The 412,976-nt window shown below is 34.3% G+C and overlaps 15 protein-coding genes and 1 long non-coding RNA gene across 19 annotated transcripts; 10 read left to right on the plus strand and 6 right to left on the minus strand.

Annotated features, from left to right (window-relative positions):
• The first annotated feature begins 2,011 nt into the window (after nt 1-2,011).
• LOC129947787 (uncharacterized) lies at nt 2,012-2,688 on the plus strand. Its single transcript, XM_056058486.1, has 2 exons — nt 2,012-2,160; nt 2,208-2,688. Exons 1-2 carry the CDS (start codon nt 2,092-2,094, stop codon nt 2,637-2,639), a joined length of 501 nt encoding a protein of 166 aa, XP_055914461.1. The 5' UTR covers nt 2,012-2,091; the 3' UTR covers nt 2,640-2,688.
• A 791-nt stretch (nt 2,689-3,479) lies between these two features.
• LOC129947325 (uncharacterized) lies at nt 3,480-4,577 on the plus strand. The gene is made up of 2 exons (XM_056057845.1): nt 3,480-3,602; nt 3,668-4,577. Exons 1-2 carry the CDS (start codon nt 3,558-3,560, stop codon nt 4,508-4,510), a joined length of 888 nt encoding a protein of 295 aa, XP_055913820.1. The 5' UTR covers nt 3,480-3,557; the 3' UTR covers nt 4,511-4,577.
• Nucleotides 4,578-7,629: 3,052 nt separating this feature from the next.
• Nucleotides 7,630-9,262, plus strand: LOC129945947 (mitochondrial E3 ubiquitin protein ligase 1). The gene is made up of 5 exons (XM_056055931.1): nt 7,630-7,862; nt 7,933-8,102; nt 8,163-8,576; nt 8,650-8,857; nt 9,002-9,262. The coding sequence occupies exons 1-5, from the start codon at nt 7,758-7,760 to the stop codon at nt 9,119-9,121; spliced, it is 1,017 nt and encodes a 338-aa protein (XP_055911906.1). The 5' UTR covers nt 7,630-7,757; the 3' UTR covers nt 9,122-9,262.
• Nucleotides 9,263-9,289: 27 nt separating this feature from the next.
• LOC129945946 (FGGY carbohydrate kinase domain-containing protein) lies at nt 9,290-15,709 on the minus strand. Its single transcript, XM_056055930.1, has 6 exons — nt 15,122-15,709; nt 10,157-11,016; nt 9,934-10,084; nt 9,802-9,876; nt 9,522-9,740; nt 9,290-9,461 (listed from the first exon to the last, which is right to left on the minus strand). Exons 1-6 carry the CDS (start codon nt 15,302-15,304, stop codon nt 9,321-9,323), a joined length of 1,629 nt encoding a protein of 542 aa, XP_055911905.1. The 5' UTR covers nt 15,305-15,709; the 3' UTR covers nt 9,290-9,320.
• A 5,692-nt stretch (nt 15,710-21,401) lies between these two features.
• Nucleotides 21,402-23,077, plus strand: LOC129946579 (trichohyalin). Its single transcript, XM_056056819.1, is given in 1 exon segment — nt 21,402-23,077. A coding segment is annotated over 1 exon segment (1,269 nt). The 5' UTR covers nt 21,402-21,726; the 3' UTR covers nt 22,996-23,077.
• A 301-nt stretch (nt 23,078-23,378) lies between these two features.
• On the minus strand, nt 23,379-24,103 carry LOC129946565 (ribonuclease P/MRP protein subunit POP5). Its single transcript, XM_056056805.1, has 3 exons — nt 24,012-24,103; nt 23,700-23,940; nt 23,379-23,640 (listed from the first exon to the last, which is right to left on the minus strand). The coding sequence occupies exons 1-3, from the start codon at nt 24,029-24,031 to the stop codon at nt 23,464-23,466; spliced, it is 438 nt and encodes a 145-aa protein (XP_055912780.1). The 5' UTR covers nt 24,032-24,103; the 3' UTR covers nt 23,379-23,463.
• Nucleotides 24,104-25,978: 1,875 nt separating this feature from the next.
• LOC129946766 (probable malonyl-CoA-acyl carrier protein transacylase, mitochondrial) lies at nt 25,979-27,298 on the plus strand. The gene is made up of 2 exons (XM_056057081.1): nt 25,979-26,978; nt 27,046-27,298. Exons 1-2 carry the CDS (start codon nt 26,067-26,069, stop codon nt 27,211-27,213), a joined length of 1,080 nt encoding a protein of 359 aa, XP_055913056.1. The 5' UTR covers nt 25,979-26,066; the 3' UTR covers nt 27,214-27,298.
• Nucleotides 27,299-27,676: 378 nt separating this feature from the next.
• Nucleotides 27,677-29,125, minus strand: LOC129946765 (adenosine 3'-phospho 5'-phosphosulfate transporter 2). Its single transcript, XM_056057080.1, has 3 exons — nt 28,224-29,125; nt 27,975-28,156; nt 27,677-27,911 (listed from the first exon to the last, which is right to left on the minus strand). Exons 1-3 carry the CDS (start codon nt 29,007-29,009, stop codon nt 27,755-27,757), a joined length of 1,125 nt encoding a protein of 374 aa, XP_055913055.1. The 5' UTR covers nt 29,010-29,125; the 3' UTR covers nt 27,677-27,754.
• Nucleotides 29,126-32,226: 3,101 nt separating this feature from the next.
• On the plus strand, nt 32,227-50,263 carry LOC129944588 (calcium homeostasis endoplasmic reticulum protein). 2 transcript variants are annotated; one of them, XM_056054118.1, is made up of 12 exons: nt 32,227-32,407; nt 32,484-32,654; nt 32,812-33,266; nt 35,469-35,631; nt 46,792-46,864; nt 47,368-47,442; nt 47,655-47,731; nt 47,806-48,004; nt 48,183-49,046; nt 49,111-49,281; nt 49,354-49,668; nt 49,757-50,263. In XM_056054118.1, exons 1-12 carry the CDS (start codon nt 32,383-32,385, stop codon nt 50,025-50,027), a joined length of 2,859 nt encoding a protein of 952 aa, XP_055910093.1. In that variant the 5' UTR covers nt 32,227-32,382; the 3' UTR covers nt 50,028-50,263. The 2 variants fall into 2 exon arrangements, with proteins under 2 accessions (XP_055910093.1, XP_055910092.1); XM_056054117.1 differs by having other exon boundaries at nt 32,228-32,407; nt 49,754-50,263.
• A 6,426-nt stretch (nt 50,264-56,689) lies between these two features.
• On the plus strand, nt 56,690-69,431 carry LOC129945548 (uncharacterized). Of its 2 annotated transcripts, XM_056055358.1 has the most exons (10): nt 56,690-56,992; nt 57,091-57,118; nt 66,718-66,865; nt 66,929-66,971; nt 67,029-67,160; nt 67,339-67,508; nt 67,570-67,941; nt 68,002-68,091; nt 68,167-68,336; nt 68,397-69,431. In XM_056055358.1, exons 1-10 carry the CDS (start codon nt 56,989-56,991, stop codon nt 69,154-69,156), a joined length of 1,917 nt encoding a protein of 638 aa, XP_055911333.1. In that variant the 5' UTR covers nt 56,690-56,988; the 3' UTR covers nt 69,157-69,431. The 2 variants fall into 2 exon arrangements, with proteins under 2 accessions (XP_055911333.1, XP_055911332.1); XM_056055357.1 differs by lacking the exon at nt 57,091-57,118 and having other exon boundaries at nt 56,691-56,992.
• A 7,212-nt stretch (nt 69,432-76,643) lies between these two features.
• On the minus strand, nt 76,644-78,577 carry LOC129948359 (transcription factor Ken). The gene is made up of 2 exons (XM_056059327.1): nt 77,873-78,577; nt 76,644-77,784 (listed from the first exon to the last, which is right to left on the minus strand). Exons 1-2 carry the CDS (start codon nt 78,335-78,337, stop codon nt 76,852-76,854), a joined length of 1,398 nt encoding a protein of 465 aa, XP_055915302.1. The 5' UTR covers nt 78,338-78,577; the 3' UTR covers nt 76,644-76,851.
• Nucleotides 78,578-79,908: 1,331 nt separating this feature from the next.
• LOC129948360 (NADH dehydrogenase [ubiquinone] iron-sulfur protein 3, mitochondrial) lies at nt 79,909-80,984 on the plus strand. The gene is made up of 4 exons (XM_056059328.1): nt 79,909-80,067; nt 80,128-80,199; nt 80,258-80,751; nt 80,820-80,984. The coding sequence occupies exons 1-4, from the start codon at nt 80,007-80,009 to the stop codon at nt 80,979-80,981; spliced, it is 789 nt and encodes a 262-aa protein (XP_055915303.1). The 5' UTR covers nt 79,909-80,006; the 3' UTR covers nt 80,982-80,984.
• Nucleotides 80,985-87,394: 6,410 nt separating this feature from the next.
• On the minus strand, nt 87,395-113,670 carry LOC129948358 (protein tramtrack, beta isoform). Of its 2 annotated transcripts, XM_056059326.1 has the most exons (6): nt 112,261-113,670; nt 105,529-106,003; nt 105,236-105,465; nt 105,054-105,168; nt 90,997-91,817; nt 87,395-88,653 (listed from the first exon to the last, which is right to left on the minus strand). In XM_056059326.1, exons 1-6 carry the CDS (start codon nt 112,429-112,431, stop codon nt 88,327-88,329), a joined length of 2,139 nt encoding a protein of 712 aa, XP_055915301.1. In that variant the 5' UTR covers nt 112,432-113,670; the 3' UTR covers nt 87,395-88,326. The 2 variants fall into 2 exon arrangements, with proteins under 2 accessions (XP_055915301.1, XP_055915300.1); XM_056059325.1 differs by lacking the exons at nt 87,395-88,653; nt 90,997-91,817 and adding an exon at nt 97,638-100,055 and having other exon boundaries at nt 112,261-113,665.
• A 5,971-nt stretch (nt 113,671-119,641) lies between these two features.
• Nucleotides 119,642-390,054, minus strand: LOC129945191 (titin-like). Its single transcript, XM_056054849.1, is given in 70 exon segments — nt 119,642-120,514; nt 120,626-120,928; nt 121,109-121,303; nt 121,374-121,478; nt 121,723-122,028; nt 122,242-123,257; nt 123,401-123,542; nt 123,615-123,905; nt 123,973-125,349; nt 125,619-126,584; nt 126,731-126,985; nt 127,048-127,089; nt 127,555-132,843; nt 137,319-147,758; nt 149,080-149,295; nt 149,432-169,204; nt 169,249-169,326; nt 169,388-174,961; nt 175,591-175,674; nt 175,839-175,899; nt 176,400-177,658; nt 180,021-180,125; nt 181,258-181,332; nt 181,649-181,952; nt 182,026-182,093; nt 182,884-184,119; nt 184,302-189,866; nt 196,264-196,273; nt 202,519-202,656; nt 205,916-207,660; nt 209,002-209,188; nt 209,488-209,659; nt 209,725-209,956; nt 210,017-210,304; nt 210,365-211,967; nt 212,063-216,018; nt 216,087-218,888; nt 218,947-220,311; nt 220,375-220,604; nt 220,665-222,252; nt 230,543-230,747; nt 236,926-236,933; nt 251,388-251,807; nt 275,949-276,050; nt 276,493-276,673; nt 276,739-276,842; nt 279,151-279,519; nt 279,774-281,073; nt 281,247-282,935; nt 283,082-283,242; nt 283,305-283,511; nt 289,387-291,151; nt 294,519-294,679; nt 294,749-296,588; nt 296,651-296,842; nt 303,547-304,314; nt 304,682-304,858; nt 309,760-310,101; nt 310,162-311,469; nt 312,120-312,242; nt 352,161-352,349; nt 359,517-360,086; nt 365,470-366,008; nt 370,562-370,988; nt 375,713-376,077; nt 376,173-377,006; nt 379,397-379,571; nt 379,661-379,774; nt 379,875-380,067; nt 389,606-390,054. Coding segments are annotated over 70 exon segments (84,621 nt in total). The 5' UTR covers nt 389,773-390,054; the 3' UTR covers nt 119,642-120,329.
• Nucleotides 199,479-201,452, plus strand: LOC129948316 (uncharacterized). The gene is made up of 2 exons (XR_008781858.1): nt 199,479-200,036; nt 201,054-201,452. It is a non-coding gene; the product is annotated as an uncharacterized LOC129948316 (long non-coding RNA).
• A 5,645-nt stretch (nt 390,055-395,699) lies between the features above and the next one.
• Nucleotides 395,700-407,345, plus strand: LOC129944534 (proteoglycan 4). The gene is made up of 3 exons (XM_056054030.1): nt 395,700-396,090; nt 402,704-405,061; nt 405,114-407,345. Exons 1-3 carry the CDS (start codon nt 395,988-395,990, stop codon nt 407,084-407,086), a joined length of 4,434 nt encoding a protein of 1,477 aa, XP_055910005.1. The 5' UTR covers nt 395,700-395,987; the 3' UTR covers nt 407,087-407,345.
• Nucleotides 407,346-412,976: the final 5,631 nt, after the last annotated feature.

Below are 412,976 nucleotides of genomic sequence, written 5' to 3' on the forward strand. Positions count from 1 at the left end.
TCTTAATTCGCCCACGAATATTTTGATTGGTGTGGGCCAAAAGGAGTCAAAAAGCGGTGGAATGTTTTGTGAATGGACTAAACAAAGATAAATTTGTTTGTGAAGTGATGGAAGACAAATAGTTAGAAGGCTTAATTTGAAAGAACTGGCTGCAGTATCATACTTTGGGGTTTTTCGTGATTGAGGTAAAATGGATCAAAATATAAAGGTGAATATCATGAAGGATAAGATGCTGCCTTATGCAGACGAGAATCTGCCTCTCAATGTGTTCTGCAGCAGGACAACGACCCTTAGCACACATCCAAATCGGCTCAAAAGTATTTTAAAGGCCAAAAAATCAGCGTATTGGCGTTTTCATCCTAATTGCTTGACTTAAATCTCATACAACATTTTGGGAGAGATTTAAAATGTGCGTTTGGGAAACATTCAACAACAAAATTACCCGCACTGTGAAGGATGGTTCAACAGGAGTGGATACAATATTTTAATCAACAGATGCCGCCGATTATTTGACTCAATGTCCAACAGATGTCAGCTGTAATTGAAGCTAAGGGCCAGGCTACCAGATATTAAAATAATTTTTAAATCAAAGAATAGCTTTGCATTTAATTTAATTTTTTTAAATCTTTGTATCTATTTTATTGTCCATGAAATTTGTTCAATTTTTATACAATTATGAATTTAAAATATCTTATGTTATAATTTAACTACAAATAATGGGTTATTTTTGTTTGAAAGAAAAAAAATAAAATGAAGACTAAACTTGAAAAAATAAAATCTTTTTATGTCAATAAAAAATTTAATTTTAGAATGTTTCTGTTTAGTGTTTCTATTTTAATGTCCATATCTGTATATTAAGTATTGTAACAATTTTGTTCATAAAAGTGATAAAAGGGTGTCTGAGATCATCTTCATAACCAACTATCCCTACATGCCCAGGTACCCATGCTAGCTTGATAGTATTTCCTTGTGTAATTAGTTTATCCCGGATGTCAACTACTATATCAGAGGAGTTGTTTTGGCAATGCCAATAAGAATCTTGGAATCCCCTAAAACACCTTTAAAGAGAGAGGCATTGGGCAGGTTCAGGCAACATAAGTTACTTCATTTGCAGTCAACTTCATAATTTGAACGTACATTTTGACCAAGGCAATTAGTTAGTTTTCCAACTGTCATGAATTTCAGAATTTTACTTCGCAAACCTCTACTTAAGTTCATAGTACAAGAACTGCCAAACACATTATTGCCTACAAAACACTCCTCAAGCAAGCTACAAGTCCATTACGATTTGTCTTTTGTATTGTAAAGAAACATTACTTATTTTTTTTTTTATTGATAAGGAATCCTTTTACAGAAAACATTAAATGGAATTCTGCAGTAAATAAATAAATAATGGAGTAGTAAAGCTCAGCTTTCACTTGAATGAAAAAACATGATCAGTTGTCATTTTGACATAAGTTGACTTGACTTGATCGTAAGGGAGATTATTCTTGACTAACTTTCCAGGCAACTTTTCAATAAAGTTGCATTAATTGGAAGGCATTTTTTTGGCAGATGGCCAATAGATACTAGAAACTTGCCTTACTTTCAAGTCCCTTATTTGTCCCAGCATTTATTCAGACTTTATAAATACAACTTCGCACTGTTTTGGAATACTCTTAAAATTGCCCACTGTCTTACCTTAAATAAATTTTGATATTAGTATATCAGTTTATTTCATAGCTTTCTTGAGTGTTTCAATGACGAGCTAAAAATACAAAATACTATTCTATTTCTTTTGTTTCCTGTGACCTCGTTATGACAGCTGTTTTAATTTTCATACAGTTTTTAAAATAGATTTTTGGCAAAAACCATTATTTGACATTGAAAAAAACCTACATACAAGTTTTCAATAATTAAAATAGTATTCATTAATACCGTGCTTCTCAAGAAACCAATATTTACCCTATAAATTGCTATCATTTCTTGCATCTTCCCTCTTTGTATTTATGGTGATAACATATTTAAAGGTTGATTCGCAATCGTTTAAAATCCATGTTTTAATTTATTTGCCTTATCTAATTATTGCGATATAAAAGGTTCATCCTCTTAATGAAGACCGACAGTTGTCTATTAAAATTCGGTATGAAATATTTGGTGCTTTTATTAATTTTTTCATCGGTTCGTATTTTCATATCTCTCAGTCTCAAAAATTAAATTTATTTCAGTTTCTTTTAGGATACCTTCGAGCTGAAAGTATCCACGATGAAGCTTGTAATAAAATTCAAAAACAAGCCGTAGCTTCATGTTTTGATCGAAGTACTTTAGGATTTTGCATGAAAGTTGGAGACGAATGGCGTGCCATTGAAGCTGCTACATGTGAGCCCAGATTATGCTGCAATGCCAAAATAATGGGATGCACTATGGATGCTGATTGTAAATCCGAGTTGACAACTTCAAGTCCTCTCAATTCTTCAACTGAGAAGGCTGCTGTAGATTGTTCTGTTGGACAATTAAAGAAACATGAAAGCGATTGCAAGAAGTATTATTATTGTTCGAATAATAGCTGGAAAGAAAGTGCTTGTTCAGCTGGAGTGTTTGATGACAGTCGAATGTCATGTGTCTTTGGAAGTTGTAATAACTCAGGAACAAACGAGTAATGTATGGAAAGGCTTATAATTTACAAATAAAAAATCAGCATTTCAAATATGTCTTAGTTTTTTAAGTCACTAAGTTTCTGGCATCTAAAAGGAAAATATATATGTTTTTAAGGTGTTTGATTTAGAGCGAATGCATCACATGCAATGACAGAAAATTTGACAGATGTCACTTCATCAATATGGCAGTTATTATCAACTGTCAAATGTTTGTCGCGTTAAAATATCCTTTAACAAATGGATCTTTCGATAAGATTTTTTAAGTTCTATCTTAGCCGAAACTTGAAAAATAGAACTAATAAGCTTACTCGTGAAAGCTTAGTTGTAAAGCTGGACATTTTAGAATCAGCTTGTTTTTGTTTGAATAAATATTAGATAACATTTTCAGGATTTTGGCTTAGAAACATAAGCATAAGCATAAGCTTTGACATCAGATCAAAAAACCAAAGTAAGACAAAATATAATTGCGTTTGTCTACCACATTTTTGTTGCTGCTTAATTAAGATACCAAGTTGAACGATAAAAGCCACAAATGTAATGTTTGTCTTTAAAGAGTAGATTCTTATCCATTCAACCCGAAACAATAACTGTGATATGACCCATATCTTAAAGTTATCGACCTCTTTACGACAAATATTGTCTTTTTCGACAGAAAAAAAAATATTTGTTAGCTGAGTAATCAAAATCTCACCTTATCTTAATACATAGCACAGGTAAAAAGAAAAAATAAACTAATTGATTTTCGATGTTGAAGATTGTTTATGTTAACTTCTAGTCAAACAGAAAGCTAAAAAATATTTCCAAAAAATCTTAAGTTAACAACTATCGGCAATGCTATTTATGTCGCAGTCAAAAGAAATTTGTCACACCCTTCGGTTCTTTTATACAAAACTTCCTTACGTTTCATCTCAAAACAACACTATGTTTATTTCGAGTCCTTGGACATTTTGGAAAATATGGATATTGGTAAGCTGTGCTTTATTCGCTTCTTTTAAGCCATTTTCCATTAAGCCTCTAATTTGTATCTGCAGATGGCTTGCATGTTTCAAATAAGTCTTCAAATTCCGATGATGTCACGGGAGACAAATATTTGTGTGGAACGTCAACAGGCAGGTTTAATATGTGAGACGTGTGAATTATTGGCGACTTGTGTCAAAATGTCTCATGGCTATCTAACTGTTCCTGTTGAGACTTGTGACACCGACAAGGGATTCTATTGCAATGTGAATCTTGGAGCTTGTTCAAATGTGACAGGCCCGTGTCATCCATTTGGATATGAGGGAAATTTTGTGTGCACCTCACAAGGAGTATTTCCTGATCCTTATGATTGTCAAAAATACCATATGTGCTATGTTGCTGGAACGACTTTGGTTTCAGCCAATATCGAATGTGGCGGCGACAAAGCTTTTAATGTCGAAACGGGAGAGTGTAGTTTATCGATTACGGACAGTGTTTGTGATGTAATGCAATACGAATGTCCTCGAGTAGGCTTCTCAGCTGCTTGGCCTAATAACAAAAATCTGTTCTATATCTGCAAAGCTACGACAAATGATGAAACTCGAGTTCTATATCCGACACTTTATCGCTGTGGTGCTAATGAAATGTTTGATGGTCTTGACTGTGTGTCAGATGATGGCAGTTATCCCGTTACAGTAGTTAAACCAACCAAAACTCCATCAACTGGTTCTGTGACAAGCCAGCCTTCCCGTCCAGACTCATCAGAGTGTACTAGTGCAGGACTTCAAGTTGATCCGGCAGATTGCCGATCATATTATTATTGTTCCGGAATACGAGGCACCAAAAAGCATACAACTTGTCCGAAAGGAACTTATTTTAATGCCGGATTAGCATCGTGTACAATTGGAAGTTGCTAAAAATTATGGTTTTGAAATTAAATATTTCAACTAAACGTGTACATTCAATAAAAGTTTATGAAAAATATTATGTGTTTTATGTTAAATTGTTGTACTTGTGACGGTTGTAAGTTCCTATCAAATTAATCGATTAATGTGAATGTGTTTTTGTGCATTGGTTTCAAATATTTTGCAGCGTTGCTAGTTATAAGGATAACTGTTATACGTCAGCCAAGCAAACATGTAAAAATACCCTGTCACCGTCAGACGATAACATGATTGTCAGATCTGTTAAAAATAATAATCAGTGACATTTCTTTTAATAAGAGATCAGACAATGATTCAGCGAAATTCGTATGTTGCTGTTCTGCTATCTACTCCCTTACAAAAATAGAAGATGTCAAAAAAACTATTGTTTGTTTCAATGATTTGTCAATCGTCGATACTATCTTTTGCTCCATTTGATAATGTGTTTGTTTTATGACAATGTTAATATTGCCTTTTTTAAGCGACTCACTGTTTTCAGGAATAATAAATTATTTGGATCATTCATCCGTATGGAAACAGTCCAAATTTGCCCAATATACACGTTAAGTATATTTATTATTTATATATGGTTCGCTCGAGGAGTCTTGCTGCCAAATAGATCCGATAATTTGTTGAAGACAATATTTTTCTTGTTTTCGTTGTGTTATTTTTCGCTATTTATTTGTCAAAAACAAGAGTTTCCAGATCCCGATACATATCAATTACTTCCAAAACAAATTCCCGAGCGTTAATCGTGGGCATTATTTTGCTTTATTTCTGAGCACAAAACAAACAAACTACGCAGCTAGGTTCTAGAAATATAAAGCTAGTTAAACTATTATCAACTTTCCATATTTTGATTCTTTTTTTTAAACTTACCTTAATCATACAAATCAAATCAAAAGAAGGTTGAATCAGTCTTATAAGACGATTATTCAAATGCTTCGAATGAATAGTTAAATGCAGAACCTAGCTGATAATAATATTTATACTTTTTTCGAAACATTTGAGAATATTAGAACAATGAAAGAGACTTCAAGGATTTATTTTACAAAGTTATTGTATGAGATAAACTGAGATAGTGAGCTGTTAGGTGGCGAGTTCTGATTGTGTAAATAGACAGAACTTAAGTAATCACCTTACTGAACAGAGTAATTCCTTTGATTGCTTTTATAATTTTGACTTCAGAAGAGCTAATTTCCAGTTATTGTCTGAAGATTTAAACATTTCTGGAATTACTGATACTTTAGCATGTTCTAATACTGACGAAACAGCTTCAATTTTTTATAAGATCCTTAATAATTGTTTAGAAAAAAAATCTACCCTGTCAAGAAATACAAACTTCAGCCACCCTTGGTACACGAAAGAATTGCGTTTACTTCGTAACAAAAGAAATAAGGCATATAAGACTTATCTTTAAATTCTGTCTCCAATCAACTTCTTTGTTTATGATGAATTCTTTAATGAATTTAAGTCTCTTTCTAATTTTTTATACGCTAGTTATGTTACTGATATGGGCACCTCTTTGAAAGAGAATCCTAAAAAATTTTGGAAACTTGTAAACTTAAAGAAAAAATCAGATGGATTTCCAATTAACTTCACTTACTAGAACCTTTCGTTAGATAAAACTGTTGATATCTGTAACGCTTTCGCAACAAATTTCTGTGAGTCATTTGTTAATAGCCCTCAAGAAGTTGATGAAGTATATTTTCATAATATTCACTGCTTTTCGCAAACTAGCTGCAGTCACATCCCTGTGCTACAGACAACGGTCCTTGATCTTTTATCTGCGTTGAATGATGACTGCTCAGCCGGTCCCGATAGTACTAAAAAAGTGTAGTATTGCTTAAGTTGAACCCCTTACGTTCTTATTCAAGCTTTCTCTAAAAACAGACAAATTTCCCAGTATATGGAAGAAGTCATGTCTAACACCAATTTTTAAGAATGGTAACAAGGCGGATATAAGCAACGATAGGCCCATTGCAAAGCTTTCTTGCATTCCTAAATTATTTGAACAAGTTGTTTGTGAAAATGTAGCATTTTTAAGTAAAAATCTCATTTGCGAACAGCAACATAGTTTTGTGAAAAAAAGATCAACCGTTACTAGTCTCCCCATATTCTCAAACATATGTTCAAACGCTTTAGAACAAGGTTATAAAGTTGACTTTGTATACACTGACTTTTCTAAAGCTTTTGACCAACTTAGCCACGGAATTATTTTATTTAAACTTAAAGCTCTTTGTTTTCACCATTTTTCTTAGCTTGGATCAAATCATACCTTGAAAACAGATCCTATGAAGTAAAATTTAGAAATTGTCTTTCTGAACCTTTTGTTGCTCAATCTGGTGTTCCCAAAGGAAGTCATCTTGGCCCTTTTCTGTTCATCTTGTCTATTAACGACGCATCGTCATGTCTACGCTCAAGTGAAGTTCTCATTTTTGCTGATGACATGAAAATTTTTAAGATTATAAAGTCCACCCATGGTCGTATTTGATTCCCCACCCACGACAGAACCGAGCCTTGGCTCTAGCTCGTAAATTTTTGACTTGTTAAAAATCCAAATGAAGCGAAAAAGCCAAACCGAACCATCTTAGTTTCACACACATGGTCTATTTTAGATCTGATCCGGTTCATTTGGCTCTGTCCTTTATGGCTAGCTTTAGTTTGACAAGGAGCATTAAATTTGTTGTGTACTTGTTTTTATCCTGAAAAGACATATGAAACTTTTTTAAAACAATTTATTTTTACGAGTTAAGAACCTTGTAAGGAAAAGCCGAAGGAAGTTTTATATTTTTGGTTTTCAATTATTACTTATTGGAAGGAAGAACGGAGTAAGCAAAAACACAAATGTCTTTTAGTTAAAAATATTTATTTATTTTTCTTTGATAAATAATAATTTGCTTATGTTACTCACAAAAATTGAATAAAACACAATCTTACAAACTTTCGTAATATTGTAATATTATTTCGACTTTTAAACAATTCTTCATACTATTGTGTTTAAAGATCAGCGGGTTTTCGTACGCAGGGTCACCCTATGAAACTGTCAGCTTGGCATTACTTTTTCTCTCACGATACTTATGTTCTAATCTGTCAAAAATCGCTAGAATTTGACAGACTTCAAAAATATAAAAATACAACTTTTTTCGAGTGGCCCGGAACTTTGTTATGAAAATTTTAAATTTCGCAGTAAATTACTAAACTATTGCATATTTTTTTAATAAATACACAATCCGCTGCAATGGATTTCATACAAGAAGGCATTGCTCTGGGTGTCGATCTTCTTATACTTGGAATATGCTTCAAAGAATACTACAGTTATAAAAAAACCGTGAATAATCTCAAGGTAAGACTAAAAATAAATAAATAAACTACAAACATCATTATTTACAAACTATGTTTAAAAAAATATAAAGAATGCTCCACAACTACCAATCGATGGAGACCTTAAAAGACTCCTGGAAGGAAAAAAAGACAATAAAATACCATACGCTGTGATCCGAGGCACAATAATCCCAATTGGGGTGCCGATTCGTAGTGTTATGTCACCTTCAGTGACCGGTGTCGTGCAAGTGATAAAGTTGAGGTAAGAATGCATCTTTCTACAACAGGCAAAACATTGTTACAAAATCAATTATATTCCCAGTGAACATCGTGTTGCAAGAGGATTTGCTGGTTTTTGGACAGAACAACGTCGGCTCATTCATGTCTCTTCGAATGAGATGCCATTCGAATTGAAAAACGGTGACTATGGCGTTGAAATTGTCGATGGTTTATCAGCAGAAATTCTCGATATGGACGTTGTATACGATAATTACGAACCATCCTCTTTGTCATTCTTTGATCATATCTTTGGATTCTTTTCTGGTGTTCGACAGAAAGGTTTACAAACTACAGAGGAAGTTCTTAGAGATGGCAGTTTCATAACTGCCGTCGGTGAACTCGAATTAGATGGCAAAACAATTAGGATGCAGCCTTCTTCAACAGCTCCACTCTTCCTTACAACTTCCACTAAATCGACGTTGATTAAAAAATTCGAAGAAGCCAAATCGTCAATGACGTGAGTTAAACTTTCTAAATACCAACTTATCCCACGGTGATAAGAGGTTGTTTCTTTTTGTATTTGTTATTAGGGTGAAAATATTTATTTGCGGTACAATCGGGGCAGTTATTGTTGGAATAATTGCACGCAAAATTTACTTAAGGAAAAAACAAGAAAGAGATGAGCGAAAAATCAAAGAAGCACTGGACAATGAAAGGCGAAAGCGACGAGCGAAAACACGACCTCAAAATCTAACTCCTGAACAACTATGCGTTGTTTGTTCTACAAATCCCAAAGAGGTATGTTAAAGAAGTCATCTCTTCAATTTTCTTACAAATAGCGGCCCTATTAAGAATTCCTTTAATCTGCAACTAATTTAAAATGTGTTGCCATACAAATTGAAAGCTATTTCGTTATACTTCTCTTCGCTCTTTTTATTTTAGGTCATAATGCTTCCATGTGGCCATGTTTGCATCTGTGAAGATTGCTCTGAAAAAATAACAGTTACATGTCCAGTTTGTCGCGCAAAAATTCTTAGCAAAGCCGCCGCTTTCATATCATAATTAGACGAAGCAATGACAATCAATTAAACAAACAAAATTCAACAGGGTCTAAGGTGCAATATATGGATTTAGAGAATAAGGTTATTGATTAACTGAACAAAATGCAATAAAGGACAAAATTAAGTTTTAATTTAAATAAAAGATAACAGAAAAATAAAACAAAATAACTTTAAAATATAATAAAAAAGAAATTATTTATTCAACTATTCATGATATTTTTATAGTCACATTGGTCTTTTAACATTTTCAAAAACACTCGATATTTTCTATTGTGATAGTCAATGGTTTCTTGCTTTGGTTTGAGAATAGTTCCTGTTCCACCCATTGCAGCTGAAGCTTCCTAAAATATCAAAATTCCATAACATAATGCAATGAAAATGTTAGGTTAAACAAAAATTACCTCTAATGTAGGATAAACTTTAGCAGCACATGCTCCCAACATTGCTGATCCCACTAAAACCATTTCTTGTTCATCTGGTATAATAACTGGTAAATTACAAATGTCAGCATGACTCTGAGTGTAAAGTCGGTTTTTCGACAATCCACCACAAAATAGCAAAGTTCTAAATTTGGGTCTCTTGTATTCTACGAGATTGTCCATGATGTGTCTTGTACCATACTGCAGAAAATGTATAAGTAATTTAACAGTGTAGACAAAATATTTCATCTTTTTTATTTACCGCTAAACCTTGCACAAAAGCGAGATAGAGCACAGCTAAGCTTTCCTCATCGGTGCCCATGTTTAGTCCAGAGATCTGCAAATGTTTGAAATTAAAATTTTGTTTCATTAGCAAATATAATAAAAGGCTTACCATTCCTTTTAGACTTGCGTCTGCGATTGGTGATCGATTGCCATGAAAATCGGGCCAAACGTGTAGATCTTTTGTCAAGAAACACGGATCTTCTAAACCACGTTCCTCGGTCATGTTGTCTAAGATATTATGGATATATGAGTGAATATTTCTAAAGGAACACAAACAAAATGAAAAACAATAAACTTTTAGACGAAGGAGCATAGTAAAATCAAAAATGTACCTTCCCATCAATTTTCTGCTCATCTCCTCATATCGCGGATGTGTTTTAATAACAAAATCCAACAAAAAACCAGTAGCACTCTGTCCACCCTCGTTTAAGAAGAAATTTGGCATAATAGCATTTTTGTAAGGACCCCAAACTCCCTTCGCGGGGCACAACTCTCTAGTCATACTCATATGGCATGTAGAAGTTCCACAAATCAATGCCATTTTCCCCTCAATACTTTCCGATCCAGTTCCAGCATTACAACCAAACATTCCCAATGCCCCAGCATGTGCATCAATCAAAGACGTCCCAACAATAGTTCCGGGTAAAAGACTTAAAGCGGCTGCAGCTCCATCACTTAGACCCTTACCAACAGCTGTACCCGGGTCACATACCGTTTTGCCAATTATTTCAAAATCATTTCGACACAATTCTTCCAAATCGATAGCAGTAAGAAAATCCTTAGACCATGAACCCGCAATAGCGTCATAATTCCATTTACAAACCACCGAACACAGTGATCTTGAATCGCAACCAGTACTTCGCCAAGTAAGGTAATCTGGCAAATCGAATGCTCGCCAAATTTTATTCCATGTTGAAATGTTACGATTCCTTTTTAACCATAACAATTTAGGCATTTCCATTTCGACAGAAACTTGGCCTCCGACATAATTCAGCAACTCATGATTTGTTGAGTTAATAAATTCAGCTTCGGCAGTGGCTCGGTGATCCATCCAGAGGATAACATTTTGTTCAGCATGACCATTCGAGCTAACCGATATTGGTTCACCATTTGTGCCCAGTATTACAAGGGAACAAGTGGCATCGAAAGAAATCGCAACAATTTCTTCTTTAGGAATATTTTGGACAACATCCTTTGTAAAAAAAAAGAAAAACAAGAAAATATCAATGAGAATTAAGGTATTTAAATTTTGTAAATACTATTTAATTAATTAAACTGTGATATCCAAGTTAAAAATCATAGGGCCGTTAATAAGAAGGGCTTGATTCCTTGATATTGGTTTTGTGACTATGGTGAATTTTAGATAAACCATCATGAATAGATCTTGACTCAAAGAATCTTGCAGACAAGGAATGGTTAGATGAAAAAAAGGTTATAGGAAAATCAGTATTGGATTTTTTCAGACGTTTCCGAAAGGACGGGACAGGAAACCCACACGAATAGAACAAGTCTTCTCTCATCTGATTTATGTAGAGGATTCAAAAATTAGAGGGCTGTTACTTTTTATGGGTATTGCTTCTTGCGAAGAATTGGGAAGGTTCAGAAAACATAAGGGACTTCATTTGCAGTCAACTGCATTCTTTGAAAGTAAAGTTTGACCCCCAAGGCAACTAGTAAGTTTTTCTAGTGCCATACATTTTAAACTCGGACCTTTACTTCACTAACCTTTACCTTCAGTTGATTGTGCAAAGACTACCCAGAATATTATTGTCAACAAAATACTCATTAGACAAGCTACAAGTCTATCACGATTTGTATTTTGAATTGTAAAAAATATTAGCTATTCATTTCCCTATATGACAAGAAAACCCTTTAAAAAAACAATAAAAGTAATTGTGGAGAAAATAAATAAATCATAGAGTAATAAAGTTCAGCTTTCACTTGAATAAAAAAAAAACGTGATCAAATGTCATGCTGACAAAAATAGTCTTGACTTCATAGTTAGGGAGATTTTTCTTAACTTTCCAGTCAACTTTCCCATAAAGTTGCCTTAATTGGGAGGCAATTTTTTGGCAGCTAACCAATCAGATACTTGAAACTTGCTTTACTTTCAAGTCCCCTACGTCATCTGAACATCCTCAATGGCTGCATGTAATCTAAGACAGAAAGGGTATCTGGATACCTTTTTGTTAGTGTTTTACGTGTAAATTAACAGCTGATCAAAAACAGCTGTGATGTCAAATAGGGAATCCAAAGGTATCAAAGACTGGGCAGGTTCAAGCGACATAAGCGACTTGAAAGTAATGCAAGTGCCTTCCAATTAAGGCCACTTTATTGGAAAGTTGTCTGGAAAGTTAGTCAAGAAAAATCTCCCTAACTATCAAGTCAAGTCAACTTATTTCAAAATGACAACTGATTAAAGTGAAAGCTGAGCTTTACTACTCCATAATTTATTTATTTTCTGCACAATTCCAATATTTTATGTTTTCTGTAAAAGGATTCCTTATTAATTAAAAAAAATAAGTAATAAGACAAATCGTAATGGACTTGTGTCTTGTCTGAGAAGTGTTTTGTAGACAATAATGTGTTTGGTAGTTCTTGTTCTATGAACTTAAAGTAGAGATTTGTGAAATAAATCTCTGAATTTGAAATTCATGACACTTGGAAAAGTAATTAGTTGCCTTGGTCAAATTTTGCGTTCAAAGAATGAAGTTGGCTGCAAATGAAGTCACTTATGTTGCCTGAAACAGCCCATTTTCTGGGGCATGTACGTATCTGATAGAAAAGTTGATTCAAAACATAGTTGAATTTTAAGGCTAGGCGCGCACATGCAACTTTTAGTTTCTAAACTGAGCGCTATAGACTTATATGAGAGTCCGCGCAGATTCGGAAAGCATTCTGTCGACCATTCGAGCAACTTTTTAGTTTGTGTTTTGACACAAACTAAAAGATCACCTCGAACCAATTCCTTAGTTTGTGCCACAAGGAATTATAGTTCACTGCGCTGACATTCAACTACATAAATCGTTGAATAATTTTCTGTAAATGCAAGAAAGAGAAAAATTTAGTCAAGGTGAATAAATGCTTCCTGTGTATTGGTTTATTTGTTTGATTACTTTCGGAGTTGCTTATGTGCGCGATGTTTGGGCAACTAAAGATCGAAATATTTGGTTTCGAAAAAGTTGCATGTGCATTTTCTGTTGTGAGGATAGTTTTCTGTTAAAAGTAAATCGTTTAAAACCGGAGATCTCGCAAGTATATTATTAATCGTATAGCATTCCAAATGAGCTAAGTGGAAATTTAACATAGATTACAGATAACGGTTATCTATTATTTATTAAATTGTTACGCACCTATCAATTCATCATCGTCCTACGAATCTGTTGAATTATCCATTAAATGTTTTATCTTACAACAATTTTGACTTGAGCTGAAAGTTGTTTTTATTTTTTGACAGCTATCTCAATACAGCTATCCAACTCGTTCAACAAGGTATCCTAAAATCCGCTCATCCAAGATACCCTACCCAACACGAAATTGAACGCATCCATTAGTCGCATTCACAAAGCTAGTGGCTACGTAGTCAAGGGATTAGGATTGGCTAAATTGAACTACAAAAGTAGCTGACATTTCCCCTCCGACGCGAAGTAGTGTACAAATTTTGGCTACAAATTTAGTGCACAGTGGTTTTGACGTTTCACAATCAGCTGCTCGGTAAAGACACAAGAATTCAAAATGAAATGAATCTTTCGATATTTAAATACAAATATGAATCAATTATATTATATCTTCCATTTGGTTTTATTCCATTAAAAAAGAATTTTAAAAAAAAAACACTTTAAAGTACCGAAAACACATTATTTTATATGTTTGTATTTGTCATTAAATGACAGTTCCGGATTGACTAGCTTTGTAATTCAATTTTGCTAGTTGAATTTTGACCACTAGCTTTGTGAATGCGCCCATTCTTGGATACCTTGGATTCCTTTTTTGATCCACTTTTATTTTACACTTAAAACACTAACAAAAAGGTATCCGCATACGCTATCTGTCTGAGATTGAACGCAGCCATTAATAAGTTGCCTTATTGGAAGGTAATTTTTTGGCAGCTGGCCAATCAGATACTAGAAACTTGCCTAACTTTCAAATCTCTTATATTGTCTGAAACTGCCCAATGCCTTGGGTGCATAATGGACCCATAGAGATACGAGTAAGTTGTTTCACCAAATTCTGATACAGACATACATAAAATTAATTCAGCCAAGGCGGAATAAGGAGAACTGAACTTTTTAACGTAAGGCATTGACAAATTTAAGAGTGATCTTGTCATTTAAAGTAATTTCTCAAATTAAGCGCTCGGATTCCTTATAAAAACTTGTAGGTGCCCTATGTCCCTAACATTATGGGATGGTTGAGAGTTGTTAGTCTTTCTCTCTATCGCCATAAAATTTATTGTACTAGTATGTATGTTCAATAAATTCTTAAGTACGTTGGAAGGCTTTTAAATTGAGAATTCAATTTTTTAAATTTATGTAAGTGAAAATAATTGATTTTATGACGATGTTATCACTTCGTTCAAAGCAATCACGTTAGTCGTTTTAGGCGATAACATCTTGTATTCAAAACGTTATGCGATCCTCGGTGAATTGTTAGTGTCGAGTCATTGCAAAATATTCGGTCTCAAAACTGCAAATATGAACTTCATCTCTTGTCTAATTCAGCCCTGTACAATAAACAAAATTTTAATTGCCTAAGCTTTAATATGATATTCGTATAATATAAAACGTCAATGAAAAACAAGATTAGTAAATTAAGAGGCGATCTTGATAACGCTGTACATACTCTACACTGTATACAATATATGCAATAACCTATGGCCAAGCTAGTGTTCGATTTGATTGGTTTTAAATAATTGTACTTAGTGTATTTTCAACTAGACTTTCCCTCCTAATAAAGATAACATTCTAATTGCACTAATATAAAATTATATCACCAATAACGAAAACAAATATTAAATTTTCATAATTTTCACTCATGTAAAAGAAAATTTAATCTAAATTCGAGGCTTTTTTTTATACTAAATACTATTTTCATGTGAACTTATATGAAATGCTTACACACTTATGCTCAATGATCTGACAAAACGACAGAACCAGATTTGCAATCTCATTTCAGTCATTTTTATTAAATGTGAATGTGAACCTTATAATCAAGGTTATTTTTATTCAGAGATAACCATCCAAGTTTAAAGTAATAAGTACAAGTAGTATACTGTCTTTTCAATTTGACTAACTTACCCGTACACAAACTGCAACCGCATACCAAATATCATCTGAAGACTGCTCAAAATGATCTTGTTGTGGATTCCATGTCTTAATTGGTTTTATTGCCTGCTTGAGTACCTTACCATCTGAAGAAACTAGAGCAGCTCTTGCACTTGATGTCCCAACATCAACACCAACAAAGTAGATTCTAGGCATAATTTATGTACTTTAATTTACGAAATTAATCAAGGTCACTTTTTTTAAATTATTGTAGGTATAGAAGATCTTCACTTGATCGAGAAGTGTTCGTCAATGCTCTAGACCTTATACTACGTGCTGTTTCTTATCACAATCGAGTACTTAACTAAGGAGAGATTGTAACTACAATCAAGGGGTCTATTAGGTATATTTTATTTTTGTCCAATAGTTTGAAACTAGCTGTTATTTGTTTATGTTCATTATAGTTTACAAAACAAAAAAGCTTTTGATAGTATAGTTTTTAGTCTGGGAGAGAGAGCTAGCTCCGCACATTGCGCAATATCAACCTACTGACACGATCACCACTTTTCAAGCGTGTTACTTGCTTCGCGGTCTAGAATATATTAAAGTCATTATTATGTACATACCTCGCTTATACTACCTACTTATATGTTTTTTTATACAGTGCACTGTTTAATTCACATTTATTTTGGTTTTTCTTTTTATTTGTTTTGTTATTGTTTTTTTTTTGAGTGAATGAATGGAGAATTTTTTGTGGTGTTAAGTGTGGGTGGAAATATTTTGTTTTAATTCTATTTTAAATCGACGATCCCACTTTTCCACACTTTACACATTTGATTGAATGTTTTGTGGAGAAGTGGAGAATTAATTTTCGTTTATATTTTCTAATCATCGAATCTTAACATGAGAATAGTACAAAATTGTACAGTTGTGGTCATATAATTTAGTCACTGAAATTAAAGTTTTTGTTTTAGGTAAAAATTAGGATTTCAATCTAAAATTTATTACTAAATAAATCTTCGCTATTCATAGATTTTATTTGTTTTAACACAATTTAATATTATATGCATTTTTTAAAGAAATTTGTCTTTAATGGACCTCAAATATGTTGGCCTAAAGAAACCTTTAAGTAATCAGTTTACGAGTTTTTGTATAAAAGTTATTGCAAGGTAACTCATTGTTTTGTAACGGGTTATTCATTTTGTAGTTTCAAAAGCATAGGGCTGGAATTCGGCATCTGGCAAACTAAGTTGTTAAGCCATTTTTTTTTGGGCAGGTTAAGACAACATTAGGGACTTCATTTGCAGTCAACTGCGTTCTCTGAACGTATATTTTGACCAAGGCATCTAGTTAGTTTTTCAAATGTCATAATCTTCAATCTTGGAACTTTACTTCACTAACCTCTATCTTTAGTTCCTTGTAAAAAAAAACTATCAAAAACCTTATTGTCTACAAAACGCTCCTCAGGCAAGCTACAAATCCAACACGAGCATATTACTTATTTCTCTTCCAATTTGACAAGGAACCCTTTTACACAAAAGATTAAATGCAATTGTGCAGAAAATAATAAGTTATAAAGTTCAGCTTTCAGTTGAATTAAAAAACATCATTAATTGTCATTGAGACATAAGTAAACTTGACTTGATAGTTAGGGAGACTAACTTTCCAGTCAACTTTCCAATAAAGTAGTCTAAATTGGAATGCAATTCTTTGGCCGCTGGCCGATCAGATTCTAGAAACTTGCCTTACTTTCAAGTCCCTTATGTCACCTAAACCTGTCCTTTTTCAGTTGAAAATCTGACATTTACGTTGTGCTAAAATATCGCACAACGCATACAAATTGTTAATACCTACTATTATTATATTATAATCGTGGAGGAATTTGTGATTTACATAATCACCAAACTACGCAAGCAATTAGTAAAATTGTGAAGAAATTTGAAGATCGTTTCGCTCGTACCACTGAAAATATAGCTGCTGTAAGTAAAAGTGTTGCCGAACACCCGAATTTGTGGATTTTTCGTTGAATTAAAACTGTCTTACGTCACACTAGGGCGTATTTTGTATTACTTATATCTATATAAAGTGCAGCTCACACAACAACTGAAGCCAGCGGATCATTCACAACTTTGCAGATAACTCAAATGGGTGCTTGAACAACAGCTGCAGGACGGGGATTTTTCGAACGAAATTTTCTTCAGCGACGAAGCATATTTCTCAATCTGTGGGTATGTTAATTAACAAAATTGTCGTGTTTGGGGTTCTGAAAATTATTTTTTGAATTGAAGAGAGACCATTACATCCACAAAAAGTCATTTTTTGGTGCGCTCTTTAGTCCGAAGGTGTGATTGGCCCTTACCTCTTAGAAAATGACGATGGAACGATTGTCACCGTCAATTCGAAGCGTTATGGTCATATAATAACCAACTTTTGTTTTCTTGATATTAAAGAATACGGCTTAAAGAAAATGTGGTTTCAAAAAAATGGAACCACATTCTACACAACTCGAGCGAATTATGGCTTCATTGAAAAAGGCTTTTCCTGACCGCGTAATCTCTCGTCGTGGCGAAATCAACTGATCATGCGAAAATCATGCGATTTGACACCGCTAGACTTTTTTGTTGGGCAACGCAAAGACTCAACTCTTGAGCACTTAAAAGCCAACATTCATCAAGTTATGGCTGAGATACCGCCGAATATGTGTCAAAAAGTGGTTGAAAATGACCTAAACAGAAGCGATGAAACAGAAGCGATGCTTATACAACAATTCACGTGGTGACTGGTTTCAGATATAATGTCAAAGTTCAAACTTTAAAATAAAAAAATATTTATTTTATATGTCTTTTATTTACATCACATTTATAAAAACGCAAAATGAATATACCTGTATTATTTGAAATTTAAACGTGTTTACCTTGATACTGAAGTTTTTAAGTTGGCTCAGGCATATCTCTGGCAATTTCAACTCGATTGATCTTGGGAAATTTATTCTCTTTTATTTTGTGTTTTCTTTATATTGCATGATTGTTTTTAAGGCAATTTGTTCACTATTTATTTTAAATGTTTCGAACAAAAATTAATGTACCTATCGCAAAAATCCTATCCTTTATTGGATCATTATGTTTAAACAATTACAGAAATGCTTAGAAAAAAAAGAAAAATTATCGCTAATAGCCCATTTAAAATAAATCGTTTCAATAAAATATTATAAGTATTCACTACTGTGTATGATAAAATCCAGTTTCAGGAAAGTCGATTTTTGTAGTATTTAATAATTATAATAATTAAATCATTATTTAAAATATGCTTCGTTAATTAAAACTTGTAGTATTTTTAGATTTCATTACTTTTCTAGGGTGCTATTTACAGAATTTGGGTCCTTTCACAGCTTTTTGCAAAGTTATATTTCATTATATAAGAACAATGATTCTTAAGTGAAAATAAAACTGAGCTGTGTAATCTTATCCAATAAATTTGCATTGTTCAATCATGAACTAACTGTTGTCTTATTTAATGAAAATTCTCATAAAATTTCTTCCAATTTTCTGCTACGTATGTATGTAAATATAAAGCCAAAAAGTCTACCGAATGTCATCAGACTATGCTTTCCACTTGAATGATAACAGTGGGCAGCTTCAGGCAACATAAAGGACTTCATTTGCAGTCAACTTCATTCTTTAAACGTTATTGAAATTTTGACCAAGGCAACTAGTTAGTTTTTCAAGTGTCATGAATTTCAAATTCAGAACTTTACTTCGCAAACCTCTACTTTAAGTTCATAGTACAAAAAGTACCAAACAAATTATTATCTACAATCCACTATTGAAGCAAGCTACAAGTCCATCACGATTTGTATTTTGTTTTGTAAATAAATATTAGTTACTTTTTTCAAATTGACATGGGACCCATTTACAGAATGTATTAAATGAAGCTGTGCAGAAAATAAATAAATCATAGAGTAATAAAGTTCAGCTTTCAGTTGAATGAAAAAACATATTCAACTGACATCTTGATATATCAAAAGCATTTGATAGAGTTTGGCACCAAGCTCTCTTATCGAAAATTCGTGCTTTTGGTATTGATGAATCCCTTTTTCGTTGGGTTAGAAATTACCTTTCGGACCGTTTAATTCTAGTAGTGTTGGACGGGTTCAAATCTGAAATTTACAAAATAAACGCTGGTGTGCCCCAGGGCTTCGTTCTGTCTCCGACGCTCTTCCTTATTTTTATAAATGATCTTTTGTCTGAAACTTCTAACCCACTAAATTGTTTCGCGGATGACAGTACCCTAAGCTTTTCATATTCGTTTTTAGATTCTCATCCTTGTCCTTCGGATGTGGAACTTCAACGGCAGCGTATGATAAGCTCATCAAGTCGTTAAAGCGTGACTCACCCCCGATGCCGCTATCCATGAGCGGCACTTGCATCCAGGACACTAATCAACTTTCAGTACTCAGTATGTAAATCACAGATCACCTCTTATGGAATGATGACATATTCGATATTGTCAAAAATGCTGCTAGGTGCTTAGGATTTCTCCTACGCGACGGTGCAAGAAATTGTTCACCTCTTCTGATCTGGCTGTAATTTACAAAGCTTTCATCCAAAACTTGAATATAACTCGGATATTTGGGCAGGTGCCCCTAAAACAAGTTTAAGTATTTTGGACAGGATCCAAAAAAACAATTCAGCCGAAATACTCGTACTTCTAGGAATGCACATCAGTTTAACCTTGAGCTCAATTTCGGACGTACTGTCAAGTCTAGAAATTCCTTCTTAAATCGCACATCGAAAATGTGGAATGCTTTACCCAGCTTTGTTTTTCCCTATCATTTTGATATACAAAACTTTGACCCCAATGTGCATTGCTACCTCCTCTTTAATCCTTCTCTACTTTCCTAAAGCTCGCACTGTGTTTAAACTTTAAACATGTTAAGGGTATTAATAACCCCTTGAGTGCCCGTTTATTATAAAAAAAGTAGACTTGATTTGATAGTTAGGGAGATTTTTCTTGACTAACTTTCCAGTCACCTTTCAAATAAAGTTGCCTTAATTGGATGGTAATTTTTTGGCAGCTGCCAACCAGATACTAGAAACTTGCCTAACTTTTAAGTCTCTTATGTTGTCTGAACCTGCCCAGTGTGTTGATTTCCCACGTCATATGAGTGAATAAGCCTCCATTTTAAAGTTTTGTCTTTGAATACACAACGATATTTTCTACTCTCATAAAATTCATTGTTTCACAAAAATCAAAATGTTAGAGTATAATCTCAGAATTTTTATCTCTATCCTTGAATAAAGAACCACCACTTCTACTCTTCTAAATTGTATTATTCTGCTCGAATCAAAAACATTTTATCAAATTCATTAAAAGTAGGCGGATACCACGCCCCCTTTTTAAAAAGTTCATATTTTCGATTTTGTTTTATATCTACACATCGATCCCTTCACCTCTTATTAAGTTCATTAATTTTCATCACTTCTCCTAAAAGTAGTAATTTTAATTCATAGCGCGATTCAGAAAGTGAGTGGATACAACACCCCTGAGTGTATAATCTAAAAATTTAAATGTTATACTCTGTAAAATTTCATCATAATAAAAAGTATGTAAATGTTAATATTTGATAATATAAAATGTGTTTCTAACTTTAACATGGTAAAAAATCGAAGATCTAATAACAAATGAGTATTCTTCTTCATCTACATAAATAACAGAAGTGAAGGTTGTTAAGCACAATTTTGTACATAAATGTTTTTGTTAGTTTGTAGGCTTAATTATATGACTACAACTGTATTTTTTATCATGTTAGTAGGGTGAGGTACTTAAAACCATCTGAGCAAACTTTTAAAAAAAATCTATTTACTCTTTAGGTATTTTTAGGAATGGGACCGTCTATGGCAAGACTAGTTGGAAGCAACATAGTACAAATAATACGCATTTAAACGGTTATATAAAATGGAAGCATCTCTTTTTTTAAGTTTTGGGGATGTTTTGAGTACGATTTCTTAGGTTCCTTCATATTTGGTTTGTTGAGACTTTATTTAAAGGCATAAGTGTTCATTTTCAATAATTCATACCCCATCATCTCCTGTGCTTTACTTTTCTATATTATTAATACTGTGATTAAAAATGTAATGAATACAAACGCGTTAATGAATCCATAACTATCTCTAACAGAGCTTCAAGTCTACATAAAATCCAGCATACTGAAATACTGCCTTTAAAAGACAGAAACACTACACTACACTAGAATCATTTTCCCAATTCATTTCATTTATGTACATTCACACAAAACGTTTTCGAGTTTCTGAAAAATATTCGCATAGGTCATCAATGAAAACTCACATAAATATTCTAAGGTTTTGTCACAATTAAGTGTTGAAAACAATTTTAAAAGAGTCCATTTTCTCTGACCCATTTACACTTAACACATTAATCAAATACCTACCAAAAATGTGTTTGCCCTCGACACATGCCTGCAAAAACGTTTCCGTGGTAACGAATTGAAATTTTAATCAATACAAAGTAAACAACTTAAAAAGATTATCCAATTTCACTTGACCTAGAAATTTTTAAAAGGAATAACAATATTCTTGGTTTGTAGTTTAGATTTAAGAACGTAAGTTGTACGGTTCGCCATGTCCACAATTTCGTCTAAAAATAAATCATTATCCAATCGTGATGTCCACCTGCAATATTTGGACATGTTGGAAACCATCGCAGACACTTGCTGTGAGATTTGCCAATGTGATTGCTATAGTTCACATAGTGCGCTTAATACAGAGAATATTTTTGAAGCTGGGCCTTCATCAGTGCGACTAGAACCACCAGTTAACAAATTACACAGTAAAAAATCTTCTCAGAGGAAAAAAACAAAGTCAAATGGTAGTAAACTGAAACGATCCAAAAGTGCTTCATCCTTTTATACCAAAGATTGTAAAATTCTTAAGGAACTCAATTTAAATGATAAACTTCCGCGTGTCAGGGATTCAACACGTTATCCACGATGGTCTAGTATGGAATCGATAGAACTTTGTGAACCAATGCGAAATCTCTGCCTCTCTCCGACCGTGTCCAAGGCCTTTGAAAAAGTTCCTCTCTGTGATAAGAAAATACTCAATCGAATGGCAAAAAAACGTGGTGAAAAAATTGTAGATAATGAAAATGCTTGGCTAGCACAAAAGTTTTGGGAAAACGAGCAATACGAAAGAGAACTACTCAAATGTGAGCAAACGGAAGAATTCAAAAAGGCAATAAGAAATAAACAATTTCAAGATTATCAAATAACCAAAGCGAGACTCAACGAAATCGCTCAGCGGGATATGGACGAATTGCAACGACTACGCGCTAGTTTACGAGAAAAAGATAAAAAAGCCAAATGACGATTAAAATTGGTTGCGACTGAGAAGGGTATTATGCAGGCTCAACGGCGTAACAATGAGCTGAGGAAGAGCGAAGCAGTTTCAATTGTCCAAGAGGAGCAAACATTAGACGAACAGCTCCGCAAATGCGAAATAAGTCACAAACTAGAAGAGCAACTTCAACGAGCAGATAAAATTCGTCATCATATGCTTGAGAGTTACTTAAGACGATTGCGCTACGATAATTATCTCGAACAAATCGTTCATGAGGAGAATTTTCGTGAAACTCAGGAATTTGAGAAGATGAGAAAGGCGCAATTGAAGGATCTTATCAGTCAGAAGAATGTCAAAACAGAACAATTTATTGAAAATAAACGAAAACAAAACAATGAAATGAAGCAGAAAGCCAAAATATCTGCCAGTTTGAGGGAGTTGATACGTTCTTCAGTTACCCCAGATGGCGTTAATAGACGTGATGCGAAGGATCAATTTGTACGATCCATGTCGAATATGTCTTTCCACAAATTTACTGGGCCAAGTTGCTAAAGTGAATACAAATAAACTTAAAAAGTAATTAAGTTCAACTAAATAAATTATACCTATAAAACAAAAACATGAAGCTTAAATAATTTAATTTATGTGCCGACTACTTTTTTCAAAATTGTGTCAGTCAAGTTAAAAAAATTAAAAAAGATAAATAACATGTATGCGGAGGAAATTTGTTTGAGTGTTGGCTCTTTAATATGAGCGATGTTGAATTATTTTATATTCAATACCTTGGAGTTTCCTCCGATAGTTGGTACCAAATAAAAATAGTGAAAAGAATGAATTATGATACAACCATCGGGTGATGCTTTTCAATACGAATTTATTTGGGAATTCGAAAATGCTTAAGATGAAATTCATGATGGGGATGAGTAAACCAAGTATAATTTTAAAGAAAAAGAAGTTTTATTTAAGTAAATATAAAAAATATTATGATGCAAACTAAAATTAAACAATCATATTTTAGCACTAAGCAAGTTCAAATTCAAGGACACTTTTTATCAGATCATTTCGCTCCTTAGCCGATGCAATGCGTCCAACCATTCGATCTAAAAATTCTCGTTGGTGTCTTACAATAAACTTATTGCATTGCATAATTGTTGCGCCAGTATAAAGAGTTCGGAACTTCGCTCTATAGTCACCAATCTATTTTGAATTCAAAGTATTTTATATGTAAACAAAAACATCAAATTTCGAATTCATACCACAGTGATCAGAGGCAAAATACTTGCAACAAACCTGTGCGGCTTGTGCCTGCAACGAATTATAGCAATTTTAGTTTTATCATTACAATATTTTATACGAAATCCATGTTCTAAAGATCCAACTCCAAAATCACCATAATATTGTTTGATGTACTTGAGAAAGCTTTTTGTCAGGACGTTGTCATTAAATGAAACATTTCCCGTGCAAGATTCATGAGGTATTATTTGAACAACAATGTATCTATAATTAAATTAGAGTACAAAATATAAATTGAAAGATTAAAGACTTTTTAATTTTATCTGATATTTTACCTGCTTTTAACACGAACCATTTGTTTGTTTACTTTTTTCAAGACCACAATGTGCTGTCAGTCTGTCAAGTCAAAAAAAAAAAACAATTCCCATGACATTCAAAGTGATGCCAGTAATACTTTATTTGGAAACTAATTTACATTTGTACCCCTTTCACACGAAGAACCAACATTTGCATTTACCATAAGGGCTTCACTTTTAAAGAGAATAACATAGAACCTATATTCGTGTGTTATTACACTCAGACGTTTTAGAAAAACGTAAATAAGTGTGAAAGAGAAAGTAAGTTAAATAGAAATACTTTAAGACTAGGCACGCACATGCAACTTTTTTGTAACCAAATAGTTCGGTCGTTACGAAATATACCAATACACAGGAAACATTTATTTACCTTGGCTAAATTTTTCTCTCTTTTGCACTAACAGACAATTATTCATTATTCGATTTAGTTGAATTTCAACGCAGTTACCTATAATTCCTTGTGACACAGACTTAGGAATTGGTTCGAGGTGATCGTCTAGTTTGTGTCAAAACACAAACTAAAATGTTGCTCGGAATCTCATATAAGTCTATAGTGCTCACTTTAGAAACTAAACAGTTTCGAAACTAATAGTTGCATGTGCGTGAACACGGAGAGTCCAGGGTTGTCTTGGATGGTTTTTGATGTTTATCTTTCTTGCCTTTCTTTGTTTCTTGGCGTTGATTTATTATAGTTTCTAGTGTTTCCGAGTAAACAAGAAACATGCCACCAGACAATTTCAAGTGAAGGAAAGACCTTATAACCAAATTAATTTAAATGAAGGAATTGTTGAGAGAGTCCAGATTTTAATCCAATTCCCATTTTTCTTTTTCTTGGAAATTTTTAAAGCATCCTCAAAAAGGTCTTACACATCTAACAACTTTTCTTCATCAATGAGATGAGAACAACAAATGAAAGAGAAGTGTCAAAAACACGCAACTGAAAAACATCCAAGTGTAATAATGCGAGATTGATGGAATGAGTGTTCAAAACAAAATATGCGAAACCCAACTCATACAGAAAGCTTGAGTGTAATAACACACTTTTTGTGAGAAAATTTAATTTTCCTGTGAGAAAATTTAATTTTCTTGTCTGAGGTAGAAAATGATAAGTAAAACTTTTGACACACTTTACGACGGAGTCAGAAATAAGAATATTCTTTCAAAAAACGGACTTGATGGACGCTTATCAAATCTTTTTCTTTTGCGAAATTGAGCAAATTTCCATATAAATTAGCTGTCACAAGTAGAGCAAAATATACTATGCAGCTTTTGTTTTTTAAATATCTCGTTTTTTTCTTTAAAAAAAAATGTGGAGTGTAGCTTGAATTTTGAACCGGCATAAAGATTTTGTTATCAATTACCTTTGGATTTTTTAAAAGAAATTCAAATGCCAACTTTTGTTTAAAAAGTCATTTGTAATTGGACACAATTATTAATAACAGCTTTATCAAATTGTTTAATGAAATTAATTCTTACAATGCCTTAAAACCGTATACTCTAACCCAAATATTAATAATAAGTGTAACATGTAGGATAATAAATGTTATCATGGCATATGTTGACACAATATGCCAATACTTATCGTTGTCTGACATTTATGTTAATTAAAACATTTTTAAATGAGTAGAAAATAAATTGAATTGTGTGTCTGCACGGTTTTTTGTTTTTAGAAAACTTGCCGATGCCTTACAATTTATTAACAAGTATTCAGCCAACTATGTGACACTTAATTGCTGTCATTCAGCTTCTGATATTCTTCTACTATTGTAGAATAATGTCATTTTTAAACAATTATCAGACATTGTTTAATCTTGTCTTAAGAAAATTCCAATTAAAATCTTATCTCCGCTCAACTTCAATTATTTGAAAATTTAGTAACGAATTGCGGTGGAATATGTCCACCAACAGAACCTTGTTGCGTATGTCTAAAACATGAACACGTTTACCATCTGACATTTGATAATCTTTTCACCGGCCTCGAAGGGGCATGTTGTCTTTTTTACATAAATAACTTTAAATAAATTAAAATACAAAATGATAAGAACGAAAGCGATTTCCATTTTAAATTTAACAAGTCAAAGAAGCTTTCAAAAAAGTCGTCATTTCATATTGACCTGCCAAAATCACATAGAATCTGAAATACAAGCAGTGCCAAGTTTACAGCCCAGAGATGCGTCAATTGTTCTATTTCCTGGACAAGGAGCACAATATGTTGGCATGGGAAAGGATCTATTGCGTTTCCCAGAAGCCCGTTCAATATTCCAGTTGGCGAATGAAGTTCTAAAGTATGACCTCCTAAAAGTCTGTCTTGAAGGCCCCAAAGAAAAGTTGGACTCAACGGAATTCGCCCAGCCTGCTGTCATGGTCACATCACTAGCTGCCTTAGAGCAGCTCCGAGAAGAACGTCCAAAAGCCATAGACAACTGCATGGGAACAGCTGGCTTCAGTTTGGGCGAGATAACTTCGTTGGTCTATGCAGGTGCCATACCTTTCGATAAGGCCCTCAAATTAGTGCAAGTTCGAGCCACTGCAATGCAAGCTGCCTGTGATCAAGTTAAAAGTGGAATGAGCATGGTCATATTCGGTCCAGACTCCGAAATCAACGAAGCCTGCAATCAGGCAAAGCAATGGTGTTTGGAAAAAGGTCTAGAAAATCCAACATGCTGCATTGCCAATTACCTTTATCCACATTGTAAAGTGATAGCTGGAAATATCGAAGCTCTCGAGTACCTAGAGAAGAATGCAAAGAATTTCAAAATACGCCGAATGAAACGCATTGCTGTCAGTGGAGCATTTCACACACCAATTATGGAATCTGCGGTCCAGCCATTCGCAAAAGCCCTCCGATCGGTAGAATTGATGGATCCTTTGATAAAGGTTTACTCCAATGTCGATGGGAAGACTTACCGAAATGCAGAACATATCCGAAAACAACTTCCCAAACAGGTTTGGTGTACCTATGGTTATTTGTTTAGAAATAATGTTTAAATATATTTATGTTCCTTTTTTGAAGATTGTAAAACCAGTTAAATGGGAACAAGTCCTACACATGATTTACGGACGGAAACAGGGTACAGATTTTCCTAGAACTTTTGAATGTGGACCTGGTCGAGGTTTAAATCAGATCTTGAGCAAAGTCAATGCGAAAGCACACAACTCTGCATTTAATGTCGAAGCGTAGCATGGTAAAAATTTAATAAAATATTTTATAAAATAAATATAAATATTAAAATCCCGTTAAATTGTTATTAAGAGGGCTGGGGTTGTGTAAGTTGTTTGACCTATAATAAGAATTAATTGCAACCGCCCAGCGTAGCAAGTAAAACTTGTCTGTCTGAGCAGAGGGTTTATTGATAATTAAACTAAAGCTTTTTTTTTGTTCATAGCCACGCGGCACTTTAAATCAATTCCGGAACTTTTTATCGGTCTTTTGTTTTATACAAAACAAAATCACACTACCACTTGATGACTTTTAATTGTTTTGCGTACTATCGGTCACTTATCTTTCAATGATATCTTAGTTCTATTGCCGAATTTGCAAAGCTCTTCCCTATCCGCTGTATACAAAGATAAGATTTAACCTTGCGAATTTTTGAGAGGCAGAAAAGGAGGAAACAAATTAAAAATATTTAAAAGAAATGAAATGAAGAATTTCGTTCTAAATTATATTTAAACTCTAAAACTGTTTGGTATTGTAGTTTACTTAAAATAATTGTTTTGTATTAAACTTCCATGAGGAATCTTCTATGGGACGTCCTACTGAGCACGTGAAGTAGATTCTTGCACTTCAGATGCAAGTCTCGGAATGTCAGCTTGTGGTTTTTGCTGTACACATTAATATAGATTCCAAACACCACAATAAGTCCTGACCATAAATATCTAAAAGTAAAAAAGAATGGCATTGAGTTTTCAAAGGCAATAAAGTTTAAACATTAGACATACTGCATTGTAAATGGTTTGCTAAAGAACACAAAAGAAATAGCGATGGTAACAGCTTTCCTTGCAGTCGTTACAGTTGCTGCAATTGGAGCACCAGTCGATCTCACCAAAGCCAAGACAAATTGAATCCCCAAGTAACCAGATAAGCTGAACAAAAAAGCATAGCCGAATGTTTCTGTGGGAAACTTTAAGAAAATAAATGTTGGTTACTAAAAGAAAACAACCTAAAATAACTCAAATAGTATTGCTTACCTCTAAACAAAATTGCAGTCCCGGCGTAAAGTTCCCGCTTAGGATCATTATGATGAACAGATAACAGAATCCCAGCCCATACGAATAGAGGACAACTTCACTGCTGGGAGCTTTGTGTTCACGCATAGCCTTCTCTTGAACATTGCCAATGGCAGCATCACAAAGCAATGCCATAGAAATCATTGCCACGCCGAAGGTATTAAAATTTGGTGATACCTGAGAATCGGCCAGAGTAAAAAGTGCCAATCCAAGGCACATAGCGATAGCAGCAAGAAAATCAAGCGGACCATATTTCTTGCCTTGTATTAAAATACTTCCAATAAGGACAGGAATGAGTTTGCAGCACTTGAAAATCACCTGAGTGGGATAGTTCAAGTAACCCAGACTAGAATTCGATAGACCCATTGTGCCCAATGTGAGGGCGGCCAAAATAATGTACGTTCTCATGGGGATACATCGTTTTTGGTTTTTATTTTCGATTTTCCTTTCAAACAAACCGAAGAGGATATAGTAGAAAAACTGAATCAGTGTTAGGAACCAGCCGAAGGGCTTGAAACCTTCCAAAGTGAAGATCAGTTCCTGCATATATCCATAGAGAAGATAAAGTATAAAAACTCCAGTACAACAGCACATAAACTGTGTTGTCTTGTTGTAGTAGGTTAATGTGAAGCAAAGAATTTTCAACTCTTCTGGAGCGGTGTTTTTACCCAAACTGTTGTATGTTCTCTTCTCCAGACCACCAATTCCATTGACGACAATGGAGTCCGGTTTGTTGTTGGAACTCATTTTATTATTCTACAGCAAAATAATTTTTTAATACTTTTTATTCACGACATTATAATGTGAAGATATAGATTCAGATAAACAGAATAGATGTGGCAGAAGAATATAAAGAATTTAGGACTTCTAGATTTGTCGACTCCGAATCCGAAGTCCGAATGTTTTGACTTTTGACATTTAATTCAAGGGCTGTTCATTTTTAGTTATGTCAAATGGTATGAGTTCGTAGGGTCTGTTCCGTAATGTTCAGTGGCAAAAACTTGATTCAATAAAAAGAGGACATTTATCCAGTCGATTAAAGAATTGGGGGCGACTTTCCATTACCGCAGCACGAATTTCCTTCTGATTTTTTTTTTAACAGTTAGGTAGGGGTCTCAATAGAACATGTTTTTAATATTAAGGCGAGGCAACAACTTTAAGTCATAGAAACAAATTTTTCTTTTTTGAACTTAACCCTACTTTTTTGTATTGCATTGATTGAGCTAAAACAAGTTGTTTTTAATTGATAGCACGGCGTACTAACAGCTAGGTATGTAAGAGGGGCAGAGTACTTTTTGTATTTGAGCACAAAAATGAAAGAAATCCAAAAAAAAAAAAAAGGTATGGCAAGGGCAACACTGAACAAAAAACAGGGAAGAAATGTCAAAATCAACAACAAAAATGAATTCGGACTCGATGATATCATTTCATCGAATTCTGTAAAAAGCGTGTATATTCATGTTGATACTAAATTTCAGTGAATAATTTGCGGATTGATTCAGATTGATTTCTTGATACTTTTACTCTTCAGTCCGCAATCTTCTAACCGGATTCTGTAATCTGTTTTATTATTTATTAATCAGAATTTATTCCAGGTGAGTTAAAGAAACTCCTTGACTCCGTGCGACTAGTGGTAGTGGAAAAATATTCAAGATGGTGTCATTTGTTCAATGGGCAAAAATATTTAAGCTGCTAGGATACCATTCTACTTTTTCATTTTAGGTTGCTTTTGGTAAAAATAAGCATAAATATTTCTGAATGTTTTGATTTGAATTTAAAATAAAGGATATTTCAAAACGAAAACAGCTTTGAAATGCATTTTTCGAAAATTGGATTTGTTTTTGAATTTTATCAGCTGACATTCCAGATTTGCTCGCACTAGACATAGTTTGACAACTATTGAAATGTTTTCCTCTCTGGTGTTTTTTAACAGCTTGAGAACTTTAAATAATAATATGAGACATAAATATTGCTGTACTTTTACTGTAGGTCCCTCCCATCGCACACAGAAATGGTTGAGAGTTGTAAGTCACTAGACCCTAGTTCTCAACGGACTTTTGCGCTACCTAATTTATTTATTATATTATATTATATTTTAATAATTTGTATGGTATTATAATTTGGTAGATAATTTAATGGTATTTGGTAAAATTTCAAATACAATTTCCATCAAATGTCCTCCGCCATATTTGATTAGCCAACAAACAAACGAAGGAGACAGTTAACAGCACCACTTCTAGAAAAAAAAGTTGTCACCAAATTGATTTTGCAATAAATTCTGCTTTAACGTGTTATCTTAAGCAGTATTCACATGAGCGTGACCAACGAACGACGAATGAATTAAAAAATTTAAGTTTATGTACGTTCCAAGACATATGACCACACAAATTCTTAACAAAACGATAGTAATATAGTTTCTATTTGATTTATAATGCATACTTTTACTTTTCAATATCATATATTAATACATTTAAGAAAACAAATGTATTCGTCGCGGAAAAATTGTAACTACAAACTTTATTCTAAAATAATCGTGCGTACTTAACCTAAAAAAATCATTCTTGTTTTGGCTTCGGTGGTTAATGGTGTTTGGCTGTGGCTCCTTAAAAAAATATGGATAAAAAGGTAAAGAAAATTTGAATTATAATAAAATTCAAATGAGTGTCATTCAATTTTCTGATTTGCATTAAATAGATGCACATGAAATCTTGTTCTTGTTTTGTTTATTAACAAGGACACTAATAACTTTTTTTAAACAAATATAGCTTCGACTGCATTTTCTCAATCGTTTGTTTTCAAAACAAAACACAATAATGATAAAAAAAGAACAATTGTCAAAGTCAAACTTCATTCGCGACGAATTAAAACATTGAATTAAAACATTGAAGTGGAACCATTTTTATTCAAATTTTGTATGGAAAATTCACACCACTAGCAGTCCATGTATAGTATGTCAATGAATTAAAAACTATCATGTGAAAGAAAATCGACGAATATTCGTTTATTCATTGGTCGTTATTCGTGCTCATGTGAATAGTGCCTTACAAGTTGCACAGTCTTGTTGGAACAAAATATCACAGATTTTTAGCTGATTAAACGATTCTTGATGAATTTAAAAATCCTGTTGAACAGAAATATCAAAGTAACAACTATTGAAACTTGTAATGAACCAAAAAAAATCTCTATATAATAAGTTGTCCTACTATTGACCTTCTATATATGAAATGATTGTAGAAGTCCTTATTTTTTTTAAGTTTGAAAATAATTATGATTCTATTTGCCAAGCAAGCATAGCTAAATGTAGAACCACTTTTAGTTGGAGTTTTGTATGAAAATGTGTCCAACTGTGCAACCAGTTTACCAATTATATTAGACTGGAAATTGGTAAGACTCAACTTTCCATTACCGTAGCACGAATTACGACTCGCGGTTTTTTTATTTGATAGATAGATATGAGCAAATCAATAATAACCATAGCAATTTTAGAGCGAGGAAACATTTATTTCTATTTTAAATTAATTTTCTAAGTTCACTTTTTTTTTATATAAAACACGCAAAAATGGTTAATTTTGACATATTTTCCATGTAGGGCAAAGTCCGAAAAAGAAAATATTTTTTTCTATGACTTAATGCTGTTTCCTCACCTTAATATTTAAAACATGTTTTATTGAGACCCCTACATAACTGTAAAAAAAAATCTAAATGAAATTCGTGCTGCGGTAATGGAAAGTCGCCCATTATTATTATGAGCATCCAAAACTGGGGTTCTTAACACTTCGCAATAAATATAGAGCCCAATCTTCTGTTGGAAGAAGTCTTGTATATAACCGAGGTGATTCTTAAAACTGAGTGTTAATAAAATCCTATAACCATAAACAATATTGTGTTTCCACCTTCAGCTAGTCAGAACTAAAATATATCCATCTCACTCGAGCACCGGTTGGGTTAGCAAAGTCCGTCCAAATTTCCAATTTGTAAAAAATGGCGTTTTCGTTGAATTGGTTGACAAGTACAATTTAGCGCAAAAGTTTTTAATCTTTTGTCCTTCTACCAGGAAAAAAATAAACCTTAAATTATACCAGACAATTTATTAATTGGAAAATTAATATTTCCATGAAATATGGATGGACCACAGCCGCCCAGAGGTATAACACCCAAAAGCAATTATTGGCCCACAAAAGAAACCGATCCACATTTTTCTCTTTTCAATTTTCCTTTCAGATTCTAGCCTGCGGAATATAATTGATAAACTCGCAGAGTTTGTTGCCAGAAATGGCCCAGAATTCGAGCAGATTACCAAACAAAAACAGAAAGGCAATCCCAAATTTGATTTCTTGTACGGCGGTGAATACTGTAATTACTATGAATGGCGTGTAGCAGCGGAACAAACCTGTAAGATGTTTCAGTCCATGTCTCATTGAATTTAGTTAAAGTGCAAAAATTAAATTAAAAAAAAAAACAAAATTTAAAAAATACCTGGGATAGTTTGCAGTCCCAGAATTAAAAAATGAACTTTAGCTTTATTATTAATGGGAGAGTTTACTTGCAGTTTTGAAACAACAAGGCTCAATCTCACAGGCAACCCATCATTACCTTCAGCAAGGCGGCCCACAACAGCAGCTACAGCAACAGCAGCACCAACAACAGCAAGCACAGCAACAACATAATTTCCATGATAATCAAAACATGCCCATATCTGGACAGCAACAACAGCATCATGGGTTTCACGATAATCATAATATGGCCCCAGTTGTCGCTCAGCAGCAAATGCCTATAAGCGGTGTAGTCGGTGGTGGTGGTGGAGGTGGTGTTAACTACAACAACCAACAGCAGCAATCAAATCCCGCGAGCCTCTGGGGCAATGGACACTCTGGTCCTGTGAATCAGACAAACAATCCTAACCCAATGACTATCACCGCTCAGATTGAAGCCATCAACCTGCAACAGAATAACTTGAGAAAACAGATCCACCAGTCGGAGCAGAATCTATCCGCTCAGCACTCGGTATGCATTGAAATTTGTTAATTTGGGAAACATCCATTCATATGGAGCCAAACGTTTTTCTTTTATAATTTTTGTAATTCGTTATTTTTAAGTCTAGGAATAATTTTGCTGACATATTTTGAAACTTGTGGACGAAATTTTTAATTATGTGCAGTTCTTTTCGAGATTTTCTCACAATTTAAATTTAATTGCTGTTTGTGTGTTTGGTGGTTTAATCAAAATTAATAACTTTTCTTTTTTTTTAATCTAAAACAATTTTCCTCAACTTATGCTCCAGTTAAAAATTTGTATTATTTTTGATACGATGAGTAAAATCGAAACAGCCTGTCAGGAGCCAAAGTGTCTCAACTTTTTTTCTAAATAATTCCGCAAAAAACACACAATTGCAACTACCTGGTTCGGAAAACTTTGTTTTGCCTCCGTAATGGTGGTTGGGAAAAGAAAGTATATAGATTGTTGATAGCGGTTCGCTTCCTGTGTCGTTTCTTGTTTTACAGCTTTTTTTTGGAAAAAGCTTACTTCTTAGTGGATGGCCTAATGAAATAATTTGTGAACTCTTAGGATTTTTGAATGGGGATTCTGCTTTTTGGAGAAACGTTAAATCTAATAGAGACTATTCAAATCTTGTTTATTAAAGTTTAGATTTTAAGCGGTGGAAAATATAAACTGCAAAAAAAAAAAGAGAAATTGTCTAAAATTCTGATATACCTTCCTTTATCATTATTTCTTCATAAAAATATAATGAGCTCTGCTTTTTGCTATCCCCTGCAAAGAAATACAACAAATCAAAAACATAGGCTTAAATTTTGATTTCGAAGTGATGCTCATGCAGCTTGGGGAGCAAGTTTTCGTAATTGATTCGAATTTACAAAAAAATTCCAGTTGCAAATGAAGATTTTTCTTTTTTTCGTGGTGATAATTCAGGTACATTTAGTTGACTTCTTTTCTCTTGCTTTGTTTTGTTTAAATTCATGGGAATGGTGTCTAAATTTTGTGTTGCAAGTATTTTTGATTTAAGCCAACTTTAAGGATATTCACACATAGACCCTATAATATCAAACAATTTTCTTTTCTTTTATAAGTCTTATATAAGAATATCAATAAAATTATTGGCATTTCTCAATCTAAAATTTCGCCTTATCGCTTCTTTAACGAACCAAATTCTAAAGTAATCGTTTAGGCACCGTAAATACTAACAAACTGAGTTAAATTGTTTGATATTGTTTATCGTTTCTTAGACAACCTAACCTAAACCTAATTAAGACATTAGCTTTCAATGCAATCTTCTTCATATATAAAGTCTACCTCTTCTAAATACTGTGTAACTTCTTTTATTAAAAAAATAAGCATGCATGTGCTTATTCTTTAAAAAATTCGTGGAAGAATTTAAATATTATTATTGTGAATGAAATTTCTCACTTAATTGTTTTGATCTCCAATATTCGGGTACATGAATAATGTCGAAAATATTGTTTGGAATTTATTTTTATCGGAAATTAAATTTCTAGAGAATCCTGGCTCTCATTTCAAGGTGTAAATTTTAAGCTTACAAGAAAAAGGCATAAAGCATGATTGATTGGATAAATTCAAAGAGGAATTTTATTACCGATAGGAACCTTTTTTTTTTTAAAAAAGTATTTAATTTGAATATCCAAAGATTTTGAACCACTATGTATGGAATTATTCTAAAAAATCCCTTCTCACTTTTTAGAAATAAGGCATAATTTCTTCGGTGGCCAACTGAAAAGTTTATTTTAAGTCTGCTTCTTAACTCAGTCTGTGGTTGTCTGCAGTCCTTTTTCAAAAGTCGAGTTCTAATAAAAAAATCACATTGATAGGGCTTGGAAAAACAAAATCACAAATTATTAATGAATGTCTATTTCTCTGTTCTTTTGATTCTTTTGTGGATATATAAATAGAAGATAGTTTGTTTAAATTATCTTGTTAAAAAATTATTGTATGGCTTTTGGTTACATATTTGCTGTACATATCTGTCCTTTATGTTCATAAATGAATTTAATTTCATGCCGATTTACAAATCTTCTTGATATAGAATTTAATTTCTTTAAGGTTATCATATTTTATTTCACTGATTTTTATTATACCTTCGATTTATATTTCTTTCGGTTTCTTTTTTACATATGTTTTTCTACTTTTAATTATAAACGACACAAACAAATCAAAAACAAAAAAAAAAATTAGGCTTTGATGCAGCAACAACAAAAACAAATTGACGAAGCAATTGAAGATGCACAAAATAATAGCTTAGAAGAGCAAGCAGCTGAAAATAATATATCACTGATTGATTTTGATGATGTTCTACAACCAATAATTGATGCATGCACCAAAGACAGTATATCAGCAGGTAAATATGAATTGCAATTGAAATATGACACCAAAAACAACTTTATAAAGTTATTTTTTGAAGGTAGATTTAAGGAAAGTGGACTTTTATAAAAACATACGATATCGAAAGGGTTCCTCACTTGTTTTTCTTTTATGGGTCAATTCAATATATACCATTTAATACCCCATCATGTTGTATAGTTGTCTTACGAAAGCTATTAAATCACAAACTACTTCGTCGATCTTATAAAATCTCATTTTCATAACTCCTAGAGGCATGTTTATATGCATATAATGTGTATCTTCTTCAATTCTTTTCTAAATATCCCGTCATCGGGAGCAGGTCGACATTTTTGGTTATATCATTTATGACTAAATCACAAACACGCTTCAGCTTCGGCTTCGTCTGCGTTACGGTGGGCTTGCTTCGAGGTTGCTTTGAATGACATTTCTATTATTTCATCCCTCCAAAGAGCAAATATTTTGTTTGTTGAGGCATGTTTATATGCATATAATGTGTATCTTCTTCAATTCTTTTATAAATATCCCGTCATCGGGAGCAGGTCGACATTTTTGGTTATATCATTTATGACTAAATCACAAACACGCTTCAGCTTCGGCTTCGTCTGCGTTACGGTGGGCTTGCTTCGAGGTTGCTTTGAATGACATTTCTATTATTTCATCCCTCCAAAGAGCAAATATTTTGTTTGTTGACATTTTTTTTACAGCTGTTGAGCTGTCAGACAAAGCAAATGTTCAGATAATTGAACTAGAGCCTCCGTTTGGAGTCACATTACGTTACATTACGTTCTTTTCCTTACGATTGTCAAACGAAACGTGAGGTCGAAGCTCTATTGTGATAGCATGCAATGAATTCCTATGGCTGAACTCGTAAACGTCAGGCGAAGCCGAAGCTGAAGCGTGTTTGTGTTTCAGCCATTAGTTTTTCAAAATCCTTAATGTCCATATTAACGTTTAATTATTTTCTAATTTTTTTACAAATTCAAGAATTCTTACATACTTTGAAGAACAGAACGTTAAAATGTAGAACTTTTGTCCTTTCAGTATTTTTAATCGGACCATCTCTTCATCGGCTCGATAACCTTTCTCGAGTAGTCCTAAGTATTTAATGGCTGAAACACATACACGCTTCAGCTTCGTCTGCGTTACGTTAGGCCCGCTTCGAGGTTGCTTTGAATGACATTTCTATTATTTCATCCCTCCAAAGAGCAAATATTTTGTTTGTTGACATTTTTTTACAGCTGATGAGCTGTCAGACAAAGCAAATGTTCAGATAATTGAACTAGAGCTTCCGTTTGGAGTCACATTACGTTACATTACGTTCTTTTCCTTACGATTGTCAAACGAAACGTGAGGTCGAAGCTCCATTGTGATAGCATGCATTGAATTCCTATGGCTGAACTCGTAAACGTCAGGCGAAGCTGAAGCTGAAGCGTGTATGTGATTCAGCCATAATGCATTCTGGTTTACTCTGTTTCTTCCTTCCTTAGCATGATCTGCCACGTTTTCGCCTTATAATAAATATGTGGTGCAAACGTGCTTTTCAAGTTGGTTACTCTTCGCTCATACGTGCCAATGCCGAGTCTACAGTTTACATTTTATCACAATTGCGTACTGTTCTTAATTGTGAAATTGTGCTCCATCACCTGGAATTCAGACGGGCTTGAAAAGAATACTAAATAACATTATTTCGTAATACACCGTGCAAATCTTATTACAATTAAAAACTTCAAACAAATTTATTTAGAAATAGATCAGTAAAAAATGATCATTCTATCAATTTTCCAGTGGATTAATTACTAAACAATTTTATTATACAGTGAAGAAAACAATAATAAAAAACGATCTCTGCTTCTATTGTATGAACAACTCTACATAGTTTAAATGGAAAAATACCATACTAAACTGTAAAACAAAAAAAAATACAAAGAAAGTATTGGAATACCATTCGTCCTTCTTATCGGCTTTGAAGTGCTTGATCATTGTTTTCTAGTAAATCCTACTTGATCCTATTTTATTCAAATACAAAACTTTAATGATCTCTCCGTTAATTGTATTCTATTTTGCTAATAGTATTTTGATAAAGGAGTCGTTGAGGTTAATATCTTATTTGAATACCATTTAATTGGCATATCTTAACTCCTGTCAAACGCCTGAATCATTAGCCCTCTCACAAAATTTTCCTCATTTGAATCTCTGAAGTTGAACTCGTTCGCAAAGCTTCAGAACTTGATGTTTGTTATAGCCGTGGTCCAGATGGTTTACCTTCTTATATTTGGAAAAAATGCACATCCTATTTATCCTATCCTCTTTATATTCTTTTTAATGAATCGCTCAATTCTTCCATTTTTCCCGAAATTTGGAAGAGTTCGTATATAACTGCAGTGACGGTGCGTCAATAAGACGTTTTAGACAGTGTCTACCCTTCAGATTTGAAACTATACTTTACTCTCTACAATAATTAAATACATAACTTTAAAAATGATATGCATGGAAAAAAAAAACAAAAATTTGTACCTAATTATACTAATTCCTATTTTGATTTCATTAAGAATAATATTTCCTATCCCATAGTACCTACTTCTTGTCATTTTTTGTCTAACCCATTTATATGTGTATCTACAATCTACATTCACACCTATTTCTACTTTTATTTATCACTACCTCACATATACCAACATCATGCTATGCTATGATGAATCTTGGCTCTACATATATGACTGACTTCTATTAACGAACCTCCTGAAAGAACACCGAATACCGAAAGTACGAATGGCACGACACGAGTAAAGACGAAGACAGTGTCTTTGTTTCCCTTTAAAGTTATATGAAGGGAAAAAGGTTAGCTTATCATTCCCAAAAACTGATTTTGTATGGAATCTGTCTAATCGCTTGTTTGTTTTGAAAGTAAATTCTTAATTCGAATTTTTCATGAAGAGAACGAGTGTCAGTCAGGAGGAGCAGCACAGTGAATGTGATCAACGCAGCACGCAGCGGCTGCAGGCAAGTGTTACCACTTCTCAAAAAAAAGTGGAAGTAGATTTTAGGAAAAAAGTGAAGTAGATTGAGAAAAATGGAAGTAGATTTCAAAAATTAACTTTTTCTTAATTATTCTACATATTTTTAAATTATATTATTTCAATAAAAAATAGAAAAAAAAATTAATAATTTAAGGCTTCATATCATATACTTCAAGATAGTAATGTAACATTTCTTTAATTAAATCTTGCTTGTTAGCAACGAAAAAGCAAAGATTGGGATAGTGTTGGTAATATCAAATGACTTTAGGATGTTTTTATTGCAAAGGACGAGTTCTTCAAGAAATAGTTATTGGAATCGTAATACAATTTTAGTACATCAACAAACCTTTTACCTTTGTTTTTAGACAACTTGAAAATATCTTTTGATATTGAAAACAAACAATCAAATCCAAAATAAGACTAGGGCATAACTGTAACAAACAAAAAAAAAATGCACGACTGGTTCGCATGAACTCGCTCATGTATTCAAAAATGTCTGTCTAAAACTATTTCCTGTATTAAATTAAAATGTACCTGCAAAAAAATTTGTTTTCAAAAATGTAAATGCCATTTGATTTCTCAAGAAAAAATACAATTTTTTTAAACTTGCGTTTGAAAATAGTTATTGAATTTTAGTTTAAAAATATTTTTGGAATATAATTTTGAACTTATTATTAGACGACTGGCATTTCAATTTTGTAACAAATGATAACCCATTTTCAAGAAATCAAATTTCGAAAAAAATAATATTTGTTTTTAAATTACCAAAAACCAATGATATTTTTGGCAGAAAAAAAAGTTTAGTTCTTGAGAAAACTTAAAACCAAAATAACGGTTTTAGCTGGGATGGGATAGCCTTTATATATTTTTATATTGAAAGAAGCTAAACTAAGAACACAAATTTTAGCAAGAATTTAAAAAAATCTATCGGTTTGTTTTTGAAAAAAAAATCGAATTATCGATATTGAGCTCTGTAGGAAGACGTTGCGTCTTACATGTGAATTAAATTATTTTCATTTCATTCTGATATTGAACTCTGACAGGACAAGTTAAGGTTGTAAATTTTTGAGATTGCCAACCTATATTGCGTAAATCAATACATATTTGTAAAATGGATTTTTCAGGAAATGATGATATTTCTGAGTATTTCTCAAATGATACAAATGTAAAGTTTTCAATTCTACCTATAGAAGATAAGATAACTATTAATTCATTATTACAATGCGAAATAATGAATCAAAATTTGTGTCTACCCAGTCAAATGGACTGCCGCACGTCACTGTATAACTGTCCTTCATCCCTAAGTTATTTGAGTCCATTATTTGTAAAGTCATATCGTTTAATTTTGAGTCTATAATTTGTGACAGTCAACATGGTTTTGTTCAAAATAAGTAAACTCTTTCATTTCAGTTAATTTTGTTTAGATTCGTTTGAAAAACGGAAACAAGTTGACTGTGTTTTCACAGACTTCAGTAAGGCCTTTGATAAATTGTGTTATAAAACATTAACTTCCAACCTTAAATTTGTTAATTGGGTTTCGTCGTACTTATATAATAGATCATAAAGGGTAGTTTTTAAGAATGAGCGGTCATCATATTTTTATACCAACTCTGGCGTACCACAAGGTAGCCACTTAGTACTTTTACTGTTTATTTTGTACGTTAACGACTTACCTTCTATTATAAAATACTCATCTGTCTTAATTTTCGCTGATGACATTAAAATTTTCAAACGTATTGACTCACTTGACGACTGTTTCCTACAAGATGATCTAAATAGTTTTCGCAAATCGTGTTTTATAAATAAGCTTTTACTAAACATAGTCAAATGTAAATCAATGTGTTTTACACGCAAACAAAATGTTTCGACTTTCAATTATCAATTCGACTCTTCTTATTTGACTAAACTCTCTACTTTCTCTGACCTAGGTATTATTCTTGACTCAAAATTAACTTTTACAAATGATTGACTAAATTATTAAAAAAGCAAATAAGACACTCGGATTTATAAAATGGAATTTGTAAGACGAATATTGGAATATACATAGCTGCCCCCTTTTATCCAGTCCATATAAACAGAATAGGAGGAGTACAAAGAAGATTCATGCGCTTCTGCCTCCGTTTCTGCCCATGGTACAATAGACTCGAACTTCCACCGTACCACTACGCTCATAAATCTACCATCGCTTTCTAAGCACAGAGAGTACATTCAGCTGTGCTTTATTATAAAATTAATCAATGGGTCAGTCATATCACCATCAATTTTGGAACAATTTAACTTTATTTATAGCCGTTCAAGTATTTGAAGACAAGTTGTTTTACGTCCTACATCAAGCAGATCGAACTATGGTAAAAACAGTCCATTCAACCAACTAATTTCAGTTTACAACAAGTATTACTTTTTAGTATATTCCGTAAGCTAAGGTTTTAAAAGTAACACATTTGAAGTATATTTTTTCAACACTTCAGTTTAGCTTTTTTTTGCAAATTGCTTAAAGAATTGTAAATCTATAAATCTAAGAATACATGTAGAGAAATGCTGAAAAACCATAATCTCAAATCATAGTTCTCCCGTCAACATCCTTTTGTGTGTGATTCGTTTATTTGGGATCGAATTCAGAGTCATTGGTCATCTTAACTTATTTTTTACCATCATATCTAAATAAATGTATCTTCGTTTTTTATTTTATATAATATAGGCTTTGGATTGTTGAACTTAAAAATGCATTTCTTTTAAATTTTCAAATCAAAATCAATAAAATAAGAAAATTATTTTTGTCTTCTTAAGTCGCACTTGCAGGTTCTTGTTCTCTTTTCTGCCGCCTTAAATAAAGGTCTATGGACACTTCCTTCTTAAGGACCTAAAGATTTGTATTATTTTGTCCATTATTTCTAAATCTACCATTATGTTTCTTATCTATTAACTTCGAAAACAAGGAAATATTAAACAGTTTGTATGGAATATCAGTTCTTTTGTTTCAAATTCAAACTATTTATTAAATAAAAATATCTGATTTATATGAAACATAAAAATAATATTTCGTCAGAATCACTAGAAAAACACTTTTTCTATACTTTTTAAGTCTACCTGCCTACGCGACCTAAAACAAAATCAAAAATTAAAGAAGCATTTCCTGCGGTTTTTGCCTTGAAAACCATGGTATTTTTTTCTTGGACGAGTTATTTAATAATTAAAATGTTTGTAAATTCTTAAAAACATGTGTTTTTTTAAATATAAGATATTTATTTAGATTATTCCAACTTCACCGTTAGAAGTGTTCTATTGCAATAGTTAACCCGTCCTGGGTATTTTACCAGTTTATTGTTGCATTCCTTCCAGAAAAAAAATGTCTTCATACGTTTTTAAGATTGTCGTACTTGAAAAATAGTGCCTTCATACTTTAATTTTAGGTATTGAAAGATGAAAATGGGTTTTTCTTTTAAAGTCGCAGTAGCAGTTTATTAAAATGCGGCAATGTTTTTCGTTTTCCACTTATCTTTTTAGTTTGGCTTGAAATGGTGTAGTTATGTAGCTGGTTTTGCAAATAACTCCAAAGGTGTTCTATCACATTTAAGTCTGAAGACTGAGGAGGGGTTTCAAGCACACTGCGGCAATTATAAAGGAGCCACAAGCTTGTGATTTGAGCCTTGTGCTTGGGGTCGTTGTCTTGGTAAAAACAATATTCATATCTGATTCCCAATTTTTGTGCACTCTGGTTTAAATTGTCTTTCAAAATCTGAATATATTTATATTGGTCCATAGTTCCGTTTATAAACACTAGATTTACTGGAGACATAAAACCCCAGACCATGACTAAGCCTCCTCCATGTTTCACAGTTGGTCGCAGATTTCTTTCCCTAAGCTCTTCATTTGGTTTTCTCCAAACATATGTTTGTCCATCAGATCGGAATAAATTAAATTTACTCTCGTCGAACAAAAAAACACGTTACCAGAAAGAAAAATCTTTACTTTAATGGTGTGAGGCAAACTTCTTTCTCTTTATTCTGTTTTGCTAGGTAATAAACGGCTTCCTCCAACACTTAATTTTGTTGGTCTTCCAGATTTTGAGGAATTTTTAACAGACTTTGTTTCTTTATACGTTTTTATAATGGCCCCTACAGTAGAGGGAGTTCTTTTTACAATTTCTGCTATAGCACGAACCAAATTTTCCTTCTTCAAAATGTTTAATCACAAGTTTTCGCAATTCTATTGATCTGTAACCACGTTGTCTTTCCATCTTGACTTCCGTTTTAAAATTGAATATATTTTGGTTTCGCCTGACGTAACATAAAAGTAACGGCATACTAAAATGTTTATTTAGTTCCGTTAAAATAAAAAGAAAGTGTAGTACTGCCAAGTGTCCGAATTCTTTTTTGAGATCAAAATCGAGGTATTTGGAATACAAAAATTAAATTATTTTAGTTTTGAATGGAATCATCATTTTTTTTTCATGCATTTGAAATGCAAGGTCACAAACCTTTAAAAAATTTCCATATGAACTCTTTTGAACATAATTTTAATGAAATATTTAAAAAAAAAAAAGCGACGAAAGCATTAGGTGTCCGCTTTCTTTTTTGAGCAACTGTATTTTATTAGGTAAAACGATGATTTTCGTCAGGATCACGATCAGTTTATTTTTTCCAGGGGAGTCATTCCGTAATTTTCGAAACGATAATCATTAAAACAATTATCATTAACGATATCTTCAATAATTTCCTTCACGTCACTATCGCCTCGTTTATCGTTTTCAATATAAGTTAACAGGATTGTCAAAATGAACTCAACGAAAGATAATGATTGTTCAATAACTTGAAAATGTTATTAAACTTGGTTTTTGCCTATTAGTCCCGTCAAATTAGACCAAAAAATCAGTAAACCCACGACAAATTCAGGGGAAGCTGAAAATTCTTAAAATTGTTTAAATTATAATTATAAACATTGTCTTAAAAGTCCCAACCGATCCCATGTAAGGAACAAATTTTAGCGGGGTAATAAGGTCCAAAAAATGAGTTTTTCGCGATTTTCTTGAAAACGGTAAGTTTTATCGCAAAATTACCCCAGACATAATTTGTAGATCAGGGAATTTCCTATAAAAAAGGTATCAATAATTTTTTCCCTAAAAGCCACCGCTTCTGAGATATAACGATGCAAAAAATTGCAAGCGTCATAAACGCACACGTTTCCACGCCACCTCTGAGGTAATGTACTTAGCGCGTTTTTTTTAACGTGGTTTCCCCAATAGGCCTATTCCACGGGTCTGTTGTGATTAGATTTAGAAATTAATAGTTTATTCGTCGGATTCGGAATCGTCAATCACTTCTTCTTCTTCCTCTTCTTCTTCTTCTTCTTCTTCTTCTTCATCCTGACTATAGGTGAATTGTGTTAAAAGTGAAGCATCACATGTTTCTTCGTCAGTATTAAATGAATCCTCTGTTGTTGGTGATTCTACATTAGAACAAGACTGGCCTTGACAATTCGTACAAGCCAGAGAACAAAACAGCCCAACTTTTTTGCAACCACATTTAGCATTGCATCCTTTTTTACAGTTACAAAAGATAGTGTTGAGGTATTTTTCCGGCGCAGGTTGAAGCAAAGTCTGAATTGGTTCTAATATATTATCGACCAACTTCCAACCCCAATCTGTTGGGTCTAGTTGATAACCAAGCCACACTTGAACTTGGTAGTATACCCGAAGAAGATGTTGATGAGCAGAGACTGAGGTTGGAGGAAGACAAGCTTATTGTACTTGTTTCTTATTTCGAGTATTTTTGACAAAAGATGCATATCGAAACTTGTCTAAGCAGGTAGTTTTTTTAGGAGCTCCGTACATACGAAGAAGAAAGTGAATTCCGTTGGTAATAACTTCTTCTGGAGTTGAATTACATTTTTTAAAAACTTCAGCAGTTGCAAGTAAGTCTTGCTTTTCAAACATTTTGAATACAGTTGTTTTACCCCTCCTGTAAAATGCAGATGTCGTATCACAGCCAGTTATGGCGTGTAAAAATAGTATGTGATTTCGACACTTTGCAAAAGTCGACAAACTTTTTGATGAATAAAACTCTGATTGATTTTGAGATTTTCCTGGTTTTAAGAAGAAAATAGTTTTTTCAGCTGGACTTCGAGCAGTGAGTAACACGAGTAAATCTACATCTTCACCCACAACAATCGTTATATTTGTCATGTTAACTTGTTCTATTGCTGTTTCGATAATCAGTACATCGGCGTCGTTATGAGCTTGTTTAACCAGTATATTCTCAGCAGTAAACTTTTCTTTTAACATTGAAATAAATCGAGACTTGTTGTGAGTATTTGCCAAAAATTTCTGTTCACTAGTAGGAACTGTCATAAATTCATCAAATAAAATGTCGGAAGATGAAGATGTTGCCAAAGTATTTAGACAAAACAGGTATACGACCGTAGCCTCGCACACAACTGAACAGAGAGACAGATGTTGCCTCAAGGTTACACTATTGTATGTATTAAGGGATCGAGTTTCATTATACCTGATATTCTCAGAATAATACTCATGAGTATTTTATATTTTAAATGTAACTTAAAATCACCGACAGAAACATATTCTTACTTACATTACAGCTACAGAAAGTATATGGGTGAGGTACTTAGGCATATTATGACGCTCGCAATTTTTTGCATCGTTATATCTCAGAAGCGGTGGCTTTTAGGGAAAAAATTATTGATACCTTTTTTATAGGAAATTCCCTGATCTACAAATTATGTCTGGGGTAATTTTACGATAAAACTTACCGTTTTCAAGAAAATCGCGAAAAACTCATTTTTTGGACCTTATTACCCCGCTAAAATTTTTTCCTTACATGGGATCGGTTGGGACTTTTAAGACAATGTTTATAATTATAATTTAAACAATTTTAAGAATTTTCAGCTTCCCCTGAATTTGTCGTGGGTCAAATGTCTAAATTGACCGGACTATATGGGAAGATGTGAAAATTTGAAACAAATTGCTTTTTACCAACTATTTTGTGGTGTTTATTGTTACTGTTAATGTTTTTAATTTTTGCCGTCGACGATGGAAGTATAATTTCAATATCTATGTTATTTATGTCTGATATTATTGAAATTATAAAGGCATCTTTTGAACAAGTTTTGAACAAAACTATAATGGTTTAGATTATTTTACAAGTGAGAAAAAAAAAACAAAAATGCGTACATATAGATTGGAAGAGATAGAGCGCCTGATTTATCTCTTAATAGTCTCCATAACCTGATTCATTTAATTTTTTATTTCTGAGTTTTTATTTTCACTTCGTAACAAAACTCGATTAAGTCGAAACATTTTTATTTCAATTTCCTTTGTTAGTGTTTCGAAATCAGTGACATACAATATCTATTTAGCTATCGTGCAAACGCTGTCGTTTTGGCGATATCACTTTGACGATTAACGTCATACGTGAAGTGATACTATCGTTTCGTTTTACGGAATGACTCCCCAGGTAATATTCGCATATTATTCTATAATTTTACCAAACGTCCAAACAAGAAATTGAGTGGGGTTTCCTGCGTTTTAAAGTTATTAACTTTTGAATGTAATAAAACATTCGTTTCTTATATTTTTTCGATCACTCTATACCTCCTTTTACTAATAAACATTGATTAAAAGTTGGTTTATACATTGTACTTTAGTTTTTTAAGTTTCTATTTTGTCTGTGATTTTACTCACAGAAATTCTCTTTTTAAACGTCAAATAGTTACATACGTAACTTAAATTGTTTAGTGTTTGTAATTTTGCTGAAGTAATTTATATTGTTCACATACGATTTTGTTATTCAAGATCGAAGAATAATTGTAAAACATCGTTGGGTTTAATTCATTTTTTTAAAGGTTAAGGTCTTCAAAAATTCGTAACCAATTATAAAAGTCTACTTTCTGATTTTAGATAAAATAAAATACTGAATTTAATCAGTAGCTTATAAAGAAAATAAGAAAATAAATCAAAGTGCAATTGCAAAAAACTTAAAGCACATTTTTAATATTTTCATTTCTTGTCATGAACAAAAAACATAAATTAAATCTTATTCAAAATATTTAAATATATAATTACATTTTTTTTTGCTAACCAAATCGATTGTAAATTAAGTTAATTTTTGTAATTGCAATTTTAGGCAAAAACTGGATTTTACAGCATTCATCCGACACCGCTAAAAACAATGTCGTATTGCAATATCTCTTAAAGAAGTACGCGTCAGATAAGGGTTTACTCTTTATATTTGAAAAAAAAAAATCTATAACCTATTTTAATTTTTTGTTGTTGTTGAAATTTTGGATTTAAAAGAAAAAAAAAAAGTACTTGGTAATCTGCTGATAATGGTTTTCTTAAAAAACACACAAAAAGATAATTCATATAAAGAAAAAAGAGAATACAATTAATTGAACGCAACAAAAAAGAAAACAAATTATAATAACTTTAATCTGTTTCCAAATTAGTCTTTAAACTTTTTTTTTTATTTTACTTAATTTTAAGTTGATTGTTGTCTTCTGTCAAAATCGTCAATTTTGATTTGCCATGTTTTGTTGTGAAATATTAAGGTTCTACGATTTACATAACAAGTACCCTATACAATAATCAAATCAAATGTATTGTATAGTTAGACAAGACGAAAGCGAGAACACAAACAAAACATTTGGCTTAAAGAAGCAAAACCCAAACAAACAAATTTCTTTCGTTAATTTATTTTTAGGGCATTGCTTAATGGAGCAACATTTACGCAAAAATTACATCTTATATACTTAGTAAATGATATTCTGCATCATTGGTAAGTTTGATTTGAAATCTAAAATCTCATTTTAAAGCTTAGCAAAATGATGTGAGTCTTTTTGGGGTGAAAAATAAGGTGATAATCTCGACCAAATCAATTCCAAATTATTGAATACCTTATAGTTCACACAAAATGAACTCAACATTATCAACAGATCTTATTTTTAACCAGTAAATTTAATATCTAATTGGAATTTCAAATAATTTCAGTGTAAGGAAAAATGCAAATGATCTGAAGAACAGCTTGGAGAATGTTGTGATACCAATGTTCTGCAGCGCCCAGTTAAGTAAGTAACTCCATAAAATCATTTCATAGAGACAAATGTATAATTTGAATTCTGTTTTATTCCCCTTTACATAGTTGCTAGCAATGATCAAAAAGGTAAACTAAGTAAGTTGCTTTCGTTATGGGAATCAAAGGCGAAATTCTTTGATGCATGCGTTATTTCAAAATTGGGGTCGCCCGATTCCTCGATGCATGAATATAAGACAAATCTGATGAATATGCATCGTGATATTGTAAGCAACTTTACTCAATCAACAAAGTCAACATTAGAAGGGTATTAAGAATTGTACGAGGGGTGTTCAATAAGTTAATGGAAACTTACCAAAATATCAACCTAAATACTTAATAGCATAAATTAATTACAAAACTATTCCCTTAACTTCTTGAACTCTAATCCTTATTGGGGATGAGTTGAAAAAAAAAAATAATTTGATCTCCTCATATTTGTCTAGGTATCAACAACAACATCAGATATTTATTCAACATGCAACACAACAAATCACAGTCCTCGAGCAACAAAAGCAAGCTCTTGAGCAGAAAATAATCGCTGCTGTGTTGCCCAATGCGGCGATCATACAACAACTAATTGATCCGAAACAACTTCAAACGTCGGCGAACAATTTGATGCAAAATAATGACCTCATCAGTAATTCTTCCATCAGAAATCCATCACCTCAACCATTGATGGCGCAAAAGGTTCAGATGCCAATTGAGCCAGCAATCGCCTATGGTAATCCTCCCAATCCGGGCCCTGAAAACAATAACCAACCACTGTTTGGGAACCCCTTTAACAGTCAGCCAGTCCATAAAAATCCATTCTCACAATTCAGTAATGCAGCGATTGGAAGCAATAACAATGGAGGAGGTGTCCTAGGTAATAATGCTAATTCTTCTAGTGGCCCCGCAGCCCCCATGCAACATCATAATCCTTTCGCGAGCATAACATCGTCTAACTCGACTGGAAATGATAGCAACGATTTTGTGGCAACAATAGCTAGCTTCTTTATACCAGATTTGTCGAAACCTCCGCCGGGCTTTATGACTCCCAGCGGTGGACCTCAAGTTCAATTGCCACCAGAAGCCGTCCAGAATATAGCCGCGCTTCCAATAATGGAAGAGGATCCAAAACCAACAGCTCCGTATTATGATTTACCAGCAGGCCTAATGGTTTCATTGATTCGATTGGAAGACTATAGCTATAAGCCGTTAGATCCAGAAGAGATGCGGTTGCCACCGCCAACACCTCAAAGCGAGAGGCTGAGAACTGCACTAACAGCTTTTATTGCTCCTCCAAGCCATGATCGTCCGAGAGATAAGTATGTTATCGATTAAATATGACATTATTATTTTTTATTATAACTATGTATTCCTTTTTTACAGTGATGGCTGGGAGAAACTAGGCTTATATGAGTATTATAAGGTAAAGAACGCTGCTAAAAAACAAAAGGAAGAAGAGCTTAATGACGGCACACGTGAACCATCTCGTTCGCCAAGTCCAATTGTACTGGAGGCAGTAAAAACGAAGAAAATATCTAATAAACGTTGTTATCGGTAATTTAAATTTTAAAGTCTTCAATTTTTTTTTCTGAATTAGAATCTAATAATACTTCATAAATTTTCCAGATCGAAGAGTAGAAGCCGTTCTCCGAGGTCGAAATCACGATCACCTCGACGTTCTAGATCACGTTCCCGTTCGCCATCAATTCAGGAAAAGCCCAGAAGTCGATATGCAAATAATTCTAGAAATCGATCGCCAAGAAAAGTTTCACCGATCAAGGAGCGAGAAAGGGAAAGAGATCGTGATAGAGAGCGAGATTCACGTGAAATTCGAGAAAGGGAATCGCGAGACAGAGAAAAGGAAACCCGAGAAAGAGATTCACGCGATCGTAATAATACTCGCCGTGAGAGAGAGCGATCTATAACACCGCCAAGTTTTTTGTAAGTTTGTTTCTGTTTCTATGAATTATAGTTTCTTTTTTAAATTCTTATTTCAAAACTAATTAATTATAATTAAAATTTTTAGCAGTGGGGGTAGTTATAATAAATCAAACGAATTCATTGAGGAGTCCAACAAGGGTCATCAAATGCTCATGAAAATGGGATGGGCAGGATCAGGAGCCGGCCTTGGTACGAAAAACCAAGGAATCGATGAACCTATATCTGGAGGTGAAGTAAGGGAAAGAAGAGATATGTATAAGGGTGTCGGAAGCAACATGAATGATCCCTTTGAAAATTTCCGTAAAAACAAGGGTGCTGCCTTTGTGCATCGTATGCGAACCAGAGACGAAAAGAGCTAAACACAAATTTTGAAGGACTTAGTAAATAAATTATAATTGTATTTAAATAGATGTTCCCGTATCGCTACTGAGAAAAAAATTAACTATAGTTTCACCTAGATATTATGTACATTTTAATTGAAGGACATTTAAAGTTATACAAGGCAAATCTTCGTTTAAAAATACCTTTTAATTATTGTATACATAATAATAATAAATATATGGGTATTTATTTACCCACAGCGGAAAATAATTAATTGCTGATTTTTTTTGTATAATATAGAATAGAAGTAAAGTAACATAAATGCGTATATATTTTCGGTGCGTTCTCTTTTTTTCTATTTTGTTTTGACATGTTTAATTTGTATGCGTATAGCGTGCATTCTACTGATGAGTTGGCGCATACTCTTTACCAAATCATCACCAGCTTATTTGAATTATTCGGCAGCGAGGACATTCCATCACCAGCTTTGTTGAACCCACAGCATTTGAATTGCTTAAATTAAAAAGATACAATGTCTTAAAAGTTTAATTTTCATACAAAAGCATTAAAGGAACAGGACCTTACATTTCAAGTTTAGTAGGCGGAAATCTTTGATTTCTTCTTGTTCCTCAAATAATGTCTTGTTTCTGATTCTGTATCAAAATTATCATTTTTTTTTAAATAAAAGCCTAGATTTTTAGCACTCAAAGTCAAAGTGTAGCAAGAGCAGATGCGTTTGCATAAACTTGAATTGTTTTTGATAAGGATGCAGTTTTCGTAGAACGACATGGATATTTTCTCTACTATCTATAAATCCTTATACAAGGAGAATTGAGTCAAGATTTAGCTCCGTGTATGTATACTTGAATCTGATTGAAATTTCTCTATCCGATTTCACTAGATCTTTATAGGTATATATATTTGAAGAATACTATTATGAAGAGGAACGCTCGGCCTGCCATCTTTTCATCGACTTCCTAAACAGTTTTTTATGACGTCAGAGAGTCAACGGAACCTTTACGTTGACCGTTTAGTTATATCACACCAACCTACCCTCATTAATACTTACTTTTTTAGGTACCACCCACCCACTACCCACTTTAAAAAAAATTCAAAATATGGCAACGAAGCAACTCTTCAAAACTTTAATTTAATAAATATGATTTAAAATCATTAAAAATGAATTTAAAATAAACCAGCATGGTCAAATCAAATGAATACAATTTTCTGAAAACAAATTTACATGCATACCTTCTTTACATTGATAGGTATGAATAAAAAAAATGGCAGGTAACGTGGGCAACGACTGATTTTTGTTTGTTTGACAGTCAGGCAGCTGTCAAAGCCATTAGCTCGGCCATATCCTCATCTAAATTGGTCCAGTCCAGCAATGTCGCGATGAGCTTGCGAGCCTGAATATTAACCTCGGGGTCACCCTGATCTTTGTTCCGGGCCATAGTGGTATCGTGGGAAATGAACGGGCTGACGAGCTAGCCAGGCAAGGATCGGCCCTTCATAGCTCACTTGCGGAAATGGTTAACATTCCTCTTGGTGCTATGAAGGGTAAAATCTTTTCTATCTACCAAACTGAATCAAACCGAAGGTGGAGCAATTTACCCAACTGCATTATATCTAGGAAGATATGGCCCACCTATAATAAAACTCGTACATACGATCTTCTATGCAGGCCAAGGCAAGACAAAGCCAGGACTGTTGCGGTTTGTACCGGACATTGGCCTATAGGAGTTCATGCAGAGAAGTTGGGTATCTCTTAGAACACCTTTTGCCTTAGCTGTAGTGACCAAAGAGAAAGTGAAACGATAATCCATTTCCTTTGCAAATGTCCTGCTTTGGCAAACGCTAGAATAAAATACTTTGGAAAAGCATTCTTTCAAGAACTTTGGTATCAAAACGGCGCACTACAGCGCTAATTGGATCTCAGGCAGCGCCACCTCCTTCCGTAACAAAATCTTGTGTTTCATGATACCTAGTACCAGCGTTGCCGCCAAAAATAAATTTTCGTGCCACGTTTTTTGAAAAACGTGCCATTTATGAAATTTTCGTGCCATACGAAAATAAAACTAAAGTTGTTCTTTAAAAATAAATATAAATTGAATACTGTTACTATTAAAAAAAATCACTTCCTCTATTCGTGCATGAGTAGGTATTATTATTAAAAATATGTATAAATAATATAAAAATATAAATACGTAATAAAGCTTTGTTATAATAATTTAAATAAATAAATTAGCTGAAGGTTAAAATTTTGAGAATTATTAGGCCTAATAATTTCATTATATGACATTATAGCATTAATTGTTTTGTATGACAATTTGTTTTAATAATATTTAGCCTTAAAAACACTCATTTTGATGATGCACTTCCGTGAGGCAAAACATAAATTTGGAAATAGTAATGAACGTTGCTTCATCAATTATATTTTTTAATTTATACAACTTAAGCCTAAACGTGTTTGAATCTTCAAGAAAAACGCTAGCCCCAAAATTTTTCTTATAACATCTTTCTCACACTATAATAGATGAGAAAATTCTGATATCAAAATATTAAAGTGTGGCAAAATACTTTCTTATGTTTGAATTATTTTTTAAACGCATTAACATTTAATTAGGTTTTTTTTTCAAATTCTTGCGAAAGTTTTTTATAGAATATTTGACAATCTTTTAAAACATTCAATTTTTCGTTAGTCTCTAAATTTCAAACCTCTTCTGCGCATTCAAATCCCAAAAAATATCATCTATTGCTTTTCAGTTTTCGGTTTCATAACAAATATCATGTTTGTTTTTTGAAGAATTAACATAATCTTCTTTAAAAAAGTTTATTTAGGAAAATTTGGTGAAAAATAGTTATTTCAGAAATTAATAAATTTATTTTTGGGGCTTCGCTTTGAAATGACAATAAGTTTGTCTGTAGAAGGTAGAACGTAATCCAAAAAAATTGAAATATGATTTTATTCAGTTATCATTCAGTAGGTCAAGGAGTCTTTTTGACTTTTCACTATTTTCTTCTTTTGCAGCGAGTAGAAAAAAATGAGACAAAACCATCCAATTTTTTAACAAACATTTAACATAAATGAAAGTCTGAGAATTGAAATCATTTTTGGAATTTTGTATTGTTTAATATTGAAATATTCTTGAAAAAATGCCATTTTACTTTGCCGTTCAGGACTGTTTTTTAAAAAACTATATACACCATTGGCTAATTCATGTATTTCTTTCGGAAGAGTAGAGCACGCATTTGAAATACATATTTAAAACGAATGTGAAGTTCAACTGCTTGAGCAAATATTGAACTCCCCCTTTTTTACCAATTAAGTTTGATATGGGAATATTATAAGTTTCTAAAAAAATTAAGTATGGTTCTTGATACACTGTTCTTTTAATGGATATTGATACTGCGTTTACACTATGAGTTTAAATTTATGTAAAAAGATTGACATAATAAAACCACGAGAAAATTTCCGTGTCAAAAAGGCACGATCGTGCCACATCGGCAACGCTGCCTAGTACTATTCAAATATATACAAACAAAGGTTTTTATATAAATAAATTGAAAAGATCGAGTTTGCAGCATCGGTATTTTTGTAAATTCCCAGCTACTTTTCTTGTTACGGGTATTCCCCTTTTTATTTATAATCTTCAGTTCTTCACCCCAAACTTTATCACAGTATGTGTGTGTCAAAAAGTTACACAACTCAAATTCAGTGATGAAAGACCTTTGTCCACACAAAAATCCTCAAATAATCCGTAAATTCCCATTTGTTCCCTTGTTACAAAATTGAGTTATTTTATAAAGTCCGTTTACAAATAGTAAAATTCTTGTGCCCAATTAAGTTACCGACGCGACGTTATTCTTGTAATACAAAGCGTGTTTTCTCCTTATGGAAATAAATATTTATTTCAAACAAAACAACATTTCTTATTAATCCTGTAAACTTTTTAGATCGAATGTCGAAATGGTTAATAAAAAGATTTCCCAACTATCCCAGCACTGGAATTTGAACACTACTAATGGCAAAAAAAGTGTTCGGACATAGTTCCTAAGGGAGCAGAGCATTTTCAATTTTATAAAGGAAAAATAGTTTGTATGTTTTGACCTCTAATAGCCACAAAATCGGGGTTTTTATACATATATTTATTTATTTATTTATTAAAAAAAACCTCCAAATAATTTATTGGAGAATTGAGTTTTTTAATCTGTCAAATTGACACAAAATTTCAAAAAATATTGTTTGTTTATTTTTCGAATGGATATAAATAGGTACAAACAAAATAGAAAAAAATACTCATTGGGCGTTTTTCTTTTTTAGTTCAGAGCAGAGCTCGAACTGTCAAAAAAATAATTGTGTTTCTTTTTGAGCTCTGAGCGTTCAGAGCTTCAAATTCGTGTTTCTTTTTTAGTTCTGAACATGTTCAGAGCGCGCTCTGTGAGCTCAGAATAAAATAACAGAGTAAACGGAGTAAAATGCTGAGCACAAACAATTTGATATCTGAAAGCCGGGAAATAAAAAAAAATCATCATCAAAACAATAAAAATGGCGGAAGAGGCTGGTTGCTCTGGTGTAGAAGGTAAGATAATTTTGGAAAAACTAATTGCATATAGCATTTTTATGAATCAAATTTATTTCAGGCGTCAAATGGACCAACGATATGACTGTTTTTCTGATTAATTTGATTAAAGACAATTTTGAACGCCTTCAAACAGACGACATTTAAAACCATGACAGTTTAGTGCTCAAGTTGTTTCATAATTAAATCAGAGAGCTCTGAACATACTCTGCTCAGAACTCTACTCTGCTCTACTCTGTTCGCTCAGAGTATGCTCAGAGCTCAGCTCTGAACTAAAAAAGAAAAACGCCCATTGAAAACCAACATTTTTGTTAAGCTAATGTTTAATTTTTCAGTGATAAAATTGTTTGAAATAAACAACTGATTTTAAAAGATGTCGGTTTACTTAGAAATACGTGTGCCTGTATTTAATTTCTGCAAAAAAAAGGACGCCAAATACATAATTCATGTTTGTTAGATAGAGAGAAAAGAGAAAAAATCAAACGAAATGGAAGAGAACGGAGGTAAATTCAATATTTCACTACATTGTTCTGTATAATTTATTTTGTATTTTATTCTGTAGATAATACTTATACTGATTACATTTATTTGGAAGAAAAATATGTCAACGTGGTTAAAGCGGACAAAACTTTTAAGGAAGATAAAATAGGTAAGTAAATTCAAATCAGTGTCTAACTTTGTAGCCAAAATCTCGACGTCGCGTCGTCGGATGGTAAATTCAACTGATTTTGTAGTTTTAGTCAATCAGAATGAATTTTCTATGAAATCACTAATACTCGGTTAATGCCCCCATTGAAAGTTTAGTTTTGAGAATTCAAAGATTGTTGTCAAAATGAAGCTGATGAGTTGTAGATTTTTTTTTCGAATTATTTTAAAACTTTTCTTTTAGTTAATTTTTGAAAGCTTTATTTTTTCTCAGAAAATTGTATTTCAATTGCAAATTTGTCAATGATAGCTATAACCAACCTGTCAAAAAAATCAGTCATTCGTTTTAATGATCGAAACCAATGATAGCCATAACTGACCATTAAATAACCCCTTATTCGGAACATAATCGTTTCACTAAGGTTGTTGCACTTTTGTTATATTCTAATCTCATCAGTTTGGGTTTCAATGATCTTCCTTAAATGGCTAAAGTCAAATTAAAAACCGAAGCTGAAGCGTGTATGGCCAATATGTGTTTCAGCCATAAATGTCACAATTGACACAACGGTTAATCTGTTGTTTACTTTTTTGTTGATTTATAATTTGTGTCGGTAGTTGCTGTTTTTTACAAAATTAAATTTCAAACAAATTATATAAAATAATGCCTTTGAGTAAACAAAAATTAGCCCTTTTAAAAAAATTGACGCTAGTTAAAAAGCTGGATGAACTACAACAGCTAACTATTCAAGAGGATAAAAGAAAACACAGGAACTTCATGATTTGGAGTCGCACCTACTCAAGGACTTACTATGGGAGGACGGTGCAGGCTCTAAGAATTTGTGTAGGATGTCGGTCGACAGCTAACTGAAACAATTAAGTAATATGTATTATAGTCCTGTTATCGGAAATGTTCAATGGAGACCCCAAGTTAGAGGAGTTTGAGTTATTTGGTGATCTGCAAAATATGCCACCAAGAAAAATGTACAAAACACGGTTCAATTCATTTGAATTAATCGACAAGAATTCTTACGAAAGATATCGTTGGGATAAGGAAACAGTAACATTTTTTCAATATTATTATTAGATTATGCAACCAATTTGAGGAATGACAGCATAAAACAACAATTTTGAAAATATTTGTATATATTGTTTTGCTTTGAACTGTCATAAAAAACCTTAACTTGGGGTTTTACTAAACACATCTAGAAAATTGACTATGAATAAGAGCTGTGTTTATTAAAATAACAAGCCTTAAACTAAAGATCAAGAAATCACGACTTAAGTAATTCTCTATAAATACGCCCCATATTATTTTAATTACAAAAGTTACTGAAATCCGAGCCCTATTCAGAACAGATGATTTTTATATGCATAACATAAGTCTACACAGTTGTTGTTGTTATTATTTTATTTTTTCCAATTGCATGCAAATAGAAATAGCACTAGCAGTACTAGCACTACCCGAACAATTCAATTAGTTGAAGCTGGAGAAGAGAGCTAGCACTGGCTACATGTAAAAATTAAATAACTAAACTATTAAGTGTCAGACGGAGAGGTGGTTTTGAAAATTCAGTCTGTCTTTTTTGAAATTAAAGTTACATATTTTATTACCTACGTTATTTTGTAAAAACTTTTACCTGCATAATATTGTTATAAATTTAATGCATTCAGTTCGTTGTTTATTAACAAATAGAAATGGAAAAGAAAGCATTAGCTGTTCACGAAAGTTTTGCTCGAAACTTAGCTTACAAGGATTCTATTTTGTGGGATGCGTAAGTCTCATTTGATTTAAAATATTTTTGTGACAGTTTTACAATTATAGATATATGCATGTAACTTTTTGTTTTATGTTTGTATCTGCTCTCCTAAGGCTCATTCCAAAAGTCGGAAGTAAGAAGGTACATCTGCTGGCTCAACTTTCCATTACCGCAGCACGAATTTCGACTCGCGGTTTTTTTTATTCGATAGATATGTGCAAATAAATAATAACTATAACAATTTTAGAGCGAGGAAACATTTATTTCTATTTTTAATTAATTTTTAAAGTTCACTTTTTTCCATACAAAACACTCAAAAATGGTTGATTTTGACATTTCTTCCCTGTTTTTTGTTCAGTGTTGCCATACTTGTTTTTTTTTCTTGTTAATTTCTTTTATTTTAGTGATCAAATGGAAAAGTACTTTGCATATACCCAAACTCGCACCCTAGCTATTAGTACGCCGTGCTATCAATTAAAAAAAACTTGTTTTAGGCTCAAAAAATGCAATACAAAAAAGTAGGGTTAAGTCCGAAAAAGAAAATATTTTTTTTTATGACTTAAAGTTGTTTCCTCGCCCTAATATTTAAAACATGTTCTATTGAGACCCCTATCTAACTGTAAAAAAAAAATCAGAAGGAAATTCGTGCTGCGGTAATGGAAAGTCGCCCCTTGTTTTGTTACGTATTTGTAATTTTTATTGCATTTGTGAAGTTGTGATTCGACGATGAGTCAGTAGAGGAATATTTTTTGAATCGATGAGAATTAGATATACGTTATTGTTCTTTATATTTTACTTTGTACCCCAGGTACCTTCTTATATTAAACTGTTAATAACAAACTGTTAAAATTTATTGCACTGGAAGCAGAAGTTTCCTAAAAGTATAAGAAATCATGATCTTAATGACGTAGATGAGTATACATATGTATGCCTATATTATATTAAAATAAAACAAACTAATTTATATTTTGAGTCGTTCATTTAAAGTACATACTATGTAGCTTGTAGGTATTTGGATCATGTTAATGAATGCGAATTATTTGTACTTTAAAAAACCTAAAAAGCTTGATTTGAATTTTCCATTATTAGTTGTAACCGGCATCTTCAAAAACCCAAGATTCTGTTTGTGTAAAATGCGGATACACGGAAACCATTTAAATAAAAGAAAAAAACAATTAATACCTATAAGTGTATTAAAAAAACGTCCTAACACAGATAAATCAACTAGGTACAAAAGTTTTTTTGTATCTATGTACAGTGTACAATAGCACTAAATTAAGCTTTATTTTATATTTCTTAATAAAATTATTCACCCCTGTATCATGAAATCCGTTCGTAATGCAAAATTGCATGAGATTTTGCACTACGAACGGATTTCATGATACAGTTTTTCGGGATTCGTAAAAATTTCCGATAACGATGGAATTCATGATAGGGCTGATGAAAGTTGAATAGATTTAAAAGATTTTTTTCTGGGTTGCGAGAATATGCTTCAGCTCTTAGGTTAGGTTAGGTTAGCGACAAAACTATAGCACGTACACATTTTATCAACAATAGCGTTGTCTTTTTTTACTCTATTATGAGTTTTACTGTTATTTAAGATAATTTAATTTAATGATCATCGTATTGTTGTAAAAGTCACATAGTAGTTGTAATTTTGTTAATTGTAAAATTTATGAAAATGGGTCGTAACAAATATCCCACCGATTTTAAAAAGAAGATAATTGCAGATTTTAATGCAGGTCAATCGGTGAGCAAAACAATGCACGATTCACCATTCCTTCATTTTGCCAATAATAAGCCGATTTAGCAATTCAGCTTGCTTGGAAACCAGGCATTATGGTGGAAGACCAAAGAAAACTACAATACTAGATGATACAACTATAGTCCGACTGGTTAAAAAAGACCCTTTTATTTCGGAAATAACAATTAAAAGTGAACTAGGCTTGTCTGTATTATTGTGTGTGTTATTCTCGGATGATTCCAAGTTTAATCTGCAAGATTCCGATGGAAAAAGACAAGTCCGCAGGCCAAAGATTAAACCCACGTTTCACAAGAGAAACAATAAAACACGGAGGAGAAAATTGTATGGTCTGGGGATGTTTTTCTGGTGCTGGAGTCGGCCGAATTCATAACATAGAAGGCATAATTGATCGCTTCATGTATAAAGACATCCTGCAAAACATCATGCTGCCACCCGCGGAGGAAGAGATGCCTTTAAAGTAGATATTTCAAAATGACAATGATCCAAAACACACGGCTAAGATAGTGCAAAATTGGTTTATGGAAAATAAAATCAACGTTTTGAAGTGGCCAACTCAGTCCCCTGATCTCATTGTGGATCGTCGGATTAACACCTAAGCTCACTTAATAAAATTCATTCAAATTTATTCAAGTTTTGAAACCTATTTAAAGAAATTTTAACCCAATGATATAAGGTGCAGGCTCAGACAATATAAGAAACTTCATTTGAAATCAACTTCATTCTTTGAACGTAAATTTTGACCAAGGCAACTAGTAAGTTTTTCAAGTGTCATGAATTTTAAATTCAGAATTTTACTTCGCAAACCACTACTTTATGTTCATAGTACAAAAGTAAGTAAGTACCAAAAACATTATTTTCTAAAAAACACTCCTCAGACAAGCTACAAGTCTATCACGATTTGTTTTTTGTATTGTAAAGAAATATTACTTATTTCTTTTCCAAATTGACAAGAAAACCATTTACAGAAAATACTTAATGGAGTTGTACTGAAAATAAATAAATCATAAAGTAATAAAGTTCAGCTTTCAGTTGAATGAAAAAGCATGAACAACTGTCATTTTGATAGAAGTGGACTTGCCTTAATAGTTTCCAGTCAACTTTCTATTAAAGTTGCCTTAATTGGAAGGTATTTTTTTTGTTAGCTGACCAATCAGAGGCTAAAAACTTGCCTTACCTTTAAGTCCCTTATGTAGCCTGAACCTGTCAATTGATTTCTAATCCTGACTTTAAAAATAGCTAAGATATTGTTTTAAAATTCAAACCAAGATTCTTAACTTTAAGTTTAAAATTTAAGTTAATTGACTGACTTCAAATTATACAGTACTGAAGACTTAAGTCTTTCTTACTGTATCAAAATTAAAGGCTACACAAAATAATGGTATTGCAATGGTTCATATTTATTGTAAGGATGATTCGATGTTTAAATTGAATGAAACAATCTATGTAACGATTATTTCGGAAAATTTAACTAAAGAAAGTATTACTTGAAACAAATAACTTTATACATATGTAGGTAATAAATTGAATATTTTGATTCATGTGAATGCTTACAAAAATTTAGCTGAAGTTATTTAATGCAATTTTTTATCAAAATACCATATTTTAAATTTTTAGGAGTGCATTTTATAAATTTGCTTTATAACAAAGTTTAGACCAATTTTGAACCAACATGGAAGAGAACATATTTTCAGGTGAACGTTTAGCTTTTAGCAGAATAGGACTGATCAATTAAAAAAAAAACCTCTTGTAACAAACCATTCTGGTTTAGTGCAAATAATTATGAACATTTCCCTATTAAGCCTGTAAACTGACCAATCTTTGAAGTTTTTCGTTTTCTTTCTCTATACTCTGCTCCCCATATGTTATGGCCGGATTTAAAAAATTCATACTCCAAAAGCCGCCCAGGAATTTTAAAACGTTTCATTGTAAAACTATGAGAAAAAACAGTGGCAAAATATTGCAAAAATCGGGTAGAAAGCTGTTTTATCAGCAAATAGGCTTTTATTTGGAAACAATTTTAAATTGTTTTGGGACACCGCAAGGTGGTGTTCTATCCCCTCTCCTCTGGAACCTAGTGGTGAATGAAATCCTAACTAGTCTGGATGCGGAGGGTTTCAGAGTGATAGCCTATGCGGACGACGTTGCTATAGCAGTTTCAGGAAAGCATCTTAATATCCTAAAAGAACTCTTACAAAATGCCTTTGACAGACTAATACTCTGGGCTGATCGGTGTGGACTGGGTGTTAACCCACACAAAACCGATCTGGTCTTATTTTCGAGGAGATACAAAATTCCATTTGTCAACCCTCCTTACATTAAAGGAATCCAATTAAAATTCTCAGACGAGGCCAAATACCTAGGTCTTGTCTTAGACAAAAAACTAAATTGGAAACGCAACGTAGAGGAAAGAGTCAAAAAAGCTACTGTAGCTCTCTTTTCTTGCAAAAAAGCTATTGGTAATAAATGGGGTTTACAACCCAGAATCACGCATTGGCTATACACATCGGTAATCAGACCGATTTTAACGTACGGTGTGGCAGTATGGTGGACTGCTTTAGAGAAAGGTATAAACAGGGATAAGTTGAATAAAGTTCAACGTTCAGCCTGCCTATGTATAAGCGGATCGCTTCGCACGACCCCGTCTGCGGCACTGGACACCTTGCTCTACCTTACACCTCTTGACATATTTAGTAAACAAATAGCTGCAAGCTCTGCTATCCGCCTCAATGCTTCGTCGCAGTGGACTAACAACAACATTGGCCACTCCGTAATTCTAAGGTACTTATAATCAATTCCAAAGCACACAGACTACACCATCCCCCAACTACAATTCGATAGGAATTTCCAGATTTCTATACCTATCAGATCTTTTTGGGAGGATAGGACATTCTTAGAGGATGAGTCAATCCACTTTTACACAGATGGCTCAAAGACCAAGGAAGGGGTTGGTGGTGGTGTGTACTCTGAACGACTGAAATTAAGTCTCTCATTCCGCCTTCCCAATCATTGTAGCGTGTTCCAGGCGGAACTTTTGGCGATTAAGGAAGTCTTGTCTTGGCTCAAAGAAAACGTGATATCAACATCTGATATCCGTATTTTCTCCGACAGCCAGGCCGCTATCAAATCTCTGGACTCAGTCTCTACAAACTCTATAACAGTCCATAACTGTCGATCATCTCTAATGGAGATGGCGCAACAGTTTAATATTCACCTTTGCTGGGTGCCGGGCCATAGAGACATTCCAGGTAACTGTAAGGCAGATGAACTCGCCAGGAACGGTACAGTACAACCCATCCTACCACGTCTGGCAAGTACTGGCATACCAATCGCTACTTGTAAACTGCTACTAATGCAAGACGCTGTGAGGAGGGCAGGCACCAGGTGGACCAACATCACCACGTGTCAAGCCACAAAAAACATCTGGCCAACACTGGATTTAAAACGTTCAAGGTGCTTGCTCTCTCTAAGCAGATCGCATATAAGCTCGATAATAGGTGTCATAACCGGACACTGTCTAATAGGAAAGCACGCCATGAGACTAGGCGTATTCTCAAATGACTTTTGCAGAAGCTGTATGGACGAGGAAGAGGAAGAAACGGTTCTTCATCTTCTCTGCACATGCCCTGCTCTAGCTCGAAAACGCAAGAATTACCTAGGAGAATTCTTCTTTAACGATCTAAACGATCTAAATCATATCGGGATAATCAGCCTCTCACGTTTCGTAAGAGACTCTAACTGGTTCCATTGAGCTTAGGAGGAAGCCTCAAGATTCATGTGGTATCACAATGGTCCATTAAACTGGCCTAAGTGTGTCCGTTCCATCTTGGACAGCCACTATAACCTAACCTAACCTAACCCTACTTTTGTATTATTTGTATTTAATATATTATTGAAACTAAAAAAATCATTTTATTAGCACTTTGCTCTTCTCAATCACATGAAAGGGCTCAAAATAAAACTTGTTAGTGTCAAAGAAAATCAAAGATGGGGGCCTTAGCCCTTATATCTTTAATTACGTTAAAGCTTTTCTTACAAATTAAAAAATTTGTGTAAAAACTAATAAAACCTATTCTGCTACGTTCAGATTACAGAACGGAATACCTCAGGGATCTCCATTATCTGTCGTTCTGTTTTCTGTTGCATTTCAATATATATGTGAACTTTTAACAAAGCACAAGTCTTTAAAATACTGCCTCTAGCTTATGATGTACATATTCTCTCTAAAAAAAAATGTTATGGAAATCAAAAATTCACTCACAAATGCTCTTAATGACATTTTAGAATGGACAGTTTCTTCTGGAGCTAAACTTTCGTTACAAAAATGCAAAGTCCTACATGTATGTCGCAAACATTTTTGTACACCTCTGTCAATTAATATAAATGCAATAGAAATTGAAAATGTAACAAATTTAAATATTTTAGGACTCATATTTAATAGTAAATACAATTATTGGCACAATCATTGTTTAGATCTTAAGAAATCTCTAGCTACAAGGTCTAATATTATTAAGTATCTATCAAGTAGCAAAAGTAGCGTACACGTAAACACCCTTTGTAATATAACCAAACAACTAATATTGAGTAAAATAGATTATGGTATTTTTATTTATGGCAACGCTAAGAAATCAACACTCGGGATCATTAAATCAATCTACCACCAAATAGGAAGATGTAGTATTGGCGCCTTCCGCAATACTCCCATCAAAAACATCCTGACAGAGGCTGGCCTCCTCACTTTTGAAGAGCCAAGAAAAAAATTCATATATAAACTTTATGCTAAACTGATATTTTTGTTAAACTCGATAATCGACAAAGAAGTCAACCTAACATTGAACCGGAAAATAAATTACAAGACGCCATCAGCCTTTTTCACCATCCTTCAATCTGCTAACTCTGAATATCCAAAACAATCTGCTCTACTTGTACCTTCTTGGCTCATCGACTCCAACTCCTCGCTTCTCAAAGAAAAACCCATACAAACGTTGAGATATATCGGAAAATTTTTTTAAGGATTTTATCTGAGCTCAAGTCCAAAAACTGGAAATTTACTTTCACTGATGGGTCCAAAACCTCAGAGACTACAACGTTTGCAATCACAAATGAAGACGGTAGCACGATATTTTTTGGATTACTTCCACAAAATGCATCCATTTAAACTGCTGAAATTCCAAACCCGCAACCTTGCAAGCAAGTCACCAACCTACCTCTATAATATTTACTTTTACACCAAGAATGACGTTGTGAAGAACCTCACACGAAAACTTGTAAGCACACAAGTAAATGAATGGAGAATTTACAATCATTAATACGTAGGAGTGAATCCAACAAAATCAAAATCTGTATACCCTACAAACTGCAAGAAATCAAAAATAGAAAACTTCATCCGACTCCGAATTGGCCATACCTCTGCCACCCACCTCCATCTTCTCAAAAAAGAACCTCCTCCCATCTGTACTACATGCAATGCTACATATGACCTCCAACACCTGCTCTAAAACTGCAACAGAATTAAGCCAATCAATGAGAAAATTCTAAACGGAAACGACATCATCCAAACGCTGAGATACTCAGTTTGTCAAATATAATTAAGATCAATGATATTCTTTTAGAAATTGAAACCAATATTTAAATGTATGTGTGTAAAATTAATTATAGAACGCAACTACAAGCAACTTCCGAGCAACTACAGGGACATTTCGATTCTGCCATGTCTTAGGAAAATATTCACCCATCTTTTATACCAAAGGTCGACAAAATGGGTTGAAGAGAATAAACTCCTTAGTTCTTTCCAAGCCGGCTTTCGAGCAGGATTATCTACAGTAGACCATGTATTTGCTCTTACAAGCATAGTAAAGAATTGTTTTGAAAAGAAAAAGAAAATTTACGCCTTTTTCGTTGATTTTCAGGCGGCATTTGACACGGTGAACAGAGACTCTTTAATATATAAATTATCTACTTTGGGTTTATCCACTAAATTAATGACATTGTTATTTTGGCTGATAACCTCACATCTTTACAGCTTCAAATTAATAAACTCATAAGATTTTGTGATTTGTGGGATCTCAATTAACGCCACAAAGTCAAAAATAATGATTTTTGAAAGTACTCAGCGAAGAAGAGCTCCCAATGAAAAATGGTTTTTAGATCGCGAACCGTTAGAAATAGTATCTCAATACAAATACTTAGGTTTTCTAATAACGTATAACCTTGATCTCCGCCCTCATGTTAAAGAAAGATGTATTGCTGCCAAAACAGCAATTAATCTCATGTGAAGTAAATTCTTTTGCAACAAATATGTCGATGCTACTGCTAAGTTTAGAGTATTTGATGCAACTATAAGAACGTGCCTTTGATACGCAGATCAAGTTTTTGGCTATCGAAACATGGAGGAACTCGAAGTTGTTCAACGTTTCTTTTTCAAACGCATTTTCCAACTAGCTAGTTCAACTCCAACGTTTGCTATCTACGTAGAAACCGGTATAGCACAAATATTCCTAGGCAATTTAAAATCAAATGCGGACTATATTGTTAAAGTTATGAATAGACCTGATACAAACCTTCACACAAAAAATAATGCAATACGCACTCCGATCTCAACTATCGCCTTTTAAAGAATGGTACGAATTGGCTAATCAGAATTGCTTTAATCTAAATCTTAATAATACACCTCTAGCCGATTAACAAAAAGTTTTCTATAAATGCATAGTAAAGATAGATGACTCTCTTTATTTACAGTGTTTGCATAGAACTCAAACTTCTAGCACTAGACTCATATACAAAACACTAAGCCACACATTCTACAGAAGTAATTATTTTAACGAAAAATTATCTATAAAGCAAATGAGCCTTATTTTTAATGCAAGAACTGAGATGCTGAATTTACACTATAAGCCACATAGAGTAGACCTTGATCCAAAATGTACTTTGTGCAACCGTAATGAAATTGAGGATGTGTACCACTTCTTAGCTGTTTGTCCAATGTTACAGGAAATTAGAAAGCTTTACTTTTTACAAAACATTCTAACACTTGAATATACAAAGCAACTCTTAAATGGTAATCTAAATTGGAAACCCCTATGCTCCTATATTAGTCATGCTTTAGGTTACCGTAACAGTTTTATATAGGTATTAATTACATATTTGATAATGTGTTCCAATTTCTCTTTTTTTTGTTGTAATTATATTTGAAGATTTAATTAAATTTTTTTCTTTATTTTTTTTTTTAAATATTGTACTATAGAATTAAATAAAATGAATGAACAAACTACTATTTTTTTATCATAGTTTATAACTTTTTAACTTTTTCACTTAAAATAAGTCAATTCAGGCAGACGTCAACATTTGCCATGCTTTTATTCTTAGCTATTAAGAGATTGTACATTTATCGAGAATAATAAAGAATTTATAATAATAAAATAATAATAGAACGGTAGGTCTTTGCAGCTAGAAGCTCAATAAATTTATATTAGCATGTAATTTATTACTTATTTAATAAATATATAATAATAAAAGCTTGTTACATTTCGTTGAATCTTAAAAGTTACTCAGCCCTATCATGAATTCGATCGTTACGAACGGATTTCATGATACAGTTTTTCGGGATTCGTAAAAATTTCTGATTACGATGGAATGCATGATAGGACTGACTAATCCAATTTTGCCAATTTTACTAATAAGCCTAAAATTAATTAAATAATTTAATTTACAATGAATAGAATGTTTTGAATTTCTATTATTCAAAATAATTGTAACAGTTGTCGAATACTAGTGAAACCTTTTTTTATTCTAAATTGTTCAAGGAGAGAATTGTATTTTTCAATTTTTAACTTCAAGTTAAATAGCTCGTGTTTCGAAGTTGATTGATTATTATTTGTTTGTAAAAAAAATATGTATGTATATGTTTTGGATTTAAATAGTTTTAAAATTATCTATATTCTTAAAATTTTGTACATGTGTTTTCCTTTTTTTATTCCAGCTACACTCCGGAACAGTTCAAATTGTTTAGGGAAAAAATTAACGAACTGTTTCGCGACAATGAACCAGACGTAGAACCTAGTGCATGTAGAGCAGTTGGAACTTCTCTAAAGACACCAAAACCAAAACCGAAACCAAGCAAAGCAATTGTAATAAATTTTAACTTAATTTTATAATATATAAGGCATATTTTTTTTATTTTTATTTTTTAGGAAAAAATTCGGAAAGCTGTTTATAAAAGTACCATATCACAAAGTAAGTTTAGAAACAATTTGTTAAGCTTTTCATTATTCAAAAATGTTTTTATTTCAGCTAAATATACAAATAAAAATCTACTAGCCACTTTTATTTTGGTAACAGTAGCCGAAGGCACAACTTATTTGCAGGCCCGTGAGGCAACTAAATTTTCAATTCATTTAATAATAAGAACGAGAAAATGCATCAGTAAGTACCTTGTCTTTTTCCCTGAGCAAAATCAATGTACTGTAGAGTGTAGCTGGGTATTTATTTAACTAATTTATCAAATAAATTAGTTAATATAAATCTATAGAATTATTTATTGGTGTCTCACAGTCTTTACTTCATATGCAAAAATAACAAAGGTGAATTTTGTTCGTTTCAGATATTGATGATAGCTCAAATTGCTGCATGATTTTCATTGACGAAATGGGAAATGTTTATCAAAATTGGAATCATTTTATTAAGACAAATTGTTTGCCAGAGGGTGTGGCACTGGCTCCTTCTCAAGGGGTTTACCAATTCGAGAACGACAATGACAATTCAACGGCGAGGGTAAATAAACTACTAGTTTATAAGTCCAACAATTTTGCATATAAATACAAATATTATGTAGCTTGTTCTTGATTCATGGGTTACACCTGCAAGCAGCATCACTAAGAAGGCTGCAGGCCATGCAGACGTTGTTGCTGGAGTTGGAGGATTTGCAGCTGCATCAGGTACAGTGGCAGCCCTTGCTTTTCCAGTTGTCTTTGCACCAGCTTTACCAGTGCTTGCTGTTATTGGTACTGGGGCTGGGGTCTATTCAGCCATTCGTTCAGGTTGCAGTTTATTGTCACGCAATGATCACGAGCAAAGTATAGCTTTGACTAATTCATCAGCTAGAGGTGCTTGGCTTGGTGTTGCTTCTGGAGCACTTGCTGCTTCGTCTTCTCTTGCCACTAAATCCTTAGCTCGACTTGCTTTGGCGGGAAAAGAAGTATCAGTGGTAAGTAAAGATTTTCAAACTCTGTACCATGAAACAAACTTACACTGTGTTTTTTTGAAGGTCCGCGAAGTAGTTGTTAATGGAATGAACATATCAACAATGCTTTTATCTGGTACAGGAGTCGCAAATGGTGCTTTAGATTTGATTTTGGTAAGCATCAATTTCATCTATAATTAATTTTATTTTTTTAACATTAAAATGTTTGTATTTGTATCAATTTTTTAGAAGTACAATGATGACGAAAAAATTACTGGATTAGATGTACTGCAAGTTGCAGCTTCTTTAGCAATCTTTACTCACTCCGTTTACAATTTCCGTTTGGCATCTACGATTGTTGCACAAAGTCGTGACTCAAAAGTAAATTCCTACCGAACAGAACTCAGTAATAGACAAAGGTAGCTCAGTGCTTTGATGTTCGACCATTGTTTTATACTTTTTTTTTTTATATACTACAGGAAAATGTTCGATAAGCTCTTTAAAGAAACGATACGTACACAAGGAGCTTCAAAGGGTAAAATGGACATTATTCGTTTGATAAATGAAGTACCTGACCGACAATATCTCAACGACATAAACAAGATTAACAAAGATCTCAACAGAAATAAGATTCGTGTTAGCGCTGGTCAGAATGGCCATATTGCCTTAAATGACGAGGTTCAAGTTCAGTCTGGAGATTTGCGCAGTAGCGTTCAACATGGTGTCGGTGAAAATATTTTAGGGAAAGTAAGCCAGCCCATACCGGATTCACATCAAACGATACCGAATCAAGAAACATTAAATATTTTGACACAAAATGCCTTTTATGAAAATACTAACACTATCATCAATTACTGTAAAACTGCGTTTCAAATCGCTTCACCACTTATCTTAAATTCCGAAACATTGCAAGATTGTGTGAAAAATATAATTGAGAAAGTTGGCGAAAAGATAGCAATATTTATTATTGAAAAATCAAATGAATTTATCGTAAAATACGGAAGAACTATTGAAAATTTTCTTAAAACTAAATTACATTTGGAAGATGTGGTATGGCATTTATATAAAAAATGTGAACAATCATTCAGGACATTTACAATCGAAACAATACAAACAAATATTCAACTGATTTTCGAACAGCTTATAGCTTTTTACGAAGAGATGTCTAATGAAAGTAGTACTTCCCAAAAAATAAAGTGCAAAATTTGTAAAGGATTTTATCAAATTTGTTCTATTTAGTCTTTTGACTGAACATATCACAAAAGCACAACAATTACTCACTATTATAAGAAGATATTACAAAACACAACTGCATAAGATGTTAACAAAACGGTGCCTTATTTTTAAATTTTAAATAAATGATATTGAATAACTTAGAATTAAGGTAACTCATTTTTGGACTATTTTAGTGCACATGTCCAACGTTGTCTCAAAGTTAGTGTTTTTTTTTTTAATTTAAAATGTAGTATTAACTTTTACAGAGAAATATAATATTCAAATAAAAATTGTTTTAACATTGTTTTTAAATATTAAATTAATTAACTGCATACTTTCCGCTCAAACTTTGGCAGTGTAAGATTTTTTTGAATCCCTTGTTAATTTTAATTTTATTTTACTTTGGTGTTAAATTATGATCTTCAAAAACGTTTGGTCCTAGAAAGTTCTTAGCGCTTGATTTGTATTACGAATTTTGGGTTTCGACCCTTATGTATGTGTTAATATTTTTTAATTTCTGAAGAAATAACAATCATATACATGATAAGAATACTAAGCAAATATTTAACAATTTATCACTAAATGTTATACAGCCAGTCAGTTTGTTCAAGAAAGTGAACATATTTAATATGAATTTAAGTTGAACTTTTGTTAAATTTTTTGGAAAAAATACAATCACTTTTTTCTTGTTTACATCAAGATGGAAGGTAGATACAGTGTTAGCCAAAATAAAAGCAACTTTAATTGCCGCGACTATCAAATAATAAAAATACAAAGGGGTATGCTCATTTTCGGCCCGGAGTGTACACCAATGAATTTGATATCAAATTAAAGGTGGTTCTAAGCCGGATATATCTGCAAAAATATTTTGTCGATAACTCATGGGAGATCCGAGATATTTGAGATTGAAGTTCGAAATGTCCAACCATTAAAAATCAGCACTTTATCGACATAAATGCTAATATCTTTGGATATAGAAAAGCTATTGAAATCAAAAAGGTATTAAAATAACTTTAATCAAACCTTTGAATAACAGCATTTTTAGGCAAACTTTGGTAGAATAATATCTTTTAAAATTCAATGATGATATTAATTTTTTTTGGCACCAATAAGTGGCTTAGTTCACAACCTTTATTTTCATATATAATTTTTTTAGGGTTTCTTCAAAAATGTATTCATTTTAACAATAATAATTTAAAAATATGCTCCTTATATACAAAAAAAATCTTATACCTAACACTATAATGTTAGAAGAGTAGCATGTAAGCGGTATAAGCTTAACATACAGCAATAACTCACGCTATTAAATATATGTCAATAAGTTTTTTTCCGTCTCCCAGAAGGTTTGACCTCTACAAGATATGCTAAATTATTACGTGGTAGGATTCAGAGCAGGCATATATGCTGGAGAGTATATTTTGTTTACATTTTATATAATAATAATCAACAGGGCAGAAAAGCAATTAAACAATATTATTACAATTGCCTAGTAGGTCGAAGAACGGTTGGATGCTGCGTTCATGTTATGACCATTATATGGTTTTAAGTTGGGGAAGTATGAGAGTAATTTAAGTCCCCCTTCTCAATTTTTAAACAACCTTTTAGTGACCTATGATTCAGATTATAATTATGTTTTGCCAAACCCATTGCCATTAAAATTATTTATTTTTCTTTGAATTATTATTTAGTTTATAATTATTTATTATTTTTCTTTAAATTATATTAATTTTGTTTTGTCGATATTGTGATAACAACTTCTTTTTTTATTCTAATATTTCCACCACTTTAATAAGAATTATTTATTTTTTGTTTTAATTTTTCCACTATTACTATTTAGGAGCATATTTTTGAATTATTATTGTCAAAATGAATAAATTGTTGAAGAAACCCTAAAAAAATTATATATGAAAATAAAGGTTGTGAACTAAGCCACTTATTGGTGCCAAAAAAAATTAATATTATCATTGAATTTTAAAAGATATTATTGTACGAAAGTTTGCCTAAAAAATGCTGTTATTCAAAGGTTTGATAAAAAGTAACTCAAAATATATAAATCATAGAAATGTTATTTTAGTTTCATTTAAAAGATATTTTTGACACCTTTATTTTAATACCTTTTTGATTTTCTTAGCTTTTCTATATCCAAAGATATTAGCATTTATGTCGAAAAAGTGCTGATTTTTAATGGTTGGTCATTTCGAACTTCAATCTCAAATATCTCGGATCTCCCATGAGTTATCAAGAAAATATTTTTGCAGATATATCTGGCTTAGAACAACCTTTAATTTGATACTAAATTCATTGGTGTACACTCCGTGCAGGATGTCCCTTATAAAATGAGCAATCCCCTTTAGGTGTCAATTATTGTATATTTTTGTTTTTAAAATTTAAATACAAATTTACAGGATCTTATGAAAAATTAAATAAAATGGTTTGGTAATAATTTATTAAATATAGCACAGTTAGTTCAATATTGAACTGGTCAAAACAAAAGCAACTTTTAAAAATACATTTTTTTTTTAGAATCGCTAAAATCTAGCTCGATAGCAAATCCCTTGTTTTAAATCACTTCAGCTCATCTTCGAGGCATGAAGCCAATTAAATTGCATATTATGCTGTTTGAGATACTTTCGCAAGCTAATTTAATTTGATAAAACAGATCATTTCTATTTTAGCAATTAATCTCTACAATTCGTCGATCTACAATTTCCCATACATTTTCTAATTGGGTTGAGATCTGGGGACTGTGATGGCCATCGTAACGCGTCAATCCGGTTTTCTTGAAACCACGTACGTATTGGACGTCTGCCTTGAGAGGCAACTGATCCTCAGTGTGTGGCAGCATTCCATTGTACCATCTTTTTGGTGAACCGGTCCCACTCCTTGCCGTGAAAAACATCCCCACACCATTACGTTACCTCCTCCATGTTTTTCAGTAGATTTGGTGAAACGTGGATTTAGTGACTGGTCTTCGAACACGACGCAAACTATCGGAACCCTTGAAATTGAATTTGGACTCATCCGAAAAGAGTACGTTCCTCCATTTTCTAACGGTTCAGTTGATGTGTTCATGAGGAAATTTTAGTCCGCCATGCCAGCTTGGTTTTGGTGAAAATAAAAGGCTTTGAAAGATTTTAGTCCACCGTCAAAAGCTCATCTCCGAATTGTTCTCCCGATTATGTCCAGTTCGAGGAGGGTTCGTATTTCTCTTGATAACATAAAAAGGTCTCTTTAAATTGATTTTATTTTTGCAAAATCCTATGGTTTTGTTTTTTATCTTGGTCTGCCACCTCGATGAATCGCTTGGAATGACTTTTTGGATTTTGTAAAATTTTATTAATGGGCAAATCACTGATCTTAGAATGGAATATTTTCCTGGTATTTTAATTTAACTTATTCCACTTTTATATTCTTTTATAATTTTTTCTCTTATTTCGTTAGAGAATTTGTTTCCGGCCTGATTAGCTTGCCCGTGAACTAAATACCACTTAATAAATATATTCAACTACAACCGTTTGCCAACACCTTTAATTTGAGCAATGGATTTTTTAGTTAAAGGACTAAATTTTCTCTATTTATAAGAAAAAGAGAGATAGCAATAAATAGTTGCTATAGTTTTGACCAACAAACAATTGGGTTGAATGTCCCACTTATGTCATATTACATTGTACCGTTATCAAAACTATTTAAATATATTTAAAATTTGACGAGAAACCCTTTAACACAAAATAATAATTGAAATTGTGCGAAAAATAAATAAATCGTGGAGAAATAAAGTTCGACTTTCAGTTAATTAAAAAAACACGATTGATTGTCATTCTGACATAAGTTGACTTCAATTGACTAACTTTCCATTCAAGTTTCCAATAAAGTTGCCTGAATTGTAAGGCAATTTTTTGGCAGCTGGCTAATCAGATGCTAGAAAATTGCTTTACTTTCAAGTCCCTTATGTCGCCTGAACCTGCCCATTGACAGATCTTATAAGAGTTATTCTTGTCATAAAAAGTGCTTTCTCAAACTAGCCGTACGGATTCGGCTTAAAACTGTAGGTCCACTTCATCCCTGACAACATTACTCGCACACAGCAATGGTTATAAACGAGCGGAAATTAGTTTTATTTATTTTAAACTTAAAAAATACTACACTAAATTGGTGAAAACCATTTTCAAATCGAATATCTCATTTTATAGAAAAATTTGTCGAAAACGTAAGAAAATGTTCGTTGTTTTTTTTTTTCTAGCCTTTAAGTTGACTAGAAAGTTAGTCAAGAAAAATCTCCCTAACTATCAAGTCAAGTCAACTTATGTCAAAATGACAATTGATCATGGTTTTTCATTCAACCGAAAGCTAAACTTTATATCTTTATAATTTATTTATTTTCTGCACACCTTCGTTTAATGCTTTCTGTAAAAAGCTATCTGGAAAATTTGGAAAAGAAATAAGTAATACGAGTATTTCTTTACAATACAAAATACAAATCGTGGTGGACTTGTAGCTTGCCTGAGGAGTGTTCTTCAGACAATAATGATTTTAGTAGTTGTTGTACTATGAACTTGAAGTAGAGGTTTGTGAAGTAAAGTTCTGAATTTGAAATTTATGACACTTAAAAAACAAACTAGTAGCCTTGGTCAAAGAAAGGAGTTGACTACAAATGAAGCCCCGTATGTTGTCTGAACCTGCCCTTGTCTTTTTTTTTAGATTTTTCTTACTTACAGAAAAATTGACAGACAGGCGCGGATGGAAAGTTATCAGTTTTGGGCGCTTATCAGTGTCTTTTTTTTGTGTGTGTGATTGTGCAGTGTCTCGTGAAACTTAGTTAAAGTTACATCCATCTTTAATTTTTTCTTAAGTTTAAGTTTGAAACGAGCTCTATATTATAAAATAATAAAACTTGAAACCATTGTCAAAAATTACTATTATGTCACATCAAAAAACGTTACTCAAGAATTAGAACCTGTATGGACTCTTTGCTAGATGTATGTACTTATACATGTAAACCAGAGGTGCTGAAATAAAATATCAATTGAAGATATCGTTTCGCGCATAAATATTTCCATACATTTGGTTTTCCATGAATAAATTCAGATTTCCTTCACAAATTGATTTTTTTCGTGGCGCATGGAACACGATTGGAACTGTTTTTTTGTTTGTCATTGTATTAGTGTAACTTCTTGTACGTTTTTATGAGTGCAATAGAGCTGTCAAATTCCTTGCTAAGCATTTTTTAAAAACTGTATAAGTATTGGTGCAAAGAGAGTTAAATCTGCCGATAAATCCAGATCTGCAGATTAAAAATTGATCAATTTTGCCCCATGGTAATCAAATCGGGGGAAATTTGTGTTCTGACAGATCTAGATCAAAAATAAATTTGTTTAGTTAAACGATGGAAACCCCCATAAGATCAAAGTGTTTGGTGTCCTTAACTTAAAAAATTGTACTCAAAATACAACAAATAAATAACGACCACTAGGCGAGTTTTTGGATCATCAAAACTAAGTTTCTAAATCTATCAAAGTTCCGGAGGATTGAGCTCAAAGCCCCCATGTTTTTTTTTTATTTTTCACCCAACAAAAAAAAAAATATTGTACATTTTGTTTCAGCAACATTTCATTCTCTCATAGATGACGACGAACGAATTTCTCTCAGACGGAGAGACGGATTAACTCTTCGACATCATCCCATAACCTGGCAAAAAGAAACAAGTGAGTTAGTATGTAACTACAACTGCAAGCTGCAGGATTGAACAAGTTTCTGAAACCAACAGTTAATTTTTGTTCTCTCGTTAGTTTGTATTGTGCAGTGATCGTTTCGTCGTTGAAAAAATGCTGCTAAAAAATAAAATATTAATTGTGTTAAATAACCAGACTTTTATTAAAAGTGCTTAATATTTGTACAATAAATAATTTTTCATTTTATTTGAGAGTTTCGTCGCGTTCGTCGTCGTCGGTTTTGTCGATTTTGTGTGTTTTGTCGGCTTCGGAAGGATAGTGCCAGAAATCATTTTGGATCATAAAAAAGTGAAAAAAAGGGTAAGTACGAGTAAATAAATGAATGTTTTGAATAATGTTACTTATGGTTATATAAATATAAAAACTCTGTTTAAAAATAGCACATTTTAAGAACAATTATTTTGCCATTGCTACTCAAAAATACTGGTTTCACTGACAAAAGAAGGTTTTATAACGACTGACAAATTATACTTTTTTGCTGACTTAAACAATTCAAAATTCCTCTATAACATTAGGTTTTGAGATAAAACTTTTTTTTAATAGGTTTTGTAAAATAAATTTAAATTCACTAGTATTTTTTTTAATAAAGTGTGTGATGGTTTTTCAAAATCTTCAATATTTAGTTAAAATATTTTCATAAAATGTTTGCAAAATTCTCATTTGTTTTTATAGCCTTTTTTTAAATCTACAAAGTAATAAAAGAAACACTGAATCATATTATGTTTAAAAGGTTTTTGATATCAAAAACTGCAAAATAAGTTTTAAAGTAATTTTTTGTTCTATTAATAAACAAGTTTTCCAACGTGTATTTTTTAATTCGGTCACTAAAATAGTTAAGATTCGAAATACGCACTAAAAGTTAGCTATAAAAATTAACCTTGGGGAGTTTTGAAAAATATAAATTTTGTCATTTGCATGAACTTAGTGTATTTATTTCATTTTTGCGGAAAATGGACTTAGGGAGTTTTCAAAGAACGAAGACGATATATGGTGTGTCTATGCTAAGAACATTAAAATTCGACAAAAGGCGGTTACTACGAGTGTATTTTTGTCATAGCTTACTTCGAATAGCGTTAGCATAAAAGGAATATAAAAAAACGGTTTCGCTGCCACAGCCTACTAAATGCATTGGAGTCCATATACTCGCTTAGAACCTTTAAATATGGGTTTTAATTTGTCTGCAAGAAGGAGGTAAGTAAGCACTTAACCCCTTCATGCAAAATACATTTTTTAAAAGTTTTTTTATTCTAACCCTTTTATACCAAAAATAAAAGCGCTAAATAAGAAAATACGAATCGTAGCGCAAAGTACATTGGACAGAAATTTAAGGTTTCGCAAGGCATCCTCATATTTCGAAAAAAAAAAAAAACGAAAAAATGTCACTTACCCCCTTCTTCATCCAAACACTTCAAATACAAATCATTCAAATTGTGTCTTAAAATTGGTTTTATTGAATTGTTTCTTATTATATATTTTTGCATTTTTCAATAATATGACAGTTCCAGATTGACTAGCTTTGTAGTAAAGTTTTTCCATTCACAAAGCTAGTTGAATATTGACTACGTAGCCACTACCTTTGTGAATGCGACCAATGATTCAACGATAAAACAGTAGATTTAAATCCAAAGAGATAAGCTTAATGTTGATATTAGTCTTTGAAGAAATAGTTCTTCTTTATCTGAAAGTACTTACAGTTACTTGAACCATGAACTAAATTTCTAACGGCTACTATATTCAGTATTATAGTTAGGACGTTAGTCGTAACTTAATTATAAAAACTAGTTTCATTTTATTAGCGTTTAACACTATTTATTGTTAATATATTCTGTATTTACAAAAAAAAATCTTATCATTTGGTAAAATATACATTGTTTCAAACTATCAACTAAATTATTTACTAAACCAATAAATTGAGTGTATTAATTTTTTCTTAGAAGGATCATCAATTTTTTGTTTTTGTTCTTAACCTTACTTCAATATTTTGTTTCAATTAGTTCTCTGGCGATATAATTTCTTCCTTAATACACACACTATTCGGATCATCTGTGGAGCTACACATTTTCTTTTGTAGATGTCTCCAAAGTGTGCTCTTTGGAACATTGAACACATTTGCTGCATGATTCTGAGACATTCCATTACCCAAACAAGCACTCACTGCCTTGTTTAGTTTAGCTTTGAGTACTTCTTTAGATAATGGACCGCGTTTCTTAAAAGTGACATAGTCGGGTAGCCTGCCTTCCTGTGCCAGTCTCACTTTGTGTCGATGGAGAGTCGACATTGGAATATCAAGTGCTTGACTGATACTTTTCAGTGAGTCTCCACTCTTGAGTCGTTCACATGCTGCCGTTATGAGTGGATTCTCGCGAGTTGTTTTCATATATAGGGGGTGTTTTTTTACTCTTCGCCACAGAACTGTTTTGGATATGTTAAACATTATAGCAGCTTTTTGCAAACTCTTGCCCTCATCTACTACAGCTAAGACTGCATTCTCTAGTGCTTCGACTCTTGCCGATTGTGTTTCGTTGAAGTTTTGTAAACTCGCTCTAGATATGTCTTTACGTTCATCGGGGCTAAGTCCTTGAAATTCACTAAATTCGTCTTTTAATTTCTTATTGGGTTTGGTTTCCTTTTGGCTCTGGTCTGCACTTGAACAGTGGCTGCTATCGCCTATGGGGTCGTTTACATATTGTTCCATCAAGTGAGTTTCTTCATCAGCCTTGTCCACCAATGCTCCCACTGCTGTCGATTCTATCTTCATATTCGGGGTCAGAGTAAACGTTCCTGAACTTTCGGTTAAAATGTATTCATTTGGATTATTTGGGGTGATATTTTCGATAGTGTAACTAATCTTGTCTTGTTCGTTGTATACCTCAAGAAATTCGAGATCACGCACATTGGTATCGCCTGGGCATGTTTGTTGGTCCTAAAATTAATTAATAACATATTGAATGTGCGGATCTTGCTGGACACTTCAAAGCTAAAGCTCTAGAACTATGGAACTGACAACTTACCTCTTCTTCATCTTTCTCCTCGACAATTTCTTGCTCCGGTTCTGCTTCCATAAGTTCCTCTTCCATCTCGGTGATTTCTGGGACATTCTTGATGTTGGTAGAGGAATAACTGGTGGCACATTCAAAACTTATAGCACTCTTAATTCCCAGTACGTTGATAGCTTCGAGGAAATCCGACAGGTTAGTCGACGAAAGACTCGTTTCTCCCATATAAACGAAGCTCAAGACACTGTCGAGCAATGTACCTTTGATATCTGGCACTATTATCGTCGCTTCCTGTCCAACAGGGACATCATTTAGAATGTCTCGTAGCAGATCACTGCAGGAACATAACACGAAGCGATTAGCCTTCACCGATTTTCCTCGACAAGTAAGCGTAATGTCACAGGTTGCTGGGTCATTTTTTAGTGCCTTTTGTATGTCGAGGATGGTTGCCGTGTGGCCCATCCATTTAAGGTGATTCATGTTAGGTTATTGTAGGTTTTTTAGGTAAATGTTTTTATAAGTGCTCTGGAATAATTAAACAGGCAAAAATGTAAACAGGAATCTCGTGAATTTGCAATGTTCCGCGTTTATGTTGTTTTGTGTTTATTTTGAGACGTTCCGATGAGGAAATTTCCTATTTTCACTTTGGCCACAGACCCGAAATCCAAAACCAAGCACAAATTGAATTGAGAAAATAATTTTTGGAAATGGACGACGACAGCGAATGTGACAGAGTGCAGTGATGAAATTTTCTTCTCGATTCGTTTCTCAGAAAGTCGCTGAATGCGTTCAAAATGACACCATTTCATTATAGTTTAATCATTACAGCGGGTTTTTTAATGATGGTGTATTATACATTGCGATTTTTATGGTACAAAATGATACTAAAAGGTTTTGCGAAACAGGCAAAAACACTCTAGTAAAGATTTAAATCCTCGGAAGCCATATCGGTTTGCCTACAAGCCAAAACGGAAATCGGACTCATAAACTCATTTAAGTATGCGTGTGATTTTTTCTCTTATTTTATTCTAAGTACGCTTGAAAACACGTCAATTTTTCTCTTTGAATTCGTCAACATTACAAATACAACAATGTTCATAAATGGGTTTTGGAGGGTGATACGTACGAAGGATTTATATCTTCATATAGAGTGTTTTTGGAAACAGGGTAAGGTGCACGTTATCTTTCATACTTTTTTTTGAGGAACAGATCAGAGAAGAAAACAAATCTGAATGCATCATCAAGTGTCAAAAAACAGAAACAAAAAAGTTCTATGTTTACTTTGGTCTGATTCTGTAACCCGTCAATTTCAGATAAGTTGATAGCAATTTCTTTGACAGATATGTCTGGATGGTGAGTTGTACTGAGTTGAACTCCAAAGAATGGTAAGACCATGTTGCTTACAATAGATTATCTTCAATCACTCACAAAAATCACTTTGTAACTTAGTTTCTTTAAGGAAATCTATAAGGCCGTAGTACCCGTAGCATGATGGTTAGTGCGTTGGACTGTCATGCAAGAGGTCTTGGGTTCAATCCCTGCCTGTGCCACCATAATTTAAAAAAAATAATTTTCGCGGGTACTGCCTCTTGCGAGGAATTGACAAATCCTTCAAGAGTAATTCTTGTCATGAAAAAGTGCTTTCTCAAACTAGCCGTTCGGATTCGGCCTTAAATTGTAGGTCCCTTCCATTCCTGACAACAGTACTCGCACACAGGAATGGTTGCGAGTTGTAAGTCACTAGGCCCTGGTTCACAACGGACTGTTGCGCCACCCCATTTGATTTGATAAGGCCATACAATATGAGCAAGGATCGTCTTATCTTTTTAATAGTGCAAAAAAGTGCAATAAAGTTAACCCTAGAAAGAAAACCATATTTCATAGGCCATAAGAGATACACATGATTTGTACGTCCAATCGACGTAGGTTATCTTTCTAGGGTTAAGCCTTATAAAGTCGACGCCCGTTTATTGTGTTCAGTTAACAAAGTCATAATAATTCTTTATTTATGTTCTCTATTCACTGCATTCCGTTATTATGTCAAATAAAAGAAACAACCGCTGTAATTCCATTACATAAACTTGTCAAAAAAATTCAATCGAAAAAGATTCCTACACGATTTGCTTTGCCTTTTTGTTAAATATATTTAATGGCATCATTGCTAAGGAATCTAGGATATAAATTGGCTACTAATCTGGTAGCCAAAAATGGTATATTTTTGAAAATCTCCATAAAGTTTAGTGTACTATTATGAAGCTTTCACTATTTAGGATCATCACCCGCTAGTCGTGTAGCTCTTGTCAGATTTGCAAGCGATGCCACAGGAAAACCCGATCTACGACGTAACAACATTTTTTAAATTGAATTAAGAATTTTATATACAAATTGTAAAACTTCTAGCTACTGTTCGTAAACCAGATGAAACTGCACGTTCTCATTTGACCGACTTCGGCAGGTACGTAGCCGAATGTCTACCAAAGTACGTGCAAAAAGTTCAACTAACCGCTGGCGATGAACTTGAGGTCCTCATCTGCCCCGAAGGTGTTGTTCCCGTTTTGCAATTCTTGAAAGACCACCATCAGGCTCAGTTTGCCAATTTAGTCGACATTGGTGGCATGGACGTGCCCAGCCGGAAATATCGCTTCGAAGTGATTTACAATATTTTGTCGCTTCGTTATAATTCTAGAATTCGTGTCAAGACCTACACTGACGAATTGACGCCTTTGGACTCGGCCTGTGATGTCTTCAAAGCAGCCAATTGGTATGAACGTGAGATCTGGGATATGTATGGAGTATTCTTTGCCAATCATCCCGATTTGCGTAGAATTTTGACTGATTATGGCTTCGAAGGTCATCCACAACGTCGCGACTTTCCTCTATCGGGTTATGTTGAAGTAAGGTTATTGTTTTTTTCTTCTTGCCTTTTTGTAGGCTAACAAATTGAATTTTTTAACATTTTTAGTTAAGGTATGATGACGAGAAAAAACGTGTCGTTTGTGAACCATTGGAATTAGCCCAAGAATTCCGTAAATTTGATTTGTCTGCTCCATGGGAGCAGTTCCCGAATTTCAGAAACGCCAATCCTGCAGCTGTGACTGTTGAAACAAAGGATCAAAAGAAGTAGAAACAAAGAAAAAAAAACATGTTAAATATACTGAAATAAATACAATTTATGTTTCGAAATAAAAAAATAAAACGAGAGAAAACATAAGTGCAGTACATTTTTTTGGAACGGATTAAAAAAAAATATTAGTTATCCCACAATTTAAAATGTTTTAAATCACTTATTTCCGGACTAGAGTTTTTATATACACTTCAGGAGGAAAAGTTTGGCTAACAAGGGAGGCTCTATTCGTACGATCGTTTTAAATATTACGACATTTTCGAATTTCCATGTTCAATCGTTATTAATGATGACAAACGATGCCTTTTGCAATTTAAAGATTGCATGACAGCAGTACCGTGGCGTGATGGTTAGAGCGTAGAGATCTCATGGGTTTAATCACTGCCTATGCCAACTAAAGGTTTTCTTACGGGCACTGCCTCTTGCGAGGAATTGGCAAATTCTCCAAGAGTAATTCTTGTCATGAAAGTGTTTATCCGAGCGGCATAACACTGTAGGTCCCCTCCATCCCTGACAACATTAATAGCACACAGGAATATAGGCCTAGGTTTTGCACCACCTAATTATTTATTTATTCTTATATTTTGATAGATGTGAGCAAACACAAACAAGATTGAAATGATCCTAAAACAACTGGAAAACAAAACAAATATACGGCCAAGTGAACAATTAGATGTTTACGTATTACACTTGGTGGTCAATATGTTTAAGTTGATTGGTTTTGTGTTATTGGTTTATTTTTGACATAAATAGGTCTGTACCTATTGTGTGGTTTTCTAATGAAAAAAGAATTATTAAAATCGGTTAAGTACTTTTTGAGTTTATTCGTTACATACAAAAATAAAAATCTTTCCTCTTTAAAATATTAGTGTAGATTTCTGTCTTTTAACAAGATAGTTAAACGTTAAAAATAATTAGCGACATTTTTTATATTCCTCTATAAAATTGAGAGTCTCATCAACATCTTCAGGTCGAAGATCACTTACCCAAAACTAAATTCATTAATTTACATTGATATGAACGTTTGGTTAATAATGATAGTTTGTTACTTACTGTTAAACGGATAAACAATGTTTTATAGCCCCTTCAGTTATCAACTGAAATCTTAATGCATTAGTTTGTTAAACTTAAATCTGGAACCTACTGCACAGAAAGATTTACAACTGTTAAATACAAATTTTCGGGATAGCAAATTTGGCCTTTATTATTGGTGGACAAATTTAGGAAGATTTCTTGCTAGCTTTTGGGAGTATTGTACAAGTAGTTTACCTGAAATATATCTCAACACATGTGAGCTTTTTAAAATTTTATCTTGCAAAATTTTCATGGATCCAGTCTCTTACATAATTCATAAGCGTTCTAAGACAAGTTGTGGCTATCGTATTTTTGATATCGTTTGTTATACCTCGCATTTCGTAATTGCCTCAAATTTCGTAATAGGTACTGGCCTATTTCCAAAGAGGTTTTATTTATTTGAGTTTTACCTGGGAAAAATTCATTTCACTTTTCTCCTCCTGTGAGCTTCACTTTTTTCATTGTATACCGTAGAGTGGGGTAACATTGCTCCGTTTTTTGCACTATTTTCAGAAATCTATTAATAATTCTACTAAAGTACTATTTATCTATTTGTTTTTTAATGCAGTTTTATTAATAAGTTTTCATATCGAAAGCATTTTCGATATGAAAACCGTTTAAATAATAGTTAAAATCCTTTTTTTTGGTTGAAAAGTGTGCAAAGTCGTCCAAGAGATGGGGTTACTTTGCTACATCTGAAAGTTTTGACTATATTTTCTTTATCTAAAGAGCTGGAGAAAAGTTTGTATTTTATTTAAATAGCCCTGATCAAAAGGATCATATCTGCAAAGAATAAAAAAAACAAAAAATATACATAAATAATAGTTTTGAAAACAACAACAAAATAATTTACTTTAAAAACAAAACAAAAACAGTATTTTAGAATTATAAAACAGTTATTTTAGAAGGAATTCAAAAAAGTGAGTAAAAAGCTTTAAGAATATATGTACATATGTCGTTATGAACGGAAAAAGTGCCCCTCTTCGACACTTATTTAGTTTTGGTGTATTGATGACCCCAACACATCGGTCAAAGGATATAAAATTTCATCCTTTTGAAAAGGCCACTTAGATAGCTTAAGAAATATGTGCATAATGCGACAATTTCTCCGGGGCATATTTATCCCTAGTACATGAAGGCAACAGACTTCCCTATCTCTCGAACAAAAAGGGCTTCATTTCTATCGCCGGTAGCTCCGCCTTCTAGGAAATCGATAAATCGATTTTCATCTTCGTCTTCGTCCTCGTTAACTAGATCCATCAAATTTATGTCTTCACAAGAATCATCATCGAAAACCATCACAGAATGAGAAGGCGCGGAGTAAAGAAAATAGGGGCCCTGGCTATTTCAAATTTGAGGTCCCTAAAAAAAAATAAAACCCAGCAAGCAAACCCCTCATAACTCAGAGCGTCCTTAACCCTAAGCGAGCCAACCCAATAACTCAAAGCGTCCTAAAACCCAAGCAAGCCAACCCAATAACTCGGCTCGTTAGGAGTCCACGCTCTCAGAGACGAAGTACCGAGGACTCGACGCATAGAAAATCAAAGAAGCTATCCCCCAAGTGCTCCAACCCCCGATAAGATTAAGAATTTTTGATTTACGGGGCTAATTATTCATCAGAGGTTCTTTTTTTACGTTTTTGAAAAATTAAAAAAATGTTCATTTTGTAATCGCAAAGAAAAAATCGTAAACCCAAAAGCGTTAAACCCACATAACCCAATTTGTAATTAATCCAAAAACCATGAACTCAAAACCGTCAGGACTTTTGATTATTCAAAACTCTAAATGCCGCTATATATTTTTTTTCTTCTCGAGTTTCGATGTTTTATTAAAACAAATACATTGCTTTTTAGTGCCTCTTTAAAAAAATAGTAGTCAAATTTTTCAATTGAACACCTTTAAGTCGAACGTTAATTTTTAGATACGCGTAATTCGCGTAAAGTTGAATTTTGCACACGGGTGGGTTTCGGAAAATTCAACTTTACGTACGTTGTGTCGAAAAATACGATTCAATACTTTTTCGGCAAAATTTATTTCGCCATTTTTAGCTTGTTAAACTCAAAACGGACTTAGGGAAATTAAATATTCTAAATTTTACCACACTAGTATCGAAATGAACTTTAAAGCTCAATTCGCACATCTCTCTTAATCAAGAATAAATAAGGAGATAATTACTAATTAGTCCAGCATATTTCCATACTTCGCAAAAAATACGAGACATAGAATTCAATTTTTTTTTTAATCAATAAACACTTTGCGGAGTTAATCTGCATGGATTACATTTTTTTTGAGTTTAAAGTTTTGGGTTAATAGTAACTTAGGCTATGTGGGTTTGACTTTTTGGAGATAGTAACGAGCGTGAGTTTATAGGATTAATTGCAAGTTGGGCTATATGGGATTAACGTTTTTGGGGTATTTAGCTTTCGAGTTTGGATTTTGTGGGTTTTACGGTTTAAATTTATTAATGGGATGGGGCCCTCGTTTCCCCGGAGCCCGTGGCTGAAGTGCCCCCTAGCCCCCTATTAATCCGGGCCTGAAATAAAAAAAAATTCGTTTTAACCCAAAAAAAAATTATAAATATTATTTATCAACAAAACAAACAAACGCCATGCTTAAACTATTCAAAAAACAATATTATAAATAGAAAATCAGTACTTTCTTTAAAGTTCACCCAACTGTTGCATCGCACCAAATTTTCCCAAAGTAACCCTTAGCCGTGGCATGATGGTTAGTGCGTTGGACTGTCATGCCAGAGGTCTTGGGTTCGATCCCTGCCTATGCCATCTAAAGTCTATTCAGGGTACTGCCTCTTGCGAGGAATTGACAAATTCTCCAAGAGTAACTCTTGTCATGAAAAAGTGCTTTCTCAAATTAGCCGTTCGGATTCGGGATATAAACTGTAGGTCCACTCCATTCCTGACAACATTACCCGCACACAGGAATGGTTGAGAGTTGTAAGTCGCTACGCCCTAGTTCTCAACGGACTGTTGCGCCACCCAATTTATTTATTTATAACCCTTACCTTCGAACTTTCCTGAATATTACGATATTAATTCCCTCGGAGAACGGTGGTTTATAGTGAATTAAATTTTGGCTCGGAATATTTCTATTCATCACTACCTTGAAATTTTTTCGAAAGAGTTTACGATATCAAATAAATGTCCCTTTACCTTTTTAGCCAATGGGGCCCAATAATAATATAATTAATTTTTAAATATATGCGCGGTACCTGTAAGTAGCGAGACAAATTTTCCAAGAAATTTTTTATTCGCAATAACCCCATTCTGTTCGGATGTGGAATTGCAACGAGAAAATATGATAAGCTCATTAAATTCCTACCTAAACAGCATTGTAAAGGGTGATTTTTTTGAGGTTAGGATTTTCATGCATTAGTATTTGACAGATCACGCGGGATTTAAGACATGGTGTCAAAGAGAAAGATGCTCAGTATACTTTGACATTTCATCATGAATAGACTTACTAACGAGCAACGCTTGCAAATCATTGAATTTTATTACCAAAATCAGTGTTCGGTTCGAAATGTGTTTAGCGCTTTACGTCCGATTTATGGTCTACATAATCGACCAAGTGAGCAAACAATTAATGCGATTGTGACCAAGTTTCGCACTCAGTTTACTTTATTGGAAATTAAACCAACCACACGAATGCGTACAGTGCGTACAGAAGAGAATATTGCGTCTGTTTCTGAGAGTGTTGCTGAAGACCGTGAAATGTCGATTTTACGCAAAGATCTTGGTGTAAAACCGTATAAAATACAGCTCGTGCAAGAACTGAAGCCGAACGATCTGCCACAACGTCGAATTTTCAGTGAATGGGCCCTAGAAAAGTTGGCAGAAAATCCGGTTTTTTATCGACAAATTTTGTTCAGCGATGAGGCTCATTTCTGGTTGAATGGCTACGTAAATAAGCAAAATTGCCGCATTTGGAGTGAAGAGCAACCAGAAGCCGTTCAAGAACTGCCCATGCATCCCGAAAAATGCACTGTTTGGTGTGGTTTGTACGCTGGTAGAATCATTGGACCGTATTTTTTCAAAGATGCTGTTGGACGCAACGTTACGGTGAATGGCGATCGCTATCGTTCAATGCTAACAAACTTTTTGTTGCCAAAAATGGAAGAACTGAACTTGGTTGACATGTGGTTTCAACAAGATGGCGCTACATGCCACACAGCTCGCGATTCTATGGCCATTTTGAGGGAAAACTTCGGAGAACAATTCATCTCAAGGAATGGACCGGTAAGTTGGCCACCAAGATCATGCGATTTGACGCCTTTAGACTATTTTTTGTGGGGCTACGTCAAGTCTAAAGTCTACACAAATAAGCCAGCAACTATTCCAGCTTTGGAAGACAACATTTCCGAAGAAATTCGGGCTATTCCGGCCGAAATGCTCGAAAAAGTTACCCAAAATTGGACTTTCCGAATGGACCACCTAAGACGCAGCCGCGGTCAACATTTAAATGAAATTATCTTCAAAAAGTAAATGTCATGGACCAATCTAACGTTTCAAATAAGGAATCGATGAGATTTTGCAAATTTTATGCGTTTTTTTTTTTTAAGTTCTCAAGCTCTTAAAAAATCACACACCCCTTGCCATTATCCATAAATGGCACTTGCATCGAATGGACTGAACATCTCGATATTCTCGGTATGTGTATCACCAACGACCTTTTGTGGATGCAAGAGGTTTTTCTCCTTCTCTGATCTGGCTCTTATCCACAAGACTTATATGCGTCCAAAGCTTGAGTATGACACCCATATCTGGGCTGGTGCTACAGCGACTTACTTAAGCCTCTTGGACAGTATTGAACGTAGAGCATTTAGATTGATTGGTGATATTACCATCATAAGATGTACGTCGCTTGAACATCGTCAAAATGTTAGTTGTGTTACCCTCTTTTCCCGTTATTTTAATGTTTTATGCTCTAGAGAAATAGCCAGTTGCATTCCTCCCCTTAAACAGTTCAACCGTAATTCTCGCGCTTCTAGGAAGGCTCATCAATATACCCTCGAGCCCAACTTCGGTCGTACAGTCAAGTACAGAGGTTCGTTCTTTAGCCGTATTATGCGAATATTCAGCAATTCAAAAGCAATGTGCACCGACACCTCCTTTCAACCCCTCTCTCCCTTTCCTAGTGTTCACACTGTGTCTACATAATAAGGGTAGTATTATCCCTTTAAGTGTGCGCTTATTATTTTAAACAAAAAATTGGAACCAGCTATTAATCTCTTGTCCCATTTGCAAGCGTTCATTTGTCTGTGAGTTCGTTTATCTTTAAAATATTTACTTCTTACTTTTTTTATAAATTTCTTCACTGGAATTATTTCTGTCAATCACACGTTAAATTTTATTTTGAACTCTTTAAGAATAGATTCACTAAATTAATCATTTCTACATGATCGTTACATGAATCTTACAACAAAAAATATGTATTAAATATATTTTGTTTTTGTTTTTTCTTGTTTGTATCTCCAACAGTATAAAAATAAAAATATTTTTTTTTATAACAACAAATAGATTTACAATATTTATAAAAATACATTCAATTTATATATATTAAAATTCATAAACATACATAAATAGAGGTATCTATAATTTTATGAATGTTCCATTATTAGGTTATTATTATATTTTTGTTTTTTTTTTTTGTTTGTCTAATATCTTTAACTTACAAATTTTTCTATATAAAACTTTAATAAAGGTTTATTTTATTTTGCTAATCTGTTTTATGAAGAATATTATTATATTGTTGGTAATAACAACTTACGATAGTTACAAAATGTATATAATAATAAACTGTAAAAGAGCAATGTACATTGATACATTAGTTTCTTTTGTTGTATTTTTCTTATGTTTGTAAATAAAGAGTGTGATTTAATAAGAGGTGGATTTGTATTTTGTATTACAGTTAAAACACTCAATTACACTCATTATTTGGTTTTGTATAATAATCTACGATTGAAAGTTTTCATTTTGTGTGAATTAAGGTACATTTATATAAAATATATAATTATTATTTTATGTTGTTCTTTGATTGATTCATTTTAGTGTTTTACAAATAACACAAAAACTAAAACTATCTAAAATAAATTAACGTTATCAAAACGTTTTGACATTTTCAATTGTGGTTTAAACGCAATAACGGTATAGACCGTTATTTACAAAAGTTTTCAAATATGTTCAGCTCATAAAAGCATGACAATAAAATTGTTTGTTTGGTTTTGGTTTCAAATATTTGTTATGTTAGATTTTTAAATAGATTCTGTTTTCGAATAATGTCGTAGATTACTTCCACCACTAGTTCCTCCCCCACCGGATGATGAAGAATAGTTTTTGTTGTTGTCATTTGTTGAAGAAGTATTTTCCGTGGAAAGGCGTTCGTGATATTCTTGGAAACACGGAACAATGCAAAGATTTGTTTGACATTCTGGACAATGATATTTGGTTTTGCGGCGTAATATTCTGCCATGACCGTCTATGGTGTTCCAACAGAAATTACAACCCAATGCTGGTCCTGGCCGAATTACAGGACAATGACTTGATCGAGGGTTTTCCAAGTTAATTATTTCACGAGTGGTCTGAAATTGAGAACGATTGCATGATGATTATTATTTATCAAACAGTTGATAATTCGATTTATTAAAATTCGTTTATATTCATATGTACATTGTTTATAAAAATAATTTAGTAAAATCGTTAAGGCTTGGCTATGCCGTCTGCCGTTTGACTTCTGTTTGAAAATTAACAATATTTATCTAATTGAAGTTTTTTTTGTTTGAACTAGCATTTAGAATATAAATAAATTAAATTACTGTTTTAAAATGACTCGTTTATAATTTGATTGCGGTAAGACATTGCACATCGAAAATAATTAATTCCTTCACAGTTGAGGAGGGCAACTATTTCTTCTGGTGACTTTGTATTGCTGCCGAGCAAATTTCTGCGTATTCCACATAAAATTGGACACTTTCCTATAAAATGGATTACATCTTCCCTTACTCTTAGGTTACAAATGCTGCAGAAGATAGGCAGATCCTCCCGATGTGGTATATAATTAAGGCTTATCATTTCTCCTCTCATTTTTAATATTGCCGATATGAGCTACTAATTGTTCTCGTTTCGAAAGTAGTTACGTTCACATAAATTGTGATTTAGATGGTTGTACTTAGATCTATGCACCGAGGATGTAGCTGAGTTTTTTATATAAATTTGCAATAAGATTCTGGAGGTCGTCATCGCAGCAATTACCATTTTCATCAACTATTTAAAAGTTTGTTCTACAGTAGGCAGCATGGTCCTCTAGCTTCTTATACCAAAGATTTTTCTTCTCAATTGTTTTTACAGTCAGAATTTTTGGGAGTCTTTCATCTGGCATATTAAAAACTTTTTTGATATAATAAATATGACATTTAATAGTTTTTATGAAGAGCGGTGGTAATCCTGTCTCAATTGAGATCATATGGTTTGGGGTGTTTTTAGGTAAACGAAAGCATTTTTTCAAATAAAATGTTCTGCATACAACGTAATAGATTCTGCCACTGCAACAATGACCTTATATTTGACACTATGTGATATTGAATGGTTTAAGAAGCATTTCTTCCATGTTGCAGATATTGCACTTTTAGATTTAATCAGCTTTTCTTTAAGATGTGTGTACATACCAAGATTGCTGGTTATGGTGAATCCTAGATAGTTGTAGGCTTTAACAATCTTGATTGGTCCTCTGTCATAGTGCCATTTCTCATTCCTGGATGTTCTACCAGAACTATTACGGAATATCATCACCTTGGATTTGCTCAAATTGACTTTCAGATTCCATAACCGGGAATATACATTTAGTCGGTTAATCATCAACTGTAGGGTTTCGGGCGAGTAAGCAAACAATATGACGTCATTTGCAAAAAGCAAGGCTTTGATGAGTTTCTTTGATATTTAAGAAAATCAATCAGGTCCTCTATGAACAAGGCAAATAGATTTGGGCTTAAATTTTAACCTTATTTGATTCGAAACACTCCGACTTTTCGGCCGCATTCCATACCGCTGCCTTATTTTCGTCAAAGATGGTTTCTAGTACCTGCCCAAATTTGTCTGACATCCCATAATTGTAAAGCTTGAAGAATAGTGATCGGCGTTAAACGGTATCAAAAGTTGCCCTGAACTCGAAAAAAATACGTAGAGCTTTGCTTTGCAGTACAAAAATATTGTCGATAGTCGAGTAGCCACTTCTGAAACCTGCCTGAAATTCTCCAAGCAACTTATTATCACGAATCCAACGGGTCAATTGGTTAATTAATAATGTTGCAAATATCTTGTAGGTGGCGTTGAAATTGGGGTCGCCGTTGGAAGATTCCGTTCCAGGTTGCATCGATACTCTTGCGCTCTGTCTTTTTCCCAATTTAAGTTTGGTGGCAATTTTCCTTTATTAAACAGAAGTCAAGCACTGATCAACGCTGCTGGCCTACGAAGGTATACTCTCCACACTTATCAGACTCAGAAACGCCATTTAATATTCGAAACCCAAAAGCATCACAAAACGAAAAATTGAATACATGTACATATGTACATTGGTCTTAAAAGCTAAAAATGTCTGAGAAAAATAAGATGATTCATGTAGTTTTTGACCCCTTGATTTGTTTATTATGGTCCTAGAACATTTTATGGGTTTGTAGAAAAATATAATTTAAGATTTTGACAAAACTTGTCATCAGTGAAATAATTTGTCTCATTCTTCGTGTCAGGAGCGTGTTCAAACTTTGAAAAATCTTATTTTTGTGATGTCGTTTTTGAATGTTCCACAAGCTCCGAATGCACTCCGAAACACTAAATTTGGCTGCATGAAAAAATGTGAATTTCATAGCTAAGCTTCTCGCATTACGGATAAGAGAATTTTTTGTTTTAATATATGTAAATTAAAATCTTACCTGAGGTGATGACACTGATCGCTGGAGTTCCTCATTTTTAACCCGCAACGTTGGCATATGTTCGAATGAGCTACTTCCTAAATTTGAAGTTGTTCCTGCCGATGATGCTGGCACCGGACTTGGTGGTTCTGATATCAAAATAACCGAAGATGTATGCGTTGGTGTCATATGTTGCGCACTTTTCGAATGAGAACTATTCTCAGCCTCTTGTTTCAACACCGATGAAGTTGTCGGTTGTTGTGTTATCAAATGATGACCAGAATTACTCACCGTCAATGCACAAGTTCCCGTTGTTGATGGTGGTGGGACTGATTGACTGCCAGTTATAATATAACCACTACTAGTGGTTACAACATGTGGATATATGGCATCAGAAACTGATATGTGACCAGATAATGTGGACGAAAGTGGATGGGAGTGTTGACGATGCAGACCGATTCCAAATGACGACGAAGAAGTTGAAGAAAGTTCCATGTGACTTTGTTGGCTCGGCAGAAGAGGGTGCGAGTGTTGTTTTACCAAAAATGGTGTATTTTGGGGAACAGAAAGCAAATGGGGCGATGAAGGTACACAACTGGGCGCCGGTTCAGATGCATGACGCTCAATTCGAGGAGGTACTGTTAGTAGAAGTGATGGTGATGAACTTGTCACAGCACCACTGAAAGGATCGAATTCCAATGTTGAAGTTTCTGGTGAAATTTGATTGATGGCATCACTGTCTCTTTTCACACGTGGCTGACGGATAAGAAAACGATTACGTTTACTGCCCATAACGTTTAACGTTGATACAGATGAAACTGTACTTGAAGCCGGTGGGGTACCTATGAAGAATAAATACAATTGTTATATGGTATATTTATTGGCACTACATAACTTTTATAATATATTCAAGAAAATTCACTTTTTGAATAAGCTTTTGAAACGGTTGTATTGGCGTCTAAAAAATGTTCTTACTTTTGGAATGTTATTCAATATGGATATTCACGGTCTGTTGCAACAAGTCTACTATGACTGAAACTTTAATTTCTTACTAGATCGTGAAAGGAATTTTTTAAGTTTGTTGCCACACTTAAAGAAATTTCAATATTTGTTATTTCTTCTAACTTTTGTTTATTGAAGATACTACTGCACACAGGACCGTCGACAGGAATTCCGGGCCCGGGACGAACAAATCTCGGGCCCCACCATCTTTACCATTTTTTTTTAAAGTTCATGCCTACTGGTAGCATGTGGTGCTAGTAGCGGAAATTCTGAACAGAATGATACATTCAATTCGATATTGCCAACGTAATGTTAGTAACTAATATTTTTTTATTAAAAAAAAATTTGCATGAAGATCTATTATCTACTATGAAAAGTATTTCAAGTTTGACTTAAAAAAAACTACGTACTTTAAAAGGTTTACATTAAATACTCCATTGTTTTTTTTTATAGTAAAATATTATCACAATGTGTTCATTAGAGTTAGTTTGCATTCAACGAAATTTTTTCTTTTTGCAAACGTGCTTTCCTAGCTTTCTGAGCAGCAAAACAACTTATAATTTCATTGAAATTCAATTTCCTTGCCAAAGGTGCTTCGATGCAGCAAGTCCGGAAACGCGATTTTTTGATGAGCACGAACGATGAAAATTCTTTGTTCTGGTAAGGACGCTAAATGAATTCGGCACTAGCTACGGTTACAGGTATGGTGGAAAACACACGGAGAACAACACAAATGTTGGGGAAAATCGTCTTCAAGTTCTGGGAATAAATATCATTGAGCAAACCCAACGGCGGAAGTCCTGCTTCAAAATTGGCTCCATAAATGTGTTTCAGATGAATTATTTCTTCTTTCAACTCTTGAGACACATGCGAGTTTTACTTTTGGTAACCTTGTAGCGGAGCTTTTAATTCCAATTTCGTTCATAGTTGAAAACTGTATTGAAAATGAAAATGTAGCATTCCAATTTTTCATCGTATCGAACCGACGAGAAATTCCAGATATAACAGAAAAATCTATGACGTAAAATGTGTTTTTCTTGAAATTTATTTCTTCGTATGTTTTAATTTGCTAATTAATTTTGGAGAAAATCGGTTCCTCGATTGCAAGTTTTTAAGGAGTGTTACTATAAAACATGTATTTGTTATGTTGACTCAAGATATCCTCGATCAACCCATGATTCCTTTGTATGGAACTTCAGTAATCTTAAATCAGTTCTTGAAACTTAGTACCAAAGAGGAGAACGTCCAATGTTCCTTGGAAGTATTTTTTTTTAATTCGTCGTTCAATAACTTTTATTTTCCATCGCAAGTAAGTGGCCCAAGTGAGTTGAGGGTTGTAGCAAATTGGTCCCAATATTCCATTTGTTTCTTTTTTGAAGAACCAAGCTCTCCAACACCTTCGACACAATATTAACGTTCCACAAATAATAACACGAATGACGTTCAAATCAACGAGCATTCGATAACGACAATAGAGTTAGATCAATCTTTGAAAAATGTATGACATTTAAGTCGATTCAACGGTTCTCAATTCGCCAACGGTAATACAAATTTCTCACACTCACGCGTTTATTCATTCGACTCGCCAATGATAATAGGGGTATTATATTTAATTGCATACCCTTTATTTTGTATAACGGTTGTATATCTTCTGGGTATAGGGTTATTAATAAGCGTTTTTGGAATGTCATTCCTCTGAATTCCAGCGAAGAGGTCACTTTTGTGCTTAAAAATGTTGTGCCAAATTCTTCTCTTCACAATTTCCCAAATGTTCTCTATTGGGTCTAGGTCTGGGGATTGGGCTGTCCATGATAAAACCTCAATCTTTTTTTCTGCAATCCACTTTGTGGTCAACTTCGACTTGTGTTTGGGATCATTGTCGTGTTGGAACGTCCATTTCGCAATGGGCATATAGGCCGCATGGTGTTACAAAGGATGTCTACTTACAGCCCTATCATGAATTCCATCGTAATAGGAAATTTTTAAGAATCCCGAAAAACTGTATCAAGAAATCCGTTAGTAGTGGAAATCTCATACAATTTGATACAGTTTTTGGATTCGTAAACATTTCCGCTTCCGATGGAATTCATGGTAGGGCTGATTATGCCCTCCACTTGTCCAATTGGCCCGAATCTTTGACCAAAGAAGCAGCCCAAGACCAAAATTGAACCACCTCTATGTTTGACCGTCACTTTATTGTATTTTGGATTTAGCCTCTCAACTCTTGGCCTTCTGTCATGTTGTTTTTCACCCGATTCGTGCATATTGAACTTTGATTCGTCAGAAAATAAGACCGTTTCCCATTTTTGTTGGAGTCCCCATTAGATGATTTTTTGGAAAAGCCGAACGAGCTTTCACATTTTTTTAAAAATAAATATCTTTTTATATGTAAAAGTAACAAGTTGCATACCCAGATTTTCCAAAAAGTAACGTGTCGCTTAGCAAGACAATTTTCTTTCCAGGCATGGTAAGCTGATATATCTACCATGTTACTAAACACCACTTGGTCATCGCTTGGTTTTTCTTTTGCAAGTGTAGCAACTTACGGCTTGGTTCAATGTGTCTACACCACCTTTACACTTGTTGTAATCTAATATTATTACTGGTTTTTTTTATCTGCGCGATCACTTACTCTCGAGTCATGATGAAATGTGCTCAGAAGATTTACAGCCTTATTTTTTTGGAATATAGGAGACGATAGTAGTATCCTTGGTAAAGGCAAAAATTGATGACAAAAAATGACTTCCTTTTACATTTACAGTTTCTGGTGGAAATTCTGGTTTGTCTTTGCGTATTGTTCCAAGGAATGTAATCTGTTTCTGCAGCAATATTTACCCATTTGATAAGACGTGAAAAAGTTATCGGTCGTTAGATTATGCCCCTTTAGGCCTACAACAAAATCAAGAACTACACGCATACCTTGATTTCTTTCCGGTGTTCCAAGCACAGCTCATTGCAGAATCACAAAATACCCAAAACTTGATTTCCTACTTCGCAGGCTTTGATGGAATATTCTGTCAAAAAGGACATCTACCTCTAAATGCTACCAGTTGTTCATCTATTTTACAAATTTTTGGATGGGTTATAAATATTCGGCAAAATCTCAACCCAATGATTCCACAATTCACGTATAGGAGCAAATTTGTCTAACAAACGTCGTTCACTTCGAGTTTCTCTGTTGTCGTACCTGATAACTCTTGATAATTTTTTGAATGTCTTCATTGACATAGTTGCTGCAAATATTGGCCTTCCTTTTTGAGAGTCCCATAAACTTTCAGAGCTTCCGTTATTCGATCGAAAAACACCAGCTAGTAAAAGAAGTCCAATGCACATCAAATGTGCGTTTACCTTCCATGTTTGGAAAAGCCAATATCATAAGTACCAAATGAGGTGGAAAGAATAACTCGAAGATTGAAATTTCTTCTGCTGTGATTTTTGAAGAAGAATAACGAGTCAATCCTGGCAACAAGTTCATAACGTTTCCCTCTAGACTCTTCGGGCAATGTTTTCAAAGGGCTTTTTGGTATAAGTTATTAGGCCATTTTTTGACATTTGGCCAGAAAAAGATGCAATTTCATCCTCACTAGAGCTGCTATCCGATGAATCAGCTTCCTCATAAAGGTCTTAGAATTCCGACCATGATTTATCTTCATCCGAAACTCTCAACGAAAATTCACTTTCACTATCAATATCACTAAGTGTCAAAAAAGATTCTATAAAAGCCTCGTTACTAAAACAATGTAAGTGCCCAACAATAACTGAGAACAAATAAACAAGCAAATCTAATTGACACTTTATTTATACAGTAGCGTCAATTTTGAACCGAGGTCCGAAAACGTAAAAAATATTTGTATAAATGTATAACCTAAATACAGTCAATCAAACTCATATTCGTACAGCAGCTAACAACTTAATTTTTTTCGGATTTGTCAAGAAACATTCATGATCATAATTTAATTTATTTCTTACATTAAAGATCTGAATACCATCTATTGTCTACCACAAGAAAAACGCCATATTTCAATAAACAAAGAACATTTAATAACAAAAACTTTAGAAATCAAATAACAAGTAACAATTTCACATTCGTATATTTTATTAAGCGCAGTAAAAAACATAAATATAAGCAAATTTTAATATTTTGTAACATAACCGTTTTTCTTAATAACATGCTTGAGTCGATTAGGCATGGACTGGACAAGTTTTTTCGGTGTTTCTTTAGAAATTTTGACCCATTCTTGCAGAATCTGCTCTTTAAGCTCTTTGGCATTCCTTATTCCTTTCCTCAGTTTCTGGTCCAAATAGTCCCATAAATTTTCGATAGGGTTAATATCCGGTGATTGGGGTGGAGTTTCCATGACCTAAGGCCAATTATAAAGCAGCCACAACTTGGTATTATGTGCCTTGTGTTGGAATTATTGTCCTGGTAAAAAGTGAACTGATTTTGCAGACCCAATTTACGTGCACTTTCACCCAAATTTAGTTTTAAAATCTCTATATATTTCTTGTGGTCTATAATTCCTTCAATTTTCTTACCCCAGTCGCAGAAAAACAACCCCAAACCATCACTGATCCGCCTCCATGCTTGAAATTTGCGACCGTATTTTCCGGAAGTAGATCCATATTGGGTGTCAGCCAAACGATTGGTCGTCCATCTGAGCTAGATATATTGAACTTTGACTCTTCGGTAAAAATAACGTTTTTCCAACTGTCGAAATCCTTTGATTGGTGCTCTTTGGCCGTTTAAACCTGTTCACAGAACTTATGAAAGTTTTTTTCTGGCTGTACTGTTGTGTACCGTTAAAATCGCGAATACAGTTTCTCAACGTCTCCGTAGCAAACTGCTTGTTGAGGTCCTGTCGCAACTTTTCAGCAAGTTTTGGTGCACTGATCCGGGGATTTTTCTTGATTTCGCGCATGATAAGACGTTTATTATGCTAGTTGAAAATTTCACGTGTGGTGTTTCTTGGCATATTTTCGATTTTCCGAACGATACCTTTTTACGATTGATTGGATAGTTGATCTTGATCTGCCAACAAGGTCGGATACTTCTTTTAATGATTTACCATCATTATGGTACTTTATTATCATTTTCTTCAGTTCAACCGATGTTTCGCACTTTTTTTTCCCAATTTTTTAATTTTTACTTTTTTTTTTTATAAATTTAAGACACAATCGAAAACAACAAAGACATTTTTTTTAACACTTACTTAAAGTAGATTTTGCGAATAAAGAAAACACTGTACGACTATGAATTTGATGTGAGTTCTTAGTAAAATATTTTTAGATGACCAATAACGTTGGTAATGCATTACATACTTAATTTTTTATGAATAGCATAAATGAAGGTAATGCTCAAGAAAAATTGCCAATTCAAATTTATTGAATAAAAATTAAGTTTGTATTAAATAGAATAGAGTGTACGAATATGAATTTGATTGACTGTATATTAATTTTAAAACTTTAGAAAAAGCCATGAAACATCAAGTCCCTAAAAGATTTAGTTTAAGAGAAATCTTTATTTTACTCCTAAAATGGGTCAAAAATGACCCGAGGACCATACAAAGGTGAAATTACACTTCACGATAGCATTCAAACCGAAGAAACTGATCAAACGAATTATAATTAAAAATACCTTGACTTTTTTTTTTATTAATTTTATATATATATATATATTTTGTTTTTAAACATTGAAAATTACAATAATTTATTATGCGTTTTCATAAATGTATTCTTTTGCTTTTCATCATAATATGTATTCTGTGTTTTTCCTTCGAATGTTTATTTTCACTTTATTTTATTTCACGAGACATTGTTTTTCTTGTTTATTTTTGAAGTAACATTATGTGAAAGAGCAAAAGAATCTATTTCTAAATCTAGTATTGTTTTTTGTTTGTGTTTATTATGTTTTGTTCACATTTATATATAGTTTTATTAAATTTATTTTTATAGGACTTTATAATTAGGATTGTAAAAAGTAGTGTTTTTTATTTATTAATTATTTATTTCTTTGTTATTAATAAATGTTTTTGTTTGTTTTATTTGTTCATACATATATAATATAATAATCAACTTAAAAACACACAAAAATGTGATCTTATTGTTTTAAAATTTCTTTGTTTTTTTTGTTTTGTTTTAATTTATTTTGCACTTTCTTGCATTATTCATAACGTAAAGAATTTTAAGAGTAGGCTGAATCTATATAATAATATATATAATTTTATTTTTAATATTTAAAATATTATCTTAAACTAGCTTAAAAAAAACTCCTAATAAGTACGAATATGCAACTGTTGTTTTCAATTTTTTGTTTGGTTAAAAAAAAATAAATTTATAAAGATTTTATTGAGTAAGATATACATTTTGTAGAAAATGAGACTTTGAAGTTAGATTTGAAATTAAAAAATCAACAAAAATATAATAAAAACTTAAGATCGATGGTCTTGAGGAGTTTTTTTTTTGTTGTTTAGTTTGGAATTTGGTTTATATATATTTCTATTGGCAGAAGTAGCTGCACGTTTTTAATTTGTAAAAATTGACTATTTGTGGACTTATAACAATATGTATTTCGATTTTGTTATTCTCCTAACCGTTCTGCCAATAGGTGGAAGGGCTTGATTTGGAGACTTTTTTTTTTTTTTTAGATACAAGATATGTGTATTTAACCATCAGACAAATTAAATCAGAAATAAAACTGAAATTGTATGAAAAAAAACAACAACTAGACTGTACATTGTGTGGACTTGGTTTTTCATTTATGAATAACCGTTATTTAAATTTTATATCGGCTATAAAACGTCTCTAGAGTTCTTTTTGTTCTTAGTCATCCTAAATGGAATTGAAGTTAATACTTTGCAGATTCATTGCGGAAGGATTAACGTTCACACCGCTATCGACGTAGCGCTGTCGAGACATTGTGTGTATACTGGTTGGGAAGTCCATGTGCCGGGTGTCGAGGAAGCCCATCACGCCCATGGGATGAGTGTGCGGGGTGCACATGAGCGGCGTAGGCGTATCCGATGTGGGAGGAACTTGCATGTTAATAGCTGACTGGTTGATGTGCTCATAATTCTCGATCGTTGTTTCCTCGTTGGTGGGTGTCGGCGAAGGCGACAGATTTTCCTGCTTCACTACCCGACTCTTTATGCTCGGCCGACTAATTGGATACCCTCGCTTCTTGTACTCTAACCATAGGGTTCGGTTATTCACACCGTACAGACGGGCAGCCTTACAAAAGCCAATTCCACCCGATCGCACCGCTTCTAGTGCTCGAATAAAATTCTCATCACCTTGGGGATTTACAGAGCGCTTGCGCTTAACTACAATAGATGTTTGTGTGGTTTGGTTGCCCGACTGGACTTGGCTACTGTTGACTACACCCGTCCCGCTGTTTCCGGCTGTGTTAACCACACTAGTGGTCAAAGTTCCACCGTTGCCGGTGTTAGTATTATTGGCACTATTAGCTGCACCACTGCCAGAGCCGGTGTTACTTGCAGCGCTTGTCGTCGTCAGTCCCGAAGGAACTGCGTTCATCTGATGGACTGGCGATTGGGTTGGTGTCGGTCCCTGACTGTACACCGATTGCACCATTGCCGACTCATTTGGCGACGTTGGCGTCGATAGGTTTTGCGAGTAGCTGCCCACCAGACTATTGACGGAAATTATCTGTGGCGAGTATGAGGAGTTTGTGTAATGCATCTGGATGTGGCCGTGCTGCGGTTGTTGTTGGGTGTGGTTCAGGCCGCTGGTTGCACTAGAATTGTTGCCATTTGAATTGTTTGTGTTTTGTTGCTGTTGTCGATGCTGTTGTTGTTGTTGCTGCTGCTGTTGTTGCTGTTGTTGTTGTTGCTGCTGCTGTTGTTGTTGTTGTTGTTGCTGCTGCTGTTGTTGTTGCTGTTGCTGCTGATGATCCGTGGTGTTTGGATTTCCACTATTGCTCGGGTTATTGTTGGTATTAGTCGATTGATTACTCAATCCGCCGTTTGGATTATTTGTGTTGCCATTACCAATTAAATTGGGCTGACATGACGACAGCGAAAATCGGGAATAATTTGAATCAACGACCGTCCATTGCAGACCTGGGAGTAGAGGAATGAGAGCCATAATTAGTTCTATTTTTTATTTATTCTTTTTTTTTTTTTGATTTCTTAAATACTTGACTAAATAAAAACTATTATGTTTTGTTTTTAGTAATAAATATTTAGAAAAAAAAAATCTAGTGCAAGTCTGTTTATTTCTTTAAATAATTAAACAAAGTTAAATACCCTATGTTTTATATTTTTGCATAGGTATGCCTTTTTCTCTTAAATTGTTGAAAAAATAAATATGCATTACAAAAAAAAGTTAAAATTTATATAAAATACTACATGTTGGAAAATATCCCTTAAGGCCGTCTGTATGCATCTTCACAAAGTCCAACGCGCAATTTTGTATTGGAACACATATTCGCACGTTTTAATTGACGATGTTTTTTTTTTTAAATTTTGAAAAACGGTCCTGGACTTGACAACAAGAAATATAAACTATTTTATATTTTCCTTCTTTTCAAAGACGAGAAAAAACCCGAATTTTCATTTAAGTTTGTTGTTGTGAATTTTTATAAACAAATAAATAAAAAATAAAACAAATTGTCTATAGCTCTTTTCTCCTGATCCCAGATAGCAAGGAAGTTATGTTGTTGAAAACGAATCATTTGTTCCTTTCATATTTTCATTAAGATTTCAATAGTTGTTTTTTTTTTTCAAGTTGCTTTTAGGGAGGTAGTAGTTGTTAAAGCAATTTTGTTTTTAAATTGATCATTGCCAGCGTTAGTTTTATTTATTTTTATTACAATATAAGTTAGGAAGTAAGCGAGTAAGATTTTTTTTAAACAAATATCATTTAAAAAAATATAGATTAAAGAGAAAAAAAAAAAACATCTTAAAATAAATGGTATTCCGAATTTAAACAAACACAAAATGATTAAGAGAGTATTTTTTATGAATAAACCTTTTGGGAAAATCACTTTTCCATTTCCCATTACACACTCGAGCAGTTTAGCATTTAATATTTAATTTTATAAATATGAATTTTTAATGAGTTTCTATAAAGTTTAATGCAGATTTGGTAGAGTTAATGCTATAATGGATCAGGATATACATATGCAAGCTTTTCTTTTTTGATAACCCACATACAAATTTCATTTTCTTTGGTTTACGGGAAATCATTTTCGAATCTAATTTAAAAATAATGGAGTTTTCTTCAAAAACTAAACAAGTTAATTTCATTTAATATTGAAATACTGTGGTATTAAGTAAAATGAAGTTAATTGAAATATGATTTATGAATGCTAAATATATAAAATCATGCTAGGGTATCGTTTTTCAAAAATTATTCTATCCAATAAAAAAAAAACTTGAACCTGCGCCAAGATTATTGTACATTAATGAAGGTGGTTTCAAAACAGATGTGACATCACGAGGCTTTAGCAAAAACCAAAATGTCACTCCAGACTAAATTTGAGCTTAAAATGAGCATTGTAAAATAACAATAACAATTTCCAAATTGTGCCAAAAGAAACATGTGATGGAAATTTAATTTGCGATAACCTTCTTATTTACATTTTTATGGTATATCTAATCCAATATGAGGACTTAAAGTCTTTGTGATGTCAGTTCTCAATGGAAAAGAATTGTATAAAGATATCAAATATTGCATTATAACAGTCTAAAAAGTATAAATATGATTTTCAAAAGCGATTTGCAAAGCTTTTCAGTTTAAGGGTAGATTGATTATTTGAGAAGATCCAAGCATCGCAAAATTTCAAGAAAATCCTTTTTTTCCTAAATATTAAACATTAAAAACATTTGGCTAGGGGAATGATGAGATGTTGAAGATATCTTGGATCTTAAATTTCTGTGCATGTCTTATCACCAGCAAATTAAATTGTTGTTAAAGTGTCACAACCTCAATACATAATTTTAATAAAGTTTTTGGGAGAAACAATTTTAGATAAAATACAAATTTTGAAAGACAAACTTAAGTTTAGTTTAGCGTCACAAAATCGGTCACTGATTTAAAATAAGTTTGGGGATGTTTTTTTTTTTTAACTGTTATTCAATAATTTCCATAATTTTAGACATCATTATATAAATAAGAAGTAGGGGAGAAAAACGTGACACACTGCATCTAGGTATTTGCAAAAAATACTTTTATTGTAACATCAAATAGCAAATATTGCATTCATTTTTTTTTTTCAAACATTGAACATTTTTCACCACAAACTCAGATTCAGATCGAATTTGCGTCTGTTATGAAAAGAAATACTCAGGAAAGGTTGTAGAAGGCTTTTCAGAAGAAGACTAGACATCCCCAAGATTGGGACTCCTATAAAGAATCCCTCAAAAAGTATAAACAAGAATTGAGAATAGCCAAAAAATCCTCATGTAGATCCTTCGTTAGCTCAATAGAAGAATCCTCGGAGGCATCAAGGATAGAGAAGATTCTCTCGACAAATCCAACAATGCCTAGTTGTCTTAAAAACTCAGATGAAAGATGGACTAACTCTTGTGAAAAAACGCTAAACCAGCTACTGGACACCCACTTCCCGTATAGATCCAAATCCGATAATACAACAAACCGTCCTGCGTCGGGTATTAACTTAACTTTTCCTCAACGTCTGGTTACAAAAGAAAAATCGACATGGGCTCTGAATAGTTTCAAACCTTATAAATCTCTAGGTCCAGATCAAATCGTACCAGCTGAGCTACAACTTACCATTAATATAACTTTACCCATCATAGAAATGATCTTCAAAAGTTGTCTAAATCTGGGTTATATACCTCAGCGATGGAGAGATGCAAAGGTAGTTTTCATTCCCAAGGCGGGCAAATGCTCGCATGTCAACCCTAAAGTTGTAAGACCTATTAGCCTGTCATAATTCGTTCTCAAAATTCTGGAACGATTGATTGATATCCATGTACGTAATAGCATTGATAAGAGACTATCGATGTCTCAGCAAGCTTACTGCAAAAGGAAATCGGTAGAAAGAGCCTTGCACACTCTGGTAAGAACTACCAGAGTGTGAGAATACTCCCTAGAGCAAAATGAATATACTAAGGTGGCCTTCCAACGTTGACACATCCGCTTTCACTTCTGTTATGACGTCCCTAAACGTCGAATACTCTAATCTAATGCTACAAAACAGGATCATCAACTCTAAGATCTGGGATTTTTGTACGAAAAGGTCTATCGGTAAAGGCACTCCGCAAGGTGGTGTTCTGTCCCCTCTTCTGTGGAACATAGTGGTTAACGAACTACTAATATCCTTTGAGAGGGAAGGCTACAGAGTGGTTGCGTATACCGAGGATGTGGCTATCTATCGCCTGAAAGACCTCCTCCAAAACGCACTCAATATGCTCACTAGATTGGCTGATCTTTAAAAAATAGACCTCTTCCTTTTTACACGGAAATACAAGATCCCAGTAATAGTACCTCCTTCAATAAATGGTGTACCACTAATTTTTACCAATAAAGCCAAATATGTTGGTCTGATATTGGCAAAAAAATTAATATTCAGTTAAGAGTTAAAAAAGCTACAGTAGCTCTTTTCCTTTGCAAGAATGCCATAGGAAGCAAATGGGGTTTTCAACCTCGCATTACCTATTGGCTATACCCATCGGTCAACCGACCAATACTTATGTGCGGGGTGGCAGTATGGTGGACTGCACTGGAGAAAGTCACATACTACGACAAACTCAGCAGAGTCCAACGCACTGCATGTCTATGCATAAGCGGGGCATTGAGAACCACACCCTCAACAGCGTTAGACACTCTCCTTCATCTGATGCCCCTCGATATCTTTAGTAAAAAAGTGGCAGCGAGTGCAGCTATAAGACTCAACGCCTCATCTCAATGGGCCGACAACAATGTGGGGCACTCCATCATTTTGAACCTCTTTGGTTCTATACCAAAGTACATAGACTACACTATTCCTAAACCCCAATTTGGAAAAAACTTCCAGGTATCCATTCCATCCAGAGATGAATGGGACGACAAAAAACTCCTGGATAACAAAAGTATTCATTTTTATACAGATGGATCCAAGACAAATGAGGGATTTTGGTAGTAGTGTGTACTCAGAAAAGCTTAATCTAAGCATCTCATTCCGAGTCCCTAATCATTGTAGCGTCTTCCAAGCGGACATTTTAGCGATCAAAGAGGCTCTCTCCTGGCTAAGAGAAAACGTGATATCAACTTCTGATATCCGCATCTTCTCTGACAGACAGTCAGTCTCTTATGGAGATGGCGCAGCAATTTAACATTCACCTATGTTGTAGAGCCGATGAACTCGCTTAAAATGGAACCGTCATGCCTATTTCACCTGAAAAGGAGACTACTCTTTTGATAATCCCAGTGTTATAGCTAAAAAGGATATCAAATATCTTTTTCGCTTTATAAAGAGATCAAAATGGTTTGACTAGTAAGAAGTAATTCTCTAGATTCATGTGGTATCACAATGGTCCTTTTCTTTTGGCCTAAGTGTGTGGATTCTGAATCCGAAGCCACTTTAACCTAACCTGTTATAAAAATGGAACTTATGAAAAGTGATCTCTAGTTTCGAATTTGTGTCAATATTTTATTTACTACTGGAGCAACGATATTGTTTGTTTGCTTTTCGTGGAAGGCATCTTTTTCGACGGGGCCTATAAAGCGAATTACATGTATTAGCACTTGTAAAAGGATGCTTTTGATAGTCGATGGAAAATCTGCAAGGAGTAGTGGTAAGTGTTGGATAGCCTTGCCAATTGCCTAATGTTAAACCCTAGTCATTCAAGTATGATTGAAGAAAGATATGTATATGGAAATGTAAACAATTGTTTTATTATCAACAAAAAAATATAATTTTCAACTGCAAGCCTATATTATATTTTGATTATAATCATCAAAGAAATGCTCTTTAGAGAAACGCTGGGAATTTTTAATTTTACATAGAATATAAAAGAACATGAGAAAAGCATCTATTCGTAAAAAAAAATTAAGAAACAAAACAAAACAACACAACAGAGATACACAATGATAAATTAAGAGTAACTAACCTGAATGCGATGACTGTGAGCATGTGGCGTTTGGACCATCATGCTCGGAAGGAGTTGTACCTCCAGAAATATCCAAGGGTAGGGTCTGTGGAACACTCAAATCCGTTTCGGGTTTCTAAAAAATCAAAATCAAAATAAGTTCTACAATTTTCAATTTTTTTTTAAATAAATAATATATTTACGATTTGCATAGTATGAGGATGGCCATTACCATCATCTAAGCTATCGGGGGAAGAGTCTTGCTGATGACTATCAACATCAACACTTGTTGACTCCTTTATAATTTTTGTATGTAAAGTGTGTCCTAGACCAGTTGAATTACCACCAAAAGACATTTGACCCATTTGGGTAAGATTGATATTACCTCCAGCGTCAACTGTAGTATGATCATCTGTTATTCGATCACCGGAACCTTTAAATTCAATATGAAATTATTTTAACTGCAGTTCTGTATTTCATTTGACGTTTATCTTACCATTATTTGAAGACTTTCTAAGCCGTTTCCTTCTTGTGGCTGGCGAGGTACCAGTGCCAAGCGGCGATGGTGATCTTCTAAGTTGGTGTATTTGCTGCGTTTGACTTTGCTGATGATGATGGTGATGATGATGGGGTTGTGTTTGTTGTTGTTGCTGCTGCTGTTGTTGTTGTTGCTGCTGAAATTGCGACTCCGAACTACCCCACAACGAATCTGTCCCACTGCTCTGCAGTTGTTCGGGCTGGTCGGTAGACGATTTACTATCGGATTTTGTAAGAGTCGCCGCATCGGTAGGCATTTCGGCTAATCCTTTGATTTTAAGCATTTCAGCCGTTTTAAGAATATGCGGCAGTTGCTCTTGCGACACATTCACCTCGCCGTAGTACATAAAATCTACCATTGTTTTAAGATCGTCGTATTGGACGTCCTTCAGTATGACTATTGGATGTTGACATGGATTCGTTGTAAAAAGTGTCTATAAAAAAATTAATGTTTATCAATTATTGTTAAATATTTTATTAAATAAATATGTTTAATGGTTTAAAGTATTCTAATAGCGTAAAATATACATTGGAAGACTCCATTCATTTTTTTGATTAACCAAAACTGCACTATGTGTTCCATCGATAGTAAAAATTATTTTTTTCAGTATACTTACATACCTACTTTATGAGAACTATTAAAATTCGTTTAACAGACAAACAAACCTATTAATGTAAGTGCAAGAACACAAATAACTTTTGTATAGTGTAAACTGCTATTTTTTTTATAATAAGCATACACTCAAGGGGATATTACTACCCTTAATATGCAAAGGCACAGTGTAAGCACTAGGAAGAGAGGGTTTAAAAGGAGATGTCGGTGAACATTGGTTTTTAATTAATGAATTTTGCAATTACTAGGAAAGATAGTGTGGTAAGAAATTCCACATTCTCGTAGTACGGCTAAAGAACGAATCTCTGCATTTGACAGTACGGCCGATGTTGGGCTCGAGGGTATACTGATGAGCATTCCTAGAAGAGAGAGTATTGCGGTTGAACTGTTTAAGGGGAGGAATGCAGTTGGCTATTTCACTAGAGCATAAAATGTTAAAATAACCGTAAAAAAGGGTGAGACAAGAAACCTTAAGACGATGTTCAAGCGACGTAAATGAACTTATGATGATATTATAATCTATCAATTTAAATGCTCTACGTTCAATACTATCCAAGAGGCTTAAGTTAGTTGCAGGAGCACCAGCCCAGAGATGGGAGTTATACTCAAGCTTTGGACGCTTATAAGTCTTGTAGATAACAGACAGATCAGAAGATGTGAAACATTTCTTGCATCGCCTAAGGAAACCTAAACACCTTGTGGCATTTTTGGCGACATTGCGTATGTGATCGTTCAACAAGAGTTGTTTATACACATAGCGAGAATATCGAGATGTTCAGTCTCCTCAATGCAAGTGCCATCCATGGATAATGGCAAGGGGTGTATATCTCGCTTTTTTCCACGCGGTTTTTAATTCCCCATTGTACAATGCTGTTCAAGACGAAATGTAATGACCTTATCATATTTTGTCGTCGTAGTTCCACATCCGAAGAAGAGGGATGTGAGTCTGAAAACAAATATGAAAAGTTAAGAGTACTATTGACAGCGAAACAATGTATTGGATTAGTAGTTGCAGACAGATCATTAATAAAAATGAGAAAGAGTGTTAGAGATAGAACAGAGCCTTGGGGCACACCAGCATTTATTCTATGGACTACAGAATTGAATCCATCCAATACTACTTGTATAGAACGATCCGAGAGCACGCATTAAGAGAGTCTGATGTCAAACCCTATCAAATGCTAATGTTTGTTTACCTACTACTTTCTTTTTTTTTCATACACTTTCTTCCTGGTTTATTTTGTTCTATTAATACACATCAAAGATGTGGCTATTAATAACTACATACATTTTTAAAACTAGGATTTCTAATATATTACATTTTTTGTTTAGTTTTCTCATTAGCTACTTTTAAGTGTTTTATAAAATTCAACTACCAAAATAGTGCATTCTTGTATGCTTCTTCTAGTCTTGTCTTCTTATTTTTGCATTGGATCAGGGTTTATGTATGGATTATGTGGGTTTAGTTTAAAGCATCTATGCTTTGTTTCAAATTTTCTTTTAAGATACTTAAAGAAGGTCTCGTCTATAAATATTAAATAGCCCAATCCTTAAGTACATCGTATCTAGTCCCAAATACAATCACGTTGTTCTACAGTTGATTTTTAATGTTGGTTTTTATTTTTCTTATTAAAAACAACTTAATCCCAAAAATGTGTCTCCTTTGGGTAATATTAACAATTTAATTAAAATACCTATATTTAAACAAAAATTTATAGATATTAAGATATTCTGTACTTTAATTTCTTGAACGTTGATTTGTTTTCAAGTTTTAAGTTAAGGACATGAGTTGGTTATTTAATCTTTTGTTACCTAAGCTCACCAATTTTCAATGTAACCCAAAAATCTATTGAATAGGTATACAATTCATCTATGTTTTATTGAAAGCTTTATAAAAGGTGATTTTAAGACATGTTTTTTAGACTCATATAATTCAACGTTATGTCCAAGAATGAATCTTAATTATTATATATACAGCTATGGCTAAAACAATAAGAACTATCAACACTACTACTACTAATTTGATGTTACGTTGGTTTTGTGTTTAATAAATATATTATATTTTTAGAAGATATTTTATTATGTGAAGTTTAAATTCCAACCGTTAGTATAGAGTATTACCTATTTATCTATTATTTTCAACCGAAAATTTGTAAAAATAAAACTTTCACAAAATAGTAAATAAATACCTTTTTAATATTTTTTAAAAATATATTTTCATTTTTTTTTTCATTTAATTACTTAGTTATTAATTTTAAATCCTTTGTTTAATAAAATGACCAAGGTTGTTTGATGACTCATGGAGTCCACCAATCTTTGTTATATTTAAGGTGAGATTGAGTTTCAAACTTCCAAAAATTTGATTTTTTTGATGGATGCCGCTTAATTTTTTCAATTTTTAGTTAATTCCCCAAGTTTTGATTTGGATTCGAATTCGGAGCGCGAGGTTCAATGGGAAACGTTAAGGCATATTTTCTTCGGTCCATGGCAGCATTGCATCCCTTAAAATCTCGACATAAGTTTCCTTGGTTAATATTCCATCAATGAGAAATACTGGACAAATTACCCACCAAGCAAAACAACCCCATGTCATTAGACTTTTAACTCTATGTTTCACAGTCGCCTTGGTGCACCGTGGATTGTACGCTTCAATTTTTAAGCGAATAACAAAATGTTTTTCATCCATTCCAAATAGATTGACTTTTGTTTCGTCACTTAACCACACATTTTGCCCTTGTTTTACCTCTGTCAAAGGTTCATAGGATAATGTGAAACATTTTGGCAAAAGCCAGGCGCTTCTTCATATGGTCTTGTTTTAATCAGGGAGCATTTCTTGGCTATCGAGCTGTTAATTTGGACACAGGCAAAACTCTCCGGATTGTCCTGGAATTTACTGCCTCAGCAGTGCTCATGGACGACCTAAAAGAATTTTTCTTATCTTTTCTTACCAAGGCCCTTTTTTCTTTTTCTGATAATCTCGATAGACCACCTCTAGTTTCAATAGTTTTTCTTCGTCGTATCGCTTTAAAAACCATTGTAGAGGAGCATTTCACTATTCTGGCAATTTTCCGAATTGACTCTTGAAATGCTTATTTTTTCCCATAACGGTCTTCAATAAAATAAATTTATTTAAGTTATAAGTAGTTAAATAATAGAACTTTATTTACCTATTTTTTTTCTGTGAAATCTTTAAACATTTATCTTACAACGATTTTTGTTTACTTCTCTAAAATGAAGGCTTTGTTTTTTCATTCAAACGTTGTAACTGTTCTTATTATTTTGGCCATAGCTGTACATAAGGGCTTGAAATATTTTAAATATAATTTTGGGTAAGTGGTCGCCACGGCTGGCTTAAATAAATTCCAGACTAGAGACCAAATTTTCTACTGTGTAGGAAGGGACCACTTTGGCAGAATGTCACTATTCTCTACAAGTCGATAATTGCCTTAGGCTTATCTACGCAGAAAAAGGACTTCGCATTACCTCACACAAAATATTTCAGCGTTGTTAAATGGCAAGATCTTAGAGGCCACATCACAAACCTATGACGCGATAAAAATTGGGTCGCGCAGCTGTCCGTTGAGAAATAAGGCCTAGTGACTTACAACTTTCAACAATTCCTGTGTGCGAGTAGGGTTTTCAGGGATGAAGGGAACCTACAGTTTTGAGCCACTTTTCATAAAAAGGATTACTCTTGGAGATTTTGTCAATTCCTTGCAAGAGGCAGTAACCGTGAATAAACATTAGATGGCATAGGGTTCGATCCCTGCACCCAATACCTCTGGCATGATAGTCCAACCCACTAACCATCATGCCACGGGTACTACGACAATGAGCTCAAAAAACTTTAATTCAATAAATTGATGCGTCGCGCGAGCAGAACCATTATTTTGGAAAACATAATTGGACGATTTGCAAACGTTACTCTGAAGTAAATCTATATTCATTATTAAAATGGAAAGGAAACCAAATATCATAAATCAAGTGACAGTTGTCAAAAAGACCAACTACTTCGAAAGTATTACCAGATTTAAAGCCACACGTTTGAAAATACACTCTTTCAAAGCATGAAACTCTGTAAGACGGCATCATTTATGGTCTTGTTGTCCTGATGCCTTATTAAAAAATAATTTGTAAATTATTTGATTAAATAAATAAATAAGGTATGAAACTAATCTTTATTAACATTTCTTATGTGATATTGATTCGGTTAAAAGTTAAATTTGAGTAAAGGTTATCTATCGATAAAAATACGACCGTTTTACTTATTTTAAAAAACAAAATGTTTCTTCAAATGAATCTTTTTTAACTTGAACCACATGTGTACAATGTTTTGAAGGAGACTATGTACACGAGTAAGTGGGTAGGTATACAGTCGAACTTCCTTAAGTCAAATGTCTCTATAACTCAAAATATTTTTGAGAACTTTGATTTTTCAACCTTATTTTCATGAATTTCGCCTTCCATAATTCGAACTTCTGTAAGTCTCCATAAATCGAATTTTTTAGATTCTGTTTGATGCCAAATAAATAGTCTCTTTAACTTGAACTTTTTCTCTTATATCTTATTGGGCAAATAGCATTTAACCTCTTTTTCGAAATTTACTAAGGCTACTATAATTATTTTAGACGTTTGTTCTGTAGAAACATTCTAAATTCTTTGCTTTTATTTGGGAAACTTCTTTTGTTTCAATTTTTTGAAAAATAATTGAGTCTACTGCGATTAATTTCTGTAGTTTTGTTTGAAAAAGAGTGATGGCTATACAGATTCAGACTTCAGAGTGCTTCAGAGTTTGTATGTTTTTCATTTGAACTTGGGTTACTTGTTTTCATGCGCAAAAGTTCCTAGTTTTGTTTATTTTTGTTTTAGTTAGAAAAGCAGCAATTCATTAACTTTCGTCTCAATTCTTTAAATCAAGGTTTCTATAACTCGATTTTTTTTTTTCATTTTGAGAGTTCGACTTTTGGAAGTTCCACTGTACCAACAATTAAAGAATTTTGCCTAATGCAAATACGAATGTTTCCAATAAAATTATGAAAATTTTAACAAAATAAAATTTAATAACACAATTATAAAATGTGCAAGAATTCTACAATATTCTCAAAAACAATGTTGTATACCTACATAAATCTGTATTGACTAAATAGAATTTAAAGTTAGCTAGAATTACGCAGTTAAACAACTTTTCTTCCTAGATATCCTATTGGAAAGTAGGTACCTACTTCGCATATATCAATGTAAACTTCTTCGGATTTATTTTTGAAATATATTTTCTTTGATTCAATTTATTTAACACTATCTTTTATTTCAATAGATTAGTTTTAAAAATATGTAGGTATTAGAACCAGTATTTTACCATAGAGGCTGACATTCGAATATTTCAGTTACTCATAGTTTTTTTTTATATTCAATTTAATGCATCATTCTTATTAATTTCGGTCTCCCTTGATGGCGAAAATCCATCATATCATTCTTACATCAGAAACATATAAAACTAAAACTTCTCATTCGAAAGGGTTGTCAAAGAAAATGTAAAGAACAGAGTGACTCTTCCTACGATTCTTTCAATTTTCCCACCCCTTCAAAAATGCAGACCACTCGATAACCACTCACTTTTACTCAGAACGCACAAAGTTACAAGCTGAAAGACAGACAGACAACCCTTTTACTTTTTATTTGTTTGATTTGGACAAATTTTCAAAACAAATCAAACCAATTCACAACAATTGGTCTAACTTACCCTTATTCGAAATATAAAACCAGTTTTAAATATTCTAATAAAACAAAACTACACCCTCTACGCAACTCTAAATTCGTTGTTACCCATGAGCGCGGGTTTTCTAACACTTTTAGTATTATCAAAAGAAAGCTTGTTTCAAAAAATCAATAAACGTCCCTGGAACTAACAACAACAACAACAAAAAGAAGACAAACAAAAATGTATATATCCCCAAAAATCAAAATGACTAAACGAGAAAAAAAAATCAATTTTATCTACACGTCTACAATACATTCTATCTCGACGCTCGACCATCATTGTGGACTTGCAGTCGATTCCATGTCCATGTCTATCCCTACCTGGAAGTACGAGCTGCATGCGGACAAGACAATTTTGTGCGCCTGTAACTGACGTCCTTCAGCCGCAAGGGTTACATCCACCAAAGTCCCATTATGCAGCAGCGCGGAACAGACCGAAATAAAATTCGGTTGGTGATTGTTCCACCGCAAGCAGAATTGCTGCACGGACATGGTCGGTGCTGCTACTGCTGCTGCCCACTCCGGTTGTGGTGGCGGCGATGGCAGTGGCGGTGTTGGCGACGATGCCGATGACTGCGCTCTCGTCTATTGGATTCGAGTGGTCCTTCTTCTTCTGCTGTGGCTCTTCAAAGTGATGCGTGGTTCTCAAAGTTCAGAACAAAATTTTTCTATTCTGCTGCCTCCCTGCTGCATGCGCCGAGCTGATCTGATCTACACCACTTCCCTTTCCACTTCCACTGACGACATTTGTTTGTGTTTAAATTTTCGAGTTATTTGCACTCACCGCACACTTTTTTTCACACTATTTTAGCCCATTCAATGGGTAAGGGGATGATGTGCATAGGTACGAAGGAACAAAGGGGAAACAAATTCGCGTGATATAAATTCAATATTTCCAACCGAAATCCGATTAAGGAACTTCTTAAAGACCTTGAATTCCTTTCAATGACGTCATTCATTTACAACTCACTTTGCACACACGAGAAAAAGAAACAAAGGCAGTGAGTAGAAAATAAAAATAATAATATGTAAGCACAAAATATGAAAAATAAAAATATCTATTAAGACTTGTGTAGGACAAAGGGAGAAAGACTGATTTGATTCGTCGTTGATGGGCGCAATGGATTCGAGGGGGACACCGTCCACAAACTCTGGCTCTGGGATTTTCTTCTAATTCACTTTTCTTATTATTTCACAATTTTCACATAGAAAAAGAGGTATGCTTTAGCAATTAGCTGATTTGTTGAATTCTAATCAAGTGTTTCGCATCACAAATTAAATTATCAATTAATTTTGATTAGCCAACACAATTAAAAGAAAAATAACACTGAATCGACTGTTTGCCGCGGATAGTTTCGTGTTCTCCTTCGTTCGTTCATCCAAAATACAAAATGGCGCGCGTCCGTCTATTGTTGCTTTGTTTCTTTTTTTCTTTCACACTACAGTATGAGGCGAAGACGATGAGATATTCGTTTTGCAATCTCGAGCAAAGAAAATCCCAAATGGCGTCAAGATTTTTATTTTCTAATAATCTCACTATTCAATTGTATTGAGCCGGTAATTGAGAAAAAATAATTGCTAGATGCTTTTAAATACATAAAAAACATAATGTTGATGTTTTTATGTACTTGGATTCGAGAAAAAGGGTTAAAATTACACTTTTGTCAGTTGATTAGATATTTTTCGTTTCACTTGGGTATTTTTTTTTATGTAATGGAAATCTTCCAAAAGCAAGAGCAAGAAGTGATGCGCTCGTAGATTCTTTTTATATTTTGATGAATGCTGCACTGAGGAGGTAGGTGGCACTGTAAGTTTATGCAAAAAGTGATGCCAATAAGACTTATTTGTATTTTACACGAGGAAATCATGTGAATGTTATTTGAATACATTTTCTTAAAATTTCCTTAGAATTATTTGTATTTTCTTCATGTATGCTAATTTCATGTGCAAGATTCATATAAACTCGACATGAATTTATAAAAATTACACTTGAAATTAACTTAGAAAACAGAACTATGCACCTTATTTCTTTTTGTACTTTATTTATGTCAGAATATAATTTTCTTGGATTGACAAGAAACTTCTACTTTTTTCAAACTATATGCAGCTCTGTATGCAATAGTGGCCCAGCTGCATTGAATTATAATACAGATTCACTCTGTATCTACTAACTAACATTTATGCGTTATTTGTTATGTAATTCCATATTTGCAGCCCATTTGTACAAAAGCCACTAAGAGAAAAATTGATATAAATAGTGCTCTATATACCATTTAAGCCACTTTTGCAGTTTTAGTTTAGGAAATTTATTTTGTTAATTGCTGTCAGTTGACATCAATGTTATGCATTAAACGTGGATATCAACACTTGTCAAGTAGAATATAACAATTTCTGGGCATATAATGTAAGACAACTAAAAACAATTGCAATCCGGCAATCGGTATTACCGATTACAACTAGTTGACTGTCACAAGTCAACCAGTAGTCAACTTAAAAATGGTTGGCTTTTTAAGTGTGTTGGGTCTATTATGTAAGCCAGTTGAGTTGTCTTTTAGTTGTGATTGTTGTCAAAATTCAGCAACTGATATTTACCGGTGGTGTAGTGCATTCGTGTGTACACCAAAAAAACTTAAGGGTTTAAGAAATATCGGCAAATAAAAAACGAAAAAAGCTTGTCTCTATTCATATGTGACACGAAGGGTTAAATCCCACCATTATTATCGAGTTAAATATGCTCTACTACGAGTTAGATAGACAATAATTCAAGATAATGAAAAAATCTGAAATAACGTTTCTCGTAATATCATTTAATTTTTGTAGCCAAAAGGCGAACTAAAATAATATGCCGTTATTAATATTCTCTGTTAAAATTTAAAGTTATCGTGCATAAATTTTCCTAATATAGGGTCCGCCAAATAACTTTTTTTTTAAATTTTATAAGAACATCGAGTGTAGCTTCGGCTGTGTGGCACGTAGCGCCGGCCGTCCTGTTGGAACCAAATATTGACAATATCATCCTCCTCCTTTTGTGAACAAAAATTCGTTCAACATGGCCCGATAACGATAGCCATTCACTATAACGGTCACTCCTTGCTCATTTTCGAAGAAAAAAGGCCCAAATTATGCATCTGCACCAAAATCCGCACCAATTAGTGACTCGTTTTGGATGTATCGGCTTTTCAATGTATGCGTGCGGGTTTTGTGTGCCCCAAATGCGACAATTTTGCTTGTTTACATAACCACCAAGATCAGAATGAGATTCATCTGAAAAGATGATTTTTTTTAGCAAAATCGGCATATTCTCTAAACGTTGTTCCCAGCTTTGTTCAAGAATACGAGGTGTGTTCAAAAAGTACCCGGAATTTTTTTATTTACTCGTTAACATCAATGCGATCCCCTTTAAAGTAGTACCCCCCAGATATAACACACTTATGCCAGGGTTTTTTCCAATCTTCGAAGCACTCTTGATATTCACTTTATGATATGTCCTTGAGCATTCTCAGCGATACGGCCTATATTTCTTCGATCGAAGAAAAATACCGCCATTTCATGGGTGCCTAAAGATTTCTATACCTACCAGATCTTTTTGGGAGGATAGGACATTCTTGGAGAATGAGTCAATCCATTTTTTCACAGATGGCTCAAAAACCAAAGAAGGGGTTGGTGGAGGTGTGTACTCTGAACGACTGAAATTAAGTCTCTCATTCCGTCTTCCCAATCATTGTAGCGTGTTCCAGGCAGAACTTTTGGCGATTAAGGAAGTCTTGTCTTGGCTCAAAGAAAACGTGATATCAACATCTGATATCCGTATTTTCTCTGACAGCCAGGCCGCTATCAAATCTCTGGACTCTATAACAGTCCATAACTGTCGATCATCTCTAATGGAGATGGCCCAACAGTTTAATATTCACCTTTGCTGGGTGCCGGGCCATTAAGGCAGATTAACTCGCCAGGAACGGTACAGAACAGCCCATCCTACCACGTTTGGCAACTACTTGCATACCAATCGCTACTTGTAAACTGTTGCTAATGCAAGACGCTGCGAGGAGGGCAGGCACCAGGTGGAACAACACCTCCACGTGTCAAGCCACAAAAAACATCTGGCCAACACTGGATATAAAACGTTCAAGGTGCTTGCTCTCTCTAAGCAGATCGCATATAAGCTCGACAATAGGTGTCATAACCGGACACTGTCTAATAGGAAAGCACGCCACGAGACTAGGCGTATTCTAAAATGACTTTTGCAGAAGCTGTATGGACGAGGAAGAGGAGGAAACGGTTCTTCATCTTCTCTGCACATGCCCTGCTCTAGCTCGAAAACGCAAAAATTACCTAGGAGAATTCTTCTTTAACGATCTAAACGATCTAAATCATATCAGGGTAATCAGCCTCTCACGTTTCGTAAGGGACTCAAGCTGGTTGCATTGAGCTTAGGAGGAAGCCTCAAGATTCATGTGGTATCACAATGGGCCATTAAACTGGCCTAAGTGTGTCCGTTTCCATCTTGGACAGCCACTATAACCTAACCTAACCTATGGGTGCCTCCAACTTTGGAAACAGGAAGAAAAAGTCACACGGAGCCATGTCTAGTGAATATAGAGGTTGGGGCATGACTACGGTATTGTTTTTGGCCAACAAATTACGAACAAGTAACGACGAGTGGGCAGGTGCGTTATCGTGGTGCAAAAGCTATGAATTGTTTTTCTATAAATATGAACGTTCGTTTCGGATTGCTTAATGCAAACGTCGCATAACTTCATGGTAATACTGCTTATTAACCGTACGAACTTGTGATAAGATCTCCTGATTATGCCATAATAATCGAAGAAAAAAGTAAGCAAAACCTACACATTTGATCAAACTTGACGTGCTTTTTTCGTTGGTGACGTTTGATGCTTCCAGGTGGACGATTGTGCTTTGGTTTCGATATCACAACCTTACACCCATGTTCCATCACAAGTTCTGACCCTTTCAAGCAAACTTGCATCGTCGTTGACGTCATTTAACAGCTCCTGATCGATGTTCATCCAGGATATCCGAACATTCCGAGAGGCCAACATTGACTCGGACCACTACCTCGTTGTAGCCAAGGTACGGCTACGGATATCCCGATCCAAGCCAAAACAAGGAAGTACTGTGAGAAGATTCGACGTTAGACGGCTACAATCGCAAGAGACTGCCATGTCCTTTTCCGATCGAGTCTCTAATAACCTCTTAAGGAGTCCTATGCTTCTTGCATTAAGCATTGAAAACCAGTGGCAACATTGCCTTGCAGCCATCAGAGATGCCAACTCTGAAGTGCTATATTTCACACGGCCACCACAGCGAAACCCCTGGTTTGACGACGAATGCCGGCAAGCGCACGCAGCGAAACAAGAGGCATACAAAACGGCGCTGCACAAAAGGACTAGAGCTGCTCGCGAGCTCTACGAGCAGAAGAGGAGAGAGGAACACCGGTTTCTTAGATGGAAAAAAAGGAGAGCATGAGAAGCGCACGATCGAGGAGATAGAGGGATTGTCACAACAGGAATGAGGTTCGTAAATTTTACCAAAAGCAAAAAAACCTCCCGAGGGTACCAGCCACGAACCGAAGCCTGTAAAGACGATCTGGGGAACATCGTAGTAGAACCGCAGTCGATGCTGAGAATAAGGAAAGATCACTTCTCCAAATTATATAACGGCGATGACGAACCGAATTCCGCTGTAAGGAAGATAGAACCACTCAACCTCAGCGACGCAGATCAACAATTCCGCCTACCCAACCTTGACGAAGTGAAGATAGCTATATCTAAACTTAAGTCAAACAAAGCTGCTGGAGCTGACGGCATCGCTGCCGAACTATTCAAAGCAGCAGGCGATGACTTGGTACGGAGCATGCACCAACTCATCTGCAAAATATGGTCGGAAGAAAGCATGCCCGATGAGTGGAATCTCAGCAACTACAGAGGCATCAGTCTCCTTAACATTGCGTATAAGATCCTCTCTGCCGTATTATGTGAACGTCTGAAGCCATCCGTCAACAACCTGATTGGTCCTTATCAGTGTGGCTTCAGACCAGGAAAGTCCACTATCGACCAAATATTCACACTACGGCAGATCTTGGACAAAACCCAGGAGCTTCAAATCGATACCCACCATCTCTTTATCGATTTTAAAGCCGCGTATGACAGCATCTATAGGGAAGAGCTATACCGAGCAATGTCTAGTTTTGGCATCCCTGTCAAACTTATCCGTTTGTGCAGAATGACGATGGAGAATGCACGCTGCTCTATCAAGGTCGGAAAAGATCTTACCGATGCATTTGATGTCAAAAAAGGTTTTAGACAAGGCGATGCACTGTCATGCGACTTCTTCAACATCGTTCTGGAAAGAATTGTGCAAAACTCAACCGTCAACACTAGAGGCACAATCTTCCAAAGATCCATCCAATTACTCGGATACGCAGATGATATTGACATAATTGGAAGATCAAAGCGTGATGTCAGTGGAGCGTTTTTGAGCATTGCGACGGAAGCGAAGAAGATGGGTTTAGTGGTCAATGAGGGCAAGACCAAGTATATGCTGTCATCAAAAAAGGATACTGAACGACGACGTCTTGGACAAAACGTCACCATGGACTTTGCGGTAGTTAAGGACTTTATCTACCTAGGCACCGCTATTAATGCAGACAACGACACCAGCGCTGAAATCAAACGAAGAATAACTCTTGCAAATCGCTGCTTCTTTGGACTTAGAAGGCAATTGAGAAGTAAAGTCCTCTCTCGAGCATGTAAAATCACCATCTATAAGACACTCATCATCCCGGTTCTCATTTATGGCGCTGAGGCCTGGACCCTGTCAAAGAAAGATGAGAGCGTCTTAGGGTGCTTCGAGCGAAAAATTCTTCGGGTGATTTTTGGTCCCGTACGCATAAATGGAGAATGGAGGAGAAGATATAACGACGAACTGTACGGGCTGTACAGCGACACTGACCTAGTCAGCAGAATTAAAGTCCAACGGATTAGATGGCTAGGTAATGTAGAGCGGATGGACATCAACGCTCCAGCCCAGGAGGTCTTCGAATCTCAAGGACCTCAACCAACTTGGCGTGCGAAACTGGAGACAGCTAGCTAGGGACCGAGCTGGCTGGAGCTGCTTGTTGGTTGAGGCCCAGGTCCGCCCCGGACTGTAGCGCCACCTTAAGTAAGTAAGAGCGTTGTTCATGCGATAATTTTTTTGGTCACATATTTTTTAAACAAGCAAAAATCGCCGAGCTCTACCACAGACAAAGTAATCAGTGAATATAGCTGAAAATTGCATCATACTTTAGGGACGTGTATACCAACACAATACAAAACAAATTTCGACCTTCGGACTCTCCAGACCCGCTAAATTGAAAAATTCCGGGTACTTTTTAAACACACCTCGTATACGCAACCATATTCGTTCAGCGGAAAGATAAAACTAGTTATTTGTCAAATCAGACATGAGCTAAGTGTTACCATTCACGAAATAAGCACTAGTTGAAAAAAAAACGTTAGATGGCGGACCCTATATTTCTTAGAAATAATTTTGTGTCAAAACAAGATATATAATTAACGATTCCTAATTTCTTCGATGAAAAAATTGTAGAAAATGTCATTCACAAAAAGCCCCCATTCTTCTCTCTCTGTTTCAGAAATTTTCTTAAGTACTGAAAAATTTAAAATAAAAACTCAAAAGCTAACATTTTATTTATTTATTTGATCTTTTATTTGGTCATGTTTTTGTTATACAAATCGGGGTTTCGTTTCGATAGTGTAAGATTTCACAAAGATCTCATTAAAAGTTGCCAAATTATAAATAATATTTCTTTTCTTCAATTAATTCTTGATGTTGTTAAGAAAAATTTACAATATAAACAAAATTCGATCGCACCTATATTTTTGTTTGTCTCCCAAAAAGAAAAATAATATTACTTTAAAATTTGTCAAAATTTAACAAATCTCCAGGCCTTTAATACACCTGTCACTCTTACATTATCGATTTTACAATTTAGAATTCTCTTTTAGTAAAATTTATCACAGTTTACAAAAAGAATTAAAAAAAAATTGTTTTTGTTTAAAAGAGAAATCGTTATAGTTGCGATCACTCTTAAACATTTTAAGGGATTTTTAACTGACATTTTAATATTTTTGTTTATTTTTTTATTATATCTTCGCTCGCACTTTTGTATTATTATAAATTATTGAAATGCCATTAAGATCCTTTTGTATGTTTAAAAATGACAACTATTGTTTTTCATTTGATATATAAACGACTGATAAATTAAAATTATTATATAAATGATAAATTACTTAATTTAATAAATTATAATTAGCTTAGAACTAAATAATTAATATGAGTTAGACTCTAGCTGCTTCGCATTATTTCTATTTGAACAGCTTGCCGGCATTGCAAAATATTCGGAAGAAGTATTCATCCTTACGTAGCAATTTCGCACGGGCATACGAGTGAATGTCTGCATCCATGTTATGATCACGTAACCAGGATGAAGTATTATCCGTACTCATACCAGTCATTTCAGTTCGTGGTTCATCGGGCAACATTTCGTGACCTGGTGGGATAAAAGAGAACCGTTGAATTTAAGTGTTTTGAGTTTATAAACAATAATCTATGTCACGTCAGTTTATTATTGATCTAACCCTTATTTTCGATTCAAACTTACCCGTTGTTATGACCTTGTATGGCTCTTCAGACTCTAATGGTTCACTTAAACCAATTTCATTCCTTGCAAAAATACGAATCATATACTCATGATTTTCTTGCAGATCCCTGATTTGGAATCTTTGTAGATCTGGTGGTACACGTCCAACTTCAATCCACATAGTCTTGCGTAAATCACGAATGGCAATATTATATCCAAGCAGAGGCGCACCTCCATCTGACTCGGGAATACCCCATTCGAAGATATGTGCATTGGCTGCAATAACTCTTGCCTCCAATGGACCAGTTGGTGGTGATGGAACAGCTGTTTGTTAAATTTAAGATTATTTAATTAATAATAATTTTCATTGACTCCATGTCTAAGGGCTAATTGTACGAACAAATAATTGATCGACCGTTTAAGATTGTAAACCTCTTGATGGAAGAATTGAATTTTTAGTCGCACAAATGGCCCTCAGAAAAAGACATTTTTTAAATTACGTACTTGCGTGTGTTTTAAGTGAAATGCTATCGGTGGTTACTGGAATACTAAGACCCACTGAATTTTCAGAAAATACTCTGAATGTATATTCGCATTTTTCCTTCAAATTTTCAATTGTATATTGGAGACAATGGGCATCCAATGTTACAACCTTTGTCCATTTTGTAGATGTTGATGAACGTTTTTCAATTACATAACCTTGATAGTCAAGAACAAATTAATAAATTAGATCTTATTTTAAAAAGAAGATTGATAGTGAAAATCCTACCAGTGATTTCAGATCCGCCATTGCTGATTGGTACTTCCCAATCCAAAGTAACGCTTCTGCTAGTTACATCTGGCGCCCTAAGGTTTTGCGGTGGCGATGGAGGTGCTGTTACATTTAAAAAATATTAATATCAAATATCGGTTTAAAATCAATGTAAAAGTTTTGGCAATAAACGAAGCTTATGCAAGCGGAGCAATTTTAATACATACCAACTTTTTCCCATGGGCGAACTTTAAAGCAAATTAGTAGCCAATAAGCAAAAGGTGTTTTTTGTTTTTCAAATAAAAATTGCAATTGGTTAGAAAAAGAAGCTTTAGAAATATCCTTGATTCTTGTAAAATGTACTCACTTATTCTCCTGCCAACAATAATCTTATCTTCAGTCTCTAATGCTTCACTAATGCCAACTTCGTTCTTGGCAAATATTCTAAAGTTATAGGCCTTGTCTTTGACAACATTGCTTACGAAGATATTCGTTACATTTCCATTTGAACTACCCAGAAGTCTAAATTCAGTTTCGTGAATTTCTTTGATTTCTACAATGTATTCAATGATTTTGCTTCCACCATCCGATTCGGATGCTTCCCAAGAGAGTGTAAATGAAGTTTCAGTCATACCGCAAACATCCAGCGGTTCCCTAGGTGGTGTTGGTTTGTCTAAAAATGTTTCCAAAAAAAAATGTTACCCAAATGACAGACAAAAAAGGAAATAGAGGAGACGTCTTCTATCTTGATCTTTGAAGAAAACAGAGATGAGCCTATCATTGAACTAAGAAAAGACTGTGTTCGAAATTTCAAGAAAAAGCAAATTATAGTTTGGAATACAGTCTAACCTTAGCCTAAAGAACAGCTTAATTATATAAGGCTTACCCATTTTCTTGGCAATCGTAACAGTTTCACTTTCTGTTGGCTCTGATACACCAATTGGATTGCTGGCATAGACCCTAAACATGTACTGGCTATTCATTGCAAGTTTTTGCACTGAATAAGAGCATATGCTTTTGTCCATCTCAGCAACCTTCATCCAAACATTATTTTGTATATCGCATTTCTCTAGAATGTATTTTGTAACTTCCAGGCCACCATCGTCAATAGGTGGTGTCCATTCCAGTTTAATGGAATCCTTCTTCATTTCCTTGATTTCCAAGGAATTAGGACGTTTCGGTTTATCGATTACTTGTAAAGTAACATCCACACTTGTTGAACCAGCAGTATTAGTAGCAGTTATCTTATAACGTCCCGAGTCTTCACGTGTCAACATTTTTATGGTGACAGTTGAAGATGTTTCGGTAGTTTCGATAATAGTTCGTTTAGTTGTTGTTATTTCCGTTGTTTCCTTATACCATGTTATTTTGGGTTGAGGATAGCCTCGGATTCTAGCTGGAATGGTTAGTGTGCTGTCTGTCTTTAATTTCTGTACAATATATTTCTCATCAATTTCGATGGTTGGCTTCTCACGAATGATAAGTTTGCAAGAAGTTTCCACTGAACCGACTTCATTCTCTGCCACGCATGTATACGTTGCCTCAGTCTCAATTGTTGTCTTTTCGATTGTGTACTTCGATACACGATTCTCATATCGAATGCTTGTTGATTCGATAGTTTTTCCATTCTTCTTCCATGTTATTTTGGGTTCTGGAATACCACCGAAGATGCAAGACAACGTGACTTCTTTGTCGAGCTCACTAGTGATGTCTTGAAGTGGCTGTTGCACTGTTGGCTTTTCGGTTTTCTTCTCAGCAACCAAACGAATGGTTGGTGAAAGTGGTGAAGGCGGACTGGGACCAACTTCGTTTACAGCTATGGCCCGGAATATGTATTCCGAGTCCACTTGTAGTTTGCTCAGTGTGTAAGTGGTGTCCTTAATCTTTTTGATTTCAGTCCATCTTTAAATCATAAATAAAATAAAATAATGTTAGTTTTTTTTTCTTATGAAAACAATTAAAAAAGTAAAGGATTCTGCTTTAAAAATTAGTAAAAATTATTGGAGACTTTTTTTTGTTGTTTATTTAATGCCAGAAAAACTCACTTTTGTGTCTTAACATCCTGATATTCGAGGATGTATTCAAAGATCTCCGACTTGCCATCATCTTCTGGCGCCTTCCAGTAGAGTGTAATAGAATCGTGCATAACTTCCAGAGGCTGTGGTGAGCCTGGTGCTTTTGGTGGTCCTAAAAATTAAACAAAAACAAATATTCATAAATTACCTTTGTCGATTGAACAACTTAACTAAAGTATCTTACTCATGATCACCAAATTAATACTAGCTTCTGCATCGCCAACTGGATTAACCAATTTGACAGTATATTGGTCTTCATCTTCTTCAACAACTTTCCGAATTGTTAGCGAAGCTGAAGCCTCATCAATTGTTGGTGTTATTCTATTGTTCTTCTTAACAATAGTCTTTGATGTCGACCAAGTAGCCTCTGGTTGTGGTTTGCCGCTGAATTTGATTGTCATTGTTACGTCATCGTTCTCTTTTACCTTGATTGTTTGCTCCTTGTCAGAAATGATGATTGGAGCAGTTTTTATTTCTGTTAAAATATGAAACGTTTATTTTGTAACCACTACAAATAAATGAAGATAAATATATGCACTTACCTTCAACACACAGTCTACTAGTAGTCGTTACGTTAATAGCTGTGCAACTAATTTCTCCAACATCATCTTCATTGGCATCATGAATCACCAAACGACGAACAGTGCCTTCCACATACACGTCATGTTTCTTATTCGGAGTTATTTTCTTGCCCTTCTTGTACCATGTAACTTCGACATCTGGTTGTGAAAGTTCACAAACAAACTCAGCATCGGTTGACTTAGTTGCCAAGGTTACCTCTGGCAGTTTAAGTGTGAATTCCACCATTGGTTCTTCAACAATTAATTTAGCCTTTGAAGTTTGATCCCCAACTTGGCATGAATATTCTGAAGCATCATCCAATTGAGAGTTGTTTATCTTCAGCATTTGACGTTTACCATCGATACTGAGTTGGACATGCTCGGATAATTGTAGCTCCTTGCCATTCTTAAACCATTTAACTAAAGCATCACCCTTTGTTAGCTCAATTTCAAATGTGGCCGAATCACCTTTAGTAACGGTAATGTCGTCCATCTTTTTGATGATTTGAGGCGGCAATTCAATGACAATAAGTTCGGCTGTACATTCTTGATCCTCAAGCGAACATGTAAATTCACCCTCATCGTGAATAGAACATTCACGGATGATCAACTTGCGGATCTTTCCTTCTTTAATAAGTTCGAACTTCTTGTTTTCAGGTGTTATTTTCTCGCCTTCCCTTGTCCATGTTACTTCGGCAGCTTCCGATGAAATTTCAACCTCAAAGTAAGCATCTTCCTTCTCCTTGACTTCGAAGTCTTGAAGTGGACGCATAAATTCTGGTTTGCGTTGCAATACCTCAACTGTGGATTGTGTTTCCTTATTCTTTACTTTGCACACATAATTACCAGCATCACGGAGATTTGTTGTTTTGATGAAGAGTTTATGTACTTTGCCATCTTCAACCACAACTCTGTGATCCATTCCACTGAGTTCCTTGTTATTGAAGAACCATTTTGTGGAAACAACGTGCGATGTCTCACATTCAAGTGTCAGTGACTGAGTCTCTTCAATACTTATGTTCTTCTTAAGTTTCTTGGTGAATGTGACTTCGTCAACTTCGACAATAACACGAGCTCCGTGTGATGTATTACCAACTGGATTACTGGCAATGCATTTATAATCACCGGAGTCAGTTTCGGGATTGGCATTGGTAATGGTTAGCTCAATGATTTCACCGTCATAACGCAGTTGAACACGTTGTGATGGTTCCAATGGATTGTTATTGAAAAGCCAACTAACTTCGGGAACGGGGTTGCCCGTAACCTTTGCTGTGAGACTGATTGTTCCTTTTTGGGGCACTGATTGTTCTTGGAATCTTTCCACGAATAGTGGTGGTTCTGCGTTTCCGCTTGCTGCTTCTGTGAAGAGAAAAAGCAAATGATTTAAGAATGTAAATGGCGCCCAACGTAAGTCAAATATCCTTATGACAGTTTCAATACTTTTCCAATCAAAAATCTACGTAGAACATTTTTCTTTGAAAACCTTTTTTAAAAGAGTCTTAATACTGTCATAAACATACAACTTTTGATATTCCTTTTACTTGAGAGTAGTCAAAATACAAACAATAATAAAGGGAAACACTTGTGAAAAAAACGTCACTTTGATGTAAACAATAAACACAACCTACCTTCGATTGTCAAATATGCGGTGGTCTCAACACTTCCTAGCGGATTCACTGCTTTAACAGTGTATTCACCCTTTTCTGTCAGTTTAGGCGAAATCAATGTCAGAGTATGTGTATCTTTTTCAGACTTCGTATTAGCCTTGACAGGTTTGCCATCCTTCTGCCAGGTTATTTTTGGTGGAGGGTTGCCAACAATTTGTGTTGTAAGCACTGCACTTTCACCTTCACGAATGATCATATTTCGCAATGGTTCCAAAATTTGTGGTGGTTCTTTTTCATCGGTTTTTACTTTAAGCACGATTGGTAACCTTGATTCACCTTCCCGATTTGTGGCAATCACTTCATAAACACCTTCTTGTGATTTTTTGACTTTAGTGATGTGAATTATACTGCAATACATGTGCATGTCAGATTCGGTGGCTACTTTAACATTCTTCTCGGTGATAACTTCTTCACCATTAAAGGTCCACACAATATCCGGTTCGGGAACGGCTACCAAACGGCATTCTAGAATCACATTTTGACCTTCGTCCACATATTGGGCACGTGGCTTTCGTGAGAAAGTTGGTGGTATACCTTCGAGAATGTCAGCGAGAGATGACTCACGAGACATACTCTTGCGTGACATTCCGGTAGCATCGGATCCGTGATCAGATAATGGTGTTTCGACTACCAATTCTGTAGTAGTCGATGCAAAACCAGCGGAATTCTTTGCTACGCATGTGAACATGCCGGCGTCCTCAGGGAAGACTTCACGTATAATCAGTGTAGCTACATTATCATCATCGTAGTACATTTGGAAATCTTGCGATGGCTTAATGACTGCCGTTTGACGGAACCATGCAATTTGCGGGCGAGGTACTCCCTCAACTTTACCCTCAAATTGTACGGTATATCCGTCTGGCGTGTGGATTGGTTGAAGTTTTTCGATGAAACGTGGTGCCATGGGCTTTTCGTCGGGACCGGGTCCTTTTTGTTTGCATTGACAGATGACAAAAAAGTGCGTGTGTATGTTGGAGTGAGATGGTGGTTAAACACAACGATGGACGAAACATAAAATACACAAAAACGTTAGACAAGTTTTACTTTGACATTTGCATTCATATGTGACTTACGTTCAAATACTGGCAGTTTATCGATTTTCTCGTGAAGTTTCTTCTGTACATAAAGGGTGTAGGCTGCAGGCTCCATCAGGTACTGGGCAGGTACCCAGCCTTCTTCGGCAGTTAGGTTCTTTCGGATGAACCACCATTCAGAGCTGTGACGTCCTACAACATATACTTTCTCGCCTTCAACCAAATTGATTGCTTCATCGTTATCAGCGATATAATTGCAAATTGAGTACATGACATTTTCTTCGCCATCGGTTTCTAAAGAGTAAAATAAATATCACTGTTAGTTTTCAGTGTGTATGGCAGTGAATTAATACTACCTTCGATGTGGGCTTCACGCGTAATGTTCAAGGATGCTCCTTCTAGGATTTGAAAAAAATAACAGTTAGATAATAACAGAAATAAGGAACAATTGATTTACACACAGTGAGGTATATGACATTCAAAGTTGACTTCTGAAAGTTTGTATATTTTATTTGATTATTACTATTTTTTTTGTGAGGACCTACAAACTTTCAGAAGTGGGATAGAGGAGCGTGATGGAACTAAGAACATGTATTGTTAGAACTGAACTAAATGGTGACTTTTTTTTCGTATTAGTTATGAACATTTACAACTTTACCTCGCAGTTACAGTATTCTATTATCATATAAGCATTATATTTGAACCCTAATATTAAAATTAGAAGCATCAATGAGTATTAAGAAATTAAAAGATAAGTTTATTGTGTATGTGTGCGAATGAAGAAAATAAAGGTTTTTAAAATATTAAATGATAAAAGTGCATTAAGACTTAAGATAAGAATAGTAAAATTAAATAATAAAGACCTTCATTGAAGATTTGTTGAGTTATCTTGCGTTTTTTGTGGAACGTCAGTGAATCTTCATCAAATGTCACGGAGTCTTCATGACGTTTTGGCTTGAATGCAAGTAGAATCTCTTCGCCGTCTTCATGTTGTACAGAATATCTTGGCTTTGGCTTCTGTTTTGGCTTCAACTTGAATTCAACTTCATCGGGTGGAAGTTCTTCGGCTTGGAATTCTTCTGGCTCTTCAACATCATACATTGTATTGTCTTCACCATCACTGCTATCGATGATTTCTTCAATGATTGGTTCTTCGCCATCGTCATAGTCTTGAATGATCTTAATTTGAGCTTCATCTGCAGCTTCGGAATAAGTTTTCTTAATTGGACGTTTGAGTTTGACCTTGGATGACATTGAAATTTCTTCCTCGGCATATGAGTCTAAATCAATGTTAAACTCTTGATCAACATCTTCCTTAGTTTTGGTAGACTTTGCACGGAAAGTGACATTTTCAACATCGGTAAATTCGGGAATTTCGACGTTGCTCTTCTTGCGTCTCTTAAGTTTCTTGATGGTGTATTCCTGATCTTGTATGTCAGTAATTTGCTTTGGCTTGGGCTTCTGTTTCTTGGAAACAACAAATTCTTCAACGTCTTCCGTTTCTTCATAATCCTCAAGTTTTCGAATCAAAAGTTCAGCACTTTCTTCGCCAGCATCTTGTGCAGGTTTGACCGGTCGTTTTTTGGTCACTGTAGCTTCACCTTCAACACCTTCGTTTAATTGACGAGGTTTCTTCAAGGCCATACTAACTTCTTCTTCATCAAGGTCTTCCACAGTTGGCTTAATTTTTGGTTTTCTTCGTTTGAAAACTGCTTCTTCTACAATTTCCTCTTCCTCTACTTCGATAGGTCGCTCTATTATGACTTCTTGTTTAATTTCAAGCTCATCTGCAGCCTCTTCAATGCGCTTTGGTTTTTTCTTTTTCTTCAGAGTGAGAGCCTCTTCAGGTGCATCTTCAGTCTTTTGCTTAGGAAGCTTCATTTCAACACTAACTTCTTCTTCTTGAACTTCTTTTGGTTTTTTCGGTTTAAGGGTTACTTCTGCAACTTGTTCCTCCTCAGGTTCAACAGGTTGAATAAGTTTGATGCTAGCCTCTTCAAAGGTTTCTTCGACAGGCTTCTTTGTTTTCTTTGGCTTCTTCATTACAATTTTTTCTTCAACTTGTTCTTCTTCAACCTTCTTTTGTGCTACCTTCAGTTTCACTTCAGCGACTTCTTCTTCCTCTTCAACAACCTTCTTAGGCTTAACCTTAAACTCAGCCTCTTCTGGAACCTCTTCGGGTTCAATTTCCTTAAGAGTGTACTCATATTGCTTAGGAATTTCTTCTTGTTTTTCTTCTTCTTCTTTAGGTTGTTCAACGACATCTTCTATTTCAACAATTTCTTCAACAAGTGGAGCTTGTGAAACTTCTTCGACAATTGTAATTTTGAAATCAGCGGCTGCTTCTTCTTTTTTAGGTTTCTTTGACTTCTTAACCTTGATTTCAGCATCTTGCGTAACTTCCTCAGTTGGCTTCTTTTGAGAAAGCGTAACTTCTGCTTCTGGTTCCTCAGTTACTTCAGGAACGGGTTTCTTTTTCTTTGGAAGTTTCAATTTTTCTTCTTCAACTATTTCTTCTGGAGCTGATTCTTTTGGTTCTTCAATAATTTCTTCAACAATTTCTTGAGGCATTTCCTCTATTACACGGATCTTATGTTCTTTAATTTCTTCTTCTTCCTCTGGTTCTTCAACAACATAAGGTGCCTCTTCTTCTTCTTGAATAATTATTTCTTCAGTTGGGCCTTCATAGGGTTGTTCTTCAACAACTTTAACCTTAAGCTCAGCAGCAGCTTCATCCTTAATTTTCTTCTTTGGTTTTTTCATCTTAATTTGTGCATCTTCTGTAACTTCTTCGATTGTTTTTGTGACAGGCAAATTGAACTCAGCTTCAACGTCTTCAGGTTCATCCTGGACAACTGGTTGCTTTTTAGGTTTGATTGTAAATTGTTGTTCCAAAACTTCCTCTTCTTCCTTTTCTTTTGCAAGCTTAACCTTAAACTCTTGGGGAGCTTCTTCAACTTCTTCAACCACAGGCTTCTTTGGTTTTTTCTTAACAATCTTCACCTCTTCGATCACCTCCTCCACAACTTCAGGTTCAATATCAATGACCTTGACTTCAAGAATTGCATCCTCTTCTTCTAAAGGCTTTGGTTTCTTTGGCTTAGTCTGTTTGATTTCAACCTCAACATCTTCAACTTCTTGAGGCTTAGGTGCAGAAAGAACAACTTCCGCTTGTACTTCTTCTGGTTTTTCAGGTTCTTTGTTGCTGAAAGAGAATTCAACTTCGGGCACTTCCTCTTCTTTTTGTGCAGGCTTTTTAGGTTTCTTTTTAACCACTTTCACTTCTTGAATTTCTTCGACTTGCACTTCGCGAACGTCTTCTTCAATAACCTTTACTTCCTGTATTGGAGCTTCTTCTTCGGGAATCTTGGGAGCTTCTTCTTCAACGACCTCAACCTCATAGAAGGGTTCTAGTTTAGGTTTTGGCTCAGTTTCAACAACAGTTACCTCTGCAATTTGTTCAACTGGTTTCAAAGGTTCGTCTGAAAGAGATTCAACCACTTCAACCACACTTTCTTCTTGTTCTGGTTTTTCAGGAGCCTGAATTTCGACTACTTTAACTTCCAGTGTTGCGGCCTCTTCTTCAACCTTGGGTTTCTTTGGTTTCTTCTGTTTGATTTTGACCTCTGCTACAGGTTGTTCTTCTTCCTTGGGCGTTGTTAGTACCACCTCGGCTTCAAACTCTTCAGGAGCTTCCTTTGGAGTCTTCTTCTTAACCTTAAATACAGCTTCCTCAGGTTCTATTTCTTCTGCTTTTACCACATCTTCAGGTACTTGTTCGATTACCTTAACTTCTTGAACTTCTTCAATTACAGGCTTTACCTTTTCCTTCTTTGTTTTCTTAACCTTTACTTCAGGTACTTCTTCAGGTTCTTGGGGCTTTTCTTCTGGAGCAAACTCTTTGGTAACAATTTCATATGTTTTATGTTCTTCTTGAATTTCTTCAACAATTGGTTCGGGAACAGGTGTGATTTCTTCTATCTCTTCAACAACAGGCTTTATTTCCTCTTCGGGCTCTGTTTCAGTTAATTTGAACTTGTAACTTTCTGGTTGTACCTCAGGAATCTCTTCTTCCTCAATTTGAACTTCTTCAATGTGTTCAACAGGTGTTTCAATAGTTTCTTCAACCTTAACCTCAAGTTTAGCCTCTTCTTCTTCGACTGGCTTCTTCTTTGGTTTCTTTTTCTTAACAACCACCTCAACTTCACTTTCCTCAATAGGCTGTGGAGCTGTGAATTTGACCTCCACTTCAGCTTCTTCTGGTACATCTTCGGAAGGTTTTTTAATCTGGAAGGTTGCTTCTTGGGTCGGTTCTTCAATTTCTTCTGGCTCAGGAGCTGGTTCTTTTAGTTTTATTTTGAATTCTTCTGGTTTTTCTTCTGGTTTTGGTTTCTTACGTCTTGTGACAACCTTTTCTTCGACAACCTCTTCAAATGTAACCTCCTTTTCTTGACTTTCAGTTACCTTTACCTTGAATTCTTCTGGAATTTCTGGTGCTTCTGTTTCGGTTACAGAAATTTCATACGAATCATAAACAGGTTCTTCTTTTTGCTTCTCTGGCTCTTCAGTGATGACTTCAGCTTCGAAAAGGGGCTGTTCTTCAGGCTTTGATTCTTTTACTTTCACCTTCTTTGGTTTAACATCTTCAATAGGAGTTTCTTGTACAACTTCTTCTTCGGTAACAGAAATCTCAAATGTTTTTTCGTCATCTTCTTTGGGTTTAATTTCCTTGACTTTTTCTTTCTTTGGTTTTTTCTTGGGTTTTTCTTCCTTTACTTCGGGCTCAGTTTCAAGCAATTGTTTTTGAGGAATTTCTTCTTCTTCTTTTGGTACCACTACAACTTCTTCTTGCGGTTTTTCTTCTTCAACCTTCTTTACAGGCTTGAGTTTGAATTCAGGAGTAGATTCTTCTGGAGCTTCACTCTCTGGTATTCTAAATTTGACAGTTTCTTCTGGTTGTTCTTCAACTTCCTTTGGTAAGCCTGGTACAATTTGAACTTGTTCCATTTCTTGCTCAGGCTTTTGCTTCTCCTTGCGTTTGTGCTTAGGCTTTTCTTGTTTCTTCTCTTTCTTTGGAAAATCTGGTTTTTCAATCTCTTCAAGTTCTTCCTTTGGATATTCTGGATGTTCAAAGTCCACAGGTTCAAAAGGTTCCAACTTGTATTGTGGTTGTTCAGCTTCTTCAACAACATCCTTTACAATGACATCTTCTTTCTTTTTGATGATTTTTTCCACTACAATCTCTTCTTCTTGTGGCTTAGTGGGTGTTTTCTTCAGTGTGACATTCTCTGGTTGCTCTTCTACAATTGGCTTCTTCTTACCTTTGCCGAGCTTGATTTCTACAACCTGCTCCGGTTCTTCTGGTGCTTTCACCTTTTCAGGCTTTTCATAAGGTTTAACTTCGGCTTCTTCTTCGGAACTGCTTACATATTTCTCATACTTTTCCAGTTCAACTTTTTCGCGATCATCTTTGATCTTCTTAAGCTTCTTGAATTTCTTTGGCTTTAATTTCAGAATTTCTTCAGCTTCTTCAATATTACGAGAAAGATCACCAGCAGTACGAATAGCATTGATATCTGTTATTTTAGGTACCAATACCTCAGGAGGGAATTCTACGTACACAATGCGACTCTTAAGCTTGAATTTAGGCAATAAACTTGTTTCCTCTTCAACTGGTTTCTCCTTGCGTTTGGTTTGCTTCAATTTAACCACTTGAGGAACTTCTGCTGCCTCAACAATCACCATTTTCTGAGGTTTATGTTCAATACGTTCAATTTTGGTTGGTACCAATCCCTCAATTTTCGGTTTCTCTTTTTGGGGCTTTTCAATATCGATTTTCTCGTATTTTTCAAGAACTGTTTTTTCGACTTCTTGTTCAAGCAAGGCCTTGATAATCTCATCCTGATCATCTTGTTTTTTAACTACCTTCTTCTTTTTCTTTTGTTTCACTGGTTCTGTAATTGTACCCTGCTTAACTTCCTCTGGAGTTTCTTCAACTACTTCGATTGGTATCGATTCCGGTTCCTTAGGTATCTCCTCAAATACTTTTACATCAACAACATATTCTGGATATTCTTCATCTTCTATCTTGAGTGGTGCTTCTTCTTCAATAACACTAATTTCGAAGTCCTTTTGTACTTCAACTGGAATACCTTTTAGAGAAGGGGATTATAAAAACAAAAATATATTAATATAGAATACAAATTATTTTATTTTAAGCTTTTAAGCTTAGCTCAAACCTTGGGCGTTAAAGCCATTTAAGACATTACGATTTAGTAACGATTGTAATCGATGAAGCGAGTAGCTTTATTCGATTAACAATATTACTAATACGTAACAAATAAATGGTCTAATTTAGCAAAACCAGCATATAATGCAAAACTTTAAAGTTTAAAATTTTATTTAAGAAAACCTAAATTTTTACAGGAGCAAAGATCATGAAGCTATACTTCTATTGAATGTAACAGCGGGATCTGGGTAGCTTTTGTTCAAGGAAAAGTCATTAAGGACAAAATTTAAATATTATGTATTTAAAGACAACTATTAGATGCTTTATAAGCAGTAAGCATTATTATTAATCAATATTTACAATAATTCATTTTCGATTGTTTAAAACCTATTAATATTCCAATAAAGGACCCACAGTCTTATGAAAATAACACAATATTCCGTGTATAAGAAATTTAACCAAAAAATGGAATGTATCAATGGAATGGAATCTTTTATTTAAGTAAACCTATTTAAATGTTTAAAGTCTCAAAAGGATTAAAAAAAGAAAAATAACAATATTCCAAAAATTGAAAAAGCTGTTTTCGACCAAACGATTCAACATTTTCTATTTTGTATAATCTTTAATGGAATGTAATGTCTGTTTGATAAAACTAAGCTTTAGATGCAACATAATGTAACATCGGGTATGTTCTTCAAAAAGCCATAATTTAAGAGTTGAAACAAGTTTTTAAGAAGGTCTTATCTGATTTATTTTGTATCAAACTCCACTCATTAAGAGGTAAAAGTGGCTTACAATCCTTAGCCATATTAGCTGTGTTGTGTTCTATCCATAGTATAGTAGGATCTTACACTAATAAGAAAAACAATATCCATAGTATGAATAACACCGATAAATGTTAGAGTAGAATCTTACTATGGATGGGTTTGTGACACTTATACGAGTCTCGAATTTATCTTATGCGATTTCGTTCTCAAATGTTGATACGATTGATATTGCATTTGTATCTCCATGGCTGTGTTCGTTGAGTAGCTGTGCATTTGCAATTATGTATGTGTTTTCCATTGGGGAAAAAAATCTAACTGTTACTGTTCATAATATTTAGTTTTGTTAATGAAAATGGACTAACTTTTCTTATTTTGCAAAAGAAAACAAAAGAAAAGATAATTTATAATTTAATAACTAAAAAAATGAACAATTTTCACGAAGAAATGTTAAGTAAACATCTGGAAATTGAGGATCTGTAAAAAAAGTTTATTTAACAATATTGCTTAAAGAGGGGGTTTATTCGTAGACTACTACACTAACATGTGGTGCTGAAGCGAGCTTGAAGATTGCCTCAATTCTTTATCTACCTGAATCGAGTTGAAATGAGCTTGTTTCCATCGGAGTCGAGTCAGAATTTGTGAAGAAAAACCGGTGTGGAGGAGTTGGTTGGTCTCATATTCTTATATGGTGCTGAACTAATCAAAAACTATCTCACTTGCACTTCACACATTGAAAACATCGAAACACAATTTGTAAAATGATTTACTTAATCTTAACTGAGACAAACTTTTGGTGGAAACATAGCAAAACTTAATTATCTTTTCTATTGTTTTCTTTTGCAAAATAAGCCTAGTTAGTCCCTTTTCATTAACAAAACTAAATAATATCAACAGGAACAGATTGATTTTTTCCCCAATGGGAAACACATGATTCTAAATGCACAACTAATCAACGAACACATTTGTGAACGAAATCGCATAAGATAAATTCGAGACTCGTATAAATGTCAAAAACCTATCCATAGTAAGATTCTACTCTAGCTTTTATCGGTGTTATTCATACTATGGATATTGTTTTTGTTATTCGTGTAAAATCTTACTATACTATGGATAAATTTTCCAAAAAATCACGGGTATTATTAGAAAACCTGAATAAAACAGCTGGAAATTGGGATTTTGCAAAAAATTTTAAGTGCCTCTAAAAATATGGCCAGGGACTGTATGCATAACAACAGGGTCGTTTTAATTAATTTTTGTTTTTCAAATAATTTTCCTTGTAAAGTGACATAATTCCATTGAAAAAGCGGCTTATTTGGATATATTTTTGTATTTCCAAAATCATTAAGAATTCAAAAGACAAAAATAACTAAAGAACAAATTCAATGTTACTTTAAAGAAAATGTTGTTTAATTTGTTTAAATAGTTCATTGAAAGTGATTTAGTTTCACATAAGGTGCCTTAATAAATGGTATCTAATGGAAATGATTGAACATAATGAAAATAAGTCGTTTGACACTTCTGCAAACGAACTTCTAGATAGAATAACAATGAGCTAATAAGACAGATATAGCAACTTAGCCCGTTTACACGTACATATTCATATTATATAGGACTTGTAGTAAAAATAGTCACTTGTCAAAAAAGAAACATTAACAAAGTTCTAAGCAAAAAGCAGGTGAAAATAGAGATAGAAAAATTTAGCTTGGTAGTTTTTGAAATTTAACTCTTATCCCCAAAAATTGATTTTTCTGGCCATGTTTACAAAAATGACATGAGTGAGGTTTGTTTGTTTTGAAAGAAAACAGAGTTGATAATTTGGTTTGGATAAAACTATTGACATAAATAATTTTATTTCAAATTTAGAAAACAGACGGACTTTTGGTTTTCAAAACCCGTGGAGTATTTATTTGGAAATGTTGCCGTTGGTTTTATTTTTTAAACTTGCTCTAACTCCTAAGCGAGGGGAAATAGGCCATCCTCCCATACTAAACAATTTATTGATGAACATTAATTTTTACTAAACTGCTGACTGCTGAGTGCTGACTGCCAAATTTCAAAATGTCAAACAAATCAATTTCGTTTTACAGATGGCGCTCTAATGACACCAACAACAATTTCTTTTTTGAGGCGCAAAGCTCGTGGTTATTATGCTAAAAAATTCCCCCTGTTTCAATTTTTAGTGATGGATTTTGCTGATATGTACCTATCACTGACTCCTAAGGATATTCTTATGTTTTTTTTCGGCCGATTTATATCCCTGATTTTAAAATTTAAGCCTGTTTGATTAAAGTGTTAAATCTTATTTGAACCAATTACCTAAAATGTCTTAATTAAATCGTAAGAAAAATAATAATAAGTATTTATAGTTATGAATGTACAATGTGTAGTAAAAAAAGTGTTTAGTGTTTATTTAAGTTAAGTTAAAATGTATGTTAATTAAAGTCTTTGTTAATTAAAAAAAACGCACAAAATATAATATTATCTGTCAAACCACCCTTAATATTAGTAAAACTTGTATAAGTGAGTATATGGTAACACTTGTGGTAAATTAAATCAAATTAGAAATCAAAAACAAAAAATTTGGTTGTTGTTATTTTTAGGGACTTTTAAACCGTAAAAACACTCAAAACCGCATTAAAACTTGCTTCGTCAGATAGCATTTGTGTTGCAAGATTTTGTTTTGTCAAATTTAGGTTTTTTTTTCGAGGGCCTTGTTGTGTATGTCAATGCCTGGATGTTGTTTCATGTTGTTTTATGTTTTGTTTTTGTTATGTATGTAAGAATATTTTGTTGGTTGAAAATGTTATGTATAAATAAAAACTTGGCCCTAAAGCCCAGTGCATACTTATTATATTCATTGATAGTTTTTAATTAAAAAAAGAACTTAAGATATTGAAAATTGGAAATCATATTTTTGCCAAATTAGAATAAAACCATAAGAATTACGAACAGTCCTTAAAATAAACTGTCAAGTTTTTTTTCGTTACGTTTTTTGACATCTGTCGTTAATATTTAAATTTTGACATTTATGAGATGGAAACGTCAAAATATAAATCAAAAATATGTTGACGTTTCTTGGCACTGAACTGATATAATATTATGCACATCCTAGGCTTAGAGCTATGTTTTTGAACTGCAATAAAGAAAGTGTATTTTGAATATAATGTTTCTCTACATAAAATGGTCTGAATTACGAGTGTCAAAAAGGGTCCTACTGTTTTTAAAATTTAAAGTCGCTTTACGTTGTCTTTCCAATATGTTTGTAAAATAAAGCAAGTCTTAAGCATTTTCTCAACATAGATTAAGCACAAGATATTTGGTTAAAGGGCCTTCGCCTTGTATTTATAACGTCACGTTATAAACTTCAAAACACCCATAAAGTTGCAACCCTTAGGTTACAGAAGAAGAAGAAGTTGAAAATTTGTTAGAATAGAATTCTTTGTTTTAGAAATATTAGAAAAAAAAAGAAATAAGAAATCAAACAAAATGTGTGTGTAAGTTCTTGCTGCCTATGTTAATATTTTATTTAGGACCAACTATATTTTGTTAACGATATTTTTATAAGGAATTTAGGGGGCATATGTTTTTCGTTTTTTTGGGACGTGGCTGACTTTTGTAGCAATAAACTTACTTGTTTCTGATTGTGTTTTATCTTTGGGTTTTTTGATGGGTTTTTGTTTGGTTGTTTTTGTTGTATAATCGGTAGTATCCGGTTTGGATTCTTCCTGTACTGGTGTTGTCTGTTCTGTGTCAGTTGGTTCCTCAGGTTGTGTTTCGGGTAATGTAAGAGTTTCTGTTATTTCAGTTGGTTTTTCTTCAATGAGTGTAGGTTCTTCGATGGATTCAGTTATTTTAGCTTCTTCAACAGGTTTAGGTTTTTCGGTTGTTTTCTTCTTTTTGGGTTTTTCTGGGAGTTTAACTTCATGTTCTTCTTCTTTTGGTTTTTCAATGATTGGTATATCGACTTTTTCGTATTGTTCTAATTCAGTTTTAGGTATTTCTTGTTCAATAAGTTTTTGTATGTAGTCGTCAAGCTCGTTGGTCTTGACGGTTCTTGTGGTCTTTTTAGGTTTCTTTGGTTTGGTTGGAGCTGGTTTTAATGGTTGTTCTTCAAGAATTTCAACTTCTTCAGGTATAGGTTCTTCACCTTGGTCTTCGGTGATTGAAATAATGGCGTCAGGTTTATCTTCTTCTTGAACAGTTACAATGTACAGAGTGCTTTCCTTCTCACCAACCTTCTTTTTGACAGTGCGTTTGGTGGTGACTTGTTGTTTGGGTTGACCTTCTTCATTGATTATTTCTTCAACCTTGACTTCAGCTGGTTTGTCTTCTGTTATTTCAACAACTGGTTGCTCAGCTTCTTCCTCAGTTACACTTATTTCAGCTATCGTGTATTCTTCTGTAGCTTTCGGTTTTTTAACAGGTTTAGGCTTTTTCTTTGATGGTTTCTCTTCCTCCTTGATAGGACTTTCATCAATCACTTCCACGGGCTGTATTTCTTCTATCTTGTTCTTGGGTGTTGTTTCAAACTCGATTCTTTCGAATTTTTCCAATTCGGTTTTTGGAATCTCTTGTTCGATAAGCTTCTGAATATAGTCATCCAGATCATCTTTTTTAACCTTTTTGATTTTCTTCTTTGGTATCTTAGGTTTTTCAGTTGTTTGATCATCCGGTTGTGGTGTTTCCTGAGAAATAACAGTGATTTCTGCATCTGGTTGATCATCAGTTTTGACTTCAATAATTTCAATTATTTCCTCTTTAGGTCCTTGCTGACGTTTAATCTTGCGTCTTGTTGTAGTTTCCTTGTGCGTTATGCCATCAGCGTCTTGAACCTCCTTAACTTCGGATTTGGTTTCAATTTCTTGAACGTTGATTGGTGCATCATAAACTTGTAATTCTTCGGGTTCAGTAATAGAATCGTGGACTTTAATTTCGAAGGTTTCGACAGTTTCAACATCTTTCACTTTTGGTTTCTTTGTTTTCTTTGTCTCTTTAGCCTTTGGCGTATTTTCTTCTTTTATAGAGAACTCGAAAGTAGTATCTTCAATGGGTTGTATTTCTTCAACTTCTTTGATTTCAAAAACAGGTTTTTCTTCAATTGGGACTTCTTCAAAATCATCTTCCTTGAGAGTTATTTTTGCTTCTGGAACTTGTTCAATTGGCTTATCTTCTTCGATAACTTTGATTTTTTCCTTAGGAACCTTCTTGATCTTTGGTTTCTTTTCTTCTACTTTTTTGACCTCAAATACTTCTTCAACCGGGATAACAGGTTCTTCTTCTATTAGTTTTATTTCAACTTCCTCAGGAGCTTCTTCGGGTGCCTCTTCAGGTTTCTCTTCCGTTACTTTGACCTCTTGCTTAGGTTTCTTTTTAAGTTTTTTGGGTTTTTCTTCAATTTCTACTCTTTCATATGTTTCTAATTCGCTTTTTGGAATTTCTTCCTCAATGAGTTTTTTAATATAGTCATCCAAGTCATCTTTTTTAACCTTCTTGGTTTTCTTCTTTTTGACGACTTCAACGTCAGGTTTGATTTCTTCCTCAATGGGCGCTTCGCTTGTTGTTACAGTTATTTCAGCATCTCCTGTATCTTTGTCTTGTACTTCAACAATTTCTAAAACAACTTCTTTGGGACCAATTTGCTGCTTGACTTTGCGTTTGGTGATTTTCTTTTCTTTTGTATCACCAGCTTCATCAGTAACTTGTTTTGTTTCAACTTCTTCTTGAATTTCTTTAACAGTTACTTCAAAAAGCTGTTCAGGAAGTTCCTGTGGAATTTCTTCGATAACCTTTATTTCATGAATAGGTTTCTTTGGTTTCTTTAATTTCTTAGGAGATTCTTCAATAGGTTCAACTACTTCTTCAATCGTTAGTTCTTCCTTAGGTACTATTTGAGATTCATCAACCTTGATTTTATCTTCAATAAGTGATTTCTTTCTTGGTTTCTTTGGAGCTTCTTCAATGTCAACCTTTTCATATTTTTCGAGTTCGGTTTTGGGAATTTCCTGTTCAATCAACTTTTGAATGTAATCATCGATATCTGCTTTCTTGACTTTCTTTGTGGTCTTTTTCTTCTTTTTCTCTTCGTGGGGTTTATCTTCATCTTCAATGACAGCTTCGTCAGTTGTAATTACTGTAATTTCTGCTGAAGGTACACCCTCATCTTGAACCTCAATGATTTCTATGATTTCTTCCTTAGGGCCCATCTGTTTCTTAATCTTTTTCTTTGAAATTGTTTGTTTCTTTGTTTTTCCATCTTCATCTACAATTTGCTTGATCTCCTGAGTAGCTTCTATTTCTTCAATCTTGATTTTGTACTCCTCAAATTGTTCAATAGATTTAGGAATTTCCTCTTCTTCTAGAGGTTCTTCAATAACCTGAGTGACTTCATCGATTGGAAGTTCCTCAATTGATTTAACTTTAACCTTATAATCTTCAAATGTTTCTTCTTCTTCCTTGGGTTGTTTGGGTTTCTTTTGTTTTTTGACTTTTTTCAATTTGTCTGTAATTTCTTCTGGTGTTTCAGAAATAACCTTTATTGAGAAGTCTTCTTCTTCGTGAATTATCTCTGGCTGACTTTCTTCCAGAATTTCTTCTACTTGGAATTCTTCAGGTTGTTCTTCTTTTTTGTCAACAGTAGTTTCTATCACCTTAACCTTTGATTTCTTTGGTTTCAATGGCTTCTCCAGGGGTTTTTCTTCTTCTACTTCTACTTTGTCTTCAGGAATTGTTTCAACTACTGACATTATAAACTCTTCAATGTCTTCCTTTTTGACCGTTTTAGTCTTCTTTTTTGGTTTCAAAATAACTTCCCCTTCCTGTGGTGTGGACTCTTCTGGTTCTAAAAGCACAACTGATACCTCAGCCATTGGCTGTCCTTCCTCTGTAGTCTCAGAGATTTCAAATATTTCTTCTTTTGGACCCTGTTTCTTTTTGATTTTGCGCTTTGTAACCGTTGTCTCCTTGATAACTCCAGCGTCATCCTCAACTTTGACAACATTAGTTTGTTCATCAATAACAACAACTTCGAATTGCTGTTGATCTTCGATTGGTGCCTCAGATTCCGTAACAGTAATTTCAGCAGATTCAGGTTTCTTTGGTTTTTTAGTTTTCCTCTTTGGTATAGATGTTTCTTCAATTTCTTCTATTACAGGTTGTGTAGCCTCTTCTGTGGTTACTTCGACTGGATATTCTGTTATTTGTTCAGGCTTTTGTTCCAGTTCAGCTGACTTTACTTTCTTGGTCTTTTTCTTTGGTTTTGATTCATCTAATTCGACCACACTTACAGGTTCTTCTTCAAATACTGTTGGCTCAACCTGTTCTTCTGTCATCGAGAAAACGAACTGCTGAGGCTCCTCTGGCTTCTGTTCTTCAATCGTTTCTTGAATTGTAACAGAAAGCTCTGCAACTTCTTTTTCTTCTTCCTGTTCTACTTCATACTCGGTTACTTTGACTGGAAGTCCATCGATGATTTCTTCTTTTACGATTGGCTTTTTCTTTATTTTCTTGACTTTTTTAGGTTCTTCATCAATTTCAACTTTTTCGTATTTTTCAAGTTCAGTCTTTGGAATTTCCTGTTCAATTAGCTGCTGAATATAATCATGTAAATCATCCTTTTTAACTTTTTTCTTCTTTGGCTTTTCAATGACCTTAATTTTCGCAGATTCCTCTGGTGACTTTTCTTCTTCAGCTGGAGTAATTTCAGTAGTTGACATAGTAACATCGGCTTCGGGCTTACCTTCTTCTTGAGTTTCCACAATTTCGATAACATACTCCTTTGGACCTTCCTGCTTCTTGATCTTACGTTTCTTTATAATTTGTTTCTTAGTTTCACCCTCTTCATCAATTACTTCCTTGATTTCAATTTCAGGTGCCATCTCGGTAATACGAATCTTATAGTCTTCAACAATTTCTACTTCTTCCACTTGCTTGGGTTTTTTGGGTTTCTTAGGCTTTGTAGGTTCCTCTTCGGTAACCTTAATTGGGTATTCTTCGACAGACTCTATTATTGTTGGTGTCTCTTCAACAGTTTCCTTTACGTGAACTTGTGCATCTTCTAATGGTTGTTCCTTGGCTTCTGTTTCGATAACCTTAACCTTTTTCGTCTTCTTTGTCTTTTTTACTTCGGAAGGCTTTTCCTCTTCTTCGGTAACTTGGGGAACAGATTCTTCTTCATTGATTTGTTCGACAATTTCTTCAACCACAGTTGTCTTAAATTCTTGTTGCTCTTCTGGAACATCATCAATTTCTTTCTCAATTATCTCCACTTTATCCTCTTGAGTAATTGGTTTAATTGGCTGCTCTTCGATTACAGATATAATATATTGTTCGATTTGTTCCTTTTTCACTTTTTTGGAACTCTTTTTCTTTTTAGGAATTTCTTGAATTTCATCTACTATTTCTTCAGGCTTATGTTCTTCAGATTCAATAATAGTGATTTCTGATTCAGGTTGTCCTTCCACTTGGGTTTCAATAACTTCGATTGTGTATTCCTTGTGTCCCTTCTTCTTTTTGATCTTTCGTTTTGTAATGGTTTGTTGTTGTGATTCACCTTCTTCGTTTTCTTTAACTACAACCTCGACATCCTTAGAAATTTCTTCAACTGTGACTGGAAGCTCTTCAATTACTTCAACTGATACTTCTTCATGAGGAGTTTCCTCAAGTTTTTCTTCAGACAGTTGTGTTTCTACAGATGGCTCTGATACAGTTGTCTTGATAGAGAATTCTTCAAAGCTCTCCGCAGGTACCTCTTCAGAAAGTGTTACTTCTTCAGCAACTGGTTTTTTCTTCTTTTTCTTTTCTTTGGGTTTCTCAGGAGCTTCCTGTTCAGTAACGGTGACATCTAAGGCTTCAGGTAGCTCGTAGTTTTCTTCTTGCATTTTTGGTTTGGATTTCTTTGCTTTTTTGGGTTTGGTGTCGATATCTATCTTTTCATACTTTTCGAGCTTGGTTTTTGGAATTTCCATTTCAATCAAACTTTGAATGTAATCATTCAAATCATCCTTCTTAACCTTCTTCTTTTTGACTTTCTCAACAACTTTAACCTTTTCTTCTTCAGGTGCTCCAAGTTCTTCCACTGGGGTTATTTCTGTTGTTGTCATTGTTACATCAGTCTCAGGCTTTCCTTCCTCTTGTGTTTCTATAATCTCAATAATGTATTCCTTATCACCTTCTTGTTTTTTGATCTTTCGCTTTTTAATGGTCTGTTGTTTTGTTTCACCTATTTCATTGGTTACTTCTTTCACTTCAACCACTGGTTCCAGCTCTTGAACCCGAATTTGATACTCTTCAATAACAGTTTCTTCATCTTGTGGCTTAGATTTCTTTGGTTTTTTTAGTTTCTTAGGCTCTTCTTCAGAAATTGCGATAATCAAACCTTCTGGTTGTTTTTCTTGATCGAGTTCTTCATCAACTATGTCATTAATTTCTTCGACAAAAGATGTTGGTTCTTCATCTAACTCAGATTCTATGATCTTAACTTTCTTTGGCTTTTTAGACTTCTTCTTTTCAGAGGGTTTGTCTTCGACTTCCTTTTCCAAAGGTAATTTTTCATTTTCTTCAACATCAAAAACTTGTTCTACCAGAGTCGTTATTTCGAAAATTTGTTGTTGATCTATAGGCAATTCTTCAATAACTTCATCAGGGCTTGTTTTGGATTCTTCTGGAACGTCTCTTTCGGGCACATCTTCTTCAATAACATTGATTATATACTGTTCTACTTGTTCCTTCTTTATTTTCTTTGTAGTCTTTTTCTTTTTGGGTGCTTCTTCACCAGTAGTTTTAGTTTCTTCTATTTGCTGATCTTGGGATTCGATAATTGTGATTTCAGATTCAGGTTGTCCCTCTACTTGAGATTCAATTATTTCAATGGTATACTCCTTGGGGCCCTTCTTCTTTTTAATTTTGCGTGTAGTGACAACATGTTCTTCAACTTTGCCTTCATTATCTTCTTTGACAACAACCTTGACGACCTTAGAAATCTCTTCAACTGTGACTGGAACTTCTTCAATCTTTTTAGGCTTCAATTTCTTTTTAGGTTTGTCTTTTTGAGTTTCTTCAGTTATTTTCTCATCGGTGACTTGATCTGATTCTATAATTGTAATTGCTAAATCTTCTGGTTGTTCCATTGGAAGTTCTTCAGTTATTTCTACCTTTTCCATAGGCTTCTTTTTCTTTTTCTTTTCTTGTGGTTTTTCTGGAGCTTCTTCTTCCAAAATGGAAACATCCAATAGATCGTCCATTTGTTCTTCTTGTGTGTCCTTCTTTGGTTTTGACTTCTTTGCCTTTTTAGGCTTTTCATCGATATCAACTTTTTCGTATTTTTCAAGATCGGTTTTTGGAATTTCTTGTTCGATTAGTTTTTGAATATATTCCTGAAGATCATCCTTTTTAACCTTCTTCTTTTTGATCTTTTCAGTTACTTTAATGACTTTTGGTTCCTCGGGACTTTCTTCTTCGGGAACAGTAAGTTCAGTTGTTGTCATGGTAACATCCGCTTCAGGCTGACCTTCTACTTGAGTCTCAACAATTTCAATAAGATATTCCTTATCACCCTCTTGCTTTCTTATCTTTCGCTTTTTCGTGATTCGTTGTTTCTTTTCACCAGTTTCGTCGGAAATTTCCTTCACTTCGATTTCTGGGGCCATTTCTACAACTTGAATTTGGAATTCTTCTTCAATCACTTCAGACTCTTTAACCTTAGGTTTTTTAGTTTTCTTTGGTTTTGCAAGCTCTTCTTCCTCAGTTGTTTTAATAGTAAAAGTATCAATAGACTTTATGTCATCTGGTTTTTCACCAATTATATCTTCCAGAATTTCTTCATCTGGTTTTTCAGATTCTTTTTCACCCTCTGATTCAATAACCTTAACCTTTTTAGGCTTTTTAGATTTCTTCTTTTCAGTTTGAAGAATATCTTTTTCAGGTAATACTTCTGCAACTTCAACAGCTTGAGTGACTTCATCAATACTTTCTTCGGTTGTTTTGATATCAAAATCTGGCTGCTCCTCAGTATATTGTTCAATTTCTTCAAGCTCTGTAGGTTGATCATCATCAAATGTTACTGGTTTAAGGCCTTGTTCTTCAACAACTGAAATAATATATTGCTCAATTTGTTCCTTTTTAACTTTCTTAACTGTCTTTTTCTTTTTCGGAACTTCCTCCACTAAGGTAGTTTCCTGTTCAGGTTGCTTAACTTCGGATTCTATAATGACTATTTCAGACTCAGGCTGTCCCTCAATTTGGGTTTCAATTATTTCTACCGTGTATTCTTTTGGACCCTTCTTCTTTTTAATTTTACGCTTGGTAATTATTTTTTCTTCAAGTTTTCCTTCGGTATTTTCTTTTGTAATTATTTCAATATCTTTTGAAACTTCTTCAACCGTGACTGGAATTTCCTCAACAGCTACAGATTTCACCTTCTTTTTAGGTTTTTGCTTGGGAATTTCTTCTTCAATGACAGTTTCCTTTTCCGTAGGTTCTGTTTCTTTTACAGAAAATGAGAAATCGTCTGGAAAATCTTCTGGCACTTCTTCGGTTAATTCAACCTTTTCAAGAACTGTTTTCTTCTTCTTTTTCTTTTCTTGTGGTTTTTCTGGAGCTTCTTCTTCAACTATCGAAACATCCAATAAATCATCAAGTTCTTCTTTAAGGACTTCTTTCTTCGGTTTTGATATTTTTGCCTTTTTAGGCTTTCCATCGACGTCAATCTTTTCGTATTTCTCAAGCTCTGTCTTAGGTATTTCCTGTTCTATTAATTTTTGAATATATTCTTGGAGTTCATCCTTCTTTACTTTCTTCTTCCTTACTTTCTCCACAACCTTAACTGGAACAGGTTCTTGCTGATTTTCTTGTTTTTCTTCTGGCTGAACCTCCGTTGTTGTCATAGTAACATCGGCTTCAGGTTGACCTTCCAATTGTGTTTCAATTATTTCAATGAGATATTCCTTATCACCTTCTTGCTTTTTAATCTTACGCTTCTTAGTTGTTCGTTGCTTGGTTTCTCCTTCTTCAGTTTGTTCTTCTTTAACTTCAACTTCTGGAGCTAATTCTTCAATTCTTATTTTATATTCCTCCTCATCAACTTCATATTCTTGGACCTTCACTTTTTTAGGTTTCTTTTGTTTCTTTGGCTCTTCTTCCGAAATCTTTATTGGGAACTCTTCAATAGTTTCAATTTCTTCAGGATTTTCTTCCAAAACATCCTCCGGAATTTCTTTGACCAATGTTTCTTTTTCGTCCTTATCCTCATCTTCTATAATCTTGACTTTCTTCGGCTTCTTTATCTTTTTCTTTTGCATTGATTTCTCAGTTTCTTCTTCCCAGGTCTCAGGAGCAGGCGTGGGAATGTTTTCTTTAACATTTTCTTTAGTTGAAGTTTTCTCAACTTCAGGTTGTTCATCAGGAGCTTCCTTGGTGTCTTGTATTGGAGCTTCTCTTTCTTCTTCTGAAAAAACAATCGGTTTTACACCTTGCTCCTCAATCACAGAGATAATATATTGATCAATTTCCTCTTTCTTTACTTTCTTTATGGTCTTTTTCTTTCTAGGAGCTTTGACTTCTGAAGGAACATCTCCTTCAGGTTGTAGGTCTTCAGATTCGATGATTGTTATTTCCGATTCAGGTTGTCCCTCAACTTGCGTTTCTATAACTTCCACTGTGTATTCCTTAAAGCCCTTCTTCTTCTTTATTTTCCTCTTGGTAATTGTTTGTTTTTCAATTATTCCTTGCCCGTCATCTTTAACAACAACTTGCACATCCTTTGAAACTTCTTCTACAGTTACTGGAGCTTCCTCAATTATCTTCTGCTTCAATTTTGTTTTCGGTTTTCGTTTTTCAGTTTCTTCTGGTATAGTTTCTTCTTCAGGACGTCCTGTTTCTGTTACTGAAAAAGTGTACCCTTCTGGAGTTTCCTCTGGAAGTTTTTCATAAACATCTTCCTCTTGAACGTGTTGCTTTGGTTTCTTCTTCTTTTGTTTAGGTTTTTCGACTACACCTTCTTCGGTCACCTTAACATCCAACAAATCATAATCTTCTTCCTTTGCTTGCTCTGGCTTAGACTTAGATTTCTTAGCTTTCTTTGGCTTACTCAATTCGATTTTTTCGTATAGTTCAAGCTCAGTTTTTGGAATCTCCTGTTCAATAAGGAATTGTATGTATGCATCTAAATCATCCTTCTTGACCTTTTTAGTCTTCTTTTTCTTCAAAGGTTCCATAACAACGTCAGTTGTCTCCGGAGCTTCAAACATTATGACAGAAACTTCAAACTCAGGTTGTCCATCGACAAGAGTTTCAATAATCTCAATAATGTCTTCCTGCTTTTCTTCTGGCTTATCACTCTTTTGACGGAGAATCTTTCGTTTTTTGACAACTTCCTTCTTCACTGTGCCTTCTTCATCAACTACTTCACGTTCAACGACTTCTGGTTCAGTTTCAACAATTTCGATCTTATGGAAAGGAACATCACTTTCTTCTAATTCAGCCCTTTCAACCTTTTGTGGTTTATAACTTGAGCCACGGCGTCCTCTTTCAGGCATTTGAAGCTCAACCCGTTCATACTTTTGAAGCACTGTTTTTGGAATTTCCTGTTCAATCAACATTTGAATGTAATCGTCAAGTTCATTCCTTTTAACCTTTTTAACAGGCTTTTTCTTTTTCTTCTTTGGTTTTTCATCCAATTTTGGTTGCTCTTCAACCACTGAAACCTCCTCTGGTTGTTCATCTTCCTCTCGAATCGGTTCTTCACCTTCATCAAGAAGCACGACAGTGCTTTCTTCTTCTTTACCTTCTTCTTTAGTCGTAACCACTTCAATTATCTGCTCTTGATCACCAACAGTCTTCTTAATCTTACGCTTTTTGACTGTTTTGGTCTTAACTCCACCCTCTTCAGTTGGTTCTTGAATTTCACGAACCTCCTCTGGAAGAAACTCTACAAAAACTTCTTCCGGAGCTTCTTCGATTTGATCGAATTTAGGTTTCTTCTTTTTGGGTTTTTGTTTTTTGATTGTATCTGGTGTGTGTTTTGTGTCTTCGGTACCGTCATCTGGTTCTGTAATAGTGTAATCTCTGGTGTCCTCTTCTGTGCGATAGAAAAGTTTTTTTTTTGCGTGTTAGGATAATTGTGTTTTTCTCAACGAAGTGTAAATTTTACGATGTTCCCTTAAAACACACCTAATTGTACTAGTTTAGGACAGATTCGGTACAGTTAAGGTATTTGGTCAGTGTAAATTAAAAAATGCTTTTAATGGTCAACTGTCAACTGTCAATGTTCCATAAGTAAAAATTAACAATGTTTTCTTGACAATTTGACCAATGAAACCAGAGTTTAAAAGATACAACTGACTTAATTCCTAACTTGTAGCGAACGGGCCTAGAGAATAAATTGCACCTACAATTTTACATTCGGGGGTTTGAAGAAGCCTATTTCTCCATGAGAATTATATCAATCTAAAGAACTTACAAAAATACTCAAGTATTTCTTTTAATTTTTTCAAAATACACTTTTAAAAATATTATTTTTTTTCAAACTTATTTAAATCAATGCATTTTCGTGATTTTAAAACAAATACACATGAGTAATACGATTTATTCAAAAAACTTATGATAATATTTATTTACTTTGATTACGTAAACGTACTACTTGTTAGTAAATTTTCATTGTGTTGAAATAACTTAGTTATTTGTGCATTACTTTGCATTTTTCAAGTTAAAAAGGATCATTTTGTTTTGCAATGAACTTGTATGGTTTAAATTTAATATAATTTTGTTGGTCTTTTATTCACTTTATTTTTGTGTTTATAAAGTTTGTTTTGATTTGTATTTTTTTTTTATGTAGAGATTTGATATGTTGTTTATGCTTATAAGTAGAGATTTTTGATCGTTTCTGACTTTTTCTTGGGAAAAACAAGATATTCAAGGCTTCATTAAAATTTGTATTTTCAAGTCAAAAGTTAAATAACTCTTGAGGCATAAAAACAAAATTATGGATACAATTTAAGCTATTTCCAAAAACTGTTATGGAAAAGTAAACAAATGTTGATTAGAATTAACTTAAGCAATCTTTTCTTTTACATTTGGTCAGAAAAATATGAAAGTTGAAAAATCGGACACAATTATTTTTAAAGAGATTTAATTTGTAGGAATACAAAAGCACTTCTTCATCAAATAAATTTGTATAAGATTAACAAGTATTATGATTTTGTTAAGATTGCTTAAAATGAAATTCCTTGTAATCTTGAATGTTTCCTAGAAGTCTCTTCTGTGATATCAAATTTCTACATTATCAGTGCACTTTACTGAATGCAATCAAATTATAATTCAAGTGCTTTAAAATAAAAACCCAATGGCATTCAATTAAAAACTAAGTGTTAGAAAAAAATAATTGCAATTCAAAAACTTACCATTTACATCGTTGACCTCAACTATTTCGACATTTGTCTTTTGAGCTTCGGCAACATACTCAGTATCACTAAGTACTTCCTCAACAGTGAAGCCTTCTTCTGTGGTGAGTTTTTTGTTTTCTGTTTGGATAATTGGTTGGCCGTCTTCACCTTGCACTGATTTGAATGTTGTAATGTAAACTGGCTTTTCAGTGTCTTCGGATTTAGGAGTTTCTTCTGTTTTATTTGTGAAATATAAAATGTAGTAAAGTATATTGAAGTTATAAATAGTTTTTTTTGTTTTGTATTTTGAAATTTAGTTTATTCTACAAATATTGAATTTGTATTATGCGAAGCAAATTAAATCTCTTACCATCTTTAAGTTGTGTTTTGTGTTTTAAGTGTTTGGGTGTTTTCGGTTTTTGTGTTTTATCGTCGTCCAATAAACGAATATCGATTATATCAGCAATAGTGTCATCACTTACAACACGAACAAGTGAAATAGGTTCTTTGCCTTCTTCTTCGATGGTTTGAATTTGATAGACCTCTGGCAGCTGCGGCGATTGATCCTTTTTAAAGGTGCGCGTTTTAACAGTTTTCTTTTTTGGTTTTTTGTCATTGTCGGTAGTTATTTCAGATATGGCTATTTCTTCAGGAAGTTCTTCAATAGTTACAGGTATGTTAAGAATTTCATCTTCCGGGTGAACTTCTTCAATGTGCACTGAAGTGTATGGAATTTCTTTGTTATCTTCTTCGACAAATTGAATTTTGGTTATTTCGTCGATTTCTCCAACACGTTTTTTAATAGACCTTGTTTTAATTGTTGTCTTTTTCGGTTTTCCTTCTGGTGTTTTTCCCTCAATTATTGTCACTTCTTCAGGCAATTCAAATGATTCTATAACATCTGGTTGCGAAACGGTTTCGTCCGACTTAAGTTCTTCAGTTATTGTTACAAAAAATTCAGGTTCAAAGCCTTCTTCTTCAACAGTTTTTATTTCAGTTTGCTCAACTTGTTCACCTTTTGGTTTCTTTATGATACGTTTTTTGGTGGTAATTTTTTTCTCCAGACCAGTATGGTCATCAACAACAACAACTGTAGATTCTTCCTGGGGTAATTCCACTACAGGAGTTTCAGTTTTATCTGGAATTTCTGGGAACGGTTTCATGAATTCTTCCACAGTAACAGTTGTAACAGGAATTTTTTCAAATTCTTCAACAGTTTGTATCTTGGTAATCTCCTGCTTATCACCAGCAGTCTTTTTGATAATTTTAGTTTTAATAACAGTTTTTGTAGGAACACCATCATCAGTTTTTGAAAAAATAAATGATTTTCTTTCCGGAAGCTCTTGAACCAACACATCATCAGCAGGTTTACGCAAACGAATTCTCTTTTTTAATCTTTCTTGAGTAATATTTTCTTTTTGAAGATCTTTCGGTTTATCTCCTTGAGTGACCAAAAATTCCTCTTCGTCAAGTTTTTCGTCCAGAGGTACTTCTTGAACCGTAACTGTTGTTTCAGGAAGTTTGTCATCTTCTTCGACAGTTTCAATCTTGGTGACTTCTTGCTTGCCTCCCTTGACCTTTTTGATTGTACGTGTACGAATTCGCTTCTTGGTTGGCTTGCCTTCTTCGGAGATAGTCTCGACAACTGTGACTTCCTCTGGAAGTTCTTGGACTTCGTCAGGTTTTTCGTCAAGAGGTGCTTCTTCAACTGTGACTGTTGTTTCAGGCTGTTTGTCATCTTCTTCGACCGTCTCAATCTTGGTGACTTCTTGCTTGCCTCCCTTGACCTTTTTGATGGTACGTGTACGGATTCGCTTCTTGGTTGGCTTGCCTTCTTCGGAGATAAATTCGACAACCCTGACTTCCTCTGGAAGTTCTTGGACTTCGTCAGGTTTTTCGTCAAGAGGTGCTTCTTCAACTGTGACTGTTGTTTCAGGCTGTTTGTCATCTTCCTCGACCGTCTCAATCTTGGTGACTTCCTGCTTGCCACCCTTGACCTTTTTGATGGTACGTGTACGAATTCGCTTTTTGATTGGCTTGCCTTCTTGGGAGATAGTCTCGACAACTCTTACTTCTTCTGGAAGTTCTTGGACTTCGTCCGGTTTTTCATCAAGAGGTGCTTCTTCCACTGTAACTGTTGTTTCAGGCTGTTTGTCATCTTCCTCGACCGTCTCAATCTTGGTGACTTCTTGCTTGCCTCCCTTGACCTTTTTGATAGTACGTGTACGAATTCGCTTTTTGATTGGCTTGCCTTCTTCGGAGATAGTCTCGACAACTCTGACTTCCTCTGGAAGTTCTTGGACTTCGTCAGGTTTTTCGTCAAGAGGTGCTTCTTCAACTGTGACTGTTGTTTCAGGCTGTTTGTCATCTTCTTCGACCGTCTCAATCTTGGTGACTTCTTGCTTGCCTCCCTTGACCTTTTTGATGGTACGTGTACGAATTCGCTTCTTGGTTGGCTTGCCTTCTTCGGAGATAGTCTCGACAACTCTGACTTCCTCTGGAAGTTCTTGGACTTCGTCAGGTTTTTCATCAAGAGGTGCTTCTTCAACTGTGACTGTTGTTTCAGGCTGTTTGTCATCTTCCTCGACCGTCTCAATCTTGGTGACTTCTTGCTTGCCACCCTTCAACTTTTTGATGGTACGTGTACGGATTCGCTTCTTGGTTGGCTTGCCTTCTTCGGAGATAGTCTCGACAACTCTGACTTCCTCTGGAAGTTCTTGGACTTCGTCAGGTTTTTCATCAAGAGGTGCTTCTTCAACTGTGACTGTTGTTTCAGCCTGTTTGCCTTCTTCTTCGACAGTCTCAATCTTGGTGACTTCTTGCTTGCCTCCCTTGACCTTTTTGATTGTACGTGTACGAATTCGCTTCTTGGTTGGCTTGCCTTCTTCGGAGATAGTCTCGACAACTCTGACTTCTTCTGGAAGTTCTTGGACTTCGTCAGGTTTCTCGTCAAGAGGTGCTTCTTCAACTGTGACTGTTGTTTCAGGCTGTTTGTCATCTTCCTCGACCGTCTCAATCTTGGTGACTTCCTGCTTGCCACCCTTGACCTTTTTGATTGTACGTGTACGAATTCGTTTCTTGGTTGGCTTGCCTTCTTCGGAAATAGTTTCGACAACTCTGACTTCCTCTGGAAGTTCTTGGACTTCGTCAGGTTTTTCGTCAAGAGGTGCTTCTTTAACTGTGACTGTTGTTTCAGGCTGTTTGTCATCTTCTTCGACCGTCTCAATCTTGGTGACTTCTTGCTTGCCTCCCTTGACCTTTTTGATGGTACGTGTACGGATTCGCTTCTTGGTTGGCTTGCCTTCTTCGGAGATAGTCTCGACAACTCTGACTTCTTCTGGAAGTTCTTGGACTTCGTCAGGTTTCTCGTCAAGAGGTGCTTCTTCAACTGTGACTGTTGTTTCAGGCTGTTTGTCATCTTCTTCGACCGTCTCAATCTTGGTGACTTCTTGCTTACCTCCCTTGACCTTTTTGATGGTACGTGTACGAATTCGCTTCTTGGTTGGCTTGCCTTCTTCGGAGATAGTCTCGACGACTGTGACTTCCTCTGGGAGTTCTTGGACTTCGTCTGGCTTTTCATCAAGAGGTGTTTCTTCAACTGTAACTGTTGTTTCAGGCTGTTTGTCATCTTCCTCGACCGTCTCAATCTTGGTGACTTCCTGCTTGCCACCCTTGACCTTTTTGATTGTACGTGTACGAATTCGTTTCTTGGTTGGCTTGCCTTCTTCGGAAATAGTTTCGACAACTCTGACTTCCTCTGGAAGTTCTTGGACTTCGTCAGGTTTTTCGTCAAGAGGTGCTTCTTTAACTGTGACTGTTGTTTCAGGCTGTTTGTCATCTTCTTCGACCGTCTCAATCTTGGTGACTTCTTGCTTGCCTCCCTTGACCTTTTTGATGGTACGTGTACGGATTCGCTTCTTGGTTGGCTTGCCTTCTTCGGAGATAGTCTCGACAACTCTGACTTCTTCTGGAAGTTCTTGGACTTCGTCAGGTTTCTCGTCAAGAGGTGCTTCTTCAACTGTGACTGTTGTTTCAGGCTGTTTGTCATCTTCTTCGACCGTCTCAATCTTGGTGACTTCTTGCTTACCTCCCTTGACCTTTTTGATGGTACGTGTACGAATTCGCTTCTTGGTTGGCTTGCCTTCTTCGGAGATAGTCTCGACAACTCTGACTTCCTCTGGAAGTTCGTGGACTTCGTCAGGTTTTTCATCAAGAGGTGCTTCTTCAACTGTGACTGTTGTTTGAGGCTGTTTGTCATCTTCTTCGACCGTCTCAATCTTGGTGACTTCCTGCTTGCCTCCCTTGATCTTTTTGATGGTACGTGTACGAATTCGTTTCTTGGTTGGCTTGCCTTCTTCGGAAATAGTTTCGACAACTCTGACTTCCTCTGGAAGTTCTTGGACTTCGTCAGGTTTTTCGTCAAGAGGTGCTTCTTCAACTGTGACTGTTGTTTCAGGCTGTTTGTCATCTTCTTCGACCGTCTCAATCTTGGTGACTTCTTGCTTGTCTCCCTTGACCTTTTTGATGGTACGTGTACGGATTCGCTTCTTGGTTGGCTTGCCTTCTTCGGAGATAGTCTCGACAACTCTGACTTCTTCTGGAAGTTCTTGGACTTCGTCAGGTTTCTCGTCAAGAGGTGCTTCTTCAACTGTGACTGTTGTTTCAGGCTGTTTGTCATCTTCTTCGACCGTCTCAATCTTGGTGACTTCTTGCTTACCTCCCTTGACCTTTTTGATGGTACGTGTACGAATTCGCTTCTTGGTTGGCTTGCCTTCTTCGGAGATAGTCTCGACAACTCTGACTTCCTCTGGAAGTTCTTGGAATTCGTCAGGTTTTTCATCAAGAGGTGCTTCTTCAACTGTGACTGTTGTTTCAGGCTGTTTGTCATCTTCTTCGACAGTCTCAATCTTGGTGACTTCTTGCTTGCCTCCCTTGACCTTTTTGATTGTACGTGTACGAATTCGCTTCTTGGTTGGCTTGCCTTCTTCGGAGATAGTCTCGACGACTGTGACTTCCTCTGGGAGTTCTTGGACTTCGTCTGGCTTTTCATCAAGAGGTGCTTCTTCAACTGTAACTGTTGTTTCAGGCTGTTTGTCATCTTCCTCGACCGTCTCAATCTTGGTGACTTCCTGCTTGCCACCCTTGACCTTTTTGATTGTACGTGTACGAATTCGTTTCTTGGTTGGCTTGCCTTCTTCGGAAATAGTTTCGACAACTCTGACTTCCTCTGGAAGTTCTTGGACTTCGTCAGGTTTTTCGTCAAGAGGTGCTTCTTCAACTGTGACTGTTGTTTCAGGTTGTTTGTCATCTTCCTCGACCGTCTCAATCTTGGTGACTTCTTGCTTGCCTCCCTTGACCTTTTTGATGGTACGTGTACGGATTCGCTTCTTGGTTGGCTTGCCTTCTTCGGAGATAGTCTCGACAACTCTTACTTCCTCTGGAAGTTCTTGGACTTCGTCAGGTTTTTCATCAAGAGGTGCTTCTTCAACTGTGACTGTTGTTTGAGGCTGTTTGTCATCTTCTTCGACCGTCTCAATCTTGGTGACTTCCTGCTTGCCTCCCTTGATCTTTTTGATGGTACGTGTACGAATTCGTTTCTTGGTTGGCTTGCCTTCTTCGGAAATAGTCTCGACGACTCTGACTTCCTCTGGAAGTTCTTGGACTTCGTCAGGTTTTTCGTCAAGAGGTGCTTCTTCAACTGTGACTGTTGTTTCAGGTTGTTTGTCATCTTCTTCGACCGTCTCAATCTTGGTGACTTCTTGCTTGCCTCCCATGACCTTTTTGATGGTACGTGTACGGATTCGCTTCTTGGTTGGCTTGCCTTCTTTGGAGATAGTTTCGACAACTCTGACTTCCTCTGGAAGCTCTTGGATTTCGTCAAGAGGTGCTTCTTCAACTGTAACTGTTGTTTCAGGCTGTTTGTCATCTTCTTCGACCGTCTCAATCTTGGTGACTTCTTGCTTGCCTCCCTTGACCTTTTTGATAGTACGTGTACGAATTCGCTTCTTGGTTGGCTTGCCTTCTTCGGAGATAGTTTCGACAACTCTGACTTCCTCTGGAAGTTCTTGGATTTCGTCAAGAGGTGCTTCTTCAACTGTAACTGTTGTTTCAGACTGTTTGTCATCTTCTTCGACCGTCTCAATCTTGGTGACTTCTTGCTTGCCTCCCTTGACCTTTTTGATGGTACGTGTACGAATTCGCTTCTTGGTTGGCTTGCCTTCTTCGGAGATAGTCTCGACAACTCTGACTTCCTCTGGAAGTTCTTGGACTTCGTCTGGTTTTTCATCAAGAGGAGCTTCTTCAACTGTGACTATTGTTTCAGGCTGTTTGTCATCTTCCTCGACCGTCTCAATCTTGGTGACTTCTTGCTTGCCTCCCTTGACCTTTTTGATGGTACGTGTACGGATTCGCTTCTTGGTTGGCTTGCCTTCTTCGGAGATAGTTTCGACAACTCTGACTTCCTCTGGAAGTTCTTGGATTTCGTCAAGAGGTGCTTCTTCAACTGTAGCTGTTGTTTCAGGCTGTTTGTCATCTTCCTCGACCGTCTCAATCTTGGTGACTTCTTGCTTGCCACCCTTCACCTTTTTGATGGTACGTGTACGGATTCGCTTCTTGGTTGGCTTGCCTTCTTCGGAGATAGTTTCGACAACTCTGACTTCCTCTGGAAGTTCTTGGATTTCGTCAAGAGGTGCTTCTTCAACTGTAACTGTTGTTTCAGGCTGTTTGTCATCTTCTTCGACCGTCTCAATCTTGGTGACTTCTTGCTTGCCTCCCTTGACCTTTTTGATAGTACGTGTACGAATTCGCTTCTTGGTTGGCTTGCCTTCTTCGGAGATAGTTTCGACAACTCTGACTTCCTCTGGAAGTTCTTGGATTTCGTCAAGAGGTGCTTCTTCAACTGTAACTGTTGTTTCAGGCTGTTTGTCATCTTCTTCGACCGTCTCAATCTTGGTGACTTCTTGCTTGCCTCCCTTGACCTTTTTGATAGTACGTGTACGAATTCGCTTCTTGGTTGGCTTGCCTTCTTCGGAGATAGTCTCGACAACTCTGACTTCCTCTGGAAGTTCTTGGACTTCGTCAGGTTTTTCGTCAAGGAGTGCTTCTTCAACTGTGACTGTTGTTTCAGGCTGTTTGTCATCTTCTTCGACCGTTTCAATCTTGGTGACTTCTTGCTTGCCTCCCTTGACCTTTTTGATGGTTCGTGTACGAATTCGCTTCTTGGTTGGCTTGCCTTCTTCGGAGATAGTCTCGACAACTCTGACTTCCTCTGGAAGTTCTTGGATTTCGTCAAGAGGTGCTTCTTCAACTGTGACTGTTGTTTCAGGCTGTTTGTCATCTTCTTCGACCGTTTCAATCTTGGTGACTTCTTGCTTGCCTCCCTTGACCTTTTTGATGGTACGTGTACGGATTCGCTTCTTGGTTGGCTTGCCTTCTTCGGAGATAGTCTCGACAACTCTTACTTCCTCTGGAAGTTCTTGGATTTCGTCAAGAGGTGCTTCTTCAACTGTGACTGTTGTTTCAGGCTGTTTGTCATCTTCCTCGACCGTCTCAATCTTGGTGACTTCCTGCTTGCCACCCTTGACCTTTTTGATTGTACGTGTACGAATTCGTTTCTTGGTTGGCTTGCCTTCTTCGGAGATTGTCTCGACAACTCTGACTTCCTCTGGAAGTTCTTGGACTTCGTCTGGTTTTTCATCAAGAGGTTCTTCTTCAACTGTGACTGTTGTTTCAGGCTGTTTGCCATCTTCCTCGACTGTCTCAATCTTGGTGACTTCCTGCTTGCCACCCTTGACCTTTTTGATTGTACGTGTACGGATTCGTTTCTTGGTTGGCTTGCCTTCTTCGGAAATAGTCTCGACGACTCTGACTTCCTCTGGAAGTTCTTGGACTTCGTCAGGTTTTTCGTCAAGAGGTGCTTCTTCAACTGTGACTGTTGTTTCAGGTTGTTTGTCATCTTCTTCGACCGTCTCAATCTTGGTGACTTCTTGCTTGCCTCCCTTGACCTTTTTGATGGTACGTGTACGGATACGCTTCTTGGTTGGCTTGCCTTCTTCGGAGATAGTTTCGACAACTCTTACTTCCTCTGGAAGTTCTTGGATTTCGTCAAGAGGTGCTTCTTCAACTGTAACTGTTGTTTCAGGCTGTTTGTCATCTTCTTCGACCGTCTCAATCTTGGTGATTTCTTGCTTGCCTCCCTTGACCTTTTTGATGGTACGTGTACGGATTCGCTTCTTGGTTGGCTTGCCTTCTTCGGAGATAGTCTCGACAACTCTGACTTCTTCTGGAAGTTCTTGGACTTCATCAGGTTTTTCGTCAAGAGGTGCTTCTTCAACTGTAACTGTTGTTTCAGGCTGTTTGTCATCTTCTTCGACCGTCTCAATCTTGGTGACTTCTTGCTTGCCTCCCTTGACCTTTTTGATGGTACGTGTACGGATTCGCTTCTTGGTTGGCTTGCCTTCTTCGGAGATAGTCTCGACAACTCTGACTTCTTCTGGAAGTTCTTGGACTTCATCAGGTTTTTCGTCAAGAGGTGCTTCTTCAACTGTAACTGTTGTTTCAGGCTGTTTGTCATCTTCTTCGACCGTCTCAATCTTGGTGACTTCTTGCTTGCCTCCCTTGACCTTTTTGATAGTACGTGTACGGATTCGCTTCTTGGTTGGCTTGCCTTCTTCCGAGATAGTCTCGACAACTCTAACTTCTTCTGGAAATTCTTGGACTTCATCAGGGTTTTCGTCAAGAGGTGCTTCTTCAACTGTAACTGTTGTTTCAGGCTGTTTGTCATCTTCTTCGACCGTCTCAATCTTGGTGACTTCTTGCTTGCCTCCCTTGACCTTTTTGATGGTACGTGTACGGATTCGCTTCTTGGTTGGCTTGCCTTCTTCGGAGATAGTCTCGACAACTCTGACTTCCTCTGGAAGTTCTTGGACTTCGTTAGGTTTTTCGTCAAGAGGTACTTCTTCAACTGTGACTGTTGTTTCAGGTTGTTTGTCATCTTCTTCGACAGTTTCAATCTTGGTGACTTCTTGCTTGCCTCCCTTGACCTTTTTGATGGTACGTGTACGGATTCGTTTCTTGGTTGGCTTGCCTTCTTCGGAGATAGTCTCGACAACTCTGACTTCCTCTGGAAGTTCTTGCATTTCATCAGGCTTTTTGTCAAGAGGTGCTACTTCAACTGTGACTGTTGTTTCAGGCTGTTTGTCATCTTCTTCGACAGTCTCAATCTTGGTGACTTCTTGCTTTCCACCCTTGACCTTTTTGATTGTACGTGTACGAATTCGTTTCTTGGTTGGCTTGCCTTCTTCGGAGATAGTCTCGACAATTTTGACTTCCTCTGGAAGTTCTTGGACTTCGTCAGGTTTTTCATCAAGAGGTGCTTCTTCAACTGTGACTGTTGTTTCAGCCTGTTTGTCATCTTCCTCGACCGTCTCAATCTTGGTGATTTCCTGCTTGCCACCCTTGACCTTTTTGATGGTACGTGTACGGATTCGCTTCTTGGTTGGCTTGCCTTCTTCGGAGATAAATTCGACAACTCTTACTTCCTCTGGAAGTTCTTGGACTTTGTCAGGTTTCTCATCAAGAGGTGCTTCTTCAACTGTGACTGTTGTTTCAGGATGTTTGTCATCTTCCTCGACCGTCTCAATCTTGGTGACTTCCTGCTTGCCACCCTTGACCTTTTTGATTGTACGTGTACGAATTCGTTTCTTGGTTGGCTTGCCTTCTTCGGAGATAGTCTCGACAACTCTGACTTCCTCTGGAAGTTCTTGGACTTCGTCAGGTTTTTCGTCAAGAGGTGCTTCTTCAACTGTGACTGTTGTTTCAGGTTGTTTGTCATCTTCTTCGACCGTCTCAATCTTGGTGACTTCCTGCTTGCCTCCCTTGACCTTTTTGATGGTACGTGTACGGATTCGCTTCTTGGTTGGCTTGCCTTCTTCGGAGATAAATTCGACAACTCTTACTTCCTCTGGAAGTTCTTGGACTTTGTCAGGTTTCTCATCAAGAGGTGCTTCTTCAACTGTGACTGTTGTTTCAGGATGTTTGTCATCTTCCGCGACCGTCTCAATCTTGGTGACTTCCTGCTTGCCACCCTTGACCTTTTTGATTGTACGTGTACGAATTCGTTTCTTGGTTGGCTTGCCTTCTTCGGAGATAGTCTCGACAACTCTGACTTCCTCTGGAAGTTCTTGGACTTCGTCAGGTTTTTCGTCAAGAGGTGCTTCTTCAACTGTGACTGTTGTTTCAGGTTGTTTGTCATCTTCTTCGACCGTCTCAATCTTGGTGACTTCTTGCTTGCCTCCCTTGACCTTTTTGATGGTACGTGTACGGATTCGCTTCTTGGTTGGCTTGCCTTCTTCGGAGATAGTTTCGACAACTCTGACTTCCTCTGGAAGTTCTTGGACTTCGTCACGTTTTTCATCAAGAGGTGCTTCTTCAACTGTGACTGTTGTTTCAGGCTGTTTGTCATCTTCCTCGACCGTCTCAATCTTGGTGACTTCCTGCTTGCCACCCTTGACCTTTTTGATGGTACGTGTACGGATTCGCTTCTTGGTTGGCTTGCCTTCTTCGGAGATAAATTCGACAACTCTTACTTCCTCTGGAAGTTCTTGGACTTTGTCAGGTTTCTCATCAAGAGGTGCTTCTTCAACTGTGACTATTGTTTCAGGATGTTTGTCATCTTCTTCGACCGTCTCAATCTTGGTGACTTCCTGCTTGCCTCCCTTGACCTTTTTGATGGTACGTGTACGGATTCGCTTCTTGGTTGGCTTGCCTTCTTCGGAGATAAATTCGACAACTCTGACTTCCTCTGGAAGTTCTTGGACTTCGTCAGGTTTTTCATCAAGAGGTGCTTCTTCAACTGTGACTGTTGTTTCAGGCTGTTTGTCATCTTCCTCGACCGTCTCAATCTTGGTGACTTCCTGCTTGCCACCCTTGACCTTTTTGATTGTACGTGTACGAATTCGTTTCTTGGTTGGCTTGCCTTCTTCAGAGATAGTCTCGACAACTCTGACTTCCTCTGGAAGTTCTTGGACTTCGTCAGGTTTTTCGTCAAGAGGTGCTTCTTCAACTGTGACTGTTGTTTCAGGCTGTTTGTCATCTTCTTCGATCGTCTCAATCTTGGTGACTTCTTGCTTTCCACCCTTGACCTTTTTGATTGTACGTGTACGAATTCGTTTCTTGGTTGGCTTGCCTTCTTCGGAGATAGTCTCGACAAGTCTGACTTCCTCTGGAAGTTCTTGGATTTCGTCAAGAGGTGCTTCTTCAACTGTGACTGTTGTTTCAGGCTGTTTGTCATCTTCTTCGACAGTCTCAATCTTGGTAATTTCCTGCTTGCCACCCTTGACCTTTTTGATTGTACGTGTACGAATTCGCTTCTTGGTTGGCTTGCCTTCTTCGGAGATAGTCTCGACAACCCTGACTTCCTCTGAAAATTCTTGGACTTCGTCAGGTTTTTCATCAAGAGGTGCTTCTTTAACTGTGACAGTTGTTTCAGGTTGGTTTTCATCTTCTTCGACCGTCTCAATCTTGGTGACTTCTTGCTTACCTCCCTTGACCTTTTTGATGGTACGTGTACGAATTCGCTTCTTGGTTGGCTTGCCTTCTTCGGAGATAGTCTCCACAACTCTTACTTCCTCTGGAAGTTCTTCGACTTCGTCAGGTTTTTCGTCAAGAGGTGCTTCTTCAACTGTGACTGTTGTTTCAGGCTGTTTGTCATCTTCTTCGACCGTCTCAATCTTGGTAACTTCTTGCTTGCCACCCTTGACCTTTTTGATGGTACGTGTACGGATTCGCTTCTTAGTTGGCTTGCCTTCTTCAGAGATAGTCTCGACAACTCTGACTTCCTCTGGAAGTTCTTGGATTTCGTCAAGAGGTGCTTCTTCAACTGTGACTGTTGTTTCAGGCTGTTTGTCATCTTCTTCGACAGTCTCAATCTTGGTGACTTCTTGCTTGCCTCCCTTGACCTTCTTGATGGTACGTGTACGGATTCGCTTCTTAGTTGGCTTGCCTTCTTCAGAGATAGTCTCGACAACTCTGACTTCCTCTGGAAGTTCTTGGACTTCGTCAGGTTTTTCGTCAAGAGGTGCTTCTTCAACTGTGACTGTTGTTTCAGGCTGTTTGTCATCTTCTTCGACAGTCTCAATCTTGGTGACTTCTTGCTTGCCTCCCTTGACCTTTTTGATGGTACGTGTACGGATTCGCTTCTTGGTTGGCTTGCCTTCTTCGGAGATAGTCTCGACAACTCTGACTTTCTCTGGAAGTTCTTGGACTTCTTCAGGGTTTTCGTCAAGAGGTGCTTCTTCAACTGTGACTGTTGTTTCAGGCTGTTTGTCATCTTCTTCGACCGTCTCAATCTTGGTGACTTCTTGCTTGCCACCCTTGACCTTTTTGATTGTACGTGTACGAATTCGTTTCTTGGTTGGCTTGCCTTCTTCAGAGATAGTCTCAACAACTCTGACTTCCTCTGGAAGCTCTTGGACTTCGTCAGGTTTTTCGTCAAGAGGTGCTTCTTCAACTGTGACTGTTGTTTCAGGCTGTTTGTCATCTTCCTCGACCGTCTCAATCTTGGTGACTTCCTGCTTGCCACCCTTCACCTTTTTGATTGTACGTGTACGAATTCGTTTCTTGGTTGGCTTGCCTTCTTCGGAGATAGTCTCGACAACTCTGACTTCCTCTGGAAGTTCTTGGATTTCGTCAAGAGGTGCTTCTTCAACTGTGACTGTTGTTTCAGGAAGTTTGTCATCTTCTTCGACAGTCTCAATCTTGGTGACTTCCTGCTTGCCACCCTTGACCTTTTTGATTGTACGTGTACGAATTCGCTTCTTGGTTGGCTTGCCTTCTTCGGAGATAGTCTCGACAACTCTGACTTCCTCTGGAAGTTCTTGGACTTCGTCAGGTTTTTCGTCAAGAGGTGCTTCTTCAACTGTGACTGTTGTTTCAGGCTGTTTGTCATCTTCTTCGACCGTTTCAATCTTGGTGACTTCTTGCTTGCCTCCCTTGACCTTTTTGATGGTTCGTGTACGAATTCGCTTCTTGGTTGGCTTGCCTTCTTCGGAGATAGTCTCGACAACTCTGACTTCCTCTGGAAGTTCTTGGATTTCGTCAAGAGGTGCTTCTTCAACTGTGACTGCTGTTTCAGGCTGTTTGTCATCTTCTTCGACAGTCTCAATCTTGGTGACTTCTTGCTTGCCTCCCTTGACCTTTTTGATGGTTCGTGTACGGATTCGCTTCTTGGTTGGCTTGCCTTCTTCGGAGATAGTCTCGACAACTCTGACTTCCTCTGGGAGTTCTTGGATTTCGTCAAGAGGTGCTTCTTCAACTGTGACTGTTGTTTCAGGCTGTTTGTCATCTTCTTCGACCGTTTCAATCTTGGTGACTTCTTGCTTGCCTCCCTTGACCTTTTTAATGGTACGTGTACGGATTCGCTTCTTGGTTGGCTTGCCTTCTTCGGAGATAGTCTCGACAACTCTGACTTCCTCTGGTAGTTCTTGGATTTCTTCAAGAGGTGCTTCTTCAACTGTGACTGTTGTTTCAGGCTGTTTGTCATCTTCTTCGACCGTTTCAATCTTGGTGACTTCTTGCTTGCCTCCCTTGACCTTTTTGATGGTTCGTGTACGAATTCGCTTCTTGGTTGGCTTGCCTTCTTCGGAGATAGTGTCGACAACTCTGACTTCCTCTGGAAGTTCTTGGATTTCGTCAAGAATTGCTTCTTCAACTGTGACTGTTGTTTCAGGCTGTTTGTCATCTTCTTCGACAGTCTCAATCTTGGTGACTTCTTGCTTGCCTCCCTTGACCTTTTTGATGGTACGTGTACGAATTCGCTTCTTGGTTGGCTTGCCTTCTTCGGAGATAGTCTCGACAACTCTGACTTCCTCTGGAAGTTCTTGGACTTCGTCAGGTTTTTCGTCAAGAGGTGCTTCTTCAACTGTGACTGTTGTTTCAGGCTGTTTGTCATCTTCTTCGACCGTTTCAATCTTGGTGACTTCTTGCTTGCCTCCCTTGACCTTTTTGATGGTTCGTGTACGAATTCGCTTCTTGGTTGGCTTGCCTTCTTCGGAGATAGTCTCGACAACTCTGACTTCCTCTGGAAGTTCTTGGATTTCGTCAAGAGGTGCTTCTTCAACTGTGACTGTTGTTTCAGGCTGTTTGTCATCTTCTTCGACAGTCTCAATCTTGGTGACTTCTTGCTTGCCTCCCTTGACCTTTTTAATGGTTCGTGTACGGATTCGCTTCTTGGTTGGCTTGCCTTCTTCGGAGATAGTGTCGACAACTCTGATTTCCTCTGGTAGTTCTTGGATTTCGTCAAGAGGTACTTCTTCAACTGTGACTGTTGTTTCAGGCTGTTTGTCATCTTCTTCGACCGTTTCAATCTTGGTGACTTCTTGCTTGCCTCCCTTGACCTTTTTAATGGTACGTGTACGGATTCGCTTCTTGGTTGGCTTGCCTTCTTCGGAGATAGTCTCGACAACTCTGACTTCCTCTGGAAGTTCTTGGATTTCGTCAAGAGGTGCTTCTTTAACTGTGACTGTTGTTTCAGGTTGTTTGTCATCTTCTTCGACCGTTTCAATCTTGGTGACTTCTTGCTTGCCTCCCTTGACCTTTTTGATGGTACGTGTACGAATTCGCTTCTTGGTTGGCTTGCCTTCTTCGGAGATAGTCTCGACAACTCTTACTTCCTCTGGAAGTTCTTGGACTTCGTCAGGTTTTTCGTCAAGAGGTGCTTCTTCAACTGTGACTGTTGTTTCAGGCTGTTTGTCATCTTCTTCGACCGTTTCAATCTTGGTGACTTCTTGCTTGCCTCCCTTGACCTTTTTGATGGTTCGTGTACGAATTCGCTTCTTGGTTGGCTTGCCTTCTTCGGAGATAGTCTCGACAACTCTGACTTCCTCTGGAAGTTCTTGGATTTCGTCAAGAGGTGCTTCTTCAACTGTGACTATTGTTTCAGGCTGTTTGTCATCTTCTTCGACAGTCTCAATCTTGGTGACTTCTTGCTTGCCTCCCTTGACCTTTTTGATTGTACGTGTACGAATTCGCTTCTTGGTTGGCTTGCCTTCTTCGAAGATAGTCTCGACAACTCTGACTTCCTCTGGAAGTTCTTGGACTTCGTCAGGTTTTTCGTCAAGAGGTGCTTCTATAACTGTGACAGTTGTTTCAGGCTGTTTGTCATCTTCTTCAACAGTCTGAATCTTGGTGACTTCTTGCTTGCCTCCCTTGACCTTTTTTATGGTACGTGTACGGATTCGCTTCTTGGTTGGCTTGCCTTCTTCGGAGATAGTCTCGACAACTCTGACTTCCTCTGGGAGTTCTTGGATTTCGTCAAGAGGTGCTTCTTCAACTGTGACTGTTGTTTCAGGCTGTTTGTCATCTTCTTCGACCGTCTCAATCTTGGTGACTTCTTGCTTGCCACCCTTGACCTTTTTGATTGTACGGGTACGAATTCGTTTCTTGGTTGGCTTGCCTTCTTCAGAGATAGTCTCGACAACTCTGACTTCCTCTGGAAGCTCTTGGACTTCGTCAGGTTTTTCGTCAAGAGGTGCTTCTTCAACTGTGACTGTTGTTTCAGGCTGTTTGTCATCTTCTTCGACCGTCTCAATCTTGGTGACTTCTTGCTTGCCTCCCTTGACCTTTTTAATGGTGCGTGTACGGATTCGCTTCTTGGTTGGCTTGCCTTCTTCGGAGATAGTCTCGACAACTCTGACTTCCTCTGGTAGTTCTTGAATTTCGTCAAGAGGTGCTTCTTCAACTGTGACTGTTGTTTCAGGCTGTTTGTCATCTTCTTCGACAGTCTCAATCTTGGTGACTTCTTGCTTGCCTCCCTTGACCTTTTTGATGGTTCGTGTACGAATTCGCTTCTTGGTTGGCTTGCCTTCTTTGGAGATAGTCTCGACAACTCTGACTTCCTCTGGAAGTTCTTGGATTTCGTCAAGAGGTGCTTCTTCAACTGTAACTATTGTTTCAGGCTGTTTGTCATCTTCTTCGACAGTCTCAATCTTGGTGACTTCTTGCTTGCCTCCCTTGACCTTTTTGATGGTTCGTGTACGGATTCGCTTCTTGGTTGGCTTGCCTTCTTCGGAGATAGTCTCGACAACTCTGATTTCCTCTGGTAGTTCTTGGATTTCGTCAAGAGGTGCTTCTTCAACTGTGACTGTTGTTTCAGGCTGTTTGTCATCTTCTTCGACCGTTTCAATCTTGGTGACTTCTTGCTTGCCTCCCTTGACCTTTTTAATGGTACGTGTACGGATTCGCTTCTTGGTTGGCTTGCCTTCTTCGGAGATAGTCTCGACAACTCTGACTTCCTCTGGTAGTTCTTGAATTTCGTCAAGAGGTGCTTCTTCAACTGTGACTGTTGTTTCAGGCTGTTTGTCATCTTCTTCGACAGTCTCAATCTTGGTGACTTCTTGCTTGCCTCCCTTGACCTTTTTGATGGTTCGTGTACGAATTCGCTTCTTGGTTGGCTTGCCTTCTTCGGAGATAGTCTCGACAACTCTGACTTCCTCTGGAAGTTCTTGGATTTCGTCAAGAGGTGCTTCTTCAACTGTGACTGTTGTTTCAGGCTGTTTGTCATCTTCTTCGACCGTTTCAATCTTGGTGACTTCTTGCTTGCCTCCCTTGACCTTTTTGATGGTACGTGTACGAATTCGCTTCTTGGTTGGCTTGCCTTCTTCGGAGATAGTCTCGACAACTCTGACTTCCTCTGGAAGTTCTTGGATTTCGTCAAGAGGTGCTTCTTCAACTGTGACTGTTGTTTCAGGCTGTTTGTCATCTTCTTCGACCGTTTCAATCTTGGTGACTTCTTGCTTGCCTCCCTTGACCTTTTTGATGGTACGTGTACGAATTCGCTTCTTGGTTGGCTTGCCTTCTTCGGAGATAGTCTCGACAACTCTGACTTCCTCTGGAAGTTCTTGGACTTCTTCAGGGTTTTCGTCAAGAGGTGCTTCTTCAACTGTGACTGTTGTTTCAGGCTGTTTGTCATCTTCTTCGACAGTCTCAATCTTGGTGACTTCTTGCTTGCCTCCCTTGACCTTTTTGATGGTGCGTGTACGAATTCGCTTCTTGGTTGGCTTGCCTTCTTCGGAGATAGTCTCGACAACTCTGATTTCCTCTGGTATTTCTTGGATTTCGTCAAGAGGTGCTTCTTCAACTGTGACTGTTGTTTCAGGCTGTTTGTCATCTTCTTCGACCGTTTCAATCTTGGTGACTTCTTGCTTGCCTCCCTTGACCTTTTTTATGGTACGTGTACGAATTCGCTTCTTGGTTGGCTTGCCTTCTTCGGAGATAGTCTCGACAACTCTGACTTCCTCTGGAAGTTCTTGGACTTCGTCAGGTTTTTCGTCAAGAGGTGCTTCTTCAACTGTGACTGTTGTTTTAGGCTGTTTGTTATCTTCTTCGACAGTTTCAATCTTGGTGACTTCTTGCTTGCCTCCCTTGACCTTTTTGATTGTACGTGTACGAATTCGCTTCTTGGTTGGCTTGCCTTCTTCGGAGATAGTCTCGACAACTGTGACTTCCTCTGGAAGTTCTTGGACTTCGTCTGGTTTTTCATCAAGAGGTTCTTCTTCAACTGTGACTGTTGTTTCAGGCTGTTTGTCATCTTCTTCGACAGTCTCAATCTTGGTGATTTCTTGCTTGCCTCCCTTGACCTTTTTGATGGTACGTGTACGAATTCGCTTCTTGGTTGGCTTGCCTTCTTCGGAGATAGTCTCGACGACTGTGACTTCCTCTGGAAGTTCTTGCATTTCGTCAGGTTTTTCGTCAAGAGGTGCTTCTACAACTGTGACTGTTGTTTCAGGCTGTTTGTCATCTTCTTCGACAGTCTGAATCTTGGTGACTTCTTGCTTGCCTCCCTTGACCTTTTTGATGGTACGTGTACGGATTCGCTTCTTGGTTGGCTTGCCGTCTTCGGAGATAGTCTCGACAACTCTGACTTCCTCTGGAAGTTCTTGGACTTCGTCAGGTTTTTCGTCAAGAGGTGCTTCTTCAACTGTGACTGTTGTTTCAGGCTGTTTGTCATCTTCTTCGACAGTCTCAATCTTGGTGACTTCTTGCTTGCCTCCCTTGACCTTTTTGATGGTACGTGTACGGATTCGCTTCTTGGTTGGCTTGCCTTCTTCAGAGATAGTCTCGACAACTCTGACTTCCTCTGGAAGTTCTTGGACTTCTTCAGGGTTTTCGTCAAGAGGTGCTTCTTCAACTGTGACTGTTGTTTCAGGCTGTTTGTCATCTTCTTCGACAGTCTCAATCTTGGTGACTTCTTGCTTGCCTCCCTTGACCTTTTTGATGGTTCGTGTACGAATTCGCTTCTTGGTTGGCTTGCCTTCTTCGGAGATAGTCTCGACAACTCTGACTTCCTCTGGAAGTTCTTGGACTTCGTCTGGTTTTTCATCAAGAGGTGCTTCTTCAACTGTAACTGTTGTTTCAGGCTGTTTGTCATCTTCTTCGACCGTTTCAATCTTCGTGACTTCTTGCTTGCCTCCCTTGACCTTTTTGATGGTACGTGTACGGATTCGCTTCTTGGTTGGCTTGCCTTCTTCGGAGATAGTCTCGACAACTCTGACTTCCTCTGGAAGTTCTTGGATTTCGTCAAGAGGTGCTTCTTCAACTGTGACTGTTGTTTCAGGCTGTTTGTTATCTTCTTCGACAGTCTCAATCTTGGTGACTTCTTGCTTGCTTCCCTTGACCTTTTTGATGGTACGTGTACGAATTCGCTTCTTGGTTGGCTTGCCTTCTTCGGAGATAGTCTCGACAACTCTGACTTCCTCTGGAAGTTCTTGGACTTCGTCAGGTTTTTCGTCAAGAGGTGCTTCTTCAACTGTGACTGTTGTTTCAGGCTGTTTGTCATCTTCTTCGACCGTTTCAATCTTGGTGACTTCTTGCTTGCCTCCCTTAACCTTTTTGATGGTTCGTGTACGAATTCGCTTCTTGGTTGGCTTGCCTTCTTCGGAGATAGTCTCGACAACTCTGATTTCCTCTGGTAGTTCTTGGATTTCGTCAAGAGGTGCTTCTTCAACTGTGACTGTTGTTTCAGGCTGTTTGTCATCTTCTTCGACCGTTTCAATCTTGGTGACTTCTTGCTTGCCTCCCTTGACCTTTTTGATGGTACGTGTACGGATTCGCTTCTTGGTTGGCTTGCCTTCTTCGGAGATAGTCTCGACAACTCTGACTTCCTCTGGTAGTTCTTGAATTTCGTCAAGAGGTGCTTCTTCAACTGTGACTGTTGTTTCAGGCTGTTTGTCATCTTCTTCGACAGTCTCAATCTTGGTGACTTCTTGCTTGCCTCCCTTGACCTTTTTGATGGTTCGTGTACGAATTCGCTTCTTGGTTGGCTTGCCTTCTTCGGAGATAGTCTCGACAACTCTGACTTCCTCTGGTAGTTCTTGAATTTCGTCAAGAGGTGCTTCTTCAACTGTGACTGTTGTTTCAGGCTGTTTGTCATCTTCTTCGACAGTCTCAATCTTGGTGACTTCTTGCTTGCCTCCCTTGACCTTTTTGATGGTTCGTGTACGAATTCGCTTCTTGGTTGGCTTGCCTTCTTCGGAGATAGTCTCGACAACTCTGACTTCCTCTGGAAGTTCTTGGACTTCGTCTGGTTTTTCATCAAGAGGTGCTTCTTCAACTGTAACTGTTGTTTCAGGCTGTTTGTCATCTTCTTCGACCGTTTCAATCTTCGTGACTTCTTGCTTGCCTCCCTTGACCTTTTTGATGGTACGTGTACGAATTCGCTTCTTGGTTGGCTTGCCTTCTTCGGAGATAGTCTCAACAACTCTGACTTCCTCTGGAAGTTCTTGGACTTCGTCAGGTTTTTCGTCAAGGGGTGCTTCTTCAACTGTTACTGTTGTTTCAGGCTGTTTGTCATCTTCTTCAACAGTCTGAATCTTGGTGAGTTCTTGTTTGCTACCTTTGATTTTCTTGATTGTACGCGTGCGTATTCTCTTCTTAATTGGTTTTCCGTATTCCGAAATTGTTTCAATAATTTTGATGTCTTCAGGAAGTTCGCTGACCATCAGATTTTGTGGCGTTTCATCCTGTTCGTGAATTTGGTGGTCAATATGTTTCTCTGTTTGTTTCCTTTTGTTGAGCGTAATATTCCTGGCTGTTGTGTCTTGTTCTTGTGTGGAGTGTTCTGGTGTGTGGGCTGTTGTATCTTGTGTATCTGTGTGAAAGAATGTATGAATAAGAAAAAGTTTTCAAGTTTACCTTCTAGGAAGTGTTTGTGCAGTAAATTGTGTCTTGTTGTGTTTTTTAAGGGCAAGTGTCTTTTTTCTATTTTAAGAACTAATTTAATAAAGTATAACGCCATTTTAAAAGCTTATTCTATTAACCTAACTATACTTACTCTTCCATTCGAATTTCTTTTTAGTGTCAACTTGAACACTAGGTATTGTAATAAGGACTTTTTCGTTATGTGCATCTGATTGGTCAGAATGTGAGGCAGTTTTTTGTATGATTAATTCCGTGTCATTTGGTACCGCAGTCTCAGATTCAAGTGTTAAAGCGCTTTCACTAATTGCAACAGGTCTGATTTTTTCTTGAGTAACAACGGGTTGTTGTTCTTTGGGAGAAGAAGTATAAAATGGTTCGTTGGTTTCATTTCCGTACACAATTGATTCTTCAATTGTGTTAAATAGTGGAAGGCCTTGTTTCGCTACCCGTGGCTCGTGTTTATGTGGGGTTTCAAGTGTGTGGGCATGTTCGCTTGAGATTTCTTCGTTTGAAATAGGTACAACTAGTTCGATGTTCTGAATATTTTGTTGAGGAAGTTGTGTAATTTGTGATTTCGTGTCATGAGGCGCAATGCTTTCAAGTATTGTAACCTGTTCTGATATTATGCTAGAAGTATGATCAATATTAACCTGAGCAAAGGTTTCTTTGGGTTTTTCTTGTGTTTCTTGTGACTGTATTTGGTCTGTAAAGTCCCCTAAGACTACTTCCTGGTTTATGTACGTACTGTGTGTGCTGAAAGCTGCATCAGCTAAGGCTACAATGGCTGTGGGTGATTCGAACTCTGCTTCCTTAAATTCTGGCTGAACTTGGTCAACTATGGTGCTCTGTTTTATTTCTTCGTATGTTAACTGTGCTAATCGCTCATCGGCTCGCAATTGATCTTTAAATTTAGATGTGTTTTCAAAAACAATTGGTTTTTCAACCATAACCTCTTGTTTTTCTTTGGGTGTTACAAAAGTGGCCTTTTCATCATTTGGTTCGAATCCCGAAATATTATCAATGCCGGGTATGGTAAAAATTTCTTCAACTGTTGTTGCTTTACGTTCATTAGTAACGATAGTTGGTTGAATTTGGTCAAGGGGTGTAGTCTTAATAAATAGGTTTTCAGTTGCTTCTAAAACATTAACAGTTGACGTATCTAGTGGCTTAAGCTCAGTATGTGCCTTCCCTGCATCAGTTAAAGATGGTTTTCGTTGATAAATATCAGTTGTGTCTTCAAAAACTGTGACGTCTTCAATATGCTTAGCTTTGTGTGATATTTCGGTAATATTTGCTTTAGCCTGTGGACGATCGAGTAAATCATAAGTCTCAGTAATTTGATTGACTGGAGTCACTTCTTCCGTAGTCAATGGCTTATGTTCACTTTGAACTGAAGGCAGTGCATGCTCTGAAATTGGTGCCTTAGTGCTTACATCTGTTTCTTTATAGAAAACAATATCACTAGAAATCTCTGTGGAAAATTTCTCAGTTGTAGTTATGTTGGCTGTTTTTCCCAACAGCGTTTGGTTGTCTTCTAATGTGCTGGATGAATCAAAAGCTGTTACAAGGGTGATAATAGTTTCACGGCTAGCTCCTTCTATAAAAGGCTTAGCATGAGCTTCTAAAATGTTTGGCTCATTAAGATTGTCAATGGAGTCTACTACAGCATTTTCAGTTGTAATTCCGGTTGGTAATATTTCATTTCGAGCCTCCATTGCCTGCCCAAAGGTGTCTGCTTTGGGACTAAATACTCCTTCACGTTCATTGGGAGTCTCCTCGTATTGAGTGTAACTACGTTTTAGTTCATGGTCAATTGTCGCTTTTTGTGGATGAGGTTGTAAAGTGTCTTCTCCTGGCTGAACACTTTCGAACGTGATTTTCTCATCAGTAATGTTTCTAGATAACATAGTCATTACAGATGGTGTAGCCGAATCTGCAGAAGGTTTTTTGTCTGTAAGTTTTGTTGTACTGTCAATTAAATTTAGTTCCTCGACCGTCGGAGCGAATTGAGTTTCCGTAAATTTAATATCAGCACTTTTTAGTTTGTGATCAGATATGTTTTCAAATTGTTGTTCCTGCTCGATTACTATGTTGTTATCTTCCATTGCAACAAATTGGTTTATGACAATAGTCTGCTGAGGGTTGGCTTCCAGCTTAATAATATCAAACTTATTATCAATGGACTTCTCATATGCCAGGGTCTCAGAAATTTCAGTTTCATTGGCCTTGTCGATTGTTTCACTTGCAATTGCCTTTTTAACGTTATCTTGAAGAACTTCACCAACATTTTGGCTAGGAACAACTTCTTCAGTAATTGCAGTTTTGAGAATATCAGACTGCCCTAACTGTACTTCTGTTTGAGGGGCTATTGCCTGTAAGAAATCATTTGGTGTCTCATATGGCCTATCCGATAAGACGATTACTGCGTTAACGGGACTCAAAACCATTTCAGCAACACGTTCCTTCGCTTTCTCATGGGACTGTAAATTTATTTCTCTTTCGTATATGACAGCTTGATCAACTGTAACCTCATTATAATTAGAAGTCAATGGTTTCCCAGAAGATTCCAATGGTCGGACATCCGTTAACTCGGTAGTACTTTCAACAGCACTAGTTTCACTTACAAGTGCTGATTTTTTAGTTTCGGAAATACAAATTTCCGCTGATTCTGACACAGATTGAGCTGGCGTTGTAAAGGATTTTTCTTTTTCGGATGTCTCCATTGTTGTGACCTCAATTTGAGCCTGGTTTGAAATAATATCCACCTTTGAGATTTTGGTTGAAATTGCCAGCTGTTGATGATAATCTTCAGTACCTTCTAAGGTGCCTGTCTGAGATTGTACTGCTGTTGATAATGTGTTGAGTGAAATTTGTGCGTTTTGTAAAACCTTAGGCTGGTTCTCAGGAATATCAGACAGGGCTTCGTTCGATTCTGCTAAGTCGTTGCTGGCAACTGTAAGGCCGTGGACCTGAACTAATTTAGCTTCTCTTGTTTCAAATGGCGTTTGCACATTCAGTTCATCTTCTTTTTCATGCGTAAGAGATGCACTGATTTCAACTGGTTGTAGTAAATCGAGCAGACCTTCTGCAACTTGATCTTTTGGTTTGGGCTCTAATTGAAGGTTTGTTATCTGATCCAAAGTTTCCTGCTGACTGATATCTTGTCCAACAAGTTCAGCAAGGGATTGGTGGGCTTTGGCTAAATCAGGTTTTAATTCATCGACAACATCTATTGTTTGATAAATTTGGAAGTCAGATACTTCAAGAGGTCGGTTGCTTTCTGATATTGATGCGGCAACCGTTTGTTCTTGTGGAATTTCTGTTAGTTTCATTTCACTTTCAGCTTCATTAGATATTACTTCGGTGATCTTCAATGACTCGTTAATATTAATAACCGCTTGCGAATTCTTTGCCTTTGGTGTCTCGATGGTTTCGAGGTTGACAGTGTTCTCCAGGATATTTTGTTGATAAGTTTCAATTACGGTAACACCTTCATAAGACCCCTTTGCTTCGGCCTGATGTGGTTTTTCACCTTGCAGCAAATCGGTTTTAAGCTCTGGTTGAACTTCTTCGGTCAAAGCGGCTTTGTAGTTGAAATAAATGTTTGATTGGCTAGCTGTATGCTCCTCAGGTTTTTCCAAAATAGATAAATCTGTCTCTAAATCACCGGTTATAATATGCTCCACATTAAGTGGGGCCTGGAGCTCAAATTGTGTAGAAGCGATTTCTGAGACCGGCTTAGTTGGTTGTTTCCATTCTTGCTCCTTCTCATGGAAGTCAACCTCACTTACTTCAGGAGCATCAAGTGTATGGACATCGGTTCTACTTTTTTCTTTTTTCGGTTTGGAATATTCAACATCCGTAGTTGTACTCAATGGTGAATCTTCCGATATGACAATTGCTTCGTGTGGTGAAACAGTTTTTTTAGCATTAATTGAACTTTCCTTAGAGCTTTCGAAAGTATCAGGCTCCTCAGCAATAAATTGTTCTAGAACTTCGCTTGTTGGTAGTCCATTGAATTTTTCAGATGCACTCAAAAGTGTAACCTTTGTATCATCTGTAACTAAGTCACCTGAGGTTTCATGGGTGATGATTAAATGTGAATCTAGATGCAACTGCTCTACAACTTGTAATGATGCTTCCTTATAATCATCCAAGGTTATAGTCTTCTCCTCAGTTGGACTTTGAGTATCAGCTATTACAGACGATAAGACGTTCTCTTGCAATACAATCACATCCTTAGCTTGGAATGTTAGCGTTTTCTTGTCTTCAGGCAATATATTTTCAGAATCTCTAAGTATAGCCTCACTTATTTCAAGAGGAATATTCTCAGTTATCTCGATATTGGCTATCGATTTCGTTGTCAATTTCTGCTGTTGTAATTCAGATTCTTTATCAACTGCGATCGTTTCCTCAGAAAGATATACTTTATTTTCTACCAGGTTTTTAGTTGCAGACTCAGTTGGAACAATAACTTCCGGATAATATTTCGATGGTTTATCTTCAGCAATAGTTTCAGAGATTTCTAGTGGTTCATTGAGTAAAATACTCGAATCTAGTTGATGAAGAACTTCACTTGGCATTTCTATAGGATGTCCTGTAGACTCAGTTTGATCGATATTTACAACTTTAATGCTTTTGTGTGTTGTGAAGACTTCTTCCGCCTTGACCGCTTTTCTAGGCTCTGGTTGACCTTCGAACGATGCCTCCGAAAATCCAGCTGTGACTTCGAAATTATCACAAGATTGTAATGGTAATATGTCGAGGTTTGCTTTTTGTTCTGAAGTGATATCTTCGGGAAGATCTTTTAGAGAATGTTCAATCAAAGCCTTTTCCACTATAACAGACTGTTGTAAGTCACTGCGAACTATAGCACTTGCTTCTGCTGTTATTAACTTAGTAACCTTTTCGCCAAAGCTCTCGCCTGTTGCAACTTCTGTAACCTCTGCAGCGCGCAGCGCCTCTTTCGGAATGTTTGTCTCAACAACTTCTTGTACGTGTTGCTGTACAATAAGGACTCCTTCGTCCTCTCGTTCGTTGGCAATCAGTTCTTCTTGAACTGTCAATATTTTTTGTGGCACAACTTGTCTATCGGCTTGCACTGATAATGGAGAATCTGTTGAAAGCTGAGTTAATTGTACATCCTCACCGATGACAGGTGTCTCAAGAGGAATTGTGCTTGGTAGTGTTTGAACTGGTAATGGTCGCTCAAGGTCGGTTAGACTTTGAACAATTTGATCTGTTTGGGATTCGAGAACAGAGATTTTCTCTTTTTGAAAGAGTATTTGTTCTGTTTGTTGTCGTTGTTGTATCTGTATGTTTGAAATAGTTGATTGTTCTTGAACGGATTCTTGTTGTTGTTGTTGTTGTTTTTTGGTGATTTTCGTTTTCCTTGTTTTATCCTTTTTAGTGATTTGAATATCCGTTTGTTCCTGTTGTTGTAGTGCATGTTCTTCAACAATTGTTGTTGATGTTGTTGTTGTTTCTGCGAATGTAATGTAAGTATCAGAATGTAGTTGTGTGTTAGATTTTTCATTTGTCAAAAAATATGGAAAGGATTTGTAGGTTTTTCTTTTTGTTTTTTTTTTTTTTTTGTTTAGTTGGCAAATTTTTACACGGCATGTTTTTTTTTCATTTGTTTTGTTGACACAACAACACACGGTAGACAGTTGACAGATGATCAGTATAATGCTGTTTTCTTTTGATACACGGTTTTAAAAAAAACACTCATAATGATAACAGAAACAAACAGAACTTGTACGAACAAAGCATAAAAATGATTACAACAGATCTTACTAAACTGCAAGTAGATTAGATTTGATTTCTTACCTTATGGATTTATGATTTCAGCTAAGTTCTTTTGTAGTCTTAAAAAATATTTAGTTATGTGTAAATTACAAAATTCTAGTTTCTTCAACTCGTTCAAACATTCAAAGCAATTTAGCAGTAGTAACATTCCTCCCGGCTGTAAGATATAAGTTCCGTTTAAAACGAATCGTTTACGTTTTAAGTAGTTTGTTGTTGCCTCCCTCTTTGTAGGAACTGTTCGTTTTCTAAACATTTTTTTGAAGTTTTGAGCCTACACGTAAACAAATCGTAGAACCAGGAGGATGTTTGGCAGTTTGTTGGATTAGTGCTGTTTGCTTAGAGGTTTTAGTGTTGGATATAAATATTATAGGTTTGTTTATAGGTACAAAGGGTTTATTTATAAATTGAAATAATATTTGTTGGTTTTGTAATTAATTTTAAGTTTGCTTATATGACAACAGAACACTGCAGGCGAAAAAGCGTTGGTTAAGTTGCATATCTTTGGAATATTTTTTTTTTGCTATTATTGGTCAGTTGGATCTATTTCTAAGTATTCTTCTGTGCTCACACCTTCAACAGCTACAACTGTCCGTTCTTCAATGTAGGTTTGCTCTGTTTTTGAAGTATTTGAATGGACATTGTTTTTTTGTTTTTTTGGGATAAAAACGGCAGCGGTTGTTAGTTTTAAGCGTTATAAAAGAAAACATAAAAAGATACAAATTTACAAGTTAATAAATTTCCGAGTGTAAAAAGTTTAAAGTTTATTTTATACATACCGACTTTAATATGAGTTAACGCTTGGTGAGAGTCAATAACTTGAGATGTTTCTACCACTCGCTATAGTTTCAGAAATATATTTTTGATATAAATGTTATTTCATTTCTTAATTTGATTGTATTTTTAAGGAGTAATATAAAATAATTAAATTTCATGTATGTTTTTTTTTCTTGTTGCAGATGAATTTGATAATCAAAGAATTATGGAATTCCGAATTATTTGTTAAGAACAAGGTGAGTGCTTAATTTTTAAGTAACTAAACATTAGAAAATCGAAAGTTTTTGTGATTTGTGTTCAGTTTGTTTTGACATTTCATTATTGCCGAGTGGTTTTTTAAACCACAAAATTCATCTATTTCAGGTTTAATGTTTGATACATTTATCAACAGCATTAAATCCAGCTGCGGGGATGAAGAAGAAGACTATTAAAAACAGTGTAAACTAAAAATATTTGATTGATGCTCTAAATTATAAAAATCATGAAGGTAAGTGTGCATGTTTTTTTAATAGATTTACTCCTTAAAAATACACCAATACTATTTTTATTATTAATTTGCAAACCTCTTTGGCCGATATCTTCCAATCTTGCACGATAAAATCTTCACGAACAAATTTCCTAATAACTTCTTCAATTGTTATCTCACATGTTTCAATCATTCTTATGAATGCTTTAAATCCCACAGTAGCTGCTAATATCGATTCATCTTCTGTCGAACTTTCACTCAAAATCAATGTTATCAATCTATCATGACCTTCTCTTTCGACAAGTGTTACTAAGGCCGATTGTGATTCGGGCTTTTTAAGTGACACAAATATATCTTCCTCATACATATATGTAATTTCACTAATCGAACAACCATATCTCAATAATAGTCCAATAGTTGCCAAATCACGTAATGCTGCTTCGCCAGCACCAAATGTTTCAGCTTCGATTGAAGTTAAAATCCAATTGACTTCTTCGTGTTTTTTCAATACCAAAACATCTTCTTGTTTGATTGATTTTTGAGAGATTTTCTCACGTATTATTCGAACTGTTTCGGTGATTTCAATTGATTCGACTTTTTTAATTGTTGTAGTTGTTGTTGTAGTGGTTGTTGTTGAAGTTGTTTGTAATGTTTCTTGCTTGTCAATTTGAACTTCTATCTTTGATTGGGTTTTATCAATTTCTTCACTTTCGATAACTTTTACTTCCTTCATTATTTCGGCATCGGCTTCTTTACGATCTTTGACAACTTGCACTTCAGAAACTTCAGATTTTTCAACAAGCACCGATACAGGTTGCTTAACTTTAATCACTTCAACTGTCACTTCAGGGACATCTGACATTTCTGACACATCAGGAGTAGTAGAAACTGTTGTTCTACGAGTATCTCTTTGTATCTGTTTGCGAATACCACCGCTCTTTTTGACAAGTTTTTTCTTTGTAACAAATTTCTTGGATTTTTCAGTTTCCACAACTGTCTTTTGTGAAACCGAACATGTGTCAAATTTAGCCCGAGTCAGAGTTACTGCTACTTCATTGACAAGTTTACAAATATAATAGCCTCTGTCCTCATCGGTAATAGAGAGAATTGTTAGTGAGGATGTAAATTCCTCGATGACAATACGATATTTATCGGAATCACGAAGTTGAACGTTGTTGAAGTACCATTGAACATCTACATAATGTGTATAAACAATTTCGGTCTTCTTATTTAAGAAATTAAAGTGTTGAATTTTTCGAAAAATGAATTTATGTTTTCGAAGGTCCGACACAAAATATTCACTGGCAAGTTGTATAGAATTTGTATTGATAATTTTGTTCTGTTTTTGAAGTTGAGGTAGTATGTTTTATGGTCTGGGAGAATTCTATTAGGAGAAATAATTAAGGGGGGGAGGTTTTTCCACGGCAGCAGACTAATTCTCGATATGGAATCAACGGTGGCGTCTACAGTTCCAGTAAGTTTGAACTACTTAGGGAACACCTTATAGGGCTTCTTCGACATATTCGGCGCCCAGGAGGCAGTTTATTCGGGTTCTCGTCCATGGAGTTATACTAAGGATCGGGCTCTACAGGTTGGGGGTTGTGCCGTCGGGTTGACTTCTTGGCTTTAGTTGCGAAGCACCAACAAGCCTCGGATACGGATACGGAAATAAGGACAATGAACTTCGAATCTGTACGTGGAATGTGACCACATCGGAAGCCCTAAACTGCTGCAAGGCAGATATTACCGCCATCCAAGAAGTGCGATGGGATGAACCGGGCCATGCCATGTCCTTTTCCGATCGAGTCTCTAGTAACCTCTTAAGGAGTCCTATGCTGACTGAATTAAGCTTTGAGACCCATTGGCAACATTGCCTTGCAGCCATCAGAGATGCCGCCTCTGAAGTGCTAGGTTAGACACGGCCACCACGACGTGGCTTCAGACCAGGAAACTCCACTATTGACCAAATATTCACACTACGGCAGATCTTGGATAAAACCCAGGAACTTCAAATCAATACCCGGCATCTTTTTATCGATTTTAAAGCCGCATACGAAGCATCTTTAGATAAGAGCTCTACAGAGCAATGTCTAGTTTTGGCATCCCTGTAAAACTTATCCATTTGTGCAGAATGACGATGGAGAACGCACGCTGCTCTATCAAGGTTGGAAAAGATCTCACTAATGCATTTGATGTCAAAAAAGGTTTAAGACAAGGCGATGCACTGTAATGCGACTTCTTCAATATCGTTCTGAAAAGAGTTGTACAAAATTCAACCGTCAACACTAGAGGCACAATCTTCCAAAGATCCATCCAATTACTCGGATACGCAGATGATATTGACATAATTGGAATATCGAAGCGTGATGTCAGTGGAGCGTTTTTGAGCATTGCGACGGAAGCGAAGAAGATGGGTTTAGTGGTCAGTGAGGGCAAGACAAAGTATATGCTGTCATCAAAAAAGGACATTGAACAACAACAAAACGTCACCATGGACAGCTATAACTTTGAGGTAGTTAAGGACTTTGTCTACCTAGGCACCGCTATAAACTCAGACAACGACACCAGCGCTGAAACGAAGAATAACTCTTGCAAATCGCTGCTTCTTTGGACTAAGAAGGCAATTGACTAGTAAAGCTCGAGCATCTGAAATCACTATCTAAAAGACACTCATCATCCCGGTTCTCATTTATGGCGCTGAGGACTGAAGACTGAAAGATGAGAGCGTCTTAGGATACTTCGAGAGAAAAATTCAAACAAATACAAAAATTTTGGTACCGTACGCATAGATGGAGATTGGAGGAGAAGATATAACGACAAACTGTACGGGCTGTACGTACAGTGACACTGACCTAGTTAGAAGAATTAAAGTCCAACAGCTAAGAGGGCTAGGTCATGTAGAGCGAATGGACATCACCGCTCCAGCCCGGAAGGTCTTCGAATTCAATCCCGTGGGACGGGAGCAAGACTGCGACTCAGGTGCTGCATTCAGGTGCGTGAAGACCTCAACCAACTTGGCGTGCGAAACTGGAGACAGCTAGCTAGGGACCGAGCTGGGTGGAGACGCATGTTGGTTGAGGTCTCCAGCCAGGTCCGCCCCGGACTGTAGCGCCACATTAAGTAAGTAAGTAAATAATCAAGGTAAAAGATCATTGAGAACTAGGTCTTAGTGTAGTGACTTACAAAACTCAACGCTTTAATTGTGCGTTAAAAGTTTGGAGACCTTCATTTATTAGATCGGCCAATATGTATTAGTTCAACCCTCATTATCCAAAAACTAAGGTTCATTTTCTATAGATTCGCTAACTATTAAGAGTCTCGATAGTAAAAACAAAAATAAAAACAAGAAATTCATATTGTTTATTTATTAGACAGGCGCCTCTTAAAAGATTTTGTCATCTTATGCCTATGCCTTATTGAAAGGGTTTACTTTAAAAATGAGGTCGTTTATTACGGAAAGTAAGGGACTTGAAGCAAGACTTCTATCAGAAGAAAATATAATGAAATCTAAGGAATTTCGTTGGTGGCATTTTTTTAAATCTTAACTAACTGAATTTCTTGAGCGGTCTTAAGGGAGGAGAATGGTTAAACGTCTATTAGAACTCAATTTCTCAAAACGTCTATACAACTTGCACTTGTTATTTAGATTTCTGTTCCTAATAAATCTACCTTCTCATAAAATCGATGATACATGTACCATCATTCATTCATACATTACCTGGAATTGGATTTCCTGAGAATTGTACTTCAAATTTAGCAGATTCACCAAGCGCAGCACGACAATCTCTCATTTCTGATACAAAAGTTGGTGAACATTTATGAGCTGCAAATTATATAAATAGCAACAAAGCATTAAATTGTGTTAGCTGGCGTTTCTAAATTGTGCACTTTTTAAGATTTGTTTAAATAAAACAGAAATCGTGTGTATTAGATTTGTTTAAATTAAAGAAGAATAAAAACATTTACTTACATTGTGTGTGTTGTTTTTGTTGTTGAAAGAAATGTATGTGTGTTCTTTTTTTTTAAATAACTTTGTATTCCTTTAGACATTTGACGATTCAAAATGTTAATTACATAGACAAGACTACGGTAGCATGTTAATTGGGTTCAAGCTCTTTAGGTTTGATTTGAAAATGGGATTAGTTGGATTTTCAAAATATTTGTTTGCTCCAATTTTTAGGACTTTTAAGGCAATGTCAGAGTAGATCTCTGATTCGACTCTTCAAAAGTCCACAGTTTACAATGCTTCGACTCTCTTAAGTGACTTTTGAGCTTAATTTTTAGTTTAACAGTGTAAGTAGCATTCAAGTTTCTTACACTATCGATGCAGACTCATTTTTAAAACCTCATAATACCAGGTTCTTGTTAATAAAATTATACAGAGGTCACTTAAGTGTCTAAAATATAATATGCAATCATTAATTCTACATTTTAGTTTTAAAAGAAATGTTCGTAGCATAATTTTAGCCAGAAATGTTAATAAAATTAAAGCAGAATTTTAAGGAAGAGAGCGATAATTTTGAGTTTTTGACTGAAATAAAATGTAAATTTGGTAAATAGTAAAATAACGTTCATATTTTAAAAAATAATAATTTTTCAAAAATAAATTTAAATTAAAATCAAAAAGATGGCGTATACTTTGTATTATATTTTTGTTCCAAATATGTAGTTCTATAATTTTAAGGAATGGATAGCGAGGTTTATTTGTTTGTACGTTAAAACACATAATATATAAAGAGACAGTTTACATGAAATATTAAACAATAGTGAATAAATATAATCATGTAAAACGACATTAATTTACATCATTTTTAAAACAAAGTTTGTTTTTTTGGTAAGACAGAGATTACAACACATATCGACACATAAGAAACACTAAGACAGAGACACATCCAGGATATAGCTGGGACATTTACACAATTTTTACACTTAATATCTTCCGTGGTTGAACTTACCTTTGAGGAGTTTTTGCATTTCCTCCATGTGACTGACCCATTCTGGTTTTCTGTAATCCCTTGTTCCGACGATTCCTAAAAATTGGAATTGAAACGCATACAAATTAATAATGGATTAAGATCTTTTTCATAAGTTAAATCTTTGACCCTTTCTGTAAAAAGAAATGTGTTTTAAATAAATATTGTGTCTTGAAACAAAAAGAAAAGATTTGTTTTGTGTTTGTTTTGTAGAGATAAAAAATAGTAGGAAAAACACTGGGAAATAGGGAAAGGTTTTTTTTTTCTCTCATTTGCTGTAAAATTAGAAAATTAAAACATTTTTGAAGAGATTTTAAAATTATAATAATAATAAATGAATATAAGTTGAAAATTCTAATTCTAATTAAAATACCTTCAACAGCAAATTCAGCCGTTGTTACCGCAACACCCAATGGATTGTAGGCTTCGAAACTAATCGTACCCACATCATCGGGATAAACATGGTTTATTACCAGCACCGATGTGCCATCTTCGAAATTCTCAATTTGATATTCTTCTGAAGCGAATATCTCTTCGTTGTCGCGTAGCCATTTTGTTTTTGGCTTGGGTTTTCCAATAACTTTAACTTCAAGTTTCGCAAGTTCACCCTCTTTGGGTTGAACTAATTCGGGGAGTTTTTTAATTATTTTCGGTGCAATTTCGTCAATCGAAATTGTCTGTAATAAATATAAATTTAAATTATTAAAATCAAATGTAATATTAGTAATTTTTTGTTGTTGTAAACTCTACCTTATCGAGTAGGTCTTCTTCGGAAGCAGTTTGACCAGTGATTTCAGAATCGGGGATATATTCAAATGCTGAAAAATAGGTTTTTGAAAAAAAAAATAGTTTAAAATATTTGGTTTTAATGTTTCCAATACTTAAATTTAGTTCATCAACAGGTTAATCTTCATAAATCTACGGTTCTGGATTTAGACCTTTTTTAATGTTCAAATTACATCCTGATCTAAGATTGTTTTATGAATGTAATTTTGTAGGCGTTAAGCGTTTTCTTCATTTTGTTTAAAGACCAAAATCTTTTTAGGTCAGTTTAGTTTTTTGGAAGTTCGCTCAACTGTCATCCAGCTTTGACATTAGTATTTGATTTTCAATTTGAAACCTTTTTTATTTTAAAACAAGGAAACAAATAATTGAAAAGATATAAAACTTTTGAGAAAAGAACGAACATTTACGAAGACTAAAATAGACTTGCGTTGGGCGCCAATTTAAAAATCACTTCTATCAATGATTTTGTACAAATTCAAGTAAGATGACTGAAAAGCTCATTTAGTTTTGTAAAGGTTATTGTGCTTTTCGTGTACAGCTTATATTTGTGCGCATGCGCAAACTTTAAGAAATCTGTAAATAATATCTTGGTTTCTAACTTAAGAGCTATTGTTCTATAGAAGTGTTGTAGTAAAAAGACTCGAAAATCTGATTTTGACGTACAAACATCTGTTAGCATTCAATTACTACTTTTTAAAGACCTTCAAAAATAAAGCTAAAACTTGTGTATATATATATCATTCCAAAAATAATAATGCGTTATGTTAAAAATGTATATTGGTAAAGTTTGTTTTTTAAGAAAATTATTGTTATTGTATATACCTTGGATGTTAACAGTTGTTTTTGTAATGGCCTCTCCGATTTTGTTCGTTGCCACACACGTATATTCACCATCATCTTCGGGGAATACCTCTGCAATAGACAGAGTGCAAACCCCGCGAATGTCTTGTGTGATAATTGTTTCCTTAGTTTCGACAATCTTCTCGTCGTTGTGGAACCATTCTACACGTGGTATTGGCTGTCCATGTACCTCGCATATCAAATGTAATTTCTCACCATCCATTACTTGGACAGGTTGCAGTGGTTCAATAAATCGTGGTGAAATGAATTCTGTCACCTGTTCGAATGGTGAATCTTCGAGGATGTCAACGGTAGCTGAAGAAGTAACTGAACCACCTACATTCTCCGCTCGACACGTGTAAGGACCAGCAAATTTTTTGCTGAAGTTCTCGATTAAAAGAACCGATTTGTTTCCTTCTGTCATGATGCGACACTCAGTTGAGCTTTTGATTGGTTCAGTGTGAACGAACCATTGGAATGAAGAAACCGGTTCGGATTCAACTACTGCCTCTAAAATGGCTACTTCATTTTCGCCTATGAATTTCGGTCGTAGTGGTTCGATGAAACGTGGTGGTTGAATTTCTTTGCTCTGTGGTTGATCGGAAACAACAACAGAACCAGAAGACTTAGCCTCGCCAACTGAATTTCTTGCCCAGATTTCATATTTACCGGTTCGTTTGCGGGTCATATTTTTGACAGTTATTGTTGTTGTGGTTTCTGTTGTGATGATGGTAACATCTTCATTGACTTGGACTTCTCGACCATTGCGCAACCACTTAATTTCAGGCTTAGGCAGACCGTCGTAGACGGACTCAAATACAAGAGTTCCACCAGTTGGTACAACCTTAACTGTCAACGGTGTGACAGTTGGTGGTTTCTGTATTTCTTTAGTTTCTTCAGATGATTCGTCTTCTCGCAGAATATTGGCATTTCCAATTGCTCTACCAAAAGTGTTCTCAGCTTGAACTGAATACTTTACAGCTTCATTTATTGGTGGATTTATAATTTCTAAGGCTACTTCACCGGTTTCTTCGTTATAGAACATTTGAACTGTTTCACTTGGTATAAGTTCTTCGACACCACGGAACCATTTCACAGATGGTTTAGGAATTCCCTCAACTTGACAGGTGACTGTCACTGAGCATCTTTCTGGTTTTTCTTCGGTAAACTCAATCTTGAGTGGCTTGATAAATTGTGGAGCTAGTCCTGTTTCTGATTCTACATATGATTCGTTTTAAATTTTAAAACAGAAAGAGAGTAAAAGTGTGTTTGTGTGTTAAGATTGAGTTGACTTGTGTAAATTAGACGTACAATTAAAACTAATAGAGGAAAAGGTTCTAAACTATTCAGATACTATTATTATAAATAAGAAGACAAGTTTTATAAAAAAAATAACTTACCAAGTAGGACATTAGCAGTTGAGGTTGCAACACCACCTTCGTTCTTAGCTTGGCACGTGTAAACTCCAACGTCTTGTGGTGTTACCTTGACGATCTTAAGCTTCGCAACGCTCTCTACCACAGACATCTCATACTTCTCAGAAGCGAATAGAAGAGTGTCATTAAAGTACCAGTTGATCTCAGGGAACGGTATACCCTCAACTTTGCATTCAAGAACTGCTGGCTTATCGGGAACACATTCCCGAGGCATTAGTTTCTCGGTAATTCTTGGAGGACGAACTTCGCGTTTCTTCTTACGAACTATCTTTCGTTCTTGTTCCATAACCTCGGACATGGTTTGCTCAGAGGTTTGTTGGATGACTTGGTCTTCGATGAGTTCTTCATCAGCAAGCTTATCAAGACCTTCCTGAATTCGTTTTTGCGTAATAAGTTCCAGTTCGGGAAGCGGCTGACTGTCGTCGATGTGAATGCGTCTTCTTTCCTTCTTAACAATGTTCGAAGTGAGCTTCATTTCAATCTCACGATGAACCTCATCAACATCGACCTCAATCAGCTGCTCCGTCGTAATGTACTGTGGTCTTGGTTCTTCCTTTTTCTTCTGAAGGGTAACTGTTTTTTGAGAAACTTCTTTTTGTTCTTCTACTATTTCCTCTTCCCTGACCTCTTCGGCGTCCAGCAATTGGGGCTGTTCATCGAAAGAGACTTCCTTGAGGCGCTTTGTGCGTTTCTTATGAGCACGTTGTTTGACAATTTCTTCGGTGAGGATTTCTTCAGCTGTGTGTGGAAGAACTTCTTCTGTAACAGCAATTTTACCTGTCAAATCAACTGGCAAAGCATCTACTTGATCTTCTTCGGCAATAGGTTCTTGGAAAGGCAAAACTTGCTCCTCACTCACTTCATCCACGGACCGAGTGGCCTTGTGAAGCTTTGGTTTCTTCTTTTTCTGTTTTTCTTTGCGTGGTTCTTCTTCGACTACCGGCTCGAAAATGATTTCTTCTTCTTCTGGTTCTGGAGCTTGAGGTTCCTCCGGTTTCAGAACGGGTGCCTTGATTGGAGATGGCAACTGTTCTTCGACTTCAGGTTGTTTCTTTGGAATTGGTTTAAGTTGAACATGTTCTGGTGCCTCTTCTTCTCTTGGCTTCCTTTTACCTGTTGGCCATTGTTTCTCTTCAATTGGCTCTTCTACAGGCTTCTTCTTTTCACCACGCTTCCATGGCACCTTTGGTTGTTCTTCTGGCACCTCTGGAACCTTTTCTATTTCAAATGGTTCAACCTTCTCTAACTCAACTGGTTCGGCATCAGGAATTTCTGGAAGCTTTTCATGTTTCGGCTTCGGTGTTTTCTTTGGCTTTTGTTGTGGTTCTACAACTTCTTCAATTGGTTTTCTCGGAATTGGTTTCAATTGAACTTCTTCCATTGGCTCTGGTTCTTGAGGACGAATCTTGCCCTTTGGCCATTTCTTCTCTTCAATTGTTTGCTCTTCTGGCTTCTTCTTTTCTCCTCTCTTCCATGGTAGTTTCACTTCTTCGGGTACCTTTTCTTTTTCTTCTGGTTCAATTGGTTTAACCTTCTCTAGATGAATTGGTTCTTCATCGGGAATTGAAGGAATTTCTTCCTTGGGCTTTTGTGTGATTTTTGATTTTTCAACTTCTTTAGGGGCTTCGGGAACTGTTTTCCTAGGAATTGGTTTGAGTTGAACCTCTTCCTTTGGTTCTGGTTCCAATGGACGTCTTTTTCCCTTTGGCCATTGAGCCTCTTCCACTGGGGTAGGTTCTTCTTTAGGCTTCTTCTTTATTGCGGTCGGTTTTTCTGGTTCTTTTTCTTCCACAACTTCTGGCTTTAGAACAGGTGCTAATGTAATTTGTTGTTCCTCTTCTGGTTCTGGCTTTGTTTTTTGCTTTACTACCGGTTTAAGGATCACTTCTTCTATTGCTTCCTTTTGAGGTTTTGGTGTAGGACGTTTCACTGGCTTAAGTGACACCTCTTCGATAGGTTCTTCTTTTGGAACTTGTCTTGGAATTGGCTTGAGAGAAACTGGTTCTTCAGGCTCTTTTTCCATAGGCTTCCTCTTACCAGTTGGCCATGATTTCTCTTCAATTTCTTCAGGTTGTGGCTTCTGTTTCTTTCCTCGTTGCCAAGGAACTGCCTCCTGTGGTTGTGGTTGAATTTCTTCCTCAACAGGTTTCTCTGGTTGAGGAACAGGTTCAAGCTGAACTGGTTGTTGTGGAAGCTCAGCAATGGACTGCCTTTTAAATGGTTTCAACTGTACTTCTTCAGGCTTTTCAGGTTCTGGTTTTGTAGCCTGTTTCCTGGGAGTAGGTTTCAATGTGACCTGTTCTACTTTTTCTGGCTCTTGGAGACGTATTTCGGTTTTCTTTCCTCGTTTCCATGGAACAGCGGTCTCTTGTGCTGTTTGAAGTTCAGGTTTTTCTTCAGGGCGTGTCAATTCCTCAACTTCCTCTTGTGCTGGTTTTGCTTCTTCAGGAGTTTCTTCAAGCACCTTTTCTTCTTGTGAGATCTGTTTTTCCTTGACCATCGGTTTCGGCTTTGAAATTGGCTTTGGTTGTACTTCTTGAGTCATTGCCTCTTCTGGTTGTGGTTTGGCAATTGGTTTTAATTGCACTTCCTCAACAACTGGTTCTTGTTTCGGTTTTTGCCTAGGAGTAGGCTTGAGCGTAACTTGTTCAACTTTCTCAGGTTCTTGAATTTGTTTTCCGGCTTTTTTGCCTCGAACCCATGGAACAGCAACTTCTTGAACCTTTGGTTGCTCTTCCGGTTTTTCATCAATACTTTCCTCAATTTGTTCTTCAACTTTCTTAATTTGTTCGGTTATTTCCTCTGATACCTTTTCTAGTTCAGAAATTTCTTCAGGGATCTCTTTAGTTTTTGGACGTGAAATAGGCTTAAGTTGAACTTCTTCAGCCACAGCTTGTTGAGGTTTCGGCTTTTGCCTTGGTGTGGGCTTTAGAGAAACTTGTTCTACTCTTTCTTGTTGTTGTGGCTCCTTCTGTCTGCCTCTCTTTTGAACTTCTTCAATAACTTCCTCTTCTGGCTTGTGCCTTAAAATTGGTTTGAGTTGCACTTCTTCAGATACCAATTCTTCTGGTTTTGGTCTAGATATTGGTTTAAGTTGAACTTCTTCAGTAACGGCCTCTTCTGGTTTCGGTCTAGCAATTGGTTTAAGTTGAACTTCTTCAGTAATTGCTTCTTCTGGTTTTGGTTTTTGCCTAGGTATTGGCTTGAGTGCAACTGGCTCAACCCTTTCAGGTTCTTGAAGTTGTTTTTCGACCTTTTTGCCTCGAACCCATGGAACAGCAACTTCCAGTACCTTTGGTTGCTGTTCTGGTTTTTCTTCAATAGATTCTTCAATTTCTTCTTTGACTCTCTTTATTTGTTCAGTAACTTCTTCTGATACCCTTTCTACATGAGAAATTTCTTCAGGGGTTTCTGTAGCTTTTGGTCGTGAAACAGGCTTAAGTTGAACTTCTTCAGCCACAGCTTCTTGAGGTGTTGGCTTTTGTCTTGGTGTGGGCTTAAGAGAAACTTGTTCCACTTTTTCTTGTTGTTGGGGCTCCTTCTTTTTACCTCTTAACCATGGTACAGCAGTTTCCTGAGGTTGAATCTGTTCAGGTTGTTTTTTAGGTACAATTTCTTCTTTAACCTCTTCTGGAGCAGGTTTTATAATCTCCTTTGCTTCTTCCTCTATTTGTGGTCTATGCTGATCCAAAATTACTTCAGACGTCAAGGGCTTAGTTACAGGTTTAAGTTCTAGCTCTTCTGCCTCAACAACTTGTTGCTGTGGTTTCTGTCTAGGAATTGGTTTAAGAACGACTTTTTCTACCTGTTCTGGTTCTTGTTTCTGTGGAATGATGCGTTTCGTTGGTTTTGGCTGTAATTTTTCCTCTTTCTGTTCAACAGTAGCCATTTCTTGAGTAGCAATTTCTTCTTTTGGCCTGCGTTTGCCTCTTTCCCACATAACTGGTACCTCTTGAGGTTTCTGGGTTGTTTCCTCTACAACTTCATCTGGTTTGATGTCCAGCAATGAGGTATCTTCAACTTGCTGGAATTCAGTTGGTTTACCTCTACGCCAGTGTTTCGGCTGCTGTATCACCGATTCTTCTCTCCTAACTTCCTCAGTCTCTTGTTCCCGGCGATCAAGGAATGTAGAGTCTTCAACGTGTTCAAGTTGAGTCTCTTCTGTCTGTTGTGCTGGCTTGCCACGACGCCAATGAACGGGCGCTTCTTGTTTTCTTATCAATTCACTATCTTCCCATTCACTCTTCTGAAGACTCATGATATTAGTGTCTTCAATACTAGTGAACTCTTGACGATGTGATTCTTGGGTCATTTCAGTCTTGCTCATTCGTCGATATACTGCAATTTCATCAGTGGCCTGTTGTTTTACCACTTTCTTGGTATCTTCTTCTATTTCAATTGTGCTGGAATCTTCTAATAAAGAACTATTCTGTTGTTGGTACTCAGTTCTTGGCTTTCTCCAATTCGTTGCGTGCTGCTGGTTAATCAGACGTTGAGCTTCCAACCTTTCTCGTTCTTCAACTGTGAGAATATTTATGTCTTCAGTTGTGATGTACTGCTGTTTCTGTGCTTCACTCATCTGTTCGTATCTTTCGATATCTTCCCTAGTCATTACTTTCTCAATTGATCCCTTAGAAGACTCATCCACAGTCATTGTTACCATTTGTGAAGTTGCATTCTGTACACTTACTGACTTCAATTCAACTTCTTCGATCTTGAACTTTTCAATTTGCTTATGAACCTTCTGCACGGATTTGAGTTGCTTGCGCATTTCTTTCCATGGAATTGCATCAGTTTTCGGTTGAGTCGAAATGAGTTTCTCAACTTCTTCAGTGAAATCCATAATAGCTCCATCTTCGAAACTCTTCAGTCTTTCAATCTCTCTTTCTTTCATAATTTGTTGTTGTGCCTGTTGAGGCTGTTGTGGCGTTATTGGTTCTTTGGCATATTGCAATGGTGACAAATAGACATCTTCAATATCAAAACTCTCCAATTGTTTCTGAACTCTTTCAACAGCGCGTAATTTCTCACGCATTGTCACCCATGGAATTGCCTCCTTTTCAGTCTTGCCCTCAATGATCTTCTCCAATTGATAACCGATACTGAGCAACCCTTGATCACGTTCATCCTTGATCGATTTAAGGAATACCTTTGCGACTTCATATTTCGGTACAACCTTCTTTTCAATTGTTGCCGGTTTCAACGTAATTGGCTCCTCAGTCCATGATTTAACTGGCTCCGGTTTGAAACCAGGAAGGAAAGGTTGCTTCTCAAGTGAGCGACCACGACGAGGTCTTGAGCTCTTTCGCCAAGGGACAATATTGGATTGAGGCTGCAAACTCTTGCTGCGTGGCTTCTTCGATCTCGGCTTACGACCACTGAGACCGTTTACTTGCAAATTTTGAGTATACTGCGGTGGGTAGGGCTGTTGTGGTTGGGGAGACTCTGGTGAGCTATCCTCCTTGCCAGAGGATGACTCATCTTCCACAGAATCAATTGTTTGCAATTGGTATGCAGAAATACGACGTTCTGTAAATTAAATAACGACATTTTTTTATTTTTATTTTCCGCATAATTGATGGTTGTTGCGAAAATGCTTTCTCTTTTAACAAACGAATAAAGTATCTTCAACAAATTTTGACGTGTGGAATTTTGAACACACGCCAATTGAAAATGTATCCGCACAAGCAGTTTTATTAAATTGCAAAAAAAAAGTTGAAATTTATTAAAATAAAATCCCAGACACATTTTATGAGAAACTAGAAAAAAAAACAAGCAAAAACGCAAATTTGTTAAAACTATTTCAGAGATGCAATTAATTAAGATTGTGAATCTATGTTTTTTTTCAAAAATTTATTTCTAAATACATGGTCAAACTGACAATGCCAAGTATTGAGCAGTGCAAGTGTTTTCAAAATGTTCTGCAAGACTGCTACTTGAATGGAATACATCTGAAAAATGTTCAACAAGACTAAATATTGTTTGTCATTTTTTTCATTAGTCGTGGGATGACTATAATATAATCTCAAAGCGTTATGCTAATGGACTTGTTGTAAAATGCAGGTAAAAGGGCTTATGCGATTATTGTTGTGTTTAGTTCAATTTATCATTGTAATGCATTGTAAAAATGTGTTTAGATTTTTTATAGAATATCAGTAAAGCAGAAAGATCACAATACAAAAAAAAAAGAAAAAAGTTCCTTTAACACAAAAAGATATTAGTTGACGTTTTTGACAGCTCTATATGATTACAAATTACACAGAAATGCATAAAGAACAACTGACATCAAAAACAAACTAATGCATGCCATCTTAACTTTGAGTGTGATACTAACTAAAGGGCCCTGCACATAAGAGCGAAAAACGAATGGACGAACAACGTGACACATTTCAAAAAGTCAATTTCAATCAAAAACACATTTAAATTATAAGAAACCAATTGATACTTATGTCAGGATAATAAAATTTGCATTTTGTTCTCTAAAATAAGACAACTTTGTAACAAGAATTTGGTAGCACAGAATTGCAGTGTAGTTACGAACTGTCAAACTCTATTCGCGTTCCACAAACCATCCACATTGGAACGAATAAATTGTTCGCGCTGAACTTAACCTCAAAATTATACCACACTTTGTTTTGTTTTTCGAAAAGGATAGTTAAAAATTGACAATTCGTCGCTGTCTGCGAATAGAAATAAATTTCATTCGAAGGAAAAGTCAAATTATGCGAACATCTACAATTCGCAGTTCGTAGCTCATGTGCAAGATGCTTAAAACTTTGCTGCTACAATGTTAACTATTACGTATGTGCTTACTAGTTAATAACGTTTTTCTAAATAAATATGATTAGAAATTGGCTGCACCCTTTCGTTAAAGAACGTTTTCCACTATTTATAAATTTCAAAGTACTTGGAACCGCTTTAGCACAATATTCTGAGATAGTTAGATGGTAAAATTCTTTCAAAAGAAGTATTAAACATAAATTAATTTAACGTCGTACGAAAAAAGTTTTCAACTTTATGTCACAACCAGTAACGCAGTAACGCTCATTACCCTTACTTTTTTAAAGGTTATAGTTGAGATCATATCAATATTTGTAAACATCTTTTTTTTTAGATATTACCAGAATTCGACAAAAATTGAACTTCGTGTTTGAGCTAAGATCTATCAAATTTCTGCGGAGCCTTCGTTTTATAACTTTTTATAATAATTCAAAAATATTTCTCTACTGTTCACCGCAATTAATTCCTTTGAATAAAATTCCGACAAAACTGAATTTCGGCTGATAATCTTAGTTACATTTAAAGTCCTCTTCTCTTAAACCGGAGCAGGAAAATGTGGATGAGGTTTGATAAATATTTTTGTTTCCATTTTGTTTAATTACGCCCACAAAGTAAGTTTTTCAAAAGATTGTCTAAGTAACTTTTTTCAAAAACATTTTTAATTTTTGATTAATTTGTGTATTTGATATTTTTTTTCTCGGGTAAAAATTAGAATAGGAATTTTTGGGGAGTGTTGAAATCATATAAATTAAGATCTCCACCAAAAGTAAGCTTTTTCGAAGTATGTTTTTTTTTCAAGGGAATATATAATTTTGTGTATTCCTATATGACGAAGAAATTCAACCCAACTGGTAGCTGGAAGCTTTGGTCAGAAATCTTTATTATAAATCTCAAAAACGAAGAATTATGAGTATATATACTTGCTTTAGTATTGGGTGCAATACAAAATATGGTGAATCAAATTTTCAAAAAACCTCTCCTAATATGAATGAAATGACGTTCAATATGTTTTACACCAATGTTGACCAACAACCAAAATAGGCATAGTGTAAAAAAAACAGATTTTTAACGAAGCCATTTAGTCAAAACTAACAAAAACTGATTGAAGGCTCTAAAGTTAACTGTTACCGACTAACAGTTTTGGATATAAGATTGAATTATTTGTAAACGGTGATGTGAAGTTTTTTTCTGATTTTTTGACATTGACCATTTATCATTGGTTAATAGGTGCGTTCATAGGAAAAGTTCTAAGTTGTCAATTTAGAAAGAAGCAGAAGTTGTGGGGCTGAAAATTAATTCCGACACAATAAAAATGATCAGCCTCTGAACCCGAACATCCTCTCAAATAAATATTTTCTCGTATATGGTGGAAAAAGTGAAGAGCTTTCAATACCTTGGAAGTATCGTTTCCATCGATTGCGGAACCGAATTAGATACACGTCAGCAAAAGCAGCGTTCGGTATGCTGTCAAAAATTTGGAGGAATATCTCTATCAGCTTTAGAACATAGCTACGACTGTTTTGCACAAATGTTGAAGCTGTGCTTCTTTATGGTTGCAGCACTTGGAAGGTTACTTCAGCCATAACAAGAAAGCTGCAAACATTCGTGAATAGATGTCTTCGTAACATCCTAAGGATTTTTTTGGCCAAACCGCATATCAAATGAGGTCCTTCATAGAAGGACAGGTTAGTAACCTATAGAATCTATAATACGAAGACGTAAGTGGCAATGGATTGGACATCACTTCGAAAAGGTAACGACTGCATTGTAGGCCAAGCAATGCAGTGGAATCCGCTCACACAAGAAGGAAGAAGAGCTGGACGACCGAGAAGCACATAGCACAGCACAGTCGAAGCGGAATCAGCGTTACTAGGCAAGAGTAGGAGAGAGCTGAAACACATCTCCGGAAACCGTAGACGATGACGTGTAGGCGTATAGTAGAGTCCCTTTAGGGGTTCTCAACGGACTTAACAGGTCTGCGGACCTAAGTAAGTGGTAAGTAAGTAAGCTTATTTGTATTTAATGAAATATTTGTTTTGGTACAAAAGAAATGTGGTTGTGATTGAGATTTTATTGACGGTTTTTTTTTTGTTTTCTTGAAATTCACTTGTACGAGTTAACAATTTAAAAAATGTTTCGGTTATCAAAATGTAAGTAAAGAATATATTAGGATGTGTAGTTTTGGAGAGAAGAGCCTTTATGGTCCCTTCTCAATTTAATTAAAACTACACACAGTGTACTACCCGTGCCTTGATGGTTAGTGCGTTGGACTGTTGAGTTCGATCCCTGCCTATGCCATCTTAAGTATTTTTTTCACGGGTACTGCATCTTGAGAGGAATTGACAAATTCTCCAAGAGTAATTCTTAAATTAGCCGATCGCATTCGGCTTAAAACTGTAGGTCCGCTCTATCCCTTACAAAGTACTCGCACGGAGAGATTGTAAGTCACTAGGCCCTATTTTTCAACGGACTGTTGCACCACCCAATTTATTTATATTTTTACAGGTGTTCTATCAAGAGGCTTCATATTGTTAGAACAAGGACTTCCTAATAGACTTTAAACAAATTTGTGTTTAATATTGGCATTGATATTATTATTTTCGTGGCACAAGATCTTCTTGCAAAATTTTAATTCATTTGGTGCCTTTGTGGCATGTGGCACCGTTTCGTTATAAAAAAAAAACGTCGCGTTTACATCAACGTCTTCCATTCTAACCACACAAAAGATAATCTTTGCTCTGTAGTGAAAACAGTCGAATAAGTTGTAAGGTCAAACCACAACTCCCGCCATGCAGCTGTGGCCCGTTTGAGGATGGAGAAGCTTTTCAACAAGCATTATTAAATTTTCCGAGTCCGTTATGTGATAAATCTAACTTGGGACCGAGCTAGATGGAGAAGTTTGTTAGATGAGGCCCTAGTTCACACAGGATTGTAGCGCCACCTTAAGTAAGTAAGTAAGTTATGGAATGTCCAAACTGTCAACTTCAAAATGATCGCCATTTTTGTTGTGAGTTTCTATGTATTGTTTCAGTGTGTATCGTTCCATATTTATCAATCGCATAGGTCTTTCTTATAATGACAACTAACAAAGTAACAACTGATAAGATAGCGGGATTTTTAAAATGAGACCTTTTACTAAGCCTTTATTCTAAAAAGTTGTAATCGTTTCTAGTTTTCTAAATTCTTCATAAGATCGGTTGAATAAGTAAAATAAGCTGATTTGGAAAAAATATCAGCGAAGAAAGAACAACTGAATTTTTATTAATGACTGACGTAAATAAACATTTTTTTAAACTTTTTCTTAAAATGCATTTTTCTTTTCTTTTCGATTTATATTAGTTTATTGTCAAGGCTTTTTGCCAAAAGTATCATATGAAATTTTCACTAACAGCGGTCATTAATTTAAAGTTAAAAAATTACTTTAAATTATTTCCTGACATTTTATTGCAAAAATAAATTGGACACAGTTGCAATATTTTTTATTTTATATTTGCAATGACCTTCAAAAAAGGATTCTAAGAATTAGATCTTGAGTAAATGTTTTGAGATTTATTGTTTTTAGCTAATATAACATTTAAAAAACAATAATGACGTTCGACACAATTTCATTAATCATTTCACTTTGCAAATGTTTATAGTTTCATTTTTTTATTTAAGAATTTTCTTTATAAAAAATCTTGTGTTTGAAAATCAAATCCTGATAAATTGAGAATATCTCAGGTCAAAGTCTTCAAAAATAATTTAAAAAAAAAGAAGAAAAATATTAAAATATGAAATGAGAAAACGTGGAGGGTGGTGTGGATTGATATTGGTTTGCATAAAAAGGGGCTCTTTCTTCACATCACATCAAGAACAACTATAGAGGCACTTAATATTTTTTTGATCTATTTTGAGATAGAGAGGGTGTGTGATAAATTGTGGTACGCTGTGAATTTTTCATGATACGTCTTTAAAATATTTCTAATATTTTTTTTTCAAGTTTATTTTTGAATTGGCTGACTTAGACATGGTACATATAGGTGTGCGTTCGAGCGTGTATGTATATAAATATCTTTTAGTTAATTTTTTAAAATTATGTAGCGTAACTTATGTTAAGGTCAAAAGCGTCATTATGTTATAGAATGTGTTAAATTAGACAGACGAGACGACGAGGACTGCGACTCAAAGTGAAATTGAAATGAATACAAGGCAAGGTAGCGATGGGACATCAATGCAGGTGTTCATGATTGTAGGTGAAGTTGTTCTTTTTTTTTTTTTAATTTAATTTAAATCAAGGATAGATACTATATATTAAATAGAAAGTCACATTTACATATATACCTAAAATTTAATGTCAAATTGAATATAAAGAGATCATGATATAAAAATTAATATTTTCACGGGTTGATGTTTTTGTTGATGATTGACTGACGCATAGGTTGAGTCACATACTCTAAGATGAATTTAGTTCTGTCTATTTTTACCTTAGTGATTTTGGGATGATGTGATGAATTTAAGAGCCATCACATTCAAATGCAAATAAACATATTAATCATTTTGTTTTCAAATAATATCGTGATGATGCACAAAGTAAAGTCTGATTTATTTTTTTTTTTAGGAAAAATTACAGTTAACTTACCTGTTCTTGCATGTGTGACTTAATTTGATGACGAAGATGTTATTTATGCCAAGTTTGAATACGTTTTTTTTTTTGTTGAATTTAACTTTTTAAGCCTTACAAATAGTTCTAGAAGATATTTTTTACAACAGGTCCTACAGTATTGTAAAGTAAAACTTGTAATCTTTACAAAGTTTAAACCCACTTATAATACGTACTTGAACATTATAGTAATGAGGAAATAGAGAGCCAGGTAGGAGTTTTCAGATTCGCTTAGTACGGCTAAGGAACTAATCTTTCTATTTCATATTACTGCGAAGTTAAAATGAAAACAAACATTTTGAAATTGAAAAGACTCATTTTTAAAAGTGTATAAAAAATAGCCGAGCTATAATTCTTTTATAGTTATCCTTCAAAGCACAACTTTTGGTAAGTTTTGAGCATTTTTTTGTGGCTATGTGAGTTTTACCTTTGGGAACTATATTTTCCTTAAAAACAAAACGAATTAACCAAAAAAGAAGCTGGAAATGGTTAACACTAATAACTTACCATTGGCGTCCTTAAAGAAATTGAAAACGATGTTTGTTGTAATAAGCTAAATTTGTATTTAACTGACTCGGAAATTTTAAATTTTTTTCTGTTGCGAATGAACTTCAATTTTTGTAAAAAAAAATGTATAAGTGGAAATTTTCTAAATTATCAATTTTTTTTCAATACATTTCAGTCAAAAATCAACATTTACCAATTTTTGTTTAGGTTTTTATATTAGTTAACAAATGTTTCCTAAGATTTTACCAAATTGCTAATGACAAAATTTTGTATTATATTGAATAAGTTTGAAAGGAAAACTCTGCCAAATACGTTACTTTTCGTAACTTTCAGCTATCCTAAATATATTATAAATTTTAGTTCAAATTTTCGTTCTCAATATTTTTAACGATTTGTCAAAAAGAAAATTTTGACATTTCTAAACGTTTCAAGGACCCTAGAGTCGAAATAAAAGATTTTTAGAAAGATGTCTGTGCATGCGTGTGTACGTACGTCTGTACGTTTGCGACATTTTTTTCGTTGTCCGTACCTTAAGAACCAGATGAGATATCGACTTCAAATAAATTTTGTTATACACATAATAAAGCAGAAAGATGCAGAAAGGGCTCTCAAGAAAATTGCGTGGATATTTTTCACCATAGCAGTTTAAAAAAAAGGTGAACCAATAACGCTAGAGACTTGAATTAAATTTTATATTGTAACGTGATACCAGCATAATCCAATTAACGGTTTTTTATAAATCAAAAAAACTGACAAAAAAAATGTTGTCACCTCAAAAATTTTACGACTAAAATATGATTTTATCTCCAAAACAATTTTGTGCAACGAAGAATAATGTTTTTGACATCAATTTTGAGAAAAATCGAATTGACAGTTTTTTTTATAAAAAAAAAATAAAAACCTAAGAAAAACATTACTGAAAATTGGTAAAACATGAATTTCGACTCAAATATCTTTCCAGAATTTGAGATTGAGCTAAAAAAAAAAATTAATAAAAGGTGGTAAAAATTGATTTCGACTCAAATATCTTTTCAAAACGTTGAGACATTCAGTAAAACTTTGAAAAAATCGAATTGACAGTTTTTGTAAAAAAAAATCAAAACCTAAAAAAAATTTAACAAAACTTGGTAAAAATTGTTTTTTGACGTAAATATCTTTTCAAAAATTTGAGATTATGGCTTTCAACTAATTTTATCTTATAAGAAATATTGTTTTCAACATTCGGTAAAGTTTTGAGAGAAATCGAATTGACAGTGTTTTTACAAAAAATAAAAACTTTAAAGAAATAAAATTGAAACTTTGTAAACATTTACTTTTACTCAAATATCTTTTCAAAAATTAAAAATATTGGCTTTTATTTTTAAGTTTAATAGGAACGAATTGTTTTCGACATTCAAAACATTTTTTATAAAAATCCAACAGTCATTTTTTTTTACACAAAATTTAAATCTACAAAAATTGTAAGATTGGTAAAAATCGGTTTTCGACTAAATATCTCGTTAGCTAAAATTGATATTGAAATCAAACTATTTCATCATAAATGCAAAATATTGTTGGTAATTTTAATTTTTTTTTTTAAATGATTCAACAAACAACTTTTTTAACAAAACACGAAAAATTACAAACTTTTAAGCAGGACAAATCGGCTAATGGGAACTTGTCAGTGTGGGTCGCATCCCGAATATCAAAATTCGTTGCGTACTTTTTTACATTATCAAAACGATTTTTTATTTTTTGGACTTATTAACACCTTTTTGAAATTCAAAATATTGATATACAGAATACTTTTTTTGAGAAAACATCATTATAATTTCTCATTAGTATAATGTTCTAATATACTCTCTTCAACAATAACATACATATGTACCTATGATGATACAGTATTTTGACAGTACAGCATTTTGAGACACAGTATTTTAAATGTACAGTATTTTGAAATACAGAATATTAACCATACAGTATTATGATCATACAGTATCATACAGAATTTTAACTATACAGTATTTTAAAACACAGCATTTCCACCCGCTCCAATTTTTAACGAACTAAGACTTTAAAAAAATTATGAAAACTGGTAAAAATTAGTTATTTACTTCAATATTTTGAAGATAACTAAAGTAATTGACTTCAAATTTATTTCATTCAAAACAAAATATTATTATTCATGTGAAATAAAACTTTAAACAAATATCCTATTGGCAGTAAAATTAAAACCTTACACAAAAAAGTACTACAAATTTAAATGTGATTCAAATATCTGGAGCATAAAGAAACATACTTCAAAGTCGTTTAATCTCATATGCATAAATATTGTTGTTAATTTTGTTTTATATTTAAGGACTGTGTTTTTTTTTACAAAAACCAAAGTTCTACTAAAGAGACTTCTATATTTTTGTTTGTAACTTCTCGAATACATTTAAACTGAAAAAAAAGATAGGACCTATATTTTTGATTGCATTCTCTTTAAATTTATTGAAACTAAATTATTATTTATTTCTTACAAATAATAAAAATTGCAAAATTGGTATCGGCCAACAATGGAAATTCATTAGTGTGGATCACATCCCAGCCTTTTTTTAGTTTCTCTTTTTGAATAATTATATACTTAAGAAAATGTATCTTTTTAGGTTTTACGGTTACTATTTTTATAACACAATTTTTAAGGACTTAGACTTCAATATTGTTGGGAAAATAGAATAACTTACTAAATATTTGTATTTGCTATGAGTTAAAAATAATAAATGTCTTATTAATTATGGAAGAAATGAAACGGCTCCAAAATGTCTTAATTTAAATACTTAACATAAAAAACTTATAAATTTAAGGGCATAGACCTTTTATTATGAAACAAAATTGTCTACCTATCTATCAGCTTTGTATGTCAGCTTTTGACTGTGGGTGGTAACAGCGGTAAAGCAGCTGCTATCGACCAAAATAATAATTTTTCAAAATTATGAACAAACATTTTCTTATGTGTAATTAGGTCGCAAAGCATCTAAGGCATCTAGCCCGCACCACAATCTTCCCCATCATCATCTAGTTTATACATATCTATAAAATGCATTCAATCTAAAAGTGATTCCCATTATTCTATCAAAAGAGAAATCTTCTAATTGTGCAACCACCCAGTCATCACATCCATTAACTCATGTCTATACAATTCAGCGGATATTTTTGGCTTAAAATGAATTTTTGAAATTAAACAAAACAAATTGTTGGGCCAAATATGGTAAATATACATTTTAGATCAACGGCAACCATTAAATTAAATCAATATACTTAGGCAAAGCAAAAAAAAAACAATATTCATAAAATGATTGTACCAACGATGATGGCAAGTTTGGTGAGTTTGAATTCTACTAAAATAAAATCGATTTCATGGAGCTGAAAATAGACTATGACTAGACTACGTCACCACATCATCATCTTCGTTCGCATCTCTCTATAGAAGAATAATTGGCCTGACTCTTCCAACGAAAAACACAAAATAGATCATTTTGTATAAACAATTTGCCACATACAATCCCACCACTTGTGTATTATTTTATTTTATAGCCCCCAGAGTATTTTTTCCCTCGTAAGGTAGATCGAAGTAGTCGGAATTTTCAGTTTTTTACCTGTTCTTGAACGGTTCAGTTCGGTTTTGAGTTTTCGAGTGCTCCAAATGGAATTAAATTTTCGTTTCAAAATAACAAAACAAAAATAAAATATAAATTCGTGATGGAAACAAAACAAAGGGATTTCAAAACAAAAAAAAAACAAACCTATATCAAGTTAAGTGGAAAAAAAAATAATAAATAACATAAAACAATAAGTTTCCTTTTTGTGTATTTATAAATGTATATATATTTTTTTTCGTAAAATTAAAATTATTATTAAAAAATAAAACAACAAGAAAAAGAAAATTAATTCAGCTCACAAAATAAACACTTAACAAATATAAAACATTAAACATAATTTTTGATTAAAAAAAATAGTGTTGTTGATTAAGTTTAAAAATAAAATTACTACATACATTGGAAAAAATAAAACAAATTAAAAACAACATTAAAAATTATTTTTCTCTTAAAAAATCAATACAAATCAAGGGATAATAATATTATTAATATTAATAGATAAACTTATAAATGCCTAGTCGCATGAGTATTTTTATTTTTTTAATTAAGCGTTTTTACTTAAAAAACATATACATATTTTTTTTTAAATATTTTGGCGCGTAAAAAGCAAGCGTCAGCAAAAGAATTTTTATTTAATTATCTTTAAACTCTTATCTCAAATCAAGCAATAAAAATGAATAAATAAAAATTAAAGGCAAGATGTGTCCCTAATTTTTTGTTTTTAAATTCAATATTAATAAAATAAAATAAAGAAATAGAATATATAAATAAAATATTAGTAGTAAAAGCGATAATGAAAAAAATAAAACAAAACTCATGCAACATCACTTAAAACTTAAAACAAAAGAAAATTTTTTTAAATTAAATTTGTTTAAATATTTTTTGTTTGATTGTTTGTATGAAAAAGAGTAAAGAATTGAAAGAATACAAACAAACATTTGTTGCAACAATTTGTCTTTAAAATAATAAATATAGTATTTTTTATGTATAAAAATGTATAAGATAAATGCCTATTTGAACATTTAAATTTAAACAAAATACAAAGTTGCACTATTGTTTAATTGTTTTGTAAAAGATTGAAAAAAAATATATTATATTTATAATTAGCTATTAATTTTTTTTTATTTGCATAACGAAAAATAATGTTTGTTTTGAAAATTTGCTTATTTAAAGGTACACCATGACTGATTGGGATATTTTCGAGAAGCTCTAAAGGCCGGGCCACAATAAATCAGCCAACAAATAAAACGAGATGATTCATTGTCCGTGACGAATGTCTTTCAACCGAAGACAATGCAATTAGCATAAATGCCAAAAATATTTTACATTTTTGCACTTGGCTCGACATGTGATTCATCCATAATCAACATCATCGTCACCATGATAGATGTGATGTGATTCGGTGCGGCAAGGTTGTTGATTTGAAAACTACACGTGTAACGACATTTGACGAGATTTTGATAAAATCTATTAATTTTCAATAAAGATTGACGACTGTCTGTCAAATTTTTGCTTTGTAAAATTTTAACAAACAAGATTGAAAATAAAAAAGTACATTTGGAAAATATAAAATCTTTTTGTTTTTTCTTACTTAATGTTCATGTCATCACCTCTGTGGAAACAATTATTATTTTATTTTCTTTGAAACAAAAATAGCCTCGTCTGTCTGTGTGGGGTTTCCATTAAATTTTCTCAACTCAATTCTCCACGGGATAGACAATGTGTGCTGGTTTTTGTTTTTCAAATTTAGAGCAAGTTGCTGTTGTCCGTCTTCAAAAAGACATTAAACAAAATCAAACAATAATGCCACCGTATTGAATTTTTTAAAACATTTTTTCGTTCGTTTGTTTTCGAAAACAAAAAAGACGATTGAAAACACCAGGTGGAAACGAGACGAAATTGTGGCAATTGGATTTATTAGCATTTTCTTTTTCTTTTGAAGAAAAAATAAAATTCTAAAATTCGATTTTAATTTTTCGAAAATTTTTAAAGATTTTTTTTTTCTGATGGGAATTTTATTTATGCGTGTGCACACGGAACCACTGAAAAATAAAATTTAATTTTCGTGCGGTGCTGACTTATAAATTTAGAATTAGAAAATTCATAAAACATATTAATTTTTTTTTCTTCTCGTCGTCTTCGTCGTTAAACACGAATGTCTTTTGCCTTCTTGTGTGTTTTTGTCTTAAATGAATCATGAATGTACCTGGACTTTGTTTTATTAAAGTTGTTCATTATTACAACAATAAAACGAAATCAAAAATGTTTTCCTTATGCAATAGATAAAATAAAAAAATGGTATATTTTAAAAGATATACAAATAGATAGGTTTTTCTTTTTTATTTTTGGTACAACAAAACAAATTAGATATTTATACGTATACGTTTAATGTTAATTATTTAAAATAATAAAAAAAAATTATACAAAATAAATAAATTAATATTGAATACAAAATATTTTAAACTTTTATTTTTAAAGACTTTTTCTTTTCAATCTTTTACGACTAGCAGATGAATATTTTTTTTTTAAATTATTATTTATTATTTTTGCTTGAGCGGATTCATTTTCACTATTTTATATATTTTTTTTGTGTATAGTGAATATTTGAGTTTATTATTTTTTTGTTTGTTTGTTATTAATTCTTACTTTTAACGGTCAGTTTAGCTGATGATTCAACTTGTCCAGTTGAAGATGTTACACGAGCTGTGAAGATACCAGAATCTTCTTCGTATGTTGTTCCGATAAGTAGAACGGCACTGTTGCCATCGAAAATCATCTAAAATGAGAAAAGCAAAAGACACGATTTTGAAATAAATTCAAGGTTTAAATTTTTTTCTTTATAATTCACAAGCACTCAAGGGGTTATTAGTACCCTTTATATGTTTATATTCAAACACAGTGCGAGCGTTAGGAAAATAGGGAAGGATTTTAAAGGAGATACCGGTGCACATTGACCTTAAAGTTCTGAACATCAAAATGGTTGGGAATAACGGAGGTGGGCAAAGCATTCCACATTCTCGATGTGCGATTCAAGAAAGAATCTCTATACTTGACAGCACGCCCGAGCTTTCCTAGAAGTGCGAGTATTACGGCTGAATAGTTTAAGGGGTGGATTGCAACTGGCTAATTCGACAGAAGATTGTTTGTAAACATATCGATAAAACAACGAAAGGGATGAAACATTGCGGCGGTGTTCTAACGATGCAAATGTTTCGATTATAATTCTGTTGCCTAAAAAACTTATTTTAGGGGCACCTACCCAGATATGCGAATTATATTCAAGTTTTGGACGGATGAAAGCTTTATAGATTATAGGCAGAACAGAAGGGGTGAAACATTTCGTCGGAGAAATCCTAAGCACCTGGCAGCATTTTTGGCGATATCGAATATGTGATCATTCCATAAGAGGTGATCTGTAATACACATACCAAGTACTGATAGTTGATTGGTTTCCTGGATGCGAGTGCAACTCATAGATAGTGGAATCGGGGGTACGTTAACGACAGGAGACAGCGTTGAGTTTTCGAAGCATTAAATTCTATACGGCTTTTGATTAAAAAATGGACAATGCTGTCAAGATCAGAATTTAATGATCTTATCATACGCTGCCCTTGAAGTTCCACATCGTTGGCGAAAAAGTTTAATGGATTAGAAGTGACAGACAAGAGATCATTTATGAATAAAAGGAAGAGAGTCGGAGACAAAACGTAGCCCTGGGGGACACCAGCATTTATTTTATGAATTTCAGAGTTGATACCATCTAATACAACTTGTTTTGAACGGTTAGAAAGGTAATTTCTAATCCAACGACGAAGAGATTCATCAATACCAAAAAAACGCATTTTAGATAAGAGAGCTTGGTGCCAAACTCTATCAAATGCTTTTGGAATATCAAGTGCAATAATCTTACTTTCTCCAAAACGATGTAAAGATTTGTTCCACTGTTCGGTGAGATGAACCATGAGGTCACCAGTGGACCTACTGCTACGAAAGCCATACTGTCGTTCATTAAAAAGCTCCGTTCTTCAAGATATTTCTTAAGCTGAAAATTAATCAGCGTTTCCATGACCTTGGAAAGAAGGGACGTAAGCGCAATTGGACGATAGTTAGATGGTGAGGAGGATTCGCCTCTTTTAGGGACAGGCTGGACAAATGCAGTTTTCCATCCACTCGGGAAGAGACCTGTAGAATTGGACAGATGGAGAAGCTTACGCAGTGATTTTGCCTGCGTTGAAGAACACCTGTTCAGAACAATAGGGGGAATACTATCCGGGCCAGCGGATTTGTGTGTGTCAAGGTCTTTCAGTACTCTTGCAACTACACGAGTGCAAAAGAAGATTCGTCCAATAGAGTCATTTACGCTCTCAAGAACAGGAGATTTTATGACACTTTCCGGTAGCGTCGAATTAACAGCAAACTGTGCTGCAAGCAAATTGGCTTTATCAATCGAGCTTACTTAGGGAGTGTCATTGTGGACGAGCGTTGAAACCGAGGATGACGTTGTGGTTGTGTTTCGTACGTTTCTTTACAAATGACCAGACATTTTTATTATCTTTGGGACATTGTAGTATTTTGTGCCTTACTTTCTGATGAAATAAGAATAAGAGATGAAAACGTTTTAAAACACTTGAAATATGTACATATGTAATTTGTAAAGGTTTTGAATGATTTAAAATAAACAATAAAATTTTCTCTTTCTTATTTTGACAGTTGAAATACAAGAATTGCGATTTTAACTGTTTATTTTTACTATTAGTGTAAGCAGGGGTAAATCTTCCGAAAAATCCAGATCTGCAAAATTTGATCTTAAATCAAGAATAAATCAATTTTTTGTGTCTCATGTAATACAAAATCAGGGAAAATGAGTGGTTTTTGAAGATCTAGATCAAAAATAAATTAATTTACTTTGCCCATGTAAAACCCAATAAGTGCCTACAAGAAATGTTTCTTGTTTGCTTGTTTTATTTTTTAATATATTTTTAGGCAACTTGTTTTGACGTCTCATAATCTCATTTGCCACAAAACCCATAAAGTTGACAAACCTAGGTTTTGTTATCAAAATTTTTTTGAGGGAACCCATTAATTTAGGACATCTTTCAAAACTTGGGATCTTCCAAAGACACAGTCGAATGGAAAAATCAAAAAGGAAAAGAAGTTTAATAATCCATCTGTCTCTATTCCTTATTCAATAAATGGGCAAGTTGAAACGACATAACTGACTTGAAAGTAAGACAAGTTTCTAGTATCTGATTGGCCAGCTGCAAAAAATGACCTTCCAATTAAGGAAACTTAATTGGAAAGTTAACTGGAAAGATAGTCAAAAAAAATCTCCCTAACATTGACTTTTTGAAATGTGTAAATCACGTTGTTCGCTCTTATGTGCAAGGCCCTTAACTACTAAGTCAAGTCCACTTATATGTCAAAATGACAGCTTATCATGATTTTTCAATTAACTGAGAGCTAAACTTTATTAATCTGTGATTTATTTATTTTCTGCACAATTTTATTTAATGTTTTATGTAATAGGTTTCCTTGTCAAGTTGGAAAAGGATGAAATTGTAGCTTGTATAAGAAGTGTTTTGTAAACAATTATGTTTTGGTAGTTTTATTGCGATGAACTGAAGGTAGAGGTTAGTGAAGTAAAGTTCCCAGTTTGAAGTTTATGTCACTTGAAAAACTAACTAGTTGCCTTGTTCAAAATCTACGTTCAAAGAATGCAGTTGACTGCAAATGAAGCCCCTTATGTTGTCTGGACCTGCCCAATGTTTTACGTTTTGAGGAGTAAAGCATTTGATTTTAAAAACAGACGATTACTTTTTGCCTGAGAAATTAACTTGTTCTATCAAAATTGACATAAATCAACTTTACTGAATTTTTGTGAGTCTAAACTTATCAAAACTTCATTTTATATGATGTTTTTCACATTTTTGTTTGTAAGACTTGAAGACATTTAATGATATAAGAGCTTATTTTCATTTAATTGCTTATTGAATTTAAAGACTATAAGTTAGATTCTGAGTTTAAGAATCACTCACCTGAAAATCGGGTGTTTCAGGAATCAGTTGTCCTTCGCGCAGCCATTGCACTCCTGTAGCCTTTACTTTGCCAGTGATGGTTGTCTTAAATTGAGCTGGTAAACCTTCGGTCACAGTGACATCTTTCAAGGCAGTTATGGTTGGTGGAGCATCCAAATTCTCAAGTGGACGCACCTTTAATGTGGCACTTGTTTGTACTGTGCCCATTTTACTGTCCAAAACACACTTATAAACACCCTCATCTTCGGGGAACGCCTCCGAAATAACCAATTGATAGTATTCTCCTTGTCGGGTCATTTGGAAGTAACGCGATGGTTTGATCATATTGTCCCCACGATACCATCTAGCTGTTGGTGTTGGTTTACCCACAACACGGCACTTGAAGATAACCTTGCTGGTCTCTTCGACGGATTGGTTCTTCAATGGCTCAACAAGAACTGGTGCCTTTTCAATGCCAGGTGTGGTTGGTTTGTCGGCCTTGGTTGGCGATTGAACGAAGCAATCAGCATCACAACGAGCTTCACCAGCTGCATTCACAGCAACACATTCGTAACGACCCGAATCCTCAGGAGTTGGTTCGATGACTAGCAAAGTGTAAATGTTGTCCTCTTCGAGCATCTTGTGCTTAATGTTTGGCTGGATCTTTGTACCGTTCTTCAGCCAGTATACATCGTAAGGCTTGGTGCCGGTTACTTTAGCATCGAATCGAGCCAACTGTCCAGTTGCAACGTTGGTGCTTTGAATGGTCTGAACAAAGCTTGGTGGTGAAATTCCACCCTTACCAGCACGACGTCTCTCTTCTACAACCAAGTTAGCACTGCATTTGGCAGTTCCACCACGGTTCGAAGCAATGCATGAGAACACAGCTGAATCCTCAACAAAGACTTGACGAATAATCAAAACTGATTTTGATCCAAAGGTGTGAATTTGCAAGTCTTTGGAGTTTTGAATGGGGAAGTTTTCGCGATACCACTTGATGGTTGGCATTGGCTCACCATCAAATTCAACTTCGAACTTAGCTTGTTCGTTTTCAAAGGCACGGCATGGTTGAATCTTCTTTGTGAAGACTGGAGGCTTAGCTGGTTGGACGGGTCCCTCAACGACACGTTCTTGAATTGTGCCCTTATGTTCGACTTCAGTTGTTTCAGTAGCAGTTATTTTGCGAGTTATTTCAAGATCTCCAACAACTTGCTTCTGGACTTGTTTCTGCTTGTTCATGTGCACTTCACGACCATGTACCGATGATTCAGATGGTTCAGCGGGTCCCTTCTTCTTGATCTTCTGAGTGCTGGTAGTTTTTTGTTGATCTAAGGATTCAGATTTTTCTCTGAAATTGAAAGAATGAAATATTCAAGAAAGGTTCGAAAAGCTGGGGTGAATATTTGAGGACACTTACAAGCTCTCTTCATAGTTTTGGGCCATACCCTTGGCAGCCGAGGTGGCAACAATCTTTTGTCCGGGAATAGCAAATTGATGATGGTCTTCACGTAACTTGGTCTCCTTAAGCAATTGTTCGGTTTCGAGTTCTTGCAATTTGTTGTAGTAGTCGTCGCTTTTCTTGGACTTGACAGTCTTTTGCCACTCAGGCACTTCAGGTTTGATAACCTTTTGCTTAAGATGCTCAACTCCCTTTAGATTGGCTCCACTCTGATCGGCCAAATATTGCTTACGCTCATCGAACATCTTCTCTAGTTCGTTTTCTTGACGTTCTTTTTGGTAAATTGATAGTTCTTGATCATACCATGCTAAAGAGATTAAAGTTGTTTGGTGAGTATTGTTTCAGTTAAAAAAAAGAAGTCTTTTGGAAAGTGGTAGACATTTTCTTCTTCAATTTTTTTTGCAACAATTAAATCAACACTTAAGCTTTTATTTGTTAGATATTAAAATGAAAAGTTATTCTAAGGGTTAGTAACACTACTTAAAAATAAATGACTAAGATTTTTAAGAACAGGGAAGCATATGATACATGTTTTTAAGATATTAAAGAGAATCTATGAGTGAAAGAAAATAGAATCACAAAATGTTGATTGAAAGTTTTAAAGCTCTTAAGCTTTTAAGCGTTTCTTCTTTTTTCTATGAACATGTTTTTTGTAATGCAAACTTTTCATTTAAACGATCAGTAAAGCTTTTTTTCCGTATTATGAATTGTGTAGAATGTAGAATAAAGAAAAAGTTTGTTTTTTGAGTAAACATGAGCTTTTGACAAAAAATGTCTTCATTTTTACATATATTTTGTATGTAAAAGCTTTGCAAAAATTACAGTACCTTACTACAGTAAAGTGTGATGTTTAAACCGGTTGATAATAATTGCGAATATTTTGAGTTTTTTACATATTGTCTTGAAGAAGAAGAGTGAAGCTTAAAGCTTTCTCTGATCACAGCGTGTTGCAGAAGAGTATGAAGCTTTTTAAATCGAAGAAACGATTTTGAAGTACGTAAAAGCTTTTGCAGAAAAGTTACAGACAAGAAAACTTTTAAACAGAATGAAAAATAGGCACAGAAAGAGCTTTTTCTAGAAAAACTTAAGCTTTTACACTAGGTCCAAGTGAAAAATGAAAAATACAGTTAAACACAAAAACTATTACACAAATTAACTACAGAAATAACATTTATACACATTACACTTTATATTTACACCATACTACCAATTTTCGTTTTTCTTTTTTGTTACAATTCTTAACGCTCATCCAATGAAAGCGTTTTTGCTATTTACACGAGAACATCTTCTTCTCTGGGTTTCAGCAGCTAGTACGCTTTACAACAGCGACAACGTTGATAAGCATGTTGAGAGGATTCCGTTTTTTTTTCAGGAAAATTAAGGGTATTAGGGGATTCAGGGGGAGGGATAATTACAGCTTGTGTTTGAAATGTGTTAAATGTTGTCAGCATTTATATTTACAATATTAGTGTTGGATTTATTTGAGAAAGAAATGTTTTTTTTTATGTTTTTGTTTTAATATATATGGATTTTTTTGTTTGTTATAGAAAAATAAATATATTTACATAATATACCTTGGTTAAGTTTTTTTAAGTGTGAAATAAGCTAGTAAATATGTTTGTGACAGTTTTTCTTAATGAGGACTTACGTCTTGGTGAATTCTTCAAAATGCTACGATAGTCATCGGAACGTGCAACTACTTTGAGTTCGGTTGTAGCAATTGCTTCGCCAACTGAATTGCGAGCAATGACTTCTACTTTTCCAGTGTCGTATTGTCGTGTTTTTGGAATATCCAAATGGAACATTCCATCGTTTGTAAGTTTGTAACGAGATCCCTGTAAGAAATCATAAAATATTTCATTACAATATACAATTGATTTAAAATTTAAGAAAAAGCTTCAAAAAGCTCTTAAAAGAAAGCTTTAGCAAAGAAACATTGTCAAAAATAAGCTTTCATCTATAACCAAACATCCAAAAAGCTCTTAAAAGAAAGCTTTCGCAAAGAAAAATGGTCAAAATAAACTTTTATCTGTGAACTGGACTAAATCGGTTTCACTTAGCATGAAAATGTTTTACAAGTTTTGAGAGCTTTTAAGCTTTCAAACTTCAGTTCTTCTATGATCATTAAACTTACATGCACAACAGTGTGTCCATTGATGAGCCACATTACTCTCGGCCGTGGATGTCCCGTAACACGTACACAGAATCTCGCGCATTCGCCCTCTTCTACAGTTTGTGGTTCCAACTTGCTTACAAATGTTGGTGCACATCTTGGTTTGGCATCTACATCAGGCTCTTCAGGAACACTTTACAAGAGAAAATTGGTTTCTTAGCTTCAACCTTAACCTTAACAAATATTTAATACACTTACACTTGCCATGATGCTTCCATCTCTCTGATTCTTTCAATGCTGTTCATGTAGCTTGGTACTTGTGAATCGTAAACGATTCCTGGTTTGCCAGTTGTCTTGATCATAGCCCTGGTCTCGTCCATACCGTATAAATTGGTAGCACGGCATACATATTCACCGCTGTCTTCTGGGTATACCCATCCAAAGTTCATGGCTACATAGCCAAAGTCATAGATTGGCAAGAATCGGTTCTCTGCGAAAAAAAGCTTTTGTTAGAAAAGGAACACTTTTCTCGATTATTTTCAAAACTTACTATGCAACAATGGTTTGCCATTGAAGAACCATTCAACTTTCATGTTGGGATCACCTACTGGAGCCAATTGACATTCAAACTTGGTAGATTGCATCTCTACCAGCTTGGTTTGTTCCTTAATTTGGGTGACGAATCTTGGTGGTTGCTTGCGATCGGGGTCGAAGAGATCATCTTCAGTGAGATGTACTTCAGATGTGTACCTCTTGATGGCTGCTTCCATTTGGGTGATGGTTTCGTTGCGGTGCATGCCTCTTGGTACCTGGTTCTGGAGAACAATTGATGGTTGTTCTGAAAAAGAAAACTTTTATTAAATCACGTTCAAGTCGAGGTTAGACGCAAATTTCTTACGTTTGCAGCTAATTGTTGCAACAGTTCTGTCTTCACCATAGTCGTTCACGGCACGACAGACATACTCGCCAGAGTCCTCAGCATATACGTACAGAATGTCCAAGGACACAAAGCCCATATCTTGAACTGTACGGTAACGATGTCCGATAGGAATCAATTTACCCTTATGGTACCATTCGATACGCAGTTTAGGATCTTCTTTAGGCTCAACTTGGCACTCAAAACGGATAGCTTCAGCTTCTTCAACCATGACTGAGGCAATTTCTGTGATGAACTTTGGAGGACCAAATGATTGTTCGACTGGTTTTGGCTCTTCGACAATTCGTCCACGTTCGAGTTCCTTCAATTTCTCAGCAGTCATGCTGTCTGGCAATTGTGTATCGTAGACAATGTTGCTCTTGCCTTTGCATGTTACCTTTGCAACAGTCTGGGCAGTACCCCACTTGTTTGTGGCTCGGCAGATGTATTCGCCAGAATCACGTGCATAGATGTAATCGATGTCCAACGCAATGAATCCAAAGTCATTCAACATATGCACCCTAGAGCCAGTGGCCAGGGAACGTCCGTTGAAGAACCAGTCAATTCGCATTGTTGGATCACCAACTGGTTCCACCTTGCAATCAAAGTGGATGGGTCCGCCTTCTTGAACATCGAGATTGTCCTTGATTTGTTCGGTGAACTTGGGTGGATTTGGTTGTTCTTCATCGATGAAGATCTCCTCACGCTTGTGCAGACTTTCTTCGAGTTTTTGCAGACTCTCTGTACCGCTGCGGAAGTTCGATGGCAGTTGTGGTTCCATTATGATACCCTGGCGACCACGCACTTGTAACTTGCATGAGACGGAAGCCTCACCGTGTTTGTTGGTTGCCTTGCAGGTATACAAGCCAGAATCACGTTGATAGCATCCGGCAATTTCAAGGATAACAAATCCAAAGTCATTGATGGTCTTAATGCGGGAACCAGCCCACAATGCCTTGCCATTGTGGAACCATTCAACGCGCATACTTTGATCGTTAATTGGCTGCAAGCGGCATTCGAAGTGAGCCAACGAGTTCTCAGTAATGACCATATCGAAAGGTGTTGTGATGAACTCTGGTGGTTTGCCTGAGTCGTCTTCCTGAACGAATTCACTACGTCCAGCACCGAGGCCTTCAAGTTCAGCAATACGGTCGATAGTGCCCTCCATACCCTTTGGCAGCTGCGATTCCATGATGATACTGCGTTTGCCTTGGATCTTCATGGTAGCTGTGGTGACTGCTTCACCGTATTCGTTGATGGCACGGCATGAGAACTCACCAGAATCTTCAGGATACACTGGTGAAATTTCAAGAATCACAAATCCGAAGTCGCAGAATGTACGGAAGCGAGAACCAGCTCGCAATGGTTTGCCATTCCAGTACCATTCGACCTTAAGCTTAGGATCGTTGGTTGGTGTAAGGCGGGCCTCGAAGTGAGCGTTTTCACCTTCACGCAAGTTGTCGATGTTTGATAGAGGTACAGTGAACACAGGTGCTTTTCCACGTGTTTCCTCGACAGTCTCATCACGGGAACGGATCATGGAGTTTTCCAAGTTTTGGATCTTTTCCAAGCCTCCCTCCATGCCCTAGAAATATGCGAAAAAAAAATAATTAGATTTCTGTTTTTCAAGACCTTGCGTCAAAAAATGAGCAATGGGTTTCTAAATTTAAAAATACTTACTCGCGGCAGTTGCGAGTCCAGAATTAAGCTAGCCTTTGATGAGCACTTAAGAGTCGCTCTAGTGACGTCCTCGCCGTACTTGTTGTAAGCACGACACTCGTATACTCCAGAGTTCTCTTCATAGCAGTAGAGTATGTCCAGAATAACAATACCAAAATCGTGGAACGTCCTAAATCTGTGTCCATGTGGCAGTTTCTTTCCATTGAAGTACCATTCAACGACCAACTCTGGATCAGTGACTGGCGTGAGACGAGCCTCAAAGTGAGCACTTTGTCCTTCCACCAATTTGACGGCATCGGAAATTTGAGTGATGAATTTAGGTGGTTCTCCAGTTGGTGTGGTTGGACCATGTTGGTCTCCCATTTGTGGGCATTCCAGCTCACGAATTCTTTGCAGTGAGTCGGGTTGAAGGGTGTCCGAGAATACACCTCCACGTCCACGGCAATTGAGTGTGGCACGAGTGAAGTCCTCACCGTATTTGTTCCAGGCACGGCATACGTATTCTCCACTATCGTGATCTTGCAGGTAAGCAATATCCAACAGAACATATCCGAAGTCTGAGACAGGCTTAATGCGGTTCGAGTGACGCAAGAGTTTACCATTATGGTACCATTCCACCTTGAGCTCTGGATCATTGACTGGAATCAATGTGCACTCAAAGTGAGCTGATTGTCCATCCTTGAGTCCTTCCAAGCTCTTAATGTGTGAAGTGAACCTTGGTTTCTGGCCCTTGGGCTTGTCAACGCAACCCAATTCAACGTGAATCTCGGCGGTGCCCCATTTGTTGGTAGCACGGCAGGTGTAAGTGCCAGAATCTTCGATCTTAGTGCCCAATACTTCAAGAGCAACCATTCCAAATGCGTAAATAGTACGGAAGCGATGTCCAGCGTCAAGTACTTTGCCATTGTAGAACCATTCAATAACCATGGTCTGGTCACCAGTTGGGACCAAATTGGCCTCGAAATGAGCAATCTCTCCCTCACCAATGTCCATAATTGGCACAAATTCGGTTGTAAAACGAGGAGCTTGACCTGCTTCTGGGGACTCTGGCTTAGTACCGTCCTTACGCAATGACTCTTCCAAGTCTTGGATTTGCTCCAGACCTTCTGCACCCTTTGGATGCTGGGTCCTTTCAATGATGCTTTCCTTACTGCTGCAGAAGATGGTTGTCTGGGTGAAGGCCTCTCCGGACCTGTTGTAAGCCTTGCAAGTGTACATGCCCTGGTCACGTTCATAGACCTCAATGAGGTCCAAAGTGACAAAGCCAAACTCGCTGGTCATCTTGAACCTCGAGCCATGTTGCAAAAGTTTGCCGTTAAAGTACCATTCGATGAATAGGTTGGGATCTTCCTTTGGTTCGACATTACCTTCCAAATGCAATGGTTGTCCTTCTGACAATTTGAATTCTGGATTGAGTGGAACGGTCCAAACCGGAGCTGGATAGGCTTTCTCGGGCTTGGCATCCTTTGGCTTGCTTCTATTTGCGAGAGCTTCCTCCGTTTCTTGAACAGCTTGTAGACCAGCAGTTCCCTGTGGATGTTGCGTTTCAAAGAACATGGTCTTATCGCTGGTACACTTCAGAGTTCCGGAAGTGGTAGCGGATCCCCTGCTGTTGGTAGCCTTGCAAGTGTAGATTCCGCTGTTTTCAGCGTAACAGCTTGTCAAATCCAAAGCACAGTAACCAAAGTCATAGATGCTCTTAAACTTGGCTGCAGCTGGCAATGGGTTGCCATTGTAGAACCACTCGATGCCCATGGTTGGGTCACGAGCTGGCTCAACATTGCATTCGAAGCGAACGCTCTCGTTCTCCTTGCACTCGATGTTGTTCAAATGAGTGATGAAGACTGGTGACTCGTAGACTGGTTCTGGAGCAGCAGGACGTCCCTCTTTGGGTGCTTCAAGGGCATCAATGCGTGGCAGAGATTCTGGGTGAAGAGTATCAGCCATCAACCAGTGGCGATCTTCGACCTTAATTGATGATGTCGAAACGGCCTCACCGATCAAGTTGGTAGCCTTGCAGGTGTAAATTCCAGAATCGTCATCACGCAGTCCATTGATCGACAAGTTAACCAAACCAAAGTCGAAAGTGCTGCGAATGCGAGCTCCAGTGGTAAGAGAAATACCGTTCTTGAACCATTCAATCCTAAGGTTAGGATCGGCTCTGGGCTCGACTTGAGCCTCCAAACGAACGTGTTGCCCTTCGGAGAGCTTGTCGAAGCTTTGCAAATGGGTTGTAAAGACTGGTGCCTGTTGTGGTGATGTGTCAACAAACATTTCGGGAACACGGTTCATCGCAGCTTCCTTCAAACGGATTGCTTCCCAAGACTCTGGGATCAAAGGCTCTCCAACAATAGAAGACTTTGTTTTCACCTTCATACCAGTTGAAGAAACAGCCTCACCAGCAGCATTGTAGGCCCTACACATGTACATTCCAGAATCCTCCTTGACAACTGAGTTAATGTCCAACGTAACGAAACCGAAGTCATGGGTGGTGCGTAGACGTGATCCCATCTGGAGTTCAACTCCATTGACGTACCATTCGAAACGCAAAGTTGGATCACCAACTGGAACAACACGAGCTTCAAAGTGAGCATGTTGTCCTTCCCAGAGCTCTGATGGTCCTGTAAGCAATTGAGTGAATATTGGTTTTTCAAACATACGTTCTGGTTCTTCGGGCTTAGGAGCTGATGGGTGCTCGAGCTGGCGAATGCGTCCGATACTCTCTGGATGCTGGGTGTCCATTTGAATGCTGGCCTCAGTGACGACGCGCATAGAAGCAGTTGTGACTGCCTCTCCAAGTGGATTGATGGCGCGGCACATGTAGACGCCTTCGTCTTCCTTGCGGATGTGGGAAATGTCCAGAGACACAAATCCAAAGTCGTGTTGTTTGGTGATACGAGAACTGTCCTCGATGAGCTTCTCGTTGCGGTACCATTCCACTTTGAGATTTGGATCACCCACAGGAATGAGGCGAGCTTCAAAGTGAGCTGTTTGGGCCTCATTGATGCGATCGATGTTTTGAAGAGGCTGGGTGAAAACTGGGCGTTGACGAGTTGCTGGTCCTTCAACTTCTGGCCTTTGGAAGGGAGCATTTGATTCAAGTTGGCGAATCTTCTCAAGACCCTCGGGATGTTGTGTTTCGGAAAGGATTCCTCCGAAGGGAATCACACGCAGATTGGTTGATGATGTGCACTGTCCCAAATTGTTGACAGCCCTCACTGAATATTCACCAGCATCCTCGGCGACTGCATGGGAAATATCAAGAGCAACATATCCAAAGTCAAAAGTGATATGGAAGCGCGATGCTGATGGTAAAGGCTTTCCATTGTGGTAGAACTCAATACGAAGATTGGGATCATGCATTGGTTGAACTTGGGCTTCAAAGTGAGCGGTTTTGCCCTCGTAGATTTCGGTGTTTCCACGAAGTTCAACTGTAAAGTGTGGTGGGCTAATTGGAAGATCGTCGATATCTTGACGGCTTGGAGCGGCCTTGGCTTCGAGTTTTTGAATCTTCTCAAGAGCATCAGGATGCTGTGTGTCCAAGATCATGCTACGACGGTTGAGCACACGAACATTGCATGTATTCATAGCTTCGCCGAGAAGATTGGTTGCCTTGCACATGTAGGTGCCAGTGTCTTCTCCATAAGCATAGAGAATGTCCAAAGCGACGTAACCAAAGTCATGTGTTGTCCTGAAACGATGACCTACGGCAATGGCCTTTCCATTGCAGAACCATTCGATTTTCAAGTTAGGATCATTGATTGGCTCAACACGGCACTCAAGATGCGCGTGTTCTCCTTCCTTAAGATGTTCCAGACTGGTAAGTGGTGTCAAGAAGACGGGCTTTTGACCCTTCTCCTCGACAACTTGGGCCTTGGGTCTTTCATAATTCTCCAATTGACGAATCTTCTCCAAACGTTGCTCGTCCATGGTGTCAAGCACTAAGGTGGCGTTTGCTAGAAGAACAAAGAAATATAGAGTTTAATTTTGGTTAAGGCCTAAATGGGAAACTTTGATAACTTACCTGTGACGTTTACAGCACTAGTCGTAACAGCCTCACCGACAGCGTTCTTAGCCTTGCACATGTAAGTGCCAGTGTCTTCAGCATGAGCATATAAAATGTCTAAAGCAACAAATCCGAAGTCGTATGTGGTCTTAAAACGATGACCAGTTTGGATGGGAATACCATTGCAGTACCATTCAACTTTCATGGTTGGATCATTAACGGGAGTTAGAGTGGCTTCCAAGTGGACTGGTCGGCCTTCAGAAACGTTGGCATTGCGTAAAGGCCTTCCAAATTGTGGCCTCTCAGCCATGTAAATGTCTTCGTCTTCCTTGCGTTGGAAACGTGTACCATCCTCAAGGTATTGAATCTTTTCGAGAGCACCTTCGTGTTGGGTCTCACGGATGATTGAAGACCTAGTCTGTACATTCAAGTTAATGGACGAGACTGCGGTTCCGAAGTTGTTGGTTACACGGCAGGTGTATTCACCGCTATCATCAGCATAGACTGTCAAAACGTCCAATGCTGCAAAACCAAAGTCGTAGGTGTTTCGGAAACGGTGACCAGTTGTCAGTGGTTTTCCGTTGTGGAACCATTCTACCTTAAGATTTGGATCTGGGTAAGGCTCAATGCGGCATTCATAGTGAGCACTTTGACCTTCAACGAGGTTGGTAGGCCCAATCAAACGAGTAATGAATCTTGGTGGCTGAGTTACCTCAATCTCCTCTTCTTCACGGCGGGTGTATTTTGTGTGGTCCTCCAACTGGTGAATCTTATGCATGGCAGCTTCGTTTTGAGTCTCCATTTGTAGTGCGGCCTTCGATTGAACAATCAAAGTGGCCGAAGTGACTGCTTGACCGAGTTCATTGACAGCCCTGCAAGTGTAAGTACCCGAATCTTCAGGGTTGACGTACTTCATGTTCAAAGCAACGTATCCAAAATCGTGCATTGTCGTGACACGGTTTGATGCTTCAATAGGTTGTCCATTGTGCAACCATTCAACGGTCAAATGAGGATCACCAACAGGAATCAGACGGGCTTCAAAGTGAACCGCTTGATTCTCTGCTACTCGAACGTCTCTAACAGGCATGGTGAAGACTGGAGCTTGAGTAATGACTTCTTCTTGAGTACTCATCTTTTGACGTTTGGCCGATTCCTCAAGATATTGCAGACGGTGCAAGGCACCTTCATGCTGAGATTCCATGTAAATGGATTTTTTAGTATGAACGAGGGCAATGGCAGATGTGACAGCCTCCCCGATAGCGTTGTAGGCGCGGCAAGTATAGGTACCAGCGTCTTCCGGCAGACATGACATAATGTCAAGAGCGACGAAACCGAAGTTGTTGGTTTCGGTGAAGCGCGATCCTGATTTCAAAGGTTGGTTATTGTGGTACCACTCTACCTTCATTGTGGGGTCAGAGACAGGGATCAAACGGCACTCGAAGTGAGCGCGTTGGTTCTCCTTGATGTCGATGTTCTTCAAAGATGTTGTGAAGACTGGAGCCTGTTTGGTTGTCTCGTCGATTTCTTCATGGCGACGGTACTTCGACTTATCTTCCAAGTAATGGATTTGCTCCAAACCTGCTTCGTTCTGAGTAACAGTAACAATTTGTTCACTGCCACGACATACCAACTCACAACGAGTCTCATCGCTGCCGACAAGATTAACAGCACGGCAAGTATAAACGCCGGAATCTTCAGCAATAAGATCGACGATATCAAGTGCAACGTAGCCAAAGTCATGAATTGGTCTGAAACGGTGACCAATAGTGATGGGCCTGCCATTCTTGTACCACTCAACCTTCAAGTTAGGATCGGTAACTGGCTCGATTTTGCACTCAAAGTGAGCATGTGCTCCTTCACGCATGTTTCCAAGGTTCTTGGGGTGAGTGAGGAAACGGGGACGAATGTTGATAGTTTCATCCACGTATTCTGAGCGCTTGTACCTGGAAGAGTCTTCCAAGTATTGGATCTTCTGAAGACCTGATGCATTTTGGGTGTCCAAGACAAGATCTTTCTTTGCGATAATGCGCACTGAGCACGATGTAACAGCTTCTCCCAGTTGGTTGCGGGCTTGACATGTGTACACTCCAGAATCGATGGCGTACACTCCCAAAAGGTCTAAGGCAACGTAGTCGAATTCATAGGCTGGCCTAAAACGATGGCCAGTCTTAACGGGTTGCCCATTTACGAACCACTCAACGTGCATAGTTGGATCGCCAACGGGTTGCAAACGGCACTCAAGATGGACGTTAGTTCCTTCCATTGTCTCGATGTTGTGCAATGGACGAGTGAACTGGGGAGCTTGCATGACTGTGATCTCCTCAGCAACTTGATGACGACGACGAGATGCATCTTCCAACAGCTGGATTTGTTCCAGAGACATTTCGTTTTGAGTCTCAGTGACAACGTCAGATCGGTCAATGATGCGAACACAAGCCGAAGTATGGGCCGAGCCAAGATGGTTGGTGGCACGGCAGGTGTATTCTCCTGAATCAGCCGCGATAGTCTGGACGATGTCCAGAGCAACAAAGCCAAAGTCATAGTAAGTCCTGAATCTGGATCCTACAGTGATGGGGCGACCATTTTGGAACCACTCAACCCTCATTGTTGGATCACCCATGGGTTCGAGGCGACACTCCAAGTGAATGTTTTTGCCTTCATGCATTGGCTTTGGATCAGACAGTGGTTGGACGAAGATGGGCTTCGATTTTGAAATTTCCTCAATGTCGTATTCGGGCTCAACGAACTTTTGGCCCTCCAGTTGGCGAGTTTTTTCGACCAAACCACGATGCATGCTAGATGTGTCAATACTGGAACGAGCTGTAATTAAAAAGAAAATGGTTACAGAAATTCTTAAAACAGTTACGCTTGAACTTACTTTCAACTACCATCGTTGCCGACAACTGAGCTTCACCTAGCTTATTTCTGGCCACCACAGTGTAGACACCGGCATCATCAGCACGCACGGCTGAAATATCCAAAGCTACGTATCCAAAGTCATAGTAAGTCTGTATGCGATTGGCCGCGGTAATGGCCTTTCCATTGTGATACCATTCGATTTTCATTGACAAATCGGATTGTGGCTCAACGCGGGCTTCAAAGTGAGCGCGTTGGCCTTCTAAAATCTTGTTGGTGCCCTTCATGGGACCCAAGAAACGAGGAATCTGTGTGACCTTAGTCTCTTCCTCCACGTTACGAGCGTATCTCGATGAGTCTTCCAGGTGTTGAATCTTCTGCATACCACCTGGGTGTTGTGAATCGGACACAATTGCCTTCTTCGAAAGAACGGTCAAATTGGCCGCTGTCGTTGCCTGTCCAAGTGAATTGTAGGCTCTGCAAGTGTAAACGCCAGCATCATAGATTGTTAGTTGCTTGATGGTCAGTGCAACATAGCCAAAGTTAAAGAATGTAGTGCTTCTTGAGCTTGCCTCAAGAGGTCGTCCGTCCTTCAACCATTCTACACGCATGGTAGAGTCTCCAACTGGTTCCAAACGGGCTTCGAAATGAGCATAAGCTCCTTCCCGCATATCCACTTGATCTTTGATGGGAGTCTTGAAGACTGGGGGCCCGGTTGGCTCTGGGACTTCATGAACATACTTCTTGTGTTGTAACTTCTGATATTGTTCCAACTCCTCGACCTTTTCGATGTAACGCTGTTGTTCGGGAATACCCAAATCAGCGGTTACTTGGCTTCTTGAAATAACGCGGATGGTTGAGGTACTGATAGCTTCACCAACCCTATTGACAGCCCGAACGGTGTACGAACCAGCATCTTCAGCCCGTAGGTGCATGATGTTAAGGGAGACGTAGCCGAAGTTGAAGATTGCAGTGATTCGCGAACTGGCGGTAATTGGGCGGCCATCCTTGTACCATTCAACACGCATAGTTGGGTCATTAACTGGAGTGAGTTGGGCCTCGAAGTGGATGTTCTTGCCTTCTTCAAACTCGCCCAAGTCGTGCAGAGGCTTTATGAAAGCCGGCTTTTGGTTCATCAGCTCTTCAGTACTCTCTTGGCGAGAGTATTTCGAGTAGTCTTCGAGCTGGCTTATGTATTGCAAGCTGCTTGGGTGTTGTGACCTCTGTTCGATTGAAGGACGTTGGACAATTGTAAGAATGGCACGAGATTCAGCCATTCCAGTGGCGTTAGTGACACGGCACATGTATTCGCCACTGTCCTGTTCGATAATTGTGATCAAATCCAATGCGATGAATCCGAATTTGAACACTGATGTGGCACGAGAACCTACAAGAACAATGAAAACCATAAGAAAACCATTTAAAAAGAGAATATCATTTCTACACTTACTTGCAGCAAGTGGTCTTCCATTAAGGAACCACTCAACGACCATTGAAGGATCACCCACTGGTTCGATGCGAGCTTCCATGTGGACGCGTCCTCCTTCGGTCTGCTGAACATTTTGTAGTGGTATGATGAATTGCGGTGGTGGATACACACGGTCCTCCTCGCCGGGACGCAAGTGAGGCTTGGCGCGCTCCACATGACGCAAGTAAATGATTTCTGGCCCAGGAACAGGTCTGAAAAATAGTGGTATTTTAGAACAATATCCCATAGAGCAGCACTTCTTTAAAACTTACTCTGGTTCGATAACTTTAGTGGGCCTTGGTAACTGTAGACGTCTTTGTTCTTGGGGCTGATCTCTGGGAGTTTCTAATACATAGAGTCTGGCACGATTTGCCGTCGATCCTGCAACATTTTGTGCAGTGCACTGATACCAACCAGCATCAGCTGGAGTGGCGCGTGGTATTTCCAAGCATGTAGCTCCGCCGTCAATGCCAACGAAACGATCTTGTGTTGAGCTTATTTGAACACCGTCCTTCTGCCATGTGATCCTTGGCACTGGTGTTCCGATAGCATTAGCACTGAGTGCAACGGGTTCTCCTTCACGTACGGTGATAGTTTGGAAACGCTGAACGAATTGTGGAGCCACGACTTGTTCTTTCTCGAGCACGTTAAGCTGAGCTTCGATAGCAACTTCGCCGGCCTTGTTTCGGGCCAGGCATTGAACTGCACCACCGTCATAGCGACTAACGTTGGTGATCATCAGCGAGTGGCTGCCAGATTCGTTGACCAATATCTTGTGGGTGGCATCATCGTTGATCATCTGGCCATTGATGAACCAGTAGACCTCTGGGTAAGGATTTCCAGTCACCCGGCAGTCAAAACGAGTCATTCGCCCTTCAGTGGCTTCACGGTCGGTGAAGGCCCGCACAAATTGCGGTGGCAAGGCCTTACCAGCTTCCAACTGTTCAGCCATGATGTCAACAGGCTTAGGTTCATGTGAAGATTCTGTGGCTGGCTCAACTGCCAACACCGCAGACGATACTACACAACCTTGAACGTTTTCCACCAACAGAGTGTAGTGGCCGGCATCTTGAACATTTGCGTTCTTCACACGAAGAGTTGCCATGTTGCTAGAGTACGAGATCTCGTGTTTGTTTGATGGCATTATACGTTGACCATTACGGAACCAAGTCAACCTTGGCTTAGGATTCGATCCAACTTTGGCAGTGAACACAGCATCGGAGCCCTCAACGAGCTTTGAATTGCGTGGCTTGGTATTGATCTGCGGTGCGAAAGCAGGTCCAAGCGAGCGATCCACTTCTGTTGAAAGATGGAAATCGGACTCATACTGTGTTCGTCGCGTAATTGACTCTCGGAAAGAGACCTCTCGCAATAGTCTATACTCGAAGGTGTCAACACGGAACTCCTCTTCGATGGATGTGAAAGAGTATCCATTGGTGTACATGGACTTATCGTGAGTTTGAATTGGCTGCAACACTGGCATTGGCATACCTTCTGGCTGAATAAAAACTGAGCAAATAGCTTCGCCATATTGATTACGGGCGCTGCATGTGTATTCGCCCTCATCGCCGGGCCCAATTTGATTGATTAATAATGACACTTCTCCAGTGACCTCGTTATAGTTCATCCGATACTTTTGTGACTCCAGAAGTGGTGCGCCCTTCCGGGTCCAAGTAACGAATGGCTTTGGATTGCCACGGAGCTTACCTTCGAACATAGCATTTCCGCCCTGTGCGAATCGGGCATTACGAAAGATCTGTTCGAAGACTGGCGGTGAAATGTCACCTTGGGCATAGACGTGTGTCAGTGATGGTAGCATCTGCTGTTGTTGCATGATCGTTGCGCCACCATGTTGTTGAACTGAAATTGAAAATAAAACAACATTTTTAATTTTTTTTAAAGAATTATTTAAGAAATAAAAAAGAAAATCTAAAACAAATTTGAGGTATTGCGAAAGATTTTCAAAAGTTCTTTTTTCTTTTTTCAAAAAATTTTGGTTTTGGTTGCTACTAACTAAATTGTGTATTCATTTCATTTTAAATTTATAATTAAGGCCATTAGAAAAAAAAATTAAAAAATATTAATTAGGTTTTTGTTTTTCATGATTAATGAAAATATTTGTAAAAACCTTATTGTGATGAAAAGCCCTATTATTTCAGCACGTTTACAAGTGTTGAAATAATCTGTCAACGATATATCTGTCTTTATTGTGAAACACCTTTGCAGCTGTTATTTAAAATTATGAAAAAATAAGTTTCTTCTATTGAAGACGTGAAAGGATAAACATCTTTTAGCTTTTAATATTTTAAAAAGCCAGCAAGAATATTAATTCGAGGTTGTTTTTACTTCTTACAAAAATAATTAGCAGTTTCTGTTTCAAATTTAGTTTTTGGCTTAACACAGTATGAATTTTGAAGTAACCGCTTTTGAAGCAGCTGTCACTTTAAATGCTAAAAAAATAAATAAATTAGGTGGGGCAACAACTCTCAATCATTCCTATGTGCGAGTAATTGCAGGAATGGAGGGGACCTACAGTTTATATGCCGAATCCGAACGGCTAATTTGAGAAAGCATTTTTTCATGTCAAGAATTATTCTTGGAGAATTTGTAAATTCCTCGCAAGAGGCAGTACCCGTAAATAAAACTTTCGCATGACATTTCAACGCACTAACCATCATGCCACGGGTATTACAACGCTTTAAATGCTAATAGTGGAAAAATAGACATCATTCTTCAGAACAAAAATGCTAAACAATTTTAGGTCAGAGTGCGTAGTTTTTCAAGAAGGTTTTCTTGACTGTGTGTTCCTTGAAAATTTGATCAATATTGGCCACCGAGATCTTGTTATTTAATTGAAAGATAAAGTTCTTAACTAATTCTCTACAACTGATTCAACACCTCAAAGATGGAATTCTGAGGTAAACTATTGCTTGCAGCCGCAAATGTTCAAATTAGTAGTGGAAAATTTCATGAAAAAGCTGATATCGTTTTCCAATATTAATGGCATACGTTTTTCTCTTCACCATCACAAAAACATCAATGAATTTAAAAAAAAAAATACTCTTGTTTTCATATACCACAATTAAAATAAAACCTCAAATAATATTCATCATCTAACTAGTGAATCTGGAGGGAACGCATTAGACTTAAGGCGACAAAATTGTTTTTTTTTTTTTTTTTTTGATTTCAAAACTCTAAGAAAAACCTTAAAAAAAATAAATAAAAGATAAAAAAAACCTTTTAAATATTTTAAAGATCCTGTTTTTCGAAAAAAAGAAAAAATTTAAAAAGTGAGTATCTTATCAAAAAGGTTTTTTTCTATAGGAAGAAAAGAGAAGGTTTGAAAGGAATAGTGCAAAACAGGGTAATACAGAGTGTGGTAAAGCATTCAACATTCGCGTAGTACGGCACAGCAACGAATCTTTGTATTCGGCAGAAAGCCTAAGGGTGAAAAAAGTAAGTTCCACAATTATGCCTGTCTAGTTTAAGACTCGACCCAAGAGTCCAAAACAATGAGCTGGCCAATGTTCATCCAATTAAGACACTAAACCTTAAGGTGATTTGTGTTAGAAGAGAAATGAAATAATTGTTTTTAGCTTCAAAAATTACGATACGTACAAAGGTTAGTTTTTAATGTTTGCAACAGCTATTTTTTTATTTCTGTTAAATAATTTTGTATCTTTTAAAACTAAATAATATTGAAAAAGTTAAAAATAAATGTCAATACTTTGTTTTGTTCAAATTAAATTTTTAGATTTGTATATATCCTCTAAATCTACCAAAGTTAGGTCACTATAAATTGTTGTTCAAAGATTAATTTTATTTAAATTCTGAATCAAAGGGTAGGATTTTGTCTACTCTTAAAATAATTAACTAACCGATACTATCTACATTTGGATGTTTTGAACTAAATCCCTTAAAGTCAAATGTAATATGTAAGTTAGCTCCTGCAAATTTTTTTGTGAATTTAAAAATTTTTAAAAAAGGTAAACAAAATTATTTTCTTTATTGATCCTGTATTTTTATAGTTGAAAGTATTTAAAGTTTAAAATTAGAAATAATAAAAACAAACATCTTAAATCCTTGCTAATATTTATAAGAACATACATAGGTACTTCTTTGGATCAACATTTCAACTTAGCCATAAGATTTATTTTTGAAAATCAAAAGAAAAACAAAAATAATAAACAAAACACATTCCAGAACTAAGAATAAATTTTTGTTTGCAAATCTGAAAAAGATAGATACATTTATTTTTATATATTTTGCTCCATTGAGATGTAGTTTTGTCTGCATGGGGCTTCTGTTCTTTGTTTTTGTTTTTTTAAATGTTATTTTTGTTGCATCAACGAATGTCTCTATTTTTGGAAAACAAGCCATTTCGAAATAAATATACACATATTGAGATCACATTACATCGCGCCTTATTCAGTTTTATTTCAGTTTAATACCCGCTAGCGAAGGAATTTTTGGAATTTTACTCCACGTTAGATTTCGTAGAACGAAAGTGGAATAAACAAATTGTTTGAAAAAAAAATAATATAAAATAAAATAATCGAAGTGAAGTAGACACATTTACTTATATTTTGATTTGCTGATTTAACTGCAACTGGTCTTTTCCGAAAAAGTCAAAGTCACGTACTCACAATATTGCAAGTGCATGTAATTTTTAAATTCAAAGTATCTAGGTATTCTTGTATCTTAATATAAGCTTGCATAGTTTACTTCATACATATGCCACAGAAAAGTGTGCCTTACTGATGTTATTGACAACAAATTGCTTAAAGAACAAAGTTGTACATTACTGCATTGATGCATTTGCTGCAAGTTGATAGATAAGTAAAGGTAGGTACCAATAAAGACCTTCTATGGGAAAGTGGTTTTTCCTTTTTGTTTCGTTTGCCTCCACTTAAGGTGGTCATTGGAATTAATTTTGTTTACCTACTGCTTTTAAAATGTTATAAAAGTCTTCTCTTGATAGTTGATTTAACCCACTTTTGGTCTTGGGTTAGTTTAATTGTTATGTAAGCTTAAGTTGAATCACAAGAATTTAACTTATGAAAATGAAATAAAATTAGATTTCTTGGATATCACAAAGTTTCAAGGATTAAAAAGATGTTCGTATTTATTTAACATTAACATTGCCATTTAGCATTTAACAACCCTAAGAATACAAAATTTGACAACTTGCAGTTGAGGGTATAAATTTATAGGAGTTAAAAGAGAAACCAACAACTTGTTTACAATGTTGAAAATTGAAATAAAAATCAGGATTGAGGAAAAACTACCCTGCAAATAATATGAAGATGGTTAACAATCACAAGAACGACTAAAACGATTTTTATTTAAATTTTTGGATTGTTAGTTGGGAATCTAAATGTTTTTTTTATAAAACTTGGTATGTAGTGTAGAAATATTAAGACCGTTAACAAGCTCAAAAAAATGAAAAGTAAGCTCAAATCAGTACTGTCTGTAAATTTATTATTTTATATAAAAACGAAATTTAGCATTCCGTTTTTAGAAAATGTTGTACAATTAATTAACTTAATTTAAAAACATGACTGTTTTTTAAAATTACTAGTTTAGTATAACTTAGGTTTTTTTTAACTTTCGTAGAGTCTTCTAACATCTTTGCATTTATTGCAAACTTTTCCTATAAAAAATAAGAAATAGGGTTTTTTAAAGTATTTTAAACTTTTCTACTGCGACCAATTGATTGTATAGTTGTGATTTTAATTTAAATCCTTTTCTGAATAGATACAATATATTTTAACAAATATTGGACTCATCTTTAGAAAAGTTATTTTTAAAAACACATAGTATCGTAAAAATCATAAATAAATGTATTATTTAGAAAAAAAAAAACTTAAATCCCTAAAGTATTTTATTTCTTTTTTAAAAAAATTTTTAATGTTTTATTTTCTACTCCTTACATTTGCATGATCCTAAAACTATTGTCATTTCATTTTTTAAAAGAACTTAATACTTTCTCTTTCTTAATATTGCTGTTTCGTTTTCTGAATATGTGTTTCTTTCTACTTTTATGCTGAAAAACACTTGTTGAAACAGTCATATGTTTTTTAGTTTAGAATCGAAGAAATTAAACCCATAGAGAATGTTATTTTAAGGATAATTCGAAATTATTCTCTTTTTCGAAAATGGGAAATTTTTTAGAGTGTTTTGGGATTTTTTTTCTTCAGAGAACTCAATTTAGTTCTCTCTTTTTCTCTCTTCTTCTATTTTCTTTCACACTCTCTTTCTCTCAGATAATCATTAAGTCTCTTTCTCTCTCATTCTCATTTACTCTATTTTGTCTCAGCTGATCTGTGAGAATTTTTATAATAATTTTTATATTTTCAGATTTTTGTTTTTTGAAAATTTACTTCTTTAAGATGATGCACTTTCGGTTTCTAAATATAAAACTAACCTAATACCACTTTGGTGTTTTGAAAATAAAAATAGATAGAAGATACACAGATGAATCAGTATTTTTTTTTTTATTTATGACAAATGAGATGTGTCAGAGATTTTTTTTCTAGACAGAAAATATTTTAAGAAGTGCCATTTATTTTTGAACAAGGTTTTTCTTTTATGAAATTTGATACTTCCTCTTTTGATAAAACAAATACTCAAATGTGATTTTATGATTATACCAATAAGATGAAATGAAATGATTACTAACAAAGGATAAGCAATAATAATAAAATGGTACAGAAATCGGAACTTTGATTTATCTTTTGTACTAATTTTGTATTTACCTTTCAAAGTCTATCGAGAAATTGAAAGAGATTGTGGAATTAAAGTTCTGTCAGGAAGATTTAAAACAATATCTTATTATTAATGATGTAATTCCTTTTTAAGTACAAAAATGAAGCATCAACATTTTGTCAAAACTAATTTTTCAAGAGTTGCAAAAGCAGTTTTTTGTGTAATGAAAATATTTCTCATCCATTATGAAATTTTTCCCAACTTAAATGGTGAAATAAAGTAATATTAATAACATACATACATACGTCCAATGTTTTGGAATGCAGCCTTATTTGAATGCTTCGTTTCGGTACAGCAATAATTTTAAAGTACTTTTCATTTGAAAAATTTAATTAAGAAAAATAGTGTCCAAAAAAACACCTGCCCAGGGCTGCATAAAATTTTAAGTTGCTTTGTGATTTTTAATCATTTGAAGAAGACATTTAAGGCTTGGATTTAAAGACTTTCTTCCGATCAATTTTTTATAAGGAAAATATTGTCCCTGTAGTAAGAAGATCCTTATCATATATTAAAATTGTAGTACATCCATTTTATTAACTTTTAAATAGAAGTCTTTGATGGGTTGTTTAGCACCAAAAACAAATTCTTCTCAAGGTTCGTACTAACTTGAAAATGACAGTTGTCAAATTAATTTTTAACAGTTTTCACAACAAATTTAAAATTTATTTTGGAAAACTCATTCCAACATTTTTGAAAAATAGTACATAATTCAGGCACCGATGTTTTATTTTTTGTTTGAAAATAAAAACATTAGCTTGGTGAATTTATAAAGCTTATTTCATGAGACATTGCTATAAGGGCTTTATTATAACATTTGCGTTCTTAAAGAAAACCGCTAAATTTAAAATCGGTTACTTAAGCTTCTGAAAAAATAGTTTCAAAAGACCAATTACATGAAAAATTAACTATAGAATAATCGCAGTCTACTAGGTTATATTTCTCTTTGACTTCTTCAATTAATCCAATTGAATTTGCAAACTTGGCAAGTGCTTTTATTACATCGTACAAAAAATACAACCGTTTTCATACATCCTGATGAAATATTGAAAAGGATTCTAAATGTTAAAAAGATGTAAATAACAACAAATAAACATTTTACTATAAAAATTACTCTGGGCCAAAGTTTCTTGCATTTTTTATTTTGAAATACCTATGAACTCAGAAATAGTTAAACTTTAAGTTTTCCAGGAAAAATAAATGTGAGAAATCTTTGACCATTTTCATTCGCATTCTAGTCTAGGCAGGCTTTTACTACGATGTTTTCCGAAAGTTAGACTTTAAAAGTTTTAATGATAATTTTACAAGTTTTAAAATTCCATAAATTGCATACATTGGTGGCAGACTTGATTTATATTTTAAAGCATTGATTCCTACATCCAAGTTCATATTTATAAACGTTGCAATAGAGGCTATTCAAGCCAAATGCATTAAGAGGTTGCTTGAAGCATGTACAAATTTGATACAAAGGCATTACGACTTTACACATTATGCCAGCGTTTAATAAAGCCTTTAAAAAACGTATGCAATGCGCGACTATTCACTCGTTGAGAGCTGTTTCAGCACCTTCTAATAAATACGACTGCAAAAATATAAAGCCAAAATCATTTTCATAAAAATATACAAATTTGTGCAAAAGACGATTTGGAATATTTAAACTTTATAAAAGTTTAAACATTTGAAGTTCTATTGTTTTTTTTTAATGTCAAGCTATGAAAAAAAGAAGATTTAAATTGTATGTCTAACCATAACTTACTTAAACTTAACATATTTTACTGTCTCCGTGAAGGACTTTTCAATTCAAGTTTATAGCAAGAAATATTCTAGCAAGTTACTCGATGAATCAATCTCGTAGTATAATCTCAGAAAATTTGAACATTTGCATAAATTAGTATTAAATAAGTTGTCAATATGCTCCAATTATTAAAATTGAAAATTTGATGAAAAATAAAAAGAACTAAGTGTAAAGTTAAGATTTAGTAAACTAAAATATATTTATTCATTTTGAAAGATTGTTGTTTTTCGAGGTAAATAAGATTTAAGAATGATTTTTCCGTTGAAGTTATAAACAATTGAGAAAAATTTTGTATTTAAAGCCCTGTCCACCCACATTAAGAGCGTGGGTGACATATTTGTTGGCAAATCAATGAATGATTTGTATGAAGCTTTTAGTGAATAATAAATCTAGAAAATGAATTGTTGTTTTAAGATAATAACAGCTGTCCTTTAAAGTAAGGAATTAGGAATTTTGGATTTTAAGCGACTAAAGTTCATAGTCGTCATCGAGGAAGATTTATACTACGTGTCGTTCCTGTAACTTTTAAAAAAAAGTATCGCTGGCCTTGAAAATGATGTCAATATTTTACTCTTGACTAAAGATTTAATCCAGCTGCTTTTCATTAAAACAATTAATGTTTTTGAAATGTATAAATGTTCTTTTTCTTTACTTTGAGACCCCAAAATTTACCTCAAAGATCAAATAAACATCAAACCTATTACAAGGAAAAAGGCGTAATTTTTCAAATTTTGAGAACTATCATTATTATTTGTAAAAGAAAACATTTTGAAAAAACTCAAAAACATTGTGGATTCCTTTAAATACTCCTTTCATCAAAGTAAGAACAAAAAATCAAAACCATTTAAAAATGCTAATTGATATAAATAAACATTTCTCTAATATTCATTTGCATCTTTCAAAACATTGTGAAATACTTTATTTTGTGTATATTATTAAAATGCCTTGCAGCTCATAAAATCTTAACTCAACAATTATAAAAAAAATTAAATGCGTGGGTGGTTCAAATTTACGAACATTAACAATAAAATAAAAAGAAATACTTAATCAGAACAAATTCTTGGATAGCTTCCAAAAATCAAGAAGAAGAAATGTTCTCAATTTTTTTCGTTCATCTTTTTTAATAATTTATTTGCATCAAATGAAATTTGTATGTATTTAAATTATTTGCTCAAGAACAATCTAGATTCTGATGATCAGCAAAAGATGACTAATAAATAAAAAGTGTTATTTTCCTCAATGAGTTGATAATCCGAGAATTAGTTTTAGAGACAAGGAAGTTAAAAATGCCAATTTTGTGGCATTTGAACGGTTTAAAATAAAATTTCTTACGGAAATCTACATTTGTCACAAACAAATATCCAAAAAGACGAACTTTTTTTTCTTGATAACATAATGAAAATGGTTTTTCAGATGATTTTTGAGTTAACCCCTATGTCGAAAACTGCCGTTTCCAACCTCAAAACTAACGGCAAAACAACAAATTTTACAAATTTCAAACAAACAGAACAGTTAAATAGACCATTCTCAGGAAATTCTGGACTGATTCTAACGGTACTTTTATAAAACTTTTCTCTCTCAAAAACTGACCTCTTTGCTGAGTTGTAACTTGACTCCTTTGAACATGGTGTTCAGTGCGGCTAAAGCTCTGCTGTTGCTGAGTTGATGATGATACTTGTTGAGAAAATTGTTGTTGTTGTTGTTGAGTGACAAATTGTTGAGATTGCTGCTGCTGCTGTTGCTGCATCGCACCCTGTTGGTACGGATTTGAATTTTGTCGTTGCATTATGTAACACTATACACCATCAAAGAAGGCGTGTTCCCACTTTACAATTATAAAAATTCTTTTTCTTTTTTAATTAATTATTTTTTTCTTTCAAATTCCACTTAAAATTCGATATCGCACGAATTAAAAAATAGAAATATATAAATTCACACACAAAACTCTGATGATGGCTATCTCACTTTATCTTTCTTCAATTTGGCTTTCAGAATTTTTTTAAATTTCAGAACACACTATATGTTGAATTTTCTCACACAATTATTTTTCTCTGCTTTGCTATTTTTAAACCACTGAATTCAATTTTTTTTCTTCGTTTTCTATTCTATTTTCGAAGAATTATTCAATCACTAAAAATACAAGAAAAAAAATGGAAGAAAATCGTGAAAAATTAATAATCCTTTGGTCCTGACGATGATTTAGATTTCGAAAATATTCGTTGAAAAAAAAAGAACAAAAATCTTCTAAAAATTAGTTGAAAACTGCGATTATCCTTTCGCAAGGGGGTTTTCAAGCTATTTTTAGAAAATTAGCTCAGCGCCAAGTCGTTACGAAAATGATGAAAAATTTTTAAATTTTCTATTTTCTATATGTAAAAGAAGAAAATTTTCACAAAATCGTTACGAAATAGCTGATTTCTGGTCGAAAAAATCACGAAAACCGTTAGATTCGTTGAATTCACCGTTAATTCTTACCGAAAATTAATAATTTTAACTATTTTTTAGAAAATCTCTATATATATAATTTTTTTCTTTAACTCTATGTACTTTTACTTATATGTTTAAAAATAAAAAAATTGTTTCAAGTCAAAATCCCCGAGACTGAAACCAAGACGTCGATCGTTTTTGAGGTGCGAGCGAAGAATGAAATAAAAGTGATCTGAGGTGATCGTTATAGCCAGAAAAGTTGGATTTCTCTCTCACTTGGCGATGTTGATGATGATGATGATGTTGATCGTTAATGATGAAGTTTCTATGGGAAAATGTATCTCACAGATGTGAAAATCCAATAGATTTTTGGTGTTGGATGAATATTTCTGTGCCTCACCGTAGATCGGATGTGGACTCAGACGTTGATCAGCGGGGGGTTTGATGATGCGATGATGCTTCGATAGACTGCAAGGATCGGCTCTTGCTCTCTCGGTGAGAGAGTCTTGCCTACTCGCCGGCTAAAAATAAGTTAGGGATTTATTTTTGGGATTGATTTTCCATCTTCTTGTGTGTGATGAGGATGATGAGGAATGTTTTATCTTTCGATTTGTATGATTTTTGTTCTGCTTTTTGGTACGATGATCAAGATGATGAAGATGGAGATGATGCTTCATGGTTTTTCATATGAAAATATTTTTATCTTGGTGTTTCATTTGCATTTTGAAAAACATATACAAATTAGTCTTATCTATTTATTTGTATCTATAGATGTAGATAAAGATACAATTTGTTTTCTTTTTTCTTTTACAATCTATCAAATGCGTGTGCTTATTGCAGTGAAAATTTGCGAACTTCTGTAATGTTTAGTAGAACAACAAATGATGTTTCTACGCGTACTCGGTTTTATTAGGAAATTGTGGGTTTGGTGCCAATTTAATTGTTTCAATGTAAACGAATGGGACACACGACACTTTTTATTTTTGGGTGCACTAGTTTTGTTTTTTTTTGTCGGGAGGTAGGTAATGAAAATTAAATTCAGTGGCAGAGATAAAGGGTATTTGAAAATGCGTACGAATTGTGTTTTTCATTAATTCTATTAAAGATTTAGTAGAACATTGTGATTGTTCTATAAACCGTGACGGTTGATTTAATTAAATTGAATTTAAATTGTTTTGTACAATAAACAAAAAAGTGATTACAGGTAGCTTAAATCTTATATATCTATCTGTAGGTTTACATATATATTAAAAGTTTGTACATGACATGTGTATGAGGTTATTTGTTTGGTTTTGCAGTCTTAGATTTGTATTAGATTTTAAGAAAGAAAACATAGCAGCGAACAAATGTTGAATTTAAAATATTAATTTCCTGAACGTCTTAATTGGTCTACAAAAATGTGGCTTATTGATGCCACTCATAAAGAAAAAAATAGACAGGCAATGTATCTACAATTGGGATAGTGGAATTTTTAGATTTGCTTATGCTCAAAATTCCAACCTTATGAATTTCAAACTAAAAGTTCCATTCATTTCTGTCATAAAGCTCTTATTTCCTTCTAAGAAACTAAGAAAATAAAACAAATGTTTTTTCTTAACATGAATAACGACTTCTTTAGGAATCATAAATATATCTATCTACTAAGCTTCCTATTGATGTGGTAAACAAATTCATTTTTTACAGAATAAACTATTATATATCGAATTGGGAAAAATGTATAAAACCCAATGGAATCTCGTAGTTACATTCAAAACCTCTACTTAAACTTTTCCAATTGTTCTTATCTACAGGAATTTTACTAATTTCTTGAACATGGAGTAATGAAGAATGAAATCTACTCTATGACCAGAATTATGGATTTCGTAGCAATAGTGCAATAAATTTCCACATATTTTTGTAGAAAATAATTCATGGTATTTAAAGAATGTCATTATTTTAAGAAAGTTTTGTTTTTCACGGGTACTGCCTCTTGCGAGGAATTGATAAATCCTCCAATAGTATTCAAATTAGCCGTTCCGATTCAGCATTCAACTGTAGGTCCCCTCCATCGCTGACAAGATTACTCGCACACAGGAATGGTTGAGGGTTGTAAGTCACTAGGCTCTAATTCTCAACGGACTGTTGCGCCACCTAATTTATTTATTTATTTTAAGAGCATTTGATAGTGTTTGACATAAAGCTCTTTCATCAAATGATTGCGTACTCATATATTTGGTATCTCTTCCTAGTTATCTTAAAAATTATTTTTTTAATTTGCCGTATTGTATTTATTCAAGTCTGAAATTCACAAAATACATTAAGGTTTTCAAAGAAGATCTGTTATTTGCAACTTCTAATGACAGTCAAAACCTTGTCCTTACGATGTGAAGCTTCAAAAAATGCGTATAAGATACCCAAATAAAAGTATTCCCTTCGAGAAATTCTGTATCCTGTCGTTGAAGCTTAACCCATAATTTTGATACCCATTACCTGTACTTGAATCGAGAAAACTTTTTAGCATTCGGTATGAACATAGTAGAATACCTTTTATGGAATAATCGACATTACCAAAAACGCAGCTAAGTGTTTCGGATTTCTCCTTTAATCCAAGAAAAATGTATGTCCCTTTTCAAAATGACAAGTTCATGTCTTTTAGAAAGAAACCAAAAAAAAACCTAAAAATTACAAGATTTAGAATTATTATCGAAACACTTGCATTAAATCCTTGCAGAACATAATGTTTTTCATTCCTATATCTATATTATTTTCAGATAATGTTCTCTAAAATTAGCCAGTTGCACAGTTTCGGTAATACTGTCAACTATGCAGATTCTATTTTTAACCGAACATCAAGAACGTGGAGTGCTTTGCCCAATTCTATATTTCCTTAGCTTTTTGGTATTCAAAACCTTAAGACCAACTTCTCAAAATAAAACTTCATTGAACTCGGTAATTAACTTGGAACTGTAGACTAAAATACTGAATTTTTTAACCTAAACTTGAAGAATATGCTTAACCGTTTCACGGGTGCCTTAAATATAGCTTTTCACTTATTTGTACCTTATAGGACAAAAAAGAATTTCTCAAAACCTTCGTGGTATAACAAAAGGCTGACTCATTTAAAAAAAAAATAATTATTTGCCAAGTATAAAATGTCAAACACTTTAGATGACAAACATACATTTTGTAAACTTCGTAAAGAATTCATGCTTCTCAGCAAATTCTTGCACAGAAATTATATTTCGAATATTGAGCTTAATTTGAAAAGTGATACGAAACTGGAGTTCTATTAATTCTAAAAGGAAATCAATCATTCTACTGACATTAATAAAACTCTTGATTTTTTGGAATCAGTTTACTCAACTTCACAAGAAAACTTGGTTTTTCTTTCAGATATTAATCCTGAAGTAGATATTGGCCCAATACACTTAGAATTCACTGAGGTATTGAATGGTCTTCAGAATCTTAAACCCAATCAAAAATTGCTCGAAAGTTTAGTAAAGACCAAACTTGATTTTTCCCAGCATGGGCTTATTTCGGGTTGATCAACTGTCACTAATCTCGCATGTTTTCCCTCTTTCGTTACTAATTGTATAGAAAGTCAAAGACAAGTAGACGCTATCTACACGGATTTTAGTAAGGCATTTGATTCTGTATGCCACAACATACTGCTTCGTAAGCTTCATAACTTACTCTAATCTCCTTCAGTGGATTTCGTCTTTTTAAACTGATAGGGTACAAAAATTAAAACTCGAGAATCTAACCGCGAGATCTATTAAATGTACCTGAGGAGTTCCCCAAGGCAGTCATCTTGGCCCACCCTTATTTATAATCTTTATCGATTATATTTGCAAGAACATAAAGTTCAGCCAATGTCTCATACATGCTGATGATGTTAAATTATTTTGAAAAGTGAATTAAATTTATGATTGCTTTAATCTCCAAATAGATCTCGATTATTTATCAAACTGGAGTTGGTTAGCTGTCTTAAACGTAATGTCTGTCTCTAGAAAAATCACAACTTATGATTTTGCGTATTCTCTTGATCGTATTCCTTTTCAGAGAACTGCTACATTTAAGGATTTGGGTGTGTCCTTGAATTCCAAGTTTACATTTGTTCCGCTCATGGAAGCTACTGTCGCTAAAGCCAACTATAAGATTGGTTTCATTAAAAGAAACTCAACTGACTTTTCGGATCCCTATACGCTTACATCTTTATATAACTCATTAGGTGATGTCATATGGAATCCTTTCCAACAAACGTTTTCGGATACAATTGAGAAAGTTCAGAATCTTTTCACAAAATATGTGTTTTGTAAAATGCGTTTGGTCTGAAATCTCTCAAATCTCGAAGAACTATTCATGATAGAGTATTTGTGGGAAATATTTTATATCACCATATAAAGTGTCCTAACCTTCTATCGTAATTTGTATTTATGCCCTGATTTCTACGAGAACCGTTTGACAATATGAGAAAGCCAACTGGGACGGTCTCAATCAACTCTTCAGGAACTTTAACTGGTCGATAGTGACATTGACTCCAGTGCAGATATGATTACAAACTTAATTTTTTGTGGAATGAGAAATTGTATTCCCAATAGGGTAAAATCTACTAAACCCACAGAAAACTTATGGTTTGATTCGAGCTGTAAAGAGATTTTTAGTACCAAAAATGTAAGTTTCTGGAATTACAAAGCCAACCCAACTGAAGAAAATCGGAATAAGTTCAAACAAGCTAGAAAGACATGTAACGGACATATACGACGCATTAAATTTTTGCATGATCAGAAATTACGGCAAAAAATACTACAATATCCCAATGGTAGTAAAAATTTCTGGTCATTTGTACAAAATACGCTCGTTTCCAATGACACTCCCTATGTAAGCTCGATTCATAAGGCCAATTTGCTTGCAGGACAGTTTGCTGTTAATTCGACGCTACCGGAAAGTGTCATGAGTCCTCCTGTTCTTGAGATCGTAAATGATTCTATGGGACGAATCTTTTTTCGCACTCGTGCAGTCGCAAGAGTACTGAAAGACATTGACATACACAAATCCGCTGGCCCCGATAGTATTCCCGGTCCGTATTTCGGACCCTTCAATTCAAGTAGTCTTGGACGGGTTCAAATCTGATATCCAAAAAATAAACGCTGGTGTGCCATAGGGCTCCGTTTTGTCTCAGACACTTTTCCTTATTTGTATAAATTAATTGTTTTGCAGTACCCTCAGCTTCTAATACGCGTTTTCAGATTCTCATCCTTGTTCTTTGTATGTGGACTACCAACTGCAGCGTATGATAAGCTCATTAAATTCTGATCTTGACAGAATTGTTCAATAAGAAATCAAAAACCGTGTAGAATTTAATGCTTCGAAAACTCAATTCTTTCTACTGTCACAAAAGTGTTACCTTCCCCCAATGCTACTATCCATGAGTGCTACTTGCATCGAGGAGACCGAACAGCTTTCAGTCCTAGGTATGAGCATTACAAACCATTTGTTGTGGAGTGATCACATATTTGGTTTCTTATTGTATTGTAAATATCAAAGTTGCAGTTTCCTAAACTTACAAATAAATCTTTGTAAGAATTATAAAATCATATAAAATTCTTAATGTTGAATTACCTTTCCAAAAAAACTTTTGCATTTTGTATTCCAAGCTTAAATAAAATATTTTATCCTCCAAATGAACAGAATTCCAAAAATCATTTAACACGTCACGTAAAATAATTTTAATGCTTTTTATCACAACACCACCGTTATCTTTGTAATTAAATTAGCAACATAATTTCAAGAAATTATAATTTGATATGTTTCGGCACTCATCCATGACTTTAAAAACAACCAACGTTATTTTTACCACCCAGAATAAACAATAGAACTACCGTAGAAAATGACCAATTAAATAGTTCTTATAGTTAAATAAAATTATAATGTACGAGAATATTGCTATTTTAAAATTTAACTGACGTAGACTAACTCCGTTCAAGATAAAAATGTCACTAAAAAGATGATTTTATTTGACGCTAAGATTCTTGAAGTCTTTTTGTTTTGAACTTTTGTTTTGCCTTAGATAAATGCAGATAAATAAAAGTTATAATAAAAAGGTACAAACATAGTAAGTTGCCAACTTTATACACTGAGAGAAATATAAGTAAAATTATATTAACTGACTCTGAAAATTTATAAGTGTTTATTCTTAAATAAACAAGCAAAACTTAAGTTTTGAAACTTGACGTTTTACTATTTGAGAGTTTAACTTAAGAGACTTTTTTTAAGAAACCACATTTTCTCTTTAAATGTATGTGAGTAAAATTTTGTAGACACATTTATGCTAGAAAATTTAAAATAACAAACTTTAAACAAATTTTGTTTGCTAAAATAATGATAAAATTTAAGATACATTTCAATAGAAAAAACGCTTAATTTTTGCTTTAAAAACCAAATGTCATTTTAGGATTTAAAAGAACTTTAAGTTTTTAATGGAATGTATAAAATTTGTAATTTTACAAAATATCACACGTGCATAACGGCGACGCTATTTTAAGATGATTTTAAAACAATGTTTTTGTCAGTGTATAGAAACAATAACAAACTTCCATATCAGGCGCATAGGTAAATGATTGCGCAAATGCGTTCTGCTAAGATAATTGTATAATTTCTCATAATCTGCACATCGGTAACACAGTTGTTGTTGTTGTATTAAGCTAGGTTTCAAACGATTATGCCAGAAAACTACCTTATAGCGCGATACACATTACTCGTGCCTCCAGCTCTAGACCTATGCTATGATGCATTTAGTTAGCAATTTTCTTCTGGATGGAATTTCATTGTTTTTTTGTTTATATTTACATTTAGTTTATAAAGTGTCAGATTACACAGATGTTTAAATTGTTTATTGTATACGAATATTTCCTTTGACTGGTTTCGTTCTTTATTCTTTAACTTTTTGTTTTGCAAAAAATAAAGATAAAACATCTGAAAAGTTGAATAATTCTCTAAAATAAGATAGAAAATTTAGATAAGGCTGATTTATCTCTTGAGAAAAATGTGGTGCCATAAAATACAGGTCAAACATTCATGGATTCTTAGCTAAGCCTGAAATATTTAAAGATAGATGTAAGTTTGTTGGATTAGTAAGTTCAACTCATTCCATTATTCTTTATTGCAAATAAATTCCAAAAGTTTGAATCAACGCATTGCCTTAAGATAAATATTTCTTATCAGTATGTTTTTTTTCTAATTTTTATAAAAGATTTAAAAATGATTATCTGTATTTATCTTATATCATTTAAACTGAAAATATCTACCTAGAGCTAGAATGATAAAAAGCGAAAAGACTTTAAAATCGTGTTGAAGTTCGTGTTTCAGAATAGCATTTAAGAGTTTACAAATTTGAAGTATCTGATGTACCAACTACCATTGTCATTTTTGACAGATATATGACATTTATAGTTAACGCTGGTAGATTCAAACAATAGTCCAAACCAAGTTTTGATTGAAGTCTATTACAATCTAAAAATGCATATAAGGACTTTATGGTTAAAAATATCAGAACATAAATCTCCATTTCCTTCATAAATTATCAAACACATTCAATCATTTTGAGGTGCGTTCAGATTTAGTTTTTAGATGGATCCGTTCAGCAAACAAAAACAAAATGGAAGGTTTCAGTGAAAATAGAAATGAGTGAAACTGTATAATGTTTTATAAACTTGATGACTTATTTAATTTTTCCAAAACATTATGCCATTAAACATTTTAAAACAATGTATTTTTGTTCTCTTAACATAAAATTTAATATCTCTAAATGTGTACCAACGCACAAAGAAGAATAAAGTCAGAGTGTTTGATTTCAAATGTCAAACACTCTATACAGCGGTGTTTTATCAAAGTAAGATTTTTCTGCCAGTTCATATTACTAAAAGTTTATTGTTGTTAGCGGTTCTTGGATGCCAAAAGAACACGATTAAAAATTATTAATCTAGATATAAACTGATTGACAGTTAGGTCGTTTGGAAAAAGTCATGTACCTACTTATTTTGCGGTGTGTGGATAGAAGAAGATTGATTGATGTTTTGACACTTGATGCATGTAAATGAGCAAAGAAATTAAGTCAAATTTCGAAATGTCTTGATATGCAAATATAATCACAGCAATTTAGAAATGGACATAGATGACTTAATTTGTTCAACTTATTTTATGCTAGTAGGTTTTGCATTAAATACATTATGTCTTTAGGAATTATTCGAAACAACTTTCTTAAAATTTCTTTCCAATGTGATATAAATATGACCAAGAAAAATGTTGAGTGAAAATCGATTATCACCTGGATTACAAAGATTTGACAGAGTTTTATTAACTGAATTCACATTGGGGATAAATAAAAAGGGTGAACGCAAAAGGGAAATACCTTCATACAGAGCTGTAGTTGGAACCGCAGTTGCGGCGAGCTGTCAAAATATTGAACACACATAAAAGTGTAGAGGCTGCAGAAGAAGCCGCTTTGTATATCACATTTTGACAGCTAGTGTGGCTGCAGCTCCAATTGCAGTTGCAGCACTTTATTATGTTTATATATTAAGGCGACATAAAGGTCGACATAAGTGTTGTCGTATCTAGAGGATTCACTGAAAGGGTTTGTACCTTTTCCCTTAAAGTATAATTTGTTATGTGCAATGCATATTTTATACAAAAAAATTCACCATCTATCTTGTATGGGGTTATTCACAATATTAAACAGGATTAACTATCCTGATTTCGTAGAAAATTTAAAAATGTCTCTTTTTGGAAGGAACAGACGTCGCATAAGATGTCGAAAAAGTATTTTCCTAATATTGTCAGTCTTCTTTTGGTTAGGCTTGGGCATTCGCATAGAAAGAGGAAGGTATCTTCCTCCGTCTCCTCATCATAAAAGCCTCTATTTAAATCAAATGAGCCGATACCCAATCTGTTCATGTAGGTGCCCAATGAGTTGTGCCCCATTAGGATAACTCTTTGGCCATTGACTCCTAGAAACTCTGCAAGTTTCAACAGCTGCGATTTCAATGAAACTTTGGTGGCATTGATCTATTTCTGGCAATATGAGTGCCTTTTCATTACCGTCAATGTAACAGATCCTGGGACACAACAGAAGAGTAAACGTGTTGGTTTCGCTGAGTAAGCGAAACTTAATAGTGTTGACTTATTGAAAATGGACTTGATGGCTTGCCTTGGTTTGCGATAAAAGATCCTTAAGAAAAATCCTTATAGGCTTCAGAAACCGCCAGTACTTCTGCTTGAAAGACACTGCAGTAATTTGGAAGCTTTATTGATCTTTCTAGGAGAGGATTACATATAAGGATGACAGACCAGGGTGTATGGCCCCCTCCCCCAGGATTTATTTGTATGACACTGTTTTCCATTAAGTCTTTCCTCTTGGGAATTTCTATTTGTACTACTGAGTTCAGATCTATGTACCGCTTTAGATAGTTTGTTAAAGTGCCATAATTGTCTATGACTCTATGTTAATACTGCTCTTTATGTTCCTGTGACCAAAGGAGACTCTTTCCAGATATTAAACTGTATGAGACGTAATGCACTTTTGGCCGCCAATTCCTTCACGAATATATCAAGAGGGGCTAGCGAGAGCAATGTCTCAACGACTGGAGGTATCGTATACCTCATGGCTCTTGTAGTACTTATACATGAAATTCTTTGAATTTTTGTCATATTTTCGAGATTGGTAACCCTTTCAAGGGCTGGCCACCATACCAAGCATGAGTATGTTAATATTAACCATATAATGGCAGTGTACATCCACACAATGTTTTTACGTCTCCAACCCTATCTAGACCCTATCTATCAAGCTGTTGCTAACTTTCAATTAAAGTTTTAAAAAATACAATTGACAACTGTTCACTTAATCATAAAAATAACAAAAAACTGATACAAATTAATAAAACCTACTTTAAAAATAGTGATTCGGCCACAGCTACATATCGTGCTTTAAGAGGACAGTATGGTTTGCATAGTTGTCCAACTAAGTAAAAAATTGGTAAAACTGTGAAGAAATTGGAAGAGAGTTGATTGGTTACAGATATTGTAAGGCCTTAGGCCTGTGCATCATCGTTTCGCTCGTACCACTGAAAATATTACTGGTGTAAGCGAAAGTGTTTCCGAACATCGGAATGTGTTGATTCCTCGTCGTTCTCGAAAATTATGGCTTTCTTAAGGCACATTATGGTGTATTTTGCATTTAGATCAACACATATATCCATATAAAGTCCAGCTTACACAACAATTGAAGCCAGCTGACCATTCAAAACGTGTCTTAGATAAGTGGAATGGGTGTTTGATCAACAGGTGGAGGACTGCGATTTTTCGAACAAAATGTTCTTTAGCGACGAGGCACATTTTCCACGCGGTGGGTGTGCTAATAAACAAAATTGTCGCATTTGAGGTTCTGAGAATCCTAAAGTAATTGAAGAAAGCCATTAAGTCACTGTTTGGTTAGCTCTTTGGTCCGGAGGTTGCTAGCGTACCACTTCTTAAAAAAAGTGGAAGTAGATTTTAGGAAAAAAGTGAAGTAATTTGAGAAAAATTGAAGTAGATTTCAAAAATTAACTTTTTCATATTATCCCCCATATTTTGTTATTAAATTATTTCAATAAAAAAATTAAAAAAACAACTAGAATTATTTAAACCTTATTATCGTATAATTAAATGTGTTAATGATACATTTCTTAAATTAATTCTTGGTTGTTGGCAACGAAAACGCCAAAATTGGTCTCGTGTTGGTCAAATAAAATGACTTAAGGATGTTTTGATTGCAAAGGACGAGTTCTACAAGAAATAGTTATCGTAGTCGTAATACAATTTCAGTACATCAACAAACCTTCTATTCTTCTTTGTGGACAACTTGAAAATATCTTTTGATGTTAAAAACAAACAATTAAATCCAAAATAACACTAGAGCGCAACTTAACACAAATAACATTAACAAACAGAAAAGAAATAAAATGCATGACAGCTTCGCATAAACTATGTATCCAAAAAAAGTCTGTCTAAAACTATTTCCTGTATTTTAAAAATTAAAATGGACCTACAAAAAAGTTTGTTTTCAAAAATGTAAATGTCATTTTATTTCTCAAGAAAACCTTAATTTTTTAAATTGGTACTTGAATTTTAGTTTAAGAATATTTTTGATACATAGTTTTGAACTTATTATTAGACGTCTTGCAATTCAATTTTGTAAAAAATGAAGACCCATTTTAAAGAAATCAAATTTCGAAAAAAAGTCAATATTTTTTTTAAATTAAAAATAGAAACAATGACATTTTTGACAAATATTTTAGATCTTCAGAAAACTTAAAAAAAAAATAACCGTTCTATCTGAGGTACCCTTCTGGAGCAATACAACAGTATTTTTTTTATATTGAAAGAAGTCAAACAAAGAACACAAGAACACAAATTTTAGCAAGAATTCAAAAATTCGATTTGTTTTTTAAAAAATTCGAATTATCGATTTTTTATCGTACAAATTTTATTGGGACCCACTCGTTTCGACTTCTCTAAAACCGTAATGTCATGTTTGATTAAAATCTCGAATTCGAATTTGTCAACGAATGCAAAACTTTTCATACAGGTCCTATATGTCGAAAGTAAAACTGACAAAAGGGTTAAACTAGAATACAATAGATACAACGAAATCTTACCGCAAATGCAAATAATCAAGCAATTTTTAATTCTCTAGAAAGTTTTAAAACTACATACAAAATTGATAAGGAGAAAAAAGGAATAAATAGAAACACAGATATTAAAAATGAAGTAGATTTCAATATTTTGATGATGGTGCGAAGTAGCAAGTAGATTTTTAATTTACTTAAAAAAAAAAGAAGTAGATTTACTTAAATTGAAATAAAGTGGTAAATCTGGGTGGGATTAGACCTTACTTTTTCGAAAACGACCATGAAAAGACTATCACCGTCAATTTAGAGGGTTATGGTCATATGATTACCGACTTTTTTCTTCTGCTATTAAAGAATACGACTTGGAGAATATGTGGTTAACAAGACGGTGCAACATGAGTCCAAAATTTTAAACGTTTCTTTTATTTTTGCTAACTAGTAAATTGTTAATTGCCTTTTTACTTGCGACATATAGGAACTATATGGCAAGTTTTGCATTCGTGCAAAATTTCGAACTCGAGATTTTAATCAAACATGATATTACGATGTTAGAGAAGTCGAAAAAAGTGGGTCCCGCGATTCCGTCCGGTCGGTTTTGTCTGTCTGTCCACGCTCCTACAGCCTAAACCATTGGGTCGATTGAGTTCAAACTTGGAAGTTAAGGTTTTGAGCGAATTCGCGTTAGGCGTTTTTTTCATTTTTTTTTTAAGATCAAAACTAACAGTGGCCCCCATACAATTTTTTTGGTCAAAAAACGAAAATTCGAATTTTCTCAAAAACAAACCGATAGATTTTTTTTTAATTTTCTCTAAAATTTTATTTTTTAACTTGGCTTCTTTCTATAAGAAAACCATATTTTTGTATTGCTCAGGAAAGGTACCGCTCATAGAACCGTTATTTTGTTTTTTAATTTTCTCAGCAACTTATGAACTGATTTTAATAATTTTTTTTCTGAATAAGCTCCTATATTGCCTTAACAATAATTGATTTACAAAAATGCAATTTTGAATTGTTTGGATTTTTAAAAAAATATTGAATTTTTATTTTTCAAAATTCTATATCTCAAAAACGGGTCAACAATTTTTTACGAAATTCAAATGTAATACGTATATTTACAATCACTAAACAACTGCATTCCAAAAATATTTTTAGAACAAAATTGGAAAATTTTATATATAAAAAATTAATTTAAAAAAAAACCGCTCTAACGATTTTCAAAATAAAAATTAAAAAAATCAACTGTTTTTTGATAAATAAAATGGCATTTAAATTTTTGAAGACAAACATATTTTTCAGGTAAAATTTTGAATGTTAAAATATTTTTTTTAAATTATTTTAACTGTGCATGAGCCCGAAAGAGCGCATTATTTTGACAAAATTGTAATTACATTTCTAGCTTTCATACAAATAAGTGCATTTGGTACACATTTATATGATATATTTAATCAACAATCTATTTTAAAGAGTCTATCAAGAAGTATTATCTTGGTAACTTTGTATATAATGATTTTAAAATATTATTCTTTACGAATAAGGTTGTTTCACACATGATTTCCTGGCCTTCGCCTATATAAAAAAATAAATACTTAGTACCTACAAGTTGAAGAAACTGGTCAGAGAGAGTATATGTATTTTCTATTAGAATCACTTTTTCAACGCATACACATTGTACCTATTTATAAAGGTATTACGTACAACTTCTACAACTACTGCTTACGTGTCACTTCTTAACTAAAATCCAAAACGCACAAGAGCCTGACTGTAAACAACACATGAACAGCAATTTCTTGTACTTGTTCGTATGCTTGTTTTTTAAAACTTTAGTTAAAAAAGATAGACTGAACGTAATAACTCCATGTTTGCGCTGAAAACTTAAGAAGGAATGTAGTATGTACCTTCTAGCCACCAATAGCATTCCTTCATTATCATCATACACATGTCCTTATCTATCTAAGCATAAAGCTAAGCACGCCAAGTGAACTATTTTATGGTCGTTTTAGACATCTACATGCTACCTAACTACACAACCAATAGGCGATCGCTTTACAATTTAAACATTCATGGTCTGCCTCTTTCTTATCTTATTTATTTTCCATCCTGGTTCTTCTAATATGAAATTACAATAAAGCTATCTAAAGGAAAAAAGCTTTTAAGGAACAAGTTGAATCTATATGAATCGCATTGTAGCTTTATAGATAATAGAAACCATTTTTCATATACAAAGATCGTACACAAGTAAAAGCAGACTTATGAATGTAAATAAAAACAAATATCGGTAAAAGATCCTAAACAGCTGACTTAAGCATCCAAAAGTTTGTTTCATCACCTTATTAGATACAATATTAAGCCATTTTGTTTTACTCGTTTTAAAAAACACAAAAACAAATTTGCCAAAGTTGATAAGGAAGCTCTTTATGTGAAAACATATGCATGGACAGACTCAAATAGAATGAAGGAAATTGTGCAGATTTTTGGGTCGAAAATAATTATCTCCCTTATTCTGCTGGCTGATTATGGGAATAGAAATAATATTTTTTTTTCGCTCCCGCTGAATTTCTCAACTTTCGATACTAACGCCACGCCAACGACTCGGTATCTGGTCGCCCTAAAAGTTTCTGCTTATGAGAGTACTATGTTTTTCATATACAAAGATGGTGCGGTTTTTTTTGAAAAATTAAATGGCATTTATATTTTTGAAGAAAAACTTATTTTACAGGTATATTTTTAAATCTCATAAAAGTAATTTTTTAAACAGACTCTTTGCGTACAGGAGCAAGTTCGTGCGACCCAGTCGTGCATTTTATTTTTTAAACGAGCATCCAAACATGTCTTAAAAGTGACAGTTCGTGAAAATAAATAAGGCAAATACGATCAATCTGACCTTTTTATTAAAAGTCCTGAGCGTGGACTTGACCATTCCATCCACTGCTTTTATAAAAACACCTGTGTAAAGTAGGCCCTCAGCGCATTTAAGTTTGTATTAGGTATCTTGCAAGCAAATTGAAACGTTGTCTTAGTTTTAGGAAACACTTTGAAGCATAATTTAATTTAATTTCTTACCCTTAAAATATTCCTATGTTTTGTTATTTATTCAATAATATATACAATATACGTACTTACCATTAAAGTTTATTGTTTTCAATTCTATAAGGTTTTAATAAATTATTATTTATAATTAAATTAAAATGTAATGTATTTAACATTCGATTTTTCGATTTTTTCTAGTACGAGTATAATGGACGCTTTTGATGTATTTAAAATTATTGCGATTTTTATTCATTTTATTAGTCCAAAGTTTAACATTAAATTATGAATTTATTAAATATATTGTTAATCTATCTATAAACAATTAATTATTATTTTCAAACATAATATTTTATTCTAAACTAAAATTTGGTGATTTAGTTTTGTAAATAATTAGGTATTTAACATCTTGGGTGTCATCACTCGTTCAATCGCTTGGGGGTTCATTCTATAAATATCAAAAACAAAATATTTCCATGATCAGTGTCATGAACTCCATATGGTTTTTTAAATGAAACAAAGCGATGCACAAATAGAAAATACAGAAAATGACCTCCTCTTGTCTGAACGATATGTGATGATGATGATGGTGCATGCTTCTTGAATGTTGTTGGTTGTTAATAACAAAACAAAAAAAAGAAACCTAAAATGTCAAGTGCGTGGTAGATACAAGAATTTTTTTTTAAGTTAGTAATATTTTAAGAACGAACAATAAAACGCTTGTCTTTATAGTCTAGGTTTGTAATGTTTTAAATAAAGATGTTAGATCATGTATTTTAATCATTTAATTGTGAAAAGCAAAAGAAGGTAATATTCTTGTTTTATGCATTAAAAGTGACCCAACACAATTTTAATGCGCCACAGTTCGTATGGGATAGTATTGAAAAACTTTAAAAACTGTTTGACAGCTGAGAGTTGTAGTTGGCCACTGTAGTTTTTAAAGTTGCAATTACTTTGCTTAAGAAATGGTGGCAAATTAAAATTTTTCTGTTTGAAGTCTAGATTCTTTAACACAATATAAAGTGTTGGCCAAAACAAAAGAAACTTTAAATGTCTAGATTTATTAAATAATTAAAACAATTTGAATAGTTCAATAAATATACAGTTGTGTTCATAAAAATAGCAGTGCTGGTCACATTTTATTAGATTGTCAATTATTTAAATAAAGGAAATTCTTGAAAAAAATGTACATGTTACTTGCAGCTAACGGTCTTTCGTTTTCATATTAGAGACTTTTAGCTAGAAGTTATACGCTATTTTTCCCAGTGAACACACATTATTTCAAACTCTCTGGGTATAGAGTGTTCATAAAAATAGCAGTGCTTTTGATTGAATAATTAAATAGTGTTAAAAATGATTTTTGTTTTATAATTCGGTAAGTAAATATTTTACTATGTAAAGTTTTGGTTATTTGTAACATACTAGAATATAAAAAATTAATAAATATTAGTTCAAAAATAAACAATGGGACGGTCAAGACACTTCACCGAAGAAATTCGAAAACTGCGTTTGGAGGGAAAAACTTCCAAAATTTTCAAGACATCTTAGGCTGCTCAGCAAAAATGGTCAGTTATGTCTTAAAATGGCAAAACAAACCGAAAACGGGAGGACCATAAAGGATGACTACTGAAATAACTGACAGACAAAATTGTTCAGTTAGCACAATAGAACCCTTCCATAGGCTCTAGGAAAATAAGAAATGTACTTTAACTGTCTGCTAACGCTCTCACAATACGAAAACGTCTTTTTTACCCGAAGTTACCAGCCCGAAGTCCACTCAAGGTACCATTCTTGAACAAGAGGCATGTGACAAAGGGAATGGAGTTAAATAAAGAATAAAGTTAAAGCGCATACAGATTAGGTAAAAGAGAAATGGCGGAATTTTCTGTGGAGCGATGAAAGCAAAGTCGTCCTTTTTGGGTCCAAGGGTCGTCGAGAATATGTGAGAAGGCCCTAAAATGCAGCAAACGATCCACGGTACACTATAAAAATAGTGAAGCATGGTGGAGGAAAAATTATGATATGGGCTTTTTTTTCATATAACGGGGTCGGGCCTATTTATCCCATCGAGGGTATAAGGGATGTAACCGAGTATGTGAAAATTCTTGAGGAGGTTATATGCTGAAGAGTGAATGCCGTTGGTTTGAGTATACCAACAAGACTATGACCCAAATCATAAGTCAAAAAATACAAAATCATGGTTTGCGCAGAAGAAGTTATCCGTTATAGAGTGGCCCGCTCAATCCCCCGACCTTAACCCCATCGAAAATTTGTGGGAAGCAGTTCGTGATTCGTGGAACGCAATGCCAGTCAAGAAGTGTCAGGTTTCAGGGGCATCGATGCCACGTAGATGCGAAGAATCATAAAAAAACAATGGTTATGCAACAAAGAACTAATTGCAAGCTAACATTATAATTATGTATACTTTCATATAACTTATTACAGTTTTTCAGTACTTTGTCATGCACTGCTATTTTTATGAACAGCCATATATTTAAAAAAACGGTTTTTACTATGACAAAGCTGACGGTAAAAAATCTATAATACTTCTTTTCTGTTATTATTAATAAAATATTTTAAATTGTTATTAGAAGTTTAATGAAATATATTATAACTTTGATATTGATAGACTTTTTGTTTTATTTGGAGAGCACTGCTATTTTTATGAACACAACTGTAGCTTCATTAGTTCTTTTAAAAAATACATATTTTCTTTAAGTCTCGCTAAAATATTGCTAGTATTTGCTAACAAACTCCTTGTTTTTAATCGCTTCAGCACAATTCTTATTATAATGTTTGGGATACTTTCGCAAACTTATTTAATTTGATCAAACAGATCATTTTAATTTTGCAATTAGTCCCTACAATTCGCCGATCTACAACTTCCCATACATTTTCTAAGGTTGTTGAGATTTAGGGACTGTGCTGGCCATTGTAACACTTCAATCAGGTTTTTTTGAAACCACGTCTTAACCGTATTGGACGTGTGCTTTGCGTCGTTGTCCTGCTCAAATATCCATTATAGAGGCAACTGATACTCAATGTGTGGCAGCATTATATTTGGAAAATGTTACAGTACATAAAACGATCCATTGTACTATCATTTTGTGTGAATCGGTCCCAGGCCATGCCCTGAAAAACATCCCATTTTTGGGTCGTTTCGAGAGAAAAGTTTTTCGTTTGATCTACGGTCCCGTATGCATAGAACGACTAGCTGTACTGCCTGTACAGTGTACAGCGACGTAGACTTAGCCAGAAGGGTAAAAGTCCGACGGTTAAGATGGCTGGAACGGAAAGTCTTCGAATCCACACCCACAGGACAGCGCAGTAGAGAAAGACCGCTTATCAGGTGGCGCGCACAAGTAGAAAGGGACCTCACCCAACACGGAGCATGAAACTGGTGACATCTAGCTAGGGACCGAGCGGGATGGAGAAGTTTGTTGGGTGAGGCCCTAGTTGCACTTGTTTGCTAACAGCTTTAATATGAGCAATGGATTTTGTAGTTACAAGCCTAACTTTCCTCTATTAATAAGAAAAACACAAAAAGCAATAACAAGTTGCCTTTGTTTTGACAAATACAAAATTTGGTTAATTGTGCTAACTATTATGAAAACTATTTTCTCTTGTGGTCTATTTCGAAGTAAATATATGATGTGTTAATTTTTAGAAACAAAAAAAAACATGTTTTGTTTATGTTATTAATTTGTCAATTACATAAAGATGGAGGTAATTTTAGTTGCTAATGGTTTGGCCAGTACTGTACATTATGTATATTCTAAGAAATTATTTTAACGTAGTTTAAAATGAAAAGTATTTTAATTATATATTGTCTATTTAAAATAAGAAAAAAAAATATTAAATCATTAAATGCAACTCAACTTCTCGGATTATATTGTATCAAAAAATTTATTTTTTAAAATTGTTTGGTTAAATCACAAAATAAGTTATTCCAAGCTTCAGCATCATATAAAGGAAAAAATTCATAAACAGAAAAAAGAAAAACTGCAGACATTTGATTACATTGGTTAAACCACAAAAAATGCTTCTCAATTGCCAAAGCATCCATCATTCATAAATGGATGAGCCTAGAAAAGCAATCTACCAACTTATTTTTACTCTTAGCTATGGATGCGTTACGAACTCGTAAATTTGTGCCTAATGACATGGATGAAGTGACATTTTGTAGATGGACTTGTTTTTTTTTTTTGTTTTTAATTTCATTTTTAATTTAATTTCTTTAAAAAAATACCACCACATCATGAGAAGTCAGATGGATCGTGCCAGATGCAATGAACCGATTGTTATTGTGGCTGATGTTTATATGTGCTTTCCTGGCAGTATACAAAAACAAAATTCAACTGGGAGTTCAAATTACCCCCACGGATGTAATAGTAAGTGAGATTAATATTTTTTTACTGGGCATGTGGTTAGAAACATATGAAAAAATTAATATAAATGCAGAAGAAAATTTTTCATTAAAACCGATAAAAAATAAGTAGCAGAGGATAAGACACATAGAGGCAGAGATGTTTCGTGAGACAAAGTATATTTTTGTATATTAGTTTCCTGTAAATAGGGTGAATTTTACCAAGTCCAAGAAGTTTTAAAAATGACAAATCAATACAAAGTCACAAGTGAAGAAAACATGAGACCATAAAAGTTTACTTAGAGGGAGGTTCATACATCCCTACGTTAGTTTTTAGCCAACCCTGAATTTAAAGTTTTCTTCCCAACTTTATTTGACATTTCTTTGTCTTTGACAGTCTTAAAATTTAAAGTTAGAATTTGATATAAGTTTTCCTATATGTTAAAAGGGTTTCCCGAAGAGGAAAGTCCAAACTAATATGACTTTTTTTTTTAATCATCCTGAATTATAAAGATTTTTAAGCAACACAAAAGTGAAAACAATAATAGTTTTCGGACAGGGTAAGTGAAAAAGTTGGTGTTTTTAGAAAAAGTTCATTAAAACAGCAGTTATTTGAAAACCATTATGATTCGAGATAAATCTGGCCTTTCACCAAATTCAGTTTGGACCATTCTCTTCGGGATACGCTGAATACAATATTTTGAATTCCTCTAGGGTATAAATTTGTACCCTAGTCTACCTCTCGAAAAATCCAGATTTTGGTAAAATCCACCTTAAACAGGAGCCACACATCATGAACTTAAGACTAAACGAATAAGACAAAAAAAAAATCAAATCGAAATGAAGCCCAGGAGATGGAGTCTTTGGTATATGGTAAGTGGTAAGAATCATGACAGGCGTATGCGTTTTTATGGAAAAACTATTAGAAATATGATACTTATGAGTGTTGTTAAATAGAAACTTTGTTACGTACTTTGATTACTTCCAATATTATTATGGTTGTTGTTGTTGTTTTTGGACGGTTGCGGTTCTGACGACGAAGATGATGATGGTGATGATGATGGTGATGATGATGGTGGAATAGGAGATGTTGACTTGTCTTGAGTTGTTGTTGTTGTCGTTGATGTTGTTGTTTTATTATAGCCAGGAACTGCGAAGGTCTTTGTTGTCACATAACGGACCGATTCAACTCTTGTTTGCCATTTTTGAAACGTATTTATTGTGTCACTTTTAAGAATTGTACGTAATCCGGTAGGTGATGGTGTGATAGTTGGTTGTTTTTCTGCTTCAACTTCAACTTCAACTTCAACATCAACTACTTTTTCGGATGATTTTTTATCACCTCCGTTTTGTGTTGGCGATTGAGACGATGTTGTTGTTGAATTAGTGTCATCTGATGGGAAAGAGTGGAAAAAAGAGAAAAAATGGAATTAGAAAAAGGAAATAATTTTATTTTGTATAGAAGAATGGAGAAATGTAGTTTGACAATTTTGCAAAAGCTTTTTTAAAACACATAACACGTATAATGAAAACAACTGCGTTTATATGATACCTAATGTAACTCAGAAGCACGAGCTATGAAGTCAACAATTAATTTTACTAAGGATATTTTTAAGAGTTGAACAAATGTATTTAAATATAGACAGCTTTGGAATTGCAAACAAACTCTTGCTTTTTTAAATTAAAAAACTTTTATTTTTTTTTTTCAAAATTCATACAAAAAAAGAGGCTGGGATGCGACCCACACTGATAACTTCCCATACCGTCCGTCGATTTGTTTGTAGGTTTTCATGTTGGGGTAAGAAAGTTGTCAGTTGCATATTATTCTTAAAAAAAATTTAAATTACCTACAATGTTTTCCATATCAAAAAATAGTTTAGTTTGAAAATCTAATTTTGTTAAATAAATTTTTAGTCAAAAACAAATTTTTACCAATTTTAGTAGCAGTTCTTAAATTTGGATGAAATAAATTAATTTGCTATGGCAAAAAACCACCCACAAAGTTTATTTGAAGTCGATATCTCTATTGGTTCGTCAGTTATGGACGACGAAAAAACGTCGCGAACGTAACCAGGCACGCACGTACATCTTTCTAAAAATCTTTAATTTTGACCCTAGGGACCTTGAAACGTCGAGAAATGTCAAAAATTTTAATTTGACAAATAGGACCCATTAAAATAACTTCCTATGTGAAGTTAATAAGACAATTCAATTCTGTAATGCTTTTGTAAATAAGCAAAGTACTTTTTAAGCAGTGACTTATTCGTTAGCCCGAAAGTGTTTTAAGGAAATTTAAAGTATCGTGTTTCTGATGCAAATAATTTAAGACGTTTTTAGCAGCAAAAGAGTAGGATTCGAATTGGTCTGAGAATCGTTTCAAACTACAGAATATTTTATCACGCCTAAATGAACTTTTCTTTTCAGCAGGATGTTGTTTGTGAGGAAACTTATTTCACAAACTCCAGATCGAATCTTTGAACCACTTTTCGAGAAGGAATTTGATTGTGTTTTTTCTTTATTTCCGGAAATGCGTTAATTATTAAAATTTGGCCTCTGAGAATAGTATCTAAAGGCATCAGTTATAGCTTTCATTGGTTTTTATCATTGAAAACAAACATTGGAATTTTGTTGACAGGTCGTTTATAGCTATCGTTAAAAATGTCTGTCATTGAAAAAAAATTTCCTGATTGATATCCACAGAAATTGGAACACAGATTAGTGGAACTATTCGTTTCACTTTTGAACATAAAAGTATCAGCTGTTCAGAAAAATGAATTTCAGTCCTGAAAAATAGAAAAATACATTTTTAGAGAAAAATAAATGCGCAGTTGCTGATTTTTTTCCCCAAACAAAATTCTTTGTGTGATTTCTGATCAATCAGTATCAAAGGCAAACACAGTTAAATATCGATTGAAATTTTTTTCGGATCGATTTCAATGATAGCTTTAACTGGCCCCTAAGAGAGCGCAGAATACATATTTCTTTTAAAATACCTATGCAATAAAACCAACAAAATATAAAACTAGACAACAAAACGTTCGTTAGAATGGGTGCCTTGACCGGCTTTAAACTGAATAACGTCAATCCCATTTTGTTGATCGTTTCGGACTTACTCGTAAGCTCACAGATTGATAGCAAGATATAAGCCATATGTCCTTGATTCGTTGTCAGATTGTAAGCAATAGCATAGTTCGTTCTCGGATCTTAAAAAAAGTCCAAAGTGGTAAAATCGCAGCAACTGTCATCGCCCAGATGTTTATCCGGCATAAAATGAAAGTTTTTCGAACTCATGATTTCAATTTAAGACAAAAAACGCTTTGTAATATTGCTCGATGGCGTGATGGTTAGTGTCATACCAGAGGTCTTGGCTTCGATATCTGCCTGTGCCAACTTGAAACATTTTTTTGTTTTCACTGGTACTGCCTCTTGTGAGGAATTGACAAACTCTCCAACAGTGATTTCTCAAATTAGCCGTTGGGATCCGGCTTAAGGCTACAGGTCCCTCCATCCTTGATAACATTACTCGCACAAGGAAATTGTTGAAAGTTGTAAGTCGCTATATGGGCAATAGTTCTCAACGGACTGTTGCGCCACCACCTTTAACATGGCTCTGTACCGCAAAGCGAGTTATTCAAAACGTTGCTTGCAGGTTCATTTTGAAAAAAAATATGTAGTCCACAATCCTAATAAAACTGTCAGCTTGTGGATGCATTAACTTCTCGATAATAATCTTCGCGTTCATGAAAGTCACATGAAAGTGCAACAAGTCAGGAAACATGATTTTTTGCACAAAATTGAAGTTAAATTCAAGCGATAGCTAATCGATAGCGAAGTGTTTACTTACAATTGCTGTATCGTTAACGTAGATATGAAAAGAATTCATAGGGCATCGTTAAATTATCCACCGGTGACACGTTTTCAACGTTCGACTCGTTGGACCCAATGGAAGCAGACTCAGTTTCCTCCAAAGATTATTGACAATATTTAGCACTCTCATTGCATTGACTCCAATGTTGTATTCATTTTAATCAATAAAAACACTAAAAATGTAAAACCAAAATGTCGCCAACGACTCAAAGGTCATAGTGAAAGGGCAAAGTAATAATTGTAAAACTTTTAAACATTTTTTTTCTATTAAATTCTATTTTCAAAAAATTAAACAACATGTAATTCAAAATTTAAAAAAATAACTTGGAAGTCATAATGCTTGATGTCTTCAAAAATTATTAAAAGAATTTTGTTTTTGACTTTGTACAAAAGTTTTGAAATATCAACAAAAATAATCTCTGTAATGGTTGATATAAAATCAAAGAAAATTGTTCACAACTTGATCTTTGCATTTAAAGACTGATACAATTGAAAATTTTAATTATTTATCTTGAACGTCTGGTTTTCCAAAAACAATCAAATTTTGTCTTGAAACATTCCTCATTGCTTCAATAATTATTTACATTTCAGTAAATTTTAACTGAATAAACATACAGAACTCGAGTGGTGAAAAACTCGTGTGTAGGTTTTGGTTTGGTTTGAAATTTTGCCATATTGTATATTTAATTGTTCCGCTTCCGTGATAATCAAAATATCGTCCATTATTTCTTTGCTCTTGTGGATAGAATATCTATTGTACATATCTATTGTAATGGACTGGCTTTTGAAAGACTATATTCAAAAGTTCTACAAAATACAACTTATTCAAAAAGATTGTTTTCCTAAACGATATTCATAAAATTTGGCATTGAAAATAGAAAATTAACCAGAAGTTGAGTGGTGCAGTGTTTTCTAACACCTGGCCCTAATAAAGAAAATTTGAAAAGATGCATGAAAATCTTTTCCGACATTTTACAATATTTTATATCCAAATTAATATGAGAAGCAGAAAAATATACATAATGTAGATACCAGCTAAACTGTATTTGTTTAAATATGCAGATATTCAGCATTTATTGCGCAGTGAAAATTCTTTCAATTAGCATCTAATGATTTTTGTGTCATTACAAGAGGAAATTATACCGGACGAGCGACGACGACGAAGACGCGACAGAGGTGGCTAAACAGCTGCAAAGATAAAACTGACATATGTTGGACAATTATTCTAAACAAATGCGTCCGCTGCCGACACTGAAGCTGATGCCGCCATTGCTCAACCGGAAACTTGATCCATTTAGCCAAGAAAAATGCATTTTTATTAAAGAAAAAAAGAAATAATATTTTACACAATGGCCCCGTATTTTTTCTTTACATTGTACGTTGACAATTAGATTCACCTTTCATTAATCAAATAAAACATAATTTTAATATTAAAATTGTTATAAGGATTTATTTCGAAATACGACATTGATCTAAAGGTGTTGTGTGAATTTGTGTACATTAATATTTTGTGTCTTTTAAATTCGAAATAAAAACAGCGGGAGTTTTTTATTCTCAGTTTATTTTATTTGGATTTTGAATTTTTTTATCAAACGTGGGAGTGATTTAAAATCAGTTAATTGGATATTTTTAAACAGTGGAGTGGTATATTATGATTTTATATTATTTTTCTTTTTGGTTATGAAAAGCAGTCTCTGTGGTGAAATTTGTCAACGATTTGAAATATAGAATCTTTGCTTTAGGTAGAGAAAATCGACTAAGTATTATTTTGTGTGTGTGTACATTGGAAGACAAACATTATGTTTATAAATAAATAACAGTTTTATAGTTTTAAATTATTGGGTTGAATGAAAATGATGAGGTCTACTTGGAAATGATGTGCTTCATTTCAAACTATCGTGAAATAAAGAAAATTGAACTCTCGAAGAGTGCCTGCTCGTATATGATATTTTCCAAATCAACAGTTAGTCTATTAAACTTTAAACACAAACATTTTAAGAATATTTCATAAGAATTTTAAAGTTGCCATTGAAAGAAATTAAAAAAATTAAGCAATTGAAATGTAGGCTGTTTTTTTGTAAAATGTTTGGTATAACTTTGATTTATTTTATATTATGATATCTCTTAAGAAATCTGCTAAATGTTAATATTTTGTACAAGATGGAATTGGTTGAAGTCAATATTGCTTTTTTGTATGATATTTTAACCAAAAATCAATTACAAAAATCAGTAACAACAATTTTTTGTACAAGATGAAATAAAATTGAAGTGAAGTTTTAATTTTGAACATATTTAGTATTTTTAAAACATATGTATATTTTAGTTAGGTTAAGTTAGGTTGGAGTAGCTGTCCAGATGTCATTGACTCACCTAGATCTCAAGGGCCCATTGTGATACCACTAATGAGGTTACTCATGGGAGAGTAATGAGCTTAAACAAACCATTTTGTACTTTTAATGAAGTTAGAGAGACATTTTGTCGAAGAAGGGATTACCGGGAAAGTTATTCCTTCTAAAGGAGAGTGCTGGACATGTATATAGAAGAGGTTGGACTGTTTCCTCTTCCTCCTCGTCCATGCATCTTCTACACAAGTCATTTGTGTAGACCAATAGCCTCAGAGCATGTCTTCTTATGAGGCAGTGTCCTTTTATTACTCCAATTATAGAGCTTATACTTTGTCTACTCAGGGATATCAAGACTTTTGACCGTTTTAAGTCTATGCTTGGCCATATTTGCTTGGTTGCTAGGCTGGTGGTGCTCTGTGACCATCTATCATTTGTTGATTCTAGAGCATATTGTATGAGAAGATGTTTGCATGTAGCAAGTGGTGTTCCTATGTTATGTTTTTGTCTAACATTAGGCTGTTCCCGGAGAAGAATATTAAACTGTTCCACCATCTCATTTAGAGATGATCGAAAATCGTGGACTATTTGAGAGTTTGTGGAGACAGACGCGAGAGATTTAAGAGCGGCTTGGCTGTCCGAGAAGATTCATATATCCTTGCAAGATATAACGTTTTCTTAATCGCCATTATTTCTGCCTGGAATACACTATATTGATTGGGAAGTCTGTATGATAGACTGAGATTCAGTTGTTCCGAATAGATACCACTTCCAACTCCGTAATCGGTCTTTGAACCGTCTGTAAGTGTACCGCATCGTCTTCCAGGGGTCTCTCTTCTTCCCAGGAGGATCTTAAAGGGATGGACACATGGAAGCTTTTACCGAATACCATTTTTGGGGTGGTATAGTCTAAGCGATCTGGTAAGATCTGAAACTGTCTAGAATAATAGTATGTCCAATATTGTTATTGTTCCATTGAGAGGTGGCTCTAGGCCTCACACATGGGCTGCCACCATTTTGGAGAAGATGTCAAGAGGTGTTAGGTTTAAAAGCACTTCCAGTGCTGCGGTTGGTGTTGAGCGAAGTGCTCCTGTGATGCACATACCTGCTGACCGCTGGACTTTGATGAGCTTCTTTAGATTTACAATCTTGTCCAATGCGGTCCACCATACGACAACTCCATAAATGAGTATCGGTCTGATTATCGAAGTGTATAGCCAGTCGGTTATTTTTGGGGAGAAGACCCATTTTGATCCTATGGCCTTTTTACAAGTAAAAAGCGCTTCAGTAGCCTTTTTTACACTTTCATCAATATTTGCCTTCCAATTTAGTTTTGTGTCTAAAATTAGGCCTAAATATTTAGCTTGGTCGGAAAAGCTTAATGGTATTCCTTGGTCAAGCTAATCTGAGGTATTTTATACCTTCTCGAAAAGAGTATTAGTTCTGTTTTATGTGGATTGACGTCCAAGCCACATTGCTTAGCCCATTTTGTTAGCCTATTTAAGGCATTTTGTAGGAGTTCCGAGATAACTTGGGAGTGTTTCCCAGATACAGATATTTATATTTAAGTTGGTTCGTGAGATTTTTTGGGTTCAACCAAAATGTTTACTTTTTGTTTAAGTGTGGTATATAGAAGAAAAACACCCTCTGTCTATTTTTAAAAGTTTTTATTTGTAAGGAAAATATTTTATTAAACATCGACTTCGCTACGTATTCTTGAGATATGTGGTCTACGAAAAACGATATCTCGAACAAAACCATGTTTAGATTCAAGAAACCTTAAAACATTGGAACTATGGAAGTTTAAGAGATGTTACAATAGAGCATTCGCAATATTTCCATTTTAAATTCTCAAAATATATTTAGTTAAAGTTAATGAAGCAATCAAAAATTAAAGATTAAGCTGTTTTTATGTTCACAAATTGGATAGTTTTCTTTAAAAAAAAAACATTGTCAATTTTATTTTCCTAAAGTCTTATCAAATATTAACAACATTGTATAAAATGAAATAAGTTTGCAGTCAGTATCTTCTTTTGACCTGAAGGTATTCAACTTGATATTTGCGATGTAGCCATTTAAAGATCGGGGAAAAGTCTTTAATTTCAAGGCGAACGTTGGATGAACCGATTTAAATACAATTGTGTTGAGTTTTAAGACTATAAAGATTTTTTGAGATCTGTAAAACTGAAAAAAAGTTGTTGAGTTTTGCGAAACCATTCAAATTCTGTTCAGTTTTGCAAAAAATTTAAGTGGTTCTTTGAGTTTTGCAAAAACGCATTAATCCTCAATTCAATTCAATAGGGCAGGAACTCGACATCTGTCAAACTAAGTTGTTAAAGCAACTTTTGTTTTCAATTGAAAGTCTGACACATGCGAAATTGAATCGCAAAACGCATACAAATTGTTAAAACTTACTATGAAAAAAGTGATTCTGCCACAGGCACATTGGCACACTGCATTTGGTTCTAAACCTACACCTAGTGGAAAAAGTCTCCGTATAGCATTCTAGTTTTAGTGTTTTTTTTTTTAAGTACTAGGAATAAATGTAAGAACCTAAGTGATAATATTGAAAAAAGGTTAGTTCCCACCTTCAACTGTTTATCAAATTTAAAAAAAATTGTGATTGTGATTTCCAAAAACCCATTTTTCATATATTGCTATAGTAAATATTTTATCCCGAATCGAAATCGAAAAAAAAGAAAAGCTGCTGTACGGAGACTTTTTGGACTATGTGTACATCCATATAAAGTGCAGCTCACACAAAAAATAGGCGGTGGACGGTGATTTTTCGAACAGAATTCTCATCAGCGACGAAGCAGATTTCTCAAGTTATTGAAGAGAGGCGATTAAATCCACAAAAAGTCACAGTTTAGTGCGCTCTTTGGTCCGGAGGTGTAATTGGACCTTACTTCTTCGAAAACGATGATGGAAAGACTGTCCCCGTCAGTTCGGAGCATTATGGTCATATGATAACCGACTTTTGTGTGCCTACTAATGAAGAATACGATTTAGAGAATATGTGGTTTTAACAAGACGATGCCACAAGCCACACAACTCGGGAGGAATATGTTCGAGCTTTAAAGTAAGAGACTTTTCCCTCCAGCGTAATTTGTCGTCGTGGCGATATCAACTTAAAAAAATTAACTCTTGGGCACCTAAAAACCAACATTCGTCAATTTATGGTTGAGATACCTCCGAATATGTATCAAAAAGTAGTCGAGAATAACCTCAAAAGAATCGATGCTTGCATCAATTCACGTGGTTGTCATTTAAATGATGTAGTGTAGTGTTGTAGTGGATAACCCTGTATATTATAAAAAGAAGTAAACAATATTTTTACGAGATGTCAAAAACGAAGTGTTAAGATACTTAAACTGTTTCATATAAAGTTAGAAAACGCAGGATCTGTCTAGGAAAGTATTGTCGCTAACAAAAAATCGAAATTTTGCAAATTAAGCCTGATCAATTCTTCAGAGTTATTGAAAATTTAATATTTCGGAAGCATCGCATGAAGAAACGCTAGTAACGCGATGGACATTTGAAAGATGCTCTTGATCTTACGGCCTTCCAAACGAATATATTTTTCTGATATCTCACTCATAACTCAAATGTCAAAATTATTTACTTTTTAAGATAAATTGCACTGGAAGTCATTTCATTATAATTAGCATATATTTGGTTATACAATATTATTTGTTGGGAAGGCAATTTAAGGCCGCTAAAGATGTTGGCGGAAGAATAACATAGTTAAATTTTATTTTTGTTTACGTCTCGCATTTTAAACAACTTACTTTTGCAAATACGTTCGATTCGAAAATTAATTATTTCAAAACCATGCAAAATTTGTTAGAGGCCGAGGCGAAAAGAATTTTTACATTTTCGATTAGAATAAATATTTTAGGGCACCGTTTATAGGTTATTATTTGTCCATACACTATAAAATAAAACAAAATTAAATGATTCAAAATTGTTTTTTTTTTGTTTAATTTCTAATTCTTGTACATACATATGTACATAAACAAATTTTCCTTACAAAAGTCAAGAGTACCTTTTAAAATTTTAAAAAGATTTTCTTCTAATTTGTTTAGAAATAAATAAAACCACGTACACAGATTTCGAAGCATTTTTGTGTGTTTTGTTTATTTTTTTTTTAATTTAAAGAAACCAAATACAAAATTTCTACAATTTGAAGAGACATATCTAGGTTTTTGAAAGTAAAAACAGGTCTGATCAAAATTGTGTGAAGTTTAAATTGTATTAAAAAAATGTGTTCCTATTTACGATTTGAATTTTTCATTTAGATACATTTAAATGGTACCACAAAAAAAATGCGTTGAATTCAACTGAGAATAATCATATTGAGGCCACTTCTGAACTAAAATAGCACCACCAACTAAACAGACAGGGTAAAAACTATTAAATCATTTAAACAATTTGTCAATAAAAATAAAATCACTTCTAATTTGCGTAACATGAACTTTGGCAAGAAAAGTGACAATTTTTGTAAATTTTAATTTCTGTAATAATATCGACTCGTCTTTATAAAATTCAAAACATAGGTACTCTTATGCACAATTTAATTTAAATTAAATTTGAAAAAAATTATGTGGCGAACAAAATATGTTGAATGAATAATGTGTCCTTTGGTGAAATTATAGAGTGCTTCGAAAAAGAACAGGCGACAAGGTGACTTTTCATTTCGCAAACAAAAATCCTCTCTTTATGTTTTCATTTCACCTTAAATATTAATGTGGTCTATTGTGATTAATATTTTATCACATTGTGAATCATCGAATTCACTTCACACCTACAACGAACTTAGAGAAATTGAATATTTGGATTTTAGCCAAACAAAAATTAAGGTAGGTATTTTTGTATCTATATAGAAAAGAAAGAATTTATCTATGAAATTTTATTTTGCTAAACTTTAAAGTCATATACAGATACACATAACATACACACTTTTAACTCATATTAAATTAAAAAGTTATTAAAAATTAGCAAACATATATCTTAAGGCGAGACCTTGAAAGTATTTAGTTTTATTTCTTTTTTGAAACATTCATGCACATACATTTATACAAGAAGAAAATTTCAAAATTATAGGAAATGATTTAAAGAGGAAGAATAAATAAGATTTAAGAAAATATTTAAGTATTTTCTTTCTCTGCAGAACTTCGCGAAAAACTCAAGTAGGTAAACAAAGTTGTGTTTGAAAACATTTATGTATGTTTTTTTTTTAAGTAAAAAGATTTATACCAAAAAGAAGAGCATTGGATAAAAATGTTTGGTTTTATGAAAATTCTGTAAGAGAGTTTTAAGTCTTTTTTGTCAATCAAAATATTAAAAGAAGAAGTCATTCATTAGGTCGTATCAGCAATGGCCAAAACACATCTTCATCTTTACTTACTTAAAATATTACCAACATTTCATTAGCCGAAACAAAAAAATAACCAAGAGAAGTTGAAAATAATATAAAAATGAGCAAACCAAGTTCAGTTTGCTTTTTGTAAGAATGAATGAATAATATTAAACCTTCTTGCAAGAGAAGACAGGCAGATATTGAGTTAATTGTTTTTGTAAATTTTAATGTCATCAGCATACAAACATATATTAGGACAGACAAATTTTTTTATGATCGAAACGAAGTCATTTATAAATAAAACAAATAGTATAGGACGAAGATGGCTACCCTGGGGGACACCAAAATTCACAACAAATGAATCCGAACGCTCATTACAAAATTTAACACTAGTACGTTGATCTTTCAGGAGCTTCAGTTCAAGAAATAGTCGTTGCTGTGCTAGTTTTAAAAGTGATGTCTTATGACATAATTTGTTAAAGGTCTTGCTGAAATCAGTTGAGATACAATCTGTTAACAGTAAGCTTTTTAACAAAACATTGCTGGTTATTTTAGTTAGCTGGTTAGTTTATCACAGATAGTTGAGCAATAGGTCGACAGTTCATTATTTCGTTTTTAGAACCCTTTTTTGTACATGTATTATAAAACAGATCTTCCAGATAAAAGGAAATAATAAGTTATTTAGAGACGTGTTAAAAAAACACATAACGCATGTGCTAAGTACGTAGCACATTTCTTCAAAATGGATGATGGTACACCGTCGCCGGGACCAGGATTACAAAATTCGCCAAGTTGTAGGATTTTATTAAAGACAGTATATTCACTTTTAACGAAATTGATAAAAATTAAGTGGGGAAAATTTAAAACAGTGGAAGATGTGTTGGGAAAACTAATAGTATTATATTCTACAAAAGCATATTTGAGGTAGTTTTGCAAATATGTTTACAATTATCATGGGCTCATTACTATTTGTATGCAATCAGTCATTAAGTTGGAGTACCAACATGTTTTCTTCTTCCAAAAACTATCAGGATTAAATTTATGGTTTAAATAAATTTTCCGAATTAAAATATTTTTGTTGTTTCTTGACTAAGCCATTTTCTAAAATGCAAATTGTCAAATTTGAAATTTTGACGTATATTGACATTTAAAGGTTATTAGAAATATAATGAATGATCCTTAGAGAGATGCCTGAGAGTGTAAATTAGAACATCCATACGTCCAGGACACCATTTTCGTAGGCTATATCTGAAGAACCGACAGGGATATCGACTTCAAATAAATTTCGTGTGGCAGAGAATAAAACTAACATCGAATGTGTGGAAATGAGTTTCAAAACTATCTTTGTGTTTTCTTACAAAAGAAATTCAAAAAAAGTTAACAATTTTGGTTGACCTCAAATACCTCACGAACTTCAATTAAGTGGTGGTGGTTTTTGTGGCTTCAAACAGAATTGTTATGATCTTAACAAAAATCATACTTAAAACTGAGAAAAAAAAAATATTTGTCACTTTCCATATTCTACGAACAAGAATTGATATTACCTCGAAAATAATTGTGTACGTCGCAAGATATAATTTATTATATGTATTTGATTCTATAAATGAAAGTCCTAATAAAAATTTGAAATTTTATAAGGGTATCAATGGGTCATATCTCTGCCTGTTTTTTAAATTGCTTTTAAAAGTAGACGTGTTTTTTTGTAAAGCCCTTCCTGTCAAGTTCTATGTTATCTTCGGTCGATACATTTATTTTAAGTCGAAGTCTTTGTTCATTCTTGAGATTTGGCATACGAAGAAAGGAAAAGTCAAACAACATCAATACATTTATATTGATTAGGATGTCAAATTTAATTGCAGCCTTTACAATACTGTCCAAAACACTGTTGAAATTAATGTGATTTTGTATTAAAATATTTGAAATCAAATCTATAATCTACAAGCTGAACTGGCCACGCGTAGCTGTGGCTAACTTTTTTTTTGTCATATAACATTGTTGTAAACTGACGGTAGGAATGGTAGGAGAACATCAAACAGGGACACTAAAAACATGATGACCTTGGGCTTTGGTTAGCCTGTCTTTGGCTAACACATTAAGGTTCGACGGTTTTCCAACACATGAATATGCAACAAATAGGTGCCCATGGATTTTCCTAATCGTAAATACAAATGGACATTGTTTGGCCTTGAGACTTATTTATAGACATGGCAAAAACTTTAACCTTCTGAAGAGTATAGTAGAATCTGACAGTGGAATAAGTGGCAACAGGACAACTTTTCTTTTAATTTTTCCAGTTAAAATGATTGCTTCAGGAATATTTCCGGGGATTTTTTAAATAACCAAACGTGTACCGTTGTATAATTGAGGTGGGCTCAAATTATCCAGAAGAATAATAGGTCACCCAATCTTTAATCAAAGATAAAAGATTGGTAACAACTGTTAAATTTCGAAGTTAATTTCGTCAACATGGAAAATTTTGGCTGCTAAAATAGCCCCATTATTGAGCCAGTTATGATTCAAGTAATAACTCTTTATATCTGGACAAATTCCTGTATCATTGAATTTTTTTCCTGAAGAACTGTGCAGTAATTGTCAATCGAAGTGTTTCAACACTTCGCCATAAGAATGATTGTTTTAAACAATTATTAATCTCTTCCACGAAAGTAGAGCGATATAAGACTGGTAAGTTTTAGCGGAAATCAGCAGACAAAAATAAGAAAGCGCCACCGATATCCAATTCTTCGAGTAAATATTTGTGAGATATTCTGTACTTATCCTTAATTATAATTGAACTCTTCCGCAAAACTTCAGAGCTTATACTTTGTCTGCTTAGTGATATCAAGCCTTTTGACCGTTTTAAGTCAATACTTGGCCATATTTGCTTGGTTGCCAGGCAGGTGGTACTTTGTGACCATCTAGTATTTGTTGTTTCTAAAGCATATTGCTTGAGAAGATATTTACATGTAGCAAGTGGTGTTCCTATGTTATGTTTTTGTCTAACATAAGGCAGAAGTGTTCCGTTTTTGGCGAGCTCATAGGCTTTGCAATTTCCCGGAATGTCTCTGTGGCCCGGCACCCAAATGAGGTGAATGTTAAACTGTTCCGTCATCTCCTTCAGAGATGATTGACAATCGTGGACTGTTCGAGAGTTTGTGGAGACAGACGCGAGAGATTTAAGAGCGGCTTGGCTGTCCGAGAAGATTCGTATATCCTTACAAGATATAACGTTTTCTTTGAGCCAGAATAGTGCCTCTTTAATCGCCATTATTTCTGCCTGGAATCCACTATATTGATTAAGAAGTCTATAGGATAGACTGAGATTCAGTTGTTCTGAAAAGATACCACTTCCAACTCCGTGATCGGTCTTTGAACCGTCAGTATAGAAGTGTACCGCATCGTCTTCCAGGGGTCTCTCTTCTTCCCAGGAGGATCTTGAAGGGATGGACACATGGAATCTTTTACCAAATACCATTTTTGGGGTGGTATAGTCTAAGCGATCTGGGATAGATCTGAAATTGTCTAGAATGGTTGTATGTCCAGTATTGTTACTGGTCCATTGAGAGGTGGCTCTAAGCCTTACACATGAGTTGGCAGCCACCTTGTTAGAGAAGATGTCAAGTGGTGTTAGGTTTAAAAGCACTTCCAGTGCTGCGGTTGGTGTTACTGCAAAATATATTTAACACAAACTTTAGCTCCAACAACATGTGGTGGTTATGGTATTAAATTGTAGCTTATATGAAACGTTAGGAAGTTTGATATAGCGCCATCTACTGAATTCTTACTCCAATTAGTCAACAAATTTTGACAACTGTTAGAATCGTTTGGAGCTAACAGATAACTGTGACTGTCAAATAATAGACAACATTTGCAATAAAATGATATTGCGATCATAAATTGGGAAGCTATCCTACCTTTAAAGTTAGATCAAACTGCACAGGGTATTAAAGTCCGCCCGTGCAGACAAACATCGTGATACATAATTTAAATCTCCTTTTTTAATTATTTGCCTTATATGATGCGATCAAAACTTAAAAACTTATGTTAACTTAAAAAAAGTTTCCAAATCAAAATTTAAAAAAAATGTTTGTACTAAATTAAAAAACGGATTATTTAAATCTTTTTCTCAACATTCATTTCCAAAGAATATTTTAAAATCAGTTTGTGCTACATTTAAAATTTTTTTGTAACATTTATGAAATTGAATTTAATCTCAAGTTCCCTTTGTAATTCATTAAAAAGCTTAATGGATGTGGCAAGAAAATGCAGACAATACAAAAATAACAATTTGTTGACAGAAACACAAAAGGAAGAAATAAAATACTTTTGAAAAAATACAATTTGTTTTCTTTCATCTTAACGACAAATCCTTGTCAAAATATAACACGTGTGATAAATTATACTCTTGTGAAATCATATGTTTATAAATTGTTTCTGTTTAATTGTAATATTTTTAAACAAATGATTACGTGTCACATTGCCATTAATCGAAACAACAAGGTTTTACAAATTTAGCAATGAAATAATAGAAAGTACAAAAAATACCAAACTCGAATATTAATTGGTCTATTAAAATAATCATGACAAAACTTTCATATAAAATCCTTGTATGACAAGAAAAAAATATTAAATTCATTATTCTAAAACTATTTTATCAAAGGTATTTTTAAATGTGATTCATCCCACCTTTATAGTCTATAGTCTTCTAGCCTTAAGATCTATTTTCAGAAAATTGCAAAAATTGCAGAAAAAGAAAAATACGAACACCTGGGTTCATCGTGTATTACTCACCTGTTGTATTGTGTCATTTTATTTGCTCTAAGATTCGTTCGATTTGATTTTAATTGTTTTTGTTTTTTGAACAAATTGAAAAAACCATTGCCACAGAAAATTGACATTTTGGTGTTTTTGAATGGGATTTGGATGCACATGAAAATGCAGACAGAAAATTTGGGCTTTCATCCAAGTTGAAATATTGATCATTCATCAATTATAATAAAACGAATATAATTAAAATACTTTTGGTGCATTGGATTACTGCATTGAAATTCCTTTCCAAAAATATCCTAATTGATTCATTTTGTGTTGACATAATTCTTGAATTTTTGCTCGAACTTTTGTTTTAATTTTAAAATCGATGACAGTCCACATCAGTACTGAGACATTTTGAGATCACAATAAGGAAATTGCGATGTCGTTGAATCATAAGAAAATCAAGAATGTTCTCATTTTGGATCTTTTTGAAAATATTCGTTTTTTTTCTTGAAAAAAAAAATAAATACATTACTAAATGGGAAATAATTAAAAAAAATATTTATAGACATTTTGATGGCATCCACACGAGCAAAGTGCTTAATGATTTTGTTAGTATTTTTTGTTTTGTTTTTCATTTGTTTAATAATTTTGACAGATGTTCTTTTTTCTGTTTTCGGTAATTTGATATTCATTTAAATATAAAAAATTCTGTCCATTATAATATATGGTCACACAAAAATAAGCATTTGTCATAACTCAAAAATGTTTGAAATAAAAATCAATTATAACAAATTGTTTTGTTGGCAAAATCCATAAGTGTTGAAGAAAATGTTTACACAGAAAAGAATTTGCAAATTCGATTTTTGCAAACATAGTGGATGTCAACAAAAAATAAATATTTTTCGACTTTAAGGCGGCACCAGTCTTTATGTAAACAAAATAGTGAAAGATAAAATGTATATGAAATTTGTTTTTCCCACAGTGTTTGAGGCTTTAGGTTATAGATTTAAGTCTATTTATTTTGGATTTGTTACTTCCAAATCAAAGTTACAAACTTCAACTTTATTAAATACAAAATAAATTTTATTTTTTGATCTATATTGCATACAGAAATTGCCAACAAACATTCCAATTAAATAATTTAATTTATAATAGATAATTTTTTAAGTGGTTTTGAAAATTCATCGAAAAAGTTTGACTTGAGACAAACTCGCTTACACCATCCCCAATTTTGTCTTCAAAAATTGTATGAAGGGCCCCTCAGACTACAGACTTGACTTTTTATCGGCCAAAAGTTTTAGTTCAAAATCTTGAACTTAAATCCATGACTTTAAGAGGGATCTACTGTTGTGAGCTGCTTGTAAGTCAAGAAATGCAAACCTAAAACAGCTTAACTTAAAATTTGTAATGATTTTCGTCGTATCTTAAGAGATAATGAGGATATTGACTGCAAACTTATTTGATCTTAAAAACCCATTAAGAGCTTTTTAATAAATCAAGAAGTAAATACTACTCAAAATTGTTAAAAATTAGTGTTCAATATTTAGAGCGTAATTAAATGATAAAGTAAAAAATACAGGTAGAGTTTTTGAAACTTTTTCATTCTTTAAAAAGTGGCGTTGTTAACATTTGAAACCATTTTAAGAAAATTGACATTTCTCTTAACAAATAAATCAAAATAATATTTTTTTCTAAGAAAATTCTACCTTCATGCTTAATTTGCTTGATAGCTTAGTAATCGATCAAAATAATAATCCAAAAATTTGATTGTAGACAGTTAAGGCGGATCGCAGAAAAAATGGAATGTAAAAAAGAAAACGAAACCAAAATTTGAATACATTTAAAATGCTATAGAAAAGAATTAAAAAACTATTTTAAATTATGTTTAATTTTTAACTAATTTTTAAAAATGTTTGAAATAGTTCTAAAAATTCTACTTTATTTTGTTCTTTTTTAAGATGTATTTAATTATTTCCTTTTTTGTTATAACTTAAACATATTATTTAAGATACCGTTTACTACAAAAAAAACTTTATTAACCTTCATTCTTATTTACTAACTTACTAAAGGTGGCGCTACAGTCCTGAGTCCCGCTCCAAGTTGGGTGAGGTCACTTTCCACTTATGCGCGCCACCTGATCCGCGGTGGATTCGAAGGCTTTCCGGGCCGAGCATTGGTTTCCATGCGCTCTACGTGACCCAGCCATCTTAGTCGTTGGACTTTTACCCTCCTGGCTAAGTCAATGTCGCTGTATAGCTCGTCGTTCTTTCTTCTTCTCCACACCCCTTCGATACATACGGGACCATAGATCACACGAAGAACTTTTTTCTAGAAACGATCCAAGGTGCTTTTATCCGCTTTTGTCCATGCTTCTGCACCATATAGCAGGACGGGGATGATAAGGGTCATAAAGTGGTCCTTCGAGAGAGGACTTTACCACTCAATTGCTTTCTTAGCCCAAAGAAACAGCGGTTAGCAAGAGTTATTCTGCGTTTGATCTCAGCGCTGGTGTTGTTTTCTGCGTTTACAGCGGAGCCAAGGTAGACGAAGTCCTTGACTACCTCAAAGTTACGTCTGTCGATTGTGACGTTTTGACCAAGACGTCGGTGTTGTATGTCCTTTCTAGACGACAGCATGTACTTTGTTTTACCCTCATGAACCGTTAAACCCATTTTTGCCGCCTCTGCCTCAATACTCACAAAAGCCCCATTGACATCACGCTGAGTTCTTCCGATTATGTCAATGTCATCAGCATATGCCAGTAATTGGAAAGACTTTTGAAAGATAGTGCCTCTAGTGTTGACGTGTGAGCTCTGCACTTTTCTTTCAAGCACGATCCTTTTTTGACATCGAAAGGTTCCGTTAAGTTGTTTGTAACCTTTGTGGAGCAGCGTGAATTCTCCATGGTCATCCTGCATAAACGGACGAGTTTGGCAGAGATGCCAAAACTAGGCATTACTCTATACAGACCGTCCCTGTAGATGATGTCTTATGCGGCCTTGAAAACGGTGAAAAGATATTGGGTGTCGATTTGGTGTTCTTGGGTTTTTCCAAGATCCGCCGTAATGTGAATATTTGATCGGCTGTGGACTTTCCTGGTCTAAAACCACACTGATAAAGACCTTTCAGGTTTTTGACGATTGGCTTTAGACGTTCACATATTACGGCAGAGAATATGTACTTTGAGAAAATATTAAAATTTATGTTACTATCCAAATCAAAAAAAAATCAAACCAAAAAATTTAGATAAATACAAATAATTAAATTTTATGTTGGAATTAAAATTTGTGTGAAATTGAAATTGATGTTTGGAAATCATAAAATTTTACTTAATATTTATAGTTTATTATATACGATCCTTAAAATATATGGTAATTTTTTCTCAAATTTTAAAGTCCACTATTAATTTGATTATTGGTAAAATCCATTTTAAAGTTATCAGTATAAGCTGATAGGTTTGTTTCTGTCAGGGTTCTCTAACTGAACAATGCATCAACGTGAATGTAACTAAATTTAAATTAACTAACTAATAATTAGTACCCGTAGCATGATGGTTAGTGCGTTGGACTGTCATGCAAGGGGTCTTTGGTTCAATCCCTGCCTGTGCCACCTTAATTAAAAAAAAAAAAAAAAATAATAATTTTCGCGGGTACTGCCTCTTGCGAGGAATTGACAAATCCTTCAAGAGTAATTCTTGTCATGAAAAAGTGCTTTCTCAAACTAGCCGTTCGGATTCGGCCTTAAATTGTAGGTCCCTTCCATTCCTGACAACAGTACTCGCACACAGGAATGGTTGAGAGTTGTAAGTCACTAGGCCCTGGTTCACAACGGACTGTTGCGCCACCCCATTTTTTTTTGAACTAATAATTAGAATAAGCCAATCTACCAACAATATGAATAATGTTTAATTTTGTAAACAGGGCCCAGTTAATATTTTAACCGGCCCTGATTAGCAGTGTGACAAATATACTCATCTTTTAATTTCACCAGACCATGCAAGATATAAAAAAAAATCAACAAAAAAATGGAAAAATATTACTTTTTTAAAAATAGATTTTTGGAGAAAGAAAAATATAAACATAATTTTCAATTTTTTCTCTTAAAATCAAAAAATAATTAAATGCAGTCCAAAGTAATAAAATAAATAATTTTTACATTTGATATATAAAAGTAATTAACGACGAAATCATCGTATTTACAGTTTTTGAAGAAATCGTTTTTATTAAAAAAAGAAGGAAATATATTTTATTACTGTTGACCGATAATATATTTTTGGTTATTTACCAATTCTAAGTGGCACTTACATAGATAAAGATAATTATAGAAAATTCCATATGATGTGTTAAAAATGTATCATCGGTTTGTTTTCTATTTTCACATGAATCAACTTTGGCTTATTTTAGATCTAAAAATGATAAATTTCGAATGTTTTCCATCTGAACACCTTAGAAAAACCTATTCGATAAATTGTGTGTTCTATTTTTTAAAAATAAATTATAAAAATATAATAGATACATTCCAATATTGAAAACCTACAACGTCGCTTAAGTGCAGTGTCCATTGAAGAGAGAACTCTCACAGAAAAGTGTACCCCTCCCCCCCAAAAGAACTTGATTAATAAAACTAAAAACATCATTTTGAACATTCTCCCTTCGGTAAATTGTTTTCTGTCTTTAAAAATTTTAATATTTTTTTGTTGAATTTTGAGTAATCTTGATGGCGCCCAATGTCAGGGTTAGGACTCTTTTTCTTTCTCGTCAAAGTGTCTTTTTAATCCTCTGCTTTTTTCACTCTTTCATCGTTGTTGACTTTCATCTTATTTTCTTTAAAAACCTGACAGGGAATATATTTGGGTAACAGTTTTGGCAGCAGTAAGCAAAACAATGTCAAAAAACCGATCTTTACTATTTGTCTCTGTCTTTTTTATTTTAATTTTTGAAAACTAAAAATCAAAACAAAAAAGTTGCGCGACACGGTTAAGCGTGTGGGGGAAATGTTTTCTTTTTGTTTAAATTTTTGAAAGTGAAATGCTGCCAAAAATTGTTTGAAAATTAACACACAAAGTTTTGTTCGCGTGCCAAATTAAATAAATATACAAAAATCAAAGAAAGACGATGGACGATTAAGCAGGAAGGAGAAAAAGAGTAAAGCAGATATATTGAAAATATTTATCGGTGTTAGTTGGTGAGTGAAATTTTGTGTTTGTTGTTTTGTTTTAACATTTTATTTTTTTTCAACATGTTGGGTGGGGAGTGGGGGAAATGAGAAGAACTGATTTAAACAAAAGCTTTTAGAGAGACATCTAGTGGAATATGTAACTGTTCGTAGTAGCATTTATTATCTCATAGATGGCGACATTAAGCGTTTGATTTAAAATAATTGTTCTGATTTAAAAAGGATTTAAATTGTTATTTTGACTTTCTTTTTCCAGTTAAATTGAAAAACGTCGAAAAATCGAGTTTAAGTTTTCGATATTTTTGATTGAAAAATAATCAACTTTGATTTATCTCAAGTTTTAGTAAAGTAAAAATAAAACAAAAATCATGTTTTCCAAAGAAAACATATGTTGGATACGTTTTATAGAAAATTCGAATGGCTTTAATTTTGTTTTCATAATGTTTTTCTAAAAAATCAGGGGTTGGTAAGGAAGCAACAGCTGGGATAGAACAAAGACTAAGGAATTTTTATATATTTGTATAAAAGTTTTCAAATTCTTGTGATTAATTTTAGTGTGCGTCTAAACTATTATTAAAACTATTAAAAACTGAATGAAATAGGGGTTTTCAATAAGGGCTGGTAGAAATTGTGTGTATATGTAGGGGTGTTTGCGCCCAATTTGGGCCATAAGAAATTTAGTTATCATAGTTATGTAGCGCTCGCTGTTGACGGTGACCACCTCACAAAAGTCGTTTTCAAAAAAGTACGGAATAACTACGCCGCCGTCCCTAAACCTACACCAGACTGTACATTTTTGAGGACGCGTTATCACTTGGGTTGGTGTAGTCCCATACACTGCAATTTTGCTGTTAACACTGCCATTCATCCAAAAATGAGCCTTGTCACTAAAGATGATTTTCGGCCAAAAGTGGGGTCCTCTTCCAAACGATTCGAAGCTCAGTCAGCGAACAAAAGCCGGCCGTTGTCTTTGGTCATGAAATATGAACTCGTGGGTCAGTTGGATCTTGTATGCCTGAGTCCTGACGCAAAATTCCCCAAGTTGAAGTCTGCGAAAATCCGAGTTATTGGGCACTGCAAGGAATAGACTGCTGCGAGTTCTGCTATACTTTTTCAAGGGCCGCGGTGATGTTCTGGGCCGATCTTGCGTTCCTTTACTGAATCGGTCGTCTCAAATTTGGCCACCAAACGTTGAAGAGTCGACTGTGAAGGTCAACCGCGTCTACCGTTAACGAACACTCATTTTTATAATAAAGTTTTATCTTTTGAAGGTGCTGTTCAATCGAATCACTTGCCATGATGATTTGTAAATAACTAAATAATAAACGATAGATTTGACAAAAATGTCCCAAAAAAAAGACCGCGGCAGGGCGCCAAAAATGACCCGCACCAATTTAAAAACCCAAAATAAATCAAAAAATAAATTCAAATACTTTTTATGATTAATTTCAGATTATTTTGTTTTCGAGTAAATGAAGTAAATGTTAAGTCATTTAAACAAAATGTTAATACATGAGTGTGTTCGCATAAGGTGATTGTCAATTTATTAACAGCAGCTTGGTCTATATTTCTTCCTACTTCTGACTATAAAGCCTAGTACATACTTGTGAACCATCTCGTGAACCCATACAAATTTCAGTTTTTGGTTCACCCGTGAACTTGCTCGTGAATCTGAGTGGAGAGTTTTCGTTCAGGGGCAATTCACGTGCAAAATGTACGGGAACTGTTGGTGAAGCTTCACAACGTGTACTCACAAGTGTGTACCAGTGAGCAATGTCAAAAGTTCACTTTCTCCACTGGCGAACGTTCACTTCACGAGGAAGTATGTACTAGGCTTAAACATGATAAAGCCAGCTATTTGCAAAGCATTTATTAGTTTATTGAACCCGGAACGGTTTTAAAAGAACAATATGGCAAGTTTTGCATTCGTAAAAAATTAATTTAGAGCTCGAGATTTTGATCAAACACGACATTACGATGATAGAGAAGTCGAAAAAAGTGGGTCCACCTTAATTTGGCTTATTTCAATAAAATAATATATATTTTTGTATTGCCCCACAGAACCGTTTCTTTGTTTTTAGGTTTTATCAAATACTAATAACCTGATTTTAGTTATGCCCATTATATTGTCTCGATAATATTTGATGACCAGAAATGTCATTGTTTTTATTTTTATTTAAAAATAAATATTAACATATTTTCAAAATTCGATATTTGCAAAGTGGATCATCACATTTTTAACGAAATTGAAATGGAAATCGTATATAATTAACATGAAATAACTGCATACTCAAAATATCACTAAATTGAAATTCAAAAGTTATTTGTATGCAAAATTAATTTACAAAAAAAAAACGCTCTAATGATTTTCAAATCAAAGAGAAATAAAATCAAATGGTTTTTAAATTTTTGAAAACAAACTTTTTTAAATTTTAAAATGAAAGAAAAATATTTTTGAGCAGTCTCTGGTGACACGAGCAAGCCCGTGTGGCCCAGTGTAGCTACAATGTTGTAATATATTCAACAATTTAAAAAAGAATTCACTAACTAGAATTATTTTGTGGAAGTTGTATGTATCATGTATAATTTCAAAATATTCAAGTCCCCGAAATATAAACATTTTCAGTAAGAGGTTTCAATTTAAAAAGCATTTATTTTGGATAGATGTCAATATGAAGCTGGTATCTATTTACATTTAACAAATTAAAAACATTCCATTACTAAAAATGCAACTATAAATGCTTCAGAAACTATTTGAAATTGTTGAAATTCACTTCAAAAAAATTCATCTACTACTTCTGTTTGAATTGTCATTGTAAAGGCTCTTCCAATATAAAGGCAATATTTAATTTTTTTGTAAAGTGGACCTTAAACAAAAACAATTTGACAGCTTAGATTCAAAGAAATGTTCAATTTTTGAAAAATATTTCAAAAATCATATAGAAAAGTTTGTCACTCTCGCCTCTAAAACATACAAAAAATTTGCATAAGTCTTACAATAGATAGTCAAAACCAAAACGACTTTAAAGTGTCAGAATGATTAGGGACAATTCAAGAAATTGCTGTATAATTAAAACAGTAAAATTGCCATACTTCCATTAAAAAATGTAGCAAATTTAATTTCTAAGTTAATTTTAAAAATCGTGACATGATATTAGTTGCTGGACTGTCACGCGAGAGGTCTTGGGTTCGATCTCTGCCTGTGCCACCTAAAGTTTTATTCACGGGTACTGCCTCTTGCGAGGAATTGAAAAATTCCTTGAGTAATTCTTGTCATGAAAAAGTGTTTTCTAAATTAGCCATTCGGATTCGGCATATAAACTGTAGGTCCCCTCCATTTCTGACAACATTACTCGCACACAGGAATGGTTGAGAGTTGTAAATCACTAGGCCCTGGTTCTCTACGGACTGTTGCGCCACCTAATTTATTTATTTGTTTTAATTTTAAAATACTTTTTAAAACAAATTTCCCTACAAAGTTTTCATTTCGTTCGAACAATTCAAATGAGCAATGAAACGAAAAATTTCATGTTTCAAAAATATGTAAAAAAGTAAACATAACATTCTCGAGTAATTTAATTAATCTCATAATAGGAATTCTGAAGAATTCAATCAAAGCCTTGCTTATAAAGTTTTGATAAAAATCTTTAAATAATTAAAATACTGCATTGTGTTTACAAAATATTTCTAGGATAAATAAAATCTATCTTGAACAAAATAAAACGCACTTAAAATTAAAATTTATTTTCACTATATTTTTATTTTCGTTATTCTTTATTTCATTTATTGTGTTTAGTAAAATTCGATTCGTAAATAAAAAATAAATTTTATAAATCGTAATACTATAATCAGGATAGGGTATAATTTATTATTATTATTTCAATTCAAAAAACCTGACTTTTTATTGTTTGAAGTTTCACACCAAAACAAAAAGTATTTAAAGAATAATTTAAATAAATTTAAAAGTAATTAAATTAATTTTAATAATTTTCGTTTATATTATTCTGTATTTATTTGTTTTTATTATATTTTTTCTAAATTCGTGATCCACGATTGTTGGTTGAAACTACAAGTTGTGCCTGTGTTGTTGCTGTACCCAATAAATTTGCGGCACTGCAAGAGTAAATGCCGGCATCATCTAAAAATGAAAAAAAACACAAGTTCAATATTTGAAAATTGATTTTTTTTTTAATTTGTAGTAAATAATAATAATATAATAAAGTTTCAAGTCTAAAGCCAAATAATTTTTAAATTAAATTAGTTCTATTTGCTGAAACGAAACTTAAGTAGTTTAAGTGTAACTTGAGCTCTTATTTGACGGTTTACATAGAGGAAAAAGTAGAAAATTAGTGTTTATGTTGACCTTAAAGATTTAAGTTGGTTTCAGCAAATGCGCCTTAATTTTATTTTATTTTAAAATTTGCAGAACATACGTTTTGTAACATCTGCTATTTTACGTGAAAAATTGTTCTGATAAAATGAATAAATATTGATCAAATCGATCTAGAGTTTTCAAAGAACAAAAAAAGCAATATCCTTATACACTTAAATAAGACTATTTAATAAACAATAATTTGTACCTGGATAAGTTTGTGGTATTGTTAATCGGCAAACTCCATTTCGATATTCGATGACGTGTTTATTGCTGCAATCTAGTTCGTAGCCATTTTTAAACCAAGCAATAGCCGTATTAGGATCACTTTGGACAATGCATTCAAACCGAGCAGTTTTTCCAGTTGCTGCTGCTATATCTTTTAATGGCTAAAAAAATAATTGAATTTAAATTGAGTTGAATTCATTTAAAAAAAAACATTCAATTTAATTACCGTTATAAAGATTGGAGGCTTCTTTGTTTGATTCTGACGTAGTAAATGCGAATTGACAGGAACATCAGATGATTGATCAGAAACTGTGGTAGTTTGCGAAACTTCTATATTCAATTGTTTTTTTGTTTGTTTTATATTCAAGTGTTAATCTTTGTATTTGAAGCAATAGCATTTTTTTTTAAATTTCACTCTTCACTCTTTTTTTTTAAAAAAAACATACATAAAGTCGAAATTAAGACACACAAAAATCAAAACAAAATTAGTTGATTCATGCAACAACACAACAATAATAATAATCAAAACTTTGGATTTATGTTTAAAGATGCTTTAGACAAATCGGCAGGAGGAATAGGTTTAGTATTTATAATTTCAATTTGAAAAAGCATTAATATTAACAATACATAGTATTTATTACCATTTTTAAAATATATCACAAGATTTCTTAAAAAGATATACAAATATATTAGAATTTTCATTAAACTCCAATCTTCAACATATTAATGAGAAGCAAGAGTTGAACTATTATGATTAAGACGATATGACCCTAGTTCAATCAGGGCCTACAATATACTCATGATTACTCAAAATAACAAAATAATTTTCAAATTCAGCAAAAGACATTTTGTCCTGATGATTTCTTTAACGAAGAAAAAAGAAATATCATTTAAGGAATGGGTGTAAATTTCAGAAACGTTTTTTCGTCGGTGGAATTTTTAGTTTCGTGCTATTGATGTATTTCTTTAGAACTTGGAACCACAAGTTTAGCAAAACTAAAAATAGTTGTTAGAGTGTGTCTGTTGTTTTACCGACAGTTTTTGAAAATAAGTTCATTTCGCTGACCAAAGGAGAACAAAACATATTGGTATCGTTGAAGCTATTCGCTGCTTGGGATAGCTAAAATTTACGAATTCCATCTGTCTACGGCTTATGTCACTTTTGAACTAATTTGACTTGAAGTCTGCTATTTCACGACGTCCTTTAAAATCTTGCTTGTGTTTAAACTGAAATTAGTGATTTTTTCTTCTTCACTTTTGAAGCATGTTTGAAGTATCACACGAATTATCGGATTATTCTGTCGAATCTTAGGCCCTTTGACAATTGTTTAGGATAAAATTTAGCTCTGGCGTTGTTCAATATAGTGAAATGATAAAATATGTGAAATGTCAAATTTTGAACGAAATAATGTAAAAACTAACATTCAAATTTGACAGCTCTGTCCACAGATAGTTTTCAAAAAATAAAGGTGGTAAAAAAGCAAATTTAATAATTTCCATTCGTTCTAAAACCTATTATAATGAAGAAGATAGCAAACAAGATTCTCTCAAATGTTCGACCTTAACAATTAGTTAATTCCTTTTTCTTATTGTTGTTAAAATTGTTTAAAACTTACTCCATAGCTTTTTAGTGTAAACAAATCTTGGTTCACTAAAAATGTTCAACACAATCTGTTGTTCAACGTTAAAGAGATTTCATTTATTTTCGTTCATTTCTATTTTTATACTTTGTCTTATCAAATGTCAGATTGAGTTCAAAAATCAATCTGACAACTCCCAAAACTGTTAAAAAAATGTTTGATATTTTGACTGTGACGTCTTACTATTTATATATCGTTGATCTGAAGCAACTTAATAATCCGTTTGGCGCAACTGCTCGTAAAGAAGCAAGGCCTAGTGGCCTAGTAAGGTCAGCGATGAAGGGGACCTACAGTTTGTATGTCGTTTTCAAAAGGCTAGTTTGGGAAAGCAGGTTTTATGACGAGAATTACTCTTGAAGGATTTTTGAATTCCTCGCAGAAGACAGTTCCCATGAAAAAAGCTTTAGGTGGTATTGGCAGGGATGGAACCCAAGACCTCTTGCATGACTGTTCTACGCAATAACTATCACGCCACGGGTTCTACTCCTTTAGAGTAATGACATTTACATCTATACTGATACTGGGCCATATTTTAGATTTTGGTAGTTATTCCATATCAATTATTTAATAATCTAAAAGAAACTTGGTTTAAGTGCTGCCAATATTTTACATTGTTTCGAAAAAAATATTTGATTACCTACAGATTTTTAAGCACTATGTGAGATGAGGTTCTTGGAAGAAAATGAAAGATGATTCAGCGTTTTGGCGTAAAGAGGACAAATGATATTTTTAATCTGGACATGGAGGAAACGCTTTGTTTTAAAAAAAATAATTGAATTTGATCGCCAATTTAACACACAAATGAAATGTACAAAAATGATGATGAGATAAAAAAATTGATATTTAAACATCATTGTGAAGAACAAATAAATCATAAAGCTCTCATTTTGTGCTTGCAAATGAAATATGATAAGCCTATTATAGCTGATAAAGCCTTATTACAACATCGAAGTGAAATCACTAACAATATGCGCGCCATATTTGTTTTTAGTCTTTACCTGTTCTCAAATTAGGCAATGCTGAATCATTTGCATGCAGTCGATCAATGTTGATTTCGATTGTTGGCAACGATGTACGACGTTTTTGAGGAACATACGCATTTGAATATTGATACGAAGTGTTTACTGATGATTGTCCCGGTGCTGGAGTCGAGCGTTCATGTTGAACTGGTATAACAATTTCACCAGCTAGGTTTTGCATCGAACTCGAGATTGACTTCTTTGGCAAATTATTCGAATTCGAAGACGACGAATAGGACTTACCGCCAATGAATTTCTTACCCTCGCCCGGAAATAGAATTCCGAATTCATAACCAAAATCATATTTGAAGTAAATCAAACCTGTATTGGGGTCGACACATTTTGTACCTGTTTTTTGTTGTTGTAGAATTTTTAGAAGAGTTTTTGTTGGGGGGAAACAGAAGGATCGAGATTTAAAAAAACTGTTTTCTTTTAATTAAATCAAAAATCAAGCGAAAAAACGCAAAGAATCGATTCACCAAGCTTCCAGAAATGAGTATACTTAGACTTTACATTTCTTGAAAACTTTTGAATTTCAAACTCGAGAAAACCAAAATCAAACCAAATAAAAAACAAAAACAAACATGCTTTAGAAGACTTACCGTATTGGGAAACTCTAGATTCGTTCCGGTAAGCCTCGGGCTTATTTGTCGTGCCTTCACTTGGGGCCCGTTTGAATCCCGGTCGGATGTGCTGGGTTGGTGCGGCTTTTAAGTCAGATGTTATGTCATTGACGAACTTGTGATGCTTCTGCAGGAACGTGGTGCCCATATCGTTGGCTTGAGAATCGGCCTGGTTCTGGATATAGCTGTATTTTGGTGGTGAACCAACTTCGAGGTTCATGTCGTCACGTGTGGTCTTGGTGACGTGTCGCTGATATGTCTTCTTCGATGAAGACGAGGAATATCTGTCAAGCGTTTGGCTATTTTGCCTTTGGCTTTGAGTGTCAATATGAATCTTTGAAGGCATCTCGGGACCTCGATCGAATTCCATAGGTGACAGGACTCGTTCGTATGTGCGTGGCAGGCTAGTGCAACGTCCACCTGCGCCCATGTGAGGTGGTTCAACATGGCGATAACGTGGCTCTCCTTCATTTGGATTTGGGGTCCATAATGGACGTATTCTGGCGCCTTCTACTTCGCTCTCATAGTCTGACTCCCTCAAGTCTCCAGGCACAAATCTGGTTGGAGTGCCAGGTGGGGGAACACTTTGACGAGCTGGGGTCAAGCGGTTGGGACTAGTAACCGTATACGGAAAAGGTTCCAAGGGAGTTTCGCTGCGTTGCTTTTGTTCATTGCTGTCGAAGTGTATGACTCGCTTGGTCTGTTGCATGTTAACAATACGTTGGCAGGTTTCAGTAGACTCCTTCATTTGCATTGAGTTCTTTGTCTCGGTTGCCACCTTGGCCAAGTGCATTGGTGCACCAGTGACTGAGGTGTAGTACATGGTAGTCTTAGGAGAAGATGCAGCCTGAGTGGCTTCTATAAACTTTGCAGCCACTGGTTTGGGTTTGAAGACCTTTTGTTGTTGACTTTGACTCTGAGTTTGACTCTTTTGATAGTGTTCCTGTTTGATAGGTTCAAATTTTGGTCTCGATGGACCTTGCATTTGTGGAGGCTGTTCAAATTCCATTGGTGGTAGGGGGGATTTATGGCCATTGGAGATATTTGATCGACGTCCAGAGAGTGTAGGAGTTGGAGGATGAACCACTCGATAGCCCTTGATTTCGGAATCAGATTCGTAGGTGCGTGATACCGATCGGAAACGTTCGTCAATTTCGCTGCTATAATCGCTTACATCACCTTTATTGAATCTCGATGGGCTTACAGCAGTGGGTACAGGTTGGGGTTTCGGTGGGACGTTGTATGTTATGTTACTGACCATTGATGATTTTTTGAAATCCTAGAGAATGTAAGAGATAAAATTTAAAATAACCGCAGAAACATAAAGAAAAGAAGAAAAGCAAAGTGGAGTTAGAACATGCAGATGGGGCCTTAGACAAAATAATTAAGGAAGCGCACACAAAAACACGTACGTATTTACGCACACACACACACACAAACTCAGTTGCGAACCTTTTCTTCCCGAATGGGTGACGCACCGAAGCCATTTTGATATTGTTGCGTACTGCTTTGTTGTTTGCTTTCGAAAAACTGGCGACTTTCGAAGACTGATTCGAACTTTCGAGAGCTTAGCTCTTCAGTGTCGGCTGTGTAGCCGCTTACTTTAAGCGGAACCTGAGGAACTTCCATGGATTTGGGACGAGCGCCAACAACCTGTGGGGCCTTGACAGGCTTAAAACAAGATTCATCTGATTCACTGCCACTGTACTTCCAACGATCACTTTCGTATTCACTCTCTGAGGCCTCAAGGCGCACAAGTTTTGGTGGCAAGACTGGTGGTGGAGGCTTTACGATCTTAGGAACATCAAATTGATTGGGCTTAGAGTAAACCGAGGCTGGAGATGCTTTAGTTGTTGGTTGTGCTTGTGAAATGAATGTTGGCACGGAATGGGGCAACACTTTCGAAGGTCCACGCAGAAGATCAATTTCAAGGCTTTTCTCCATTGCTTCGACTAGAGATTGCCGGCGCTGTTCGGGTTGAGGAGCAAAACAGATTTCTGGAGGAGATCCAGGAACAAGATTTATATCAGGTAGTGGGTCTGGTTTTGGAGTTACAACCACAGGGATAGACACCGAAGTGACTTGTTTCACCAAATTTGGTGCAGAGAGCTCTCGACTTTCGTGCTCCTTGATTTTTTCCTCAAAGATTTGTTTGGTCTGCACAATCGTCTTTGGAACCTCACACTCCGGTTCACTCCTGTAACTGTGTTCATAGTCACTATTGTAACTTTCATAGTCACCGCCATTTTGAGTGGGTGTTGGTGTCCATAGTTTTTCCATCCTCAAGCCCTCAGCAGAAGGCTTCGGAGATGGTGATCGAGTGAAGGGTCTTGCTGGAGTTGGTAGGTTTGCAGCTGGTCTAATAATCGGCTGTCCGTACTCGATCTTTGTCTCTTTCACAAATGAAGAGCTTCGTGAAGTCTCTTCGAGAATTGGTGACATTTGGGGAAGAAGCTGAACACCACCCATCGGGGGTTCTTTCAACCCCTGCTGAGCCTGAGATTGCTCAATTTTCTTGATCTTGTCTGCCAGTTGAGGCTTTTGGTATTCAACCTTAGGAATATAACACATTTCTGGGGGAGAACCCGGGATAAGATTAAAGTCTGTCTCAAGTGGAGGTGCCCCTGGTTTAATGGAAAGCTGAGGACCTGTTGGCTTAGTCATATCTTGAAACTTCATATACTTCTCCTCTGATTGAGCTTTCATCGGTTGGTATTGTTGATGTTGCTTCTGCTGTTGCTGTTGAACTTCGATCTTCTTAAAGTATTCGAAGGACGATTTTTTGCTAACCGAAGTGGTTTCGGTTTGTCCATTTTCCATAAATGGAGTGGCTTGAACTGGGACCTGTGGTTTTGGTGCAGGTTGTACCGAATCGGTGACTGTTTGACTGTTTTGGAAACTGGTTGAGATATTTTTGAAATCCGGCAAGATCGGTTTGGTCTCTGTAGTCTGAGTGGTTGGTTGTGGTCGCTGTAGGACCGGTAAATCTAAATAGGCAGACTTGTGTTCAAGACGCATAGTTGCTGCAGTAGTGCAACGATGCTCGGTTATAATTTTTGATTCAGAAGTTCCATGCAAATCGGTTTCAGTTGTTGTTGTCGAATGATTTGTTTGAAAACCAGGTGGTTCTGGCTTAAAGGTCTAAAGAGTCAATTTTTTTTTTTGTAATGGAAATAATTTTTGAGAAAGATGAAAAATAGAATAAGATTTAAAGTTCTAGAGAAAGATGAGATATTATACAATGAAATCTTATGTTTTTATATGAAACACGGGTTCTTAAGACATACCTCAGCTGTGATATCCTTGGCATCATCAAAGATGACAGTTTTGACAACTTCAACCATTCGTTCCGGTGTTGGTTCAACAATAACACAATCTGCTATGCTCTTGGCTTCTCCGCCGGCATTAGTTGCTTTCACCATAAATTTACCAGAATCAGTAGTTTGACCTAGAAGGAATATGTTTCAGTCAAACTTGTCCCACTTTGAGAAATCTTTGACAAATTCTTACCTTTTTCAATGATTAAAGTGTGTGTATTTCCCACTGATTTGATTCTATGTTCGGACAAACCGACTTCTTTCAAAGGTTTATCATCTTTCAGCCATGTGACAGTTGGATCGGGTGTTCCAGTTACTTCGACTTCCATGACAATACGTTCGCCACGTTTAGCAACTTGGGCTTGCAGACGATGACCGAAAACAGGAGGGAAAATAGTTTCTGTGAAAATAAATGAATAACAACATTAGGATTTTATATTTGGAATTGCGAAACATAAATCTTCCATCCTATTTCATTAATCTCATGTTTTAGCATTTAAATGTACAAGAGTCAAAATTCTATCAGCACAATTTGTAATTTTAATGAATTATAAAACCAATCTAGACAAATTGGCATCGAGCCAAAATAAAAACGTATTCAGTTGAAAAAATGTGAAGTCCTTGGAATATCAAAAGATGCACTATTAATTAATCATATACCTACGGGAATGAATTTTGTGTTTTAAAATAATTCAATGATTTTTTTAATGAAGTCAAATTAATTCAGCTAACAATGCACATATTAATCAAAATTTTGTCAGACAAAATTCGTCATGAAAAAAATATCTTTCTCTCAAATGTTTTAATCATTAAAAATATAATTGCAATGTTATTTGCGATTGTCTTGGGTTTAGTCATAATCTGAAACAATGGCAAGCAATTCACCGAGAAAAGAAGTCACAGTTTAAGGATTTGTCATTTATTCTTATAGGAGATTTCATTAAAATTGTGTTTTTGTAATCCTGAGTATTTAATTGAAAATTTAATTGTTTTGATGGTTTTCTTTGACGAAAAACGAACTGCAAATTAGCGTACTGTCATTATCGTTACAGTGATTAGAAATCCAACAGCAAAGTTGTATCGGTCAAAACTTTTTATTTTCTCGCAGATTTGACACAGCGTTGGTTGCTCCTTAAACTTTTTACGACAAAAATGTAAAGAGATCCCTTTCCAATTAAATCAATTATATTATTTCTTGGAAGTGCTATCACCGCAGAATTAAGTGAACATATAAGGAACTTCTGACAACATTTCGAAGAGGGTATCAGAGATACCGAATCTAAAAACAGCTGTAATAAACTTTCAGCTGTTTGAACATGATAAAATCTAAAAAGAAAAGATCAGCACCAGGGCCTGAATAGGAAAAAAGTCAACGAACTAAATTAAAAAATAATAAAAGTGTATCGGGGCTGTGTCGAACCCTGCAAAGAGGACACTATAATTCCGGAATATAAAATATAGTTAGTGCTGACAAAAATGTAAGAATCACTTGCTAAAATTCCAAAAGGGTTAGGGTATTGGTTTTTACTGGAATAGTTAATTTTGTGGTTTTATTCCATCTTAGTCTAGGTTCGTTATTGCTTAATTTGATTGACAACTTTTAAAACCGTCTACAAATGGGATACAAATATGAATGACAATTTTAAGTACTGAAATAATGATGACGCTATACACGATTCCTTTTGTATCGTCTCAATTTCACAATAACGTGACTTTTATCATTTCGCGACGAACTTTACTCTTAACGACAAAATTATGGAATACTTTTCAAACAAATAGAACCAACTAAATGTTTCGATAACGATAGAATTCTCTGGAAGCCTAGAACTACTAGACTATAAGACTTATTGAACTCTTTTAAATTTCACTGCTATATTTCAACAGATTTTACTGAGAAATGCCACAGAAGATAATCACAAATTTAAGTTATTAAAAACGTTCTTCACAATTTTTGATTTACAGACCAAAAGGGCTAAAAACTTATATTTACATTTTTAAAACCGTAACAAGGCTAAAACTTTTGTACACTTTAGTAAAATGAACAATAGAACCCATATTCTAAGACTGAAAAAATATACATGCAAAATAAGTTTATCTTTAAAAATTGAAATGCCAATAATTTTCTCAAAAAAACCGTAATTTATTAATTTTTTTTTCGAAAATCTTTACAACTGTTTTTTTTTTAAGCTAATTTTGCAAAATTTTGTCAATTTTTGTACAGAAATATTTTACGTATGGAGTTAATTTTTGTTTATAAATATGTATATTTTTTCGTATTGTAATTTCGGTAAAAACTTAAACCCGTTTTGATGTAGCGAATTTTGAAGGATTTCAGTTTTTTTTTTAAAACTCAAAAAAAAAGAATTTAACAGTTTTGATCATCAAATATTATCTAGAGCTTCTTAAGTTGCTGAGGAAATAAATAAAAATAGTGTTTTTTTAAAGCAATACCTTTTTTATAATAAAAAAAGCTAAGTTAAGAAATGTTAAGGAACATTTCAAACAAATTAATGGGTCCGTTTCTCAGAAAATTGGAATTTTTAATTGTTGACCAAAAAATGTATATGATGGCTACTGTCATCTGGGATTCCTTTATATTTGACTTTTTTGTTGCAAGAAATAAATTGTATTAAAAAAGTAAGGTTTTTAAAAAGAAAACTATATCAGATAAATGGGCCACGTCTTGGATAACGTTACAAATAAAATGTTTAAAGTTTTGAATCATGTTCCAAAAGAAAGGTGTTAAATGATAAGGTATCCAATTGTGATTAGCTCTTCGAGAAAAAACATGATGAAGGAATTATTCTTGCAAAATTGCGATTGTTTCGTCGTTTGTGTGGCACATTGTACAATTTTTAAATAATTTCAATGTCGTTATATTTTTAGTAATAGCGAAGTTCTAACTTAGCAAATGTCAAAAGATGACTGCTTTCCAAACATCGGGCTATTCAAAATGAACCCTTTTGTTAGTCTGGTGACATTGGCAATTTGATTCAGTCCTTCTCTGCTTTAGTTCAATTTAATTAAATTCTTTTATTGGGGCATTTGAAACACAATTTCTCTTATGTATATAATTACATAAATGAATAAAAAATAAAGACAAAAAAAAAGATGGCTAACATGCCACTCAACTTAATATTTACCCTTCATGAAATACAATATATAATAAAATGAATAAGATTAAATACATAGATATAATTTAAGTTGTTTATCCTCTTAAGTTAGAGCATAACGCTTTCTCGTAAAAAGGTATCAAGCAATCTCCGTTAATGTCAGGCTTAATTATGGTAATGATCTCTTATTAACGATGTTATAAGGAGAAAGATAGTAGTTGTCTTCCAAACTGTTTGTAAGGTTTAAATCAAACAAGGTTCTTATAAGTGCGTTTGGATGATGTTAAGTGCGTTTAACTTTAATTTTTGTAAGGTTTGTTAAATATTGGACTGGTGGAATTATTTTGCAATCTTCATAAATTATTTTATTTGCGAAATATTTTTTAAATTTTCCAAACATTTTTCTCTCAAATCGTTAAAGCTCTTTAGCTACCGTAGGTGAAATAGTAAACCAGGAGCAAAATCCAATGCCAATATTGGTTGAATCAAAATACCAAAATATTTGTATTTTTGGGCATTCGTTTTGAGTGCAGTACTGGCTTTAACCTCGCAGAATAGGCCTTACATAATGTCTTTCGGGCGTGTTTATTGAAAAGGAATCTGTTATAAAAGTTAATATCTAAGTAATTAATTTCGGTTCGTAATGGAATAGGTGCGTTAATTATGTTTAGGGAGAAAGTTTAACTTTCTTTAACTGCCATATGATGGCCTTTTCACTAGATTTTCGAAAGCATGTTAACCTAAATTTGTCCGTATTTATATTTAAACCCCACTATTGGAAATATCCTAAAAGTAAGGGTTACTTTTGTTCTGTACTTTTGCTTTCTGTATGTCACTGTCTACTCTGGTATCGTCTGCAAATAGGATTCCATTAGGTTCTTCCTTCAAATAACCGAATCAAAAATCATATAAATATACATATATGAAACAAAATGGGACCCAGTACTGATCCCTGCGGAATTCCGGATAAAATTCGGAAATGATCTGACTGCTCAGCTTAACCGGTGAGAATCGGTTTTTAAGAAAACTTTGAATAATTCCCAATAGCCATGTGGGACAAAATTAAGTGTTAACAATTTATAGATCATCCATTTGTGCCAAAGATTATTAAATACTTTAACTTAATCGAATTCAACGAAATCCTTCATCTTTTAGATCTCAGGCGTGCCATGTTCAGTTGAATCTTCTTTTCTAAACCCAAATTGAGTTTGAGGAATAACGTTTTTATCCTCACAGAGAATATTGACTGGGTCAACTTTTATTTTTTCGAAGAGCTTTCCAATGTTGGAAAGCAAGGAAATAGGTCGAAAGTCGTTTAATTCTGTTGTATACCTAGTTTGAGCTATTGGTTACAATTTTGCTCTTTTCCAAGCTGAATGAAAGTGGCTCTTGTTAATGCAATGATTAAACAGAGATGCCAGTATTTTATCGACTGAATGGGAGCTTTTTCGCAGGATAAATTGGATATATTTTTTATTTTTCAAACCTATTCTGGAAATATGAACATGTTAGGGTGTTGTAAAGTGGCCTAGATAGTAAAAAAGTAATGATTGTTAAATTATTTTTATGTGAAGAAAATTCGGAAACTTTAAGAAGGACGCTTGATAAGCTTATTTAGACATTGAATTCTGGCGGATAGTTGCCAATCGTTTCGAGTTTTTATAAGTTTCATCGTGAGTTCAGGCACATCTTTATATTTGTTGTTTCTACGTACAAATATTTCTGAGTTAGATTCAACTGCCGAAGATATAGTGGAATTTTACGATATATTCTTATCCGTTTGTTTGTATGTTTAACGTGGAAAGTTTATTGTGAAGACTTAACCTGAATAATTCCCATTCAGCGTTTTTAAAGCAGGTCATTTATAAGCTATGGCAACTTCTACTCCTTTCTTTTATTTCAGAGCTAAAAATTTCGAAATCTTAGATACTCTTTTGTTTTCATAAGAACTGCTTAATTCTCTACTGAACAAAAATCTTATAATCGCAAATTTTAACATTAACAAAACGAGGGATTATTTATCAGTCACATTATTAAGAAATTAAAAGAATAACACACATTTTGTATTACTGATTTTTGAGAAGTGTTTAAAATAACAAACAACCTATAGTTCTTGCTTCGTCTGTTGACCACTTTCCAGAGAAAATCGAGCAAAAAGAAGAGAGGGATGAGTTTAATACAATAAGGTTTTATGAAAATCTTTTGTTGGAATTTTGAGAAATATAAAATTGAAGTTGAAAACTACTAATAGACAAACATTTTTTAAAAAAATCTGATAATTACTGGTAATAAACAATATTTTCTAATTATATTTTTATGATACCACGATCCGATCTTCCTACGCAAAGTGATCATCATTTTAATAGCTTTATATTTATGGAGAAGCTTATAATAAGTGGATAATTTATTGTTTCGAATAATTGCCATAAAACAAAGATTCCATTACTTTTTATCTTCCGTGATATTTTTAATCAATGCACAAAAAACATTCAACGTAAGTTTAGCCTTCTTTTCCGCTGAATTCTCATGCAGTATGTCAAGGCTAATACAGAAAAACAAGAGAAATAAAAAAAATTAAATTAAATAAATTTAATCAAAATTGTATTTATTTTCGTTTTGAATAATTTTCAAAAGAACCAAAATATTTAAAGAAAAAATATTCGTTATATGCTTTGCAGTTCACAGGCTTGCCGCTTGCTGTTGTAATTATAAACATTTGTTTGGCATAAATCGATGAGATGACATTTGGCGGTGCGCGAATCGACTTAAAAATAAATGTTCTTCTTATTTTCTCATTGCACTGTGTTTTCATTCCAATAGACATACGATTTTTGCTTATATTTTTGAGTAATTTCGAATTTATTCTAAAGAAAAACCCACAAAATATGACAGACGACGAGTAAATAAATCAATTATTTACTTTAACCCACCACACCGACCGCAAACAAATTAAATTAAGTCATGAAATATTTCTGTAGATTTTCTAATACACCTTAAATACATTAAGCAGCAGAATTAAATAACATATGTCAAAAACTTTATGTTTGAAACCACAAGAAAGAATAAAATATTTTATCTAATGCAATAAAAATTTCGACCAACCGAAGAAACATCAACAGGAAATTCATCCAAAAACATTTAAAAATAGCTTCGAATACTCACTTTTTACAACAACATCAGCAGTGCTTGTCGATTGTCCCATAGTGTTCGATGCTGTCACAGAATACCGCCCAGCATCCAAGACACCAACCTGCTTCAAGTCGATTGTCAGCCGATTGAACTTATTCGATATCTTAGTTTTGTCATTCTCGAACAATTCGGCGCCATTTTTGTGAATTTTTATTTCCGGCGATGGGAACCCATCGTAAATGGCCTCGAGAAATACATCAGCTCCCTGATCGACGATCTTTCCAACCAGAGGAGTTGTGAATCTGGGAGCAATTTGTTTGCGAGTGCTCTTGGGTGACAGATCACTGGCTGATTTAATTGATACCACAGATTTCTGCTGAATTGTTGCAGGCATGTCATTGCTCTTGTGGAATTCCTGGTAGTGGTGGCTTTCGACTACCTCGGGGCGTTGGGTGCCTAGTTGCTTGAGGCTTTGGTCGATGTGGGCACTGGAGGTGTGGACCTCCATCTGGGGAAGATTTCCTTCGTAGCTGTTCACCTGGGATGTTGAAGTCGTGGTGAAGGTTTGTTTCTTGATGGTCACACTCGAAGATCCCGTGTTGTGTTCTTGAGTGCTTTGTTGCATGTCGGCCACTGAAGAAGGCTGAAGACCATTTCCGATCAGATTCAAAAACGCAATACAAGTCGCCTTGCCTGTTTCATTTTCTGCAACACAACAAATCTTTCCAACAGTTTCGGGGCTGGCCTCGGGGATCGTCAAAACTTGCCTGTCGCCACTGGTTGAGATAAGGAAGTTCTTGCCGTGAACTGGCTGGTCATTAAAGAACCAACGTATCTTGGGGGTCGGTTTGCCCTTGACAATGCACTCGAACTTGATGACTTCTCCGGGATTTCCGTTCTTGTCACTGAAGAGTTCCGTAAAGGTTGGGCAGACGAGTTTCTCCTCGATCTCAATCTGTTGCACTCGTTGGTTGTCGGGCGCGTTTACACTCTTCACAATCAAGTGCGAGAAGCACTTAGCGTCTCCGGACTTGTTGGAAACTTTCACTGTATAAACACCTTTATCATCCACTGACACACTGCTGAAGACGAGTTTAAAGATACCTTTCTCGCTGTCTGCTATGATTTTGATTCTATCGGTGGTCTCTTCGAGCTCTTTGTTGCTGAGGTACCACTTAGCCTGCAGTGGTTGATCGCCCACAGCAATGCACTCCATTTCCACTGGGTCACCTTCAGCAACCAGCACGTCACTCAAGAACTTCTCGAACTTTGGTTGCTTGTCCAACGATACCGTAACACTTTCACTGTGATTTCTAGTTGCTGGTTCGGCAATGTTCAGGGGAGTGACCTTCAGCTCACAGCTGCTCGATGCTTCACCTGCGGAATTGATGGCCACAACCTTATAATGCCCAGCATCTTCCTGATAAACCTCCTGGATCAACAACGAACACCGATCGCCCTGGAAGAGCAACTGCACATCTGCGGACTCCTTGACAGGTCTCTCGTCATGATACCAAATCACTTCGGGTTCTGGCTGGCCCACGATCACACAATCCAACCGTACCGACTTGCCCTCAAAGATGGAGACATCTTTAAGCGGCAGCTGAACAGATGGCTTAATCGGCTCAATATCACTAGCCATCTCCGAATCGGACGTTTCGTTAGGTAGACGTCCCTTAACCATCACGTTACACGTACTAAATGCTTCACCTGCGAGATTTTTTGCTGTCAAAACGTATTCACCAGAGTCTTTGGGATATGCTTCGGGGATCATCAGCGTGACACGTCCATACTCGTACTGAAATTAAATTCAAACAAAAAGTTGAAAATTTCGAACAAAATTATTAAAAACGAAAAAGAATATACAAGAAAAAATTTAAATATATAAACATTTACAATGTCAGAATGTGTGAGTTTTGTTGGCTTTTTTTTAATGGGAATGTGTGCTTCCTTTCAAAAGCATCAGACGAGATGGGCAGTTTTCAGCGTTAATTTTCAGCTTTCAAAAACCAAAAAAATCGCAATAAAAATTTGTTATTATTTTCGAACACTCTGTCTGCGAGAAAGAAAAATCATCTGAGTTGAGTATGAAGAAGCACGAATTGTAACGCTGCTGATGAGATCTTCAAGCTATTTTTACACTTTGCATGCTTTGATTGTGGGTGGTAGGGATGGACTGACGCGATTTATAGGCCTGAAGAAAAATTAAAAAAAAAAACTGATGTGCACAAGAATTATATTTTATCCTATTTAATCAGAATTTTAAATGAGTGGGTGCTTAAAAGAGTCTATACACGACTCTACGTAAACGAATTGGTTGTTCTATTTTGTTTACGTCTTTAGGGCGGGTAAGAGCAACACAAGATCGTCAATAGTGCGGGAAGTGGCTTTATAATAAGCAGCTATGTTAATTTAATAAAATACATTAATATAATTATTATTAACAATTTATAATATTATTCGTTTGGCAAATTAAGTGGCCAAGTTTTCGAGAGATGTATACGAAACGAAAGTTCTGTGGGTTGGGTTGGATGTGAGATAGTGATTTGTCAACAGCAATGAAGACGAAATATATTTTGTGGTCATTCATTAAGGCATTAAGGCTTGAGAATTAAAAGCAAATTAATAATAATTGAGGAAAGGATAAGCTGTTTGTGGCAGAATTGACTTTTGTATTTAGTTATTTTTACCTAAAAATATTGCATCAGATTTAGATTCCGAAAATCAAAATTATGTTTTGATTTTATTTACATTTCGTTTTATTATTTTTTAGAGAAGAAAATGTTAATCAAAACTATCGTTTAAGAAGCTACAAATTATAATGTTGTTAAATTTCAGCTATTGAGCCTTAATTGGGCATGTTTTTTCGTCTAAGAGCTCAAATAACTTGGAAACATCAAGTATAGCCCTGGAGCTTATGACCGAACGAATTTTTCCTGTTACAAAATATTAAAACATTTCTTAGCCAAACATTTCTTGAATAAATGAAAGTGTGTCGTGTAGTATTGGCTTAGAAAAAAACATTTTGAAAAACCATTTAAACTGAAAACTAGTCTACATAAAAACTTTAAAATTTGCATTACGATTCGCTTCAAATAGCATATAACGTTTCTTTAAGAGGAAAGTCGAACCGAAACGAGTCGCAAATCGAAGATTAAGGGAAAAACTTGTTTATTAAATTAGTTTCCAACTCATTTTTGTTATGTCAAGAGTAGCGTTTTGAAAGACATTTGGGAAGGTACATCAAAATAAGTTTGTATTTTAGAGCATAGGCATAGTCAAAGTCTAAAAATGTTATATTTCGTTATATTTATAAAATAATTTTTAACCAACAAAATGTTGGAAAATTTTTTTAACCATAACTTCTACCAAGTAATTCTAGTTAAGTCCATTCTAGAGTTTCTTGAGATATCAGGGTTTTTTTCATAAAAAACTTGGTTTAAGCTAAGTGAATAATAAAAGCATCCCTGAATCCCTGGGGAACCGTTAACGAAATGAAATCTTAAACTCGCAACAATTTTTCTTGATTGAATATAATATTTTTAGCGTCATAATATTCTGTTTTTGTTAAAATTAATGGATATATGATGTTTCCTAGAAGAATATTAAAAAAAGCAATATTTTCAATTTTAAACTGTTATGAAAACTGGATTTCAGTAATTACACACGTTAATAAAAATGAGCAAAGCGTTAGAGCGGATTTATAAAAAAAAATCAGTATTAATTTTATGCATATATTTATACAAATATTTTCAAAATAAAATTTGGTATTCCACTTTTAAAAATTAAAAACATTTATTAACAAACTAGAATTCAATTATTTATTTAAATTTAATTTCAATGACTTGATCTTGCGTCGTTTTAATCATAGAGAAGTTTAGCCTACCAAATATTCCACAGTAGCTTATTAAAAATGTGCAAAATATTTGTTGATTATATTTCGAATTGAATTGATAAAATGAGTTATTTCAGTTAGGCATTAGTTAAAAATTCAAAATTTTGTATAAAAAGTTTCTTAAAATTAAAATTTTGATTTGTTGTTTATTGTTTTTTGATTGAAATTCGATTTCAAAATATTCATTCTGTTGTTATTGTTTCATTTAGTGTACATTTATAAGTGTTTAATAATTCCTTTACATTTTTGTATTCAATTAATTATTTATATCAAGAAATAAATAAATATAATTAAAAATAGCAAAATTCAGCACCCTAAATTCGTTACCCGAAAAACTGTGTTTTCTAAGATGTCTTCTACCAAATGATGTACCTATTTAATAATCAAAAGCTATACAATCATAATAGCTTTATTATTAATACTCTGATATTTCTTACAACTTAAGAATATTATTTATAATGTCAATTTTTAAGATGAAAGAAAATTAAGCTAAATAGTTACCTCACTCTTTATTAAGAAAGTCAAGGTAAAAATTATCTGTTTATTGAAAGAAGTCGTGGTAAATAATAAATCTTGTCTAATGTCTTTTGGCATAATAAAATAAATTTGAACTATTTAATCAAAATACAAATTCATGTCAGTAAAAACATTAAACTAGCTAACTAAATAAGATTGACACTAAATCGCTGAAAGAAAAATAAATATGAAACAAAAGAAAAATCTAAGAAAATAAATAAAAGTCAAAAACGTTCTTTTTCAAAAAGAGACACAAATAAATTTGCTTACATTGGGATTTATAACACAAAACACCAGCTAATACATGTGTCGATAATTTTTCATCAAAAACTTTACAAAAGAACAAAAATGACATTTAGCAAAATACAATTTATATCCTGCGCCGCCACCTATAAAATTCATCTAGTCCGCAATCTTTGATAGACTAGATTAATTCGAGGCTACATATTAAGTCCACCCACTATCATCGCATCGGTTTTATTTTTCGAATCAGGCCCACGACCGGTTGTGTTGAAAATCAAAATATAGAAGCACACAAGCAATATTTCTAAAATTTATGTTTATTCAAAATCAGAACATGATATGACGTAGTTTAATCGCTTTCCCACCCACTCGTTCTAGATTCCACTTTCGCTTGTTTAATTTAGAGTTTTTGTATTTTTTTTTTTTTTTGAGTTTTTGAGTTTGTTTTTGAAATACAAACAAAAAAATATTATGATAAATATCATGTTTTCTAACAGGAAAATCCACTCACCCTCATTTCACGACTCGCGTATGGCTTGCCATTGTGTGTCCAATATATTTCTGGTCTAGGGATGCCCCCTACCAAGGCTTCTAGTCTGATCTTTTGTCCGACACGCGCCATGACATTATTGAGGGGGATCTTGAAGTGTGGTGTTTCAGTTGGTTCGAGAGCTGTAAAAAAAGAAATCAGAGCGTTTTAGAATCTTTTGAAAATTATTTTTCAGGAACATCCAATCTTACGTTCCACAATGAGGCTAGCTGAACAGTGTTCGATTCCTACTTGATTCGAGGCACTGCACGTATAGATGGCGTCATCTTCTAGGAAAACTTCTTCGAACTTTAACTTTGCTTCGCCATTGTTGTAGCTGATGACGTAATCGGGTGAATCATCGATGCACTTGTCCTGTTTGTACCACTGAACGGTAGGCAGTGGGTTTCCGGTCACAATGCAAGTGAACTCAAATGGACTTCCTTCTGTTGCCTTGCCACTTTCGAGGAACTTGACAATGTGTGGTGGGCTCATTTGCACTTCGGCAGGGTTTTCCCGCACAGACAAGCTAGCACTGGTGTCAGTGACTCCAACCAAGTTAGAAGCCCTGCAGCTAAACCTTGCTGAATCGGCTACAAAAGTCTCCTCGATGAGTAGTGTACAGACGCCGTCATTGCTCAAGGAAGTCTTGTAGTCTGGATTGTTGTGGATGAGTATGCCATCCTTGTACCATTCGACAGTTGGAGCTGGACTTCCAACCACCTGACACTCAAACATGAAACGGTCTCCTTCTTTGGTCACAGCGTCTTTCAGGAGCCTGGTAAATCTAGGTTGAGAGTATTTGATCTCTGTAAACATCTCATTGATTTTCAGTTCCTTTCTTATTTCCTCATTATTTTCGGAATGGGCAACTTGGTCGTTGTTTCCATTGTCCTTGATGATGGTCACAATCTCAGTTTGTTCCCTGATGATTCGTTCCTTCTCTTCTTTTTCCCGAGCAATTCTCTCTTGTTCGACTCGTTCTCGTGCCAAACGTTCCCTTTCGACAAAATCTCTTTCCAATTGCTCCCGGGCAAGACGTTCTTTTTCAGCCTGTTCTCTGGCCATTCTTTCCCGTTCCATAAAGAGACGTTCTGCTTGCTCCCTAGCCAGCCGATCCCTTTCAGCTTGTTCTCTAGCTAAACGCTCACGTTCTAAAAAGTCCCTCTCAGCTTGCTCCCTAGCCAGACGTTCTTTCTCAGCCTGTTCCCTTGCCAATCGTTCTCTCTCAGCAAATTCTCTTTCAGCTTGTTCCCTGGCAATACGTTCTCGTTCAGCTTGCTGATTTGCTAGCAACTCTCGTTCCATGAATTCCGCTTGAGTTTTCTCCCTTGCCTGGCGTTCTCTTTCCAAGAACTCTCTTTCAGCTTGTTCTCGTGCCAAACGATCTCTCTCGGCTTGTTCCTTGGCAAACCGCTCTCGTTCAGCTTGTTCCCAAGCTTGCCTTTCTTTTTCGGCATTTTCTCTAGCAACACGATCTTTTTCTGCATATTCTCTTGCAAGTCGTTCCCGTTCTGCTTGTTCCCAGGCAATTTTTTCTCTCTCCAATTGCTCTCGAGCAAGTTTTTCCCTCTCAGCTTGTTCCCTCGCAAATCTTTCTCTTTCAGCTTGTTCTCTAGCCAATCGATCGTTTTCAGCTTGTTCACGTGCCGCACGTTCCCTTTCAGCTTGTTCCCGAGCTAAACGTTCCCTTTCCGCTTGTTCTTTTGCAAAGCGTTCCCTTTCCGCTTGATCCTTAGCAGCCTGTGCTTGTTGTTCTCTCAAACGCTCCTCAACTTTCATTCGCTCCTGAACTATACTAATGTCTGTCTTCAATTTTACAAATGATTGGAACAAAGTGAAGACGTCATTTTGCAGTGCTGTAGCTTTTCTAGCATCATGTCCACACTGATGGGCTTTTTCTAAACTATCACGTAATCGTCCTTCCCTGGCTCCAATATAAGTTTCAATGTCGTTGACTAAATTCGATGCTTCTACGGGATCTCTCAGATATGTTACTTTATTTGAAACGCTTGTGTAGAAATAACTGATTTCTCTGTATTCAGCATCAATCTGGAAGAAAAATAAAAATAAATTAGATTAAACAAAATGGCTTCCCATTAAAACTTTAGTACCTTTTCAACAATTTCAAAAAAGTCCGTTGCCGAATTCAACGAGTTCCGTTTCGATTTCACCTGTTCCTTGAAATTTTTCCATTTATCTTCAAGTTTCTTCAATTCATCTCGAACGAATTGTTCACTATCTGGATTAGTGGCATAAAGTGATTGAGAATTTTCCGTAAAGCTAGTGATCCTTTTTTCCAGGAGCTATCAAAGTAAAAAGAAAAGTGAAAACATTTTAAAAAAAAATGAAAACAAATGCGTTTTGAATTTTAAAGATAAATTTAATTTCAAAAATAGAATTCACGTCACTATATAGCGCCGGAGATTTATAGCTTCAGTATGCTTCGTTGAAATACGCCGCAGCGAGACACGCTCAACGTCCATATACCGAGGAAAGTCTGCAATTTTTCTTTTTGGTTATTTTGTTGAGAAGATATACAAATGTAAGTTCGCTTTTTGCAATGCGTGGGTGATAGACCGATGAAAAGGAACAAATTTGTATATGAGGCGTTAAGGCAATATTCGCTGATCAAATTGTAAAGATTAACTTTTAATTGCAGTCAAAGAAAATACATCGAGAATTTATATTTTGTAATTATCGGTGGGACCGAAATAGAAATAAAGAATTGGTTGTTAATTTAAAAAGTTCGCATTTTATTGGGTTGAGGTAGGCAGGATTATTTATTTCTAATAAGTACTGTCACTGTCAGTTTTGTTGTCAGCTGAGTTTTGAAAAAGTAGTTAGTTTAAAACAAAATTTTGGGTATTTTCTTATAGTGGGAGAACCACTGAACGTCACAATACACAAAGACTAAGGTCTAGAACATTAAAAAAATCATATTGCTTTTTATATTGGTGAGAAGAAGTATTAAGGTTCACTAGAACTGCGAACTCAGTATTCGAACAAGATCGCTAACATAAAAATCACCTTGCTTAGTAGCCTTCGTCTCACCGATTTCAAAACTTCTTAAAACGAAAAAAAAACAAAGGAATATTTTCAAAAACCATGATGACATAAACAAAAGAAACACTTAGTGTACTCGTTTGACAGTTAATTTACATGTTGCAAAAAAACATTATAAATTCGTGGAATGCGTTCCTATGTTTAGCGTTTTTCTTTTTTAATTCTGCGCAGATTACGCAACTGTCAAAAAAGTTTACAAAAATGTTACAAAATTTTCACATCTGAGCTAGTTCAGAGCTTTATAAATTTGATAAGGGTAAAATGGTAAACCAAATCGCGTTTATCTCTAAGGGAAGCCAACTTCAATTATTTTAAGGGTTTGAACGAAAATGACAGCTAGGAATTAGCTTAAATTTATAAATTTTTGTTCCATTAGGAAGCATTTGGTTGTTTCCAACATCAGAATGAATATTTGAACAAACAAACACTAAATATAAAAACTTAGCATATTTTTACTTTTTCACTTCATACATTTTTATAATAAATCCAGCCGGTAACTTTATTCTGAACATATGAGTAAATATTGAATAAGAACAATGCCGTAATTGACATTCTGTTTAGACATTTCTGACAGAATGAACTATTTACCTATCTACATATATATGTTTTCAAATTACAGCCGTGAAAAATGGACTTGAATATTTATATGATACCTATACAATTTATTTTTCACATATTATATTCATTGAATTTATTAGAAAATCATCCTACAAGAAAATGAACGTCTTTGCACTTTCATTTTTATTTTTAAATTTTGTATAGAGTACCTATACTTTTGTTGCACAGTTTTTAGTAACAACATGATGATGTCATTCCTTTGGGAGCAAGTCTTTTGAAATAATAAATTATTTTTCTTGGCTCGAATACAAAGAATATTATAAAATTGATTTTTCCGGCTGTTATTTTATTTTATTAACTTTATTTTGGATCTTTTGCTTTTGACACTGAATTATTAATTAAGTAAATAAAACATTTTTTTTCGCCAGTGGCTTGATTTTATTGAAAGATTTAAATTAAAACTAATAAATTCGATAAATAAATCTTAATTGTTTAACTGGGTGTGCAACAAATTAATTAATTTGATATCGCAACATTAAAGTTGCAGTTAAAAGTAGATATTAACTATTATTTCCAAAAAAAAATCGGAAATGTTTTCTTTTTCAAAATGTAAACAAATTCAATTTTATGTTTACATGAGTATTTTTTTATGTAAGAAGTAAGCAATAAATGGTATAAAAAAACACAAATAGAATTTTTCTTCGTGTTTTGATGGTTTTTATTATAATTTTTATAGTTTAAGAATGAATTTTGTGGTCGATATTTAGAGCACTAAATTTTTAGTTTCATTATGGAAGTAATTGCATTTTAAAATTGATTGCGTTATGTGCTGCGCCGATTGTCAAAAGATTTTTTAAATGAAAATATGTTTTTTGTTATTAACAACTATTATTTGAATTTACAAACAAAGTTGTGCAGAGAAAGGATTGGCCAAAATGGCCAATACAGCTTACAGCACCATGTCCTATTCATCTAATTGTCCATAACTAATTCACACCTTTAAGGTTATAAATCCTCAAAAACTTTACCATCCATCTATATGAGGTTTTTAAACAATGCAAGACATATCTTTCAAATGGTTTTAAAGAAAAACGTCAAAGCACGTGTTAAAGCACAAGACATGGATATCCAATTTTGGTCATCCCTTCGAGAAAAAATCATGATCAGGAAGTTTTTTTCTGTCAAAACTGCAAACTGTGACTTTTAGTATTTTCCAAAAATAACCACTGCCCAAAAGCGATCTTTTCAAAAATAGCATTCATATTAGAAAACTCATTAGAACTTTCTCAGATTTGCCAAATTCATCCTTTTATTTTTTATTTTTAAAACACAGAGTTTTGTAAGACTTGTGATCTTAGATTTCTTATCAATCCTGACTTTAGGAGATAGTTTATGAATTTGCAAGCGAATTTCCATCAATACTTATTAAGCCTCTCGTTTACGTATTTTGTTTTCATTCGGGTTGACTTTTAAATATAAAAATTTAAAAATTTTTAAATTACTAATAATATTTTTTATATAAAGAAATAGTTTATTTTGAAAATCTAGTTTTGTTAAATAGATTTTTAGTGGAAAAAATGTTTTACCAATATTAGTATCATTTCTTAAATTTTAAAAAATTGGATGAATAAAATTAATTTGATAGATATCAAGAACCGAACATCAATTTTTACCAAATTTCAGTACTATATTTTGTAAGTTTAATTTTTTTATGAAAAACCAGACTGTTGGATTTAAAAAAAACTACTGTATATCGAAAACAATATTTTCTGTGAAATAAAAAAAGTTTTTTTTTTTACCAACTTTTAGTATTGTTTTTTTGAGCAGGAGTTCAATTCTAATGATTTACTTTTATTTGTACAATCGAACATAACCAAATTGAATATTCAAAAAAAAAACACGTATATGACACAATCATGCAAGATGTTTCCAATAATATAGGTGGATTATATTTCTTGGATGTACCTGGTGGTACAGGCAAAACTTTCATTGTATCATTGATTTTAGCGACTATTCGATCGGAACAGAAAATTGCATTGGCACTTGCATCTTCGGGAAGTCCTGCTACATTATAAGAATGTGGTCGGACTGCACACTCTGCATTAAAATTGCCATTGAATGTACGGGTGATTGAAACTCCAACTTGCAGTATTTCGAGAAATTCTGCTATGGCAAAAGTTCTGCGATTAACGTCAATTATTTTATGGGATGAATGCACAATGGCGAATAAAAAATCAAAATTTAATCGAACAATGCAAGATTTACGCGGTAGTCAACAGCTTTTTGGTTGTGCCCTGATATTGCTGTCAGGGGACTTTCGTCAAACATTGCCTGTAATTCATCGATCAACTCCTGCTGATGAAATAAAAGGCAATTTGAAGTCATCAGTTCTTCGGACATATGTACGAAAACTGACACTGAACATTAATATGCGTATTCACCTACATAATGATGCAACTGCCCATGAGTTATCAAAACAATTGTTAGAAATTGGTGATGGAAAAATACCAATCGACAGTACCCACGGATTGATCACTTTACCGAACAATTTTTGTACAATTGCGCAACCTATAGATGAATTGATTGAATGCGTTTTTCCGAATATTCTTCAGAATTACAGAGATCATGATTGGCTGAAAAAACGCGCCATTTTAGTACCGAAAAGTGTTTATATCAATGCCATTAATTTTCAATTTCATGAGAAACTGCCAGGTGTAGTCACGATACATAAATCATTTGACAATGTTATATATCAAGATAAGGCAATGTATTATCTATCTGCTATGGTAAAAAATCACCCACGCAATTTTCTTGAGAGCCCTTTCTGCATCTTTCTGCACTTTTATCTGTATAATAAACCTTATTTGAAGTCGATATCTCTTCTGGTTCTTGAGCTTTGAAAGACGAAAAAACGTAGCGAAAGTACACACGAACGCACAGACATCATTCTAAAAATCTTTTATTTCGACTCAAGGGAATTTGAAACGTCAAGAATTGTCAAAATTTTCAATTTGAAAATCGGACCCATTACAATAACTTCCTGTGGTTAGTTAATAAAATAGGATAAGGTTAGTCGATTTCTATATTTTGAATGAAATTGAAAGTCGAAAATATATGTATTTTTAAATGGTAAGCTACATACAGAAGAATCTGAAAACCCATTGTTATTATTTGTTTTGTAAAAATTGGAGAGTTTCGAAATTTTTATTTCTGTATCTCCCGCGATTGAATCAATTTTTCTAATTTTTTAATATATATAAATTGTTCAAAGCTCCAATACTTCTCGATTAAGAAATCAATAATTATAAAATTAGGAATGACGTTTTTTGCTTATTTTATGAATTTAAGGAAATCACTGATTAGTTTTTTCCTACCAAAAAACCTACACACAAATAAGTACACGGTTTAAATAAAAGGTTCCATATTATTACTGATAAACAACATTTTCTTAAAGGGAATGAATTTTCATTTAAAATAGAAATCGCAGTATTTTCTAAACGGCGCTCATGGCTACGGTTGCAACATGATCGATGGATCAAATTTTATCATGATCAATTCTCACATTTGTGACTTAAAAAATTTCTCGAATTCTATATTTTAGGGCTTAAATTAATTATTTCAAATGTTAATAGTACCAGCTGCCTACATGAAACATCATATTTCAAAACCCTTTGAAATTAAATTATTTGCTTAGTTAGTTAATTAGTTTTCTTACTTTCACAAAAGTTAATATTTAAAAAAAAAACCGTTTGCTTACTTCTTCACATAAGGACATCATGTTTACAGTAAGACGGCATTATAGCTATCATTTGTTTTTATTATTGAAAACAAACATTGGAATTTTTTGACAGGTCGTTTATGGCTAACATTAAAAATTTCTGTCATTGAAAACAAAAAAGTTTTACTGTCAGAAATCTGTCATTGGAATTGTGTGAAATTGCAACACAAATCAGTGGAACAATTGGTTTCACTTTTGAACATAAAAGTATCAGCTGTTCAGGGAAATGAATAAATAGAAAATACATTTTTATTGAAAAATTAATGCGCAATTAGAATTTTTCTTCTCAAAAAAATTCTTTGTGAGATTTACGATCGATCAGTATATAATTTTCATTCCTTATCAAAGGGAAACGTCGTCAAATATCGATTTAAACATTTTTCAGGATCGATTTAAATGTTAGCTATAACTGGTTCTGAGGATACTTATGAAGTAGATACTAATATCATATTCATAAATAACAAACTTTATTGAAGCATAGTAGTTGGCATATTATTTGAGAAAGTGTTGTAAAATACGTTACCGATACTTTAAAGGAATTTAACTGAAAAGTTTTTGAAAATGAAGTATGTTGCAGAACCTATTTGAAGTACTTGGAAATGTGTTGACCTTGTGGTTTTGAAGCAGTATTACTTGAATAGTGCTAATTACCTTCAATTTATAGCTCTACTTTAACGTTATGAAAACACTAATTACTTACCCTTTCATAAACTTTTTTTTAAACAGTACTTTCAAATTGTTAATTTTAATTTATAGTTTACAAATTTTCAAAAATTATGACGGTCTGTTTGAATGTCTGTTTGACACTTTGAAGAAATTCCCTTTGGAATTTGAAAAACAAAGAACATCAACTATTAACTTTAATTTACAATATTATCAGCCAGTTGCAATCCAAGTTCCAAAAAGTTTTTATTTTATTTTTAAATAATGTCTGACCTCTTTTTAGTATGCATATCTTCCGGCATTTTGAGTAATTTATATTAAAATTTTAAAAAGTTTTAAGACCGCTTCGAATATTTTGTTGGTGTTTTCCGACTTGCATAATGTACCACCAGATTAAAAACTAGACTGGTTTTACTTTATTTAATATACCTACATATCTGACATTGATTGTTTTCCAACTTGGCAATACCTTAACATAAAACTAATGACTACATTAACTAAATAAATTAAAACACAAAAAACGATCATCTAATTTTTTCCTTCATTTTTCAAAAAGCACACAAAAAGATATACTGGAATTTTTGGCAAATGAATTGAAAAAAAAAACATTTAAAATTGCAGATGTTTTCAAAAACTCCCACCAGCATCGGAGTTGATTTTTAAAAATTTTATTTCAATTAGATTTATTTATTTAAATGCGAATCACTTTAAAAGAAAACAACTTTCTTGTCCTCGATTTCAATTGATATTGCTTCTTTTTTTTTTAAATTTTGTTTCGCAACTTTTGCTAATGTTTTCTTATGTCATTTCCAAGAAAACGCCCCCATATTTAAAAATATACATTTTTTTCGTTCAATTTTGAGAAAAAATCAAAACAGCTGGCTGTCACAACAACAATTAAAATACGAAAGACGAAATACGAAAAAAAAAAAACACATCACTCACCTCGATTGTTCTCTCGAAATACTCAAATGCCAATGAAGTCGTCTTGGCCGATGCCAAACTGTCAATACTCTGTCCATTAATGTCACTCAACTGCTTGCTCACACTATCCAAACTCCTATTAATATCGTAAAGGTCACTCCTGAAGCTCTCCAACTTCTCCAGTCGATCCAAATCCGACATTCTCGCACCGTTTCTTGACTCGAAATGAATTCGCAAATTCTCCAGTAATTTCAATATACGGTCCGTGTCGACTTCGCGTGCGCCCAACGGCTCCAGCACACGCACACGATCAATCAGCAACTCGCTCTGCGTTATAAGCGATCTAAAGTTATCCATGCAATTCTCCCGGAATCGCTCATGATCGGCTATAATGCGATCGATCTTCTCGCAACTATTATCGGGAAATTTCGATTTCTGCACAACGAAATATTCATCGATTTGCTGGCGTAGCTGTATGACGTTTTCGACAAAGTTCAATACACTTTCGAGAAGCGTGCGATAGTCATACTTGATGCCGTCCAGCTTGCCTTTGAGAGTGCGCAGGTTCGAGATTACCTGGTCGATCTTTTGCAGAGATTCTTGGTCTTTTGTTTGAATACTGAGGGTGGTCTGGATGCGTTGTTCGATTTCGTCCTGGGCTTGTTCGATGTCATTCACCACGGCCGTGAGTTTTTGTTTGGTTTCGTGGTGCAGGAATTCTGCATCGACGGATGGTGAAGTGAAGACCGGGTATAGTTGGGTGTCCACTTTGGTTGTTTTGTTGGCAGTCTGTGGGAAAAAAGATTTATGCATTTTGAATAAAAAGATACCGAGTTTTGGATAAAAGACACTTTTCATAGCAAACAATTGATACATTTTTCATTTTCAAGAATGAGGAAACCTCTTGACATCAAAGAACAAAAAATGCAGATTTTCTTTTTGAAATTTCTTACTGCTTTTGAAAATATAGGTTGGAAAATTGTCTTTTCTTGAAGAAAAATGAATCTTTTTGTGTTCCTAAAATATCTTTCACTTTTTGAGAACTTGAGTTTTTTAAGTTTTTGAAAAAATTATTCAAAATACACTTTAAACGCATCTTAATGATTTTAAATTCTTTTTTCTTAACACATTTGTATTTAATTTTAAAAACACTCACCTCATTGTTATCGTTCATAATCTTCTCTAATATTATTTCAATTTCACGCTTTTCCGCGATTTTCGTTGTTAGATTTTCCAAACTCGTTGTAACATCGATCTGGCGGCTACTGAAGCTGTTGATGATATCCTCGATGTCGGATCGAAGAGATTTCGTCTCAAGATATGGATCCACAATCTGCGTGTGTGACATAAATAGATACAAAGATAGTATTTTTCGTGTGTTGTATTTTAAATCAAATTCAGTGTTATACACGTGTATCTATATCTGTTGGATATGTTATGGTGTTAAAATTGGAGAAGAGAAAAAAGCCACAAGAAAATAAACACACAATTTCTCTGCTCATTAATGGAAGTGTGTGAGTTTGAGTATCTGTGTGTCCTGTCCATGTGTATGTGTTAGTTGAATGTGCTTTGAGGGTTGGGAAATGTGTTAAGATTATTTTTTTTGAGATTTTCTTTTGCAATGTTTAGATGGATAGATACTTTGTTAGGATTAGTAAAAACACTCTGGAAGAAAATAAATACACACAATGTGGTGCAGATAAAGGGTGTTTCGCAAAGAAAAAATTAGCAAGCAAATCAAAAATATTCGTTCTAATTTTGTATCATTGGAATTTTTTAAATTTGTTCATCGAAAGTGTTTTCTAAAATGTTATTTTGTAAATAACATGTTCAAACATTTTGAATTTAGAGGTGTCAAGGTTTTTCTTTTGGATTTAATAATAAACCGGTTGAGGCACTAAATGTTGAAATTTATTTAATAGGCCAAACTTTTTGAAATTAAGAAAGAACATTAGACCCATATGTCTTAAAAACCATCTACTGTTCTAAGTGCGTTGGTTTTCTAAGGGTGATGGTAAAACTGTCTATTTGTAGGTTTATTTTATTGTTTTAAAATACCCATGCACACCTAAGACCAATTTTTAAATAGTCAGTCAAATCAAACAATGCTTTTGAGTGAAACCTCATTTGAAGGGTGTTTAAAAGAACTTTCAGTAATATCTTTAAATTCTTTTGTAAGATCATATTTTAATTTAATCTCAGATTAAAAAAAAAAGTATCCTTTGTGTGTTTTAAATAATTTCAGAACCATTTTAATCAAATTAATAAGTCTTCTTGTTAAATGATGATAATAACATTTTTCAAATTGGGGTAACTTCATAAATACAAACAAAAATAAGTCTATTATGTATTTTAAAATTATTTTGAACACCCTGTTAATAAAATTTTATAAGATTTCTTAAGGAAAAAAAACATTAAATTTTGTACAAAAACAAGAAGAGTATAATATTCTAGTATTTTGGTGTTTGTTTGTGTTTTTTGTTTTTTAGGGAAAGCACCAGCACGAATGTTATAGCGTGTGCCAAGCACACGCATCTTGGAAATGGTCTATTTGAAGGATTGTTTCTTTTCTTGGCACACTGCTTGTCAATGATGCAACATTTCTTGTGAAGTTTCTCAGTTCTTAGATTTGGATATAAATGTAGTCGCATTAAATATATAAAATTTTACCTTAAATTTGAGGTTTAAGTACTTGACTTTTAAAGAACAGAATTTTTAGGAAGATAAATAGGCACATAATATATACTTTGTACATGTATGTGTTGTAAATACTTGTTCTGGTAAAGAATTAAAAATATTTGTTAAAGGCTACTGAAAACTTATTTTTGGTCAGTGATATTTTTGGAAAAAAGTGTAAGTAAAGAATCACTATTTAGAGCTGTGGATGATCGAAAATGTATTACAGATAAAAGTCAGTTTTTAGGAAATTAGTTAAAACTCATAATACATGCATCTTTACAAAACTAGCCCAGCGTAAAAAGACTTTCGCCAAACTATTAATTCATGATTCGAAAATTGCAACAAAAGGAACAGATTTTAATGCTAAATTGCACAGAATATATGGATATCTTTGAGAGAAATAAATATGTTGTTCATGAGCAGAAGAGAACAAGTCAAGAAGGAAGATAGTTGTGCAATTATGATAGAAGAGCTTTTATTCGAGATAGTGAAATCCTTTGAATACCTTGGGTCAATATTAGCATCCGAAAGAAGCAGCAGTCGTTTAAATGCTTTTTAATCCTTAAAGCTTAATGTAACTTGCAAGCTGCTTGTATTATGGTATGTTCTAGTACTGACATATTAATATAGGAAGTTTGTTTTTAATAAACGGACAAATTAGAACCATATATTAAAGCTGAAACGGTAACGAGGCAATCTAGAGATAAGTTTTTGTGGATATCGCAAGACAACTGGGACAAAATAACACACCGCAAAGCACTCAAAATTAATATAAATAATGAAACTGATGCTCATCGGGAAAACGGTTTTGCGAGGTGAGTACAGAGCAGCTCAAAAGGTAGTGCAGATTAGAAAAATTGGCAGAAAGCACTGAGGAAGCTGCAAGAAGATTGTACAAAATCAATAAGGATCTTGTAGGCCTACAAAATATTGTCAACCATCCTGTTCGTGACACAAACAATAGTCTTTTAGTGTCAATGGAAGATCAATTGCGGAGATAGAAGGAGCACTGCTGTTCATTGCTGAAAGATGATCAGAATACAAATGCAAACGCTAAAACAAATCATCAACTGGCCGAAATACGTAGATCTACCAGAAGCATTAATATTGACCTCCCGGCAAGCACGTAAATAAGAACCGCAATACATCTCTTAAAGAACAACAAAGCAGCTGGACTGTATGGCATACCTGCCGAATTCTTCAAAGCAGACCCCCACTTGGCTGCTAGTATTTTGTTGCCACTTGTTAGCTCTGTTTGGGAAAAGGAAACCTTTCCCAGGGAATTGAAATACGGGGTTATTGTCAAGCTACCAAAAAAAGGCGATCTTGAGAACTGCAATAACTGGCGTGGAATCACCATTCTGTCCGTATTTCCAAAGTTAATGGCAACCATCATTTTCGAGAGGATAAAATCTAAGATCGAGTCTACGCTCAAGAGGCATCAAGCGGGATTTCACAGTGGTCTTTCATGTGTCGACCATATTAACACCTTGCGAATTATTCTTGAATAATCGTCGGAGTATCAATCTTCGCTTAACCTCATGTTCTTTGATTTGGAAAAGTCCTTCGATCACGTTAGTTGTGATCGCTTGATGCTAGAGGCAATCCTGATAAAATGTTGCTATTATAAAAGAGTTTTACAACAACGCAAGGTGTTTCGTTTTGCACAGGGAGTGAGACAGGGTGATGTATTGTCACCGAATTTGTTCTTGCTTGCTTTTGATGATGTTATGACAGCTACGGTGGGTGAACACGAGAGACTGGGTGTCCAATGGATCCTTAAGAAAGCATTAAGCGATTGGGACTATGCATTCGGAATATTTTCTAAAGTGTGGAACTCCAGGAAAATAACGTTCCGTAACAAGTTAAAGTTGTTTGAGTCCAACGTAAAATCCGTGCCTTTATGACTGCGAAACTAGATCATATCTAACGATGAACTATGGCTAAGGACTGGGCAAATAAAAGTGGATGTTAACATCGCGCAGAGAAAGAGGCGCTGGATTGGCCATACATTGAATAAGCCGGACGATAACATAGAAAAGCATTGCTTTCAATGGAATCCTCAAGGTAGAAGGCGGCCCTGAAGGCCAAGAGAAACATGGAGATCATTTGTCATGAAGGAAGCTCGACCCCAAAACTTGGAGTCGTGATCCCAGCTGAGGTATCGTGCTAGGAATAGAGAGAAATGGAAGGAACTTTCTCGTTTCTGGCTGCTAGTAGCTAAAAACCAGATCATGACTTGCTTTGAGCAGAACCGAAAGATTCAGTTTTAAATAGTCATCGCGTGATATTTTTTGGTAGATTTTTGACAAATCTAATGCCTCTCATCATTGGCAACTTAATTTGTGAAAATTTAATGAAACACAGATGAAAAGAATAGAGTTCAAATAATCAAACTATTGAAGACGCTTTGAGCACTTGAAGGCTTATAAGAAGGAATAAAAAGCAGCCCTTGGAAACGAATTGTTTGGTAGAGCTTTTTCCTATAAAGTGTGATTTTTTATCTATTATTTTTTTTTGGCATGAGGCAGCACGTTTCTTGTTTTGTTTCAATGTCAAACATCTTCAGTTTGGTATAAAATTTAACAATGAATCGAAACGAACAACGCTTCCAAACTAATGAATTTTATTGTCAAAACAAGTGCTCTATTAAGAAAGAGTATCGAGTGCTTCTTTACCGATAAATTGTGTTCAGAGACGTAGCTAATTTTTGGCTCAGTACGTAAATAAGCAGAGTTGTCGATTTTGGAGTGAATATCAGCCAGAAGCATTGCAAGAGCTACCAATGCTTCCAGAAAAAGTCACGTGGTTTATGGCCCGGTGGCACCATTGGACTATATCTCTTCAAAGATGATGCGAATCGTAATGTAACTGTGAATAGAGAGCTGTTACGTGAGATGATATCCAATTTTTTTTTGCCAAAAATGCAGGAGCTTTAGCTCATGTCAATACAGACAAGTTTGCTTTGATTAACTTTTACTAACTGCATCGCTATCAGTTTTGCTCAAATTTTTTTTAATACTCCATTGGAAAAAATTTCAAAGTTTTAAATTAATAACAACAAATTAATTTCACACACTTTTTGTTAAGACTGATGAGCAATGCTTTAACCCAATAGGTTTTTTAGCTAGTAGGTGAAGGATGCCTTATAAGGGTATTGATTATGGGGCAAACATTAAATGTTTGTAAATTGTTCAATACGTTCTTCGAGTAGTTATGCATAGAAAATTAATCTTAGCTAATTCTTATAATGATATTAATATTGCTATAATTAAATAAAGCTTTATAATGTCATAGTTAACTTAACATTAGTTAAATAATAAAAGAATACTAAAATCTAGAGAAATGAGATATATGATCTACTTTTTAGCATTAAAATGAGTTTAAGAAACTCTCATACAAAATGTAATGATAATTTAGATGTTATATTTGCATAAGTGAAAAAATAGATATTATTTTTAGTGAGACTTTTTAAATGATAAGTGTGAAATTTCTTGAAATATTTTTCAAAAATTAACACAACTTATAATAATATAAGACAAAAATTGTACACACTTTCAAGTTTATCAATCGTTCTCCTAGTTCCTTGAGGTTGCTAAATTCTTTCTGAATATTCGACCAAGAATCTTGCATAAAACGCAATTTCTTTTCATCCGATACTTGCTCAAGTCCCTGTTCGAGACTATTATACTCATCGTCTAGATGTTCAGCCTTTTCAAAGAATTCAATTAGCAAAGAAACCGTATCGACCCGTTTTAATACGATATCCTTAAGCTCAATCCAGTGTTTGTGGAGAGCTTCAGCTTTGCTATCCACATCGTATCGCTGCTGTGGGCTTAGTGATTCAAGGTGTGATTTGATTGTTTCTAGAAGGCTGTTGATTAGCTCGCCTTTGTCCTATAAATAAATAAATTTTATTATTTAAACAGCAAAGATTAGAGTATTACAAAAATTTACCTCTAAATGTTGCATCAGCTCATGATGATGCAGCAAGAAACGTCGGCTCTCTTGTAGATTTCTACCCAACGAAACAGATTTCTGGAGGAAACTCTGAGCGCTGGTAAGTAACCAAGCTAAAAGTTGATTATACTGTTCGAGGAAATTATTGAGTGCCTGTTCGACACGAACTTGCTCTTCGGTGCTCGTCGAGCAAATACTCTCGATGTAAATTTTTCGATTTTCGATTTCTTCGATAACACGTTTGACACCCTGTGTTTCGGGCTTCGTTCGACCGATATCATCAAGCAAGCTATAGCCTAAACGCAATGGATCTTCGGTAAATCCACGAACATCTCTCAATATCTTCGAAAACATTGCAAAACTCTCGGGTGTGTTCGTGGGGAATTTGACAGTGGACAGTTCGATTTCGAGTTTCTCCAGAACAGCGAGTGTTTTTTCAGCCTTGCCGAAGAAATCTTTCGATTGAACCAGCCAGTGTTCTCGCTGTTCGACTGTGTCCAGGTATTCTGTACATCCACTGAGAATATTGTAGGCCCTAGAACGAGCCTCATCCCCAGCGAAACAGCCAGACGAAACGAGCTTCTCTTCGGCGCAAGTAATCTTCAGAGCACGATCACGCAAGAGCATTGCGTTGTGCTTCAGTTCATGATACTGCTGGAGTTTTGCATTGGCAGTGTGTTCGCATTCACCCAAACTAAACGCCCCTGATAGTTCATCGTGCTTCTTCATTAGTATACTCTCAACATCATCTAAGTCCTTTGCCAAAATGGCCAATGCCAAACACTGTTCCAATTGGGTCTTTCTCGTTTGCCAGGCCTGATCTAGGGCATTTCTTCGATCATGCAGTGCTTCCAGCCATTGCTGAACCTGGTTAATAGCTCGTAGTGCATCGCGTTTAATATGATCCGGCCGTGTGTCAAGCGTTTGCTGTTTGCTCAATTCTTGTAAATGTGTCAGAAGTTCGTTTCCATCTTTTAGTGCTGCCATCACAGTTGTCAAAACATCAATTCGCAGTTGTTTGAATTTATTGAGAAACTCCTGCACTGCTTCAACTTCAATTGGTATCATGGTATCTTTGCAGGCAACTTCAAGTGATGACATTTTACCTCGGCAACTGCCCATTTTCTCGTGAAAATTCGCACACAAATCTAGTAAATGCTTACGATCGTGGAGAAGTTTGAGAATATCATCCCAAACTATGTGTAATGTGTCAGCCATTGCTGTGATTAGGTCTGGACTTATGCGCTTACTCGTCAGTAGTTTGTCGGCTTTGTGGGCGAATTCATCGAGTGGTGTTGGAAGATTCTGAGAGGAGGAAATTTAGTTAGATTTTGTGCTTTATAGGGAAGAAATGCATTAAAAACAGTATGTGCTACAAGAAAATTCACAACATCTCAAAAAATCGGTTAAACAAGAAAATATTATCAACTGAATAATTGCAAAAATTAAATAAAGGTGAATGCGATGCCTTACGCTAGTCGCAGAGTTTGATGATTAGCTAATAGAGTTTTAGGGAAATCTTTGAGCTATGCTCAAGAGGATTTATTAGGTTTTTTTTTTGTAGTTGAGTGTGAAGTAACTCTTTATTTAAAAAAAATGAAACAAATTTATTTGTGTGAAGTTAAAGGACAGCCCCTTTCAATAAGTAGTAAACGCTATTGGCTTCTAGTTACTCAAGTGTGTAGTAAGTTCAATTGAATTTCAACAATCAACTAATTCTCTGATATTTAAAGGCAGGTAATTTTAGGACTAAATAAATTTTGAATTTTGTAGGCAATGCACTTTTTTATGTCCAAGACCAATATTTGAAATGAGAAAGAGAGTCGGCTTAGGCCGGTCTGAAATTTAAAACCTTTGTTAAACAGTCTTTTTCTTCTTCGAAATGTTGTTTAATCTTCATTTTCTTGTCACACATACTGTTTTTTTTTATTTACTTATTACAAATTCAGACTTACTTGTACTTTTTTAAGAGTCTCGTCATGTTGCTTTTGTAGTGATACAGCTTCTTCAATATTTTCACCAAGTGTTGTTAATCGTGGCTCAAGTTCCACAACTTTAATGTACGTTTTGTCCGGACTCTAAAAAATTTGCATTAAATTTCAATGTTATTTTCCTTATACGGAATCTTTACATAGGAACATTTGCTACAATCTCATTTAAAAAATAAAATTATTATTGTTTTACCAAAAGAAATATTACAGTTTTTTTTTTTTTTTTAATTTATGGTCAGCAATGCCTCATTTTTATTTTTAACATTAAAAACGATTTATTACTTTTTTGTAATTAAATATGAATATTTATATTTATGATTTCCTTATAAGTATGGAAAAACTTAGATAACTAGGCTTAATTGCAGGAGTGAGATATTAGATATTTATTTTTGCCAGCAAACACATGTTCTTGTTTTGCATTATAAATATCCATCCAAGCAGAGATGTAACAGTTTTTAGCGTGGCAAGACAATCTAAACGCTAAGTTATGTTTATTTTTAGTTCAACAATAGAATGCAAAAATGTTTTAAAAATAATCTGAAGAAAAGGGTTGCATAAAAGATCAAGATGAAGATACATTACTTCATTCCTTTTTCCAAAGAAAAAAAAATTATACAAATAAACAGGAGCAGAGGGGGACTTTATTTGACCAAAAACGCCTGAAGGTAATAAAGGGGCTCCTCTTTACCTCTGAACAAAACCTAGAACTTTTATCTTTTTTCTTATATTTAAAGTTCGCCACCCTCCTTGGAAAAATTCAGGGGTATATTTATGGCGTTTAGATACTAATATACAAATTAACCTGTCTTTAAGTCACGAAATTATAGACCTTATTTTGTGATATTTCTTGCCCAAAAACTTTTCAAATGCTAAATTTTTGAGACTTCTTCAGTTTCGACAAAAATTTCATCACACACTAAATGCAGCCCTGGATAGCAAAAATAACAAAATTTCCGACTAAAGATATAATGTTCCAGGCATTGGAGTGAAAGATGTATTTTAGCTCAAACATGTCGATTGCTGCAACGCATACAATTTTGCTTAGGATTAATTGTTTTTTCTTTTTTTGATTTTGGAAAGAGAGAGTGAAAAATTCATTGAAGTTTGTTTGTAAAATGGAAATGCTTTTAGATTTTAGAAAACTGCAATAGATTGAAATATTGGGTAATCGCCAATATTCTTAAAATAACTAATGCAAGGTATCATTAGAAGGTATGGAGATGGATGTTTGTTCTGCTTGTCATGTAATTTAATACTTTTCTTAAAATGACTGAATATGGTATCATGTGAATGTATGGGAATGGGAAGTCCAACATTACTAAAAAAGTTGTGTATCATTTTTTTGTAAGAAATTTTCTGTGAACTTAAGGAATCTCTAACAAGTAATTCACAAATAAACTGGATGAAGATTTTTAGCAGTATACAGTTAACACTGGAGCTTTCAAAATTATGAATATTGAGTAGTCCATCGGTTTTTGTCCAAACAAACAACTTTCGCTCTTTAATTAAAATCTGTTCATTGGAATCGGACAGAGAAACACTTAAATGTTGAAGACCTTGGACCTTGATAAAATTTTAACGATAATAATTTGATAACTAACTAGATGATGGTGACGGATAGGCTCAAAAGAAAAAGAAATGTATTTAAATCTAAAAAACCTCAATTATTCACATACGCCAATATTTTATCCGGGCGACATTATTACTGTTTACTGTCGCATATTAAATGTACTACATAGTTTCTATATAAGCTAATGAATCTAAAAATCTCTTTGTATAATTTTTGAAACATGTGTATATTTTTGAGCTAAAAATTTTATTTTGAAAAGTAGTAAATTGTAATTTACGACAAATAATGAACTACAAATTTTATGTTTCTAAGGGTTAAACAAACATAATAAAAAACGTAAAAATTACTAATGTAATCGAGAATTTTAAACTCGGCAATTAAACTTTATAGATGTTAAATAAAAACTGTAATTTTGAATACAATAATATTTGTTTTACTATTTCTGTCTTTTTGCTCGGCTGTGGCATGAAAATTGCAAGTACTTCCTATGATTCCTCAAAGAAGGAAGGTTTATGAAATAAAGTCTGTGTGAGTAAGGCGCCAATATACGAATATTAAGAAACCACGGAGGGGATCGTAGACAGAAACTCAAAAATCTTTTCTGTATGGCCTCGAGTCTTATGATGTGTCCGGCGTAGTAAGGTGCCCATACTGTACAAGCACATTCCAGAACAGGTCTCACATATGAAACAAAAAGTAATTCTAAAACACATGGATCACGGAAATCACGACCAAATCTCTTAATTGAACCCAGAACTCTATTTGCTGTTTTAAGTATGAAGCCAATATGTTCATTGAATGTTAGTTTAAAATCTAAGATAACACTCAAGTTACAAAAAATACTCTAACTCTACTTAAAGGACAAGAATCGAATATGTAATTAAAAACTATTGGAACTTTTTTTCGTGTTAGGTTTTACATTTGTTAACATTTAAAACAAGATGATTATTATTGTACCATTCCTTGATAATATTAAGTCTTCTTGCAAAAGAAGACAATCAGGTGGAGAGCTGATTTTTTTGAAAATTTTAATGTCATTAGCATATATTAGGACAGTCAATTTTTGTATGAACAAAACAAAATCATTTATAAATAAAACAAATAGTATAGGACTAAGTTGGCTACCCTGGGGAACACCAGGATTCAACGAATGAACTTGAACATTCATTACGAAAATTAACACTATAAAGTCTATCTTTAAAATATGAAAAAATCCAGTTTAAGTTTTAAAAGCAATGTTTTGCGACACAATTTGTCAAAGGCCTTGCTGAAATCAGTAAAGATACAATCTATTTGTAGACGGTTTTAAAAATATCTTTACAAAAGGACATAAAGTGAAACAGAATATTAAGAGTTGAACGCTTTGTAACAAAACTATGCTTGTCATCACAGATAATTGAACTACAATGAAAATACTCGTAAAGGGCACTACATAAGATAGATTCAAACAGTTTAGGTATCACAGATAGACTAAAACATTCGCAAAGTTGTAGAATTTTTTTTAAGACAGTATCTTTACTTATATCTAACGGAATTGATAGAATTTATGTGGGGGAAATTAAAAACAATGGTAGATGTTTTAGGAAAACTTATAGTACTATATTTGAAATTATCCTCGGTTCAGTCAATAAGTTAGTTTAACGTCTTATTTCGAGGTAAAAAATATTCCACTTCTTTGAAAGAAGATTTAAAAATTGTAGTTTGGGACGCTTTTGAAAAGCTCTTTTTCACAATTTGTTTATTTATACAAATTAAGTGATTAGAAACAAAAATAAAAAAAAAATATTAAATAAATTACGTCAATACAAAAATGTGAAAGAATCTTTTTCAGACACCTTTTTTCGGAATTGATCTTTCATAAAGTGGAAATTAATTAACTTGAAAACTTTAGAAAAAGTATCTAAGATTAAAATTTTTCTTAATAAACAGTTTTAATTTTTGTCCCCAAAATATGGTATTTTGAAACTTGAAGAAAAATTAAATATACAAATATTGCTTAAAGGATCATCCATCATCATACCGTAATTTCACGACACAAATTCAATTTAAAACTTGCTTGCATCTCAATTCCTTATAAAACCTATGTAGTCTCGTAACATGTTGGAAATCTATCAAACGGTAGAACAGTTAAAAGTGGTTGAATTTTTTTATAAAGTTTTAAGAAAAATATCAACACAACAATTTTTTCTTTTGTAGTGGAAAGCTTTGACATTTTTTAGTGTTTCAAAGATTCTTAAATTATGAATATGTTCAATGCATTTGTTCATTTGGAACTCCTTTTTTTGTCCTCTTGATACCTCGAGAACTGTATGTAGGAAATCTGATAATATCTGCAGTATAATTTAATACTAATACTAATACTACTAATACTAATAAAAAAAAAAACAAAGAACGGATTTCTACAAAAAATAGAAACCTTAAGTTTTTGATTCAATTTAACTTATTCATAATATTGTTGTTAATATTTGGTAATTTTGTTGGAAAAATGCAATCAACAATATTTTCTCAAAAACTTAATTTAAAGGAAACAAACTACTTCATTGGTTTAACGTCTCAAATATCTCATCTGAAAACAGTTTAATCTTTAATTTTTGATTGAACTTCTTTAAGCGACATTTTTTAAAGGTATCTTTTAAAAGTTATCGAGTATTCTTATTTCATCCATATTGTTTTTAAAATTCTAATTATTTTAAATCAAATTTCTAAAAGCAAAAGCACCATAAGTACAAAAGAAAATCATAACATACTCTAGTTTAAGGTTTTTTCTTAATTCCAAATAAGTAAGGCCAGTTTATATCTATGCATCTTTTATATATTTTTTTTCAATGAAAATTCCATATCCGAACAAGCCTCCTATGAGTGACGATTATCTAACAATATTTTTGTACATATATCTCATACTTTTAACGGATACATTCTATAAAAGGCATAATCTGACCTTCATATATCGTGATTGCCTACACCCTGATAGCTATATAGTTTTGAGATATACATAAGAAACGATTCTAACAACACAAGATCCTAACATCAGCAACAAAAGACAAAAACATAAAACAAACAAGAAATGGACAAAAACATTATCTACTACAGAAAACAGCTTCCCTACTTCCAGTAGGCATGTTCTTAGTTTTCTAAAGTTCTACTGTATAAAGATTGCCCCAGAGAGAAACTTGATTTCCATAGGAGGCTAACAATAACAACAAAAATATGTATGAACTCATGTTAAAGAAGCTGTGACGTGACGGTCGGTTAAAACTTTAAAAACATTAAAATCATACGAAACAGAAACAAAACAACAACAGCAACATGTTGCTAACAGATACAAAGATCGATCGATATGGAATATGGTTGCCAAACCTTTTTTTAAATAAGAAATAATCATATTCAATACAAGATTATTTAACTGCAGGCTTTGTAATGTGTAAAGGGTGGAATAAATACTAGTTTTTTCATGAAAACTCAATACAATTGACAAAATTAAATGTTTTTTCGTTAAAACCCATTGACTTATTATTATTCAAGTGGCGTGAGAAAATAATCGAATCTTTGAAAATCTTATTTGATAGTTCTTGTGGTGCAGTCCAAGAATTGCTTTGGTAATGTGAATAATTAGTACTTAAATTGTTTGTTTAATCCTGTTATGATATAAGTTATTCAAGATTCACCACAAAAAAAAAAAAAAAAACAATCCAAAGGGGTTAAATTGAACCTTAAAAACGGACCATTGACCACTACTGAATGTATAGAACATGGCCTGAGTGGCCTAGCACGCTGTACATTTTTTGCTTGTACAAGGTTGTCCAAATCCATGTTTTCAATTTCGGAATAGATCAAAAGTTCTGTACCGCCTACCGTTGACCGAAGCGTTGTTCCAAGCTAAATGCCCACCAAAATATCACATGTTTTGATTTCTTTAGTTTTCTGAGCCCCAGGCGTGGCAATTTTTTTGATAACATAGATTTCGAGATAAAAATTCAACTCGTCAGAAAAAATGATAATTAACCGAATAAACGCATTTCTTTGGTAGTACCCGTAGCGTGATAGTTAGTGCGTTGGAATGTCATGCAAGGAGTCTTAAAAAAAATTAATTTTCGCGCGTACTGCCTCTTGCGAGGAATTGACAAATCCCCCAAGAGTAATTCTTGTCATGAAAAAGTGCTTTCTCAAAATAGCCGTTCGGATTCGGCATATAAACTCTAGGTCTCTTCCATCTCTGACAACATTATTCAAATACAGGAATGGTTGAGAGTTTTAAGCCACTAGGCCCTGGTTCTTCATGGACTGTTGCGCTACCTAATTTAAACGTCTTTCCTCAGTTGTTTAATTGGACCTTGAAAACGAACACTGGTCGTAACTAGCGTGAAAATAGGTGTTGAGATCGCTATTGAATTGATGTTGATGAAATATCTCGGCTTTTCACATTCTAGTTCCATGAACCATAAGTGTTGTCCGCTAGAATACCATTATCAAAAACATTTTGAACAAAGTTGTGTACAGCATGAGTGTTGGTATCTTAATTTGGCACACTTTATGACTTTCATTCAGAAAATATTTGTATCATATATTTTAACCCTGTTCAGGCTTCAAACCTCTTAGTTTGTTTCGTAGAGCTATGATACTGAATGTCTGCCCAGATTTCGGTTGAAACCAAAAAATAGCGCCTGGACGTTCTGTTTCAAATATAAGGTTCTCAGGTTTGGACAACTTAAAGGCTATGAGAACAAGGTAATTTAAGGTTGTATTAAAAAAAACTTTCAATTTCATTGAGAAGGTCCTGATTTCTGTTTTTCATATAAAATTGGATCTCATTAGTCAAAAAGGGATGTTCCAAATTTTACATTTATTAACTACAATCACAAAATCGTGACTTTAAAAATTTCATAATTTTACATTTAAATTCAGTTAATTCATTTTTAATGCTTTGTTTAATTTCATGAAATGTCAGATGATTAAAAAAAAATTATATTGTTTTTTGTATCAAAATTTAAACCACTCATAATCATTCAAATCAATATTTTCATAATACATTTATTATTAATACGAATTTTAACAGATTTTTAAAAACAAAAAACCTAATAATATAGACTATGTTGGTAAGAATACTCGATGATTCAACCGGGAAACATGCTGCTAACAATAGCCAAATAGTATTTCAAAAATACCCTATAGCAGATTTGGAACGAATAATTACCGTGTAACCCCAAGGGGTCAAGTTATGCATGTAGTCACAGTGTCTATGCGGCTCGGCGGCGGCGGCGGCGCGAACATATTGTAAGTGCCCGTGGACACTCGGACTCGACAAGTAGGTTCAGAAAAAAAGCTTGCTATTTTTCACGCTTTATTATTTCGCCCAGCTAGCTGGACTAGCCTTTGATTCTCGCTTTTGAAATATTTAAGTGGAAATTCACCATAAATTATGTTTCAAAACAAATACAAAAAATAAAACTGAATTTAAAAAAATTCACAACATTCATTCCCGTGAAAGTAAACCATAATTTCTAATCGTCCACAAAATCGATAAAATTTCTATTTTCTCTCACCATCAATAAATGTTTTATTGAGCTTTTATTGCAATTCTTTGTTATTTTTTTTTCTTTAAAAAAAATTAAAATTGTTGGTGAAATTCCTTTTAAATTTTGCCGTGGTAATGGCGCTGCAAATCGTACTAATTTTCTTCGTGTGGACTAGATACGGCTCGGCTGTTGCTGCCGCTGATGCTAGCTGGCGATCGGTTGAGTCACTTAGCGTTGATCGACATGCGGCTGATCAAATTACATCCGCAATAACAACTGACTGCTGCTGCAATATTTCTTGATGTTGATGTTTTGTTGGTTTTCTAGGCTATCAGAAATGGAGGAAGGTTTTGAAGGAGAGGAAGAGGGCTTCACTTGATGTGGTTGCAATCGTTTTGTTACTTGAAATGCGTGTGTTAATGCATGGACGCGATTGATGTGACGCATTGTGGCATTATAGTATAGTGCGGCATTGATAGCAAAGAGTCGTGTGTTGATCGAAACAAATTGAATTGAAGCGTGGACCAATATTCAATTGGCAACATTCTATACGATGCTGATAGCTTTATAATGGATTAATGGGGTGCGCTTTACTTTGTCTGAAATGTCTTTTCAAACGATTACATTTTGGGTCATTGAATTGGGCTTAGGTATTACGAAGAATATCTGTATATGCAAAAAAGAGTGACTCATACACCCTAGGATTTGTTTTTGAAATTTAAAGCGAAATAATTTGAATATTTTAAAACCTTTTGTTTATTTTTGCGATAGCCAAATGATGATTTTGGACAGTTTTATTGATTGATCGTGGGTGGTGGTGGTGGGTTTTTGGATAAATAAACTTCTGATCGCTGATAAAATAAAGATTTATGAAAATTAGTTCAATTTATTTATTTTATTTTTTATAACATTTATTTATGGAAACACAAACAGAAAGATATAACTTACAATATTCATAATTTAACCACTTGTTGAAAAATTTCAAAGTTCATTGGAACTATAAAATCCCACCAATTATGGAGAAAAAGTAAAGGTTTCCGATAAATTTACATATTGCTGGTTCAAAAGTGCAACTTTTATGAGTCAACCTTAAAATATACTGGGAACTATGTATGTGTGAAACATTCCAAAATATTCTGCAAAATGAAAAACGAAATGTGCATTATTCACTTGGGTGTATACGTACTTTTTTACACGCTTAAAATATGAGCTTCGGCAGTCTGTTTTAGCCAAAGCTTCAAAGCGTCAAAGAACACTTCCAAATGAAAAAATAGTTTCATCAAAATTCGTGTTCGTATTGGGCAACACGTTCCAAGTGGATCGCCTGTTAAAAATTCGTTGTAATCAATCGACCCAAGGAACTGTTCGAAGTCGTCAGTTGAAGATCAATCAAATACCAGGAAAAAGGACGCAACGAAGACTGACGTAAGACTTGTCGAATTCGAGGCAGTTGATTAAACGTCGATCACAAAAAAATTGTTTGATTTCAAAATCATGTCTTAACGAACATAAAAACCGACGATGTGCGTTTTGCCAGACGGGTTCTGGAGCAGTTTCAAACCAAGCCTAAATGTTGTCTTCATGTTGCGCCAAAAGGCACATCATTTCTGAATGATCGATCAAAATTGTCAATTTTGTGATAGTACCTACCAAAAAAAAACAAAGATATATGAAGATTTTTATCTGTCGTCAAGAACGACTTTGATCAGTTCATTACCGTTAACGTTAAGAAAAGAAATTGATTGTTTAAATTTGTCTTTCTCTTCAGAAAATGACTGTATTACATATTACTCAAAAGCGTGTTTAAACGTTTGTTCTTCAAATAAGAATTTGTTTGTTATTATTTAGCAAAGCACATAATCGTATGCATATCAATATTCAAAAAAATCAGCTAACTTTAATAATACCCTTTGCCAAGTGCCATTACCACAAACCATATACGAGTGTACTTGCGTATCCACTTCACCTCATTTGTCCATATCTCTTGGAACTTGATCACCTATATTTATTTTGGTTTTCTTTTCAAGTTAAGAAAGAAACCCCCATTTCAAAAAAGGGCATAAAAACTATTTTCCATTTCATTAACTGTGTCAGTATTTCAAGACTGTTTAAGATAAACAAGCTACGAGTTCCTACGATATTGCTTTTCTGCAATAATTCACAAAAAAAGAAACTACAAAGTCTATTGCACACGTTAATGCGAAAATGCTTTGATGCACCAGCCGAGCCGCTTCAAGTAGATAGGTTGGTAGGTAGGTAGGGTATAGTGTCTGACCACAAAAATGCAAATGCACAAACCTTGAGGAAGAAAAATCTCGCTCTCACTCCGCACTCAATCGGGCACAGCGAGGACAGAAGAATCTCTGCCGAACTGCGAACTGAGCTGAGGTCTGGGCGTATCGAATTACCGCAATGTAATAATAAATCCTCACCTCTTCACCCTTATTTTTTTTTTGCAACCTCGCATCATGGGCTCTCTAGATCTAGACTTTTATTATAGGCTCTTAGCGTGGCACATTGCTGGCGAAATATAGGCTCAACTTCGTTGCTTCTGCCAACTAAGATTTTCCCCAAGATAGCCTCCCTCCTTAGCTTTATGGAAGAGATGGATGGTATGAAGCGTGAGTTGAAAGGTTAAACAATTATTTACCACGATGCGAATCGGTCTCGCAGACACTCGCCGCAGATGATGGCAGAATCTATAATAATCATTTAATGGGGCGGCTTGGGGAAAGTTAACTGCAATTACAGCAGCTCTATAATTTGCCAACTAAATCAGGCATCCACATCGAGTATCTTAAAAGAAGAAGCTGAGGTATGGAATATTGCTGTAGATGATGGTCTTTTAGAGCTTGGCGCAGACTTCACGCATTGAATATTGAAGGAACTGTTCCTTTTTTTTGTGTAAAGTAGCGCTTGCAGCGTGATTGTCGAACATGTTGATGGCCAATTTAGCTTTTGGATATACCTACACAGAAGGTACAAATTGTATGTTATAGTCCAAGAAGTATAACTGGAAAGAATGCCTTGCAGAAAAGTAAGAAGTGGGAAAATTACTCCAAAAAAGTTAATAATGATAAATGTACAACTCGATTTATCGATTGTTTAAATAATTTAGTTTCTGTTTATCAGAGCATAATTCACAATCATATTATTGTATAACAATTTTTTGACCTAAAAATGTAAATTTAGACATTTTAAATATTTTTCTTCAGATTATATTCTTTCAACAGAATATCCGCGGCTATTTTGGAAGATAATATCAAAAGTTCCTACTTCATAAAATATGATACATATGATTACTTGTTCCCTTTTTTTCCGCCATTGACCTTAATTTACTGCAAAGAACTCAGCCGATAATAATGGTCCATGAATAACGATATGTGCAAAACATAATTGGCTTGGCATCATACAGAATGTAAGTAGGATAGCTATGGTAAATTATTTTCATGGTCAGTACAATAATTTTGCAATTTTATAGAATTAAAAAAACAGGCATATGGTTATTTGGAAAAATTGAATTTGCAAGGACTTGTTGAGTTAGGAAAACAAGACTTATTATTTGTTGGAACAACAAATAATTAGAAGTGAATATTGGCTATAAAAATAAATGAAATAAAATAATAGAACAACAGACTTGGCTTTGAGTTTGAATTTTTGAAACACTTGGATATACTGTTCAGATTATAAATAAATATGGTTTTAATTTCTTTTTTCTTTAAAAATCTAATTTTTGAGTAAACGAAAGTGAATCTTAAAACAAGTATAAAAAGTTGACATAATTTCGGTCAACGAATCAGTTCAACCGATTAGAATTTTCAATCATTTACAGCAAATAAAGAAAAGAGAGTTGATGAAAGGACTGAACCTTTGGGTACACCAATATTTATGTTATGAATTTTAAATAAAGCTCAATAGCTTTTATGTTATAATTTTAAAATGAAACAATGTGGATATGAATAAAAAAAAATCTACACTTCAATTTAACATGGTTGTGGAAATGATTTATTTATTATGTGTGATACTCTTGACAGGTTCTTAAAAACACTACCAAAAAGTTTGTAGTTACTATAAAAAAGGTTTCGGAGATGTTAAAGAAAAAGTCTAGGTTTTTCGGTTCATATTTTGAGAAAAAATTAACTTTATACCGCTATAACTTTAGGACAATATGAAAAACTAATCACTCCTTTAATATATCAATTATAGATTATTTTATTTTCTAAAAGTTGTTTTTTTTTTCAATTAGTAAAAAAGTAAGCTTCTTAGGAGATATTGAACAATAGACAAGGAAAATAGTTTGTTTTTCCAATAAAACATATTTTTACCAGAAATATCCTTAAAAAAGGAGGCTGGGGTACGTTACACACTGTTATTTGCTATCGGTGACCGTGTTCCGATTTTTCTATAAGTTTAACAAAATATTAATAACAGCATATTGTGTAAGATACAAACAGTTGTAAGACAACATCTTTATTTCTTCTCAAGGTAATTAAGTCGAAACCCATTGTTTGTATGTTTTTAGTTGTGTTTGTAAGTGTCCGTTCTTTTCACAACATGTTTTCATTGTTTTTGTCATTTAAGAAACTAACGTAAAGTTATTGACAACATTTTTGCATGTACCAAAATAAGTTCTATTTCAATATCTGTTTTGTTTCAGAGATTTTTAGTTGAAACGAATTTTTTAACAATTTAAGTAGAATTTTCTGACAATTTTTTTTTCTTACAAAAAAAAACTGATTGGGTTTTTCTCTCACGCTTCAAATGGGATGTAAAATATAATAATAATATTAAAAAAAAGGGACTGTTTCTTTATCCAACCAATATAATTTCTAAAAATTCTTGTCGCTTAATGTAAATGAATTGAACCGTCTTTTGTTTATTTTTCATTTTTTTGGTGGTATATTTTGCAGTTCACCAAATAACTCAAACTCCTCTAAGAAATCCGTATCTTCTTCAATTGCGTCGTCAATCGACATTTTTATTTGATATAATTTACTTTTTCAAATTTTCAATTCACAAAAAAACATCAAATATGTCATTTGGGTGTGATAATAACAATTGAAACACAGCAATTGCTATGTTAATAGTTAACCCACAGATTAATCTCATAACTTAGTTTTAAATGTATTTATTAATGGTCTAAACTCTGGACTTCATCAATAACTACTTAGCAAGAGCTTAGCAAACATCTATGAATATGCTCCAATATCTCTAATTGTTGCCAAGAGATTTAAATCGAAAACCACTTTTTACAAACTTTCAATTTTTTCTAAAAACTCTACGAGATGTCAAAATCTTCATTCATTCTTTTCTGGTTTTTGAGCTATCGCCGATGAAAAACGTTTCCGAGAGAACAGACGAACGGACTTCCGAACTTACATACGTCTACTCACATTGACATCTTTCTTAGAAAATTCATAAAAATGTTCCCATCCCAAGACTACATTGTATTAGAATTAGTTTGACTAATTGACTGCTTTAACGCAGTGTTTTCAAGCGTCCAAATCTATCCATTTTACGAAAAAAAGTGGTGTCATAATTTGTTTTAGGTGAAGAATAACATTAGGTACAACATGTTCTCACTTTGTTTTTCGAAAAAGGCCTATAGTCTATTCGCCTCTAAAATAATAGCACTGTTTACGAATTGTTAAAAATATGTTAATTCAACTTTCCGAAAGTCATTTTTGAACCTTATCATTTTGGACTACTAACCAATCTTTCCAATGTCGAACCAAAACTCCTCTTATATAAGCAAAGCAGTTATATGGTTAAGAGGTTTTATTGAATACTTTTCCTGTCCTAGTTTATTTGTCAAAACTGACTGACAACCAATTTGGATATTAAAATTGTATTTAAAGGCCATTTATAAAAATAAAGATTATATCATTTTTTCATCTAAATTTCATATCAAGTTCTTGAGTTTATTATAAAAATACAATTTTAAATTATTTTCCTTATTGAAAGCACTAAGAATATTTAATAAACATTTTTTTTCTGATTTCAATATTGTGAAATCATTTCATAAGTCACTATAAGCAGTTATATGGTTAACAGGTTTTATCGAATACTTTTTCTGTCGGAGTTGATTTGTCAAAACTAACTGACAACCAATTTGCCAGATATTACTCCAAAACTGTGGCTTTTATTAAGTATAAAAATTGTATTGAAAGGCAATTTAGAAAAAGAAAGATTAAATCATATTTTTATAAAAAATTCGTATCATTTTATTATACTTATTTTTTATAACTTACTATGAAAATTAAAATTTCAATCAATTTTTCATTGAAAACATTAAGAACATTTTATCGAGAACTTTTTTTTCAAATTTCAATATTGTGAAATCATTTCATAAGCCACCAAATGTATGTATTATTTATTTCAAATATTTCTCAAACTCATACAATTTTCACAAGCTAATAAATTTCATATCAAGTCAACGCCTCTACTTAAGAAAGTGATTTCATCAACAGATGTTTATTTTATAATTGTTTTTTATACAAATGTATACAATTTTAATTTTATTTCCAGCGGACTCGTCGATATATTATGGATGTCCAAAGACCGCAGACAGTCTGGAAGACTTAAATGGCATAAGGAACTCATAAGTCTATCAAGTAAGTAATATTTTGTATTAATTGAATTGTTTATTTCAATCTTGACAATTCTTCTATAAAACGAGTAGTTAGCATAAAAATACAAAAAAAAATTAGTAATGTCCATTTTATGGCATTCAATGTGGTAATAAATAAAGTCATTTGTTTTCATTTCCAATACCCCCCCCCATAACACATCGTATTTAATTCATATGAATTCAAAGTCAAACCGAAACTCGCTCTTAAGTTCCTTATAAAGCTACATTATTTTCTATTTCAATTCTGACGATAATTTGTATTACAGCTTTTTTCGAAATTCCTTCAACCTAAAAAATTGACGAATTTCAAAAAGTGGGCTTTGGTTTTCTGACTTGAAATCAACCTGAAATCTTTTTGCAGTAGACCAGCTATAAGTTGAATTCTAATAAAAAAAATAGTAAAACCTGAATCTTATTACTTCCCCACAATAACTTTGTACAACATACTTTAAAAAACTGCCTAGACCAAGTTACACATCAAATATCAAAATTAACGGTATTTTTCTAAAACCTATAATCTGAGGTAACTTAATTTATTTTTAGAAATAAAATGTACCACACGTCTAAGTCTGCTAACTTTTAAGGTGGGAACTGTAATATTGGTAATTTAAATGATAATAATTGTAAACGACATAGTGACCTTCTGCGATAAGTCTACTTGCGAGGTAAAACTCTCAGTTTACATAATTACACTTATTATTTATTAAATTGCAACAACTCCAAGTTATGGCGACTACATCCATCCAACTAGCCATATATAGACCCAAAAAATGACATCATCATATTGACAATTAAGTTTGAATATAGAAAGAAATCAGAAAATCAAGTTAACGTAATGTTCTCCTGTATACCTCACTTTTGTTTTTTTTAAATAAATTTTTAATGTTTCTATCTAAACTAATTTGTAGTTTCAATTTACATAAACTCAAACTACTAGTTGCTCGATTAAATTAATGTTCTTTTTCATGTTTAAGGCAAGAAATAATCAAAGGTTATATTTTGAAAAACCTCATCGAGAAGTTTTGTTTTCGTGTCTCAACTTGATGTTAAATTGATTGCAAAACATAAAATTTGAAAACAAAAACTAAACACAAAATGAGAAACATTAAAGCAGAAAAATGTTTGTATGTAAATCAAATTCTAAATTTAAATGTTTACGTTGTTTTGATGGTAAGAAATTGGTTCGAAGTTTGTATTTTTGCGTTTGCGTCGATTTGTTCTAAATTTTGTTCTAATTTCGTCTGCGTATTTAGTGAGTTTTATTTTGTTGGTTGGTTTGAATAAACAAAAAGTTTAGCGCGTAAATAATGTTTAAATCAATTCACAATTTAATTGCCAAATTGTGCATCGTATAAAACAGAGAGAAGAAAAATATCATCGATGATGCAATTTAATATAATTTTTCTTTTTTTTAAAGATTTTCTTTTTAAATTATTATTTTAATTTAAAAATTTATTCAAAACACATGAGCAATTCAATTGTCACAATGTGAAATGACTAATTAATTAAATGTGACACTATTCATTGAACAGATATAAATATATAAATTTCTTTTGATTTTTGTTGCATAAATTCAAAATAAGAAATTAAAATTCAAATCATTAAATTTTGAATTTAAATTAAAACTGATTCAAAGATAATTATTGTATTATATTAGTTGATTTGAATGAAGCGGTAAATCAATTAAATAAAGTGTTTAAGTTTATTTTTGATGAGCATTTAATGATAAATAAATAAATTAGTTGAAGTCATTTTATGGGCATATTGATTTGATTTGTTTTAATAATGATAGCATGTCTTGATTTTGTTTAAATGTTATTCCATATTTAATTTGCGGTTTTAATTTTATTCAAATGAACACTTGAGTGGGAAAATTTAAGAAGAATATTTTTGTTTTATTTTAAAATTTCTTTGTACAACTTTTAAATAACAGTTTTAATTAATTTATAAAAATGTGTTCAAATTTAGTTTAAATTTATCAATAGTATAGTTGTGCACAAACAAAATTATATCCTCAAATCTTCCGAATATTCTCACCACATCCAAGGATTTCTCGATTTCTCAGGTCTTGAGGTTTTAATGTTATTTGATTGAGGTTTAATTTGTTTGCCATATTTCTTTGTGGGTCTTATCTTAAGACTTTAAGATTTAATTTTGATAAAAAGAACTTTAATTTATAACTTCTTTGTCCAAGACGGTTACATAATGTAATGGGTCTGATTTATCAAATTGAACATTTTGACATTTTTAGACTTTACAAGGTCCCTAGAGTTGAAATACAAGATTTTTAGAAAGATGTCAGTGCGTGCTTGTGTACGTACGTTCGCGACATTTTTTTCGTTGTCCATAGCTCAAGAACCAGTAGAGATATGGTTTTCAGTGGTTTAGTGGAAACCAAATTTTTACAAATTTAAGTAGCTTTTCTTAAATTTTTACAAATTGGATGAATGAAAATAATTTGACTGATATGAAGAACCGAACATCAATTTTTACCAAATTTGCGTAATATTTTTATAGATTTCATTTTTTGAATTGAATTTAAAAAAAAAGCTACTTAATATATCGCAAACAATATTTTTTGTGAAATAAAAAAAACGAGTTTTAAGACACTATTTTTAATTTTAAAAAGCTGTTTGAGTCGTAAGTAAATTTTAAACAAGTTTTAATAATGATTTTTATTTTTTGTAAGAAAAAAGATTTTCCCTAAAATTTTACTTAGTTTTGACAACAATATTCTTAAAAATATTAAAGTAGATTTAAGCTTGCATCTCAAAGTTTTGTAAAGATATTTTAGTCGAAAATCAATTTTTACCAACTTTTATGAATTTTTTCGTTTAGATTTTTATTTTTTGTAAAAAAACTGTTAATTCGATTTTTCTCAAAATTTTACCGAATATTGAAAACAATATTTTTTACAAGTTCAAATTATTTGGAAGCCATAATCTTAAATTTTTGAAAAGATATTTGAGTCGAAATAAATTTTTATTAACTTTTGTTTAATTTTCTTTCAAGTTTTTATTTTTTCGTAAATAATTATAGATTCGATTTTTCTCAAAACTTAATTGAGTATTGACAATAATATTTTTCAATAGATAAAATAGTTCAATGCTTATTTCTCAAAATTTTGAAAAGATATTAGAATCAAAAATGAATTTTTGCCAAATTTTATTAATTTTTTAATTTCGGTTTTTATTTTTTGTACAAAAGCTGTCAATTTGATATTTCTCTAATTTTTTCTGAATGTTGAAAATATATATTTTATAACACAAAATTAGCTGGAAACCATAATCTCAAATTATTGAAAAGATATTCAATTTTTTAACTTTGAGTATAGTTGTTTTAGGTTTTTAGTTTTTATAGAAGAAAACTGTCAATTCGATTTTAGAGGTGCCCATTTTTTTCAATTATTTTCATTTATAGAAAAACAGTTATTTTTATTTTTTTCAAAAAATATACTTGTTTCGTATCACGTTAAAATATATAATATAAAATCTAATTCATGTCTATATCGTTTTTGGTTCATGAAATATTTAGAGTTAACCAAAATGTTCACCTTTTTTTTAAACTGCTATGGTACATTTTCTTCAAAGCCCTTTTTGCATCTTTCTGCATTATTATCTGTGTAACTAAACGGTGATTTTTTAAGAGCTTGAGAACTTTTTTTTTAAAAAAATGCATAAAATTTGCAAAATCTCATCGATTCTCTATTTGAAACGTTAGATTGGTCCATGACATTTACTTTTTGAAGATAATTTCATTTAAATGTTGACCGCGGCATTTCGGCCGGAATAGCCCGAATTTCTTCGGGAATGTTGTCTTCCAAAGCTGGAATAGTTGCTGGCTTACTTGTGTAGACTTTAGACTTGACGTAGCCCCACAAAAAATAGTCTAAAGGCGTCAAATCGCATGATCTTGGTGGCCAACTTACCGGTCCATTCCTTGAGATGAATTGTTCTCCGAAGTTTTCCCTCAAAATGGCCATAGAATCGCGAGCTGTGTGGCATGTAGCGCCATCTTGTTGAAACCACATGTCAACCAAGTTCAGTTCTTCCATTTTTGGCAACAAATAGTTTGTTAGCATTGAACGATAGCGATCGCCATTCACCGTAACCTTGCGTCCAACAGCATCTTTGAAAAAATACGGTCCAATGATTCCACCAGCGTACAAACCACACCAAACAGTGCATTTTTCGGGATGCATGGGCAGTTCTTGAACGGCTTCTGGTTGCTCAATTTTGCTTATTTACGTAGCCATTCAACCAGAATTGAGCCTCATCGCTGAACAAAATTTGTCGATAAAAAAGCGGATTTTCTGCCAACTTTTCTAGGGCCCATTCACTGAAAATTCGACGTTGTGGCAGATCGTTCGGCTTCAGTTCTTGCACGAGCTGTATTTTATACGGTTTTACACCAACCATCTTCCATGTGGTCGAATAACACAAACCCAATTGCTGCGAACGGCGACGAATCGACATTTCACGGTCTTCAGCAACACTCTCAGAAACAGACGCAATATTCTGTACGCACTGTACGCATTCGTGTGGTTGGTTTAATATCCAATAAAGTAAACTGAGTGCGAAACTTGGTCACAATCGCATTAATTGTTTGCTCACTTGGTCGATTATGTAGACCATAAATCGGACGTAAAGCGCGAAACACATTTCGAACCGAACACTGATTTTGGTAATAAAATTCAATGATTTGCAAGCGTTGCTCGTTAGTAAGTCTATTCATGATGAAATGTCAAAGCATACTGAGCATCTTTCTCTTTGACACCATGTCTGAAATCCCGCGTGATCTGTCTAATACTAATGCATGAAAATCCTAACCTCAAAAAAATCACCCTTTAAATTAATTTGAAGTAGATATATCTCCTGGTTCTTAAGTTATAGACAAAGAAAAAAACGGCCCGAACGTACGTACAGACGAATGCAAAGACATATACATCTCTTCAAATCTTTTTTTTATGGATCTTGAAACGTAGAGAAATGTCAACATTTTCATTTCGACAAATCGGAAGCTAAAAAAGCAACAATGCATATCACGTGTACGTCCCAGTATACCAGAACAAACAAATTAGTAAGTCAGACAATTTTGCGTTGTTCATTTTATTTTATGAGGCTTTTAAGATTTTTAATTCATGTAAAAATAAATTTCTGAATTTTGTGTCATGCTTCTTAGAATTTCATTAGATTGTAATTGTTAGTTAACACCATTTCAACATAAAACACATTGGGATTTATTTCTTCAACTTTTTCTGAGAGAGACTAATCGTGTTAACTAAAAGAACTATAAAATCTTTAAACGCTTAAAATTTTAAGTTCATAACGTGGAATTAAAAAATTACGATAAGCAAAATTTCCAATTTTATGAAAATGTCTTCTTATAAAAATGAACATCATCGACTCAGCTATATATGAAGTTTTTTCGATGCAAGTTGCGTCAGTAGAATAATTAATGATTGCCTCCAGCCATTGTTGAAAACAAACTTTCAAAAAAAGTATCTATGGACATTTGCTTATTTACGATAGGGCAGTCAAGCATCTATTAAAAGAAAACTTCATATACTGCCTTCGTGTCAACTAAATCAATTTGTCATCTAAAAAAAACAAAAACAGCTGTTTAGTATTCATAACCTAACTTCCATCACTTTTACTTTTTTCAATGCGATGATTCCTAAAGTAAATTTTAAATGGCGCTTCTCTGTTTATTCAAGATCCGATAGACACTTGCATCTAAAGGCAGCAGCAGACACATCACTGTTGCACATTTTGCATAATTTAACCCACAATAAATCTTGAAAAATTGAAACTTAGTTATGGCAATAAATCAAAACAAAAACTCACAACGAATACTGAAAAAATCGATGAGAAAATTTATTTCTAAAAATATAAAATAAAATACATACTTGCGATAGAGAGGTGGGAAAACATGATTCATTGGAGAACAAAAAATTAAAATAACAAAAGAATATTTAAAACTCAATAATTACTAATGTAAATATTAAATTAATTAATTTGTCCCACTTTAAGTTTGAGATATTTTTAATTTTGGGGGTAAACTACTTGCCAAACGAAGACCTACACCTCATTACAGAAAATGATTTGTTTGGTCGTTGAAATTGTAAACTTTTGGCAAAGAAAAATCCGACAAAAATGATTTTCTAAAATGTACACTATTTACAAGAGCAATTAAAATCAAACAGCCTAGTGTTGAACTTCTTGTACATATAGATTGTAAAATGTTCGCATTTTTATTATCAAACAAAAAAAGATAAAAAGTTTTTGAAGAAATTGTCGTATCTTATGCAAAAACCTCTAAAACTCAACCCAGAACAACCTGATTCTAACACGGCATCTCATTCTCATCATTTCAATTCGCTTTATGGCCCAAACGACCATGAATTAATAAAATTAATGATAGGCTGGTTGTTAGGTTTATTTTTATATTTGTAGGTATTTTGTGAATGTGGTTTGTTTATATTTATTTGAATCTTTGAGATACTCGTTCAGTATTATAAAATGAGTATTAGTAAAGGGTGATGTCATACTATATAAAAATGTAGGGCTTTGTACCTTCAAAACGTGTGTTTACAGTTATTAGATTATTGTTTTTTCTACGGAAATTGAAAGTACTTTTAAGCTACTTTTATCAAATAAATTTAATGTTTTTTTTTTTTAATTTAAATCATATCCGGAGAGAAAAACAAAACAAAAAACAGAAAAAGATCAAAAGAATTTCCTAATGAAGAATCTTTTAAATTGAAAAATATTCATTCTTGCTTATTTTGAAAGGCAGAGGCCAAAAGTGACACAGTGATGAAGATAAAAATTGAAACAAACTAATGGCTTGTTTTATTGGCTATCTCAGCAGAAGCAGCACCCAGAGCCAGAGCCAGCACTAGTGCAGAGCCGGTACCGCAGAGAATAGAGAAAGAAACCGGATTAAGAAAAAAGTATTACGCTGTAATGTTTTTGTTGAATCTCAAAGAGAAGACTTAAAATCTGCAATCAGGAATCTGAAGGAATGTTACAAGTGTTATTATTGCTCCAATGGTTAGGTTAGGTCTTAGTCTTAGGTAGGTAGTTAAAGTCTTGATAATTAATAGTTTTAAAATGATTATTAGACATTTTGATAGAAAATTAATTTTATATTTAATGGCATTCTTTGGTGCATTCAGATTTGTTTATAGAGGAAACGTGTTTTTTTGAATTGGATTCAAAAGGATATTAATTAAAAGTCCCACTTCATCTGGGTGGATGGGGTAGGTAAATTTTATGATTTATAGAAGAAAATCAACATTTAATTTCAAGAGTGGTTTTTTGATCATCAAAAACTAAAACTTCTCTTCAAATAAATTTGGAAGATAAAACGAAGAATTATCTTATTAAACTGGTGTAAGGGGTTGTTTCTATTACCTTTCCAGTGGGAGTTGTTGTAATGGGGTCCTAATTGTCGTTAGTTAAAAAATAAACCATTGTTGTATTTATAAAAATAAATAAAGAATACTCACACTAACAATTGATACTTTTCTTTGAACAAATACAAACCTTAAAAATAAACTAACAAAAACTGTTAAAATTAATTTTCAACTTAAATATTTCCAGAAAAAAGAGGCTGAGATGCGACCCACACTGATAGCTTTCCATGACGTCTGACGATTTATCTTGCTTAAAAGTTTGTAGGTTTTCTTGTTGGGTTTAAAAAGTTGACAGTTGAATTACTCTTTAAAATTTTCAAAATTACCAAGAATTGTTTTCATATGATGAAATAGTTTTATTTTGAAATCAATTTTTGTTAACTAGATTTTTTTTTGTTTCTTGGGCTTTGATGATCAATCAGTTGGATGCGATTAATAATAAAATAAAACTTATCCATCATGGTTTTACCCTACGTTTCGCCAGTTGTTTTCCAGCTTTTTTCAGGGGATTTATTTAGCTTCATATATATGAAAAAAAATCTCATTAATTCAATATCTTCTATTGTTCATAACACATCTAGAACCGAACACCAATTTTTACCAAATTTGCGTACTATTTTTGTAGATTTAATTTTTTTAATGAAAAAACGGACTGTTGGATTTGTATTAAAAAAATTAATGAGCACAATATTTTCTGTGAAATAAAATGAGTTTGAAGCAAATATTTTTAATTTTTGAAAAGCTATTTGAGTCGAAAGTATACCAAGTTTTAGTATTGTTTTTATTTAAAGTATTTATTTTTTGTAAGAAAACTGTCAACTCGATTATTCTTAAAATTGTACTGAATTTTGAAAACAATATTTTCTATAAGATACAATTAGTTTGAACTCAATATTTCAAAGTTAAGTTAAGATATTTGAGTCGAAAATAAATTTTTACCAACTTTTATTAATTTTGTGTAGGTTTTTATTTCTTGTAAAAAAACAGTCAATTCGATTTTTCTCAAATTTTGTTCGAATGTTAAAAACAATATTTTTTATAAGATGAAAGTAGTTGAAAGCTAAATTCTCAATGTTTTTAAAAAGATATTTGAGTCGAAATTCAATTTTTACCAAATTTGAGTAATTTTTTTTAGGTTTATGTTTTATATAAAAAACAGCTAATTTGAATTTTATCAAAATTTTACCAGATGTTAAAAATTCTTTGTTGCACAAAATTGTTTTGGAGATAAAGTTATTTTTATTCGTAAAATTTTTGAGGTGACAATTTTTTTTCTGTTTTTTTTGTATTAAAAAAAATATCAACAATTTCAGTTTTTATTGTTTCCGAAAAATATATTTTGTTTAATTTCTTTCTTGACGTGATTTGATCATGAGGTTTTAATTATTATTAAAAATCCAAGTTTAAAAACAACCGACGGAATATAGTCATAAAATAGAAAAACATGGAAATTTCGACTATTTTATTACTCGCTGGTGATTGTATTCTACAAGTTTAACTCGAAATTAAGCCAAAAGCGGGATCTGCAAATCTAATGCTTTTAAAATTAAACATTTACAATTATTAGGTAAAACAATTTTGTTTACATAAGGCCTATAATAATACTCCAGCGCAAGCGTGCAAATCGGGTGAAAAGAAAAACTCTACAGAACGGGAGTCATTCTTCTCATGGTAGGTTGTAAAATCAAATTTTGCAGAAAAGTGATTTTACAAATAAAATAGAAAGATTGAAAAACAAAGTCAATCACACCTGGAATGATATTTTTCTTAAAGCCTTCATAATATTTTATTGGCATAACGATCCGCTTAGAACTCGAGCCCAGTTAATTACAAATCTATTACAACTATTCATTTGTGCGAGTAATGTTGTCAGGAATAGAAGGGACCTACAGTTTTCAGACGAATCCAAGCGGCTAGTTTGAGAATCCTTGAAGGATTTGTCAATTTCTCGTAAGAGGCAGTACCCGTGAAACAAATCTTTGAAAGCACAGGCATGGATTGAACCCAAGACCTCAGGAATGATAATATTACGCTCTTAGCACGCCACGGGTATTAGCTTATAAAATTCTGATTTCGACAGTATTGTCCGATGTGGAATTATGCACCATAAAAATTATAATACTTCAAAAACTCAATGCTGCCTTCTGTCGTTAAGGCGTAGTCTCCCCCAGTTGCTAAGGGAACCAATTAGTTTTGATCTCATATCGACGTTTAATAACTCCCCTACGATGCATAAAATATTGTACCCTTTAAGCACAAAAGTTGTATGCCTTTGAACGGAATTTAAAAAACAAATTAAAAAATGGTGAGATACGTTTCTGACGTGAGAGAAATTCTTTTTTCAGACACACATCGGAATTGTGGAATGCTTTACCCAACTTTATTTCCCTCCCCCCCCATTTAAAAGCTCAAAACTTTATGACCAATTAACTAATGCTCGCACTGTGTAACTTTACACATGTCAAGAGTAGTCATAACCCTTTTTGTGTGTGATAAGCATAAAAACAAACAAGATCAAAAGCTCAAAATAATACTATAGATAAGAAGCTGTTGCAAGTTTTCTTCTGTGTCAAATTTGTGAGAAACTAAAATAGGGCGCAGGCACCTTTAGAAATATTGTATGAATACCTCCCTGTACTTTTTTATACAGAATATTTAAATTTAAATCGTGACACTAGCAATACGGTGACACATTATTATTCAAAACCGCTCCTTTTTGCGAAATTCGGTTGTTGTATATTTTTTGTTTTATTTTTGTTCAACCAAGCTTTAAAGTCAAATCCAAAAACCAATAAGAAACATACATAAATCACTTCTCAATACAAAATAAAAGAAACATATACAAAAAGAACCCGAAATGATTTGGTCAGTTTTTTGACTCTGCCATTCATTAACGAATCCAAAAAACAAAACTAATTTAAATAACGACAATGATCTCAATCTGATTGAAGTTTTAACAAGAATATAAAACAACTATTTTCGTCCATTAACGATCATACTTTTTGTACCTATGACGCAATTCACTCAAAATTAAACCTTAACACGCAATCTACAAATAATTGTCATTAGTTTCAATAATTGTCAAAAAATACACTATTTATCTTTCGTACAAATGTTTGTATTTTAAAATGTGTTTTGTTTTGTTTAATTTTTCTTTTTATTTCAAAAAAATAAACAAAAAAAAAGGGAAAAACATTATATACCTTAAGAAAGAAAACAAATTAATTAACACATTTATTTTTTTAATTTTTGTGAGGCAAGGTTGAAGTACAATAACCTATTGCCTCACTCTCCTCAATGTTCTGATGTGTGTTCAAAAATATATAAATGCCATCCATTCAGATATTTTTATTCTTATTATTTCTTGGCGTAGGTGATGTGCGGTCTCACAGGTAAAATGTTTAAAAAAAATGTATGTCACCTTTTGTCGTGGATTGAATGCAAAAGACGAGACAATAATCTCTCGCACGACATTGCGCGCCGCACCATCATTGCAACGTTCAACGAACGCCGCCGGGATTTGTTCGTGTGTCATTTAAACTGATTGCAGCTGCTGCTGTTATGTTGCATTTGTTGATGATGCAGTTTAGAAAAAAAAGTAGGTCACATTAAATTTTTTCTATAGAACATACAATTTCTATAACATTAAGATTGATGCAATTAGTAGAATAGTTGGTAGATTTATAGACTTTCTACATTTAAATTTTATTATTTCTAAAAAATACTAATTTTAATGATCTTGAATCATTACATAGCAAAAACGTTAAAAAAATAAGTCAAATTTAAATGAATAAATGGCTATTTGGTCATTTCCTGTTGATTTAAGGTACTGCCATTTTGAATTTCAAAAACAAAAAAAAAAAACAACTAAAAAAGCCACATCATTTTTTTGGGGCTACAATTTTTGTCCATGAATTTAGTACCGCCATTTATGAGTTTGAAGATATATTGAACTAGAGCTATAATATCGAGCCTAGTAATACATAGATCCTTCAAGGCTATTGTCACGTCTTAATTTAAGCTTAATTAAATTAGGAATTAAATATTCCTAATTTTAATTTAAATAAAATTAACTTATAATTAACTTTAATTTTTTTTGCTTTTTCTAGAAACTAAATTTGTTATAATTTATATTGAAAGAAGAGATTATCAAGAGATATGTTCAAGCATTTTTAAAGATCTTGACATGCACAGATCCGCAGGCTAAAATTTGTTGCTATTATTCTAAAGAGGTGTTCTTCAAAGCTAGCAAAACCACTGCGTAAGGTTTTTCATCTAACCGGTTCTACAAGTCTCTTTCCGAATGGATAGAAACCAGTATCTGCCCAGTATATCCCTTAAAAAGGAGTATTCTACCAATCCTCTAACTATCGTTCAATTGCACTTACTCTCCCCCCCCCCCCTTCTATCCAAGGTCATTGATTCGCTGACTAATTTTCAGTTTAAGAAATATCTTAGGAACGAAAGCTTCGATCCACTGGTGGTCTTATGGTTTATCTCATCAAACTGTGGAACAAATCTTTACATCTTTTTGGAGAAAGTAAGATTACTGCGCTTGATATTCCAAATGCATTTCATAAAGTTTGGTATCAAGCCTTCTTTTCGAAAATTCATGGTTTTGGTATTGATAAATCTCTTCTTTTTGGGTTGGAAATTACCTTTCAGACCGTTCATTCAATCAGTATTGTATGTTTACAAATTAAATGCTGGTGTGCCTCAAGGCTCCGTTTTAGCTCCGACGCTTTTCCTTATTTTTATAAATGATCTTTTATCTAAAACTTCTAACCTACTAAATTGTTTCACTGATGACAGTACTCTTAGCTTTTCATATTCGTTACTAGATTATCATCCTTATTCTTTGGATGTGGACTACCAACGGCAGTATATGATAAACTCATTCAATTCTGATCTTAAAAGCATTGTTCAATGGGTAATAAAAATACGTGTAAAATGTAATGCTTCGAAAACTCAATACTGTCTCCCTCCCCCAATGCCACTATCCATGGATGGTACTCGCATCCAGTTTTAGGTATGTGCATCACAAACCACTTGTTGTGGAATGATCACATGTTCAACATTGCCAAAAATCCTGCTAAGTGTTAAGGATTTATCAGGCGATGCACAAAGTTTTTTATTTTAATTTTCAATGCTTTTATTCGTCCAAAAATTTGAATATAATTCTAATATTTGGGCTAGTGCCCCAATAACGTACTTGAATCTTCTGGATAGAGTTGAAAAGAGAGTTCTAAAAATGATAGCTGATAGTTCTCTTACCCAGACATTTGCTTCTCTTGAACATCGCTGCAAAGTCTTATGCCTATCATTGTTCTATCAATGGTCTTGTGAAAAAAATAATTATTATATTTCCATGAAAAATAAAGTTTGCACAAACTTGCTCCTGCATCAATGACTCTTTTTTACAATCGTTCTTTTATTTTAAAATTTAAAAATTTTCCTACAAAATAAGTTTCCCTTCAAAAATATAGATTCCATTTACTTGATTTAAAAAACCTAGATTTATTATTTTTTTTCGAAAATCGTTAGAGCGGTTTTTTAATATAATTTTGTTTTTTCTTATGAATGTTTTTGGTTGGCAGTTTTGTGGTGTTTATAGATAGGTACACCTTTTACATTGCGATTTCGTTAAAATATGTGGAGCCATTTTTAAGATATCGAGTTTTGAAAATTAGTAATTAAATATTTGTTTTTAAATGAAAAAATACAATGGCAGAAAAAATTTAAATCAGTTTAACAGCTCTTGAGCTTAACAAACAATAAAATGGTTCTGTGGGGGGAAAATAAAAATATTTTTTTTTAATTAAAAAGCCAAGTTTAGAACAAAAAATTTAGAGAAAGTTTAATAAAATTATGTATATTGTTTTGTTTTTGATTTCGATTTATTGACAAACAAAATTTTAAGAGGACACTGTTATTTATAGTCGTCTTAAAAAAAAGAAATTAATTTCCAAATTTGAACTCAATCGACCAAGTGGATATAGGGCAGACAGAAAGACATAAAGACGGAATTTTAAGAACCACTTTTTTCGACCTCAATGTTGTAATGACATGTTTGATTAAATTTCAAGTTCCAATTTTGTTACGAATGCAATACTTGCCATAAAGTTCCTATCTGTCCCAAGTCAAAAGAGTTTTATGTAGTAAAGTTCATACTATTTTTGAAAATACGTTTTAGCTGAAAGAGTTGCACATATTGTAATGGATTTTGTTTGTTGTAAGAGAAAAGTTAAATCAAAATTAAGTCATTTATTCGCAATTTCTTGCACTAAAAAATTAATGCATTGTTCTTAAAATTTTTAGTTTACTTTTGTTTTATTTTATTTAATAACAATTTGTTAATAACTTATATATTATTAAAAATTAGACCACAGATTAATTGCAAAACAGAATACGCTTTATGCAACAAAAAAGAACTTTAATTGTTTACTAACATGAATTTCGTTTCATCCAAAAATGAATAAAAAATGTTTACTTTTATAGAAAATTTCCTTTGGATAAAAGTGAAAAATCAGATTGAAACTTGATTGAATTTTCATAAAATGATAACCCTTATGCGCTTTTGTTATTGAAATGTTATTGAAATAAAATTAATGCTGAAATAAAAATAACAAATCGCCAGTTTTTGTTTAAAAAATGTTATATTGACACAGCAGGAGAATAAAACATAAACAAAATTTAATATTTATTAGGATTATAAAACACTTGTTTAACTATTGGTGATGCTACTCACCACACGATAGCGTTTTTCAAAGTAAGTTCCTAAGAAAGTAATTTACTACAAACATTTAAAACAATGAATTAATAGATAACTCTTTTTGGCTTTTCCTTTCAATTATATTTGATCACCCTCCAATTATATTTGATTACGTTCTTTTCATTTTTTTTTATTTTTGTAAACATATTATTGACAAGGTATCGAAACCATATCTATGTTAATTGTGCAATTTCCATTTTGTAAGAATAGATAAAGTAACGCTTATAATAAAATAATAATAATAATAATAACTCTTTCTGGTTTACTGGCTAGTGTAGCTTTTGAAAAGTTGAATTAACCAACTAAAAATTCTATAATCTGTGTTTTGATAGAGAGCTCATTTATGAGTCATTAAAAGTTTTAATTTTTACACTAAACCAAATTTTAAATGGAGCAAATCTGTTTACTCTTAATTTAAGAATTGAACAATATTTTGTCCACAAAAAAAAAATAAGTGAATGTGTTTGAGATGACACACAAAATTTCCAAGAACTCCTATTTTGACGAAAAAGCCATCGCTTTTCTTTATCTAATTTTCGTAACCAATATTTAATTGAATCTTGAAAAATTGAATCCCTTTAGTTCTGTTCTCCTAACGGTTAAAAATAATATATGGTGCTTTTGACACAGGTTATTCTTATCCTCAAAACCAAGTCCCAAAAATCATTCGTTCAAGAATGATTTCTTCAAACAGTTAACATAATTACAACTTAAGAATGTAACTAAACAATAAAATAATAACAATCAAATTAAAAAGGTGGAAAAACAATTAAAGAACTAGTGAAAACTTCTTGCTCACTGACCCAATTAACCATAATTATTTGAAAACTGTATTGTACGCAACAAAATTAACAACAACTACTAACTGTCGATTTTCTTTTCTTTTGGTTGTAATTGCATCTTAAGTAATTACCATCAATTAAAAATTAATCCGACAAAATTTTATTCACTGATATTGCACATAAGTAAGGTGTAAGCTCTTCGCAGCCGCACTATATGCACCTTTCATTAGAAATTAAAATTAATTGCACTTTAATTCACGGTTGAGAGAAGCATGTTAAGTCGGGCTGCATTGAGATAATAGTTCAAGACATAATGTGGAACTTTTGTATTTGTAGAACTCTTAGAAAAAAAAGAAACTTTAAGTAGTTAGCATAAAAGTCTTCGTGTATAACCCAAGATTAAAATTAATAGTTAAGTTTATTGATACAAATATTTTGGTCTTTCCGATATGAGGTTTTATTTTGAATAACAAGCCATTTGGGTAGATGTCACTTTTGATGCAGTAATTTTTGAGTATGCGATTGTTCAAAACTATCATATTACTAAAACGTTTTACCAATTTATTAAAATTGTTAAAATCTTCAAAATTCGCACCAATACTCATACCCAAACATAAAACTTGCTCCTCCCAGACTATAGCCTTTTGTTTGGCTTAGTGGTTTAGTGCACTTTCTTTGGGGTTTCTTGAAAAGTTTTTTTTTATGTTTTTTTTCTGTTTTTCCTTATTTTGGAAAGATATCAGACGGTTAAGTAAATTGCCCCTAAGCTAAGAGGAGCTATATGCACGCTTTCTGATTTATCGGATAGCGGCATAAAATTAAAACGTAAAACAGCCGAAAGCCATTTAAAGTTAACAATTACCTGGCTATAGGAAGGAAAAGATTAAAAATTACTTCGAGGGAGTCGTGGTGTATATTGTGTTGTGTTTGATGTTGACAATAAGAAGACCGATTCAAATATCATCATGGACCGCCACCGCCGCCATCGCCACCACTTAATGCTGTTTCCTTAGGCGCATATAGCAATTAAGTCGCAACAAGTCCAGAGACAAGATATCTAACAATTTTCTATGCAGATTTACCTTCCTTAATTGCAATCTCTGGCTAACTAGAGACTTTATACAATTCCGCATGTTAAGGAACAATTTGCTTTTGTAGTCTCTATTTGTTGTTGTTGTTTTATGTTACCCAACAGATGGGACAGAATATGAACGTTAGTTGTTTGTTGTAAGTATGTATACAAAAATACAAATGTGGCATGCCACATCTAGTGCGTTCCTCTCGAGACTCGTTTAAAGTAAATCGCTTGAAATGGTGAAGTGGTCCGTTGGCAGCTTTTAGAGTCCCAGACTCAGCAGCCAGCCAGCTCACCAGCAGCGTACCCCATAAACGAATAAGAACTTCTGTGATGTTCTATTACCGTGGCTGTGGGATAAAACTGATGATCTAATGCGGTGAAACGATCATCCTTGGCCGCTTGTATTTTGCGGCATTTCCACGACATGGCTTCTAATCGTGGAATTTTCAACGCGTCGTGCCGCCACTACACTGCTCAGCATGTTATAGAAGTATAAGCGAAGAAAAATGAAGATTAAAACAAAAAATAAAAACTTCCTGACAAGACGAACATGATGTAAAATTCTACACGCGAATTCAAACGCGTTCATAAATTTGAATTTAGAATTAGATGATATTCGCCTTGCAATGGGTGAGAAGAGGGGTGTTACGTGTGGTGTGGTGATAGTCACTATATACACATCAGACATCAAGGACTGGAGTAAGTAATGACTTGCGGCAAGCACTTGAAGCCCTGACACTTCTTCTTTTCTTTTTTGTTAGGTTCTTTGGCAAAGTGCAACGTCACTAATGAGGAAGCAACATTTTTCTTTTTAGATAAAGAACGCTTCATTAAAAATTGTGACGTTTTAATGGCAAGACACAGCTGCTGATGTCGATGTTGATGCTGATGTTAGTGCTGGTCTGAACTATCGGTGAGATAGGAATTTGTTTTTATGATAAGTGAACGTTGCAAAATTACTTTGAATATTTTATGGTAACAGAATAGAATAGAAGCTCTTAGGATTTCAGGTGGGACTTTGTTCCTCTAAGATTTAAGAAGAAATTAGTTGCGTGTATTTTAGGCTTTTGATTGGTTAGACCTTTAGATTTAGGTATACTCAAAAGTTTTCTATTATACCATTCTGTTGAAAATTGTATTTACTTGTTAAGTTAACCTGATACTCAAACATCTAGGAATTCTCATCAGTTCACCCTTAGGCGTATTTTTGGAAGTATTGTCAAGTACAGATATTCTTTTATCAGCGATAGATCAGGAATGTGGAAAGGATATTTGATAAATGTGAACAAATAACCAGTCTTTTCTGTAGACACCCGTTTAAGATTTAACACTTCGTCCAATCGAGGATTCCGATTATTGGAAACTGATACACTCCATATCCTTGACTCAATATCTGCCAAATTGGTTGTCATTGCCTTGGTCAAATTTCATCAAATTAATATGGATGGAAAAAGTGTTCAAATAAACGTGTAAGTAATATACTGTTGTTGTTGATGTTTTGTTTGGGCAACGTTTTACTAGCTTTACCTGTTTTACAGCCCTAAATCGTTGTAAAATTTGAATGCAATGATTCATCAAGCGTTAAACTAATCCATACTTCAAAGAACGCAGGATTGGATGAAACAATCGCCGCTGTCTTGGAAAAGGGTTTATTAGTTCCACATTTTTGATATCACAGGATTTTCTAGACTTCAACTTAGTAAATTTGTGTTGGATTGCACTTGCACATAACTCAGATGACCCAAAATTTAAAGTTTTATCAACATAAACCACAATTTTGAACGGTATCGGGGCCCTAATTTCCATTAAAAAATCATCATTAGTGATAATACAAAGAATTATGGGTACGTCAACAAACATGCTTTTCAAAAAAGTTCTTATTTTGTGTGAATTTTTAGCGGGTAGTAAAATTAAATTAATAAATATATTCGCTATATATGAGCCTTTTTGGTCCTTCGAGCCGGATTTCCCTTGTTGTAGGCAAAAAACAACTTATTTCTTGGCGATCAATGTGGTTAGATAAATGCATTCAGATCAGAGATGCGAGTTTATGAGAAGTAAAACCAGTACCGTCTTCATATTGACTGACAATAAGATATTTTTTGGGACTGAAATATTGTATTTATTTTGAACCCATAACAAAACTGTCATTATGAAAACATTTAGAACAAATATAACTTTTGATGGAAAACCTTGTTGACAATTTGAAAACCAAATAAAAACACTTTTGCTTTTTTCAAATTTATTGTCACTTAGAAGTTCATGTTCTTTTTCGAATGATGATGAATTTCTCAGAATACTTAAATCAACTATTTCTATATTGATTCATATTCTCGTCAGTGCATCGATCTTCTCTTCTGTGTGTCTAGACATTCCAATTCTCACACATTATTTTGCATCTTCTTTTTTTTAAATTCATTGTAGTTTTCACGGAAAATACGACATACATAAAATTATTTTAAAGTCACAGTGATCCTTCAAAAGAAAACGCGACGAACGACTGACGGACCGGCATGCAGCGCGACGACGAAAAACGTTCAACACAAATGCATCAGATGATCGTGTCAAAATGTACTTGTTTTATGCAAATCCGGCGAAGCATCGCACTATATGCGTGCAACAACGTATGTACAATACATGAGGTGGCTATAAATTTTCTCTGTGCTTGAATTGACATCAAGACATTTCGAAGACAACATTTCAAGCCTTGAGGTATGCTTAACTTATGTGCATTTATATGTGGGTGCTGCCACAAGAATGATGTACAATTTAAGTATCAACATCTACACATGTGGTACAGAATAATGCGTTCTGCACCCCCCTCTTTTTTTTCTTATTGCAATGACTCAGAAAATTCTCCCATCAGTTGAATGTTTTAATCACCACTTTAATAGAAATAATGCATCCAGGCACACGTCTAAACATTACTCCTCTATAGAAAGATACTCGTACTTATATCAGTTCTAGAATGCACTTAGGTGGACTCCGGTGGAGAAAGAAAAATGAGCATGAGTACGAGATTTTCTTCCCGCACCACAATAATCGTACATCTATAGAAAATCAGAGCAAGACGAATGATTGTTTAGATTTTTACCGACATTAATGGTTTTTCTAACTGGGTCACTGGGCATCATCAGAGATACAATACGTACGCCGCCGTACACGTTTGATCCAGGCACAATATGAAGCCGGAAAATCAGCGCTAATCAGTTCCAATCCAAAAGAGATTTATACTTCAACTTTACACCGACCCCCCTTTTCCATAATCAACATCCATGAGCGTAATTATATTGTTTCTTCAATATGGTTGGTCAAATTGTTTAATTTGCAATAAAAAACATCAAAGTTGTGTAGCATACATACAAATACGTATGTTTGTAGATGTGAATCTACTTTTTCAATCGATGATGTTTCGATCTTTGAGTCACTCAGAAAAAAAAGGAACTTTAAATTCTAAATTTAAAAATCAAAAAATATTTTTCAAAGTAATTTTATAGTCTTTGGATACAAATCTTTTGCCAAAGTAATCCAGTATTTCGGAATAAGTTGAAGAGAGTTTCCATAAGCAGAATACAGTTATTTCTATTGGAATAGATACACATACTTTTTCCATTATCCCAAAAATACATAGTTAAAGAACTTTCTTTTGTACATTTACAATTGTTTTTTAGAAATAGATTTGGCATGCTGTTATTTAGCGTTGGCTCGTTTGTAGGATCTGGAATTAGGTATTTTTTTCTTTTTAATATTTTCAAAAATATTATTTTTTTGAAAAAAAATAAAAAATGACATTTTTGAATTAACATTGCAATGACAAGTAAAGGAAGAACGTGGTTAGGTAATCCGCATTCGTGGTGTACGGTTAAAGAAAGAATATCTTTACTTTATAATACGATTGAAGTTGGACACGAAGGTAAACTGATGAACATTCCTAGAAGTTCAAGCATTACGGATTAACTTTTTAAGGGGAGGAATGCAGTTCGTTAACATAAGAGTAAACAACAGTGAATCAATCACGTTTTGTAAGGTACTCAAACTGGTTTCATTGAGCTTAGAAGAAAGCCTCAAGATTCATGTAGGTGTGTCCGTTTCCATCTTGGACAGCCACTTTAAGCTAACCTAACCTATGGCGTTTCCGTCACAGATAGTTTAAAATGCTCATTTTTGAATTCTTTCCAAGAGGCTGGAGCACCAGCCCAGAGATGGTAGTTATACTCAAGCCTTACACATTTATTTCAGATTTATTGATACAAATGCCACTCATGGATAGTGATAAATGGGGTAAATTTCGCTTGAGCACTACAAGACAGCATTGGGGTTTTCATTCCGCTTTGCAGGATTTGTGGTGTCAAAAGTATACAACTGGATTTTGAGATCTGTCAAACTAAGTTGTTAAACCAATTTTTTTTTTCAGTTAAAAGTCTGACATTTACTAAAATGGATCGCTTAACTATCGCACAACGCATAAACATTGTTAAAACCTACTACAAACATGGTGAATCTGCCACAGCCACATATCGTGTTTTGAGAGAAGATTATAGTTTACATAATCGTCCAACCACGCAAGCAATTCGCAAAATTGTGAAGAAATTTCAAGAGATTGGATTGCTTGCATATATTTTAAGGCCTGTCCATCATCGTTTTGCTCGTATCACTGAAAATATCGCAGCTGTAATTGAAAGTGTTGCCGAAGCCCTGAATGCGTCGATTCTTGGTCGTTAGGACTGTCGTACGGCACATTATGGCATGTTCTGAATTTGGATCTACACTTATATCCATATAAAGCCCAGTTCGTGCAACAACTGAAGCCCGCTCTATGGTACAGAGGTGTGGTTAAACCTTACTTCTACGAAAACGACGATGGAACGACTGTTAACGTCAATTCGAAGCGTTACGGTCATACAATGACCGACTTTTTTGTACCTGCTATTGAAAAATATGACTTGGAAAATATGTGGTTTCAACAAGACGGTACCACATGCCACACAACTCAAGCGAATATGTCTTTATTGCAAGAGAAATTTCTGGCAGCGTAATTTCGCGTCGCGTCGTGACGATATCAACTGGGCACCAAGATCACACAATTTGACACCGTTGGACTTTTTATTGTGGGTCCACGCGAAAGGCAGTGTTTATGCAGATGAGCCTTTAACGCTTGAGCACATACAAACTAACATTTTTAAAGTTATGGCTGAGGTACCACCCAATATGTGTCAAAAAGTAGTCGAAAATTACCTTAAAATAATCGATGCTTGCAATAATTCGCTTGATGGTCATTGAAATGATGAAACAAAATATTCTATAAGTTTTTATAAGGTTTACTTTTGGAACCGCAAAATGGGTTACTCTTTATTAAGGTCGGGATTTGATAAGTTTATCATATTGTCTCGTGGCAGGTACTGATCCAAAGAAGAGAAAAGTGAAAACGATTTTGAACATCTAAGAGAACTGTAGTCAGCAAAACAATTAATTGTCTTAGAAGTTGTAGGGAAGAGATTATTAATACAAATGAGAAAGAGTGTTGGAGACAGAACAGAGCCCTGAGACACACCAGCATTTATTTTTTTGAAGTATCGAAGGATTTGTACCACTATTTGATAACCAAAAATTCACTAGTAAATCTATTACTGCGAAAGGCGAAATAGAAAATTACTCAAGCTTAAGCACTAAAGTCATTTTCTTTTTTGATTTTATCCTTGTTAAGCCCAAAGAAATCGCTCAAAAATATCAAAATCATGGTTTTTTCTTAATACATTTATACTAATTTGCTCTAATTATAATTAAAAAATTTAATAATATTTATGTTTCAAATTAAAATCCAACTGGCACAGTTACATCGGAATTGACTGTATTCTAAATGATTTCAAGGAATAAAAATCAAAACCAAAAACTTTGTGGCGCATAGCTTTCATTTCATGATATAGATATACAAGTCAGGGAGGAAATATTTTCAACATACTAAAAATGAAGCTTTATGTATCATTTCATTTCATTGGGATTGTGTACGGTATAGTTTGGTCTGTGGTGATGTAATTGCCAAATAAGTTAAGTGTCGAAAATTCATTTTAATGTATCTTCAACATTAGCTTTATAGAATTTTAAATGTCTACATACAGATATACATAATGTACATATGAATGACCGAGTAGAATAAAATATTTGGGGCGTGGAGTAGAGATGTGCGTTCTGTCTGTGGAGGCGTTATTTTGCGCTCGTGATGTTTATAGCAAGTAATTTTCTCAAGTTTTTCAACATACCTAAATAAATTTAAGTCAAAAGTGTACACTGTTCATCAATTTCAATTGAAAAAGTACATGTTTTCTTATATTTATTTAAAGGGGAGCATTTTACGAGTTTTTCTAAAGTTATAAATTGTTGCAAATATGTTTATTTTTGGTACTTTCGGAATGCTCCAAGTAAATAATAAAAAATTGTATAGGAACATGTTTTGGCAATGTCTCTTGTTTTTAAGTGTGTTTTTGTTTATATTTGTTTTATGGAACATGTGCAACTAATTAAAATAAATACATGTCATTCGTTATGGTGATTGGGATTTATTTATTTTTTATTATTAAAATAAAACTTCTGCATTAGCACATTTCTTGTGAGTGCAGATTTATTAATATTTTATAGAAATTTATTTCGAGATATTCAAAAGGGTAGACAAAAATCGGTGTTTTAATAGTTAAGGAAGGATTCAAATATTGGAATACCTATTAAGCTAATAAGTCTTGAAAATTAGGTCAGTATAGTAAACAGCTTGGCCTTTAATAATAGGTTCTTAGAAATTTTGCACTTGAGCTGGTTTTGAGCAGATAATTGGTTTAAAGAATTCTTTTTTAAGATAAGTGTTTTCTCAATGATCAAACTCTGTTCGTTTTGAGTCCCAAAATTACCGTGTTTTAAAAAGATCTGCAGTTACTCTAACAAGTTAGTTTTATTTTTTGGAGTCATAGCCCAAACTACAAACAGTGGTTAAAAATGTCGTATTCGGGGCAATACCAGTTCCATGTTTTTTTCTTGTGAATAGTTTATTCCGGAGGCAAGTCAACATTTCGTTTGGTTAGTTGAGTTCAGTATTTCGTTTGGTAAGTTCAGTTTAAGATCTAATTATAGTTATTTAAGAAAAGAAAAAATGTATCGTACTTTACTTATTTAAATAAGTAGAGTTGCTTTTTTAAACTACGAGTATTTGAAGAAAAAATCTCAAGAGCAAGCCTTTTTTTCTTATCGAGTGCAACTATTATCCTAAACTAGCTCTTGATTTTATGTAAATATATATAAAGGGTGATTTTTTAAAAGCTATAATTAAGTTTTTCAACAAAAAAAAATATCGATATTACGGTCCATATAATTTAGTACTAAAAGATTATTTCATGCAAATGTTGACCTTGACTGCGCCTCCAATAGTCTATCTGCTTAGTCCAATTTTGGATTTCTCTTTCTAACATTTTGGCCGTTATCTCACGAATAAATACTTTAATGTTGTCTTCCAATGCGTCAATTGAAATGGGCTGGTCTGTATAGACATGAGTTTAAACATAGCCTCACAAAAAAATAGGCTAAAGGCGTTAAATCGCCCGATCTAGGCGGCCAATTGACTGGGCCGAAACGTGAACAAAAATGTTCACCGATGCTGCGGCACCGTCTTCTTGAAACCACATCTCATGCAAGTCAAGCTCCTGCATTTTGGGCAAAAAAAAAATTGGAAATCATCTCACGGTAGCGCTCACCATTCACAGTTACCTTACGATTCGCATTATCTTTGAAGAAGTACGGTCCAATGATGCCACCAGCCCATAAACCGCACCAAACTGTGACTTTTTCTGGAGGCATTTTTAGCTTTTCCAATGCTTCTGGCTGATATTCAATAGAAAATTGACAGTTCTGCATATATTAACGTACCCTTTTAGCCAAAAATGATCTTTGTCACTGAACACAATTTTTCGGTAAAAAAGTGGATCTTCGGCAAACTTTTCAAGAGCCCATTCACCAAAAATTTTACATTGCAGTTGGTCTTTCGGCTTCAATTCTTGCACTCTCTGAATTTTGAAACATTTTACATGTTCCTGTGTAACAGAGGCCCAATTGCTGCTAGTGTCGACGAATCGATAATTAATGGTCACCATTAACGCTGGCCGATACAGCTGTTATTTTCTTCAGATCGCACTCTACATGAGTGTTTTGGTGGTTTAATGTCCACCAATGTTAATTTTGTGCAAAATTTAGTCACAATATCCCGAATAGACACTTAGTGGGATCGACCCATAACTGACCATAAAATGGAAGAAGTGCGAGATGAACTTTCTTATCAGAGCACGTCTTACGTTGTTCATTTGTAAGACGGTTCATTGATTGTTAAATTATAGACAGATGTTTGACAGTAAAACAAAATACGAAACATGCGTCAGCTGTTTAAACCAGTGAAGCCAAAAAGATAATAGCTAAAAAATCACCCTTTATATATAAACATAGGTTCATAATTGTTAGAATAATTTATTTCAATTTGAAAGTCATACAAATGTAGGTTTGTCAAGAGTTAATCCGGATTAAAAATCGGACGACTTAATCTCCGTCATAAAATTTTAATTTTACACCATCATAGTACGAAAATTTGACCCACCAGATTAGTGTCGTTTTGAAAAGCCATCAAAAGCAGTTAACCCATATTTGCTAACGTAAAAAAATTCTTTTAAGCATGACAACACGATTGTTAAATTTCCGAAAAGTCAAGCATTATTTTGAAGACGAAAAACTCGTCTAAAAAAGTCCTTACTTAGCTTACTTGAGCTTAATGACTGAAATTTACTCAAACTTCAAACAAATATTTTTATTTCATAATTCTGACTAAAAAGAACATTACTAAGATTAAGAAGTTCGTAATCGTGACTTTCAAAACATAGTAAATTTTTAAATTTTATCGTGTATACCCAATTTACTTATATTCCAGTAGACTGGAAAAAAATTGTTCTTATACAACGATTACCTACAGTTTTTTTAAATCTTCTCAAAAACATCGAAGAAAATTTGACCAAAAATCGTATCTGTAATATCTATGTAAGTATTATACCAAGAAATTATTTTTGTTTTCTGATTTCGTTTGTTTGTATTTTTTGCAACTTATTGAACTTTAAGTTAAAGTTCAGCTTATAGCTATTTCAAAAAATAAAAATGGTTATGTACATAAGAAATACAATTTAGTGGCGCTAAAGCTTATAAAAAACCAGGCTTAAGTGACTTACATATCACAAAGATTTATGTGTGCCAATAATTTCAGGGACCGAGGCGATGTATATTTGTATGCGAAATCTGAAGTTTTAATTTAAAAAAGGCATTATTCGCGACAAGAATTTTATTTTGTATTCCTTGCAAGAGGAAGTACTGGGGAAAAAAAGTAAGTTTATATAGGTTGTTATTGAACCCAGACCTCTGGCATGACAATTATACGCACCAACCATCCAGCACAGGTGCTACTTGAACTTAAATCTGTTTAATTAAAATTGATTTTTCCTGAAGAAAATTGAAAACTTAATAATATTTAAACAAAATTCTTTAGGTCTATTTCAAAATAATACTTCTAAAAGTGATGATTCTTTAAGGCATAATTCCTTTCAACATTTAAGCCCTGAACCATAAGATCAAGATGTTGAGATAGTTTTTATACAACTTTTTTTTATTTCTGCTAAAGAGCTCCATTATTTTAGAAAAATATTATTTCGCAGCAATTTTAATTTCCAAGCAAAAGCTCAAATTTCTTTAAAATTGTATTGGTTTAAAAATTTTCAATTAAAAACTGTATGCTAAAAATTACTCATTTACTTTAACCCATAACCCCTACATAAACCTTTAAACGGTTTTAATGTAAAAGCCAGAGTAGCATAAAACTTGATTCAATTTAAAAGAAATAAAAGCTCAATGTTCGTTCATAAGTTCATACAACTCTTATATACTTCAACTCAAGCCAATATTTTTCTACCTAATCAATTTATTCACGCATATCAAATATTTTTCTTAATTTAAATTAATTAAATCATCAAATTATATTCACGGCCATGGTTGATTTTGGGCCATACATACTCGTAGCACACGATCCATTAAAATGACCTTGAAAATATTACTAACCATTTGTTATTATTTTAGTGTTGACAAATTTTAAAGATTGTAGCAAACGTTCCTCTGTACTTATGTACTTATGTTATGTTTCCAAAAGAGAAAACAATTCAAGTGAAAAAAACTTACTTGTAAAAGTGCGATCACCATTTGAATTGGTCCGCTGCGTACAACAACGGTTCCAATAGTTGTAGCCCGTACTGCTATTGGCCCATCATAGTCATTATCGCGCGAATATAGCGAAGACATTGAGGAATCCATGGCTGACGTAGTCGTCGTCGATGTGGTGCCAGCAGCTTGTTTTAATAACCGTGAAATCTTTTATGGCACGTTGCCGGACCCGGTGTCCAAATCAGGTATTCTGCGATTGCTTCCTCCTTTCGAGATTGCACAAAAGTTCACCAAAAATAGCTCACTTGCTTACTTATTCTTTATATATTTTTTTTCTGAAATATTTGGTCAAGTATCCTGTATTTCGAATTATTTATGAGGATATCCCAAAAAAAACAAGCACACTAAACTCCTACAGAGAGAATTCGTTTAAAATTCTAAAACGCCCGCCGCGAAGCAGTTTCTTCTGCGAAAAATGACTTCATTTGATAGCGTGTCTTTAAATTTTTCTGTTAGGTATGTATTTCTATTTTTATTCAATTCACAAAATAAAAAGAAAACAACAAATATTAGAATCCCATTTGGGAAAAAAGCTGCGAATTAGAAGCGAACGGGGTAGATAGGGTAGGTGAAGGTGCGAATTGTTACATATAGGGGTTGGATGCGATCACTTTCTATTCACAAATCTCGAAAACCAACAACGACGACGGACGGCAGTGTCGGTAACGATCACACAAAAAGATTGAAAAATTCACCACAGAATACAGAAAAATAATGATTATTTATTTTTTCAACAACAAATGAAATTAAAAAACGCCGCAATGTCGCACGATTACGAGACAGACTTTGGCATTGAAACTGACAAAATTTACAATAATATTGTTAGTTTTAGTTTTTGTTTCGTTTTTTTTACAATATTTTTTTAAAATATTTATTTCTCTGTATAAGTAAAATATTGTGGTGGTGCTTTGAGAAGAAGAGTGATTGTATTTTGTTTCTTCTTTCGAATTATTATTATTAATTTTATTGGAAGCGCACGATCATCACACGCGCGATTCACTGACGAGACTAACTGGCAGAGTTTTTGGTGCTTGGGGATTGATCACTTGGCTGCGAACGCAAGCCACAGAGCGGAACACACCGGCAGCAGGTTTTTACTTCGGCTTTTTTTCGTACAGTAGATACTAGCTGCTGTGTATCTGAAAGATTGCTCTTTTGGCTGAAATGGCCAAAAGACCCGCACTCGATCAGGAAAGTATCTAATATGCATTAGAATCGTTAGACGAATTGTACGGAGCGGTACGACGAAAATTGTGTAGTTGAACTCGCATGGGAGAAATCGCGATGTCACGAGTATTTTTCAGTTATATTTTGTATTAAGAGAGTTGGCAAGTGGCTATGCAAATAAAGAGAATTAGTGGTAGATTTTTATAGGCTTTTTATTTTCACCTGTACTTACAGTAGTTGCTACAAAATGTGTATTTTTTTAACAAAATTGTTTTTTTTTTGTTTTTGTTGTAACGAACTTCAGAAGAAAGATATTTTAGATATTTAAATGTCAGCCCTGAGATAATATGGCCTTCTTTTTGAAAAAAAACGTTTTGGTAGTGATGATAAAATGAATATATTTTTAAATGGTACACCTGGGCGTATACGCATTTTTGTATTTATTTTCATTTCTGATCAATCTCTAACAGCTAATTCTTTGGTATTCAAACACTACGGTTTCACTAGAGATAACAACTTTTTTCTTTGGGGAATAATATTTGAAAAAGTTCATAAAATCTACATGCAAAAGTTCGAAAATAAAAAGAAAAAAACTAAATAGCAATGTAATATCGTTCTTGGTGTAATCTTTTGTTCTTATCAGGACAAATTATTTATTTTTTTTGATATTCTATAGATGGGGACAATTGATGTCTAACTTCAGTTTTAGGGCACCCATAATTTTATTGAATTTTTAAGTTTAACAAACTTTATTTTGTGCCTTAATGGATGTTAATAAACATAATTATGCATGTTTCGATAGGAGTCTTAAACTCTTCTTTGCCAATGTCAAATTATGTCAAGTCACGACTTTAATTTACCTCTATATACCAGAACTTATCGGATTTTATAAGATATATTAAGATCTACAATCTACGGCCTACCCAGCACTTAACGTTTGTAGATGGCCAACTTGTTTTAGTAAATAATGTCTAATGGTTTTTTGATCTGGCCACCAGTATAATTTACATTTTCTTACTGAAGAGCTCAGTTTAAAGAAACGAAATAGGTAAATAATCACACTTTCATTGCATTCATCACGGTCATTTGATAAGTGATGTGTGAAAATCAATTGAACAATTTACTGTTAATTTCATTTTCTCGTAAGTAAATAAATTATGCAAACAAAGTAATAAATTACCATTAATAAGTACATACTGCACACACTACAAACTACAAAGAAAGACTTCTTCTCGTCGATTGTAGAGCCAAATGTGTGTGCCAAGAGAAAATGTAAACAATTTCAATATAGAAATTGTTTAAATAAATACACTTTTTCTTTCTAACAATTTCAAGTTTTAAGAAGCTTCATCTTTTGCAACTCACCAAGATGAGTTAAGTCTTTTCGTGAGGTTGTGATGCTGCAGTCTTAAAAACATTATTAAGCTGCATATAAACAATTGAGGAAAATTATTCGTTAAAATAATCGAGAGATGTATGAAGCTAATTATTAAGAGAACTGCATCTACTTCTACAAGTAGTAAGTAAATAATATATTGGTCATAAGTAACTGCAAAGGGAACAAGTCTTAAAAAGAGATATATGTATTTGTGTAAAGAGAAAAATCATATTTTCACCACAAAGGATAAGGTACTTATAAAGTTACATTACAGTAAAAGGCTTATGAAATGAACACCACATTATTGAATATTTATAAAATATTTTTGGCAAAAGATTTACAGCTTGGTGTGCTTTTGAAGAGTATGATAACAAAACGTTTATTGCCACTCGGAGTGTGACTGAGCTTTTCTAATATTTAAGTGACTCTGTGAGATAATAAATAAATTAAGGAAAATTACAGAAAAAGCGTTTATACTTCTGAAAAATGTCAGCAAAATGTTTATTCTGGTAGAAAACATAATTTAGATGGTGAAGTGGATGCAAACAAAAGTTGTGAGCAAATTAAGAAGGCACAAAGTGCTGTATTACATAAATTACTTAATTTTTTACAATTTTACGTACACATTGGAGCTCATGTTCCTACATTTCTTTCAAAGTCAAAAGCATTTCCGGTAACCCATTTAGGCAAACAAATTTATACAATTTTTTTTAATAATAAGTACAATTGAATTTTCAATTAATTCACTGGTCGGTAAAAATTTTAAATAAATAAGGTGACGCAAAAGTCCATAGAGAACTAGCGCCTTAGGTTAGGTTAAAGTGGTTGTCCAAGATGGAAACGGACACACTAAGGCCTGTTCAATGGCCTATTGTGATACCACATGAATCTTGAGACTTTATCCTAAGCGCAATGAAACCAGTTTGAGTCCCTTACGAAACGTGAGAGGCTGATTATGCTTGATTTATATCGTTATAGAAGAATTCTCCTAGGTAATTCTTGCGTTTTTGTGCTAGCACAGGGCATTTACAGAGAAGGTGAATAACTGTTTCCTCATATTCCTTGTCCATACATCTTCTGCGAAATTCATTTGAGAATACGCCAAGCGAAGTCGCGTGCTTTCCTATTAGACAGTGTCCAGTTATGACACCTATTATCGAGCTTATATGCGACCTGCTTAGAGATATCTTTGTATGACCTGACACGTGGTGATGTTGTTCCACCTGGTATTTGTCTTTTTCATACCAGTCGTGGTAGGATAGGCTGCAATGTACCGTTCCTGGTGAGTTCGTCTGCCTAACAGTTACCTAGAATGTCTATATGGCCCGGCACCCAGCAAAGGTGAATATTAAACTATTGTGCCCTCTCCATTAGAGATGATCGACAGTTATGGACTGTTATAGAGTTTGTAGAGATAGAGTCCAGAGATTTGATAGCGGCCTGACTATCTAAGAAAATAGTGATATTAGATGTTGATATCACGTTTTCTTTAAACCAGGACAAGACTTCCTTTATCGCCATAAGTTTCGCCTGGAACACGCTACAATGATTAAGTTTCAAGCCTTAATTTCAGTCGTTCAGAGAACACACCTCCACCAAGCACTTCTTTTGTTTTTGAACCATCTGCATAAAAATGGATCAACCCATCTTTCAGGAATGGCAGTTAGTGGGTGGTGTAGTCTGTGTGGTTTGGAATTGATTCTAAATGCCTACAAATTACGGAATGGCCAATGTTGTTGTTAGTCCACTGCGATGAAGCTTTGAGGCGAATAGCAGAGCTTGCAGCTATTTGTTTGCTAAATATGTCAAGAGGTGTTAGGTAGTGTAAGGTGTCTTTAGCCGCCAATGGGGTCGTGCGAAGCGATCCGCTTATACATAGGCAAGTTGAACGTAGACTAACAATGAGCCGTTTATTTTGAAAGTGGCATAAGTCAATTTTTTAAAAAAAGTATCTTACTTAGTTTTCGATATTCACTCATTCGTTATTCTGATTTGACTCTATCTGATGTTTTGAAATGTTGTTTTTATTGTTTATATTAGTATTTATATTAACATGGAATTAAAATTTCAGGTTAATATAACTAGCCTTGCTGCGGAGTTCTAAACATTTTTAAACGACATATCAAAGTAAGAGATAGTAGTTTTGAAAATTAATCATTATGTGTTTTATTTAAAAAAAAAGTCCAATATTAGGTCTTTTTTTGAATTATAAAATGTTTTATTTCTAAAACCTGATTTGATAGATTGATTTGAGATCGTTTTCAAACTAAAGCAATCAGAGCCCCTAGAAAAAACATAATTACTACCTACATTTACAAGTTGAACTGCGTTATTAAATCAAATAAATTTTAGAAAATATCGTAAGGTTCAACGGCTTATAGCTCATGTCTCTAGCAGTAGTTTGGTGCTGTGGACTTTTTTGTAGAATATTAAATTTCTTATAAAATTGTCCCCAATTTTTAATTCTTTCATATTGGAATTATAATACAAATATTTCATTCGTAAAAATTCGGAACAGGAGATTTTAATGAAACACTATTCTAGTAGAAAGTGAGTAGATTAAGTTAAAACTTGGAAATTAAGGTATCAGGACAATTTAATTTTTTTTCGAGATAACAAAAATAACGGTATTTGTCATTGAAATTTGATAGTCAAATTATCTCAAAAACGGTCCAATAGATTTTTATGAAATTTTATCTAAAAATCATTGACATAATTTGGCTTCTTAAAATATACAAAATATTTGTATTGCTCTAGAGGCGTATCCCATAGAATCTTTATTTTATTTTAAAATTTTCTAAAAAAAACTAACCGATTTGAATATTGTTTTTAAAAATATAATATTCTATGATACAATTGTAAAGTTTGTTTATTAGAATTAAAAAAATGGGTGTCGTATAAGCACTAAATAAAACAGGTTCAAAACAAAATATAATTAAATTTGTTTAAACTTATTTAACAGGTAAATATACCAGCAGTTTTAAAATGTAGGTTCTATTTTAAATCTTTGACTCTTTGGTTGTCATTTCGGGAATATTGGCGGAAAAGAAGAAATATTATGAAAACAAATTAAGTGTTGTGGCCTGTTTTTAAGATCGTTTTTTGGATAAGTTCTTAAAGTGTATGATGTGTGTTCTATAAAGGATATCGTAAAATTCTGCAGGCTATCACTAAACAATATTAATGTGCTGAAATTGTTTAACCACAAAACCTTTAAAAAATCCTTGCAATTCTACTATAATTCTTTTTGTATACGAATAACTTAGAAGTATTACTGGTTTACTAAAAACCGTCATACTTTTTTTTCAAATATTCATTAATTTTGAGTATTCTATATATGATTGTTAATTTAACATTTAAAAAATAGTTTTTGATCTACAAATTGAATGATTTTAGTAAAGGACCAACACATAATTTAATCATACATCGAATTTATGTTTTAAACATTTTAAAATCTTAACAAGTCAAATCAGTTCATAGGAATAAAAATCAGCCTTATATATTCCCCAAAAAATAAATTGTGCCTTAACTTTTGAACAGACTTTCACTTATAAAAACAGTCCAGGATTAGATAAAATGACAAATCTTGATTCAATTAGTCCAATACTAAGGTTCTAATTGGTTTTATCTAAACAACAAAAACAAAACAAGAATTGTATATGATTAAGGTTTCGGAAAACAATATTTCACGCATAACTTTGCGTATTAAATGTTGAGCTTACAATTTTTTCCATCCATTTTTGAGAGACACTGAATTTTTTGTTTTCATGGAAAAATATTAAATTAATTATTAATATCATATTAATCTTTATTAATCAATCATCATAATTAATTTGTTGTTTAATAATATAAATAAAATGAATTAAAATTCTACAAATTATACGAAAAACAATTCTACAACATAAATAAATATAAATAACATATAATAATAGAATCCATACATAAATATTAATTTAGCTAAGCATTATTTGGAATATTGTTTTAGAATGTTGATTAGATTTAAGTTATTTTATTATTTTTTTTTCTAAATTTAAGTTTTCAGTTTTGGCATAGACTATTTTCATCTAAACGACTTAAGATCAAACTAGTGTAATTTATTAAAATGCATTTAACCTTTACATTTAAATACTTATTTATTTTCTCTTATTTTTTATGAATTTTACTTTATTTATTTATTTATGATTATTTGTGGTTGTTTATTTTCTTGGCATTTCTCATTTTATCTTCCGACAAATGCAGCCATAAAATAGATAGGTACACAACATTTATCATTCCAAAAATAGTTTCAGTCACATAATTGTATTTGAAATTTGTGAAAAAAGCACTTAAAATTATTTATTTCTTATTTTTTCTATCTCTTGGCTTAAATAAAAATGAATAGTTATAAAAATAAAAATCAAAATGCAACATAACTGGGACAGTGATGTTCTTTTGAATGCGTGGGTGAATAACAAAATTGTCAAATTTTCAAGACAATCGTATGTTTTTTTTTATTATTAGTTTCAGGGGTGAAATAAAAGTCACCACTCCTCACGGCAGCAATTCAGCAAATTAATTAATTAATGTCCATTCTCAAAAACAAAATTTTATATTAAAGGTTAATAAATTAAAATAGAGATAAAAGCTTAAAAACAAGCTGCAAAAATTAGCAAGCAATAAAAACAAAAAATCTATAAGCAGCCTTTAATTGTTTGCTTTGTCACGTGGCCATAGTATTTGCTCCGCCAGGAGTCTGTGGGTTTAGTTGAACACACACTTCTTGAGCTCACCTCGTCGTCATTACGGTCGTCGTTTGGGGTCAACGAAGCATGGCCATTACTAATGGATGTAGATGTTGTTGACTTTTGCAGAATTACATCGTGGTTAATTACTGTTTGGGTCTCGTTATCATTTTTGGACAGCTGTTGTTTATTTGTTGAAGTGTTTCCTGGAGTCGGTGTGATACTTCTACTTCGACTATCTTCTCCCTCACCCCCATCATCACCTCCATCATCTTTTGGCTCAACAATAGATTTGAACTCAGGAGGTGTAGTGTCTATTCCCGAGTCAGCTGGAATTGATTGTGGCGACGTTGTTAGTGATTGTTGAGCCGACACAAAGCTTGGTTCCGAGGAACCATCATAGGAAATATTCCCTGGCGATAACATATCTAGAGGAAATATTTGTGAGTTATTGTCCTCGAGATCGCTTAAGTCAAATGAGGTCTTTCCGGAACTCAAAAATGATGGCGTTCGACCTTCAGACGCTGTCTGATAGGAAGACGAATGTGAGTGGGGTGTGAAGTTGCCCTCGGACGCTGTTGCAAACGATTCATCTTCTGTCGAACGTGAATGCCAGTCCTACAATAATACAAATATATTAATAAAGTCATTTTGTGTTTTTCAGCATAAGAATAAGGTGCTAAAAATAAACAATTGGTACCTTTATTAATTATACAAAGTTTAGGATCTGGGATATGGGACAAGGTTTTTTGAGGAAAAATCAGGTAGAGATGTTGAAATAAGCGTTTACACTGTTGTTGCGAAGATTTTTCTCAAACTCGGATTTTTGATAATTTCTGTTTTTAGTTTTGGAATTTCCTCGAGCTATTAAGAAAAATTATTTAGTTTTTTTTTTTGAAAATCGGTATGATATGAGTTTTTGAACCGTGATGATTTTCGTGATGCAAAATTTGTGTCAAATATAATAAAAACAGTGTGTGCTTATTAGTGGTAAATATCTTTATTAAATGTCATTAGTCACATTTTTTAACAACCACGTGCGTCATTGGATAATTGAAGGTGATTCAAATATTTTGACTTTCGGTTTCTACTATTTTATTTAACCATATCTTGAAAAATCTACTGTAAGTACCACTTCATCTTGTTGAAAACACTAGTAATGTTTTGATAAGAAACACACAAAATATATGGGTAATTTTTTGAAGATATACTTAAAATGAAATTGTATATACTTTTAAAAAGAAATCAAAATATTGAAATATGTTTAGAATTTCACGTCATTTTATTTCTCAATTACTTGTACTTTTGCAGTAATCGATTTTGTTCAACCAAATTCTAGGTTGATTTATCATGAACTTGATAATTAAGCGAAATAAAAAAATGATTGAAATATTGCCGTATAATCAACAGGGCTATTAATCACTTTTGAATAAGTTGGTTGTTACATCCGCTGTGTGGATTGTGTCACTATCATGTTAAAGAAATAAATGTTTCATTTAACACTCTTAAAGAGTACTTTACAAACTCAAAATTTGTTGTTTTTTCTAAATAAAATAGCATTATAATAGTCAAAATTTTATATGAGAAACTTTTTGTAGGGCTAAATTAATTCTAAAATCTGTACTTTTTAAATTGTTGTTAAAAAAAATCGTTGTTCATCCAAATTGAAAAGTGAATTAGAAATTACGTTTGATTAAATTAATAAATTAATTAATAAACGTGAAATGTTTGTTTAATTGTTTTAAATTTTTTTTTAAATGTTTGGCGTAGCAGAATTAGTACGTTTGAAGAGCGCATTGCTGATCACAAGCTTTTTTGGTAACATAAAGAGTTGTCCTTTTTGCGATTTCAAAATTTTAGGACATCTGTTAAACTTAGTTGTTGAAGTAATTTGGTTTTTAAGTTGAAAATCTTACATTTACGAAAATAGATTGCTTGACTATAGCACAAAGCATACAAATTGTTGTGATTCTGCCACAGCCACATGTCGTGCTTCATGGGGAGATTATGGTTTACATAGTCGTCCAACTAAGCAAGTAATTGGCAAAATTGTGAAGAAGTTTGAAGAAACTGGATTGGTTACAGAATTGTAAGGCCTGAGGCCGGTGCATCATCCTTTCGCTCGTAAAACTAAAAGTATTGCTTCTGTAAGTGAAAGTGTTGCCCAAGACCCGAATGTGTCGACTCCTCGCCGTTCTCAGAAATTATGACTGTCTTACGGCACATTTAAGGCGAATTTTGTATTTATGGCGTATTTTTTATATAAACTCTAGCTCACACAACAGCTGAAGCCAGCTGACCACTCCAAACTTCGTAGATAATTCAAATGGGTCCTTGAACAACAGTCGATGGACGGTGATCTTTTGAACAAAATTTTCTTCACAACGAAGCAAATTTCTAACTCGGTGGATATGTTAATAAACAAAATTGTGTATTTGGAGTTCTGAGAACCCTCAAGTATAATTGTTGAAGAGAGTATATTACATACCCAAAAAGTCACTGTTTGTTGCGCTCTTTAGTTCTGAGGTGTATTCGGACCTTATTTTTTTTTAAATAATTATGAAAAGACTGTCACTATTAATTCGGAGCGTTATGATCAAATGATAATTGACTGCTACTGAAGAATACTGCTTGGAGAATAGATAGTTTAAACAAGACGATAAGGCAGATGCCACACAACTTGAGCGAATATGCTCAACGCTGGCCGCGTAATTTCTTGTCGTGGCGATATCAACTAGCCACCAAAAGATTGCGATTTGACACAGCTGGACTTGTTTTTTTGGGGCTATGTGAAAAACCGTACTTATGCAGATAAATCTTTAACTCTTGGGAATTTAAAAACGGTAATGGCTGAGATACCGCCAAAAAAGTATCAAAAAGTGTCACAAAATTACCTCAAAAATTTTTGTAACAATTGTCGTAGTGATAATTTTAATTCTATGTATTTGTAGTACTATTTCACTCATAATGTCAACAACGTTTAAAATGTATAACAAAACAAAAATAAAAAAAGAGGCTGGGATGCGACCCACACTGATAACTTCCCATCCCGTCTGTCGATTTGTCTTGCTTAAAAGTTTGTCTTTATGTACTCGTATCAATTTTTACCAAATTGGCGTACTCTTTTTGTAGATTTTATTTTTTATATGAAAAAACGGACTGTTGGATTTTTATATTGAAATTACTGAATATCGAAAACAATATTTTCTGTGAAATAAAATAAGTTTCAAGCCAATATTTTTAAGTTTTGAAAAGCTATTTGAGCCGAAAGTAAATTTTTACCAAGTTTTAGTATTGTTTTTATTTTAGAGTTTTATTTTTTTTAAAAAAAACTGTCAATTCGATTTTTTAAAAATTTTACCAACAATATTTCTTATGAGATAAAATTACTTTAAAGCCAATACTTAAAATTTTTAAAGAGATATTTAGTCGAAAATCAATTTTTACCAACTTTTATACATTTTTTTTAGGTTTTTATTTTTTGTAAAAAAACTGTCAATTCGATTTTTTTCAAACTTTAATTGTATGTTAACAACAAGATTTTTTGAAAGATAAAAGATAATTAAAGCCAATATCTCAAAGTTTTGAAAAGATATTTGAGTCGAAAATCAATTTTTACCAACTTTTATAATTTTTTTTTAGGTTTTTATTTTTTGTAAAAAAAACTGTCAATTCGATTTTTTTCAAACTTTAACTGAATGTTGACAACAAGATTTTTTGAAAGATAAAAGTAAATAAAAGCCAATATCTCAAAGTTTTGAAAAGATATTTGAGTCGAAAATCAATTTTTACCAACTTTCATAAATTTTTTGTTTAGGTTTTTATTTTTTGTAAAAAAACTGTCAATTCGATTTTTTTCAAACTTTAATAGTATGTTGACAACAAAGTTTTTTGAAAGATAAAAGTAAATTAAAGACAATACCTCAAAGTTTTGAAAAGATATTCGAGTCGAAAATCAATTTTAACCAACTTTTATAAATTTTTTTTTTAGGTTTTTATTTTTTGTAAAAAAAACTGTCAATTCGATTTTTCTCAAAATTTTTCAGAATGTTGAAAACAATATTTCTTACAAGATAAAATAAAATTGAAGCCTTAATTTCAAGTTTTTGAAAAGATATTTGAATCGATATTCAATTTTTACGAACTTTGAGTAATGTTTTTTTTTAGATTTTTATTTTTTATAAAAAAACTGTCAATTAGATTTTTCTCAAAATTTTATCAGATGTCAAAAACATTATTCTTCGTTGCACAAAATTGTTTTAAAGATAAAATCATATTTCGGTCGTAAAATTTTGGAGGTGCCAAATTTTTTTTTTCAGTTTTATTGATTTAAAAAAAAAACCGTTATATTGATTTTTTTCCAAAAATATACCTGTTTGGTATCACGTTACAATCTATTATATAAAATTTAATTCAAGTCTCTAGCGTTTTTGGTTCGTAAGATATTTAGGGTTAACCAAAATTTTCACCATTTTTTCAAACTGCTATAGTAAAAAAACCACCCACGCAATTTTCTTGAGAGCCCTTTCTGCATCTTTCTGCCTTATTATCTGTATAACAAAATTTATTTGAAGTCGATATCTCTTCTGGTTCTTGAGCTATGGACAACGAAAAAAACGTCGCGAACGTACGGACGTACGGACGTACGGACGTACAAACGTACGTACACACGCACGCACAGACATCTTTCTAAAAATCTTTTATTTCGACTCTAGGGACCTTGAAACGTCGAGAAATTTCAAAATTTTCAATTTGACAAATCGGACCCATTACAATAACTTCCTATGGGAAGTTAAAAATAAATGATTTATTTATGTCTACTTTTGAAACCCCAACATTGAAAACTATGTGCGATTCAGTAATACAAGAACTAATAGAATACTTCACCTACTCAATAATACAACTCACTTATTTTATGTTTGGTACCTCAAATTTAAACTATTGAATTGCCGGGCTGTGTTCAAAGTTTCGTTTTTCTCTCAAATTAAAATATCCTTCTAAACAAAGGTCGAAAAGTGCTTATAAGTTTCAACCCTAGCGCGATTAAAAATTGGTAAAATCATATACGTGGGTTACTTTAAATAGAATTGTAAGTGTAACACACATTTGATAAATTTTGATTGAAGAAAATCAAATCACTTTTGATTTAGCTTCTGAAAGTACATTTGTAAATGACATTTTCGACACTAACTCATTGCAAATGATTAAAATTATAAATTTTAAGTAAATAAACATTGAATCAAAGTATAATTGTTTTCGAAATGTCATGCACAATGAAACATCATGTAAGCTGTAAATGTCACTATAAAAAGTTCCAAATAAAAGTTGATTCTCTTAGGTCTTTCCTTTGAATTAATAAGTAAAATTTAATTTGAAAAGACTGATAGCTAAACTTTGTTTTCTAAGCATTTTTATATCTGATCTGGAGGCTTTGGGAATTCATCAAACATTGAGTCTAGTGCTGGCGAAGTACAAACTAGAATCAATATTAACAAACTCCTTAATATTTATATCTTTCAGCACGACCTTATTGCATCCTACTTTTCACAATCCGGCACATTATCATTACGAGAATATTTTTGCTAACAACTGATTTATTTTTGTTTGCTAATCAGTTGTCGTTTTCAATTAAAAAGCTTTGAAAGTTCTTTATTACGAGGTTCTCCAAAATTAAAATAACTATTTTGTTTTTTATAACATTCTATTGCAAATTAATGTTTAATTTAACTACGGTATAAAAATCGGTTTCTGGTTTTGTCTTCAATATAATATGTATCTTCTGTAATCATTCCGAAACCTAAGCTAAAACTCTCAATTAAATATTTTCTCAAAGCTTCTCTATTCCCGAGTTAAGAAAAGATGAATGGTTTCTGTGAATTGGTGAAAAAGGTTTTAGTAAAGATTGCAAATTGCAGTTAGTAAAAAAGGAAGGAGTATTAAATACTTTCATATAACGCAGATGCACACAATCAAAATAATAAAATCAATCATGTGTAATTACCTCAATATTACTTGCACCATTTTGATGATGATGATGATTATTATGATGCTGATGCTGATGTTGATGGTGCTGATGTTGGTGGTTGCTGCTATCTAATTTCTTTTCAGCCGATGGACTTGAATTCATCTCGACAAGATCCAAACCATTCTGGGTGTCTCTCAATGCAGCATCCAATGCTTCAGCAACTTCAGCAATTTCAGTCAATTTATTTGTGATCGCGCTCGATGCCATTTCATTTTTTCCAGTTGGATAGACCAAAGATGATGGTGCTGCAGCAGGAACAGGAACAGTAGCAGCTGTAGTCACAGCTGCAGCTTCAGCAGCACTTTCTACTGCAGATGGTGCACTTTCGCTAGGAATAGAATCAGATTTTAGATTTACATCTTCAACTATGGACTCTTGATCGTTTGCACGGCCGCGACGATCATCACTCCAAGTATCTTCGCTTTTCTCGCTATCTCCAATTCCCTCACCACCGCTAGTGGTAGAAGACCGTGATTGCTTAAAAAATTCCTTGAATCTGGAAAACATTTCCGATTCTTACGTTTTTCTTTTTAAGTTTTTCCCCTCGATTTAGAATAGAACTATTTATTATCTGGCAATTACTATCAGTCGGATTTATATTTTTAATTAAAAAACACTTTTGTCTCTATTTTTCGTCGTTCGTTTGAATATGTGGAAAGGGTCGACGAGAACGGGGACCTAGCTGTTGTCAGACTTTCTATATCGCTGTTGGATGTTTGGTTTGCGTTATGGGCGAAATGCCAGATCGCGCGTATTTTTGAAGCTATAATAATGAATTCGCTAATCACAGAGCGCGTAACATGGAAAAATTGTCGCACGATTAAAATAAGCAATAGTAGCAAGTGCAGCAGGAGATGCAGAAATACTTTTCTTGGACGGTAGCAGCAGTAGCACTTGAAAATGAAAACGCTGGTGCCGAAGACGTCATTGCACTTTAGCTTAAGAATAACATGCCACACGCAACATCAGGGATGATAGCTGCTTGGCTGGGCGGCGACTATGACGACGAACGTTGACGACGACGGTGGCTATAGCGATGACGTTCACGGTGGCGACAACAAGCGACTAGTGACGACTGCACGCGGCAGAGACGGATATAAGGAGACACGCAGCGACTTTTTTCCTTGACAATTTCACAATGCCTACGTTTGGCTTGGAGTCTCTTTGGCTCTTGTGAGGGTATTTATAGGGCGCTAGAAGCAATACGTATATGTACTTCAAAATGAACGTGCACTTCAGGGAATGCTTATTATATACGTTGAATGACGTGCGAGACTATTTGAAAATATTATTATTTTTTGTTTTAGTTTTTATTTGAATTGTATTTCGTTCGAGAGGGACACTTTGTATAAACCCGGGCTGCCTTGTGTTTTAGATATCTCTGTGGCACTATATACTCTGATGCTGATCTACGCTGGACCGAACACGAAAATAGACTGAGGAATGGAGCAAAGATGGCTTTTTGAGAATTCTGTCAAGAGGTTTTCTATTTTGCCCCAAAATATTTACGTTTGTCTTAAAGTTTTGTCTATTCTTCAAATATTCTAAATGACAACAGAAAAGTTCGTTCTATTTGTCTCTCGAAACCGTATTCTACCCGAAGCAAGGAAGGTAGGTATAGGTATACATGAATGGTTTGGTTTTTTTCTTTTGTATATTTTTAGTTTTAGTTTTTTGGTTTTAAAAATTAAAATAAATAAACCAAAAAGTAAAAAGATTTTAATGACAGATGTTTTATTCCGGAAATAAATATTTTTATGGCGCATAAACACTAATTTTTTGTGAATTTTTGAGAGTTATATAAATCGGAAGCTTTTAAGACCGCAGTAAAATCTTAGGCATGATGTGGTAATTTTGGAAATAATTTTGACTATAAAATTGTATTTCAATTAAAAAACAGTGATTGGATTTGGATTTTGTTTTATACCTTGAATATAAGTATTATGTCTCCGTTTTAGGCACCAGCAGGCATAATATTATTTATTATTATTTATTATTTTACACTCAAATATTAGTGATTGCTTTATTCGAAAGGACGTAAACAGTCAAAATTTAGGTTTTCCACTCTTGCGTAACAGCTACATTTTTAAAAATCATACGAATCAATGAATTATGAAGATTTAAAAAATCAAACCAGATATTAATGATATCATGTTTGCTAATGAAGTTTAAGTTTAATCTCAAGACGTCCTTACTCATAGATTTAGAAATATGAAATTCTGGTAACATTTGTAGTGAAACTTTGATCAAATTTTTGTTTAAGTTTCAAGAAATGAATTTTGAAATGAGCTCATATTTTGAACATAATAAAAAAAGACAAACATCCCTTGAAACATGTCTGAAACTTAGATTTAAGAAATGTTGTGTTTTTGTGATAAATCTAACTTTGGTTGTGTTGTTAAGATGTTGGTCGAAAGCAGGGCCAAACATACCAAAAATTTCGAATTTTCCGTCTTATTTTTTTGTGGTTTTAAACCTCATAGACAATTTTTGTCAATACAATACTTAGGCTACTCTTGTTTCAGGTTTGAATACTTGTTCTTCGGATGTAGGCTATCAACGGCAGCGTATGATAAACTCATTAAAATTCATCTTGATAGCATTTCCATTAATAAACAAAAAGAGTGTAAGACTTACAATAGGTGGTGATTTACTGGTATTCTTTGTTGGGATAGCTTAACCCAATACTCAGTATGAACTTCTCAACTCCGAAATAAAAAAAATAGAACTGAACTTTAAAATTTTGAAGATCTTTAAAAGTTAGGAAAAAGACTTTTAAAAAATCAGTGTTTTTTCAAGAACTATTCGATTAACATTTACTTGATATTTTAATTCATTGTATTAATTGTATATTGTATCAATTATATGTTACCAATATTTTCAAAACTCTTGGAACGTTTGGATATTTTAAGAATTCAAACAATTGTGGAAATGATGGAAGAAAAAAAGGCATAATTTTCTTCAAGCCAGTTCTTTATTATTGTTTTCAGTAGAATTTTAGGAAAACAAAGTTTCGGAAAACAGAAATAAAGAGTTTGAGAAAAACCAACTCCTCCACAAAGGTTTTTCTTCACAAATTTTTACTCAAATCCGATCGCCGATAATCTCCATTTCCAGATGTTTTCTTACCAATTCTTCATGAAAATTGCATACTTTATTAGTTTTAGTTAGTTTTTTTTCGTGAAGTTAATTTTAATTTTCACAAAACTTCTTCTATTTGGGTTTTTTTCTTATTATTCTGACAGGTCTTCTTTCAGTTGTACAAATTGTCAATACAAGAATCTGTCTACTGCCGAAGTGTTTTCTTTGGAATTTTCTACTTTATTATTTATAGAATGCCAAAAAACACGGGTATTATCAAAAAATATTGAAAATTTATCAGTAGAATTATTAATTTCGGGGTTTTGCTGGGTTGATCGTTAAAAAAAAAACATATTTTAGAAATAATAACACAAATAACTACTGGAGTGTATTGGCACTGTTAAACCTTCATCTTGGTTCACTGAAACAATCTTTCGAGCTTTTGAGTAATATGTTTGTAGCAAACAAGTCACGTGATTGAAACTTAGTATAAACATTTTCTTTTAGCTGCTCTATAGCACAAAATACCTCTAAGAATAAATGTTAAGTTTATGGAAGCTTGAAGTTCTCAGATCAAAACTATTGTACTTATACCAGATAACCTCCTTAAAAAATTAAGACATTTAAAAAAGTGCGTATACGCCTGATTGAACCATTTTAACTTTGGTCGTTATGTATCATAGAATATAATCATCGTATGACATTTTAAAACGAATCGAAGTCTTCAATTTTAAAGGCTGACATTTTGGAATAATATCTAAAAATCTCTAAGTTCTACCTAAGATCCCATTTCTGTTAGTCAATTCTCTTATCTGAAAAACGTCACTAAATTTGCTGATATTAGTCCACCGAAAACTAATTACTCTCATGCTCAGCAATCAACTATTAACCACTAATTAATCATTTCATAAGAATTAACAATTCTTCAGATGCAATCATGTTTAAACTCAACTTCTTATGCAATTACCTTCCTGTCATAAAATACTAAAGAACCTCAACATACATAATTAACATTAATTAGAATTTGCATAATGTCATGTCATTTAATTGCTATAACAATTCTGATTACCCTCCAATAAAAAAAATTATTTTTATTTCTTGAGAACATAAGAAGAAAACAATAAAAAAGAAAAATAAAAACAACATAAAATATTGCGGTAAGATGCGCGTGTGCAATGTGTTTGCCCCCCCTGAGAGTTCATTGAATCTTTTATGCTTAGCTAACATCATCAGATGGATAAGCCACCAGATGAAAATATTATTACAGTAGGTATAAAAGGTATGATGAAAGCTCTTTCGAAGCACGTTTTTGTTTGAGAATTGAGAGGCATCGAAAGTTGTTTCTACACACTGGAATACTGCGGTGCATAAGATCGAAAGAAAGTTGTTCCTCTTCTGTCAGAGATAAAGTATAAAGTACCACTAACCACCATCTCTTCCACCTTGCTATCATTTATGAAAATGACCTTTCTCTCACTCTCTTGACAATACAGGGACGGATAAGGCATTTTAAGAAGCCTTTAAAGGGCCTGAATTCTACTAGAAGCCTTATAAAAATCTTCTAAAATCTAATTTCTGCTAAAAGTTTGTAATATGCACAATTTTTAACTTCTTTGAAAAAGTCTATAATCCAAGGCTTTTGACCGGTTTTTTCACATTTGGTTTTTAGACTCCGGGCACCTATTTACATAGTTTTATTTACATATATATTTATTATACACCAGTTAAAAGACCATTTTAGCAACGATGAGCCTTAAAAACTCCTGACTTAACCAGCACTGTATCATTATCATTATCATAGCAAATAGTACTTGGCGTTTGGAGAGCAAATCGAGAAAAGCGAATAAAAAGCAAGATCGTTGGCAAATAGTAACAATCCGAACAAGAAAACCAGTTAATCTTTAAGATATAACCAAAAGAGTACAGAAAAAGTACCAAAACTGCCACACCAACTTTACTAGCTGGAGCTAACAATTTCCGACCATACCATACCTGTTGCCATCATCCGAAGTAGTATTATTGCCCTTGGCATCATCCAAGACGAACGGCTCTTTAAGTCGAGTTTTCAACAATCTACCCAGCCGCACCATTCGACCCACTTCGACTAGGAGTCGTTCGCGCAGTGCTAGATACTTTCGGAGGCGATTGCGGCGACAATCGGACTCCTCAATTTCACCTAGAGAACACACAGAGATTTTCAGGTCATGCAACTTGTTGCAATACTCTTCGACGCTACGATGAAAGACGGCGGACACTCGGAGGCGGGTCATGTGCTCCTGACTTATGGCTTGTAAGTTGTGCCAGGTGCTGCGCAGTTGGTTGGACATTGTTTTTGTTGCTTCCGTATCCAATTTGCACGATGTTCTAAGAGCTTGTGACGCTTCGAGCAGTTGGCAGCCGTAATGGTAGATGCTCTGTAAAAGAAAAGAAAAAAAAATAGAGGAGAGCTTTTAGATGCGAACACGTATTATTATCACGGATATGGTTGCCAGTTTGTTAAAACTTTTGATCACCTTCTGTCAAACTGTCAAATACGATAATCAAACATAAATAAGATTTCAATACATTGTTGTAGATAAGACTCATTTTGACATTTCATCATATTATTTAGACATTTAATTTGACAGCTAGGAAATTGACATTTCTTATCTTCTCAATAAATTTTGTACAGCTGTCAATTTTCAATTTCTCTTTGAAATTACGTATGATGTGTTTCACACTGGTCGACTCATTTTGACGTTCCATTAGTTTACTTTAAAAAAGAATATACATTTCTGACTTACCTCCAAAAGCTTCTTTGAAAAAATCTGGAGAGAGGTAGATTAATGGTGATACCACCTAAAAAGCTTCTTATGCCTAGCTTAACTGACATCCGTCAAATATTTTACTTGCGAGTAAATAAAAATTATTTATCAGCTGTCAAATTTAATGTCAATAAGTAGTTAGTCGATAGATAACTCAAAACGGGTGCTTCAATACCAATTTTATTTCTATTTCTCATTGAACCCTCGAAGAACTATACGAAGTAAGTTCCCAAATACCTTAGAGTCTTATAGTTAGTATTTTATTTTCATCATAGTAGCAACCATGTTTACGGATCAAGTTAAGTTAGTTTACAAATGATTCTCCCCCTCTCTTAACGTAACGGAATTAATTTAATGTTTAGCATATAGCGGTGTGCCAGTTATTAGTGTGGCCACCTTTCCACACTCCGACCGCTCTTCCAACTGAGGTTCTGCCTTTTGCCATTGCCATTAGAGGAAGGGGCAAGAATGAATAGTTTGATCTAAATTAAATGAATGAATGAGGAAGTTGAGTACTAGATAATGTGTATCTTAGGATCATTTTACGATGTTTGGGGTGATAATAATTTCACACCGCACTGAAGTTCTCGGGTCTATCTAAAGTTGGTTGAATGGCAATGGATAACCATCGGACGGCGACGACGAAGTTAAATAGAACTGATGATGTCTTGTTTGTTCATACACCTGCAATTTAGATTCTATTAAGGTGTAGAGGCTTAGTGTAAAATAGAGAAAGAGGCTCAACTTGACGTTCAAATCAAATTGATAGCTTCAAATGGTTTGCGGGATGTTTGAAGTAATTTTGCTTTATAGTAATGTGATACAAAATTGAAGATTTTTATCTTAAGTATCCAGGAAATGAGCATTTAAGTCATCTATTTAAAAGATATAATATTTTCATAGTTGAGGTGAATATATGTACATAATTGGATGAATTTCAATGATGACCATGACATAAAATTCATTTCAGCTACATAATTTCCATGGAAAATGTTCCATTTAATTTAATTTTATAAATTAAATAGACTCTTGAATTAATAGAAATAGTTATAAGGGCAATATTAAATTGTGATTTGACCGCATACTATTTTCATAAGAAAAATTTTACCCAACTTGACAACTTTGAAAAATGTCGCACACTTCAAGTAATGACCACACTTACAATGTTAAAATATGTTTTTAATATAGATTTTTTTAAAAGGTTTTATTCTGATTTGAAAAACAAAAGGCCACTCCGCTACTTTGCAGAACCGTGTTCTTTTTACAATTTCTATCCAATATGGCACTAAAAAGATGGGATGCGTTTTAATCCTCATTGATGGATTGTGTTCAGCCGAATGACATTGTGCTAATTAACGTAGTCTCTGATGAGGTGAAAATGGGCCTAATCAATTGTGATGATTTTTCGATGAAAGTCCGGATCATTTTCATGTATTTAGACACGGCGGTGATGTTGATCGACTACTTGATTTTTTGTGTTAATTGGACTTTTGAAACCTTAATACCTACAAATCAAAAGGAGGAATAAACAAATTTGTTTCGTTATAGATTTCTATTTTTCGTATCACTTACTTTTCCTTTGAGGAAATTTTTACCAGCATTGTAAACATGGAAGGAAGTTAAAGTGGTTCTTATACCCAAAGCAGGTATATTTTCGCAAGTCAATCCTAAAGATCTACTACCTTTAAGTCTATCATCATTCCTTCTTAAGACCTTAAAAAGAGTGATTGATATCCACTTAAGTGCAATTATGTGTACGTCTCAACATTCCTAGCGTAAAGGTAAATCGGGTGGAAATGGCGTTACAGACCTCAGTACGCATCATCAAATGCTCCCTCGACCATAGAGAGTTCACTATGGTTGCCTTCCTTGACATGGAGGAAGCTTTTAACAACGTGATACAAGACTTATGTGTACGTCTCAACATTCCTAGCGTAAAGGTAAATCGGGTGGAAATGGCGTTACAGACCTCAGTACGCATCATCAAATGCTCCCTCGACCATAGAGAGTTCACTATGGTTGCCTTCCTTGACATGGAGGAAGCTTTTAACAACGTGGACACATTTGCAATAACATTTCCAAACGTAGAGAGTTTGCTTGGGGAGTTAATTCATTTAATGCTCACTAGAAGAATAATTAATTCAAAACTGGGCAACTCTTCTGCCAGAAGATTCGTTAGAAGAAGGACACGGCAAGGTGGTGTTCTATCCCTTTTCCTATGAAACCTAGTAGTAAATGAAATCCTAAAGTGATTCCCTATGCGAATGACGTTCCTATAGCGATTTCAAGACAGCATATTTAAACCTTAAAAAAACTCTTACAAACTGCCTTAGACAGACTATTACAAAATCGGATTAGATCTATTTTCGAGAAAATACAAAATTCCATTTTTTAACCTTCCCTAAATTAAAGGAATCCAATTGAAGTTCTCAGGCGAGTCTAAATATTTGGCTCTTATTTTAGAAAAAAAAATACTTATCAAATAAATAGGATTAACAGCAGTGGATTAACAACAACATTGGCCACTCCGTAATTCTTAGGTATTTAAAATCAATTCCAAAGCACAGAGACTGCAATTCAACAGAAACTTCCAGATTTCTATACCTTCTAGATCTTTCTAGAAGGATAGGGCATTCCTGAAAGACGAGTCAATCCACTTTTATACAGATGGATCGAAACCAAAAGGAGAGGTTGGTGGAGGTTTGTTCTGTGAAATTAAATCTCGCATTCCGCCTTCCTAATCATTGTAGCGTGTTTAAGGCGGAACTTTTAGCGATAAAATAAGTCTTGTCCTGGCTTAAGGAAAAGGTGGTATCAACATCTGATATCTTATTGATTTTCTTAAGGCCGCTATCAAATCTCTCAACATTTTCTCTACAAATTCTATAACAGTCCTATAACTGTTGATAATATAGTTTAAAAGAACTGTCAAAATTTTCAATTTGTCAACTCGGATCCATTACAATAACTTGTTATGGGAAGTTAATAATCAGCCTTTCACGTTTCGTGAGGGACTGAAACTCGTTTTATTTAGCTTAGAAGGAAGCCTCAAGATTCACAATGGACCATTAAACTGGCCTAAGTGTGTCCTATTCCATCACGGCCAGCCACTTTAAAGTAACTTAACCTACTACCAACAGCTCACATTTGTCTATCAGTTCCACTTTTTCTGGCCGAGAAGGTTCTTGTCGATGAACCAAAAGTTTTGTTTCACTTTTAAGAACTGTGTGTACAAGATTTCAAGATTTTTTTTAGGAAATTTTAACCATTTTATTTCATTATGGCAAGTATTGTTCCATTTTTAGTAATGTGTTATTTTTCTTTGTGAAGTGCCAAAAGACTTCAGCTGCAAAGTTTATTTTTCTATATTAAATATTGTTTCATGTAAAGATACAAATTATTTAAATTAATAAAACAATTCATTGAATGCGTTCTCTGTCATGCGTTCTTTGGAACGAATTGGCTGTGATTCTGGAACACCCTATATAGTTTTTGCAACATCATTAACAGAGTAACTGAGCTTTTGTTCAACGGAACAGGATATTCTTATTTTGATCTTTTTGTGCAAATAAGCATAATTACTCGTATTGTTTAAGAACGTGTTATTGTATGACTCGCAAAACCGAGACCAGAACAAAAATTTGATAAATTAGCAAACCATCAATTTTGATTTGTTCTTATATTTTAATAGACACAGAGAAAAAAACATGTTACCCATTCTAAGCCCGCAAACGAATGCCTGAAGCACTCCGAAAGACCATTAACCTCTTTTCTGTATAATTTTTCAAGTGTCAATACCTCTGGGATATCTAAGAGTATACCAGAGCGCACTAAGCTTTGAACATCTAACCAACAAAGCAATAAAACTGTAATTACTTAAATTACCTGCACTAACTAACTGACCCAAAACTGTCATTCTTCGATGCACATCTGTATCAAAATCCATCCCATCGACTTGTTGTGCCACGGTGCGGCGCTGTGGATGGCGTAGCGGTGAACATATACCAACCTGAGCAGCGAGCAAACCATCAACATAACCATCACCTTGAAATTGCAAATTGCATGGCAATCAGCAACGGAAATCAGCACAAAACATCCACTTCCTCCACAGTTGTTTTTGTTGTTGCTTATGTTGAGTTCGGACTCTATTTATCATGCCACCTGACCAAGCAGACCTCTCAGACCACCCCATTCAAAATGTACCGTTTAACAAACCAACCGACCGACGCACGATGAAGATTTTGATGGCGCAAAGGCAGAAACGTTGTCGCTAACGTTGGTCGTTGGAGTTGTGAAAAGATATAAAATAAAAGAAACAAAACACCAGAACTCACCTTTCCAGTTTCTTGAAATGTCTGCAACTCATCTTTCTGCACCTGAATCTCGTGCACATTGCAGCCCACATGCGAATGACACTTGATCATGACACCGTACAAGTCGTCCATCCATTTGATGGCCATTCGGGCGTCCAACTCGTACGTGTGGATGTGTGTCACCTGCTCCAAGGTAAGTTTCTGCAGTTCGACGCTGTCGATGAAGATGTTCCGCCTGGCTATTGTCGTATCCAAAATATCTTTGACATTCACAATGTCATCGCTGTAATCAATATGCAGATCTCGGCCGAGGGCATCCTTAACGGGCATTGACAGCATGTCGCTGAGTTTTTCGCCCTCCTTCACCAATTCCTTCTCAAGGGCCTCTGAGAATGTTTTGGTGGTTGAATTGTGGTCAAACATGAAATTGAAGATTTATTAGTTCAAGACATCGAGAGACATAGAGACAAAGCCAACTTACCCAATCCCACTTGACTGTCCTTTAGTTTCTGCAAATTCCCTGCGGCCGCCTCGAGATCCTCGACCTTGTTTCCCATGACTAGAGATTCGAATACTGAGGTGGTGCGGTCGAAGTAATCTGTAACCAGCCGATAGAATCGCAGCGATGTGATTAGGATGTTGCGTCGCTTTTCGAGGCGCGTGGCAAAGCTGCGACAGACGAAATTCATGAATTCCCGCTGCGACATTAGGTCCTTGTAGGCAGGACTGGCAGACTCCTTGGCCTTGCTGTGCGATTCGATCTTGTATAGAAGCTCCGCATAGAAGCCGTAGGTTTCGCGACATTCCATCTCGAGTGTTTCATGTTCACGGCGCAACTCCTCGCATGCCTTGAAATCACAGCCGATCGTTTGGTTGCGGTTAAGCATCTGTTCGGCTGTATTAAGGATCCAGTTTGTGACGAAGGCAACGCCTTCTTCGAGGGCAGCCACTTCACGGGCTTCATGGACACTCTGTTCCAGGTCACGCCAGGCCGATCGAATGTCGGTTTGTTTCTTCTGGATGTCGATCAGCAGCTGCTCGGTGCGTGCGCGTTCGTTCGCCATGTCGGGTGGCAACCTGTGACTATGATGTTGGTTGCTACTACTATTTGTGGCGTTCGAACTGATGGAATGTGAGGTTGGCACAGGAGAAGTTGCGGTAAGGTTGATAGTTCCAGGCGAATGCTGTTCGTTAGCAGCAGCAGCACCAGCAGCAATCGTGGACAACGATGAAGATGATGGCGGTGGTAGTGGAAGAGATGTCGTCATTGGTTGCCATCGATAGCTATCAGTGATCCGGGTTAACAGTCGATTACCTGAAAGATATTAAGTGAGCTTGTGGTTAATAGTGGATAAAATAATGGTGATGATGGTGATACCTCTGAGGCATCGGTATTTCATGCTATGAAGAATTTTATGAGATTTCCTTATGCTGTCTAATGATAGCTTGGAAGGTGGCAAGTGTTTTGTTTGAGATAGGTTAAAAGTATAAAGGTGGCGTTGGAAACAAGCGAAAATAACCCTTAGAGTACAACTCTATGGTTTTTCAAGAAAAAGAAAGGATTGGCGAAAGTTGTATCATTTTTTTTTTTGAAAAAGAAAACCAAAAACTCTAAGCACGGTATACAATACATGTAAGACATTTCAGAAAAAGCAAACTTAGATTAAAGAGTGTAATACCAGTGGCGTGATGGTAAGTGCGTATAGGATTGTCATGTCAGAGGTCTTTGGTTATATTCCTGCCTGTGCCATCTAAAGTTTTTTTTCTTTTGCACTGCCTTTTGCGAGGAGTTGACAAATTTTCCAAGTGTAATTGCCTTTTGGATTAATGACAACATTACAAAAAAACAGGAATGGTTGAGAGTTGGAAGTCAGTTGTATTCAATATCATTACAAAAATATTACATTAAGACGCATGCTAAAAGTCAAGCTAACCAACAGTGTTACGGTATGTCAGGATCCTTGAGAGTGAAAATATGGAGGGTTTAACAGTGTGAACATAGGGTAAAGGTACACACAATATTGAACTAATTACATTTCAAAAGTAAGAAATTGTATCACACAGATATAAATACAATACTACAGCAAATACGATTTACAGAGTGAAGTTATTTAAGCAAAAAACATACATTTTGAAAGCTCGATAAAAATTGTGTTGAAACTCATATGCAGTAAAAAGATTATTCAAAAATTGTCTCTTAAATTTACTACCTAGGGCTACGTCTTCTATCTCAAGCTGTAACCTAGTAGTCTATTGCACACTGTTGTTGAGAGGTGTTTAGTATCAGGTAGAGTTTTATCTGGCGACAACTGCTTTGTCACACTGTCTGGTGACAACTGCTTCGTCAGTCTGTAATCTAGCTATTACTGCCATCTTATCACATTTGCTATATCAGACAGTAAATCAGTAACATCTTCTACTTCAGACTTTAGGCAAGTTGTCATTAGAAACTTATACTGTCGAATAATTTTCTATCTCAGACTGTTGTTTAGAATTGCCCTTTATTTCAGACTGTAAGTGACTGTTGTAATTTGTCTCAGTTTGTAATCAAGGAAACGGAGTCTAGTAAATTTCATGAAATAAAAGAAGCTTATATAAACAAAGGAAGAATCTTGGAAAAATACATTGCACAAAATTATTAAAGACAATAGTAATAAGTTTGTCTCTGTAATTTAAAAAACTTTAATATAACTTTATAAATTTGTCTCATAAAGTTCAATGATCCCAATATAATACATAACAATCAAACAATCTGAAATAAACGATTGTTTCATAACTCTTAATAAATCTGTTTCCAATTGTTTGAGTTACATAAATAAAATAAAATTACTATTAAAATTAACAACACATAAATACGAGTACAACCCACGAAAGTACTTCATATTTATGACATGAGTCAAGTAGGTGGGAACCTATACTTAAACTTTCAAGACTATGACTTGGGATTAAACAGAAACAAAAAACTAAATGGAGCAAGCTAGGCTCATAATTTCATAACCTCTATACTGCCGTACCGTGACAAATGAAATGTTACTTGCTTGGGCAGGCACCTTGAGGAAAGATAGATATGAGTTGAAAAACGTAATTATTTTTAATTTTGTCGCAACGGCAACGACCAACTTTATCTGAGCCTATTTATTTCTATATATGTTACTTGGCTCTTGGCCTCACCCTACTTCGGTCTTACTTTTTTCATATTTGGAATAAAATTAATACCTTTAGTCTAAGGAAGACTTTGAAGTTTACAGATAAATTTAAATCGGTAGAAAAGTGTCGGTTTTTTCCCAACGATCATCGCCGGAGGTTTTTGCGAAATCAAAGGAACCCGTTAAATACCATCAACAGCTAAAGTTGACTTTTGTAAAAGGAGACTAAGAAATCAATGGATACTGGCAAGTTAAAGGGTTCCAAAAAAGCATGATTTAATGTAGCTTTGAAAATTCTCCGGTAGTGTTCTTTTAAGCAATAATTTTGTATTTGGAAATATTTTATTATAGCTGATTTTGTTTGACTTAAAAGCACGTTTCTGCGACTCATGGGTTACACTTTGGTAACGCAAGTTATTTTAACAAGTTTTAAGGAGACAAAAAATGTGTACATTTTTTTGTTTGTAAATAAAATATTTCAACGTGACTTCACTATTTCTTTGCACAAACGTACAACATATACTTTACTCATATACATATATCTATAGTATTTACTTACCTGTATCTATCGTGTCAGCTATCTCAGTTTGTACTTGAGAGTAGATCATGGCGCACTGCTTGAGCTCCTGATCAGCATCTGAAGGTCGCAATGATTTACTGTCCGAGAGTAGAACATGCAGATTCTCAATATCTTGAATAGTTCGATCGAAAGTCTTACGGAATTCATCGATTGCCTGATGTTAAATGAAAATGAATGATGATCATGATGGAAGAAATAATTTCTACGAGTCTATTATATGACGCGACTCTGTTGTTGACCTACCTTTCGATTTTGCAGCCATAAATCGTGATTGTATGTTAGTGTACCACCTAATTCCTCTGGCAAATTATTTATATCTATATATTTTGAGATACGACTTTTTGACACAACAATTGGCTGTAAAAGAAACAGATACTCGTATGAAGAGAAAGTGATGCGAATTGAATTTTTTTATTGCGATCCAAGATTGCGTGTTATTTTATTCGAATATACGTACTTCTTCTTTTGTGTGGGATTTGGCACATTGTTCAACGTGTTTCTCCCAAAATCCTTCGGATCTGACTAGAAAAAGTGTAATTGGTGTGTCTCCGAAGAGGGAATAAATTGTGCGGGAATGTGTGCGAGTTATTCGAGATGAACAGCGTTGAGCGTCTACTATGACCGCAATGCCTTTGCTGAGAAGTTCGGAGCTTAAATAGAAAAAAAAATATAAATTAAACAAATTTCAATATTAAAAAACCATAATTTGTAAACTTTCTAAATTTTAATCTAGACAACTTCGGAGTTATTAAAATCCTAAAATAAATTTGAAATGTAATACTTTTATTTAATTTTACCATAAATAACCTGGTTATAAACTTATATTAACAAATAAATGGTTCCTAAATGTACTCAGATGTCAAACGTAAGTCTGATAAGAGTAACGTGATTTTATAACAATATTTAATTTTATGATAACGTTGTCAATTTTATCTAGGTTAATATTGGGTGTTTTAAACTCCATAAATTAATCAAAATCAATATGTTATCAATATCATTATTTTGTATAATATAAATGTTCGTCTTATTCACCACTAACAACTGAAAACTGATTTTACACTCATTGGCACCACATTTTAAGCAATTGTATTTTTAAAGGGTACTTTAAAATGTAAATCCTTTGTTAACTAGTTAATATAAACCCACTTATAGTTAAACCTTTTACATGTTTAACTTTACATAGTTTAGGTAACAGTTCGTAAAAAGACTTTGTTTTGGTCTTTTTACGAACTGTTACTTGAACTATGTAAAGTAGCACATAAATGTACAGAGTAGAGAACACAGCACCTTGAGAGACTAGACTATGTAAGGTGATAACAACACAAGACATTAATGCAAGACAGAAGGACAGAAGAGAAAGAACAACAGACAGAAAGAACACAAGACAACAGCACGCGGTAGGTTTCGAAACGGTCCTCCATCTGTCTACTAACCAAGCTCACAGATGCTTGATTTCGGTGATCGATGACAACAGAAAACAGAAGCTTTATCAGTGATTAGGCCATTATCTCTATAATGATCTAAACTATCTCAATTAAATTAAAATTATCAGTCTTTTATTTTTCGTAAGGGACTGAAACTGGTTTCATTGAGCTTAGAAGAAAGCCTCAAGTCTCATGTGGTATTACAATGGGCCAAGTTAGTGTGTCAACCTAACCTAGTAAATATGTCTTTATCTATCTATCTGCATAAAGCTGAGCACGTCAATGAACAATTCTTTATTCGTTTTAGACACCTACCTAACTTCACAAAAAATAGGCTATCGCTTTACAATTTAAACACATGTTCTTCCTCTTTCTTATCTTCTTATAATATATTTTCCATCCTGGTTCTTCCAATATGAAATTAAAATAAAGCTATCCAAAGCAAAAAGCATCAAACGAACTAGTTGAATACACAAACAATTGTTTTCGTTAAGTATGCATACAAGTATTTTTCATTCCCGGAATAAGTTGTCCTAAGATTAGTTGTGTCTTGGGATTTTTTGACAAATCAAATGGAATTTATATCTTTGAAGAAAAACTTATTTTACAGATATATTTTTAAATGTTATATAGGTACTTTTTTAAACAGACTCTTTGCATACAGGAACAAGTTCGTGCGACCCAGTCGTGCATTTTATTTCATCTGGTAGTTTTGAGAAATAATGAATTGCCAGTTTTTTCTATACAAAATAAAATCCTAAAAAAAACATTACTAAAAGTTTATAAAAAATTGATTTTACACCCTAATATTTTTTCAAAAATTTGAAATTATGGCTTTTAACTAGTTGATTCTAATAACAAACAGTATTTTTAACATTCAAAAAATTGTGGAGAAAATCGAATTGACAGTTTTTTTTACATAAAATTAAAACCTAAAAAAAAAGTTTGATAAAAAAATTAATTTCGCCTCAAATATCTACAATTACATATTCAGTAAATTGTTTATAAAAATCCAAAACTCCGTTTTTTTTTCATAAAAAATTAAAATCTACAAAAAACAGTACGCAAAATTGTAAAAAATTGAAGTTCGGTTCTCGATATCTCATGAATAATAGAAAATATTGACTTCGAATTAGTTTCATCCAACTAATTTGTATTTGTTTGTATAAAAAATAAAAGATTTTAAGAAATGCTACTAAAATTGGTAAAAAGCAGTTTTCGACTAAATATTTCGTCTACAAATATAGATTTTGAAATCAAACTATTTCATCAAATGCAAAATGTTGTTGGTAATTTTCAATTTTTTTTAAGCATAATTCAACTGACAACTTTCTTAACAAAACACGAAAAAGATTTTTTACAAGGCAAATCGACAGAAGGAATGGGAGGTGTGGGTCGCATCCCGGCCTATTTTTTTTTTTATTTTACTAGTGTCAAAGCACCATTGTTTTTAATATACAATGTATTTGTAGGCAATATCAGCTCTTGCCAATTAAATATACCATTTTTTTAAATTTTATTACAATTCGTATTAAATCCATATGACTTCTTATCATATGAATCGAATTTGATTTTATTATCTAAAAAACAAAATATATTCCCATTTCCCAACCAAAATATTCACTCGTTCTTCATATATGGGTGAAGAAAAAAGATACTCCGAACTTACAGACGGACATACCAACGTGCGCAATATATGTATATATTTCTACAAAACCATTTTTTTAGAATCTATGGATTTTAAAACGTCGAGAACAGTAAACATTCTAAAATCACAAAATGGGACCAGTCGCAATGACTTCCAATATAAAGTTAAATATACTGAACTCCATACAAATTTAATATATTTTATGTGGTTATTACAAATGTGGGTGCAAAAACACTATAAAAATTCATATCATTTTCATCACAAGAGAAGCCCATCTTTGTTCTTAGTCATCTTCAGTCATCCTCAGTCATTCTTAGTCATCTTCAGTCATCCTCAGTCATTCTCAGTCATCCTCATTCATCTTCAGTCAGCCTCAGTCATCGTTAGTCGTCCTCATTGATGCTCAGCCATCCTCAGTTATTATCAGTCATCCTCAGTCATCCTCTGTCATCCTCAGTCATCTTCAGTCATCTTTAGTCGTCCTCAGTCTTCCTTAGTCGCCCTCATTCATCCTCAGCCATCCTCAGTTATTATCAGTCATCCTCAGTCATCCTCTGTCATCCTCATTCATCCTCAATCATCCTCAGTAAATTAAATAAAAGTTCTAGTTCCATAGTTAAATTGAATATATTTGAAAACCCAAGTCGCCTTTCGTTTGAGAACTTTTATCTATACAAACAATAACAATAATTCTAATGTGAAAGTGCACACACTGAATTTATGAGCAGATGCAAGAGGGCACTTAAATAAATTTAAGATCATTTAATAAAATACGACTGATTCTTATGCTGACCTAATTATGCAAAGCTTTGTTTTATTTATGTTTTTAAGATGTTAAATAAATGTAAACAAAACAAAATCTCAAGCATCAATAATATAATAATTAATTCGGACAAAGTGAAAACACATACAAAACTTGAAATCGGAAAATTTCCGCTTTTTAAACTTACCTAATATTAAGGTCGTTGTCGGTAGAGAGGTCTGTCTATTCCGTGTTTCATAAAAGCTTTTAAATCTCCTAAATGTTTGCTCGTCTGGTTTTGGTTAAGGTAATTATTATGTTTTATTTGTTCAACCGAAATACCGGCTTAAAAATGGAAAACCATTTAAAGTGAATTCAAATATATTTTCTTCGTCTCCAAATTGTTTGTAAAAAAAGATCAAAACATGAATAAATTTAAAGGCACATATGTATATATGTAAACTTAGCTCAATATGTATAAAGGTTCAACAAGAAACCTAAATATGGAACTAATATCGAATTACCGATTCCAAATTATAACCAAATCAATATAAATTTTATTTTTATTCTAGGTATAAATAAGTTTATAAATGTCATTAGTAAGCATTTCCGTTGTGTTTGTCTTTTTTCTGAAAATTTTATGTTGCATAATCAAAAAGTTCTACTCTAAGCCGTAATAAGCAGATTTGTATGTTTTTTTGTATTTATTTTTGATTTAAATAAAACAAAAAAACAAACCGAAATTTGCGAAACATATTTTCAAATATGGAATATATCTATCAACAATATATACAGCAACCTACAATAAATCAAATACAAATGTCTGTCTGTCTGACTGTTTGTGTTTGACAATGGATGTATGACAAACAAAATATCACGAGAATATCTGTTTTTATTTCTATTTGTTTATCGAAATAATTTCAATTGTAGAGCAAGTTTTTCATTCCAATTGAGTGATCACGTCAGCAGCAATGGAACTTGGAACGTGAAAATTCTACACAGTTGAGTTGAGCCGAACGCGTTGTTGGATGATTTGTTAACAATCGTTGGTCTACTTTATGTTTAGTTTTAAGGTTTAAGACTTTTCCACATTTAGTTTCGACTTCATGCCATTTGAAATCGTGTCAAAGTTGGATAGCAAAAAAGATACAAACACCATTCTATGTGTTAAAAGGTCACACCTAAATAGTTTTTGGAATTTTGTTTTGCTAATATTTTAATCCTTTCACTTTGGCAAACAAAAATACCCATAATTGACGGTGCTAAAAACCATAATTAACATTAAAAAGAACAATTCTCATCTCAGCCAAAAGTTCTTGGAAAAAACGAAAAACTTTTATCTTATACCTGTTTGGACGGAGGCCGTTTTACTCACGGTTATTAAGATATGTCGAATAGGGTCAGTTATGGAATCGTGAAAATTTGACCTTGAGATGTTCAACTTTTTATAGTTTAGAGGTATAGAATTTTTAGTTAGTTTTTAGTTAGTTTAGTTAGTAATACTATTCTAATTAACGAAGGTTTGAACAACCATTTCAAATTTTATACATTTGTTTTGAAAATCACGGTTCTGTTTTGCAAATTTTGTTTAATGAAAAAGATCACTGTTGGTTGAATATATAAGTCACTAAACAAAACTACAGTATTTTGAGTGATGATAATCTTGAAGTTAAAGTTGAGACATTGTTAAATCCACAAAAACTACTTTTGCTACTAAAAAAACACCCTTTAAAAGAACAGAATCTTACGACTTCGTTATCCTACTTTAAACATTTATTTGGTGATTTTTTTCTCTTTTTAATATTTTTTTCGTCATATCGAATGAATTTCTAATTTAATTCCCGACTTTGGAAGCTGGAGAAAGAATAAAGTGTGAAGTTCCAAAAAACACAACAACAAAAAAGAAGACAACATGAGAAAATACAAAAATTACACTGAAGTTGAGTTTAAACTTTTGGTATCTTCTAAAGATACCTTTACCAAACCTACCTACTTTACCTATTTCTATTGATGTCGTCAGATCTCAGATGTTTGCGCGGTTCAATGATTCCATTTCCATACCAATCCCATAGTGTGAAAGGCTTAGATAATAAAATGTCTAACGAATGTTATTTTTTTTCTTTTGGATAAAAATAAAAACTTGAATATAAGATTTGAGTTTAATGGACTACCTTTATCATTTGATTGAATAATTTTTATAAATTTATAATGAAATCAGCTTTGGACTAAGATATTAAACATTGAAAGGTTTAGGCAAGGTAATTGCGTTCTAAGTGAAATGATTAGTATGTACGTTGGTAGTAAGTAGTAAAATTCGTTTACAGGTTTAAATTGTTGTGTAATGAAAATTTAAGTGCTATATTTTTATGGTAAACATAAATAGTAATGAAGTTTATTATTTACAAATTAGTTATTTGACAGTTAAATTGTTAAACATAAAAACACATACATTTTGTGATAATTGACAGATTTAAGTCGTTTTAATTTACTTAGAAAACATCTGTCTATTATTTTAAAATAATTCAAATTTTCCATGAGTTTTATAAATAGCAATGAAGGTTCAGTTGAAAAAAAGAGGCTAGGATACGACCCACACTGATAAATCCCCATACCATCTGCCGATTTGTCTTGCTTAAAAGCTTTGTAAGTTTTTGGGTGTTTGGTTTAAAAAGTTGTCAGTTTAATTTTTATAAAAAAAATTAATTAAAAAATATAAACAGTATGTTGCATATGATGAAAAATTTTGATATGATTTTTTTTTTGCTAACGAGATTTTTGCTCGAAAACCGTTTTTACCAATTTTTCATATTGACTACCGATAATTGTTATAATGTAGTCAAATTATATTACGGTTTTCAGAAAATTGACTACCAAATAGTCAATAGTTTTTACCAATTTTTTTTTTTATAGAAAAAACTAACAGTTTAAATTAAAATTAAATAATATTGTTGGCAACAATATTTTGTATAAGATAAAATTAGTTTCAAGCCAATATCTTAAATATTAAAAAAGATATTTTTGTCAAAAATCAATTTTTACCAACTTTTAGTAATGCTTTTCAGATCTATATTTCTATAAAAAATGTCCGTTCCATTTTTTCAAAATTTAACTAGATGCAAAAACGTTATTCTTCATATCACACAGTTATTTTGAAGATAAAATCATTTTTTGTTCGTAGAATATTCGAGATGACAGTTATTTTTTTTCAGTTTTTTTGTTTACAAAAAAAACTTTATATGTTTTTTTTTTTTAAAATGTGCTTATTTGGTGTCATGTTACAATATCTAATATGCATTTTAATTCAAGTCGTTAGCGTTATTGGTTCTTGAGATATTTTGGGTTAACCAAAATGTTCCTTTTTTTTTAAATTGCTATGCTAGAAAAACCATCCAATCAATTTTGTTGAGTGTACGAAAAAAAAATGTATTTGAAGTCGATATCTCTACTGGTTCTTGAAATATGAAACAAACAAACAATCTTCCCAAACGTACGTAAACACGCACGTAAAGACATTTCTCTAAACATCATTAATTTAGAATCTAGGGACCTTGAGACATCAAAAAATGTAAAAGGTTGCAATTCGAAAAATGGACCGATTACAATAACTTCCAATGGGAAGTTAAATATTAAAAGAAAGTTATAAAATGTTAGCACTAAAAGGCCTTATAGCCCGAACAAAAGATAACATTTTCATTCAAAAATTAAATATTTATATTTAATAACAATTTCTCCCTACGCATGTTATTTTTCAAGTCTTTATCAAATCGATTTGTAATTGCTCACAATTATAGAAAAACCAGCGTAAAAAGACTAACTAACGACTGGGTCGCATTAACTTGTTTCTTTATCCAAAGAGTCTGCTCAAAAATAGTACACATGTATATTTTAAGATTTAAAAATATACCTGCAAAATGAGTTGATAATTCAAAATTTAAATGACATTTAATTTAAAAAGAAAACTCCATTATTCATTTTTAATCAACAAACAAATATTGTTCAGAAAATATTACACCTTGTGGGTTTCTTTGATCGGTTAGTTAGTTCTAAAACTGTTCTATGGGGTGTACAATTCTGGAACAATTCAAAAATATGTTTCTTATATTTAAAGAGCCCTATTTAAGAATACAAATTTAGAAAAAAAATTTTAAAAATCTTTCTAAACGTTTTTGGGACTCTTGGAATTTACTATTTTTGATTAAAATATTTTTATTTTGACTTCAGTTAATTTTTACCTTAAAAAAAGCCTAGCGAGAATCAAGTTAAAACCTTTATTTTCAAGTTTGAACTCAAAAACCCAATGGTTTAGGCAGTCAGATGCTTTTTTTACTACTCTACCATCGTAATATCATTCGTTTGACTAAGATTTCGAGTTTGAAATTTTTACAAATACAATAATTGCCATATACATAGTTTCTTTATTTGCTTGAATCTTTTTTCGGAATTATCAAATATTGAATTATAGTCCAGTGAAATAGTAAGCTGAAATTAATTTTTTTTTTTTGAAATGTGTAAGTCTGAAATCTGAATAATAGTACCCGGTGCGATGGCTGTCATGCGAGAGGTCCTGGGTTCGACCTTTGCATATGCCACCTAAAGGAATTGACAAATTCTACAAGAGTTATTCTTGTCATGAAAAGTGCTTTCTCAAATTTTCCGTTCGGATTCGGCTTAAAACTGTAGGTGCATTCCATCCCTGACAACAGTACTCGGACACAGGAATGGTTGAGAGTTGTCAGTCACTAGGCCCTCATTTTCAAACGGACTGTTGACCCACCCAATTTATTTATTTTAATCTAAAATTCTATTATAGAATTCTACGACGACGGGGACCATGAGTTTTTACTACACAGAAAAAAAGTTGTGATATTAACAATCGTCGACAATCAACTTGAAATTTGGCCAAATTATCGTATGACTACTACAAAACAATTTTCAATTGTCAATTTAGGGTAGTCAATATGACAACTGCGGTAATCAATAAAACAACTTCGGTAGTCAATATGAAAAATTGTTTATCATATTGACTACCGATAATTTTTATAATGACTATCCGGTATCAAATTAGATTAAGGTTTTCAGAAAAAATTGTTTAGAAGTTTTCAGAAAAAAAATTCATATTTACTACTGCAGTTTTCATATAGATAAAAAAAAAACAAAATCCACAACCGGAAATTGTTCTATTGACTGACTATCGTGGTTATCGAGTAAAAATTGACTACCAAATAGTCAATAGGATGACTTTTTTTGTTCTGTGCACGTGCATAACAGTCTCTTGTTCCTGCTGGTCCCACAAACTTGTGACTTATTTCGTAAAAAAACTTATTTTCAAAAAAAAACAAACATTGCGCTGCACCTACACACCTACTACTTTTGTCATAAATTTCAATATTTTAAGCGAAAAACAGCTGAAAAAAATACAAATGAGTGAATAATGGATGAAACACAAACACGCATCAGATCATCGAAAAAATTGTGGATGTAGCTTACACAGCATATCCTGAGTATGTTCAGCTCATGGAGCAAGAAGAAGCGCAGACTGAGAGACGTTGGTGGTTCCGGGAGCTTAATCTACGGAGAAAAAAAATTATAAAGCTTTTCTATATGCCAAAAAAAAATCATCTTTTCAGATGAAGCTCATTTTAATCTTGGCGGGTATATAAACAAACAAACTTGAGGTCAAAGCTTCATTGTTATAGCCTGCATTGAATTCCTATGGCTGAACTCGTAAACGTCAAGCGAAACTGAAGCGTGTTTGTGTTTCAGCCATAAGAATTTCGGAAACTTTGTAGTATGATGTGGTTTTAAGCTGTTTCTTATTTCTTCTTTTCTTTCTGTTTTTTAACTTGCCCTTAAAATGTCCTATTTCGTAAGTTAGAGCTTGTGAATATCCCCTTTTACTAAGTGACGTTTTGACAAATCAAAAACAATATTACAAAAAACAAAAAAAATAAACATAAGTGGTTTGTCTTAATCAAGTTTGGAAACAGATCTGTGAAAGAGGTAACATAGTTAAATATTCTTATCCTCCTAGGTACCTTGTACTCAGCTAATAAAAGCTGATATAAAACACAAGGGGCTATTCCCGTTTCTATCAACAACACGCACACAGGAATATTAATATCAGAAAGCGCAGGTTGCTCTTATTAAAGCAGGCTAACATAGTTACGGATAATACATTCTTCCATAAATTACAAGCTTTGAAATTCCTTCAAAAATACCTAATATTTCATAGTTATCAAATTATTTACATTCTCTTTTCGCATAACCTACCTAAACAACCTTCTAATATGCTACTTTTCTTCATTTCTGTAATTTAGAACTGCTAAACCATACTCACTATAGGTATTATGAACGTATGCTTTCGTAAAACTTACCTTAACGATCGTCTTATGTACGAAATGCATATTTCTATGCAATTTCTATTCCACAACTGTAAATCGTTTATTATGCTGACCACAACCAGTATCCTGCCTTCACGATCAAATCCACCTGGTAAGTAGGCTGCTCGAGTTAGCAATGCGTTTAAGACATCTTCCTCCATGCCTTTTATATATCATATACCTACTAGATATAGATATTGTATCTTTATTATTTTAAAATGTTCTTTTTTTGTTGCTTAATTTTCACAAAACAAAAACAACACACACGTCCGTCGCGTTCGTCTTAGAGGTTGTCCAGGTTTGTTTTATCGAGTTTAACTCCGACTAGTTATTTGAAATCTAATAGGAGACAACAAGTTGTAGAAAAGAAAAACACAAACCAAAAATATAAAAAGGAAATCTAAAAAATCAAGTTCTACAACAAATTAGCAGTGCAACAAATAGGCACTCACTGCACTGCACTTCACCACTGCAACGCTGCAGTACCACCGATCACCGAACACCGATCAACGATCACCGATCTTCGTATCCTTCATATATGCTTCACCGCATGCGCTTGCGTTCAAGTTCGAAGCCATCCGTCAAAATTCATAAGCGATTCGGATGTAGGTACATCATGGCTTCAGCTCACACTCACTTCCCGCCGCCGACGTCGCGTCCGGTTATCATTTTGAATTCAAAACAAAAACAACAACAAAACACTACGACCAACCGACCAGAACTTGGCAATTTACAGTTAATAAACTAGACCATCCATATCGTATCGTATCGAATGGTATCGGTTGGAAAAATGAAAATTATGCTCACGTTCGTTTGGTCAAGCCAGTGCTAGACTAAAGGCAGAGCAGCGTTTTACCATTTTTGAAAAGCGTGTGCCCATAAGATACCTATTTTTTTTTGTAAGTTTTGTTTTTGTTAGTATCTACACCACGACCATATATGACAAACTCGTCAAAGTTGGATGTCGTGCGTGCGTTCGGCCAACGACAGCCCATCCAGAGCCCCTCACCACCACCGCCGCTACCGGGACATCACTTTTATAATATGTTGCAGCTTGCAGTTTCTGATGCTGATGCTGATGCAGCTGAGAGTTGATGCTGCAGCAGCGAGACGCGACGCGAGAGAGAGAATTAATGATTAAAATTGAATTGAAATCTTTGGAAAAACAAGATTCTTAGCGGTCGATTGCTTCCGTATTGGATGTCGTTCTACGCGTTGTCGTTGTTGGTCTGCGTCGCGTCGTCGTCCAGATACGACAACTCGAGTAGCACACCTTTCCATTACCATTACCATTACAACCAACTAGCTGCTAGCGCTATGGAATGCAGTTTTGTTTGCAGATACGATTTACACTTTTTTCAATTTTTCTTTTAGCGACAGGCCAACGATCATATGTCACACGGAAAGCCTTTATTTACACCTCGAAACGGTCTTGTACAGATACGAGTATAACGTTACAGGGGGCGACGCTCGCTCGTTCACTATCTCGGGCACACGCAGTATGTGGGACTGCTGTTCCAGTGCAGTTGTTTTAGACGTACAGCAGCGACCAACAACGAGAACGGCCGAACGTGAACGTTCAACGATCAACTATCAAATTACTGCAACATTTTCACAAAAGTTGTTGTCCCAATTTTCCATCAGAATGTTAATTTTCCTCCATATCATCGGGAGAGCTGAGCCGTATGGTGGGGGGAGGGGGGGCCGACAGCACAGAAAAAAGAACGATAACAAGTTTTCACGATATATAAAACGCGCGGCAATGAGTATGAAGCTGAGAGCAACTACAATAATACTCTCGACTTGAAAGAGATGCGTGGTAACATTCGTCAGATAAAAATTTAGATATATTTGTACCTTTTAGCTTAGCCTGGAAGACCGATCGGCACAGAGTATGAGAAGCAACTAAACGAACCACGATCAAAGCCCTCCTAACCGTCATCAGGCGAACTAGCTTGCTCAAAAGCTTAGTGAGTTTCTTTCAAACCTAGTTCGATCCAACAAGCTTTTACGATTTAGCTTGATTCACCTGTCGAAAAGTCTGTAAGTCGGCGTTAAGAATTAAGATACCTATGCCAAGTTCCATTGATGAGAGAAACAATCTAAGTTGATAAAGTGATAACATCGATGGATCGCTTTGAAAAAAAAAAAAAAATAAGAAAATATCGACACGATCGGTGTGGTGTGTCGACCTGTGGAGAGCGATATTTGTGGAAGAGCAACGAAGCATGATGCTCGCTCTTAGGCAAAGCACATGTTCTGGGTCTTCTTTTGGAGGAAGAACTTCGATGTTTATTCAGTTGGTGGTGTTAAGTTGATTATGATATCATGAAAAAATGCTAAACGATTTAGGTGTTGTGTGTGCCCTTTTAGAATAAATGGTATTTGGAGATATGATGAAGATAAATTTGAGCTTTCCGGTTTTTTTTTTTGGAATTCGAGACCTTTTGGCTGAATATTTATCTAAGGCGAGGTTTCGGAAATTAACTTAAGGTCAACATTAAGTGATTTTCGTGTTTTTAGTTGTAAGTTAAAGAAAACATTTTTTTTTGTTTTGTTCTAAAGGGTAATGTGTTTTTGTATTTTTATAAAATAGTTTAAGTCTAGATGTACATAGATGTCTGTAGGGAAGCTTTATCAATAAAGAAGTATATTTTTGTAGGTTTTTAAGGTATTAGTGATTTAGGTAATTATGTGACTTTGAAACTCTTGTTAGTTTTTGATTGATATTGAAAATGTTACCTCCGGAACTTAAGTCAGAAACTGTGCAGGAGTTAAAAAATAAAGGGAGAACAATCCGATTTATGGTAGACGTATGTCTGTCTTGCCAAGGGTCTAGGTTCAATCCTTGCCTGGGCTATCTAACGAAAGATAGAAACTATCCCACTATTTGGTTAGCTGTCATTTTTGACAGGTATACAAATACGCCATTACTTAAAATATAACCAAATCCTTTTTACAAATTCATTTAATTTTTTTAAGCTTATTACAAAAATAGTGAACATTTTTCAGTGAGAGTTTTTATGTTGTCGTGAAGCATTTTTCTCTGCCGGAATTAGAACTCTTGCTTTAAAATGCTCCTCATTCTAATCAAAAATTTATCCTCAATAATAAGGCCTACGGAAGGCCATTAAAAATATGAATTTTCGAACTTAGATCTCAGAGCATCTTAGAATGATTGTTAAATGAGGCTAGTTGAACTATTAGGGTTAATTGATTAAGCCGTCGAGTTATAATTAATTTATTTTTCTTATTGCCGAAATCGGAAGATACTGATGTTGATGAAGTTATGTGCTACATACACAAGTAAGGAATGAGTTTTTGCAGAGAGCTTCATTTATAAGTCCTTAACACTTCTTGAAAAAGTGTTATGTAAAATATAGCACATATATGTACATTAAGGTCAAAGCTTTGCTGAAATTTGTTCAAACTAAATATTTAATTTTCCTGGACTATTAACAAAATAAATTTGCACACTGCACATATTAAGTTCTATGAAAACATATATGTTTTTACGAAAAATATTATTTTCAGTGTAGAAGTTTTTCCAAATTCAGCTGTTCACTTTTTGGTTCTATGTTTTGTCCCGGCTTGCAACCCGTACACTGAACAAAATGTACATTTGTGTGCACTCAGAAGTCAAGATTCTGAAAAGATTTTGACGATATTCCGAACGCCACTGAAGAAAAAACAGGCCATCAACAAACCTCAATTTTATTTCTGCGGTCGTCAACTGCTGTGGCCTTTCAATTCCTTTCACAAAAACTTTTAAAACTGGCAACTGTTCAGCGTTTAACGAAGTTTAGGGAAATTTTGTTTACCACAGATATTTTTACACTTCAGAATTTCAGAAAGTAGTAAGCTTATAGCAAGTGTCAAACTACGATCAGAGGCTCATCATAAGTGCATGTGTTAGTTGTTAGTAAAAAATAATACAAATATAGCCTAACACACGCACAAAATACAAAACAAAATTAACATTTAACTATTACAGAACAAAAAATAAAATGAGAACGATTACGATAGTGGAGCACTGGTTCTAAACAATGATTTTAATCCCACCTTATTTAAATTTAGATCTATCGATGAACAGTTTAAATTATATAAAATGCTCATTCAACTTAAAGCTTCATTCTTTAGTTCTATGGAAGTCAATATGTATAAAATTAAATGTGCGCAGGTGATGAGTTCCGCCCCGGTAATTCAAATGTACACAATATAGCAAATAAGGTGCATCAATTTCACCATTAATGAGTTGATAAGTCATTATTAACACGCCTTTGATGGAGAGATTGCATTTAAAGAAGAAGAATACGATGTTCATAGGGAGGCAGATCATAGGGATCTTCCCAAGGAAGACCTTTTAGGGCAAAGCGAATTAAATTATGTTGAATTGATTCAATACGTTTTCTATGAATTTCGTAATAGGGAGTCCATACCTGCGAAGCATATTCAAGATGAGGACGAACATGGCAATTATACAAAGAAAGGGTAACATAGGGATCATTGAACTCCCTAGCCCAGCGTTTTATAAAACCAAGCATAGAACTTGCCTTATTAACAATAACATTTATGTGATGTGTAAACTCTAAGTTTGAACAGAAATGTACACCTAAATCTTTAAATGTGGAGACACGACAGAGTTTTTGCTGTGATATACAGTAGTCAAATACGTTACTGATTAGTTTTTTATTAAATGTTATAGTCTGGCATTTTAAAGGGTTGAGTAAAAGGCTATTTATCCCACACCAAAATGTGAAACTATCAATGTCGGCTTGTAAAAGAATACGATCATGGTTGGACTTTATTATTTTGAAATCTTCATATCGTCAGCAAAAATGAGAAGTTCACTTGAGCGTAGACATGACGATACATCGTTAATAGACAGGATGAACAGAAAAGGGCCAAGATGGCTTCCCTGTGGAACACCAAATTGAGCAACAAAAGGTTCAGAATGACAATTTCTAAATTTTACCTCGTACATTGACAATCCATATTTCTCTGACAGATTCTGAAATGTTAACCCATGTTGACGGTGCAAAACAAGCCATTCTTTCACTTCAAGTGTCAGCGGTTTTATCCTGAAGTCATAAGCAAATTAAATAAAACTTAAAACTCAAATAATTTTAAATTGATATTAATGTGTTCTACCTTTGAATATTTTGTCGATATGAAAGATCTTTCTGTAAAATTATTATTTTGTTAGCAATAATAGAGAAAAAAAACATTACTTTGTTTTGTCACGTGATGTCAGCTACATAATAACGCTTCAAAATTCCCGCAATTCATGCCAAATAGATAAAACATTTAACGGCTTATTTTAACAAATCATCACAAAATAAAAAAGTGAAGTCGAAATATGAAATTAAGCGATAAATGATCTTAACTTTTAAATAATAGTGTTATAAAAAAGAATAAACTGATCTTGCGCTTTAACTAGTCTGACAGCGTCAATTCAAAGCTCGGAAGGGTAACATAGTTTTCTATAAAGAGCTATTTTAGATAATAAACTCAATGTAGTCAATATTCCCATTTATTTGTCCCACTTATTTGATTTCCTCTTAAAAATAGACTACGAGTATCTGAATTCAAGTATCGCGATCTAAAAATTCATTGATCGCCCACGGTTAAAACAAGTGTAGCCGGTACCTTTCTTTTAGTCTCATTCTTATATTCTTCAAATACTTTCGATTTCACGTTTATAAAAATGTCTGTGATATTTTTAGAACAATACGACCACTTTGCTGTGAAATTACAAATAGATAAATGTGACACCCCAATGATACTCTTAATTCATCAACACAACAAATCGTGAAAAAAAAATACAAAATAATTATAAACAACCACCACCGGCTTGCAGTCGCGGCCGGTTTAATTTGTTTTGCTTCCGGATGATTTCTCTCATAATCCACTCACTCTCACTTACACTTCCTCAACGATCGCCGCCATTTTTCTGACTCTCTCTCTTTAAAGTGATCGTTAAGTTTTGAAACTTAACGAAAAATAATGATTTTTCTTTTGAAATTGGCAGCCATGATAATTTTTCGACTTTCCTTATTTCGAAAGCTCATATCCCAGATAGATGGTGTGTCTTCAGTGGTGAGTGCGTGCAACGGGATTACTCAACGTCTGTATAAAGGAAAAATAAAAATGGGTCCAAGTGATCCCGAAGAAAATATTGAAAATTTTTAGAAAATTTTAGAGTTTTAGCACTTCTTATTTTTTTTAAAAAGAAAAATCAAATACCATTCGCGACTTCTCAGCTTTTTCGTTTGTGATGCAAGAAAATTCTTAGTGAAATTGTTTTTTTTTTTTGAGTGTATTGTTAAGTGAAAATTGACAAATCGAAAAGAATAGAAAAATAAAATTATTTCAAATGAAGAAATTTTCTTCTTGGTTCATGGGAAATCAACCAGGACGACAGCAGAAACAAACACAAAGTGGAAGACCTAAAAAGAATGTTCACTGGAAATCTGCAGGTAATTTCGAAAAACATAAAGAATTGAAAAATAAAAATTCAATCGAAAATGCATAAAAAAGTAATTTCACACCCATTTGAGGGAAGAATTGAAATTTAATTATATTTTTTCTTCACATTCCACGTCGCGTCGTCGATGCCTTATTGTTACATAGATCGGAGCTAGAAATGGATATTTTTAGAAAAATACTCTCAAGTGGTTGATGTGTGAATTGGGTTGTTCTGAAACTCAACGAAACTCTTTGCTCTTTGGCAATTTCAATATTGTGTGTCATGCGCCTGGTTTTCAAAGTGAATTTCGAAAAAGTTGAACTTTTATTAAATGAAAACATTAGCGGTATTTTGTGGATACGCATTATAAGCTAACTTGTCAAAAATATATGTAGCTACTAAAGTTTTATTTGTTATTTTGTTTTTAAATGAGACTGTGTCTTGTTTCAGTGATGATTTGTGTAGATAAGTTTAGAAAATCAACAAAAATACCATTTAGTAAAATATTTAGAACGACTTACTCTGAATGAAGTGTAAAATTTGAGTTTTTAAATAGACCCCGATGAGGTGGAAGACCTATTTTCTTTACAGTTTTTTTGTTTGTTTTTATTTGTTCGATTATTTTAAAATGCAAAATTAAGATTATATATTGTTTATTTTTTTGGTGGTAAATGTTTTGACTGTCGAAGAGTTCGCAAGGAAAAAGCTTACACTGTAATTGGCGCAGGATTATATTTTATTTTCTCATGTATAAATTATAACTTTAATAATTTGATTCCCATTGATCTCCTATTAAGGGTTGTAATGTAATTTATTTTAAGTTTTTAGTCACGAAAGCCACTTGAAATGGGGATTTTGAAAAGTATTAAATTCTAAGAGTCAAAAAACCTCCCAGTCTTTTTTCCCAAAACAATATAAAACTTTCACGAAAATTACTTATTTTAGCAATTGTATCCAGGGTTTGTTTTTTTTTTTCATTACTATTTTTAACTTTTGATCGTTAATGACAATTTTGGAAAAAATTTAACAACTGGAAGTTTAAAATATATCAGATTGCGGTTAAGTTTAATGTAACCTTACATTTTACTAGGAATGACATAGGAGTCAAAAACATAATATTTTCATAACTATAATTTGAAATTATAAAATTAGAGGAAATATTGAAGTTATAGAACCATGTTAAAAATATTTAGTTGTGTGTTTCGTGAAATAATATAGTACCTCGTTATTTTAAGGGACGTTATTTCGCAGTATTAAATTACGCTGAAGTAGTACCCGTATCGTGATGTTTAATGTCCAATTTCTTAAACAGCCTCATAATTGTTAGCATTTTCCTAGTTACAAAAAGTTTTCGGACTGTTTTCATTTTGAAATATTAATAATACTAACAAAGGCTTCATTTTTGACTTTAATTTAAACCTTTGGCTTTTAATTTTCTAAAGTTAGCAACAAAATTAATTTTTTATGATGGTTGAAGTATTAAACAATAATAATTTCTTAGATTTTTCGTTCCTACAAATATTGGATCAATGAAATAATAGTTGAAGTTTTTTATTGAAGAAATGAAAAATGAGCAGAAATAAGCTTGCTCTATACATTTCAGCTTAACTTGAGTTGAGCCCTAGGTGATTTGAGTTCAGTATTACTTTTCTGTCAAATGACCGAACTTTATAAATTGATTTTGTTTTAATAAGATTTGTTTTACTTGAAACTTGTAATCGCTTCAAATTCTTTTGGATAATACAATATTGCTCTGAGAAAGAACGATTTCCAAACTTTGGGTTTCACTTTCAACAAAGTATTTTATGGATCATGTTTTAGCTGTGATCTTGATGGATTACAAAAAAAACTTAAAAAAGTTGTAATTTTAATTTTCACCTTTAGCAAGTCATGTTTTACACACTAGAACAAAAGACTGGTTCTATCATCATATAAAAACTGAACACGTCTATTCGGTGACAGCTTGTGGGTAACGGTCCTATTAATTTAAAACGTCTCACCCTCTTTGACCATTATTTTAGCGGTTTATGCTCCAAAGAAATGGCCAGCTGCATTCCTCCCCTTAAACAGTTTAATCGTAATACTGGCGATTCCAATAATGCTCATTAGTATACCCTCGAAGACCTACTTCGTAGTACTGTCAAGTACAGAGATTCGTTCTTTAGCCGTACTACGGGAATGTAGAATTCCTTGCAACACGCTTTTCCCAGCCATCTGGGTTGGATTGTGGGAAGGGCAACTGGAGTAGAAGCCCGGGGCTTCCACAAACAGGGTGCCCCCACAAAAGAGACTTGGGAAACTTTTTGTCTCAAACTTCAACTATTAAACATCTTTTCCTTTGATATGTATATTTTTTTTTGTCTTTTGCCTCTACCTACAACCTACAGTACCTTGTACATACATGATTATTTAATTATATTAATCTTAAATAACAGAAATTGTTGATCTATATTTGTTCACTCCAATCAATACTGCCAACACGAGTGGAACATACAAGGGGATGCGGGCTCTTATTTTGGAGAAAAATCATTCATCGCGGCGTTCGTACCTTGTTGTGGTCATTCTCTAAGTTTAGTGGGAAAGGCAGCTACTATCTCTTGTCCATCGGCTGCTCAATTATTTAATTTCGTGCAGAATTCGTACACGTTTTTCCCTTCAGTGCAAAGCGGCACTGAATTCTGATTGAGAAATTATCGTTGAAGAAAAGCGGCCAGTTTTAAGTCTTGAAAAAGCGCAGCGACACTGGTTGGTCTTTTCAAACTGAAGCTACGAAAGCCTTAGTCAACGGCTATTCGGAAATCGAAGTAGCTCTAACAAGCATATCTTCCAATAAAGAGCAAAAAGACATCGTGAGGAATGCACCTTCTACAGAAGATGAGTGGTCTCGATACCGCTTTGTTTACAACATTTTGGAGGCCATTAAACGCTACAAAAAACATGTTGCAAGACCCGAAAATGATTCTTGAATCGGCAATGCGTGCAGTAGAATCATTAAAATCCGAGGAAGCAGCCAAACAAATATCCCATACTGATGAATATGTACAATCACGCACCCGCACCGGAACGAGAAAGGTGAGGTTTAATCCGCTCAATTACGGGACAGCACAAGACGAAAATCTGTCACCCAAGGAAAAATATAAAGTATCCGCCTTCATCTCAGTGATTGACCAGCTATCCGTCTCTCTTACTGAAAGATTGCATTCCTATGCAGCTGTACGTTCGAGATTTGGATTCCTGAATCACATCGAGAAGATGAATGCTGGAAATTTGCACGCTGCAGTAGAGGCATTGGTGAAAGTGTATCCAGATGATTAGGAGCATAGCCTTGGTAAATGAGTTGGTTCAATTTGTGTCTATGATTGACTCATACAAAAAGGAAAACGACTATGAATTAGATCAATCGCCTTAACTATTTTACTACCAAATTCTCGAAAATCAAAATTTTAGAGCTACATTCCAAACCTCGAAATCGCATTGAGAATCTATTTGGTTTTGATGGTAACAAATTGAACTGGAGTGCGCTCAATTTCAAAAATGCAAATTATAAAAAATGTAGGCATGATGGGACGAAACCGTCTATCGAAGCTCTCTCTTGACCATTGAAAGCGATTTATTCCGAGAACTGGATTTCAACGAAACCATCAACGATTTTTCAAAGAAAACTGGACTGGGTGTTAACCCACACAAAACCGATCTGGTCTTATTTTCGAGGAGATACAAAATTCCATTTGTCTACCCTCCTTACATTAAAGGAATCCAATTAAAATTCTCAGACGAGGCTAAATACCTAGGTCTTGTCTTAGACAAAAAACTAAATTGGAAACGCAACGTACAGGAAAGAGTCAAAAAAGCCACTGTAGCTCTCTTTTCTTGCAAAAAATCTATTGGTAATAGGTTTACAACCCAGAATCACGCATTGGCTATACACATCGGTAATCAGACCGATTTTAGCGTACGGTGTGGCAGTATGGTGGACTGCCTTAGAGAAATGTATAAACAGGGATAAGCTAAATAAAGTCCAACGCTCAGCCTGCCTTTGTATGAGCGGATCGCTTCACACGACCCCGTCTGCGGCACTGGACACCTTGCTCTACCTTACACCTCTTGACTTATTTAGCAAACAAATAGCTGCAACCTCTGCTATTCGCCTCAATGCTTCGTCGCAGTGGACTAACAACAACATTGGCCACTCCGTAATTCTAAGGTACTTAGAATCAATTCCAAAGCACACTAACTACACCATACCCCAACTACAATTCGACAGAAATTTCCAGATTTCTACCTACCAGATCTTTTTGGGAGGATAGGACATTTTTGGAGGATGAGTCGATCCGTTTTTACACAGATGGGCCAAAAACAAAGAAGGGGTTGGTGGAGGTGTGTACTCTGAACGACTGAAATTAAGTCTCTCATTCCGCCTTCCCAATCATTGTAGCGTGTTGCAGGCGGAACTTTTGGGCGATAAAAGAAGTCTTGTCTTGGCTCAAAGAAAACGTGATATCAACATCTGATATCCGTATTTTCTCTGATAGCCAGGCCGCTATCAAATCTTTGGACTCTGTCTCTACAAACTCTATAACAGTCCATAACTGTCGATCATCTCTAATGGAGATGGCGCAACAGTTTAATATTCACCTTTGCTGGGTGCCGGGCCATAGAGACATTCCAGGTAACTGTAAGGACGATGAACTCGCCAGGAACGGTACAGTACAGCCCATGCTACCACGTTTGGCAAGTACTTTCATACCAATCGCTACTTGTAAACTGCTACTAATGCAAGACGCTGTGAGGAGGGCAGGCACCAGGTGGAACAACATCAACACGTGTCAAATCACAAAAAACATCTGGTCAACACTGGATTTAAAACGTTCAAGGTGCTTGCTCTCTCTAAGCAGATCGCATATAAGCTCGATAATAGGTGTCATAACCGGACACTGTCTAATAGGAAAGCACGCCACGAGACTAGTCGTATTCTCAAATGACTTTTGCAGAAGCTGTATGGACGAGGAAGAGGAAGCTCTAGCTCGAAAACGCAAGAATTACCTAGGAGAATTCTTCTTTAACGATCTAAATCATATCGGTATAATCAGCCTGTAAGGGACTCAAGCTGGTTCCATTGAGCTTAGGAGGAAACCTCAAGATTCATGTGGTATCACAATGGGCTATTAAATTGGCCAAAGTGTGTCTTGGACAGCCACTATAACCTAACCTAACCTAACCTCCGTTCGTAAACCCTAAATTTTAATTTCAGATAATTTTTTTCTATGTGTTTGTTCAATACTAAAGGAATCTACTTAGTTTCACAAGAAATTATTTATTGAAAAACTCGAGAGAAAAAAATGGTATACTTTATTTTAAATTAATTTATTATTATTATTTAAATTATTGATTCGAGGCCTCTGGACCTTTAAATCGGGCCCTTCCAGCCATTACAATATTCAGGAATGCAAAACCAATGCGCACCGACAACTCCTTTTAACCCCTCTCTCCCTTTCCAAGATGCGGGTTTAAATTACTTAGGATCCTCTACAATGTCTATTGTTATTAAAGTATAACGATATTTTGTTTGATATAATAAGTCATGGTTTGTTTAAAAAAAACAAAAGGTATTTTAGAAATATAAGACTTAGTCGTAGTCATTGATAGGGTATTAAATAAAAATTAACTCTCATCATCAGTATCAGCTCTATCTAATCGGATCCAGCCCGGCCTCATTCAACAATTCTCTCCATTTATCCGGATATCGAGCTGACGCCAGTATTGCGCACCCCAAGAATGCCAGCTAGAAGTGTAGTTTTTGTTGACGATATCTACTTGTACCTTCGAGTCTCCCTACATTAGTGGCCATACATAAGTGGCCAACAATTTTCCATAAAACCTTCTTCTCGAGCGTGCTTAAGAAGTCGGAATGCCTTTTAACAATCATCCAGGCCTTGGATCCATATGTCAGCACTAGCAAAACCATCGTATTGTAAGGCAGCAGCTTAGAAGTTATGTTAAGTTTTCTGTATTTAAAAAGCTTTGCTCTGTTTGCTATAAACTGTGAACCACTATAATTCAAACGAACGAATTAAATATGTCATTTCGTAGATAATATTGTTGCCTGCAATTTTTTGCTTAGGATTGACGATTTTAAACAAATGTCCGATACCGCTCTTAAACTTTGTTCTTCCAAAAAATATTCCTCTCCAAAAACAGGCCTTTTAAACTCAAGTAAAATTAAGCAACATCAACTTTAAAAATGACGATACTTTCTGCAATGGCTTTAACATTCTACTAAATCGTAAAATTGTTTATGTGTACATGTCTTAAAAATTGAAATTTAGAGGCTTTCCAAACTTTTTAGTTGTTGAGATTGGATCGATAACTTCCAAAGCAAAGTAAAACAAAACAAAAATGTATACAAAATTGGTCACTAGGATGGGGATCTATTCGCTTACTCCTCAATTATCCGACTTAATTTTATATCTAAATGTTTGTTCAAAAAACATATAAAAGAAAATATAGGCTACAATACCCTATCTGGTTCTTTTTTTATTTAAATATATCAAGACAAATTTGTTCGCTTAAAAGAACCATCAAATTCAATTGTTTAGTAATTGCGTTCTCTTATTTACTTCCAGAACGACCATCACCACCGGGACGTCCAATCCTCATCCCCCTATCGGATCAGCAACCTGATGTCGTCACATTAAAATGGGAACGACCGAAAATCGACGGAGGCTCACCCATAACCAGCTACATCATCGAACATCGTCGCATGGGCTCACCACATTGGGTCCGTTCAACACCAACACCTGTCACAGGATGCGAGGTATCGATTAGTGGTCTTGAACCTGGTTGGCGTTATCAATTCCGTGCGATTGCTGAAAATGTCGTTGGCAAATCAGATCCAAGTGAACTTTCGGATCCTTTGACTGTTACACTCCAGCGAAACGCCATCAGTGTTCCAAGATTTGCTAGCGAACTCACCGACATGTCCGTTGTGGAAAATGAACGCGTCGAGTTTCGAGTATCGGTTTTGGGACAGCCACAGCCAGAGATAAGTTGGTTTAAAGATGGCTACGAAATCTTCAGTAGTCGACGAACGAAAATTGTAAACGACAACGACGCCAGTGTATTGATTATTCACCAGGTGGCGCTTACCGATGAGGGTGAAATAAAATGCACGGCGACCAATCGAGCTGGTCATGTGGTAACCAAGGCCAAGTTGATGGTAGAAGCTCCGCCGAAAATACGATTGCCACGGAACTATGAAGACGGCTTGATTGTCGAGGCTGATGAAGTTCTACGATTGAAGGTTGGCATTGCGGGGCAGCCAGCACCATCAGTTGTTTGGCTACATGAAGGTGAGTTCATAACAAATGGCGGTCGACATGAGTTGGTGACAACAGATAAGAATTCGTCACTCAAAATTGACAATGTGAAACGCATAGACCGCGGGGAGTACAGTATCAAGGCAGTGAATAAGCTCGGGGAAGATGCGACATCTTTTCTAGTTACCGTAACGTCGAGGCCTGACACACCAGGAAAAGTGCGCCTCAACACATCGTATGGAAAGTCAGTTACACTGTCTTGGACGGCTCCGGAAGATGACGGAGGGTGCAAGATCGGAAACTACATTGTTGAGTACTTCCGTATAGGCTGGAATGTCTGGTTGAAAGCTGCAACCACAAGGCAGCTGAGCACAACCTTAAACGACTTGATTGAAGGCTCCGAATATAAATTCAGAGTGAAAGCCGAGAATCCGTACGGACTCAGTGACCCGGGAGAAGAATCAGATGTACTATTCGTACCCGATCCTAAGCGCGGTCTTAATTCCCCCGATGGTGATGATTCGAGAAAGCCAGTTCCACCTCGACGCAAGACGTTATCACCTCAAAGAGCAGTACCTGATGGTGAGGAGCAAAGTGGAGACACATCTCCAAGACAACCATCACCATTGCTAAACCGCAAGACCAAACCTCAAATCCTGGACAATGAGGACTTGCATCGAGAGATGTCTTACGGAACTAATCTAACAGAATCTCGCAGGTCTCCACCGTCTCCAATAAAGATGGATGTTCCTGGTGGAAATCTAACTAGGCGCAGCCCAAGCCCAAGAGTCCCAGACGGAGATGAAGAGATTCAAGTGGCACCAGCACTTCCAAGGAAAGTGATATCAAGGCCAACTCTTCCTCCTCTTTCACTACCGTCGTCGGAGCCATCAAGGCCAATCTCACCATCAGTGTTTCCACTCAAACCGGTAACCACAATGAATTCGCCATCAATAGCTCCAGCTCTTAGTCCCGTTCTTACATCGGCACTTGCACCAATACTAAGGTTTGCACCGGCAACACCAACTCTGCCCACTCCGTTACCAACTCCTCCATCTCCTCGAACTCTATCACCCTCAACAAAAACTCCTATGCAAACTAAAGCCACTGAGTCCAGTAACAAATCACTTCAGAAGCAGGCAAACCCTCAGAAAATTTTAGAACCTGCAAAGCAACAAGAGGAAATTTCGAGACAGTCAAATCCTCAGCAAACTGTTGAACCTATAAAGAAGCAAGCTGAATCACCCAAAGAAACTCAAGCACAATCTCGAGTTCGTAGTGTGAGTCCACCCGGACAAGCAGTACGTCGAACCCCACCTGAGACAGTTCAAGCCCCACTGAAGACATCCAAGACACCCCCAGAAACTCCACCAGAACTAAAGAAAACATCTCAGGCTCTACAAAGAAGTGAAGAACCTTCAAATTTGGATGTCAATCAACGTGTTCAACGATTTTCAGATCAACCATTCAGTACATCCGAGAGAAGATCATCGCAAAATGGAGTCGTAGCTAATCCAACGATTGAAATTAGCGCCCCAGCTAGTGATCCAGCAGGAAGTGAACCACATCCACTTTCGGAAACCGAGAAACTCGACGAGGTTCACACGAGCAATGAATTTATGTTGGTGGTCTTCCAAAAAAACAGCAAGGTCAAGGATACCGAAAGTATGTTATTCGATATTTTTCCAAACTTTATTTCCAATAATTTTTCTTGCAGAACAAGACTCCTTCGACTTGGACCTGGAAGAAGCACTTCAGCCACCACCAATCTCAATATCTTCACCCGACCTAGCATCACTTGAGTTTTCAAATCTTCACACTTTCCCACTGCGACGTTCGGTAAGTTCGACAGAGTTGCTTTACGAACGTGCCATGGCCCGATTTTATGAAGCTGTCGAAATGGAAGAAGCAGAAAAAGCCAAAAAACTAAAGATTGCTCAAGAAAAGCTCACTGTTCAACCGACTCAAGTGCGTAAGCGTCTTGGATCGATGAGTGAAGCGGAAAGACAATCATTTGAGAGGCGCAGCCAAAGGCGTCGTCAATCGGCTGACATAGCTGAGATAGTAAATAAATCAAAATGGGACTCCAGTGACAGCTTGGCTAGTAAAAAAGGCCTATTGCGTACTCGTGGCATGCTGAATCAGATAAGTCATGACACCGACGATGGAAGCGAGTACCTCGATCATCCTAGGGCCTTCCAAAAGCAGATAAGTCAAGAGACCGACGAAGGCAGCGATTACCAAGATCAACGACCTCGGCGAATGCATAAACAGATAAGCCAGGAAACCGATGAGGGCAGTGACTACCACGACCATGAACGAACTGGTGCCAGCTTCGATGTCGAATCAGACTACACAGCAAGCACAGAATCAGTATCCGAAGACTCGATAGAGAAATTCAAAAGGGAACTCGTTGCTCGCACACGTTCAGCCAGTACCGAATTGGAGACTTATCATCCGAGAAGTATGTCGGCAGGCGTTTTTACTCCATATCGAGCTCCGACGCCTGAACAGTCAGTAGTTGTTCTCAACCGTCCGATGCCTTTGGCGAGTCCCGATTTCGTTCCGAAGCCAATTCTCAAAAGACCTTCCAACGAAAGTGTTGGAACTGATGAACCAGCTTCACCAACAAGTGTTGTCCCACCCAGTTCTCCACCACCGATGAGCCCAAATATGCCAACAAGCCCCATCAATGAAAAACCCGATAAGTCAAAGGGCTTTAAGTCATTCTTCAAATGGGATAAGAAAACCCCCACAGAAAAGAACACAGAAGCTAATGCAGAACCACCACCAACAACCAGACCCCAACTCAAGTCTGAAACAAGTGTCGAAACTAAAAGAAGAATCAAAGAGGAAGAAGAACGTGCCAAACTTGAAGCCGAGAGAATTTTCCAGGAAGAGGCCAAGGTTGTTGCCGATCATTACGGAGATATTGTGCGACAAGTTGGCAGCACAAAGAAGTATAACCCTCCCTTATATCTAAACCGTGACGAATTGAAGAAGGCTGCCGAAAAAGCTGAACGGGAAAGCAACACTGAGAATTATAACCCCACTCACGGGAAGTCCCGTTTGTCATTGATCGAACGCCATCAAACTCAGCACGTTACTCAAAGCCCAAGCCGGATGCATATGAAAGACAAGGAGCAACAAAACGCTGAGGAAGTATTCAGCGAAGAGGAAGCTACTCCCTCATCGACATCACAACTCTCACAGCGTTCCGAAAGTCGAGGTCGGAAGAAAATTGTCAAAGTTAAGAAAATTATCAAAAAACGCATACCATCAAGCACTCGGTCTAGAGAAGCATCTTCAACCAGGCCAGCAAACGCTGCGGAAGTTCCACCTGATGACGCTAGGAGCAGACAAGTTGAACGGCCTAAAATTACAGCTCCAGAGCCGATTAAAAAATCCCTTCCCACAACTTCTACAGAGACCAAACCCACACAACCCCAAACTGCCCTCGTCGCTGTTCCTCAGAAATCACCCGATGAACTTTCCCAAGAAGCCGAGGAAAAAGTTCGTTCAGCCTTGAGTTACATGACAGATGTGTGTCTGTTCATTGCCGCTTGTTATGTCTACTTATTCAAAGACGCAAGATTGGTTCTTCCCATTTTGGCGTTGATGGTTTACCGACAGTTGGGCGAAGTCATCCGAAATAGTATTCCAGATTGGATGAAGAAGAAGAGACAATGACCACCGTCAAAATTTTTATGGATTTTTGAACTTTCAACTTAAATGATACTATTTGTGTGCGTTAAATTTATGATTTATGTTCCCAAACACAACAAAGTGATGTTTTTGTTTTTGTATTATTTGACTATCGGAGGTGTACTTGCAGGAGTTATTTAAAAATGTTGGACCATGTTCTTGCCTTGAAAATTATTTATTAACTTACAAAAAAAAATAACTTTAATAAAATTACTTATAAATTTATACAAAAAAAGGAGGAAAATGAAGATTGTTTTATTTCAAATCTGTGATAATTAATTTTCACGAATTTATTACAGAAAGTTGCTTTTTTTACTTTGACTCCTATGTTGCTGCAAGGTTTTGTTTGAATTAACTTTCAGAAGCTATTAACATGAACTCCTATGCTTCTGCAAGGTTTTGTTCTAATTTAAAGCTTGAGATCCTGTGTACATGTGTTTCACCCAGTTCAAATCAACATCCTAAAGGTATGCAATGATTTCTTATGTTCAGACCTTCCTTGAGATATGCTTCTTAAAAAACTAAACTCCTGCAAAGTATCCGCTGTACAGGCTGTTACCTACTTAAATTTCTGAGCGCCTGGTGTTTTTATTTTAGATAATTTTTGTTAAATAAGAAAAATCGTCACGTGATTTTTTCTTAGTTTTCTAAAATGGGGGTTTGACAGTTTTTTAACATGTGTTAAATATGTGATTAGGAGAGTGAACGAAGAATGAATGTATTGTATATAAACATTCATATTATAGTGGATTTGCCGGGCTTGAGCTTTTAAGGGGTTAAAGGCGCAAAATTCTTGACTACTTTAAGGTTATACAAATTTATTATTTTTATAATAATAAATGTTAGACTCCTCTTTTATTGAAAAAGGTGCATTGGAACAGTCACATTTCAGGAGTTATATTCTAATAAAGCGGACTATTTACTGATTTGTAAATACTGTGCTACATTTTACACTTTTTGGAATTAAGCAAGCGGTGTCCATTTCTTGAAGGTTGAAGCTTGATCTATGCGGTTTTTAAGTATAAGTAGTTCCCTAGAAACTTTAAGCAAACAAAGTGACAAAAATATCCTATAGGTAATACCAGGGATGCAATTTTCGGAATATAAAGACATGGTTTTTTATTCACAGGTTTTTGAAATGCAACTTAATAGTAGGCAGGTAGGGATTGAAGACTAGTGTTGAAATAGTTAAGTTGTTTGTCTTTGTACTTTCCATGTGTATTTGCATGTTTTTAAGTTGAATCATTTATTTTCTTTAAAAGAATGTTAATGTTTTTTTTTATGTTCATGTTTTTTTATAATCTTTTTAAAGAAATGTAATAGGTCTGTTTAGTAATGGTAATGATGTTACGGTCTAGTAATTTTCACTGATGTAAATTTATACATTTGGGATTGGCTAAAAAACCATGAAATTTCTGTCGCAATGTGAATAAAGCTTACAAACGCTTACTCAAAAGGAACGTTTTCTGAGTTACCTTTTTTGCAAAATATTCTCTTGACAGATGAAGCTTTCGATATGAAAAACAAGAAAATTAAGAATATTATTAAACGACAACCAATTTGGTAGTTTTTTTATTTAAATATCTTTAAAATTTAAATATGGCAACAATGTTGACAATAATTTTAATCGGAAATTGTTCAAACGTATTGAATTGTTTCATTTTATAAAAAAGACACGGAAAGCTCAGTGTTAGTCAATTTGTCTATAAAAAATATGATGATTGAATATGTATCACCTTAGCCTATTAGACCCTGGTTAAGTTTTAGAAAAGATTAATGGAATTGAGATCACGCCCTGATTCCAAACGGAAGCTCAAGTTCATTATCTCAACTTTTGCTTTTTCTGACAGCTCAACAGGTGTAAAAAAATGTCAACAAACAAAATATTTGCTCTTTGGAGGAATGAAATAATAGAAATATCATCCAAAGCAACCTCGAAGCAGGCCTACCGTAACGCAGACGAAACCGAAGCGTGTTTATGATTCAGCCATAAGGCCCATTTGTGTTGTCCACTAGCAAACCAGTCACATGTGCTTTCTGGTTCGACGAATATGCATACAACATTCACATAAATTCTTTTCAGAAAACAAACTGTTTCGACTCAGTTTATTATGCCGCGGTATGATACTGAGTTTCTGTCAAAATTACAAGCAGGAAACAGCTGTCAGTGTAAGAATAACCTACAACTTTATACATACTCGTTTTTTTTCATTTTTGTAAATTTCTTAAAGAACAACTCAATCAAATATTTCCAACATCATTTAAGTCATCTACTGGCGCCTCTCCCATCCTACAGGACTACACGACCATACGAATAAACTGCATCCCATTAAATCCATCAAAGTCCATGTCGAATCGGTTTTATTCTGTTTTTGTATTTTCTTTGAATGAACAGCCAAAGATCAAAGCTGATTATAGCCATAAAGTCAAACTTAAAAGTCAGACAGGACCAAAAGCCATTGAACCAGCCTCCATAACTGGCACGTGAGAAGCACTCTCGTTTTCCATGTTCACATTGACTTCGACAAACCATAAGAAGAAGCGTTCGAAATTTCACTTTTCACAAATTCCTTACAACCTTTTGTTGAATGAATCCAAATCTGTGTTTTGGTGGCTGGTGCTCTGCATCCACACTTCTACAACAGTGTGGCAGTAGTGCAGGTTAAGAAGAGCTAAGCTGAGCTGATGCTGTTGACAGTGATCAAGTATGGTTGCATTGTTCCAATGTTCAGACCCAAGTTGACGGTTACGCTTTCTTTGAAGGTCGCCCTAGTTTCCAAATAAGGCGAGGGCCATGTTCCATGTTGGTTTCTTTCGCTATAGGTTAGGTACACACGACGAAAAAGACACACACTGATGATGCTTATCGGAGGTAGTAAATCACTGTGTGCAGTTAGAAGATTCGTTTGTAGGCCGGTCCTCTTACGGCTGCTGTGCTGGTTTGGTCACAATGCAATACTCGTACTCGTACACATGCCAATTATTATCCGATGGAAAACGAGAGTTGTTTGTTAAATGCTAGAAAGTGAACGCGACCGTGATGTTATGTGCCTTAAGAATGACAGTTGATTTGTGATGAGTTGGAATTCGTTAATCATGTTCAAAAAGATGTTATAAGGCAAACTTGAATAGATTGTACATAGATAACAAACTCTTGAGAAATTATTATTTTATTTAATAATAAATTACTGCTTAAACCATCTAAGGCAATAAATGTTGGAAATTATGTATTTCTATAACATAAGTGAGTTGACAATTGTATGTGCCTATTTTGAGATGATTTACTATGAAAAACATTGACACAGACAACAAGTTTTAATGAATTTTAAGTAAAATAAAAAAACTGTTTTGTTTTTTCAAAGACACACCCATTTTATTCTACGCTTTTGTTTGGTATTTGAAAGTGAGCACTAAAAAGGGATTTTCCTGAAATGTATAGGGTAAATAGGGGTAAAACTTTACCAAAGGCTATTTTGTATTTTAGAAATAAGAAGATGTATTAGTTTAAAAATCTTAATTTTAAAACTAAAAAAATGGTTAAAATGTGAAAAGAGAGAATGACTTTAAATTTAATTACTGGGAAAAATATTAATATTAAAAATGTCTCATGTTTTTGAACATTTTTGAAAAGTTATAGGTAAATTTTTAAACGTGTTCTTGTAAATTTTTGAGAGATATATGAATGGAATTTGATGAAATTTAAAGATCTTTTAAAACTGTTTGTTTAAATGTTTCTAAACAATGTTAAAGGTTTTAGTAAGCAAAGCAGCAATATCGAGTAATACTCTAGGCTCTTAGTCGAAAAGATTTGCAAACATATAAATAAAATAATAGGAAATCGCTCATCAGTTCACCAACACTTGTCATATTTTCAAAAAAGAGAAATTAAATGAAATAAGACACTTGACACTTGACAATTTAAGGATGCTACAATCTTAAAATATAGTTTTTAATGAGATGTTGTACGTTTAGGGTACCTTTGTTCGTCAACCGTATTTCGAGAACGAGTATTGAAATTAACTTCAAATACAATTATTTTACAGATATGTTAATACTTTACTTACCATTAAAATGTGAAGAAATTAGTTGCTAAAAATTTTGTTGATTAGTTGGTAGAATTTTAAGAAAAAAATAATTATTGACCATTTTTTCCTCCAATAAATAAAATACTACCAACAAAACTCCTCACATATCTGACAGATGACAGAAACATCTTTAAATGAAATCAAATGAAGCGAGTTCTAATTTTCCCTTGAATCGATATCTAATGATAGAATGTTGTCATGAAATTTTGCGTAAGTATTGGCGTTTACGGTAATATTTACCACAACAAGTTTCACTAGTCTATCTTATATCCTTTTTTAACTTTCCTTTCGAAGTTGCCGCTCCAAAATATTTTAAGAGTTCAATAGAATCCTGCTTTCCATCAGTTAGTGCCCTGCTTTTATTCAAATCAAATGGGGTGGCGCAACAGTCCGTTGTGAACCAGGGCGTAGTGACTTACAACTCGCAACCATTCCTGTGTGCGAGTACTGTTGTCAGGAATGGAAGGGACCTACAATGTTAGGCCGAATCCGAACGGCTAGTTTGAGAAAGCACTTTTTCATGACAAGAATTACTCTTGAAGGATTTGTCAATTCCACGCAAGAGGCAGTACCCGCGAAAATTATTTTTTTAAATTAAGGTGGAACAGGCAGGGATTGAACCCAAGACCCCTTGCATGACAGTCCAACGCACAAACCATCATGTCACGGGTACTACCTGCCCTGCTCTTATTGTATTTTGGAAGAGCAAACAAAATAGGTTTCAGTGGTAATGCGAAGTTGTGTGACAGAAGGTCCACATTGGCATTTACTTTTGAAATTTGTGACGGGCGGACACAAAATACACAATTTTGTGACGGATGAGTCACGAAGATGGCCTTATTGAGTGTGTGACAGGTGGTCCACACAAAATTAGTATGACTTAATGCCCAGCCTAAAGTGTCGGAAAATTAAGTAAGATAAGTGAACTATCGCATTCTGCCTCTCAATCTTGGTTGAAAAATGCCAAGGTTCCTAATTGCCAGAATGCTTTCCTCAAGTTATTAAACTGGGGCGGTTTGGACTTGGGGATTTTATTCGCGAACTCACACAAATTGTTCGTTTACTTTTTAGACCAATTAGATTCGACGGATAAGAACTGAATTCGTCCATTAAGCCAATGTTGGTGTTCAAATCACCAATGTGAAAGAAAGGTTTGGCTGGTTTTTGAAATCGGCATGCACAACAGCGAAATAGCCGGGTGTCGCAGTTAGACCGAAAGAGAAAACCAAATCATAACAAAAGGTCAGAGTAGGATGGCATACTTTTCGTGGCCTCTTGGATGAGAGAAGTTCGCCATGGGACTTTTTTAGAGAAGCTAAGAGGAGTGAGGTCGAAAATAAAATAAGTAGTGACAATTTGTTGAGAGGAAAAAAAGAAGAAAAATCGTGTTAGTTTTGTGTTGGGTAAATTAAAATTGGGAAAAACCAAACGAAATTGGTGAGGAAGGCGTTGTTAAGAAGGAAGAGGCAGGATCGATTTGGCAAACAAAAGAAGCTAAATATGTTTTTTTTCTTTTGAGTGAGTTTTGTGCGTTCGTATTTTCTGGTAATTTGTGGTTGGCTATAAAGAGCCAAAAAAAAACCGATAGAATTTCGATCGATTCCTTTGTCTCCCGAAATTGCGGGACTGCAACCTTTGTTTCTTTGTTCTTCGGGAACTTTCCCAAGGTGACCTTTTTTGTTCTTTGTATCAATTTAAATTGTACAATTTTTTTGGGAAAAAATTCTGGGTTTTCTCCCTATATTTATAAAGGTTTCACAGATATAAAATAAAATACCTTAACCTTTTTT

The sequence above is a fragment of the Eupeodes corollae genome, chromosome 2 (genome assembly GCF_945859685.1).
Source record: "Eupeodes corollae chromosome 2, idEupCoro1.1, whole genome shotgun sequence".
Lineage (NCBI taxonomy): Eukaryota > Metazoa > Arthropoda > Insecta > Diptera > Syrphidae > Eupeodes > Eupeodes corollae.

Coding starts and splice junctions, on each gene's coding strand:
- LOC129947787 (XM_056058486.1), top strand. CDS start 2,092: ATGAAGACCGACAGTTGTCTATTAAAATTCGGTATGAAATATTTGGTG. Junction 2,161..2,207: donor TTTTATTAATTTTTTCATCG/GTTCGTATTTTC, acceptor AATTTATTTCAG/TTTCTTTTAGGATACCTTCG.
- LOC129947325 (XM_056057845.1), top strand. CDS start 3,558: ATGTTTATTTCGAGTCCTTGGACATTTTGGAAAATATGGATATTG. Junction 3,603..3,667: donor TTTGGAAAATATGGATATTG/GTAAGCTGTGCT, acceptor TTGTATCTGCAG/ATGGCTTGCATGTTTCAAAT.
- LOC129945947 (XM_056055931.1), top strand. CDS start 7,758: ATGGATTTCATACAAGAAGGCATTGCTCTGGGTGTCGATCTTCTTATA. Junction 7,863..7,932: donor AAACCGTGAATAATCTCAAG/GTAAGACTAAAA, acceptor AAAAATATAAAG/AATGCTCCACAACTACCAAT. Junction 8,577..8,649: donor GAAGCCAAATCGTCAATGAC/GTGAGTTAAACT, acceptor ATTTGTTATTAG/GGTGAAAATATTTATTTGCG.
- LOC129945946 (XM_056055930.1), bottom strand. CDS start 15,304: ATGCCTAGAATCTACTTTGTTGGTGTTGATGTTGGGACATCAAGTGCA. Junction 11,017..15,121: donor CGGTTGCAGTTTGTGTACGG/GTAAGTTAGTCA, acceptor TTTTTTACAAAG/GATGTTGTCCAAAATATTCC. Junction 9,877..9,933: donor ACGCAAGTCTAAAAGGAATG/GTAAGCCTTTTA, acceptor AAACATTTGCAG/ATCTCTGGACTAAACATGGG.
- LOC129946565 (XM_056056805.1), bottom strand. CDS start 24,031: ATGGTTCGTGTTAAAAGCAG. Junction 23,941..24,011: donor ATGGTTCGTGTTAAAAGCAG/GTAAAATATCAG, acceptor ATTTAATTATAG/ATACATTGTTGTTCAAATAA. Junction 23,641..23,699: donor TTTTGCCTCTGATCACTGTG/GTATGAATTCGA, acceptor AATTCAAAATAG/ATTGGTGACTATAGAGCGAA.
- LOC129946766 (XM_056057081.1), top strand. CDS start 26,067: ATGATAAGAACGAAAGCGATTTCCATTTTAAATTTAACAAGTCAAAGA. Junction 26,979..27,045: donor GAAAACAACTTCCCAAACAG/GTTTGGTGTACC, acceptor CCTTTTTTGAAG/ATTGTAAAACCAGTTAAATG.
- LOC129946765 (XM_056057080.1), bottom strand. CDS start 29,009: ATGAGTTCCAACAACAAACCGGACTCCATTGTCGTCAATGGAATTGGT. Junction 28,157..28,223: donor GACTGCAATTTTGTTTAGAG/GTAAGCAATACT, acceptor ATTTTCTTAAAG/TTTCCCACAGAAACATTCGG. Junction 27,912..27,974: donor AGCAAACCATTTACAATGCA/GTATGTCTAATG, acceptor TTTTACTTTTAG/ATATTTATGGTCAGGACTTA.
- LOC129944588 (XM_056054117.1), top strand. CDS start 32,383: ATGGATGGACCACAGCCGCCCAGAG. Junction 47,443..47,654: donor AATGATATTCTGCATCATTG/GTAAGTTTGATT, acceptor AAATAATTTCAG/TGTAAGGAAAAATGCAAATG. Junction 47,732..47,805: donor GTTCTGCAGCGCCCAGTTAA/GTAAGTAACTCC, acceptor CCCTTTACATAG/TTGCTAGCAATGATCAAAAA.
- LOC129945548 (XM_056055357.1), top strand. CDS start 56,916: ATGGAAAAGAAAGCATTAGCTGTTCACGAAAGTTTTGCTCGAAACTTA. Junction 67,509..67,569: donor ATGACAATTCAACGGCGAGG/GTAAATAAACTA, acceptor AATATTATGTAG/CTTGTTCTTGATTCATGGGT. Junction 68,337..68,396: donor GAACTCAGTAATAGACAAAG/GTAGCTCAGTGC, acceptor TATATACTACAG/GAAAATGTTCGATAAGCTCT.
- LOC129948359 (XM_056059327.1), bottom strand. CDS start 78,337: ATGAATCACCTTAAATGGATGGGCCACACGGCAACCATCCTCGACATA. Junction 77,785..77,872: donor AGGAGAAAGATGAAGAAGAG/GTAAGTTGTCAG, acceptor AATTAATTTTAG/GACCAACAAACATGCCCAGG.
- LOC129948360 (XM_056059328.1), top strand. CDS start 80,007: ATGGCATCATTGCTAAGGAATCTAGGATATAAATTGGCTACTAATCTG. Junction 80,068..80,127: donor TAATCTGGTAGCCAAAAATG/GTATATTTTTGA, acceptor TTCACTATTTAG/GATCATCACCCGCTAGTCGT. Junction 80,200..80,257: donor AGGAAAACCCGATCTACGAC/GTAACAACATTT, acceptor TAAAACTTCTAG/CTACTGTTCGTAAACCAGAT.
- LOC129948358 (XM_056059325.1), bottom strand. CDS start 112,431: ATGTCCGTGCAGCAATTCTGCTTGCGGTGGAACAATCACCAACCGAAT. Junction 106,004..112,260: donor CATGCAGCTCGTACTTCCAG/GTAGGGATAGAC, acceptor ATTTTTTTATAG/ACACTTTTTACAACGAATCC. Junction 105,466..105,528: donor TAGAAAGTCTTCAAATAATG/GTAAGATAAACG, acceptor TTGAATTTAAAG/GTTCCGGTGATCGAATAACA.
- LOC129944534 (XM_056054030.1), top strand. CDS start 395,988: ATGAAGAAATTTTCTTCTTGGTTCATGGGAAATCAACCAGGACGACAG. Junction 396,091..402,703: donor TGTTCACTGGAAATCTGCAG/GTAATTTCGAAA, acceptor ATTTACTTCCAG/AACGACCATCACCACCGGGA. Junction 405,062..405,113: donor CAAGGTCAAGGATACCGAAA/GTATGTTATTCG, acceptor TTTTTCTTGCAG/AACAAGACTCCTTCGACTTG.